We start from the raw sequence: 576,716 nt of genomic DNA, 5'->3' as shown, positions 1-576,716 counted from the left end.
CCTAAATCATGGACCCATTTTGATCTTATCTTGGTATATGGTGTTAAGTGTGGATCCATATCTAATTTCTGCCATACTAATTTCCAGTTTTCCCAACAATTTTTTTCCAAATAATGAATTTTTGTCCCTAATGTTGATATCTTTGGGTTTGTCAAAGATTAGATTGCTATAGATATACCCTTTTTTGTCCTTTGTATCTAATTTGTTCCACTGATCTACTGTTCTATTTCTTAGCCAGTACCAAATGGTTTTGGTGACTGCTGCTATATAATGTAGCTTTAGATCAGGTACACTTAGACCACCTTCCTCTGAGTTTTTTTTCATTAGTTCCCTTGCAATTCTTGACCTTTTATTCTTCCATATGAATTTTGTTGTTATTTTTTCTAGGTCATTAAAATAGTTTCTTGGGAGTCTGATTGGTATAGCACTAAATAAATAGATTAGTTTGGGGAGTATTGTCATCTTTATTATATTCGCTCGGCCTATCCAAGAGCACTGAATGTCTTTCCAATTATTTAAATCTGACTTTATTTTTTTGGCAAGTGTTTTGTAATTTTGCTCATATAATTCCTGACTATTCTTTGGTAGATGGATTCCCAAATACTTTATACTCTCAACATTTGTTTGGAATGGAATTTCTCTTTGTATCTCTTGCTGTTGGATTATGTTGGTAATGTATAAAAATGCTGAGGATTTATGTGGATTTATTTTGTATCCTGCCACTTTGCTAAAATTCTGAATTATTTCTAATAGCTTTTTAGCAGAGTCTTTGGGGTTCTCTAAGTATACCATCATGTCATCTGCAAATAGTGATAGTTTGATTTCCTCATTTCCTACTCTAATTCCTTGACTCTCTTTCTCGGCTCTTATTGCCGAGGCTAGCATTTCTAGTACTATATTGAATAGTAATGGTGATAGTGGGCAACCTTGTTTCACTCCTGATCTTACTGGGAAAGGTTGCAGTTTATTTCTATTGCATATTATGCTTACTGATGGTCTTAAATATATGCTCCTGATTATTCTAAGGAATAATACATTTATTCCTATACTGTCAAGAGTTTTTAGTAGGAATAGATGTTGGATTTTGTCAAATGCTTTTTCTGCATCTATTGAGATGATCATATGGTTTTTATTAATTTGATTATTAATATGGTCAATTATACTAATTGTTTTCCTAATATTAAACCAGCCCTGCATTCCTGGTATGAATCCTACTTGATCATAGTGTATTATCCTGGGGATGATTTTCTGAAGTCTTTTTGCTAATATCTTATTTAAGATTTTAGCATCAATATTCATTAAGGAAATTGGTCTATAATTTTCTTTCTCAGTTTTCGATCGACCTGGTTTAGGTATCAGTACCATGTCTGTGTCATAGAAGGAGTTTGGTAGGACTCCTTCATCCCCTATTTTTTCAAATAGTTTATGTAGCATTTGGGGCTAATTGTTCTCTAAATGTTTGGTAGAATTCACAGGTAAATCCATCTGGTCATGGGGATTTTTCCCTGGGGAGTTGATTAATAGCTTGTTCTATTTCTTTTTCTGAAATGGGACTATTTAAGCAATTTATTTCCTCCTCTGTTAATCTAGGAAGCCTATATTTTTGGAGGAAGTCATCCATTTCACTTAAGTTATCAAATTTATTGGCATAAAGTGGGCAAAGTAACTCATTATTTCTCTAATTTCCTCTTCATTGGTGGAAAGATCCCCCTTTTCCTTTGTAAGACTAACAATTTGATTTTCCTCTTTTTTTTTCTGATCAGACTTACCAAAGGTTTATCTATTTTATTGGCTTTTTCATAAAACCAACTCTTGGTTTTATTTATTAATTCAATAGTTTTTTTTTTTACTTTCAATATTGTTGATTTCTCCTTTTAATTTTTTGTATTTCAAGTTTAATTTTGGTTGGGGGTTTTAATTTGGTCTTTTTCTAGCCTTTTAAGTTGCAAGCCCAATTCGTTAATCTTCTCTTTCTCTATTTTCTTCAAATAAGCCTCTAAAGATATAAAATTTCCCCTTATTACTGCTTTAGCTGCATCCCAAAGATTTTGGTATGATGTCTCATCATTGTCATTATCTTGGGTGAAATTATTGTTTCTATAATTTGCTGTTTCACCCAGTCATTCTTTAAGATGAGATTACTCAGTTTCCAATTACTTTTTGGTCTATTTATCCCTAACTTTTTACTGAATGTAGCTTTTATTGCATTGTGGTCTGAGAAGAAGGCATTTATTATTTCTGCCTTCCTACATTTAATTTTGAGATCTTTATGTCCTAATATATGGTCAATTTTTGTATAGGATCCATGAACTGCTGAGAAGAAAGTATATTCCTTTCTATTGCCATTCAGTTTTCTCCAAAGGTCTATCATACCTAGTTTTTCTAATTTTCTATTTACTTTTTTAATTTATTTCTTATTTGTTTTGTGGTTTGATTTGTCTAAATCTGAGAGTGCAAGGTTGAGATCTCCCACTATTATAGTTTTACTGGCTATTTCTTCTTGCAACTCTCTTAACTTTTCCTTTAGAAAGTTAGATGCTATACCACTTGGTACATATATGTTTAGTATCGATATGGCTTCATTATTTATGCTACCTTTCAGCAGGATATAGTTTCCTTCCTTATCTCTTTTAACTAGATCAACTTCTGCTTTTGCTTGATCTGAGATAAGGATAGCTACCCCTGCTTTTTTGGCTTTACCTGAAGCATAATAGATTTTGCTCCAACCTTTTACTTTTACTCTATATGTATCTCCCTGCTTTAAGTGTGTTTCCTGTAAACAACATATTGTAGGGTTCTGATTTTTGATCCAGTCTGCTATCCGTCTCCGTTTGATGGGAGCGTTCATCCCATTCACATTTACAGTTAAAATTACTAATTCTGTAATTCCTGCCATCATATTATCCCCAGATTCCCTTGACCCCCCTAAACCCCTTCCCCCATATTTAATTTATAGATCCTTCTTGTGACGCGCAGCCCTCCCTTTTTTTTTTTTAGTATCCCTCCCTCCTCCCTCCATGTCCCTTCCCTTATTCTCCTTTTCCTTTTCCCTTTTCCTCTCCCCCCTTTTAATGAGGTGATAGAGAATTCTTTGAAAAACAAATATGACAATTATTTACTCTTTGAGCCTCTTCTGATGAGAGTAAGATTTACACAATGATTCTTCCCCTCTCTAAATTCCCTCAGATATGGTGCATTTTCTATGCCTCTTCCTGGGATGTAGTTTCCCTCTTTTTATCACACCCTCCCCTTTTTCTGATACTACCCCCTTCCCTTTACTACACCCCCTCCTTTTTTTTCTTTTATATCAGTAAAATCAAATTATCCATGCGTACTTTCTATATACCCACAACAGAGATATAGTTCTCAAGGGTTCTGTGTACCTTTTTTTGTTTCTCTTCAGTCTTGTAGCTGTAGATCAAATTTTTTGTTTAAGTCTGGTTTTTTTCTTAGAAACATATGGAATTCCTCTATTTCATTGAATGATCATCTTCTTCCATGGAAAAAGATGCTAAACTTAGCTGGGTAGTTTATTCTTGGTTGCAATCCTTGATCTTTTGCCTTACGGAATATCAGGTTCCAGGCCCTTCTATCTTTTAATGTGGAGGCAGTCAGATTTTGTGTGACCCTTATTGTGGCACCTTGGTATTTAAATTGTTTTTTTCTAGCTGCTTGCAGGATTTTCTCCTTTGTGTGGTAATTCTGCAGCTTAGCCACAATATTCCGTGGTGTTCTTTTTTTAGGGTCTATTTCAGAAGGAGTTCGATGAATTCTTTCCACATCTACTTTCCCCTCTGTTTCTATTATCTCTGGACAGTTCTCTTTGATAATTTCCTGTAAAATATAATCTAGGCTCTTTTTTTGGTCATAGTTTTCGGGAAGTCCAATCATATGCAGATTATCTCTCCTAGATCTATTTTCCAGGTTTATAGATTTTCCCAGTAAGTATTTGACATTATTCTCCAGCTTTTCATTTTTTTTGTTTTGTTTTACTGATTCTTGGGTTCTCAATGAATCATTCATTTCTATTTGTTCCATCCTGAATTTTAAGGAGTTATTTTCTTCATTCAAGTTTTTAATTCTTTTTGTAAATGCCCAATTTCGTTTTTAAATGAGTTATTTTGCTCTATTGAATTTTTTTCCATTTCCCTAATTTTTTTTTGAGAATTATTTTCTTTTTCCAATTCAGAAATCCTATTTTCTTGAGACTTTTTATCCTCTCCAATTCAGAAATCCTATTTTCTTGAGACTTTTTTATCTTCTCCAATTCAGAAATCCTACTTTCCTGTGATTTTTTTACCTTTTATAATTCACTAATTTTGTTTCCCTGCATCTCCTGTGAATTCTTTATTTTTTCCAACTCCAATTTCAGAACGTTGTTATTCTCTATCATAGCTTCTCTTTCCTTTCCCCATTTTTCTGCAAACTCTCTTAACTTTTTAATAGTCTCTTCAAGGAGAGAGTTATGTGATGGGGGGCAGGAATCGCTCCCCTTTAGGTTGTTATCTGCTGACTCTCTGCTGTTACCTTCCTCGGGGTTGGATACACGCTCTTTCTCTGTGTAGAAGGAATCTTGGCTTTTTACTCATATTTAAAAAATCTTTTTGGGTCTGTCCCTGGGGTAGGAAATTATTTATTTATTTCTTTAACAGCTTCCTCCCAGACCGGATGGATGCAGCAGCCCCTGCGCCTGAGCTAAGAGAGAGCTCTGGGAGAGAGTTCCCCACCCCCTCCCTGGAAGTGCCTCACAGGTGATCAGCACTGCTGTGCTTTGAGGGCGCTGTGTTCTAGTGGCTTCCCTGAGGTTTGAGACTGAACAGTAAAGGCGACTCAAAGCCTAGTCTATGCATCCCGGTGGGGCGTGGATGTCAGCAGCAGGTGATGTGAAAAGCCCCTGCACTCAAACTGGAAGTGTCTGCCAGAAACTGCGGTCCCTAGTTCAAAGGTTCCGCTTCTCTGGGACTTCCCGGGGCTGAGTTCCACAGCCTCCAGCTGAGCCAGGTACTATGAGTTACTGCCCCACCTACTTTTCAATCTCTTAACTACCCATAGGTGAAAGCCTGGATTGCCTATGTCGGCCACACCCACAATGCCAAGATCTGCTGAGTCACCCCTGGGATCAGGGAAGATCTAATCTGGTTTTAAATTTTAAGTTGGCTTGATTTCTCTTCTGAACTGCTGTATTATAAGCAGAGAAGAGCTAACAGCCTATGCCAGATTCCTCTATCTCAGTGGCTTCTCTGATCCCAGAGCCCTACCCAGCGCGATCGGCACAGTGTGCCACTACCCCACCGTCTGTGCTGGCCTTTCTTCTTCCTCCCCTGGGAGCTGACCTTTCCTGTTGAAACTCCAGATTCTCTTCAGCTGGTAAGTCGTGCTTCCAGTCCTTGTGGATTCTATCAGTCCAGCACTATTTCTGAGGCTGATTATATCTAGTTGGTTGTGAGGGAAGAAAGGAGCTTACACAGTCTTGTGTATCTTCTCTGCCATCTTGGCTCCGCCCCGATTCAATGTAATTTCAATAGATTTGTATTAGAAAATGCCAGTCACATCCTAAGGGAGAACTATGGAGACTGAATGTAGATCAAAGCATAGTATTTTTGTCTTTTTGCTTGCTTGTTTGTTTTCTTCCTTGTGCTTTCCCCCCTCTTTTTCCTTCTTCTTCCCTACTTCTTGTTTTGTTCTTTTTTTTTTTTTTGGTACAACATGACAAATGTGGAAATATGTTTAAAAGGATCACACTTATAAACCCTACATGAGATTTCTTGCTCTTGTGGGGAGGGAGGAGGTAAAAGAGGGAGGAAGAAAGATTTGTAACAGAAAATTTTACAGTAATGAATTTTGAAAATTATCTTTATTTGTATTTGGGAAAATTTTATAAAATTTTAAAAATTTATTTTAAAATGTAAAGCCAAGTTCAGAGTCAACAGAGAATATAAAACTACATGCATGTGAAGTCAGAATTTGATACAAAGACACAAGTTGTTAGAAGTCCAACACAAATTTAAAATTATCTTTTTCTCTAGATGTTAATTCTTTAGCCATTACAACATTTTCTTTTCCACTATTTCAATATAGCAGATTGAAATAGAAAAAGCATTAGATTCCAAATCAGAAGATCTGAGCTTAAACTCTATTTCTCCTACTACCTGCTAGCTTTGTAGCTTTGAGACAAGTCACTTTAACCATGCTGGGTTTCAATTTCTTCATCTGTAAAATGATGGGATTAAACAAGATGACCTTTAAGGTACTTTGAAGCTCTAAATTTATGAGTCTATAATCCTGGGAACAAATCAATTTTTTGTAACCAGAGACATCAGTTAATCCCATTGAGTCTATTTCCTTAACTGTAAATATAGAGAATATAGCTCATTTTACTCACCTTCTACCATTGATGTGAAAATAAATAAAATAATGTATATAAAGTTTTTTGTAAACATTAAAGCAATGCTATGGAGATGTTACCAACTATTATCATTATGATATTAAGCACTGTTCTATTTTTCCTAGTCTCTATTCCTATTCCTACTTTTAAGCTTTCTCTCCAGATGACTATCCACTGCCAAACCCATCAACAGCTTGTTTTGTCATCCTTTCTTAAATTATCATGGAACAACAGAAAGAAACCAGTGATGAAATGGATACTCTAGACCAATTTCTATTGTCATTTATCTATCTCATTTTTTTCTTAGGCTTCATTCCTTCACTCTTTAACTGTCACTCAGATTTCTTTTGTTTGAATACTGATCCTCAGGCAAAAACTTCATTTAATTTTAAGCACTACACATTACGTTGCATAAAATATAATATAAATCCTCTAAAACTTAATACATATGAGAATAATGCTCATCTTCCCCCCAGTGGTATGAACTTAGTTTTTACATGGTCAAATTTTATAGAATCAGTTGCTGCCTACTCCAGCCTCCTGGATTATAAAGGGATTTCTTTCTGCAATATACCTGACCAGTGAAGCCTCTAGTCAAACACTCTGACTAATGCAAAGCTTAAATCTTCAAGAGACAATATATTTTATTCTGGGACAGCTCTAATTGATGGAAAATTCTCACTTATATTGAATCAAAATCTATTTCCCTATAATTTCCAATCATCTGTCTTAGTTCTATCCATTGGAATCACATAGAATAATTTAATTGCCTTCTTAAATGATGGTCTTATAACAATAAAATGTATTAATAAGCTACTTGAAGCCAGCTATTTTCCCTCCTACTCCCTGCTATATTTTCTCTTTTCTCAGCTAAACAACCCCAGTTCCTTCAACAATTCCTTGGGTGGCTTGATTTTAAAAGCTTTTATCATCCTGGTTTTCTCCCGTTTGTCATGCTTTGGTTGGTTAACCAACACAGAAACTCTTAATCAATGCCACAGGTCTCCCAGGCTCTTCTTTTTGTTTCTTTCATTTTTTAAAAAAAGAAATGCTTCCCTGTTAGTGATATAGATAATAAAGAATTTATCTTGGCAATTAATGCATTGACATTGTGACATTATCTAATCACATTCTTTTTTGTTATGTTGTCTTATGTCTCTACATTGATAATATTAAGAACTACCTATATCCCCTGTACAAAATACAACTATCCATCAACCCTCTTTGGAATGTCTTCATGTCAAAGCCAATCAGTTTTCACTCTTACATATAGATTAGAGAAGTTTTTTTTGTTTGTTTGTTTGTTTTAGTTATATCTATTTAAGAACAGAAAGCTTTTTAAAACTTAAAGGCTCCTTGAGATAATTTTACATTCTCATATGCTGAAATAGAGTTGGTATTACATTAATTAGGAAGTTTCTTTCAATGACTCAGATCATAACTCATCTCTGCTTTCCCATCTTCTAATGTTCTTGCCTATAACTACACATATATTTGTCTAAAGAGTATGGTTGAGATAGAGAGGATGTCCATACAAAAATGATGAAAGCTTCCTTGTTTTTCCATGATGTCTAAAGATATCCATTATTTTTTCTGAAAGAAAAGGAATGAGAGATAAACGCAGAAATGACTTTGCAGACATCTAGACAAAGCATGCCTACTAGAAGCAGTTAGTGATCATTCAGGACAAGAGGTAACACTGCTCAGGAATATGAACAAAAAATTATTCTAATATAGTATAAAAACATTAGGCTCCACTTCAAGACAGCCACTGAGGAAAGCCATTGACGGCACCAAGATTGGCAAGAAATGTCTCTTCACAGGGATTATTTCCTCCATTCAACATAGAAGTATGTTAGATATGGTGACCAAGATGAAAATGCAGAGGATTATTGTAATCCACCATTAATCCCACAATTGGATGATTGGAAGAATACTACACACACACACACACACACACACACACACACACACACACACACACACCATACTGCTATTGCTATTAATTACAGATGTTGCTAGCATTTATAAAGCACTTTAAGGAAGCACTTTCCACATTATTTAATTTGATCCTTAAATTACGATAATAACTCCCATTAGAAAATTATTTCAAGGTTTACCTACTATGTCTCACAACAACCCAGTGAAACATTGCAAGTATTATTTTTCCCACTTTACAAATGGAAGTACTGAGGATTAGAAAAATTAATTTATTCCCTGTCATGAAGATAGCTGGAACTTGAACCCTGTTGTTCTGATTCATGATCCAGTGGATACCATTGAAATAAAATTCAATATAAATCTAAAATACTTCAGTTCTTACTCTTGAATTTCTATGAAGGAAGAAAAACTACATTATATGTTTAATATAATCTATTTATACAGAAAGTATCCATATAAACACACATACAAAACCATGTATGTGTATGTATATAGCACCTGTTTTCTGTTTTTGAGTTGTACACATGGGGTTCATTAAGATTGTCAATGAATGTCAGTTTTTTTAGCAAACCAGCAAGGCTCAATGTTGGGATTACTAGGTGAGAACTGAGGTTGTCTGGATGGTGACAAGGTGAGAATTCAGGTTTTCTGGACAATTACAAGGTGAGAACTCAGGTTGACTTGATAGAGGGGGCAAGCTCATTGGCTGGGGTGGTTCTTCCCAGAAGCCCTTGCATTATCCCACGCCCATTCTCTGGGAGGATAAAAAGAGACAGCACTGGGCGCAGAGAGCAGATCGGCCTGGAGAAGGATAAGAGCTGGAGGAGATTCAAGGAGAAGACTCTGAATTGCATCAGGCTTGACGGGGCTCTCTGCAGGAAGGGAAGTCACTTCTTTGGACAAGAGTTAACAGCAACTGCCTGGAGACAACGGTTCGTTACAGGAAGAAGAATCTGTCGGAGAGATTTGAGTAGACACAGCAGATCTCTTCACAGAGAGTGATCCGGCAGCTTCTGGAGACGACAGCTCGCAACATTTGGCGCCCAACGTGGGGCAAGGACTTTTGCTTATCCTGACAAGAGGAGCTAGACCAGACCTTCGCAATTTGGCGCCCGAACAGGGACAGACACAGTCCTGATTCCAGTGGAAAAGCTTCCAATCTAGATCTCAGTCTCTCTGACCCAGAACCGTGAGTAACGAGGAAACTTTGTTAAAGATTAAGTGAGCGTGCTAATAGATAAATAAGGAACTTAACTTGTTAAGGGCTAAACCAGGAATCTTATAGCTGAAATGGGGCAGATGTTAGCTATATTCAATCCCTGGACCTCAGCCGACTCAACCCCAGCCCCAGAAGCAACCTCAGCTCCACCCCCATTCAGGAGTGGTACTATAGAGAGTATAATCAACATAATTGAGGAGCAGAGTTTACTTGTAACCTGGGTACAGATTGCTAAACTCTTGGCTGCATTAAGACGCACATCCCCTTGGTTCTTAGAGGAAGAAAAGATAGATGTAGATAAATGGAAGCTAGTGGGATATGAAATGAAAGAATTTCAAGCAAAAAATGGGCCTCGTTCAATTTCTGCAGAAGTATTTTATATCTACAACATAGTTCAATTAGCCTTAAACTATCAAGCAAGTTGTAGGAGAAGGAAAAGTTCTAAAAATGAACAGAGGAGGAAGTGTGAGGAAAAAAGGAAAGATCAAGATCTTTCCCTAGAGCAAGAGGATTTAAATGAGGAATTATGGTATGATTCTCTTGAAGAAGCTTCAACCCTGCCTAGAGAACAGATTATTGACAGGCCCACATCAACCCCACCTTCAGAGATGGAGGAAGAAAGAGGGGAAGAGGCAGAAACACAAACAGAATTGCCTGTGAAGAAGCCTAAGCCTATGACAAGATTAGAAAAAGCATTGGTTAAAGCTAAGAGAGAAGGACAGGATATAAGTGATTTTATACATGCATATCCTGTGATTGAAAATACTGACTCTGTAGGTAAAAAAAGGAGAAGATATGCACCTTTAGATTTGAATAAAATTAAGGATTTGAAAAAAGGTTGTACCCTTTATGGGGCTACATCAGCTTATGTCAAAATGTTACTAGATGGTTTGTCTTATGAAGTCCTAACCCCGAATGATTGGAAATCCATAGCAAGGACATGTCTGGAACCTGGAGAAAATTTATTATGGCTTGCGGAATTTCATGAATTATGTAAAATTCAAGTCAGATGCAATTTGGAAATAGGAGTTAACACACAATTCACTTTTGAACACTTAGCTGGTGAAGGTCAATATGGAGAGAATTTGGAACAGATTCATTATACCATGACAATATATGAACAAATTGCTAAGGCTGCAATAAAAGCTTGGGGTGTCCTTCCTGGACAGAAAGATCGTGGAGAGGCTTTCACTAAAATACAGCAAGGTCCCAATGAACCTTTTGCAGATTTTGTGGGACGTTTGCAAACTGCTGTCAAAAGAACTATTGGAGAAAATTCAGCTACAGAAATAATGACCAGACATCTGGCTAAGGAAAATGCCAATGAGATTTGCAAAAGAATTATATGGGGATTAGACAAAGATGCTCCTTTAGAGGAGATCATAAGACGCTGTGCTACAGTGGGAACAAATGCTTTTTACACCCGGACAATGATGAATGTGGAAAGACAGGGTCCCTCCTGGCAAGGGCCTTCTAGAGAAATACGGCGATGTTTTCAATGTGGAAAAATTGGGCATCTAAGAGCTCAGTGTAGATATGGAGATACAGTGAGAAGACAGGGTGAAAGAAGACCTAAAACCCCATGTCCAAAATGCAATAGAGGACTCCATTGGGCATCAGAGTGTAGAATAATTCAGGGAAATGGGATGAGGGGCCCAGGTCCAGGGCCCCAGGCAAAAAAAGACTTGGGGTATGATGGCAGCTGATGTTACATCCAAAGAACCTTTAGAAGGCCAGGACTCTGATTTAATCAACCAGCAGAAAAGCAATCACATGGCAGAATGGGATTACCTGATAAGTGAGCCAAAAGGCAATCAGATTGCAAAAATGGATTACACTTGGGGAGAATACAGGCCTTTTAAACCAACAGGGCTGTGTCCAGTGCAAACAATTCCAATGTAATTGCCAGACGATGAGAAGAGATTTAGAAAGTGGTAAATAGAAGGTAATTAGATAGGTTAACTGCCTGGGAGAGAGGGTTTGCTTGTATTTCTTCAGCAGGAGAAGGAATCAGATGGGTGCCAACGAGTCATATTCGCCTTGTCCATCAGAGAGAGACAGAAAAAGAGAAAGACCTCAAAATAAAGGAGAAGATCTAAGAAACATCTGACACTGAAAGAGCATGGATAATAAGAAGACTGTTAAAGAACTTAAAAACCAGCAGGAATCATTGGACTTCCTCACACAAGATGAGAATAATGGACAATGGACTTATGGACATTTATAAATTTTCAATTTATGATTATGATTATGTTATATACTTCTAGCATGTGTTATGTTACTATGTTACTATGTGCTTATGTAATTTATGTAATTATCTGTAATACTTCCCATATTGATGGATTTATGTTTCAAGGTCATGACTGTCCTATGTTCTAAATCAAAAGAAAGGGGGAGATGTTGGGATTACTAGGTGAGAACTGAGGTTGTCTGGATGGTGACAAGGTGAGAATTCAGGTTTTCTGGACAATTACAAGGTGAGAACTCAGGTTGACTTGATAGAGGGGGCAAGCTCATTGGCTGGGGTGGTTCTTCCCAGAAGCCCTTGCATTATCCCACGCCCATTCTCTGGGAGGATAAAAAGAGACAGCACTGGGCGCAGAGAGCAGATCGGCCTGGAGAAGGATAAGAGCTGGAGGAGATTCAAGGAGAAGACTCTGAATTGCATCAGGCTTGACGGGGCTCTCTGCAGGAAGGGAAGTCACTTCTTTGGACAAGAGTTAACAGCAACTGCCTGGAGACAACGGTTCGTTACAGGAAGAAGAATCTGTCGGAGAGATTTGAGTAGACACAGCAGATCTCTTCCCAGAGAGTGATCCGGCAGCTTCTGGAGACGACAGCTCGCAACAGCTCAAAGTCTTGAAATTCCCTAAAGAAAACAGAACTGAAAAGCAATTTCAAAAGTTTTAAGCCCCTCCTTAAAGTATCTGGGAGATAAGTGAGAAAAAGGTGCCAAGCCATCTTGTCCCCTCCAGTTATCCAGCCAATAAGAGCATCTTTCTCACCAATCCCCTCTACAAAATAAAGTGGAGCACTCTGTCTACCATCTTGTCATCTCTCATTCTTGTCATGTGACCAACCCAGTCCATAGTCTTCTCCTATCATACATTTTTGATGAAATATTTTATTCCTATTCTACTTTGTAACATACAGCCATAGAGAAGAGGATTTTCTATTGTTTAAGGAAATTTTCTAAAGAATAAACTGCATGAAATCCCTGAACTGCCCCTAATCTCACTCCATCTACATTAAATAGGAATTGTTGTCAAAATGTCAAACCATTTCCTGGAAAGATTCCCCAATAAGCTATTTATTCTTAGGCATACTTTACATTGCCAGGCTAAACTTTCATCTCATCGGAAGTATGACAGGCTAAAGTGAGTTCACATACAATCATAGAGCAAGTTAGTTTTGATTCTTCCACTAAAACGGCCAGAACCCTGTGGAAGCTATACAAGCCTCAAATATTTGGCTGACCACTTTTGGACACTGCAAAGATCTTTTTAAAAACAGGAACCTGACCTTCAACCAACACATTTTCTAAGAAAGAAATGAATGTAAAATGAACTTGAATACATAACCAGGCTTATGGGAGGGGAAGGTAACAAAAATTATCATTATTACAGCAACTCACATTTATATCTTTAGATGTACAGTGTCTTCCTTGGACAAGTCACTAGAACTCTACAATCATCAGTTGCTTCCTCAGTAAAACAGGGTTAATAATGCATAAATTATCTACATTAAAAAACTATCATAAGTAACAACTGAACAATGTATATAAAGGTTTCTGCAAACTTAGAAAGAGACATAAACATCAGTTATTAGTAATAGTAATAGTATGATTTGGTCTAGATCTGTTATTTCTTATAAGTTATGGTCATAAAGAGTAATTCAGGACATTAAGAGATTAAGAAACTTTCCCATGGTTGTTGCTGCTAAATTCATAGATTCAGAACTGTAAGGGACCTTAGAGTCAATATTATTTAATCCCTTTCATTTTACAAGGGAGGAATTGAGATTTAGAAGGGGGTAATTACTTGCAGGGAATCACATACACACACACACACACACACACACACACACACACACACACACAAATCTAAAGCAAGGTTTGAATCCAAATTCTCTTCACTCCAAGCCCCTGCATTTTTTATTGTTGTTGATATATGATAAGATTGAATATATAACATATAGAAAGAAATGTTTTACCAGAAACAAGGTACAATTACTTTAAAAAAATCTTATTATGGAGATTTTATATATGCAGGTATATGTACACCTTTCCATATATATATATATATATATATATATATGTATGTATGTATGTGTGTGTATGTGTGTGTATGTGTATATATATATATATATGTATGTATGTGTGTGTATGTGTATATATATATATATATATGTGTGTGTGTATATATATATACATGTATGTATGTATTTTGCTCAGGTGTCTATTATATACATTGCCTCTTATAGAAGAAATGTTATATTTATGTTCTAGGCTTGGTTCTGTGTGGACTTTGCTTTCCTCATCCAGAAGGTAAAAAGGTATGACTAAATGATCTCTGAGGTTTCTTCTTGCCTCTTTTGATACTTTATATTTTAAGAGCTTCATCGTTTTGAAGACAGGAATGTTTTAAATGCAATTCCAAATTTAATTTCTAATCTAAAGGAATCTTAGTTTAAATTTCAGTCTTTCTGACAGAAGAAATCTAAATAGTAAAAAAAATTAATCTAAAACTTTCAACAGAATGCTCTTTCAGAAAATGCTTTATTCATTTATACATGACAGAATATATTATGTTAATAATATTTTAATAGCAAATTATTCTCCACCTTAACTCGCCAATAAGTTGCAAAATCTTATCAATGCTACATTCACCCCAACTTTTTTCTCCTTAACCTTTTTTCTACTTAAACAGCTAGCAATTTGGTTCAGGGCCTCTTTTCTTCTGTCTAGATTATTACACTAACCTTCTAATTGGTCTGTCTGATTTGTATCTTACTCCCTTCCATCTGATCTTCCAAAGTTACTTACCTGAAATATAGCCCTCTCCATATCATCTTTCCATTCATAAATTCCAGTGGTTCCCTGTGAACTCTAGAATAAAGTATAAACCCCTCTCTCTAGTTATTAAACATGTCTTTTTATACTCTTCCATTACTCCTCTTTCTAAGCCAAATTAACCTTCCCTTTGTTCCTCATGCAGAGCACTCCATTTCCTATTTTCATTTCTTCACAACAGCCATCTCTCTTGCCTGGAATACACTGCCTTTTCAACTATATCCCCTAGAATGATCAGCTTCTTTAAAGAAGCAGCTTAAGTACCAGCTTATAAATGAAGCCTTTCCTTGTTCCTTCAACCACTAGTGTACTCTCCCTCAAATTATTTTTAATTTATATTAAATACTTTGCATTTAATAAATATTTTAATTTAATTAATTTAATAAAAATAAAATTTTAAATTTCAAAAGCAGCTAATTTAATAATAATATTTTAATAAATATTTTGTGTTTACTGATATTTATTATCTTTATATTTAGCCTATTTATACTTAAAGATATCTCCATCTCCCATACAAGAATATAAACTTCTTGAGAGTTAGGATTGCTTTTTTTTTTTTGTATTTGTGTCCCAAGTACCCAACACAGTACCTAATACATAGAAGATGCTTAATAAATGTTTGTTTATTGTTTAATTGATTGTCACTTTCCAATGAAAAGCATTTATATTCATGTTAATTACTATGTTCTAAAGTATTTTTGTGAGTGTAACTTTAATTATTTATGTCTCTGGAAACACTATTTACTGCCTTTAAATACAGTAATGATTAGATGTACATTGATTCAATTCAATTCACTCATAAGTTATTAAATCTACTCTATGCAAGGTAATATGAACACAAAATATAGGAATCAAAATGTCCCTGCCCTTAAGAAGTTTGCCTTTTACTGAGAGATGTAGTATGTGCACAGTAAATAGAATGTCATTTCAGAAAAGTAGGAACATTAATAACTTGGTAGAGTAGGGAAAAGTTTCATGGGGGAAATGGAAGTGAATTGCATCTAGAAGGAAGGTAAACATTCAGAGAGGGAAAGGTGAAAAGAAAATAAATTACAGGCATGAGGAATGGCAGAGGGATAGATGGCACATTATATTCAGAAAACAAAAGTAGTCCAGTTTGATTGGAAAGTTAAATGTGGGAGGGAGCATTAAGAACTGATCTTATAAAAGGTCAGCTAAAACTACTGCAGAGAGATTTAAATTCTAAGCTAAAGAATTTGTATTTTATAAGCAATAGGAAGCCAGAATCCAAGGTTTTTTGTTTAGTTATTTGTTTTTGTAACAGGGGATTGATATAATAGGACATGGACCTCAGTAATATTACTTTGGAATCTGGGTGGATAATAAAACTGAGAATGGAAATTCTGAAATAAAGAATAGATTGCAGTAATCCAAACAAGAGTTGATGAGAACTTAAAATAGAGTGAAAATAGACGAGAACCAAGAGTAGATGTCAGGTTCAAGAGATAAAATGGAAAGAAAAATTGACTAGATTTAGCAACTGATGGTATATGGGGACTGAAAGAGAAGGAAGACTACTGTAATTCCAAGATTACTAACATGGATGATGCTCTCAAATTTGAGAAGAGAAATTTGAGTCAATAAATAAATGTGTTTTTAAAAACATTTATTAAGTGCCTATTATATTCAAAGTATTGTGCAAAGCATTTGGAATACAGAGAGAAAACTCAGACAGTCCCTGATTTCATGAAACTCACATTCTAAAAAGAGAAACAGCACACATAGGATATTTCAGTTGCGATTCAGCTGGAGCGATCTCATATACTTTAGAATATAATGGCAAAACAAATGGTAATACTACTTAATGCCATTTTATGGTAAAATTATATTGGTTTCTGGTGTTAAGCCATTTGATAATGCCAAGGATTTTAATAAGAAGAACTTCTTTTCCTTGGTCTTCAGTAGCTGTGGTTGTTGTCCATGCTGGAACAATTACCAGGCTGCAAGAGTTGTTTTTTTTTTTTTTGTTGTTGTTGTTGTTGTTGTTTGTTTGTTTGTTTGTTTGTTTTGTTTTGTTTTGTTTTTCTCCCACAATCACAGATGTGGGCGCTAGACTAGAAGCACTGTTAATCCTAAAGTTCTAGGTTTCAGGGTACCAGACTGTCTCCATCAGGCTATAGGGAATGCGATGGTAAAGATAATAGTGTTGGTTTAACTTTGGCACATGCTGGCTATTGCTTCTCCTTCAGTATCTTTTCCTGCTTGATTAAGCAGAACTGGTTTGAAGAACAAATTTGGAGGAAAATGGTGGATTCCATTTTGAATTTTTGAAATGTCAATAAAATATCTAGGTAAAACTATATAGCAGGTAATTTGTAATGAAGACAGGTTTCTAGGGAGAGTTTGTGAGTGGAGATTTAGGAACCATCTTTGTAAAGCCAATATCTAACCTCATGAAATCAGATGAAATGATTAAAAACAACCCATCTTGAGAATTGGCAGCATGTAAAGTATGGTAAAACAAAAGGGCAAAGTTGTCAAATATGAAGGACACTGTCTTGTCAAATTGTTAACTAGTGGTTTGAGAATATGAAGAGAACAAAGAGAAGTCAGGACAGGTTGATTGAATGGAAAAATAAGAAAAGACACAGGGTTTGGAGATTAAGACTGAAAATAAAGAATAAGTATAAGACAATGAGGCATAAAACAAGATAAGATAGAAAATGACCAGAGAAGTCAGGACAGGTTGATTGAATGGAAAAATAAGAAAAGACACAGGGTTTGGAGATTAAGACTGAAAATAAAGAATAAGTATAAGACAATGAGGCATAAAACAAGATAAGATAGAAAATGACCAGAGAAAGTAATTTCAGAGTTCAACATAATTAATATAGACTAGTTTGGGTTGATGGTCAGGTTTCTAGTTTGTTTATTCCAACATGTAATTAACCATCATATATGTTTTTTTTTGCTTATAAATTATTATAATTGTGACAAAATATCAAAGTTTAATCTTTAAATATTAAGATTTCTTAGAAATCTACAAATTGTTTTCCTCTCTTCAATGGTTATGCTCAGAATATGATATTGTAGACAAGTAAGCAATAATATCCTAATAACTATTAATGGTCAATCTATGGGCAATCACTAACCATCTTGAAGAAAAATAAGTTCCAAAGAGATTCTATCACTGTCTCTGGAAATATCCACAATGATGAAGCTACATAGCCTTCAAAATCTCAAAATACCATAAGCAAACAATGCTTTTCAACAAAAATGCTACTTAAATTCGTGAAATTAGCGAATAAAGTCAACAAATATCTGTCAGACCTGTGTACATTAAATGTTTTAAACAACTAAAATATATTGAGTCATTTCTTTTTTTTTTTCTTTTCTTTTTTTTTTTTTGCTTTAACTTAGATAAGATACCAGTAAATACATGCTCTGGCCTGAAAAAAACAGTTTATTTTTATATACACTATTTATTTGCTTACATCCTGCAACAAACACACATGCAAACACCAGCTCCCATATAGAGTTAACAATGAGAATGGGTTCTTTTGTATACTGGATTAGCTTCCTAGCTCTTTAAACCAAGCTGTAAATTTGGATATCTTTGTTCTTTTTTTTCCTTTTTGGTTCAGCAAACTTGGACTGGACAAGTTGTGTTTGCCTGAGTGGCCTTCCTCACCCCCCCTGAAGGCTGCAGGATTGATTCCTTATGCTCCAAGCCAGAGGTAATGTCAGTGACCAGTGCTCTATTCACTGAGCCAGTCAGCCATCCTTTCAGCCTTTGATTTTTTTTTTCTCCCACTAATCTGTAGACCTCACAGAATTCTCAAGTCAAATGAAATGTGAACAGGGTCTCTAGCAGAAACAATCTAGGAAATTGCTAAGCCTATGGACAGGCTTTTGGGTGGTAGAGGCTGGGAAGCATGATGATTTTAAAAGTTTCCTGTACTGCAAAAAAAAAAAATAAATAAATAAAAATAAATAAATCACAATTGCACTAAAAAAGCCCACAAATGAAGCAACTTTACAACTTTTCTCTAATGTCACAAACATGTAATTGATCCCATATCACAAATATTTTCTAGTGCTTAATATATTTGCAGTGAATCTTTAATGAGTGGTGGCTTTTTTCTTCTTCTCCTTTTCCTCTACTTAGTCCTTGTCCTCCTTCTCCTCCTCTTCTTCTACCTCTGCCTCCTCTACTTTTCCTCATTTTTCCTCCTCTTTCTCTTCCTCCTCTTCTTCTTCTTCTTCTTCTTCTTCTTCTTCTTCTTCTTCTTCTTCTTCTTCTTCTTCTTCTTCTTCTTCTTCTTCTTCTTCTTCTTCTTCTTCTTCTTCTTCTTCTTCTTCTCCTTCTTCTTCTTCTCCTTCTTCTCCTTCTTCTCCTTCTTCTCCTTCTTCTCCTTCTTCTCCTTCTTCTCCTTCTTCTTCTTCTTCTTCTTCTTCTTCTTCTTCTTCTTCTTCTTCTTCTTCTTCTTCTTCTTCTTCTTCTTCTTCTTCTTCTTCTTCTTCTTCTTCTTCTTCTCCTTCTCCTCCTCCTCCTTCTTCTCCTCCTCCTCCTTCTCCTCTTCCTCTTACTCCTCCTCCTCTTTTTCCTCCTCCTCTTCCTCTTCCCCCTTCTTTCTCCTCCTCCTCCTCCTCTCCCTCCTTCTTCTCCTCTTCTTTCTCCTCCTCTTCCCTCTCCCTCTCCCTCTCCTTCTCCCTCTCCCTCTCTTCTTTCTCCTTCTCCTCCTTCTCCTTCTCCTCCTTCTTCTTTTCCTCCTTCTTCTTCCTTCTTTTCTGCTAAAGAAGCTTACACAACCACACATACCAACACTTCAAAAAATTGTCTCTATTAATCTTTAACAACCTCCAGAGTGTTAAATTGCTCAATTTAAGCTCTGAATACATTTCATTCGATCATCTTACAGCATTATTTTTTCCAATGGAAAATCAAGATATTTTGTAGACATATTCCCCATATAATACATAAGCAGAAACAGAAAACTTTCTTTTTTTCCTTATGATATAGTGGATTCCAAAAGTGACAGCATTTGACTTTCCTTTCCATCCATTCCTGGGTAAAGGTATGTTTCAAAAAAAAAAACTATGTGAAAAGGTCACATAGCATTTCTTAGCTTCTTACCACTACCAAATCTCCAAATTCACCTATTTTTTTCCCATCACAGAGTATCAACACTATTGAAATCAAAGTACTAGAAGGGGAATAAACATGTATATTATGAAAGTACTATTTGGATATTAATTATATTCCTTTGTTATTTGCATTAAATTGAATTGAATTAAAATCTTTCATAGTAGGAAATCCAATTTAACAAATATTTATTCACCAACAATGTATATAGGACTGTGTTAGGCATTGTGGAAGAAATATTAACAATGGTAATAATAATAGCTTTTATATAGCATTTTAATATATGCAAAGACTTTTGTGAGTATTTTGTTTCACTTTATCCTCACAACAATACTCTAAGAATATAAGATAGATTATATAAATAGATAAACAGATATAGACACATAAATGGAGAGCTCGTATTTATAGTTTGTATATATAAAATTATACATGTGAGGCATACTTTGTTCCTAAAATCTATAATCCTTTAGGAGAGATAAGATGTAGACATGAAATATATAATATTTGAGTGCAAGAACAATAGAATCAATGAATCAGCATGCATGTATTAAGTACCTACTATCTTCCAGGAACTGTGTTGGTGCTAGAGGTAAAAAATACAAAGAATAAAATAATCCCCACACAAAAGAATTGGATTTTGTTTTAATCATGCATTGTCTAAAATTAAATACTTCAATCTGCAGAATTATTTGACCCTGGGCAAATTACTTAACCTTTCAGTGGCCCCAAGCAATTCCTTAGAGAAATTGCAAAGCATGCAATAATCTGAACTCACAAACATACTTCACCAAGAACTTCTGCCCACAAAATTACCACTCTAGTCAAAAGAAAAAAGTAATAATAATTATATTCTTCAAGATAAATAGAAAAAAAATAGAAATTTTAAATCAGAAGTCAATTGAAAGATTTGGCTTCTGATTTAAAAGTTAGGATTTAAGATGTTTCGAAACTGCTAAAGGAGCAATTTATTGTTAGAATCACCTCCATCTTTTCTCATGGACAAAGTGCAAGGAGCATACCAACACCTGGCCTGCCCTGGTTTGCCCCCCCCACCTCTCCAAAAAAATGGTATCTAGTGAATGGGATTTCCTCCCTATAGAATCTCTTTGTTGTGGTGGTGAGCAGGAGAGAACAACAATGGGGATTCCTGACCCTACATAAAAGACTGTCACAGCAGGATGTCTCATCAGTAGGCTGGTTGGAGACTTTCTCCATTCAATATGTCAATAGCCCCAGCAGTTTTGCCTTCTTGGACAGTCTTCCCAGTGCTTAAATTCAGGTAAATGCTGTTAATTTGTCTGTTTCTCTGTTAAGAAGTGGTCGACTTGACTAGTTAACATTTTAAATGACTCTGAATAGTTGATGTGCTTCACAGGTTTATGTCACAGAAGGAAATGACTCTTTTCTCCTTTGATAAAGTGCATGAAGAATCTTGAGACATGAAAAGCCCTCCCACTAGGGGAACTTCTACTAAAGATGTCTAATGATGCTGTACACAGCTGTCTCCAAATCACAAAAATCAAAAACAAAGGAATCAGTTGCAGCTTTGTATATAAACATTGGCCCAAAGTTAATGACCTATATGGCAAGTCAGCCTCAACAGAACTTAGTCAAAAATATTTTTATTCAGGTAAAATTGTGAAGAACTACATGCTGAATAATTTCAGGTCCAATACCAAAAAAACACCACTCCTTTAATCTGTGGGGAAGTCAGCTTTTAAAACAAGGTACTTAACATCTTTTGGGTTTTGTCTCCTAATCCCTTAAATATATAATTTAGAAGATGTTTGAGTTTTCCAGAAGAACTCCCATCAAGAGGAAAAGAAAGACTTAACCACATTTTAAATTGTTCAGGATTTTATTCCCTAAAGCAGAGTGTCAAATGCTGGCCCACTTTGTGGTTTATAACATTCCCAAATGCGGCTGGATCAAAATATAAATGAGTAATACTTAACAAAATAAAGTACTGTGAAACATAAATAATGGTAATATGTGGTTTTCTGATTCATATGCAGCCTTATGTAATGTTCAATGATTTCCTTTTAATTAATAATAGTAGCAAAAATAGTAATATCTAATTTTAGATGTCACTGTATAATAGATAATGAACTAAGAGTTTTATAATTATTACCTCATTTTTTTCTGGGTTGACAGTACTACCCAATAGTACATGGGATCAGTGAGATCAGTATATTTTCAAGAGCCAATCTATTAGGTCCAGATTCTATAATACATAGCATGAGTGGGGTGAGGTGCTACATGAGCGAGCACTCCAATTGGAAAGCCAGGAGCAGAAGAGCTGAGAATGGGCTGAAGGAATCTAATTCATATCAAATGTAGGAAGAACACTGGCATAAAAATGAGACTAATTGAGGCAGCAAAGCAGAAAAAGTTTCTTTCTCTTATATCACTGATGCCAGTTAGCATAGGGATAATATTATTATAACATTTTTTACTAAAGGAATTACAATTGAAATTTGCTATGTATGAGGATAACTAAAATTCGATCATTTCACACTCTCCAGTCCATGCCTGAGGATATTTTGGGGGTAAATAGATTGCTTGGAAACAGCCAGTGACTACAGCTAAAATTACATCTTACCAAGTGAACTGAATGGCTTTTTAATTACCGGGCTGATGTCCACATGCTGTCACCACCATCTAATACTGAGATGGTATTGATTTGATTTTTAACTTTGATGCACCAAGGGAGAAAAAATGCAGAATAGCTGTGTGTGTGTGTGTGTGTGTGCATGTGCATGCTTGTGTATTATCTGGAAATTTTTCATCCCAAGCAATGGAAAAATATAATTTTCTGTAGATTTTAAGGCTGACTTCTAAAATTTTAAACCTTGTAATGATATATGTGTTTTGAGATAAGACATATTATTGATATTCTCTATATAGACTCCTTGTAACAATAAAATCTGAATCTACATAGTCTACAGCAAAAACCAACATTTTAAATAAAGAAACATATCTAAGCAAAGTATGAAGTCTACTGGGGTCACAACTATCATTTAGAAATACTGTAGATTACAAATATGGGAAAAGGTGTCCCCCTTTTCATCTGGTCCAAAGTAAATTAAAATCCTGCAGTAGTTTAAACAAAAGTTGCCATTCAATTTTCTTCTACACTAAAGGTAATTTTGTCTGCAGTTTACCAGCATTAAAAATACTTGCCATTTTTCTCCTGCAATTTGTCCCATTGCTTCTGTTATCTTCTTGCGAGGGGCTTCTTGAAATTGCTTCCAATGTTCACTTTACTGGACTTCATTTCTATCTGGAGTCATCCAGGAATTTGTGGTAAAGAAAAGCACAGAAAGGGAGACAACTAATTAAGAACCTCCAAGCCTAGGTAACTCAAGTCAAAGAGGATTCGGGGTGCATATTATCCAGGTAATTGTTTCCTCTCTTCACTTCACAACACCAATATTACTCTGGCCTTTAAGAATCCATTAATTAGTAATGGTCCTAAATGTCTTAGCTCATGCCTATAGAGTTTATTTTGCTATTTTCTGATATAACCCAAACTATTTTATAAATTATAGAATACTTGTCAATATGCATGGGTAGATCAAGTGACCAGGTCTAGGCAATTTTATTTTCTAAAAAGTTATATGGCATAATGGGTAGAGGGCCAGCCTTGGATTTAGAAAAACCTGGGTTTAATCTTTACAATGACAGATGTTATCCATGTGATCACATACAAATCACTTCACATCACAATATCTCCAAGTCATTCTCTATTAGATAAAAATTGTTAGTCTTTTAAAGGGGATAATATTTTACAGCCAAAAGTTCCTCATACCAATAAAATCTCTAGTCCAAATAAAAGTTGAATATTCCATTTTAAAAGTTAATATTATAATATCTTGGATTTTTTTGCATCACCTTCATTTCTACATATATCATTTCTTTTCATCCCCTTGAATGAAGATACATTCAGTTATTGTTTTAAGGATGGAATGCTAGAGTATTTTAATTCATAACTTCAAAAGATGATAAAATAAATAATTCTAAACTCACTAGTTGCATGCTTCTTACCTGAAATTAAGAGTTGGTCAGAGGATTTCTCTCTTGACTGCTCCTATGGGCATTGCTCCAGAATAGTAAGAAACCTATAAAAGACTGGATAGTTAGGTTTTTAAACTTGTACTTACTGACATTTATGCGGCATTTGACAGTTTATAAAAGACTTTCCTCACAACATCCATTTGATGTAGATAGTGCAAGCATTATCATTCCCATTTTAAAGATGAAGACAGTGAGATGAATAGCTTGCCCTGCCTGCTTCCTGCAATGTTAACTGAGTCAAAAACATAACCTTGTAATTTCATTGTTTAGTTGAATTCTCTTTCTACCATAATTTGATACTTAGTCACTGAGTGTTTTTATTTGGTTGGGATGAGAGTGGGGAGGGAAAAGGGGTGATTGCTACATATTTAAAAGCCAACTAAGAAAAAAATAAATTGCACATACTTCTAATTTTAATCTGCATTAACATTTTCTCCACAACTTTCTTAGTCAAGAAGACTATAAATCAAGCCCTGATTTGTAGTCTTTGTCAATTTCTGAGATATAAGCTCACGCTAAAATTTTAGCAATTAGCTTTCCAGAATTAGTTCAAACTGTCTCCAATGAAGCTTTATAGGGGTAAGTTGAATAAAATAGATGACTTCACTGGTATATGGAACTCAGGGAAGCCAAATGAGGAAATTCCCTCTACAATGCCTTTTATCACCAGCTTTGAAAGTTAGAGTCTTTAAAAGTTGCCTGGATTACAGACAGGGGTTACTTAATTTGCCCAGTGCTATATAATCAATTTGTTTCAGAGATGGAATTAGAATCCAGGACTCCCTAACTTTAACACTTTGTTATACTATATAATGCTACTATTTCACTGATTATTTTTAATATCTTCTATTTTTTTATCTACAACTCTTCAGAGGAAATGTTCAGTAGTTGGAATGAACTCTGAGATGGATAGGAGGAGCTTTGTATATTAGGTACCATGTCTGAGACTAACTTCTGCTCTTTCTCCTACTCCATGCGGCTTTTCACAATAATGAAGAGAATTAAATGTCAGAATGATGCGTGATGATTAAATATGTAGCCTGATACCAGATACAACATTTGCAATTCTACTTCAGTTGGCTTTCTGCAATCATTAGGAAAGCCACAACAAAATTAAGCACAAATAGAGTTAATTCTTGTTGTCTTAAAACTATTTATGTGAAGCAAGTCAAAAGCAACTAAGAAAACATAAAAGTTGATATAAATCTGAAAAAATAAAGAATATGCAGCTTGGACTACATATAGTTTGATTATCATACTTCTTGGAAACAATGAAAGCCATTATATAAAGATATTTATAGGACTGAATTACAATTCACTTTCCCAGTATTTCATTAATGTCATGGCATAGCACAATATTCTATGTGGAATGTTTGGCAGTAGTGTGCTTTAAAAAAAAATATATATATATATATATATATGTGTATATATATATATATATATATATACATATACATATATATATATATATATATATATATATATATATATATATATATATATATATATATATATATATCTCACTACCCAAAAAGAGCCCAAAGAAAAATGGAAGATACCTTTACGTACATAACTTCTCAAAAATTTTTGTGGTGGCAAAAAGTATTTGAAACTGAGAGGATATCAACTAATTGTGAATGATTTAAGTTGTGTTCTATGATTGTTATGGAATTCTATTATACTTTAAGAAATCATGAAGGGTGTGGTTTCAGAAAAACCTGAGAAGATTATGAACTGACTAATGCAAAGTAAAGTGAGAAGAACTAAAATACTACTTTATACAATAACAGCAAAATTATAATAATCAACTATGAAAGACATAGTAGCTCCAATCAATATGATTCACAACAATTCCAAAGGATCTGTGAACAAATGTTATCCATCTCTAAAAAAAGAACTGATAGATTCAGGATTAAGATTGAAATATATTTTTCTTCTATTTTTGGCAACATAGCTAACATGGAATTTTTTTGCATAACCCTACATGTATAATGGGAACATCTCATGCCTTCTTAATGGATGAGGAAGGAGAAGGAAGGGAAAGAATTTGGAACTTAAAATAATAAGGAAAATGGTATTTGTAATTACTTCTCCTTTATGTACTTTCCATTCCAATTAAAACTGATCTGTAACATCCCATCTTCCACCTCTGTGCCTCTGCTTAAGTGATCTCCCTTGTCTGGGATATCCTGAAAAGAAAATTTCAGTACCAACTTCAATGCAAGGTTTATCCTTGTCCCTCCACTGGTAGGTGCTTTCCCCTGCTTGAAATTAGTTTGAGGTGTTATATATACTTTGTATTTACTTATCCTTCTATGTATACATTGTAATCTTACAATATAAAAATATAAGTTACATGAAAGTAAGAATGATATCATTTTTGTCTGTGTAATCTCTGAATCTAACACAGTGCTTCAAACAGTGACTCAATAACAAGCATTTTATTTAGCACATACTTGTTAGGGATTTGAAAATAAGAATGAAACAAAACAGCTTACAATCTTTTAGAGGAAACAATCAATATGTGTACATATAAGTATATACAGAATAAATTTATAATGAAAATATGGCAGTATAAAAAAGTTAATGGGGAAATCGAATGGAAGTAAAAGATTCTAGGAAATAGAAGGAAGGTAGGAGTGCATTATATATATGGGGAGTAGCCAATTCAAAGATCCTGAGATAAGATGTGGAGTGGCTTCTTGTGAGGAATAAATAAAAGGTCAGTGTGGCTAAGCTATACTGTAAGGTAAAGGAAATAATGTATAATGAGATTCTAAAAACCTAGGTGATGTATAAACTGTTGTGTATTGGTTTTAACAGCTGCAGAGATAGTAGATCCTTAACGCATTGCCATATTAAATATATTATTACCTTGAAAATGAAGGGCAGCTGTATAAAATCACATTTCAATATGTAGCAAAAGAGCCTCCAAAGGGACATTTTACCCTAAAAAAAATCTCAAAGATCCTTTATTGACCTGAAATGATTCCAAGTCATATAAGATTTTATTGCTTTGAGCCAAAAACCATTGTATGAGCAAGTACAGTGTGATCATTGTAACAAGTGAGAGACTTAAAGCAAATTTCTATACAGGGAAATATTTCATATTTTAGATGCAATTTCATAAGGTAATAATAAAATAAAATAAATCACCAGAGCAATATATAACCATATTGATTTAACAGTAGTGTCTAACTAGTGTTAATCAATCAGGGACAATTACTACCATCACACCTAAAACCTAGATGTTACAAATATATTTGAGTGAGACAATAATTTTATCTTCCTGCAGATCTCAGTATTAAGTATTCCCTGAAACACTGAATTGTTAATATTTTCTCACCCCTCAAATACAAGATGTATTTATATTTCTGTATACATGTTGTATTGTCTAGTAGGTGAGACACTTAAGAAAGATTGGTCATTGGAATATCATGATTGTCAGCCACATAGAATCATCTAATGACTGTTAAATTTTTAGGAATATGTTTCTCAGAGAATTTGAGGTAGATAGTCATTGAGATCTCTGCATGATTTTCCAAAGATATTTCATCCCACTGGCAATCTTCTAATTCATTTCTTGGTGCCTATTTCAACCTATCCAAGATATATGTATTGCCAGATCAGCTTTATGTGTTAGTCCAACCAAATGCATATTGTAAATTGGTCAATAAAGCAAATCTTTCAGCCAAGATAGTGGGGTAAAAACAGGGGATCATCTGATCTCTCCCAAGTCCCTCAAAATATATTTAAATAATGACTAGACAAATTCTAGAGGAACAAAACCCACAAAAATGTGGAGTAAAATAATTTTCTAACCTAATTCAACTTAGAAGATAGGCAAGGAAAGTCTTTTGCACCAGGGTGAAAGTGGATCTCAGTTCATCACAAGCTGCACCAGCACAGATTAAACCTCAGCAAACCAGGAGTAGACCCTGGAAGACTGAATTAATAGCATCAAATGATGTTTCTGAAGGTCTTAGCCCACAAAATATAAGGGGGTTGAATAATTGGTCAGGAGGAGTTTACAAGGATCTCTTTACTAGCACTGAGACAGGACTTTTGCTTTGGTCATACATTGATCCAAGTTGTAGTCCTGGGTGGTAGTGCCAGGAGAAAGTGGAGTACTAACACACCAGAGCTGGAAGCCATGGTGTCTCTTAACAATTTCAGGACAGAAACAAGTGTTTGTAGCCACTTACAGGCAGAGCTCAGGCCAGGATAAAGTTAAATGCTATTCCTTAGCTCAAACTACCATGGAAGAGCTGAAAACTTACAGCTCCCTATAAGTATCTCTGAAAAAAAAAAAAAAAGCTGCACAAAACTTCTTAAGCTTGGATCAGTGGGACATTCACTCTGGAAGCAGAAGCCTTTAGCAAAGTCAAGTAAAAGTCAAGTAATATATGAGAAAATGAGCAAATAATAGAAAAAATTCTGACCATAGAAAGTTAATATGGAAACCAGAAAGACCAAAACACACACTCAGAAGAAGATAACAAAATCAAAGCTCCTTCATCCAAAGCTTCCAATAATATTATGAATTATTTTCAGACCATGGAAGAACTCAAAAAGTATTCTGAAAATCATGTAAGAGAGGTAAAAGACAAATTGGAAAGAGAAATGAGAGGGATCCAAGAAAATCATAAAAAACAAATCAGCATCTAGATTTCAGCCACACTCCCCAAAAAATACTAAATAAAATAATACTTTAAAAATGACTAGGCCAAATGGTAAAGGAAGTACAAAAAGCCAATTAGGAAGAGAATGCTTTAAAATTAAAAGTTGGCCAACTGAAAGAGAGACACAAAATTTCACTGGAAAAAAACTTTAAAAAGTAGAATTGGCTAAATGTAAAAAGAGGTGCAAAAGCTCACTGAAAAAAATAATTCCTTAAAATTTAGAATTGAACAAGCTATTCAAAGGATATGAACAATTTTCAGATTAAGAAATTAAAACCATTTCTAGACATATGAAAACAATGCTCTAAATCACTATTGATTAGAGAATTGCAAATTAAGACATTTCTTCCACTACACACTTATCAAATTGGCTACTATGACAGGAAAAATAATGTTGAATGTTGGAGGGAATGTGGGAAAACTGGGAGACTAACACATTTTTGGTGAAGTTGTGAACTAATCTAACCATTCTAGAGAGCAATATGTAACTGTGTTCAAAGGGCTATCAAATGATGCATACCCTTTGATCTAGCAGGATCTCTACTGGATTTGTATCACAAAGAGGTCTAAAGGATCCATATATACAAAAATTTGTAGCAGCCTTTTTTATAATGGAAATGAAGTGGATACCCATCAGCTGGAGGATGGCTGAATAAGTTTATATATATATATATATATATATATATATATATATATATATATATATATATATATATATATATATATATATATATATATATATATATACACACACACACACACATATATATATATATATATATACACACACACACATATATATGTGTGTATATATATATATATATATGTTATAGAATATTATTATTCTATAATGATCAGCAGGATAATTTCAGAAAGGCCTGGAAAGACTTACATAAACTAATGCTAAGTGAAGTGAATAGAACCAAGAGAACACTGGAACATTGTACATGGCAACAACAAGATTATATTATAATCAATTCTGATGGTCTTGGCTCTTTTCAACAGTGAGGTGATTCAGGCCATTTCCAATGGTCTTATGATGGTGAGAGCCATCTGCACTCAGAAAAGAACCGTGGAGACTGAGTGTGAACCACAACTTAGTGTTTTCACATTTTTGTTGTTGTTTGCTTTTTTTTTTTCCTTTTTGATCTGATTTTTCTTGTTTGGCATCATAAGTGCAGAAATCTGTTTAGAAGAATTGCACATGTTTAACATATATTGGATTACTTGTCATATAAGGAAGGGGACAGTGGGAAGGGAGGGAGAAAAACATTTCAGACACAAGGTTTCAAAGGGTAAATGTTGAAACCTATCTATGCATGTGTTTTGAAAATAAAAAGCTTTGTTTAAAAATTAGAATTGAGCAAATAGAAGATAATGACTTTATGAGAAATCAAGAAACAATAAAATAGAACCAAAAGAATGGAAAAAAATAGAAGACAGTGTGAAATATCTCATTGTAAAAACAACTGACCTGGAAAATAAATCCAGGAGAGATCATTTTTAAATTACTGGACTAAATAAAAGCCACAATAAAAATAAAAAAAGACAATATATTATCTTTTAAAAAATTACCAAAGAAAACTCATCCTAATGTTTTAGAACCAGAGGCTAAAATTGAAACTTTAAAAATTCACTGATTACTTCCTAAAACAGCAATGTGAATTCCTCAAAATGAAAATTTCCAGAAATATTATAGGCAAATTCCAGAGCTTTGAGGTCATAGAGAAAATATTGTAAGCAGTCAGAAATAATTCAAGTAGCATGGAGCCATAATCAAAATAATGCAAAATTTTGCAGATTCTATGTTAAAAGGATTAGAGGAGTTAAAATACTTCATTCTGGAAAGGAAAAGAGTTAGGTTTACAATAAAAAATTACCTACCCAGCAACTGAGTTTAATCCTTCAGGAAAAAATGGATATTCAATGAAATGAAGGACTTTTAATCATGCTTCAAGAAAAGACCAGAGCTAAAAAAAAATTTTTGATTTTCAAATACAAGAGTCAAGAGAAGCATAAAAAAGTAAGCAGGAAAGAGGACTCATAATGGACTTAATAAGATTAAACTGTTTACATTCCTACATAGAAAGATGATCTTTAGAACTCCTAAGAACTTTCTTATTATTAGGAAAGTAATGTTCTGTTGTCCCTCAATTGTAATCCTTCTCTGGGAGGAGGAGGTTTCTTTTCTGTAAATCTTTTTCTCTGTGAGCAGGTTTCTTGGGAGGCTTCTGGAGCCTCCAGCCAGAGCAAAAGTAGAATCTCAAATCCTCTTCTTCCTTATTCCTAGCTCTGAATCTCTTTGAGCTTCCCTGAAGTTCTCCTGGGAAGTCTTGTCCTTGGCCCAATCCAGAAAGCATAGGTGTGATTTCAATGTAAAGGGATGATATCTAAAAAAAAAAAAAAAAAAATTGCCCAACCTCTCCCCCAAACTGCTCTAAATTACTTTAAATAATGACTCTAAACAAATTTTAAAGTATCAGAATACCCAAAATGACAGAGTATAACATTTTATAGCCAAAGGCAACTTAGAAGCTCAGCAGAAAGCATCTGTGACACCAAGATCGGTGTCCAGAGTGCAGGCCAGGACCCAACCTCAGCCCAACTCAGACTGACCTCTGAATCAGTAGCAGTCCTGGTGGCTTCCAGACTTCTCAGCCCAGAGACACCAAAGAGGACCTGGAAGTACAACAGAAAAGGTCTGTGGAACCAGAGTGATAATCCAGCATGCAATCCCAGTGCAGACCCACCCTGACCCCAGCTCCCTGATCCCAGCATCAGTGAAGGGAGATCTCTGAATCAGCAGTAGTGCTGGAACCTGGACTTATGGGTAGGAGGAAATCATCAAGGACTGAGAAGGTCAGAAGAGAGGATCTGGGGCAATGGGAGTTTGGTTTTAACCCCCAGTACAGTCCAGGTCAGCAGAACTCCAGTCTTGGCCAAACAAGGGCAGGGAGTCACCTAACAGCTTCAGGACAAAAAAGAGTGCTTATGGTCAGATTCCTAGAAAAGTTTCTGCAAACAGCTGCAAAAAACCCTGAACCTTGGATCAATGCACCATCCACCATGGAAACAGAACCTTACTTTAACAAAGAGTTAAAAGAAGAATAATAGGCTCAGAAAATAAGCAAAAATAAGCAAAAAACAAAAATAGTTTCTGACCATTTAAATTTATTATGGTGATAAGGAGGATGGAAACACACACTCAGAAGATGATAACCAAGTCAAAATTCCTACATCCAAAGCTCAAAAACAGCTCAAAAGATTCTTTGAAAATCAAGTAGGAGAGAGAGAAGAAAAATTAGGGGAAAAAATTAAGAGAGGTGCAAAAAGAAATATTAAAAAAAAGAATGAGAAGAATCCCTTAAAAAGCAAAATTGGCCAATTGGGAAAGGAGGTACAAAAATTCGCTGAGGAAAATAATTCCTTAAATAGAATTGTGCAAGTGGAAGCTAACAACTTTATGAGAAATCAAGATATAATAAAGCAAAACCAAAAAGAAAAAAAAAAGAAAAATGGAAAAAATATCAAGCATCTCATCCAAAAAAGAACTGACCTGGAAAATAGATCCAAAAGAGATAATCTTAAAATTATTGATCTACCTCAAAGTCATTATCAAAAAAATAAAAAAGAGCCTAGACATCATCTTTCAAGAAATTATTAAGGAAAACTGTGCTAATCTTTTAGAACCAGAGTGTGAAATTGAAACTGAAAGAATTCACTGATCACCTCCTGAAAGAGATACCAAAATAAAAACTCCCAGGAATATTATAGCCAAATTCTAGAGCTCCCAGGTCAAGGATAAAATACTGCAAGCTTCCAGAAAGAGCCATAGTCAGAATTATGAACCACAATCAGCAGCTTCTACATTAAAGGACAGGAGAGCTTGGAATATGATATTCCAGAGAGCAATGGAATTAGGATTAGTGTTTTGCAAAACTGAGTATAATCATTCAAGGAAAAGGTGATTTATTCAATGAAACAGAGGATTTTCAAGTGTTTATGATGACAAGACCAGAGCTGAATGGAAAATTTGATTTTCAAATACAGAACTCTGGAGAAACATAAGGATGTATTCAGGAGAGCACTATCATAAGAGGTTTAATAAGGTTTATTTGTCTACATTCCTACATGGGGAGGATGATAATTGCAACTCACAAGAACTTTCTCATTATTAGGACACTTAGGAGGAGTATATATAGACACAGGGCACCGATATCAGTTCAACATGAAGGAATAACATATTTTTAAATGATAAATAAAAATCTATAATAAAAATAAATGATGAAATTAAGAGTTGAGAGAGGAATATACTGGGGAAAAGGGAAAGAGAGAAGTGGAATGGTGCAAATTGTCTGCCATAAAAAGAGTCAAGAAAAAGCTTTTATATTGTATGGGAAAAGAAGGAGAAGATGAGTGAGTGAATCTTATTCTCTTCAGAATTGGCTCAAATAGGAAATAACATACATACTCAATAGGGGCAGAGAATTTCATCTTACCCTGCAGGGAAAAAGGAAAGGAATGTAATATGGGAAGGAGGGAGGGGGATAAAAGAGAAGGCATATTGGGAGAAGGAGTAGTTAGTAGCAAAACCCTTTTGAGGAGGGACAAGCTGAAAGGAGAGAAAGAATAAATGTGAGGGGAATACAATTAATAATAGTAATTGTAAAATTACTATTGTAATTTGTAAATTCTAAATTCCAAATTGTAAAAAAAAATGAGAGAAGCAAGTTTCTCTGATGGAATATTATTGTTCTCTGGAAAATGATGAGCAGGATGCTCTTAGAAAAATAAAAATCTGTAAAGTCCTTCATGAATAAAGTGAAATATATTGTATACAAAGTAAAAGCAATGTTCTGGGATGACCAGATGTAAATGATTTTGTTATTCTCAGTAGTACAATTATCCATATCTATTCTGAAGGACTTATGATGAAAAATCCTATCCATAGAAAGAGAAGTAACTGATCAAATCTAAATATAGATCAAAGCATTTTATATTACTCTATCTCTCTCTTTATTTTAATTTAATTTGCTTGAGTTTTTTTTTTTTATTTTCATTAGTGTAGGAGATTTATGCTTTCTTTCACAACTTGACTTTTATGGAAATGTTTTGTATAATTTCACGTGTGATTTCTTAGTTGTGGGTAGGCATAAGGGAGAGAACCTAGAACTCAAAAATCTTAAAAACAAATATAAAAAAATTGTTTTGAATATAACTGGGGAAAATACTAAATAAATAAATTTAAAATTCTCATTGCCTAAATAAATAAATGAAATTAAGTGATGAGAGAGAAATGTGCTACAAGAAAGGGAAATGGAGGATAAATTATCTGCCATTAAAGAGACAAGAAAAAGAGGGGGAGTGAAAAAAGGAGGGAGTGAACCTTATTCTCGTCAGATTTAACTCAAAAAGGGAAGTAATATACACACTCAATTGGGTATAGAAATATATCTTACCCTAAAAGAAAGTAGGAGAGGAAGGGGATAAAAGAATCAGGGAGGGTGAAAGAATGAAGGGAAGGATGGAGAAGGGGTAGTCAAAAGCAAAACACTTTTGAGGAGGTACAGGGTAAAAGGAGAGATACAATAGAATAAACAGGGGGTAATGCAGTTAGCAAGAGTAACTGTGAAAAAAATTTAAAGAAAGTTTCTCTGATAAAGGCCTCATATTTCAAATATATAGAGAACTGAGTCAAACTTATAAAAATAAGATCCATTCCCCAATTGATAAATGACTAAAAGAAATGAACAGTTATCTGATAATCAAAGATAGTTATAACCATATGAAATAATGCTCTAACTCACTATTGATTGGAGAGATGCAATTTAAAACAATTCCAAGGCATTACATCAAAGCTTTTACAAATTGGCTAATAGGAAAGAAAAATAAAATGATAAATGTTGGAAGGGATGTGGTAAAAATGAGATATTAATGCATTGTTAGTGGAGTTGTGAACTGATTAAACTATTCTGTAGAGTGATTGGAAACTATGCCCAAAGGGTTATAAAACCTTGCATAGCTTTTGAACTAGCAATACCACTATTAAGTTTGTATCCCCAAAGTGATAAAAATAATAAGAAAAGGTTCTTTATTATAAAAACATCCTCAATGATAATAAAAGAAAACATTTTTGGTGAATATACATTGTCTTGTTTTATGCCTCAAATAATATTAATAATTTGATTATCTTCAAAATTTTCTTTATTGTTTTGCTTATCAAGTAATCTTATATTAACCTAACATAGGCATCTATTTGGAAGAATCTTTCTGATGATCTTTTATTCTAACAAATCATATTTTTATAGCAAAAAATAATCATAGAGGGATTTTTATATTTTTTGTACTCTTTGGTCAAAATATGTTACTCTAAAGAGTCAATCCTACTGCAGAATATTGTTTACAAAAATCTACCTGCTCTCTTCACATATTTTCATCAAAGTTAATCTTGATACAAGTGTAAATTGTTGACATGAAGATTATATAGAGATAAGAATAGCTTATAGTTATATAGTTCAACTAGTTATTGCTATCTTCTCAGTCACTTTTTTTGGTTAGAAACAATATCTAAGTTGGTTTTGTTTTTGTTTTTGTTTTTGGTTTTTTTTTTAAATCATTAGTTAGCTTCCCTTCTTTCAGATATCAAGAAAATTCATCCCTCAATACTCACACAATTTTGTCACCTCTTCAGAATACTTGAGGTATGGTTCAGGCTTCTTTTCCACTCGCTTTCTTTGATAATACTTCCACTACTTAAAATAGCACATTTGAGACTCTGATGTTATTGTCATTGATAGAAAAAGTAGTTTATAATAGGAATCTTGTATCTTTTCCATTTCCCATCTTTTCATTGTCATTTTAATTTTATCCTTAAATGCTCCTGAATGACATGGTAGATAACTTCCAGAAAAATCTCTATAAATTTATATTTTCCTAAAATATTATTTGATGGTTTCTTAAGTGCTTATGGATCAGTTTTCCAAACATACATGTATTCTAAATTGATGTACTTGGTTGCCATATCTCTCCAGTTGATGAGACCTTTGATAGTTAAGATAATTTACAGATTCATTTGGCCTCTTCATTATAGTGATTGCTTCATATTAATTAAACTTCTACAAGCAAAGTAATATTAAAGGTTGATATCTTTTCCCATTTTCCATTTTCTAGTATTGATATATTATTTGAATAGATCAGATTGAAACTATTGAAATTATAGGAAGTGTCATCTTTTTGTCTTTAGGTTTTCCTTTAATCTAATGTTGATTTTGCCCTTTGCTCTTACTAGCTGATAGATTCCGTATAATTGCTTATCAGTAACTACTCACTTTCCATCAATTATTATATCCAAATGTATTTTTTGATGTTTTTCTGAATAGGCTATGTTCAGTGAACTACAATTCTGTTTTGAAATGAAATATTCATGATATATTGTTATGAGACTTCTGGATAGTCCACAAGTCTTTTTTCTCCTTTATTTTTTTATTGTGAGTCATATTTTCAAACATTTTTCACTCTGTACCTTCCCTTCTACAACCCTAAATCTCTTATTAGATCTAATGTAGCCTCGATCTCTAGTACCAAAAAGGAAAGGGGGAGGGCAGGTTATAGATAAATCTGTAATTTGTTTTCCTACCGCTGATAAATGTTTTATGCTAAGCAACCTACGTTCTCTCTGAGCAACCCACACTTTTTAATACTTCTCCTCATGTTGAACACCATGCATTTTTTTTTAAAAACTGACCTGGTAAGGGTTATAAGCTAGCCATCATAGAAAACTTTTCTCTTTGTGAAACTGAATGATCTATACCAGGAGCCTTTTTATTTTTATCAATATGAGCTAAATACTTGAGCAATATAACCAGTTTAGACAAAAGACACACCAAAATAACATTAACTCACATTTCTAGATATTTTATGAGATATAAAATGCTTACCTCACAACAATCCTGTGGAATAGATGGTGCAGATGGTCAACAATTAGTCGATAAACATTTATTCAGCGCTTATTATGTGTCAGCTACTGTGCTAAGCACTAATGAATTATTTGTCCCAATTCGGAAATGAGAAAATAGAGAGTAAGGGTGTTTACTCAGAACCACATTTAATTAATATCAGACCTGATATTTGGAAGCAGATCTAGATAGATGGATGGATAGATAGATAGAATAGACAGACAGAAAGACAGACAGACAGACAGACAGACAGACAGATAGATAGATAGATAGATGCATAGATAGATAGATAGATAGATAGATAGATAGATAGATAGATAGATAGATAGATGCATAGATAGATAGATAGATAGATAGATAGATAGATAGATAGATAGATAGAATTTATTGTATGCTGGCATTTGTGAAACCCTGGAGATGCAAAAAATAAGAGTATCCTTGCTCTCAAGGAGCTCATCCTATAATGGCAGAATTGAAAACAAGAGTATCATCCAAACCAGACTACATGGAGGTAAACCAGACTGAATAGTTAAAATGAAAGAAGCAGTATGATTCAAGTTTCTCATGATATAATGGTTCTATTGCCCCACAGAGCACTATCTGGATAAAGGAATTCTGGTAAAGAAATCAACTGAAAATAAATTAATTTTTTAAAAAGAAAGAAAGAAATACCACCTGAAAGCAGAATCAGTCACTAAATGTTATAAGGTTTTGTATTGAAGAACATGTGTCCTCATAGATTTGGAGCTTCAGGGAGGTTGGACTACTGGAGAATTCTACTTTGCTGAGTTTCAAGAGGTCAAAAGCTAAGTATTTGTGATACACATAGCTATCACAGGGGGGTTTCATTTCTAGAATTCAATTGTACTGAAGATACAGACATGAAAAAAGAAAGACAATCCCTGCCTTTAAGGAGATTATAATCCAATGGAAGAAGACAACACAGAACTGAAAGGTTGGAAAAACAGCTAGAGAAGGAATGAGGTGATGTTTTTACTAGGGTTCTCTCCTTAGTTGGAATCTTTGGGGTTTATGATTCCATCCTTTGGTCAGAAGAGCATAGGATGGGGATGGAGTAATAAGATTGATAGAATTGTGCAGATGACATTTTCTTAATAATGAGCTTCCTAGGCCGAGTGGATATAATAAAGATGACAATACTCCCCAATTTAATCTATTTATTTAGTGCTATACCAATCAGACTCCCAAGAAACTATTTTAATGACCTAGAAAAAATAACAACAAAATTCATATGGAAGAATAAAAGGTCAATAATTTCTAGGGAATTAATGAAAAAAAAAGTCAGATGAAGGTGGTCTAGATGTACCTGATCTAAAGCTATATTATAAAGCAGCAGTCACCAAAACCATTTGGTATTGGCTAAGAAACAGACCAGTTGATCAGTGGAATAGATTAGGTACAAAGGATTAAAAAGGGTACAACTATAGCAATCTAGTGTTTGACAAACCCAAAGATACCAACATTTGGGATAAAAGTTCATTATTTGAAAAAAATTATTGGGAAAACTGGAAATTAGTATGGCAGAAATTAGATATGGACCCACACTTAACACCATATACCAAGATAAGATCAAAATGGGTCCATGATTTAGGCATAAAGAATGAGATCTTAAATAGAGTAGAGGAACAGAGAATAGTCTACCTCTCAGACCTGTAGAGGAGGAAGGAATTTATGACCAGAGGAGAACTAGAGATCATTATTGATCACAAAATAGAAGATTTCGATTACATCAAATTAAAAAGCTTCTGTACAAACAAAATTAATGCAAACAAGATTATAAGGGAAGTAACAAATTGGGAAAATGTTTTTACAGTTAAGGGTTCTGATACAGGCCTCATTTCCAAAATCTATAGAGAACTGACCCTAATTTATAAGAAAACAAACCACTCCAATTGATAAATGGTCAAAGGATATGAACAGACAATTTTCAGATGATGAAATTGAAACTATATCCACTCATATGAAAGAGTGTTCCAAATCACTACTTATCAGAGAAATGCAAATTAAGACAACTCTGAGATATCATTACACACCTGTCAGATTGGCTAAGATGACAGGAGCAAATAATGATGAATGTTGGAGGGGATGTGAGAAAACTGGGACACTGATGCATTGTTGGTGGAGTTATGAAAGAATCCGGCCATTCTGGAGAGCAATTTGTAACTATGCCCAAAAAAGTTATCAAAGTGTGCATACCCTTTGATCCAGCAATGCTACTACTGGGCTTATATCCCAAAGAAATACTAAAGAAGGGAAAGGGACCTGTATGTGTCAAAATGTTTGTGGCAGCCCTTTTTGTAGTGACTAGAAACTGGAAAATGAATGGATATCCATCAATTGGAGAATTGTTGGGTAAATTATGGTATATGAATGTTATGGAATATTATGGCTCTGTAAGAAATGACCAGCAGGATGAATACAGAGAGGTTTGGAGAGACTTACATGAACTGATGCTGAGTGAAATGAGAACCAGAAGATCACTATATACTTCAACAACAATACTGTATGAAGATATATTCTGATGGAAGTGGATATCTTCAGCATAAAGAAGATCCAACTCACTTCCAGTTGATCAGTGATGGACAAAAACAACTACACCCAGAGAAGGAACACTGGGAATTAAATGTAAACTGTTAGCACTACTGTCTTTCTACCCAGGTTACTTATACCTTCGGAATCCAATTATTAACGTGGAACAAGAAAATTGGATTTACACACATATATTGTATCTAGGTTATACTGTAACACATTTAATATGTATGGGATTGCCTATCATCTAGGGGAGGGAGTAGAGGGAGGGAGGAGAAAATTTGGAAAAATGAATACAAAGGATAAAGTTATAATAAAAATTACTCATGCATATGTACTGTCAAAAATTTTTTATAATTATAAAATTAATAAAAAAATGAGCTTCCTAGAGCACAGTGGGAAAGTCAGACAAATCTCAAAGTAGTGTGACTATAAGAAATGAGGTCTGACTTGCAATCTCATTATTCAACTCAAACTGCTTTCACTAAAGTTACTAATGATAACTTAATTGCCAGATCTAATGACTTTTTAAATTCTCAACCTTCTTAACCCCCCCCTTGTGCAACTTTTGACACTGTCAATCACCCATTTCTCATTGCTACTTTTTTCTATAGTTTTCTTGACATTGCTTTCTCCTTCTACTTATCTAACCCTACTTTTCTAAGTGCTAGAGGCACTTAGAGGTCTGTCAAACATCAACAATATCAAGGTCATCCATTGTATCCTAGGCCATCACCAATAATCCTGACATTTATCTAGACACTGGACTTAGTGTTTCTGGAAAAGAGACTAAAGCTGATGATTCTGTGCAACTCTACCTCATTTAAATCTAAATCAAAACATCACCCCATGCTGTCATTGCTCCTCTTCAAAAATGAAGGGCAAAGAAAAATTTCACCTGTTGATCTTATCAGCTTTCTTGTATTGGATTAACACCTCTATGCTAATTATTCTCAACCTATTTACCCAGTTCAAACCTTTCTGCTGATCTCTAGAGTTACAGCTCCAGCTATTATCAGATATTCCAAATATACAATCTATTATCAAGATCTGCCCATTTTATTTTTATAACATTTCACACATACACACACACACACAGAGGGAGAGTCATTTTTCTCCTCTAACACTGCCACTATCCTTCTACTTCCCTCATCATCTCATACCTTTAGCTATTTCAACAGCTGTCTGGTTGTTTTGCCTCCCATAAGTCAAATTTTCAAATGTATATTTTGTTTGTACGTAGCAACTTTGTATGCTGCTCTTCCTATCAGACTGTGAATTCTTTGAGAGATGGACTTTTTATTTTTCTTTACATCTCCAGTGTTCAGCACAGTGCCTGGTACATATTAGATATTTGATAAATGTTTATTGATTGACTGACCCTTATTATTTTACCTTTTCTATTACTATTCCAAAGTTGCTGAATGGTACTAGAGAAAATCATACAACAGTTCTGACTGAGGTTACTACTAATTCACTTTGCCTAAAATCAACTAAAATGTCACTGATGAATGAAAATGTTTTCATTTTCTTTTATCTATCCTACTTCCTCCAGATCTTCTCCTCTCTCATCAAGCTCCCTTTAATGTCGATACTCTGGTCTGTTTTGGTAGATGATCCTGCCTTTTATTATACTGAGAAAAACTAAAGCGGTAATCCCCGTCACTCTATCACCCAACAATTCCCCAACATGCTTAGTACAGAGATGGGCATGATTCAGGTTCCCTTAAAGTAATTGATGATCAGCTAATTCCTATCCTATTCCCAAATCCTAGGTTTCTACCCCATGCATATTTTCCCACTAACTTCAAAAAGATCTTCCTGTACAGAGTGATGAAAAAGTTAAGAATCAGGCCAGTTATTTTCCATTTCTTATGCACATAAATTAAAATAGCTGACTACTATACAAATATAGTTCTGGCATTTTTCAAATTGCCAACCAAATGAATGTTTAAGATGCATATATCTGCCTGTAGGCTCCAAAGGGTTAATGAACAATGAGGGATTTGTATAGCTCATTAATTGTTATATTGCATCCTTTTATCTAAATTGTTAGTGGCCTGCTTAGTCAATTGAAACATATTACTTTGATATTAAAGCTGCAATCAAAATCTTTATTCTTGTGCATGTTCTACTCAAGAATACAAATCCTTCCGAACAGGGCAGTGAGAATTATCTTGGAGAGTTTTACAACTCAATAAGCCATATGCTCAGGAACACATACAACAAATTCATCCCAGTGTCTTATGCTGAGAGCTTTAACTCTGTGTCTAAATATATTCATCAGGGAGGTATAAGTTAAAAATGCAACTTGTATGATGGCCATAGCAGAACTGTTTTTTTTTTAATTCAGGATTGAGTCTTATACCAAGTGCCCTTGTCAGGAGAAAAAAATGGGCAAAGAGTCAAAGAAGAGTTGGGAAAGTAATGACAGCAACCAAATTATTATCAGTCAAGGTCAAACTACATTTTAGAACATAATGCTTTTTTCAACTTTGTTTTTAATTCCAATTGGACAAGTAATCAAAAGTGATCCAAAAATTCCAGAAGTTTTTCCATAAACTAAATAAAATAGCAGCATAAAAGAAAATTTTCTCAGTTTTATATTTTAAGGGATCATCCGACTTTCTTAGAACTAGTTAAGCTCTAGAATTTGTCTTTGGCCTAATCACATTTTAAAATGTTGTCTCTCATGAATTATCTTTACATTTTGTCTTGCTTTTCATATCATGAACCTCAGAAAGCAAAAACTCAACTCCACAGAAAACCTCTGAAAGCAAAAACTCAACTCCATAGAAAACTCAACCAACCTTATCATTCTACATTGAATTCAGGTTTTTAAACTTCCTATTAATAGCTCATAATTACATGATTGGTGAGATATCAATCAATCTGAATTGTTCATTCAGTTGGCCAGAAAAAACAATATGGACCTTGCAATTATCTTTGAATTTCATGATTAAAAACAAACAAACAAAAAAAAATGACTAGGCATGAGCAGCAAGAGATTTTATATTTCATATCAGATATGCTGTCTGATTTTCATAAAGCTTACCTTTATTTCTTTTTGGTCCTAGGAAATAAAACAGGCTGACTTTGCAGGTGAAGGGATAGCTACCTAAACAATCAGAATGAGTTGCAAAGAAAGCTTGGAGAATAGTGGGGATAATTTAAAATTGAATTTCAAGATAAAGAAATGTTAGTAAAGGAATTGAAGGACATAAGGGGGTGGGGAAAGAAAAGGTCCTTTTCAAACAGAGAAAATCGTTTCTCTGGAGCATTTTGGGATATGCCTAAAGAGAGCAGAGTAATAGTAGAGGAACATTAGGGATTAGGGACCTAGAATAGCAAGGAGTAATGATTAAAGACCAAATAAAGATTTCAATAGAAGCTAGCCAATGTGGACAAGAATTCTAACATCATTTCTGAGGCAAATCACACTTTCTTTCTTTATGCATTTTTATTTGTAAGTATGAGATCAAAATGGTGCCAAGATTTCTGACCTTGGTGAGGTGGTGAAAAGAAGTCTGCTCTGGGGAGTGCTAATCCTTCTAGTCCAGTCCATTCCTTCATAAATGTATATACACTGCAGATGAGAACAACCACAAAGAACATACATTTTGGCCCCTGTGGGCCCAGGGAAAGAGCTAATGTTGCTGTCATGAACATTTTTTCCCAGGTTTGAATGCCCCCTCCCAATATGTACAAATACTGTTAATATATGGCAAATACATATGTTTGCTTTATTTTGCACTGTTTCCTGATAACATCAAAAATAAAAATAAAAAATACTGATGCAGGAAAAAAATGTGTTTGTCAAGAAATATTCAGAAATTTTTTGCACAGTCCAATTTTGTGGATAGCAGACATTGTTTTAAAACATGCACCCTACAACTGTTCTTTAGGAAGTCAGCAGGAACCCAGCTTTGACATAACCTATGTCTTTCTGAAATTAGTCCATAAATAAAAAGGTAATGACATTTTTAACCATATATGCTAACTAGGTCATCTAGTAATGATGACATGATACTGGGAATGCAAGAGTATCATCTACTTATTATGATTCAAGTTAGGGTCGATGACATTGATATAACTTAGAAGAGTATAAGATAGAGGGAATATTTCATAGTAAATAGACCTACGATGAATCCCCTTGGAATAGTAAAGGTACAAATTGCTTTAGTTTTCATTTCCATAGCGTTAAATTTGTATCTCATGTGAGGGCCTGTAATTGATGACTGCTTACTTGTCAGGATGAAAGGGGATGAAAAAAATAGATTCTGATTGTCAAGGTTGTTTGTGTTAGTAGCAAAAGGAGAAGATATCAGCCTGAAGCCTTTGTAAACAGCAAACAAACATTTTTTCTTTTTAAGAAAAACAAGAAAGGGGTTGGGGAAAGAATTCTAAACCCAGATACCCTGTATCATCTGGATGACATTTGGGAATATAGCTCGTAGGTTTTTTGTTTTTGTTTTGGGGGTTTTTTGTTGTTTTTTTTCCCCTGGAATCCAGATTTGTATCAACTAACAGCTAAACAAGCTCCAGTGTATGTCTCAGACTCAGACCTAGATTTTCACTAGAGCCGCATAAGATTTGGCAATTTTTTTTTTAAAGAATGCAATACCTGTGTTTTCTCTTGATGTATTGAAATTCCTTTTTAAGCACCACACACACACACACACACACACACACACACACACACACACACACACACACACACAAAGAGTTGATTAGAGAGAGCATCCCTATGTGGCTATACTTAGTAAATATTTTAAAATACATAATAATTACTTCCATGTGTCAAATTCTTCTCTCTTCCTGAAACTCCCAATTGCCTCTCATTATCTCAGACAGTCCTATTTCTAAATTTCCCTTGATCTACTACAGATATTATTATGTCCTAGTTCTGAATGTAATTCATTAACATTCTGTGTATTGAAGTATTAAATTATATAAGCAAGAGGGAGGTAGAATTGCTTCTGGTTAAATAAAAGGAACTATTGTTATAGGATTATTTCATATCAATATTATTTTTAAAAAACACTATCTAGTTACTCTGCAACTTTGATTGGATATATTAGAAACCTTGTCATCAAAGGAAGGAGTTTAATTCTGAAAATCATGACATACTCAATACTGATTGTTCTTTGCCAGGGACAGAATATTTGTGTGATCATTGTTTCTTATGCAATTTCATTTTTAGTAGAACATTTAACAATATTAGATTAATTAATGATATTAGAAATAAACAAATTGATGCTTTGCATAAGAAAAAGGAAAGAGAATTGCACATACATTTTCACTCACACAAGTCCATGCAAAACTTTTTGAATTTTACATAGCCAAAATTATCCATTTTATCTTGTATAATACTATCATTTGTTTAGCCATGAATTCTTCCCCTTTCCAAAGTGGTAAAAGTTAATTTCTTAGTTGTAAATTTAATTATTGATGTTACTTTTAATATCTAGGTCATGTAACCATTTAGATTTTATCACAGTGTATGGTGATAGGTGATAGGAATAAGCCTAAATTTTTCTAGGCAGCAAACCTGTTTTCCAAACAGTTTTGGTTAAATAGAGTGTTTCCTCTAAGAACTTTGATATTAAGGCTTATCAAACACCTTGCTATTGTTTATGTTTCTCTGTGTTGTATACCTAATCTGTACCTTTTTTTCTAAAGAAAACAACAGGACCAAATCATTTTAATGATTATTGCTTTGTATTGTTTATCTCAATCTTTTCTTCAGGATTTACTGACTAGTGGGCATAGTGCATAATCCACTGGATTTAGAGTCAAGGAGATCTAAATTCAAATTTAACTAACTGTGATCTGGCACAAGTCATTTGACTTCTTTCAGTCTCAGTTTCTTCACCTGTAAAATGAGTATAATAATAGCACCTTGCCTCACAGATCTGTTATAACATTCAAATGAGATAACATATGAAAAGTATTTTGTAAACCCCCAAACAATGTATAAATGTGATCTATTATTAATATTACTAATACAAGATACTTTATCAAAATTGTTTTTAAAAAATCAAAATAAGATAGCTATAGCATTTCACAGACCTACAGTATTAGCAATTTTAAATTATTTTTGTTATTAATTATTATTATTAACAATTAATAATTAAGTGAAATTATATTAAGGCTAGTATTATTAACTTTGTCTTGATGGAACCAAGTTGGCTCTTTTTCATCATGGATTTATTTTCAAGATATTCATTTTCCTGCCTCAGATACTTGCATTACTGTGTGACCCTGGGCAAATCATTTAACTCTCTGTACCTCTGTTTCCTCATTGATGGGGACAATATTAGTACCACCTTCATAGTATTCATCAGAATCCAATGAGTTGCTATAAATAAAGCACATTGTAAACCTTAAAGTGCCATGTAAATATTAGCTATTATTATTAGCTGTTATAATATTGAAGATTATGTTCTCTTCCTTTTTCTTTTGATGATCATGTCACCCTTTTGCAGCCATGCTGTACTACTCTTATCCTGTGCAAGCATTCAGTTATTACTGACAGTGGCTTGGCAATCACATCCACTAGGTCTTTGAATAGCTAGGATTTATACATGAGTAGTAAATGAAATTCATCAAAGACAATGAGGTATTCTCTGACTGTCACCTGATTTATCTTGAGCATCAATTCCCTATTAGCCATTTGTGTTCTGTTATTTCTCTTCACAAAGAAAACAGAAGCAAACTGAGTTGAGCAGTTCTTTTTTCTCCCTTTTGTCAATTATCTTATCACTGTATCTAATCCAAGGAGCAAACACTCTCCCTTTGATAATTTTTTTTCTCCTCCACCATAGGTGAATTTCATATTGACCAAGAAATTCTAATTAATGTAATCCCTTATTTCAATAAGGGAGAGAGGGAAGAAGGAAGGAAGGAAGGAAGGAAGGAAGGAAGGAAGGAAGGAAGGAAGGAAGGAAGGAAGGAAGGAAGGAAGGAAGGAAGGAAGGAAGGAAGGAAGGAAGGAAGGAAGGAAGGAAGGAAGGAAGGAAGGAAAGGAAGGAAGAAAGGAAGGAAGGAAGAAAGGAAGGAAGGAAGGAGGGAAGGAAGGAAGGAAAAGAAGGAAGGAAGGAAGGAAGGAAGGAAGGAAGGAAGGAAGGAAGGAAGGGAAGGAAGGAAGGAAGGGAAGGAAGGAAGGAAGGGAAGGAAGGAAGGAAGGGAAGGAAGGAGGGAAGGGAAGGGAAGGGAAGGAGGGAAGGGAAGGGAAGGGAAGGAGGGAAGGGAAGGGAAGGGAAGGAAGTAAGGGAAGGGAAGGGAAGAAAGGAATGAAGGAAGGGAAGGGAAGGAAGGAAGGAAGGGAAGGGAAGGGAAGAAAGGAAGGAAGGAAGGGAAGGGAAGGAAGGAAGGAAGGGAAGAAAGGAGGGAAGGAAGGAAGGAAGGGAAGGAAGGAGGGAAGGAAGGAAGGAAGGAAGGAAGGAAGGAAGGAAGGAAGGAAGGAAGGAAGGAAGGAAGGAAGGAAGGAAGGAAGGAAGGAAGGAAGGAAAGGAAGGAAGGAAGGGAAGGAAGGAAGGAAGGGAAGGAAGGAAGGAAGGAAGGAAGGAAGGAAGGAAGGAAGGAAGGAAGGAAGGAAGGAAGGAAGGAAGGAAGGAAGGAAGGAAGGAAGGAAGGGAAGGAAGGAGGGAAGGAAGGAAGGAAGGGAAGGGAAGGAAGGAAGGGAAGGAAGGAAAGGAGGGAAGGAAGGGAAGGAAGGAAGGAAGGAAGGAAGGAAGGAAGGAGGGGAAGGAAGGAAGGGAAGGAAGGAGGGAAGGAAGGAAGGGAAGGAAGGAAGGAAGGAAGGGAAGGAAGGAAGGAGGGGAAGGAAGGAAGGAAGGAAGGAAGGAAGGAAGGAAGGAAGGAAGGAAGGAAGGAAGGAAGGAAGGAAGGAAGGAAGGAAGGAAGGAAGGAAGGAAGGAAGGAAGGAAGGAAGGGAAGGGAAGGAAGGAAGGGAAGGAAGGGAAGGAGGGAAGGAAGGAAGGAAGGAAGGGAAGGAAGGGAAGGAGGGAAGGAAGGAAGGAAGGAAGGAAGGAAGGAAGGAAGGAAGGAAGGAAGGAAGGGAAGGAAGGAGGGAAGGGAGGAAGGGAAGGAAGGAGGGAAGGAAGGAAGGGAGGGAAGGAAGGAAGGAAGGGAGGGAAGGAAGGAAGGGAAGGAAGGAGGGAAGGAAGGAAGGGAAGGAAGGAGGGAAGGAAGGAAGGAAGGAAGGAAGGAAGGAAGGAAGGAAGGAAGGAAGGAAGGAAGGGAAGAAAAGAGGGAAGGAAGGAGAGAGGGAGGGAAGGAAGGAGAGAGGGAGGGAAGGAAGGAAGGAAGGAAGGGAGGAAGGAAGGAAGGAAGGAAGGAAGGAAGGAAGGAAGGAAGGAAGGAAGGAAGGAAGGAAGGGAGGAAGGAAGGAAGAGAGGGGAGAAGGAAAGGTAGAGGGAGAGAAGGGTTGAGGGAGGGAGGAAGAAAAAGAGAAAATGGAAGAGAATATGATAGAAAAAAAAAAAAAACAAGGAAGGGGAGGGAGGAAGACAGTTCCAAAGTTTTTGAAAGCCCTATCATATGAATACAGAGAGGACTGGAGAGACTTACATGAACTGATGCTGAGTGAAATGAGCAGAACCAGTAGATCTGTATGAGGATGTATTCTGATGGAAGTGGATATCTTCAACAAAGAGAAGTTCTAATTCAGTTCCAATTGATCAATAATGGACAGAATCAGCTACACCCAAAGAAGGAACACTGGGATATGAGTGTAAACTGTTTGCATTTTTGTTTTTCTTTCCAGGTTATTTTTACCTTCTGAATCCAAATTCTTCCTGTGCAACAAGAAATCGGTTCTGCACACATATATTGTATCTAGAATATACTGTAACTCATTTAACACGTATGGGACTGCCTGCCATCTAGGGGAAGGGGTGGAGGGAAGGAGGGGAAAATTTGGAATAGAAGTGAGTGCAAGGGATAATGTTGTAAAAAATTATCCATGCATATGTACTGTCAAAAAAAGAAGTTATAGTTATAAAATTAATAAAAATGTAAAAAAAAAAAAGAAAGCCCTATCATAAGTCCCAAGAACAATATTGCATATGTATGCCTCCCAAATGCATATTTTCAGGCTCCCTATTAAGTATTAGATTTGGAGGATGAAAGTGAAAAGTTGGGGGTAGACAGATAATATGTTTATTTGTTTTGGTAAAGAAACTCACAATATTTTTGACCTGTATTTTGTTTTGCCACAGAATCCTAAATGATAGTTGTAGAAAAAAGTGGGGTATTATTGCTATTAAAGGATGAGATGGAAGAAGAAATATTAGATGGTCTGGGTCAGGGTATGATGATGAGAATTTCTCCCAAAAGTCCTGAGCTTCTTTGTCATTTTGGTGTCATTTGGCAGCAGGTAGTGGTGGTAGTGGTGGTGGTGGTGAAGAGAAACGTGGATTAATATTTTTCCCCAATGATGATAGCTGATAGAAGCCAGTCTGGTGGTTTGGAAGACACTAAAATTCCCAAGCTTTTTGAGTTTAGATGGAATATCTCCATCTAATGGTAGAAATTTCAGGTAGAATTAAAAAAGATTCTTTGGGGAAGGAGAGCCAACTTTCTAGAATCCCTTTCAAAATCCACTTTGACAACCATGCAGTATATCTACATTATCCCTGTTTATACTTATATTAAATGTAAATCCTTACTGTTTCTTGCTTCATTTTCAATAGAGAGTAACTGTTCTCTACCACCACTCACCATAACTCTGTGCAATAAAAGACCATTGTATCGTCTTGCCAACTCCTTCCTTCAGTCACCAGTTAATGTATCTTAAGCTTTCCTTTACTATAATTCTGGAATTTTTTCAAGTATCATAATATTCATAATCCAACAAAGTTGAAAATCATAACAGGTTATTTAAGCTTCTTTTAGGTATTTTATATTAAATATTTTTAAAATAAAATTTCTTCATAAAATCCAGTAAGAATCTTGGTATTCAGACACATTATTATGGTATTCAGTAACAAAACACTAAAATACTCTTCATTAATAATAACTAATCCCATGTAAAGAGCTTGATAAACTGTAAAGCTCTATATAAATATTGCCTATTAGTAGTCATAATGATGTTTAGAGATGAAAAATAGCTTCTTCTAAGTAATCTTACATTACCATCATTGTCATCAAACATTTAGTATCATAGATTTAAAGCTAGAGGGGAATAAAGAGGAAATTGTGTACACTTCTTTCATCTTATTTATTTGCCAAAAAACAAATAAACAAACAAAAACCTTAATCAAAAGAGAAAAATGACTTAGATCACTCAGGTTGGCAAAGACACCAGATCCTCTGACTTAATATCAGTGTTCTCTCTGCTGAAATGTGCTATATTTACTGAACACAGAGCAGGGTCCTACTCCCTGGGGTAACAGACAGGCATATAAGATCTACTTTCTGCCTTCCAGGCACTTATTATGTATTTTGAGAAGTATGCATAAAGAGTAAAATATGGTAGCATGTGCTACCCCAAATTTCCCTTCTGATTTTCAGTGTTGAATGGTCTTTACAAAATTTCTTCAATCCTACCACCACCTTGCAAACAAGTTTCATGGTTTTGTTTGTTTGTTTGTTTTTTGCCCTATTTAACCAAAGTGAGAAACTAGTGGGGGAGGGTCCAGAAAAAGAACTGGAGGTGGGAAGAAATGGGAAAGGAAGGTTTTCAGGACTATCAATAAAACACTTTGTAATCATAAGGAAGCAAATGATGAAATAATGATATTATTGCCCATGAATTTGTGGCAACTTTCCTATCCTTCTAAACCACGTGACTTCCCAAAGGGTTGAGAATTGGGAAGAACCTTTCTGAAACACAAGGGGAAAATCAGATGTCTATCTTTAATGTTATTACAAATTCAGTATTATGTACTCTTCAGGCCTCCAGATGATCTTTCTGCTTTGTAATAAAAGGTCAGAGAGTATTTTTATTGCTGAGCTAATGCAGAATTCAACAAATGGACACTTTCTGAACTGTCAAAACATCACAAGCCACAGTTGCTTCTTATTTACATGTATTTTTGTCTGTTATCCTTGCTTACTTTACAAGTCCCCACAGGAACTGTACCTGCTTCCAAACGTACAGCAGCTGGAACTAACTGAATCCAAAACTCCCATTTGTGAATCCCTGATCTGTCAGGATCTAGCCTCTGGACAGCTGGGGAGTCTGGCTCTGGTTTCAATAAATCTGCTGCTTTTCTATCCTTGCTTTGCCTTTTTTCCCCTCACTCTACTGCTTTCTACAGTAAAGAAAAATTATTTTCCTCTCGTGCTCACTGAGCTCCAGAAAGGCATTAGCTTCAACAAAATGCTGTCAGCTTGCTATTTCAGTTGATAATTGTTAACCAAAAGGGTCAAAAGAATATTAATATGAAGTCTGAAGAACAGCTCCATTTTTGTAGGTTCTAGAGTTTTCCTAATCAGCATGGCAAATCAATATGCCCTTTACATTAAAGGTATATAGGGCTGTGGAATAAGTTATCTGAAACCTATTTCAACCTAATTTCTGCAATTTGTTATCTACCTGAATGTAAAGGACTTGTTACACATTTCTGCAAAATAGGAAGAAGTTAAACTCCATAGCAAAAACATACACATTTTAAATACATCTACTAAAATAGTATTTCTAAGGTCTTAGGACTTCCCAGGAGCTCTATTTTGCTATCTCTGATCTGAAAGAACATGCAGAAAACATTACTAGTATACTGCAAAGCCCTCTTCTTGTCCTAGCTTTTTATGACCTTCATTTTGGATTTGATCAACAGTCCAATAGCTGTGACCTTTCTTCCTTTCCCCAAAGCCATGTTAAAATTCAGCATTTTTTCTCTCCTCTGAGTTATTCTGCCCTCATCCCCATTATCAATTTTCACTAACCATATGAAAACGATAACAGGTATACTATGCTATATCTAAGAAAAAACTATGGATGGCTTCACTATGCACCTAAAATGAGCTTATGTTTACTTCTCTTATGTTTAATATAGGTTTTCCAGAGGAGTTTATTTGATAATAGCCTCTGTGTTGGTGATATTCATGGTTTTCTTCTGACACCTTTGTCAAAGGAAGGATGCTATATTGTAGTAATAGTAGCTTATAATTCATTAATTAAGCAAGCATTCAATGATGTGCCAAGCACCATACAACATAGATCTGTCCTCAAAGAGAGGGCACTGCTACAAAACATTTGGAAGTAGTCAAAGAGGACAAGGTCAGATTCAAAGGAATGCCTGGGATATGGATTTTTCTTTATTCCTTTTCATTTCTTACTGGTTAAACTAAATATTCATAATATAGAGTAATGACAAACTTAAAATTGGAAAGAACTGTATAAGTCAGTTAGTCTCAATGCCCTCATTTACAGATAAGGGATGAATCTTAGAAGTTATTTGCCCCAAATCACCAAAGAAATAAGGAATTTGAATCTATGTGTGGGTAGTTTTCTATTGTTTTGCATGTTGCTAAAAGGGAAAGGGATGCCTTTTTTCCAGTTTTTCTTCCTCCTTAAGATGGACTCAAGCTTCATATATCAACTAATATTTTCAGAATCTTAAAATTGTTCTTGGAATTAGTTTATATTTAATACTAATAATAATTTACTGAGCCCATTTTATATCCATATTCTTCTTGGCCCTGGTTTAAAGGAATATCCTCAAGTATCATGTTCTATATTTTCTAAGAAGCTCTTTGACTTATTTGTAGTTCTTTGTAGTATCTCTTTGTGTCTGTCAAAGTGTCTACCTTGCCCACGTCAATTATTACATTCCAGGCACTAAAAAGTAGTCAGACCAATGAGCCTAAAGTCAATTTGATAAGCTTTGCTTCTCTCTATTACCTCACAATTAGCCTTCCACAGGGGTTTACATTGCTCAGATTCTCAGTGGAATCTCAGTTTTGCACCTCTTTTGTGGGCATGGGAAGGAGGAAGGGCAAGAAAATGAAGGGCTAATCAAATACAGACTCTGTAGCTGCTGATATTAAGCAGTTGCTCATGTTCCAATCTGGACTGTTTGTTCAACTTCACCATTAGTCCCATGGATAACAGTGACCAATAAGGCGTAAAAGCATATGTCCTGTAACATTGCCTCTCCTTGTTATCCAGGGGACCCTGGAGAATCATGGAGAATAATGTAATTAGTGAGAATATGCCATCCTACCAAAAGGATAAGAAGAAAAAGACATTTGCTTCTGCATTTAAGTAACTCAAGTACAGCTCAATCCATCGGCCCAGTAGACCATTGATAACCCTTTCCCTTCACAATCAGAAGCAGTGAAGTTAAGAATCAGAGCTCATCAGAATGCAGAAAAATATAAAAGTGTGACTTAACCAATTTATCTGAGTAAATTTTGCATCTCTGCCAAGACATTCTCATTTGCGGCAGCTCAAAGGTTTCCATTAACATCCATCTGCTGTCGAAAGAAATAAATTTTGAGTTTTACAGTAAAAGTATATATCACTAGCAAACATTTCCCTAATAAAAAATGGGGGAGGGATCAAAACATTTTATTTGGTAGCATCTTAACAGTCCATATGGAGTTTTCCAAAATGAGTATATCTTTTGCTGGAAAACATTTTCAAATGGAAGCATTTGTTTCAATCATTTTAGCAAAACAAATGTTTGCCTTAAAGGAGGTTAAGATGAGCCCAATCCAAAAAGTTTTATAATCTGGCTGCCATCCATGCCCTCCCTCAAGATTTACTATTAGGTACGCACATGCATACAGACATACAGAAATATATATGGATGTGTATATATTTATATTATACATATATGCATATACATACATGTATAAGTATAAATGTGTGTATACACCTATGTAGCACAATAGAAAGCATGTTGGTCCAGGTGTCAGGAAGGTTCACCTTCTTGAGTTCAAGTCTGACCTCAGATGCTTACTGTGTGACCCTGGGGAAATCACTTAACCCTCTTTGCCTCAGTTTCCTTAACTATAAAATGAAATGGAGAAAAAAAAATGGAAAACCACTATAGTATTTTTGCCAAGAAAATCCCAAATGGGGTGACACAGAATTAGACTTGACTGACAATTAAAAGATATACATATTATATACATACATATAATATGTATTATATACATATAAAAAGGTGTGAGTATTATGTGTCTGTATACATGTTTTATATGTGTGTATATATATATGATGGCTACCTAATGGAAATTCCTGAAAATTTCATTTGTGACTACATCAGCCCAGATTTTTCTTCATTGTTGTAAGGAACCCTAATGAAGAAATTTATTCTCCTAATGGATACTAGCAACTTTTCTAAAATTTTATGTTTTAAAGAATTGCCTGATGCACTGAGGGGTTAAATGACTTTTCTAGTCATTTAAAAATGTGTGAGAAGGCACTTGAAAGCACTCTTCATGGCTCCAAGGCCAAATTTTCATCTACTATATATCATCACTCTAAAACACTAACTAAAAAAATACTCTTGCAAAGTCCTTGATGAGATTTTGTCTCTTTTCAGTAATTGACTTGTTAGAAATAAAGGTAAAGTCAGATATTTTTACAAATGGCCAAAGCTCAACCTGTTACATGGAGCAGTATGGTTGACTGGTTGCTCAAACTATAAGAACCTCATAAGTCCTCCAGTCTAACTACTTTATAGATGAGGGAAAATTCTTCCAAGATCACATGTTAGCTCTCTATCAAAATAATAACTCTGTTCTCATAACTTCCAGGAGCTCTTTCTACCATGATGACTCTTGTTATTTTTCTCCATATCTTAAAGCCATAAGTTTGATAGATATTTTTTAAAACAGAAGCAAATCTTTGATACTCCAAAATTGATTTTTATTTGTGAAGCCTAATTGCTCATATTCTCATTATTGGTAATAATAAAGTAAACAGTAGTAATACAAAAAGCCTCTTACTATTATTGTAATAAAATGTTTCTCAAAGCTAGAATTATAATAGATATCATATCCTTATAATTTTCTCACTATATCCTTTATAATCAATCAGTCAATAAATACTTATTAAACATATCTTACATAAACTGAACAGTGCTAAGTGGTAGCATGTTACCAAAGATAATAATAATAATAATAATAAACAACTATATAGTGCTTTAAATTTTTTACTTCTAATTTGCATATTACAACACCAAGATTATTAGGTATTACAAGTATTCTTATTAGCATTATGCAAATGGGGACACTGAGACTCAATAAGTCCTAGTAATTAGTCCAAGACTTAGTACTTTGTAAGTATGAAAGCTGTGATATGAAGCCAGATATTCTTGACTTAGTCTAGTACTTCCAATATAACCTCAGATCTCATAGCACATAACATAATAGCTAAAGAACGAAAGAGAAATAATAAAATCATGAGAAAATGAGTTTACTATAAATGAAATAAGAGTTCAGAGCCTATGAAATGTGAAATATAACAATCATTATGCATTACATGCAAAAATAAGTGATAGCTATAGAAAGAAGCCAGAAACACTAAGAATTAAAGATTTTAGACACTGCTTTCATCATCCTTGGTGATTAGAAAAATAGAGACTTCCAAAGAATGGCAGATTTGGAAATTTAAGAAAGTAACATTTGAAAAAAGAATTTTAATTTTTCTACCATAGATTAAAATATAGGACATTGGGCCCTTGACCACAGATGGGTGCAAGAGAAGCTAATGAAGAATGTGTTCTAAATTAATGTGTTATCCCATGAGAACAGTGCAAAATATATGCCCAGAATGTCTAGAATAAAACAAGTGATAAATGCTTATAATACTGAAAAAGGATTTTTGTTTTTCTTTGTTGGAAACAGAAGGAGAATAAGAATTAGAATAGAGTTGTTGGTTCAGGTGTTTGGTACATTGATAATTGATGTTAGTAAGAAGACTGCCTTACCTAATTCTTGCTTTTCCTCTCTTTTTTCTTCCAAGGAGACTAATATTTGCCTGGGATTCAATGAACAAAAAAGAATTTAAACCAAAGATTATGAGTAGATAATTTAGACAGTATCTAACTTCTTTTGATGAGTTCAAGTCACCAAGACATATGAAGTACATCCCAGGATGTTAAAATAGTAGCTGAACTTGGGTAATCTAATGCCTGTGATCTTCAAATGATACTGAAGAATAGAAGAGGATCTGTTAAGCCAGAGAAGAGCAAAGTCATAAACTCAAGAAATGATAAAAAAAGAACCAACTACAACTACAAATCAATTCTGGTGAAATCTAGAACAAACTATTAAAGGAATAACTTTTTATCACTTAAAAAATCACTAAAGTCAATATAATTTCAATAAAATGAATCTTACTAGACCAACAATTTATTTTTTTAATGTAGTAACTAGACAGGTATATCAAGAAAATGTTGCAGATCTGATACATCTGGATTTCAGCAAAACAGTTGTCAAAGTAATTCTTGCTATATTTGTGGACAAGATGGAAAGAGACTAAATAAAAGTAAATCTCAGTATATATGGAAATATTTGAATGGCTGAACTAGCAATTGTCAATGGGAGAATTACCAACTGAGAGAAGTCATTAGTAGAGTACCCTAGTGATCTATGTTTGATTCTATGGTATTAATATGTTTATTTAAGACTTAGATAAAGGCACAGATGACATGCTTATCAAATATGCAAATGCTACAAAGTTCAAAATTATATTTGGAGATTTTAAATGACAGAGTTAATATCTCAAAATTTCTTGTCTCAAATTATGTTCCACATTTAAAATGAACAGTGTGTTCTTATGCTTATATGTGTAAAACCTTACACTTAAGTTAAAAAAAAAATTAATGAGCATAGGATGGAAGGCGATTGGGAAAGGTAGCACTCCGTAGGAAAATATCTGTGGTATCAAGTAGACTGCAAGCTCATTGTTAGTCCAGTGTAACATGACAGCCAAAAAAATATTGTACATTGGGCCCAATTCAAAAAGGTATGATACTTGGGATGACCCAGATGCTTCCTGTTACACTTTGCTCTGGTGAGATCACCAGCAATCTTGCTATCTATGTCAGGGAAAGCAACAAACATTTGATAGCATGCTGGGTAGACTCCCTGTGGCAATCTTAAAAATAGCTAGATAAAATAGTGGATAGAGAGCTGGAACCAGAGTCAAGAAGATCTGAATTCAAAATCGATCTCAGATACTTAACTAGCTGTGTGAGTCTGAGCAAGTCACTCAACCTCTATTTGCCTCAATTTCCTCAACTGTAAAATGGGAATAATAATAACAACTATCCCCAGAGGGTTGTTGCAAGGAATAAATGAAATAATATTTGTAAAGCATTTAGTGCAGGGTGTGACACAAGTAAACACTGTATAAATGTTTGTCCCTTCCCTTCCCCCATGGTTTTATGGTAACATAAATAATAATCTAGGATGGGCAGTCATGAAGTGTTTTGATCTACACTGATGAAGATAACATTCAAATTTATGAGTTCATGAATCCATTTAGAAAGTAAAGAAAAACTTCTTAACAATTTGAATTGTTCAAAAATGTGGTGGGTTGCTTTATTAGATGGTAAATTTCTTACTACTAGAGATTCAATAGAGATTGAATGACCACTTATCAGGAAGCATGATATCATATTGGATTTGATGGAGTGAGAGGATCTGGGTTCTGCTACTTACTGCTATTTATTCTCTATATGACATTGGGAAAATTACTTAAACTCTCTGGGCCTCAGTTTCCTTATTTGTAAAATAAAGATGTTAGACTAGATGACCTCTAAAGTACTTTTCAGTTTTAAATCTATGATTTGCTATGTTATTATATCACAAAAAAAAAAGGTTTACTCTATAGATTAGATGACTTTTAAGGTCCTTTTCCAACTACAAGATTCTATTATCTATTTTTGGAGACCAAAGTACAATCAGTCTAAAGCATCACCTTCATGTTTACCTCTGAAAATTCAACCAAGAATTATAGTAAAAAATTTTAAAAACTTGTCTTCTTCAGCCATTTATTTATGCTAATATAATGGATAGTGTTAAATTTGCAATCATGGTGGCCTAGATTTAAATCTTTAAATCTTACTAACTAGATTGTTATCCACAAATTACTTGATTTTGCTAAACCTCAGTTGCTTCACTTATAAAGTGGAATAATAATACTTGGAGGATCTACCTCAAAGAAATATTGTGAGCAACCCCCATAATGCCTAATCATTGACTATGCACTAGCCCTCCTATTTTTCAGTTAGCTCCATTGCCCTGACACTCAACCTCATATGCACTATATGATAATAGGGATAATAACATATGAACTTTAATTATCATAATTGTCTTCTTATTTATTCCAATGCCCAAATGATGTTTAAGCACACAATAAAATGAATTCTGAAGATGTCTTTATTCAGTTACAGTATTATAAATTTCTGACTGAAAGGGACTTCATTATTGTCCAGTTGTTTTAGTGACACCTACTTTTACAACCCCCATTTGGAGTTTTCTTGCCAAAGATATTACAGTGGTTTGCTTTCTTTTTCTAGCTCATTTTACAGATGAGGAAATTGGGATAAACAGGATTAAATGACTTGCTTAGGGTAACATGTCTATTAAGTGTCTGGGGTCGGATTTGAATTCAAGTCTTCCTGACTCAGGCCTAGCACTCTACCCATAACACCCCCTACCCACCTGTGAAAGGGACCTCAGGTAGCATCTATTATTTCTTTTACAGATGAAGGAATTGGGGATGAGAGATATTAATTTAATATTTGCCCAGGGTCACATAGCTAATTGAATATCTGAGGCAGGATTTGAATTCAATTTTGCCTGCACTTCAAGCCAATCAATCTATTCATCTTGCCACCTTATAGCAAGAAAATCAATATGATGTGGTACAGCCCATTGCTTTTTAGGACAAAAATTCACTTTAAGATCTCTAACAGCTAAACTAATTTTGATGAACTAAAAACCTTGATTTTTATCATTTTCTTCCCCCTTTTTACTAACATCTCTACAAAGACATATGGAAAGATAAAAGAAGGGCTAGATAGAATTAAGGGCTATTTTAAAGTGTTTTTTTTTTATTTCATATTTGACCAAAATACTACAAATGTGGCCAATCTTTATATTTTGGCATCTGGTCCTTAAGTAGCAAGCCAAGTCTGTCATCATGATTATATTTATAGCCTATATAACTTGGCAAAAAAATTAGAGCCTACAGTCAGTTGACCTTCAAAACACAAGTCATTTCCACATCATAATGAGGCATCAAAGCAAAACTTTCATAGGAATGCAAATGATCCTGGTAGGCCTCTGGTTGACAATGCCTTATCTTCATTATTATAACCTGACTTACCTCAAGATTCTACCTACATATACATATATATATATATATATATATATATATATATATATATATATATATATATATATATGTATGTATATATATATATATATATATATATATATATATTAGCAAAATCATCCACAGTTGATTATCCCACACAACATTCCTATTGTTTTGTATACAGTACATTTCATATTGTCTTTTTCCAGGTTTTTCTGAAAGCTTCCTGCTCATCATTTCTTATAGAACAATAGTATTTCACCATAATTATATACCACAATTTATTCATTCATTCTCCAATTGATGGGCATCTCCTCAATTACCAAATTTTTGCCCTGAGAAAAGAGCTGCTATAAATATTTTTGTATGTATTGGTTATTTTCCTTTTTTAAATCTCTTTTGAGATACATGTCTAAGTAATGGCATTGTTAGGTCAAAAGATATGCATGATTTTATAGTCCTTTGAACATAGATCATATCGTTCAATAATTTATCAATTGGGGAGTTTTTTATTTTTTTTATAAATTTGACAGTTCCCCATATATTTGAGAAAGGAGACATTCATCAGAGAAACTTGCTGCAAAATTCTTTTCACAATTTTGATTCTGAATTTTCCTTCTCTTAATTCTATTTTCTCTCTTCTTTTACCCTGTCCTCCTCAAGAGAGACATTTTGGGGGGCTTCTGACTATCCCCTCCCTTAATGTGCCTTCTCTTCTATCATCTCCTTCCCTTCTCTTATCCTCTTCCCCTCCTACTTTCCTGCAGGGTAAGATATATTTCTATAACCACATTAAGTATATAAGTTATTTCCTCTTTGAGTCAATTCTGATAAGAATGAGATTCATTCATTCTCCTTCTCCTCCACTGTAAAATCTTTTTTCTTGACTTTTTTAAATGGTGGGTAACGTGTCCTTCTACCTCTCCTATTCCCATTCTTCCAGTATATTTTTCTCTCATCTCTTAATTTTATTTTTTTATATTATCCCTTCACATTCAAATCACACCTGTGCCCTCTGTCTATATATACTTCTTCAAATTACCCTAATAAATAGAAAGTGTTTCTGAGTTATAATTATCATCTTCCTATGTAGGAATATAAACAGATAAACCTATATTAAGTCCCCTGTGAATACTGTTTCCTGATGAACGCCTTAAACTTCTCCTGAGTCCAGTTTGAAAGTCAAATTTTCTATTCAGTTCTGGTCTTTTCATCACAATTGGCTGAAAGTCCTCTCTTTCATTGTATGTCCACCTTTTCTTTTCAGTTTTTCTGGGTAGATAATTCTTGGTTGTAATCTTAGCTCCTTTGCTTTACAGATTATTATATTCTAAGACCTCCAGTCCTTTAACAAAAAGCTGCTAAATCTTGTATCATCCTCACTGTGGCTTAACTATATTTGAATTATTTCTTTCTGGATGCTTCCAATGTTTTCATCATGACCTGGGAGTTTTCATCTTGGGATTTCTTTCAGTATGTGATCAGTAGATTTTTGAAAATTTCTATTTTACCCTCTAGTTCTGGAATATCTGGAACAATTGTCTTTGATAATTTTTTTTAAAAGATGATGCCTAAGCTATTTTTTTGATCATGGCTTTTGGGTAGACCAATAATTTTTAAATTATGTTTCCTGGATTTATTTTTCAAGTAAGTTGCTTTCCAGTAATATATTTCTTTTTTTTTTTTCATTCTTTTGGCTTGTCTTATTGTTGTTTTTTTTTTTTATTTATTTCTTTAGTCAGTAGCTTCCATTTGCTCAATTCTATTGAGCTCTATTTTCCTAAGTGAGCTTTTGTACTTCCTTTCTCATTTGAACAATTTTTCTTTTTAAGCCATTATTTTCCTCATTTGCTTTTTGTATTTCCTTTTGTGTCACTCTTGTTTTTCTTCCCACTTTTTCCTCTACCTTGCTAACTTGATTTTCAAAATCCCTTTTGAGCTGTTTCATGGCCTTAGACTAATTATTTTCTTGGATGCTTTAGATGTAGTAGCTTTGACTTTGCTCTTTTCTTGTGAGTGTGTGTACTAATCTACATTGTCAATACAGCAACTTTCTATAGTCAGAATCTTTTTCTATTGTTTGCTCATTTTCTCAGCTTATTACTTGACTTTTAACTTTTTGTTAAAGTAGGACTATGTTTCCAAGGTAAAGGGTTCAATATCCCAAGCTTCAAGAGTTTTGTGCACTTGTTTTAAAAAATATCCTTCTGAGGACTTGTAGGTTTTCAGTTCTTGCAAGGTGTTAGGATCCAGGTGTGTTTATTATTCTCCTGGCCTATACTCTAATCCAGTGATCCTCAAACTTTTTAAACAGGGGGGCAGGGGGGCAGTTCACTGTCCCTCAGACTGTTGGAGGGGCAGACTATAGTAAAAACAAAAATTCACACTCTGTCTCCACCCCTTAGTCCATTTGCCATAACCCAGCAGGCTGCAAAAACATCCTCAGCAGGCCACATCTGGCCCGCAGGCCATAGTTTGAGAACCCCTGCTCTAATCAGTGAATGATAACAAGCACTCTTTTCTGACCAGAATTGTTTAGATGGTTTCAAATCCACTCTGGCTGCAAGTTCTAGTGTGCTAGTACCGATACCCTGTGAGCTCGAATGTCCACCTGGCAACCTGAAAATTGTCTGTCCCTAAACCCCATGAAAATCATTGCCATCAATGTTACTGCCACTTTTGCTGAAACTACTGCTGCTCCTGCTGTTGCTAATTCAGTAGCTCCTAAAACCTGTTCCTGCTTTCCTGGGGGCCAAGGTTGTGCTGTCTAATCCTACGCCAAAACTTCGTTCCAGTTCCATCCTGATGTAACAGATCTATCCTGCTAACCTTCTAAGTTGTCTTCAACTGGAAAAATTGTTCCACTTTGTCTTTTTGTGGTTTCTGATGTGCTAAAATTTGTTTAGAGTCATTATCTAAAAGTTTTTGAAGGGATTTGGGGCAAAGCTTGGCCAAGTCCTTGACTTTGCTCTACCATCTTGGCTCTGTCTCCTAAGGTCCCTAACTTTAAAAGTGAGATTAAATGTTGGATCCTTACCCCGTATTTATTAATTATTGCAAATTGAAACTATACATTCAAGCACCATAAGGGGAGACATCTTTCCTAAATTAAAAAAATGCACTAAGCATAGTTTATAGTAACCCTTTTTGCTTGACTATTAAGCTACTGGCTTTCTTTGAAGCCAAGCAATTTATAATCACATATTTGCATATCAAAAATTCTATAGTTTGTTTTTTTCTTTATTATTTTTGCAAGAAACTTAAATTAGCAATGTTCTTCTCCTCCATCCTCTAACATAAGTTTTTTTTTTTAACTTGAGTTCCCTAAATTCATTTTTAAAATATTTTGATAACTTCATTTCAATATGATTGTTAACATTTATAATTCTGTGTATTTTAGGCATTTAAAACATATTCTGAAAAAAGTCTATAAGGTGTATTAGAATATTAAAGAGATCTATAACAGAGAAGAGTTCAAGCACCCGCATTCTAAAATAGGAGCAGCTTTTTCCAAGGCCATTCTCAGGATATTATTCATATCTGAATAAAGCAGACCCACTACCCTGAGAAAATGGTCACCTCCAAAAATCAGTGTTCCTATCTGTAAAATGGGAGAAATAATAGCACCTACCCCAAAAGAGTTCTTTTAAGGATGATAGGGGATGATATATGCAAAGCACTTTACAAACCTTAAAATCTTATATAAATGCTAGCTATTGTTATTGTTACCTAGCACCTATTATATTGTTACCTAGATGTTACCCCATCTCCTTCCCACTGGTTGCTCCAATTAATTATCAGACACTAGTCTCAATTAGTCTTTAGAAAATGTATTTACTAATAAAAATATAATAAGAAAAGTTGACACAAAACATCTTTCTCAATCTAGTGACACATACTTGCTTTGTACACAAAAAGTCCCTGGGAAAAACAAGTTCAAATTTAAAGTACAAAGGTAGTGAGGCGCATATCTGTAAAGGATACATATGGGATAGGGAAAACACATCTCCTGGTCACTGGAAGTCTTTTTCCCTCTTTGTAGATGCTTATGAAGTGCCTTTGTATGGCTCCAAAATTTATTAGAAAATATAGCCAAGTCTTCTTTATTATGGAAAGATCACATTCATTGATGCTGCTTCCATCACACAGATATCTTTCTATATTTAGAGGGTGTTGTTCTCAGGGTGTTTTTTTTTGCCATGTCTTCTGCTCTTGGATGGGAGTGTTTGTATACTGCTACTGACTCAGTTTCTGTCATACAATTGTCAATGGAGGGAGAGAAGTGAAGAAAGAAAGAAAATTCTTTAATACCTAAGTTGACTCTGCTGGTTGATTAACTGAAACTACGGTAGAACAATATCCTTATTCTGTACCACCAGTTAAGTATTTACTATGCTCAGCAAGTCTTGGAAAAGTTCATTAGTCATTTGAAGAGATTAAAACATTATCCTTTTCCAGAGGTTCATAGTCTTTATGACACATTGCAGTTCTATGGTTTACAATCTAATGGGAGGGAACAACACAAAAGGAAACTAGAAACCAGTGGGAGTGGGAGCATCTTATTATACAAATGAATCCAGGCTGGGCCACAAATAGAGTAGAGAGATCTGGAAGTCCAATTTCTATTTTCTATAAAGAAAAGCTTTGGAAGAAAATCATTACTTTACCTTCTGACCCTCTGATTGGAGGAAAGAGGAAGCTGAGGGAGGATGTATCCAAGCCTTGAGTTAGCTGCACATGATAATAAGATTAGAAGTGATCAGCTTTTCTGGGAGGGGCATCTTATTCCATGGAGTTGAAAGTAGGCTAGGCTGCAGATGGAAAGTGGAAAGAAGGCATGGGGAGAGATAATTAGAGAAATAATAAAGCTTTTCTTTTGAAATTTCCCTCAGTATTTGAAAACATAAATATAATCTGTAGTTTACAGACCAGTCTTAATTGTTCCTACACAGCCAGCTAGGTGGTGTAATGGGTAGAGCACCTGGAGCTGTAGTCAAAAAGACCCTGGATAAATCATTAAACTTCTAACTCAGTTTCTTCAATTGTAAATTGGATATAATTATATCACCTACATCCTACAATTGTTGCAAGGATCAATTGAGATATTATAAATTGAGATTAGCATAATTCTTAGCCCATAGTACATATTTAATACATGCCTTTTTTTTTACTTCTTTCCTCTTTTCTTCAATAGCCTACTTCAGTCTCTACTTTCTTTGCCACACACAGTCCTACTCTTCCTCCATTTTCACTTTTCAGTTTATTTTCTGTGTTATTTTCCCTTTACCTCCAATGCTTTAAAGCTCAGTTTATTAAGAAGTTGGTGGGACTGGGGGTTTCAAATCCACATTCCTTCTTCTTATTCTCTCTCCTCAAAGACCATGAAGGTCTTTTTTTCAAAACTCCCAGGAGTGACTCAAGTCTGCCTTCCAGTTCAAAGATTGCAATAATCCAAATCACTGTCAGAGTTGAAAGGAAAGGATTGAAAGTTTGTCTCTCTGAACCGCAAACCCCAAAGCTCCACTCAAACCCATATTCTATAAGCAAGAACCATCCAGTGTTGCTGCCAAAGACCTATGAGGTGAGCATCCCACAGATGGTGGTTTCTTGGCATGTCAAAGACTGGTAAGCCAATCAACTATCATCTTCTCTAGAATCCAACAAAATTTATCCTTCCTATAAATCCATATCTTCAATAAGATATGTATGAGTAAAAGATGACTTAAAATTCTACTTGAATAGTTAGACTAATTCTAAGAATCCTGACCAACTGACAGGAAACCAAGACTCTATCTGTTATCAAATATAAATTCTCATATTTTCCTCAAAAAAGGACATCCCACAGCCTCAAGTCCCCTAAATATCCTTATAGGACGTACCAATTACACACTTTTGTTTTTAGTACTGGATAATATCATACAATCCTTAAAAAAGGGTTTGGGAGAGAGAGATATCTTTATTTTTAGGATCTTTTCTAGTATTAAGACAGGAATTATTAGAATGTTGGCTAGTTCAAGGCAGAAATTATAATTCTTTTCTATAGTCTTTATTCTAAAATATGTTACTCTTTAACAACAATTAAAATTATTCTTTGCTCATAGTTTTCCTTTCTATTCCAAAAGCCAAAAGTTTTGATTAGAACAATAAGCACAGGGACTTTTAAGAAGGCAATGGGTTGTAGCAGAGGGAAGTTATAGATGTAGAATTGAGATGATAAAATTAATGACTCTCACTTTAAGCAAGTGTCTGTGTGTGTGTATATTGCACAAGCACAGACATATATATATACACACACATATACAGACAAACGCACAATCTGCACTCCAGATGCTTATTAAAGGATATGATTTTGAATTGAACAAGATCCAGAGGTTTTCCAAAACTCATTTAAGAATCTGATATTTGATAGAGACAGTCTAATGGACACATTAACAATCCACCTATCTAGATTTTCCAAGTTTTCTCCCTACATTACAACCATCAGAAAGCAAAATACTCAGATCCCATTATATAAGTCTCTCACAAAAATGTCTTCATTCTTTGAATTATGATTTAATATTATGCCCTCTGCTTTTATAGAGAGTCAATGCAATAACTGTCTGGTTGGACAGATTCTGTATCTTTTGTAAAGCTGTGTTGCAAAGTATTGCCCTCATTACCCCCTTAGTATCCTGTTATAGAAGGATTCATGTGATAAATTCCTGCTCACATTTAGTTCCAGGAAAGAATTTATCTATACATATGAATTGGTGGGAGGCCAGAGGTATATATAAGTAAAAAAGAGGGCAACTGATGAGGATGGGGGGAGATTTTATTGTCAAAAATGAAAACTAATGAAACAACTATTTTTGCCTGGGCTTCCAGAAAACTTAGAACTAAATTTATTGCCCAAATATTCAGCACCAACTTCTGAAAGCACCTATTCCTTATGCTTCTTTCAGATGGTCTCACTTCTGTTTCGTCTTTAAATCGCTTCTCTCTCACTGTGCTTTAATGTGTAAGCTGCCTGACTCTAGTCATTCTGTAAGTAGGTAGAGAATAAATTTTAAACAAATTCAGCATGTGAAACAGGGTCTCTGAATGTTTCAGAAAAATAGAACCAATTTTAAGTAGGATATTGGCTGATACCCAACTATCAGGAACTTCTGATAGTCCTTTATTCCCTATCATATGCTGAATTCTATAGACTAGTTGTGGGAAAGATCGGTCTATCAATCTATCTATTGATCTATGTATAATGTATATTACACACACACACACACACATCCTGAATTGAGGAGCCCTCAAGTACAGGTTTCTGTTCTGATGAAAGCCTGCCTTATGCACAATAATAAAACCTTTCATTTTCTATTTCAATAATTAGAATTCATTGACTTAAAAAAACTTCTTCTTAGAATCTGTAAGTATCCACTGGCAGATTTATATCAATCAGTCATTAATGTTTCACTGTCAATAATTCACCAAAATCTCTTCTCAGTAGCTAAACTCAGCAATGATTTAGGGATTTAGGGAGTAGGATTTTGGACTGGGGAATAGATACCTAATTTTGTAGGATGTAATATGGGACATATTTCTGAGGAAGACAGATTCAAGTGAGTTGCTATAGTGCAAGAATTTTGGTAGTCAGAGGGCAGAATTAGACTCCTGAGAGGCAGGAAAGTGGGGTCACCTCCTAGTAAGAAAAGGTGCAGAAAGGGAGGTGGGAGGTCAACAATGGCAAACTTCATCTATTTTGCTATTCTGCCTTGGGCTCTGATGGAGGTAATAGCCCATTGTACCACTGAAAATCATCTCTTCAGTCAGTTTTCTGGAGGTTACCAGTGACTGGTTGATAGTCAAAAATAGTGATCTCGATATATTTTGGTGTTTGTGATTATAGGACACTTAGCAAGTCTCTCATCTTATTTATACATAGAGAGCATTCCAGTGTAATCCACACTCTATTTTACTATATAGCCATGTGCTTCTGCTCTTTTTATTTAGCTGGAAATAATTCAGGGCACACTTCAGGGTAAAACATCTGCAGCACAAGTGTGTATGTGTTGTTTATTTTTATGAATCAAGCACTCTGTTTATAGTTATTTCCTCTTAATTTGCAGCCTAAAATGAGAATGTGGAGTTTGGCACTGTCTCTTTTTCAAAAATATCCAGTTGATTGTAAGAACACATAAGCTACAAACTGGAGTACATCCCAGTAAAATTATGTGATATTTGTAGTTTGTATGAAAAAAAAAAAGAATGAAGCAACTACTGTATTTTTAAAATTCATCAGTGGATAGGTATCTATCTTGTCTCATCTATATTACAGAGAGGCTGAATCTTGCAGGATGTAGAGATGAGGAGGTTTTAAACCTGTAGCAAAAATAGCAAGCTGTACATGGATTTTCTAGGTAGGCTTACAACTGTAGAACACTAACCTCCCTACTAGAAAAAACATCCATTTTATAACAATTGACATTTACATAGTGTTTGAAAGTTTGTAAAAATGCTTTGCATGCTTTGTTTTATTTGGGCCTCACAACACCTTTAATAAAATAAGCATACCATAATTATTTGACAGATTTACCCTCATTTTATAGATGAAGAAACTAAATACTGGCTGGCTTGTTTATAGAAACACCACTAAGATGAGATGCAAGATTTGAATGTGGGCCTTCATAATTTCTTACGTATCACCTTTTTCTGTAAAGGAAAATAAAGGGTGCAGTAGTAGACATACAGAAAATTTGGTGGACTTTTATAAACTGATAAGCTATGAAAGAGCAGTTGGATTGTACAGTAAATAGAGCACAAGGCTTGGAATCAGGAACATCTCTCTTTGTGAATTCAAATCCCACATCAGATTCTTATTAGCTGTGTGATCTGGGGTAAATTATTTAAACCTGTTTCCTCATTTGTAAAACGAGCAGCTAAATAGTGCACTGGATAGAGAACTGAGCTTGGAATCACAAAGACTCAGCTTTTTGAATTCAACTTGAGACTTACATTAGCTATGTGACCTTAGTCAAGTCACTTAACCCTGCTTGCTTCAGTTCCTTAACTGTAAAATAAAATAAGAAGGAAATAGCAAACCAGTATCTTTGCTAACAAAAGCCCAAAATGAGGTCTCAAAGTGTCAGATAACCTGAAGTACGATATATACAAAAACAACACTAAAAAACAAACAACTCTGAAAGCTTTGAAAACAATGATCACAGGACCATTGGGAGAATTTGTTTTGCTTGGTTATATCTCTTTGTTATAAGAAATGTGGTTTTCTTTTCTATTTTTTTTTTCAATGGGCTAGGGATAGAATAGAGAGAAAATAGATTTGTTCTATTTGTTTTTTAAATAGACAGTTGGCAGGATGCTATAGATGTAAAATATTGCATGCATTTTCAGATGAGTTCTCTTATCTTTTTATTTTATCATAAGAGGCAATTCAGACAATTTTCCCTTTCTCTGCTTTATCATTGGTAAGCAGGGAATGATGGGAAAAGTGCCCACTCTGAAATTAGTGAACCTGGGCTTGAATCAATGCTCTGCCACTGACTATCTGAATGACCTAGGGCTATTCCAGCTCTCAGCTTGAGTTTCCTCATCTATAGAATGAAGAGGTTTGACCACATGATACTTTCTAAGGTTCCCCTCAACTTTAAATCCTAGGATAAGATGAACATTTGCATATCTTGTCACCTATTCCTTATACTATTAAAAATAATTTCTTAAAAAAAAAAAACTATTCTGAAGAAAGTTTTATTTATGAATTTTCTTATTAGTATTTATTGAATTAGAATCAGTAAGTGTCTTTTTGCCAGACATTCCTTTTCCAAATGAATCCTAAGAAGAGGAAAAAATGTACATTGATGACTGTGCATCATGGAAGGAAGAAAACAAAACAAGCATTTATTAAGTGGTTATTATGTACCAAGCACTGTGTTAAGTGCTTTTCAAATATCATTTTATTACATTCTCACAGCAATCATGAGAGACAGGTGGTTTTATTATCCATATTTTATAACTGAAGAAACTGAGGCAGATAGCAGTTAAGTAGACTTGCCCTATAATACATAGCTATATGTAGAGGGCCAGAACTCTGGAGAAGTATACTTGAAACAAGGATACTTACAACAAGGAGTTAACTCAGTGTGATTGAGGAGATAATGGTTCTCTAGTTCACATATACTTAGTATTTAGTATGGTGATGTTCTCTAGACACATTAACTATCCATCCATCTAGATTCTCCAAATTTTCTCCCTACATTACAACCATCAGAAAGCAAAGTACTCAGACACTATTATATCAGTCTCTCATAAAAATGCCTTCATTCTTTGAATTATGCCCTCTGCCTTTATAGAGAGTCAATGCAAGAACTGGCTGGTTGGGCAGATTCTGTATCTTTTGTAAAGCTGTGTTTACTCATACTCAATATGCTGTAATGATGTCATTGTATTTAAGGGTATTTAACAGCTGAAAGAACTGGGAACAGGGTCAGTCAGTCAGAGTTAACAGACTGTGAGGGACTGTGAGGGAGATAGACTGTGAAGGAGACAATAAAGACTTTAGACTCTATTCCTGACCATTTTTGTGGTGACTATCCTGATGAGACCAAAACCCGATCTGGAAGACCTCCAGAAAGCTAGCCTGGACATTACATATTGGTGCCCTAAATGTGGGGCACTGAAAGAAGCACACTACATTTTGAGATTCAGGATGTAAGAACCTACACTCAGCAGTTCAACTGATGCAATCCTAAGCTCAATGGAGAAGTTCCTATGACCAGGAAATACGGTGAGTAAACTAGTCACTTTCATTTTTCAGCTGAAATGGGGCAAATACTAAGAAAAGAGCCTTCTCCACCCCAAGGGAAGTATGTATCAAGCATAGTTAGGTTAATAAAGAAGCAATATTTGTTGGTAACTTGTGATAAGATCATTGGAGTCTTAAAAATATTGGAGTGCCCATTGCCTTGATTCTGTAAGGAAGAAAAATTAGAGCCAGATAAGTGGAAACTAGTGGGAGAGCAACTAATTGAATATTACACTGATAATGGTCCTGATTCAATTGCTGAAAAAACATTCTATATATAAAACATAATACAATTGGCTTTAAGGAATCCCACAAGTTTTAAAATAAGGAAAAACAAGAAAGAGCAGGAGGGGGATGGTATTGAAAAAGCAGCTAAAAATCATCAAGAATTGGACAAGAAAGGAGTTAAGTACAGTGCTGATGAAATTAAGGAGTATAGTACTTCTCAGTATGAGTCCTTAGGGCATTCCCCATCTCATCACCTTCCCCCCTCAATTTCATCTTTGTGGGTAGAGGGAAGAGGAGGAGTGAGAGGGGCAGTGACACTACCAGCATCATTCATACAACAGCTTTATCCAATCTCTATGACACAATTACAAAAGGCACTAGTTAAAGCTAAAGAGGAAGGACAGGATAAATCTTATTTGAAAATAGAAGCATACCCTGTGATTGAAGAGTTGGACTATTCAGGTCAAGAAAAAGGAAGGTACACTCCTTTTAATCTGGAAATTATCAAAGATCTGAAAAAGGCTTGCACTCTTTATGGATTTACATCATCTTATGTTAAGATGGTATTAGAGGATTTGGCTTATGAAATTTTAACTCCTAGTGATTGGAAATCTATAGCAAAGACAGGTTTAGAACCTGGACAAAACTTGTTGTGGCTTTCTGAGTATAGTGAACTCTGTAGAATACAAGCCCAATGAAATAGGCAACTGGAGTTAATATACCAGTCATCTTTGATCAACTAGTAGTTTTAGGTCTATATGCAGCATATAATCAAATTGCTTCTGTTGCTATCAAAGCATGGGGCACCCTCCCAGGAAGACAAAATAGAGGGGAAGCCATCACGAAAATAGCACAAGATCCAATGAACCCTTTGCTAATTTCGTGGGAAGTCTGCAGACCCCTGTCATATGAACTATTGGTGAAAATGCAGCAACAAAAATTATGATAAGACAACTTGTTAGAGAAAATGCTAACGAGGTTTGTAGAATAATTATACTAGGACTACACAAGGATGCTCCTTTAGAGGAGATCATAAGATGCTTGCCATAGTGGGCACAATACCTTTTATACCCAGGCTATGATGAACATGGGAAGACAGGGTCCCTTTTGGCAAGGGGCTTCAAGAGATACTCATCAATACTTTCAATGTGGTAAAGTAAGGCATCTAAAAGATAAATGTTGGCATAGAAGACAGGGTGAGCGAACAACACACAAACCTCATGTCCAAAATGCAACAAATGTTTCCATTGGGCATCAGAATGTAGATTGACTCAGGGAAATGGGAAGCAGGGCTCGACTCCAGGGCACCAGGCAAAAAAACACTTGGGATATGATGGCAACCAATCTTACACCCAGAGAGTCTTTAGAAATTCAGTACTCAGGCATGATCAATCAGCCAAGAAGCAACCTGAGGAGGGAAAGGGATTACAATTGGGGAAAATAGAGTTGTATGCAGCTGGGGCTACTAAGATATCCCCTGGAGAGGTGAAATCTGTTCCTTTTCAGCCTGAGATGGATATTTGAAGGTGAAACAGGAGTTTTTGCTCCTTTTGTAGTAGAAAAATCCCCATCAATCTATGGGGAAAAGATATTTACAACAGTTAGGATTACAAATGAGTACTTTACCTTTTTAGGCAAGGCTGCTATTGAAGACCTGCCTGCACTCTCATGTGTTCCCATTCAATGGAAAACTGATACATTGTTGTGGGTGGAAAAATGGCCCTTAAGTGAAAAATGCAGGCCTTATTAGATATAGTACAATAGCAACTTGATCAAGGACACTCAGAACCTTCTCTAAGTCATTGAAATTCCCCTGAATTTATTGTAAAAAGAAATCTGGAAAATGGAGAATGTTGACTGATTTAAGAAAAGTAAATGAACAGATGGAAATGTCTCCTAATCAATTGCCTAGAGAATGGCCTCTTTTAATTATAGACATTAAAGATTGTTTCTATTCTATCCCTCTAGATAAGGAAGATATGAAAAGATTTGCCTTTTCAATGTTAACTTATCTGAGCCTTATAAAAGATATGAATGAACAGTTTTGCCACAGAAAATGAAAAATAGCCCTAATATGTGTCAAATATATGTTGCTGCTGTTCTTACTCCAATAAGAAAATCATTAACAAAGTAATGTTATTACATTACATGGATGATAAATTTGGATGTGCACCTGAGGAACAAATGTTAGAAGCATGTCTATAAAAGACCCTAGAAACATTAAGGAGCAAGAAATTGTATATAGCTCCAGAAAAAAATTCAAAGACATTCTCCTTTTCAGTATTTAGGATATGAAGTATACCCTAAGGTGCTTATAGTACAAAAATGTTTCCTTAAGAACAGAGAAGCTAAATACCTTAAATGACTTTCATAAATTGATAGGAGATATCCAATGGATGCATCCAGTGTCAGCCTTGACTACCTATCAATTGCAACCATATGACATTTTAAGGGGAGACTGCTTTAAACTCATCATGCCAGCTTACAAAAGAAGCTCTCAAGAAGCTTTGAACTGGCTTTATCCAATGTGGTTGAAAAAGTCACTCAAAAACCCTTGGAAATATCAGTTTTCCTACAAAAGGGGAACCCACATCAGTTTTTCATCAAGGAGACAGTGTGATAGTGAGTGAACATCCCAACACAACCAAAACAAAGCCTTACTCCTTACCCAGTGCTTGTGCTTAGAATTTTATTAAAGGCCATTAAGTGATCAGTACAATTATCTCGGATAAGACCTAACAAAATATACACATTTCATACTAATGCACAAATTAATGTGCGCTGTGAAACTATACCAGAGTAGCAATTTTTATTGGCCACAACTCCAAATTTTACATATGGGTCTCCATTAAAGATAACCCAGATATTACATAATTGGCAATGGATTTTTGAAGAAAAGGTTTCTAAGGTTTTTCTTAAAGGACCAAATATCTTTACAGATGCATCCAAACATAACCATTGTTTTATATACTCTCATGACTTAACTATAAAGAGAGCATTCAGAACTTCTTTTTAGTCTACTCAGCAGAATGAATTGTATGCAATCATGCTAGTTCTTATTATCCAGATGTAAATATATGTGATTCAGCTTATTCAGCAGGTGTATTACAAGGAATTGCCACAGCCCAAATAAAATCTGTAGCCTCTAATATATATATATATATATATATATATATATATATATATATATATATATATATATATATATATATATATATATATATATATATATATATATATATATATATATATATATATATATATATATATATATATATATATATATATATATATATATATATATATATATATATATATATATATATATATATATATATATATATATATGCTCTTTAAGGAACTTCAAAAGCAAGTGATAAAGCATCCAGCTAAGATTTCTATCTTGCATGTCCATTCTCATAATGGACTTCCAGGTCCTGTTTTTTATGGAAATTCAAAGGCAGATAGCCTTCTAACCATGTTAGACAATACTCCTTTATTTTAGGCAGCCCAAGAATCTCATTCTAAATATCATCAGATTGCTAGAGTTTTATGTTTACAATTTGGGATAACAAAAGAGGAATCTAGGAGCATAGTACAGCTTGCCTTCCTTTCCATGCTCCTACACTCCCTTCAGGAAAGAACCCTCATGGTTTGAGACCCAATGAAATTTGGCAAATAAATGTGACCCATTATAAATCTTTTGATTGTCTGTCTTTTATCCATGTTATGGTAGACACCTTTTCAGGATTCATTTCTGCAATACCAGAAGCAAAAGAGACAGCAAAGTGGTCACTGAATTCCTTATATAAGCTTTTGCAATTATGGGTATGCCACAAGCAATAAAAAGACAATGGACCTGCATATACTTCTAAACATTTTGCACACTTTTGTGCACAATAGAAGATTTTACATACCACTGGCATACCTTTTAATCCTCAAGGACAAGTCATAGTAGAGAAGAGAAAGAGACATCAAGATGCTCCTTCAAAAACAAAAGAAAGGGGGAGCCACAGGTAACCCTAGAGAACTTCTAAATTTAGCTCTTTATACTATTGCTTTTTTGATTTTTGACAAAGATGCACTGGCTCCAACAGACAAGTTTTATAACCCACCAGAAGGGCAGTATCCAGTGCAATCAGCTCCACTTTAGATAATCGCCAAGATGTGGAGAGATTCAGAAAGTGGTGAAAGGAAGGGAACAGATAGGTTAACTGCTTGGGGGAGAGGGTTTGCTTGTATCTCTACAGATGAAGAAGGAATCAGATGGGTGCCAACAAGCCATTTTATCTTTGTCCATTGGAAAAAGACAGAAAAAGAGAAGACCCTTGAAACAAAGTCAAAGACCCAAGAAACATCAGATGGCTCCATATCTGACTATGTGTGCCACTGAAAAAGCATGACAGTGAACATCAAAAATTATTGATGACACTACTGCAGTATTTCAAAATCTGAAGGAATCATTGGATTCTTTGACAGATGAAGTAATGGACAATAGATTTGTTTTGAACTATTTCTTAGCTGCTGAAGTAAATATATATGTGATTTTTATTTATATATCCTTCTTCTAGGACTTATGGACATGTATAATTCCTCATGTTGATTCATATTGTTTGGTACATCACTAGTAGCCTATGTTATATTACTATATGCTTGTGTGATACCTCCCATGCTGATGGATTTATGTATACCTATTTCAAGTAAGATCCTTTAGTCCAAAGGAAACTTAACTATATCTAGTTTGATATTCTCACCTCCATGAGAAATCAGGGAGCGTGTGATCACCTCTTTTTTGTTGTTTTCACCTCTCTTCCTGAAAAGTCAGGGAGGGGGTGACCACCTGTGTTCTACAAAACAAAAACAAACAAACAAACAAAAAAGCAGGAAATGTATAGCGATGAAACTCTGGAGAAGTATCCTAAATAAGGATATTTCACAACAAAGCGTTAACTCAGTGTGATTAATAAAATGATGGTTCTCTAGTTCACATGTACTTAGTATTTAGTATGGTGATATAATGGTTCTCTAGTTCACACATACTCAGTATGCTGTAATGATGTAATTATAATAGAGTATTTAAGGGCTGAAAGAACTGAGGATAGGGTCAGTCAGTTAGCATGAACAGACTGTGAAGGAGACAATAAAGACTTTAGATTCTATTCCTGACCATCCTCATGGTGACTATCCTGCTGAGATTAAAGCCCATCCTGAGGACCTCCAGAAAGCGAACCCTACATTACAGCTGGTAAGTATCCATATTTAAACTCATTTCTTCCTAACTCCAGACCCACTGTTACACAAAAAGATTTTCCACTTACAAGTAAAAAAAAAAGTTAATAAAGACACAACTTGTGTAAGAGCAAAATGAGATGATATTTATGAAAGTCTTTTATGAACCGGATAGCTTTATAAACATAAGGTACCATTGAAGGGGCAACTAAGTAGTATTGGACTTAGACTCAGGATGATTCTATTATGTCTCCTGGAAGCCCAGGGAAGCAGCCACGTGGAAAACTATGATAAGATTAATAGTAACAATATTCATATTATTACCAGCCAACTTATAAATTGATAGAATTTCAAAGCTGAGAGACTAGTAGTCTGAAGGAGCCTTGGATAGAGCTTAACTCTTATTATTTTTAAGACCAAAAAAAGTAAAACTATTGTAACTTCTTTTATCCAAAATTCAAAGGCAGAAATATAAATGAGAAGGCATTACTATTACATTCATTAAATAACACAAGCAGCACAGTCTTTGATGTTTAAATGTTTTAAGTGTTCATGTAATGTATATAATGTAATGTAAAATTTCTCTTCCAGATACTTGGGTGAATTTCAATGTAAGATTGCACCAAGAACCTGCAACTTGACGTCCAGGCCTTTAAAATAAACAAGCTATGATTCCTCTTGCTTCCTACCTGCATCAGGTTCATCCATCTTCTGTAGCACAGGAAAGAAATAAACCGATGAAAGTTACAACAATAAATAAAAAAAAATTAAAATAACATTAAGAAGCAACAAACTCTGGGGCAACTCTAAATTCAAATATAGTCTCAGACATTTACTAGCCATGTGACCTTCGGTGAATCACTTAATGCTGATTCCCCTCAAAAAGCAAAGAAGCCAAACTCATATTAAATTCAATGACCAATCTTAGGAACTGAATGATAAAATACATTTTCCTTTTGGGTAGAAGAGCAGAAAACTATAGGTGTGGATTGTGATATATGCAGTGAGAAGTAGTGATATTGTCAGACATTTAAATAGACAGATAAATAGGAGAATTCAATATGAGTAGTAACATATAAGAAAATGTCTGATATTTAAAAAGCCATAAAACTTTTTTTAAAAAGAAACTGGTTATTTTAAAACTAAGAAATAAGTAAATTATGAAAGGTAGAGAAGTTGACTTTAATCCAGACCAAATGAGTTTTAAGCTATTTATGGCAATCATGACAAAAGCAATGTAACATAATAAATAGAACCTATTGTTAAGGATTGTGTAAAAATGAAAGAAAATTCTGCATAGAAAATGGGTATGGGCTGACTGTTACCAACCTTTTTATCTCTTTTTTTTCTGAAAATGAGTTTTTTGACATTATGGAAAACAAATCCACATATTCAAGTCAATTAAAAAGTATTATCTATAAGTTACTCTATTCAAGGCATTCTATCAGGCTTGGGGAATGGATGCAAAGTTTAAAAATGATATGACACAGAACCTTCCCTCAAGGATTTGATAACATGGTAAAAAATTTAGATATAGAGATATGTGTAAATGTATATATAGCATGAAAAAGAGAAAATATGGTATAGCAAATAGAATTTGGGGGTTTGAATGATCTGGGGAATGAAATCTTACTTCCAACATTTAATTATTTTTGACTATGGGCAAATCACTTAGCTTCTCTGCAATTTCCTCATCTGTAAAATGGGCATTATAACATATGTACAATCATAAGGATCAAATGAGATAATGGGCATAAAACTTTTTGTAAATGGAAGTTGTCATGTTTATAAATAATTCAAGTTAGAATATGATTAAGTGCCCAATACAGCAATGGATCTCCTATCCCTCCAACATTGAAAATATTGCAAATCATTTGCCTTATTACTCTGGGTATTTATGTCAGTTTAATATGTGGATATCATGTGTCTATATATCGCTATGAATAAAAATGCATATATATGATTTTAAGTGTATTACTAAGGTAAGAAGCATTTTGAGGAAGAATGAATAACTTTTAACTAGAGATAATTTAAGGAATCATGGAGGAAGGCTTCTGTAAATAAAGAGATTTGAAGGCCAACATGAAATCAAGGAATATATAGTCATATTTAACTAGAATATAAAATATTTGAAGGAGAGAAAGACAACATAAGATTGCAAAGATAAGATGAAGTCTGATGGTGGAGGATCTCAAATGCCAGACTAAAGAATTCTTATTTTGGTCAGTTGCCAATGAAAAATCACTGAAGACCTTTGAACAGAAAAGTCTGAATTGATCAATATTATACAAATCTATGAGAAATCTATAAAATTTGTCTTACATGTTTCGTGATGAAATCCTATAGAGATTATAAAAATACTACTATAGAGAATACTGAAAGAAACTGGCAAGTACAATTTATTTTAGAAATATTGTTTCCTATTATTACTGAATATAGATTAAAAGAGAAAGCATGAATCTTGATTGTTTTATAAGATACTGAATTTAAATTTTATCTTGACATCCCCCTTTCCTGACTCCAATTTGCAAGTTGGGTTGCTAGAGAGCAATTGCTATTCCTCCTTCTGGTTTTCTAAGGCTGTTTGATAGATTATGGAATTTTTCCTTTTTTTAATTTGTTTTTGAGTAGCACTGCACAGAAGCCTTTATATGATATAGGCTTTCTTGACTATAAATTGGCCAGAATTAATAAGCTTTTAAAAAAGACATATTTACTAAGCAAGTATAACAAAGGGAAGTTTTTGTAGAAATAATCCCCCAAAAGTCTGAGGTAGACTTTATCACAATTTCACAAAGAGCTCATTGGGAAACTGGGATCAAGCTTAGAGACTATATGTGGCAAGGTGGTAATTCACAATGTCTGGTTACTGGAAGTCCTATTGTCCCATTATGGAAGGTTCATGAATCCCTTTAAGTCCATGAGAAGCTGGCAACCTGGTTGTGGCTGTTTGATAGACTCAGAGCATCAATGCATGCTTAGTTTGTAGGTTGCTCACCTCCCTATCTAGATGCTGCTTTCATGCACTACTATTCCAAGGAAAATACTTCTATTGCTGATGGTAAGTTCAAATCTTCCAACTTTTTAAAGTTCACAACATCATCTTCTGGCAGTTAGTTACAACTAAATCCAGTTTAAAAAAAAAAAAAAAGGAAACTATAGTTAGAGAAGAAGAATAGAGTATTACCATGGAAACCAAAAGAACATAGGGAGTCAAGAAGGAGGTGTATTGAAGGGTATTGACAAAACTTTATTTTATATTAATAATGCTTTCTTCTATTTTCATGTTTTTCATTGCTATAAAAATTGAGAAAATACCCCAAAGTTTAATGAATTGTATTTTTATTTATATGAAGAATTAAAATATTTAAAATAAATTAGTTATTTAAATGAAGACTGCAGTCCTCTCCCAACTCCCCCCCCACTACTATTTTTAAATGGCTTATAATTATTTTTATTTTTAAAATAAAAGGACCTTTCTTTAATGAATATATCCCAAAGTCCCTCTCTCTAAGTTTTCTTAAATCAATATTATAGCTACATACTCTGATCTAAAAACCCCATATTAGCCATATATAAGATGTATCTTTTAATATTTTAAATCTATCACCTCTTTCAAGAGGAGAATTAAGCACTTCATTTTCATTCTTTTGAACTCATTGCTTATCAATGTGTTGATCAGAGTTCTAAAGAATTCCAAGGTATTTTTTGTCAACAATGTTATTATTACATTTTGTTTTCCTGATTCAGCTCACTTTGCTCTATATCAGTTCAAAAGGTCTTTCAAGTGTCCTCTGAAATTGTCCATTTTGCCATTTTTATAGCATAATGATGTTCAATCATATTCATATAACACTATTTGTTTCATCATCCCATATTAGTTTCTAGTTTTTACCTAGCATGAAAAGCATGTCTATAAGTAATTTTGTTCCTCAGTACTTTATCTTTTTTTTTATTTCTTTGGGATATAGTCTTAGTAGTGATGTAGCTGGATCTAAGGATGGGAATAATTACAAATTGTCTTCCATAATAATTATACCAATCCATGACTCCATTAAAAATGTACCAATGTACCTATTTTCCCACAGGTCTTCTAGTGTTTTTCATTTTCCTCTTCATCATCTTTGTCCAACTGATAATTTGAGATAGAACATTAAAGTAAGTTTAACTTTCATTTCTCTAGTATTAGTGATTTAGAGCATTTTTATTGACTTTGTTGGCTTAGATGTTTTCCTTTAAAAACTTCCCCTAGAAATGGGAATATGGCTTTTAATCTTACATATTTAAATCAATTCTTATATATCTTAGAAATGAAAATTTTGTTGCAAACATTTTCCATTACCTGACTTTCAATTCAATAAATTCAATTTATTTAAAAAAAAATCAAAAAAAAATACATTTATTAGGTATTTGATGTGTGTGCTAGATACTGGGTAACCTGAGAGTAACCTTTAATCCTGTTATTAGTACCATTTGCTCTGACTACATTTTCCTAGTCTCTTGAGTAGCAGTAGAAATAACCATAGTTTCTTCATCTGTCTAAACACATGGTGAATGATCTGTGGCTTCTGTACTAGCTGTTCTAGAAGACAAAAGAGGAATTTCACTCCAGTTGGCTCCTCTATGCATTACTGAATACTTTCCTCTAGTCCACTAGATGAATGCGCTCTAATCATTGATGGATTTGTCCTACCCACAACTAACTTTCACTTATTATCAGCCTTCCTCCTTCTGCCTTTCTTAGTATTATGAAAGATTCTCCACATCCCATACTCTGCAACAGATAGTTATAACCTAACTAGGACCTCAAGAATTAGAATTTGAAGTAACAGCTGCATGGGTAACATTGGAACTCTGCCTTTCCCCTTCTTCCAAGATTATCTTGTGGGAAGTACCAACAAACAAGACACCTGTCCCTTTTTCATTTTGGATAAGATAGAATGATTCACAAAGGATAAGCATGGACTGGTAATGTTTTCATTGAAAATTATATTATATTATCTTTCCCTAAAAAACATATTCCTCTTTAGAACTTTGTTCTTTCTTTCAAGGGTGCTACCATCCTAACAGCTTTACTGTAATTCTTGATTCTTGTCTTTCATCCTACATATTCACTCAGTCAACAAACTTATTATTTCTACCTCCATATCTCTTACATATGTTTCTTTCTTCCATTCACACAACCACAAGCCTAGTTCATCACTTATCTAATGGACCAGTGAAACAACCTCCTAACTGGTCTTTCTGCCTTGAATTTCTCTCCACTCCAATATGTTCTTTTCATATTGCTGAAGAGATTTAACAAAAACATAGATCTGACTATGTTGCCCCACAGTTAATTAAATTCCAAGAGATTCCTATTTCTTCTAGGATGAAATGTAAATTTTTATGTCATTTAAAACCTATTATAGCCTCCACCTACCTTATCAATCTTCAGAGTCCAAGCTGACTGGTCTTCTTGCTCTTTCCCACACTCATTAAAAAGGCCTAAAATATCAAACATAAACTGAAAAGTAAAGGATGATGCCATTCCTTAATTAGAACCATGTAAAGAAAGAGAAATGGATTTATAATGGAAACTTTCTGCTGAGTTAAAATCTGAGACAATCCACTTTTGTTAGTTGTTTTTGCATTGTAGATGGATAGTGAATAGCTACACACAGAAAAACGTGACTTCTGCTGAAAAGCTGTTATATTCACTGACTGGTATGACCAATTATTTGAATTGTTGCATTGTTTGTGTATCAATTAACTTTAAAAAGTAGCTTTAAAAAAAATTTTATCTGCTTGACTAGATACATTGATCAAATTAACTGAAAAATTAGTTACCAGAAATTATTCTTTTACATCCCAAAATATGCAGGATTTTTAAAATTGCTATTCAAGCACAGATTATATTAATTATATAATTATAATATATTATAATTTATTGTATTATATTATAATGCATTATACTATTGAAACTATTTTGGTTACTATAAAGGTATTTTTTTGCAAACAATTTGAATGTGATAAAAATATTATTTCATCTTTAATTCATTCTTCAAAAAAAAAAGGCTATACAATCTGCCCCCTCCTACCTTTTCAATCTTCTTATGATATATATAAATTGTTTTGCAAATCTTTTACAAATGTTATCTGCTATCATTGTTGTTGCTATTATTATTATTACTATCACTATTTCTGTTTTCATTAACAATACCACCACCATTACTACTATTACTGCTACCACTATTACTATTACAAGTACATTACTGCCAACACTACCACCACCAGTACCATTATTACTATAATTGCTAGGATTTTACTACTACCACTGTTACCACATTACTACCACTACTACCACTACTACTACTATCACTACTGCTACCACTTCTACTATAATTATTACTACTACTTTAGCTTTTTAGTACAACTATCACCATTACCACCACCACCACTACTACTATCACCACCACCACCACTACTACTATACAATTGCAGTTCTGCACCTATAATGTTTCATCTCCTATTTTAAGTTCATTTGCACTGCTGTCTTCCCCCTCCCCTTTGAAATATCTTCCTGTATTCACCCCTTAAAATTCTTAGTTTGCTACAAACTTTAAAATATTTCTTTTCTTGATCCCTAAAGTTGCTAGTGCCTTTTTCCTACCCTAGTATCATTTAGCAATTACTTTACATGTATTTTGCATCTATTTATGTAATAGAGAACATGATTAGATTTACCATTTTTAAGAAAAGAAAAAAATTGCAGATATTCCAACATGATTCCAAGACAATACATGGAACTTTAAAGTCTGTTAACAACCATAATGATTCAGCATCTAATATTATGTGATGACAAAAATTCTTATAATCAGTTATCAAAAAACTTCACTGAAACTTTGGGAATGTTACCCCCTGCTCTAATATTTGAGATTGGCAGTCAACCACCTCACATGTGAATCAAACCCTATATACACAAATAATTCATGAGGGGATCTTACACAAGCCTTTCATTCTTCTGGTAGTCATTTTGCATTGGGGTTACCACTTTTGTTGAAAGTGAATATTTGGCTTGGAGAAGACAAGTCTATGATCAATCCAGCAATCTGTACCACACATTGCCTTCCTCAGTGTTAGGATTCTTACAAGGTGCTAAGTCACTGGAATGGATATAATAATGGATCTAATTTAGCATGTTACTTAACAATTCTCTAGTTCGGAGTTCACACCTTTAAGAGAGCATACTTTTAAGGAGCTCCCACAGGCCCAGGGAGTATCCACAAGCCCATTCTCTGGGAGGATATAAGGAGCCAGGATTCAGGGAGGAGGAGTCAAGATTTCATTCCCACTTTGACCTTCGTGCTGGCTGGAGACACTCGGACAAGAGCTCTCGGGAACCAAAGAGAGAGAAAGGCCTCTAAGAAAGCTAGCCGAGCCTCAAGTGAAGGAGACAAGGCTTGTAGGAGAAAAATAAAGGATCTGGAGATAAGATTTGGAAAAGAGACAGTATAGGACTTTAACACCTGGCTGCATTTTAGGGTGATGAAACTGAATTGAAAGGAAGACTGCCTCCAGAAGCTATCCAAGAAATCTGCCCTCAGAGAATGATTACAATTGAGAGAAACAGAACATTACACTCAGATTGTATTCATAAAGTTTTACTGTGTTTAGGTAAATGAAAAATAGTATTGGTGATGAAAAGGTCATGAGATGCATATGTCTTCAGTACTTAAAAGTCCATTAAACTATTGTTGTTTCCAACTTCATTTCTTCCAAGGACTCTCTGCCCTATTCTAACATTAAAGTCATCCAGAATTATGTTTGGCTTCTTTTGGTGATAAAGACCTCCATGTCTTCATAAAATCTTATTTGACTTCATAAAAGTTCATCATGGTGATCCCTTGTCCCATGGGACACTGATGATGATGACTTGTCATTTTACTGCAAGTGGCAATCACATGTCATGAGCCTGTTGTTTACTCCTTTGTATAGTCATAGAGGTTTCTTGACTAGATTAGTTTTGATTACAAAACCTCCACCAGCTTCATACTCTCTCCCCTTTACTGTGGCCACTTCATAAAAAAAATGTATCCAGATAACTTCTGCAAACTGGTCTAAATTTGTCGTCTTATTTCACTCAGGGCTGCTATTTGGATGTGATACCTGCTGAGTTCTCTCGCAACAAGAACTGTTTGTCTTTCAGATCTACTGGATGTTATGTTGTCTATAAATATGCATATATTCCACGTAACTGATGTGGAGTAGAATCATCTTTGCAGAAATTTTGTACTTTTGTATTTTGACCGAAGGCTGAGATCCCTGCCCACCACAGTAATCAGACCAAGGTTAGGTAGCAGACAATTTTTAGGGCATCTTTTCTAGCCCCTTTCTTATATCAGGAGATCAACAGTACAATTTTAGAAGGATGGTCAGACACCCCAAGAGCTTTTAAATTCTGCTATTGTTTCTAATGATAAGACAACCCTATGGCTTGGGTCACTTGTGGGCAGCGTTGTGACTTCAGCTCCTAGTATATTCATGCATACTGCTTTGTCACTTGCTTGTCACCAAAGGACTTTCAGATAGGTAAAAATGCCATAAGTGATGTCTTTTAATCCATGTGTAAATTGCATTTAATGAGACACCATTGTACAATTTTATTAGTCTCATTCTTTCTTTCAGAGTCATCACATTAGTGGCCAGACAGAATGAAAATGACTGGCGATAGCTTGAGACGCAGTGGATGACTTTGATGTCTTTAATGTCTAATCAAGTTCTAAATGTTCCTTGGTGACCATTATAGCTGCCTCCATGGCAAATTGTTCTCATCTACCCATTCCACTAAATGAAATCTTCACCTGCTTGGGGTATATACTCCCCAAATCACCAAAGGGTTTGAAACCTTCAATCTGGTTTAGCCCATCTGCCAAAGCAGTTTCCCAGGATGTAGTCACTTTAGATGCTACATCTTCTTGGAGTAACAATTGAGAGTTAGGTGGACATAAAAGGTAGAAAGCAGAACAGAAAAGGGCTTGGCAGCCCTCACACCAGAGGTACTACTCTTCTCTGAATATACTCTATACCTAAAAGGCAAACAAGAAAAGGGAGAAAAAAAAAACAAAATTAAATATCCCCAAAAGAAAAGTAGTAAAAAAAAAAACAAAACAAAAAACAAAAAACCTAAAAGGAGAGAGGAACCTATGAACTTGGTAAAGGAACAAAAATAACGAGAGAGACCATTAAAAGATCTGTTTCTAAAAGTATACAAGGAAAAAAAGTGTGAAAGCATAAGGCAAATGCAAGTGATGATAAACAGGCCTAAAATATTATGAAATAAATTCCACAACATTCCAATTACAGATGAATTAATGTTTTGTGTTTGGTTATGTAACATAAAAAGAAATCATGTAAAAGAGGAAATGAGAAGATAGAAGGATCCACTTGATCTATCTTAATCAAGTGAAAGATTAATAAAGGAATATTTTATATAATGATAAAATATAGCAAAATCCATTTGGAAAGAAAAAGAAAATATCTCTACTATCCAAGAAAATAATGAAAATAGGTGGGAGAAAGGGAAAACAGCACCTGAAACTATAAAACAATGAAACTCAATAATCTAGTGTTAAATAAATTGTTTTTAAAAAAACAAATTATTAGAAAGAATTACATATATGCTAAAATGTGTTAGGGAAATTGGAAGGTTGTATAGTGGAGATTAGGCTTAGAGCAATACCTTATATTTCACAATATGTTCTATGCGAATATATCATGTTAATATTAAATATCATTTTATTAGAAAAAAATAGAAAAGAAGCAGATCATATGCTTTTCACATCTAAGGGTAAAAGCTGTAATCTTAATCTAACAAAGAATAGAGATAGGATAAAATTTGGGTGAAAAAACTCTAAGGATTTGGTACCCAAGAAATATAAACTATATACATACACACATATGTATAGATAAGTTTTTAAAAATTATGAGCAAATTTTGGAAAAGAATTGCCAACTATTAATAGCCATATGAAAAACTCCCAAATCACTAACAATAAAAGAAATGCAAATCAGAACATCTGTGAAGTTTTGCTTCATACTATGCAAATTGGCAAAGATGACAAAATATGACAATAGTCAATGTTAGAGGGATCATGAGAAAATAGGTACACTCCTACACTGTTGGTGGAAATATAAATGAAGAAAACCATTTTGGAAAGCAATTTGAAATGACAGAAATAAAGTTACTAAAATGCCAACGTCCTTTCACCCAGAGATTCCATTACTATACTTCTACCTCAGGGAGGACATTGATAAGAAGAAACTTGTCATATACACCAAAATATTTATAGCAGCATCTTTTGTGATAGCATGGAACTGGAAACCAATTCAAGGTCTTTTTATTGAGAAATGGATAAACAAATTATGGTGAGTTAATCTAATAAAATATTGCTGTGCTATTAGAAATGATGAATGTGATGATTACAGGGAAAATGTAAAGATCTGCATAATCTGATTCAGAGTGAGTGAATTAAGTGGAGACAAGAAAACTATATATATATATATACATATATATGTGTATATATATATGATGAGTATATCAATGAAAACAATCACACATAAAACTAAAAGTTAAAAGTAAATATTTCAAAAGTATATAGAAAAGGAATGGCTCAAAAAATACTTCCACCCTACTCCTTTTGAGAGGTCCACAAGTATTGCAAAATAGTTGGACTTAAATGTATTGATCAATTATGTTGATTTTCTTTTATTTTTCTTTTTTCTGTCTTAAAAATACTATTTATTATATGGAATAGTTTTCTTGAAGAGGTAATGAAAGGGATACTGTTAGAAATTATGATATAAAAAAGAAATCACCACTTTATAAAACTGCAAAATTATAAAGAACAAGCACAGCTTGAAAAAAAAGATTTGAGAAAAGTGCCCCCTCTCCTCTCATTCCTCACACCTTTTTAGAGGTATGAGCTTAATAAGTATGGTACATTGCAAAGGTTTTCACATGTTTTTGATGTTTCAATTAATTATCCTAATTTTTCCTCTTTTTTCTTGAAAAATATGATTTTTTCACATATGGGGTGGTTCTCTAAAAGGACAAGGTAATTATAGTGGAAGAAATCAAATGAAATCAGTGAAAAGTTATTAAAATTTAAAAATATGGCCTTTCTAATTTGATAATGCCAAGTTTGCATTCTATAGACACAGTCTTTAAGAAACCAATAATGTAATCAACTCTGCCATTATTGTTGGGTGGTATATGTCAAACATGTTTTTCCCATTAAAGCTACCATTCACATATACATATATACATACATATATATGTATATGTGTGTCTTTCTCTCTGATAACCAAAACCTTTGATGTAAAGCAATATTTATTCTTATTATGAAAGGATTTTTCTTGGAGTAGAGGGATAAAAAGCTATAATAACATGTCCAGAAATTTGAATTTCAAAATAATGGCTAATAAGGCTTCTCACTTCAAAAATATCTGCTTAAAAAGATTTTCCCCAAAAAATCTATAAATTTTTCAATTTTATATAGTAATCATACATTATTTTAAAATGTGAGCCTACATATTTATGTATGTATGTATATGTGTATGTATAAAATTTGCCTCTCTTTCAGAGTAGAAAAATAGCACTTGTTCCTGCATTCTCTGAATACCCTTTCATTTTGGGATATAGCTTCTATTTTAGGATAACCTACTTTTGGAATAATATGATACAGTTTTAAATTTTATATATGTTAGTATGTTAGTTTTATGTTAATTTAGTTAGTTAGTATGTTAATTTTATGAACAAACCAAGTTATACACAAAGTATTTTTATGTTAACATTATTTTTGATGCACCTACAAAAATAAAATTTCTAAAAATATTGAAGTTGTGGAAAAAAGTCTGACTCTTTTGCTTCTTTAGAATGAGAATTGACAATTATATGCCAATAAATCTGACAATCTGAGCAAAATAGATGGATTTTTTAAAATATAAATTGCTTAGATTAACAGAAGAGGAAATAAGCTTAAATAACCCCATGTTAGAAAATGAAATTGAACAAGCCATTGATGAACTCCCTAAGAAAATATTCCCAGGACCAGATGGATTCACAAGTTAATTCTTCCAAACATTTAAAGAAAATTTTATCCCAATATTATATAAACTAATAGGAAATAGGCAAAGTCCTACCAAATTCTTCTTATAGCACAAATACGGTGCTTCTACCTAACCAAGAAGAGCAAAAACAGAGAAAGAAAATCTTATACTCCCTCTCTCACTTCTCCCTATCCCCTCCATCTATGTGTTTGTGTGAATGTGTGTGTATCTCTCTTTTTTTCTTTCTTTTTGATTCAAATGTTCTTTCACAAAATGACTAATGTGTTTTACATGATTGCAAATCTATAACCTATATAACATTACTTATTATCTCAGGGAGGGGAAGAAAAAAGAGGATGGATAGAATTTAGAGCTCAAAACTTTTTAAAAAAATACTAAAATTATTTTACAAGTACTTGGGAAGTAAAATATTTAAAAAATAAAATTAAGCATGAAATGAGGATAGCATGGAAAGAACCAAAATTTTAGAGATTGGATTCTCATATTAGCAAAATATATTAGGAATCCATTTTAATCCATTGGCATGCATATTACTAAGTTCCTACTATATGTCAGGTATTGCTCTAGGCTTTAAAACACTATAGTATAGCAGAAAAGACTCTGGCTATGAAGTTAATTCAGTTTCTACCTCTCATTTTTACTAGCCTTTTTACTTTGGGTGAGTAGAGCTATCTTAGATTCTTTAGCTATGAATTATAAAATGAAAGAGTTGGACTAAGATATTCCTTTCTGTTCTGGGGGGGGGGAAGAGCAAAAATTAAATTCTCTGCATTCCAGGAATCTTTATTCTATTGAAGAGATAGAGAAATAGATAAACTTACACAAATAAGTACATTTGGGGAAAGGAATTCATTAGCAATTGAGGGGAAACCAGAAAAATCTTCACATAAAATGTAGCATATGAGATTAATTTTTTAGAAAATCAAGAATTCTAAGAGGAAGAAGAGAGGAAATAATGTATTTTGGGAGGTATCCTATGCAAAAGCAAAATGAGAAATGGAGTGTCACAGTAAAGGAACATGTACAAGGTCAATTTGGATTGATATGATAGAGTGAAAGGAAACAATTGAGCCTGTTTTACCATTATCTCTATTCTACAATCATTTAAAACATGCTCCACTCTGAATTCTGATTAGGAAAGACAATAAAAAATCACAAAGTTTAATTTTTTACAACCCAAAGCATTTTAAGGAGACAGATAAAGAGGTATGGGGACAAGAGGAAGTGAATTTGGGTAGGAACATGTGCAGCACAGAGAATTCAAAGCCCAAGATTAAAAGATGGCTAAAAACATGCAAAAGGCAGGAGCATTAAGGCAGAAAAAAATCCCAGGGTATCTTTGAATGAGCACTGAATGAAGAGGTACTATGATAATAAGAAAGCTCAAGGCACAACACACACACACACACACACACACACACACACACACACACACACACACACACAAACACACACACAAAATTACTTATAAACATCTATAAGCAAAATCTTAAAGAGAAAAATGCAGTTAGGACACAAATCTAATAAAAACTTTTAGAAGCAGTAATCAGTATTTTTTTAAAAGAGCTAAAAATGATTTTTAAAAACAAATGAAAGTAATGGAAGAAATAAATGAAAAGATAATTAATAGTTTAGAAAAAGGGATATTAAGTTTAAACACAATAAAATAACTCCTAAAAATTAGAATAGAAAAAATGGAAGCTAATGAATTTATGAGAGATCAAGAAATAATCAAAGTCAAAAACTGAAAAAAAGAAAAATGGTAAATAGCTTAATTTTAGAAAAGTTAGCTATGATAGCACTTGAAGAATATTAAATGAGTATAAAAAGGAGTATGCCTATTACTCAAATATGAATAACATCTTCACAAAAAGTGAATACATATTAGGACATAAAAATATCACAAACAAATGCAGAAAATTAAAATTAGTAAATGCCAATAAGATTAGTAGTTCTATACCTCAAAGAGATCAAAGAAAGAAGAAAGGGAGTCATATATGCAAAAAAAGATATTTTAGCAGCTCTTTTCTATAATAGCAAAAAATTGGAAACTGAAAGAATGCCCATTAATTAGAAAACACTGAGTAAATTATGACATATGAATATAATTAAATAAACTTGTGCTGAAATAAATGATGACATATAAAGTTTTTTAAAACTTTGCATGAATTAATGCAAAATAAAGTGAGCAAAACTAGGAGAATAATGCATATAATAAGGATATTCTAAATACAATTAACCAGTTGTTGTTTTTTAATTTAAAATTTTAATTAATTTAATTTTTTAATTTATTTTTTTTAATTTTTTTATTTAATTCTGAGCAATATAATGACCAACCACAATTTCAAAGGAGTGAAAAGGAAATGTGCTATTCATATCCAAATAAAGAAGCAATGGTCTGGGAGTACAGATCAAAGCATATTTTCTTTCCCTTCATTCTTGTTTCTTTCCCTTTTTTGAACATGGCTGAAGTAGGAGTTAGTTTTGTGTGATATTTTCTTTTTTTGTCAGATGTGGACTTATTCCTCTATTTAAAATCTTATTCTAGTTATTGGACAACCTATTAAACTGCTTCTTATCCAGAAGGCAACTTTGGGTCTTAGCTTACAGGTCCTAGTTTACTGTATAAGTGACTAAGAGAGGGACCCCCTGTGATTGTCACAGGACAATCTATTCCCTTTACCTTAATAAAGATGGACAACGGAAGCATCCTTGAACTCTTAGGGCATGACTTCCACTTGCCATATAATCTAGAAAATTTTAATTAGTTTTGTAAGAGCAATGGACTCCCCACCTTATAAATCTCAGCTGGAATACCACATGAAAGTAGCCTAATGGCATTCAAAACCTCTTTTTCGGTTGGAACTTTCGATAGGGAATGATTGATTTCTCAAACTAAATTGTTAAGCACTCCAACTCTATTGCACAGAGCACAACTCCATTGGTTGGATTCAGTGTTCAAATACCAAATGTACTCTTGTCAAAAATATATATATATTATGGAGTATTAACATAGGGAAGTTCTCAAAAGGTAGTCAAAAATGATACAAGGACATCCTGAATGTATCTCTTAAGAATTTTAGAATAAATTGTATGAAATGAGAGACACTGGCACAGGACTGCCCAACATGATATGCCTTCATCAAAGAAAGTCCTGTGCTCTATGAGCAAACCGGATTGAATTAGCTAAAATACATGAAATGTACAAAATTATAAAATCTGCCCCAAATGTTCATTTTGACTATTTGCTAACAATAGGTTGTGTCCGATCTATGGCAGATAATCTGAGCTCATAATGATATGATTAGTCACAATTGAACACACTGAAACTCAACTCTGACATAGTGATGTCATTTTGGTCCTCTTTTAGAAAGAAGGACAACCAACCAACCAATTAACTGCCTATACAAATCACTGATGAATTAAACATTTTCATGTTATTACAGAGGACTTATATTGTTTAATTTCCTCTCCTCGATTAAATTTTAAGTTTTTTGAAGCCAAAAACCACATCTAATTCATCTTGCAATTCTTTCTGAGGCACAACACTATGTCTCATACAAAATAGATACTGAATAACTATTTGTTGATGGATTGACTGATTGATTTGAACTAATTTAATATTGGTTAAAACATAAACACTAAATGAGTCTAATATTCAGGCCAGAATCACCTGGTATTCCCTGTAGTTACACTGAAAAAATAAGAATCCTCAGTTTCGACTATTTTCTTTGCCATGTTTTAACAAGGGACTTTTTTCTAAGTTCATCTCACGCATACACACAGTACATACTTTATAGGGTGAGAAAAAGGAAAATACCCACTAGAAAGGGGACATGATTAAAGCTTATTTTCCCCAGAATGGATAGTGAAATCAAAGTTTAAAATGCTTCTACAGAAGGGACTGATGAAAGATTAATAATTAATGTATAGCAGCAATACAGAATTTTTGAAATGTAAATTTGATGAACAAAAAGTGGCATATTATGATAAGCAAGAGAAACAAGGGAAATTGAATACAGGAGGGCCCTTTACTCAGAGAAAGAAAGAATAGTAAAGAACATCGATTGGGAATATTGGCTTTGTTTTCTCTTCTTCATGTAAATCTTTATTTGGACCTCTGATAATGTACAGAAGTTAAGAGTGAAGGGCAAGAACCCTTTAACCAAAACAATTTATAATTTTTCATTATAGTAATTACCTTAAAATTATGTATATTTTTTAAAAAACCCACTTTGACTCTATATTTCTCTCCATCATCTCTGTTTTGTTTTGTTCTCTCTCTCTCTCTTTTTTTTTTTTTTGCTACTGGCTGTCCTTTTAAACATATTCTTATTTTCTTCCAATATTTGTATATCATTTTTCCCCCTTTTAACTAAGCTCCTTTTGAAATGTCTCCTTTTGTGTCTCTCAAGGCAGGGGGCAGGGTCTTTCCTTTCCTTTTTGGCCTAGTTTACACGGGAGCTTTGAGAGCAGCTTCACCAGGGACTCTCACAAGAGCTGTGCAAATTGCCCCACTGCTTCAGTGGGAAGAGCCACTCATCTCTGAGGCCCCGTGCTGGGCCCAAGTGCATCAAGGCCATAGAAACCCCTTGATGCTGCTTCATGCTGTGATCTTCCTTTGCACTGTGTCATATGTCAGGATGGGTTTTCCCACAATGCATTCTTGAGTTCAGTGTCAGGGAAAAAGAACAAATAATCTGCTCGCGTCACTGCCAAACATGCTACCTGCATGGCAGGGAGCATAGTCCTTTCTCATCCACTAGAGTAAATTCACTTGGCTGAAGATGGCTTTTCCTTTCCATTATGTTCCCTCCTCCCCCTACTCTGCCCTATCCTCACCTCCCCTTCAAAGTACTATTCTTCGAGGTTGGGACATGAATGTGGCTAAGAAAATTTAAATTTGAAGATCATTGTGAGTGCCCTTTTTGCTACATCCAGGCTAACTTAATGTTGCTGTTTGCATATATATAACTATTCTAAGATGATCTGCATTGATTCTGGACTGTTCCTTTCTATAAGCTAGAAAACTTGGAAAGGGAAGAAACATTAAGATTGTAGGTCTCTTAAACTGTCATCTCACCAAGGAACATGTGGAAGCAACATCTTTGAAGGCCCATTTTATTTTCATTTTCCTTAAATAATGGAGCACAATTTTGGGGCCTTTAAATTTACCAACTATCATCTTTACTTTTTTTTCTCTCTGTCACTCTCTCCATATGTATACAAAATAAATATAGAAAACATATACACACATTTATGCATATATGTATTTATACAAACACATATATTGGATATATATGTATATAAACACACATACATAGGTATACACACACACACAAATATATATATATATATATATATATATATATATATATATATATATATATATATATATATATATGTCTTTAAAAATAGTAAGCAGTTAACAAATGCTTGAGAAAATTATCTATAGTCCATAATAGGAAAATCAAGCAAAAGCTTGCTACAAATAGAAAACAGATCTGTGCCTCCAAAGTCACCAAAAGGAATAAATGCAAATTCATATCTCTCTAATCCTAGACGGAGAAGAACAGTCTTTTTTTTTTTTTTTTGGTCAAGGAGCAAGGAAGGGCATCACAAACACAGGCAATCAAATCAGCAGACTGCAGCTCCATAGCAAGAGAAAAGAGAACACAGTGCCATGTTATTGTGTAGATTTCTAAAGATTTAAACTGAACCATCTACTTCCAGGGTTACCCCTCTGGGAGCCCACACAACCATAAAGTCAGCCTTCAGATGTTTGTAACAAAGCACCCACATAAGACTACAAACAGAATTCTCCAGTTCATGATATATCTAAAATCAAGGAGAAATAACTGAGCAGTGGAGTACAGAAAGATCTTGCATTGCTGTAGTACTAAATGGAGGATGGAGAACCCAGATAAAGGTTAAAGCAAAACAATTCAAATTCAGCAAGTTATTCTGACTGCATAATTCAGAAGTCATTTGCAACATAAAATTCTATATTGGGACATATTATATATATATATATATATATATATATATTGAAAATGAAGGTATTTCCCCATTAAATGAGCTAGCAGAATATATACAAGGCCATAATTACTGAGATCCTCCCTCTCTGTCTCTGTTTCTACACCTCTCTGTTTTTGTCTCTCTGTCTTTCTGTTTCTCTCTAGTTCTGACTTTCTCTCTTATTCACTGTCTCAGTTCTCTCTGCCACTGTCTTTTTCTCCTGCCTTTGCTCTCTGTTGGTCTCTCCATCTCTCTGCTCTCTCTTACATTATCTCTCTCTGTCTCTTGTTCTGTGAGTCTCTGTTTATCTTTGTCTCTCACTTTCTATCTCTCTGATTCAGGTTTCACTGAGTGTGTGTCTCTGTTTCTGTCTCTGTCTCTCACATACTCTCATCACTAAATTAAAAGACAAAAAAGAGTTATGACTATGGCATTTATCTTCATTCTAGTGATTTTTTTTGTAATTACTAAGTATGGTTTCTCTCTTATCACCATCATCTCTCCCCATCAACCTTTCGCCCACCCCCAGCACAGAAATATACTTATACTTGGAAAAATGGTATAATGGATAAAGGGCTAGCTTTGGATTCAGGAAGGTTTAGCTAGGTTCAAACCCTGACTGTCACATTTCAATACCTCTATAGGGAACTCTCTTTGATTACACATTATAACTATATCTCCCCACACTGATAAAATTCCATGCCTGAGCAAAAATTCTACTCTAATATGGAATGAGATTAGGTTCCATATTGGGGCAAGATTATAATAATATTCAAAAATAGAAGTTCTTCCTTGATTATGGGATGTTAATATCTTATCCCAATCTATGTACCAACCTTTCTTCTCCAATGCTGATACAAGAATAACTGGGTTCTCTAGAATTATTGTATATGGACCCATTAAGAAACTTCAATTCCTAACCATATTTTTAAAAAAATTCCTTATATTCATATACAGCTATTACCATTAATGCTCTATACATTCATCTGGTTCCATTTATTTTTGGCTAACAATTATTTAGAGCTAGAAAGAAATTTAGAGGGATAATTAGATAGCACAGTGGATAGAACCCTGGCCCTAGAATCAGGACTACTTTAGATCAAATTCAGCCTCACTTACTAGCTATGAGACACAGCCACACACATAAAGAACTTTAGAGATCCATCTAATCTTGGAGGCCATCAAACCTCTTGTTTTACAGATGAGAAAACTAAAGCCCATAAAACTTAACTGGTTTGCCCAAGTTCACACAGGTAGCAAATCATTATGTCCTTTGAATCCATATCTAGGATGTTCTACTGAACACACTATTTCCCTAAATTATTTCACTAAAATTTATTCTCCTCAAATTTCTTGTTTTTAAATGAGCCAAGAAGGAAATAATCGGTATCCCCACCCTATGAAACATGCAATTCTGATTGATAACTTCATCATTTGAGTTATTATTTCTAATAGTCTTTATCATCCTTCACATTCCACCCTGGACATCTTTTTGCATTCTCCTTACTTGCTACTATACCCTAGATCACTAGACTTTCATCCATCCTGCAGCTTCACTCTCTAGACAAGACACAGTTCCTTGTGGTCTTAAATGGGCTCAATTTTAGAACTCCTGTCTGAGATTTTATTAATGACCAGACTCATGATTAGATCAATAAATTTACCCACCCTAACACATAATGTTTTTACATTCCATCTGGACCACTCTGATTCCCTCTAAACTTTTTAGACTTCTGAACAATGTCATATACTGTGCAGCAGCAAAGACCAAAGATTATAACCTGAAGAGCTTAACCTTTTCAGCTCTAGAATGTAATCTAGAACCCATATTACTCTGACTGATGAGTGCATCATACAGACTACTATACCTACTTATCTCATTATCCTTTGGGACATTCTATCTAGGCCATCTTCTTGTCAGTCATTCACAATTAGATGTGCCTTCCTTCCCTCCTCCTTCTTCCCTCTACTTCATGCCCTTTTTACAGATCTGAAAATCTAATCAAATTGACAAAGCATCTGGTACTGGAATTTGTTTATTAACTTTTCAATAGTTCTACTCATCATTTTCACAGTTTTATATTTTTTGGCCACCACTTCCATATATTGCCATCTCCCACATAAGCACTTTGCGTCAGGGCCACCTTACTTTCATATTTGTATACATATAGTATACAAATTTGTATGCATATAAGTATACATAGATAGATAGATAGATAGATAGATAGATAGATAGATAGATAGATAGATAGATAGTAGCATAGTGCTTTACACATAAGATAATAAAGTTTTTTTTCATTCATTTATTCATCATTGGAAGTTTCACTTTCCTCCCAGTCTCTGATAATATGACTAACATCTAAACACATACAAGACACAAAGAAACTAAGCTTGTGTATCTTCCATTCTTATGTGGTTTTCATATATGGCTGAGAGTATTTACTCTCATAATAACAGTAGCCCATATTAACAGTATATTAACAGTAGTCCAATTCTATGTTCTCTTGTAGTTTCCAAAAAGGTGTAGTAGAATTCAAAATACCATTACTTTCCATGAGTAACCCAAGACTTTCAATGAGGCTATTCATCCAGCAACTATGTCTACTAAGTACAATTATTTCTGTATCTGGAATGTTCTTCTTAGACCTCTTGAACAAATATCTCATCAACCTTAGTTCACTGGGTTTTTTTGTTTTGGTTTGGTTTTTTCCCCCACTGGGAATCCCCATCCCCTTCCAATATGGCACTTATTGTTGCTGTCCAGATGTTTCAGTAATGTCTGACTCTTTGTGACTTCATCTGGAGTTTTCTTGGCATAGATACTGGAGATAGTTTGCCATTTCCTTCTGCAGTTCATTTTACAGATAAGTAAACTGAGGCAAATAGGGTTAAATGACTTGCTCAAGGTAAAACAAGTAGAAGGTGTCTGAGACTATATTTGAATTGTCTTGAGTATATTGAAAAGTTTTCCTGACTCCAGAGTGAGAGTTTTATCTATTCTGCCACCTAGCTGCCTTCTTTTTAAAAAATATATATTTTAATAGTTTTTATTTACCAGATATATGCATGGGTAATTTTACAACATTGACAATTGCCAAACCTTTTGTTCTAATTTTCCCCTCCTTCCCCCTCTCCCCCAGATGGCAGGTTAACCAATACATGTTAAATATGTTAAAGTATAAGTTAAATACAATATATGTATACATGTCCACATAGTTGTTTTGCTGTACAAAAAGAATCATACTTTGAAATAATGTACAATTAGCCTGTGAAGGAAATCCAAATTGCAGGTGGACAAAATTAGAGGGATTGGGAATTCTATGTAGTGGTTCATAGTCATCTTCCAGAGTTCTTTCGCTGGGGCTAGCTGGTCCAGTTCATTACGGCTCTATTGGAACTTATTTGGCTCATCTCATTGTTGAAAATGGCCACATGCATCAGAATTGATCATCATATAGTACTGTTGTTGAAATATATAATGATCTCCTGGTCCTGCTCATTTCACTCAGCATCACTTCACATAAGTCTCTCCAGACCTTTCTGAAATCATCCTGTTGGTCATTTCTTACAGAACAATAATATTCCATAATAGTCATATACCACAATTTATTCAGCCAATATCCAATTGATGGACAACCATGTAGTTTCCAGTTTCTGGCCACCACAAAGAGGGCTGCCACAAACATTCTTGCACATACAGGTCCCTTTCCCTTCTTTAAGATCTCTTTGGGATACAAACCCAGTACTAGCTGCCTTCTTAATGGCATGGCACACTATAATAATGTCACATGGTAGGTCTTGAAAAAGAGGGCCCAAATTCTGGTGTTACTTGCATCAATGTTTATGTGAGAATCCTACAAATTCTTGAGAGTAGGTTTTAAGGGTAAAAAGACTAGGCAAGTCATAAATTAGGAACTTACAGTGGTGAGTCAGGGCCATAAAGTTCACTGGTTCTGCTTCTCGCCCTACATGTTCAGAGTTTTCCCTAATTCAGTAACAACTTTTTAGGCTTACTGGGTGGAGTTGGCTAGTTGAATGGCTGAAGAATGGTAATTTTTTTTCCAAAATGTATTTCTGTTACCCCTTGGGTAACCATTCATCTGAAGAATAAGAAGAATAAAAAAGAACAAGAACAAAGAACAAGAAGAAAAGAATAACAGAAAATAAGAAGAGTGAATTTCATTCAGCATTTGATTTATATGCTCCCAAGTACTCTAGAGTAGTCCAAACCAGATTAAAATATAATTAAAATTGGTTACACATATACTTTAATATATTTAACATGTATTGGTCAACCTGCCATCTGGGGTAGACTGTGGGGGGAAGAAACAAAAGGTTTTGCAATTGTCAATGCTGAAAAATTACTCATGCATATATCTTGTAAATAAAAAGCTATAATAAAAAAGAGAAATTGGTTACAAAGTAAAAATACAACATAGATAATGGGTACTTGTGGCTTTCTAAATCAATATCCTACCCTGAGGATCCATTTCTATTTGAATTTAACACCATTGATCTAGGAGAAACCTGACCTCAAAACCAAAAAGACAAGGAATCAAATCCTGGCTCTAATATAAACTGCCTGTGTGACCGACCCTGAGATAGTTACTTAAACATTTAGTGGTCCAGAAAATTTCTTAAGACTATAAGTTTCAGTGAAAAATGAATGGATGCCCATCAATTAGAGAATGATTGGGTAAATTGTGGTATATTAATGTTATGGAATATTATTGTTCTGTAAGAAATGACCAGCAGGATGAATACAGAAAGGTTTGGAGAGACATGAACTGATGCTGAGTGAAATGAGCAGAACAAGGAGATCATTATACACTTCAACAACAATACTGTATGAGGATGTATTCTGATGGAAGTGGATATCTTCAACAAAGAGAAGATCTAATTCAGTTCCAATTGATTAATAAGGGACTACACCCAGAACAATGGGAAATTAGTGTGAATGGTTTACATTTTTGTTTTTCTTCTCAGGTTATTTTTACCTTCTGAAATCCAATTCTTCCTGTGCAACAAGAAAACTGTTAGGTTCTGCACACATATATTGTATTTAGTATATACTATAACATATTTAACATATATAAGACTGCTTGCCATCTAGGGGATGGGGTGGAGGAAGGGAAGGGAAAAGTTGGAATAAAAGTGAGTGCAAGGGATAATGTTGTAAAATATATCCGTGCATATGTCTGTCAATAAAAAGTTATATATAATAAAATAAAATAAAGATTATAAGTTTCAGAAATGCCTTCATTGATTTAGGCAGCTTCCTCAACTAGGAATTCCTTATTCAAATGAAATTCCAGGTCCAACTTCTATCTCTTTTCCATGGCAAGTACCTGGAGATGATGAAAAAAGCATGAATATGGGCTGGTTACTTAACATTTTGAAAAGTCTGACTTCAGTATATTCTAGTTACCCACAAAGAAAAATAAAAGGAAATTGGGTTCATAAAGTATATTGTGTTGTTAGAATGTAGCTGTGTAGTTAGTTATATAGGTAAGTCACACACAACAAAAGAAATTCATAGACCTCTCTTTGAAAAAACAACTAAGAATTTTTTTTCTAAATCACATCCATATGAAATGCACATGATTAATTTCCATCCAGATGAATTTTTAAAATTTCATTTAAAGAGGTATATATAGATACATAAAACATTCTTTATAACAGCATCAGTTTCTTTCTCTTATGCCTTACCCTGCATGTACCATCATGTAAGAGATAAACCTCCAATCTTGTTTCCTCTTGTCTGGCCGATAGATGAATGGACTCTCCCAGATTTCTCTTTCCAGGGTGGCCCACTGGTCCTGAGGCTTCCAGAAGGTGTAGTAAAGGAAAATAACCACCTGACAAGAAGTGACAAATAATGTTAATGATACTTCATTCAAATTTAATTTCAAAACAAATCATGTATCATACAAAATCAAATCATACAAAATTGTATCATTTTTAGTATGAAATTCATAGAATCATTCAGAGATCTGGATGGAAACTGGGGGGGGGGTGGGATATGAGGATCTGGAGGATTTTGCCTAGACGAGAAAAAATTTAGTAAGTTATTATGATTGAATTTGAAGGAGAGTAATGAGACTTATTCTTCTTCATGGGTCCCCAGGTTGGAACTAGGACTTTTAAGTTAAAGTCATTTGGAGGCAAGTTTTTGTTCATTATAAGAAGGAAATTCCTCACAATTAAAGACTTCCAAAATGAGAACAATTTACCCTTATAGGTACTAACTTCCCTTTCCCCATAATAGTTTAAACAGTGGCTGAATAGTCATATTTGTCAGGAATATTTAAAAAGGGAATCTTTTAAAGCAATAAGAAATGCTCATCATATTTTAATGATGTTCAAATTATGGGTAATTTTGCTGGATGACTGTCTATAAAATGACAAGGTTGAAATAAATAGTCTCTAAAATTCCTTCCAATTCTAGACCTATGACCCTATAACCCTATTATTACAATTAGGAATTCAAAAAGTCTGTCTTGAGCTGATCTTGGATGCTAAGGTGGGTTGGACCCGATTAGTACATAAAAATAAACCAACTAGGAAACTAGGAAGCTGTGTGGGCTTTACCTTGGGAAGCCCAAGACTTTCCACTAGGCCATTCATCCAGCAACTATGTCTACTAAGTACAGTTGTTTCTGTATCTGGAATGTTCTTCTTAGACCTCTTGAACAAATATTTTACCTACCTTAGTTCACTGTTTTGGTTTTTTTGTTTGTTTGTTTGTTTGTTTTTCTATTGGGAATCCCCATCTCCCTCCAATATGGCACTTATTGTTGCTATCCTGATGTTTCAGTCATGTCTGACTCTTTGTGACATCATCTGGAGTTTTCTTGGCATAGATACTGGAGATAGTTTGCCATTTCCTTCTGCAGTTCATTTTACAGATAAGTAAACTGAGACAAATAGGGTTAAATGACTTGCTCAAGATCAAACAGGTAGAAGGTGTCTGAGACTACATTTGAATTCAAGTCTTCCTGACTCCAGGGTAAGAACTTTATCCATTCTGCTACCTAACTGCCTTCTTAATGCCATGGCACACTATAATGATGTCACATAGCAGGTACTGAAAAAGAGAGCCCAAATTCTGGTGTTACTTGCATCAATATTTATGTGATATTGCAATATTATGCTCGTTTTATGGGTGAAAGAGTTATGTATTTTGAAATTTAAAGACTTGAATTCAAATTTGCCTTTTACTAATCACCACCTTGTGACCTTGGGCTAGTCTATACATTGTAAACCCATGTCTTCATCTATAAAATGACAAGATTAGACTAGATGACTTCTGAATTCCCTTCTACATTTAAGCTGCTTCTACTTTCAAGTATGAAAAAAAGACAAAAACCTAAAAGTGTATTCACCTTTCTTTGTGCCTAACCCTTGTTTAATACTCTTTCTTAACAGTTTTTCACTAGAAGAGAAAGAAAATACCTCTGCCCACCCTTGAATTTTAAGCAGTACATGATGCAATGTTATTATTCTGATTCTGCAAGGACTAGAATGCCTATTTATTTCTCCATAGAAAGAGAGTGCACTTGAGAAGAAAAACGTGAAACCCTTTGCTAGTGTCAGATTAAAAGCAGAGGGAGGTTTTCCTCAAAATTGTAAATGATCTACACAGGCTGAGCAATAATAATGAGGGTTTTTTTTAAATGATGGGATTGTAGCAATCTAAGGCACTGTAAGAAATTGGCAAATTGTAAAATGACCACACACCAATAGGAGCCTGAATGGTGGTCTCATTTTGCAGACTATCCACTTATCTAGCCTCAGTAATATGGAGGAGACCTCAGCAGCAGGAATCCTTCTCACTCTTCCCAGGACTGCAAAAGGTTCTAAATCACAAAATCCATGAGGTTAGCAGCATGTGCTGCATTTGTGAAAGTTAAGGGATAATGTCCACAGGGCCCAGTCGTAGTTGAGTTATCTATAAACTCATTTCCCTCAATGCTTTAGGGAGACAAAATCCTTTTGACTTTATTGAATGAGCATCTCTGTCTAATCTCCTGGAAGCCTGATGCTAACATTACCAATGTCTGCAGAGGTGACCTCTGGCGCTGACCTGATCCCTCCCTCTGGACCCAAGTCACAACTTCTGAAACTATACAAAGGAATAATTCTGTAGCCAGTCTACATAAGGGGAACTCTGATATGTTAGAAAACTGCATTTGTGGTTCGAGCATCAACAAATCACATCCTCTCTGGATCTGTCAATAAGAGAATTTGACTAGATCCAGTTTCTAACATGGAGTCAATGAATTGGTTATTTTTTTGATAAATATACATATATAAGTATATATGTTTACCTTATATATTTAAGAAAATTATTCTGAGAATAATTGCTAAAGGCATCCATGACACAGGAGTTAAGAATTTCTCTACTAAGTGATCCCTAAGATCCATTTCAGCTCTACATATATACTATTGGGAAAAGAATCCTTGAGGTATCTGGAAGCTCATGGTATTGATTAGAGTGAGTCATACTCAGGAATATAACAAAGAATTAATTCACCTGAAGCAATAATAGCTGTAGAGTAGGCTAAGAGTATGTCAAAAACAATCTAATGAAAGGGTAGGAGATGCCTAGGGCAGTCCAATCATGAGTGTAGCCACATGACAGGTAGATGGTGAATGCTTCTGAGAACTCACTTCATGCCATTGCAGGGAATAGGGCAGAAGAAAGGTCCAAGAAGAAGGATGCCACAAAGACGAAATATGAGAAATGCTTAAAGCTGAGTAAAGGAGCAGAGCCACAAGGCACATACAAATTAGAGGCTGCAAAGAAATTCGTATTTATTCCAGTATTCCAATAAATCTATGATCTCTTCAATTTAGGCATTCTCTCCAATGATACAGGTTGCCGCAGAACCATGTATTAATTATTACTACTTAATTTTCCAAAATTGTTTCATTTTCTTTTTTTTTTATTATTGTAGCTTTTTATTTACAAGATATATGCATGGGTAATTTTTCAACCCTTGCAAAACCTTCTGTTCCAACTTTTCCCCTCCTTACCCCCCTCTTCCCTAGATATCAGGTAGACCTAGACATGTTAAATTTGTTAAAGTATATGTTAAATACAATATATGTATGTATATCAATTGCTTCATTTTCTTACTAAAATAAGATATGTGTGAGATTTTTAAATGTCCCTTTACTTTTAACTTTACTTCTTAATTAAATTATACTCCCCAGATGTAATATCTTTTAAATTCCTGGTACTTTCAACTCTATTAGACAACAGAAGTTACTGTTTAGAGTGGATTGCAACATATACATATGTATATGTGTTTAGTAACAACAGATATTTGCGGATATCATTTACCAACGTTTTGAAATCTTAAATGTTCAAGGAGTCTTTGGTAGAATCATATTTGATCTCTTTTTGTCTTTTGCTTTTATGCAAAAAATAGCTTACAATACCCAATTCTTTCATTAGGTTTTCAGAGGAAATAGCAACCTCTTCCCACACTCACTAATTTTCCTCTTTTGCCCTCATGCTTACAGAAAATAGCATTTTAATTTTCCCTCCTCTATACCATGTTCTCTTGTACATTATTTCCCGTATTAGAAATATGTACATTTCATTTGCAAGAAATTATAACTGTAGTGTGTAATTATGTTGTAATCACTGTATCCATCCTGTTTAATGATCCCTACCTTTGCTAAGTGGAATTACATCCAGTAAACTCTTATCAAGGGCTAGTTTCAAAGATCATCATACACAGTGTTGCTGACTCTGATTTTTCCTTGTACTTGCCCTTTCCATAACAAAGCATGCTTATGGGGTAAATAGTTTACAAAAAAAAAATCTGACAGCAGTTGAGAAAGGTGAAAAACAAAAGGCAGAGAACAAAAATTTAGTTGGGTTGCAAACATGAACGAAAGGTGAAACTGATTAGATTTACAAAATACTGTGACTAGGTGAAGAAAAGTCACCTAGTGATTTTTCACCTTTTCCAAAGATTGCTTTTAAGTTAAAATTCTGAATTCTTAGCTCTTGCTCTTTTTTTTCTTTTCTGGTATTTTTGATATGAATAAACTTTGTGGCAAAGAACTAACAGTAATATCTAATTACTTATTTTATGCCTATCATTGGAAAACTGATGATCCTCATCAATGCTCACTATCTATGACTGTGAAAGTTACAACTAAATGTAAGATGGCGTGTAGAGGTTAAGCTATAAATCTGGGTCACTCTTCCCTTTATTATCAAAGCAAGTCACTGTTTTGTTTTTGTTTTTTTCATTACTCTAAAACTCATTTCTACACTTGTACCTAAATCTAATCCATATGTGCAAGGTACCTGATGGGAATTCATGACAATAGCACTGGTACTGTTTGTCCCCAAACAATGAAGTATTTAGAAAAGAAAATCATCTTAGCCAATAAAAAATACTATTGACAATTCATCAGTTAGATGCTTGGAGAATAGATGAGGAAGTGGTAACTTCTTTCAGGAATGGCAAAACTTCTTTCAGCATGGAGCATAAAATCAACACAGTACAGTGGAAAGAGCACTGGAATAGGATTAAAGAAACCTTTGGTTATAATCTTGATTTCATAATTAATTTGTTGTGCTATCTTAAGAAATTAGTTCTCTTTGAATCTGCTTTTTTGTTTAAATTAGGTGGGTAGATTAGATGATCTCTATGATATCTTTTAGCTTCTAATATTCTATAACACTTATCTGAGTAGAGGAATATGTTTGTTTTTGGTTTTGTGAGCCCAACACACTCATTGGCAATATTAGGAGCTTGATAAATGCTTATCTTTAAGATGATTATTAAAACTCAAAAATTATCATACCTTCTTGATGCTGGCACTTTACTGTTTCATGTTACTGACTCTTCCCTTTATATACCTCAGTCTGTGCACAATTATCAGTGTGCATTTCTGATTCTTTTGTACAGCAAAAGGGAATAATCTTTAAACCTTCAACTAAATGACTTTAGAAACTAGAGATTAAACTTTTTACATTTTACAAGCTTAAAAGTCAAATACTATTTTGGCATGTAAAAAAACACAGATAAATATAGTAATAGGCTTTTAAAAAATAAATTAAAATTTAGGCATAATCTATTCATTTTCTTATTTCTGATGGATAGTAATTATTCCCAAATTTTCTCCATCAGGAGTAAATAAATACATGCATATGTATATGCATATATACATGTGTGCATGTGAGCATATATGTATACATGTGCACATAGATACACATACACATATACATATGTAGATATTACAATCTAATCCAAATAGTAAACTCTATTGTCTAGCATGATCATTGAATGATGTATTATGATTAAGAATGAATTTTCACAAATGCCATTTTATATATGAAGCTTTTCTTGAAAACTTCTAGTATCCTCCCTCTCCAAACTAACTTGTACTTATTTTGTATATATAGTCTATATATTCTTATACTTATACATGTTTTCTTCTCCATTTGAATGTCAGTTTCCTGAGGGCAAAATTATTTCACTTTTGTCATTGCATCTATATTTCTTACCACTGTGCCTAGAATATAGTAGTTACTTAATAAATATCTGTTGATTGATGTGACAGACATGATGGGCTAACTATTGTCAGAGAATTAGAATATAAACCATTATCCAGCACTGACCCATTATTTAGAGACCTGTGATTTGGGGCACAGTTGAATTGTTAAGGTGGGAAATTCTTTGATCTAATGAGATTTCACCTGATCCCTAATTTAAACTCATATAAATATCTGAGTAATAGTAAATTGTTTAGGGTAACATAGCTGGCATCATAAGCATAATCTGAACCCACATCTTCTTGGCTATAAGTCCAGCTCTCTACTGCCATTCCACATTGCTTTTCACATCACTGTAATCAGTATAATTTCATCCTTTTTCTGCTGATTGAAGGACTCTTGAGGAACTTTAAATGTCTCAGGATGATCATAATGAACATCAATTCTCATCAAAATGAGAAATCACAGAAGTGACAGTTGTCTGAGATTTACAGTTGTAGAATACTAGATAACAAATCATTGTATAAAGAGCATATTTTTACATATACTTTTGCCAGCAAGGATGTGCTGGTAAGTGTTTAACAATTGGCTCTTTGGGATGATGCAGAATACACTGGACACATTTTTAAAGTTTAATCTACATTATTAATATTTTCTTCATTATTTTAAAAATCTAAATTATCAACAAAAAAAATCAAACTTTGATTTGCCATACTTATCCATTTCTAAGGTATAAAATGCTCACAGCTCACACTGAAAATTCAGCAATTAATTCTCATGAGCCAGTCCAAACTGACTCAATTATAGCCTGTAGATGCATGTATGTAAATGCTTATTTTTATACATGTTTGTGTAACACACATTCATATATGTATACATATACATACATGTATATGTGTGTGAATACATGTAGATGCAAATGCATATAGACATTGAAGGAGACTAGTTCCAGAAAATCCCAGTAAAATAAGTCATGTTACTGGCTTCCCAGCTGGATATAAAGCTTTCTGCAGCTAAATAAAAATCAGAGTTTTGCTTTATTGCTGTTTGTATTTACTTTCTTTCCATACTTGGGAGCCCCTTTTGAATGCCCCCAGATAGAATCCCAAGAACTCAGTTCCTTATAGTGTTAATAGGAGTTGAGTGTTTAATTTCTTGTATGTTATGCCTAAAAGCGCCCTTATGTGTCAAGTTACAGAAAGGTAAAATGAAAAGGAATAAACATTGGTTTTATATAGAATCTTTCATACACAAATTATCCCAAAGCACTTTCCCAACAATGAGTTAGACTTTGGTCGTGCAGGGATTGTATAAACAAATGTGGCAGCCATTAAGTGCTCAGCAATAACTCACATGGAGACCTCCTTGAAATGTCAAAAACTATATATCTTTCCCAGTATTTCCTCCCAAAACAGAATTCCTGCATATACAGCATACTTATTATGATAAGCTGTTAGACAGCAGGACATGCTGTCAATCACAAAACTCCACCACCATTTCCTAAAGAAAAGAAAGAAAAATGTGTGTATGTGTGTGTGTGTGTGTGTGTGTGTGTGTGTGTGTGTATCTAATAGGTTAGATTGCAAAAGAATTTACCAAGTGCTAATCCTTGATAATAATGATTAGTGTGCTACTTACTAAAAGGTGTCCAAAGACAAAATAATCTAGCATATAAATAGAACATAGCAAGAATTAAAATTGAAGTGGTAAAGAGGAGAGGAAATGAAGTTTTTATAAAGTGAGGTTGTATGGATTATTCCAACAAAACACTCATTCAACAGGTATTTTGTAGATAGATTCCCATAATAATTCCAATGGGTTTTAATAATCTTAATAGAATATAGACTTTAAGCTTGAAGTAACCATAAAAAGCCATCCAGAACAACCCCAATTCTCTTCCTTAAGTGGAAATCCAAGGCCTGGAAAGTTTGAGTGATTTGCCCAAGATCACATAGGTATTAAGCTACAGATCCGGGAATGGAACTATAGTTTTCTGACTCCAACTACAGATTTCTTTCTAGTGCACCACACTTCCTCTCACACTCTAAGATGAAACAAAGCAGGGAATCAGACTTCAGTATTGGTGAATGTGTTTGTTATTGTTAAAGATTATAATAAGAGCTAATATCCTACTTTAAGGCTTCCTAATTGTGTGGAAGAAATAATTCTCATTCTTTAAAGTCTCTACCAATAGAAGGTAAGCTCTTAATGAGACTAAGGAGCTGAAAGGTTTCCTGTACAGTCTTGAAGGCTGTATGTCTTTCATCCAAAAGGACTAGCTGCTTTTTGCCTAGAACTTGCTCCAAAATAAGAGAGACATTGGACTAGCCCAATACTTTTAATGGTTACAGCTTTTTATTGAATACAGTTCAGTGAGGAAGTTGGAGAAGCAATAGGAACAAAAGTAGTAATGGATATAATTAGCAGGGGTTTACCTGTCAAAAGCCAGAATAGATAGAACATAGGGAAGAGTTTCTGGAGGAAATTGATGATTTCTTTGGAAGGAATTAGCTGGTCTAGTCTTAGTAAAATACCACAAAATGCCCCAGTGAACTTCTCTTTATGCATGTGGGCAGGATATACAGACCTGGATAAAGAGTGATAGCATGGACTAAGGGGAATACATGTGCTTTTCAAGCAGGAACTTTCACCTCCTCATGGTTCAGTTAGGATTAGGGTGAGGTCCTTGGTAGACTATTTCAAAAGGAGGGAGTAAGCATAATGGGATGAGTGAATTTGAAGGATTCCAATCACTTTCTAAGGATTTGTTATATCTTTGTCTTAAGGCAGCAGCATCTAGGTAAGATCAGAGAAACTCATCATTAGAAGGACCAAAACTAAGAGATGAATTATTTTTGTCAATGAAATTCATAAATACTATCTTGGAATTGTAATCTGTATCTATAGAAAATCACAGAATCTTAAAATATTGAAACATCATCATTGTACTAAGAATTTGCTCCCATAACAAGCTTAACTGTATTTATTTTAGAGTAGAGACAAAGAGGTCTCTAAAATGGTATAGTCACTTGAATCTGCAGAAAGGAAAAGAAAAGAATAATTGTTGTCTCAGGAGATAATACTTGAGGTGAGAAAAGATTAAAGTAGCCACCATTGTAGCTCTGCTTTGGAAAATTTTAATATCAATTTCTCATCAAATAAAACTAACTCTTTCAATGTCCTTCAAAGTTTCTTTTAGCACAGGTCCTATCTTCCAACTTTCCACCTACCTCTACCTGATCTTTCCTCTTTCCACCTTTTCTTTCCTTTCTTCTCTTTTTCCTATTCTTTACCTCAATACATAAAACATTAATCCAGAGATATGATGAGTAAGAATCCAGATAGTGAGAGGAGATTCATGTTCTTTTCCATTCTTTTTTTCAACTTAAAACTGATTCTTGAAATCATAGACATGCATAGAGCATGGATAGAGTGTTTAAGCACATCTAGGCATACATGGCCTCTGCTTTATGAATGCTTTTGATAGAAATATTTGGGAAAACTTATATGCAAAAAAAGACACTCACATCCATCCCCTTCTCACAAACACAATTACCGTGATAGCTCATAACATAATTTCCTTGTGCCTATTGGGCTAAAAGTCACTAATGGATCTCCCTATTTCTATTATCTCCCTTCTCAAATCTATCCTCCATACAACTGCCAAGGTAATATTCCTAAACATAATGTGTGACAACATCTCAGTATTGCTCAGTAATCTCTGATGATTCCCTATTGCCTGTAGTATAAAATACAAACTTCTCTGTTAGGCATTTAAAACCCCTGATAGACTTGTCTCCAACTAACTTTCCAGATTCATTTTATATTCTCCTTCCTTCAGGATGTATTCTAGATTAAGTGACCTCCCTGCTTTTAACTAACCTCAATATTCCACTCTTATCCTTTGGCCTTCCATCCTAGAATGCATGTCTTTCTCTTGACATTGCTAATTTCCCTCATACTTCAGTTCATTTGCCATACCACTTTCTATAGGAAGCCTAGTTGATTATGATATCTCAATCATCATGCTAAGTGTTGGGGCATATGAAGAAAAGCAAAACAGCCCTCATGAAGCTAACATATTTCTCTCCTTAATGTCTTCCATTAGAAATGTTTTTGATTTTGTCATTTTCCCATTAGAACCTAGCAGTATTTGGCACATAGGAAACTCCTAAGGAATGAATTTTTGTTAAGTTAACTTGAAGGCAGTCTCTCTTTCCACAAAACTTGATGACACGGGAATAAGCTTGGGACATCTTAATACAGAAATACAAACTGTATTCTTTGGGTACATTCCTCTAGAATTGACTTTGAGTGTGTAGAAGTTGAATCAAGAAATAACCAGTTTCACTCACATTTATACTATTACTTCATCTTTTATCTCAGCACTCTGAGTTGTTCTAGGATTGGTGTCCAAAAAAGCAGAGATTAGTAATTACTATTTATAATCTTTTCAATTTATACTCCAAAACACACACATTCAAATAAATGGATATGCTATTTTGCTCTAATAAACAAAAATTTTTCTGTTATCTTAATTTTCAATTCAATTCCAATAATCTGTATGATTCATTTTTAGTCCAAACATTTTAATTTATTCTCCAAAAGGCCCATTTTACAATCTGATTTGTCCATCAATTTTGTACAGTGAATTCTCTTCATAATGATTAATGTACTTGAATAGAAAAAATGAGCATATTTCACTAACATTTCTCAATTTTGTATTTTGCTGTTTTGTTTTGTTTAAAATTAGAATGCTCAGGTGGCTCCACACTAAAATTTGCCTATTTGCTTTCATACTTCGTTGTTCCAGGGAAGAGTGTTTTTTAAGTAATCATTTTAATAGCTTAATGGCTTTAATATTTTGTGTTTTGGTGAAATTGAGTTGTCAATTTCACCTGGGAGTCCTTCATGGCTAATAAAATTATCCCCTGTGGGTTGCTGGGAATTCGCATATGTTTGTAAATCCAAGAAAGACAGGGGGTCAGCTGCTTTCTTTTACCTTTTAGGGATGTTTTTGATACCATCTTTTCTGTTGATTGTCATTTCCTTAGCATAATTGCTCTTACATACTTTACTATGTTTTTCTTTTTAGCTAAACTAAGACATGTAGCATATTCTGTATTTCTAGAATAGTGTACTGTCTAATTTATTGTTAATTATAAAACTCTACTGCTAATTATCACTGACTTCCAATGAAGCACTCTTTCCATTACATCATGTTGTTTATACAGTGTGACATAGTCAATATACCATAACTAGTCATTTTTGTGCCAGCGAGAAACAGGAGGTATGAGGGTCACCTGTGGTGTAGCCACCTGGAGTGAAGAAGCCTGCCCTGGGATAATGCAAGATTTCTAAACTGCTAAAGGACTGGCTGGTGCTAAGGAGGTAGGGGCCAGGGGCTAAGGGTGCAGATGGGAAAGGGGATGTTGGTAATAAGGGGAGGAAGTGCACCCTGAGAAAGTGCAATCTAAATTTTACACTTATAGTTATAGCTGCCACAGCAATGGAAAGAGTGATAACATAAAGTCATGAAAACCTAGGTTCAAATCTTGCTTCTTAAGATAGAGTAGTTTGTGACCCTTACCAAGTCAATAATCAGGAGGTATCTCTAAGGTAATTCATTAGAATCTATTTACTAAACCATAAACTTACATTAATGAAACCAGAAGACTAATGAAGAAATCACACATATTTATGCCAAATGGTCATTTTTGAGAATATTTACTTTTATTTTAATTTTTAAAAAATTCCTCAGTTTTCCACACTTTCATTTCAAATGTTAATAGTATCTCCATCACTTCTATGTTATTATAGTATATCTTCTCTTATTATTTGATTGTTTAATTATTCAATAAGTATTTATTAAGAACTTACTATGTTGCAGGCACTATCCTAGGCATTGAGGATATGAAGATTAAAAAAGAGAAAAGTCTTTACCTCAAGGAGCTTACATTTGGTTAGGGAAAACATGTACAAATAATAAAAATACACAAAATACATATAAAGTAAAAACAAGGTAGTTGTGAAGGTGTTTCTAATTTTTATTCACCAATATTTTTGTTCTTTTACTATCTGGTGGGTACCAGAATAGCATCTGATATCCAAAATTACTCCTGCATTCCTGTCCCACATCCTATTCTGGTCAACCATGTGTTCAGTGATTTCTATTCAGGTCTTTTTAGTATATAAGTCAACAAATGAAGTATGTTGTGGCCTACTTATGCCCACCATCATTGTTTTGGGGATAATCTGCTTAAACTGAGATGCAAAAATCTGATTGAATCAGAAATCAGTGATTCCAAATGAAGGATTTTTTTCCCCTCAAACTTCACTTCCCCCTCCACCACATCCCCTATCCACCATAAATTAATTCTTGTCATTTTCCTATATTCACATTAAAATGCTATTTTATTACTACCAAATTCAAAATTAAAATTAAAAATGTTTCACCCATGAAAAGAAAAAATTTAAGACCATTGAATACAAAAGCTTGACAATCAGACTTTAAAATATAAATTATTTTGCTTTCCTAAATTAAAAAATTGAAGTTTTCTTTGAAAATTAGTTTTATTTTATTTTTATTTTTATTTTTTATTTATTTTTTTTGAGGCTGGGGTTAAGTGACTTGCCCAGGATCACACAGCTAGGAAGTATTAGTGTCTGAGACCAGATTTGAACTCGGGTTCTCCTGAATTCAGAGCTGGTGCTCTATCTACTGCACCACCTAGCTACCCTAAAAATTAGTTTTAAGGGCAATTATTAAAACTAAATAGGTTATGATTCATTTATTTGTTTTACTAATAATAAATTACTTTTACAATAATATTTAGATGACAATTGCATTTGAAATATAGCAAAATTATTAATATTCCCATTTTGTAGATGAAGAAACTGAAGTTTAAAGAGGCTAGATATCCCTTTCCACAGTGTAAACCTCAGAGCAGATCAGACTTCAAGGTCAGGGACCTTTCTACTTCAACGTGCAGTCTCTCTGCTTTGGGGAATGCATTGTTCTATGCATTCAAAAATATTACTACCTAACACCTTATGTGTTGCAGTTTTTCTCTTTCCTATAAAGAGGCAACTTCAATTAATTAAAAAGAGAATTGGAATTGGATTAAGTGTGTTCAACTTTGGAACCAAGTCACTCAACCTCAACTTCTTTAAAACTGTTTCCTTAATTTCTAAAATCAGGGATTGAGCTAAATTATTAATTTATTTATTCAATAAGTACTCACCAAGTATTTAGGAAAGGAGAAGGGAAAGAAAAGAAAAAATACAAGGAAGAGAAAATAACATTTAATTTTAGAGTGGAGAAAAGGTGTGGAAAAAAGGCAAGGATTCATCTGAGCTCTCCCAAATTCCTCCAGTTTTAAAGAATGCTTCAAAATAAATTCTACAGAATCCACAAAAGGAAGATGTTAAAAATATTCCATCCCAAGAAACTTAGAAAGTCAACAGGAAAAGTCTAATATACCAGAATGAGAATGGAGGATAATCCCGCTGAGGCTATGCCAGCATAGGCAGTGCCCCAGCAAAGCCAGAACAGACCTGAGGATGATTGAATGAGCTGTGGCATTAATTGCTTTCAGAGCTCATGGCCTGCAGACCAAAATGAAGTCAGATGACTGGTCAGAAGGAGATCATAGGGGTTCTCTTTGCAGGCACTCATAGTCCAGGGTGAGTCAGAGAACTTGCACACACAACTTGTGGGCACAGGGAAGTGGGGACCCTGGTCAGAGTTCCAGGTCAGAAAAGAGTGCTTGTGATTGTTCAGAGACCAGAACACAGGTCAGGAGAGTAATAAGCACACTTCTACTTAAATGACATCACCTCAGTTGCCTCAAAAAAAAAAAATAAGGAGAATTGGCCAAATGGAAAAAGAGGTACAAAAATTAACTGAAGAAAAGAACTTTTTTAAAAAACAGAATTGACTAAATGGGAAAAGATGTATAAAAATTCACTAAAGAAAAGGAACGTCTTAAAAAGTAGAATTAGCCAAGTAGAAAAGGAGGTACAAAAATATTATGAAGGAAATAATTCTTTAAAAATTGCATTAGAGAAAGTAGAAACTAGTGCTTCAAGAAGCAATAAAACAAAATCAAAAGAATGAAAAAATAGAATAAAATATGAAATATCTGACTGAAAATAAAAAAATAACTGATCTGGCAAATAGATACAGAAGAGAATACATTTTTGGTGGAGTTGTGAACTGATTCAACCATTCTAAACAATTTAGAACTATGACGAAAGGATTATAAAACCCTTTGACCCAGCAATACCACTAAGTCTTTATTCCAAAAAAATTTTTAAAAACCCAAAAAATCAAAACGTCCTATATGTACAAACATATTTATAACAACATTTCTTTTAGTACTAGCAAAGAAATAGAAATTGGGGGGATGCCCATCAAATGAAGACTGGTCAAATAAATGGTAATTTATGGCTGTGCTGGAATACTATTGCAATATAAGAAATGATGAGCAGGATGCTCTCAGAACTCATGAAATGAACAGAATCAGGAGACCATTGTTCACAATAACAGAAATATTGTACAATAATCAGCTGTGAATTATTCAGCTAGTCTCAGCAATACAATGATTCAAGATAATTCTGAAGTACTTTTGGTGAAAAATGTTATCCATTTCCAGAGAAAGAATTGATTGAATCAGAATATTGATCAAAGCATACTTTTTTAAACTTTATTTTTATTGAGGTTTTTTTTTCTTTCACAATCTAACTGATATGGAAATATATTTTGTATGACTACACAATTATGATTCATCTCAAATTGCTTGCTTCTCAATGAGAGGGTTAAGAGGGAGGGAGACAATTTGGATTTAACATCTTAAAAAACAAATGTTAAAAATTGCTATTAATATATGATTGGAGAGAAGATAAAATATTAAATGAATAAAAGACTGAAGATAAATGTTTCTCACATCTTATTTGTTTGTTTTACTTTAAATATTTATAGATAAGCTAGTAATTCTTTTTTTTAACCATCATCTCCTTGGATAGGGAGAACCTAGATATAGATACATAATGCAATCTTGTAGTCTTGGTGCAGTTTTAAGGTATTGAAGCATGAACTAAGATTTTTAGGAAACCTTGTATGTTAGCTTATCCTGAAACAATTCCAGATTGAGGTAATAAACCTAGAGAAAATTACTGTTTTTAAGATACCTCCATCAAGCCCTAGACTAGTACTTTCTTTTTCACTACTCCCTCCCCTACTCCCACTTTGCAATCTCCTTTTATATGTTGTCTTCTCCTATTAGAATATAAACTCAATGAGAACAAGCACTGTGTTTCTTTTTGCTCGTACTTATATTCCCAAAATTTAATATAGTAAATAGTAAATGGCAAGCTCTTAATAAAATTTATTGATTTTCTAGTCTATGTTGTTTCCTATCCATATTTGTTTCTTGGGGGCAGGAACTTCATTTTTGTATCTGAAACCCTAACGTCTAACAATCAGTAGCTCACTGTAGGTGTTCAATAAATATTTATTAAATTATTGTTGAATTCACAGGGGTTTTTTGATGATCAAATGACATCTATGTGAAAGTATACTAGAAATTGTAAGGTATTAACAAAATATATTTGGCCTAATTCAGTTCAAATGTAAGTTCAGGGATTTTTTGTGTTTTTTTAATAATAAAGACAATGTTGTTCTGAGTTATTAATGATTTAGCAAATTTTATAGATCATGCCAATGTCACTGACCTAGTGCTTTAAAAAAAATATTTCTGCTACTTCCAGTATTATTAACTATGCCATTTTCCTACTATTATCCTGCCTATCAAACAAAGGCAGAGAATTTTGCCTTTCAAAAAATTTTTGTGCTCAATCACCTTGAAAAACTAGTGGACAGCAGGTTTCTGTCCTACTCCCCACCTCTGATTTTTATCTTTGCAATGTCCCCTGTGAATCTTTGTCACATCTGCTAGTGATTTGTAAATTTATGACTCCAGAAAAGATGGTATTCTAAATTATTTCTACTTCTCAAAATTACTTTCAAAGCAGACGAAATGAAATGAGTAGCAATTTTTAACGTTATCAGTATGGGTGTTAGCAGGGTCAAACAATTTGTCTGTCATTTCCCTTCTTTGTTTAAAAAGAAAATTCTTCATAGCTTATTTCTGAAGTGTGCTAAAAACTTATCAAGATTTTTTTTGGTTGGAAAACAGGTATTTAACTCTTTTTGTATCCTTTGAGCTCTTACTTTAATATTAAAGAGTTGTGACATTGTTTAAAACTTGACATTCCCTCAAAACTTATCTTTGAAATGACAGATGTCACTGGCCGGGAAAGCCCCTGAAAGAAAAAATATGTAAAGTATCTATACCTTAATGGTTAAGTATAAAGGCCTTTCTATGTGGTCAGAATATTTTTCTTTCTTTACCTTCTCTCATGCATTTTTAAATTACCTGTCCTGAAATAATTATCCCATGAGTTTTTCCTTTTTACAAAATGGGTTAGATTAATACTCCTTGTCCCCTAAAACAGCATAGAAAGGGAGGGGAGGTAAGTGAAAAGGAAGGAGGGATAGAATTTAAAACCTAAAACTTTATTTTTTTATTTTTTATTATAGCTTTTTATTTACAAAACATGCATGGGCAATTTTTCAACATTGACCTTTGCAAAACCTTCTGTTCCAACTTTTTCCCTCCTTCTCCCTACCCCCTCCCCTATATGGTAGATAGTCCAATACATGTTAAATATGTTAAGATATATGTTAAATCCAATACATGAATACATATTTATACAGTTATCTTGCTGCACAAGAAAAATCAGATCTAGAAAGAAAGAAAAAACCTGAGAAGGAAAACAAAAATGCAAGCAAACAATAACAGAAAGAGTGGAAATGTTATGTTGTGGTCCACACTCATTTCCCATAGTTCTCTCTCTGGGTGTAGATCATTCTCTTCTTTACTGAACAATTGGAACTGGTTTGAATCATCTCATTGTTGAAGAGAGCTACATCCATCAGTGATGATCATCATATAATCTTCTTGTTGCCATGTATAATGATCTCCTGGTTCTGCTCATTTCACTTAGCATCAATTGATGTAAGTATTTCATGTAAGTCTCTCCAGGCCTCCCTGAACTCATCCTGCTGGTCATTTCTTACAGAACAATAATATTACAGAACATCATATACCAAAATTTATTCAGCTATGCTCCAATTTATGGGCATCCAATTTCCAGGTTTTAGGCACTATAAAAAAAACTGCACAGACATTTTTGCACATGTGGGTCCCTTTCCCTTCTTTAATATCTCAGCCCAATAGTAACACTGCTGGATCAAAGGTTATGCACAATTTGATAAATTTTTGAGCATAGTTCCAAATTGCTCTCCAGAATGGTTGGATTTCTTCACAATTCCACCAACAGTGTATCAGTGTAACAGTTTTCCCATATCCCCTCCAACATTCATTATTATCTTTTCCAATCATCATAGCCAATCTGAGAAGTGTGTAGCAGTAACTCAGAGTTTTTTAAATTTGTATTTCTCTGACCAATAGTGATTTGGAGCATCTTTTCATATGACTAGAAATACTTTCAATTTCTTCATCTAAAAATTGTCTGTTCATAATCTTTGACAATTTATCAATTGGATATGGATTGATTTCTTATAAATTTGAGTCAATTATATATTTTGGAAATGAGGCCTTTATCAGAACCTTTGAATGTAAAAATGTTTTTCCAGTTTATTGCTTTCCTTGTAATCTTGTCTGCATTAATTATGTTTGTACAGAAACTTTTTAACTTAATACAATCAAAATTATCTATTTTGTAATCAATAATGATCTCTAGTTCTTCTTTGGTCACAAATCCCTTCCTCCTCCACAAATCTGAGAGGTAAATTATCTTATGCTCTTCCAATTTAATTATAATCTCATTCTTTATGCCTAGATCATGAACCCATTTTGACCTTATCTTGATGTACGGTGTTAAGTGAGAGTCAATGCCTAGTTTTTGCCCTACTAGTTTCCAATTTTCCCAGGAGTTTTTGTGAAAAAGTGAATTCTTATCCCAAAAGCTGGGGTCTTTGGGTTTGTCAAATACTAGATTGCTGTATTTATTTACTATTTTGTCCTTTGAACCTAACCTATTCCACTATTCAACTAGTCTATTTCTTAGCCAGAACCAAATGGTTTTGATGACCGCTGCATTATAACATAGTTTTAGAACTGGTACAGCTAGGCCACCTTCATTTGCTTTTTTTTTTTTTTTTTTTTTCACTAATCCCTTTGAAATTCTTGACCTTTTGTTCTTGCAGATGAATTTTGTTGTTATTTTTCTACTGACCTATTTTTTCTAGGTCAGTAAAATAGTTTCTTGGGTTTGATTGGTGTAGCACTAAATAAGTAGATTACTTTAGATAGTATTGTCATCTTTATTATATTAGCTCAACCTATTCAAGAGCATTTGATATTTCTCTAATTGTTTAGAATTGACTTTATTTGTGTGGTGTTTTGTAGTTTTACTCATATAGTTCTTGACTTTCCTTAGCAGATAGATTCCTAAATGTTTTATACTATCAATGGTTATTTTAAATGTAATTTCTCTTTGTATCTCTTGCTGTTGGCTCTTGTTAGTGATGTATAAAAATGCTGATTATGTGGATTTATTTTGTAACCTGCAACTTTGCTAAAGTTGTGATTATTTCTAATAGATTTTTAGTTGATTCTCTGGGGTTCTCTAAATATACCATCATATCATCTGCAAAAAGTATAATTTGGTTTCCTCATTACCTATTCATTCCTTAATCTCTTTTTCATCTCTTATTGACAAAGCTAGCATTTTTCATATAATATTGAATTGTAATGTTAATAGTGGGCAACCTTGTTTCACCCCTGATCTTATTGGGAATGGTGCCAGTTTATCCCCATTACATATAATGTTTACTGATGGTTTTGAATAAATGCTACTAATTGTAATGTAGTATCCTTCCTTATCTCTTTTAATTAGATCAATTTTTGCTTTTTCTTGATCTGAGATCAGAATGGCTACTACCCCTGTGTTGTGTTTTTTTTTTTTCACCTCACCTGAAGCATAATAGATTCTGCTCCAGCCTTTTCCCTCTACTATGTATGCATCACCCTTTAAATGTGTTTCCTGTCCAATAATCCTTAGATCTTCTCTCCTAGATCTATTTTCTATTGTTTTCCCAAGCAGGTATTTTACATTGTTTTTCCTATTTTTTCATTTTTTTGGTTTTGCTTGATGTCTCAAGACATTCATTTTCATTTGTTCAATACTGATTATTAATGAATTATTTTCTTAATTTACTTTTTTTCCTTCATTTTGTAATTGTTCAATTGAGTTTTTAAATGAATTGTTTTGTTCTATGGAATTTTTTTTTTCCATTTCACAATTTTTTTAAGGAGTTATTTTTTTTCCAATTCACAAATTCTATTTTCCTGGGAGTTCTTTGTCTTTTTCCATTTCACATGTCAGGGAATTGTTTTTTTTTTTTTTTTTTTCCACTTTATCAAATCTTTCTTTTAATGAGTTATATGCCCTTTCCAATTCACAAATTCTGTTTTCCTGGTGGTTCTTTGTGTTTTCCAGTTCACATTTCAAGGAATTTTCTTTTTCCACTTTATCAAATCTTTCTTTTAATGAGTTATATACCTTTTCCAGATCCTCTTGCAGAGTTTTCCTTTCCTTACCCTATTTTTCTTCTAGCTCTCTTTTAAGATCCTTTTTAATTTCTTTTATGAGAGCCTTGTTTGGTGGCGATCAAGTTATATCACCCTTTGGGACTTTATCTGGAAACAATCTGCTTTTAATCTCCTCAGGGTTTGAATTTTTTTTTAATCGGAATCTGCTTTTAGGGCAAAGAGGTTCCAATCTTCCCCTTCCAGACTAGGAAGCAACAGAAGCTGCACTGGCATCATACCGAGTCATTCCCAGTACTGGGTGGGCATGGCCAGGTCTTGTGAGATTTTGGCACTTTGGGATACATTTTTTAACCTTTTGTGTTTGTGTTGGATGTTTTATAACTTCTCTGCTGATCTACTGGCTTGCAACCAGGGCAGAATAGCCAGCACTGTGATAGAGTCCTCCCTGTAGATTCTCCTCCCTGTGGAGACCACACCCTGCCCCCATCTGCTGAGTGTGTGCTGTTCTCCCTGTCTGTGCCTGGTCTCCTCCTGTGCCTGTGCCCAATCAAAACAGACCTTTTCAGTGATTTTCCAAATTATCTTCTGCTGGCAATTTGCTACACTCCCAATATTCATGAATTCTATCAGTCTAACACTATTTCAGAGGCTGAATTTCAGATTTAGTGTGAGGGTAGAAGGAGAGCTCAGAAAGAAGTGTGTGTCCTCTCCACCATCTTGGCTCTGCTCCCCCAAACCTAAAACTTTAAAAAAACAAATTTTAAAATTGTTTTAAGATGTAATTGAAAAAATAAGATATTATTAAAAAGAAAAAAGAAGAGCATGATAACTTCAACAAGACAAAATATTCATCACAAATAATTGACTATACATCTAGGGAAAGGAGTAGAGGGAGGGAGGGGAAAATTTGGAAAAAATTAATACAATGGATAATGTCATAAAAATACTCATGCATATGTACTATTAAAAAATTATAATTATAAAATTAATTTAAAAAACAAATAATTGACTATAGCTCACAGTCTAATCCTATATTATCTCATGGATTTTCCTTTTTCAAGCTCTTAGTTCAACTGATTTAATTCAAGAAAGTCTTCAGTAATCATTACTCTTTCTAAATCATTCATCTTATTACAATAAAGATGTGACATTTAATTGTACATAGTCTAAGATATTGGTTGAGCCTGTGCTTTAATCAAAAATCAAAGAAAATTAGAAATAAAGCTGAAGTCAGAGCTCAAATCCCAACAATTTAGCTAGGCCAAATGTCTAGCACTGTACTTTGCTCAAGTAAACATCTTGGGAACACTCTTCTGATCAATAAAGAACAAGAAGGACTTCTGCTAGATGTCAGTGTCATGGTAGAAAGAGAAATAGTTAGAGGACCCAGGTCCAAATGTCAGTTCTATGAATTATCTGAATGACTTTAGGTAGATCACGTAATCTCTTTGGGACTCAGTTTGCATCCTCACAATACATGGGATATATGATGTTACATAATATTCTGAACTTTCAAGTATTCATGAAAAACAAATTTGTGTATATGTCTGCAGTGTAATCTTTCTTAGTTTTCTGAATACTGTAGGGAACAGTGCTATACTTTCACCCCTTTCTTTTTGTTTCTCTTCCTAGCAGTCCCAAAGAATTATTATTTTTTTCCAATGAACTGTATTATTTTACTAATGATTGCATGCTACCCTACTTTTCGACTTCTCCATTATGCCTCTCTTTCCTAGGAAAATCATGATTGGGGAATCTCATTATTTTGTGAACTTGAATCTGCCTGATACTCATACCTCATCAGTACCTTCTATCCTTTGGATTAAACTCTCTGACAGGAAGTCGTGTTCATGAGCTCCTGAGGATTTGTTTAAGGAGTAGTCTCACTAGCTTCATTAATTTTAGACTTCTTTGAACATCTTGATCATACTCCAAGCCATGTATCTTCTTCCTTTCCTCTTTAGCTTCTTTTTGTGAGTAGTCTTCTTTTGTTAAATTGTAAACTCTTTAAAAGCAGAGATTACACATAATCTTTGTGCTTTAACTCTGTGCCTCAAACATAGTAGATGCTTAATAAATATTTACTGGCTGACAATATTAGATTTCTAAAACTATTTAAATTGACATTAAAAAGAGCACAAACTATGTGCATATATACATATATATCACATATTACATATTCATATGTGTGTGTGGAAAGAAAGCTAACGCAGATGCCATATTAATCCTCTAAACAAGATTGCTTACCCCAACTAAGCAGGAACAGTCTTTTTGCTTTCAATTTTATTCAACTAACGTTAATTGAAGGTCTATCATGTGGACTTCAGAATTAAAAAAACATTTAAACTGCCCCTATTTACTGAAATGGAAGATAACAAGAGAGTTGATGGGGGAAAAGGGAGGAGAAAAAGTGGTAGGAAAAAACATTAGGAACACTGATAAGTATATTTTAAACATATACAGAGAAAATGTACTTCTAGCCAAAAGGAAAGGAGTCTAGGCATCTAGAAATTTTCAAAATCAGAATCATAACTTTCAGCCTGAAAGTCATCAACCATATGCTAAGGAACTTTTTCCTCTTCATTTAATGATAATTAATATTTGCATAACACTTTAAAGTTTGTAAAGGACTTAATCACATTTTATCTCTTTTCATCTTCCCAACAACCTTGTGAAGGTAATATATTGTTTATCCCCATTTTAAAGAGGAAAAGAAATAAGAGCAAACAAAGATAAGTAACATGCCCAGGATCACACAATCAGTGTCTGAGGTAGCATTTTGAACTCAAATATTCCTAACTACAAATCCAATATTTTAAACAATGTTCCAACTACACATACACAAACACACACACACACACACACACATACATACATACATACATACATACATACATACATAGATACTCCAAACCAAAGAAAAGCATTTTCCTAATATAATATATAAAATAAAAATTCTGAAAATTGGAATAAACAATTGCCTCCTTCCCAGAAAAAAGCAGGCAAATAAGGCACAAAGATCAAATGCCAATCTCTTATTAAAAAAAATAAGGGAGTACAGATAAATATGTAGACTTCATAATATCCATATATCATGAACAGAACATCCCTGAGAAATAGATTCTCAGCAGGCAAGAGAAGTACTTAGAAGCATGACACTTAGAGTACTATTCCCATCCTGGGCTATGATTGCCTCTTTTTTTTTTTCTCTCGAGGCTGCATGAAGAGCGCTTCCCATACTTTGTCAATTCTACTTCATGTTATTATGCTGCTCACCCCCTTCATTAAAGGATGGGTATGCAAGTGATCATTCCTAATAATAGGCTCTCTACTAAGTAGGGCTTTTTCATTTTTCACCAAATTGTGAAATAGCTTCCCATTATAACTTGGGTTCTGTATACTCCAGCCAAGACTCTTTCTCTCATCTTAAAATGCTCTGCTTTAAATGGGCCTCTAATGTATAATTTTATTGTTTGAGCATTTCATCTTCTTTTTGATTTATTTTTTATAGCTGGTTAGACAGCACTTTGTGATCTTTTGATGAAAAATTCTGTATAAATAAAATTGAAAGGAAAGAGAGATCTTGATGTTATGATTAGAAAATGTTTTCTCTGACTCCACAAATTTTAGGATCAAGATTCAAATCTAGGCTGGGCGATGTGATGAACTTTCTCTCTCTCTCTCTCTCTCTCTCTCTCTCTCTCTCTCTCTCTCTCTCTCTCTCTCTCTCTCTCTCTTTCTGTCTCTCTGTCTCTCTTCCTCTCTCTCTCTCTCTCTCTCTCTCTCTCTCTCTCTCTCTCTCTCTCTCTCTCTCTCTCTCTCTCTCTCTCTCTCTCTCTTTCTGTCTCTCTCTCTCTCTCTTCCCCTCTCTCTCTCTCTCTCTCTCTCTCTCTCTCTCTCTCTCTCTCTCTCTCTCTCTCTCTCTCTCTCTCTCTCTCTCTTTCTCTCTCTCTCTGTTTCTCTCTGTGTGTCTCTCTATCTCTCTCCTCTTCTATGTTCCATCTTATATTAATAAATTCTGGTGAACCTGTATAACTTTGATCTCTACAATGCTTTTGATTTGCAACACAACAATTAATGGAACACACAACTCTAGGGATTCAACAAAAGTGCATTGAATGACTATAGCTAATTATTTACCCACTGTAAATAATTATAATTATTGCTGAGTTGACATTAATTGGATTCAATATAATTTTTCCTTCAACCAAATTCAAAAAACTAAAAACATATTCACCTTTTAGAAAATATCCAAATATATACCAATTGAATTTTTCAGAGTAATCAAATATCCCAACTTTTGGTTCTTTTATGTCTAATAAGCGAACTTGGTCCATGAGGGTTCACTCCTTAAAACATGCACTATAATAGGGAGGTTTGTTGAGCCTACTTCTGGGAGAAAAAATAAACTCTGCTTTTCTATATTAAATGTCCAACTTAATTTTTAAAAGTAGTTGAGGACCGCCACAGCTACATGAGGGGCAAAGTGGCATAACAGACCACATGAAGGACTGGGAGCTGGGAAAAACTGAAATAAATGATAACTTGAACACTTGTTAGCTCTGTGACACTGAGCAAGTAACTGAATAGATTTGATCTTTGGATTCCTCATGTGAAAATGATGATAAATAATATCTATCTCACAGAGTTGTTGTGAGATTCAAATGAAATTATGTTATGAATAGTGACGTGTAAACATGTTAAGTCCTCTATAGATGTCAGTTATTATATACCTATATTCATTCATTCCCAGGCTCCACTTGTCAGAATCAGCCACATTGCTGTGACTTCCTGGTGGCAGCCTGAGGCAGTGCTTGTATGATACCCCACTTACACTTAGACAGATACATCTAGAGGTTGGTTTGGCTGAATTTTTTTTAACCTTTTATCCAGGTGCTTTAGTGTTTTGTAGCTATAACTGGCTCTCTCAAGGCCTAGATCTAAAATGTCCCATACACAGCAAACCTTAGGAAAACAAGTTATAAATACTGCACTTCATGTTCCAATAGAATTGTTTTATTTCTTTTTTTTCCCCTTCTTTGAAGGAACAGCTGGTAACATTAACAACTGTTCATTCAAGGTCCATAATGAAAGGTGAATGATATGAAAAACTCTTCAACCTCACATATATTTGCATAGTCATAGCTCTTCAGTTAAATCACATAACTAACAAAATGGTCTCTCATTAATGGTGGGGGAGAAGAAGAAGAAAAGGCAAGATAGTTTCATATGATCCATCAACCTTGAAATCTAAATTATTTTTATAGACAAATAGCAAATAAAATAATATTCTTATGATGTCAGCATAATTTAGGAAAGATAATATTTCTGAATTAACTAAAAATTAACATTCAGTTTTAAAAAACATGTTCTTCATACCAACTATATAACATTGGTATACTAAACTATATCTTTATTTTAAAGATGCGAAGCTGGGGCTCAGAAGTGAGAAATTTGTCTAGAGTCACTCAGTTAATAAAAAAAACAGAGGTACCATTTCAATACTTTTCTCCCTTGATTCCAAATACAATGCTAATTCCTTTACAATCCATTGCCTCTCACCTTTGGTACTTAAACATGAAGGAGTTATTTTGGGTTTGTTTGTTTGTTTGTTTGTTTGTTTAATTTGATGACTCCAAATTGTATTCCTTCTTCCAAATTTTTCAGTTTCAGAAAACAAAATATTTATTATTGTTAGCAGAAAAATTCAAATTCAAGAACTGTGAGAGAAAATTTATAATAATGAGTAAAAACACACCTATTTCAGCATAACCAAGTTATAGGAGATTCAATGGATTGTGTGGATTATCACATAGATAGCTGGGTAGAAAAAGAGTGAGAGTAAATCCCATGATGCCTATAATTGTTGAGAGCTTCTCTTCTCATTTGAGAATGGGACAGGGAAGGACTTTATTTTTGTGTATATTGTATCTTCCCAGTACAAGTTAAGATCTTGAAGGCAAGGACTTTTTTGTTTTTGTCTTTCAGCATTGTATCCCCAATGTCTTGTGCATATTAAGCATTTAATAAATAGTGGAATTTCAAGCTGTGTGGATTATTTAGGGGGAAATTTTTGCAGGTTATATTAGTGGGTAGGTAAATTAAATTTTTGAAAGGAAATTCAATATGCACAACTGAAATACATTCAATATACACATGTTTGAAATCCATTCAGGAAGAAATAATGCAAACCACATTTATTTATATTTATATGCTAAAAACCTTCATAACCTGACCCTTTTCTATATTTCCATTCTTAAACTTTTACTTGCATTTATCCCCTTCCATGTAGTCAGCAATCCAATGACACTGGCTTTCTTTGAGGTTTTTTGTGCAGGACAGTCTAGCTTCCTTCTCATCTTTATCTTCTGAACCCTTGGGCTTTTTTAAAATCCCAGATGAAATTCCACCTTCTGCAAGAAGTTTTTTTTCTAGTTTTTTTTCTTAATCTTTGTGTCTTTTCTTCCGCTTTCTTCAATTTATCCTATATAAATCTTAATTGTTCAAAATTGGATGTTGTTGTCTCTCCCATTAGACTCCTTGAGAAAATAGGATGTTTTTTCTACTTTGTTTTGTGGATTTATCATAATACCTAGCAAGTAGTAGACACTTAATAAATCTGTTGATTGATGATTAACTAATAATGAGCTCTAAACAACTAAAAATGACTGGGGAGGAACAAAAATTCATTCAAAAGTATTCCCTGAAGACAGCAGTCCAATAAGCTAAAAAGTTAAAAAAAAAAAAAAAGCAAAGAGAAAAGTGGTTTTGGGAACCCAAAACAATGGCTTTTCTATCAAATCAAGAAGTATTTATTAAGAGCCCAATACATGACAGGAATTATGAATGATAGTGATAAGACTATGATAAATAGCTCCTGTCCACACAAAGCTTACATTCTATCAAAGGAGGTCATATAATAAATACACACAATGTGAGTGTGCACATGTATAGATATATATATATATATATATATTTATGTTTGAATAGAGATGTTTATATATAAACACATGTTGCATATATGTATTGTACATATAAGTATTCATGTGTGTATGTAGAGAGTGATATATAGATCCTTTGAATGTGGACCTAGCAAAAGCTCATGTTGTTTTCATCAAGGGAATGTTTGAAGCCTTTCAAAGTTGAGAGATACTGTGTCCCCTAATCTGGAAAATCTGAATAAAATTTTTGGCCCTCTCTTTGGACTTGAATAAAGTCTCATTTTTTTTTTCTTTTTCTTCTATGGAATGCTTATAGTACCTTCCTACAAAATCTGGATTAAGTATTTGGTCACAGGCTTATGTAAACTGTGGCTTCTACAAAACTCCCCCCAAAAAAATCCCATTTAATTTCTTGTACCTACTGTGATGAAGAAAGTCATAGTGTGGAAGGAATAACTGTAGACAGCAGAAAGAGAGCCACCAGGTGGAAATTTTTGGACACAAGAAAAGAGAAAAATCATCACCTAAGGTATGAAGAAGTTGCTATCTGCTTTGGTGAAAGGATGCACGTGAATGAAAACATAGTTCTTTTGAACTACTAACGCATAAGGAGAATATAGTATATGTATAGTAATATGGGGCAATGAAAAGTGATGTTTTAGAAGGGAGCAGTGCCTTATGTTTATGAAATCTTAGACATAGACAGGGTATGATTAATAACAGAGAAAAAATAAAAGGAAAGCCAAAGTTCATCATCATGAATGCAGAATTCACCAAGGAAAATCACTGGAAATGGAGTAAATCAGTGGGTCAGAAAACATTACAGTTGGAAGGAAACTTTTTGCTCCAAGATCACCTTCAATATATGCCATAGATAATTGTATACACACACACACACACACACACACACACACGCACACACACACACACTTTTGTCACCCCCATTAAAATGTAACATAGATTTCTTAATTTGGGAGGTTAATTGATGTCCTCCTAAAATCACAGAGTTAGTTGGGATCAGAGATATAATTAAAACTCATTCTCCTGACCACTTGTCCAGTACAACTTTCACCAGGTCATATTTTTATGGAGCCAAAATAATGGGACAGAAATATATTTTGGTATAATTTTGGCCATATGTTCTTTACCTGTACTAATTTTTTTTCATAACCTGGGGGCAAATCTTAAAGCAAACTGCTATGGAAGACTTTTTGCTATTATAACTCTATTGCCTACAGTGAACAATGACAAAAGCAATCCATATTATTTACACTGAAATTAATTTCTAAACATCCCATAAAACTAAAATATGATCTAACATGAATCATGCACAATAAAGTTTTAGGCCCCATGTGAACAAGGAAATGATTACTGCTTTTCTAAAGTTATTCTATTTGCATATCTAATCAAAATAGTTTACTCTCCTTAGAAGCTATAGAGTATTATTTTCTATAACATTTAAAGGAAGTTAAATTATAAGTTCTATTTTGTAACTTTCTCCATCTCATGATTTATATTTTATTTAAATAAACATTAGTAAAAATGCATATTATTCTATTTGAATAATAGAATAGAAACCCTATCAGAGATACTCTAGTCCAATCCATATTTGAGAAAGAATTTCCCATCTATATGGGGAATATCCTGATTATCTGCTTGAAGATTTTCACTTAAGAGGAATTTCTGAGGCAGCCTGAACTCACAGGATTTGATCTCAAGTTCTCTTACAATCCCAATGATCCTCCTCTGGAAAAGCTCAGTTTGTACAAAAATGTTGCACCCAGAACTGATCAGAAAATTCCTGATGTAATCTAATCAGAGTAAAGAATAGAAAGATAATTACATCTTCATTCTGAGTATTACACCTCTATTAAAGCACAAATGATCAAGTTAGCTCTTTTAAGTTATATTGAACTTCCTCCATGTTGCAAGTATGTTCCTTCACCTTCATCACACAGAACTCCTAACCTTTTTTAATAGTCGGGTCCAACACCAACCCCTACCTGAAATCATTCCTAATCCCCATACCTGTTTGTGGCCTCTCTCCCTAACTTAAGCTTGCTTTAGTTTCATATCTATTTTGTATGTGTATGCATGTATGTGCACATATATAAAATGTATATATATATATGTATGTGTGTATGTGTGTGTATCATGTACATATATGTGTATACTGTGTACATGTCTTCTTCAAAACACTGGTAGCATCCTAAGGTCAAATACTTTTCCATTTTTTGTCTTTGTATCCTCAGTGCTCAACATAGATTAACGAATTTTTCTTGATTTATTGATAGGATTCATATTAAGGTTGAATTACACTAAGACACATCAAATCCTACCTGTCCATGCCTTCCCATGTTGAATTTGAAAAGATAATTTTTGAACCCAAGTAGAGAATGTGTTCTTATAAGTATTATTATATTTGGCCCATGGAAGTGGGGTGAGGAAGGTGTTATAAGTGGAAGAAAGTCTGTGAAACTCTGTTGCATTCAAATTAATTCAGCAATTCTAGATGGATAGTTAATGAATGTGTGAATGAACATTTTTGAACACACATAATATGAAAATTTCAGTTGTTTGCTTATTGACATTGGGTTTTATTTTTCTTTTATTTAAGAAGGGGATTAGAGGGAGAAGAAGTTGTTGGTAATTTTAAAAATAATTTTAATATTAAAAAGTAGGTTAAACAAAACTCACCACAAACATGAAATACTGACTTGCAAGAAGAAATAGAAGAAAAAAATCCTAATTTGGAAAAAAAATTAATATCAGGAGAATAAATGAAAGGGAACATAAACCTAAATTAATTAAACAATCAAATGAAGCAAAATAAGATGATATAATAGTTGATAAAACAAAATCTCACAATCTCTACCGTACAAGTAATATCTAAAAAAGCAAAAGTAGGTATAGATTAATAATAGGAGATGAGAAAAAAAATTTCTAAATATTTATGTGAATCCAAAAAGTAGTTAAATCATGACATGAAAATTCAAAGAGCTATGCAAATAAATTGCATTATGATTAAAAGAAAAATAAATAATAAATTACTATCAATATTAACCTATTTCAAATAGCATATTATCTAAAGTCATAAGTGAAAAAAATTAACTGTATCTCAAAAAGACATTGTATAGCACAGTAAAAGAGAGAGTTTGATGTTCCTCTCTCAGAATTTGGTAAATTCAAAAAAGAATGATTAGCAAAATAGAAGCTATGAATGTGCCCCCAGAAAATGATTGCAATTTAGAGACAACAGAACATTCACAACTTAGTTTCAACAACTTTATAGGCTACAAAATACTCCCCCAATAGTATTTCTATGTAATAACAACAACCAAATCTAAGAGACAATTATGGAAGCATAAAATGTTTGAAAGTCAATCTACCAAAACAGTCATATTTCTTTTTTCTTTTTTTTCCCCTTTTTTCTGAGGCTGGGGTTAAGTGACTTGCCCAGGGTCACACAGCTGAGAAGTGTTAAGTGTCTGAGAACAGATTTGAACTCAGGTTCTCCTGAATTCAAGGCTGATGCTCTATACACTGCTCCACCTAGCTGCCCCATAGTCATATTTCTAAAGACTAATTATAATGTTCCTCAAAAAATAAAGATCATAAATAATGAGAGAAAATTCAGTGCTCAATCTAGTTGATGCCAATATGATAAAAAGGATGATAAATGATAAAAATCAGCAAAAACTAATAATATGATGTTATTAATTATAATATAAATTAATAGAGATAAAATAAGTTAATAATAATCTCTGAATTAATAGAGATGTAATACCATAACAATAGAATTTCCAAAGGGATACTTCACAGAACTTAATAAAATAATGACAAAGAAATCATTTGGATGAACCAAAAATCTAGAACTATCAAGGGAAATAGTGAAAAAGAAAAGAAATGAAAGGAGAATAATACTTCCAGAACCCAAATTTTTTTTGTACTGATTAAAAAAACAGAAAAGTAGATCAATGGAACAGACAAGGGAGAATAAAAAATTATGTAACTCAATAGCCTAGTCTTTGATAAACTTTGGAACATAAATTATTGAGGAAATAAATCACTATTAGATAATAACTGCTGTGAAACTTCAAAGCAATCTGGCAGAAATTAGATTGAAGCCAACATTTTATGCAAAATTGTATAACAAATTCAAAATGTATATGTGACATGGATATTGAAGATCATACCAGAAAAATATTAGAGGAGAAGATTACATATTTTTCCTAGCTATTGGTAATATCTGAATTCCTAATTAGAGTATAAGTAATTACAAAAGAGAAAGTAAAAAAAAAGTCTTATAAGACATAAGGAAACTTTAATTCATTTAAGATGAGAAGAGAAGAAGTTGAGTAGGGAAAATCTTTGTAACAAATATCTCTTATGGTGATTTGATAATCTAGATATACTGACAATAGATAGAAATATCCAAGATCAAATGCCATTTATCAATAAATAAATTATCAAAGGATATGAATAAATAATTTTCAAAAGAATCATCAAAAACTTTAAACAACCAAATGAAAGAATGCTCCAAATAGACAATAACAAGAAAATATAAATCAATATGAACCTGAAGATTCATATTATATCTAACAAATTGGAAATGACAAAAGATGTGAAGAGTTATGTGGAAACACTTCAATTCATTTATGTTACTATTGTTCAGTCATTTCAGTCATGTCTAACTCTTAATGACCCTTTTGAGGTTTTTTTGACAAAGATACTGAAGTGGTCTGCCATTTCCTTCTCCAGTTCATTTTATAAATGAAGAACTAAGGTAAATAGAGTTAAATGATTTGCCCAGAGTCATATAGTAAGATTCTGAAGCTGGATTTGAACTCAAGAAAATGAGTCTTCTTGACTTTAATCAGAGAACTCTATGCACTGCATCACCTAGTTGTCCAAATTACTCATAGCATTTTTTTTTTTTTTTGTAGTAACAAAGAACCGGAACATCCTGTCACAGTTTTTCCTTCCTATTATTTCCAAGAAAGGCATCACGGTATGGTGGCTGGATAATTGACTTGGCAGTCAGGAAGATATGCATTCAGGTTCTGTCTATGATACATAATGGTTACATGACCCTGGGCAAGTCAGCAAACTCCCAGAAATCTAGGTAACTCTCCAAGATTATAAAATGCATGGAAAATACTGACATGAATTTGTAAGGTGAGTACCCAAAGAAATCACAAGTTCAAGCATCTATCTTTATCTAACATAAGCTGTAAAATGGAGGGGTTGCTTTTTTTCTCTCTTCTTGAAAGCTAGTAGCACAGTGGAAGGAGCACTAGAACTAGAGTCAGGAAGATCCGAGTTCAAATAAAATTTCTGTTATCTCTTTCTTGAAGATTTAAATCCTCTTTTTTAGTTTAGTGATCTGCCATATTGTTCTACAATCTCCCCATTATTCCTCCCTCCCTCTTTCTCTCTCCTTCTATCTCTCCCTTTGTCTCTCCCAATGTCTCTCTCCCTGTTTTTCTGTCTCTGTTATCTGTCTCTGTCTCTTGTCTCTCTTCCTGTCTTCTCTGAGCTTGTATCTCTGTGTCTATGATTGTATCTCCCTCTGTCTCTCTTGTGTCTGTCTCTCTTTTTGTCTCTCTCAGTCTCTGACTATCTTCTCTGTGTGTTTTTGTGCCTCTGTTTATCTCTCTCTCTGTCTCTCTCTTTGTGCCTTTCTGTCTCTGCCTTTCTGTATCTCTGTCTCTTTCTGTATCTGTCTCTCTTTCCCTGTCTTCTCTGAGTGTGTGTCTCTGTATCTGTCCCTGTGTCTCTCTTTTTGTCTTTCTCAGTCTCTCTCCATCTCTGTCTTTTCTGAGTCTCTCTCTCTCTCTCTCTCTCTCTCTCTCTCTCTCTCTCTCTCTCTCTCTCTCTCATTCTCTCTCTCTCTTTCTACCTCTCTCTCTCTTTCATTCTCTTTCTCTCCCTCTCTCTCTCTCTTTCATTCTCTCTCTCTCTCTTTCTCTCTCTCTCTGTCTCTCTTTCTCTTTCTCTCTCTCTCTTTCTCTCTCTCTCTCTCTCTCTCTCTCTCTCTCTCTCTCTCTCTCTCTCTCTCTCTCTCTCTCTCTCTCTCTCTCTCCCCCCTTCCCTCCATCTTTCCTTCCCTGATCATTTCCTAAATGTTTTCTACCTTCTCCCTCAAATTCATAGATTTTCTCACATATTAATGTTGACAATATATATTCTCATCCACTACCCCTCTTATTTGATCTGTTCTTTTCATATAATATCCTTTCCATAATTATATTCTAGTCATGAGTTATATCCCATCAAATCTCAGTGGTATCTACAAAGTCAATTTTAACACCTTAGGTTTAAGTTCCCTAAAAAGATCCATAACTAGGGATTTTTGTGACAGGAACAATCACTACAAATCACAATCAGGACAAGTAGCCAGAAGGGCATTCTGAGTTTGAGGATAAAGAGGAGGGTAGCAGGCATTAGGAAGTGGCAACAATCTGTCTAACTTTTAGCTTACTATTTTAAAGAATTGTTCAATTATTTGCATAGAGTTAATTAATTTGGGTTTTTTCACACTTGGAATCCAAAAATTATATTAGATTCCAGGCTACTACTCTTAGTACTAGAAAGTCTAACTCATCTGCATCAGGTCAGAATCAAGTCTCCCTTCCCACTAGTTGGCCAGTCTGGAGTTTATGTCCCACTAACTGAAATAATCACTTTTCTTAGAGAATACCTACATTACTGAGCCAGAGCCTAAACCATTTCTTATTCCTTAAACAGAATGCTCCTCCTACTCCCACATTCATAGTCCTATCACCTTCCCTTGCCACAATTCCACCCCACCTTTTACCTTAGAAATTAAAAAATTCTATTAATCCCTCACCCATCTAAATATTATTGTCTTAGGGCCAGTCTCTCTCCTATGGGAAATCCCTGATTGCCCTCACTGTAATTTTGACTAGTTGGTTCACCAGGTTTATCACTCATGCTTTGCCTATTTGGATGTAGATATCTAAAGTCATGTTTATTGCCACCCCAGCTTTAAAATATTTTTTACTATAAATTACCATGTTTTCTCCCCTTATAATTTTTTCTTCCCATATAATTTTTGCTAAATTGTCTGACTTGATGGATACTATATATGGACTCAGGTTTTTCCCTCCCCTATTTTGCATTTCAAATCTTATCCATTAGATTTATAAAACTGTGGGTGTGAAATATATGCATTTCTATGTGTATGTGTTGTTGTTGTTGTTTTCCTTTGTTATCAAAGAATAATAGGGTTATGTTTTAGCTCATGCAAGAATTGTTTTTCAATGAAGCAGAATTATACAATGCCATCAGGCTCACTCTCTCTTCCAAAGTCATCAAAATCCAGTGGCAAGACAAAGCACAGAGATGTCTGCAAATATCCTAGGATGTAGTGGATGATTTTGGCATCTTCGATGTCTGAACAAACTCTAAGCACTCCAAAATGCTGTTTTAACTGCCTTCATGGTGGTTGTTGTTCTCATCTACCCATTCGGGCAGAAGTCTCCATACATTTGGGATAAACACCTCCTCAACTCACCAATGAATTTGAGACCCTTTATTTACCCGCAATTTGGTTTAGACTATCTATAGATAAGGTTTACCAGGATGTGGTCACTGCAAATACTTACAGTTTCTAGGAGCCACAGAAGAGATTTCAGTGCCAAGTAGACACCAAAAGTAGATAAGGAGCCTGGAAAAGGGCATGGCAAGTCCTCACACCAGAGATACTAGTCCTCCTTCAATATTCCATACTCCTCAATATATATGTACGTGTGTGTATGTACACACACACACACACCCCAACACACACACACACACTTATTGCCAACTCTCATTATACTATAAGCTATGGCTCTGAAATTCAAATCTCTTTTTCGGATCTATATCAATAGCTTTAAAAATAATTAACTTCATAAAATTTAAATTTGTGCTATGAAATTTATGTTAATGTTACTTGTATTTACCCTGTTAGTCTAGTTGCCCACAGGTACTTCTGCTTTTATAGCCATTTTAAAAATGCATACACCAACCTCTTGGTTGGATATATGCTAACCTCATAAATTGTCCCAACATAAATGCAGTATAAATTCCCAAGGAAATCAGATAGAGATTTGAAATGAGAACAATAATATATCATATGTCTTTCAATAGTACCAACCCAAATTTCTTGTAGGCCATGGGCAAGTGTTTATTTTCATAGCTGATTAATAGTTCTGATTAGTCCTTAAGACAGAAAATCTAATATCCTTTAGGAAAACCCTACACATGCAGATGATTTTGAATTCAAGAAGGCCTATTCACAACAGGAATCAATGGAGAAAGAAGGCAATGTTACTTGAGACAAAATTCTACCACTTCCTGAAAGTGCTCAGCAGAGATGGGGGTTGGGAAAGAGGATAACAGAGAATGTATTCAGAATACCAAATTGAAGTTTCATCAGTCTAAAAGCCAGCTTTAACAACTCACATCCCAATGTGGAAATTTAAAGCTTCCTTTCTGTGAATTTTGACTGGTTTATTGCCATGAAAAGAACCTTCACCTCCCCTAGAGCTCTTACCTCTTGGATTGAATCTGCTTCCTGGAGACAGTGAGTATTTACATCAGCAGTAAGGCTGCTGAAATTCAATCACAGCCAAATCAATGTGTGAAATGAGGATGATTTCAAAAGGATGAAAGTTCTGAAAAGCTGCAGAAATGTGGAAACTGCACTAATTTCTGCCACATGCATATTATCTAAAGATCAGGTGACTGCAATGGAACAGTTAGGTTCAATAAAAGCAACTGTACATTTTACACAAGGGAATTACTTAGATTTCCAATCATCCACAGGATCTGGGGAGAATGACTTAGTTTTCTGTCATTCCTGGCTTTCTCAAATCTATCTAAAAAACAAAGCAAAATATCAATCCTTTATAGTCTAGCACTTGGCACAGTGCTTTGCACATAATCAGTACTTAATAAATGTTATTTAAGTTAATAGAATAGAGCAAGATGTAGAATTTAAAGTGTAAAAGAATTAAGGTCACATCAATCTGGGATACCTTCAATGTTATTAAGAGTCAACCTGCTTAACTCTCTTTAGCAGTACCATAACTATCTATTGTTATACATAGTTACCTTACAGCTACTTAGAATAGGTGGGCAAAATAATGCATTCCTTACATTCAACTTCAAAAGGAATAAGATTAAAAAAGGGGGCATCAATGAGTTATATGATTAGATTAAGGAAGTGTTATGAAGTGTTATGGCATGGGGCTTAGAATCAAGAAAATAATATTGTCTCTGCCTCTCAAAAGAATGGGATATAAGACATAAAGACTATAACAAGAAAAAAAGCAATTTCAGGAGAATTGATTAAAGAATAGTTAATAATGAAAAAACTTAAGGATGTCTGGACTTGCATTTATACCCTCTAAAGTTTTTGCTCTCTCTCTTTTTCTCTCTCCCTCTTTCTCCTTCTTCTTCTTCTTCTTCTTCTTCTTCTTCTTCTTCTTCTTCTTCTTCTTCTTCTTCTTCTTCTTCTTCTTCTTCTTCTTCTTCTTCTTCTTCTTCTTCTTCTTCTTCTTCTCCTTCTTCTTCTCCTCCTCCTCCTTCTCCTCCTCCTCCTCTTCCTCCTCTTCCTCCTCTTCCTCCTCCTCCTCCTCTTCCTCCTCTTCCTCCTCTTCCTCCTCCTCCTCCTCCTCCTCCTTCTTCTCCTCTTCCTTCTTCTTCTCTCCTTTTTCATCTTCATGAATGGGGGATGGGGAGTTAATAGAATTTGTTTCATCATGTACTACAAATAAGAAAGATTTCAGGGACTATTTGTTCATGGTGTCACATACTGATTATGATAATCACAAGTAAAACCCACTATGAAAATAATTACTTATTAATTAATATACTTATATACCAAAAGTTGTTGCAAAACATGAAATTCCATGAATAACATGAAAATTCTTACAAAACTAGTTGGCATATTTTCTGAAATTTGGTGATTTCAATTCATAGATAGGCTGAGGAAGTTTGGACAAAGGTTGTTGTTGTTTTTTAATATAGCTCATGTCTAAGAAATAAAAGAGGTCAAAGATTTAAGCCTACTCAGAAGATTCTCATCTATAAAATCTAGAGATATGGGTACAGATATAAATATAAGAAATATTTTCTTGCAGAAGAGTCATGAACTGCTATATATGACAAATATTGAATACATCACAAAACAACAAAATTGCTTATATTTTAATAGAAAATAAAAGACTGGTAACTGATTTTATGAAATAAATCTCACATTTATATAAATTTAAATTTTACACATCACTTAACATATATCATTTCACTAGATCTTCACACTAACCCTTTCATGTAAGTACTCTAGATAATATAATTCTCATTTTATAGATTATGAAACTCAAGCTGAAAGAGGTTTATGAACACAGGTCTCTCCTGATTTGTTTCCCAATTATCTCTTTATTCTACCATGCTGCTTATATGATAAGGGAGTCATATAAGAATCAGCTTTCTATAAAGTTCAGTGAAAAAGTCCAAGTTAATTTCAAATGAGACCCAAAGGGTAAAGATCAAAAGGGAAAGACACTGCAATTGCAACAGTATTAAATTTGCCTAATCAAACAAGCCAATTCTGGAAATTATAGGAAATGGAATGGATACTAATCTTGTTTATCACCATTTTCCATAAAAGTTCAACAGGAATAAAAGCACTGGCAAAATAAAGAAGCCAAAAGAGCCCATAAACCATCTAAGCCAAGAAACATTTGATCTCCTTGCCAATTCAGAAATATGGCAGTCAAGGGCAATACTAATTTAGCATACAAATTCATGTGTAAAACACTACAGAGAAGCTAGAAAATTATGGTAAGCAATATCACCTTTTGAAAAAGCAAATAAATACATACACACCTATATAAAAGCAAAAGCAAACCTGCAAAAAAATAATTTGGTGTTAGATCCTATTAGGTTCTTACTAAGTGCTAATGAGATAATGAGATATTAGGTTCTTACTAAGTGCTAAGTCTGTACTTAACAATTCTCTTATTCCAGCCTTTACTCAGAGTTTTACTCCTGTGAACTCTTGGGGAGGAGCTTGCATGCTTAGGAGGATCAAGTTCATTGGTTGAAGTAATTTTTCCCAGAAGCATCCCACACCCATTCTCTGGGAGGATAAAAAAGGGATAGAGAGTCTCTTGTCTGGGCCAGACTAGAGGCGGCTCTCTGGAAGAAGAAGTCTCTCCTCTAGACCAGAGAGGTATCAGCAGTTTCTGGAGACAACAGCACATTACAAATTGGCGGCCACAGAATACAAAATAAATCCACATGAGTCCTCAGCATTTTTATACATTACCAACACAATCCAACAGCAAGAGATACAAAGAGAAATTCCATTCAAAATAACGGTCGATAGTATAAAGTATTTGGGAATATATCTACCAAAGGAGAGTCAGGAATTATATGAGTAAAATTACAAAACACTTGCCACAAAAATAAAGTCAGATTTAAATAATTGGAAAGACATTCAGTGCTCTTGGATAGGCCGAGCGAATATAATTAAGATGACAATACTCCCTAAACTAATCTATTTATTTAGTGCTATACCAATCAGATTCCCAAGAAGCTATTTTAATGACCTAGAAAAAATAACAACAGAATTCATATGGAACAACAAAAGGTCGAGAATTTCAAGGGAAGTAATGAAAAAGAAATTAAATGAAGGTGGTCTATCGGTACCTGATCTAGAACTATATTATAAAGCAACAGTCACCAAAACCATTTGGTATTGGCTAAGAAATAGACTAGTTGATCAGTGGCACAGGTTAGGTTCACAGGGCAAGATAGTGAATAAAAATAGCAATCTAGTGTTTGACAAACCCAAAGATCCCAAATTTTGGGATAAGAACTCATTATTTGACAAAAACTGTTGGGAAAACTGGAAATTAGTATGGCAGAAACTAGTCATGGACCCACATTTAACACCACATACTAAGATAAGATCAAAATGGGTCCAACATTTAGGTAAAAAGAACGAAATCATAAATAAATTGGAGGAACATGGGATGGTTTACCTCTCAGAGTTGTGGAGGAGGAAGGAGTTTGTGTCCAAGGGAGAACTAGAGATTGGTCTCAAAATAGAAAAATTTGATTACACCAAATTAAAAAGCTTTTGTACAAACAAAACTAATGCAAACAAGATTAGAAGGGAAAACATTTTTACAATTAAAGGTTCTGATAAAGGCCTCATCTCCAAAATATACAGAGAATTGACTTTAATTTATAAGAAATCAAGCCATTCTCCAATTGATAAATGGTCAAAGGATATGAACAGACAATTTCAGATGACGAAATTAAAACTATTTCCACTCATATGAAAGAGTGTTCCAAATCACTATTGATCAGAGAAATGCAAATTAAGACAACTCTGAGATATCATTACACACCTATCAGATTGGCTAAAATGACAGGAACACATAACGATGAATGTTGGAGGGGCTGTGGGAAAACTGGGACACTGATGCATTGCTGGTGGAGTTGTGAAAGAATCCAACCATTCTGGAGAGCAATCTGGAATTATGCCCAAAAAGTTATCAAAATGTGCATACCCTTTGATCCAGCAGTGCTACTCCTGGGCTTATATCCCAAGGAAATACTAAAGAAGGGAAAGAGACCTGTATGTGCCAAAATGTTTGTGGCAGCCCTTTTCATAGTGGCTAGAAACTGGAAGATGAATGGATGTCCATCAATTGGAGAATGGTTGGGTAAATTATGGTATATGAATGTTATGGAATATTATTGTTTTGTAAGAAATGACCAACAGGAGAAATACAGAGAGGCTTGGAGAGACTTACATCAACTGATGCTGAGTGAAACGAGCAGAACTAAGGGATCATTATACACTTCAACAATGATACTGTATGAGGATGTATTCTAATGGAAGTGGATATCTTCAACATAGAGAAGAGCTAATCCAATTCCAATTGATCAATGATGGACAGAATCAGCTACACCCAGAAAAGGAACACTGGGAAATGAGTGTAAACTTTGAACATTTTTTTTTGTTTTTCTCCCCAGGTTATTTTTATCTTCTGAATCCAATTCTTCCTTTGCAACAACAACAACAAAATTCAGTTCTGCACATATATATATATATATTGTACCTAGGATATAATATAACATATTTAATATGTATGGGAATGCCTGCCATCTAGGGGAGGGGTGGAGAGGAGGGGAAAAATTCAGAACAGAAGGAGTACAAGAGATAATGTTGTAAAAAAAAATTACCTATACATATGTGCTGTCAAAAAATGTTATAATTATAAAATTAATAAAAAAAAAAAAAAGAAGTGATCAACAGGATGATTTCAGAAAGGCCTGGAGAAAGTTACATAAAGAGATGCTGAGTGAAATGAGCAGAACCAAGAGATTATTGTACACAGCAATAAGATTATATGATGATCAATTCTGATGGCTACAGCTCTTCTCAACAGTAAGATCATTCACATCAGTTACAATGATCTTATGATGAAAAGAGCCATTTGCACACAGAGACAGGACTGTGGGATGATTGTGAATTACAACATAATATTTTCACTTTTTTGTTGTTGTTTGCTTTATTTTGTTTTTCTTTCTCATTTTTTTTCACTTTTTCATCTGATATTTCTTGTGCAGCATGATAATTGTGGAAATATATATAGAAGAATTGCACATGTTTAACATATATTGAATTACTTGCCATCTAGAGGAGGGGAAAAAGGGAAGGGAAAGAAAAAATTTGGAACACATGGTTATGCAAGGGTAAATGTTGAAAATTATCAATGCATACATTTTGAAAATCAAAAACCCTTAATTAAAAACAAATTTTAATAGAATGTAGTGTTATGCCACAGTTCTCTTTTAATGTCCTGACCCAATTTCCCTAATTGTCCTATTCAGTTATTCTGCCTCAGATTATAACCATTCCCTCTTAATGTTTGATGGGATAAAGATCTTTATCCACTTTAGACATCATTAGAATATCAGGAGCCTCTCTACTACCTTTCTCCATTATACCTGCCTCCATTATGTCATGTTCATCCTAGGTTCCTTCCCCTATTTAGGCATCCCCATCCAGGTACCTTCCCCATTATGTCATTGTTCTTGTTACCCTATAAAAGAATCTTGTTATTGGACATTCAGGGCTGGATTCTTTGAGACAATAGTCTCATTCATCCTTGGGACCAAACCCATGGATCCATTTGGTCCCAATAAATCTCTCCATTTAATAAATTATGTATTGAATATTCTCTAATCTCTATCTTGCTCAGTTTCTCTGGCATTACAGTAAGATCCTTGAGAGCAAGGACTGGCTATGTAATGAGGGGTGAAGATCCAATTAATGGGGTATCAAAGGAGAGATTTGTGCTTCAGAATAGCAAATAAAATGCTGCCTTTAGAGTGTCAAAGTTGTGTCTCCTTACCTAAGTATCCATTTTATCAAGAATGTAAAATAAATCTTTCCTACATTCATCAGTGAGTCAGTGAAGTTCTTGGTAAGGTATTTTGTTTCTTATAATATCATACTTACTAAGGTAAGCAATAAAATAGTACAGGACTTCTTCAATAAAATCATTGACTACACAAATGACATGAGTTTAATAATACAGCAAAAACTAATAATATGCAGCTGAATAGCTAGTCCATTGACTTAGTATTTGGATACTTTTGATGTGATTTATAATGTGAGGTTTGGTACCAAATGATGGCAAGCACCTAAAGTTGGGGTTTAGGCATGTGAAGAATTCACAATGGCGATTCTCTTTGGCAAAAAGTAGATTTGAAGGAATATAGCACAAATAAAATGGAGGTATACAATAGTCACCAGAAATGGTAGAAATGAAATAGAATGGGAAAGCATATGAAAGACAAGTTTCTCAGTATAACTCACCCTGTGGAAAGGGACTCCATGAGGTTGGGACATACCCTTAGGTGGCAGGCTAAATCCTGAAAGGGAGTTTTAACATTTTAAAAGAGTTAGTTACCTGTAAGGAAAAGAAATGGTTTTGTGAAGCTTAGTGGAATTAGGGGAGATTTTGCATGGCATGGGGAAAGAGGAAGTGGAAAGACACCACAAAGCAGAGTTCCCTGGTAGATGACCCAAAGGAGAGTGGTAATTGTAGCATGAACTATATAAATCGTGATATAGGGAGAATTTAGCTTTAGGGACTTGACATAACTTGGATTTCTGACTGGATTATCTTCAGTGGCTGCGATCATATAACTAAACTGATCTTTATTATTGATAGGGGTTGAGGTCCCTTTAAGATTACTTTCTGATTTCCCAACCCCCATAGCTGAATATCTGGGCCCAGCCCCCACCGGATCTGAGCTGGTTTGGGTTTTCTCAGCCCCTCACAAACAGTTTCTTCCTTATCTGAAAAGCCAGCCAAGAACTTGGAACCACCCACAATCTTTTAAGTATAAAAGAGCTGAGTTGGAGTGCTCTCTTTGCAGGAGCCCTTCCCCCCAACACACGTTATCCTTCCAGCCATGTAAGGGTTCCTGCCCGCCCAGCGGCCACCTCTGGCCCTGGCGTCTTTCTAAGTGAGCTTTACTTCCAAATTTCTACAGTAAAGTCTTTTATTTATCAATCTAGGTTTATGGGCCTGTAAATTCATTTACAGGGGACACTGCGCCTCATGGGATTATCTTACTATCTTTGCACCAGCAAACAGGATTCCCCCTTTCCTTTCCCTCATCATTATCAGAGCCTCTTTCCTGCCTGCCCCAAGGATCAATTCTTTAGTTTCTCTTGGTACAAAACACCATTCACGATCTCAACACTTTCAAGTTATCAATGCTCTTTCTAAAATGTAGCACTCAGAACAGAATAAAATGTTGAAGACATGATCTGACCAAGAAAGAAGACTATTAACAGCTCCCTAGTCCTGAATATGATGTCTCTTTTATAGCAACTGACAATCATATTAGCTTTTGGGGGGTGCCACGCTGTTGAACAACACTAAGTACACAATCTACTAAAATCTCTAGACCTTTTTCTGAAAGGGTCTCAAACTACATTTGGTTTATCTTAGGTTAATTAAATTAGGTATAATACTTTATAGTTAACTTTATTAAATATCCTTATTAGACTCATTGCAAAAGTCTAGGGTAACAAGATCATTTTTAGATATTGATTCTGTATCCAATATGTTAATTATTCTAATTTTATAAAATCTGAGAATTTAATAAGTATTGTTTATATCAGAATCACTAAAAATAATCTTAAATTGGACTAGACAAATCCCTGGAGGCTTGTTCCAAAGTGAAGCTGTTGGGGGGTGAACCCTGAAACTGTCCTTGACTTTTGGGGGGAGCCCTGAAACTCTTCTAACAGGGACCCACCCTTTGGGGCAGTTAAGTGGTTTCATTAAGATTGGCACAGGACCACTCCTTACTTAGCTTGAACTTAAGTGGTTTCATTTAGCTGGAGATCTGGACCTGATACTTCTATTTAATAGCTGCACCCTTTATTGAGCTGAAAATTAGTCTGGGACCACTCCTACTTAACTTGAACTTAAGTGATCTTATTCAACTGGAAATCTGGAAATCTAGGCCTGGGGCAGTGACAAGACTGAAGGAATTTCATTCAAATGAAACTTCAGTCTCAGATTTCCTATTAAAGGGCAATTTTGCTGAGGCCTAATGCCTTGCCAAGGAACCTCTCTCCTTGGAATAGCTGCCTGTCAGGACCTTTGCCTGCTGTGAAGATATTCTATTCTCAGTATTAACACCTCTGTTTATCTCTCTGCCAGGATTTCTCTTCTAGGACCTTTATCTCACTGCCAGAACTTTGTCACTCGAAAGTCAGTCTTCCTAGCAAAAGCTGACTTCTGCAGTGCCAACAATAAACTTCCTTTTGCCAGGCTAATATTTTGGGTTCGTGAATTCTTTCATGTTGGACCTGCACCAACCAAAGAGGTCTTCTCTCTACTCTCTGAACTGCCACTGACTGCATCATTTTGGTTCCCTAACTACATCAAAACCTAACACAATTTTTAAAAGCATTTATTAAATGCATACTGTGTACCAGATGCTATAAAACTGTTACAAATTAAAAAACAGCTCCATTCCTCAAGAAGATTCCATTCTGTTGATCTTTCAGTAAATTTTTTGGATCTATCTGTTCCACTGACTTTAAATCATTCAGCAGACCAACAAGCATTTATTAAACATCTATTATGTGCCAAATAGTTACTCAAAATACAAAGGCAAAATAAATAAATAATCAACAGTCTCTGCCCCAACATGGCTTATATTATATGATTTAAGATATCACTGGTAATTTTGGTGAGAGCAATTTCAGTTGAGTAATGGGATCAAACAGCATAGAGTTGAGACAGTAAAGGAGACATATGAAGACAATGAGTGGAGACAGTATTTTTTCCTAGGAGTTTGATTGAAAGGGGAAGGAGAAATAGGAGACAGTAACTTGAAGGGATGATACTAATGTGGACTTACTCTCTTGTTTGGAAGAAGCCCAGCCAGCTATTACCAGGTATTACCAGGTCCCAGACTATCCTGTTTGTATAGAGAGATTGTGAGGATGGAACTCTCTATCACCCTCCATTGTCATCTCTCATCTTCTGGGTATTTTTAAACAAGCTTTTGAGATATTAGTTAGCATACCTTTTAACAGATCTTCCCTTTAATGCCATCTTTACCTTTATTATGTAGCTAACTCTGGTTAGTGTAGTAAACTCCTCTATTGATTTAATCTGTCAGTCAGTGGTGTACTACCACTCCATAGTATATGCTTTTAATGGATTCTCCCAAACTACTTTCTTTGATAATGATAATGCTATTTCTCTCCCACTCTAATTCATATTTGCCACTCTTGGTGCCTATTTTACCTCTTATTTTGTCTGTAACCTCTTCCCCTAAATAAATCTACTTTTTGGCAAAGAGAATGAACACTGTGAATTTGTCACATGTTTATTTCCAACTAAAAATTGCTAATCTGACCTCATCAGTAAGATCCAGTGAAGAATTTTTAAAGATGGGTAATATTTGAGATTATAAGGCAAGAGAGAAGAAACAAGCATAGGGAGAAAGGTTTAAAATTATAAGAAAGGGTGGCCAATCTGCTGGAAAAAATAGAAGGGGAAGTGATAAAGGGCATATGTAGAGAAGCTGGCTTTGAGAGAGGGGTTATGTCATTTATAGAAAAGGAAAGGAAAGGAGAAGAAAAGAATGATGTCAAGAAGTCTTAAGATGAAGAGAAGAAAAGAACTTCATTTCAGATGGCCAATTTTCTCAGTAAAAAAGAAGGTCCTTAGCTGGCAGGGAAAGGAGAAAGAGAAGTACTTAAATCTTAAGGAAAGAAAAAAAAGTTTGTAATAGCTTGGAGGGGTAAATATTAGGAATTGATTGATGTTTCTTCAATCATTTTTCCCAGTAGTTTCTGACTCTTATTTACCCAATTTGGGGTTTTGCTCGGCAGAAATACTGAAATGGTTTGCAAATTCCTTCTTCAGTTTATTTTATAGATGACAAAACTGAGGCAAACAGGGTTAAGGACTTGATCAGAGTTCTACAGCTAATAAGCGTTTAAGGTCAAATTTGAACTGAACTCAGGAAAATGAATTTTCTTATTTCTAAGTCCAGACTTAGTCTATGGACTGTGCCACCAAATTGCCCCGGGGACTCAATTAGGAGGGGATAAAAATATTGTCTAGAATTGTCAGGGACTATGATCTATAAACCCATTCAACTGAAGCAATGACCTGATTCCACATTTCACCCTCTTATATTTTTAGAAATTCTTTTACTATTGTCCTTGGCTTTTGTCACCAACATCACTTCATTCTGTGCTTTAGAACTTTTATAGAATAAGGTATTCCCTTCCAAATACCAATGATCTACTCCATCATATCACCTCAATGATACCTGTAAGGTCAAGCTTTGTTGCTTTAGAATTTCTACTTCATCTTGTATATTACACACTTTATACACTTAGATATAAGACATCTGAGGCCATGGGTTTTCTTTTTTTTGAACTATCTACCATGATTATGGTTCAAATAAATTTTATAAAAATAGCACCAATAATTAGATTAACATTTGTGATGCTAACTGACCCATAAGATTCTAGGATTGGATGAGGAGATGCCTAATTTTTGTACTTTCTTTCTCAACTACTATCATTGATTAAAAGCATAAGAAAACTGTTCTATATGAATATACACCAAGTTTGGTTTTCAATACAACAATAATACACCACTTAGTGTGAGCTATAAAATGGAGGCCCTATACAAGCCTTTTCTGAGCCACAATAAGTACTCTGAGAAAAATGTTGCTATAAAATCTATTTTATTTTTGAATTTATCTTTGATAAATATTTTAAGTCAGTTCTCTAATCCATGAGATGAGGCAACTCCTCTCTAGAGTTAAATGCAATCTGATCAGAATTATATACTGGGTAAGATTTGAGTCAGCTCCAAGAGATCTGTGTCTTCTATAAAAGGCTACTACATCAAAACCCAAATTAAAATAATTTTACTGTTAGATTTAATGTGACCACTTTTTGCTTGCTGCATCTGTTTATTTCTCCCATTTAGTGTTACCTTCAGTTATACTGGCTAGTTATAGTTACAAGGCAGTGAGATGGGAAAAAAAGTTAATCAAGGCCTCTTCAAGACCTTTGATTACATAGATACAGCTAAAAATTACATTCTAAAATAGCTACACAAAACTATATTATTTTCATTCTCTACCATCTTTCATGCTGCTTCTTGGTATATATTTAAAGACATTTAAATATTCCATATATTTGTCCAATCCAAATTTTATGTCATCTTCAGTGAAATTGGTCATTGTCACCAATGAAAATAGCAAAGTGTTTAGGAATCATTTTTAAAAGCAGTCCAATTTGTTACTTCCCTTCTAATCTTGTTTGCACTAGTTTTGTTTGTGCAGAAACTTTTTAATTTGGTGTAATCAAAATTTCCTATTTTGTGATCAATAATGGTCTCTAGTTCTCCCTTGGACACAAACTCCTTCCTCCTCCACAAGTCTGAGAGGTAAACCATCCCATGTTCCTCCAATTTATTTATGATTTCGTTCTTTTTGCCTAAATGTTGGACCCATTTTGATCTAATCTTAGTATGTGGTGTTAAATGTGGGTCCATGACTAGTTTCTGCCATACTAATTTCCAGTTTTCCCAACAGTTTTTGTCAAATAATGAATTCTTATCCCAAAATTTGGGATCTTTGGGTTTGTGAAACACTAGATTGCTATTTTTATTCACTATCTTGCCCTGTGAACCTAACCTGTGCCACTGATCAACTAGTCTATTTATTAGCCAATACCAAATGGTTTTGGTGACTGTTGCTTTATAATACAGTTCTAGATCAGGTACCGATAGACCACCTTCACTTAATTTCTTTTTCATTACTTCCCTTGAAATTCTCGACCTTTTGTTGTTCCATATGAATTCTGTTGTTATTTTTTCTAGGTTATTAAAATAGTTTCTTGGAAGTCTGATTGGTATAGCACTAAATAAATAGATTAGTTTAGGGAGTATTGTCATCTTAATTATATTCGCTCACCCTATCCAAGAGCACTGAATGTCTTTTCAATTATTTAAATCTGACTTTATTTTTGTGGCAAGTGTTTTGTAATTTTGCTCATATAATTCCTGACTCTCCTTTGGTAGATATATTCCCAAATATTTTATACTATCGACCGTTATTTTGAACGGAATTTCTCTTTGTATCTCTTGCTGTTGGATTGTGTTGGTAATGTATAAAAATGCTGAGGATTTATGTGGATTTATTTTGTATCCTGCAACTTTGCTAAAATTCTGAATTATTTCTAATAGCTTTTTAGCAGAGTCTTTGGGGTTCTCTAAGTATACCATCATGTCATCTGCGAAAAGTGATAATTTGATTTCCTCATGTCCTACTCTAATTCATTGAATCTCTTTCTCAGCTCTTATTGCTGAGGCTAGAGTTTCTAGTACTATATTGAAAAGTAATGGTGATAGTGGGCAACCTTGTTTCACTCCTGATCTTACAGGGAAAGGTTCTAGTTTATCGCCATTACATATGATGTTTACTGAAGGTTTTAAATATATGCTCCTTATTATTTTAAGGAATAGTCCATTTATTCCTACACTCTCAAGCGTTTTTAGTAGGAATGAATGTTGGATTTTATCAAATGCTTTTTATGCATCTATTGAGATGATCATATGGTTTTTATTAATTTGATTATTAATATGGTCAATTATACTAATAGTTTTCCTAATATTAAACCAGCCCTGCATTCCTGGTATAAATCCCACTTGGTCATAGTGTATTATCCTGGGGATAATACCAAAGTTCTTACTAATTTATGGTAGAATTTTTTATATGGTTTTCTTCTTTTGTAATAATTTCTTGAATAACCCTTGATGACATACAAAATAACAAATGAATATAAATATATTGTCTCTTCTCTCTTTTTTCTCTCTTTCACCTTCTCTCTTTCTCTCTCTCTCTCTCTCTCTCTCTCTCTCTCTCTCTCTCTCTCTCTCTCTCTCTTTCTCTCTCTCTCTCTGTCTCTCTTCCTCTTTCTTCTGTCTGTCTCTCTCTTTTCCTCCTCTCTCCTCCCTCTCTTTTCTTATACCCCCCCCTTTCTTCCCTCTTACTCGCTAATTTGCCCAGGTTTGATCTCAGTATCTTGAGTACATACATTCCTTGTTTTTTATCCCTTCTGGATAGCAGATCCCAATTTCCAAGATGTGACCTTCAGCATCTCCTGTGATTACCACGGCAAAGAATTCATTGAAGCTCTCTCAGCAACAAACCTCATCTGTCCCTGACTTCCTACTCATGTCTGGGAAAAATCCAACAGACCTTTGGCCTAGCTATTTCTTATTTCTATTTTCATTTTCCCACTTCAGATGCTTTCATCTGCTGTTAATAATTCCCTGAGTCCCTTTCCCTCTTATTTGTTGTTGTTCAGTTTGGATGGGAGGAGGGGGAATTAATGTTATTAGGGTCTGTTCTGAAGCTTCTACCATGTTTATTCAAAAACATCACTAATTGGCTGATTCATTCTGGCCCAGTTATTACATTTAGTGTTATTTTAGTGCAGTACTATATTTTCCCTTCCATCACTTTCTCACCCATACCCAGCAGCCTTTGCATTCCATTAAAACTCACCATACCAAAGTTCACTTGTTTCTGTTCTATCTTATTTTATTTTCATTTTCATCCTGATCCCCAACACAATAAGATTGTGATCACTATTTCCCAGATTCTTCTGTACCATTCTGCCTGCAATCAGACCTCATGCATCACACAATACCAAGGCCAGTATTGTTTCTTCTCCTTATTGGCCAGTGCACATATTGAATTAGAAAGCAATCCTGTATCAGAGCCACAAACATGTTGCCTGCCTTATCTATTCTACTTAATACAATCCAGTCTATTCATGGGAAATTCAATTCTGCTGGTCACTACTGGCCTTTTGGATGTTTGCACACTTTTTGTAAAGATTGAAGAGATTTCTTTATCCAGGTGTTCCTTCTAATTGTGCAAATTACACTGAACAACTTATTCTATGAAATATCTTCATGCTGAATACACAATGACCAAAACTTATCAATAAAGTAGTCCATAGTTTCAAGGGAAAGAAGTAGAATTGTTTATTTTAAAAAAAAAAACATATTTTGATGATCTGTAAGAGACTGGTTTTACCCATTTTTGTATTCTCAGTGTCTGGAACATAATAAAGTATTAATTAAAGCTTGTTGATTGAATTAAATTATTCTAAAAGTTCATGTTACTTAAAAATGAAATGCAGTTTTCAAATCTTAAACTCTTTGAATATCCACCAATTAAAGCCAACTTCCTTCTATTCCTCATGTTGTTGAAAAGAACTGTTATACTTTAATTTATATGTACATATAAATTCAAAGGATCAATTTAAGAATCTTTTCTAGAAATAGACTTCTTATACTTGTAATAGACTCCTCATCCTCTAATAACTTTAGATCTCAAGGTTTTACAATATACTGTAAGATTTCCTCTTATGGCCAAGATTGGGGGTAGGGGGAACAAATGGAAGATTTGGAACCTGGAAAATACCTCCTTAAGTCTTTATCTATTGCACTGGTGAGTTATTCTAAGAATCATTTCAAGCTTAAAAGTTGGGAGAGTAGACAATCAATACTTACTGAAGACTTTTAGGTCTCTGCTAAGGGAAACAGAATATTAATGACTGACCTGAAATTTAGGTTTTAGATTTTTTTCCAGTCCATTTGATGGGATTCTCATTATTGCCAACAGCCCAAACCTTCCCCTTCCCCAGTCCAAACCCTACAGATATCCTCATCACTAACTGACAGGTACAGATCTATAATTCTATCCTCCACCAAGTCTAGAAATATCATAGAAATCAGCCATTAAGATAGTAGCACCAACAGGTTATAGTCTAGGACATTAAACCACAAACTTTAACAAATCTTTCCCCTGACATGGCACCTACATACTATCCTTTGCTATTTGGGTGAACTTACGATGAAGTCAGACTAAGCATAATATCATTACATACATTAATACTCCCTCAAGTAGGCTTTTTCTGTACACAATCTGGGTAACTATATGCACAGTTCCAGCAAGACTTTAGGACTAACCCTCCATATTAGCAAACTCCTCTTGTAATCTCAAAATCTAAATAGATTGTGATATAATCAGATTCAATAAATATCTGTTTCTTGCTTTGTTAGGCTATTAACTACTGCTAAATTCCTAAACGAAGCACAATGCTATTCTGAGTACATGGCTCTCAATTAATGTTAATAAATGTTTTTCTTGATCTGGAGATGGCCTGAGTTTTGAATGCTTTAAAAGACAACACCACCGATTATCTTCTTGAACCCTAATGCAATCAGCCATCAAGTTTGTACACTTTGATTTTAAAACAAAATTTTAAAAGATGGGTGATTTGGCAGAGAAAAATCAATCTACTGAATGGTGTGATGAAAGAGATCATAGGATCATGGATCTGAAGTTGGAAGAAAATTTATAGGTCACCTAGTCCAATTGATCCATTTTATAGATCAGGAAAATGAGACTTCACTAAGTAATCAGTTTAAATTCAGATTGAAACAAATTATTGCATCAAGTTGATTTACTTAGAAAACTACAAATTAATGTTATCTATTATGTTCTATATTAATTAATTTAGTTAGAGCTTTCCCAATTATATTTTAAAAGATATTATTGATGTTTTTATTTGTTTCATCACCATAGTTATCCCATGTATCCCTTCTTTCTTCCTTCCAGAGATCCATCCTTTACGACAAATAATTTTATTAGAGGAAAGAAGCCAATACAATGCTCAACACATTGAATAAGTCTGGAAACGTGTCATGGTTAATATTGGTGGGTCTCCCACCCCCATGAAGTGGTAAATTAAGAGTATCTTTTCATCTTTATTCATTTGACACCTGACTGTTAATGATTTGTTATTTCATAAAAAGTTATTATACTTTTTATAATTTTGTTAAACTTATTTTAATTTTGGCATATGTAGCTGTTCTTTTCATTTACATTTTAGTGGTCATTTCGTCTTGCCTGTCTCTGTTTTACTTCATTCTGCACAGTTTATATAGATCTTTCCATGCTTCCCTGCATTCATCACACATATCATTTCTTATAACATAGTAATATTCCATTACATTCATGTGTCACAATTTGTCCAGCCATACCCCAATTGATGGAAATCTACTTGATTTCCAATTCTCATATCACAAAAAGGGCTTCTCTAAATATTTGGAGTTTATGGTAACATTTTTATTATCAATGAATTCCTTGTAATTGTTGCTGTTCAGTTATTCAGTCTTGTCCGATTCTTCATGACATCATAGATAATATCACTCCAATCCCTTTTATCTTCTAGTATCTCTTGAAATCTGTACAAATTCATGTTCATTGTTACCTTGATATTACTTATCCACCTCCTCCTTTGCCATCCCATTTTCCTCTTGCCTTCAATGTTTCCCCAAATCAGGATATTTTCCAATGTCCTATCTTCTCATTATTTTATCACAGTTTTAACTTTCAGCTTTAGTAGTTGACCTTCCATTGAATAGTCTAAATTATTTTTTAAGTATTGAAAGATTTAATCTTCTTCTTGTCCATGGGACTCAAAAAAAAAAAAAAAAAAAGGCTTCTCCAGCACTATAGTTTGAAAGCATCAGTTTTGCAATACTCACCTTTCTTTATAGTCCAAACTTCCATGGCCATACATTGCAACTACTGGATACATATTTAACACCTCTGGATTAAATGGCTTATCCGCTTATCCAATGCTACATTTTTAAATGCTATAACTAAGATTTAAAAACCCAGAGGCTCTGATTCCAAATCTATTTTATTTCATTGTATCACTATGAGAGGAAGCACTCAAATCAGGTGCTTAGTTATCAGGTAAGTTAATCAATAGTCAATTTATAGACTGATTTTTTTTTCTTTATAAATAGTATTATAGCCATATAACCTAGAAGTTTTAAGATCCTGAGTCAAAGTGAAAGAGAAATTCATCATTTAAGATTCTAAACATTAAGAATGCATGAATTGGGGCAGCTAGGTGGCGCAGTGGATAGAGCACCAGCCCTGAATTCAGGAGGACCCGAGTTCAAATCTGGTCTCAGATACTTGACACTTCCTAGCTGTGTGACCCTGGGCAAGTCACTTAACACCCAGCCTCAGGGAGGAAAAAAAAAAAAAATACATGAATAATTGTTTAAATTTACAAAATGAAACAACACTCCCAAATTTTAGTGATTTGAAATGTGTGATATTGACAATACTATAGCAGAGGGAGGGCTGTATAAGGAAACTGAAATTTGAAGGTATATATCAATTGGGGAATAGCTAAACAAATTATGGAATGGAATATTACTGTCATAAGAACTAATGAAAGAAATGCATTTAGGCCACACAAGAAAGACTCATATGAACTGATGCAGTGAAGTAAGCAGAACCAGGAATATAAGTTATATAATAACCACATTGTAAAGAAAAACAACTCTGAAAGATTTAAAATCTCTGAACAATTCAATAAGCACACACTATTCCAGAGGACCATTGAAAAATCATGCTATCCACCTTCTGAAAAAAGAAGCAAGAGACTAAAATGTAAAATGTTAAATGTAATTTTTGTATAGGGACCATATATGAATTTGGTTTTGCTACTATGCTTATTGTTAATAAAAAATGTTTTGGGGAGGCCAATGATAATGAAGAAACTACTTCAAAAAAAAAAAAAAGGAAATAGTCATTTAAGTATTTTAAAGCACAAGTGAACACAGAAAAGAGTTCAGGAGAAACCAACAAGGAGAGTATATGGAAAGCATCATATGCTTTTTAAAATCAAGCTATTCATAATATTCATAATTTTATATATTATCTGCCTTTTCTGTTATTTGTATATGAAAATACCTTTTTAGTTTTTTTCAAGTTCAAAATAACAAAAATGTAAAAATTATTTCTAAAACAAAAAGCATCTTAAATGCTTTTTCAGAAGATTTGCTTAATCAGAAGATTTGAATTCTATTTCCCATTCATCAAGTACATTCTCTCAACTTCATATTCCTTATCTATAAAATGAAAGGACAAGAATAAAATATCTCTAAGATCCATTTCACCTTTAAATCTTTATTATTTTTCTGTATTTAACTCCTCTTACTGTGATTGACATCAGACAATACTCTCCTTCTTCATCTCTACTTTCTGATGTTCCTGCTTTCCTTCAAGCCCCAATTAAAATTCTACCTTAAAAAAAAAGTCTTTACCAATTCCACGTACTGTTAGTCCTTCTGTTGATTATATTGTTTTTAATTTGTCTCCCCCATTAGTCTGTGAGTTCCATAAGAATAAAGATATTGTTCCCCTTTCTTTATATCCATGGTACTTAAAACAGTGCCTGGCACATAGAAAGTATTTATTAAATGATTAGTGACCTGACTTGACAGTAAATGTAATTTGCCATATTCAATACCTGGTGAAAAAATGAGATAATTAAATTTGTAAACAGAGCAGTCAACACTACCACAATCTACTAATTTTCTTGGCTTCATCAAAATGTTTAAGGTTGCTTAACAACTTTAAGTTTCAGAAGTTTTTGGAGCTAAGCTTTGATTGGTAAGCATAAGTGAAACTCACAAGCCTACTTTGTAGCTTCCAAAGTATATCAATTTTCACAGTATATATATTTTGTGGAACAAAGTTGTCTTGAAAAAAGTTTCAGGAATGGTGATAATATTTTAACCATGATTACAAAATTAAAAGTTCTGATACTTGAGATTCATTAAAAAAAAAAAAAACTTATCTAAGACATACAAAATCTTCATGTACCAAATAAAGTTTGCTTGCCTATATGACTAGACTCCCATTGGAATAGGGCCAATTGTAATGCCCTTAAACATTTTCTGATTCAGTATAGTGAAGTGAGATTTCTCTTCTCATCACTGGCACAGGAAGAGATTCTCTAGTCCTTTTGTAGGCCAAGCTGTCTAAGATGGGAAAACTGACAGCTCTAGGTCATTTGAACTAACAACCCGATCACCTGAACTTCTGATAAAAGTAAAATAACTTACAGCAGAGGTCAGTAGTTGTTCACAAGTCAGGTACCTGGTTACTGATCCTTGTTTTCCTTGCATAGTGAGGGATATTAAAGATAAGAGAATAACAATATTAATAACCAGAACTTTTACAGCATATGAAGGTTTATAATGTTCTTAAAATATATTATTTCTTTTGACCTCTTCAAGAAAGAACTGGATGATGACTTGTCAGGTATGTCATAGAGGAGTTTCCTTCCAACTCTTAAATTGTATGAATTCTTTTTCCTTGGAAAACCCTGGGAGGAACATGCAATTATCATTACCATTTTATAGATGGAAAAAGTTAAAGTCAAAAGAGATTTCAGTGACAAGTGCAAGGTCACTCAGTCAGTAAATTTGAAGGGAGGGAAAGATTCAAACCCAGATATTATTAATACCAAGATTGCACCCCCTATGCCAAGCTACTTCTAATAGTAGTTGATATTTAGATGGAGCTTTAAGAATTCTAAAACACTTTATTTATATTATTATATTTGAATCTCATGACTCTCTGAGGTAGTTTCAGGTATTATTCATCCCATTTTATATATGAAATTCAATAAGGTCTTGATTTACCCAAGCCTAAACTCCTGCATCCAGGAAGCTATCTACAATGAGTATGAAGAAAGCAGTGGGTAGAAGCAAGATTCCCCTGAACAAAAACAAACACATCCTGTTACATAAGATTCCTTTAAATCCATACACTTCTTTTAAAAATAAAAATATTTTGAGAAAGTTTGAAAAATAGTTATTCCCACAGGATATGGATGTCCTTAATGAATATGCTTCTACCTTAAAACCTAGCTAATATATCCATGAAGAAAAAATAATGGATTTAATTGATGTAAGATTTGGTTTTAGAGCATGAAGCTGAAAGAAAAACAGGCTACATTTGGGTCCCTTAGTAAGTGATTTTCACTATCTGATCCAATAAACATTTATTAAATATCTACTATGTGCCAATCTGATGATATAATTAATAAATTGATAGCTAGCCTCTGACCTCAAGAAGCTCACAATCCAATGTAGGGAAACAATATGCAAAAGGAAGAAAGAAAGGGGAGTGGGTCATAAGGAAATAACCAATAACGTGGTGTATTTTGTTCCACAAAACGGAAACCAGGCAGAATAGCAGATGAAAGAAGGAGGGAATTGAAGAAAAGTTAAATTTTTGCCCTTTATTAAGGAAACTATAGGGAGGAATTTGCTACTCAACTCTCTAGTCCTCCAATCAGAGCAGGAAAGAGGGAAAAGGTGGTGTCAGTTAAGGTTTGAGTTAGCTGCATGATGTTGAGTTTGACCTGGGAGGGATTACTTGGAATTGAAATGGAGCAGAGAAGCTGACATAGAGTTGAGCTAGAACAAAGAAAGCAAAAATAAGAAGTCAACTAATAGGATAAAGAAATGATGAAAAGCTACCAAAAACAAGCTTCATTTAAACCTGAGATTTGTCCTGGTGCCCTGGGGGGAACAACTAGTTAATGTAATCAACTCAAATGCAATAGGCTGTTGGCTATTTATATGACTGAATAAATCATTGTTGCTGCTATTGTAGTTGACTCTTTTAAGTCATGTCTGACTCTTCATAACTCCACTTGGGATTTTCTTGATAAAGATAGTGGAGTGTTTTGCCGTTTCCTTCTCCAGCTCATTTTACAGATGAGGAAACTGAAGCAAACAGGATAAAGGACTTACCTAGGGTCCCACAGCTAGTAAATATCAAAAGCTACATTTGAATTCAGATCTTCCTGACCCAGTGCTCTATCCATGCATGCACCACTGATCTATTACTATAGAGCAACAAGTTCACAAATTCCTTAGGATACTTCTGGATAAAAACATCCACCTTTAGGACAAGAATCTCATTTTCTTTTCCCTCTATTTTATAAGTTCTTTAATGAAATGATATCCAGAAAGTACATGGTTATTTATGAGCCTTCTAATAAGAAAATTTTGCATTTGCCTCAAAAATTCTGCGTAGAAGGAATGTTGTTGATATATTTAAATTAGTAAAAGAGAATTCATTAAAATCTTCACTTGAACTAAATTCCAATTACTTTTTCCTTCTGTCATCACTATCATGTGACAATTTCAGAAGTCTATAACAAAGTTTGCAAATTCAAGAACTTTCAAATATTTTCAAGAGTGTACTCCTGGAGAAAGAAATGCCAAATGTTTCCTTAAGTCACCTCTCGTTTCAAAATAATATATCAGCCCCAAATTGTGACTACATAAGATAGCCAACTATAACATTATTTTAGCAGAATACTAACAAAAGTTCACCAAGTAGCATAGCATGGTGATGATAGAGTGATGAGCTTGAAATAAGGGAGACCTGAATTTAAATATTACCTAAAGATATCTATGTGTTTCACAGCACAGAATTTTGAATCAATAGATCGATGATCAAATACTAGATCTGCTATTTACTAAATGTGTAACTTTGAAATGTCATTTCATCACTGTTGGTCTTGGTTTCCTCATCTGTAAAATGAGCTAGAGAAGGAAATGGCAAACATGCTAATATCTTTGCCAAGAAAATCCCAAGTGCGATTGTGAAGAGTCAGGCATGTGACAAAAGTCAACATTGATGATGATGATGATGGTTGAGTGATTTATTCAGTCATATCTGAAGAAGTTTCTCATGCTGTTTCTCTAAAATCAGCTTAAGTAGCCAACAATCTATTGCATTTCAATTGATTTTCTTACTACAATAACTAGTTGTCTCTCTCACCCCATCCCCATCCCCAAGGCATCAGGACAAAGCTCATGGTTAAATAAAGCTTGTTTTTGGTAGCTCTTCACCATTTCTTTGAGTCTAGAGAACTTTTCTTTCTTTTTTTTTCTTTTTTTATTAATTTTTATAATTATAACATTTTTTGACAGTACATATGCATAGGTAATTTTTTTTTTTTACAACATTATCCCTTGTACTCCCTTCTGTTCCAAATTTTTCCCCTCCTTCCCTCCACCCCCTCCCCTAGATGGCAGGTATTCCCATATATATTAAATATCTTATAGTATATCTTAGGTACAATATATATGTGCAGAACCGAATTTTGTTGTTGTTGTTGCAAAGGAAGAATTGTATTCGGAAGGTAAAAATAATCTGGGAAGAAAAACAAAAAAAACCAAACAAACAAAAAAAAATACTCACAGTTTACACTCATTTCCTAGTGTTCCTTTTCTGGATGTAGCTGATTCTGTCCATTATTGATCAATTGGAATTGGATTAGCTCTTCTCTATATTGAAGATATCCACTTCCATCAGAATACATCCTCATACAGTATCATTGTGGAAGTATATAATGATCTCCTAATTCTGCTGGTTTCACTCAGCATCAGTTGATGTAAGTCTCTCCAAACCTCTCTGTATTCCTCCTGCTGGTCATTTCTTACAGAACAATAATATTCCATAACATTCATATACCATAGTTTACCCAACCATTCTCCAATTGATGGACATCCATTCATTTTCCAGTTTCTAGCCACTACAAAAAGGGCTGCCACAAACATTTTGGCACATACAGGTCCCTTTCCCTTCTTTAGTATTTCCTTGGGATAGTGAACTTTTCTAAGGTTCCTCCTTCTAGCTCCTACTGTTATAGTAACACGGTATAATGCTTCCCTCCCCAATCACCTAGTATGTTCCATGAATACTTACTAGCTGGCTGACAAATTGTGAATTTTTTGTGAAGCAGAGGGGGTTAAGTGACTTGCTCAAGATCACACACCTAGGTAAATGTTGTGTCTAAGGTCATATTTGAACTCAGGTCCTCCTAACTTCAGGGCTAATGCTATAAATAAATAAATAAATATATATATATATATTGTGCCATCTAGCTGCCACTCAAATTGTAACATTTTGTAATGGACATGAGGAACAGAATAAAGTCACATATTATACATATAAAAAGAACAAGTTTTCACATTGTCAGTATACATGGAATTTAACCTTAAGCCTGTGACAGTCACCTTGGCAAAGACAATCCTTCTAAGAGAGGCAACAGATGTCTTATGCAAGACTTTGATTAACAAGGTCACTGTAATTTGGAATACCTGTCCTGTCATTTTTTCTCCACAGATCACCTAGAGAACCAAATCGAATGTGTGTCAGCTCAGGAGCCATAGTCCCATTGTTTGCAAGACAAGCATGGAACATTTTGGGTTCCTGTTCAATTAGACTACAATTGTGGAAACCAGCCAGCACTGAATAAATTGTTGACAGTGATTCCCTCTCTGACCTGATGTAGTCTTAGATATCCATTTCATCTGATGCCCTCTCTGTCTGAGTCTTTAGGTATCCATTTCATGATCAGGAACAAGAAGATATGAAATTGGAAAGAATTCTTAAGTCCAATAAAATTATATGTGTGTCTTCCCCCTTTAATGAAATGCTTTCTTTTATTTTAGAACTATATAATACTTCACAGTTACGTCTGTTCATTATTTTGGATGAAATGGATAATGTGCATGACTCAGATCTTGGAGCCTACTCAAAGATGTTGTAAAATTTATTTAAAGAAAGTAACTGGACAAAGTGGGAGACAAGATCCAGTTCTTCTTAAGTAAATTCTAACTGAGACACAAACTTCCATGCCAATTAGCACTGAAACAAGATAAATCTGAATATTTCTGTAATCAGCCTCTCCAGTGAGATTATGTATTAATGCCTGAGATATCTGATAAATACAATTCTATTATGGAAAGATTGTGTGGCCTAATGAATAGAGAGGGCAGGTCTTGGAGCCAGGAAGGTGTGCTTTCAACTCTATCTCTGACACATGGATAAGGCATTAATTCTCAGGAGTCAGGCATCTCTTTAGACTATAAGCTAAAAAAAATCTCCAAACTGAACCAATGGAAGGAGTTTCCAAATCAGGACTTATGTAATCATAGTTGTTGAGTTAAATTGTTCAATAGTTTCTTCCATAACAATCTTCTGTGACTTTACTATAGATGAGAACAATTTGTTCCAATACCATGAAAGTGGCTTAAGCAGGCACTGTGGAACACTTAGAACTTGATAAGGTATCAAAGAAACCTAAGTCATTCACTGCATCCCAAGCCATTGCCAGTCATCCTGAATTTTGTCTTGCCATTGGATTTTGATGACTCTGGGAAAGAGAATGAAGCTGAGGATTTTGTGCAACTCTGCCTCACTTAAATCCACTTTACATGAAATCAGTACATCATCTCATGACATCATTGATTGATCCCTTTCAAAAATGAAGGACAAACAACAAGCATCTTCATTTTATAGTTAAGGAAATAGAAACCTTGCCCAATATAATTTATATAGATAAAAAGTATTTGAACACTGCAAGTCGAGTCTACTTGACTTCAGTACAGATAAATGCTCTGTCCACTAATAAACACTATTCTGCTTCTAAATCTAGTCCAGACTCTTCTCCCTCAAGAAAGGGAGAATGTACAAATGTATCAATGTACAAATTGAGATAATCCTTTGAAAGTAATAGAGCTTGAAATTATTGTTATATAATATAAAGTTTTGCTTTTATATATTTATGATATATAAATACTTCTGACAAATGGCATTTCTAATAGTAAGAGTAGGGCTACATAGTAATCTTACCTTTCTGGTATTGGGTAAACTACTCATTTCCTGATTCTTCTCTGGACAGTTCTGAGCTATGAAATAACTTACCATCACTTCCTCTCTCTAGCTGCTGTAGCAATTGTCCCTCTTGCAAAACATGTAGAAACTCCTACTCTGATGGGTTTAGGAGTTTAAAGAAGGAACTAGAGCCAAATGGAAGGGGCAACAGAGAAACTGCAAGGGGCACAGAAATTGTTATGAGCTTTTCTGGGTTGGTTCTCAGAGTAGGGGAAAGCCTTTTGCTAAAAGGTTTCTCTCTTATATATACCTACCAGGGTTTGTACTCAGCTGACATCACCTTCAAGAACCTAGGATCACCTCTACATCACAATAAAGCATCAATGTGAAATCTTTGTGGGGGCCTGAGCTTTATACTTCTAATCAAAAGCCTCCTATGTTTCCAGGATTCAGGCCAGCTGGCACAAAAAGCCTTTCCTTTGTTTCTCTAGTGGGAGAAACATAACTGCCTGCTCACACTTAATCAAAGGGCAAGGATTAGTTTGGCTTTTCTCACCCCTGCTCCCTCCCTGTCTGGATTAACATGAAGAAATTACTAAAGCAGAAGAGAATAACAGCTTTTCCCTCTCAATACCCCATTCTTGATGGCCTGATTATGGTCTTGGGTCATATGGCCTGTACTTCCCAGTAATTTAGAGGATAACCCCCCAGCTATGAAAGCAATGATAACAGTGTGCATTTATTTGGCTTTAACGTTAACAAATACTTTCTTTATAATAACAACAGTAAAGCAATTGCTATAATATTTTCATCCATACTTTATAGATAAGGAAACTGAGATTTAAAGAAGCTGTCTCTGATGCCTTCTGTGCTAACCTAAATCATTCTTCTTTTTCCCCCCCATTTCTAAGAAATGAGCAATAATACAATCTCTGGTATGGTGATGAGATCTCCGAAATTATAACAATGGTAACAAAATCATATTTATTTCAAAATATAGCCTGCCACCTCCCAAAAGGCCCTCCTTTGTTATTGTTCAGTTGTTTTTCAATCATGTCCACCTCTTTATGATCCTATTTGTGGTTTTCTTGGCAAGAAGAGCAGATTGGTTTGCCATTTTCTTTTGCAACTCATTTTACACATGATGAAACTGAAGCAAATAGGACTGAGTTGTCTTGAAACAAGCAGCTAGAAAGTGTCTGAGGCGAGATTTGAACTGAGGAAGATGAATCTTCCTGACTCCAGGGCTGTCACACTATCCATATACTACCTCGCTGACTCTCTTGCAGAAACTCTAGATATCTCTAAAACATCTCAGAACATTTCATTGCAGGTGCCTTCACAATGTTACTTTTTTTAAAATTCTATGTCAACAAAAAAGTAGAAGATTAAAATAATAAGAAAGCATTATTTAACCAAAAATTCAAAATCCAACAGCTATAAACATTGAAGAAAAATACTAACTATGTAATTTAGGCTCAAATGTGCATGAAACAATTTTATTGAATTTAACAATCTACATCTAAGTCATTTCTATTTAGAGAGATATCAAAACTTTTATGGAACTTTATGCCCACCAAAAAGACTCTATAGCCTAAGATATCAGGTAATAATTATAGGAATCTTCAAAAAGGCAAACAATATAATATCTTGAATTAACATTCCAGAATAGTCAGTCTACTACACTCTGGCCAACTTTCCTCAATCATTTGCCCAAAGAAAAAGCTCCTTTCTTTGAACAAAATCTTAATATTTCTAGAGAAATTAAAAGGAGATTTTTAATGTGCTTCCACACAAGCTGGACCTACACGCAGTACTCTATATACTCACCACATGCCTCCCTTAATACAAATGTGCAATATAAAAATAAGAAAAAAATAAAATATTTATTATATCTCTAATTATAGTATGTTAAAACATAAGTATGTTTTTGTTATTATGAATGATGAACATAATAATTATATATATATATATTATAACATAGAATATTCATTTACAGTTTTATAATCCACAAAATACTTTCCTCACAACTCCATAAGATAGTACATAAGAGAATCACTCTCACTTCACAGGGCAATAAATGGATTGAGAAGTCTAAGTCTAAACTAGTCTAAGGTCACAATTAATAAGTGACAAAACACTTGATAATTTCTCATGCTATCCTTGTGGACACATAAAGATGGGCTCAATGTATATAGAAAATTTCATTTCTCTCCAGATTACACTCCTTATCTCTTTCTACAATAATCCAAAAACCTTGTCAACAGGCTAGAAAGATGATCTTAATCTGATAAGAAGAAATTATGTCAGGATTAATGTAATCCTTTGTTGTTATTCAGTCATGTCCAATTCTTCTTGATACTATTTAGATTTTCTTGGCAAAAATACTGGAGTGATTTGTTATTTTCTTCTCCAGCTCATTTTACAGATGAGGAACTAAGGCAAGCAGGATTAAATGATTTGTTCAGGATCACACAATTAGTAAAAGTCTGAAGATAGATTTGAACTCAGGAAAATTAATTTTTCTGACTCCAAGCTCACTGGTCTATCTACTGCATCACCTAGCTGTCTAGCATAGTCCTGTAGAAGTTTTAAAAAACTCAACAGCACATGCATCCTATCAGATAGACATGGTTAGGCAAAAGTTCAGGTAAAAGATATATATATATGGGTTTTCATTGATTTCAACATCAAAATGAGTCAACATAATAGCACTATCAGCAAAATTTTAAAAATGCAAAAGTAATCTTAGCCATATTGAATAAAAGCATAACTGATATATTTTGGTTAGTTCTGATCTGTTCATTTTTTTTTTTGAGAAATTGGAACATGTCCAGAGGAAAGAGACCAGAATGATAAGGGGAATGGAGAATATGTCTTACCTATATTACTTGAAAGAGCTAGGATAAATAAATGAAGTGTATTAGCTCATGAGGAGCAAGAATAGTCTTCAAATATTTAAAGAGCTATCATGTGAATGATTAAAATTATTATATCTGACTCACAAGGATAGAAATCAGAGAAATCACTGGCTTCTACAGAATTTATATCATGACAGATTCAGAGCAGGAGCCAGATGACCACAAAAGTCATATAGACCAACTTACTCATTTTACAAATTAGCAAGTAAGAGCAATAAGAGCAATTAAGCTGAGCAATTAAATGATGTGTTCCAAGTTTACAAAAGCTTCTGTTCTATCACTTAGTTACACCTGATTTTTGTGATCCCATGGATATGAGATACCAATCAAGGCATAGTTTATTTCCCCTTTATTGTATTCCCATGGTCTAGCTATCTAACACATGGTAGAAACTTCATAAATGCTTCCTAACTAAATAAAATCTAGATCTTCAGGCTTCTAGTCTAATTTTCTTTCTGATATGCCATTTTACCTTCTTAAGTAGTCATTTATTAAAAATCAAAATTAATAATAAGAAAGGAATGCAAGACAGAGATAATTTTTTCAGGTGTTATAAATACTTTTACTTAAACTCAATTAAAGCTTTGAAATGGAAACCTGGATTCCTAACTGGATATATTCATGGCATGTTTCATGAGATAATAGAAAGTTTAGAATAGCATCAGATTTAATATTCACTGCTTTTAGGATCATAAAAGGAAAATATCTAAGAAATAAGATTATTTATTGAAATATTCATTGAATTTAACTAGAGGTTTCATAATCTATCTACCAAGGCATACATAGGAAAGATTAAAACTACAAAATATTTTATGGGAATAAAGGCATGCTTAAACAATTGAGAAATGATATTATTGTATCATTCATGACTTTATTACACTGTCACATTAATTGTTGTCTGAAAAAGGTATAAAATTTTGATCTTATATGTTATCAACCATTATGCCAAAAACTTACAATTACACTTAAACTTGAATAAATCAATTGTGATAAATTATAAATTGCAATGTTTCCCTAATCTGCCAGTATCTGTATTAATACAAACTTTACTTGCTACTTGACTATTACATTTTTAACTATAAAATAATATAGAAGAAATTGTGCTATGGAGTACATTTAGGAAAATAGAATTTACTTTAATGACTTGAGTCAACACAAATTTTGACTGAAGAAGCTAAAGATGATAACTTGGGGAGATAGTAGCATCTAGTGAGAATCTTCTAAGAAAAGGATAGATTTGAATGTGTTTATATACACCAGAAATTTGACAGAAAGACAAAGAAAAATGGTAGATGCCTGGGAGAACTTTAATACAATTTTCTGGGGATTATAGATAGAAAAGTATGAAATCAAGTGCATATCAGAGGTACTGATCTTGACAAGGAGCTTGACTGGAAATGATGTCAAGTGTTTATGAGATGAAGAAAAGGGGGAAAGAGGCAGTTCTAGGTTCAGCAAAGTATGAAGTAAAGACTTTAGCTCCGAAAAAATAAGGTTAAGTGGAGAATGATGACATGGCATGTTTCATGAGATAATAGAAAGTTTAGAATAGCATCAGATTTAATATTCACTGCTTTTAGGATCATAAAAGGAAAATATCTAAGAAATAAGATTATTTATTGAAACATTCATTGAATTTAACTAGAGGTTTCATAATCTATCTACCAAGGCATACATAGGAAAGATTAAAACTACAAAATATTTTATGGGAATAAAGGCATGCTTAAACAATTGAGAAATGATAACTAATCATTGACAGAATGAGCCAATATAATAAAAATGACAATACTACCTATAAACTAATTCAGTGTTATCCCAATCAAAATACCAAAGGATTACTTTGCAGAGTTATAAAAAAATTAACAAAATTCATCTGGAAGAACAAAAGGTCAAAAATCTCAAGGAAGATGGTGGGGGGAAATAAGAAGGAAGAGGGACTAATAGTATCAAATCTCAAGCCATACTATAAAACAGAAATCATCAAAATGACCTAATGTTGACTAAGAAATAAAGGGGTAGATAAATAGAACAAATCTGGTACATGACATTAATAAGAAATTTGGCACATTAGCCCAAAATTCTAGCCAATAGTGTAAGGAATTAATTTTGGCCAAAAAATCACTGGGAAAATGGAAGGGGAAACTAAACACAGATAAATATTTTATGCTATAAGTCAATTTGATATGACAAATATAAATAAGATGGGATGAACAAAATAAAGAAGGGGGAAAAAACAAACTATATAAGAACAGTTTCAAATGTATAAGAATAATACCCATTTCCCAACTGACAATTGGTCCTAAAGGATATGAATATGAATAAAAAGTTTTCATAGCTATTAATAGCCAACTGAAAAAAAAAGCTTTAAATCATTAACAATTAGAGAAAATAAAGTAGTTCTGAGGTTTCTCATATGCATAAAATTGGTAAAGGTGACAAAATGGAAATCACTAATGTTGAAGAGATTGCAGGAAAACAAGTACATCAAAAACTCTATTGATGGAGCTGTGAATTGATGTAGTCATTCTGGAACATAATTTCGAATTATGACCAAAATGTTACTAAATTATGTCTACCTTTTGATGTTGGCACTGACATGGGTTTAATATCCTAAAGAGATAAAAAAGAGGAAAAATACCAATATCTGCAAAAAAAATTATAGCTGCAAATTCTTAGAAACTAAAGAGGTGTTCCCCACTTGAGGAACAGCTTGTCAAAATTATGGCATATGAATGTAATAAAAAACATTGTCCCTCAATAAATTATAAAAACAAGTTATTCCAGACAAATTGGGAAGACTTGTATAAATTCACTGAAGTATGCAGAAAAAGAGAGAAAATTATGATAACATTATAAAGAGGTACAACTCTGAAGAACTGGACTCTGATCAACACACTGATTAAGCATGATTTCAGAGGTCATGTGATCAAACATGATGGAGAGATGATATACTCAGAATGAGACATTGTCAGATCTAGCCAACTCAAACATGTGTCTTGCTTGAAATTTTTGTTACAAGTGTTTTGGGGGTTTTTTCTCTGTTCCCCCCTTTGGGATGGAGGTGATGAAAGGAAAAGAAAATAATTTAATTGAAAAAAGTAAAATTTCTTAAAAAAAAAAAGAAAGAAAGAAAATTAAAAGTGAAACTCATTTTCTCTTCACTAGTTTCAAATGTCTGGACTTTTGTAGTTCAGTTATCCATCTCTTTGAGTCCTGAAGTCATGTAGATAGAAATTTGATTAACTTTAAGTTGTTTAAACACTGTGAATAAAGGTCTTTTTGTCTTAATTGCAACTTTCTCCAAATCCCTCTATTTCAAGGGTTCTGAACATGGAGAGGATTGAGAAAATGAAGGACAGATTTCAGTGATTCCATGAACTTGGGTGGGAAAACAGTAGATATTTATTCCAACATAATTAGTTTTCTTTGAAATTTTATGTATTTTTATGTTGGAAGAATTTATAACCAAATAAGAAATAAAAAAAATACAAAATGTAAAATAGGTAAATTTGATGATAATAAAATTTAAAAAGAATTTTGAAAAAACAAAGCCAATGTAACTACAATTAGAAGGAAAGCAGAAAACTGGGTGGAGAAGGGAGAGAATTAACAGCAAGTTTCTCTGAAAAAGGTATAATTTCTGAAATATATAGAAAACTGAGTCAAATTTATAAGAACACAAATCATTCCCCAATTTATAAATGGTCAAAAGATATGAATAATTTTAGACACATTAAAATTATCCATATTAATATGAAAAAGTGCTCTAAATAACTATTAATTAAAGAAATACAAATTAAAACAACTCTGAAGTACCATCCTACATCTACATTTTGGCTTAGATGACAGAAAAGGAAAATGCCAAATGTTGAAGGGGTTGTAAGAAAATTGGGACACTAAAGAATTGTTGGTAGAGTTGTGAATTAATTCAACTATCCTGGAGAACAATCTGAAACAAGGACAAAAAGACTATAAAACTATTCATATTCTTTGTCCCAGAAATACCATTATGAGTTTTGGATTTCAAAAGAGATTAAAAAAAACAGAAAGGAAAAGGAACCAAATTTTAAAATATATTTGTAGTAACTCTTTTTGTGGTAGTAAAGAACTAGAAATTGAGAGGGTGCATATCATTTGGGAAATGACTGAAAAACTTTTGATATGTTTGCAATACAATACTATTGTGCAGTAAGAGATGATGAGCAGTATGCTTTCAGAAAAACTAAGATAGACTTAATTGCTGAATTCATACAAAGTGAAATGGGCAGAACCAAGAGAATGTTGTGCACATATCAGCAATATTGTGATTTAACATAATTCCTAAGAACTCAAGATGAAAAATGCTATCTCCAGAATAAGAAATGATAAGAATCTGAATACCAATTGAAGCATATTTTTAAACTTTCTTTATTTTTTGTTGGGTTTTATTTTTGTTCTGTATTTTCTTTCACATGTGTAATATGGAAATATGTTTTGTATTATTACACATGTATAATCTATATCCAATTGCCTGCCTTCTAAATAAGGGGGAAGAGAAAGGAGAGAATTGAAACTCAAAATTTAAAAAAAAAACTTTAAAATGATTACATGTATGTAATTGGAAAAAATAAAATATTTTCAAATTATACATATATATGTATATACATATATTATGCATATATACATGTATGCTCTGAGAACATGTCCATAATCTTTGTCAGACTGATAAAGAAATTACAAAAAAAAGTTAAGAACCCATGGTCTAGTCATTGGTGTTCCCTTTCTTTTCAAATTATCTTTCATTTATTTATGCAAATATTGGACCTCTCTGGACTCTGCCAGGAGGTTTGAAATAAGGATGGGGCCTGTAATTTCAATGATACAGGAAACTTTCTCAATGAGAAAATTCTCTATACCAATAGGAAGGTGATTCTCAAAGTGTGGTTCAAGGATCCCTAAAGATCCTTAAAATCAAAATTACTTTCATAATATTATTATGATGTTATTTTTCTATTTAAAATCTACTCTATTTTCCAAGTGTATATCTGGTGTGAGGCAGATTTTTTTCATACACTTCAACCAAAACAACATATCACAACAGATTGAGTGCTGAAGCAGATATGAGAATCCAGATGTCTTCTATTAAGCCAGACATTAAAAAGATTTGCAAAAATATGTAAAAGAATGCCACTCTTCTCACTATATTTTTGTTTTCAAAAATAGTTATTTTCATTAAAAGTGTTATGTTGATGTATAATTGGTTTCATATTATTTTGAAATAATTTAATAAGCATTTTAAATTATCAGTTTTAGTGTCTAATGATAAATATTGATAGATAACTCACATAAACAAAAGCTCTTTGGGGTCCTCAATAATCTTGAAAGTCTAAGGGGTGTTCTAAAACCAAGAAGTTTGAAAACCACTGCAATAGATGTTGCCACTACCTCTGAAATTTATAGTTTTTGAAAGCTGCCTAGATTATCAATAGATTAAATTATATACCCAAGGAGATAAGACTAATATCCCAGTCTTCTTGGCTTTCCAGGCCAAATTTCTACCCTTTACTCCATACTGATTCACTACTAACTTTATGGGGGAAAAAATTCATCAACCAATGTTTTTATTTCCTTGTTAGCTAGATAATAACAGTATACAGAAAGCTGGACCTGGACAAATCTGAACTTAGATACTTACTAGTTATGTGTCCTTTTTGTCTGTCTCACTTTCCTCAATTGGAAAATTAGGATCATAACAACTACTTTTCAGGGTTGTTTTGAGGATCAAATAAGAATTTTGTGAAGTGCTTGACCAAAAGCCCTTCCTTCCATTTCCAGGAACATGCCTAGAATTAATAAATTATTTTTTCAACTCTTTGTCATCTGACTTCTCCTATGATCTTACTAAAACTAATCTTTCCAAGGTGATCAACAAATCCAATGGCCTTTTTTTCAGTTCTTATCTTCCTTGACTTCATAACATTTCTCAATGTTGCTCATTTACATCAGAGACCAGAGATACTACACTCACCTCATTTTTCCTCACCTTGTCTAGTCACTCTTCTTCCTCTGTATTACTGAAAAATATGTGAACTTATATAAAGCAAAAGCCAGGCATAGCTACTAGAAAATTCACATGTTCTATGAGTGCCCACATAGTCCTAAGAGATTTAGTAGAAAGCCTTAAGTGTATTGGAATACTCTCAATGGAAGATTTATGGGAGAAATTGGACAAGAATACTACAAGATAGATCATGGATGAGTATCAATGTATACTATTGGGAAAATGAATACATCAATGACATTATAAATCCATCCTTTCATACTGACATATGTATTTAATCATATTCTGATTATTTTTTAGGCTTATTCTTGTCCCTATGTAACTCTTCCCCTTTGCTAGATTTTATATTCCCTGGGCTTCATTACTTTTTGTTTTTCTAATGACTATAGAGTAAGCACAGAATAAATGTTTGTGGAATTTGTTGAGCTATTTGTCAGGTACTTCTGTCTTTAGCATAAGGATACATGCAGTAAAAAAGGGGGGAAAGGGAAGAACAATGAGGGCCTTATAAGTATTGCATAATTTAGCAAGTTGTTATTCCTGGACTTTTTCTTTTCCTTCCCAACATTTCAGAGTATCCTAACTTATCTTTATCTTTGCAGTTTGAGAATATATTAATACTCTAAGGATAATGATGATAATGGAAGAGAGTCAGCATGATACAGTGGATAGTGGTAGTCTCAAAATCAAATGACCTGGGTTAAAGTCTCTCTTCTAATACATATTGATTCTGAGATCCTGAACTCACTTTCAGTGTCTCCCCCTCCCCTCTAGCAACTTTTTTGAGACAATAAATTGACAATTTATCTATATTGATGAAAAGATAGTTTTCAATGGTAGTCCTTTACAATAACAACAACCACAAAAAAAAAGCTTTCAGAGCAAGTTGTTACTTGTGGTTCGAGCATAGTAACTTAGTAATCAAAACACACACACACACACACACACACACACACACACACACACACACACACACACACACACTGAGAGAAAAAATGTAAATTATGATGTGTTTCAGGACTTGCTAAATATTTAAGAGTTCCATTGACTTTGTTGATACCATGGCATTCTTAGCTCTGGGGATGTCCTGACTGTGATACACAAATAATGGTAAAAAAAAATATCTTTGAGTGATAAGGAATAAAAATTATTCAAATAAAAAAAATCTTCTAGAGAGCCAACGATAAGATTTTAATGTGATACATACCTCACAAAGTTACATTGCACAGTTAATATAGGCTTGGGGAAAGTCCATGAAGTTACATGCTGATCTACAAATGGATCTTCTCTTTCACAAATATCTATTATATAACTTCAAGAGGAAAAAAACAATGAAACTACTTGTAAAAAATATTTTCTGAAGAAACTTATGTAGTTTTGAAATGATTTGGAATTTTCTCATGAAATTATAAAACATTAAAAATTAATTTGGACATCTTAACTTATTTGGAAAAAGAGACTTAATCCAAGGGCAAGAGAAAGAATATGGCTATCTGGAATTCTTAAATTATAACCTTTTGTGTCGTCTATGATTAGACAAAGGTTTGCCATGTATTTCACATTCCTTTCTTTAAAATTTGTCATTTAAAATGCACTACATATCATTGCTGTTACTATCTTAATACATATGATACCTTTCAAATCTTTATGACAACAGATTTCTTAAAGTAGCAAATGTTGTACAGTCAATGAATGAAATATGCAACTATTTTAAAATATTCTTCCATATTACATTCACCAAAAGTATATGATGGTATTTGTACTTTGCAAAGTACAAATAGGAAAGAGATTCACTATTAATGGAAAGATACCACATATGCTCTTTTTTAATAGAAAACATTGAGTCATAAAACATACAGTCCTAGTTAAAGACATCCATGGTTACTCAAAAGAAGTAGCATCAACTATCCACACAGGAAAAAGTATGTGGATGAGAAATATTATCTAGATAGTGATATGCATTGTAGAAGCAATATATTTGGCAAGTTTACTCCCACATGGCAGACAGGATTATAAAATTAGAGTCAGAAAAAAAGAGAGAGATCAAATTTAATATTCTCATTTTACAGAAGAGGAAACTAAGAACCAGAAAGATTAAAAGACTTGCCTAAAATCACAGAAATAGTAAATGACAGATCTGTAATTTGAGTACATGTGCTCTGACTTCACATCCCACATTCCCTCTTTCCACTGCATCATACTAGTCCATACATCCTCCTAGGCCAATGCCAAAGGGAGACAATGAACCAGTCCCTAAATTGAGTATGAATACAGGATTTGATTGCCTCATATTTGGGAAAATGCAACTCTTCGAATTATTTATGTCTTGTTGCCACAAAAATTCATATTGTTAATATTAAAATTCTCTCCATTATATTTTATGATTATAAATCATGAAATTCCAGGATGTTAAAAGAATCACAGTTTTAGATGATGAAAAAGTTATGGAGGTCTATTAAATAGGCTAAAACTTATTATCACTGATGATTTTCATGAAAAAATGGCCTAAAATATATCAAGAGCTAAAATATTTTTAAATATTTATAGTAGCACACTTTGTGATAACAAAGAAGTGGACACAACACAGATTAGAAGGACTGAACAAATTTGGTACAAGTGTGTAATTGAACATTACTATGTAGTAAGAAATGATGGATGTCATAAATATAAAGGAGCATAGGAATATCTTCTGAACTGATGTACAATGAAGTAGGCAGAACCAGGCAAACAATATGCACAATGACTACAATAATGTAAATGAAATAACTACATATGTAAAAAATAATGAATTAACAAAATAATAAAGAACAAGTATAGCTCAAATGAAGATATATGAGGCTACCTCAGATGGAAGCTCCACAAGTGTTGAATATTACATATATTTTGTGTTTTCTCAATAAATTGATCAGTTGTAGTGATGTGTTTATTATTTAAGGTTAATCTGTTTATATTCCTATATGAAAGGATAATACTTGTAAGTCATAAAAACTTTCTCATTATTAGAATAGTTAGAAGGAGTATATGTAGACAGAGGACAGAGGTTTGAATTGAATATGAAGGGTTAATATTTAAGAAAAATAAAATCAAAGGGAAAAGAAGAGGTAGAATGACATAAATCATCTGCCATAAAAGAGGCAAGAAAAATCTTTTACAGTGGAAGGGAAGGGGAAGAAGTGAGGGAGAGTGAATGAACTTTACTCTCATCAGAATTGGCTCAAAGAGAAAATAACAGGCAAACTTAATATGGATACAGAAAACAATTTTGAGGAGAAACAGAATGAAAGGAGAAAAAGAATAAAATAAAGAGCAATAATAATAGTGAAAAGATTTTGAAGTGGAGCAGCTAGGTGGCACAGTGGATAAAGCACCAGCCCTGAAGTCAGGAGGACCTGAGTTCAAATTTGACCTCTGACACTTAACATTTCCTAGCTGTGTGACCCTGGGCAAATCACTTAGCCAACTGCCTCAAAAAACAAACTAACAAACAAAATTTTGAAGCAAGTTTCTCTGATGAAAGCCTCATTTCTCAAACATACAGGGAACTGAATCAAATTTATAAAAAAAAACCAATAAGACATTTTCCAATTGATAAATGATCAAAAATATGAACAGTTTCAGATTGATTAAACTATTTATAGCCATATGGGAAAAACAATTCTCACTATTGATTGGAGAATGTAAATTAAAACAGTACTAACTTACTACCTCATAGTTATTAGATTGGTTAATAGGACATTCAAGGCAAATGACAAATGATTGAGGGAATATGGGGAAAATGAGACATAAATGCATAACTGGTATAATTGCAAACTGTTTTGTAGAACACTAGAATTATGACAAAGGGCTATATACCTTTTGACCTAACAATATTTCTAATAGGTATGTATCCCAAAAGAGATTAAGAAAAGGGGAAGGCCCTATATGTACACAAATATTTGTAGCAGCTCTTTACTCAGGGCAAAGAATTAGAAATTGAAGGAATGTCCATCAATTGAGGAATGGCTAAATAAACTGTGGTATGTGATTATGATGGAATACCATTGTTCTATAAGAAATGATAAGAAGAATATTTTCATAAAAACCTAGAAACTTCTCCATGGGTTTATGCAACATGAAATGCATTGTGTAGAAAATAATAGCAATGTTGTGGGGTGATCAGCAATACAATGACCTAGGACTACTCTGAAGGACTTATGATGAAAATGCTGTCTATGTCCAGTGAAAGAATTGTATCTGAATAGATTCTTTTTTTTACATTATTTTTCTTGAGAGTTTTAGTGACTAAAGAATCAAAATAGTGTCCTCTTACAGAAGGCAAAAGAAGAGTAAATTTCAAGGACAGATTCAACTACAATATCAAATGCCACAGAGAAGTCAAGGAGTAGCACAACTAGGAAAAGATCAATTGACTTCTTTACAAAGAAACCAATGATGCCTTTGCAGAATTAATTTTTAGTGTAATGATAAAGATATAAAAACACTGCAATTATTTAAGGAAAGAGCTGGAGAGATTGAAGAAAAAAATAGTGAAAATTGATGGACTTCCCATTCGAGAAATTTAGCAGGATAAGAAAAAAGTAAAATGTTGGACGCAGAGGAAAATAAAATCATGCATTTGATTGTACAACATAGACTTAGGCATGTGAAGAAGGAGGAATTAGTGGTGCTGGTTGAAAAGGAATCACAGTCTCAAAATCATGGGAGAAAAAGTCACTAAGGACACAAGTGGAAAACTGTAAATCATATGTCCATATCAGTGTAACTTAAAGCGAAGAATGTGGTTCAAACCCAAGTAAACAAATTATCCTCTTTTCTATTACCTTTGTCAATGTTCTATGTTATCTTCAGATAAAATTAATCTCCTGACTCCAGTCAGGAGTCAATTTTCCCTTATTATCTCCCATGCAGAAGAATGCTTTCCTTTCTCATCTCTTCCTCACAACTTCCTCTGACTTCCTCTAAAATATAACTCTCTATAAGAAGACTTTTCCGATCTTCCTTAATCTTACTGTTTTTCCTGTGAGACAATCCAAATCATCCTGTGTATATATAGTTGTTTGTATCTCCATCCCTCTCATTGAACTGTGAGCTCTTTGAGTGCAGGAAATATCCTTCACCTTTCTTTTCCCCATTTCTCACCACATTATTTGGCACACAATAGATACTTAGTAAAATCTAATTGGCTAACTATGCACATAAATATGTAAAGATCAGTTCCCAAAATGAGTACTACTAAATTATTATCATCTCCTCTCAAATAATAGACACTGAAACTCATATGGATACAACTCACAAAAATCAATATTTTGAGGAAGACTATCACCTCATACAGCTAGAGCAGAAGAGAAATAGATAGCAGGTGTGATCTATTGGTATACACATAATGTCAAGAGACTATAACAAAGTTCCCCAGTACAATAGATAGACCCTCTATTACAAATTTATAGAAATAAAAGGACATGAATTTTAAAAGATGGAGAAACAATCTCTATGGTTGGAGGAAATATCTAAATAATTGAGATTATAGATTACTTGAATAACTTTATTATGCTAATAAAACCACAAGACCAGAATACACATATGTATGTCTTTGGAATGTATATGTGTGTGTGTGTATGTGTGTGTGTGTGTGTGTGTGTGTGTGTGTGTGGAATATGTATATAGATTGTCCCAAAAGTCTTAGTTTAATAGTTTACAATATTGTTATATAATAATATATCTAGATCCTGATTTGTACAAATAATGAATGTCCTAAAATAGTCATATACATTCAGATTCACACTATTTGATGTTATAATAATTTCAAATATGGTAATTGATTCCAACTCAATGGAAATATGCAATGTAAATTCAAATAATGGAATTACTTTGGGGGGGGGATTCATTGTTTACACTAATTCTGAGATAGCTTTACCTAGATAGCTGAATATGATTGTATGAATTGAAATGAAAGTTTAACAATTAAAACACAACTCTGAAAGTCTAGAATTCTATTTCCATATTTATCATTAACTTCCACATGACTCTGGGTATGTTGTTGAGCATTTGGAAGCTTTTTCATAAAAGAATAATGATTTCCTTCTTGGAAAGAGACTATTATTGTCTCAGATTCCAGTTATTTTACACAGGCAAAAGACATGAAAACAGTAGCTAAAATACAGAATATTCTAATTCAAATACTAATCAAACCTAATTATGTCCAGATTTGGAAGGTGGGAGGGCCTAGTGGGAGAAATAATAACCTGTCTTTATCATCAAATGTATTATCTGTAACTACTGAGAGAATTAACATAAATGAGTAATTATTTAGAATAGAAAGTAGGAAAAATAACAGAAAAATTTTTTTCTTGCCTTCATACCCAGAAGAGTCAGTACTTAGGCTTTACTGACCACTAAGGGGGGCATCAATATTTATATTCATATAATTCAGCTAAGAAAAGATTTCATATACTTGAATAATAGATTCATTTCTCTTTTATGGGTCTTGTCCATTAAGATACATAAAGATACATCCATTTTCAGTTGAAGATGAATGACAATGGTGTTATAAATCCATTCCTAGCATCCATATTTTCAAATGAATGTATCAAAAACATCAATGCAATGGTTTTATAATGAGAACTGAATAGTCAAGTCTACACAAGCAATGACAACTGGAATGCTGAAAAATTATCAAATTAATTTAGAAAGAGACAGATGGCAACTCCATTATGTTTAATTTGAACGGAGAATGACTGAGCTATTTATTGGTCCCCTCCATGCCCACCAGATAATACAGGTCTCTAGGAAGGAATCTTCCAAACTCTGTCTTTCATCGAGAGGCATAGAAATGACAGCACCAGTAATAGTATATCCCAATGAATAACAAGGTATGACTTCCATCGTGTATTAGATTCTACAGAGTAATAATAATATCATTTATCCTACATATGGTATTTAGGCAACTAAGTGTCACAGTGGATAGTGTGCTGGGCCTAGAATCAAAAAGACCTGAATTCAAATCTAACCTTTTCTATTTGTTAACTACAGGATCCTAGATAAATCATTTAACTCATCTGCCAACATTTTTTCAACTGTAAACTGGGGGTGATAATAGCATCTACCTAATTAGACTATTGTGAGGACTGAATGAAATAATATTTGTAAAGTGTTTAGCATAGTGCCTGGAATATAGTAGGCACTTAATAAATGCCTGTTCCCTTCTCTTTATTTCATTTGATCCTCATAAGAATCCCCATTTTTTGTATTGAGGAAGCTAAAACTAAGCCCAGGGATAAAGTGTCTGAGGTAAGATTCAAATTCAGATCTTCCTAAGACCAATATTCTATCTACTGTATCACTCAATGGCCAGCTAAGTGACTATAATATAAACACATAGTTGATTTTGTAGACAACTGTCTTAGTGCACTCTTAAGCTCTAATAATTAGGCCTGTCCTCAGCATCTCATTCCCTATTTCCAGCATATGACACCTATCACTGCAGAATTTCATTATCACCTTAGCATAATGAATCAATACCCAAACCCCAATTTTGTAAGTTTCACACACCTTCCACCTCATAAGCCTCCAAAAAACTCAAAGGAGATGTTGTGTCAGCTTTATAACCCCAATTCCTCCAATATTATCTCATTAAATTTAAGCTTTAATTCTTTAAAACTGCACTAAAACTTCTGGAAACCCTATATAATATAGACACAGAAGTAGAAGGCCAGAATGTACTTCCCCACTCCTACATAATGATATAGAGAAATTTTTCAAGATTAAATCTCAATCTACAGGTTGAAAAAAATCAAAATCATTCTATTCCCTAAGTAGACATTGCCTGAAAAGGTAAATGGAGAAGTACTCTATCAGATCAACTTCTGTTTTTCTTTTAAAAAGTGCAAATTATCTGAGTTTATAAAGTTCTTCTCTGGCTCAAAGCCTTCAAGAAAAAAAAATGCAAATTGGACATCTCAAATATGCAAAACAGTTGTCACATAGAGAAACATCTTTTTTTTTTTTTTTACTTTTTTTAAACATTCAAGACTTTTATGAGTCATAAAACAAACAGACATGAAGACATCATAATAGTATATAAATAACCCAAATAACTCACTTTTTAAACAAACATGTTATAGTTTATGTCATTTGAAAAACAGAAAAAAATAAGGATAAAGACTTAAGAATACACTTTGCTTTGACCCTCCATATTAAATATTCACCTCAAAAATGCTGTCTCCATACTCTAAAGCTAATTTTTCCACATAAGAAATGAAGCCAGATAGAGTTCTGCAATGTTTTCCTAATTTGCTACCCACCAAAATTGAAAATGGGAAGTATTATATTTTATTAAACTGAAGGAATCTAATTTTTACATTCCATTTGGGTCAGATTTTATTTTAATAACTGCATAAATATATTAATTTTTCCACTTGAAAATATTTTATATTTTTGAATTACATTTAAAATTAGTTTTCAACATTTACTTTTATAAAATTTTGATTTCCATTTTTTTCTTCCCACCTTTCCTTCCCCTCTTTCCAAGATGGAAAGCAATCTGATATAGATAGTCCATGGACAATCATATTAAACATATTTCCACACTGGATATGTAAATGAAAGTCATAAGAAAAAAAAAGCAAAAAAAATATGCTTAAATCTACATTTAGGCTCCATAGTTTTTTCTCTGGATATGTATATTATTTCCCATCATAGTCTTTTATAATTGCCTTAGAACATAGGATTGCTGAGAAGAGCTAAGTCTATCAAAAGTGATCATCATATGATATTGCTGTTACCATGTACCATGTTCTTCTGATTCTATTCACTTCGCTTAGCACCAGTTCATATAAGTCTTACCAGTTTTTTTTCTGAAATCTGCCTACTCATCATTTAATATAGAATAATAGTGTCCCATTCTATTCATATAATACAATTTGTTCAATTCTCCAAGTTATGGGAATCTCCTTAATTTCCAATTCTTTGTCACCAGAAAGATAGTTACTATAAATAATAAATGTACCAGGGCAATAGTCAGTGTAGTGGATAGCACACCAGCCCTGAAGTCAGGAGGACCTGAGTTCAAATCTGACCTCAGATACTTAACACTTGCTAGCTGTGTGACCCTGGGCAAGTCACTTAACCTTAATTGCCTCAGTAATAATAATAATAATAATAAATTACCAATTTAATATTAACCTAGGAGAATTGAAAATAAACCACATCTTTCCTCTTGGTGTAAAGAGATGGGGTATTATAGGTGAAAAATATTGATACTAATCAATTACTGTGTCACTGACTTAGTTTAATTTTTTCCATGATGACATGGAGAGATCTTTCAGAAAATTACTATGATCTAAAAACAAAATCATATTAAAAAAAACTGTGGATCTTCTGATGGAAGAACCAAGATGGTGCAGTAGAAAATGCACTCAGCTGACTCTTCTCAACATTCCCCCCAAACAACTTTAAAATAATACTTTTTAGAGTAGCAGAGCCAACAAAATGTTACAATGAGACATTTTTCCAGCCCAAGACAACTTGGAAGTCAGAAAGAGAGATTTGTGACATGGGGGTAGAGTCTGGAACAGAGACCATGTGGATGAAATATAGTGGTGGGACTACATGGTAGTGACAAAAACAACATCATTTTTAGTAACCCCCAAGCCAAAGACAGAAAGGGGATCTGGCAAGAGATTAGACAGGAACCCTTTGCACTGGATGCAGGACCAGAAGTATCTATTTGACAACTTCATTGCCTATACCCTCTTCTGGACCATGTAGACTCATGAAAAATCAAGAAGAATTGGGGTAGAACATGGATCCTGATACAATCCTAGAAGATTTAAAGAAATAACAGAGAAGATCTGAGGAAAAACCTGGGTCTGGGATTTATACAGGTGAAGTACAAACATCTGAAGGCTAATGCCACAGAAACACAAAGTGGAGAGCCAAAGAGTGAGCTGGAATTGCCTGGAGCCTGAGCTGGAAACACAAAAACTTTCACCTCCTAAACTGTTTGTGGAGTCATGGTCTAAACCCAGTAAGACTAAGGAAACCTTGGTTGATTAGGAATGCCAGGGCCAGCTGTGCTGCAGAGATACAGCCCTGGGAAAGAAGGAACCAGATCACCCAGTGAGGGCAGAAGGAGCAGGGCACCTTTGCTGAAGGCTGCAGACACTTGCAGGAGAGTGGAATGTTTGGATTGGGGTTCCTTATCAGAGAAGAAAGCTGTGGAACCTCTGAGAATCCAAAGACCTTTACCCCCAGATTAGAAGTACTTAAACTAATACCTCGTCTTTTAAAAAATGAGCCAGCAAAGAAGAACCTCACCATAGAAACATACTATGGAAACAGAGAAAACTTAGGTTCATCTTGAGAGGACACTGAGATAAAGAAAGCTTCCACTCCAAACAGAAATGTGAAATAGCTCCCTGCACAGAGATAATTTATCAAAGAACTTAAAAAGAACTTAGAAATCAAATGAGAGACATTGAGGAAAATGTAAAAAATAAAGATAAAAACTATCCAAGAAAACAAGAAGAATATTAAAAAATTTAACCAACTAGAAAAGGAAATAGAGTCTCAAAGATGAAAATAACTCATTGAAAATTATAACTGGGCAAGGGAAAGACAGGGGATCAATGAGACAACAAGAAATAATAAAACAGATTATAAAGAATGAAAAAATAGAACAGAATGTGAAACATGAAAAGATAGATCTGAAGAACAAATCAAGATGAAAAAAAATATAAGAATAACTGAACTTTCTGAAAGCTGTGACAAAAAAAAAAAGAACCTTTACACAATAATAGAAGAAATAATCCAAGAAAATTGTCCTGGAGTGATAGAACAAGAGGATAAAGTAGAAATAGGAAAAAAAATCTACCAATCATCATCTCAATGAGATCCTTTCTGGAAAATATATAGGAACATTATATCCAAATTTTGTAACCTCCAGAACAAAGAGAACATTCTGTAAGAAACAAGAAAAATAAAAATAAAAATTCTGGTACTACAATTAGAATTGTAGAGGACTTAGCAGCAGCCACAATAAAAGACCACAGGTACTGGAATCATAAATATAAACAATCTAAAGAACTATACCTGTGGTCAAAAATATCATATCCAACAAAATTATTTATAATATTGAACAAGAAAAGATGGGCATTCAATGAAGTTACAAATTTCCAGGACTTTTTATCAACTAAACCCGAACTTAACAGAAAGTTTAACATATAAGAGCCAATTATCAAAAAGCAATTTGAAGGAACTCATCATGAATAAATTGTTTGTTTTTTTTTTTTTACATGGGAAATTTATAGCATATGTTTAAGATTGATTTCAACAATACAACAACTCAAAAGAAAGATTGGGGCAGAGTTAAGATAAAAATAGTAATTATGTTATACAAATGAGGTACAGAGGAAGAATAGAGAGACATTAGAGGAAGAAGGAGGTCTCATAGTTCTGAAAATCAACATATGCTGGGAATTGATTAAATAGGCCACACGATATATATATACAGATATATACAGATATATATATATATATATATATATATATATATATATATATATATATATATATATATATATGTATATATACATATATATGCCATGAAGAATATTGCACCCTCCAAAATCTATAAAGATATAAGTGGGGAAGGATGGGTGCACAGGAAAGCAAAGGATAAAGGAAGAAGACAAGGGAAGGAGATATATAGATATAGATACAGATATATATATATAGATATATAGATATCCCTTTCTTAACTATAGCTTGTTTGGAAATGGAGGGATTAAAGGGGGAAAAAGAATAAAGTAAAAATGCTGCACAGCAGGGAACAGAAAAACAATTTTCAAAGAAGTAAAAAAAAAAAAGATAAACACTCATGAATATAATTTCCTTTACTAATATATATACTTTCTTGATTTGATATTTGTTGTTATATATTTTGAATCTTTCCATTGCTGTCTCACACGACAATGTTCTCTTTATTTCATTTCATTTTGTTTTGTATTCCTTTTTTTTCTTTGTTCTGTTTCTTTAAATAAAATAAATTTGGGGAAAAAAGAGGAACAAAAAATCGAAGAAAATAGCATTTTAAAAAATAGAACTGGACAAATGGGAAAAGATACAAAAGTTCACTTGAGAAAATAATTACTTAAAAATCAGAATTGAGCAAATGAAAGCTAATGATTCCATTAGACATCAAAAATAATTTTAAAAAATTAAAAACTTTGAAAGTACAAAGAATTTTAAAAGAAAACAAGAAACAAATTAGGGTGTAGAATCTTTTATCATGACCATAGTATGGTGTACAACTTTTAAGGAAAAACTTTTAAGGATGGTCTTTTATCTGGATGCAATGTATTGTGTTTTTTCTTTGTCAACTTATCATCTTATTTATCAATTTTTCAAACTTTCATATTAGACATATTATTCTATCTTAGGATAGCATCATTCTAGCCATCTAAAATTTTGACTATGTGCTACTGAATAAAGTATATGCTGTCTGCAATCTAGATAGCAAAAACATAATGAGAAAAAGTCTTTTGTACAGATAATAGAATCTTTTAAATGACCACAAATTAGCACTATGCTTGCACTCTATCACATATATAATATTTAATCCAAAGATGTTTTCAGGTTGAGTATTTCTTGAGTTAAGACTGAAGTTCTTAGTTCTCCCCTACAACCCATGCTACTTTCTGCACATGCCATTGCCCTATAAGTAGAAATGTGAATGTTGATGTTCTGGGTCAATAAACATTCCCTTTGCCATGGAGCTTTTGAGATCAAGTGCCATGATTAACACACAGTCCTTAATGATGGGCAAAAGGACTGAGCATTCCAAAATTGGTCTGGATTTTTGCCAGAAGGGAAAGAAAGAGGTCTTTGTTTATAGACATTTGAAGGGCGGGCATCAGCATGTTAACTGACACTTAACACCCCAAACCAGTGCCAAAACTGTTGGCGGCCCTCATCAACCTACCCTGGATTTAACTGTCCACTGCCACAGAATAGTCACCTCTGATTATAAAACTCATTCTTTCAACTTCCTCAGAGGAATTTCCAAAATAATAGCTCTTAGAAGCAAACAGATTCTAATTCATTGACATATGCAGACCTTTTAATGTTTTTTTTTTTTTCTGGAGACAGTTCCATTTTTTTGTACCTACAAGATGATCTATGCATTTTTAATAATTACCTTGTATGTTACGTGATGCAATTCCTTCAGGCACTAAAAAAGAGAAGCCACAGAATTCATATTCAGATGCAATTGTTAGTTTTGCTACAAGAGGCCCAAGCTAATTTATGTAGTGAATTTTTTATATAGCTCCCCCCCCCCCCCCGGTTTTCCTTCCCTGCTGTCCTCACCCCCTTTCTTCTCCAGTACATTAAGAGATTCTGATATGCCTGCAGCAACATCCGCTGGAGGTAGCTGTCTGTACTGATGCCAATGCAGGCTTCCCTACCGTGGAATGCAGCCATGTGTGCTGTCTCAGCAGTGCTCACTCACTTAGAATACCCTCTGGGACCTCCTTTCCATGAGGGCTAGAGCTCATTGCATACCCTCAATAACTTTTGTGGGCTCATTTTTGTTCCTTATACACAGTCACCTATGCTGTATAAATTCTACATGGAAAGTAAGCAATCTCATCTCTAGAGAACCATTGGTCGAGAAGATTACTGCCACAGCAATTGCAGAAACTTCATATTAGAAGAGTCTATGTGTTGCCTGCTACAAGGAAAAAATGAAATATATTTTTGACATATAGCTCCTTTTTCTCCATTGTGAATTATTGTTGTCCTCTAAAGAGTCATAATTTCATCCATACATCTGCAACTAAGGCAAATATATGTCTATCAATTTGTTATTCAGTCATGTCTTACTGTGATTCCATTTGAGTTTTCTTGGTGAAGATACTGAAGTGGTTTGTCATTTCCTTCTCCAGCTCGCTTTACACGTTAGGAAACTGAGGCAAAAAGGGTTAAGCGAATTGCCTAGAATCACAAACTAGTAAGTGTCAAAGGCCAAATTTGAACTCACTCTTCCTTATGCCAGGCTGATGCTCTATTCACTGTGTCACCTAGCTGTCTTTACCCCAAAATTCAAATAGATTTTATAAAGCTATAATAAATTGTGATATTGAATTTAATAAAGTTTTTAATGGGGATGAAGTACCAAATAAATGTTGAATAACAATCCAAATCTTGTAATAGTATCATTAACCATTATTTGTAAAAGCAAAAAGCAAACATTTCAAATTTAATGAGTTTTTTAAAAAATAACTACTGTATTAGAATATATTACTGAGTGTGTCCATTTTTAGTTTTTTGCTACATTGAAAAGGTCACTTTGACCTCTGGCTGAAAAGCTCAAGTACAGAGGCACAATGTTAGCAAAGACACCAAAATCCTTTCTTAAACTAAATTGCCAAGCATTCAAGCTCTTCTGCTGAGTGTATAATGGATGGTATAATTGAATGCAGAGTGATGTATTGGTCATGTTGTCCAAAGAACAATTTTATCTTTCCCTAAAAAGACTATTTTCCAGAGGAATCACATAAGGCTGGAGCTTACATGGAGGTCAGAAAATGTGATGCAAAGACACTCTCAATAGTTCTCTGAAGAATTTTGGAATCAATCATAGGACCACTTGGCACAGCATCCTCATCAAAGCACTATGCTGTAAAAGTGAAGCAAAATAGCAGTAGCTCAAAAGAAACATGAGATGCACAAATTTAGAGATATTTCTACTCTAAATGTTCATATGAACTATTTGTGCCTAACCTGTGGTACAGTGTTCCAAGTTCATATGTCACTATGCCCAAAGGGCTATCAAACTGTGCATACCCTTTGATTCAACAGTGTTTCTACTGGACTTATATTTCAAAGAGATCATAAAAAAGGGGAAAGGACCCACATGTGCAAAAATCTTTGTAGTGGCAAGGAACTAGAAACTGAGTGAATGCCCATCAGATGAAGAATGGCTAAATAAATTATGATATATGAATATTATGGAATATTATTGTTCTGTAAGAAATAATCAACAGGATGATTTCAGAAATGCCTGGAGAGACTTACATGAACTAAATGAAGTGAATGGAACCAAGAAAACAGTGCACGCAATAACAACAAGATTATGTGATGATCAATTTTAATGGACATGGCTCTTTTCAACAATGAGATAATTCAGGGCAATTCCAATAGACTTGTGGAGAGAGGTATCTGCATCCAGAAAGAGGACTATGGGAACTGAATATGGATCACATCATAGTATTTTCACCTTTTTTGTTGATTTTTTGCTTGCATTTTGCTTTTCTTTCTCAATGTTTTCCTTTTTTATCTGATTTTTCTTGTGAAGCATGATAACTATAGAAATATGTATAGAAAAACTGCACATATTTAACGTATATAGGATTTACCCCTACAAAGCCTGTGCTCCAAATTTTTCTCTCTCCCTTCTCTTCCCCCAACAGCAAGCAATCAAATATAGGTTAAACATATGCAAAATCTTTTCATTTCTAAAATCAGAGAAACAATGATTAAGTACCTTTTTAAGTTCAAATCCAACTTTTGCATTTTCTATATGTGTGTCCTTAGACATACCTTGACCTCAGGCAAACTTATTCTCTTTGGGACTCATTTGCTGGAAAGTATAAGGAAGTGACTGCAGCACATGACTTCTGAGATTCCTTCTAATTCTAGATTTATATTCCATATCCTAATTCCAACTGAACAGTTCTAATTTCAATCGAAAAAAACAGTTTAAAAAAAAAAAAAAGATGATTAAATTCCTGAGTACAGCATTCCCTTTGCCACAGCTAGGATAGTCATCACAGCTATGAATAAAGTTCACATAATTTCTGAAAACCCCAAAAATATTGTGGTGAAAATTGCTAGGTTATGGAAAGGGTTCCTGTTAGGTTCTTACTAAGTGCTAAGTCGGTACTTGACAATTTTCTAGTTCCAGCCTTTCCTGGTAGTTTTTACTTGTGAATTCCTGGAGAAGGGCTTAAATGCTCAGGAGGAGCAATTTCATTGGTTGGAGTAATTCTTCCCAGAAGCCCTTGCATTATCCCACTCCCATTCTCTGGGAAGATAAAGAGGGCAGCTCTGGAGGAGATAGGGAGTCTCTGCTTTAGACCAGGCTTGATGCGGCTCTCTGCAGGAAGGGAAGTCACTTCTCTGGACGAGAGTTAATGGCAACTGTCTGGAGACAACAGCACATTACAGGTTCCTACTTAAATCTTCATTTTCATAGCCAAATGGCAAAATTTCTGCTAAATGTGAGTGTGCCATAACATTTTAGATGTTTCTCTGAGAAAAGAATCATTTTGATCAAGTTGATACTACTCTAAAAAACAAACAAGCAAAAGAAGTCCAGTAATTGAGAATAATAAACCTCTGAATGTCTTTGTATCCTTTAATGTGGACATAAGATCATCCTGTTCAATCATCCTGTTGATTATTTCTTACAGAACAATAATATTCCAAAGATTGAAGTTACTATGTATACAGGGGTTAGTTGATAAATTGAGGGAATTTAAATTAAGGAATTTCTTCAAAATACTTTATTTCATGAACACGAACAAAAGTGTTGACAAATTTATACTTAAGAAACTAAGTTTTACATATTAATCTTTCTTAATAAATTAATGAACGTTACATAGCAATCTTTCTGAATATATAGTAATCCTGGGCATCTATGTACCACAGTGGATGAAATGTCAGCCTTGGAATCAAGAAGACTGGAATTCAAATTCAACCTCAGATACTTACTAACAGTGTGACCTAAGTCCAGTCACTTAGTTCTGTTTGCCTCAGTTACCTAATCTGCAAAATGAGCTGGAAAAGTAAATAGCAAACTACTCCAGTATCTGTATCAAGAAAATCCCAAATGGGGTCATAAAGAGTTGGTTGTGATTGAATTGACTAAATAACAACATAGTAATCCTTGCTATTAGAAGCAGAATGCATTAAAAAACAGAATCCTACAATTATGTTGTTTACAAGAAACACATTTGAAACAGAGAGACACATACAGAGTAAGGGTAAAAAGTTGGAGCAGAATTCATTATCCTTCAGCTGAAGCAAAAAAAGAAAGCAGAGGTGGCAATTCTGTTCTCAGATAAAGTAAAAGTAAAAATAGATCTAATTAAAAGAGATAAGGAAGGAAACTACATCTTGTTAAAGATATCAAAACAATAAAGTAGGAACGATACTAAATGCATATGCACCCAGTGGTGTGTAGCTACCAAATAGTAGAATATCCAAATTCTTAGAGAAGACATTAAAAGAAAGACAGAGCAAAGACAGGAACTTATCCATCTTCTCCTCAGTTGCTCCAAATTCCTTCAAATAATGACTTTAAACAAATTTTAAAGCATCAGGACACCCAAAAGACATAGTAGAATATTTTCCAGTTGAAGGCAACTTAGAAGGTCAGCAGAAAAGGTCTGTGACATGAGGATGGGAGTCTAGCATACAGTACTGATACAGGCTACATCACCATAATCCCAGACCTAGACCCAGCCTCTGAGCCAAACCTGGATCCATCTCAACTGGAGCACACTGGAGGCTTCCAGACCTCTCCCAGAGAACCATAAAGGACCTGGAAGGTCCCAGAAAAGGTCTCTGGAATCAGAGTGGAAGCCCAGAAGTCCCAGCAACCCCAACTCTAGCCCCAAATCAGCCCCAACCCAGTCCTAGACCTGGCCTGGACTTCAGCATCAGCAAGGTGGGACCTCTAAAGCAGCAGCAGTGCTGAAGGCTTCTGGACATCTTGGCCCAAGACTACCAGAATGGACTTGGAAGATCAGCAGAGAGAGTCTGTGGCAATAAGGTGAGAGAATTCTATGTACAGTCCCAACAGAGACCACACCAGCACAGCCCTGGTCACAACTTTAGCAGTCCCAGCTTCAGCAAAGAAGGACGCTACATCTTTATAGTTACTGTGGGCCAAGGACACTTCTAACATCTCCAGGGCTAAAAAGAGTGCTTGTGGTCAGGTTCCTACAAGGATCTCTGAAAACAGCTGCAGAAAACCTCTGAAGCTTGAGACAATGTACATTGCACTCTGGAAGCAGAGCCCTACTTAAACAAAGAGTTAATAGCCAAATAATAGAATAGGAAAATAAACAGACAACATAAAATGTTTCTGATCATTGAAAGTTATTATGAAAAAAAAAAGAAAGTTATTATGGTGACAAGGAAGATCAAAACACACTCAGAAGATAATAAAATCAAAGTGGCCACATGCAAAGCCTCTGAGAAAAATAAGAATTGGACTCAGGCCATGGAAGAACTCCAAAAAGATTTTAAGAATCAAGTAAGAGAGATAGAGGGAAAATTAGGAAAAGAATTGAGAATGGAGCAAAAGTAAATTCAAAAAGCTACTTCCTTAAAAAAGCAAAATTGATCAATTGAAAAAGAAAGTACAAAAGCTCACTAAGGAAAATAATTCCTTTAAAAATTGAGCAAATGGAACCTAATGACTTTGTGAGAAATCAATGAACAATAAAGCAAAAAAAAAAAAAAATAGACAAAATGTAAAATATCTCATTGGAAACAACTGATCTGGAAAATAGATCCAGAAGAAACAATTTTAAAATTATTGGTCTATCTAAAAGTCATCATCAAAAAAGAGTCTGCATATCATCTTTCAAGAAATTATCAAGGGAAACTGGATATTCTACAACCAGAAGGTAAAATAGAAATTGAAATAATCACTCGATCATCTCCTGAAAGATATCTCAAAATGAAAATTTCCAGAAATATTATAGCCAAATTCAGAACTCCTAGGTCAGGGAGAAAATATTGCAAGCATTCAGAAAGAAACAATTCAAGTATAGTGGAACTACTGTCAGGATAACATAAATTTAGTAGCTTCTGCATGAAATGACCGGAAGGCTTGGAATATAATGTTCTGGAGAGGAATGGAGCTAAGATTAAAGATTAAAACTAAGAATCGAGTATAATCCTTCAGAGGAAAAGGTTGTTATTCAATGAAATAAAGGATTTTCAATTACTAATGATGAAAAGACCAGAGTTGAAGGGAAATTTTGATTTTCAAATATAGAACTCTAGAGAAACATGAGGAGGTAATCAGTAAAGTGATATAATAAGGGATTTAATAAGGTTTATGTGTTTACATTCCTACATGGGAGGATGATACTTGTAACTCATAAGAACTTTCTTGTTATTATGGAGTCAGGAGTATATATAGACAGAGTGCATGGGTGTGAGTTAAACTTGTAGTGATAATCTCTCTCTTTTTTTTTAATGATGAAATTAAGGGGTGAAAGAGGAATGTCCTGGGAGAAAGATAAAGGGAGAAATGGAATGGTGCAAATTATTTGCCATAAAAAAGAGCCATGAAAAAAGTTTTTACAATGGAGCAGTAGAGGGAGAGCAGAGGTGAGAAAGTTGGTTCAAAGAGGAAATAACATAAATACTCAATAGGAGAACAGTAATCTATCTTACCCTGCAGGAAAATAGAAAAGAAATGGGAGATGGGAAGGGAAAAGGATGATAAAAGAGAGGGCATATTGAGGGAGGGAATGGTTAGTACCAAATCAATTTTGAGGAAAGACTGGGTGAAAGGAGAGAATAAATTGAGGGGGGTAATAAAGTTAGCAATAGGAATTGTAAAAAGAACATTTCCAAGTAGTACTGCAACTTTGAAAAATAGTTATATATTGTATAGCCCCTCCTTGTATATTGCTTTTTCCTACTAAATTCTCATAACTTAATCTTATCTCTTCTACACCCACCAAAACAAACTCATCATTGGAAATGTTAACTATATGCTTTAAATATACATAATTAAAATAAGGGGCTAAAATAAAATCTATGACTCAAATAGGAAGGAGGAATCAATCATGAACTCAGACAAGGCAGCAGGAAAAATAGATTTGACTAAAAGAAACTAACTCTAAAATACTGAAACATATATTCAGATATTCACCTAATGGTATAGTATTCAAAGGTTTAAAACAGAATTTCAGTGACTTATAGGGAGAAAGAGAGAAAATAAAATTATAAAAGTAAAGGACATTACTATACTATTTTCAAAACAAAAGCCCCTCCCCAAAATAAATAAAAAATAAAATAAGAACTTTAATAGAATTTTAGAAAAAAATAGCTACCTTTAACAATTATCAAATGAAAATATAAAGGAATACACATTTTACCCAACAATATATGGCATTTTTGGAAGAGCTAGGGGGAACAATGAATAGAATACAAAGCCTAGAGTCAGGAAGACTCATATTCCTGAGTTCAAATCAGAACTCAGACACATCTAGCTGTGTGACCCTGGACAAGTCACTTAAACCAGTTTGCCTCAGTTTCTTCATTTATAAAAAGTGCTGGAGAAGGAAATGGCAAATCACTTCAGTATCTTTGCCAAGAAAACTCCAAATGGACTCCCAAAGAATCAGACATGACTGAAAACAACTAAACAACAATAATATGGCACCTTACAAAAATACTATTATTGCAGCATATAAATCTGACAAACAAAAATAACAAATTTTAAACATATGCTTTATGGATGATAGTGGGGAAAAAAATCAATAAAAGACTGCTAAATAAATAAGTAAACATTAATGGGATGTCAAATAATTGTACAGAGAGAGTAAATCAGGATGCCCATCAATTGGGGAATGATTGAACAAGTTGTGGTATATAATTAGGAATGAATACTAATGTGCTGTAAGAAATAATAAGCTGGTTGGTATTTTCTATGGTGGAGAAATTTTACTGTTAATAATAAGAAAAAAAGGAAAACTAAAAAATTAACTGAAACAAAAACTTCAGCAAAATTTCAGAATATAAAATAAATCCATATAAATCATCAACATTTCTATATATTACCAACAAAATATAGCAGAAAGAGACATAATTTTCACTTAAATAACTATAGAATATACAAAGTACTTGAGAGTCTATCTGCCACAGGCTACATGGGAACTAGATGACTAAAATTAGAAAACATTCTTTGTACAAATAAAGAGAGACCTAAATAACTGAAGAAATAGTAATTGCTCATGGGAAGGCCAAGCCAATTTACTAAAAATGAAAAATATTACTCAAATTAAGGCCAAAAATCTCAAGAAAAATGATGGGGAAAATAGGGGGAAAATGGGTTTGACAATACCAGATATCTAACTTCACTGCAAAACAATAAACAGCAAAATTACTTTGAACAGGTTAAAAAAAGAGACATCAACCACTGGAAAAAAAAGATTAAATTACAGAATACACACAAACAAACACAGCAATTTACTTTCTTATAACCTCACAGACCCCAAATATTAGGGTAAGAAATAATTTTCCAAAAAAAAAAAAACAAAAAAAAAAACTGATGGAAAGAGTGAAAAACAGTTAGATAAAGTCCAAGATCAGTTTCAAAAAGGTATACAAATAAATTAGAGGAGCAAGGAAGAAATTGTCTTTGTCATCTATGAATAGAGGAAGAAGAGTGTTTATGATACAATAAGAAATTGAGAATCTCAAAAGATAAAATGAACAGTTTTGGCTGTTTAGAATTTAAAATGTCTTTGCACAAATTAATCATATAAGTAAAATGAGAAGTTAATTAAGTAATTGAGGGATAGATTTTCCATGACAATTTTACACATTTTTTGATAAAAGATTCATTTCCAAAATATAGTGACCTGGTTCAAATTTTTAAGAATAAGATTGTTCTGCAAACAATAAAAGATCAAAGAATAAGAACAGAAAGTTAAAGGAATAAATTCAAGCTATGCATAGCTATATTTTAAAATTCTCAATTCACTAATAATTAAGGAAATGTAATTTAAAACAATTCTAATGTTCCACCTTCATCCAAATGATTTGCAAAAACAGACCAAAAAGAAAATGACCCTATTAGAGTATCTACAAGAAAACAAGTACACTAATGTACTATTGGTGAAAACTATTTGGGAATTAAGTGAAAAAATGTATTTTAGTACTATATATACTCTTTGATCCAACAATATCATTACTAGGATTATATCCCGAAGAGCTCAAGGAAAAGGAACTATATATACAAAAATGTTTTAGTACCTCTTTCTGTAAGAACGAAGAACTGCAAATTATAGAGATATTCACAAATTGGAAATTTTGTTGAGCAAATTATGGTATATGAATAAAATGAAATGTTAATATATAAGAAACAATGAAAGGGAAAATTTCAGAAAAACATAGGAAAGAAGATCAAGCAATGAAAACTGAAAAGGAACAATAAGACAGAAAAAGAATGAGAAGAGAATAGTATCATAATCTAGACAAGACCAAGTATCTAATAGGCCATGGTGATCAAGTGTTAAACACTAGAAAGGGGTTGAGAAGAATAAGAAATGTTAAAAATCATTATATTAAATAATTTTTAAAATCACAAGTAACTTTGAACACAGTAGTTTCAGTTAAATGATGAGGATGGAAACTAGATATCAGGTTTGGAAGAAAATGGAAGAGAGAAAGTGGAGGTACCAGTTATAAATGATTTTCCCGGATTTTAGCCTACATGTGGAAGAAAAACTAGCAAAAAGAAGAGAATCAAGTGAAAGTTTCTTGAGGATCTGGAAGACATAGGAGTGTCAATACAGCAGTAAGGAAGGAGCCAATAGATAAAAGAGACTGAAAAAAAGAAAGGCAATAAGGATGAACCTTAAGAGAGCACTGGAAAGAATAGAATCAGTGATATATACAGAGGAGTTGACTTTGGCATTAATTCACATTATTTAATGTTTTATTCCTTATCATTTATGTTAGCAATACTCAACTGATAGTAGAAATTACCTTCTAAATATACTGGGCAGAAAAATGTTGCTTTTGGGCCATTTAAATTATATTAAAAGTCACAATGTCACTCTGGTAGCATATTGCTGGCCTCAGCATTCTTAAGATTCACTTGGTTACTAGAAATAGATGCTTGGGTTCTGTTTACAATTTGCTGACTGCCAGTGAATGAAAGCCAAAGTGAATTTCAGATACATCATATAGGCCTAGAATTATCCCACTCCTAAAAGTACCAAGTCACTCCACTTTAAGCCAGTTGGATGAACCACTATGACTCAAGAAGGTATCATTGAGGCTAAATCTAGAAAGAGAAGAGAATGATTTGTAAGCTCTTATGAGTAAACCTGTATCCAGGAATTTGCCTCACCTAAAGTATTCAATTACTGTTAGTACATGTGGAATTGTACTGTTATTAAATGACTTTTGAAACAATCTTTATCCCTTTGTCTACCTATTTGCTTCTTTGTTTCTTCTACCTCTTTCTCTATCTCTCTTTCTCTGTTTCTCTTTTTGTCTCTGTCTCTCTCTTTGTCTCTCTGTCTGTCTCTGTGTCACACACACACACAAACACATACATTCTTCTCTTTACCAGGAAGATCTAAAAATGCTGGGACATTCTCAAATCTGGCTGACATGCTGCCCCCAATAATTATATTAATAATAGAATAATGATCATAAAATTGCACAACAATTTTAATACAAGACAGACAAATTTCTAAAGTGATAAAACTCATAAGTTTTCATATTTCTCTCTTTCTCTAATGAAGATGAAAATCATGTTAAACACCAAATACACTTGTCTAATTACATCAGGAAACATTGTTCTATACTTGCTAATGAAATGTGATGGTATTGTACTCACTGTAAGCTAAACCAAAGTGAAGATATAACATGCTAATTACAAAAATGCAATTGGTAAAATGGTCATATGCTTGAACTGTGAAAATTAATAAAATTATGTAAACATAAAAAATAATCATACAAAACACTCAATTCTCAATTCACACAAACTATGGAACATGACCATTTCTTAAAGAAACTTCAAATGAGAATTTCAATGTTAACTTCTGGCTCCTCTCAGGGAAGAGCCAAATGCCAGAATATTTGGTTGAATAGCTGATTAATTTGTGAATAAGAGAAATTTAATAGTGCTTATTTGACCACATAAAAACATAGGATTTACCTGCAAATCCCACTGTGAGAAAGAAAGAAATCCTAAATTAATAAGTAAAGGTATAATAAGTATGGCCTGTCCTATATACTTTCAAAATCTCAGTTAAAACATAATTATATATTCAGAATAAATATCTCAATGATTTAACTATATAGATCCTGTTATAATGCAAGAGTCAGGCCACTAACATCATAATAGATATTATAACTTATCCAAATTATAATAATAGAGATGTGCTATGCATCAATATGTACATGGAGAATAAGACTTAACCTCCATGACTAAACCCATGATCTATCCAGATGCTTAATAATGACTTTTTACAATATGGGTATTTAGTCATTGCTTAACAATAGGCCTAGACTGTAGTCATTTTTATTTTCTTACTTTAATCTCTTCATAGAATTTATATTTACTCAAGAAATACAATGTCTTCAAAATTAACCCCCAGAATATATGTTCTATTAAATTTTCTTATAATTTAAACACAAGGCTCATTATTAAAATTCATGTATAGCCTACCTCTACATTTTAATTATCAGAATACATATTTTTATTCTATTTGACAGGAAGCAGGGAAATGATAAGCTTTCTAACTTTCAACACAAAATTCTTGGTCAAGAAGTATATATATGGCTCCAAACCAAACAAGCAATTCTGAAACTCTTTGATTGTTGTGTCTTTGAACTGTCTGAACAAATACAGTATTCTTTACTAACAGTCATCATTGATAAATGTGCTTATTTGCAATACACTTATACAAGGAGTTATAAAGGGACCAGAGATAATGTAAAAGATCCCTTACTTGCTTTAGTATGCAGGGGGGGAAATTACTGCTTCAGGTCTGAGAATATATAATGGACAGTATATCTTCCATTTGGTTCTGATTACTTTTTGTAATCTACTGGAAAGTTAATATAAGAGCAAAAGCACATCCTCAGTACTTCTGTGGGTGAATCCTCCCCTAAGGAAAAAAAGAAAAAAACTGTATCCGTTGCATAAGACATGAATCTCTCCCATTATAATTGCCACTAATCCAGTATCACTACACACACACACACACACACACACACACATACACCTACACACACACATATACCAAAACTTTTTATTTTCAGCTATTTTCAGACTTTGATTGGTTTCAATCCTGAAGGACTTATTTAAACCATAAGAGTGTATCTCTTAATTGGGTTTTCAATATTTTATTTCAGAAACATGAAAAAACAATTTCCATCACATAGGACATCTACTATATAGCAAAATGGGGACAGTGCTGCAAACAACCAGATTAAACATCTAAATAATAAATATTTCATACTCCTGCACATCTGTTCTTTGTAACACTTTTAGCACAGTACAATACAGTATTTCAGTAAACCAATGCAAACATAAGAACACTATGTAGCAAAAGCTCTTGTCATTGTTTGTGATTGTCTAATGGTATAGGGTTCAATAATAAAGGGCAACTGACAGACAGGGATAAGAAATGAATTTTCTTCTTCTTACTGACACATCATGGCAGGGCCCCCTGCTGTAATGCAGAAAATCTCTTATGCAAAAAGAATATAGCAACTTAGAACACGTTTATTATTCCGAAGATTCTGCTTTGGATGGAGTTTTTTTGGTGTGATTTTTTTATTGATCCAAAAACATTAAAAAAAAGAGTATATAAGGCCACAGCTATCATGATATCTCTTCCATTTAGCATTTTTGTATCCTTTAGCAAATTATTTTTCTCTTCAATGCCTCCATTTCCCTATCTTTGAAAATGGGGATAATGATGAGTTTGCCTAGGATAGAATGAAAAGTTATAAATAACTTTCATTTCTTCAAAAAAAATGGTATATTAACTGACTACAAAGTATTTTGCTGATATTGCTATTATCTTTTAAATGCTTAAAAAGTTAAATGTCTAATCTAAAATGAAGTCTTGCACAATATTTTTAAGATTTAATGCTGCCAGATTAGCTGAAATCTATCTATTGAAAGTATTTTTCCCTTGAAAGTAAAAAAAGACAATAAGATCAAATGGCACAAAACTATCTGGAAGCATTCATTGCGAGAAAACAAAAGGAATTCTTCTTATGTTCAATCTAGAATATATCTATCCTATCCACAAAGGATATAAAGAGATATGAAATACAGGTCCTGTCTACAAGGCACTGATGGTTTAATTGGGGAAAGTATGCACATATGAAAAGTTAAATGACCATATATTTTAGCACCTACTTTATAAATTATAGAATCCTCAAACTTATTATATGTGTAGGCAAGGAAATGTTATGTGTATTCCCCAGTAGATTACAAATTCCTCATATAAGTTCTTTCAGTAATTTATTCTTACTTAGTAAGTGTTTGATTTGAATGAGTTAATCTTTGCTATTTTTCTCAATTACAGTGAAATTTTAAAAATATCTTTTAAATGCAATATTCCAAATTCTTTTCCTCTCTGTCCTCTCCCACCTTGAGAAGAGAAGCAATTTAATATAAATTATACATGTGTAGTCATGCAAAAATATTTCAATATTAACCATATTGCAAAGGAAAAAACAGATTAAAAAAACTTTTTTTGAAAAGCATGTTTTGATATATGTTCATTCTTCATCAGTTCTTTCTATGGAGATGGATAAAATTTGATTACCATATTGCTAAGAATAAATAAATTATTCTCTTTAGTTGATCACAGAACAATATTGCTATTATTGTGCATATTTTGGTTCTCCTCATTTCACTTTCTATCAATTCATGAAAGTCTTCTTAAGTTTCCTTCCAAAAGCATCCCACTCATCATTTTTTATAGCACAATAGTATTCTATACCAGTCATATATCACTGTTAGGCTCTTACTAGGTACTAAGTTGATACTTAACAAATCTCTAGCTCAGAATTCACACCTTTAAATGCAGCAAGTTCATTGGTTGTAATTCCCACAAGCTCCTGGGAGTACCCACAAGCCCATTCTCTGTGAGGATAAAAAGAGGAACATTGAGTCTGAGGTGTCAGCTGGGATTGGGGAAGGACAAGACTTCCTGAGAGAATGTCAGGGAAGCTGGAGGAAATTCACAGCCAGGATTCAGGAAGAAGAGGATTTGAGATTCTACCTTCGCTCTGGCTGGAGGCTCCAGAAGCCTTCCAAGAAACCTGCTCACAGAGAAAAGGATTCACAGAAAAGAAACCTCCTCCCAGAGAAGAAGGATTACAATTGAGAGACAATCAGGACCATTACATTTTGGCGCCCAAACGTAGGGCAAGGACTTATTCTGAGCCCTTCAGAGGACCTAGCTCGGACTTGACATATCACAACTTTGAGCATGAATTAATTCAGTTCAATCAGTTCGGTAATTTTCCGGTTATGTCTAATTCTTCCTGTTGCCATTTGGGGTTTTCTTAGCAAATATACAGACCAAATCATTTATAATATACTTCAAGGGAAGTAACAAATTGGGAAAATATTTTTACAGTTAAAGGTTCTGATAAAGATCTCATTTCCAAAATATATAGAGAATTAATCCTAATTTATAAGAAATCAAACCATTCTCCAATTGATAAATGGTCAAAGGATATGAACAGACAATTCTCAGATATTGAAATTGAAACTATATCCACTCATATGAAATAATGTTCCAAATCACTACTGATCAGAGGAATGCAAATTAAGACAACTCTGAGATACCACTACACACCTGTCAGATTGGCTAAGATGACAGGAACAAATAATGATGAATGTTGGAGGGGATGTGGGAAAACTGGGACACTAATGCATTGTTGGTGGAGCTGTGAAAGAATCCAGCCATTCTGGAAAGCAATTTGGAACTATGCCCAAAAAGTTATCAAACTGTGCATACCCTTTGATCCAGCAGTGATACTACTGGGCTTATATCCCAAAGAAATACTAAAGAGGGGAAAGGGACCTGTGTATGCCAAAATGTTTGTAGCAGCTCTTTTCATAGTGGCTAGAAACTAGAAGATGAATGGATGTCCATCAATTGGAGAATGGTTGGGTAAGGATGAATTCAGAAAGGCTTGGAGAGACTTGCATGAACTGATGCTGAGTGAAATGAGCAGAACCAGAAGATCACTATATGCTTCAACAACAATACTGTATGAAGATGTATTCTGATGGAAATGGATTCAACTCACTTCCAGCTGATCAATGATGGACAGAAACAATTACACCTAGAGAAGGAACACTGGGAATTGAATGTAAAATATTAGCACTACTGTCTATCTACCCAGGTTACTTATACCTTCGGAATCCAATACTTAATGTGCAACAAGAAAATTGGATTTACACACATATATTATATCTAGGTTATACTGTAACACATGTAAAATGTATGGGATTGCCTGTCATCTAGGGGAAGGAGTAGAGGGAGGGAGGGGAAAATTTGGAAAAATGAATACAAGGGATAATGTTATAAAAAAATTATTCATGCATATATACTATCAAAAAAATTTATAATTATAAAATTAATAAAAAATATAATATGTTTCAAGTATAATACTGCATTAATAATCTGCTCAATGGAAAAGTAACTATTGGAGTGCTACCATTGAAATGAGGAAGACTGGAACTCATATATTCCCTCAGAGACTTAACCAGTTGTGTCATCCTACACAAGTCACTTTAATCTTTTTCAGCCTCTGTTTCCTCATAAATAAAACTGGATTAAAAATAGCACCTATTTCCCAGATTTTTTTTGTGAGGATAAAATGAGATATTTGTATGGTACTTATAAATCTTAAAAGTGCAATATATATGTTAGCTATAGTCCTAAATGAATCTAAATTAAATATGCAGTTACAATTCTGCAGAAAAATTCCACCATTAGACAACTGGAACACATGATTTGGAACCTACCTCTAGACTACTGGTGATGGCTCTTTGACCTGGGATAAAAAAATCTAGCAAGGCAATTATTCAAATAGAGATGAGAGGTGAAGAAAGAATCTATGTACCTAGAAAAAAAATGAAATGTAAAATTAGGCATAGATTTCATGGAATCATTGAGGTAGTTCCCTAGTATCTTGTTTTACCTTAGTGGTGCCCCAGGGATTAACATATTCTAGTATCCTATTATAACTCCTTGTATTTATCTAGGAATTCAGTGCTTGATGAAAGATAGTTCAATTTATGGAGTTCTTAAGAAAGTTCTGTATGAGCTCAAACAAATATTAAATTTCTCAAATCCCAATAACAGCCATGAGAGTAGATACAACAAATTTGAAGTTAGAGTGGACCCTACTCTCCCCTGCCTCTTCTTCCTCCTTTGCCACCTTTTATTCTTGCTTTCTTTGCTCTCCTAATGCTCAAAAATCTTAATACATTGCAGGAGATAACCTCTCTCTACATTACTGGAGAATAGAAGTCAAGAGACTAAGATCCAGGTGTCAGAAGTGGCTGGCATTGAGCAGTCCCTGAGAGCTGAGAGACAAGGCACAGCAGATGTGAAGCTACTGCCTGAGCCCCAGGGATAACAGTTTATGGAACCAGAAGAGCTATCATTGCTGACTTTTTGTTCAGGATAATAGATGGTAGATTGGGAAAGCCTCATTTCCAAAATATATAGAGAATTGACTTTAATTTGTAAGATATCAAGCCATTCTCCAATTGATAAATAGTCAAAGCATATGAACAGACAATTCTCAGATGAAGAAGTTGAAATTTATTTCTAGCCATATGAAAAGATGCTCCAAGTCATTATTAATCAGAGAAATGCAAATTAAGACAACTCTTATATACCACTACACACCTGTCAGATTGGCTAGAATGACAGGGAAATATAATGCACAATGTTGGAGGGAATGTGGGAAAACAGGGACACTGATACATTGTTGGTGGAATTGTTAATTCATGCAGTCATTCTGGAGAGCAATTTGGAACTATGCTCAAAAAGTTATCAAACTGTGCACACCTTTGACCCAGCAGTGTTACTACTGGGCTTCTATCCCAAAGAGATCTTAAAGAAGGGAAAGGGATCCATATGTGCAAGAATGTTTGTGGCATCCCTCTTTGTGGTGGCCAGAAACTGGAAACTATGTGGATGCCCATCAACTGGAGATTGGCTGAATAACTTGTGGTATATGAATTATTATTGGAATATTATTGTTCTGTAAGAAATGACCAACAGGATGATTTCAGAAAGGCCTGGAGAGACTTACATGAACTGATGCTGAGTGAAATGAGCAGGACCAGGAAATCATTGTATACTTCAACAACAATACTATATGATGATCAATTCTGATGGATGTGGCCATTTTCAAAAATGAGATGAAACAAATCAGTTCCAATAGAGTAGTAATGAACTGAATCAGCTACACCCAGCAAAAGAACTCTAGGAGATGATTATGAACCACTATATAGAATTCCCAATCCCTCTATTTTTGTCCACCTGCATTTTTTATTTCCTTCACAGCCTAATTGTACACTATTTCAAAGTCTGATTCTTTTTGTATAATAAAACAACTGTTTGGACATGTATACATATATTGTATTTAATTTATACTCTAACATATTTAACATGTATTGGTCAACCTGCCATGGGGGGAAGGGGGGAAGGAGGGGAAAAATTAGAACAAAAGGTTTGTGAATTGTCAATGCTGTAAAATTACCCATGCATATATATGGTAAATAAAAACTATTAATATAATAAAAAAAATTAGCACTTGAATGGTAAAACCCACAAAGATTAGAAGTGCAACAACTTACCAGCTGAAGAAAATCTGGAATTTCATCAGAAAAGGTCTGTCCTGAGGGGCAGGAAAAGTCCAGGGTAGACAGTGATAGAACTAGGCTAGCATATTGTGCAGATTGGGCTGGGGAGGCCTCTGGGGTTAGAAAAGCTACAGAGACAGACGACTCTGGCATACGCTGATTGTTCTTTTCTGCTTACAAAACAGCAGATCAGCAGAGAAATCAAAGCCACTTTAAAAAACACCAGAAACTATAGTCTGCCTACCCTAAACCGGAAGTGACTCAGCATAGAGCTGCCTTCTGCTGTATGGGGCTTTTCATTAGGGCAGTTAAGAACCTGCAAGTCAGGGGGACACAGCCCAGGCAGCCACTAATCTGCACAGTAGGGGGCTCGACCTGAGGCACTGGAACTTCCACCATAAGCATGGTGCTTCCTGGGGCCGAGATACTTCCTCTGTGTGCTGGGGCTAATAGCAGATCAGCTGCTAATATCCACAGCCCCCAGTGGCTTTGGCTTGGGGTTGTGACACTTTCACTATTCAGCCTCTAGCCTCAGGGAAGTCACTAGGCCACACAGCTGGGGGCTCTTCACTGGGTACTTCTGCAGCTCAGCCCATGCTAATCAGCTCTGAATCACTCCCTGGGGGAGGGGGAAAGGGGGAAACTCTCCCAGAGCACCCTTGTATCTTTGCAACCCATTCACAAGATGGTTGCCATCCATATATCTATCCATGTTCTGCAGAGGAAGATGGTAACCTCCTTGTCCTGAAGGCAGACCCTATAGTTTGTTTTTTTTTTTTTAATAAGTTTAAAAAAAAAAAAAAAAAACCTAAAAGGACAATTGATAGCTTCTATACAGAAAGAGAGCAGGTTTACAATGCAGAGACACTAATAGCAGACAATCTCCAGATAATATCCTGAACAGGAATGTTACCTGGCCCCCATCACATAACTCTCTCCTAGAAGAGACTGTTAAAAACCTTAAAAGAGAGTTAGAAGAAAAATGGAGAAAGGAAAGAGAAATTATGCAAGAGAGTAACAATGTCCTGAAATGTGAATTGGAAAAAATAAAGAATTCCCAAGAAAGTAGGATTTGTGAATTGGAAAAAGAAAATAACTCACTTAAAAAAAATTAGTGAGAGCAAAACAATTTATTTAAAAACTCAATTAGACATACACAAAAAGAAGTAAAAAAATCTAATGAAGAAAATAATTCATTGAAAATCAGAACTGAACAAATAGAAATGAATGATTCACTGAGACACCAAGAATCAATCAAGCAAAACAAAAAAAAAAAAAAAAAAAAAAAAAAAAAAAAGAAAAACTGGAGAAAAATGTCAAATATGTACTTGGAAAATTAACAAACCTGGAAAATAGATATAGGAGAGATAATCTGGGGATTGTTGAACTTCCTGAAAATTATGATGAAAAAAAGAGCCTAGATTCTATTCTATAGGAAATCATCAAAGAGAACTTCCCAGAGGTAATAGAAACAGAAGGTAAAATAGGCATTTTCTTTCAGAATTCATCAAACACCTTCTGAAAAAGACTCTTAAAAAAAAAAAAGCCACGGAATATTGTGGCCAAACTTCAGAACTATCAGACTAAGGAAAAATATTACAAGCAGCCAGGAAAAAGCAATTCAAATAAACGAGTTACCACAATAAGGCTCACTCAAGATCTGGCTGCCTCTACATTAAAGGACTGAAGGGCCTGGAATCTGATGTTCTGAAAGGCAAAATGACTTGGAATGCAGCCAAGAATAAACTACCCAGCTAAGTTTAGCATTTTCTTCCATGGAAGAAGATGGTCATTTAATGAAACAGATGAATTCCATTTGTTTCTGAGGAAAAAACCAGATCTAAACAAAAAATTTTATCTCCAACCATAGGACTCAGGAGAAGCAGAAAAAGGTAAAAGGAACTCTTGAGAACTGTATTTCTGTTGTGGATATGCATTAAAACAACATGTATAATTTGATTTTACTGATATAACATAAAAAAGGGAAGTAGAAATGGAAAGGGGATAATGTCAGAAAATGGGAAGAGGGGAGATGAAAAGAGGGAAATTGCATCACATGAAGAGGCAAAGAAAACCTATCATATCTGAGGAAATTTAGAGAGGGGGAGGAGCATTGTGTGAATTGTACTCTCATCAGAATTGGCTCACAGAGAAAATAATTGACTTTTTTTTTACAGAGAATTCTCTCTCATCTCATTAAAAAGGGGGAGAGGAAAAGGGAAAAGAAAAAGAGTAATAAAGGAAGAGTACAAGAAAGGGAAAGGGATTTAAAGGGAGGAGGAAGGAATACTAAAAAGGGAGGGCTATGTGATGCAAGTGGGGCCTATAAGTTTAATACTGGGGAAGGGGTTCAGGGGGCAAGGAAAAAAAAGCATAATCTGGGGATAATATGATGGCAGGAAATACAGATTTAGTAATTTTAACTATAAATGTGAATGGGATGAACTCTCCCATTAAGCAGAGGCGGATTGAAGAATAGATCAAAAAGTCAGAACCCTACAATATGTTGTTTACAGGAAACACATTTAAAGCAGGGAGATACATACAGAGTAAAGGTAAAAGTTAAAAGGTAAAAAGAATCTATTATGCTTCAGGTGAAGTAAAAAAAAGCAGGGGTAGCCATCCTTATCTCCAATCAAGCAAAAGCAAAAGTTGATCTAATCAAAAAAGATAAAGAAGGAAACTATATCATGCTAAAAGGGTAGAATAAGTAATGAAGCAATATCAATACTAAACATATATACACCAAGTGGTATAGCATCTAACTTCCTAAAGGAGAAGCTAAGAGAGTTGCAAGAAGAAATAGACAGAAAAAAAAAAAGAAAGAAATAGAACAAGCTATTAATCAGCTCCCTAAGAAAAAATCTCCAGGACCATATGGATTTACATGTGAATTCTCTCAAACATTCAAAGAACAATTAGCCCCAATGCTATATAAACTATTTGAAAAAATAGAGAATGAAGGAGTCCTACCAAACTCCTTTTATGACACAAACATGGTACTAATACCCAAACCTGGAAGGTTGAAAACAGAAAAAGAAAACTATAGACCAATCTCCCTAAAGAATATTGTTGCTAAAATCTTAAATAATTTATTAGCAAAAAGACTACAGAAAATCATCCTCAGGATAATATACCATGATCAAGTAGGATTTATACCAGGAATGCAGGGCTGGTTCATTATTAGGAAAATGATCAGTATAATTGGCCATATTAATAACCAAATTAACAAAAAACCATATGATCATCTCAATAGATAAAGAAAAAGCATTTGATAAAATTCAACATCCATTCCTATTAAAAGCACTTGAGAGTATAGGAATAAATGGACTTTTCTTTAAAATAATCAATAGCATCTACTTAAAACCATGAGTAAGCATCATATGTAATGGGGATAAATTGCAACCATTCCCAATAAGATCAGGAGTAAAACAAGGTTGCCCACTATCACCATTACTATTCAATATTGTATTAAAAATATTAGCTTTGGCAATAAGAGTTGAGAAAGAGATCAAAGGAATTAGAGTAGGTAATGAGGAAACCAAATTATCACTCTTTGCTGATGATATGATGGCATACATAAAGAACTCCAAAGATGCTACAAAAACCCTATTAGAAATAATCCACACCTTTAGCAAAGTTGCAGGATACAAAGTAAACCCACATAAACCATCAGCATTCTTATATGCCACTAACAATATCCAACAGCTAGAGTTACAAAGATAAATTCAATTTAAAGTAACTACAGATAGTATAAAATATTTAGGAATCTATCTGCCAAGGGAAAATCAGAAACTATATGAGCAAAATTACAAAACACTTTCCACACATATTACGTCTGATCTGACCAATTGGAAAAATATTAAATGCTCTTGGATGTGGCAAGCAAATATAATAAAGATGACAATACTATCTAATCTATTTATTTAGCAATATACCAATCAGACTCCCAAAAAACTATTTTAATGACCTAGAAAAAATAACAAAGTTCATATGGAAAAACAAAAGGTCAAGAATTTCAAGAGAATTAATGAAAAAAAAATCAAATAAAGGTGGTCTAACTGTACCAGATCTAAAATTATATTATAAAGTAGCAGTTACCAAAACCATTTGGTATTGGCTAAGAAATAGAATAGTTAATCAATGGAGTAGGTTAGGTTCAAAGGACAAAATAATTAATAACTTTAATAATCTAGTGTTTGATAAACCCAGGGACCCCTGCTTTTGGGATAAGAACTCAATGTCTGACAAAAATTGCTGGGAAAATTGGAAACTAATATGGCAGAAACTAGGCATTGACCCACACTTAACACCATACACTAAAATCAGGTCAAAATGGGTTCATGACCTAGGCATAAAGAATGAGATTATAAATAAATTAGAACACAGGATAGTTTACCTCTCAGACCTGTGGAAGAGGAATGAATTTATGTCCAAAGAAGAACTAGAGATCATTACTGATCACAAAATAGGAAACTTTGATTATATCAAATTGAAAAGTTTTTGTACAAACAAAACTAATGCAGATAAAATTAGAAGGGAAACAATAAACCAGGAAAACATTTTTACAGTCAAAAGTTCCGATAAAGGCCTCATTTCCAAAATATAGAGAGAATTGACTCTAATTTGTAAGATATCAAGCCATTCTCCAATTGATAAATAGTCAAAGCATATGAACAGACAATTCTCAGATGAAGAAGTTGAAATTTATTTCTAGCCATATGAAAAGATGCTCCAAGTCATTATTAATCAGAGAAATGCAAATTAAGACAACTCTTATATACCACTACACACCTGTCAGATTGGCTAGAATGACAGGGAAATATAATGCACAATGTTGGAGGGAATGTGGGAAAACAGGGACACTGATACATTGTTGGTGGAATTGTTAATTCATGCAGTCATTCTGGAGAGCAATTTGGAACTATGCTCAAAAAGTTATCAAACTGTGCACACCTTTGACCCAGCAGTGTTACTACTGGGCTTCTATCCCAAAGAGATCTTAAAGGAGGGAAAGGGATCCGTATGTGCAAGAGTGTTTGTGGCATCCCTCTTTGTGGTGGCCAGAAACTGGAAACTATGTGGATGCCCATCAACTGGAGATTGGCTGAATAACTTGTGGTATATGAATTATTATTGGAATATTATTGTTCTGTAAGAAATGACCAACAGGATGATTTCAGAAAGGCCTGGAGAGACTTACATGAACTGATGCTGAGTGAAATGAGCAGGACCAGGAAATTGTTGTATACTTCAACAACAATATTATATGATGATCAATTCTGATGGATGTGGCCATTTTCAAAAATGAGATGAAACAAATCAGTTCCAATAGAGCAGTAATGAACTGAACCAGCTACACCCAGTGAAAGAACTCTAGGAGATGACTATGAACCGCTATATAGAATTCCCAATCCCTCTATTTTTGTCCACCTGCATTTTTTATTTCCTTCACAGGCCAATTGTACATTATCTCAAAGTCCTATTCATTTTGTACAGCAAAACAACTGTTTGGACAAGTATACATATATTTTACTTAATATATACTTTAACACATTTAACATGTATTGGGCAACCTGCCATCTGGGGAGGTGGAAGGAGGGGAAAAATTGGAACAAAAGGTTTGGGAATTGTCAATGCTGTAAAATTACCCATGCACATATCTGGTAAATAAAACTATAATATAAAAATAAAAATAAAAAATAAAATAATTGGATGATAAAAAAGACATATGAACCAAGGTAAAGTGAATTGAGCAGAACCAAAGAACCACTGTATATAACATCAGTAATAAAATCCAATGATTAACTGTGAATTACTTAGCTATTTCCAATGCTATGATCAAGACAATTCAGGATTTATGATGAAAAATGCTACCTACCTCCAGAGAAATGTGAATGAAGATCAAAGCATATTTTTAAATTAAAAAAAAATAAAATGGATTGAGAACATTTCACAGTCTGTGACAGGACTATCCCTTAAAAATCTTATATTTTACTGGAGAAAAATAAAAGTAGGTAGGTGTGTGTGTGTATAAAATTTCAGGGGAGAGAGACAGATTACTAACAGAAGAATCAAGAAAGACTTCTGATAGAAAATAGCAAGTACATTGAGTCTCAAAGGAAGCTAAAGATTTCAGGAAGAAATGAGAGGAAATAGTGAATTTGAGCCCCAAAAGACAGGTTTAATTGGTGAATGGGTAAAACACATGTTCTAGTAAGATTTAGCCCACCAGAGGAGAACATACCTCTCATCCCAGACAATATCTATGTTTATGTATATATGTGTGTGTGTGTGTGTGTGTGTATGTGTGTGTAACATTCTTACAACATCCTCCACACTTCCAATTTCATTTTCTGGGATCAGTATCAATACTAATTACTAGAGAGGGTCATGTCAAGTGACTATCCTATGGATCAAATCATCATTACTGTAGTTCCCCAAACACTCCCTTCCCTAACTAACTGTCTTTATATGTGATGACTCCATTTCAATGAAAATGATGATGATGATGATGGTGATGATGATGATGATAGTACTGAACCAGGTTTAGGAAGATTTTAAATACTAATGTGAGAAATTTATACTTTATTCTATAGATAACAGAAAGTGCCTGAAAATTTTTGAGCATAAGAATAAGCAGACTTGTGCTTTAGAAAGATTTCCTTAACTGCTGGATGGATGATGGATTAGCAAAAGAAGAAACTGAAAGTCAGAATCTATTATATTATAATAGACTCAGCAATATATTATAAAGGACTAAACTTGAGAGGTAGCTGGATTAGTGAAAAGAAGACAGCTAAATTCTTCTCTTGATAATTAGATATGGTATGTGAAGAAGAAAGAAAAATGGAAAATGAGAAGCTAAATGGCTCCTTCTGAACCCAAGAGCCTAAAAAAAAGAAAAAAGAAGCCTGGGAAAGATATCTATTTGTGGAGCACAAAAGTGAAGAGAGGAGGCTAATTAGTTCTTAGGACATACAACCAGCAATTGTTGAACTTCTTGAAAAGACAGCTCCCTGGAAAGATAAATCTCTCAGCTTTCTCCATAGTTATTCTAACAGAACTCTATATTTTTCATCATATGGATCAATATGATCAATAAATCTGATGAGAAAGTACATTACATAATTTCTTGCACAAAAATGTTAACTGTTCTGTACCCCAGCAGAGACAAAACCATCTCTAAATAATCTTTCTACTATGAGTAAAGATGGTCTGGGACATTTATGAATAGAAAGCCTCTGTGTCTAGAGGAAATAAGAATGGAGGGATTATCTAGGAAAGCCTCATTATCATCATAAGCCACAGAGTGAGGGACTTGAAAGCTTGAGGGACCAAAGTAGGCAGCAACCAGAAGTGATGTCAACCAGCAAGTTGACACAATACTTAAACCTAAATAGTACAAATCCAAGATTTCTAAGGTCCCAAAAACTGCTCCTAGACATGAGGGAAGGCCCTAAAGATCCATCACTATGGGTCTTTCAAATGCCCAGGAAAAGTAACTCCAGGAATTAAAAATTAGTACAAGAATAGAACAAAACAGGAACAAGAGAAAGCAGGATTGACCAACCTAACCAAAAGCAAAGCAGAAGAAAAAAGTTGGCCTTGGATCAAAACTCCAATTTAGGAACTAATGTTGGAAAGATAAAATAAATTTTGGGATATTCATCAAGCAATATCAAAAATTATTGAAAATCTAAATTCATAGCCACTTCAAGCAAACATTCAAAGGGGGAAAATGTGCTTTTAACAACATCTTTATAAATATCTACATAAGACAGGAAACAAGACCTTTGTTTTCCAAACAAAATAAGAGCTCTTGAGGAGAGAATTAGAAGGAAAACAAATAAGAAGAAAAAAGTAGTAACCCTTGCCAAGTAAAGGACCCTCTGAAAACTAAAATAGAACAAACAAAAATCAATGACTCCATGAGAAAGAAAGAAATATTATAACAAAGTCAAAGGCAATAAATCGGAAAAAAATATAAGCTGTATGATATTAAAAAAATATATAACAATGTAGCTATCAAGCTCTGCCTCCTGATCTTTTAGTTGACTAAAGAACTGAAAACATCAATTTTATTGGCAGTTGCTAGTCTTATCAATAAATTAAACATATTTGGAACTTTGTGCCTCAGATTGTAAATTATGATATGATTTATGGGTCAGGGAGACATCATTTAGTAATTGTTGGGCTCCTGAAAATCATGATTTAAAAAAAAACTTGCATTATATTTCAAGAATTCAATTCAATATGTATTGATTAAGTATCTACTATATGTCAGATACTGTATTAAGCCCTGGGGATGCAAATAAGAAACACTAAAATAGTGACTGCTGTTGAAGACCTTACACTCTAATGGGGAAAGACACGACACAGATGGACGCTGGAGATGTTAGAACTGGGAAAAAGTAAAGTTAGAATGACTTCACCAATCACCTCCTAAAAGGAAAAGACAGATTATGAAGGGCCTTTAAAGCCAAATAGAAGAGTTCATATTGTATCCTGAAAGCAAAAGAAGTCATTTGGGTTTAATAAGAAGTCAAGCACCATAGTCAGATTTACACTAAGAAAAATTCTGATGCTTTGACCTGCTAAAACCAGTGGTGTCCCATACCCAAAAGAGGTGAAAAAAAAAAAAAAAAAGAGAAAAAGGTCATCTATTACTATTAATATTACTACTACCCTCTTTTGTGGGGACAAAACCTGGAAACTGAGAGGATATAAATATGACAGTATTATTGTGCTGAGAGAAATTAAGAATTTGATGATTTCAAAAAGACATACAGACTTATATGAATGAATGCACAATGAAGTGAGCAGAACCTGAAGTATATTTTATACCATAACATCAATATTATAAAAATGAATAATTCTGAAAAATGTTCTAAAGTATTGAAGAATAAAATGAACATAACCATGAGAATAATTCATAGTAATATTATAAATATTGTAATATTGTATTATAATATTATAATTGCATATTATAAATATTGAAAATTGTAATATTGTATTATTATAAATATTGTAATTTTGTATTGTAATATTATAAATATTGTAAAAAGCAATATTACAAAAAGAAACAATTTCAGGGGGCATCTAGATGGCCCAGTGGATACGGCACCAGCCCTGAAGTCAGGAGGAACCAAGTTCAAATCCAGTCTCAATCTTTTAACACTTTCTAACTATGTAACCCTGAACTTAACCTTAACCTTAATCACTTAACCTTAATTGCCTCATCAAAATAAAAAAATCTTTAAAGGCTAAAAAACTATAATCAATAAAAGGACCATTCATGACAGAGGCCTGATAATGAACATAACTACCCATTATGGAAAGCTGATAGACATATGACACAGGATATGAAGTACATATTTTTATGTGCAGTCATGAGGAGACCTTGTTTTGCTTGACAACATAGTTTTATAAAATATTCATGTTTTTTTTTTCTTTTCTCCTTTGTTTTTTGATGGGGTGGGAAATGAAAGCAAGAGAAAATATATATTTTCTTAATTTCTTTTAAAAAGGTGAAAAGGTATCTCAGATGTGAATTATTGCATGAACTTTCAGATGAAGTCACTGTTATTATTAGTTTTACTTTGTGACGAGACTGTATATGAATCAGAAGTAATCTGTAATGTAAAAACAAAACACATCAATAAAATTGAAAACTGTAAAAATGGGGAAAAAAATCACTCTAGCAGAATTTTTGCCTATATCATCAGTTTCTACTGAGAAGGATTAGAGAGGGAAAAGATTTGTGATAGAGAAATCAACTACTACTATTAAAGTTCAGTAAACAAAGGCGCTTAACTTTTACCAAAGTGCTTGTAATTCTGTCAAATGTAACTGATTCCAGGACAATTGCATCATTTATGTCATTGCTTTAATCAAGAGCTTTTGTTGGTGCTAAATCATTTCAGTTGTGTCCTACTCTCTATGACCCCATCTAGGGTTTTCTTGGCAAAGACATAATAGTGCCTTCCACTTCCTTCTTCAGGTCATTTTACACATGAAGCTAACAGGATTAAGTGACCTGCCCAGGGTTACACAGCTAGTAAGTATCTGAGGCTAGATTTGAATTCAGGAAGTTAAAACTTCCTGACTGCAGGACTAGTGTTCTATTCATTGTACCAGCAAGATGCTAGTCAAAAGACAAAACAGGAAAAAATGGATTGTGTGCTTGATGCTTCCAAATTCAACTACCTCTACATGATAATCTAAAACTGCTATGAAGAAGCATGACACATTTCTTTTGAGAAATTGTATGTGACAGAAGTTCAATTTTTTATTCAAATCTGTTTTTTGTTCTTATAACTTGAAATGTTTGTTTGTTGGTGACAGATAATTTCATAATTATATAATAGAAGTAATAGAAGCCTCAAAGTTCTCTCCTCACTGGTGGAGATCAATGCTCTGAGAAGAGCTGATGAGAATGGGAGGAGAACTTTCAGGTTCTCATTCACCTGAGTCTTTCCAGGCATTTCTGGCTTCCAGCTTTCAAGAAAGAAGATGGAAGAAGCCAATCTCACTTTTGGTTGCTGAAGAAAAGACTCTAGGAACAAGTTGACATGAGAACTAACAGTCTCCTCTTTGTTGGGGGTACTTCCCCTTGGACTCTCTCTCTCTGTCTCTTATTTGAGCTGAGTAACCTCTTTCCCAAAGGGAGATGGCTTTCACTGTATTATCTGGTAAATCTGCTCAGATAAATATTTTCTTTGATTTCTGTGATACTATAATTTGGATAAAATGATTTCTTAGCTAGTTCTCATGTCTGTTTATTATAGACTTGGTAACTGGTGGGAAAGGCAGTTCAGCCTTATATATAAACTTTGGGGTCCTGCTCTCTTGTCAATTTATGTAGCAATTATAAGAAATCAGATTGAACCTGAAAAACCATATTCCCAAGACTAAAAGTTTTTAATTGATCAAATAGATATAATTCCAGTACAGTAAACTCTACCTCAACCCTGAGGAGAGTACAGTGACTTCTAACCACTATCTTCTGTTCCCCTACTGATAAAAATTAAAGTTTCTCTTGGAAAAAGGAAGAAAATGAAGACAATGATATCTTATGCTACATGTGGAGAGTAATCCCCTGCTACAACTAACATGTATAACTATATAATCATGTAACTATATATGTATATAAAGACACATGTACATATATGTATACAGTATGAATATGCATACACCTACATACACACATGTGTGTTTATATATTTTTAAAGGCAAGATACCACTGCTCCCATAGTATAAGCTGCCCAAATTTTCTGTGCCTAAGAAAACATTTAACCCTTCCAAGGCTGGCTGGCCTTCAAAAAGTAATCTTAGTAAGAAATATTGGTAAAGTAGGCAATAATTGAATTATATTAGTGAAATTGTTACAATAGATGCAGAAAGATTAAAACTTTCCAAATCTATTCAAAATTCAACTCTCTTCTCTGAGATATTAAAATTTAAAGTTTATGAATGTAAACAAATCATTTCAGGCTTGAAATATTTGGTTTGTCTAATTTCCTAGGTGCTTTCCTCTTAGTATACATATGAAACAATTGGCTTTTTGGAGTCCCCTGTCCTAAACAGTGAATTAGACAGGGAGAATCTGATTCAATTGTTGTTAGAAAGCCTATATCTTCATGTGCTTTTATTTAGTTTTTACTTGTTTAATCTGCATTATACTCTATTCTATTCTTGGGAACTAAGTCCTTGGGGCCTGATCATGAATTGATTTCGAATGCAAAATTCCAATTAAAGTCTACACAAGTATACAATCCATTACAGTGAATACAATATTTATTTATTTGTTGGGAAAACCTTCCAAGGGTTTTTTTTCCTTCTGTCTCTATCCCAGTTGATTTCATACAATCTTATAAAATGTCTTAAAATAATAAACTGTAATCATGGTGAAAATATTTAATTTGCATTTGTCCCATCAAGTCAAGTCATCAGGGTAATGGTTTTCTGGAACATTATAAATAATAAAAAATGGAAAATGACTGCTTTGTAGGACACTGAAAGGTACAAAGTAGGACAAGGCCTAGATTTGAAATAAAAAGGTCTGAATTCAAGTCTTTGATTTACCATTTACTGGCTATGAAATCTTATCCTTCAGGCTTCATTTTTCTCATCTCATGTCACTCATTATAAAGTGAGAGATTTGGACTAAACCTGAAAGGTCTCTTTGATTTCTGAAATTCTATGATTACATGTTATAAATGTGTTTTTAGAAATTAATTAAACTAAAAAATTTAACTCTAAAGTATGTCCAAAGAACTGGTATTTTTTTAAAGTTGTATTATAGCACAGTATACTGGATATCCTTTATTAAGCTCTATTTTGATACATAATTGAGGTATGAAATCCTTGAATCCTCAAATTCTCCAAGGATATGTCAACAGAACATAAGGCCTAAGAAGTCTTATTGAGCTAAAGGAGTTTCTAAAATAAACTCAACCAAAAATCACATGACTATTCATTCTCCAAGAACAACCTAGCTAAACCCATCACTGATTATAAATAAAAATGATCAATCAATCACCAATCAAAACACCAGTATTTACTAAAAACCTACTATGGGCCTTCACTGTAATGGATCCTAAGCATGATCCAAGAAAAAAAAAATAGTTGTGCAGACAAGTTAACAAATGTCATTGAGAGATAAGATTCACAGAAATGAAACATTGTGAAAATTATAAAATATATAATTGAGAACTAAATATCACAAAGTTTAAGTACTATTGTAACTCAAAAAAGGAGAGAGGAATCGCTGTATAATGGGGTAGTTAGGAAGGAAATTGTAGAAAAGGTGTAGAGGAATTGTAGAGGAATTCTTGGGCTGAAGCTTAAATGGCAGTTCTCATTTGAGTAACCAGAAAGGAAAGAATTTAAGTTATATTAAAAGGGCCAAGAGAGGGAATTACAAGCTTCTTGAGCAATGGAAATTTCCATCTCCCTCCAATATAGCATTTGTTGCTGTTCAATTGCTTCAGTTCTGTCCAATTCTTTGTGACTTCATTTAGACTATTGTTTTTTGTTTGTTTGTTTTTTGCAAAGGTACTGAAATGGTTTGCCATTTCCTTCTCAGGTTCATTATACAGATAAGGAAATTGAGGCAAACAGGCTAAACATGTCCAAGGTCACATAGTAAATGTCTGGTCAGATCTGTAATTTCAGGCCCAGCACTCTATCTACTGCACTACCTTGCTGCTCCTCCAATATAATACACAGTGTTTTGTATACAATAGGCATTTAAAGATTGTTTAATTATTGTTTATTTATATTTGTTGAATTAGGGTAAACCATTAGTATGATGTCTAAAGAACTGAATTGGTTTTTGGGAGCAATGAAATATAGATATAGTTAGAAGGCCTTGAAAACCAGGTAGAATAATTTCCAATCACATTGTATCACAAATTTGGAACTAGAAGAGATTCTAAAAAGAATTCTAGTTCATCTCTCTCATTTTACAGAGGTAAATATTGAGGTCCTTACAGGTCATACAACCTGCCCAAAATCTCACCTGTAGTAAGTGGAAGAATTAGAATTTGAACTTAAACCTAGCTCCTGACTCCAAATCCAAAGCTAGAGTAAACCAAAGAAAATATCAGACAAAAATAAAAGTTATTTCAGATAACTCACAGACCACAGTTGGCTGCCTAACCAGAAGACAAACCACCTAACTTCCATGTACCTACTCCAGCAAAATCCCAAATTGAAAAAACAGATAAATAATAATAACTTCAATAGGAAACTAGCCTAAGAAACTGGAAGATGAATGGATGTCCATCAATTGGAGAATGCTTGGGTAAATTATGGTATATAAAGGTTATGGAATATTATTGCTCTGTAAGAAATGACCAGCAGGACGAATACAGAGAGGCTTGGAGAGACTTGCATCAACTGATGCTGAGTGAAATGAGCAGAACCAGAAGATCGCTGTACACTTCAATGTTCTATGAAGATGTATTCTGATGGAAGTGGAAGATCCAACTCACTTCCAGCTGATCAAAGATGGACAGAAACAACTACACCCAGAGAAGGAACACTGGGAAGTGAATGTAAATTGTTAGCACTACTGTCTATCTACCCAGGTTACTTATACCTTCCGAATCTAATACTTAATGTGCAACAAGAAAATGGTATTTACACGCATATATTGTATCTAGGTTATATTGTAACACATGTAAAATGTATGGGATTGCCTGTCATCAAGGGGAGAGAGAGTAGAGGGAGGGAGGGGATAATTTGGAAAAATGAATACAAGGGATAATGTTATTAAAAAAATTACTCATGCATATATACTGTCAAAAAATTATAAATAAATAATTTTTTTTAAAAATAGGAAACTAGCCTAAGTGACCTCTCCCAACTCAAATTCATACAAGAAATCAGCCAGAAACCCATAACAACAGAAAAAATGGCCAGAATCAGTTCAGGATAGCCTCATAAGAAACCAGGCACCGTGGCCCATAGGCTGTATGTCTGGAAATAGACAGCAAGAGCAGAAAGATCCTATAAGACTCTGAAATTTCTAGAATGCTTCCCTGAATCATCAGAGAATGTCCTGAAGATTCAATAATTTGCATGTAAAAGATCTAAGAGTGAGAATAGGAAGAAAAATACATAGAACAAGACCAATAAAATCAACAGATCTACCCAAAAAGCACAATAGATGATGAAATATGGCCCTGGTACATGGGCTAATTCAGAAATTAAGATTGGAAAGATAAGTAAAATAAAGAAAATAACAATCATTATAAAAAATAAATTGAAAGAACTCCAAAAAGGAGCAAGTTAACTTCCTAACTTAAGTAGACTTAAAAGGGAGAAAAATAGATTTTCATAAAAAATTTATAAATAACTAAAAGAAATAAAATAAAATTTCTTCTATAGACTTTTTCTATTTAAATTTATTTACTTATTTAAAACTTTAAATACAAAATAGAAAAATAACATTACCATGTATACAGCAGAATATAAGAAGATTCAAAATTTAAAACAATAAATTTCTATTTCAAGAAATTACAAATGGAAACTGCTCAGATCTATTAAAATACAGAAGAGAAAATAAGTATTCTCCAATAACTTTCTAAAAAGGAACCTCAAAAGAAAACATCACTAAAATCCAGAGTTCTCACATCAAATAAAAAAATAATACAACAATCAGAAAAAAATAATACAACAACAGTCCAAAGTAAATATCACACACGACTTGTGAGCTTTTTCTAGAAATGAGAGATCTTGAAATACAATGCTCCAAAAGGGAAAAGAAAAAGACTTCCAACCAAAAATAACAGCCTGCAAAACAAAATATAATCTTAGAGAAACTTACATCCTTAATGGAAAAAGAGACCACACAAGAAGTCACAGAAATCTTATCAAAGAATTAGAAGAAGCTGGATGATGATGTAATATAGACATCCTGCTATAGAGAAGAAATAAGGGTCCGTTCAGAACCTTAGTGTCTTTAAAGAATATTGAGAAAGAAAAATATTAAAGCACAGGAACTGAATGTAGATTGATGCTATTCTGAAAGTCTGAAGAAGAAAAAAAAGTAGGAAAGAAAAAGGGAAAACTAGTGAAGAAGAAACAGGCAGTTAAGTGACTCAGTGTACAGAGGTACTGGGCTGAAGCCAAGATTTATCTTCCTAAGTTAAAATCCAGCCTAGATAACTTACTAGCAGTATGGCACTGGACAAGTCATTTAATCCTATTTGCCTCAGTTCCTCATCTATAAAATGAATTGGAAAAGAAAATGGCAAACTACTCCAGTATCTTTGCCAAGAAAACCCCAGATAGGGTCAAAACAAACTGAATGTGACTGAAATAAATGAACAACAATGAAGAAGGAAGTGGGATTTGATATTTCTCATAAAAAAGGACAAGTGAAGATTATGGAGGAAGAGATTTGGAGGGTTAAATACATAGATTTCTATAAACTGTTGTAGAAATATATCATGCTAAACAGAGAAACAAGAAGGGATGAATAAGGAAAGAAAGAGGATGGTTAAGAGAAAAGATCATACCAAAGTGAGAATAACTGTAAAGAAAACAGTCTTCCTGTTCCTGACTAGGACAACAATGGGAAGGGGAAAAACAAGAAGAAAATGAGAATTCAAGGCAGTTCTTTAAGTTATCTCTTAGACAACTAGAGAGAGGCTAGTGAGGACATTTTAAAAAGCAAGGATTTAGAAAGAAAAAAGTGGAGCTAGAATCTAAAAGGGTGCCCATTAGTGGGTTATTACTAATCAAAATATGACATATAAAGATAATAGATTTCTTCTTATTATTATTCTATTAAAAATTACAAAAGAGAAAATGTTAATGAATCTAGGATAGGATGAACTTATGCAGAGTGAAGTAAATAGAAAAAGGAAGAAAGAGTTCCAAGATTTAAGAACTCTAAGCAATGCAGTGCCTCCAGAGGAATTATGATGAAGAATGTTAACATACCTCCTGACAAAGAAGTCACAGAGTCAGGATTCAAAGAACATGTAATTTTTTAGTCAAAGACACAGTGTGGATTTCTTTTGTCTGACTACCTTTACTACAAGTTTGTTTGTTTGTTTTTCTCAATTTTTAGTGGAGGGAAAAGTGAAATAAGCATAGTAATTGTTATTATTGTTCCCAAATGCCCAACTCTTCAGGACCCCATGGACCAAAGTGTCTTGCTCAGAGTCATAGAGCTAGTCCATGTCTAGGATTGGATCTGAACTCTTTCTGACTCCAGACCCAGCACTCAAGCCACCTACTTATCTCAGCAGCAGTGATGCCTTCCCCCACTCCCCCAATCAAAGACAGACAAATATTTTTAAGCACCTTAAAATAAACAGAAGGAAGTTCAGAAAGAAACCCAGGGAAACAAGACAATTTTCAAAGTGTGAAATCTAGTGTGTGCATGTGTTTAGGTGTATAATTTCTTTAAATACATATGCCTGTATGTGTATTATATATGCATATATGTATATTAACACATATGGGTGTAATCCTTGTATATGTATGCATATATACATATATGCATATATTTAAAGCAAGTAATGTAAAATAGCACTTGTTTCATAATGCCATTTTTTGTATTTATGTCCAAAATAAAAAAGTTTTAGACACACAAAAATAAGTTGGTTAGACTAGATTGTTGATTCTCAAAGTGTAGACAGAAACTCCTGATTCCACAGGTTTATTTCAGGGGTTCTGAGAAGTCAAAACTATTTTCATAATAATACTAAATGTTTTTAATTTACAATACAGTGCATATAGATAAATAAAACATATAGAACCAAGAGAACTTTGAGGTGCTGAATAGTTTTCAAAAGTGTGAAGGGGTTTGGAAACCAAAAGGTTTAAAAATCAGTGAATTAGATGATCGTCTAATACCTCCAACTTTAGCAGTCTATGAATGAACAGGGACTTGACACTAGAGAGGCCCAGATTTTTAACCATCATTCCACAGATTTTATGGTATTTAACTCATTTCTCCCCTTTGCAGGAATGTTCAATTAGTGCCCTTTTTGAAATGTACTTCTTTATAATACCAATTCTAAATAGAATGAAAACTTTACCTGAATTTTGTTTTGTTGAGTTTTGTTTTGTTGTGATACAACACTGGGAGATCTGACAGTGTCAGTAATAGAAAAAGTATAATAGAAATATTGCTTTAAAAGCTTCAAAGACTGGTTTAGAATAGTCCAGTTTCAATCTAAACTATTTGAAGGCTAACTCTAGTTATGACAGAGGAGCCCTCGACTTTGGGCTTATCACTACAATCCCTTATAACAGAGCAAATCATAGTCTTACAAAGAATCATCAGTTATTACAGAAAATTGTACAGTTACCTCAATTCAATTTGGAAGGCAAGAATCAGTTTTTCTTTTTGAATGTATGCTCTAATCATACTTCTACTTTCTTTGATACAACGATTCACCTTTGTCTCCTTGAAAGAGGGAGATTGGGAGCTCTGGGGAAAGTGGGATTTGTCCAGATGACTAGGCTTATTTCCCAAAGTTTTGTAGAATGTGATTAGAAATTCTTTTTCTGTACTCTGGAAATAAAAAGTTGATGGAATCCTGCTTTTGAGGGAAAAAAAAAAAAGCTGACGATTTGGGGTTTTTTGTTTTGTTTTTTTCTGCAGTTAGTATAAAATTAAGGTTTTTGGGGGAAAAGCTTTCCACTAGTTGCTGTGCCCCTACCTAAAGCTCCCTGTTCCTTTTCTACTCACCCCCTTATGAACTATCTCACCATCACCCCCGCATTTTGTTCCTTAGTTCTCAGGCTGCATACTGCATCCGCACTGACCTACACCAACAATATCTTTACCTCCTGCTGCAACATGCTCAACTGCTGAATTGTGCCAACTGTCCAGAAAGCGTGAATTATGCATCTCTTTGGTAAGATTTCTACAAAAGAAAAGCCAAAAACTAGCCCGAGAAAGCGACTTTCTTCAGTTGCGTCTCTCGCCTAACACAAAAGCCGGACCATGTGCAATGTGCCAGCTGGTAGCAGAGAGAGGGAAAAGATGCGAAAGGATGACGTGACGCTCTGCAGCAGGCCCCTCCGACAAAGCCCCAGGAGAGAAAGGAGCTCTGAAAACCACCCACCAATGTCGCTGACACCGCCCGCGCTCGGCGGCTTCTAGCCTGAGAAACAGTGCCCCGTTCCGCCCAAAGCCACCCAATCTCTCTCTCTCTCTTTCTCTCTCTCTCCAGAAAAATCAACCCAAGACTTGGACGTGCCTCCCAGGGCTGCATTCCTCTCTGGACAGCACTGGAGCTCTGCCTCCAATGGGCAGGCATGGGGAGGGACGCTCCCACGCACCAGAGCAGAATTGCCTGCGCTCTGCCACCAGACCTTACACAACAGCCTCCTCAGATTCCAATCCAACCCGGGAACCAGGGAGGAGGCGGGGAGAAGGCGGGATAGGGGCACACAACCAAATGCTCAAGGTTACTAGTTCTGAACCTGAGGAAAGATAAGTTCCCTCAAGCAAATTCCGGTCACAGCCTTGAGAAACAAAAAAGAAAGGCACAGACGCAAATATTATGACCAGTCGCCTGAGAAGAAAAAGTCATAGCTCTTGTCTCTACTTACTCATCTGTTGCTTATTTAAATAAATGTACACCTAGTTCTGAGAGCGTCAAATTTTTATTAATACAAAGTAATTTGCCAACCTAATATTAAAGTTATTTCTTAAAATACATTTAGAGAAGAGGAACTTGCTCAAATATTCCCTCATCAAAATCCTAACTTTTCCATTTTCTATTTATCACATACTCCTTAGAATCATAGCTATTTGTGTGCGTTCACTTCATTAGATTGTAACTTCCTCCATGAATAGCAACAAGAACAAAGGGAAAGCATTTATATAACACTTTAAGGTTTGCAAAACGTTACCAAACATCTCATTTTATCTTCACAACATCCTAGCCTAGAATACTGCTTATTTTGCAAAAGAAGTAACTGAGCTGAGAAAGTTAAGTGATTTGCCCAGAGTAACAACTAAAAGTGTATGTGACTATATTTGAATCCAGGTATTTCCTGACACCTGGATAGCCTAACTGCCACTACAAATTGGTCCAACAATTCTGGAAAGCAATTTGAAATTATGTTTTAAAGGTTAACAAATATTTATATAAGCTTATTGTGTGTCAGAAACTATTCTAAACTCTGGGAATACAAATGCAAACAGAAATGTAGTTTGTGTCCTTAAGAAGTTTACATTCTAATTGTTGTTCAATCTTTCGTCCTACTCTTCCTGATTCCTTTAATGGTCATCTTGGCAAAGATACTTGAGTGCCTTGCTTTTCTTTCTCCAGTTCACTTTTTATATGAGGAATGGAATTAAAAGACTTGCTCAGAATCACACAGCTAGTTAGTGTTTGAAACCACATTTGAACTCAGGTCTTCCTCACTCCCAGCCTTCTTTCCACTAGGACACCAAATTGCCAACATTCTAATAGAAGAAGACAATATATAAAACAGAAAGATGTAATGTGGCTAAAATATCTTCATTCTTTAATCTAGAAATTATATTCCGAGATATATTCAATTAAATAAGCATGTGTCTACTATATGATAAGTACTAAGGGGTAAAAATTGTGGAAAAGTCCTTGCTTTCCAATATCTTATAATCTGGAGAAGACAACACACACAACTAAAAGAAGGCTTGAGAATGGGCCCCCAATGTGTATATGATTTCCTAAATTTGAAATCAACTATAGCTGCTGATAAAAAATGAAATTACCAAAAAGGTTGTGTGCCCTCTAAAAAAGAAAGGCTTTGGGAGGAGCTTACTGCCCTACTTTCATGCTCCCTAGTTAGAGGAGAAAGTGAACTAAGCTTCAGTTGAGGTATAAAATATCAAAACCTAAGTCATGCTTTATATAATCCAAGGAAGTTAGTGATAGAAACAGAGGTCCAATATATTATAAGATATTTGTAATAAGGTTTGGTTTTTATATAGGGATGTGAAATAGTTACCTTCAACTGGATAATTTTTTGTCATATGCATGGTTCACATTTCTCTTCTCCAAAAAACTCTGCACTTACAGACTAGGTTTGATCCTTGGTACTTCACCCCAAACAGATCGCTTTTCCTCTTTGGCTCATATTGCATCCCAAAAATTATGAGTAAATCTCCTGAATAAAGCTTAGATATATCTAGTTTTTCCCAAATATGAGTAAAAGCGTTCCGAGTTCCTAGAGAGAATTCAATGTACAATATAAGTGTCAAGAGTGACAGTACCTCTATTTCACCCTCTGTAGAAAATGAATGATCCAAAGCACTTCTTAAAAGCCCATGAACAAATAGAGAAAAATAAAACATTCACAGAGCCCACTGGATTCATTCATCTCTTACACTACCATCACCATCCCTGAAGATAAAAATATTTTGTGAGGCTGCTGAACGGCTATTTTTCATTCACCTTCTATCTGTAATGTCCAAGGAACTCAAAGTAAACATCATGTGGAGTTGTCAAAGTCCTTCTGATCCCTTATGGTATGGCATTAGATTTTCAAGTACAGATCTTTTGCTGGTGAAGATCCTCTTCCTTTTCCAATAGAAATAATGTTTAAAAAATTGTCTACCACTGAAGGGCCAGTTTCCAGATTCTCAAATTCAAGGACTACCTAACTCAGGAACTCTTGAACTCAGTATAAACCACAAGGTAATTCTCAATGCCAGAAACAACAATCACCAAGTTCAATAGTCTCTGATCAGTGATCAAAAAGAGAATCGGAGAGTTAGAAGTGACAGAAATTGGTAGTCTAGGAACTCTCTTCTTAAATTCACTTAAGAAAGCATACTCTGCTTGCCATGAACTTTTGCAGGTTGAAAATTTCTGTCCCTGGGATTGGACATGGAAAAAAAAAAAAAAAACACAAATATCCTCTTCCTTATCTGCTCCCATTTTGCTATACTCTGATCTGGAAGTCCCAGATTGCAGATAGAAAGGGAGAAATCTTCCGTTTGTTGTACTCTGTTCTGAAAGTCTTAGAAAATAAAAAATAGGAATGAAAATAAGACCATTAGGTATTTTATTTTACAGTTCATTCTTATAAACCATACAGTAGGAGCAACTTTTCCCATGACAGAAAATTCCTGAATTTTAGCCATCAATTATCTTGAAAGCAGCCCTAATCATTGGGGACTAGTCAGAGGTGTTTCCTGTGTCCTTCCAGCAAGGGATTAGAGCATATATGAACCTCCACGGAAAGTGCCTTTCTAACAAAAGTCCATGTCCAGGAATCTTATTACTTGATAGAAGGTCTCAAGTTAGCCTTCTTAATGTCTTCTTAATCACCGCAAATACACATCTTTTGTTAAGAATGAGATATTTAAGTGACCAAATTTGACTCTACAAAAAAGATATGGAAAATGTAACTCTCATGCTTTCTTGCAAAGGAGATAGACTGTGGGTATGAAATATGTCCTATACTATACTTATGGATTTTTGATTAGTGTGATGAGTTGCTCATTGTGTCCATCTCTCTCTTTTTTCTTCAGTATCTCTCTCTCTCTCTCTCTCTCTCTCTCTCTCTCTCTCTCTCTCTCTCTCTCTCTCTCTCTCTCTCTCTCTCTCTCTCTCTCTCTCTCTCTCTGTCTCCTCTTTCTGAGGAGGTGAGAAGGAAAATAATATATTTAGAAATTAACATGGTATCAAAAATCATAAAATAAGCTTTAAAAGAATGATATTTGAGAAAATATTTGTAGTAATAAGATTTTTTAAATGAGATTTTTTAAAAAAGAAGTTGTTGCTGCCATTTAAACTTGGTTTGAGGCACTTAGACCACAGTATTTTATATATGGACTTAGTGACACTAATTCATTTTTACAGTAAGGGCAAAAACAATTCTGAAAAAAAATTGTTAATATTTAGAATTCTAGAGGTTTAAAACTAGAAAAAATATTATATAACTTCTCATGGAAACTTGCTTTAATGTTTCACAAAAAGTGTCTAACTTTAGCCTCTCACTTTTAAAAAATTAATCTGTCTCTTCTCCTATGTCTTCATCCACAATGAGCAAATAAAACATTTTAAAATTTAAAAAAGCAGAACAATCAATACATAACTTGAATATTAAGTTAAACAAATTCCCATATTAGTCATATCCAAAAAGGTATGTCTTTGTCAGCATTTTAGTATCATCATCTTTTAATCAAGAGGTATCAAATAAAATCCCACCTTCTACAGGAAACCTTTCATGATCCCCCTTAATTTTGCTGCCTTCCCACTGTTGGTGATTTTTTTTTAATTGTGTGTGTGTGTGTGTGTGTGTGTGTGTGTGTGTGTGTGTGTGTGTTCTACCTAGGGTTTTTTGTGCATGTTGTCTTTGATTAGTCCCCAGTGATTGGGGCTACTTTCAAGATAATTGATGACTAAGATTCAAGAAGATGGATTATCATTAGAAAATCTATCCTTGTATGATTTATAAAAATGAACAGCAAAATGACTTAGGGACTGGCTGGCTGGCTCACTCATTGGCCTTCTCTCTCTTCTCTCTCTGTCATTTGTTACAATTAATTTTTAGTTGACTCTCTAGAGTTCTCTAAGGAAATTATCAAAACATTTGCAAAAATGGGTACTTTTCCCCTCATTGCCTATGACTGTTCTTTCCATCTCTTTTTCTTTTCTTTCTTTTTTCCCATTGTTAAAACTAATATGATCATTTTTTTGTAAATGTGTGATATACCATTTAAAAAATATGTAAATTCCTTTGTATTCCCATTCAATACTTTCCAGAGATCTATCATCTTTCATTTTTTTCAATTTCCATTTAAGATTTTTACTTATTCCTTGTTTTATCTTTTGATTAAGCTTAATCTGAGCATGAAAAAATAAATTAAAACTATTATAGTTTTATCCTGCAAATAAATTAATTTTCCTTTCCTTTTAAGTGTTATGTTATTTGGTATGTGTATGTATATAGTGTTGATATTAATTCATTGTCTATACTTTTAAGTATATTGTCATTTCTGTTTATCTTTTTATCTAATCTGCACTTACTTTAACCTTATCTGAAATCATGATTTCTACATATTTTTAGTTCAATTGAGGCATAATAGAATTTTCTCTAGCCTCTTATTTTAATCCTTACAAATCTTTGTATTTCAAGTATACTTTTTATAAACAACATATTATCAGATACTGCTTTCTAAGACATTCTACTATCTTTTTCTATTTTATGGATAAATTCATCCTATCCTCATTCAGTTTTTTCATTGTCAATTATGTATTTTTCTTCTCTTGTTGTTTTGTTTCCTCTGTTTGTTCCCATCTCCCTCTTTATAAATAGCAAAATGGTAAAATAAAAGTTTTCCTGATGCTTCTCTTATAAATGAAACAATCTGTTTTCTCCCTTTTTCAACTTTTCTTTTCTCCTTTTGCTGCCCTTGATCATGAGTTTTTATTCTTCTTTTCTTTAATCCTCCCTTCATATTCTTCCTTCCAACATTCAAGACTGTTATATAAGTTTTTTATCTGTCTTACTCTTTTACTTAAGCTTCTCTTTATAGTCCTTCTTTGTTACTTTCACTTCTTATTTACATTGTGTTCACTATGTATTTCTATACTGAAATTTCTGGGGGGAAGTTGTGGTTAGCAGTGAATTGGAACTTTTTCAAGAATAGCCATGAGGATTGATAGATAATTTTTTATTGTGAGTATTGGCACCTAAGAAATTGGCAAATACTAAAAACAGAGCTTGATATACTGTCTTAATTGTTTAGAATGAAGAAAGTTATGGAGAAAATGTTAATGGCATAATTAAACTTTAAAATGTATTGTATGTATTTTTCCATAAAACCTATTGTGAACTTACAGCACAATACTGTGTTCAGTATTTCATTATCCAATTCAGAAAATATGGTTCATAGAATGTTTGTTTCTTCTCACCTCTTTCTTCATGACTATTTCTTCTTCTTATGCTCCTATAGTGTTCAATAATGATTTCTTCTCTATCCTTCCTTCTTTCCTTTCCAGGATGGTCCTCTATCTCTCCCATTTTTATCTTTTCTTTAAAATATAAAAAAGCACCCAGAGACTCTTTATGTTTTAACTTTTCTCTAAAACCCTTAATGATATTAGAATACTGAGGATATTTGTTTTTATCTCTTTATTCATACGTAAATAAATCACCTCCACAATTTAAATATACCAACCCCTTTAAATATACCAACCTATATACCTTTTTGCATTTCTCTTAGAACATATCTTTCCTTTTCAAAAAGTCTGCTCATCTTTGACTTTTTTATTTAAAATATTTATAAATCCTGTATGTCATAAAATTCCTGTTTTTTCTATTGGATTATACTTAGTTTTGTCAGATAAGTTATATCTGCTTGTAAGCCTTTGTCTCTTGCCTTTTAAAGTATCATATTCCAAGCTTTTCTCGCATTTATTTGGCAGTTACCAAGTCTTGGCCTTTTGTGGCTCTGTGATATTTTGACTTATTTATTTTAGCTGCTTGGAGTGATTTTTTTGACTTGGAATCTCTGGATTTTGACTATGATATTCTTGAGTATTTCCATTTGGAGGTTTCTTTTTGAATATAACAAGGGGATTGTTTCTATTTTCACTTTGACTTCTATTTCCAAGATTTCTGGACAATTTTCATTTAAAATTTCTTGAAATGCTATCAGATTTTCTTCTGTTCAAAGTTTCCAGATATTCTGATAAGCCTTTTAGCATTCCTCCTTGGCCTATTTCTCAAGTCATTTGTTTTTGACATTATATTTCTTAGAATATCTTGTGATTTTTTTTATTTTCTTTTTATATTTTTTGTCCTATAAAGTCATTGATCTTTGTCTAGATTATTTTAGTTTTCAGAACATTTAGTGGTTGAGTAAAGATTTTTACCATCTCTGTTCTAAAATGTCAATTTCTTTTTTTTTTATTTTTTTTATTTTAATTTTTTAAATTAATTTTATAATTATAACATTTTTGACAGTACATATGCATAGGAAATTTTTTACAACATTATCACTCCCTTCCATTCTGAATTTTCACCTCCTTCCCTCACCCCCTCCCCTAGATGGCATGCATTCTCACACATATTAAATATGTTATAGTATATCCTAGATACAATATATGTGTGCAGAACCTAATTGTTGTTGTTGTTGTTGTTGTTGCTAAGGAAGAAATGGATTCCGAAGGCAAAAAATAGCCTGGGAAGAAAAACAAAGATGCAAACAGTTTACACTCATTTCCCAGTGTTCCTTCTCTGGGTGTAGCTGATTCTGTCCATCATTGAGCAATTGGATCTGAGTTAGATCTTCTCTTTGTTGAAGATATCCACTTCCATCAGAATACATCCTCATACAGTATCATTGTTGAAGTGTATAATGATCTCCTGGTTCTGCTCATTTCACTCAGCATCAGTTGATGTATGTCTTTCCAAGCCTCTCTGTATTCCTCCTGCTGGTCATTTCTTATAGAACAATCATATTCCATATCAGGCATATACCATAATTTACCCAACCATTCTCCAATTGATGGGCATCCATTCATTTTCCAGTTTCTAGCCACTACAAAAAGGGTTGCCACAAACATTTTGGCACATACAGGTCCCTTTCCCTTCTTTAGTATTTCTTTGGGATATAAGTCCAGTAGTAGCACTGCTGGATCACAGTTTGATAACTTTTTGGGCATAATTCCAAATTGCTCTCCAGAATGGTTGGATTCTTTCACAACTCCACCAACAATGCATCAGTGTCTCAGTTTTCCCTCCAACATTCATCATTATGTTTTCCTGTCATCTTAGCCAATCTGACAGGTGTGTAGTGGTATCTCAGAGTTGTCTTAATTTGCATTTATCTGATCAATAGTGATTTGAAACACTCTTTCATATGAGTGGAAATAGTTTCAATTTCATCATCTGAAAATTGTCTATTCATATCCTTTGACCATTTATCAATTGGAGAATGGCTTGATTTCTTATAGAGTCAATTCTCTGTATATTTTGGATATGAGGCTTTTATCAGAACCTTTAACTGTAAAATGTTTTCCCAATTTGTTACTTCCCTTCTAAATGTGTTTGCATTAGTTTTGTTTGTACAAAAGCTTTTTAATTTGATGTAATCAAAATTTTCTATTTTGTGACCAATAATGATTTCTAGTTCTCCTTTGGTCACAAATTCCTTCCTCCTCCACAAGTCTGAAAGGTAAACTATCCTGTGTTCCTCTAATTTATTTATGATCTCATTCTTTATGCCTAAATCATGGACCCATTTTGATCTTATCTTAGTATGTGGTGTTAAGTGTGGGTCCATGCCTAGTTTCTCCCATATTAATTTCCAGTTTTCCCAGCAGTTTTTGTCAAATAATGAATTCTTATCCCAAAAGTTGGGATCTTTGGCTTTGTCAAACACTAGATTGCTATTTTTATTCACTATCTTGTCCTGTGAACCTAACCTATTCCACTGATCAACTAGTCTATTTCTTAGCCAATACCAAATGGTTTTGGTGGCTGCTGCTTTATAATATAGTTTTAGATAAGGTACAGCTAGGCCACCTTCATTTGATTTTTTTTTTCATTAATTCCCTTGAAATTCTCGATCTTTTGTTCTTCCATATGAATTTTGTTGTTATTTTTTTCTAGATCATTAAAATAGTTTCTTGGGAGTCTGTTTGGTATAGCACTAAATAAATGGATTAGTTTAGGGAGTATTGTCTCATCTTTATGAAATGTCAATTTTCTATGCCATTATTTTCTCCCTCACTTTTTCTTTTTGTATATTTCCCCCTCTGGTTACTCTTTCAGTTCCTATGACCAAGATCTCTTAAAAGCTTTAACTAGATTGGTTGTGAAATTACTATCCTCTTTGAAGTTTAATCCTTCAGTATCTCTTAAAGGATGGAATATCTTGGTGGTAAATGCTTTGGAGAAGCCACAGTATTTCTTCATGATATTGGAAATTGTCATTCATTTGCTTATGGTGGGGCCTAAACATGCTTCAAGCTTCGCAACTGGGTGGTGCAGGCCTGTTTCTGTATATAGTTTACCAAACGAGGCCCCTACCTCAAGGGACTCTGGGCTATGATTAGAAGCTCTCTTAACAAAAGGCTCCAAACTCCTCACTACTGCAGTCTGTACCTGGGGTCCCTTTCTTCTATTGGTGGATTCAGGTGCAAGCCCTATGCCAGCTTCCCACCACAGGCTTCATGGAAATCAAAGACTGGATTTTGTCTATGATCTTTTTCCCATAAGTAAGCCCTGGGCATGGGTTTCACCTGGACTTACTGAAGCATCCTGAGGTTACTCTCTATTAAAGAATGGAAATGTAGACAAGAAAACTGATAATTTACAGAAGTTCTGTTATGGGAAATTAATGTGATTTTTTGTGAAGAATAAATGAAATGTTCCAGATTTTTTTCTATTGGTCTTCAACACAGCTATAGATGGCAATGCTGATTTATCAGAAAAATATTATGATCTGAAACATTTAGTTTAAAAAACTTCATTGGTGACACCAAAATGGTATTTGGGCATTTAAAGGGAAAATAATATGACTTTTACACTTCCTAATCCAAGACAGTTCAAAAAGAAGATTATTGGTTTCAAGAGCTGTTGACCAAAATAGTGAGTGACAAGTTAGATACTCTCCAGAATGTCTGCTTGCATTTGGTTATATCATTTGTACTATTGGGCTCAGGAATGGATCCTGCCAAACTAAATCAGGGAGTTTGACCACTGCTCTAAAAACTGTAGAAGAAGTTGCCTGCCTTTTACTGGCTATGATTCACTCTGGATTGACCTTGATTTATTCATCCAAGGATGACTGTAGGACTTCAGATTTTCCTGTATGATTTCCTCTTTGAGGAGGGGAAATCTCTAAAAGTTATTCTTTCCACATCTTAATAGAGTATTTCATCTCTAAGACTTGATAAAATATTTTAGTGATTCTCCTCATCCTAGCACAATGCTTTATTTCCTAGCATCATTCTTTCTGTAAAATTTACCTCCATCATATCTTAGTTCCATTCTCTTATCTCAATTTATACAATCACAACCCAACTTCACATTTTAATTACCTTTTATCTAGATTATTACATAGCCTCCCTTTTTGGTCTTTATACCTTTAAGTCTTTCCTGTAAATAATTTATCCTCCACACAGTAGCCAAAATTATATTTTTAAAACACAGGCCTGATCTACCAATACCCTGCTCAAAAATTCCATTGTTTCCCTGTTATATTAGGATCAAATACAAACACTTATCTTTGACTTTTACACCCCTTCAAAACCTATCTCCAACCTACCTTTACAGGTTTATTTTATATTTCATGTTATTCACTTATACACGTTCAAATTGTTATTGGGTATTGCATATCATAACACATACATATGTATATGTGTGTATATATGGTGTATATATTATTCACACTATCTATAATCCAAACAATTTTTCTTGATGTTCTTTACACATGACATTCCATCTCATTAATATTCCAATGGCTGAATAACCAAATTATCAGATGTCTTAGAGAGATTTCTTGATCCAAGCTACACTTAGTATCATAGGATTACAGATTTGGAAATAGAAGGAACCTCAAAAATCATCTCATCTAACCTCTTCATTTAATAGATGAAAAAATTGGGCCCCAAAAGGCCTAAATTCACAATGAGAGTAAGCATAAGAAGCACAATTATATGACTTTGTTCCTCTAATTTTTTTTATCTCTAAAATTCTAGGATTATCATGTTCTATTATTTTCCTTCCTTTATGCCTTTGTCATTTCTGGAATAAACTGCATTCTTATCTTCACATTTTAGCATCCCCACTTTCCTTCAAAGCCTAACTCAAGCACCACCTCCTACTAAAAACTTTTCCTAATCTCTTTACTCTCTGAAATTCTGTATTTATTCTGTATGTGTTTTCTACATTCTGATAGGTGTGCATGTTTTTTTCTTCCAATCAAATGTAAACTCCTTAAGGATATCATTTTTGTCTTCCTATTGCCAGGGTCCACCTGGGACCCTGCACTGGATCAGTTCATGTACCTTAACTGATCTTTAATAAACACTTGCTAGTTGATTGCTACCTCTAAAATAATCTTCTTTTTGAACTGTCTTGGATTAGGAAGTGTAAAAGTCATATTATTTTCCCTTTAAATGCCCAAATACCATTTTGGTGTCACCAATGAAGTTTTTTAAACTAAATGTTTCAGATCATAATATTTTTCTGATAAATCAGCATTGCCATCTATAGCTGTGTTGAAGACCAATAGAAAAAAATCTGGAACATTTCATTTATTCTTCACAAAAAATCACATTAATTTCCCATAACAGAACTTCTGTAAATTATCAGTTTTCTTGTCTACATTTCCATTCTTTAATCCCAGGATATCAGACAACCTTGCTTTACAGAAAGAAAAAAAAAGCATTAAACATTTAATAAGTATGTTTCTGGAAACATGCTATTAAATAAAATGAAGCAATGTTTACTGGACTGACTCCAAAACAAAATCTAAGGTAAATTTCAAATAATTTCAATAATTGAGATACTTCAAGGCACCTAACTAGATAACTAGATATTGGCATGTTGTAACTTGGTGAAAAATTGTTCACCAAAGATTATAATATACCATTTTCCAAAAATAACAATATTAGTTTTCTTTTAGCTGATGTGGGAAATTAAAATTAACACCAAAATACACACTCTCATAAATAATTAAGTTCATAGTTCCTTCATAGCACAATATAATAGAAAGATCACTTGCCCGAGAAAAGAGCGGGGTCAATCCCATCCAGTTCTGCTACTAATGAACTGTATGTCCTTAAGTAAGTCACTCTAACACTATGGGCATGAATGTTTTCACCTAGACTTAGAAAGGGACTTAGAATTAGTTAGATTGCCCTATCACAATACTAAAATTAGCACATCCATACTTCATTCCATAATATACAGTTCCTGGACCATATTTCTCTCATGCTTATTAATGATGTTGTCATCTCTGGAAAAGCATTCTTGCCTCACAAGTTACCATTTATTTTCTAGGGAAATGAAGCCCTTACTCAGCTTTGTATAGGTTAACCTAAAATTTTCCAATCCTGCTAACCTATGTCAATATGCTACCCTAACATAATTTCTAGGCATGGTTTCTATTCTTAGTTTGGCTATTCATTATCTTCCATTCAGTCCTCAGAAAGTAGAATATGCTATCTGATGCTTAACTTTTTCATCAATAAAATGGGTGTAGGATTTGGCTATCTTTAATGAACTTTAGAATTGGTTGAAAAATCATCTGGGATATCCCAAAAATTATATATTTCTTTTCTTTCTGGAAGTGTAGAAAAGGAGCAAAGACACTTTCCCTCTAAGAATTACATTGAGAATAGAGCCAGACATCTAGGATGATAGCTAGGAGAGGTTATTAGGGAATGGTAAAAAAAAAATTTAAGGATAGGGAAGACTTGAATATGTTTGTTGACATAAAGGAAGGAACCAGTAAAAGGATAACTATTGAAGATGAATGGGGAAAGCTAATAATAGGGCAAATATTGTGGAGATGTAAAGGAAGAATGGGGTTGATGCCACATGTAAGGGAGCTGGTCTTGACAAGAGGAACTTTATAATCAGAGACTAGAGCAAAGTACTAAAGCTTGGTGTATGATAACAAAAGGTTATGAGACATAGAAAATTGAAAAATAGAAAAATATGATGTATAGCCTCAATTTTCTCAGGAAAATCTGAGGGGAAGTCTTTATTGAGAAAGCAAAGGAAAAATATTATATGGGATGCTTAAGGGAGAAAATAATCTTGGGAAAAGACACTGGAAAATATTATAAAGAATCAGTTAGGAAGGAGTTAAAAAGATGTCTAACTGTAGTGATTAGATTTATTAATGTGTAGTGGATCCAATCAGCATTGTTATGTGACTTTCTCCACCTTTGTCATAGCATGTGTGTTGGAGTAGTATAGGCATATGATGGGAGTAATCTTGGGTTGGGTTTAGCAAGACATGAGTAAGAGGAGGCTATGAAACTTGCCCAAAATATGGCAAACATCACCCATCCTGAATACACAGCTTTTCTGTAATCCAATGTGGTTTTACATAGATGTCAAATAGAGTTTATTTTAATTCTTTGTTAACAGTCTGGAAGAAGAGGATTTTAATTAAAGTCTGTGGAAGATTATAAAGAGGAGTGTGAAAGTAAGAGGAAGGAGAAATTAATTTTAAGGAGAAAATGGAATATGAGGAGCATTCTCTCTCTCAACCCTATCTTTTAAAACTAATTCAGATACAAAACGCAATTCAATTAACTCAACCAATTTTGACAAATATTTATTATGTATCTACTATGCAGCATACTGAGTGGAAATTTCAAAGTTTAGATGCTGCAAACTCTTGGCCCTCATGAAGGTCACAGTCTAGTAAGGAGAGATGTCACATCACAAATAACTATAATACAGTCTAAATGTATTTAAAAGGTACAAAGTATTATGTGCTCTTTAATCTGATGTAAGCTCCATTTCAAATATTCTGAAATTCCTCTCTTCTTAATAAGTACATAAAAATCTAATAGATAGAATAATAAATCAGAATAACTTGCTTATATCCAAAAATAAGTAAAAATAAAGCAATCACCTGAGAAATCAAATGTCATTAGAAGAAATACTACTAAAATAAAAATCTGTGTAGAAAAAATTTCCTTTCCCACAACTCTAAAAAATGCTTATTATAAGAAAACATTGATAAAGTACATTTTAGAAAGGAAGAAATGAAGGAAACTTGTTGAGTTGAGTCCTCTGGAGATTAAAACTATAGTATTGATAGAAGTCAGTATAGATGGGTGGGAAGGAAAGCTGAGAGGTTAAGACAGATAATAAATTAAATATTACTGAAATTTTTATTGTAATGCAAGGAGGAACTGAATTCTCAAGGGAAAGAAGACTAAAATATAAATAGGTCCATGAAAGGTTTAGATAATTTCATGGATGATAGCTCCATAATTGGCTCTCAGAAAGAATCTAGGAATGTTTGAGATACATCCCTAATCTTTGAAGTACAACAACATGAAGGGCATTAGTCAGATTCCCTGGGGCCATTTGTAGAGACAAATTTGTGGACTTGGACCCCAGAGCTAGTTTGGGAGGAGGGAGAGATATTAGGAGGGGAAGGGAAAATTCTTATGTGCTCCCAAAGATATCAAGAATGGCAAGTAGGGGAAGAGAGAACAAGAATCTTTAAAAGGGCTAATTAGAAGAATGAATAGTAATGGCTTGTGAGTGGTACATGTTAACATATATCTACTCAACAATGACATTAGAGTCCAAAAACCCACCCCATCATTACCCTGACACTGACCTAACCACCCTGAGATGTCTAGACTAGGAATTATGTAAAATATTCAAAACAAGGTCTCTCAAAGTTCAAACCTGAAGTCTAGACTATAACAATGAAAATCCCAGAATTGGGTTGGGGGAAGGCAATGTTAATTAGGCTATGCTGACCCATCTCATAGGATGGAAAAAAAATCTGGAGATTACAGTACTTCATTGAATTCCTTCTTTTTAAATTACCCATAATTTTTGAAATTATATTGGACAATTTTATTTAATTCTGAGTTAGACAGGTATCATGGATTCTGAGACTTCTTATGCTGATACCTTAGTTTAACTATTCTAACAGAGAATGCATACAAAAGTACAGCATGTCTTATTGATGTAAAGGACTAGAGGGTCTTTAATTTTAGGGCAGAATATTAAGTGGATACATCTTTCAAAAAGTTTTAGTGTATAACATGAAAATGTTTGCCAAAAACTTGTAAGGAAAATGAGGAAGATGAGAAAGAATGAAAAGAAAGTAATAAAAACAATGTGGGAATCTGCATTATGTCCAAGATCTTTGAGATTGAGATTTCTCCTTTCTTGACAGAATCAGACTGTATACTAATAGATTTATTCTGATAAAATGAAAGGAGGTTGAAAATTATCTAGGAATTTGAATATGCTCCAAGCTCAAGAACACTCAGTGTGGTGTGATTGAAGAAAGCATCATGTCATCCTATATCTAGTCATCCCACATGTGGAGTATTTTGCTTGCTTTTAAGAAGGGCATTGATAACCAGGAACATATTCAAAGGACAACCAGGATGAAGAAGTGTCTTGATATTATGCCATTTGAGAATCAGCTAAAAAAGGGAAAATTTTAACCCGAAAAATTAAAGATCTCTTGGAGAATTGTCTTCTAGTTTTTCAATGGTTGTCACAAAGTAGAAAAATTAGATATTTCCTGCTTTGTTCCAAAGGAAGAGTTGACTAAGAATAATTAATTGCTATAAATTGAAAAGATGTAATGTAAGTTTGAGGTAAAAAAGTGGGATGGACTTAATAATTGGAAGTTTTCAATCAAAACTTCAATAAACAACATAGAGTTGTTGAGTTGATTGTAGAAAGGTTTCTTAGTCAACAGTAGTATGGGATAAATGGTCTCTAAAGTCCTTTTCTTCTCTGAGATTCTGTGTTTCTCTGATATTGTTCTTATAGCATGATTAGTCCAAAATATTGGAATGTTAATGAGGCAATGAGTTTAAAAATGCTACATGAGACTAACAATATCTGATATTTTGAATGTTTTCTAAATTGATCATATATACTTTCTTCATATGAGGATTTTTATCAGATGTAAAAATATTTTTCATCATTTTGGAATCACGTTGGCTATCTACCCAAGTATTTCTTCAAATTTAGCTGATAGGTGTCTTTCCCAAATTCCTTAGTGACTACACAGTTAAGTGTGGCAACAAAAATAAAAACTTATCAAAGTCAATTTCAGCATAATTAGGATATAGCAGAGTGGATTAGGTTCTATAACTCTTTTCTCCTTTTAATGTTATCCTCTGCCCAATTCAGGGGTATCTCATATTTTATATCCATTCTAAATGTACCTAGGACAAAGCAACCATGTTTTTTCCTAAATACCATAATTTATAGGTCATTAACATAATTTATAATATTTCAACAATATATAAATAACTTATGTTACTTATCAAGAATAATTAATTAAAATAGGAGAGAAACAATATGCCCACATTTATACTTCTCTCCCACCCCTTGGCACTATGATATTTCTGGCTCATCCTATCTCTTCTCACTGCCTTTCTCTCCTATAAATAACAGTCTTTATAGAACAGTAAGAACATCAGTTACAAAGCATCTATCCAACAAGATGAGGCACACTCACAATAAACACAGAATACCTGAGAAGAGATGTCAAAAATGTTAAATACAATAATAATGAGGCAAACATGTAAGGAACATATGTGGCCAATACTGCATGACTCTATGTCCTTTCTCTCCCCATGCATATAATATCTACTGGTGACCAGCTAGACTCCCAGGATTCTCTCTTCTGCAAATTATCTCTAAATTGTCAAAGCTAGACCTCCTTGAATCCACCATAGACTCTCTTCTCTGCTGCTAGGTATTCTATTCCTAGGAAACTGATCCAATATCTCTTCCAAGAAAACTCCCAACAGAGTTGCAAAGAATGGAACATGACTGAACAACAAAATAGGTTCAAATTGAATATTAAACAAAGTTCTAGGACTAAACTGACTAGAACTAATCAATTCAAAGCTGGTTTAAAAGTTTTAAGAGTCACTTAGGGGAATGGAAATTAATCCCAAAACACTGATCAGGGCCCTCTTCAAATTCAATCAAGGAAGAACTTGTTCATGCTTTCTAAAGAAGGCACTATATAATAGCACCTTCATAGTTAATTTAACACCTCTTGTTATTTGGGGTTTTTTGTGTGATTATATTTTGGGCTTTATGTACTACTCATATAAAATAAATCCCAAGTAAATATATGGTGATTTTAAGTGATAGCAACTGAAGGAGCAGAAAAGGTAAAAGATAACTTATTGAGCTGGACTTTGAAAAAAAATGAGAGATTCTAAGAAGCATAGATGAGGATGAAAGTGTGTCTCAAGCATGGAGGACATCCAAAACAATGACAATGGTGATCAATAGAATAGCATGTCAGAAAAACAGAAATAAGAAATAAGTTTAGTTGTACTTTGGACTGTATGAAGCAGAGCTATGTAAAATAAATGTGGAAAAGTAAGTTGTTAGTTTGCTAGCAACTCTCATTGACAAACAAAAAAGTTTCTATTTGATCCTAGAAGTAAGAGAAAAATGTTAGAGTTTTGTAAGCAAGGGAGTTTTATGGTCAGTATTGCTTTGGAAACTATGGGAAGGACTGATTAGAAAGGGGTAAGACTTAAGGCAAAGAAAAAAAGCCTGTTGTAAGGAAAAAAAGTTAGCAACAGAAGGATATAGAGCTAGAAATGGTTATTAGACTAAGTAGCTAGGAGTAGCCAATCAAGAAACTACAGAAATATGGCAGTTATGTAGCTAATTGGAAGTGAGTCACTGGCTATATGGAAGAGAGAACTATCTGGAGATCTAACCTGGAAACAGCTATGTTGATTAGCAGACAGTTCCAAGAGCAGATATTCAAATAGTAGCAAGAATAAGGAATTCACAAAAATCACAAATAAGCAATAGTGATTGAAAGAGAGATTGCATAAGCAATAAGAGAACATTGCTTAGGGGAAAACATAGACATTGCTATAAAGACTCCTTTTTAAAGCAAGTTCATCTAGAGCTCATTATTGATCACAAAAGAGAAAATTTTGATTATATCAAATTAAAAAGCCTTTGTACAAACAAAACTAATGCAAACAAGATTAGAAGGAAAACAGAAAACTGGGAAAAACATTTTTACAGTTAAAGGTTCTGATAAAGATCTCATTTCCAAAATATATAGAGAATTGACTCTATAAGAAATCAAGCCATTCTCCAATTGATAAATGGTCAAATGATATGAACAGACAATTTTCAGATGATGAAATGGAAACTATTTCCACTCATATGAAAGAGTGTTTCAAATCACTATTGATCAGAGAAATGCAAATTAAGACAACTCTGAGACACCACTACACACCTGTCAGATTGGCTAAGATGACAAGAAAAAATAATGATGAATGTTGGAGGGGATACGGGAAAACTGGGACATTGATGCATTGTTGGTGGAGTTGTGAAAGTATCCAACCATTCTGGAAAGCAATCTGGAATTATGCCCAAAAAGTTATTAAACTGTGCATACCCTTTGATCCAGCAGTGTTACTACAAAGAAATACTAAAGAAGGGAAAAGGACCTGTATGTGCCAAAATGTTTGTGGTAGCCCTTTTTGTAGTGGCTAGAAACTGAAAAATTAATGGATGTCCATCAATTGGAGAATGGTTGGGTAAATTATGGTATATGCCTGATATGGAATATGATTGTTCTATAAGATATGACCAGCAGGATGAATACAGAGAGGCTTGGAAAGGCTTACATGAACTGATACTGAGTGAAATGAGAACACTTCAACAACAATACTATATGAGCATGTATTCTGATGGCAGATCTAATTCAGTTCCAATTGATCAATGATACACAGAATCAGCTACACCCAGTGAAGGAACACTGGGAAATGAATGTAGATTACTTGCATTTTTGTTTTTCTTCCCAGGTTATTTTAACCTTCTGAATCCAATTCTTCTTGTGCAACAAGAGAACTGTACGGTTCTGCACATATATATTGTATCTAGGATATACTATAACATATTTAACATATATAAGACTGACTGCCATCTAGGGGAGGGAGTGGAGGAAAGGAAGAGAAAAGTTGGAACAGAAGTGAGTGCAAGGGATAATGTAAAAAATCACCCATGCATATGTTCTGTCAATAAAAAGTTATAATAATAATAATAAAAAGAAAAAAGTTCATTGTGAGCAAATATATTATTCTTTGTACTTGTACTTATATTCCTAGAATCTAGAACAGGGCTGGTCCATAGTCAGGGCTTGATAAATAAATATTGATTAGTTAATTGATTATATTATCCTTATGTATTAATACTTGCTTTCATCACATTCTTTGAAGAACTTTTTTATTTAAAATAATGATTTTCTTTCCTCTCAAAAAAATAGTCCACATGAAGGTAATGGAGACTTGATCCAAATAGATGGCCATTTGAGTGGAGAAAATAATATGGATTAAAGAGATGTTAGGAATGTGGAATCAACAAACTTGAGTCTGTTGGAGACATGAAGATTAGGAAGTTTGAAATCAAGGATGACTCTGAAGTTTTGATTTTGGCTTCATTTTCTTTACAGTGACATTCTGGAAACTATGTCATTGTACTAATTAAGTAAATAATGTTTTCAGATCACCATAAGAATCTACTCAACCTATATCCTATAAGAATTCTTAGAGGTGTCCCTGTGACTCTCCACCACATTCTCCTATTCCCTAGGCTTTTTTATCCCTTACCAAATTTATAAAACTATAACATTCTCAATGAACATTTAGTTAATTGGTCCATTATTTGATTATATCCATTACAGGATACAAGCATACTACCTTCCATATTGAAGAAGGGAAGTCAGGGAAGGCTTCACAGGGAAAAAAAAATTGAGCATGAATCAAAACTCGAGTTTCTGCTCTCCTTCCCATTTAAAACTTGAAAATGTTTATCTTTGTTTCACATAACTTATGCTCCCCACATTTTGGGGCACATTTTGAAATATTCATTTCAGAATTTTAAAGGATAGAATCAAGAATAAGGAATGCATAAGAGCATTAGAGACTGGTAAATTTGGGGATGATTTCTTTAGGTTTTAAGAAATCAAGTGAATTAGGTAACCTAGTTACACATTGTACCATTTCTTACTGTTTGGCAGTTCCCACTCAGACTGGATTTTCATACTCATCTGTTCCCCAACTTTAAACTTTTTTTTCTTTCAACTATAGACTTAAAATATTTTCCAAACCTTATTAATAAATTCCCTAGAAAACTAAAAGAAGTGATCTACACCCAGATTAAAGCTGGAAATGAAAGGTGGTACTCATCTGTTGACATGATCAGAAGACATCATCACATATAATCACATTTCTTAATGTATAATAAAACAATACTTCAACACTTATGTAGTGGAATAAAGCCAATCTATTAAATGTGTCTTTTAGTGAAGCTACATTTTCTTGAGAAATGTGAGCTTTAATAACAGGCTGCTCACAGTACAAAGCATATGATTCTGAATTAGGGGTACAAAACTGAATTTATGAAATAACCTTGGCAGTAAATAATAGCGTTCTTCAAATGGAGATTCATCATGCACCTGTGTTGTGCAGAAAGGACATCAACTCCATAACATAGAGTGTATCAATCATCAGGAAATGCAAATTTTTAGAGATACAGAAAGATTGCATTACATAACCTATGGGAAGTAGTAGATCAATGCAATACTATGACAATTAAAACATAGGCAATTTATAAGAATTTTTAAACAGCATCTGTTTAATACATGTCATTTTATTTTCAGAAAAAGTATCACTAATGGGCATAACTTTAATGCTAGAAAATATATTATCTAGAAATACTGAATTTCAGACTTTGTCAAAAGATTTTAACTCTTTTACTTTAAACTATTATTTACACAGAAAATGGGAAAATGAGGTAATTAGTAATATGATTTAAATAAAAACATACTTTTTCTCAGTTATCTGGACATTTTAGGCAAATACCAAATAATTTCTTTATTGCTAACTTTATTTACCATTCCAAGGATAAATTCTGTCATATAGATATAGATATAGATATCTATATACATACATATATATACATGTATATGTATATTTGCGTGTGAGTATGTGTATATTTGCATATGGGAGTATATAAAACATGTGTGTATGTGTATACATATATGTGTGTGTATATGTATTATATACCTATGTAATCAATTTGCTTTCTTTATACCACTGGCAATTTAAAAAATATTAAATGTGGGATTAAAGATTTAAGAGATAAATCATCAACTGTGAGAAACTCGACTGGTTTAGTTATTCTCTCTAAAATTAGTAGTATTGCTTGAGGATGTCTTTTCAACTTCAATGAAAAAAAGTAGCCATTTGAATCTAGCTATTTATAGCCTCTGTTTCATCTCACAAATAGAATACTAATTTCTAACCTAATGTAATCCAATGATTTCTATCTATGCTTCACTGGACTTCATTTTCCCCATTATATCTAAACTAACACCGGCAGCTCGCCATCCTCTCTCAGATTCTTTGATCCTTTCAAGTTACCAAAAGTAAATAGCTACTAGGGTTCTCTGCTCAGGTTCTATAGTCTTGCTTTTATGGCATTACAATGGGAAAGAAGGAAGAGAAAGTCACACATGCACATAAATACACTGTGTATACATATATGTATGTAAATATGTATGTACAAGTATCCATATATATGTATGTGTGTAAAAGAGAGAGAGATACACACACAGATACAGACAGACAGAAAGATAGACTATGGTTATACCTAAAGAATATTCAAGAATATGCAAGGTAATGAAATAAAGAAATGCAAGGCATAATGTATTGACTGGCTTTCACATTAGATTGAACTCTCTTCTGTCTTTCCTCTAACAGTACTATTTGCATTACCATGGAGAAATCACTTAATCTTCCAATATCCCAAGCAACCCTCTAAAAGTATGAGTTAAAGTAGATTGGGGTGGGGAAGAGGAGGAAGGTGTTGAGATTGCGGGGTTGGGGAAGTTGTGGATATTTCCATGGCAGGAATCTGCTCTTTAAGTGAAAATACAAATCTCGATCCTACTCTTCCTCAAATATAGAAAAGTCATTCTGTGTTACAGCAACCCAAATCAATAGAAAACTTTTCAGTTCAATTAAACAATTATTTGTCTTTACAATAGCAAGCAACTGGTTTGTCCAACCTTCCCATTCAGTCATTTCACTGAATTGTCTTTGTGTCCTTATTTTCATTAAATAATAAGTTATTTTATTAAATTTAAAATGAAATTGTTATTTTGATAGCAAAACTGTCTGATTGTGTTTGAATAAGACTTTCAGGAGCAGATCAAATCCACAGATATTTAAAGAAATGCCATTGTTTCCATGCTATCCCTAAAATACATGCTGTTTTTCTTAATAACAGACTTTGTAATTTCAGTGACTATGTATGATTGAGAGAATGTGGCAATTGGATATTTATTACAGACCATTCTTTTCAAGATTTGGGGATAAAGAATGAATCAGGTTACCTTATTTGATATGATCAATTGCAATGTGCCTCAGTATCCTCATCTCTAAAATGGAGAGAATATTATTAGCCACGTTCACAACATGGTTGTCAGGAATAACTAATAAAAATAACTTTAAAGCACTTTGCAATAGATATGCCAGACAAATGTGCCAGACAATACTGGATGAAATCCAAATCCATTGGGAGAGCTAAATGAAAGAAAATTCCTGTCAAGGAAATAAATTTGCACTACAGAGCTCTAATATGTGATAGTGTTAGAAATTTCTGGTCTACAGGGAGGAAAGAATTCTCATATTTTCTATTTATATTTACATGTACATTCAATGAACTTTGCAGATAGGAACTTGGATTTGAACCAAACTGGCATCAGTTACAAGATAGGAAGTACTGACATAATTCATTTATCAGCTCAAGAAGACCTTATCTTCATCCAAGAGACAAAAAGTTCCTGGCTAGGGAAAAAAAAGTCAACAATAACCTTCTATGAAAATTGTAAAGTATTTAGCACTCACATACTGGGATAACCCTTTTCAAATTCCCCAAGCTAATACTTTAGAAAATAGTTTCCTGATCTAAGAAATAAGAATTATATAAACCCAGACTCAGAAGTTCCCTTCCAGACCATCTTATCTAATTCCTTTATTTTACTAATAAGGAAACTAAGACCCAGAGAAGTTAAGTGATCTGACCTTACTTAAATCAATTTTTTAAAGTTACTAGTCTTTTTGGGGGGAAAGGGAGAAGGGACACAAGCTAAACTTGTTATTTTAAAGATTTTGAAAATTCCTTCTATCAATGTAGATCAGCTTATAAAGCTGATTGGGACATTGAGAAGTTAAGTGACTTACTAGTATATGGCAGAGGTTGGATTTGAACACAAGTTTTCTTTCAAGTTTTTTTTTTATATTTTTTATATAATATATTTTATATGTTAATTTTTTATATTATATTTTTGTATTTTATATTGAGACAGGCTCACTTTCCTCTATTTTTTGCTGATTGTTATCCAAGACCCAGTATCCATAAAACACTAAAAATCTAAAATACCTTGCTAACCACATTTTCATAGGATTTTAATATTTAGAGATGAAAATATTTTATAGATCATCCAGGACATCTTTCAAATGAAGAACCTATGATACAAAGATATGAAGTGATGAAACTAGATTTAAGTCTTCAAAATCACCCCTACATTTCTTCCATTGTGATGTGCTGCAAATGTGGTCCAATAACAAAATAAAACTTTTTGTATAGATAATGAACAGAATCAATGACCATTCAGGCAACAGAAGTTTGTTGCATCTTATACAGCTTTGGGTTCTGTGAGGAAAAAAGAAATTAACCTTCCTATATCCTATTGATATTAGCAAAGCAAGTCATACAGTCAAGTCAGTAGTACCTCATTAACAAAAAATAAATAAATGCTATAGGAATATGAGAAGAATCAGCATATGTGCATTATATATTCAATTCAATTAAGCAAACATTACTGAGAACTTACTATGTGCAAAGTACTGTTAAAAGGTATTGAAAAAGATACACATTTCAACTAAATTCTTATTTCTATTCTCACATGCTTCATAATATAGTAGACATAGTACTAAGATTTCCAGAATGGAGGTTTGTAAAATGTTCTGAATCCCTAAAGCAAACACATTACATATGCAAGATATTTTTAGAATTATCATGAATACTTTAAAAAAAAAAAAAAGGATTTTATTTTTTGACACCGGGTCTCTTTCTCATTCAGATTGGAAGTACAATAGTCACTCCTGGCCCCAAACCCAAAATTGATTGATAGTGAAATTTTTACATGACCTATTATTCTAACCTGGGCTGGTTCATCCCTCCTTAGACAATATGGTGATCCTTTGTTCTTGGGACTCACTATATTGGTCCAAGAGGTAGTTCAAACACCGAACTGGTTTTAGCCCTAACAGAGCAAAGAATTCCCAAACACCACCAGCTTTAACCTCCCCACCGTCAACCACTTATTGTATGTTCTTAAAGTAAATTTGTTTTCTTGCAAGGCTTATTGTCAGTGTTCTTTCATATATTTAAGAAATTAAAAACTATTTCTGAAACATTTCTTTTCTATTTTATCTTTGATTGAAGACCATAGTCCAATGAAGATGTAAAATGCTGCTTTATTCCAATGAACATTTGTGTCAGTTCCAGTTGTCAGGCATACAGTTGGTCACTTGCCTTTTTTGGCACAGGTTGAGTGTTCATACTGGAGTTTGGCTTATAATCCTTATTTGCAAAAACTCCAGATGGATCCTCTAAGCAATGCACCTCCAAATTTCCTTTTTTGATTTAGACATATACTACACACACATTTGCTAATGTATAAAACATCAGTACAAAATATAGAAAACATATTTTGCCTGAGTACACCCTTTTTTATGATGAGCTGAGGTTTTCTTTTCCAGAGGCAAAAGTTTTCCTAAAGAAAAACTATAGAAAACAGAAACCCAAAATAGCATAATTTAAAGAGATACTTTCTATTTAGATTTTTACAGTTTCCTGCATAAGAAATAAGAGCATGCTGTGAAGTTACTAGAGAAGTCATAAAAGTCTGATTAAGATGGCATTCCTGCGAAGGCCTGGGGGAGCTCCAAATTGCAGAGTGTTATATATTTCAAGGTCTGAGCACTATGGACCAAATTATAAAAGTGGCCTCAACCTGGACTCCAAAATTACATATACTATTACTATGTTTCCATGCAAATGATACTGAATCATATTTTTGATATATGGATGGCTGAGCACAGAAATATACAGGAAACCCTTGTAAAAAAGAGAGCCTTTTCAGAAAAGCCCTATGCCATGGATGTTTGTCTTTAGCAAAGAGTTTGAAGATACAGTCAAATTAAAAAAATCTTTTTTTCTATACATTTGTCTTCTAGCCATTTTTAAGTTTTGTTTTCTCTAGCATTTGAAAAACTTACTTATTTATTCTTTACTCCTATCACAACACCCATAAAACTCCCCTGATTTGTGGAATCATTTAAAAAGGATTTATAGCTCTCTTTGACCCTCTTTTAAATAATAACAAATAAAATATAGTGAAAAAAACAATTGGCCTTGGAGTCTGAAGATTTGGGTGTAACTGAGTAAAAACTAAGCTACATTAGTTAACTGACTTTGGACAAGTCACTTGATTCTGGATTTTTTTCCCCCAAGCAACCAGCATTTTAAAAATTAATCTGTCTCTCTCATTTCACCTCTTCATTGAGTAATTTTTTTAAAAAAATCCTATGATACATGCATACATACATAGTCTAATGAAATAAATCCCTATATTAGCATGTCCACCAGATGATTTGGCTTTCTTCCTAAAGTCTTGATATCTTTATCTATTAAACAAAAGGTATTAGATTCAAATCAGCAAGCATTTATTAAGAAATTATTATGTACAGGGGTCTTTCTAAGACATCAGATAAACAAAGAAAAACAAAACTGAACTTATGTTAAGGAAGTTATATTTCACTCATGGTGATACAATAGATAAACACAAATATAAGTTATGCTGAGGAGAAAGAGCACCAATACCTAAACAAATCAGGGAAGGCTTCCCTGAGAATATGACACTGAACTGAGCTTTGAAGAAAATAAAAGTTTACAAATGTCAGAGCTTAATAAAATTCATTTATGTTATAAGAAATGTTTGCTGTTTTTGTTATGTTATATCATCTCTGAGTCCTTGTAACCACATTTGGGGTTTTCTTGACAGAGATCCTAAAGTAGTTTGCCATTTCTTTCTCCAGCTCATTTTACAGTTGAGGGAACTGAGACAGAGTTAAGTTATTTGTACAGGATCACATAGTCAGTAAATATGTGAATTTAAACTTAGCTCTTTCTGACTCCACGGGCTCTATCCACTTTACTACCTAACTGTTCTAAATATCTGCACCTAGTTGTATAAGAAATAGCTTTTGCAAATGAATTGAAGCTAAAAATAGGGAAAAAAAACTACTATGATTTCTGAAGTCCCATCAAGCTTTACCATTCTCTAATGTCAGCACTTGTCTCTACCATAAGTTATATTCCTGTGTATTTTATCAATATTAGAAGAAAGTGACCAAACTATCTTCCAATCTCATTTGTTTGATGTATTAAGCTCCTGTGTTAATAGAACAGAAAAAAAAAATCCATGTATAAAATTCTCTGGAAATTTTCCCTCTTGTACAAATTCTTCTTGTAATATACAAAAATATATTAAATAGTTAATGGCAGTCATAATTTTAAGAGATAGGATTTTTTTCTTGATTTTGAAGAAAACACTGATGAGATCACAGCCTCAATTACTACTGCTATACAATTAGTAGCCCCAACTACAAGTATTGTGGCAAAACCAATTCTGGCAACTCAAGTTCTGGGCAATGTCAAATGGTTCAACATCCAAAATAGTTATGAATCCATCAACAGAAATAATATCAAGGAGGATGTATTATCCAGACAGATATTAAAAAGTAACTGAGGTATTACATCCACTCCCTTTCCCTCTTAAGCTAATTTATTCCTACACAGAAATGAAACATTAAACATAAAAGCTTACAGCGAATATTTTAAAGTGACAAACCAAAATTCAATAACTTAATTTATAACCACTATGACAATATGCTGAAAAACTGATACTTAGATCACTTTAGGACATAAAGCACTTTGCAGTACTTCTAATTAGATACTGCATGCTGTCTTGGTTCTATATTGTCCAAATGACTTCTATTTTTTTTATTATAGCTTTATATTGACAAAACATATGCCTGGGTAATTTTTCAACATTGACCCTGCAAAAACTTCTGTTCCAACTTTTCCCCTCCTTCCCTCCATCCCCCTCCCCCCAGATGGCAATGATTTTAGAAAGAAGGTAAATGTTAGGTTCTTACTAAGTGCTAATGAGATAATGAGATGATAGGTTCTTACTAAGTGCTAAGTCTGTATTTAACAATTCTCTAGTCCACACCTTTGGTTCCAGCCTTTAAGGGGAGTTTTACCCCTTTGAATTTCTGGGGAGGACCTTGCATATTTAAAAGGAGCAAGTTCATTGGTAGAAGTAATTTTCCCACAAGCCCTTGCGTTCTCACACACCCATTCTCTGGGAGGATAAAAGAAGACTCCATTGAGCAAGGAGGGAGTTGAGTTTGGGCCAGAGTTGGGACTGCAGCCTGGAGGAGGAGTTCTGGATTGGGTCAAGGAGAAGATGTCCTGTGGATTCACAAGTGAAGAGGAAAGAAAAAGATTCACAGAGAAAAGAAACCTCCTCCCAGAGGATTACAACTGAGAGATGATCAGAACTTGACATATTGGTGCCCAACGTGGGGCAAGGACTTTTGCTTATCCTGACAAGGATTTATTCTGAGCCCTTCAGAGGAGCTAGCCCTTCACATTTTGGAGCCCGAACAGGGAGTTGAACCCTGGGCAGTCTCCAGAGACTGCCGATTGGGAGGAGATCTGCTGTCTCAACTCAATCTCCCAGCCAGACTCTGACCTAGAGTAGATTCTTCTCCCTTGCTCAATGTTGCTTCTTTTATCCTCCCAGAGAATGGGTGTGGAATAACTCAGGAGCTTCTGGGAAAAAATACTTCAACCAATGAACTTGCTCCTCTTAAACATGCAAGCTCCTCCCCAGAAGTTCAAAGGGGTAAAACTCCCCTTAAAGGCTGGAACCAAAAGGTGTGAACTAGAGAATTGTTAAGTACCGACTTAGCACTTAGTAAGAACCTATCATCTCATTATCTCATTAGGACTTAGTAAGAACCTGGGAAGAAAAACAAAAATGCAAGCAAATAACAACAGAAAGAGTGCAAATGCTATGTTGTGGTCCACACTCATTTCCCAGTGTTCTTTCACTGGGAGTAGCTGGTTCTGTTCATCACTGTCAATTGGAACTGAATTGGATCCTCTTTTTACCAATCCTCATATAGTATTGTTGTTGAAGTATATAATGATCTCCTGGTTCTGCTCATTTCACTTAGCATCAGTTCATCCTGCTGGTCATTTCTTACACAACAATAATATTCCATAACATTCATATACCACAATTTACTCAGCCATTCTCCAATTGATGGGCATCAATTTCCAGCTTCTAGCCAGTACGAAAAAGGCTTCCACAAGCATTCTTTCACATACAGATCCCTACCCCTTCTTTAATATCTCTTTGGGATATAAGCCCAGTAGTAATGTTTCTGGATCAAAGAGTATGCATAGTTTGATAACCTTTTGAGCACAGTTCCAAATTGCTCTCCAGAATAGTCAGATCCATTCACAACTCCACCAATAATGCATCAGTATCCCAGTTTTCCCACATCCCTTCCAACATTCATCATTATCTTTTCCTGTCATCTTAACCAATCTTACAAGTATGTTGTGGTATCTCAGAGTTGTCTTAATTTGCATTTCTCTGATCAATAATGATTTGACTCCTATATTATTTATGATGGTAAAATAGCCAGGCTTTTGCCAATTTTTTTTGTCACTTGCAGTCTTTTCCAAGCCAGTGATATCTTCCATTCTGCCATTTAAATCCTACTTTATGAAACTCAAGACTTTCAAACCTCATAAGTGAGCCTCAAAGACTGGTCCCATGAAGATATTTATTTATTCATTCAATATTAAGAGGGGGGAAATGCAAATGCAGCAAAGAAAATTAACTTCTAAGTCATGTCACTAACAAGATAGAAGACCAGACACTTCCTCCAATTCATATTATCTCTTAAACATTTCCAAAATTGGAATTATGTTGCAACTTCAACTACCCATGATCTAAGATAAGAACTCTAGTAACATAAAAATCCCAAAAATTAACAGTAGAAAAGGCTACTAACAGCAACATTATAACTGTGAAGTCCTCCAGAGGATACATGGATCCGACAGGTTAGCCCTAGACAAAAGGCGCAATATCCATTTCTATACCCCCAGAAATCATTTAAGGCAGAAACTGAGGTTACAGAAAAAGAAACTGTCCAAACTAGAAGGAGATTGAGATGACTATCTTCTAAAGAAACAGAAATCAAAAGAGAAGTGGGGTGGGGGAGGAGTGAACAATAAAGGGATATAAAAAAATACTGAAATTGTCAAAAGATCTTAGGAAGAAATTAAAAATCTCTAGCAGAAGTATATAAACAAATAGCGAAGATGTTAATAACAAAAGGAGATGAACTCTTGATCAGCTAAATGAATCCTGAAATCTTTGAATAAATATTACAAGGCAGAGGAACCTGTGGATTCCCAAGAGAGTATGAAACCACAACAAGATGTTCCCAAACAGTTTACAAGAGAAACAAGAATCTTGAAAATCGAATTTAAGGCCTGAATAACAGAAATAATCTGCAGAATGGAAAAACTTGAATCCATAGTAGCAAAAACCCACCAAAGAAACAAAAGTAAAATATATATACAAAAAAGAAAAATAGTCTTTGCCCTCAAGCAGCAAAGACAATACCTTTTAAAAAGGCTGAATGGTATAGGAGAAAAGTAGAGAAGGTATATAAATGTGAAAGAATGGTGATCAAGGAAATCCAAAATGAGTAAACTTCAGAAGTGAAAGAAATCTAACATCAATACAGCTAGAGAAGTTAAAGTCTAAAATGAGTGCCGTTGAGTAGGAAATGAAAAAATACCTGAGGAATTGTCTTTCCAATCTATTCTCTTAAATGGAGACTGAGGAGTTCCACCCTCCAATCAGAGGGGCAGAAGATACTGATGAGGTTTGACCACCAAGGCTGATCTCACAGGATTTCCCAATGGTAAGCTCACTGAGGGCATGGTAGAAAAATCAAAAAATTCAAAATCAATGTGACTAAAGAAGTCAATGAAATACAAGTGGGAAATAAGATATCAAAGAAGAATAGCTGATTGCATAAACAAATACATAGAAGGGAAGAGCAATCTGGAAGATGAGATTAGGAAAAAATAATAATGTTAAATGAAAGTTATAATCCCCATACAAACAAAAAATATTGACCTTGAAGATAGAATACATAAAGACAACTTGGGGATTATAAATCACCCACAGTATCATATCAAAAAACCTGAACACTATAATACAAGAAATAATACAAGAAAACAAAACTTGTGAGCACAGAAAACAAAATAATCAGTTAAAAAAAATTCGCAGATTGCCTCAAGGAAAAAAAAAAAAAAACCTCGTGATGCAAACTTCAACATATATAGTGGCTAAATTTGACTGTTCCACAGACAACAAATTCTGCAAGCAATCAAGAGAATCACTTTCAAATATAAAAATAAGGAAATTATAATAACACAAGACTATTCTGTACCCAACAGAAACTGCAAAAGGGAATGGAATAATGTATTTTAGCACAGAAAATGAGTTGAAGATGTAAACAAAGTTAACTTGCCTTGAAAATTTTGGTCTAACCTCAAAAAAAGATCAATGATCAATAAATAAAGAGGCATTGGAAGAAATATCCTCCAAAAAAATCCAGACCTAAACAAATTAATTGCTTTTCAAGTACCCCAGACAATAGAAACACTAGAGAGATAAATAATTCAGGACAAAGATAACAGCAAAATAACACTAGAGACACCATTAAAAGATCCTTCTGACTGTACACAAGGAAACAAAGGAAAAAGCAGAATAAAAATAAAAGAAGTAATAGTAAAGATATGAAATATCATGGATTAAACCTGGCAATACCCTACCTATAGATAAATCATCTTTTGTGGACCAAACTATAGAATGGAAGAATGCATAAAAACAAAAGAGGAGAAAAGAAAGTCAGAAATAGTGATTACCTAAATCAAATCTAGGATTAACAATGAAGGGAAAATATCTCCCATAGCCTCCTTGAAAGAAATCTTATAAGAGATTAGGTAAAAAGACAAAGGGAGAGATAGAAACCAGGAGAAAGTGCGAATTTAGGTTTATAAATCTTGTTTCAGTGGGGAAAGGAGAATGCTTCCATATAATATCCGGAGATACTATGTAAAAGAAAATGTGAACCTTAAAATATATATAATGTGCAGGGATTTGGTGCTTGAAGAGCATCTTGTATCAGGAGAAAAGAAACCAGAGTTCCTGGAAGCAATTGGCATCTAGAAGACTGAATGGGCATTGAATTAGAAAAGACTACAGGGCAAAAATTACTATGAAGAAGGAAAAAAGTTAATAATAAACTACACAATTAGGGACACAAAAATCCTAGAATGGAATACTATTCTCTCTTTCACCTTCAAGAATTGGTATTTCCAACATTGAGATATTAAAGAAAAAAGAGCCCATGATCTTTTCTGCAAAAGCAGAAAAGGTTTTTTCAAAAGTAAATTCACCTAGCTGAATGTCCCTATACTAATTGTCATTTAGGCACAGTGACCATAATCCTGAAGTCAAAAAAGCTTAGCTCTTCCCTTCAGTGGAAGTCTCTTAATCATATGATGCTATCTAGAATTTCAAGGAAAATAATGTCCCTTCTTTTACCTTTAAAATCCATATTGCAAAAGACCTCTCACACCCATGTCATAGGATAGAGAGCCCCAAGGAACCTCTTAAAGTTCACTCACTTAGGCACACTACAATGCCAAATCTTTTCAAGACTGGGCACTCATGTGGCTGGAAGTGGTCCCCAAAACTCTTACATGATCAGCTGGAAACTGAAAATTATCTATAAATGTATTCCTTAGGATAGCCCTTAATAGATCTAGAAAAAAAATTAATATTCTTTTAACATCCCAGTCATTTAGTTAACTTGTTAAGACCATAAACTCCAGATAAGGGACTAACCTAAATTGGTGGAGGGAGAATCTTCACTCAGTTCCCAATACCATTTAAGTCCCAGGATCAGTACTCATTTATATAATTAACCCCTGAATATTGTTACAGGAGTTGGGGGAAGAAGGTGCTGGGGAGTTGAGAGGGGGTGGGTATCAGAAAATGGTTTGTTTCTTTTAAATGAAAAGTTATAGCTTAAGTAATTCATTTTATGAATCTTTTAAGGAAAAAATAAATTTAGCTTCTCTGAGGAAAAGAAAGTGTTCAGAAGAAAAAGAAGAGATTTTGCTCCCATCTTTTCTGTTGTGGAACAGAAACATGGGTTTCATGTTTCGTATTAACTGTGGTGGTTCCTTCACACCAAGAGTTCATTTTGCTTAGGGCCATGTACTGAGTAGTCAGTGTACAATAGACAATTGGGCTGAGCTCAAAACAGAAATGATTAAGCAAGTAAAATGAGCTCTTTCCTTTGGTGTTCATATCATACCTAAATATACTTAAATCTTAATCATACTTAAATATATTTAAAATACTTAAACATACTTAAATATGATTTGGATAAACTCAGAGGATCTCTTAGGGAAGACTGGCTAGCCTCAGTGTTTGAGGACACTAATGTAAACAATGCATTATGTACTGGATGATCATTTCTTATACATTCTTCTGAACTGGCCAGTAATGATTGTTTCCAATTTTAAGGGAAACCTTATTTCCTCAATGAGTTTAACAATTGGCTTATAGTCCTTCTCTCAACAATTGGCTCATAGTCCTTCTCTCCTCCCCAACTCTTTTACTCATAATAGAAGACTTCATCATAGTCACAAATGCCCTTCCTTTATTTCTTGGTTCTTCAACCTACTTGTTTGATCATTTTTCTTCCACATCAATCCTACAGAGACGATCATACCCTTGATTACATCATTATCCACCAATGTACCAGTTACATGTTCATGAACTCTGAAATGTCATTATCTATTCATACTCTTATCATCATTTAATCTCTCCCTTTATCTTGAAACTCCAAACTCTGTTTTTTAATCTTGATAATTTCTAATCCCTTTGCCCTTTAGTTCTTTCCCAAAGTACCTTCTTTTTTTCCCCCGATTATACTCTTAGTCAATAAATTCAACTACATACTTGAATATGCTACATATGTGAATCCTTTGTCATCTTATCCTTTTGAAGATCTTGCCCTAGGAATCCTTAGTCTTAGATTATTCCCACCATTCACTGCCTTGTTTTTCTTCATATATTGCTAAATGAAGTTGTGGGAAAATCATTAAACTTTACTGATTGGATCCACCTCAAATTTATATTACATAACATCAAGTGGGCTCTCACTGAAGCAAAGATAAGCCTTTGATATATCCCTAATTGAGTCACTATTTCACTTATGACAGCAGCTTTTCTAAATCTTTCTATCTCTACTCAAATCTCCTATAACTCTTCTCCTCCCAACTCACTCTCCTGAGGGTGACAAGGAGTGCCATAGAGTGACATGGAGTGAAGGTAGAGATAATGCAAGAAAATCTGAAATATGTGAAATGAGGAAGAGATAAGAAGGAACTCAGCAAATGACCTCATTTGTTTTCTCTCCCTCAATTCTGTACTCCTCATAGAAAAGAAAGAAAAGCAAAAGTCTTGTAAAAATATGGATAATTAAATAAAACAAACTCCTACATTGGCTATGTCCAGATATATGTATATATATATAATTTTTCATCTTGAGTCTCTTCTCCATCTGTTAGGTTCTTACTAAGTGCTAAGTCGGTACTTAACAATTCTCTAGTTCTGTTCTTTACTAGGAGTTCAAACCCTTTGAATTCCTGGGGAGGAGCTTGCATGCTTAGGAGGAGCAAGTTCATTGGTTGAAGTAATTTTTCCCAGAAGCCCTTGCATTATCCCACGCCCATTCTCTGGGAGGATAAAAGAGGGCAGAACTCAAAAGATAGAGAGTCTTGTTTGGACCAGACTTGAGGTGGCTCTCTGGAAGAAGAAGTCTCTCCTCTAGACCAGAGAGCGATCAGCAGTTTCTGGAGACAATAGCACATTACATCCATCAAAAAATAATACTATGGATTATTATTGATCATTTGAAATCATGATTATTAATTGCATTGATCAGTGTTCTTAAGTCTTTCAAAGTTATATTCAAAATATTGTTATAGCAGATGAGGGATTAACTTCCAATCCACTCCTATGTCCTAAATCCCTTTGAGGAGAATTTCATGTCCTCTTGGAGCTCTATCTGAACCACATTTTCCTTCTAAAGAGAAACTTAGTTTCTTTTCCTTTTTTAAATTAGTCAATAATTATTATATATGGGACCTAAGTAGAGGAGTGAAAGCTCTATAGACCCAGTGTTAGATTGGTTGTAGAACTTGAAGGTTGTATGGGACTCTAAAAAAAAATGGGAGGACTAAGAAGTTAGTACTCATGTCACAAATTAGTCAAATGTTCTAAATCTATTTAAAGTAAAAAGAATAAGAATATGAACTTTTATGAGCTATGATTAAGTGTTATAAGTGAAATGGCAGCACCAATATGTTGGGAAGGCAATATTCATACCAGGAACAATAACATAAAATATGCTTGTATATAAGCATTGAAACAAGCAAAGATTGTCTCAAAAGAACAGGTCTGACTTTTAACACCACAAAATATGCACTGCTCAATTACAATCTAAAGCAATAGAGAAAAATTGCCAGTTTTCTCTGGTGCATCCCAAAACTAGGGAATTCAATTACTAAAATCCTGGGTAGAAAATCTCTCTGGGGTCCCTGCAAATGAGAAAAGTTCAATATTTATTTCAGACAAGGGACAACAAGTAATTCTGTTGCAATAATTAGCTTGTTTTAAGCCTGGGGCCAATATGATGGCCCCAAAGGTCCATACAGTTCCCTTTTCTACTACTTTGCAGATTTTGTAATAAATAAAAAGTTAGGAATATAGTCACAATCACTCTGAACCTCCAGTTAGAAATATTCCTAACATTTAGATTAACTTAGCTCTCTGACTTTACATTTACATTTGTATTTATCTCTAGCTACTGCCTGGTTTCTCTGTAATTGAAACAAGATTCAGAATATCAGAAATATTTTGGTAAAGATGCAGCAGAGTATATTAGGGTGTCAATAGACAGGACTAGGAGGGGAATACAAAAAAGAATAAATCTTGTCTTGGAACTTCCCTTCGTTGGTGAGGTGGTGAGTACAATGGGCAGGGGCAGCCCAGATCTTTTGGTTTAAGACATTTTTTGAGCCCATGATTCTGCTCTAAGTCATAATTTTCTGACATAGATCAGTCCTACTTGTTTCTCCATTTGCTACTTGCCCCATCCTCTTCTATCTCAGCTTTTGATGCTCCATTCATTCCTTCATGCTATCCAACCTTCAACTTTTCTCCAACTCTGAGATAGCTATTAATTTTATACAAGTTCCTTTGGATAGGACCAAATCTTTCATTCAATCAAAACAGACTTTGTATGACACCTAATGGAAAACTCTAATTTAAGAATATCTGTAGTTATGTTAGTATCTGATTCTGATTGATTCAATTAATGATATTCTTTCTTAACAATAGAAATTATTTTTATGTGGGTGGGTTAATCTCTTATAACCTTTCTCTTATAAAAGCATAGTAATTGTGGCCTTAAGACTCAAACAACTGGAGTAAGGAATCATTTAATAACAAAAACTGCTGGAGGTAGAACAGATTAGATATATGATATATAAAAGCAGTGAGTTACAGTCACCAAATTTCCCTATTGTTAAGTATTCACTATTTGACAATAACAGCTGAGAAAATTTGAAAGTAGTCTGACTGAAATTAGGTATAGATCAAACTCCCACATATACAGATATAGAAATAGATACATACGTGTATATAATATATACATATATATGTACACACACACACATATATATGTCAGATAAGTTCCAAATAGTTACCTAGCCTAGACATAAAAAGTTTCATTATAACCAAATTAGAGGAACAAAAAAAATAATAATCTGTTAGTTCTACTGATAGGAGAAGAGTTCATATCAAAGAAAAAATAGAGAGGATCACAAAAGTTAAAACCTAGTTTTGATTATATAAAATTTATAAGGTTTACACAAACAAAACTAAATGTAGCTAAAATTAGAAGAGAAACTGTAACTGGGAATATATCTTTACAGCAAATTTCTCCAAAAAAGGATCTTACTTCTAAGCTACATATAGTCTTGATTCAAATGCACAAGTAAAAGAGCCATTCTGCAATCACTAAATGGTCAAAAGATACAAACAGGTAGTTCTTAGAGGATGAAATATAAACTATCAATAGCTATGTGAAAATATTCCAAATCACGTATAATTGTTAAAGCAATATTGAGATTTTACCTTATACACATTAGGTTGGAAAATTTGACCCAAAAGAGGGGAAATACTGAATGTCAGAGGGGTTTTAGAAAAATTAGCATACATTGATGGTGAAGCTGTGAACTGGTCCAGTTAACCTAAAAAACAATTTTAAACTATGCTCCCAAATTGGAAAACTACTTATACTCTTTGACTCTTTGAAAGTAATAGCACTTTTTTTTTGATCCAATGAGAGCAAAGAAAGAATAAAAGGATGTATGTATACAATAATATTTATATGGGTTTTATTTTTTATGGTACTAAAAAACTAAAAACTAAGGAAGTGCATATCATTTGGGGAAGTACTAACAAATTATAGTGTATATTTAAACAAATCTTATTGCATCATAAAAATGATGAAGGGAATGGTTTGACAGAAATTTTTCTGAATTAATGTGCAATAAAATAAGCACAATTAGAACAATGTATATAATAAAAAATAGTAGTTGTTTAGACAATAGTATTGTTTTTTTTAATTTTGGTGTACTTAGATTAATGTAATAACAAACTCTGATTCCAATGTGCTCTTGAGGAAGCATGCTACCTCCCTTCTGTCTAAGAGATGATATACTCAGAGTGAAGATCTTGAATAATTTGGGGAAGGGAGCAAACCACTGCAGGTATTTGTTTTCCTTGATTATACATATTTGTTATGAGTTTAGTTTTCTTTCTTTATCAGTGGGCAGAGGGAAATGAGAGGTAGAGTTATAAGTGTTTTGTGAATTGAAAACATAAAATTAAGTTTAAAAAATTGTTTGGAAAACTGGAAAACAATCTAGAAGAAATTATATTGACTAACACCTCATCATATAGTACAAAAAAAAAAACTGACCTAGATTATTAGATTATTAACAAATTAAAATGAGAAGGAGAAGAGTTCTTAACCAAAGGAGGTATTTTGAGGATTGTGAAAGGTGAATTTTTAACTGTTGTTACATAACATCAAAAAGATTCTGTACATACAAAATCAAGGCAGTTAAAATTAGTAGGTAAAGAGTTAACTGGGGGGAAATCATTGTAGCAAATTTCTATGATATGTAGAACACAAAAGAGAATTAGGTAAATAACAAAAGAGCAAGAACTATTCACCAATAAATTAATGGTCAAAAGATATGATAAAGAAATTCTCAAGGGAAGCAACAACCATATTTTTTAAAAGTACTGAGGCAGCTAGATGCAACAATGGATATAGCACTGGCCCTGAAGTTAGGAGGACCTGAATTCAAAATCCAATCTCACCCACTTAATATTAGCTGTGTGATTCTGGGCAAGTTTCTTAAATCTCTTAACCTCAAGTGCCTTACACACACACACACACACACACACACACACACACACACACACACACACACACACACACAGATACACACACACACACAACAATAATAATAACAAACACTCCATATCATTAATAATAAAAGAAATGTTTATTAAGGTTAATTTTTAAATTACATTTTATATTTCAAAGGTTAATAAAAGAAGAACAAGGAAAAGAAGGAGGAAGAGGAGGAGCAAGAAGAAGGAGGAAGAAGAGGAAATAAAGAAGAAAAAGAGGAAAACATAATTAATACTTTGATATAAAAGAGTCTCAGATACTTACTAGCTCTGTAACCCTAGGCAAGTCATTTAATCCTCTTTGCTTCAGTTTCCTCATCTGTAAAATGAGATAAAGAAGGAAATGGCAAGCCACTGCAGTATCTTTGGGAAAACAAAACAAAATGGGATCGCAAAAAAAAAAAAAAAAAAAAAAAAAAAAAAAAAAAATGACATCAAAAGGTACAGTATCAAAATTCTTAAAGGAAAAATTATAACTCATTTATTTACCTTAATTTATCCCCTCTTAGACTAGATAAATCTAACCATAAAATGAATTGAACAAGAAAAAAGTTAAGGAGATGAATAGAATTTTTTAAAAGTTTAATGGGATAAACCTCTGTAGGATACTGAATGGGAATAGAAAGAAGTATACCTATATTTTGGTTTTGTATTACACCTTCACAAAAATTGGCTATGTATTAGGGTATAAAAACCCACAAACAAATACAGGAAATCAAAAATATTAGGGGGTATCTTTTCCCAATCATAATGCAATAAAAAATTGCTTTCAATAAAGGGTATTTAAAGCAAAGATTAAAAACTAATAGGAAGCTAAGTAATTTAATCCTAAGGAATAAGTAAACCAAAAAACAAATTAGAAAAAATAAATAATTTAATTTAAGATAACAATGATTTAACAACCAAAAATTGTGGGATGTAGTCTAAGCAATACTTTAGGTAAATTTTATATTTCTAAATGTTTACATTATTAAAAGAAGAAGAACAGATCAAAAAAGTGGGCAGACATTTAAAAAAAATAGAAAACAAGGTACATGATGCAGTAACTCATCAGGAGTCATTAAGATTTGAGTTCAAATTTGACCTCAGATATTTACTAGCTATGTGACCTTTGGCAAATCGTTTAAACTGGGTCTGCCTCAATTTCTTAATCTCTATAATAGGGATAATCATAGCCTATACCTTGCAAAGTTGTAAGGATCAAATGAGATAATAATTGTAAAGTGCTTACCAAAGTGTCTGGCACACAATAGGCTCTTTATAAATGTTTATTAAAAATGTAAATTTTTTAAGCTAATTAAATATCAAGATGAAAATCCCCCAAATCATAAAAACGATCAATAAAATTAAAAGTTGACCAAAACTTCATTGAACTAATAAATAAAAATAGGAGTTGATTTGGAAAATAGGGGGGAGGGAACAACAATAAAATAGTTATTTTATTAGCTAATTTAATTTTTAAAAAGAAGAAAATGGAATTACAAGTATCAAAATGAAACTTTTAAATTCACAACCAATGAAGAAGAAACTATAACAATTATTAGACATTTTTGCTCCAGCATGTCAATAAAATTTAAAACCTAATTGAAATGGATAAAAACAAATATAAATTGCCTTTAACATTAACAGAATATAAATTAAAAAGAAACTTTAATAACTCTATCTAAGAAAAAGAAAATTAACAAACAATAAATGAAAAATCCTTATAAGGAAAAAAATCAGGCTAATTTATAAATAAGTTCTTCCAAATATTTTTGTAACAATGATAATAGCTAATATTTATATGCTAGCAGCTAGTGGATAGAGTGGTGGACCTGGAGTCAGGAAGACACAACTTTTTGAATTCACTCTAGCCTTGAACACTTACCAGCTGGCCAAGACACTTTACTTCCTGTGTCTCAGTTTCCTCATCTGTAAAATGAGTTGGAAAAGAAAATGGCAAATCACTCCTACACCTTTGCCAACACCAGATGGGATCAGAGTCAGGCATAACTAAAAAGCAATTGAACAACAAGCATTTATATACACTATATAAATGTTTGTTAGTATGTAGCCGGCACTGTGCAAAGCACTTTACAATAATTGTCTCACTTGATCCTCATAACTTTAGGTGGGAGGTTCTATTTTTACAGATGAAGAAACTGAGGCAAAAAGAGGTTAAGTAATTTGTCCAGTGTCAAACATCTAATGTCAGTTCTTCCTGACTTCAAGTCCAGAGTGTCACTTAGCTGAATTCATTGTTAAACAACAATTAGCTGAAGTGCCACTGTTAGGGGGAAAAACAGGTAGAGAAAAAATTCTACCAAATTTCTCTTATGACATAAATATGCTTTAATATCTAAACTTGATGGCATCAAAACAGAGAAAGAAATATATATAGGTTAATTCCCCTAATGAATCTTGATGCAAAAATAAATAAATAAAATAATAACAAAATGACTGCAGCAAAGTAGAGATTATACACTATGATCAGGTTGGATTGAGATCAGAAATACAGTACTAGTCCAATATTAGGAAAATACAAAGTGTAATTGACCATATTAATAACAATAACAACAAAAATCATGTGATAACCTCCATAGACACAGAAAAAGTTTTTGACAAAATACAACACTCATTTCTGATGAAAAAAACAAACAAACAAACAACTAGAAAGCACAGAAATAAATAAAACCCTCCTTATAAGGGGAATAAGATAGAATGCTATTCCATAAGATCAGAGGTAAAGAAAGATATTATCTTCATAACAATTTAATATTGTACTAGAAATGCTAGCTATCACAATAAGCCAAGAAAAATTAATTAAAGGAATATAATAAGTAAAGAGGAAACAAAACTATCACTTTTGCAGATGTGATGGTTTGTTTAGTGAAATCTTGAGAGTCAATTTAAAAAAAACATCAATTATGTATTAATAATAATTTTAATTTTGTTTTCTGCAAAATTGGTATAATGCTACTTGATCTAACTGCCTTACTGTTCTATGATGAGTAAAACACTTTGTAAATTTTAAAATTCTCTATTGAGTTGAATTGGGGGGGGGGGAACTAATCAGAACAATTAGAAACAGCAGCAAAATTGCAGGATATAAAATAACCCTATGCAAATCCTCAGCATTTTTGTATTTTATCAATAAAATCTGCCAGGAAAAAATAGAAAGAGAAATTTCATTTAAAATAACAACAGATAATATAAAATACTTAGAAATTACATGAATATAATTATAAAACATTCTTCACATGAAAAGCATAGATCTGAATAATTGGGAAAATATGAATTGTTCATATGTAAGCAAGCAAATATAATAACAATTATGATACTACTTCAAACAATTTACTTGTTCAGTGTCATGACAATGAAATTACCAATGAACAACAAATGAACAACAAATTTTACCTAGAGAAACAATGGAATACTTTTTTTTTTTTAAACTGGGAAGGAAGACGTTCTAGTAGTGCCAAATCTCACTGTATGTTACAAGGCTGTAATCATCTAAACAATTTGGTAATTGGTAAAAAAAAAAAAAAAATAGAAGTTTTGATCAGTGGAACAGATTAAATACATGATATGAAGATGCAAATAAATGAGGTAATTTAGTGTTTGATAAATCCAAAATCCAAGCTATTGGATTAAGAAATCATTATTGATTATTGATGAATAGAACCAGCTATACCCAGAGAAAAAACTCTGGGAAATGAATGTGAACCACTACATAGCATTTCCAATCCCTCTGTTTTTGACGGCTTGCAATTTTGATTTCCTTCACAGGTTAACTGTACATTATTTCAACAAAATAACTGTGTGAATATGTATACATATATTATATTTAACATATACTTTAACATATTTAACATGTATTGGTCTACCTGCCATCTTGGGGAGGGAAGTGGGGAGGAGGAGAAAAATTGGAACAAAAAGTTTTGAATTTGTCAGTGATGAAAAAATTACCCATGCATATATCTTGTAAATAAAAAGCTATATAATAAAAAAGGGAAAAAAAGAAATCACTATTGAACAAAAATTGTTGGAAAAACTACAAAGCTGGCAAATACTATGTATAAATCAACATCTTACACCATATACCAAGATAAGCTCAAAATGAAACATGATTTAAAAATAAAAAGTGACATCACAAGCAAATTAGTGGAGGAAGAAAAAAGTGACATGTCAGATCAATAAATAGGGGAAGAATTCACAGCCAGAAAAGAGATAAAAAATGTGATAGGAACTAAAATTGATACTTCTTATTACAGAAAATTAAAAAGTTCCTGCACAAATGAAATCAGTGCACCTAAACTTTTAAAGAAAGCAGGAAAGTGGGAGAAAAAACTTTGCAGCAAGTTTCTCTGAGATATTTAGGGAAGTGAGTCAAATTTATAAAAAAAAAAAAAAAAAAAGAGTCATTCTTCAATTGACAAATTATCAGAGCATATAAATAAATATAAATTTTAAAGGAAAGAATTCAAGCTATACAAAGCTATATGGAAAAAAATGCTCTATATCACTAACAATTAGAGAAATTCACATTAAGACAATTCTGAAGTACCACATCACTTGTGGTGATAAGTCTGACTAGGATGACAGAATAATAAAAAAGAATGAAAAAATTTCGGAGGAATGTGTAAAATTTGTAAGTTAATGCGTTATTGTTGGAATTACAAATAAACCAAGGGTTTTGGAAAGCAATTTGAAACCATACCCCAAAAGCTATTAAAGTGTGTATACCCTTTGACTCAGCAATACTACCATAAGGTTTTTACCCCCAAAGAGATCAAAAAAAGAAGAAAACACATATTTGTACAAAAATACTTAGAGCAACTGTTTTTGTTGTGGCAAAGAATTGAAAACTGATGATATGCTTATTAATGGAGGAATGGCTAAACAAGTTATAGCATATTGATGTGGTGGGATACTATCATGCTGTAAGAAATCATAAAGGGAAGGGATGAACTGATAGAAAGTAAAGTAAGCAGAACCAGGAAAACAATATATACTGTAATAAAGGCATTATAAAATTCAATTTTGAAGGCATTAGTAATCATCATCAAGTCAGTGACCAACCACAATTCCAAAAGATTCATGATGAAATATATCACCCACCTCCAGATAGACAATGATTGTTTTAGTATGCAAATTAAAGCATATATTTTCTTTTCTTTATTTTTATTATTTTTGTATGTGACTAATTCAGGAATTTGTTTTGTATGACTATATATTTGTAATGGGTTTTCTTTTTCTTTTCATTGGGTGTGAGAGAAAGAGAAAAGAGAGAATTCAGAATTGAAAGTAAAATAAAATTGAATTTTAAACAAAATCCAAAATAAATTTAATAGGGATAAATGTAAAAGATAATACTTAGATACAAAAAATCAACTACACCAGTACAAGATTAGGAAGCATATTAGACAAGCAGCTGTGGGGAGGGGATGTAGTTCAATGTAAGCTAACAGCATATAATATGACAGCCAAGCAGGCTTAGACAATGTTTGGCTTTATTAAAATTATATCCTATAAGATATCATAACCCTCCCACTTTTTGGAGAAATGGAGAGTAGAATGGGCAGGAAATCAAAGTCAAAATGTTCTTTGAGGCAAATAAACTCAATTATCTTTGTCATCCAGGTAAATCCTACCAAGTTTAGTTTTCATATTCCACTTAAATTTACCCCACACCATTATGAAAAAAAAATTATTCAGTCCCTATTTGTAGACAGTGCTATTTTTAAGAAGTTTAATTTTCTTAGTTCCTTCCTTCTGGGAGATTAATATCAAAAATAGATACCAACATAAATGCACTTACAAAAAGCAATATTCTTGCACTATAACCATATAAATAATTATCTTAACTAAATACATTAAAATAAAATTGAAGTAAAAATATGTATCTGATTGAATAATAGATTAGGGTAGCCTTAAAGGAGCAGGTTGCATTGGTAAGAACCCTAGATTAGAATCAGAGAACCTGGGTTCAAGTTCCAGGTTCTGATACTTGTCAACTGTGTGATCAGATTTTTTTTAATAGAATGAAGTATATGGGCAAGCTAATTTCAAAAATAATTTCCAAGTTCTAGCAAGTAAAGAAGTTGTCATATAGCAAGTATATGAAGTATAGAGTTGTCAATCAGATCAAGACTAGTCACATAAGCCAAAAGAGACCTTGTTTATTAAATAAGAAATAAGGAGCAGCTAGATGACAAAGTGGATAGAGCACCAGCCCTAGAGTCAGGAGGACCTCAGTTTATATCCAGCCTCAAATATTTAACATTTCCTAGCTATGTGACCCTAAGCAATCCACTTAACCCCAAATGCCTCATAAAAAGAATTCAGAGTTAGATTGCCCTGAGCACTATTCCCATTTTAAATGGTATATAGGTTGGGGGGGCAATAATGAATAATGAAAAATATTCTGAAGTTTTTATGTTTACATTCTTTAAAAATATCCAAAATATCATGGTTTTGTAAGAATTTGCTTGCCATAGAAAGCAGTTCATTTTTCAAGCTTTCTTAACTCTTTCAAAATGAGATTAGTCTTGTTCCTCCTTTTCCGAGCCATATTTTGTCCAAAACAAGAAAATCACTTGTATTTTGAACAAGAATTGCTGGTTCACTACATCTGAACAGTCATTTAGTAGTTTAGAACATGAGGATGCTGCAGCTGGAAGCATCTGATCTGTAAATGTCTTCCTTGAAGGAAGTACTCAAAAAAGAAAATATGTTTTAAAAGTTTCTTTGAAATGATTAAAGCAGTAGCTCTCCTACATGAAAAAGATTCAATCCATCTTGAGACTGTAGACAATTACTAAAGAATATTTAAAATCTTCATAATCTGGTCCCTTCTTACCTTTATAATCATCCTACACTTTACTCTCCTCCACTCTTTACATCTGAGCCACACTAATTTAGTTCCTTACATACCCATACTCTTTGGTGAACTTATGGAAAAAAACTGAGGAATACTGAACAACTCTTAAGTTCAAAACCACTTCCCCTTTCATCTGATATACTGTCGTAAACTTCACTATAAGAAATTCATTCCTTTAACACTAAAACTGTGGTCCTCCAAATAGTCATGTTATCACCAACAATTATCCCTATACCATGCCATGATTTACTTAGATTCTCATTTCAGAAAATTAAGTAATTTAATCCACCTTTCTAACAGTTGACAGAGCAAGACATTACATATTGAGAGCCAAGGAAATAAGCTATACATTCATTATAAGAAGTTATTAACTTCCACATATTACAGGTAAAGGAGGAGAGTGGAATAAAAAGAAGAGAAACGCATGTCTGAATTCTGTTTTCGCCCCATGAGAATGAAGAAACTTCTTGGCTGCTTAAAATTTGATGTGAGACCCAGTTATGATCCAGAGAAATTCTGACATAGAGGGAAGAATTTATTCCACAGATTTAAGGGGAAATTTAAAGAGAGGAATGTTCTAAGGTTTAAACGAAAATGAATAAAAATGAATAATGTTCAATATCTCTTGCTTATATCTTTTGATTGAGAATTCTTTAAAACTCTTCTAAGATTCTTAAAAGATACAAGTCCTATTTGTATCTATTCTGAATCTTTTTGGTAGTAAGTAGCTTTTTTGAACGTTTTGAGCTCTTAGGTTGATAGGTTTAGATAATGCTTCTCAAACTAGAACTTTGGAATTAGATGAACCTAGGTCACAAATTTTATCTGAAAACTGATAAAATACCATCTAAAAAGTGGGAAGAAAGAAACAGGAAAGACGAAAACTTCGGCAGTATAATCTGGTCAATTAAACTATCCGATTTAGATTAAAGAAGGCGAGAGTATTAAAAAAAAAAAAAAAAAAAAATCTACCTTGGGGCTCGTAACTGCATGCAACACTGGCAAGGGAAATGCAGAACACAGATTCAAAGGGACTTTTCCCGGTCTTTGAATCTACTTGAATTTCTGTTTGCAATGGGTATCTCACTAGCTAACAATAAGACAGTAGCTACTTCATTCCGGAGAAGATGCAGATTTCCCATCCCTGTCCACTCCGTCTCCACCTCCCATCCCCCACTCCCCGACGCCGCCCTATTAGTGAATGAACGTATCATTCCACAGAAGAGTTTAAAGTGGTATTGATTCATTGGTTTCAAAGAGGCTCTGCCATAGCCAGTGAAAGAAAAAATATCAGTTGAAAAGTGAGAGCGTGGGAGGAAGGGAGAAAAAGGAGCCAGAATGTGTCGGTTTCCTTTGTGCTAAGAGCATGAAAAGTTCCCTCCTGAACAGCTGTGGAATACACAGGAAAGAGGCCATGGGTTGAGTTTGAGAGGTGCTGATGCTCGGCTGGCAAGAACAGATTACTGAACTAATAGATCTAAGGACTTGGCTCTGATCTCCTGGAAAACACTTCCCTTCACCCTTAGTTCCGCCTCTCTCTCTCTACTTCATCCCTACCCCACCTTAGCCTCCTGCCAGTGTTCCTCTTCCCCTCTTCTCAAAGCAAAACTACCTTATGCACTGGACCCTAAACTCGGAGCTTCAAAAGTCCCTCCCTTATTGCTAAAATCACAGCATACTTCACAAGGCTTCCCTCTCTCGCCCTCCCTTCCCCATTCACTATCAGAAATTCTACTGTTCCCCGGGATCCGCTTGGTTTTCTTATGCTACGTGCATCCATCTCTTGGGACTGAAGCCCTGGGGTCTCGGAGTTCATCAAGTCACTCAAGTTGGCGAGCATCAGCTCGGAAGAAGCGGGTGATGCGCCCCCTCCCAGCAGCCCAGGGAAAGAGGCGAATTATAATTCAGAATTGCGCCTCTGGAGCTGTTCTTGTCTCTTGCTCCTCCCCCGCCCTCTCCAGTTCCCAGGTCCTCACCCCCCAACCCTTCTCTTTGGTCTCTTATTTACATCTCCCTGATATAGTTCCCGCTTCGATTTTCCCTTCTTTCTCCACTTGTCACGTCTCCTTTCTGACTCTCACTGTTCAAACCTTAACGCCTTTACTCCTCCTACTAATAATGACCAATGACTCCTAGTCGTTGTAAATTCTTCATTGAGCTTTATCAAACTAAGTTAGTTAGAATGATATAGATGCGCAACCAAATTCACAAGCTTTTTTTTTTTTTTTTTTTTTTTTTTTTTTTTTTTTTTTTTTTAAGAAACAAGAACTTGGATGAATGGAAACGCTGACACGTAAAAATTTTATTCTAGGTGATTTAAAACCGGAAGCTTCGAAGTTCTAATCCTCTCTCTTTCCTTCTGGCCAAAACATAGAGCAGCGCTCGTAAAGATTCTTGTTCTCTTTGTATTATTTCTTTAAGAAAATGTTGAGGAGTGGGAAGAGGGAAAAAGAATTTGGACATAAAAAGAGAAGTAATGATACCTAATCTGCAAGTCTAGCTTTTGTTCCCCAAATGTTGCCCTACAAAGCAGTGTGTTTTATTCCTCAAACTTCACAGCCCAGTTTAATACTGAGCTGAAATGTCAGAAGTGCATCATCATAAAGAAGTAAGCTAAGAACGTCTGTCCCTGTAGGAGGACCAAGAAGCGGCAGCGCGCTTTGCTCTGTGGGCTCTTGCCCACCCCCGAGGCCCGCCAACGGCTTTACAAACCGCCTTCTACAAACCTGGTGAAAGTTGTGCGTCTTCCAAATAACAATTGCTGTGATTTGCAAGTTAACCCTTAGTCAACTTTCAGGTTTTGTACTCAAGAAGTGTTCAGCTGTGTAAACTCTTCAGTTTAGTGATTCGAATCGCTGTGCCCACTATTCCTTTAACTTAGAAAAACCTAGTACGGAATGCAGAGAAGATGAGAAAGTGTGAACCTTTGATTAAGGTGGAACATAGCTATTTTTAAAAGGAAAAACAAACCAACAACTGCTTTCTTTATGACTTCCGATCTCACTTCACCAAAGTTCGGATTTGTTCCTGTAAATTTTAACTTCGGGAGCAAATGCCATAAATTGTCAGTTGCAAATTAGCTTTATGCCCCTCTCTCTTTCTGGGACACTGAACATTATTTTCCTTCCCTTAAGTTCTGAAATATTTCAAACCTTGGCTTCACAATGTAATTTCCCAAGTGCTTGTGATTATTTCAGCTACTCTCCATCTATCTACCACTTTGTTCACCAGACTCTCACGTTGTCCTAACAGACAGCGTCATTGGCATCACTTGATGTCACTGAAATGGGAAAATCCACTTTCCTGCCTGAATTTCTGATTTTCGAAGAGGTAGCCAAAGTTAAGCTTAGGAGCAAGAGCAGGAAGCTGCCTTCACTTCTGGGTTATGAACATGAGACTTTGGCTGCAGATGAAGGGAAAGAAAAAAACAACCCACCGCTGGTTATTCCCATACTGCATTTTAATCCTGAAATCTGGATATGAAAATTGAAATTGTTTGATGTATGAGGAGACGTTATCTAATTAGGGCGTAAGAAATTTAATCTTTCCAGCAGGCAGGTCATATAATTAATGTTAATTTAACGCTCAAATTCTCAGTCATTAATTTTTATTCTCTTAAATGTAGTTTGGCAGGGGCCTCTGGTTCATGGCAATGGAACTGACTAGATGTAAGAGCACACTTGGTCTTCGTAGTAAATGACTCCAGGCCCCCCTGTCCCAATAACAAGCTCACATCATGTATGCATTATTAAGCTGTGTAATTGAATGGTCCATAGTTTGCATATCAGACTATTAAAATAATGTGTTTTGCTTTTCTTTGAACACGTAATGTTGAAGCCTTAGCGAATATTTGGTGATTCTGATAATTACCACCAAATTACTGCAAATGTTCTCTTCATTAAACTGATTTCTTTCAAGCCTTTTTAAAAATGTGACTACCATTATAAATTAAGTGACATTTTTCAAAGTTATTTAAACTTATAACAAAAAAGAAAGAAAAAGAAATAAAGCTACCTCTGCCAGGGAAAGAAGGGAAAAAATTTCATCTCAGGGGGCAGAGAGGGAGATACTTGTCATAATAGCTCCTCAAATTAATGGCTTCTGCAAGCCCTAAATTTGTGTTTTTCAGAGGTATGAGAATAATTTCTGAAGATAGGTGGCTAGAGGGAGAGAGAGGGTAGGAAAAGAATTTAGAATTGTGGATGTTACCTTAGCATCTAAACTTCACTATATGGGACAGCAGAGAGAATGAATAAGAGAGTATAATTACTGACCTTTCATTCTGGTGCAGTTATCTTGTCCCAAGAAAAAGAAAAAGAAAAAAAGAAAAAAAAGAACTTTGAATTTCTATTATTCAGGTGCCAATCTGCATTCCTTTTCATTCCTAGGCTACATTTTCCCATTCACAGACCTCCAGCCCACCCCAGGACACTATCAAAATCTAATAGTTCACAGTCAAACAAGTATTTCATTTTCTTGCAATAGTGAGCTATACAACTAATAAAATCTTAAATACTCTTCATTAGAACATCCCCTCACCATTACATATTAAAACTTGTCTATTTTGCCAGTATAACAAAAGAAAAACACTACTACAAAAATGTGTATTTAAACTAAACGTATTTGCATCTCCACTACTTTACAACAAAGTTTTCCTTTGAAATACTGTTTTGTAAAGTCCTCTTCTTAAGAAACCACACTGCTGTTGAATTGTTCTTAGAGTCTGCTGCTGCTTAGGTGATTTTATAAATCCGAGAGGTCTCTCTTTATTAAACAGAATGATTTCTCCGTGCCCAGGCACTCACTGATTCCATCCACTACCCAAGTACATCTAGTTTCTGGGAATTGATTTGGTCTTTCTGGAGGAGAAAGAGAAAGAGATGGAGAGAGAAACAAACACACACACACACACACACACACACACACACACACAAACACACACACACATTGAGAGAGAGACAGAGAGACAGAGAAAAAAGACAGAGAGAAAGAGAGACAGAGACAGAGACAGAGAGACAGAGAGACAGAGACAGAAAGAGAGAGAGAGTCTTTATAGCTAATTTTGTAGATGCTATACAGTAAAACTGTATGACTTTGTCCTGAGATTGCAGGGCATTTTTTTTTCATTTCTTCCTCCTTTCCCTTTTCCCTCTCTTCTTGAGCCCCTGGCCAGCTCTGAGGGAGGCTGTTGGCAAGCCCTGGGTTGCACTTTTATTTTGGTTGGGAGGGGTAAAAGCTGCTCCCAGGGACTGAGAGAAAGCTGAGGGAGGCGAACTGAGCCCTACTGTTTGGTTTTTCCTCCTCACTATAGCAACCAAAGGCATCTTGACAAAAATGCACCCTCCCTGGACAATGGCCCGGCCTTCTTGTTTGCTGCACTCTTCTTCCTCCTCCAAATCACAGCCAAGATGGACCATTGGTACTTTGAAAACGTTTAACCATCTCCACCTTCTCCCCTTTCCCAAAGGGGAACCCCAAGGAGTCCATTCTACTTTTTGAAAATAATTTTACACTACAGCGGTCCTTTGGGTACTGCTGTGGAGATCAGTCCGGACTCTGAAGGACACACACACACACACACACACACACACACACACACACACACACACACACAGAGAGAGAGTAAGGCAAAGCAATAGAAGCTTTCTGCCTGAGCTCAGTATATCCTTAAGCCAAGACTCCAATTTGGTTGTGTGATTATATGTGTGTTTGTATACTTCTGTGTGTACACCAAAAAGTCCTTCTGGCACCCTCCACTATTATCCTTGGAGAGCAAATAAATAAATAAATAAATGAAAATAAAAACATAAAGCAAGAAGCAGGATTTTTTTTTCTCCCCTGAAACAATAATGAGCCCCTAAACCATGGTTGTATGATCTCTTATTTTATTTTCTTTTCTCATCCTTACAAGGTTAATTAAGTTCCCTTCAGGAACTGAGCACAGCGGCTATTCATTATTCTCTCACTCTGACCTAGGGCATTAATACGATCAGGCCCATGACTTGGCCGTGTCATGTTTTCATATTTTGCATTTAATGCTCCTTCCGTCTACCCAAGATTATCATCTAAAACTCCCTAGGAAGGGATAAGAGAGAATGTTCTGTTTCAACCTTCAGAAATCTCTTTTCCTTCTCTCTTTCCCTTTCTCATTTTAAGTCCATTTAAATATATATATATATTGTTGTATACACTTATAATACATGCATGTGTGCTATATTACACATTTGTCTATTTAATATTCAACCTTAACTTTCTATTGGCCAAAAGCCTTTATCATCTCAAAAACATTTAAAGGTGTCTAGAGGCAATGAGGGCTAGGAGAACATATAAGATGTTCCAATTCTAGGGCTAATATCACTCTTTCTGTACTCAGAAGGAGACATAGTATATCTTCGAAGTCTTTTCTCTTGGTCACTCTTCAGGTGTTCCTGGGACATTTCTGACAGAACATTAAGTACAATCATTTGTTTTTAGAAGGGGAAGAGGGGAGTCAGATTAAGGTATCTTGTATTTTCCTAAGAGACTAGAAAGACATCAAAACTCCAATCTGATCAAGAAGGAAGAATTCTCCTCTCCTTCTAAGGAAATAGAATCAGATATAAAACCTTTGGATTTTATGAGTTTATTGACAAAGGAGAGGGTCAGTGGATGAGATATATGTAGAGGCACATAAATATGATTATAGAGATATACTATGTAAAACTGATACTAATGGGTTTGGGTTTTTTCCCCATAGAATACTACTGGATAGTAGCAAAAGATTGAAGATTGGGGACAGGGGTTCTGTAGTTGAAAGATGGAATTTAATTCACTATATCTCCAAACACTTTAGTTCTAAGAAAGATTTCCGTTCAAATCACTTTAATGTATCAAAGAGTTATCATCCCCTCTTGTAGGCTAGCAATTCACCTGCTTTAAGTCCAGAAGAAACTTTCTTTAAGCTCCATTGTTGGGAGGTCATTTGACAGTAAGTCCTTTGTAAACAAAATTGCATGAAGCCTAACTCTGTACCACCAATTGCATCTTGTACTCTGAGACTTCAATGTAAACAAGCTATGTTAACTCTTAGTAGAATTTATCTCACAGACTGATGGAATTTGTCCTTCATGCCTCCCCCATACACAAGACAATATGATTTCACCACTCAAAATTTAGCAGTATTCCTTTGATAAATTACTCAAAGTAATCCCTGAAACAGCTAAGTCTAACTAGCTGACGTTGTGTTAGAAGTCTTCAGAGCGGTATCTGTCTATAAAATATTCACTTGTGGACTACAAAGAGTGGATCAGTTTTAATGACAAGATTCAGAACTAGGAGGATGAAGGGAAAAGATTAATATCCGTAAATTCAAATAATTTCATTTCAAATATGGACCTTAGATCATTATATCTCACTAGTTTAAGTAGGGATAAAGATAAAATAAAATAGTTATCCTATGAAAACTGGACAAAAGAATGTAATTACAAGAAATGTAGAAATAGGAAAACTACTACTAACTTTTAGGCAACTTTGTCTTAACTAGATAGTGGAGGAAACACAATATGCATACACAGGGAACTGTTCTGTAGAGTGTAACATAAATATAGAAAATCCACATAAAATATTGGTCTTATATCAGGCACTAATAAGCTACTGCATCATTACACTTATTAATTTTCTCTCATTTTGTTTTTATTTCTCAATTAAATGTTTTATTATATCAATGAGAAGCAGAGGCAACTTGCAAGAATTGTTTTCCAGTCATCTTATAAATGCATCCCTGATGCTGCAACTCTTGGAGCTTGAAGGCAGTTTTCATTAAAGCAGCCAGCTGCCTCTTTGTGTGGAATGGATGTTTAAAGCAATCGTTGTGAAGCCTGAGCCTCAGTTTTGTCCTTCTGTAGGCCCTTAGCATTTAAGTTCCATTCATGCAATGGAGCTCTCCTTCAAATCCAGCGTCTGTGAGCGAGAGATGGAGGGACCCACAGAAAGGGCAGAATTGAATGGCTCACACAGAAAAGGTTAAAAAGGGAACTAAGATCAAAACAACTTACACCACGATGGTTACTGGTTACATTAAACGTATCCTAGACAAAATCCTTTCATTTCATCTGAAAAGCTGTAGTCAGGCTTACTCCCCTAGGACCAAATTCCTTGTTAGAAAAGATTTCTCCCTTTTTGTCTTCTAGTAAAATGTTCCTGTTTCTTTTATCCTAAGACCAAGTCAGAGGGTAACTATTTCACCTCAGTGTTAGTAGTTGTCTTCTTACTCAACTCAATATGTGCAAACCTTTGGCCTTGATTTCTTGTGCTAACCCCATCGTCTTTGATGTAGGTATGTATATATGTACGTTTATGAATAACACACATAACTACACAGTAATTATAATTTATACATACTGCTTTGTGCTAGAGTTTGTGGCTAGTTTATAATATATTACATCATGTATATATGTGAGGACTGAGTATAGCTAAGTGTGGACTAAAACAATCAGCAAGGACTTTCAGATAAGCTCCAAGAGAATAATCATAGGTGCTGTTCACAAAAGAAACGTGAGTGTGTGTATGTGCAATATGTGGAAGTCTCCTTGGCGTAAGTAAAGTTTGCCGGGTTATTTTCACGTCAATAAATCCAGAATCATAGGATTAAGTTCAGCCCACCCTCATTTTAGTTCAGAAAATCAACACAGTTGAATCCACTAACAGAACCAAAGAAAGAGAACTGCAATCTGCAGAGAGCAAGAACAGCTCTCTTCCATGACAGTTTTCATAGGCTCAGTCTTGACCTTGCCACCCTCGAAGGCAGGTCTGCAACTCAAGGATGTGCTGTTATCCCCACCTCCCACCTGGGAGAGAAAGCTGCGTTTAAGACCCGCCGGGATGTGTGTGTGTGTGTGTATATATATATATATATATATATATATATATATATATATATATATATATATATATATATATATATATATATATATATATATATATATATGTATAAATGTTCTTGGATAGCTGTACTGGAATGAAGGAGATATCAAGGAGCCTTGTCAGTTCAAAGCATTTTAGGGTTGTTTGAAAATCCTCTCCACGTCAAAATAAGCAGCCCTAGTATTTGAACAGCTGCTTTGAACAGAGAAAAGGGCTGAGTTGAATCAAAACACTGCAGTGTCTGCCCGAGACACCGCATCACCTTCAACCTGCTTTTATATGGGCAGAGAAAGGAAAGAAAGGCGAGTTGAAACCTCTAATCCAGCAGGGTCAGTCACCAAAGAAAGGGGACACATGACTGTCTCTTTCACATCCCGGGTTCCGTGGCACTATTAGATCACCCCCCATTTGGGGGCTAAAACTGCAATAAGTATAGGTTAGGAGAACCCCAGAGGGTAGCAACATCAAGAGCTTGGCTGCTGGGGGTTCCCTCCGCTGGGGAGAGAGAGAGAGAGCAGTGTGAAGGATGCTTAAGAAACAGTATTAATGACAAGGCTAACCAGGATGATGATGATGGGGCTGGGAAGGCGGAGCCTGCATCTCTTCCGAATCCACAGTTCGCAAGACGCCCTTGGTGCTCTCAGCCGTACATAGGGATGTAGAGATTGTTAATTTAATTTAGGAGGCTGTGAGGTTTCCACCGGCTCCCTAGTTTGATGATTGCACGATTAATACTGAGGCCCGATATCCTACTGATATGTTAGGTATTTTAAAAAGCTGACTGGAAGACCATGATATTGTCCAGTTTTAAACCAATCTTTTTTTTTTTTTTTCTTTTCTGTCTGCTTGCAAAATGTGCGGGGGGAGGAAGGAAGGGGAGAAGGGAAAAGAAAGGAGAAAAGAGCTAGAAGAAGCTTGTGAAGTTCCTGGTGCTGCAGCTTTCAGATCAATAATCGCTAGTGAGGTTTCCTCATAGGCAGATCTAATTGTTGATATTCAGTCCCCGCCCACGCCCTAACAGGCATCCCTCCAGCCCACTACAAGCTGGAAGAGAGCGTCAACCGCACTAGTTCAGGCACTTGGTTAGAAAAAGCGGGAGAACAGAGGACCGAGGGGAAGGAAGCCGAGATGGGGGTAGCTGCGACTTAGGAGGGGGGAGGAGAAAAGGGAACGGACACCTAGAGGACTAGGAGTTACGCTACCTCCTTGAAAGAGTCAACTTTAGCTCTTCTTCCGCACCCTGGAGGTTGATTACTTAGTCCTTTCTTTCGAATGCCCAGAGGTGTATTTAAAAAGCTCTACCTTCTCAAATATTATTCCACATACCAAAATATGTAAGGAAAGGAGAAATTTAATCCAGCGGCAAGGCGGAGGAAGAGTGCGGGATCGACCTAGGTTGGGGTTGAAGGGGAAAGAGGGGAAAAGGAACTAAGAAGAGACGTAGAACCTGGCTCTTTCTTACAGCTGTACCCTTTGGCGCCCCTGGACTCTGCGTTCCGCGGTCGCGAATTCTCTTCTCCCGGCTGCTGGTGCTGGAGACGGCAGCTGGACTGTAGCTGCAGCAGCCGCAGCTTGCATGCTGGGGGGGGATGAGTGGGTTCAGAGCGTAGGGTGAACTGAAGCTTATTGCTCTAGCTCCAAGTGGATAGGCAAAAGGAAAAAAGGGTACTACAGCAGTATGTAGGGGTTTTTTGTTTTTGTTTTTGGTTTTGGTTTGTTTTTTTTTTTTTTTGGGGGGGAGAAATAATCAAAGTGGAAGACAGAGAAGAAGGTGGGGAAGTCACTAACACGATAGGAGTTGGCCTCTCTTCCAGCTAGGAGCAGAAAAGGGCACAAGTACCCGGTAGAGTTTCGCTGTTAAAAAAAAAATTATTGCCGTTTGGGCTAAAGAAGGCAAAATTAACCCAGATAAATATCTGATCTTTCCTTAGCGAGTCCTAACTTGGCTCCCTTGATACGAACCTAGTGCTGCTGAGAATAGGAGAGTTTCCCTTCCACGATCCATTGTGCGTGTATGTGTTCGCCTGGTCGCGTGTATATATGAGCTGGCCCCACCCCCAACCCATTTCATACACAAACACACGTACACACTCAAAAACATAGAACACGTGGAAAATTTGCAGCCAGACCGCCCTGCCGTAGTGGTTAAACGTAGTAATTTATAAACTCAACCATTCCCAGAAGAACGCTGCCTCTCGTTAGTAATGATAAATTCTCCAGTCCACTCCACTGGGCTATTTCCAGTAAGATGCTTCGAGACGGAGAACCATTCCCCTGGAGCAGTTTATCCGGCTCCTAACTCAGGGACAAGAGCCACTTCCGGCGTCTTCACCACTTGTGCACAAGGGACTAAGATCACTTTCTCCCTAGGTCTTTCTTCCTCCCTTCAGTCTGCAACTTTACATATATATAATATATAGAGAGAGAGAGCCATTGTGGTGTATGATTTATTGATATTACCGAGTCTCTCCAAGATGGGAAATTGTAGCAACATTAAATCTATGGAAATAAAACTTTCAGGATCGGCAAAATCTCCACCCACTGTGATTTCTGGACGAGGCTGGCACCTGCTTCTAAATTAGTCTGGAAATTAACTAAGATGCTCTAGTCCCCCGACTCAGCAGTAGCAACCGTGGTTAGGACGATACAATGCCTTGTGGTTTGCGCTTTGAATTTGCTGGAGACGGAGCAGGACTTGGCCAGATAGTGATCCAAGTATTAAACTATGAACCTGAACAAAAGTTTTTAGATTTCTTCCTATCTACTCTTTTCCCCACACATACATATTCCTATTCAGTTCTATTATTAAAGTATCCAACGAAGTTACAAAGAAAAGCTCCAGAGACGAAAATGATTGGTTAATGTTAAGAACGTTTGGAAATATTCAGAACTAGAAGTTTCCCCCGAGCGATTCACATTACCTTTAGAAGAGGACGAAGAATGGTGTACTCTGCCGACCCACTCTTGCAATTCCACCACCTCTAAGGAGGGAGTTTTCCCACCCCGTAACTTAAGTTTTCAAACCAAAGGCTGTGCGTGTACTCCAGAATTGCGTACACGTATATGAATCTGACAGCGTAGGACATTCTAAGAGATATTAACATCAGAACATCACTGTGTGGCAAAATCTAAGCCCAGACAGCAACACCATCGGGACTTCACCACAGTCCCCTGCTTAGCCAGTCAGGACTCTCAATTCTCTCTTGGTGTTTGGTAGTTCCCAGGAGCAGGTGGAAGTGAGTGAATGGAGAGGGAATAAAACTGGATCTGTTAACCTTGAAAAGGCACAGTCCACGAGGGAGAGAAGTACTCGGAGATACAGGGAGACAGACAGACAGACAGACTTTTCCGGAGCAAAGGAATTCAAAGATGAGCAATATGAGCATCAAAATGACTGACCCAAGAGAATGTTGAGCAGCCCTTCACACTGCACAGGAATTGTTGCAACAGGAATCTAGCCAAGACTCCTCTTGGTACTAGGTTTGAAAGTCTAACGGTGTTTTCAATGAGATGTGCGTGTGTGTATATGTGTGTGTGGTTGTGTGTGTGTGTGTGTGTGTGTGTGTGTGTGTGTGTTGGGGGAGAAGAGTCTGCGCGCGCGCGTGTCCCCTACAGGAACAAGAACTGGGCTTCCTCTAGTTCAGTACAACCCGGCCTTCGTCCTGCCTCCTCTACTCCTTCACAAATTTTCTACTGGGAAGGAGGCGTGAACCCCATCTTCCAGTTCTTCCATGTGGCCTCAGTTGACTAGAGCGCTGGGTCTACCCTCCCGCCCCGCTTCTCCGCTCGTTGGAAACAGATGGGGGGCGGGGCCCACCAAAGAGGAGGTAGACGCGGCTAGGGGTGGGAGGGGGAGAAATCAGAATAAGGAGAGAGGGAGGGAGAGAAGACAGGAGGAGAGGCGGGGAAATGGGGGAGGGGTAAAGATGTTGTCCAATCACCTCAGCCATCCCGGGCGGTTGCTAATGGTATCCACGTAAATCAAAAGGTGCAGAACCAATGGAAAGGGGTGGTGGGGGCGGGGCCCGGGCGCGTGCCGCTGCGAGCCAGAGCTGCCAAGAGAGCGGGAGAGGGAGAGAGAGAAAGCTGGAGAGAGAGAGAGGGTAGAGAGCGGAGCGAGCAAGGGAGAGAGAGAGAGAGAGAGGGAGGGAGAGGAGGAGAAAGAGAGAGGAAGGGAGGGAGGAAGGGAGGGAGGAAGAGAAGGAGAGAAGCTGGAGCAGCAGCAGCAATAGCAGTAGCAGCCTCAGCAGGCGTCGGAGCAGGCGTCGGAGCATCAGGCGGCAGGGGGGTGGGGGGAAGAGAAAAGAGAGAGGGAGAGGGAGCCCGAGGCGAAAAAGTAACTGTCAAATGCGCGGCTCCTTTAACCGGCGAGATCAGTCCGGCTCCGAGAGTCATGGCGACCGCAGCGTCTAACCACTATAGCCTGCTCACCTCCAGCGCCTCCATCGTGCACGCCGAGCCGCCGGGCGGCATGCAGCAAGGCACTGGAGGATACCGAGAGGCGCAGAGCCTGGTGCAGGGCGACTACGCCGCGCTGCAGAGCAACGGGCACCCGCTCAGCCACGCTCACCAGTGGATCACCGCGCTGTCCCACGGTGGCGGCGGCGGAGGCGGCGGCGGAGGAGGAGGCGGCGGGGGCGGGGGCGGCGGCGGGGGCGGTGGAGACGGCTCCCCTTGGTCCACTAGCCCCCTGGGCCAGCCGGACATCAAACCCTCGGTGGTGGTACAGCAACCGGGGCGTGGAGACGAGCTTCACGGGCCAGGATCCCTGCAGCAGCAGCAACAACACCAGCAGCAGCAGCAACAGCAGCAGCAGCAGCAGCAGCAACAGCAACAGCAGCAGCGGCCGCCGCATCTGGTACACCACGCCGCCAACCATCACCCGGGGCCCGGGGCATGGAGGAGCGCGGCTGCAGCGGCTCACCTCCCTCCCAGTATGGGAGCGTCCAACGGGGGCTTGCTCTACTCGCAGCCCAGCTTCACGGTGAACGGCATGTTGGGCGCTGGGGGCCAGCCCACGGGGCTCCATCACCATGGCCTACGGGACGCCCACGACGAGCAGCACCACGGGGAACACCACCCGCACCCGCATTCCCACCCGCATCAGCAACCCCCGCCCCCGCCCCCGCCCCCGCAGGGCCCTCCAGGTCACCCAGGGCCCCACCACGATCCACACTCGGATGAGGACACGCCGACCTCGGATGACCTGGAGCAGTTCGCCAAGCAGTTCAAGCAGCGACGGATCAAACTGGGATTTACCCAAGCGGACGTAGGACTGGCTCTGGGTACCTTGTACGGGAACGTGTTTTCGCAGACCACCATCTGTAGGTTCGAGGCCCTGCAGCTGAGCTTCAAGAACATGTGCAAGCTGAAGCCTTTGTTGAACAAGTGGTTGGAGGAGGCGGACTCGTCCTCGGGCAGTCCCACCAGCATAGACAAGATCGCAGCCCAAGGGCGCAAGCGGAAAAAGAGGACCTCCATCGAGGTGAGCGTCAAGGGGGCTCTGGAAAGCCATTTCCTCAAATGTCCCAAGCCCTCGGCCCAGGAGATCACCTCCCTGGCGGACAGCTTACAACTGGAGAAGGAGGTGGTGAGAGTTTGGTTTTGTAACAGGAGACAGAAAGAGAAAAGGATGACTCCTCCGGGAGGGACTCTGCCGGGAGCCGAGGATGTATACGGGGGGAGTAGGGACACGCCACCACATCACGGGGTGCAAACTCCAGTCCAGTGAACTCTTTTTTGGGGGGAGGGGGAAGTACGAGGAGATTGCTCGCCCCTTTCCTTACCCACTTCCCAACCCCATTGTTCCCTCTTTAACTTCTGATTGTTACTTTTTTAAAAAATCCCCCCAAGGGGAAAAAAGGCAACGAAATCACTGGACTATCCTTTAAAGGGTAGCAGGTGTAACGATGTGTTTTTGACCTTTACAGGCGAGTACCCAGGCAATGAAGTGGAGTGAGTATCTCACACACAGAGGGAAAGAGAAAGAGAGAAAGAAAGAGAGAGAGAGAAAGAGAGGGAGAGAGAGAGAAAGGGAAAGAGAGAGGGGGCGAGGGAGAGATGACAGGCACTGAGATAAATACCTGGCAAAACTAAATTAATTACCAAAAAAATCTGCCAAACCATGATAAACACAATTGCAGTTTCCATCCTGGAATGAAGCTCCATAGCTCGCACATGCTGCCGGTGTTTATTTAATGTGGATTCCCAACGGGAGAGAGGACAAAACAATACACAAATTCTTTGATGTCAACAGTATTTAACCGTAGAAATTTGCACTGCAAGAAAATTGAAGTTTACATGAACCAATTCATGAAAATATCCCCCACCTACCCTATTCCCCACACCCCACAGGTTCACTTTGAAATTGCCTTGTATTTTTTATTCAGCAATGAGAGTTGGCCAGTTTTTGGCAGCTCTTTTGAATATGTTGACCCTTGTTCTCCTTGCTTGTATGTGAACTTTGGTTACCTTCAGCTCCCTTTACATCGGTGTAACGTTTATTTTCTCCTTTTACCAAAGCAAAATGATTGGCTTCATACAAAATAAACAGTTTCCGCTTTCAAGAAAAGTGCATCGTCTCCCCGATTTATCCGAGCCAAGTTCCGAGCCTAGGACAGAAAGTCGAGTCCTCTTTAGATTGCCACCAACAAAGTAAACTTCATTTTCAGGCAGTGTTTGGGGGGGGTGGGGGTGGAGGGAAGAAAAAAGAAAAATCGATACTGAGTGACTGATTGCTTCATTTTAGCAGGCGGGCCCATTGTGAAAGAGCTCCGAGGAAATGTGGAGGTTAAATACATTTCCAGAGTTGTCCAACAGAAAGAGAGTGGCACTTTGAAGAGAACTAGGGAAATATTTGCCCTCAAACACCCCACAGAAAGTTCTCTGCCTTCAATTTTTATAACGTCATCTCAAGGAAATATTTGTGCTGACGACAGCAATTAAACTTGGGAACTCTGAAAAGAGTGAGTGTTTTCATTTAAAAGAAAACAATCCAAGAATGTAATTGTGTATGCATTTATTACCACAAAATACATTTGTGCATACATAGGAGTTCTCTCCGATTTGTGCATTGATCTAATCCGATTTGTGCATTGATCTTATCTTGACTAGCTCAGGTTTTATTTTTCAATTCAAAATGTATCTATCATCCCATTCCTTCTCCTTCCATCATATATAGCACGAAAGGCCAGTCTGATTTGGGAAGCTTTTTTTTCTCTTTCATCGAGGGAGCCAAATTAACTGGGGGAAAAATTGTCATCTTCAGTCCACCTCTTTCTTCCCTTTGTTAATAGATTTAAGTGCTTTTCTTGACCTTCTCTTCATGGAAAATGGTTAACTTTCCTAAAAGCAAAAGACTCTACAGGGAAGTCTCAGAGAAAACTTGAAACTATTAAAAAAAAATAAACATCAATAAACTGTGATGTTACATTTTAAAAAACGTACTTGGCAAAAAGGTCACTAAAAGGAAAAGACTTTTTTATTGCTTTTAATCTAAAAAGGTTTTGTGGTTAGCCATTATTAACTTCTATTTTTTTTTTTTTTTTTAATGAAACTCACTACCATAAAATCACGGTTTGGTTTCCACACTGCAATCAGTAGCCACGGTTAGCTTTTTGTTTGTTTTTATTTTTCAGAGAATATGCTTTTTTAGTGTATTTTCAGATTCCCATGACTATTTGAGTTTCAAAGTTTTGCCAGATAAATAGAGATTTATAATAGGCATTTTAATTTGCCTTTATTGTATTTCCCCAACAATGATCACAGTTATAGGGCACAGAGCTGCTTTGGGGTGCATCAAGCTGCTTGTTCTTTCAGTGTTGGGGACTGGCCCTTGGTGAAGTAATTTAGAGCAGGGCAGATATATCCAATGGTAAAGGGGGGAAATGAACTTTCATAGACTTATTAATGCGTGGGTAAGGTCAGAAGACAAGAGTTCAGAGGATATGTCTGTAGATCCTCTAACTCTTAACAGGTTTTACTAAAACAAAAGTTACCACTGAACCTTACCACAATGTACATATGTTTAATATTTGTCTTTTGAAATGCAGAAATAGTTTAAATGTTTCTTTGTCTATTTTCCTTTTTTTAAAAAAATGCTACCCAGGGAAATATTTTCATATCATTTTTAAGTGGCCTGCCTCAATGTATATTTATTTCTTTTGAAGCAAAAAAGTTCTAGAAACTGGTTTCTTTTTGTTTTGTTTTGTTTTGTTTTGTTTTGTTTTGTTTTGTTTTGTTTTCTGTAGCTCTAAATGAGTAGGTGATCAAAATCTATATGGGATGTATTTTTTTTTTCTTTGGTTCAGTCTCTTCAAGAATACTTTGTTTTGGTACATTTGGTTGTGCTTGTGGGGGAAAAATAAAAACGCAGAGATCCTTATATATTTATGTTAAAGTAATATTTTATTATCTACATAAACAAATGCACAATACCTTCATAGTTTGTTCTAATTATTGAAAAATCTTTATTTTATTTTTAAATATAGTGCCAAATTGCATAGTTCTTAAATTTTAAAGAGGTAAAAATCTAGTCCTTATGCTGAGTTATGTGTAAAACACCTCACTTCCTTTAAACTTCATGAAGTTTTGGAATAAATTTTATGTATTTACTGCCAGATTTCATGTTTATAACTTCCATAGTCTTTTGATAGAGCACAAGTTGTGGTTTCATTTTCCTTCTAAAATATAAACCCAGTACCTGCCAATCATTTTGTTAATATTTCTTCCAAATGATCAGAGAGTTTGAGCTTTCATTCCCTCAATATTTAATGGTCTTACAAACAGGTCATGTGCATTATAAATAGTTAGATACTTATGTATCTCTTTCCAGCTTAGCATCACCCAGTCAGTGTAGAAATGTCTTTGAAAGCATCTTTGAAACTTGGTGGATGTTAAACTCTTCTCACTTCTCTTTTTATAACATAAGAGCTTTCTTTCAGGAAAAAAAATATAACTTATGTAAAAGGGTTATTTTTCTTTTCTCTTTCTTAAGTTATCAAATATGTTTAATAGCAACATATTCCTGAAATCCATGCAACATCACAGTGCTCGACAAGTGTTTATAGTTGTGTCAAATGCATTCTCATGTTAGTTTTACAAAAAGATTAGGGTTTAGCAAAGGTTTACAAGGCAGTATTTATTTAACTTCAGGCAATAAGAAGCCATAAAATAGAAAGGAAAAAAATATATAGAAAAGAAGGATTTTGAGGTGGGTCTGATTATACTATGCCCAGAACAGATATTGTTGTTGTTGTTGTTGTTGTTGTCATCGTCATCATCAATTATATGATGTATGAAGATTCCAAATGAAATGGGGAAGCATTCCGTAAAGAATTTGGTTTTTTAGACTAGTTAGAATTCCAAACTGATTCTTGTTATTTAATAGATATGCTGTTTGTTAAATCCTCTTTGCCTTATTTGGTTGAACAAGTACAATATCTCCTTCGATGGTAGTTTCTGGACTTATTAGATCTGATCATCTTTTCTAATTCCTAGTCAATATTACACAGGTCCCCAACACATACAGCTAAATGATCTTATCAATAGCCTGGCAGAGAAGTGACAGAAAGAAGAAGTGTTTGGTGACTACAGACATGCTGATGGGTAAAATGTTTAAGCTCAGTATGGATTTAAATCCTTGGTCAATATTTCACAGTTTTATGCAGAAAACAAGCAACATCTGCCCTCTGCAGGACATTTTAGTGGACTTTGAGAGGGATCATTTTGTTCCAAACAACAGAGGCATGCTAACTGGAAAACATCACGTGTCAACTGGACAAGGTTTTGTTACTGTTGTTGTTGTTTTTCTTTTTGATGGGCACCTGCCTTTTTCAGACCTGAAAAGGCTACCGCTATTGGATAAATCTTGACTCTAATTTAAGAATCTCTATCAAACTCCAGGCAATAGTGCCTACCAATTTAGGCCATGGCATCTGATTTTAAGTATCAGAATTGTGTTCTCAGAGACCTTGGTATAGCCATAGTAAACAAGCTCTTTCTTTCCCTTGTTTTCCCCTAAATGTTCACAATAGAGGCTGAAAAGGTTTTTGAAGAACACTTTATGTTTTCCTAAACAGAAGTGACTTTTTTTTTTTTTTTAAAGAAAGGAGAGGCAGAAAGGATAATTATGTGAAGTGAAAGAGACCCAGGAAGGTAAGATGAAGGACCACATGGAATCAGTCCTTGTGGATAGTCAGCTCCCATAAAGTGACCTCATTTATATTTCAGATATCAACAACAAAAGCATACTTCTCTTCTCCTTTCCCTCCTATTTCTACCAATGGAGGCCGAAGCCTGCTGGGCAGGAGTTGACTGGTAAAATGATCATGATAAAGATCTTCTTGTCTTGCTCCTTTTTCCTTCAAGAGAAGCAAATGAAGGAGGTGCTGAAGAAACAATGAAAAGGGGGGGAATTATATTCAAGTATATATGTATATATCAGTTCATATATGTGTGTAAACTGAATTATAATTTGCAAGAGCAGCAAGGCGGCAGGCCTCTTTGCTAAGGGACTTTGAGTGGAAGCAGTTATTTTCTCACAACTAGACTTTATGATTTGCCTTTGTTATTTCTTAACCAACCTCCTAATACTGTTTTGACTCTTGCAGCTTAGAAAGGAGATGGAGAGGAAAAACTATTTCTGATACAGAAGGAAAATAAGCTGGGAAAGTTGATGAAGGGGAGGCTGGAGAGAGAAAGAAATTTATTGTATATTTCATGAGCAAGTATACCTTTCAATAAATTGAAAAGGATAGAGGAAAGCAATGGATAAGAAAGAAGTATCTTGAAGTTTCTGCTTGGTAATAGGACATAAAGGTGTCATGTTCATCCAGGTTTCGCATGTTTTCTCAACTCAGGATTTTTACTTAAATAAAAAACGAAACATGAAGTGGGTGAGATGCTGAAATCATGGCTTTCCATCTCCCCCACCCTGGAATCCCCACCCCTCTATTCCTTCAAACAATGCAGAAGTAGCTTAGGACCAGCATTTCAACTAGAAAACCATCAACTTTATTCATGTTTGCTCAATCTCTATTATTTTCATGCCCTCTTATCAAAAGAAAGATTACTGTATTTCTAGTCAATGTCTTTTTATGTAGAATTGGTTTTTGTTTGTTGTTGTTGCGCTTTTGTTTGGTTCCAGGGATAAGCAAATGTTCATTCCGAGAGTATCTTAAGATCATTCATGTGCTTGGTAAAGAGCCAGAGTATTTATTCACTCTCATTTTCTTAATCCTACTTTTTTTTTTCCCCCTACAAGTTGAATCAACTTAATTTTATACTAATTTCACTTTGTCGTAATAAACAACTCTGTTTGCTGAAACTGTTAAAGTCCATCAAAACAGCTCCAATTTCTTTTTTTTATTGTTCCTACAATTCTGATTATTGATAAAATTAAGACATTATTTGCTTAAGAAATGTCTGAGAGGCTATTTCATGCCATTACAAAAATGCACATCTTTCTTAAACTTTATTCCACCCACGTATTTCAGGGCTTTTATAGCTCTTTGTCTAGGGTTTAAGAAAACCTTATATATTCCATTCTCCCAAGCCTAAGACTATACTCGTCAGTGGTTGTGGCTTGTGGTAAACAGCTCCGCGTCCTCAGAATGGATAGCTGTCGTCCAGAAAAGAAAACAAAATATATGCCTCACAAAAGCATATTTTGTCACAGGTTTTAAAAAGAAAGAGGGGAGCATTAGGTCCCCATCTCAGCAATATGAACGAGTCTTTGATTGTTATAAATTGTATATGATTAACTCTCTATGTGCCGCAGGACTGCGATAAATATATCGGTAGGTTAAACTTGAACTCAGCGTCATTTTGGACAGAGATTACATTCTTTCCTCCCACTAATTAATCTTTGCATTTCTTTCTCTTTTTTGGTAAAAAATAAAAATAGAGTTTAAAAACTCAATTATTTGACTATAATACAGCGAGAAAGAAAAGTTGGTATCCATTATCGATAGTCAATTGTAAGGCATTTATCTTTCATTCAAAAATACATTTTCTAAAGCTTGTAGGTTTTTTTCCCCCTCCACAATTGGAAATGTCGTTCCATTAAGAAGAAATTTTATGTGATCTTTTACTCCCATGGTACATGATTTTGAAGCTAATTCTTTACCCTAGTAACTTATTTTTTTTTGTTCCTTTAACAACATATCCCATCATAGTAGAAATTAAGCCTTTGAATTGGGCAACTGGTGAGTTTGTTGAGGGGGCACGAATTCGTGATACCCGATCTTCTTATACAGAGAAGCAAATGAGACTCATCTGCATCACACTGCACATTTCACCTTTGCGCTGAACTAGCTAGCTAAAGTATGCACGTTGAAAGGAAAGCTTAGAGCTTTGCAGTCTCAAGGCCTAAAAGAAAAATAAGGAGACCTTGACCAAAGGCTGGTTATTTCCTGTATTTTCACTTCTCGGCATATTTTTTCGGACATTCTTCAAGCCAGGTTCAATAGTTTTAGACAGAAGCATTTGAAAGCTTTGCTACTTACTTTTCTGTACCCTGGATTCAGAGCCCTTGGGGGAAGGAGAAAGTGAGTGGGACTCTTCATTGGTGTTGTATTGGACCACAAAGCAGGTTGGTTTTTGAATATGCATTTATTTGGTGTTAGGCTTAAGTTTAGAAAAGTGTGATTTGGCTAGAGTCTTGATTCTAATGATTACACCAAGACCAAGGTTTAAAGGAAGGAATGAGAGATGAAGTGGAGAGGGGTTGAGAAAGAGGGTAGGTAGACTTCAGTTATTTGTCCTACTTCTAGGAAAGCATCTCAAAGCTAAGAAGTTTGCAAGAGCAAGCTTTTTTTTTTTTTTTTTTTTTTAAGTGAGAGTACTTGTTGGACCTGGTAACTGTTACAGGTGGAGCTTACTTACATGGGGTGAGGAAGAGAAGAAGTAGGTCTATACAAAAAAACAAAAACCTTTTTCCTCTGGATCCAGGAGCATTCCCTTTACCATATCCTACTAAGGGACTTTGAAGCTGAATATAATGAAGGAATCAACTGGCACAGATGAACAAAAGGAAGTGTATCAGAAAAGCAAAACGCCAGATTGAGGTGATAGATATAGAAGGCAAATGATTCCCTTTAAAATGAAACTTAAGGGCTGGGATAAGGAGCACCACTGTGAAGTGACAACCATAATTTAGGAAAGAAGGCAATATTCCTTCTAAGATGCTAGATGAATTTCAAAATGAGCTTTCCTAAGCCCTGCAAGTTTTCTACAAGCATTTCTTTTCTCAGACTCTTCTATGAAAAGTTCAAAGGAACCAAACTGGAAATTGAAAAACAGAGAAGGATCCCAGAAACTAGCCACTTTTGGCTTCCTGTGAAATTGTTCTAATTTTTAAGCAAGTGAAAAATCAGTGTTTGGAGAGAAAGCAAAATTAGGTTAATTCCTCCCTATTTGGCATTCTAAGGGCTAAGGTAAGATACTATCCTGAACCATTTAAGTTTATGTAAGCTAATTGGCTATGATAAAGAAATATCCTGGGACCCAGGAGAAGATATTAGGTATTTTTGGAACCACCGTTTTGGCCTGAACAATTCACTAGATCCCACGGATTGACAATAGGGCTTTGGTTGGTTAAAGAAAACCACACAGTTTAGAAAGAATTTGGATCTGGAGAATTCATTAAAGAAATTTAATGTGGACAGCCCCAAAGGATAGAATGAGAAGAAGCTAAGTTCTTAAATTATTCCTAGGCCACAGTTTGTTAAATAAAACTCAGACAAATGTATAGTTTCTAATAGATGTTCATATTTAGAGATGTTAAAGTGATCCAGGAAACCAAGTTGAATATGGTCAGTAAGGTGGTCTCTCCTCCAGGGCAGGTTTGTTTGGTTTAAACCTTATAGTTTAAAAGTTTCGGTTGTTTGGGTTTTTCTGCTTCATTCATTAATTCTCCCCTTTTCCTTCGCTCTCTGATTCATTCATTCACATCTACAATCATTCACTGCCCAGTGGATGGATGGAGGCGGCAGCAACAACTTGGTCAGTAGGGGAGACATACACACAAACAAGGATGGTTCTATTTACTCGCCTCTGCCTGTGGATTTCTAAGACATGCAGCAGGCACAATCATTAAACTAATTTGTATTTGATTGTTTGGGCGGACGGAGGTTAGTTTTATTGCACTAAGCATTCAAGCACGCACGCATCACTGATTACCAGTATACATTAAATAAAGTTGTTTGTACACATTGTCTTACCACATATAGGCAGAGGCTTATTATTCTAATTACTCTAATTAGTGCATTGAAATGTTTTCTACTTGATTTGAGGAGACAGTGATTAGTTCTATTACTTCTTTTAACTCGTATTTCATGGGAAACTGTTGATGCATGCTTAAATTACTTTATTTTCCCTGCGAATATAAGGCTGACCAAAATGCGTTGAACGGCATACCGCCCTGGTTGGGCAGCAACTTTAATTTCGGCCCATGCTGGGGAGAAGTTCTTCCATGGTCCTTTTATTTTCACGAGCAAGGTTTTTCTGCTGTTGGTGCTGCGGAATTTTCCAACAGAGTAAGTCTGCTGCCCCTCTCTCCACCCCGCCCTTCTCTCTCCCACTAAGTGTAGAATTTGATCTTAGGTGTGTGGGCAATAGGATCCGAATAGGTTCCTATGTTCGAATTCGTTTTGCTGGAGCCCGACAAGGTCTCCGGAAACGTTTACTTTTAAAGATCCTTCCCCACCCCCACTCCCAGTATATTTTCCCGCGAATCTGTTTCATAAGCTTTAATGTTACTATTAATTGATAAGATCAGCTAATCAAACATGTTACTTCGATAGGGAATTGTAATTAAAACCTTAATCCTGTTGGAGACTTTTTTCCTCTAAACTCTTTTTTCTCATAGAAGGGGTTCAAAGTTCACTATAAAAGTATTATAACAGAGAGATTAATTCGTTATCTAAATAACAATCTTGGTTATTGATCCAAAGTACTTTTTTTTTTTTCACCTTTTGTGTTGGTCGGCGAGATACTTAAAAGGAGAATATTACAAAGCATGCAATTTGGTCCCAGGCCCGTAACCGCTCATTATTGGAGAAACACGGGGAGCTATTGCTGTCTAAAAAAGACAAAAAGAAAAAAAAAAAAAAAAAAAAAAGGAGAGGTACACAGTAAACAATCGGGAAGGTTGCTTTTTATCTTTATTGTCCCTCTGTATCTTTGCAAGGAAAAATGCAAAACCAAGGAAGTCATGCAGCCAGTGCTCTCTTCCAGCACTTTTCTTCCCTTTTGCAAAGCGAAATACTTATGGTAGTCTGGGTAAATATTAGTCTGGTTCTGATTTTACTTTTAATATTTAAACTAGGATTATCCCATTTCTAAACCTGGATTCCTAACCTTTTCGAATGGCCTGAATATAATAATAATATAACAACAACAAGCTCACGAGATGCAACAGCGAAAAGTCTCTAAGAATATTCTGTCCTAGAAGTCTGGTCCACACTTCTCTAGTTCCAGCCTCTCCCCCCACTTCCATCCTTCTCCTCCTTAACCCCTTCTCAGCTCTGTCCCGCGGCGCAGCGCCTGCAGAGTCCTCTCTGCCTCCTGCTCTCCAGCATCCAAAGAGGGGAGGCTCAAATAAAATCAGCTTTCCTAGGCAGCTGACGGTTGAGCATCCAGGGCGTTCCCAAGGCTCAGGGAGGTTGTTTTCAGCCATGCCTCTTGCCCTTTGTAAGTGGAAGGTTGAGGAGTCCTCTGGGGTTGTAGATGGATTGGGCTAGCCCTGTGGGGGCTTCAAAGGAAAAAAAAAAATCTTAGTTTCCAGTACAAACTGGTTCACTCCAGGTGGGATACGAAGGAAACTAGACATGAGTGGGCAGTGTGCAAATGGAAAGCCCCGGGGGCTTTGACTTCTATATATGATGAGAAAAGAGTACTTTGGCCTCTCTAGCACCGGATTGCGGAGCAAAACTAGACTGTCTCTCTTCTCCTTCCCCACCCCTTACATCCCATCCGGGACAGATTTTTGGCACTAGAGGAGCAGGGAAGGAGTAGAAAAATCACCCGGGATTTCTGAATCAAGAAGCCCAGCCGTGGGACCTCGGTTGAATTTTTGTGTATATATGCTTGTCCTGGGAGCATTCCCTCCCTCCCCCATCCGTATACCCACCTCTTCCCTTCTAACGAAGTCTACTTACCCCACGCACAGATATGTTATGTAACAAAGTCTCCCTGGCGAATTTAACTGGAGAATAAAAGTCCTCCCCACCACCACCCCCAACACACACTTGCTTATCTCCCTTGTCCCTCTTCACTCCCCCTCCCCTCCCTCCCAAGTGCATCTGTTCTCCCGGATTCCTTTTCCCGACTCCGCTTCGCACACCATATCTGACCTAGTAGAGCTTTGGCGCCCCACAGTGGCCTTAATCCAGAACTATGAGAACTGTGGCTCTCTACAGGGTCTGCAAGTGGCTCAAATACCTTTTTTTTTTTTTTTTTTTTTTTTTTAAAACACTCAGGACCACCCCACTGTTCCCCGTTCTTTTAGCCCTTCTTTACAATCTCTATTCCTGTTGTCCACTCTCTCCCCGTCAGATACTGATAAAATGGGATTCTGTAAATTAATTCCTTGCTTGAATTTAAGTCCATCCCTAGTGTATTGTTGGAATGAAGAATTCAGAAGTCCCAGTCCAGGAAGACGAACACGTTTGTACAAGAGAATTCCCTAATCAAAGGTAGTAAAATCTCTTTTCCTACTCCCTATCTCCCAGACCAGCTTCGGTTTTCTTGCTGTCTTTCCTCATTTTCCCGTTCTCATGCCTTAACTCTCCCAGAAAACCACTTTTAAAGCAATTGACAAGACTGAATAACTCCTCTCAACCAAATTCCGCAAATTCTTATTTGGATCTGGGCAAAGTCCTCTTTCTTTAACATAAAGATTGTTAGGTGACCAGCTCCCACAGCAGGTTTTTGTCAACCTTGTGGGGGTCACTGATTTCAGGTAAACCCGGGTTCATTCCTTTGAGAAAGGGAATGCAAATTTCTCTCAGTACTCAGAATTCACAGTCTGGCCTCTTTCCTGTGACGAGCTTTCCTTGGGGTAACCAGTAAAGCACTTCCCCCTTCTCTAATATCCAAGTGCACCAGAAAACCCCAGAAAGAGAAAGCTGCCTCCTGAATATGTGGGGTTCTCTGAAGTTGCCCTGCACTGACTGACTTTTTCTCTAGATCCAATCAACCATGCATTAGGCCCTCAAACAAATTGTTTACAATGGAAGGAAATAAACGAAACCATCTTCCTCCAGGGTTGGCCCAATTACTAATTTCTATATTTTTAAAAAATTCACTGCTAAACAGATATTTCTGTTTTTGAAGGAGTCTCCTCAGTACCAAGACCCCAGACCTGTCTCACCTGTCTCAGTTGGTCCTCCACTTCTGCCCTGCCTGTTGCCTTTGATTCGGGCAAAGTGACTCCCTTTAGATTCTGTACCCTGTCCTAACGTCATGGAGTTTACGCTTCTGCAAGTCTTTTGGCCAAAGCCAGACTTTCAGAGTTGCCAGAGGCTACTATATTTTCAATTCAACGAGCTACACTGACCCAAACTGAAGTGCTTCCTCGAAGAAGAATGGTCAAAATCCGGTTGTCTAAGTCTGAGCATTAGTGTATACACGTCCTAAGACTCCAGAATGGGAGCCTTGGGAGGAAAGAATTATGGCCTCCGATTTTCCTAGTTTTATAAACACCTTAGGTATTTTCTGCGATTCCCTTTTTTATCCATTCTCTAATCACTGGTTGGACTTCACTAATCCTGGGGCGCACCAGTACAGAAAAAGGCGAATTTACTACCTCCCAAACTTACTTCCCTTGGTTATTAGAATTTCAGCTCAACATGCGCCTCTCAATCCCCTGGGGTTAAGATGGTCCAAATTCACATATTCGCCTTTCAAACATTAACGTTTCCAAGTTAGGCTAGACTGGACGCGGCGGCGGGGGGGTGGGGGGGTTGTTTGTTTATTTGTTTTTGTTTTGTTTTGTTTTTTGTTTGTTTATTTTTCACTAGCAGTCTATCTGGAGAATTTTGTGTGCACTAAATCTCAGCCAGGAAAGTTAAGGCAGTAAGAAGTAGGAATCGGTAAGAATGGGGCAGAGAGGGCGCGCCAGGAGTCGCCCAGGACCTGGTTAATAGAAGCTCCCGAATAATTTGTACTTGTAACTTTTTTTTTTTTTCTTCTTCTACTCCTCCCTATCTGCTCCCATCTCTCCGTTTCTCTCTCTCTCTCTTTTGCCTTTTTCCTTGCACTCCTTTTTTTTTTTTTTTTTTTTTTTTAAGCAACTTGGTGCTCACCAATTTGTAAACTAGAATCTTTTATGAGTATGATTTTTGCTGTAAATAAACTCAGGGTAAGGGTTAGGACTGGGGCTGGGGCTGAGATTAGGACTGAAAGAAGAAAAGAAGACGGGAACTTCTTTTGCCTAGCCTATTCCGATCATTTCCAAAGCAGTCTTCTCACTTTTCTAGCCTCCTTCTCTCTCTGGGTTACAGATGCCGCCATTCCTTATTTCCTCCCCTCTTCCCCAAGGGAAGCACTGATCCCCAGGGGCTGCAACTGCATTTCTTTCCTTTTCGGTCTCCAAATTGCAAAGCAGCAACAGCACAGACTGGACCAAAAAAAAAAAAAAAAAAAAAAAAGGAAATAACTTCCTCAATATGGATGTGTAGTTGTATGCCTAATTATACTCCTTCCCCGAACGCTGGAAAGCACATTTTTGTTGCGGTTTCGTGAAAAAGACACAATTCAATTTAATTCCTACAGGTGAAGCCTCAGATACTGGATTCTATAAATTCACTAGTAACCACGATTAGGTGGGCAAGGTAGAGCAGGAGCAAATCCATTAAAGATGTAGGCAACAAAAACAAGGCCCTTCAAACGTCATCCAGATGGCACTTGCTAAGTTTCTATTTTTTAAAAAATGGTCCTGCCCTGAGAAAGGAATTTAGAGTGGGCTGTAGAGTACATTGTTTCTCAGGTATAAGTAATAATTCCAATTTATCCATACTACCAGACTATCAATAAGTGACATTATCCCTGTAAAAAAGGAATAATTATTAAGAAAATACACAGAAAACCCTGAAGAGGGTAGACCCCTAAGAGACTTACTCTAATGAAATTGGAACAAGCCACTCTTTAGGATAAAAGAACTTTAAATACACCAAAATTAACCTCCTGAGGGCCCTAGTCTTATGACTCCAGGTTTCTTCCTATTACACTAGGCAAATTTTCACTCCTTTATAAAAAAGGTCAACAATCAACCCAATCAACAATGGAAGTCAGTGTCACCCTCTGCCTGCATTCTAATAGGGAATCATTGTCATTCTAGGCCTTATGCCCTAAAGGAAATTAGATCATTAGCTCAGGAGTGTGTAGTTATTTCCGCATGGAATAAAAACCTACAAATATAATCAAAATTATTTGGAAGTGGATGAAAGTAACCAAACTCAGGTACATCTCATGGGACTGTTTATGGGTGCAGCATTTGGAAGGAACATAGCCTTGAAGTTCTGGAAGAAGGTGGGCAATGTGGACTTGGGGGTAATGGGACAACAGAAGATTAAAGCGAAGGAGAGTGAAATTCACAAGCAAGTTTTTATGGGTGTAAGTACAGTGAGTAATAGAGAAAGCTAAGAGAAGGTGGATGAATGTAGAATTAAAGGTAGAGCACCTTTAAGGACTTTTAATAGGATGTCCAGACACCTGAAAACCACAGAAAATGAATCAGATCAAAACAATATTTTAGGAAAGTGATATTTGCTATATATCAACAAGAGATTAGGATAGAGTGAAGTCTGAAATAAAAAAAAAAAATAGACAAAGTGGTTAGGGGGTAGAGTAAATCTGGCCCAAGATGGCCAAGGATTTGATAATGCCAGGACTAAGGCAAACCAGGGATGTGTTAAGGGAAAGGAATAGACAAACTTCAGGAACCAGATAGATATAGGAGCTCAAAAGGATGAATTAAAATGTACAAGATTAAGGTTACCTTTGGACAAGGGTGGGAATTTGGAAGAGGATGAAGATGTTGTGGTCACAACATCATAGGAAAATATATTTAGACTTGAAGGAACCCTAGAGATGCTCTAATCTAACTCTATCAAATTTATGAGATGAGGAACTAAATCCTAGAGAAGTTAGATAACTGCAAAAATTCCCAATATAGTGATGAAGGAAGTGATGATGATTTGAACTCAGTTCTTCAGGCTAATGAGTGATCTATTATAATAAAGTCAGGTTTAGATATGCTTAATGTTAGAACTCCGTGGATAAAAAACATTTAACATTTGTTGTAGAAGAAAATAAAAAGACAAATGAACAAACATCATTCCATCATTCCCAATGAAGGAGTTGGGGAATGAATGTAAAAGATTAGAGAGGCTAAGAGTTAATGAGATCATGAGAAGTGAAGACAAGTGAGTCAAGTCACAGAACTAGACTTTAATTTCTAAATACCATTTATGTAAAATTATATAGGCTAATAAGGCATCTCCTGCTTTCTTTATGCATCACCTTATCCCCAATCACTCTCACACTCCCTATCCCCACTCCAGAAATGTTTTGTTACAATGTCCCATCAGGGTTTGCCATTCTTACATGATGACCTTTCTCTATAGACCTTTCTCTCCTCTTTTTACCCCACCCAATTAGTTTAGCATTTTCTTAGACCCAATTAATCTCTTAGTCTAACTTGTACTTTTATTAGTATGATTTATAATAGCTTAAGATTCATCTTCACAAAGCAATATACATAATGTTTCTGAAGTCTTAGCCACTAAAAGTTAAAACTGTACTTAGACACACCCTAGATTTCTAGAGAAACAATGTCTTACCTCAAATGAATGCTAGGAATTTTAGGGACTATGGAAGTCTAGAAATTAGGCTTTCTGAAATTCCACAAGGAATTCCATATTCCTTGAGTACCGACACTTGCCTGTTGGTAGGGATGATCTTAAGTAAAATCAAAGGAACATGATGAATCTGAAGTACAAAGGCACAACTCAATTTAATTCCTACAGGTGAAGCCCCAGGTGCTGGACTCCATAAACTGGGTATTCACTAGTACCCTCGATTAGGTTAGCAAGGTAGAAAAGGAACAACAAAGCTATTAACGATGTAGCCAATAAAAATGCAGGGCCCTTCAAACAAGTGTAAATAAATGAGTATCAAAAACTGTAGAGAAAACCAAAATGAAACTGTTGGATAAGAGGAAATTTCCAAAAGATTTCAGAAAAGGTAAGCAGTATTTGTCTAAATCCCTTCTTTGCTTTTCAATTTTTCCCTCTGCAGCCCATATCCATGTGACCTTTACTTCCTTTTGAAGAAGTGAGAGAAAAAGAATATATCTCTGAGAAATTTTAGATATTAAGGTCTTTTTGAAACTAATCAAGACAAATAAAATATGAAGGGTGAAGTATGTTTTTTTTTTCTTTAAAGAATTCATCTATTTAAGTTTAAAATTGAAATCACTTTTTCATTTAATGCACAAAAAGTGCTCCTAAATTTTTCTAATATTCAAGAGGTGGGAGATACTATAGAAAATGCCATAAGGTTGGGTATACTGGAGGAAATTAAAGTATTGAACAGTGGATCAGTAGAATATGTACTTTAGCATGCACTTGAATACAATATTAGGTAATTATGATCTCCTGTGTTTAAAGAAAAAGGATGAAGTTTTGAGTTTTAAAAATGAAGGCAAAGAATTAGAAAACCTGATAATATTGACATCCTTCTATAGAAAACTTGATCTTCACAAAGCTTTATTTAATTCACCTTAACTTAATTTTACTATGCTAGATATTTTCCCTGTCCCACACATACTTGATAGGTTGATTTTATGTGAATCTACAATATACAAAAGCCTGATGTCTTCCATTTCTTTTTTTTTTTTAATATATACATATGCCTCTATTTTCTAGGAATCTTCACAAATGTTTCCCTGAAATATTTTCAACATGAAAAGTTATTTTGCTAAAACTCACTAATATCTGTGGTATTAAGAAAAACATTCATTATGAGACCCTTTCTATTACACTTGTCTAATGAAAAACAGACTTTGAAAGAGAAATAAAATTCAGTAATTTGTTAAAGGAACTAAAATTTCTTTTGAATAGGCTTGCAATTCCTCCTCCCTCATTCATATCCTCTGTAAAATCTACTTTTTTTGCATCTGTTCCAATATGCATCTTGCAAATCCAAATTGTATTTTTATAGAAAATATTTATAGGATCACAGAACAAGTACTTGAATAAAATAGAGGTGGGTCTGAGCATATATTCATGAAACAGTGAAAATATTGAAGAGGGGAAAAATCCACATTCTGGTTCCTTTTATTCATATGCACCCTACCTTGATTTGAGAAAGAGAAAAAGAGCAGTGTGAAGAAGTAGTATATATCTGCCTAAAAATGGGAGCTCTATTTTATACATATAGTCAGACAACTTTGGAAACTAGAGAATGTTTATCCCTGAAAGAATCTCAGATATCATTAAATCAAATGTTAGGCTTGTCAGATGATACAATATGAAGAACCTTCCCACAATAGTAAATCCTCTCACTTTGGGCCAAACCATGCTCTTTTTAGGAAAGAATCTGTCATCTTGAATGCAGAAGACAGGCAGATCTGATCAAGAGATATGCACTTTTCACGGCCTGGCAGAATGCTCCTTAATCAATATTTTAGCTCAAAGGCTATAAAGTTCCAACAAACCATAAATGATTCCCCAAAATTCAGAAATCTACACAGCCAAGTTCAAGGCAGAATTGGGTAGTAATTGTAATGTTCACCTACTTCCTTTCAGAGCCTCTATAGACCATACAAATTTGCAGCCTCATTTTATATTTAGGCCTTAGAAAATAGACTGGAATGTGTGCATATTTATGAATAGCTAGGTCTTTTAGCAGTTGCCACTTTGATTTATTCATTTTGATCCATTTTATGAGCTGCAAGAAACTAGCTCAAGAAAAGTGTTTTACCCTTTGCATTAAGAGAATCTGGAGATGAAGTTGTACAATTCTCCCCTAGTTTCTCAATTACAATTAGAAAGAAGAGTGACAATATAATGGGTACAGAACATAAAACTAAGGCAAATATAATGGAATAAAACCACTGAAGAAAGCTGACAAGCTCTGGATTATTTTAGAATTTAGTAGTTTTAGCAAATATGATATTACATCACCAGTCAATTTTTATGCGGGGAATATAGTTGGGATGGTATATATGTTTTAAACATTTTTAACTACTTCAAAATGTTTTCTTCAAAAATAGACTCGTGTTTTTAGCATGCTTCTGCTTGTATTTTAGATATATCTATTATAATTAAAGGATGCCATTGTGAATTTGTGTAGGCTTTACTATCTTAACACAGCAACTTAATGACAGTTTACCAATATAGAAGTAAATTAAATGTACACATGCATGCACTTTTATATATGTACATATGAATATACATCAAGTGAGGACTAAAGCTGTTATAATCCTATTTCCTCTATGAAATAACTAGTCTAAGGACTTTCCCTAAATAGAAAAAAAAATTTCTCTAAAAATGCAGTTATTTGGAATTCTACAACATTCTTAACCAAAAAATATTATCTGCATAATTACATTAAATGTCTTCTGGAATACATTACCACTAATGATGCTAATACAGTTAGTCCAGATGCAAACTATAAAAACATCCATTATCTTTTGTCCTTGAAGGAACTTCAAAAAATTACTTTTTTTCTTGTAGAAGGCCTGTTAATGCTGCACTTTAATTCTGCTCTTCTCTTTTGTGAACTATTGTAAGGAAAGTGGGACTATTTATCTCTCTAAGAACTGGACTAAAGTTACTGAAATAAATAGTAAAAAATATGTACAAATCTACCAATCAAAATCATGCTTGTGCCCCCACATTTCATCCTATTTTGGTTGGATCAATTTCATTTGTGATGAATTTAATGGGTATATTAGATTGGATACTTCTATAGGAATATTATTTATATTTTATTTCATATTCAGCCAAGATGTTGGATCATTAGAGCAAAAATGAATCAATCCTAACAAATATGTCAAGCACTGACATTGAAATAAATAACTTCCCTTGACTATTACTTTATAAAGATACTTTTAAAAGTGAAAACAATTGTTATCAACACAGAATAGATAAAAATAAAGAAATATAATGGTATATCAAATAATATTGGTATTAATATATGGGTGGTGTAAATTTAATAGAATTGAAAAGAAGCCAATACTAAAACAGGATAAAATGAAATAGCATTCAAAAAGCACTTAACAAACCCCCAGCACATAGAAGGCATTTAACAATTGCTTTTCCCTCCTATCAGTTCTTTTTTAAACAATTATTGTTAAGTTTAAAAAAAGGCATCATGAACTTTAAAAGTATGAACATTTTCATACACAAATAATAAAAAAGAATTGTGCAATATATTAGTTCCAAAGCTAACCTTGGGTTCACTTTTTTGAGAATAATAACAATAAATTCCTATCTCAAAATACAAAACAAACAAGTTTGACCAAGCAAAAGCACATTACATGAAAAAATAAAATAACAGGTAGAACAGATCAAAAGAATGGATTAATAAAATACCAGCTAAATCTTGTCAGGTGAGTAAATTTAATGCATGGGTATTCTTTAGGTGCATACAATAGTCATTTACATTAAATACATACAGAAGATTCCAAAGCCAGGTAATTAAGAATATATTTTGTCATTCTTTATCAATTGTCTTTTTTTGGTTTTGTTTGTTTGTTGGATGGCCATCAATAATATCTCTGTTTCCTTGCACAGAACAGAAGCTTCATAAATGTTTGTGGAATTTAAGTGAATCAAACTGGCAGTTTAAATGCTACAAATCATAGGATCATTTATTTGTAACTTGGAGGGAGAATCAAACCCAAGTTTCTCTTCTCTTCTTTATTTTTTTCACTATAATACTTTTTTTATTGATACTTTTTGTTTTATGGCATATTCAGTTTTGAATATGCCCTTTCCTCCATCCAGTGATTAAGACTTTGCTTGTAACAAAGGAAAGAAACCAAAGTTTCAGCTAAAGCAATTAATAGGTAAAATCAGCAAATTGTGATACATGCAACATTACCATCACCTCCCCTCTCAGTCCCAACCCTTTCACATACACACCCTTCAAGGAAGATAATGGGTCTAAATTCTTCCTCAGATACTTAGTCTGTGACCCTGGGCAAGTCATTTAATCTCTCTATGACTCAGTTTCCTCATCAGCAAAATGAAGCCAAATTTTTCATTTTATAAATATTGAAAATTGAGTCCCCAATCATTTTAGTGACTTGTCTATTTCAGGCCTCCAGTTCTGAATCCCAGCCATGTTTAATCTTCCTTCCCTTTTGTCCAGCTTCTAGCTTCCAGAGGACATTCTCTAACCTAGATGTGGCCCAAAGCCAGCTCAGTCCATGATATGTAAGGCTAATTTATGTGCTATAAATCAAGCAAAGGGAAGGCAGCACAAAGAAGAATTATCAAGAAAAGTTAAATAAAAGCAATGAGATTAGCAGTTCATTTTACAAATTTTGATAACTTCAAAGGAGAACAATGTGTGTGAAGATTATGTGTAGACAAACTAGATTCTTACCTGAAAGATCAGACTAACCTGATCTTATAATGCAGAACATCTAAAGAATTCTGAATTACAGGCAAAAATTATCCTATTCAGAAAAAAAAGGAAATTTTAGTCCATGATATAGATTAATTTTCAAATATCTAAATGATCTGAAATTAATACAGTGTCTGGGAGAAATCAACAGTATTGCTATACATTTATGAATAAGCGATATTTTATAACCTGTAGAATCAAATTGAAATTATTTATGCTTATCTTAACACTCACAAATTCCCTAAATCATAAAAACCATCACATTTACAGATACAATGAATATTTCACAATCTTAGAGACTTTTTAATGGGGGGAAGACAAATTCGATTCAATCAACATTTATTAAGCACCTACTTTGTGCCTAGCCCATTGCTAGATTATGCATGTGAAGCTCTACTCTATACAAAACAAATAGATTATCACAATGTTTACTCTCTAGGTGTTTAAAGCTTAATTGTGTCCAGGTAATCCATGAGCTATAATCCTGTTTGTGCTTCCAAAGCTCATTTGTGGAGCAGCTATTTAGAACTCTGAATCCATTTCTCATTCTCCATAAAAACAATGTCACTGGATTTCCACAATAGCCAATTCATCTAGAATGTACCTAGATTTTAGAATTAAGACATGGCTATCTGGCAATAATAAAAGCAACACTTTCAGGAGCAAATGGGCATTTTGTGATAGGGACTAGGTCCATGATTTCATTGGCATAGGGAACTCTTTTATAAGAAAACTCCTACTAATGTAGGTTGACATTTTCTCTTTAGCTTGTTTAGACAGTATCTAATCCATTTCTCTCAATTTATAATGGAAACTGAAGCCAAAGGAAGTTATGTGATTTTTCCAAGACCACTTTTATCACCCTGGTTGCCCTCTGATAAAAAAAGTAGTCTATTTTTTTCTTTGTTCTAACTAAAACATGGCACCTGAAACAAGCAACATACTCCAAGTTTGGTTTTACCAGAGTAGAGTACAAAAGAGTTATATCTTCTAGACAAATGTACCTTTCTGGGCATTGCCTAAAATGACATTCATTTTTTTGGTTTCCCATTGTCATAATGCTGACTCATGTTAGTTTGTATTAGATTAAAAGTTTTGTATCTATTTACATTTAGCCATATCTGCAAAGTTTTGAGCTTGTGAAGTTGAGTTTTTGAACCCTAGTGTAGCTCTTTGCATTTACCCTTATTCATTTTTATATGATACTTTTGAATGATGTAAATAGCAATTGTTTTCTGTTCTGGCCAGAAACTCTGAGCCTATTTCCCTCCAAGTCCGATACTTTTGTGATGGTAAACTAGGCTGAATTTTGTGTCATTTCTTCTCTAGCCCTTAATCATTGAATGGGGATCAACTCAGACAAACTGAGACATTGGAAAGACCTTAATTTACAAAGACCAAGATCACCCATTACATCATGGGCCATCGTCACTTTGAGTTTTATCTTGCCACTGCAGTCTGTTGACTCTGGAGGAGAGAATGAGTTTGAAGACTTTGCAGCTCTGCCTCACTTAAGTCCAATTCATATCCAGGTCAACACATCATCCTCATGAAGTCCTTGAGTTTCTTCTAGAACAAAGGATGAACAACAATAACAATCTTATTTTATTAAACCTAGCTCATAAAGAACTTTCACAACATGATTCTGTCATCCACTATGTTAACAATCTCTCCCATTTTTACATCATCTGAAAACTTGACAAGTAAACTAACTATCTAGGGCTTTACCCAAATCATTGATAATAATATACAATATAGCATCAAGGCACATGCAATCCTCTACCAGAGATTTCACTTATTCATTATTCTGAGACTCTATGAGTAATGAGTCTTCTCTCTACTTAGTCTGCTCACAAGGAAGGAAGTATGGTAGGAAATAAGCATTCATTACATATCTACGTGTGATGATAAGCACATTACAGATATTAACTCATTTGTTTGTCACAACCAACCTGGAAAGCATTATTATTATTACTTCAACTTTATAGTTGAGAATACTAAACAAACAGAAGTTAAATGACTTGCCCGGAGACACATAGCTGATAAATTTTGGAGGATGGATTAAATCACAAATCTTCAAGGCCTAATGGTCTATCCACTGTTCCAAATAACTGTTTTTATTCACGATAGTATTTGTATTTCATAAGTTATAAGACAAAACAACAATAGTCTTCATTGGGTAGCCAATCTTATGATGATGAGTTTTCTACAAGTTTATGTAGATTGGTCCTGAAGCAACAGATGCATGTATATAGTCTGTTGTTTGGGCACCTAAAGTTTCACCACTGCACTATTTTATTTTATTTTATTTTATTTATTTTTTTCTTCTGAGGCTGGGGTTAAGTGACTTGCCCAGGGTCACACAGCTAGGAAGTGTTAAGTATCTGAGACCAGATTTGAACTCAGGTCCTCCTGAATTCAGGGCTGGTGCTCTATCCACTGTGCTACCTAGCTGCCCCCCCCCCATTGCACTATTTTAAATGTCATGGGTTAAAGAAAGTTAAAGAACAAATTATTTTTATTAACTTTGGAAATCAGAGACTTTTCTAGTCAACACCAGAAGCCCTGAATACTTAACTGCCCAATCCTTGAATCATCTTGTGAAGAGATGACTTCAGTTTTATGAGAATGTAAATCTGGTACCAACACTGAATTCAGAGTTGGAGTTTCATATTTCAATTAAGTAATTAAAGCAGTTGAGTATGAAATACCAAATTTAAATTGCTGTAAGTCAAAATAAGGCATGCCTCATAATTGAAAAACAAAGTGGAAAAGGAGGGGAACATAGACTGAGAAAGGAAAGATGATTCAGTAAGTAATAAATTAAAATAGCTTTCATTTTAGACAACATTTTAAAAGGAAATGAACCTTTGTGAAACATTACCTAGTTTATAAATCTTTTGTTTGAATAGTCCAGCATTATATTGAAGACAGCACAAATTGTAGATTTCTGACACTTTCTCTTAGAGTTCTTTTACATTCCACAAAGTATTGCTGAACAGTGACAGTTTCCATTTTAGCTATGTCTGCTCCTTAAATTGAAGAATAATCAATCAATCTATCCTATATGCCATCTTTTTTTCCCTGTCATTTTTCAGTTATATCCAACTCTTTGTGACCTTATTTGGAGTTCTCTTGGCAAAAGTACTGGAATGTGTTTTTCATTTCCTTATCCAGATCATTTTACAGATGAGGAGACTGAGGCAAACAGGGTTAAGTGACTAGCTTAGGGTTACCCAGCTGCAGTCAGTTCTGAACTCAGGAAGATGAGTCTTCTTGACTCTAGGCCTGATACTCTAACCACTGATTTACCTAGCTGTCCCAACCCTTCATTTTGCAGATAAGAAAATTGAAGCCTAGAAAGGTTAAATGATTTAAACCCTCCCTCATTCATGTAATCCAGAGACAAACTACACAAAGAGCCATTATCATTGGTCAGTATAAGAAATGGGATTTTGAGTTCTGGACTTTAATTCCAGAGTCAGTGCTCTTTCTATTGTGCCAGCTAGAATATTACCTAGCTAATGTTGGATTTGATGCTATTACACATTATGCATTTACACTATGAAGGCTCTTCAGTGTGATAATACCTGAATTAGTTCTTTTTACAGAAGCAAAATACTTAGTTACTTAGTTTCTCTGTACCTCAATTTCCCCATATGCAAATTGATGGAATTGTACTCTGAAGTCTCTGGGGTATTTCTTAGGGCTCTCCTTCTTTCTTTTTTTTATTATAGCTTTTTATTTACAAGATATATGCATGGGTAATTTTACAGTATTGACAATTGCCAAGCCTTTTGTTCCAATTTTTCCCCTCCTTCCTCCCATCCCCTCCTCCAGATGGCAGGTTGAGCAATACATATTACATATGTTAAAGTATAAATTAAATACAATATATGTATACATGTCCAAACAGTTATTTTGCTGTACAAAAAGAATCAGACTTTGAAATAGTGTACAATTAGCCTGTGAAGGAAATAAAAAATGCAGGAGGACAAAAATAGAGGGATTAAGAATTTTATGTAGTGGTTCATAGTCATCTCCCAGAGTTCTTTCCCTGGGTGTAACTGGTTCAGTTCATTACTGCTCTATTGGAATTGATTTGGTTCATCTCATTGTTGAAGAGGGCCACATCCATCAGAATTGATCATCATATAGTATTGTTGTTGAAGTATAGAATAATCTCCTGGTCCTGCTCATTTCACTCAGCATCAGTTCATGTAAGTCTCTCCAGGCCTTTGTGAAATCATCCTGTTGGTCATTTCTTACAGAACAATTATATTCCACAATATTCATATACCACAATTTATTCAGCCATTGATGGGCATCCACTCAGTTTCCAGTTTCTGGCCACTACAAAGAGGGCTGCCACAAACATTCTTGCACATACAGGTTCCTTTCCCTTCTTTAATATCTCTTTGGGATATAAGTCCAGTAGTAACACTGCTGGGTCAAAGTGTATGCACAGTTTGATATCTTTTTGAGCATAGAGGGCTCTCTTTCTAGTAGATAAAGTTCTTTATGGGCAGAAGAATCCTCTTTTGAACTTTAGTGCTTTGGGCATGATAGATCCAATTGATTGGTTTGGGGGAAAGAATTGTTTGGCTAAAGAAAACTATATTGTGCTGGCTCCTACCTTCATGTTGGTGAAATATATATATATATATATATATATATATATATATATATATATATATATATATATATATATAAAATGATTTTTTTTCCTTAGTGAGCACCCTTAGTTCTGTCCCTGGATGAAGGAGGATGGATTTCTATAAGACTAAACTAGGAGAGGAAATGGGAAAGGGGAGAGTTGCTTGAGTGTAGTGCCTCAGAACAGCTTTGTCCTATTATATTTACCAATGCTCCTACCACTAGAATGCCACTACTGATTCATTTTGTGTCCAGGGGAACTCAGGACAATCCAGATTCATTTATTTTTTTATATGCTTTGGGGAAAGTATAATAAAATGTACTAATAAAAATCTCTTTGTTTCCTCTCAGTTCCCCAACTGGGGAAAAAAATCAAAGCAATTAGAAAAAAACATCTTTTTTTCTGTCTGTAAATGACTATAGGCTCCTATTCTGTGATTTCTAATCCCCCAAGCATGCACGTGCACACACGTACACACAGACACACACACTGAATAAAATCTTAGAGAAATTGGTTTAGTTTCAGAACGCATGGCCAACACAAAGAACAAAGTTTTTTTTGTTTTTGTTTTTGTTTTTTGTTTTTTTTTTAGAAATAAGAAAGGGAATACAGTATCCACATAAAAGCAAGAACAGAGAAAGGGGTGGAAAAGTTGGATTTTTGCTATTGTCCTTCTTGGCAAACAGAGACAGCTACTGGGATTCTTTATTGGCTCCAGGTGGTCCTTTGTCATTCATAGTATTTTCCTTGGGTCTGACCTTGAGGTTGAACCCATTTGAACATGGAGAATATGACATTGTAGTTGAAGCTTCTTAGGCATAGAAACTGTTAGGAGCTGGAAGCAGATTCCCTGCCTCCCTTCATTCATACCACCAAGACAGGGATCATCCTCTTCCTTGAAGGACTTTGAGCTCTCATAGCTCTTGCCCACTACTCAGTGAACTTGCATTTTCTATAACTTCATCTCTTTTTGGGAGGTGGGGCTCAAAGTTCAAACCCAATCTCACCATTTCCCAAAGCAAAAGTGAGGTAAGTATTGATAAGGTCACATTTAATAAATTATTAATTGAAGGAAGGAGGGAAAGAATCTATAATAGAAAAGTTTTTTTTTTTATTTTTGCAATGTTTTGTTAAGATAGGTAAGAATTTCAATGATATTTGTATACTACTTGGAAACATGCAAAAATTACTGTGGTGTATGAGAAAATCACAAGCTACTATATATCCTTATATATTTTTTTTCCAGTCATTATAAGATAAATGACTTCAAGAAATTAGCTTTCTCATAAATGTTAGTAGTAAAATTATTCATATGTAACAATTAAGATAAGCCTAACTTGTTGGATTCCTTTGACAGGATTACATGTATCACACAAGATTGCAACAAATGGTTTACCACGGAGGCCTGTATATGTAGAAAGCACTGAAGAATGGGCCTCTGATACTCTGGAAATGATGTTACTACACTCAGCTGTTACTGTTGCACTGGCAAGTAAAGTTGTAGTTGAATTTAGTCAAAGGCCATAGAAGTGTGTGAAGGTCTAGCCATTTTAAAACCAAATTGTGAGAGAGAAATGATCTGTCAACATCAAAGGGCAGTCCTGGTGTCTTGATAGATCTATACTTTATAAACACTGAAATTCTTGCAATTTAATTTAATTATATATATATATATATATATATATATATATATATATATAATCACATAAAATTTAAGATATCTTCCTATAATAGTTCAAATGTACTATTTTAGGTATTATTAGTCTTTTTTTCCTTAAGACTTTCAGAAAAATGAAGGAAAACAAGAAAATGTGATATAAGACATGCATAGCACCTCTTTTTGGGCACTTGCCCAACTTAGCACTCAGAGGTTTGCAACTTGCTTCCCTGAGATGATGATTACTCTCATAGGTTAAGGGGCTCCTTAAAACTATCATTTATGAGACATTCACCACCACCAATGCTACCACCAATGATTTCTAACTTTTAACAGTCACCTGTTGTTGTGTCATGTTCAGTCTTATCCAACTCTTTGTGACCTCATTTGAGTTCTTTGTTTTGTTTTGTTTTTGGCAAAGATACTGGAGTAGTTTGCTATTTCCATCTCCAGATCATTTTATAGATGAAGAATGGAGGCAAGATTTTTATAATATTTTATAAATGAGGGCATTTATGAAGTATCAGTAGCAAATTAATATAAAGGAAAAGTGCAAATCTGGAAAAGGTTTGTACTCTGAATCTGAACCAGTATTTTTTAGAAGTGTGAGTGAAAAAAATCCAAACCATCCATCCATTCATTACAGAAAATGATAAACAAACATGCTTCCTTGTTCTATTAGTAGCAATGCATATTCTTACATGAGAACTGTTGTCTAAAACATTTGTCTAAGTATACATGAAAAACACCATAAAATAGAACTATCTTACAAAGAACTTTTTTTTTTCCTTATTGTCTCACAGATATTCAGTTGATCAATCTTTGGAAAGATGATAGGTATTAACAAGATTATATTTTATCTGTGAGACACAAGCATATTATATTAAAATTTTTAGTTCTAAAGTAGGCTGAACTCAGTAATTTATTATTGTTTAATTCTTTTTCCAAAGAAAGCTCAAGGATTTGTTTCTGAATATTTCTACTCATCATGATTACAAAAATTATAATAAAATTATTTCTATTAATTACATGCTGAAACCAACATTTATCACAAAATAAAGACACAAACCAATGACAACTGGACCAATGTCTTTTTTTTTTTTTTTTGGTGCCTCCTCATGTTTCTTCTGTAAGAAGAACTTATCAGGCATAGATAACATAGAGAACAACCACATATTCTAACATCAGAAAATTGATTGGAATATTAAGCCTTTACTTTTAATCTGGATATTGCATAAAACAATATTTTTAAGGCCTGATAGAATAAACCTGTAATATCAAGCCACAAATAAAATTTGAATTTCTTAGTATGGATGACAAAAGAATGAAATATAATGTCTTGTACAAATTGGGTACTCAATGTTTATTGAACATAATTGAAATAAAAGAGAGGAGAAAATATGATTGAAGTCTATAAAATCATGAACTATGAGGACAGGGTGAATACTTACTAAATAGCTGCAGAATTCTATAATATGGAGGCACCCCTTGATAATTCAGAGTTTATTTCAGATCATAAATACAGAGTTCTCTAATGCATAGTGGGTAGCAAACTTATGGAACATATGGAACTTACAGAACCTTACAGAGTGATAAAATATAAATTTGAATATGTTTTAAAAGGGATTTAATCAATAACAGGGAAATGAAAATGTTTATCAGTTGCATCTCTGATATTTGGTAGTGATTTTTTTTTCTACATTATGTGTTTTAAAGCTTATATCAAACAAAGATTACTAGGCTAAGTGGACCTTGGGTCTGATCCCCACAAATGTAATTTTCATTTTTGTATGTTTTATATGGATAATGCTAATTTTCCAGTCTGTTCCAAATCCTTTACACTTTATTTAATAATGATAATAATAATGATAATGGAGTAAACACATTCTATATGTATGTATATAATACACATAAACATATTATATATATATAATAAAACCCATATGCACGTTTGGTGATATACATAAATCATTTTGAAAACTTAAAAAAAATTTCCAATTTAATATGACCTTTTTGTTTTTAAAAACATTTTAAATTTTATTTTAAAATACTTTACAATTGTTTATTATTTTTTCCTTCTACTGACTCCCCAGTAGAACAATCAAAAATGCCAAACAAAACAAAACAAATCCCAACAATATGCATAAGCTAGCAAACAAATTCCCATATTGGGCATGTCCAAATATGTATGTCTCATTCTGGATTTTAATTCCATCACTTCTACAGCATGAAAAGGGGGGAATAATTTTCTTTCTAGTTCTTTTAAAAAATTAAATTGTAAAAATTCTAGACATTAAGCAACAAATTATAATGTGTATAGTACAAAGACAAATATATTCATGGATTGGATCTAGCAGTATGATTATTCCAGCAACAAATACTCTTAGCAAGGATGTTTGGAAACATTAGGCAGGAACACAAAATGAGTAAATAAGAAGAGGACAGAAGGAAAAGAAACACACACATAGAAATGGGAAGGAGGTAGAGAGGGGGAGGAGATAGGAAGGGCTGGGGGAAGAAGTGAGAGGGGAGGGAGACAGGGACAGAAAAGGAGGAGAAAAATAGGCACAAAAGCAATAATTTGCTTTGTAGTTGCATCTAATATTTGCTAACTTAAAAAAAAATGCAATCATCAAGTGACACTTCTTACCACTAGCCTGACCTTATTCAGAAAAAGAACAAAGGCAATGTTAAATTCCATGCTCTCCCTAGAAACTATATACTTTGCTCAAAACCACAGGGACTTTAGGGGAAATAGTTGGATCTCAATGATTCTTAGTAGCTTGTAATTTTCTTATCCCTAGTTTCACATTTCCTGAAAGGCCAGGCTTATAAGGATCTTTAGTTGAAAAAGATTAGGATTTAGCAAAGACCTCTTACTTAGTCCCACCAGTTGCTTCTTTATTCCAGGTGTAAAGGACCCCACATGATAAAACATGGGTTATAAAAGTTGATCCATTCAAGGCAAGTCACTGTCTAGGCAGTGAGATGAGGAAATAGGTTTCTTATACTACTAATTTTTTGTTTATAGATCTACCACAGAGAAGTAATCTCAGATCTTCCTTCTTACTGCATCTTGGCAGGGCTATTCATTATATGAATTATACAGAATTCTGATTTATTCTTCCAGATTGCTTATAGCTAGTGGATAGTAGGATTCAAGAACAGAGCAAACTGAGGATGGCGTTCTATCTCCCCTGATTACTGCATTGTTTTGTGTCCTTCATCTTTTTAGTTTCTCTTTTTAAAATTTGTGCACTCTTTGAGAGCTGACTCATTTACATCCCAGTTGTTTTTAAATCTTCTTGTCTCTCATGTGAAGTCAATTCCAAAAATAGGGTCTTGATTATTAGATGAGGCATAGATATTTATCTCCTTCTTCTTTTCTCCATTAAGAAAATTGCCTTCTGAGATTGATGTTGGGAACCTTCTGAAAAAATATTACTCTACTTCATTGTCATAAAGTTCACCTGGTCCATATGATCTACCCTAAGAGTGCAAAGGTCCAGGTTTTCATAGATCCTAGGTATAAACCTTATTGCTTTTTGAATCAGAATGATTGGTGCTTTCAAAGGAGTGATCTTGGGAGAGGTGTGGTCACTGCTCTACTGGCCTTTGCTCTGGCTTTTATTCAGGAAGGGCCCCTCTACAACTACAAGTACTAGCACTCTCTTTGACTTAGAATGATTAATGATATTTATTTTAACAAATATTTGTGATTTCCTTATCTTCTTTTTTTTGTTATATACTTGCAAATCATCAAACTTTTATATACAAAGAAAAAGAGGATTGCATATAGCAGCTTTTAGAAAAAAGAATACATTAAATTTAACAATAAAGTATCAACATGTTGTCTAAGTCCTCTTCTGAACTTTTTTGTGTTCTGGGTTATAATTTAAGAAATGTGTCATAGATAGCCTTTTTGGGGGTACAGGGAATAACCATAATCATTTCCCAATCCTTGCTTCAATTTCTCTCATCTAAAAAAAAAAAAAAAAAAAAAAAAAAAAAAAAAAAAAAAAAAAAAAAAGCCCTCACTTGTATCAAATAAGTAATCAAGCAAAATAAATCTGCAAATTGATTCGAGAAAGTAATAGTTGTTGACCTGCTCAGGTGTGGCTCCTAGACTGAGAAGGCACAGCTTTTGAGACTTCAATGTTCAGCAGACCTGATGCTGAGATGCAATGACATTAAAGTGACAAGGATCTTGGAGGGAAAACTGAGCAAGTTGTTAGTATAGGTTCATCTTCTCCTATAGTGCTCTGTGGTCAGAAAAAAGATTGTTTTTTTTTTTCCCTTGTCTATTAGTGTTGATATTATAAACTAGAATGGGAATTGGAAACTACAGGACTTACCTACACATTCCTACATTTCCCCAAGTTTGGGAAGTTATAATTTGAGTAACGGATGCTAAGAGTGTATACAACAATAATGGGTTGGAAAAATAAGCAAACAACAATAAAAACATTTGAGCATAAAAAGCTACTACAGTGGTAGGGAAGAATAACACACAAACTCAGAAGACAACAATATGAAAACAAGTATTAAAAACACCTCAAAAAAATGTCAGCAAGAATTCCTGGAAGAGTTAAAGAGATAAGACTGGTAGAGGGAAAACTGAGAAAAGAAATGAGTGTAATGCAAGAAAATTATGAAAAGAGGGGCAGCTAGATGGCACAGTGGCTAGAGCTCCAGTTCTGGAGACAGGAGAATGTGAGTTCAAATTTGGCCTGTCACTTGACACTTATTAGCTATATGACCCTGGGCAAATCACTTAACCCCAATTGTCTCACCAGAAAAAAAAATTATGAAAAGAGAATTAACAGAAACAGCAGAATAGACAACAAAGCAGAATCCAATAGTATATTGTTTACAAGAGATAGCTATGAAACAAAAAGACAAACATAAAGTTAAAATAAAAGGCTGGAGCAGAATCTAATGTGTTTCACCTGCTGTTAAAAAAAAAAAAAAGACAGGCATAGCAATCATGATCTCAAACAAAACAAAAGCAAAAATAGATTTAATCAAAAGAGACAATCAGGGAAATTTCAGGTACTATAGACCACAAAGTAATACCATAAAATTTATAGCAAGTTTCTCTGAAAAAGACCTACTTTCTCAAATACTAATTATAGATGAGTGAAATTTATAATAATAGGAGCCGATCCCCAAATGATAAAGTCAAAGAATATAAAGAAAGTTTTCATAAGAATCAAAGCTATTTATAGTCATGTAAAAAGTCTCTAAATCACTATTGATTAGAGAAAGACAAATTAAAACATTTCTGAAATATGACCTTACACCCATGAGAAATGACAGGAAAGAAGAATCTAAGACAGCAGATTAGGTCAGACAATTTTAAGCTCTTCAGTTCCCCCCCCCCACACAAACAAGGCAAAATAGTGCCTCAGGGTAAACATAAAATAGTAAAACTAAGAGTTGGGGCAGAATAGCATCTACTTGGGAAAATCAAAGTCCAAAGAAAGTTATGAGGACTGAGGCTTGGCCCAAGTGCAGTATAAATATCTTCAGGCTGGCTTCCTTGAAACAGTAAGAGGTAAGCCCTGGAGCTAGATGGGTTGGAAGGTAGCCCAGCTCTGGAAATTTTCAGCTCCACAATAGTGTGGAGAGATCTAAGCAAGGGAAGACTAAGGGAACCTCTGCTAGTAAGGGCCTTGCCAGGCCAAGCTGTGCTGCCTAAAAAGGTCCTGGGTGAAAAGGAACCAACCCAGGCCAGATGAGTGTAGAAGCACTGAGGCAGGGAAGAAAACAAGAATAATCAGACTATCTGAAAGCTATGAACAAAAGAAAAATCTTAATACAATAACGAAATCATTAATGAAAATTGTCCTGAGGTGTTAGAACAAGCAAATAGAAAAAAAATTCAACAATCATCACCTGAAAGAGATCCTATGTGCAACACCTAAAGGAATATCATTGCCAAATTCCAGAAAATCCACAGGTTAAAGAGAAAAACATTAGAAGCAACAAGAAAAAAAAATTAAATATGGTGGAGCCACAATTAGAATTACATAAGCTACATTAAAAGACCATGTGGTCTTTTATAAATATATATATACACAATATATACATACATACATATACATATATGTATATAGATACAACATATACATATATATAACACTATATATCAAAGAGCAAACAAAACTGGATTGTAGTTGAAAATATCATACCCAGCAAAGTTAAGTATAATCCTTACTAAAGAAAAAAAATGACATTCAATGAATTCCAAGACTTTCAGGATTTTGTTGCAAAAGGACCTGAACTTAATAGAAAATTTAACATGTGATATTCAAGAAAAATAAAAGGTAAATATGAAAAACTAATTACAAGGGACTAAATAAGAACAAACTTTATGTTAACCACATGGAAATATACACCATTTTCTGAGCTTGCCATTAATAATTGGGTAGTTCAAAAGAAAGATTGAGATAGAGCTGAGCATAGTGATTCTATAAAGCAAAACCACATAGGAAAAGGTAAAAAGAGTAATAAACTTATGCAAATGAGTTACAAGAGGAAGAACTGACATAGAGGTTAAAGAGGGGACACTGTATATACATATGTATTCTAAATTCAGAAAGAAAAAAAAGAAGGTAAAGGGATGGGGAAAGAATAAGGGAGGGATTTTAATGAGGGAACCCTATTCACATTAGATCTGGGTTAAAAAGAGAAAAACATACTTTTGGAAGGAAATAAAAGTCTAAAACATGAGAGGGTGAGATAATAGAATTAAGGGGGGGGGTATAGAAGGGTGTGTAGATTAATGGGAATAGGATAATGTGTGTAGATTACCAAGAATGGAACAACATAATTTGAAAGTTTTAAAAATTCAGATAGAAACAAGAGAGCAAGGGGAAAGGGTGGGGGTAAGATGATAAAAGAGGGCTCCTTAAAGGAGGTAGATTAAGTAAAAGGAGGGCAAGGAAGGTAGAAGTAAAGCAAAGGAATCAGGAGAAATAAGAAATATACACAAACATAAAATAAAGATCAGAAGTAGAATTTATTATATAAAAATAGTGGTAACAATCATTCATCTCAAAGTTAAAGCTAAAACAGATATAATAAAAAAAAATAAGGAAACTACCCTGTCAGCCATAGTAATCAATTATATTGTTTCAGATTTTATTATTTAAAATAACTAGATACTATGAGGTTGGAATATTACTGTAGTTTATGAAATGCTAAGTTTGTGGAATTAGAAAAATATGGAAAAAATTGGACATCTTTCTTTAGGAAGATGTTTGTTACCCATTTTCAGAAGAACTGAAGACAGACAAGCATAGAATATAGTACAGTATTACATAGATACATATGAATATATGTATGCATATATATTCATGATTATAGATATCTATCTATATATCTATATGCTTGTTTATGTATATGTGTGTGTGCATCCCATGTTTAATTGTAACCTTTTTTAGGGAGAGGGGGAAAAGAATAAAATAAAAAGTATACAGCAGAAAAGTATACAAAAAGCAAAGATAGACAACTCTGAATAATGTATAATATTTATTATATAGGCTCTTGAAATGGAAATTTATTGCTTTATATTTTGAATCCTCTTATGTTCTGCTATGGACATGGCCATTTTTTTTTTCTGATTTTGTATTTAAGTTTAAAATAAAGAAGAATAGAAAAAAATTACAAATGATAGAGGTGCTGGTAGAGTAGTGAGCTGAAGCACAATGAAGTAAGAAGAACCAGGAGTTCATTGTGCAAATTAACAGCACTGTTTTAAAAATAATCAACCTGAAAGACTTGACTGCTCTGACCAATAAATTGATCTAAAACAATCTAAAGGAATCATGATGAAAAAATGCTATCTTCTTCCAGAGAGAGAGTACTTATAAAGTCTGAAAGCAAACTGAAGTATAATGTTCTTATTTCTTTTTTTGAAATGTGGCTAACGTAAATATGCTTTATATGATCTCATATGTACAATTTATATCACATTGCTTGCATGGTCAGAGCATGGGAGGGGTTGGGATTAAGGGAGAGAATTTGGGACTCAAAATTTAAAAAGAAAAGAGTATTAAAAACAATCAAAATGTTTAAAGAAGTTGCTTTTTAAAAAAAGTTTAATTTGAAGTTTCACTAAATAGCAAAATGGAAATTCATCTATCAACTATTAAACTGGGGAATTTTCATATATCACTTTCAAGCTCTTATTCTAAAAATCATTAAGAGAATTGAAAAATAGCTAACAAATTAACCAGTTTAAATTCATCACTCCTATTTTTTATTTGTTTATTCTGCTAAACTGTTAGGTTAAGGTTAGTGTTAACTCAAAAACAGTTAATTGCCAAATTAATGTAGCAGAAGGAAGGAAAAAGTCCTGAGCAGGTATCAAACTAGATACTTAGTTTATGAATGAGAGTTGGATATGGTCTTGTTCTATACAAAATGAGTGTTTTCTCTTTTATATCTGTCAAGTATTCAATCTGGGGAAGAGTTGCTGATATATTATCATGGATCATATATTTTTCAGTGTTTCATATGGTAAGCAGATGCAGCACAAGTCAACACAATCCAAGGTGACAGGAATTTGAGAAGAAAATTGCTTTTGGGTTCTCTATACATTATCAGTTATGTGACAGTAAGTACTTGACACCAATATTATATATACAGTAGCTAGAAGAAGTAGGTAATTTTCTTTCCTTTTTGTTTCTGCTACACATTCCCAGAGGGTTCTTTTGTACATGCACTATATCATTAAAGATATGCTGTAAAATATCATTGTATGCCATCTTTTTAAAAGGGAATATATACCTCCTACCAAATGTGTTACAGATTAAAATGGGTAGATCCAAGTCTATTCTCCCCACCTCAAAAAATTAGGAAAAAGGAAAATTTCCTTCAAATTTTCTTTTTTTCTATGATAAAATATTATATACTAGGTTACAAAAGCATCCTAGTAAAAGCTAATTTTAAAATTTCATAACCAAATAAGCAAAAGTGTCTGATAAATATCATTCCTCATTGCATAGGTATGGAAAATTAACTTTATTTTTACATAAATATCACAGTACTTTATTGAACAAAATTGCTCCTTTATATGTGAGTTAAAATTTTTACATTAAATTATTTTGGGTTGAATTTACAACTATTGATTAAAACATGCATTACCACTGATTAATGAATAAAATAACTACATATGGAATTATAAGAATTATCATTAAGAATTCCCAGCATATTCACATTAAATTTTTTGTACAGATGCCCCCATTTTATGAAATTATGAATTTATCTTTTTCCTTTGAGTCATTTTTTATTTTCCTTTTAAAAAATGTGTCCACTTCTATTCACCCCCCACAAAATAAACAAAGTCAATCACATGATGTCAAATTAATTCCATGGCAATACACAGAGTGATGAGTCATTGAGTGAAGCTTTTTTTAATGAAGACATTAGGAAAACTGGCATTCAGTTCTAGAACAACTCTATTATCAATCTGTGAACAGAAGGACACATCAAGTAAAGAAAGATTTTTACAAGATTCCAGCAATTTTCTTAAAGATGCAGGGCTTACCATTCTTGTCCCTGTGTTTAAAAAAGAAAAAAAAAAAAGGTTTAAGTGAATTATTCACAGAAAATGAATTGTTCTTTTTAAGACTATAAATTTACATACTTTTGATCACTGAAAATCCAAATTTAATGACTTCTATTTTTAAAAGTTTAGATTTCCCATTCATTATGAAGTTTGAACCTTGAATTTTGGCAATTCTTTGCATGTAATATGAAGAAAACTGTCAGCCACCTACATTCCTATTTTCCTATTCTAAATTAAGTAATGCAATAATGGAAGTAATTTTGATCTAACTAAGGTACCTTAGCAAACAATGCAAATACTATGACACATGTGGAAGATTTTTAAGGAAACACTATAAAATCATTTAAAAAAATCAACCTTGAGATTTTAAAGTTTCTAACAGATTACTATTTTCTATTAAAAACATTTTTAAAAATATGACATTATAGAATTTGGTTTGATTGTTAACTTTTACCTATGGCTTATTAGTTTAGTGGGAAAAGTACTGCTTTTAGAATCAGAAAACTTAGAATCAAATTATCATTCTATTTCCAGTTAGCTTATGACCTTACATTAATCATTGCTTGTCTAGGCTTTCTTTCTTTCTTTTTTTTTTTTTTTTCAATCTGTGAAATGGGGAGGCTAGCTAAAGTGATCTTCAGGGTCTATCTTTAACACATTCTCTCCTTTTCATATTAAAATTGCCCCATTTTCTGCTTCCTTAGTTCTGTTTATTGAAACTACCACTTAAAAAATCCTCCAGATTCAAAACCTTAGTCACTTTTTACTCTTTACTCTCTATACCCTCAATTTAATCAGTTACTAAGACTTATAGGTTCTACTTTCACATTATGTGTAATATTCTTATTTTTTATTATATTTTAACCTGGATTACATCAGGAATAACAAGTTTTCGTCTCTGATCTTTCATATATACTGGATTACATCAGGAATAACAAGTTTTTGTCTCTGATCTTTCATATATATATATATATATATATCTTAAAATCCATTTTTCAAAAGGCAGCCAGATGACACAGTAGATTTGAGTACTGGGCTTGGAGTCAGAAAAAACTGAGTTCAAATCCAGTCTCAGATACTTCCTAGTTATGTATAAATCACTTAACCTTTCCAAGCTTCATTTTTACAAATATTACATGGGGATAATAATAGCACCTACTTCACAAGATTATTATGAGGATCAAATGAGATCATATATAAAGCACTAAGCACAAAGCTGGCATACAGGAGGCTCTGAATAAATGCTTGTTAATAAATGCTTGTTGTCTTCTTATTTCCACTTACTAATGAGTATGCCTGACTTGCCTACCACTGCCCCATATAAAAACAAAAACAAAAACACACTTCTGTGGACTTCACTGCCAGGAGGATAAAATAAAAACTTTTAATGTTTTATTCAAGGCCCAATACAATTTGGCTCTAAACTACCTTTCCAAATTTATTGCATTTTACTCCCTTTAATACATTCTCTATTCAGCTCAATTGGACCTCAGTATATTTTTATGTGTGTATACACACACGTGTATAAATATATACATACATATGTATGTATATATTTATGTGTTATATAGTCATCTATTCCTGAATTGCATTTTCCCCATATCACTGTAGGTTGAAATCTTTTTCTTCCTTTGAAGATCAGCTCAGAAGTGTCTCCTCTATGACATATTGAGAGATGTCAAAGAATTCCAAAATTGAAAGAGACCTGAGAAACTATTTCACCCAAATTTATAAGGCATATATGGTTCCTTATAAAGGTGTATATTACCAAAATGCTTTCTAGAATGACTGGACCAATTCACAATTCTATCGGTTGTATACAAGTGTACCTGTTTTCCTGAAATCCTGCCAACAACTGTCATTTTAAGTTTTTGCCATTTTTAACAATCTGAAGAGTATGAGGTTGAACTTCAAAGATGGTTTAATTTTTGTTTCTATTATGAATAATGATTTGGAACATTTTTATATGAGTATTATACCACAGTTTGAGTTTGATCCTTTGAGAAGTTCCTGTTGAGATATTCTGACCATTTGTCTTCTGGGAACAGCTCTTGTTTTTTATATTTGAATAATTTCCCCAGATATCTTGAATAGCAGTATTTATCTTATTCATGTTCATGACATATTATGATTGTTAATTGGTGGTAAATGATTATTAATATGGGGTTTACTTTTCTCCATCATTTTCTTATGTTTCCTTTCTTAGTACTTCTCCCCCACCTTTACAAAAAAGTGATAAAAGTTAAGCAAAGTAATTAATTAACATTAATTATTTGTAACAGAAACAACTTCCTTTCCATTTTTCCTATTTAACTACTTTGATATTCCTTGGAGACATTAGATTTGAGATGACACTTATTTTTCCTTATCCTATTATTAGTACAACTATGTCATGTAGCCCCTTCCAACTGTTCAAATAAATGTATCTTTCTAGGCTTCCCTTTACTTTTGGGTCTGCATTTAAAAATTTCAAACTCAGCATCATTAGGAATGCTTTAAAACCCTGTATTCTAATAAAGATCCATTTTATTCCTTGTGATTTCCTAGGATAAATTATTTATACACACACACACACACACACACACACACACACACATATAAGATAAGCCTATATCTCTTGTCTTTTGGTATACTGTAGTATGGTGGTGCAATGGATAGACTGGAATCAGAAAAACCTTAGCTCTTATCTTGTCTCAATGCTTACTAGCTGTATGAATGAAAAAGTCACAATCCCTAATTGCTTCAGTTTCTTCATTTGTAAAACTGGGATTAATAATAATATAGGGTTGTTGTGAGGACTAAATGAAATATCATTTACAAAGCATGAAGCACAAAGTCTAGCATATAGTAGCCTCTTAATAAATTATTATTTATTATTATTAGATCTCTTCTTATTTATGATAGAAGTTTCCAGGTCTGTGTGATCTTAATTCTTTTGTGTGGTACTAAAACTCTTGTCCTCTGTCTTCTTGCAGTATTTTTTGATCTGGGAGTTTTGGATCTTCACAATGACATTTCTGAGACTTTTTCTTTTGGGGTTTAGGTTAGTTTAGTTAGTTACTTTTCAGGAAGTGATTGGTGGATTTTTTTTTTTAACTTTGCCTTTGGTTCTAACACAACTGTGTAGTTTCCACTTATTATTTCTTGAAACATAGTTCTAGGCTTTTAAAGGAAGTATGTCAAGATTCTGACACTATCTCTATGAACTTTTTTCCAGGTCTGTTATTTTTGATAGTAGACACTTTATATCTCCTCCCCTCCACACACACTTTTTAAATCTTTGGTTTTATTCTATAATTTCTTGCCACTTCAAGGAGACACTGATTTGTGTCTAATCCTTATAATTTTTCAGGGAATCTGTTAAGTGAAGGTATAATATTCTTTTCTTAGCTATTTATTCACTGTCCACTTCTTTCTTTCAGAGCTTTTATTTTATGCTCATTGCTTACTTTATTTCTTTCAGGTGTTCATATAATCCTTGTGGAAAAATCCATCTTTTCCCCTTTGAGTTTTTACTTTTATTTGTTGTAGGTATAATCTTTCTTAGGTTGAATTTTTGGGTATCATTGGATACACACATATATACATGTATATATGTATTTATATTAGCAGTCAGTATCTTCTGCTTAAGGCAACTAGGCAAGGCAGCTAGACAGCATAATAGATAGTGGAAGACTCATCTTCCCGAGTTCAAATCTGGCTTTAGACACATAGTAATCAAATGATGCCAGACAAGCCACTTAGCCCTGTTTGCCTCAGTTTCTTTATCTGTTAAATGAGTCAGAGAAGGAAATAGTAAACCATACTAGTATCTTTGTCAAGAAAACCCTCCCCAAAGAGGTCATGAAGAGTTGCATATAACTGAACAATACCACCACCACAAAACAATCTTCTATATATCAAGGTGATACAGTTATAGTAGCTAGAGTATTAGGCCTGGAATGAGGAACTCTCATCTTGTTGAGTTGATGTCTGGCCCAAATACTCACTAGCTTATCCCCATTTGCCTATTTCTTCATCTATAAAAAGAGATGGAGAAGAAAATGACAAATTACTCTACTAACTTTGCCAAGAATATCTCAAACAGGATAATGAGTGAAACGTGACTGAAAATGACTAAACACACAATGAACTCATATGGGCATATGTAAAGAATGTTTCATATGATAAATGTATTAATCTAAGAATGACAGAGTGAGAAGAGATTTCAAAATTTCTGTTGTTTAGCAGATGATCTTCACTTACTAGATCTTTAAAGAAGGCAATCCCATAATTTCTTTTAAGAACCAGTGCACTTAATTTGTCTAAGATTATTTACATATGTATATATCTTATATAATCTCTTTCTCTTTCTCTGTGTATACATATACATACATACACACATACACACACATATACATGTGTAAGTATGTATGTATCCTCTTAAGATCTCTCAAATGATCAATATTTATGGAATTATTTTAAAGATGTTGAATCCTTTATTAAAAATATAATTATATTTTATTAAATTATCTCTTTGTATTGTTTTCCAGGTCTGTTATTTTTGATAGTAGATGCTTTATATTTTTCCCTATGTATACCTATGTACACCTCTTAATATTCTGTTCTCACTGAAATTATCTAGTTAATCCTTTATTACTTGAAAATCATTATTAATTAAATTAAAAGTTTTCTCACCAGATTAATAATTATAAAACTCATAGTCTGATTTGTTTTTGTTCCTGTTTGTTTGCTTCTGGACACCAACCTAAAGAGATCCTATAAAGAAAGTTCCTCTACTAATACACTTCTGCAAATGCCTAGCAACTTCTTCCTGTAGAGAGTACTAAGGGAAGTAAAAACTATAATTACTCTCTATTCTTTTGCATTTTGTATAGTACTCAATTTAGAAGTATTCAGTCAGGATGCTGTTCCCTTCCTGCTTCACAAAAGTAATCGAAATAAAAGAAATATGATTGTAAGATAATTCACAGAACATTTTCTTACCTAATATATCTAGTTGCCGTAAATGAGAGCAGTTATTAGCCAACTCTTCAATATCTGTATCACACACAGACCTATTGGCAGTAAGAAAGAGCTTTTGCAAGTTTGGTAGTTTTCGTGCAAGGTTTGCAAAGCATCCAGTGCTGCTCTGTAGGGTAGGACACCAACCAAGGTCAAGTTCCTCCAAAAGTTGACATCCAGAAGCCAGTTCTGCTATACCGTTTTCAGTAATATTCTTGCATCTCCAAAGATCTAGGGTACGAAGTTTTTTGCATTTGGCTCCTATCATACTAGCTATTACATCATAGTCTTCAATCTGTGAACCAAAAAAAGATCAGTCTTTTATGTACTTTTATTTTCAGAAATGTAAACTTTTAAAAACACTATTGGAGTCTTAATTACCCATTAACATCTGCAAGAATAGTGTGTAAATGAGAGAGACAGAGAAAGACAGAAAGAGAGAGACAGAGACAGAGAAAGAGATATTGATTCTTGGCTTTTGTCATACCAAAGGGAATACCTGAACAATTGTCACAGCCTTAAGACTTAGTTGTTGTAGAAACTCCCTTCCTCAGGGCCACAGTTTGGCATTTTCTTCCCCTTATTCTTCACCTTTTTCTCCTAACCTCCAATTGCTTGGGACTAATGTTTCCTACCTAGTTTCTTAGGCAGGTGCAGAGTGGGGAACAAGGTGGCAGAATTAACAAGTGTGAAAGAAGAAAGAGGATAGCCCCAAGACTCCCCTTCCATTTTATCCAATTACTTAGTGTTATTACTGACTAAGCCCCAGTCCCAGCTGGGTCTGATAATGCAGCAATTTCACTTCCCATTGTCACCTCATTCACTTCTACATCCCCAGTCTCAATGGGACTAGTTCTGTTCTTTGTCCCAAGGCCGTACATCCCATCCCACTTTATTATAACAAAAATTCTACCATTTCTCCCCTCTATGACAGATTCTACAATGACTGTCTGAAAAAAGAAGATTGGGGAGTGAAGATAGGATGGGGCTTTTTAATTACTGCCTACTCCATGAATTGATATGAATTGTCTACTTCTCCATCTCCCAATTCTTAAGAGGAAAGAAAAGTAGACATATCAATAGTAAATACAAGGAAGAAAAGGGTATGGTAGGAACTACTCAAGGACTTTCTCCAGGAGGGTTATATTGATAGGAAGCATTGCCCTTATAGCTGCCTGACCACCACCTTCTGGAATTCCCTTCTTGGTCCCTCATTCCACCTTATCCTCTTTCTTGTACCTAATCTCAGGTTGTCTTATTCTTAGACCCATCTTTCCCAAGTTCTATTCTATCCAGCAGTACATTTATTGCAGTGAGCCAGGGGACTTGCCTGGTAAGTGAAAAATGAGGGTATTTTATTTCTGCCACAAGGATGGTAGAATACAAAGACACACTATTACATGATTAACTTCTATAGTACTTTACTTTTATGAATCATAGGATGATATGGTTATTTTGAGGAAAGTACCTACCACTACTTAGAATATTATTTCTATGGGAAAATGTTTCAAGTTTCCAACAACAAACTTACACCTGAACTTTTCAAAAACAATCCTTTTACAAGCTCATTATCTGTATACTCACATTCCTATTAAGAAAGATCCAATCACTAATGTTTGACCATCTTCAGCACATCATAAAATGATAAAAATTTTCACTATTTAATGAAATCATTTAATTACATGTATAATGAAATTCATATATTATAGATAAATTCATTTTAAGGCTACAGCCTCACCAAGTTTTATAGATCTGGGGAATCCTAATATTGCCTATAATTTTAGCCTTCTGAACTTCAACCTACTGGAAGATTCTCCTACTAGATTTGTAACTATTAATTTTATGACACTTGCTGTCTACCCTATAAGAATATTTACTTGGTTAGAGTCATTTAATACTATATATGGTAATAGGCCCTAATGTGGAACAGCATCAATCAATTAAACAAACCATTAGGTTTGGAATTTAATGGATACAACTGGAATTAATAAGTTGCTAGACAACTAACAAGTCACAAAAACTGGAGTTTGGAAACTGCTAACGAAACACTGAACATTTTAGTCCTTAGCTTCATATGTTGCCATCTCTTGCTGCTGACGGATATTGAATAAGTGTTGCCCAGTTGCCTGAAGAAGAAAAAAACACAGTAAGGTGATAGGAAAATATAAATTATGTGTAAAAATGCTTTGATTGGCATATAATGTAAAATAAAATACTAAGGTTTTTAGAGGTTGGTGAAACATCCAACAAAATTAATAATGTTTTAAATATTGTTATGTTCCTTATGGGAAAAATATGAAAGCAACAGTGAAGGGAATAATTTACTAAGAGTTTCCCAGACCATCTTATGCCTTCACTTTCAGAATATCTATTTCATTATTTATTTTTGAGTATAGCATATAGGATAGCTGTTAACATTTAACACAACAATATTTTGTTGGAAAGTTATTTTATTTTAAAAGTTTTTCATATTTTTGTCAAAACTAGAGTCCAAAATTCCTCCTAGCAGACCAATTATTTTATAACAAGAGTCAAAGAGAAGATGGAATCCAGAAAGAAAAATGGAGTATATGGCATTTGTTCCCTTAAGTAAAGGAGCCTGTATATAAGAAGTTTTACATTTTATATAATTAAGCAGTTCAAAGTAGTTTTGACATTAATGGAATAGTTTTGATAAGGCTGATTTTGTAGCCATTAGATCTTAAATAGCATGTAGACTAAGTTGCTAGAACTGTGGGTAGTATTCAATACAGAGGTTTCTATGACTAATGTGACAAAAATGAAACTAGGTTCTAGCAATTTTATAGTCAAAAAGAATGTACCATTAATATCTTGTCTCACTGCCTGCAAGAAATGTTGATAGGATGAAAAGCTAGTACAATTTGAAGAAATTTAAGTCTAATTGTAATCAGACCAAATATATTTACATTGTAAAGATGTGTGTGTATGTAAATATACACACATATATACATATTCCTCCATTACCAATATAGCACTTCTGAATAAGCAAGGAATAATTATATAGCACCTTTTCTCCTAAATTTCAGAGTTCTCATACTTATTAGCACATTCATTTTCACATACTTATTTAAAAACAATTTCCAAAGGGTCAGGGTTTTATTCTTTTACTTTTCATAAAGAAAAAATAAAGTACAAAGAGAACTTGACCAGAGTCCCATAAATAGTGGGTAGCAAACACAAGAATATGAAACCAAGTCTTCTGATTGTCAAACTGGTATTGAGTTTTCTTTCTGGTAAATGATATTACCTGTTTCACATTAGCAAAAGCTTCCATGATGGACAGTGATATCCTTTAGAAGCAAAAAAAAAAAAAAAAAAAAAAAAAGAGAGATGAGAGAGAGCCAAATACTACTGTTACTGATGAAACCTTATATAAGAAGTATAAAAGAATGGCTGAAGCCATGTCTTGATATAGAAATACTATATTTTTAGAACAGCCAAAACAGAGAATATTGGCCAGCTTTTATTTATAAAGGGGATTATTACTGAGTAGGCTATTAAAGTTCTCCCCTTACTTTTTTTCTTCTTGTTTTGTCAATGGACTACTTCGCTACTACTTTAATATATCTGCCAAATAAAAGACAGTATAGAAATGTGCTAATAGACAGGTAAAAAGTTTGGTGGGGAAAAAGACTAAAAGTGTCCAAAGCGAGGTGGTATAGACAAGAGAAGCCTAAACTAGGAGAATAGAGAAGGGTTATGGTCCAAGCTAAGTTACTACACTAAGTTGCTATGTGTCATTAGGTAATTTAAAACCCCAGAGTCAGGAGAACCTGAGTTCAAATCTGTTCTCAGACTCTTAACACTTGTTAGCTTTGTGACCTGAGGCAAGTCACTTGACCCCAATTGTCTTAACAAATACACCCAACTACTACTCTAAAAGAATCTTTCAACCAAATTATCTCTAAAGTTCCTTCAATCTTTAAGATTTCATAAGGTGTTTTCTATTTCCTACAACTCTGAGATTTGTTATTAACATCACAAATTTTTTTATTACCATGAATAGTAAAAAGTATAGTAAACAGAAAAAGTCTTAAACTAAAAACAGATGATAGGAATATAATGGAATTTTAGAATTGAAAGGGAACTCAAGAAGTATTTAATCCAATTCATCACCAATTTATCAAAGCAATCCATTAAATTTTTATAATACTGTTAGCAACGTCTTCCTTTTATTGAATAAAAATGGGTATACCTGTGACACCTCCCCATTGGTCATAATTCTACTTGTCAAAGCTAAGCAAATGAAGCCCATTCTTTCTTTCACGTCACTATTCTTTAATATTTAAATTTGGCTATTATATCATAGTGGAAGGAACATCAGAGATCATTTAATCCAACTCCTTTATTTTGAAGATAAGGAAGCCCTAGACACAATATGACTTCTTCAAAGTCACAAAAGTAATAAACAACAAACCCAGAATTCACACACAGATTCTGTGTGAATTTTTAAATCTCAAAATTAAGTGTACGTTCTCTTCCAGTTACGCTATGTTATTTCTTTATGTCCTCTTTTCTCTACAATAAACATCTTCAATTCCTCAACTGTTCTCCCCAGAGCATGGTTTCATGTTCCCATGCCATTCTGGTTATCCCATTCTGAAGGTGTTCCATCTTATTAATATTATTTCTAAAATTCAATGTCCAGAACAAGAAAAAATATTTTGTATATGCTTTGAAAAAGTAAGAGTGAAGTAGCACTTTTATCTCCTTACTCTGGAAACTACATTTCTATTCATGCAGTCTAAGATTGTAAGAGCTCTTTTGGTTGACCAATCACAGTCAATTTATACTAAGCTTGCAGTTCACTAAAATCCCTAGGCTTTTTTTATTTTTCACACGAATTACTTTCTCCTACATCATATACTTAATGATTTTTTAAGTCCAAGTGCAAGACTTCACAGCTGGCTTTATCCCATTATTCCAATCTGTTGAAATTTCAATTCATTTATTTAGTGTATCGGTTATTCTTTCCAGCTTTATGTCATCTAAATTTTTCACAAATATGTTCTTTAGATATTCTCCAAATCATTAATTAAAATGTTGAATGGAAATGGGTCAAATGAAGATACAATCTTTTTCTAACACATTAAGAACTGAGAACTTTCCAAAGGGTTACATTAATATTACAATCAGTGTAAGACACAGGATTAAAAAAAATGACACAGTTGCTTGGTCATTTGTGGGGGTTTGTTTAGAACTCACCTTCCTTACAATACTATCATCTCATCTTTCTGAAAACAAATAAATTTCAGAAAATATTCATGAATTATATGTTAACTATCATCCCCACCTATCCTCTAATCTTGTATTTGTGATACCAGATATAAAAGGTAATTTGAATATTCTATATTCTAAATATTTTGATAGCTTTATTCACCACTCAGTATGAAGCTTAATAAAAGAATGAACTAGAGTGCTCTCCTTACACTATTCAAATTTTCTCATGTTTCAGCAACCTGTATAATAATAATAAACACAATCTCTTAAGTATAGACAATTCAATTTCATACTTTCTTCTGCCTTATCTTCTTTGTCTCAGTCCTCATTTTAAAAGTAAAATTATTTTGCAAAGATCTAATCTATATGACATTTTTGAAATTTCAGATTAAGTTTTCTTACAAGAGCAAAATTCTGCTAGTTATCAACTGCTTATCAGAGCCAAGGTCCTAATTCTAACTCAACGCTAAAACTTCTGAGTATCCAATAGGGTTGAAGTTCTAATCCAAACCAACATTCTACTTTACAGTAGATAATCAATAGGAGATGTAAAACAAATTTAATCTTTCATAGTTAATAAAGTATACTGGTCTGAAAATTAACCTGGAAGGAGATCAAGCACTTCTTTACCAGGTAAATGCTACATATGGTTTATAAACAACACAAAAATAAAATTAATATGGCAATTCCAGTGATTATGGTGTATTCTCAAAAGCAAAGCTAAAGGAGAAGACATTCTAGTGGATTCTATTACACTATAAAATTATTTAAAATCTTATTCCTGGCATGTTATAACAATTCATTACATAGTTCACCAATGAAAACCTTATGTTGACTAAAGTATGATAGAAAGAAAGACTGCCAATATGCCTTCTTACAAATTAATATGCAAGAAACTAAGATTAATGTGGTATTAAGTTACTGATAGCAAGTGCTCTATACCTTACCTTATTGTCAAATTTTGGAGACTAATATGAAATTTCTAGAAATTTTTCCTCAGAACCTGTTAACAGGTTGTACAATAAGACAAGGTCAACATAAATATGAATATGATGAGATCAGTACAGGTAAATGTATATCTCTAGCTCACTGCCTTGGTTCAAATAAAAAAAAAAAAAACTTGTTTGGTAAAATAAATTACAGTCTCTGGTGAGTGAGAGTAGTACTTTAAAGACAAACATACCTTGGAATACGGTCTAGAAGCATTCACTTTATAATGAATTTTGGCAATTATGCTTGTACATTAGCAAACAAACCACAAAAGTAAAAATATCTAATTTGGGAAACAAAAAACCACACACACAAAAGAGTCATTCCAAAGGCAAGAAAACAAAACTGTCAAGATAAAATATAGCTACTATCCACTTTAATATTCACTATACATAAATATAGCTTGTATATAGCTGGACCCTGAAGTCTTACTTAGAAGCCTATGAAAACAACCATTGGATACGATTACTATCTCTGGGTCTTGGGTAGCAGTAGGATTTACTCATTTGATCATATATTCAATCAAGCAACGCTAATGGGAATTAAGCAATTATTATGTCAATGTATCAGACAGGAAAGAAGAGGAAGGAAGGAAAAGATGCAAATATAAATAAGTCATAGTTCCTCTTTATATGTTAGATCAAGGAAGGAAAGCTAAGGAATTTAGACATATACACAGAGTCAGGAAAAGGCCAGAGGTCTCAATCTGAATATAAACAGGACTATGTTATTTTAGGGCAGAAGAAAAGAAAAAGTAGATCTGTATTGGGAAAATTAGCACCGTCAATAAACATTTAATAAGTACCTACTATGTGCTAAAGAGACTGACACTCGCATTGTCAGAGCTATCTCAGTGTTTGGGAGGCTCCAAAGGAAAGTGTGGGAGAAAAGAGGTATTAGACTGACTACCAAATTGAAGAGATACAGAGCCATTGTGCTGACTTCATTGTAGTATAACTGTGAAACCTGGACAGTAAATCAACATCATGTCATGAAACTGAATCTGAAACTGAAGATCACGCTGCAGGATAAGATACCAAACACTGAGGTCCTTTCTCAAACTAAACTGTCAAACACTCCAACTCTACGACAGAGAGCATGACTCCATTGGGCTGACATATTCAAATGCCAAATGTACACTTGCCAAAGAAATTATTTAGGGCAAGCACTCCACAAGGTGGTCAGAAAAATCAATATAAAGACACTCTCAAGATATTTCTTAAGAACTTTAGAATAGATTATATGATACTGGCACAAGACCATTCAGCATGGTATAGCCTCATCAGAGAAAGTGCTGTGCTCTATGAGCAAAGCAGAATTAAATTAGCCCAAAGGAAACTTGGAGCACGTAAAATTAGAGATGCTATCCCAAATGTTCACATGGACTATTTGCATCTGACTTGTGGCTGAACATTCCAAGCTTATGTTGGTCTGATCAGCCACAGTCAGACACACTGTAACTCAATTTTAAAACAGTGATGTCATTTTAGTCCTCTTTGAAAACGAAGGACAACAACTATGTGTCACTGAGGATACAAGGATAGGCAAAGACAATCTCTGTTCTCAAGAAACTTACAGTCTAGTGGGGAAGACAATAACAATTATGTTCAAACAAGCTATAAGCAATATAAACTGTAGATTATCAATAGAGGGAAGAATTAAGAACTATGGGAAAGGCTTTTTGTAGAAGATGGGATTTTAGCTGGGACCTGGAGGAAACTAGGAGACATAGATAAGGGAGCAAAGCATTTTTTTTTGCAGGAGGGAAAGCCAATGAAAATACCTGGAACTGAGAGATGGGAGTGTCTTGTTAGAGAACCAAGAAGGTTATTGGCACCAGATCACAAAGTATAGCGTGGGGGAGGCTTTTGAGGAGGAGCATGGCAGGTTATACAGGGAGTTTAAAATGGAATAGATAATTTTATACTTGATCCTAGAAGTGATAGAGAGCCACTGAAATTTACTGAATAGATAATAAAATGCATTTTAGAAAGATCACTTTGATAGCTGAAAATAAGGGAGAGAAGGAATAAGTTGGATATTGATATTGTTAGCTAAAGTCTAAAATGAGATAAAAATTCAGGGTATCGATCTAAGCAGGAACAGAGTAGGTTGTTTAAAAAGAAATACACAGTAGGAATTTTTTTTTCCCTTTTTTTGGCTGAGGAAATTGGGGTTAAGTGACTTGCCCAGGGTCATACAGCTAGGAAGTATTAAGTGTCTGAAGCCACATTTGAACTCAAGTCCTTCTGACTTCACTAACTGCTCCAGGAATGGATTTTTCTGGACACGTATTTTCATTAGCATTGTAAGATAGAAATCTGATATCAGATTCAAATATGGAATTTCAGAAGCTGAGGTGCAAGACAAAGATGGTGTATAAGGCAAGAATTCTGTCACCAGAGTACTTTGGTACAAGGTAGAAGTCCATTCATGGAAGAGTTGAGATGCTAAGTAGTTTCCATGAACAAAGTCAATAAGACTAACATAAAGACTTATATGCTGCCATACCTAGGGAGTTATTGACATATCGATCTTTCTGTTTTTCCTTTTTATTTCCAAAACTGACTAAAGACTCTCTGACAGGCCTAAACCTATATATGGTAATTGAGTCAGTTCCACTGTCAGGATTTGAGAGGTAAAAGGCATACAGCTTCTTTGTCATCTATTCTCACACCATTTGGTAGCTCTGCATGTCCTAGAGGCCATCTATGAATGTGGCTATTTAACAGAGCATTACTAGTGATTAACACCTACTACAAGTCATCTGTTCTTGGTCTATACAAGGTTTAAGGGACATTTGGGGATCTTAAGTCTGTTGTACCACTCTGGCTACTGTGAACCTCCAAATTGCTCACTTATGGTATTCCTCTAAAAGTTTAAAAACCAGAAAGATCTTCCAGATATGTAATATCATACTAAAATTCAGGGGAAACTTCTGATCTTATATTGCAAATGTATTACAAATGCTTCACAGTAAGCATGGAATTTTTTGGTATATATAAATACACTACTATACACAATAGAATTCCACCACCTTTCAGAGACAATGAATTGAATTCATATCATTTACAATATAATAATATGAAATATATACTTCATCATATGATAGTATGAAAAAGATGGAAAGTTATTAATAGATTCTTTCAGTTTCACTTAGAATCATAGAATTTTAGAGTTAAAAGGGACTTTAGTTCTAATTGTAGTATCCTATCCCCTAAATTTAGAAATGAAGAAACTGAGACTCATAGGGACAAAGTGACTTGCCTAGTCTCTGATAATTAATAGTAGAGCTAAGGAAGACCCTTTTATCAGGCAGACTCTGAAACCAATCGCCTTCTTAATTTCTATACCATTCTGCCAGTTAAGAAGTATTTATTGAGTACTTACTATGTGCACCAAGCCATCTCCTTTACATAATATCATCAGCATTTCAATTTTATATGAATTTTAATTTAAAAGAAATATCTGAAAGTGGGTGGGAAGGAAAATGAAAGAAAATAATTTATCATTAATCACAAACAGGGTTGGGGGTGGGTAGTGCACACAAAAGGAAAAGAGAGTGAGAATATTTTCAAATACTTACCATTACACAGCTCCCCAGACTGAGGTGCTGAAGCTCTGAACAGAAGTTCAAAATGCTGAGCAGCGCTGTTTGCTGTCATTGGGGACCACATCAGAGGCAAATATGGAAAGTGAAACAAAGAGAAGAGGTCAATTAGACATTAAAGACTGTCACCACTTTCCCTGAAATATAGCTCAAAACCTAGGTTCCAGAAACCACAAATGCCATTTAATGAGTCCCCAGGTGCTCCCACCATTGATTGGCTTAGAGTCAAGGTAATCATTACAAGCCTCAATGTAAGTCACTTTGGATATGGTTTTGCATGCCCTGAAGATACCCATATTCCCTATGACCTACCTCTTAGCTCATTTCCCATAGGAAAGCTTTTTGAAAGTCTGGTAAGTTTGAACAACAAGTAAGGCTAAGCCAAAAAAACACAGAGGACTGGTGACATTCCTAAAGAACAGCAGCAGCTCTGACATTCACTGATCAGTTGCTGCCTGATGGAACTGCCAATAGAGTCACAATGAATCAGGATTGAGCTGGTGACTTTAATGTCAAAGGATTCTCCTTTGCTGACAAGGATACCAACAACCATTGAGCACCTGTCACTGAGAACATGCTGACTGAAACAAATATAATGTGTTCTTTACAGTCATGTTTCTATCACTTAAGTCCCAACAGTTTTGTACACTGAAAGTTGCCTTGCCACTAAGAAAACCAAAAGTTACATTAGATTATTTTTTGAGCATGGCATTTAAAATTATCTGTAAATATTAATCATATAACTTTGTATAAAACAATTCATATCAAGTTGCAGGTTTTAATCTTTCCATAATATTAAAAAAATAAAAATTCTTAGAATTTCAAATAAATCAAACAAAAACCCCATACTCTGCTAACAAAGTTATGAAGATATTTTATAAACTTTGCCTAACTAATTTTAAGCCTTTTGAAACTGTGAAAAATATCACAATTTTTTTTAAAGAATGTGTCACTTAGAAAATTTGGTATAAAACACCTAATCTAAGCTCAGTTAAGATTCTCACTGAAGAGAAATTAATGAGACACTTCAAACAAAATAAGCTTTAAAAAAAAATACAAGCCTTAGAAGGAGGACCATCAAGTTTTTTAACACTTTGCTGCTAGGAATTTCTCTGTAATTTTAACTATTACTGGAGGGAACATACATACATACATATATGTGTGTACACACACACACACACACACACTATTGCCTTCCCTAAATTGTCCTCAATTGCCTCAACATGGAATAGAGGTAATCTGCCATGCTCAAAAGCTGCCTTACAATACAGTATAAACTGAGAGATCCTTCTAAGTTGGAAAGCTTTGCACACAGTGTCAGATAATAGACTGAAAATATTGTCCAAGGGTCAGTACAACTAAATTCTAATAGCATCATTGTTTATAGGATAATTAGCTTTTAAACCATAGCAACTCATTAAGACTGACTACCAAGGCAAAAAATAAATTGTGATCTGTGTTGACAGGTGCATATTAAAAGAATTACAGATGCCCGATATACTTAAATATGAACATATTTTATTTAGTAGATTCTAAGTAATCATTAGCCATTTTTTTTTTTTAACAAAATGTTTATGGCACCATTCTTTTTAATGCTCTCTATTACTTCAATTTAAACGTGGAGGATCATTAAATTCTACTACCTAAATTTCATTCTTTATTTAACTTCATTTATTTATTTAACTTTATTAAAAAATATCAATTCCCATACAGGTACTTGTTTTGTTTGAAACTGTATAAAGTTAACACAAGTTTTTTTTTTTTTTTTTTCTTTTTTCTTTTTTCCTTTTTTTCCCCCTCTTACTCTTGAATTGCATGTGTGTGCATATGTGTAAGGAGAGGGACTGAAAGAAGAGGGAGACTAGGGATAGGACAACAGAAAAAAAAAAAAGAAAGAAAAGAAGGTCACTGAAGCATTTAAAATACACAGGAAACACAAGGAAGACCAGGAGGGGTAACAGACAAGCAGGACAGCTTTGAAAGTTATGTGTTAAGTTTAAAAATAAAAGCAAACTGTAATGAAATCTGCAGTTTCATATATAATCTTTTTTTGTTTTTTTTGGGGGGTTTTTTTGGTTCTATTATGTGAAAGTATTCATTTTATTTGGTGTTTATATTCAGAAAATTTTTAAAAAGATAACACTGAAATAGGAAAATGTGAATTAAATGAACACTTCTTAAAAAATAACAAATTTAAGTTAAATCTAGAAGCACAGATCAGAACTTTTTTTAAAAAGAAAATAACATAACCATACATTATACAATATTTACAGATTATACAAATATACCTTTCACAAAGTCCTATTCTGACCTCTCATTGTAGCATGAGGTAGATCTTAAATGCCTATTATGCAGCAGACCCTGAAAAAGGCTGGGATACAAAGAAGGGTGAAACACCATTCCTGCTCTCAATGAGCTCAAGGAAAATATAATAGATAATATCTGTAATCATAATTTCTTGCCAACAGTTTAATATGCCACAATATTATATCAATCGTACCTTTCAAATCTTCTTACACTTTATTCCCTTCTACCAGGGAAAAATTCAATAAATTTTATAGGAAATACTTTAAAGTTTACATATAAATTTTATCAAATAATGCTCTATGACCCAATGGACTATAACACATTTCCAACTAAGTATTAAGAAACTCATATGACTAATGCCAAGTGCTATTATGTTAAATCTTTTTTTTTAAACTTCAAGAACTTTAGAGATATAATAAAGAAAAATTTGCTAAGGCATATCTTTAAAATAAATACAAAGTTTCTGAATGACTCTCCTATTTTGGAAGTTTATTAGTACTTAAAATTCCAAAGTGGTAATTCAAAAGTTGATAAGAACTAGATTACATTACTAAGGAAAGATGTGAATAATATATATAGTTTTTTTTTCCTAAGAGGTGTGTGTATATGTGTGTGGGTGGATTCCGAAGATATAAGTAACCTGGGTAGAAAGACAGTAGTGCTAACAGTTTACATTCACTTCCCAGTGTTCCTTCTCTGGGTGTAGCTGTTTCTATCCATCATTGATCAACTGGAAGTGAGTTGGATCTTCTTTATGTTGAAGATATCCACTTCCATCAGAATACATCAGTGTACAGCGATCTTCTGGTTCTATTCATTTCACTCAGCATCAGTTGATGTAAGTCTCTTCAAGCCTCTCTGTATTCCTCCTGCTGGTCATTTCTTACAGAGCAATAATATTCCATAAACCTTCATATACCATAATTTACCCAACCATTCTCCAACTGATGGACATCTTCCAGTTTCTAGCTACAACAAAAAGAGCTGCCACAAACATTTTGGCACATACAGGTCCCTTTCCACTCTTTAGTATTTCTTTGGGATATAAGCCCAATAGCAGCAATGCTGGGTCAAAGGGTATGCACAGTTTGATAACTTTCTGGGCATAGTTCCAAATTGCTCTCCAGAATGGCTGGATTCTTTCACAACTCCACCAGCAATGTATTAGTGTCCCAGTTTTCCCACATCCCCTCCAACATTCATCATTATTTGTTCCTGTCATCTTAGCCAATCTGACAGGTGTGTAGTGGTATCTCAGAGTTGTCTTAATTTGCATTTCTCTGATCAGTAGTGATTTGGAACACTCTTTCATATGAGTGGATATAGTTTCAATTTCATCATCTGAGAATTGTCTGTTCATATCCTTTGACCATTTATCAATTGGAGAATGGTTTGGTTTCTTATAAATTAGGGTCAGTTCTCTATATATTTTGGAAATGAGACCTTTGTCAGAACCTTTGCTTTTAAAAATATTTTCCCAATTTGTTACTTCCCTTCTAATCTTGTTTGCATTAATTTTGTTTGCACAGAAGCTTTTTAATTTGATGTAATCGAAATCTTCTATTTTGTGATCAATAATGATCTCTAGTTCTCCTCTGGTCATAAATTCCTTCCTCCTCCACAGGTCTGAGAGGTAGACTATTTTCTGTTTCTCTAATCTATTTATTATCTCATTCTTTATGCCTAAATCATGGACCCATTTTGATCTTATCTTGGTATATGGTGTTAAGTGTGGATCCATATCTAATTTCTGCCATATTAATTTCCAGTTTTCCCAACAGTTTTTTCCAAATAATGAATTTTTATCCCTAATGTTGGTATCTTTGGGTTTGTCAAAGATTAGATTGTTATAGATAATACCCTTTTTTGTCCTTTGTATCTAATCTGTTCCACTGCTCTACCGGTCTATTTCTTAGCCAATACCAAATGGTTTTGGTGACTGCTGCTATATAATATAGCTTTAGATCAGGTACACTTAGACCACCTTCCTCTGATTTTTTTTTTCATTAGTTCCCTTGCAATTCTTGACCTTTTATTCTTCCATATGAATTTTGTTGTTATTTTTTCTAGGTCATTAAAATAGTTTCTTGGGAGTCTGATTGGTATAGCACTAAATAAATAGATTAGTTTGGGGAGTATTGTCATCTTTATTATATTCGCTCAGCCTATCCAAGAGCACTGAATGTCTTTCCAATTATTTAAATCTGACTTTATTTTTGTGGCAAGTGTTTTGTAATTTTTCTCATATAATTCCTGACTTTTCTTTGGTAGATGGATTCTCAAATACTTTATACTCTCAACATTTGTTTGGAATGGAATTTCTCTTTGTATCTCTTGCTGTTGCAAGAATTCTTTATTGCTACTATTATGTCAAGTCCCAAGCATATCTAAATCTACTTTCCATGAACTGTTCTTTTAAAAAATTGCTTCCATGGATATGCACTCAGGTTTTGCTTTATTTTTTTAGCCACCAAAAGAATCATTACTAAATAAAAACATTTTAAAATATTCTTATTGATATCTATAACTATCAAGGCCATTTGAAAATATAACTATAACATTTCCCTTTTCTTTACACAAACATTCATCCATTTTAACAAGTAAAAAGGTGATGAGGAGAAATGTTGTTTCCAAAATATTAAATAATATTCAATGCCATCCCAATTGGAAAGTAAATTAAAAACTGTAAAGGAAGGAGGCTTTAGCAATACCAGATCTTAAGTTATAAAGCAGTAATTTTCAAAATTATCTGGTACTGGTTAAGAAATAGAAAGATAGTTCAAAGGAAACCACAGTAGCAAATAAATATAATACGTTTATTTTTAAAAGGTGTAGAAACTTAAGATTTGGGAATAAGAATTAATTATTTGATTTAAAAAAACCTATGTATGGTAAAAACTAGGCATACTAGTTACACCATTTACTACGATAAGGTCAAAATGGATACATGAACTAGATATAAAGAGAGATTTTTACAAGAAAATTAGAAGAACTGGAACTTATCAGACTTAAAGTTAGGCAAACAATACATATGAATAAATAAGAGATAGAATATGGTTAGGTATAAAATAGATAATTTCAATTACATTAAATTAAAAAGAATTTGTACAAAGAAAACAAATGTAGCAAAGATCACGAGGAAAGCAGGAAATTAGAGGAAATATTATACACAGTTTGTCAGATAAAGATCTCATATCTAAAGCATATGAAGAACTTTCTCAAATCTTTAATAATATGAATCATTTCCAAATGATAAATGGTCAGAGTATGAACAGGCAGTTTTCTGATGAAGAAATATGATGAAGTGGGGCATCTAGGTGGTGCAGTGGATAGAGCACCAGTCCTAAAGTCAGGAGGACCAGTGTTCAAATCTGGTCTCAGACACTTAACACTTCCTAGCTGTGTGACCCTGGGCAAGTCACTTAACCCCAATTGCCTCAGCAAAAAAAAAATCTGATGAAGGAATTTATAGATATATGGGGGAAATGATCTACATTATGATTGATTAGAGAAATCCAAATGAAAACAATCTTGAAATATCATTTTATATCAGATCAGCTAAAATAACAGGGGAAAGTGACATGTTGGTAGAGATGTGTAAAAATTGGGACACTAATTCACTGTTGGTGAAATTGTGAACTCATTCAATCACTTTGGATAGTAATCTGGAATTTTTGCCAAAGAGTTATTAAATAACATACCATTTGACCCAGCAATACCACAGCTTGGTCTATTTTCAAAGATAATTAGGGAAAAAAGATAAGAACTTATATGTTCTAAATTATTTATAGTGGCTCTCTTAGTGGTTACAAAGAAGTGGAAACTTTAGGGATACTCATGAATTAGGGAATGGCTGAACAAGTTGTGGTATGTGATTGTGATGGAATACTAGTATGCTACAAGAAATGATGAGCTCAATTACTTTTAAAAAACATGGACAGATATGCATGAAATAATGAAGAACAAAATGAGCAGAATCAAGAAAACATTATACAATAACAGCAATACTGTTTAGAATGACTTTGAGTAAGTTATTTTGATTACAAATATCCCAATTAATTAGAAAGGATATGAAGAAAATTGGCATTTGTATCCAGAAAAAGAACTGATAAACAGAAGTAAGTATAGAATAATTTTCCATGCATACATACCCCATTTATAGATAATGGTAGCCAACTTTAGAGTAGGGGGGAGAAAAAATTATATAATAATTTTGTTGTATATTTGAAAGGAATAGCAAGTTATGGGATAAAAGACTTGCATTTTCATGTGAAATCATCTTTTTAATATATGTTTTATTCCATAAATTAAAAATAAAATTAAAAAAAATACTAAATAATATAATGCTGACTGTCTTATAGTTCCTCCACAAAGAGGGGTGGAAGGCTTATTTTTTCATCTCTTCTTTTGGGCTAGTTTTAATCAGCATAAATTTTGTGTTAATAAAAATGTTCATTTACTCTCCAGTTATAATGGTTGAATTTATTGTTATAGAATATACTGTTAGAAATATGGTGGGATATTTCTGTAACTAAATTCCTTGGAATATACACCAACAGCAGTACTTTTGTGTCAAAGAATTGAGCATTTCAGTCATTTTCTTAGCATAATCCCAAACTGTTTTCCAGAATGGTTCTTCAGCAATGTATTAATATGTCTTATTTTCTATAGCATCCTCTTCTTTCCTCCCAACTTTAAATATGCTCACTATTTGTCGTCTTTGGCCATTATTCTGATATGAAGTGAACCTCAAACTTGTTTTGATTTTCATTTCTCTTATTATCCAGGATTGGGAATAATCTTTCATTTTGTTAATAGTTTACACTTTTCTCTCATTCACTGCATGAATCTTTTGACCACTTCGACTGCAGGAGTTGCTGCTTTTATGTGTATTCATTTTCTATACACTTATCAGACCTTTATCAGAGACATATGATACAAACATTTTCTCTCTAGTCAATAACTTACTATTTCCTATTTACATTGATTTGGTTTGCCTTTTCAATCGTATGTAACTGAAATCACCTATTTTACCTTTTGTGATTTGTTTCCATACCTTGTTAGATTAAGGAATTTTCTCTTAGAAATAAAAATTAAGATAATTCTCAGGTATCACTTCATACCTTTTAGATTGGCTAAAATGACAGGAAAAAATAATGATAAATGTTGGAAGGGATGTGGGAAAATTGGGACACTAATACATTGTTGGTAAAGTTGTAAATGGATCCAATCATGCTGAAGAGCAATGTGGAACTATGCCCAAAAGGCGAGCAAACCATGTATATCCTTTGATCCAGCAGTTTCTCTACTGGATCTGTATCCCAAAGAGATCATAAGGGAAAAGAACCCCCATGTACAAAAATGTTTGTAGCAGCTCTTTTTGTAGTGGCAAGGAACTAAATGCCTATCAGTGGGGGAACAGTCCAAAAGTCATATGCCATATGACCATGACTTATATATGGTCACATACCATATATAAGTTATGGTATATGAATATAATAGAATGTTCTTATTCTAGAAGAAATAATGAGCAGGCTGATTTCAGAAAATCCTGGACTTACATGAACTGATTGATGCTAAGTGAAATGAATAGAACCAAGATTATGTGATGATCAACTGTGATGGACTTGACTGTTTTCAAAGATGAGGTCATTCAAGGCAATTCCAATACGTTTTTTAATGAAAAGAGCCATACTCATCCAGAGAGAGGAGTATGAAGACTAAATGTGGATCCAGCATAGTATTTTCACCTCTTCTTGTTGTTATTTATTTGCTTTTTTTTTTCTTTTTCTTCATTTTTTTCCCCTTTGGATCTGATTTTTCTTACACAGCATGATAAATGTGGAAATATGTTTAGAATAACTATATATGCTTAACATATATTGGATTACTTGCTGTCTAGGAGAGGGTGGAGGTAGGGGAGAAAAAATTGGAATACAAGGTAAATACAAAGATGAATGATGAAAACTATCTTTACATGTATTGAAAAATAAAAAGCTATTATTATTTTAAAGAAATCTCTTAACTATAGTTGAGAAAGGCACTTGACATGCTTTTCTTCTGGGGTTTTTTCACGTTCATGTGTCTATTTTAAACTTATGTTTTTATGAGGCACAAGATATTGATTCAAACCTAATTTCTACTTAAATACCTGCAAGTTTTCTCACTATTTCTGTGAAATAAAATTATTTCTCAAATTTTGTTCTTGGATTTATTAAACACTCAATTATTAAGTCTGCCCCCTTTTACCTTTTATTTCTATAATCTCTTAATGACTTCACTAGCTCCCATGTGTAATGTTCTCTAAACTGTAATATTCTCTGGGAGCAGTTTTCTTGGGGGGGGCTTCTGGAAGCAGCCTTCCTTTCAGTTCAGAGTAATAATCACCCTGAATGCAGCCAGGAGCTAAAGTCCAAATCCTTTTTTGTCTCCTTCAAAATAGCCCAGTTAGCTTTCTTAGAGGTCTATCTCTCTCCTTGGTTCCAAGAGCTCTTGCTGCTAGTCCTTTGTCTTTTACAGCTTCTGCCTCCAGCTAGCACAAAGGTGGAAGTCAATCTGCCTCTGCCTCTGAGAGTGGGCTTGTGGGCTTCTGTGGGCTTGTGGGAACACCTTGCTTATATGCTGTACACTGAGTATATTCCAATCATTACATCACTAGGAAACCATTATTTGTTTTAGGATTAAATCAATGCTAAATTAGATTTAACCATTGTCTCCTCAATTCCACTTAATACCTTGTTTCAAGTTCTGGCCCATAACATCTCCTTGTAGGATCAAATCAATCATACTGAACCATGCTAAATTAGATAATTATTGTCTCTTTCAATTCACTGTCTTAGTACCTTATAAAAATCGTAACAGCCATGGATTCAATTACCACCATTTATATCTATTTATCCAGCCTTAGTCTCTTTTCTGGGCTTAAGTTCTTTATTACCAACTATCTATTGAACATTTTGAACAGGATATCTTGTAAGGCTTCTGAAACTCAGTATGTCCAAAAAAGGATCCATTATCCTTCTCTTCAAATACTCCATTCCTAAAATTCCCTATTGCTGTAAAGGGCACTGCCATACTCTTTCAGTTATAACTAGTAGTGTTATTCTTGACTCTTTACTATTACTCACAAAAATATATCAAACCAGTCCCTAATTCTCATCATTTCAAACTTTATAATATCACTTGAATATATCTTTGAAAACATAAAGTCCTTGTGAAGAATGAGATATTATTAGGGCTTAGCTGACTGACCCATCTATGTACTGGGAAATTCCTATGTACTCAAGAACTAGCTTGGTTAGTTATATTTAGGATTAGAAATACAAGGCAACTAAACTATTAGCCTAGCAAAAGTCCATTTAATCCAGGGGTTTTAAATTGGCAAGTTTTACAAACCACAGAATTCTCTGGTTAATAAAGAAAGGAGGGATCACAGTCCAGACCATCCACTGAATGATGACTACTCCTAAAGTCTCCCCCTTCCATTCAGTCTCTGTGAACCAGCCTAACAATAACAATAAAATGTAAGAGCAGACTCAGGAGATTTGAGTTCTTATTTGCAGTACCCAGCCCACTATCTGCCTGAACAACCAATGTATGCTTTTATAAGACAGTCACATATATATTCCTCTAAGTAAAAAAGGGCTTGTCTCATGACTCTTTGAATATACTTATTCACCCACAATTATTTCAAAGCTCTCATTATCTTTTGTTTAGAGTATTTCAATGGCCTAATTGCCTTAAGCATCTCCCAACTTTAATTCACCTTTCAATACAAATTCTAGTAGCACCCCCTATACCCTTGACCTAAAACTTACATTATACTTCTTGATATTTAAAACTCTTCAAAACTTGTCCACTTCCTAAATTTCCAGTTTTCTTACATAGCACTCTTTTAGCATTTGCAATTCAGTCATACTGGTCTACACATAAATTACTCAATTTCTTACTTCCTACACCTTTGCAATGGATGTCTCCTCTGCTTAGATTATACTCTCTTCTTTAATATACCTTCTGGAATATTGTTTTCTCTTAGACAGCTTAATTTCAATGTGAGGTCTTTTACAAATTGCCTCTCCCTGGCTCACTTTCTCCCCAAATTACTTTGAAATCATCTTGCCTATATCATATATGCATTTCTACATGTTCATGCTGTCTTATCTATCAAAATATGAGCTCCTTGAATGCATTTATTTTGTGTGTGTGTGTGTGTGTGTGTGTGTGTGTGTGTGTATTTAGCACTTATCAAAATCTTGTTTGGTAATTGAGTTGAGTAATTAAAAAAAACCTTATCTAATTTATCTAGACTTTTATAATGATGAACTTTTTTTTAAACCAACTTTTGATGTTTACTACTTTATGATAGGATGTGAAATCTGAAAATCCTACTTTTCTCTTATTCCTTCTTTTTCATTATTTGAGAATCTAAAAGTTTTGTTATTCCAAATGATTTTTGCTATTATTTCATGTAGGTGTATAAAGTAAATCTTTGCTTATTTAAATGATTTGGCATTTGTCTATAAATTTAGATAGTATTTTTTTTATATTGGCAGGGATTAATTATGAGCCTTAACATTTATTTGTCATTATTCTCCCCATTTTTATGCCTACAAATTCTTTATCTTCCTATTGCTATTGCTAACATTTCTAGAACTATGTCAGATGATAGCAAGGAAAGAGGACATCCTGGTTTTGTGCCTGTATTACTGAAAAATTTACTTGTGTTTCCACATTGAATAAAATGCTGGCTTTGATTTCAGGTAATTTTTAAAATCCAATTTAAAATGGCCATTCTATATCTTGTAAAGTTTTAAAAAATGATTCAATGCTACATTTACTAAGCAATTTTACTACGTACATTGTTTAATCATGTGACCTGGGTTTTTTGTTAAACATGATGACATTGTCTAGTGTTGAACCACCAAAATACCCCAGCTCTAAATCCAACTTAGTTTAAGTAAAGATATATTTTTGTTATATCTCTGTAATTTTTATTATACTTATATTTGAAATTTTTATATCTATAATCATTAGTGAGAGATATTGGTCTTCTCTTTGTTTTACTCTTTAATGATTTAGGTATTAAGATTATAATTGTTTTATAAAATAAATTTGGCAGAATATTCTTCTAAATTTCAATTTGTGTATATAGGTATTCATATCTTTAACAGTTGATGAAATTCACCTGTAAACCCAGGTAGACCAAATTTTGTCCATTGGTAACTCACAGTTAATTTAATTCTTAATAATTAATTTAAAATCTTCATTACATGATTTTGCTTTGGGAATTGCACATTTTTATAGATAATTCTCCATTTCTTTTAAATTCTCAGTACTAGTAGAATATAATTGGGTATAATGGATTGTTAATTCTTATTTCTCCTATTTCTTGACTTGTCCATTTTCATATGGCTAATATGATCTTTCTTCCTCTTATTTTGTAACATTAGATAAAGGTTAATTAATATTGTTTACATTTTCAAAGGATGTGCTTTGAATTCTATTTGGCAGTTTTATAGTATGTCTATTTTCTATTTTATCTGTTTCTCCTTTATTTCTTCTTTTGTGCTTATTTTATGTTTCTTATTTTTCTGAGGTTCTTAACTGCATATTCAGATGACTAGAAGACTAGAGATAGAACTGCTATATAGGTGAAGGAAATTAATAAGAAATAAGGCTAAGAAGGTAGATTGGAAAAGGGTTTAAGGGCCAAAATAAATGAATTTCTCCTTGATTCTAGAGGTAGTAAGAAGCTATCATGAGACTAAAAGAAATATCACTTTGGAACTAATATAAAATGTGAAATGAAGAAGGAATAAACTTGAAGTAGGGAGACCAATGGGGAGGTTGTTGTAGCAAACTAGGTGAGGGCTGATAAACATAAGCTAACATGATAGCCATTTGAAGGAACAGAAAGGGACAATTGAGAGATGCTGAAGAATTTGAATTGACAAGAACTTGGCAATCAATTATTTGTGCAGGCTAAGAAATATTGTGAAGTAAAATTGGTGTTCATAAAGAGTGGAGTGAAGAAGAAGTAGAGGCAACGAGGGTAAATGGCTTTTTCTAGGAGTTTGGTTTTTAAAGGGAATAATAGCTATCTTGGAGAAAAGGAAGGAATGGAGAGAAGGAGAAAAATTTGGAATTCAAAATATTACAAAATAATTTTTAAAACTAGCTTTACATGTAATTGGGGAAAAGGAAATATTATTAAATACAAAAAATTAAAAGAAATAATGATTATAGAACCTTATGTAGAAAGAATGGAAGAATCAAATGACCTGAGGTACCTATAGAAGATAAGGAGACAGTTATTTTTGAGGGAGAGATCAAAAATTATCAACATCATCAAGATTAAAATTGTAATGGCAATTTGTTAACATATAACTGCTATATCTTTTATTATTTTTGTCATTTGATTTATGCCCATTTTATAGGATCTGGATTAAAATTTACTGTCTAAATTACTCAAAAACATTTATAATTATCATTTCTTCTTATAACATATTTTGGTAACATTTGGTTTAAGTCTTGTTCAATAATAAAAGAACAATGAATAGTGGTCCAAATGTGATTCACTTAAGGATGATCTGTGTTATTATGTAGTTTCTGGAAGTCAGTGCAGCTAAGAATCAAGTACTACTTATATGCATGTGTGTAACATCACTTTTTAAAGATATCATCACATATTATTGTCACAACAGCTTCACAAATCAGTAACAGGACAAGAATTAGTACAAAATTAAGTTTTCATTGTTTGAATACTATATATGAGTATTCTTTATTTTCACTGTGTTGAATGCATCATTACAGGTATCCTGTAAAAAAGCACATTTTTTCTTTTTTTTTTCCATTTTTTTTTAGTGGAAGTTTTTTTTAATTATCATAGTTTTTCATTTACAAGCTATATGCATGAGTAATTTTTCAGCATTGACAATTGCAAAACTTTTTTTTCCACTTTTCCCCCTCCTTTCTCCCACCCCTTCTCCCAATACATATTATATATGTTAAAGTATAAGTTAAATACAATATATGTATACATGTCCAAACAGTTATTTTGATGTACAAAAAGAATTGGACTTTGAAATTGTGTTCAATTAGCCTGTGAAGGAAATCAAAAATGCAGGCAGACAAAAATAGAGGGATTGGGAATTCTATATAGTGGTTCATAGTCATTTCCCAAAGTTCTTTCAAGGGTATAGCTAGTTCAGTTCATTACTGCTCTATTGGAACTGATTTGGTTCATCTCATTGTTGGAGAGGGCCACGTCCATCAGAATTGATCATCATAAAGTATTGTTGTTGAAGTATACAATGATCTCCTGGTTCTTCTCATTTCACTCAGCATCAGTTCATGTATGTCTCCCAGGCCTTTCTGAAATCATCCTGCTGGTCATTTCTTATAGAACAATAATATTCCATAATATTCATATACCACAATTTATTCAGCCATTCTCCAATTGATGGACAACCATGTAGTTTCCAGTTTCTGGCCATTACAAAGAGGGCTGCCGCAAACATTCTTGCACATACAAGTGCCTTTCCCTTCTTTAAAATCCCTTTGGGATATAAGCCCAGTAGTAACACTGTTGGATCAAAGGGTATGCACAGTCTGATAACTTTTTGAGCATAGTTCCAAATTGAAAAAGCACATTTTTCAAATGAAAATGTAAGAATCATATCTTGGCAATTATTATAACTAGTACAGCAAAAATATCAGGAATACATTCCATTCCATTACAACATTTATATGTCTACTCTTTGAAAGGAGAGACTATGTCAGGTGCTGAATAAACAGCTTGCTTTGAAGTCAGGAAGACCTGAGCGCAAGCCTTTCCTTCAGAATGATATGTCTTGTGTGATTTTGGATAAGTAACTAAGTGTCTCCCACAACTATAAAGACTATATATTTACATATATACATACATATACTTATGTATGTATAAATATATACATATATTATATGTAAACACTATACATTTTGAACAAGGTGCCAATTTGTATTGGTAAAGGAAGTTCCTCACTTGCAGTATTTTATCCTTAAGTAATCACAGATTTGATAAAATATACACCCACACCCAATAACAAGAATATTTATAAAGAAATGTAAATACATTTCGAGGGAGCACATATAACACTAACAGCATGTGAGATCAAGGAGAAACCTATTTTTATAAGTTTTTTTCTTTTTTTCTAGTTGTTTGATCTCATCCCTTTTCATCTCCTTGACCTTGCTCAAGTATCCTTCCCTTTCTCTTCTGCCTTTTCAATCTTCCCTTTTAATATTCACAGATCTTCCCAGTTTTCTCCACTATTATGAAAATTATGATCCAAATCAGAATTTAGAGCATACAAGCATATATATGACATGAGTACCTTTTCTTATAGTTTTTATTCTTTTTGAAAGAACTCACCTCAATGACTTGTCAAAACAATAGAAAAAAATCAAAACAAATTAAATGATTTTCAAAGTACTTCAACTTTTCTCAGTGTCTCAAAATCATTTTACATAGAACTTAAAAGAATTAAGGATTGTGCTTTTAAAAAATTCTAAAGAAGAATTTAATTATAAATACCTAATAGGGTCATGAACATTTCTCCTTTTTTCTTTTTTTTTTATTATTGTTTGTCTATTACCCATGCTTCTTAAAGTGTTCCTCTCCTTTCTACCTCCCAAAAAACAATCCTTTTAAGTTAAAATATAAAAAAAGGAAAAAAACAATAATTGAGCAAGGACATTTTATTAATTTTCTTTAATTAATTTTTAATTGCTTTCCAGAATGGCTAGATTAATTCACAGCTCCACTAACAATACATTAGTGTTTGTCTTTCTTAAATCTCTCAAGCATTGATTATTTTCATCGTTTAGTCATGTTTGTCAATTTACTAAATGTAAGGTGAAACATCAATATTGTCTTGATTTGTTTCTTTTATTGCTAGTAACAGAATAATCTTTCCTATGATTTTTAATAGCTACAATTCTTCTTTTGAAAACTTTATTCACACCTTTGACAACTTCAATTGGGAAATAGTATTTGGTTTTGTATGTTTAGGCTACTTCCCAATATATTTTGGCTATTAGAGCCTTACAAGAGATATCTGACAAAAAAATTTTCTTCCCAGTCAACTATTACCCTTCTTATTCATGGAAAAATCTCTTTTCAAATTACATAATTGAAATGACTTATTTTATCTTTTTATAATGGTTTCTATCTTTCATTTAGCTGAGTTTACCACCTGAAGTAACTAAAATGGTTCTCTCCTAATGCTTTACATTATGTTATATTGATTTAACTAATATTCAGATGTCATAACCCATTTTGCATTTATTGTAGAATACAGTATAATATGTTCATCTAAACTTAATTTCTGCCAGACTGTTTTCAGCTTTCTAACAATTTAAGATTATGAGTTGTTTGTAGGGTTGTTGTTTTTTTTCTTTTTTTTTTCTTTTGCCTATTTCTTTAGTACTTAAAACAATTATCCTCTTCCTCTTGCCCCTCCTTAGTCAACACTTTGTTTTACCAGACCTTTTTTTATTCACCTTCTCCATTTCCTACTCTGCCTACTCTTTTCCTTTTCCATTTTTTTAAATAGGGATGGGTAGGGGCAGGTTAGTTACATATTTATTTTTTCCCTTCATTTAATTGCTGATCTATTCTTCCCCTTCTAAAATTTCTGTTCTTATTTAAGTGGCTAAATAAAATCTCTCCTTTTTTAACTAGGTCTTCCCCCCAAGATGTGCTTTAATTTTTTTTACTCTCTTAACCTCTGGAATATTGATGCTCTTTTCAAAGAATCACAGAACTATTTAATTCAATATGTAAAAGAAGGAACATTGGACTATCCCGTATCACAATTAAAGTGGAACAAACTTACTCCTTACCTTTCCTTTGATAGTTTTGCTTCTATCTCCTTTCTAAAATATCTTTCTGGATGGCAGCTATCCCTAAGAGCTCAAACAATTCTTCTCTTTAGTCAAGATTTTGCCTATGTAAACATAATTCTTCAGCTGAAGTTAAAAAGGCAAGGATAGAATCATATTGTTAGATAAAGAAAAAGTAAAAAAAAAGACAATCAAAGAACTTAGTGTGTTTGCACATGCCAAATTTGCAGTTGGGAAAAGATGAGTTGAAACCTAGTTACAAACAACTTATTTATCTGTGCAATCTTAGGCAAAGCATTTATTCACTTTGTAGTTCAGTACACTCATTTGTAAAATAGGGATAACAAAATTTTCTACAACATAGGGTTGTTATGGAGATAGAATGAAAAGCATTCAAACGTAATACATACGTGTGAGAAATAATAATGAGCCCCCCAAAAGTTAAACTGTTTACATACCTATATGTGGAGATGATGCACATAACCTCTACAAAACTTATCATCATTAGTGCAGCAGTCTACTTAGTGATTTTGGGCATGTATTGTATTTAGATGATCTTTTTTTAACATTAATTTTAAAATGTTCAATTCCAAATTTGCTTGCTCTCTCTAATCCCTCTCCCATGCATTGAGTAGTGAAGAAATACAATACACATTATACATGTGAAATTATACAAAATATATGATCTGAAAGACAGTGAGAATTAGAATGCATAGGAAAGAGGGGAAAGGGAGAAGAAAATGGGGAAAATTATCTCACATAAAAGAGGTATGCGAAGAAAAGCTTACATAATGAAAAAAGAAGGGAGACAGGCAACAGTTAGAACTTACTCTAATTTGAATTGGTTCAAGAAGAGATGAAAACACATACACGCATACATATGGGCACACATACAAAAACTCATATTAGTCAACAAAGAATTAGGTAACAGAACTTAAAACTGAAAGACATATAAAGCTTAAAATAAAGGGCTGGAGTTATTATGCTTTAGCTGAAGTAAAAAAAAGGCAAGGGTAGAATCATGATGTCAGACAAAAGAAAAGTAAAAATAAAAACAATCAAAGAATGTATATTTTGCTAAAAAGTACCATAGAGAATGAAATAATATCAATGCTGAATATATGTGTGACTATATATATGTATATATTTAAACATATATATACTATATATGCCTATATATGTATATACATATATATGACATATCAGATAGTAAACTTATATCTATTGATAAGAATAGATACTTATCTTAGCCAAACTGCTGAAAATCAATATTTGTATATGTATGTATGTATGTATATATTCTCATATACATATATACACAATGAGTGTATACATACATACACTCACAAATGGTATAGTATCAAAATTCTTTAAGGAAAAGTTAGGAAAAAGTGTTATGCCACAGTTCTCTTTTATTGTTCTGACTCAGTTTCCCTAATTATCCTGACTCAGTCCTGCCTGGATTTCCCTGCTTCTCACTTCTGTAAAATCTTCCCCCCCTCTTTATCAGAATACTTGATAAGATAAAAAAATCTTATGTTTTATAATATCAGAATGTCTCTCCCCATCCCAAGCTATTAGAATATCATATACTGTTTTATCAAGATGCCTCTCCCCTTGTCGGGGGTGCCTCCCCCTGATTATGTCATCTCATCTCTGGTGGCTCAACCCACCCTGTCAGAGTCCACTCTCAGCACCCTGACTGCGCCCCTGCCTCAGTCTACCCCCTGCATCTGAGCCTCATGTATATATGTCTTTGAGAATTCACATTGTTGTCTGGATTCTTGGAGAGGATAGTCTCATTCAGCCCTGGGACCAAACCATGATTCATTTGGTCCCAGTATATCTCTCCATTTAATGAAGTATTACTCTCTAATCTTTATCTTGCTCAGTTTCTCCGGCATTACAGAAGGAGGTAATAAAACTATATTGAGGGGAACCCAATTTATCTCTTCTCTAATCATAATAAATAAGAAAAAAAGTTAAGGAAATGAATAGGATTTTAGGAAAGTTAGATAAGAAAGACTTCTGGATAATACTGAAAGAAAATACAATGGAATAAATATTTCTCAACTGTGCATGTCAATCCTCATAAAAACTGAGCCTATATGAGGACATAAAAACCTCACAAACAAATGCAGAAAAGCAGAAATATATCTTTTCTAGAATATAATGCAATAAAATTATATCCAATAAAGTGCCAAGGACTTAACACAGGCTTACAGCCTCCCTTCCCTCTTTCCATTGGCAAAGAGAGAAAATAAGTTTGATTTGCAGAAGTTTGTTCAGGAGTCAACAGCCAGTTTAGCCAAAGCTATTCAGGAGAAAAAGCCTATTAGGGGTTACAAACTAGAAACATCATTGATAATAAGTGCTCAACTAGCAGTTCTGAGGAAAACAGGCTCTGATTTGCCAGTACCAGGCCAAAGAAATGAGAAGAGGGAGGTGAGACAGGTCACCAGGAGAGGACACTGTGTATGTGGGGATCTATATGACATTCTACCAAGCCTGAAAGAAAAAAATGAAGCACTAAGGATAAGTTCTGACCAACCAAAAGGCATTTGGGGAAGATACTAAGACTGAATAAAATGCCAAGAAGACACTGAGACACTTTTAGATACAAATCCTAAGAAATCCACAATCAGAAAGGAGGAAACCAAGAAGTGAGTATTAAGGAAAATAAAAAGAGGAAAGATTTACTGTACCAAAGATTTAAAGAAAAAGAAAATTCAGATCTTAAACAGTAACAGATAAGTCAATAGGAAAAACTAGTAACAGAAGGAAATTAGCTTCTATATCGACTAAAAATCATTAGGCATTTATAAATATATGCCTCAAAATAAAGGAAAACAAGATAACACTTCGCTTTATGGAATTAGAACATATAACCAAAACACACTGCTTCTGAGTGGTTCTAAGAAGAAATGGGAATCATTAGAGAAGAAAGCAGCAAAAGGAACAGAATGGAAAAAAAAACATACCTGATTCTACAATGATGAGCTTCATTAAAGAAATAAAACAGGAAAAAAAACAGATTGGAATACAAATACACAGGGATGAAGCAAACCTAAAAGAAGAGAAGTAAAAAACAATAATCTTAAAAGAAAATAAGCTCATTCTCCAAGCAAAACATAACAATCTTAGAGATGAGACTGTAGAGACAAACTGAGCATCATAGATCTCCTAGAACACAATAGCACAAAAAAAACCTTTGGAAAAGAATATCTGGAACTTCTGAACATAGAAATGAAATTCCTATTGAAATAATTCCCAGATCACCCTCAGAAAAAATTTAAGGCTGAAAAACTCCAAGATACATAGTGTTAAATTTAATAATTCAATTCATAAATGACAAGTTCTGCAAAAGTCATCAGAAGACAGCTCTTCAAATACAAAAGAAAGAGTATTGGAATAATACAAGATTATTCTGCACCTATTAAAAAAAAGGAGGAAGGACTGAAATCATGTATTCCAAAGAGCAATAAAATGCAGCCCATCATGAAAATCTGAACTTAATCATACAAGAGAAGAGATGAAGATTCAATAATAAAAAAGAGTTTGAAACACTAAAAAAAAAAAAAAAAAACAGAATTCAGGAGATATTTGTTTCTTGAACCACCTCATATATAGGAAATACAGGAAAAGTGAATAAATGCATTAATACAAGAACAGTCATAACAACAGAGTGACAAGTGAAAGAACATTAAAAGATTTCTTTCAAAACATACAGAAGGGACAAAGGTGAAAGTAGAAATGAAGAGGAAGACATGGGACATTATAGATACAACATGGTTATACCCTGTCTATAAGTGAATGCTACTTTTGTGAGACAATATTACAACATGAGAGGGTAAATGAAAGGGGGGGAGGGAATGAGAGTGATAGAGACAAGTAAGTGATGTACAGGGATCAAATGAAGGACTAGTAATGAAGGGAAGGAGACCTTTGTGGTCAAGAAAAAAAGAGTGTCTAGAGAAATGGATGAAGAGGAAGGAATGATTGAAAAATGAGGGAAAAGGAAGGAGGCCTTCCTTTGGAGGTAGATGGGCATTATACTGAAGAATGTTACTATGGGTAAAGGGATATGAGGATCTCATACCAGATGAGGCCTGAGAGATATAGTGCTTGAAAAATATACTTGTCTTGGGAAGGGGGTAATTGGAACCCCTCAAAGCAACACTCATCCAGAGGAATGGAAAAGTACAGAAACCAGAGGAGATTTTAAGGCAAATATAGGGGGGGAAAATCAACAAGGGAGGATATTGGTCAATGGTGGTGCAGGGGGTCCTACCACAGGACCTCTCTGACACATGCAACAATTAGCATTGTTCTGAGAATAGAGCACAATGGAAACAGACAATCCATGAGGTAAGCACTACAAGGCAGTGGCAGAAAGCACCTAAAGTGCAAAACATAGAACCCTGGAATACAGAGAAAATAGAATACATAATTATGTATTAGGGCACAGAGATATTATAAACAAATGTAAAAAGACAAAAAGTCAATATATCCTTTACAGATCATGATGCAGTTAAACAGAAATTGATCCATAGATCACAAACAAAAGATACGCACCCAAATGGAGACTTAATAATGAAATCTTAAATCATGACTTAGTCAAAGAACAGATTACAGAGATATTAGTGACTTTGTAAAAGACAATTATATGATGAAACAACACATCAAAATTTCTGGGATGTAGCTAATGAAGTCCTTGGGGAAAAAAATCATATCCTTTTATAAAAGATTAATAGAAATAGAAAAAGGGAAGATTAATAAAATGAATATGCATTTTGAAATATCAGAAAAATCAACAAAATAAAGCACAAAAGACGAGATATTGAAAAATAGAGGGGTAATAGGTAAGTTGGAACAAAAAACCCCATGTAAATGATACTAAAAGCTGTTTTTTAAAGTTTGTTTATAATAAAATTGATAAAACTTTAGTCAATCTGATCATAAAGAAGAGAACTGAAAATCAAATCAATAAGGTGATGAGGTGAAATCAGAGCAAAACCAAAATGCATAGTTATATGTTAACAAAGTAGGGAAGACAAAATGAAATACAGGAATATCTTTAAAAATATAAAACACTCAAACTATTAGAAGACCAGATATAGATCTTAAATAACCCAAGCTCAGAAAAGGAAATAGATCTAACTGTAAAGGAACTACCAAAGGTGGAAGTTGGGGGAAAGGTAAGGAAAAGTTTTGTAGAATTCTCACAGGAGAATTTTATCAAACTTTTAAGCACAGCACCAATACTTCACAAATTATTCTTGAAAAGTGGGGAAAAAAAGTATCTGTTTGTTGTCATTCCATTGTTTTAGTCATGTCCTATTCTTCATAACCAAATTTGGGGTTTTCTTGGCAAAGATACTGGAGTGGTTTGGTATTTCCTTCTCCAACTCCTATCTTCAGATGAGAAAACTGAGACACATGCAGTTAAAGTGACTTGCCTAGGATCACACAACTAGTGCCTAAAACCATATTTGAACTCAGGAAAATTAGTCTTCCTGACTTCATGTGTGGCATTCTATTGATCGTGCCCTGAAAGAATCCTACCACAATCTCTTTTATGAAATAAATATAATCTTAAATACCTAAACCAGGATAAGATAAAATACAAAAACATTGGGAAATATTCTTAAAGAATATTTGTCCAAAATTTTTCAACAAAGTACTGTCAGAATACATCAATTTACCCAAGTCACCATTTATTATTATTATTATTATTATTATTATTATTATTATTATTATTATTATTATTATTATTTTTGCTGAGGCAATTGGGGTTAAGTGTCACATAGAGTCACAAATCTATGAAGCGTTAAGTGTCTGAGACCAGATTTGAAATTAGGTCCTTCTAATTTCAGGGCTAGTGCTCTATCCACTGCACCATTCAGATGCCCCAAATCACCATTTATTAAACAGGATGGTTCAACATAATTAAAAACTCAAATATCCAAAAACCACATTATCATCTCAACAGATACAGCAATAGTCTTTCACAAAATATTTTTATACTAAAAACCTACAAAATCTAAGCAAAGAGGAATCTTGTAAAATACATCACAAAAAAATCTATTTAAAAACAAAAACAAGCATGTATGCAGCAAGGGATAAAGTAAAACTTTTAAAATAAAGGTAAGCATGAAACAAGAATTTTTATCATTTCCACTATTATTTGATATAGCTCTGGAAATGTTAGCAATTAAGCAAATAAGAAAAGAGAAAAGAAATAAAGAAATAAAGATAGATAAAGGAGACATAAAAATATTTCTGGCTACTGATTAAAAATAGTTTGCTTGGAAAACCCCAGGAATTATCAAAGATATTAATCAGTACGATGAACAGTTTCAGCAAAGTTTTGGGCTAGAAAATAAATCCTCAAAAATTAACAACTATGGGGCAACTAGATGATTGAGCACCAACCCTGAAATCAGGAGCACCTGATTTCAAATCTAGCCTCAAATCCTTAAGATTGCTTAGCTGTGTGACCCTGGGCAAGTCACTTAGCTACAACTATCTCATAAAAAAAATTAACATCTGTGCTGTTATCTAACCTATCTTGTCCATAAGAATAGTATGTAATATGTTGTCAAATGTTATGCTGAATCCAAGTTCACTAATCAACTTTCCAAAAAAAGAAAAAAAAAAAAAGGAAAAAGAATGAAAGTAACTTATCTTGGTTAACCATGCTGACTCGTAGTGATCATCGAATTCTCTTTATGCATGGTTTATAAACCATTTCTGTACAAACACTTGGGAATATTGCCAGGAAACAAAGTCCAATCTTCCCTTTTTTGGAAGGCCTACCTGTCACCAATCTTATGTCTAATCGTGTCTCATGACACCATTGTATAATCTGTGAAAGGTAACTAATAGCAGCAACTCAAATACATCTGCTAATTCTTCTAGCAGATGTAGATAGCTCAGACTTGGTGACTTGAACTCTTTGAGTAATCCAGGAAAACTCTTTTACTATTCCTGCACTTATCTTGGGTTTTCCTCTTTCTCATTTTTGTTTTATCCTTTCCATTGTCTGCATCATAGAAAATATAAGGAAAATAAAAGTTGAATATTTCTGCCTTGTCTTTCTCATTTCTTAGCACTACAAAATCCTTCTTTGTTCTCCCTCCTATCCTCAACATCATGAATAGCACCTTCTTGTATTTAATATTGATCACCAATCTTACCGAAGTAAGGTAACTTGCCCAAGCTCATACAAATAGTTAATATAAGTTCTAAGAGCTGAAAGAGAAGTGTTTTTACATAAGCAAGAAAGAATTTAGTATAAGTTTGGCTGGAGAATAATACATACATTGAGCTGGGAGACAAGATAATTGGATAACATGAGATGCCAGTTCATGGAAAGCTTCAGGTCATGATTTAGTCAAGAAAAAAAGAACTAATAAAATACACTGAACAAAGGAATAATATGATCTACTCTGTGCATAATATTAATCTAGTAATAGTTGGAAAAAGATGGAAGAGATTCAAGGAGGCATTAAAAAGAAGAGATTAAAAGTAAAGAGGTCAATTGAGGAAGTTGTAGTAGTTTATGTTTATGTAACAAGGACTTGAAGTTGGGAAGCATTTCTATGAAAGGAGAGTAAGGAACAGAGAGATATTATAAAGTTGGACTTTATAGAGTCTGGTAACTTACTGAATGTGGGGAATGAGGGAATAAAAAAAGAGTCTGAACATTAATGGAAATAAAAGGAAAAATTTTTTTGAGGAAAAGTTCTGTTTCACAAATATTAAGTGTTCAGAGTCCCCAAAACATACAAATGGTGATGGCCAACAGAAAATATGAAATGACAGTTTAAAACTGCCATTTTGTAGAGAATATAGAGAAAAGAAACATGGGTCAAAGATGAGAAAAATCACTGTAAATATTTGCCTACCTTAAAGAGTTTCTGATCTATGAAGAAGTGTTCAGAGACAGGAAAAGAACCAGGAAAAACTGTTGTCTGCAATGCTAAAGGAAGTGAAAATGGTCAACAGCATATGATTCTGAAGAACGGTAAAGGAGGCTAAAAACTGAAAAGGCTACTGATTTTTGTAAAAGAAAGAAAAAGGGGAAACTGTCATATTTAAATTTTATTTTCCCCACAATATTTAGAATTATAAATAAGAATGAACATGAAATGATAATCTATTGGTAGAGCATAATCAAAGGAGGGGAACTTGTACACATTTATGTGTTATTTTAAGGACTGAGGAGACCTGGGAATATTCCTAATCATATGGAAAGAAGTAAGTACATAGAAATAAACTGATGATGCATGAGACAAAGGGAGTCACCGATGAAACAAGACCCTAGTGGAAATGAAAATCAATGATAGAAAGATAGAGAACTAATCTTTGGCAAGTAGTTGAGTCATCTCTCCTTTTGAATCAGGGAGAAATGAAGAGAGACTGAGTAAAATAATTCCAAAATGCTTATCAATTATGCAGATGATTCAAGGCTCATAGGGATAACTAATACAATGAATGCCAAAATTAGACTTCAGAAAGATACTGATGAGCTAGTACAGTAGTCTCCAAATTGTTTGATCACATACTCTTATTAGTTTAAAAAAATTGTGTACTCAGTTGTCCTCAAAGTTCAACTGTAAGACTACCTGATTCCCCTAGCTAGAGATGAGGCACAGCGATTACACCTGTTATTTCCAGTATAGTGAACTCACAATGAATAAATTCCCTCTACTAATATAGGGGAGGTACCTAGAGCAGTGATTCTCAAAGTATGGTCCAGAAAATCCTGGAGATCTCTAAAACTCTTTCAAAGGGTCTACAAATTCAATTAGTTTTTATTTCTATTGTGGAAAATATTTATAAATATAACACAAACAAAAACTCTTTGGACGGTAGGTAAGATTAGATGACTTGCTTGGGATCATACTGGCAGTATATGTCAGAAGCAAGCTTATACCTAGGTCTACTTGGCTTTGAAACCAGTTATGCATACAGTAGGCACTTAATCAATATTTACTGTATCCTTAGGACCTTAGCTATTATAATGGCTATACTTCTGCTACATACTATCCCTATCAGCTTAAGACTCTTGTTCAGTCTTCATTTGTCTCTATTGCCATCAACAACCTGTCCAGCCCTTAGAGGACAGAATATAGCCAGTGGACATAGTTATCGGGGACGGTCCTCCATTTCTACTACCCTAGTCCCTTAAATTGCCAAGTCCCAAACCAGTTTAGTCCTCTGCCTCTGCTTTAGTGTCCATTATTAAGCACTATCTCTTCTCCCCTCTCTAGGCTTATTCAACAGCCTGCATCTCTTTCTTCTGCTACAGCAGAAGCCCAAGACTTATGTGGCAGCTGCAAAATACATAATATTTTTTCCAGAAATAAAGTGAACTTGATTGGAGAGGCTCTCACTCATATTCTCTTTCTGTTTGCTCACCAATAATATAACTTTCTACTTTTCATTAGCACCTCTGCTTGGTTTGGACTTCATGAAACATGGTGGGTGCCCCTTTCCTTTTGTGTGCTGTCTTCCCCATTAGATTATTTAAATTCCTCAAAGGCATACCGGCTTTTAAAAATTTGTATCCTCAGCACCACTTACCATAGAACTTGGCAAATAGTAGGCTCTTATTGAATTGAATTGAATTGAATATTTCCCTGATGGCTATGACCTCTAATTTGGAAATATCTGGGTTATAACACTGAGCTAAATAAAATTTAGTGAAATTTTATAGAAATAAAGTCTTATTTAGACATTTTCAATCATACCTAAATCTTAAAGACCCGAGTTGGGATTTTCTTGGCAAAGATACTAGAGTAGCTTGTCATTTCCTTCTCCAGCTCATTTTAGGGATGAGAAAACTAAAGTTAAGTTACCTGCTCATTATCACATAACTAATAAGTTTCTGAAGCCAGATCTGAACTCATGAAAATAAGCTTTCCTGATTTCAAACCCAATGCTGTAACTACTGTACCATCTTAGCTGTCACAAAGTTTTATGTTGTTTAAAAAAAAAAAAAAAACTTACCAAAAAAAAGCCCATATAAGTTGGAGGACGAATAAATAAACAGAAGTTCACCTGAAAAAGATCTGGGGCTTCTAGTGAACTGCAGATTCAATGTAAGTTGGATAACATGGCAAACAAGAAAGTCTATGATCTTTAGCTCATTGACACCAATAGTGTCAAATTCAAATAGAGAGGGATCCTTGTGGGCACTATATTGACTCATATTACAAATTAAAATCATCTATGTTGCGTTGTACTTTTATTTGTTCATTTATTAACTACAGATATATTTTATTTATTTTTAATTTTTTCCTTTTCTTTTAATATTTTTATTTTCCCCAATTACAGGTAAAATAATTTTGCACATTTATTTTTAAAGCTTCAAGTTCCAAATTCTCCCTCATCATTCCCCATTAAAAAAGCATATGTGAAATTATGCAAAACATTTCCATAAAAGTCATACTTGCGAAAGAAATCACAGATCTATCTCACACACATACAAACCCCACCCTCTAGAAAAATAAAGATTTTTTTTTTTTTTTAAAGAGTATGCTTCAATCTGTATTCAAACGCAACCAGTTCTTTCTCTGGGTATGGATAGCATTTTTCATCATAAGTCCTTAGGGGAGGAGTCTTGGATCATTGTATTGCTAAGAATAATAAAGCCATTCACAGCTGATCACCCCACAACATTGCTATTATTGGTATACGGTACATTTCACTTTGCTTGAATTTATGGAGAACTTTTCAGGTTTTTCTGAGAGCATCCTGCTCATCATTTCCCACAGAACAGTAACATTCCATCATAATCACATATCACAATTTATTTAGCCATTCCCATTTGATGGGAATCCCTCAATTTCCAATTCTTTGTCCAATTCCTTAAAGAAAAAGGAAATACATGATTTTATATTCCTTTGAACATAATTCATATCTTTTGATCATTTATCAACTGGATAATAGCTTTTAAAAAAATAAATTTGAATCAGTTCCCTATATATTTGATCCTTTAATACAGAACCAGCTAAATCTTGTGCTATTTTGACTGTGGCTCCACTAAAACTTGAATTGTTTCTCTCTGCATACTTACAATATTTTCTCCTTGACCTGGGAGTTTCAGAATTTGGCTGTAATATTTCTGGGTGTTTTGATATTGGGATCTCTTTTCAGGAGGTGATCGATCAGTGGATTTTTTCAATTTCTATTTTACCCTCTAGTTCTAAAATATCAGAACAGTGTTTCTTGATAATTTCTTGAAAAATAATGTCCAACAAAATAATAAATAACTTTAATAATCTAGTGTTTGGCAAATCCAAGGACCCCACTTTTGGGATAAGAACTCAATGTTTGACAAAAATTGCTAGGAAAATTGGAAATTAATATGGCAGAAACTAGGAATTGACCCACACTTAACACCGTACACCAAGGTCAGGTCAAAATGGGTTCATGACCTAGACATAAAGAATGAGATTATAAATAAATTAGAGGAACATAGGATAGTTTACCTCTCAGACCTGTGGAAGAGAAATGACTTTATGTCCAAAGAAGAACTAGAGGTCATTATTGATCACAAAGTAGAAAACTTTGATTATATCAAATTGAAAAGTTTTTATACAAACAAAACTAATGCAGATAATATTAGAAGGGAAATAATAAACTGGGAAAATATTTTTACAGTCAAAGGTTCTGATAAAGGCCTCATTTCCAAAATAAATAGAGAATTGACTCTAATTTATAAGAAATCAAGCCATTCTCAAATTGATAAATGGTCAAAGGATATGAACAGACAATTCTCAGATGAAGAAATTGAAACTATTTCTAGCCATATGAAAAGATGCTCCAAGTCATTATTAATCAGAGAAATGCAAATTAAGACAACTCTGATACACCACTACACACCTGTCAGATTGGCTAGAATGACAGGGAAAGATAATGCAGAATGTTGGAGGGAATGTGGGAAAACAGGGACACTGATACATTGTTGGTGGCATTGTGAATACATCCAGCCATTCTGGAGAGCAATTTGGAACTATGCTCAAAAAGTTATCAAACCCAAAGAGATCTTAAAGTAGGGAAAGGGACCTGTATGTGCAAGAATGTTTGTGGCAGCCCTCTTTGTAGGGGCCAGAAACTGGAACTAAGTGGATGCCCATCCATTGGAGAATGGCTGAATAAATTGTGGTATATAAATATTATGGAATATTATTGTTCTGTAAGAAATGATTAGCAGGATGATTTCAGAAAGGCCTGGAGAGACTTGATGAACTGATGCTGAGTGAAATGAGCAGGACCAGGAGATCGTTGTATACTTCAACAACAATACTGTATGATGATCAATTCTGATGGATGTGGCCATTTTCAACAATGACATGAACCAAATCAGTTCCAATAGAGCAGTAATGAACTGAACCAGCTAGCCCCAGCGAAAGAACTATAGGAGATGACTATGAACCACTACATAGAATTACCAATCCCTCTAATTTTGTCTGCCTGCATTTTTGATTTCCTTCACAGGCTAATTGTACACTATTTCAAAGTCCGATTCTTTTTGTACAGCAAAACAACTATTTGGACATGAATACATATATTGTATTTAATTTATACTTTAACATATTTAACATGTATTGGTCAATCTGCCATCTGGGGGGAGAGGGAGGGGAAAAATTAGAACAAAAGGATTGACAATTCTCAATGTTGTAAAATTACCCATGTATATATCTAGTAAATGCAAACTACTATTATTTAAAAAAAAAAAAAAAGAAAAAGAATGTCCAAGGGCTTTTTGTGATTATGACTTTCCTATAGACCAATATTTTTTTTAAAAAATTATCTCTCCTGGATCTATTTTCTAGATCAGTTGTTTTTCCAATGAGATATTTTTTCTATTTTTTTTTTATTTTTTTTGGTTTTGATTTATTGTAATTTGATTTCTCACAAAGTCATTAGCTTCCATTTGCTCAGTTCTAATTTTTTTAATCTGACATTTTATTATTTTTTAATCATTAAAACTTTTTATTTACAAAGCAAAATGCAAGCAGATAACAACAGAAAGAGGGAGAATGCTATGTTGTGTTCTACACTCTCTCCCCTCGGTTCTCTCTCTGGATGTAGATGCCTCTCACTGCACAAGTGGAACTGGTTTGAATCATCTCAATGTTGAAGACAGCCACATTTATCAGAATTGATTGTCATACAGTCTTGTTGCTATGTATATCTTCTGATTCTGCTCATTTCACTTAGCATCAGTTCATGTAAGTATCTCCAGGCCTCTCTGAAATCATCCTGCGGGTCATTTCTTATAGAACAATATTATTCCATAACATTCATATATCATAATTTATTCAGCCATTCTCCAATTGAAACTTTCCAGTTTCTTGGCACTACAAAAAGGGCTGCAACAAACATTTTTGCACATGTGGGTCCCTTTCCCTCCTTTAAGATCTCTTTGGTATATAATCCCAGTAGAAACACTGCTGAATCAAAGGGTATGTACAGTTTGATAACTTTTTGATCAGTTCTAATTTTTAAGGAATTATTTTCCTCAATAGCTCTCATAGCAATATCCCCAACTTCAGTGGTTTTGTGCAGCTGTTTTCAGAGTTCCTTCTCAGTTTACTACAGTGGAACAGGGGCTGTGACCATAGCTTCAAGATAGAGAGGTGCACCAGTGGAAACACAGGTCACAGGAGAGCAGGGGACCTAATCAAAGTTCCAAGGTCAAGAAGAGTACTAGCACTTGTTCTGCGGGGGAACAGGGGCGGTTCCTGGCAAATGACAGCAATACAGGCCAGGAGAGCAGTCACCATTACCTCTCATTGTATCATATATACCTTGGAAGCACCAAAAATTTGCAAACAACCAGAATTTGCTCTGAAAACAACAGCATCCCCCACCCTCCCAAAATGATCAAACAAAAACAGTTTGATCATAAAAAGTTACATTGATGACAGGAAAATTAGGAATCACTTTCTCCAGCTCTATTATTGTGTTACCTGAAACTCAGAATCATAGAAAATACTTCAGAGGATATCTGGTTCAATTTACATATGAATAATTTTTTTTTCTAAAATATACAGGACAGGTGTTTATGCAAACTTGGCTTGAAGACTTCCAGAGGGAACCCCTTCCACTTTTGGGTGATTCTAGTTATTACAAGTTTTTTCTTACTTGCTGCCTAACTTTTCTTTTTTGAATCTCCCTCCTATCCATTCCATCTTTTTTCTGCCTTCTGGAGTCCAACAGATAAAGTCTAATCTCTTTTCCATGTTAACAGTCATTCAAATATTTCATGACAAGTATCCTTGTATTCCTCTAAGTCTTCTCTTTTCCAGACTATACAGTGCCAATACCTTCAGCTGATTTAAGGCTTTTTACCATTCTGGCTAACTTCCTCAATGATCTCCAAGTTTATCAACATTCTACCTAAAAGAAAACATCCAGAACAAAACACAATTCCCTAGATTTGTTCTGACAAGGGAAGGTAGATATACTCTTGCAGTCCAATCATCTCACTAATCCTCTCTATGCAATTTAAATAATCTTTTGGGTTACCACATCAAAATGCTGACTCATATCAAACTTATAGTTCACTGAAACTCCCAGGTCATTTTCAGAAAAATTTTTGATTCATGTACTTATGAAGTTGGTTTTCTTTTTTTGTTTTTTTATTTGTTTATTTGTTTTTGTTACATCTTGTGCTTTTGAAGTTGGTTTTTTTTTAAACAAAGGGTAATATTTTACATTACTGTATATTAAATTTCATTTTATTTTATCTGATTCTTGCTGATATCTTTATGAATTCATACTCTGACAGCATATTCGTTATTCTCCTGGCTTTGCACCATATAAAAATTTAGTAAGAGAATCAAGCAGATTCCTGGGCTATTCCACCTCCTTTCAAATCCAACCAAAATATTAATGACATGTTCTGACCCTTCCACTGATTTCAAGTTCATCTGACTATACTATTCCTTAGCACACATTCTGGCACCTTATCTATAATAATTTTTGAGAAATTTTGCCAAATTCTTTGCTTAAATTTAAATAAACTACATATACAGCATTCACTTAATCTATTAGTTTATTAACCACATGGCAAAGGAACATAAGTTTATTCTGGCATTATCTATTCTTGAAGAAGTCAAGTTGACTATGATTACCAAATCATACTTTCTATTTCAAATGATCATTAGTCAATTATTTAATGATCCATTTTAGAATTTTCCCATGATTTTGAAATCAAGCTCTTTGGCAAGAAATATGTTTTATTCATTTAAATTTTTTATAATGTTAACAAATATATTAAAACAATCATCTCCACATTCATAAAGCAAGAAAAAAAATTGTATGTGAAATGGCAAATTTCTGTTATTTATGGCTTTCTTTTAAAGTACACAATAAAGCCAACATGTGACTTTCAAAGCAGTCCTGCTTAACTGTATTTTCTTCTGGTCTTCCCTATAGTCTTTTCTATGAATTTTGAAGAAATACTTTAATTATATTCTTTATTTTGATTTAGTTTTTTGTAACCATAACCTTCCCTTCTCTCTGTCTCTCTCTGTCTCTCTCTCTCTCTTCTTTTTCCCCCTTCTCTCTCTCTTTATCTTAACTCTCTCCTAATAAAAACAAAGTAAAACAAAACCTTTATCAACCAAAATAAATTCCCATGCTGTACTACTTTTACCTTCTTTAATTTATATTTTCTTTGTCTTTTTTCCTTTTTGTTCCCATTTTTCTTTCACAGCATGACTAATTGGGAAATATGTTCAAAACGAATCTATATGTATAACCTATATCAAATTGCTTGTTATCTTGGGGAAAGGGGAAGTAAACGAAGGGGACAGAATAATTTGGAACTCAAAATTTTACAAAAAATGAATGCTGAAAACTAATTTTAAATGTAATAGGAAAAATAATATATCATTAAGGAAAAAAAAGAAATTTAATTTTAATGAAAACAAAAGAAAAAATAACTTCCTATGCTGGTCATATCTGAAAATATATGTCTTGTTCTGTAATCCATCTCCTCTCAGTAGTTGGGTAATATGTTTCTTCATTTGTCTCATAGAATCATGGTTAGTCATTGCTTGGATCAGAGTTCTTAAACCTTTCAAGATTGGGGGCAGCTAGGGTGCAGTGGATAGAGCACCAGCCCTGAATTCAGGAGGACCCGAATTCAAATCTGATCTCAGACACTTAACATTTCCTAGCTGTGTGACCCTGGGCAAGTCACTTAACCCCAGCATGTGGGGGGGGTGGGAATCTTTCAAGATTGTTTGTCTATTATTGTATAAATTGTTCTCCAGATTCTACTACATAATTTTAAATCGGTTTATAAAATTTTCCCAGATATCACTGAAACTATCTCTTTCAGAATTGAAGAACACAATAAACTGCCCATTATATATATATTCATAGACATGAATGTGTTGGCTGCTCCCTTATAGATGGGCACCTCATTCACTTCTAGTTTTTACTATAATAAGAACTGCTGTAAGTGTCTATGTATTTCGGGATCCTGTTCCTCTCTTTGATCTCTCTAGGGTACAGCTGATCTATAGCTTGCAGAATCTATTCTTTTACCATTTTTGAAAATCAAAACATGTACCCTGTTCCAATCCTGGTATATCTTTCCTATTCTCCATGAACGCTGAGGTATCATTGACTGTATGTCATCATTTATACCTGCCAGCTCATGGAGGTATCATTTGGGTCTGGTGACAATTTTTCAAAAGTAGTTAGAATCCTTATTATCTATATCTCCCAGCTTATCTTGAGAATCAACTCCCTATTAGCCATCTTAATTTTATCAACAATTCTCCACTTTTGGTCAGTCAGCTTAATTTAATTTAACTTAACATAATTCAACAAACAATTACATTGTGTAAAGGAGTGAGGAACAGGAAGACAAAAATGAAATCATCTTTTACCTCAAGGAGTGGTCATTTTACTGAGGTAAGAACCTGAACAATAATCATGTTCTTTCTTTTATACTCTTTGTTTCCCCAAATGTACCACTAAAAACTATTTTTTATATTTTTAGCTTTCCTCAACTTTAGCTTATCCTGAGTTTTAGTATTAATTTATCCTGAAGGATAAAGTCAAGCTTGTATATTTGGTTTTGTTTATTTATATTTTTGTAAGATGGTTGATGGGAGGTTTGTCTTTCTGCAGAATTTCAAAACACAGTTTTCTGTACTTTCTCAGTTGATTTTACATTGAAGAATTTAGGTTATCATCCTTCTTATACCTTCTTGAATCTTCTGAAATTAGCTTCCCCCAAAAGTAGGGTACAAGTCAGACCATGCTTAGATTTACTCTATCACAAATTCTAAACTAGAATGGTCATTTCCCTGACAAATTTCTCATCATTTCTACCCCTTGACAACCAGTTCTTTCTTGTGGCGAGGGTCAGGTCCAGAATACAAATTGCCCATTTAGTGCCTTCATTTTCTGAAGGATAAAATCCTCATTAAGGTAAGATATTATCACTTGCTCTCCTTTAGTCAGAGAATAAGACCTAGCAAAGGTCTAGACAGCTAAAGTCTCCAAACATTTTTATATTATAATGTATAATTTTTATATTATAATTATTTTCTTAAACTCTAGTTATCTCTAACATCCTGCTGAATATGTCATCCTGGATATTCCCAGTGATATCTTAAGCTCAACAACTTATCTGTATCTATATTACACATCATCTATACTCTGTAGCAGAATATATGCTCCTAAAGGAAAAAAGAGTATTTTAATTTTTCTTCTGTGTACTCATACTATTCTATAGCCTTGAACACAACAGTCTTAGAATATAGTTGTGTGGGTATGTGTGTAATGTTTTTTGAAGAAAAAATTTTTTTGAAAAATAAATTAAATTATAGTAACATAAATACTATTCCTCAAAGACTAAAACTGGATAATGCTGACTTCCAAGTTGCTGTTTTAGAAGAAAAAAAACACAATAAAAATTGGAAGGAATTTTTTGCAAAAAAAATATCTTTGAAAAAATTTTCTCTGATAAAGACCACAAATCAAGATATGTAAGAAACTGATTCAAATTTAAGAGTCATTTTTCAATAAATAAGTATAGTAATATATAATAGGTAATTTTCAAATTAAAAAAACTCAAGGCTATCAATAAGTATGTGTAAAATTGTTCCAAATCATTAAATATTAGAGAAACACAAATTAAAACAACTTTAAGATTTTATTTTATAACTTATATTGTCAAAGATGACCAAAAAAGGAAAATGACAAATAGTTAGAGGGAAATCAAGTATAATAATACACTCTTATTGGTCAATCTGTGAACTGGTCCAACTGTGCTGGGAAACATTTAAAATTATATCCTCATAATCATTAAATTGTATAAACCCTTTGACTCAACAATATCCTTGTAAAACCTACATACCAAAGAGATCAAAGATTGAAGAAAATGACCCATATATACAAAAATATTTAAAGTAGCTCTTTTTGTCATAGTAAAGAACTGGAGGCTAAGGTTATACCTATGAATTGGGGAAGAGCTAAATAAATTATGGTATGTGATTGTAATGAGATATTGTGTTCTAAGAAATGATAAAAGGGATAATTTCAAAGAAAACTAGAAAAACTATATGAATTGATGCATAATGGAGCAAGCAGAACAAAGAGAATTTATACAACAGCGACATGAATAAAGAAAAACAGCTTTGAAAGATTTAAGAACTATAATCTGCAAAGAGAAAACTGATAAGAAAACACACTGCCCAGAGAGAGAGAAACTCATCCAAAACAAAACAAAGATATGCTCAGACATGACCAATATGAGAATTTTTGGTCTAACCATGAATATCTGTTACAAAGGTTTTATTTTTCTTTTCTGGGAAAGAAGAGAGGAGCTTGGGAGGGGACTGCCCAAAAAGAGAAAGAAAAATTAAAAAAGAAAAGAGAGTCCCTGAGATATGTTTTTGAAATGCATAGAAGAGAACAGAAGGAAGGCCAGAAGGAAGGACAGCTTTGAAAGTTACATGTTCAATTTATTATATATTTTAAAAGAAAAGCAAGCTGTACATAATACTCATTTTTATGTACAATTTTCTCTTTATGCTTTATAGTCTAGAAAGAAATACTCACTTTAGTTAGTATTTATTAAGTTCAGAATTCTCAAAAAATACAACAAATTAAATAATGTTTTTTCAAGAGTACTTACTCGCTTTACCCAAAGTTATGGCCCATTTCATCCCCCAATATCCTCTCATTTGAAGGATGCAAATATGAAAAAAATAACTAACTGCTCTAAATATGAGAAATTTTAGTATGTTTATAATTTTTAAATGAAAAATCACATTAACAGTATAAGCAGTCAACTAATTATGTTACCTATGACACACATATAAACTAAAACCAAGGAAATTTTGTAATATCATTAAGACATAATCAACTATCCACCTTAATACTATAAAACTCTGCTATTAATTAAAGATTTTACTGTTAATTTAATCAGCAGACAACAAACTAATATACTCCTTCCCCAATCCCACTAATTAGCTTTCTACCCTTAACCCTCTATGGCTAGATTCATCTAATTCCTCTATTCTTTATCTACTTCCACCTAAAACTCACTAAATACCCTTCCCAAATATGGTTCTATTTTATTTAGTATTATATTATCTTCAGGAACATTCCTCTACTGAGGGTCACTGCTTTCACTAAAATCAACCAGAACCAGAGTGCTTCTTGATCCACTGAGATTACTCCATCCCATACCTTTTTCTCCATCACTAAAATTGCCCTAGCAGCTCCATCTGGTCATCTATCAAACTCAACCTCAAGAATATACATTTCCTTTATGACATTATTACTATGGAACTAACTATTCTCTAAGCCAATGTTTCCATCTAAAATCATATTGTGAAAGAACCACCTAACAACGTTAGGCAAGATAAGCTTATAATTTGGTCATGGAAGATGACAAAAGTAAATGGGTAATTCTTACCTCTACTTTCGTTCGATAAAGGACAAGTCGCTTAAGGCCACACAACTTGGCAATGTGGTTGAAAGCCTGTGGTGGTAACTTATCGCAAGAAGAGAGATTTAATTCCTGAAGATTTGGACATGTCTCAGAAATAACCTCCAAACAAGTTTCATTGAGGAAGTGGCCACAAGCCAATTCAAGGCGTACTAATTCAGATCCACAAATTTTCAGGAACCTGTGAAAAATATTTTTCAAGCAAATTGGAAAAAAATATATATATATTTTTTTTTTTGCAGAGCTTTGGAATACTGTCAATTCTAAACAGATGCTGTTACAAATATGCATTTCTATTATAGCAAATTTATAACTTGGAACACTTAAATTCTCTTATATTCATCTGCATACTAAAAATATGCATGGTTAGACTAAAATAAATTTAACCTGAGAAAATAAATTAAGAGGCTACACTTCACTAAAAAAACTCAGTCAACACACAGCAAGAAATTTACAGAGCAAAGAACACTTTTTCTCCTACTAATAATGACATTCACATTTTAGCTGGTAAGCACAACCTAGTTAGATAAAAATTTCTTTCCTTTCCAAATTTTCTGGAAATTTGGAAGAGATGTTTTCATAATACTAACTACTCAATCATGGATATCACATAACAAATACCACACAAAAATAGTACTAAATTAAACTACCACAAATCTAATAAAAAATAAATAAAAACTTTACTACCTGCCTTATTTCTATTTTCATAAACTTCTGTATTGGCTGGAGTAGACAGCTGTGAAGTATTCCCTATCAAATTAAACTTAACTATAAGCTGAAAATAATGGGGAACAAGAACCAAAATTAACTGAACAAATATCAGGTCTTCTCTCTCTCAACCAGCTTTAATTTTAAATGGCTTACTGTCTGCCCAAGTTTTGTTGCCATGAAACCAAGGGTCTTGATTTTGGCAACCTGTAAAAACTAGTCCTTTAAGTATCATTAATTTGAATAAATTTTTAACCCTTAGTCCTTGTCAAGAATTTTGAAGACTTACAATGAGATTTAGCCTTAGAATACCTACTTAAGTTATTGAAGTATGTTAATAATCAAATGTTAACTTTAATTATTAGGCCTTACTATCTTAAATTTCAAACTGAGAAATATGCAATGGGACAGTTTTTCTGTTTCATACCAAGTGCTCTGAAGTTATCCAAATCTAACTGATTTTACTATAATTCCCAAGTGTCATATGTGTGTGTATATTTTTATATAGATTAAAGATATATATTCATACATTTAAAGACATATTTTATTTATTCATTAATGTAAATATATTATTATATTAAATATATTACTTAGTCACCACCAAAACAAAATTGGGCAATATTTGTTTTTTGTTTTTAATTAATTAATCAGATTAATTTTTACAAAAATTTTATGCATAGGTAATTTTCCAGCATTGACAATTTTTAATTTTATTAAATTAAATTAATTTAAAGTATAAGTTAGATACAATACATGTATACATGTTCAAACAGTTATTTTGCTGTACAAAAAGAATCGGACTTTGAAACAGCGTACAATTAGCCTGTGAAGGAAATCAAAAATGTAGGCAGACAAAAATATAGGGACTGGGAATTCTATGTAGTGGTTCATAGTCAACTCCCATTGTTCTTTTGCTGGGTGTAGCTGGTTCAGTTCATTACTGCTCTATTGGAACTGATTTGGTTCATCTTATTGTTGGAGAGGGTCTCATCCATCAGAATTGATCACAATGACAACTTTGTAGTTTATAAATGTTTAATAAAACAAAATAGGTAAAATAATTTTAATTCAAAAATAGGAATAGTAAAAGAATATTTAAAAGTAACCATTATATTATTTTATTAATTGGCTATTAATTAGCAAAAGTCATGTTTTATAGTAATGAATTTAGGATGCTATGGCTTCTAAATATTCTCTAAAACCTTGTTTTAAATCCCCTTTGATTCTCAATGACCTTCTTTCTTTCAAGTCTAAACAATTTATGTAAAACTTGAGTTTCAGTAACTAAAGAAATTGTTAGAGATTAAATGTTCTTAGCTGTGACTCAAAAACTATCTAGAGAAAAAAGAGTCAAACATAATCCCTAATCTGTTTACTTAATCTGGTCTTGCCATTTTTTTTTAATGGAAATGCATATGAATCTTCAAAAACAAACAATGTAGAATATGTAAAAATTAATAATGTATAAGTAAACATTTTAATAGATTTGAAATCATAGAAGTGTAAAGCCAGAAGGGAGTTTCTTAAATTTATATAGGTAACTGCTATCAGCTGTGTTGTTCACTTATGATGAAAAACCACCTTTATTAATATATTGTTTCATACGTTAGAAGTAAATAACAAATTAACCATCCTCTAATATTTTAAGTTAATTGGATAAAGTATTTCCTCCTATCCTATACCTGAAGTAATTAATTCTACGTAACTGAGATATTTCCAAAGGAATACCAATTGATATGATAAAATATAATTCATAACTTATTTTCTATATTACTATACATAACTTTATAAGTCAATTTCTTTTTTAAAAATCTGCAGGAGACAACGTATGTGACTTAGAATCAGCAATGAATTAAGTTGAACTCAATATTAACAATCAGATATTTCTATCTATTACTATTGGTTGAGTGCATTTAAGTAAAACAGGGCCAAGGACTGAACTTATAATTTTACTGTTATCATGAGGAAATATCTTTTGCCAATGCAAGTCACCACCTTCTTTCTTTATAATCTTAAACAGACGTCAAAAGCACTGTGAGGTGAAGATAGGAATATCCCCAGTATCACAAAGCTAGGAAATGTTAAGAGTCTGGACTTGAACCCAAATCTTCCTGGTTCTAGGTCAGTTCTATTCATTATCCCACACTTTTTTCAAGAGCAATAAGAATACTATTAATAATATAATATAATAGCTCCACATTTAAGATATTGGGACATAACTAAGAGCATATGACATTAAAACATAAACTCTTGTGATAGATAGATAGATAGATAGATAGATAGATAGATAGATATATTATGACTGGGCAAAATTAACTTATTAAATTTAAACTAAGGCTATTCTCCAATGAAAAAGTGGCCAAATAAAAGAATTTCAAATCACCAAATAATCATGTGAAAAATATCAATAATAAGAGAAGAAAAAATCAAACAACTCTGAGATTTCACTTCATACCCAGAAAATTAGCAAAGATGAAAAAACATGGAAATAGACAATATTGGAGGGGCTATGCAAAGATAGACATACTAATGTGTTGTTGAAGCTATGAAATGGCCCAACCATTTTGGGAGGAATTTGGAATTATGTTAAGAAAGTGACCAAGACTTCAAGATCATGGGACCAACAAGATGGAGAACTATACACTTTCTGTGATTCTCACTACTTCTCAAATCCCTTCCAGATAGAAATTATATACCAAAGATAAAGCAACTTCAGCTATCTTCATGATCTAAGATACCTAGAATCCAAAAGAAGTTTTAAAAAAAAAATCCAAATTCATGAACTAACATCTATCCTGAGTGTACTCAACACCCTCTTCCCTACCACCACTGTGCTATGAGCTTCAAAGCTACACTAGCTGATTCAAGAACCTGATATATGGGATTGAAACAAAACTTAAATAACCAATACACAAAAATAACCAAAACTCAACAACATACCCCAATACCTACTCTTTCTTCCAGTGCCAAGGAGATACAGATTCCATGCTAAAGAAATTTGCTGGGACCATCAGAGCTACACAGTGCCATGCCATCAATATGCTTTAAAAACTCTATGCAAGCAGCGTAGAGTAGATCATAGGCCTCTACTTGAAATAGAGCTTAACCCCACACCTCAGTCTCACCTTCTCTCAAAGCCTCAAAAGACCCAAACTGCAGAAATCAATTCTGTAACACTAATATGGCAGCTCTCTGAATTGCTAGTATGTACCTAGAGAACTGAGGAACAGAGAGAATAAGAGAGGACACTAGGACAGGCCTAGGGAGAGGACTTTTTGTGAAGTATTTTACTAATCTTGATAGAAAAAGCTCAGTATCTCTGTTCATCCAATTCAAAGTCACCTGAGACAGAGACTTAGGCTAGTAAACTATGAATTGCTCAGAGTGGGATGAGGCTTAAAACCCTCTGAAATCTAGCCGCTAGGAAAACCATAGAGGGGATAGAGTTAGAAAGTGAGTAACAGGAAAAAATTAAGGTGGGAGGGGGGAGGACTTAAGTTATCAAAAATCTCAAGAAGAAGAAAACTCAAAAGATATTGAATATAAGGAGAAAAATCATTAAGTGAGACTTTAACAGCAGACTATGGCCTCCAGAGCTAATATGAGTTCAGGCATCTATGAATAAATACAGGAAAATGATCCAACACAATGGGACAAAAGTACTCTAGAATTTCAGAATATGGAACCACAAGATGCTGTGCTTGAGAGGTTTACAAGAGAAATGAGAATTATGAGATCAAAACTTATAGTCAGCATAGCACCTTGCAGTTAAATTTAATGGCCCAATTCAGAAAAAAACAAGTTTTGCAAGAGACCAAGAAAAAGACCTTCACTTCAAAATGTGAATAACACAAGATTCTTCTGCACCAATTGGAAAATGCAAGAGGGAAGGGAACAGTGTGTCCCAAAGAATATTGGAATTTAGCGTGACCTACCTTGTAAAACTGAGCTTAACTATAAATTTAAAAGGTGAGTGTTTAATAAAGAGGCATCTGAACAATTTTTAGGAAGGAAACCAAATTTGAAAAGGTTATATGTTTCCCAAACTCTCCAAACAACAGAAATGCAGGAGGAATGAATAAAAGCAGAAGCCAAGGACTACAACAGCAATCGGATAGCAGAAACTAGGAAGTCTCTTACTGGATATGCATGAGGAAACTGAGGTGAAGGCAAAAATCATGTGGAAATAACAATGAAGGAGTAGGACTGGGGCATTATAGACAGAATCTGGTGACAACTGCCTACAAGTGAATGTTCTTTTAGGAACTGCATCATGAAACTGTAGAATAAATGAAAAGGGAAGGATATAGCATGCTTTAGGAAGTGTTTGATATGCTTGAGTCAAACTGAGGGTTAACAATGAAGGAAATATGGCCTTGATGGTCTCAGGAAAAGAAGAACTTGTAGGGAAGTAGACAAGGAGGAAGAGAGAAGGAAGTTTTGAAAAGCAGGATGAGAGTATAGGAGGGAGTTGATAGTAGCAATGATGGATGCTTATATAAGTAAAGAAAGACTATCTAGAAAGAGAGCTAGGTACAGACTTTGTCCTAGATATGGTCTCAGGGATTTGATGCTTGAAAAGATCACTCAGTCTACCTTAGAATAGAGCTGAAACTCCCAGAGGCATGTGAAGTCTAGGAGAGTGAATTTCTGAAGCAAAAAAGAAGGTAATGAGCAAGAGGGTACAGATCAGTGGTGGGCTACATAATCAAGGTCATGGCAAGAAAATGGTCTACCATAGGGTAGGTTCTTTCTCTGTCTTATATGGACATTGGCATTGTTCTGAGAGATACTATGGAAAAGAGGAATCCTTGGAGTAAGCTCTATGGGGCAGTTCCAAAAACTCCCCTAGAGGGGAGAAGCTAGAATGAGTATCTTGGAAGTTTTGATTCTATGAGGAATATAGAGAATAGGGACTAGATAACTTTAAGAGTCAGAAAGTAACCAAAAGACTCTTTTAACATACATATGCCCCAAGGAGATCAAAGATAGAAAGGAGGGTCCATCCATAGCAAAATTTACAGAAATATGTCTTATAGTAGAAAGGACCAAAAGAGATGAAGCAGATATCATAAACAAGGGAATGACTAACCAAATTATGACATATGAACAATGTGATTATTAATACCATAAGAAATGATGACTGAAACCATTCAGAAAAAGATGAGAACATTTATATGAGTTAATAATGAAACAGAAAAAAACTATGAAAAATTACTAAAATTAAGGGAATCAAAAAAGTCAAAATTGAACATGATAATTATAATGCCTAAGTTTAGCCATAAGAGAAGCATAAACCTCCCTCTCTTCTTTAGAAAGATGGAGGGATATGGCTGTAGATTATGCACAAACTGTTTAACTTAGCTAATGTGTTGGTTTATACTGTCAAATTGTTTTTATCTTTTTTATTCTTTGTTAAGTAGGGATAGTTCCAGGATAGGGGGCAAGGGTGAAGGTCATATAAAGGGATGTGAAAATGAAGAAACCATTAACATATAATAATTATTTTTATCTGCATCAACCAATTATTTATCTTGAACACAATCACTGCTTTAAAACATTTAATTTCTTATAGTTAGCTTGTTACCTTGAAATAACTAGTTTTATGTAAGTTTAAGCTTTTCCATTTTCTGCCTCCCATCTATATCTCTATTGCAACACCAAGAGAGTATGATACACTCAGCAGACTCTCACAAAATAATTACTGATGATGATGATGATGATGGTATTTTGAATAAACTTGTCTTCAAGTAAGGAATCTAAAGCTGTCTCATGATATCAAGTAAACAAGTCTCTAATATAGAAACAAATTACTCATCTTTATAAGACAAATTAATTTTTTGAAGTAATACATAGGCATAGAAATGTCATTTTCTAAATGATATTTTGTACCTTGAAATAATTAACATCACTTGAGTGAACAATTTAATATCAGTTTACTCATTCCAGCATCAGGTAACTAATCTGAAGAGCATGCCTTTTTAATAAGAAGGTAGTAGTAGCATTAGGTGAAAGTCATAGGCCTCTTGACACATAACTGTGTGTTTATGTTATTCACATTGCAATGAATCTTGAAAAAATTAAACTCATTGTTATTCTAAATAAATTTTTATTTGGTTGGGTACAATATCGATTCCAGATAAAAGAAATTATGAATGAAAATTATTTTAAAACTAGTCATCAAATACTTAACTATATTGAAGGTGTCCCAAAAGTTTTTACCTTTTTTTTTTTTTTTTTTTTTTTTTTTTTGGTATTCCTAACAAGAAGAATTGGGAAATAAATCTGATATTAAGAAGTTGCCTATAGGGGCAACTAGGTGGTGCAGTGGATAGAGCACCAGCCCTGAAGTCAGGATGACCTGAGGTCAAATCTGATGTCAGACACTTAAAACTTCCTAGATATGTGACCCCAACTTCCTCAGCAAAAAATAAATAAAATAAATAGAGAAGCTGCATATAAACTGATAAATGTAGGCAATATGTTATATGTTAAGCTACTAATTTACATATTTCCATATATAGAAAGGATAGATTATGATCTATTATTATTATGATCAAAAATTTTAAGTGTATCTTCTAAATGTATTTGCTGAATAATTCAGGGATACCATTTCCTAAGAACTCATAAGAGAGAGTCATGTTAAATAGTTTCACCCTACAGAAATACAGTGTTATATCTATATAGAATTATCAGCAACAAGGAGTTACATTAATCTTTTCCCAAAAACTCCCTAGAAACTGATTATTTAATACTTATCTCTACTTTGGAAAAATATCTACTTTTTTTTTTCTTAAAATTATTATAAATAAATCTTGTTCACAGTAATGAGCATAAATAGACCATACTTATTCATAGATTTTTCATTAATAATCAAGTTATGAATATTTATTGTTTATTCTGGGAATGCTGCCTACAAATCATAATGACTATCAATTCAGTAGTCAAAGTAAAGGGACCAACAGCAATCAGTCTGAAAAACTTTTAATACCCCCCTTGGAAAAAATACTTCTCCCTTTTTCCCTTTTAATAAATATTCACTTAATATAAACAATAAGAATTAAAAGGATGAGATTGAGAGAATAAATGTCTTTGGCCAATGTGCTAGATTGCTTTGTACTTTGTTACAAAAAAGGATTCTATTTTAGGGGGATTAGAGAATGATTGGTAAAGTTTTTGTTGTTGTTTTTTTTAATCATCAATAAAACTTTTTTTTTTAAATCAACTAGTTTACAGGCTAAAATAATATAGTTAAATATAAAATACTTATGTTTATTTTTGTTTTTTGTTAATCTTTAAACAAGGTCAAGCAATTAATTTGAGTGAACTGACAACACAGACCAAATTTCTAGTTGAAAAAAAAAAAACTGAAGCTTTAATCATGCCATGAGAAACTCTATCTATGAAACAATAATCTAAAATTTAGAAAAGCAATGATGTTTTCTTCCTATTTCTTTTTATATACTAGAATTAGTTATATAAATAAGAAAGTTTAAACAAATATAATGGGGGATTTACCAATGAACCCAGCTCTTATGTGCAGAGTGCTCAATTAATCTATCTACAATATCTATTTGGATTTTGAGGTATGCACAGATCATTTGAAACTATTTCTGGTACAGTAATCACATGGTTAGAAGCTTCTGTAATTGGCTTTGGAAACAGAATTGGTGTGAATATTAGCCAAATCCATTAGTCATTCTTTTTGCCTTTTTTCTCCTTCAAATGTTCAAGTAGGAGGTAAAGACTAAATCCTGGTGGAGAAAAAGACCTTGTTATGCCACAGTCTCCTTGAGCTCTTCTACCTCAGTTTTCCTGCCCTAGTTTTCCCTTATTGTCCTGACTGAGTTTCCTGAATTGTTCTATCTCAGTTTCCTTAACTGTTCTGCCTCATTCCCCTTAAGTTGTAAAACCCCTCTGGTTCATTAAGACTGAGGAACATTTGCTCTAAGGTTATAAATTGTCAATGGGAGATGAGGAGCAGATCAGACATCCTGGCTCCTAGCTCTTTCTGCTTTCAAAGAATTTGTGACACTGTCCCTTCTAAAATATTCCAAGAGATAAGACCATCCCAGATACTTCAATTGACATCCTTCTTTCTGTTTATTCAAACATCCTGACTCTGGTTTTCAGTAAGACTTTATTGCCTCTTACAGAACCAAAAGGTTCTGTAAGAACTTTTCCTGCTCTCCTTTGTTTGAAAGATATAAAAGAGTTTAGCATTCTTCCATTAGTCACTGGATACTTTGAGACAAGAGTCCTGTCCAGTCAATTAAACTCTCCAATTAATAAAATATTAAAAACTCTCTAATCTCTAACTTGCCTCAGTTTCTCCGGCATTACAACCTAAGGCTGCCATAATGTGACCAATATGTATAAACACCTACTATTAATTCTTCACTGACTGAAGATGGCTATGACTCTATAAGCCTTGAAAGGTCCTCTCTGAATTTTCATGACAGTATTTGGTCTTTATTCTCCTACCTGAATGTCCTATTCCCTTTTAGTTTTCTGTACTTGCTGATCAACCATATCAAGTCCCCTAACTATGGGCATTCTCCAATGATCTGTGCTGTTCCCTCTTCTTTTTTTCTCTCTAAACTTCTTTTGGTGAGCTCATCAGCTCCAAGAACTTAATTGCCATCTACATACAAATGAATCACAAATCAATATATCTAGTCTCTCCCTAAGTTTCAGTCATTCATCAATAACTACCTACTGGGTTTTTTAAACTGGATATTCTGGAGATATGTAAATTTATTGTGTACAGCAAACTTCAATACCATTCCTTCCTCTTGCAAAGTTCCTTATTTCTGCTGAGGATAACTATATTTTTCCAGTTTTCCAAGTTTTTAACTTAAATGTTATCCTCAATTTCTCATTCTTACTCACCCTTATATAAACAATTACTTGCCAAATCTTTCATTCCTACTTCTACATCACTTAGATGTTCATAGAATTACAACTCTAGTCAAGACTCTCAACACCTTTTGTGTACAGTGTGTACAATGGCTTCTAAATTAAACTTAATATTAGTCAGTCTCTCTTTCTCTCTCTCTCTCTCTCTCTCTCTCTCTCTCTCTCTCTCTCTCTCTCTCTCTCTCTCTGAATCTCCCTTTTTTTCTCTCTACTTCAGTCAAACTTCCACATAACTACCAAAGAGATTTTCCTTAAGAAAGGATCAACTCTTCTTTTCAATTAGCTTTGGAGGAGCTCCATTGCCTCTAGAGTAAAAGAGAAATTTCTTTGTTTTTTACTTTTAAACCCAACTCAGATTTCCAGCATCTTGATATACTGCTCTCTTTCCTGCACTGTAAAGCACCAACAAATCTGCTTTCTTGCTGTTCCTTACAGACAATTCTCCATCTCCTGGTTTCTATGTGTTTGCACTGGCCATCCATTCCTCTTGCATGAATGTACTTTCTTCTGACTTCTATGTTAAAAAAAAAAAAAAATTCCTCTCTTCCTTCACAATGCAGCTCTAGCTTCACTTTCTACATAAAGTCTTTCCTGATTCCCACCCCTACCCTCCTAAGGCAAATATTCTTCCCCTCTAATTACTTGCCTTTAACTACCTTGAATTTACAATTGAATGTAAAAACATTTATTAATCACTTCCTATGTACCAGGATCAGTGATAAAGGCAGAGGATGATTTATTTTCTTCTCTCTTCATCCCCAGTACATAACACAGTATTCAGCTTTATGGTGCTAACTAAATGCTTTATGACTGAATAATTGAGTACCTTCTACTTAGAAAGAAGGCACTATGGATTAGTGCCATGAAATCAGAAAGCTGAATATCTTATGTCTGTTATTGAATGTCAGTAGCTCCTTTCATATTCAGGTTGTTTTAATTCTTCAGACTCTAAAATGTATCTGGTTATTACTAGCTCCAGATCTTTTGGGTCTTACTTGACAACAAAAGAAGTTCAAAGTGAAGAGGGAAAAACAGGTGAAGTAAATGAATGCATTCAAATTTTTATAACTAAAAAATACATATCATTCAGAAATTAAAAATATCATTTTTGCATTGTTCATATAGGCAACCAGGATAGGCAGTGAATAGCACTGAAGCCAGAATCAGGAAAACCCAACTTCAAATTAAGCTCAGAAACCCTATGACCCTGTACATGTCATTTAACTGTTCTGTGACTCAGTTTCCTCATCTATGAAATGGAGAATATTACTATTATTACAAACATAAAATTCAAAACACAAATGAAATTCATACTGTACTTATTATTACAGTTACAAAGTATTTAAGATCTAATTCACAGAATCATATAGATTCTGAGTATGTATCAACTCTTGTGGCTACATGTACATTTTTTAAAAATTTATCATAAAGTCCAATAAAAAGAAAAGTCTACCTAATGTTACCATAGAACTAAAAGGATAGACAGAACTGTATGTGTATTGTTTTTGTTTTTGAAATACTGTTCACTAATGTTAGCATTTTGGATATTGTTAAAAACAGTTTAAGCATTATTACTATTCTCAGAATCTCACATATCTTGAGACCAAAAATTTGTTCATGAGAATGTATCACTGGTTTTATAGTAAGTTAATGGTGTAATGAATATCCATAAGAACAGAAAAAAATTTTAATCAAGCAAACATTTCATGAAATTTCCTGAATTTTCCCCCCTTTGGTGATCATTCATTTAGTTTAATAAAAATAAGAAAATTATTTTCTGAAACATAATTGGAAACTGTCATCAACAATTAAAACTCCCCACAAATTTACAGCATAAGATAAAATGGCTATATTCCTGAATAAATATATAACTTGTAAGCTTCCAATGTTTAACAGGTGACATTTAATAGTAAGGAAATCAAGTGTCTAAATAGAAAGGAGCAGAAACACCTGGGCAGGTCTGCAAATGTGGTCGCCTATTTAGCGTGCAATTGCATTTTTCAACATAATTAGTTCAAATGAGCTTCTAAATTTGGGTGATGCATTGCACGTGTAATTAAGATTTAATTAAAAATGTTCTGTAATAAATTGTTTTCCATTTCTGACAAATCACATTAGAGAAGTAGATCTGATTTTGAAATAGTTTTTAAACATGTTATTCATATAATATGAAATTATGAGAATGAGAAAAGGCTTTTTATTTTAAAAAAACTTTCATTGGGCATAAAAATAAAAAAAATATGTTACTTAAAATTATTTTCCATAAAAGCTATATGTTCACTAAATAATATTAAAGTTTAAAATGGTTTCTTAAAGCTGTTCAACCAGAAGAGGATGCTATAGGACATTACTTTTAAGAATAATCAATCCACCATTATGCAAACTATACTTTTATCTTATTTTCATATATATGCCCTACACATTATTTGGAACTTTCATTATAAGAACTAACCAAGTCTTTGGGTGAATCTCTCCATATTTGGACACTAACCTGCCAAATCCTGAAACAGAGATGAAGCCACGATTTCCAGTCCAAGATAAATTTAGCCATTGGACTAGTGTACAACGAGATTGCAGGTATTCCAGAGATGTGTCATTCAGCTTTGCCCAATAAGGTTGCAAATTGAGATGAGTATATTGTAGAGGATCACAACAATGTTGATAGAGTAGTTTACAAGTTTGCGCTAATCTACATAGGTCAGGTAATGTAAGATGACTCAAAATCAACTGGATCAGCTACATAAAAGATAAAAAATAGAGATATCAAGATAAAAACTATAAGTATCATTATCAAACTATAAAATCATAAAGAAATAATCAAAACAATACTTTTAAGGATATAAACATTAAAAACTAAAATTTGAAAAGAATGCTACCATTTGTATCAAAATACAGTAAGATGGCATCAGAGGCTTTTAAAATTCAAAGTATTTTCAACTCCTCTTGACTATTCTTTTTATTTTTTAAAGTTGTATTTAGGCTAATAATATTTCTACTAAAATTAAAGATAAAAAATAAATAACTATCATATATCCTAAGTAATTCATAAGTAGAGATCTGAATGATGATTCAATTCCTTCCCTTAACTTATCCATTTATCTTATCTAATAGTTTGAAAAATAGTTGGACTAAGCACTAGTCAATTTGCAGCAATATGTTCAGCCTACAACTAATTATGGCTGAACTTCCAGGAAACACAAAGAAAAAAAAAGATTATGTTTATAAATGAAGAAAATAAATCTGGAACAGGGTTTAAAAAAACCGCCATTTTCTTGTGTTTAATTTTTCCTCTTAATAGTAGAAAAATAGTATGCAATTATTTTAAATGTAAAAAATATATAGGTTACATACATATTCTAAAAACTTTATTTTTGCACATTTTAAAAAATGCTAAATATACTGTATTCCCCAAACTGTTCATTTTTAGTCAGAATTATGTTGCTTTTAAAGATAGAATGATTTGCAATACTAAAAGAATGTAGGAAAACCACATGATTTTTACATGTTACATGTTACAATGACCAAAACCAGAATGCATGAATTCTTAGTGCATAAAGTAATAACATTTCAAAATCAGTTTTGGAAAAGATATTATCAAATCATCACAAAGAATTTAATCAATCACTGTATCATGTTAATTGGCACTGTCTAAAACTACCTTTATATCTGTTTTTAACTGCAAATACTTTTGAGATTTTAAAGAATGACTGCGTTAAAGACATCTTCATATTGAACATTATATAACCTATATTATTTATAACACCTGTAAACTGGAAGTAAGATTATATCCCAAAGAATTTTTGGTAGAGTTCCAAATACATACTTTTTCATTTGTACAATTCTTGATGCAGAACAATATTGCATGATATTTACTGAAAAAATAATAATACTAGCTGAAATACAAAACAGAAATAATAGAATGAAATGTAAATAAGATTATAGCGATAAAATAAAAGAAAAAAACTTTTTACCTATGATTAAATGAAACCTAACAGATTTCAAGCCTATAGAGAAATATCCATTAATCATTACCAACATAGACTTTGGTATCTGTCGAAATCTTGCTCTTTATCCATGAGTATCCTAGCATAATGAACAATTTGATACCATAATGAATATATGATATGGTATGGAATCCCCAAATAAGGTTAATTTAATTATTAAAAAAAAGACTATATTCAATACAATTCCCATCTCCCCCTCCTTCCCAGGTTTTTTTTCTTCATTAATGAAGTGTTATGCTTCGTAACATTTTGGTATAGAAAAGTAATACAGCATGGTGGAAAGAACAATGGCCACAAAGACAAGAGAGACATCGGCTTGGAATCTTGGCTGACATCTACAAGAATGTATAATAACGGGCCAGTCATATAGTCTGAGCTTCAGTTTCCTTACCTGTAAAATAGGGGTCTTTCATGACTGTAAGATATTTATCTAACAGATTAGTTCTGAGGATTAAAAGAAACAGTGCATCTAAATCTCTTTTTAAGTTTAAAGATGCTACATACATGTTTAATCGTTATTTATATGTAATTTTTTGATCCATTAAATAGGATGCAGTGCCTACAAATGAAAAACTAACCTTGAAGCAGCTAGATGGAACAGTGGGCAGAGCACTAACCCTATAGTCAGGAGGACATGAGTTCAAATTTGGCCCCAGACACTTTAACATTTCCTAACTGTGTGACCCTGGGCAAGTCACTCAACCACAACTGCTTCATCCAAAAAAAAAAAAAAAAAAAAAAAAAGATTTAAAAAAAACTAACCTCATTTTGTGGGCTAGAGGTTGCCTTATAATGACAGCCCTCCTGAAATTCACTTCACAGTCTTCTATAGTGGAATATAGCAGCGATGCTACTGTATTCATTATATTCAATAATAACTGATCTAAATTTGAAAGTTTATAGCAGAAATCTTTTCTCAAATAAAATGTTGGATTTAGGAAGGTTTTTTTTTTTTAAATTAAGTCTGATTATACTCAAGTCAAAATAACTTACAGTGAAAGAAAAGATTAATAATCAGTATACTTGATTGAGTATATTAACAAAATCATGCAGCCTAAAATATCAAACAAAAAAAATTAAGAGAAAAGGAATGAGGAAAAATGTTACTATTTTGTATCAGTACTCAAAGACACACAGGTTATCTTGCTTTGAACAAAAGTGGCAATATAGAAAAATTCATAATTATACAAAAAACAAATTAGATAAAGGATTATTTGCTTAAAAGCATTCTTTACTTAGTCAAAATATTCATAATAAAATTATTTTAAAAGCCTATATATATATATATATATATATATATATATATATATATATATATATGTATACACATATATATATATGTATACACACATACACACAAACGTATATATATAGATAATAGTCAATTTGTATAAAATGTTTAGTTCATCTATTAAGTAAATAAGGCACATGACATATCAGAAGTTAAATCAATAGCATATACAAAGCTGCCATGGAATATAAATTCAATATATTACATTAAACTCGTTCTTAAAATTTTTTAATCTTTAAATTTTTGAAGGAGGAGTCAAGAATCAAAAATTGTATACTCATCTGATTGTACATTCCAGTCTTTTCCAAATCATCTGTCAAACTATCTATGGATGCAATTATACAAAGTCTAATGGCATAGTGCTTTCTCGAAGTCTTTGATGGTACAACTTAGTCCTTATTTTTTCCTAATATAAATATTATTTTTGTCTCTGCCTTTCCACTTTCTCTTTCTCTCTATCATTCCTTCCTCTCCTTATCCCCTTAACTCATTCTTCCTTTTTCCACTCATCCTAAGGACTAGAGAACTCTAGTTGGGAAAACAATAAATCAGTATTCCTCTAAAAATGAGGAACACATCAAGAAAAAAATGAGAAAATGGAGTTCAACAGCCAACCCTTACCTTCCCCTCCCCTTTTTTTTTAATCCTGGCCCCTGTCTGGCCCTGTTCTTTTTTATCTAGATTTTCTAATATTGCATATTCCATAATAGCTAGATCATTTATGTTAGATAGTAAAATTCCATAAATTCAGTCCAATTGATAACACTTTAAGGATAAATTTTATCAATAATGACAAATGCTTATTTATTGATGAAAAATACTAATTTGAATCAACAAAAAGTATGGATGGATTTTTAAAATTCAATTAATTCAAATTAAAATATTTCACATTAGGGCTTTAAATGTGTTACAAACTAAAAGTCTTTAGAAATCTACTTCAGAGCATCATAAAGAACTCTGTATTTTAGAAAGTTAAATATAAATATATGAGTACCTGAAGAAAATATGATCTCTTAAGTGGCAATAGTATTTCTGCAATAACTTTATGTATTTTTAGTTTGTACATCTAGGCATTTTACCTAGATGTACTAAGAAAATATTCTATTTTATTAAGATTTTTTTTTTCTTTTTCTTTCTTTCTTTTTTTTTTTTTTTTGCTTACCTCATAAGGTAGTTTATCAAAATACCCATTGTTTGTCCATTCCCTGATTGCAGCACTGTTGAACTGTTTGCTAAGAGTCTCCATTCCACAGACATCTTTCTCTTCATAATCCTCTTCATCCAGATCATTCATGTCAACGAGTGAAGTCTTAAGTGAAAGTACAGGTCTGTCCTTCACACCATGAAGCACAACTGCATCTAATTCAGTGTAATAGTCCAGAAGAGTGCTATTTACTTCCAGTCGAATAAGATTCGAAGGAAAATTTATCTGTTTGATACAAGGTTTAAACTGGCGAGCCTGGGGAGCATTCACCTTTGTAGGTTTCTCTGACCATAGAATTTCCCATCTGCCAAAGAAAGAAACTTTACCTATAATAAGGTGATAGTAATGATGGATTAAGAGCTGTGTTTACTCAAATCTAAAATATGAAATTAAAGACTTTGTTAGAGTATAAAATGATCTCAGAACTCCTGTGTTCTCTAGTGATTTCCAATTTATACAAAAATAAAAATTAAACATAACTATGATTCAACAAACTTTGATATTTTGCCACAACTTCATAGATGTTTTATTTCACAGATTCAATCTTCCACAGTTTTAGAGGAAGAAGAATGAGAGGAAGGGAAAGGAAAGTAACCCAAAACTGGGAAAGTTTCCTTATACAAAAAAGCTCTTCTGTTGACTAATGATACTACTGACTCTACATTCATCATATTAGTTCCCAAATAGCAACCCCATCTTACCCACTATTTTCATTTCTTTCAGAACCATGAGGAATGCTGAAGCATTCTGTTTTATTCTGCTCCTTCCTCCCTCCTATTGCCAAATCTTACCATTTGTTTGCTGAAATGTCTTTTATAATAAGTTCCTTCTTAGTTCTCACTATCACCTAACATCATGATATATCAATTATATTAAACTAAGAGTTGATCAGCCCTTATGTTTACCTTCTATCAGTCCATCTTTCTTGACACCAACAAGTTAATTTTTCCAATATAATGTTTTCATCACCTCACTAACTTGAATTCTGGATTTATTTCCCATTGTCCATAAAGATTATCTGAACTTCCCAGTCCATCATTCAATATTTCCCTTACTTGACCCTTGATTATAAAGAGATGATTTCTATTATTTCTTATGTTTAAAATATTTTTTCCATGGAAGCCTAGAGAAAACATTTCTCAGCAAAATATGGTGCGTGTATTTGACAAGAGGGTAAGATGGCTGAGGAAGAGTCTGTGGGACAAGACTCAAATGAAGTGTCAGAAAAAAAAAAACCAGGAATCATCAAAAAGTATGATCAATTTCTTTTTACTCAAGTAATCACGGCTATGTAAATAAGCTGAGAGTTAGATGCATCACTTAAATTTGAAATAAGAATTTAGCAAAGAATCACCAGTTTTGAATCCAGAAAAGATGTAAATATACTTCTAAATAATGGGGTGAACTAACATGATGTAGATAGGCTGCTGAAATGATGGTGTCAACATCACATAGTTTCTAAACATTTTAGGCTCAGATACAAGTCTAGAGAGATAAAGGTAAAGCCTTTCAAGATATTATATTTGGTTATAATTCATTAAGACCATAAAAAAGCACCTTGACACAATAATAAAAAAAAATCCAATAAATTTTTCCTGGAGTGAAACAACATGAAAGGAAAGTAGAAATAGAAAAAAAAAAAATCCAACAATTACCACCTCAATGAGATCCTTTGTGGAAAACACATAGGAACATTATTGCCAAATTTTGAAACCCCCAAAATCAAAGAGAATATTTTGCAAAAAAAAAAAAAAAAAAAAAAAAACAATTCAAATACACTGGGGCTACAATTAGAACTGTTCAGGACTTATCAGCTGCCACAATAAAAGATCATAGGTCTTAGAATACTATGTACAATCAAAAGAATTAAGCCTGAAGCCAAAAATACCATATTCAGCAAAATTATCTATAATACTGAATAAGGAAAAAAATGGACATTCAATGAACTTGCAGATTTTTAGGACTTTCTACAAACCAAACTTGAACTTGATAGAAAATTTAACATATAATAGTCAATATCAAAGATCAATTTCAAGGAACTCAACATGGATAATTTTTTTTTACATGGGAAATTTAAAGCATATGTTTAAGATTGACATCAACAATATAGCAGCTCAAAAGAAAGATTAGGGCAGAGTTAAGGTAAAAATAGTAATTATGTCATACAAATGATGTACAGAGGAAGAATAGACAGAGGCATTAGAGGGGGAAGGAGGATTCATAATTCTGAAAACCTATTTACATTGGTAATGGGCTAAACAAGCAACATTACATATATACTCTGAAGGGTATAACATCCTCCGAAATCTATAAAGAAATAAGAGAGGAGGGATGAGTGGACAGAGAAGCAAAGGGTGAGGGAAGAAGATAAAGCAGGGATACATGGGTGGGGAGAGGTTAATAGCAAGACAAGTTAGGAGCAGAATTAAAGTAAAAGATCAGCAAGGATAAGAAAGATATGTGTATATCTATATATGGGGGTATGTGCGTGTGTATGTATGTGTGTGTATATATACCTACAAATCTATATTTAAATATATCATTTCTTAACTTTAGCCTGCTTGGGAGTGGGAGGGAAATGAAAGGGAGGGGAAAAAAGAATAAAGTAAAAAAGGTGCACAGCATACCACAAAAGAACAATATTTATAAGGAAGTAAAGAAAAGATGGACAATCATGAATATAATTTCTCATATTAACATATATATATATACATATATATATATATATATATATATATATATATATACTTTCTTAAACAGGTTATTTGTTATTATATATTCTGAATACTCCCTGATATTCTGCTGGGCATATGACAATGTTCTCTTTTGCTTTCTTTCATTTTGTTTTGTATTTTCTGTTTTTCTTATTCTCTTTCTTTAAATAAATTTGGGAAAAATAAATATCTGTGGGAGAATTAACATGTACAGCATCATACAAACCATGCTGGTTTCCCTTTATAAAGTTATAAACTCTTAAGATATAGTGAAAATGTCTTCTCTGTCTTACAACCTTAGCAGATTGATATTGGATGAATATCTATTCTCTGTAGGCATAAAGGTTCAAAACAATTACTTTAACAAAATTTTCCTGGAAACAGGGACATTTTTTTTTCAAAAGACTTCCCTACTAACTATAATAAAGAAAGATGTAAAATTATGTAAAATAATAGAGTTGATGCTACTAAATTTCAACATAAGATATACACATATATGTAACATATATAACACCCAAATAAATATAAAAACAATGACTGTAAATACAGAAGTTAAAGACTAGAGAATCAGTAAGTATGGAAAGTGTAGTTTTCCCTTAGTCAAAGACTAAAGGATTATGGGAAGTCAAAAAAATGGGAACTATAGGAGAAGAGAATCCCCAAAATTTTGCTCTCTTCAGAGAAGGGCCCAAGTGGGATACAAAACAGAAGGGATTGGGTGGCATGGAAAGGTACTGTTACCCAAAGATGAATATAATTACGAGCAGGTGGGTCTTTTTTCTGGCTAAATGACTTACGTGTCTACCTAAAATTTGCTATTTACTTGGATATGTCTGCAATGCTGGGATGTGGAACATGATGAAGCTATCATCTCTCAAGACTTTTCTCTGCTTCACTGCTACCTAAATCCAACATAGTTTTTTGGCTCTATTTAAGCTTTGTTCATTTGCTATCTCTACTTCCATAAGGAGTTCTGGTTCCAGATGAAGATAAGATTATTTCTGTTGCATTCTGAGAGAATATTTCCTCAAAAGCAGTAAACCATACAAGGGAGGGAAGGTCAAAAGGGAACATGAGACCAATTACCTTAGACTTAACTGTACGCCTGTATTAAGCTCTCTTGTTAACTGCACAAAGAGGTGCTTCAGTAGTTTTTATTAATGATCACATAAAGATTGGCAAACTCTCCAGTTTTATTTATTAAAGACCACTAGTGGCCTGTAATGAAAGCAAAAAAAAAAAAAGTTGTTTTTCAAGGCAGAATTTATTAAAGAAACAATATCATGGCTTATTTGAAGTTAAAAAAGAAGTAAATAATTTATGAGTAAGCTAACTTCCTTGCTTACATTAATAGTTTTTATTATCTATTTATCAACAAAAAGTGATAAAGATTGCAACTATTATAAGTTGCTCTTTAAAATACAGATCTCAAAGAGCTTTCCTGATTCACACTCTCTTCCAAATTTCTGAGAAATTCACACTCTTTCCAATTTCTGAGAAAACAATTCCCCTTTGCTTAATAAGTGCTTGTTGATTGATTTATTGATATTCAGAGATGAAAAAACTGGTCATAATTTTTATGGTTTTTCAATGATTTCTACATGAAATCTGTGTCATTTTTTTCTTTTCTTTTTTTTTTTTTGGCAATTGGTCAATATATTTCTATATCAATAAAATTATTTTAGCTATTTGAACAATTTGTTTTAGGCATCTCATAGTCATAGAAGAAAATTGCATTGGAAGAGGAGAGAATGAGCCAAGCCTCCACAGTATTTTCTAAAGGATTCCAAGCAACACAGAGATAGAGATAGGTAAAATAAACAATAAAAAGTGACAGAACAGCTCTCAAGCCAACATTTTTACAGCCCTAAGAAAATGCTCTGCATACTCAATAGAGTAACCATTTATTAAGTACTCACAATGTATAAAACCTGGTGCTAGGCACTGAACTGAATCTTTTCAACTAGTGTAGTGTAGCAGCAAGAGTTTCTAATGCAGAAAATATGCAAATTCTAAATTATACGCCTCATCTCTTCAAGACTCAAGAAGAGTCATCTCTACATGATTCCATGAACTATAGCCTGCCAGAACTGTTTTTCTTCCATCCTCTTGTAGTTTGCCCAAGTTCATGTTCATTGTTTCCTTGATACTATGTATCCACCTGATCCTCTGTCATCCTCTTTTCCTTTTTTGCCTTTGAGCTTTCCCAACAACAGGGTCTTTTCCATTGAGTCCTATCTTCTCATTATGTAGTCAAAGTATTTAAGCTTCACTTTCAATACTGACTTTCTAGCCTGATAATTTCTTTGACCTTCCAGTGAATAATCTGACTTAATTTCCTTAAATATTGACTAATTTGACCTCTTTGATATGGAAGGGACTCTTACATCATCACCTTTCGAAAGCATCAATTCTGTGGCATTCAGCTTTTCCTGTAGAACAATATACATCATTATTAAAATAATCATCATACATTATTACTATTAAAAACCATCACTTTGACTATACAGATATTTATTAGCAAGACAGTATCTCTGTTTTTTAGTATGCTGTCTAAATTTTCCATAACTCCTTCCAAGAAGCAAGCTTCTTTTAATTTTAGTTACAGTTGCCATCCACAGTGGTCTCTGAGTCCAAGAATATAAAATCTGATCCTACTTCCATTTCTTCTTCTATTTGTCAGGAAGTGATAAGGCCAGTTGCCAAGATCTCAGGTTTGCTTTTTGGTTTGGGTTTTGTTTTGTTTTGTTGTTGTTTTTTATATTAAGCTTTAAGTAAGCTTTTACACTTTCCTCTTTCACTTTTTAATTCCTCTTACCTTTCTGCTATTATAGTGTTATCATTTGCATATTTGAGATTGTGAATATTGGTCCTGGCAACATGGAATCCAGCTTTTGATTCACCCAGTCTGAAATGTGAAATGATGTATTAAACATAAAAGTTGAACAAACAAGGCAACAATATGAAGCCTTGCTCTCCTTTTCTAACTGGTTTTCTTGGCTTCTATTATAAGTTCCCTAGAGACAAGTAAGATTATCTAGAACTCTCATCTTTTTGAGGACTTGCCACATCTTATTGTGTTCTACACAATTAAGACTTCAGTGTAATAAATGTAACAGAAATAGATCTTTTTTTCTGGAACTCCCTTGCTTTCTTCATAATCCAACAAATGTTGGCAATTTGGTCTCTAGTTCCTCTGCTTTTTCAAAAATCATTTACTCTTATGGTATTTTCAGTTCATATATATTGCTGAAGCCTTGCTTGCAAATCTTAAGTATAACCTTGTGGGCATGTAAAATGAGTGTAATTGTTCTATAATTACACATTCCTTGGGACTGCCCTTTTTTAGGATTCAGACCTTAAGAGATCTTTTCCAATCCAGTGGCCACTATTGTATTTTCCAAAATTTCTGGCATATGAGTGAAGCATTTTAACAGTATTATCTTTTAGGGTTTTAAATAGCTGAGCTGGAATTCCATCATCTATCTCCACTAGCCTTACTGTTATCAATGATTCCCAAGGTCCACTTGACTTCATTCTCTAGGATGTCTGATTCTAGCTAAATAACCACATCATCATCAAAGTTATCAGTGACATTTGCTATATAGTTCTTTTGTGTATTCTTGCCACCTCTCTTTAAGCTTTTCTGCTTCTGTTAATTCTCTACCATTTTTTTGTCTTTGATCATAGTCCCTTTCCTCAAGAAAGTTACATTTCCACTGGAGAAAAACAAGTTTTACATATAAGTAAAAAGTAAAATATAAAAAGTGATTTCAAGTAGATACTAAAAATTGAAATGATCAGAAAAGTCTCAATAAGGAAGTAGCATTTGGAGTAAGTTTTGAAAGTGAACTATGGATTCTAAGAGACAAAGATGAGGAGATAATACATTCTAGACATAAAGGACAATCTAAACAAAAGCATAGTAATAAAAAATGAATGTTGTGTATGAGGAAGACTGTGTATAGACAGTAACCAACTACTGTGCATAGATTCTACAATATCTTTTCACATTCATTTCTTCTTCCTACCATTCCTGGTATGAATAACCTAGCTTGGACCATGATTTCTGTACATTTCTTTTTTAAAAATTGCCTCTTATCCAATATCTCCACCTCTAGTCTCCCCTGCCAACTAACACACACACACACACACACACACACACACACACACACACACACACACAGTCTCTCTCTCATCCTTTCTTCTGTATGTGTGCAATACATATAATTATACACATATACATGTATGTATGTGTGTGTATATATATATATATATATACATATATATACCTGTGTTTGTATGTATGCATATATTGCTATTTGATTAATCTTTCTAATGACCATATATAGTCTCCTTGTTGCTCATTTCCTATTAATATTTCCTATTAAAGTCCAAACTCTAAACTGGTATATAAGGATCTCTTTGACCTTTACAACTGTATAGTCAATCTGTCAACCATTCAATAAGCAAAACCCCTAGTATGAACCAGGCACTATTCCCATCTTTGGGAATGTAGACACAAAAATGGAAGTCCTACTACCTTAAAAGAGATTACATTCTGGTGGGAAACAACATACATATGTAACCACATATATAGGTAGTATTCATAAGATATATATGAATCAAAAACAAGACAATTTTGGAAGGAACTAGCATATGGGGGAAGTGCAGAAAAGGTCTTTGGGATTAGATGATGTTGATGCTGAATCCTGAAAGAAACTAAGGATTCTAAAAGGAAGAGGCAAGGAAGGAGAACAGGCCAGGTGGGAGAACATGCCATGCAAGTAAATAGTCAATACTAAGGAAAGGATAGTCAGAGACAGGTAATGGAGTGCTGTATAAGGAGAAACAGCAAGTATGCCAGTACAGCTATACAACTAAGAGCAAAGAAGGAGGTAAAATGTAATGAGAGTAGAAAGGCAAGAAGACATCAAATTTCAAAGAGTTTTAAATACTAAATTTAAAAAGTTTACATTCTATAATAGAGGTAATAAGAAATTCCTGTAATTGGCACAGTGGAGGAAAGGAGTGACATGGTCAGACATGCAATTTATTCCTGTGGTGGGGGTGGGCTGCATTGGTACAGTGTTATGGACTAGAACTTGAAACAAGGTGCTAAGTCAGTGGAATTGATAGAGACAATGATTATTTAGCATGGCATTTAACAGTTCTCTAGTTCAGTACATATACTTAGTATTTATTATAGTTCCACAAGATTCACACCTTTAACAGAGCATATATAAGCTAGGAGCCTCAACCAGGATTCATTTTCGGGGAGATTCAGAAGCCAGAGAAGGCAGGTGGGAGCTTAAGCTCTTGGAACCAAGACTACAGAAGGCCTCTAAGAAAGCTAACCAGGCTCCAGGAAAGGAGACAAGACTTTAAAGGAGAAAATAAAGGATTTGGACTTTAACACCTGGCTGCATTTGGGGTGATTACTGAACTGAAACAAAGGCTGCTCCCAGATGCCCCCCCCAAGAAACCTGCTCCTAAAGAACATTACATTTTAGAGAAGAATATTACAGTACAGTGTGTACCAGAACACATACTGGACTCTCACCCTGGAGTTACAGACCGTTTCTATCAACCTTCTAAATTGCCTCCGGCTAGAAAAGATCCTACTCTGTCTCTGAGGTACTCTGTTGCTCTGAAATTTAATTAGTTAAAAGAATTTGGAGCAGTTTGGGGGAGACGTGGGAGAATTCCTCCTTCTACTCTGTCATCTTGGTCTGCCTCAATCCCTGCATTTTATTCCTAAAGTGATTTAATTATTAAATCACTTTGATGGCCATGTACAGGATGAACTGGAGGAGGGAAATAAATGAGACAGAGAGATAAAGTAGGAGACTATTGCAACAGTCCAGTTAAGATCTGAAAAGAGATTGAACAAGGGTAGTAGACTGAATATGTTCAAGAAATATTGTGGAGACAAAAATGATAAGATTTGAGAACTTACTAGATGGAGTGAGTCTAAATAAAAACACTGTGATGATACCATGACACCACTACTATATCTTACTTATTCTATGTTCTAGTCAATAAAATTATTTACCATCACTATATCTTTAGTCACAACATTCCCTCTTTTACATATTGACATCATATTAACCTTTCAAGGCCTAAGACAAATGCTATGCTTTCCACAATGATTGTCATGACCTTCATTCCTCTAGTGGCAGTTTCTGTGATCTTATGGAAACTAATATCCCCTTCTTATGCCACGATGAAATAGAATTAGCGTATCTGATTTTATATATATCCATATCTGTTAGTAATGTTACTATCCTGTTAGCAAATTCTATGCTTTATTCATCTTTATATCTTCCCTGGGTCTAAGAAAGCACATTATACATAGTACACATTTAATAATAGTTTACTAAAATGAATATTGGGGAAACTAGATGGCTCAGTGGATAGAATGCCGGCCAGAAATTAGGAAGACCCATTTTTCTGAGGTCAGATCTGGTCTCCGGCACTTACCAACTCTGTAGCCCTGGGCAAGTCACTTAAATCTATATGTCTCGGTTCTTCATCTGCAAAATGAGCTAGAGATGGAAAGAGCAAACTACTCCAGTCTCTTTGCAAAAAAAAAAAACCTAAAAGAGGTCACAAATAGTTGAACATGAATCAGACACATCTGAAGCAACTAAACAACAACAACAAAATAAATATTAGAATATCACACTTCAAATGATCCCAAGAATATAAAATGTAAATGCAAACCTTTGGTAAATAATTATGAATAAAGTGAAGGTAGCCTGCATGAGTATGTAATAAGCTACAAAAGTTTTTTTTTCATAAAACAAAATTAGTGTAATTGTTAATGTTATAAATAGAAATTTAAAAGTTTGTATTTAGAACATTGTTTTTAATTATGTCCATACATACAGAACATTCAAGATTGGGAGGTTAAAGTTACTTTGTAAAGGCTTTCCTAACATTTTCTGATACTGTTTAAATACATTAGACTTAATGTTACATTTACATAATTTTTGCATTTGACTTCTATATGGCATGAATATATTTAGATGTGAGCAAATCAAAAGTTGTAAATATGACACACTGATTAAAGTACAGTACTAAATGAATTTTAATAGATATCTGTACAAAAAGTAAAAATTAAAACAAATAAAATAACCTAAATACTAGCACATAAAGCATTAGTTTGTTTATATTACTTTTCAGAGTATTAAGATAACATAAGAAGGAAAATGAAAAACATAAGAAAATTACTTTATAGGCCTATGGGTATATGAAATTAATTTAGTGCTAACTGTGAGAATAATATAAATTAATTTTGTGGCATCTACATTAAAATGAATATATTGTTTAAAATTAAACCTCTAATAGTAATTAAATAGATCTTAATGAGCAGAAAAGGAGAATGGTTTTTATTTTGCTTAAGAAGTTCATGCAAAGGAAAAAAAAATAGAATCATTATGCAGGATCTGAATTTTTGGAAACTATTAGCTCAAGTCACTTTGGTACAAGTTTTCACACTTAAATTGTTACTTAAATGATATTCTACATAGCCCTACAATTTACAATATCCTTAGTGGCCAAATATAAAACAATTTAAAATATTCTAATCCCAAGCTTCATTTTCTTAAGCTGACTGTGAATGAGATAGTCAGACCTGTACTTTACAAATAGTAATTTGGCAACCATGTGATGGTTGAATTGTGGGAGGAGATTGGCTGGAGTGAGATAAATTAGAAAGATTTTGAAATAGTATAAATAAGTATTAATTGAGGTCTGAATTAGAGGAGCTATGATTTGGATTTTAAAAAACAAAAGATTCAAAATGTTAACAGAGCCCAGTACAAAGGAGTGGGGCAATAAGAATGAAGAATCAATAATGATGTTTAGCTGCAAGTTTGGATAACAAAGAATGAAAGTAATATAGATAGAAATATAATGAAGGAACTTAAGAAAAGGGTGAGTTTACAATTTTGAACATATTGAATTTGAGATATTTGTAGATATCCAAGAAGAGTTGTTGAACTAATTGTAAATATGAAGAACTAGAGTCCAAGAGAGAGTTGAAAGATGGATTTAGGAGTCAATTAACATTATACAGAAATATTAATTGAAAACCTAGAAAATGCCTAGAGAACTATGAGAGAGAACGCAAAAAGCATAAAAGGAACTTTGAGGTACATTCAGATACAGGCTCAGAGGGACATAGATATTGATTTTGCAAAGGAGACTGAAAATGAAGAGCTAGATAGATACTGAGAAAACCACAACAGAATAGAGTTACAAAAACCCATAGAGGTGAGAGTATCCAGAATGTTATCCAACAATATCATTCATCTAAACATCTGTTACAGTGTCAGCATAAAGCCTTACAAATAGAAGACAATGACTAGAAAAAAGAAATTTCCTATTGCAGTTTCCATTGAAAGAAAAGTTTGGGATTTGTCTTGGACTTGACCCTATTATGCCTCATATCAAATACAATGCTATTTTTATGTAATAGATCAAGAAGTTACTGTGGCTTAATTGAATTTGTACAGCTACAAAAGTTTACTTAGAGAGAACTATAATACCACACCCAGCTTTTGTGCCCATTTATCATCATTACTTTCACCACCTGTCCAACTACCAAAATTAGATTAAATGTGAAAATAAAGGTAGAAATGTAATCTGTTAAGGTTTAGCTTCATTACATGTAGTTCCCACAACCAACTGCCTTGTTTATCCTGATCCACCACATATGCTATTTGCATTGAGCTGCTGAAATGGCACAAAATCATATGCTGCGATTAAAGAATTGGGCAAGACTTTTGATATAACTCTATTATGACTTTGGAATATGCATATTGATCACTGATGTTTTTACTTAAAAGAATTTTAATAAGATGACATGTGGAATTAAGTTTAAAAATTGGTAAGCAAATTCTGAGAATAAATTAGTAAATAAATTAATATTAACTTGAATCACAATCAAACACTGTGCAATTCTCAGCTAGAAACCTAAGAGCATGATTTATACTCAAATCAGTTATGCAGTAAGTGATTACTGGAAAGATACTATTACAAATTCTTCAAGTTTTCAAATAAAACATAGGCTACTTCATGGCAAGCAGGTAAAAAAAAAACTCACAAGGGTACTGTGAAGATGATCTTTAAAGTCCTTTCCTATGGTAACATTCTATGATTCTAAGTAACAAATATACAAAAGGATGTGAAACAACTTACTTTCCAATTCCCAAACAAAAATTCCATATTCAATTTTTTCTTATTAATTCATAAATAATAAAAGCAGTTCCTATTAAATTAGCAAGGTGGTTTGAAAGTAATGAATGAATTAATGAATTATACAGGAATTCTTCAACAGGCTACCCTCCAAAAGTTCATTATAAAATTGGTTTCTGGGGAATTAAAGACTTTTTCCCACAAAAAAAAAAATAAAAATCTACATTTCAACTCTAGTCCATAAAGGTTTATTTAACTCAAAAATGTAGTACCCCAATCTATCATTTGTAATAATGTTTATAAGGGAAAGTAGATTTGGAATACCAGGATTATATATTCCCTACAATAGTCCTGGCAATGTAAATCAACAGAAATAGAGCTTTGGTAGTGACTCTCTTAGTCTTGTGTAGGGGTGATGTAGATGGATGAGAGTCAGAAGCATTGTTTCTGGAGCCAGAGTTGTTAGAATTGAGGAATGGATGAAGCCTGAGGATCTGGATAGAGACAGTGAGAAGTAGCAATGGATGGGTCTCCCCACTGCTCAGGATTTGTATTTTGGAGTAGAGGGAAACAGCAATATACCATTTATTTTTATTCATCCTTTCCCTTTTCTCCTCAGTATTTCTACTAACAAAGCAGACTTTTCTTCTAAGTGTTACAGATGCCTGGAATATCAAGAGCAGAGCAGTGAAGATGACAGATAACAATGAGGAAAATCATTCCATGGGAAAAATAAAGAGTAAAGTGGAGGGAAATTTTAGGCAATAGGGGAGAAGAAAGGAAGTTCCCATAACAATCTGAATGAGGGACTGAGGAAACCATTGTGAATGAAGGAATATAAAAGCATTTATTAAGTGCTCATTTTGTGCCAAGAACTTAATGGCTAATAAGCTAGCATAAGAAGGGACAGCTGCCTGTATTAAAGGTAAACTTTCTTGTTAAAGTTATTTACATTTCCCTGAAGATAGCCAGAATATTTTATTAAGCTAGTTACAACAAATGAACAATCGGAATAAGTACTCTTTTCAGTCTCTTGTAAATTTAAGTCACACTTTAAAACAATGTTCTCAATTATATATGATTTGCAAAATGCCTCTAAATTCCACATTGATTGATTCATTACTAAAATTTAAATTCAGGAAGGCTAAGCTCTAAAGAACTTTTATTTGAACTCTTGTTCACTGATCACTGCTACATAAATCCTAAACATGCTTATCAGAAAGACTCTTCTAAATCCAAACTCACTACCAAAGAGACACATATATAATCTAGAAGTTTGGAGAAAGAAAAAGGCAAGTATGCATATGCCATTTTTTTTTCTTCTGATATGTTAAAAAATATAGTGTTTTGTCATCTGCCTCTTTAATGAGCAGGTCAACACAATAAATCTGAATAATTCCCTTTACTTTTGCATTAATTGTAAAAATCATTTGGCTTTTATATCATCTCATAATCTATATTCTTCCTACCTTTCCAGAACTTTATTCCCTTCCAGTATTCTATAATCAAGTGAATGTGGCTATTTCATCTCTTGATTTCATGCCTTTTCATCAGCTATTCCACATGCCTAGAATATTCTCCCTCCTCAGCTCTGCTTCCCAATTTCCTGGCTTCCTTCAAATCAACTAAAATCTCACTTTGTGCAAGAAGCATTTCCTAGTCCCTCTGAATACTAGTGAATTCCTCTGAGATTACCTCTAATTTTGGGGATATTTTGATTTTACATAACTGTTTGCATGTTGTTTCCCTATTAACAAATAAGCTCACTAAAATTAAGGGCTAATTTTACCTTTCTTTGTATCCACAGTGCTCAGCATAATGCCTAATACATAAGTACTCAATAAGTATTTACTGACTCACTGATAATACTTTTTTACCAAAAATACTTTTTATAGCTGAAAAAGCTGAGGACCAGAGATGTCAAAAGGTATGTCCAAAGGTTACAAAGGAAATAACTGAAAGATCAGATCCTATGACTCCAAATATATTTATGCTCTTTCCAATTATACTACCTTCCAAAGCAAATATAATGTAAAAGTTTGAACTTGGTAAAAAACATTCTGTTTTAGAGCTACACTAATGGTTATGAAGAAAATATCCACAAAGCTGGCTTATTTATATTGCCTTCTCGTCTCATAAAATTTTTGTGATATGATACTATGCATGTATCAAGAGTATCCTTGATGAATAGATGAGAAAGAAATATACAGTTCTGTGATAATTTTTATAACACACTACATTTAAGTTAGTCTCAAAACTAACAGACGTGAATGAAAAGAAACTTGTTCTACCACTTTATTTTGGGGAAAAACACACAAAATACACATAAACACATATATTACAGGGATGTGTATATACCAATATAACAAGATATATTTAAAAAAGATTCTTTTTGTACAATAAATCTTTCCTACATTTGCCAAAATATTAGATAAGTCTATAAGAGAAGGAATAATTTTGTTCAACAATCTGCTGAGAATTAACATCAAGTGAAAGCAACAATAGAAATAGATAAACATTTATGTGCATGCGCGTGTGTGTATAAGAAATACACACACATACTAGAATGAAAAAGCATTTATTAAGCACTTCCTACATGTCAAGCACTATTTTTAAGAGCTGGGAATACAAATGAAAATGTGAGACAGTGCTGCTTTCAAGAAGCTCATACTATAATTGGGGGAGACAATATATAAAGAAAGATTCAATTCATGGGTGAATGGAAAGGCCAGGATGTACTCAGGTTCTGTCAAGGAATGGAAAGAAGCCATGGCTCCAAGAAACTTGGGAAGCAATAGCAGGGCATATGGTCTCTAACTAAGAGGAAGTTTAAAGTATAATTGGACTGTCTTTATATCTTTTATATCTTTTTATGTCTTTTATATCTTTTTTTTTAATATATCTTTGACAGAAACAGGGATAAGAGTGAAGGTGAGAAGAGAAGGCAGTGTCAGCATCTAGCTGAAAGTGAGAAATGGCAATGAGGCAATAGTTGGTTGACTTGTGGAAGGGGAAAAAAAATCTATGATTCCTTGCCTAGACATTTAGGAAAGTTGGTCATGGTGATCAAACTGCTCATTGGATTATATGGGGCATTCAACAGTATCACAGAAAATGTCTTGCTCCAAGTCCGAAGACAAAAATAATTTCCTAATAATCATGAGAGTATTATCTGCAAAACCTATTTGAAAATAATGCAGTGCTAATTTCACTGAACCCTGGAACACTGCTAAGACTCAAAGAAAACTTTACTAGAAAAACATCAGTTTAACCAGCGAAAGAACTCTGGGAGATGACTATGAACCACTACATAGAATTCCCAATCCTTCTATTTTTGTCCACTTGCATTTCAGATTTCCTTCACAGATTAATTGTATACTATTTCAAAGTCTGATTCTTTTTGTACAGCAAAATAACTGTTTGGACATGTGTGTGTATATATATATATATCTATATATATATATATAGATATATATATATAGATATATGTATATATCTATATATATATCTATATATATATATAGATATATATATATATAGTATTTAATTTATACTTTAGCATATGTAATATATATATATATACATATATTTTTTTTCCTACATTGTGCCTAGAAAATAATAAGTACTTAATAAATGTTGACAGGTGATATGAAAATGACCATCAGAAGAATCAAAACTGTAAGTGACCCAAAGGGCAACAGAAAGGTGCATGTTTAGTGTAAAAAAGTTGTGGAATACTATCAAGGAAGATTGCATATAAGAAATAATATACAAACACTATTGAGAACATTTGGGACCAGAAAACAAAACAAAACAAAACAGTATGGTTTAGATATACTAGGTATATGATGCTATTCAAAACTGAGAATAGGATGAAAAAAGTGAAAGAACATACAGCTCAAAACATTCTTAACCTTTTCATATTATGGACCCTTTTGGCTATCTGGTAAAATCTATGGATGATCACTTCACAGAATATTTTTTAACTTAATTGAAGAAGGGGCAGCTAGGTAGAACAGTAGATAGAGCACCAGCCCTGAAGTCAGGAAGATCTGAGTTCAAATTTGGCCTCAGATACTTAACACTTTCTAGCTGTGTGACCTTAACCCCAATGGCCTCAGCAAATAAATAAATAAAACTAAATGAAGGAAATGTTAAAATTTCAGTTAGACATTAATAAAAATAAAGATTAATTTTTTTCCCAGTCCAAGTTCAAAGACTCCCTAAAATCTATCTATAGATCCCTCCATGGAGCTCAGGTTAAGAGCCTCTGCTTTAAAATCAATTTAGCTTAGAAGCAGCATTCTATATTGGATATGGTAATAGACTTGACTCAGGAAGATAAGGGTTCAAATGTCATTTCAGACACTTGCTACTTGTATGATGCAGGGTAAGTCATTTAAACTCTCTAAGCTTAACCTCTTAGTTTCCTCATCTATAAAAGGGGTGGGTAAGACTTAATGACTTTACATTTTCTTCCAATTTTATTTTATAAATAAGGATTTTTTCCATTTATTTGTTTTTTATCCAGTATCTAGGCAATGTATTAGATAATATAAACACCTAATAGATGTTTGCTGAATAAATGAAATACAACATATTGAAAACTGACATCACCATCCTTTCCACAGAAACACCATTAGATTTCATCATTATTGTCAGAGACACTATGATTCTAGAATCACAAATCAGCAATTAACACAAAATAATTAAATAAATGTCTTGAAAAATTTGTGTTCTAAATGGCAGATGTGGTCATTATAGGAGCTCAACACAGAGAGCTCTGATTTACCAATATAATGACAAATGCTTTCTCCTAGTTAGATCATAGACATTTTGCTATCAGATTCTTGATATGAAAAGAGTTTTATGTTTTATGTTTTAAATCAAGAGAGAAATGGCATCAGTAAATGCCTACTAAGAATAAATCATTAAATCTCAAGGTTAGTAATTTATGTGAATGGTCATTTCTTCCATAATATTGCCATAAAATTAAAGGAAACCTAAAACAAATTCATTTAACCATAACATGTTATATTTCTATAAAATATATATTTTTAATCTGAAAGTAAATTTACAACCAAATTTATATTGGTCATTTTACTTATATTGTTGAATTAAGTTTTACCTTACTTCAGGTGGTGGATTTGGGGAATAAGGATTTGCAGAACAAGCCAGAATTCTAATAACTGCCCCAGGATGATAAGTTTCCAGAACATGAACAGCTGTAGGATATACTGGTTCTTCAAAAGCAAGTTCTACATAGTCCTGGCTTTGAAAATTTTGTGGCGTTCTCCTGAATGGTAAGGAAGCACTGGGACACTGATTCCACCATGTTCCATAAGTACGAAACACAGCAGCCTGAGTAAAGTCCCCAGAACTTGGGTACACATTTGGTATGCCCGCCAAATTCCACATGGTATATGACATACTGTTTTCACTGCCATAATGGGAACTGAAATCCAATACTTCTTTGGCATACTGGACTACTTCTGAATTAATAGGTAAAGTTCGGCTGTTGGATTCAATAGTTCTACGGCTGTTCATCATTTCTCCTCTTGTAGCTGTCCTGGCTCTGCGCCGAAGGCATATATAATAAAACATAGTCAGAACTGTTAACATGGGAAACACTGGTGACATCTAGATATGAATTATGATGCTTCTAAAAGGTCAGGTGTCCTCAGTAAGGTACTTTAACTCTTTGAAGGATCTTCTGGAAAAAAAAAAAAAGACGTGAGATAGAATGATTTAAATAGTCAGGTCAGAAAACCACATTCAAAATCCAAACAAATAAGCTCTTCTTGAATCTGATTTGTCAGAAACTTCCAAAATTGTTCAGTGATATACAGAGAATAAAGATCTGATATTTAATACCATAAATAGATTAAACAATCTATTAGTACTAACTGGAGTTTTAATTTCATTCATCTTTTTTTTTTTTTTTAAAGTCTCCATAGATATCTTGGAAATATATAGATAATATAAGTAGATAGACATATGATAACAATAAGAATTATTTTTTGCTTTACATGTATATCTATAAGCATATTCCATGAGACATTGTCTTTTAATTTACTACTTAGGTAAAAGGTATAATAATATATACTACATAAATATTTGATCTAAAAAGTTTTCCTTGATATTGAAACAATTTCAAATTTTAACATCCTCTATCACTATTGTTCTCTTCCAAACACAGATAGCACAGATTTTACATTAAAGGAATATAGTTTTTGAAGTTGAAAGTTCACCCAGACCTAATAAATTTAACTACTTTACAAATTACAGATCACCAGAAAGTTCAAAATTATAATTCTTAGTATTATTTGTTAAAGTATTTTATGTTGGCCACCAGTTTCCTTACAAATCACTCACCCCACATGTGAAAATCACAGGATATCCAAAAGAAACTCAGAAGTTGGCATTCACCCATATGTCCAGAGGAGAGAGATATTCTTGGTTCTATGTAGATTTCACATACAGAAGCTGAAATGAAAATTTTCATCTGTAAGACAAAAGTTGGGGATTTATTAATAATAAATAATAGTTGTTTTCTATTTCCAACCTATAAAATCAAACACCTAAGAATTATAACAGGTTGGTAAATGAACTTTAAAGGTCCTTATTTCATAACTATGAACTATAATCTAACCACAGATTATGTAAATTCTTCACTAAATGTATATCTTACTATTAACAAATAAAAACATATTTTTTAAAAGTGGTTGTGTATAATTAAAAGATACTATTTAAAGATCAATAAAATTAAATTGACCTGCTTCTCACAAGTAAAATCTTGATTACTGTGAACTTAAGTTAAAAGACCAAAGAATTTATCACTCTAATGTGTGATGTTGATGTTTCTAATTTGGTCAAGTAATTGTTATCTAAGCTCAAAGTATGCTTGATTTGCTGCAGGAGGGATTTTATTAATCTAAAACAAAAAATATTGATAAAATTTATTTTGAAAAAGAAAATGCAAGCTCGTCACTCTCTTGAAGAGAGAATTTTGATGAATTCTTCTCCACTCTCCAAGCTGCCAGGAATAACAAAATATTGCTAAACAAATAAAATAAAGCAAAAAAGAAAAAAGAAAGGAGAAAAAAATATCTGAAGAAGCAAAAGGCATTCTAGACCTATGTTGTTAGGAGGCTGGAGAATAGGAAAATACTATACAAAGTAGAAAGTGATATCAGAAAGAACACTGAACACTCAGAACTCAGAAATAAATTTAAGTCTTTTCCAGAAGAAAAGGAAGTTGCATTTTGTGAGAAAGAATGAAATGAATGCCCTTCAAGGAATGAAAAATTACATGCCCAGGTGCCATCAGATGAAAGATAATCTAATAAGGGGCAGAGAAAAAAGAATAGGAGTTGGTGATTTTTCTGTAGAAGGGTACTAAGACAGCTATTTATTCACCTGATAACAGAGAGTTTTGCTATCTTCTCAGAACATATAACCAAGATAGAACAGAAAGCCTCTCAAGATTTGTCTACAATCCACTTCTGTTAATCCATAGATACAAATTATATAGACAGAAGAAACCAAGCAAGCACTGCCAAAATTATAATATTTTTGGCAGAAAACTCGACACCTTAGAGGTACAAGTTATATCTTAATTATGCATTAAAGGCAAGGGATATGGGAAAAACAGATTTGGGAAGTGAGCAAATAGTCAACAGGACATTTGTCTAAGAATATAAACCATTGCTTCAATATAGGAATGAAAAGCCCCCAACTAGGGATAAAGCATACCTAACAAGGGCTAGTGAGAATTGTCTGGATTCTTAGAAATCTAATTAAGACAGCTTTAAACTGGAAAGGAAGGAACAGAGAAATATATACCATGTATATCCACTAAGGAAGGACTACAATAGAAAGTTAACTACAATGCAGAAGGTATAACACCTGAAACACTTAGAGGTTCATAGAAACTCTATTAGAACAGGAGAACTGGAAATATATCAGAAAAAAAATACAGTGGTTGGTGGGGTTTTTTTTCCTCTTGTTTTGTTTTGCTTTTTACTTTTTACACTCAAGGATGAAATTCTAAAGACACAAAGAGAAAAAAATACAATTAAGGGAAGAAGAAAAAAAGCTGTTTAAAAAGGTCAATTCTTTCTAGTAGAAACTCTCTAATGTAAAATAAGAGATAAGTGTTGGGTGAAAGTTGTACATGTCCATTTATTAGAAATTTCTCCAGTGCTGCTCTTCTGACTACTAAAAAGATCTGGGTTCAAGCTAAAAGCTATCTTACAACAAGGCTTCTTAAACTTTTTCTACTCATGACTCCTTTTCACCCAAGGAATTTTTACATGACCTCCAGGATATGGGCATATAAAGTAGGTATATACAAATCAAGCATTTACTGATAATAAATCATAACTTCACAACTCTCATATTCAGTTACATGTCCCCATGCAACCCATTTAAGAAGCATTCTTACACTGATTATTTTGAAAACCTTTCACTGAAGTCTATTTTCCATGATTCTATATAAGAACATTATAGAAGTTAACTTTGACCTACTTGTAAATTAAACAAGTCACTCCAATAAATAAATATAATATTCAAACTAAGTTTTAAACATCTTTCATTGACTCTAGCCATTCTATAAAATTAATATTAACAAAATAAACTTCCACTTATACAGTACCTTCTTATCAGGACAACTCTATGAAATAGTATGTATGAGTTTTGTTGCATTTTACAAATAGGGTGAGTGAGGCTCACTTTTAAAGCAAGGCAACTTAGTAAAATTAAGACAAAAAATTATGGAGACAGAGATGAAAAGGCTCAAAAAAGAGGAAATAAAATAGTCACTAGTCTACTCAAAAAAACTGAGGGGAAAAAAGGGGTAGAACATAGCCATGGAAGAACAGATAGAATTTTATATCTATAACATCCTTCATTATCTCTCTCTATTCTCATAGTCATTACATTGGTTCATGAACTCATTTCTTACCTAGACGATTATCACAACTTCTTTAGTTAGTTTTCCTGCTTTGGGACTGTACCTTCTGAACTCCATGTTCTATAGTTACCAATCCAGGTCTTACCACCTATAGGATAAAATATAAAGTCTTAGCTTAGTAGTCAGCAATGTTTAAAATCTAGTTTCAATTTACCTTTTTAGACTATCACATTATTTTTCTTCATAGTAACTAAAGTCTAGTCTAACTCAACTATTATCTGTACAAAAAGGACTGCTACAAACATTTTGCAAATTTGGGTCTTTTTCCCTCTTTATGATGGCATACAGACCCAGTAGAGATATTGCTGGATCAAAGTTTGGTAGCCCTTTGGGCCTAGTTCCAAATTGCTCTCTGGAATGGTTAAATCAGTTCACAACTCTACCAACAATCAATGTCCCAGTTTTCCCACATCCCATTCAACACTTACCATTATCTTTCCTTGTTATCTTAACTAATCTGAGAGGTGAGTAGTAATATCTCAGAGTTGTCTTAGTTTGCATTTCTCTAATCAATAGTGATGTAGAGCATTTTTACAGGACTAGAAATGGCTTTAATTTCTTCTTAAATATCAATTTTTAATATGCTTTTCCTGAGCTATTCCACCCCAGCTATCAGAACCTTTCCCCTAAAACCATCTTGTATTTATTTTCAATATATCTATGTAGATGTTATCTCTCATAGCTATACTATAAAGTCCTTAGATACAGGCCTGTTTCACTTTTGTCTTTGTATTCAAAAAGTCTATCATAGTCCCTACCATACATACTCAGTGCCTAATAAATATTTGCTGACTGAAGGCAAAAACTGCTATATTTGTGTCTTTATATCCCTAAAACCTATCATACTACCCTGCATGTAATAAGTACTGAATTGAACCATATTACTGACATATGCTTCAAAACTGTCCATATATTTCTGAGCTTTTACGCATGGGAATATTTTGTTAGCTAGTTTATACACGCTAATAGGTAAAATTTCATCTGCAAAAGAGGAATGTGGGAATTAGGAGAGCATCCACTGACAAAATTACTCATTTATCTAAGGGCATGCAGGCAAGTAAGGCAAGCAGTAATTTGCACACTGATTTTGTGAAAAGAGTAATTGCAAAATATCACTCTAATACTTTCTAGACCACTTTCTTGAGATTCTTTAAAAAAAAAAAAGACAATAAATAAAGGACATCTGAGAGGGTATAAAAACAATTTTTTTTTGTAATAATATGATTTTGTACAGGTACTAATGTAATCTAAGTTCACAATATATAATCAAGGTTACTATTATTTTTATATCCACTTGAGAAAGAGAATGGAAATATTTGTTTTGCCTGGTCATAAATAAATAAAACTCAGATGGTCTTTGTTATATCACCTATTTAAATAATTGCACCCATCATCTTCCAACATTGTTTAAAAAGATGACCAATTCTTTAAAATAAATTGAAATTTTAAACTAGCAGCCAATGAGTACAAAAACAAAATCATTTTAACTTGCACCATGAGATTTCTACTCTCCTTGGAAAGCAATTTGTTCTATACCACATGATTTTATTATAATACAACTTTATTTTCAACTGCATCGTTCATATTCTAAAATGCCTTACAAAGTTAAATAATACAATTACAGAGAAAGTAATAGCAGTGGAAAAGAGAAATTAAGAGGTATAGACAAGGGAGAACATATGTTTTCTACAGAGATTTGAAGTGAGATGGAAAGTCGATGAGGCGGAGAGAAGCAGGATGGCAGAGGAGTTCTGCCTGTAACAGCGGTAACCAGTTAGAAGGAAAAAGAGTATGTACTAGATAAGTAAAAGGAAGGATTGCAAAATGAAATGAAGTCAGGGTAAGGGAAAGGTTGGGTTTAAACAATATGGAATTAATTCTTTAAATGTGGAAATAAATTCTTACTGGTATAAGAGAATAAAAGGAGGAAGAATAGAACAGAAAAATAAAGCATAGGAATATATTTAAAGACCATTATTAATGCTATCTCTGAAATGGTCCATGAGGAAAAAAAAGTCCACATGACAACAAAGTAATAAAGAAATGAAGGTATAAAGGGGCATGTCAATAGCATACGAAAAAATGTGAATGTAAAAAATTTTCAAAAGCATTTTACATATATACATATATCTTTACATACATATCATACACATACATATATATATCATATATATCATATAGTCATATTATATCAGTAAAAGAAAACTTTAGAGTTGTGAAAATTGCCAAAGTATTCAGGATCATATCACATTGAGAAGATAATTCTAGCTTAGTTGAAATGCCTGTTGATCCACTCCCCATATATATATATATATATATATATATATATATACACACACACATATATATATACACATATATATGCATATACATATATATACATATATATACATATACATATATATACATATATACACATATATATGTTTATTTACATATATATGTAAATATAAATATATATAAAATGAGAATTTGGGAAAAAGATGTTTTAAGCATGTTTAAATTAGGAATTACACTAAAATTGTGTATATCCTTTGACTCAGAGATGCCATATTATTATGAATATATATATGAGATATTTATCCCTAAAGAGGTAAAAAACAGAAGGAAATATCCTCTCTATATAAAAAATTTTATGAATACTTTTTTGTAATGATTAAGAACTGAAAACAAAATGAGGATGCATCAATTGGAAAAAGGCAGAAAAAACTGTGGTATATAAATGTAAAGGGCTATAATTGAGCTGAAAGAACTGATAAAGAACTCAGAGAAACTTGGGGAGACTTATATGAGACAATACATGATAAAATTAGTAGAATAAGGAAAACAGTTTACACACTAATAATAATAGTGCAATGGAAAAGAATAGCAAAAGACTTCAGAACACTGATACATTCAGTAAATAATTATGACCTCAAATGAACTGATGTCAAAGCATGCCTCCTGACTTTCAGCAGACAGAGTTTCATTGACTAGAATAAGAAACACGCTTTCAGATATGCTAATGTTTTGATCTGCTTTGCTAAATATTATTTACTTGGGCTTTATTTTAAGAAAGGGAATCTTTTGAGAACACAGTGAGGAAGGGAGGAGGCTGAAGAGGAAGGGAGGAAGAGAGAAAGACAGAGAGACAAAGAGAGAGATGGGGGGAGAGAGAGCACAAAAAAACTTACTTTAGTTTTAAAAAGGTATATTTAAATGGCATTAAAGAATAAAAGTAGAAAATTGACCAAGAAAAGGCACCCCATAAAATCATGGGGAAAAAATTTCTACAAAAATTTGAAAAATTCCATAAATTTGAAATAGGGGGATGGGGGCTGTAATAAAAAACTGAAACACAATAGGCAAGAATCAGACATATGAATAGCTATGAAGATATCCAGAAAGAGGATGGAATGAAACATTGAAAATTCACTGGATCAAGGAGAATGAGAGAAAAAGAAATACTTCTATTAGTACAAAAGGAGGCGTGAATATATAAAAGATTTTTCTGTACTATTGCCACAAAGAAACTCTGATGGAAATTAAAGGAGGATTCATGAAAAAGATGATTGGACATATAAAAGAAAGCTATTTCCTAGAATACTGATTTTAAAAAATATATATTCAAAGTTTTAAAATACATGTCTGTATAAGGATTCCATTACTGACATAGACAATTAGGAAAAAATGTTAAAGGGAAAAGAATTGATTAATGGAGAAGACAACACAAACAGGAACAAACCAAAATTGTACTTTAGCATTAAACATCTAATCATCCATCATTGACTCCCTAATAAATATCTTCTGAATATCTCATTAACACTCAACATATCTGAAATTGAATTCACTATTTATCCAATTATCAATACCAACCCACAACCTATTCTACTTACTGACTTTCTTATTAAAGGACATCACCATTCTCAAGGTAATTTTCTTCCCCCTCCCCCAATCACCATTCTAATTAGTTGGCAAATCTTCTCGATTGTACTTTATACCTCTTAAAATGCTCTCCTTTCAACCGCAGGGCAACTCCCTTATTTCAAATATAAATTAATTCATATTTGTACTTCTAGAATAATTTACTATTGGTCTTCCAATTTTAAGTCTCTCTTCTCTCCAATCTACCACATAGCTTCTCAGGAACAGATCTGATTATACCACTATATTGCTCTAAATCCTTCTGTGGTTCCTTATTACTCCTTAATTTAACATTTAAAACACCCTATAATCTAGTACCCACATACCTATATGAATTGATATTGCAAAACTCTCCTTTTCTCTATATTTTAGTAAATTTGGATAAACAGTTTCCTGAACTCTCTAATCTATCCCTCACCCTGTGCATTTGCATAAGCTTCTCCCTAGTTTACCCTGCATTATACTTTTTAGTACCATTATTTTCCTTCAAGGCTTGTCAACTAGAAACTTTTTTAAATTATCCCAATTACTACTGCTCTCTCCTCAAATTTTCTTGTACTATGCCTATCTGCAAACATGATATTCACCTAATACAATGAAGCTCTCTAATAGAAGCACAGTAATTAATAAATATTTATTGAATTAAAAAATTATTGTACTTCCATAAAAAAATTTTGTGAGAGAAGGAGCAAAAGAGGAGAGAAGGACAAGAAAAAAAATCTCATAAGATGATTTGGGTGCATTTTGAATAGTGAAACAGGTCAGAAGTTAAACTTGGGAATGAAAAAATAAGTAAAATATTAAGGAGTTCATATTTTATATAAGTAAGTATGAAATACTTATATTTCATATAAGTAAAATATTAAATAGTTCCAGATCCTGGTCCAAATTCTACGTCTAAGATACAAATAAAACAGTATCAAGGACAATAAAAGAGGATATAAAGATATAGACTTAATAAGGATAACGATTAAGTAGTTAGCAAGAGAATGCAAGTTAAGTTACATAATACAAGTGAAACAATTATAGGGCTTAGCAAATTGAAGAATGGAAAATTGATGAAACACATGATATATAAAAACTAAGAGGAAGTAAGTGGGATTTTAAGGAGTTGTAAAAACAGAGAAAAGGGAAAGGAATTGTAGCTGTATTATCAAGTTACTAAGAAGTGATATTTACCTACAAAAAAAGTTTTAACTAGATGCTTGGGCTCAGGGAAATACCTATAAGCAGTTTCAAGAAAGAATGCTGAAAATATTAACCACTGTGAAATATTTAGACAAAATTGTGCAGTGACTTACTGTTTGATGTTTCTAAAATATAAATTGACCTCTCTCTAGAAAAAAAAAATGGTGAAGGAATTGGAAAAACACATCTTTACATTCTAGTAAGAACAAAAGGGAAAGAAGTAAAGCTTAATAATTTTGGGACAAGGGGAGAGAAAGGCACTCAGGAGAGGAGATTTGACCTTTGTTAGGATGATGAGGGATACCAGAGTAATGTACAGAGCAACAAGAGAAGGAAAAATATAATTGTACAATTATAGTTTTAAAATAATTAGTGATTCTTGCAAAAAAAAAAAAAAATCAGAATAAGAGGAAGCAGTAGCTCTTTCCCAAACAACTACTTCAATAAAGATCTAAACACAGCACCAGACCAGATCATAGGAAATCCAAGGAGAAATCACAGTGAACCATTTCTTTTTTCAGCTTGTCAGCAGAGGGAGATAGCCAGATTACATTGTGGCCTACAACATTTTACAGAGCCTTACCCAACACAAAGTTCCAATTCTTGAAAAGTCTTGGAATAAGAACATGAAGGATAAAAAGAGAACAATAAAAGATACAATAAAAGAGGCACAAAGTACAAGTCTAGAAGAAAAAAATAGCTACCACATATATGCAAGCAGTCTCAAAGAAAAACAGTTTATGCTTTGATGTCCTAGAACCAGAGGGTAAAGTAAAATAGCCATTGAAAGAATCCACAGATCACCTTCTGAAAGAGTTTCCAAAAATGAAAACTCCAAGGAATACTGTAACTAAATTCCAGAATTATCAAATCAAGGAGAAAATACTGTAAGCAGCCAGAAAGAAACAATTTAAATATCTAGGAGCCACAATCAGGATTACCTAGGACTTAGTAGCTTCTACTTTAAAGGATCAAAAGGCCTAGAATATGATATTCTGGAGGGCAAAGGAGCTTAGACTGCAGCCAAGAAATAATTATCCAGCAAAATTAAGCATTATCTTTCAGGGGAAAAGTTTGACAGTCAATGAAATAGAGGATTTTCATCTATTCTTGATGAAAAGATTAAAGCTGAACAGAAAATATGATCTTCAAATACAGAACTCAAGAGAAGTGTAATGTTCTGGTTAAATTCTGGAAGTTTTTGGACCAGCCTTTGTTTCAGCTGAGTAATCACTAGGAGAATAGCCAGAGATAAAGTCCAATTTTTTTAATGTCTCCTTCACAGTCTGTCTCCTTGCCGGGGGCACAGCTAGCTTTCTCATGGTCTTCAGATGGGCCTTGGTTTCAGTGGAGAAATGAAGGAGGAGAGGCCAGCCACCACAGTGGTGGGAGATGGAATGAATGTCTCTCCTAAGGCTCTGAGAGCTTGAGCTCCAGCCTCCAGTCCTCTGTCTTCTCCAAGCCTGTCTCCAAGTCTCCTCTAGGTCTGACTCTGGCCTCTTAAATACTCTATTACAATTAAATCCATTCATCATACTGAGTATAAGCCAATCATTATATCACTAGGGAACCATTATTTGTTGTAAGATTAATTCAATCTTACTGAACTAGAGAACTATTAATTACCATGCTAAACTAGATAACCGTTCTCTTATCAATTCCTCTGAGTTAACACCTCGTAGGACTAAATCAATCATACTGAACCTTAAGTATACTTCTCTGGAGTTCTGGCCCATTACAGAGAAGCATAAAAAGTTAAAAGGGAAGGGGAAAAAAAACCAAAAAAACTTTTTTCAAAGGTTAAAATGTTTGCATCCCTATGTGAGAAGAGGATATGTTTAGCTCCTGAGAATTGTATTTTTGTTAGGGATATACTTAAATGGTATAAGTATATTTTGACTTTATTTTGATGATATAAAAAAGAAACTAAAGGTGAAAAAAGGAATTGTACTGGAAGAAGAGGAAAGGAGAGGTAAAAAAAGGCAAATTACATCATATGAAGAAGCAAAAAAGAACTTTTACAATTGAGGGAAAGAAAAGAGGAAGCATTATGTGAATCTTAATCCCATCAGTTCTGACTCAAAGAAAGAATATTAGACATATTTAGTTTGATAGAGAAACTTGTCTTATACCTATAGGGAAGTAGGAGCAGAAAAGGGGGGAGGCTAATAGAAATAGAAGGGGAAAAGGATGAGAAAGGGGGAAGGGGCAGTAAAAGGGGAAGGCAGATTGAGGAAGGGGATGATCAGAAGCCAAACACTGCAGAAGAGGGAAAGGGAGAAAAGAAAGAGAAAAGTATAACTTGGGGAAAATATGATGTCGTGAAATACAGAATTGGTAATTTTAACTATGAATGTGAATAGGATGAACTCTCTCATAAAAGGGAAGCAGATAGCAGCCAGAATCTATAATATGTCGTTTACAAGAAACACATTTAAAGCAGAGAGATACATACAGAGTAAAGGTAAAAGGCTAGAGGAGAATCTATTATGTTCACCTGAAGTTTAAAAAAAAAAAAAAAGGCAGGGGTAGGAATTCTGATCTCAGATCAGGCAAAAGCAAAAACAGATGCAATTAAAAGAGATAAGGAAGGAAATTACATTTTGCTAAAGGGTACCATGACAATGAAGTAGTATCAATACTAAACATATATACACCAAGTGATATAGCATGCAAGTTTCTAGTGGAGAAGTTAGGAGAGCTACAAGAAGAAATAGAAAGTAAATCATACTAGTAGGGAATCTCGACCTTGCTCTATCAGAACTAGACAAATCAAACCACAAAATAAATAAGAAAGAAGTTAAGGAGGCAAACAGAATTTTAGAAAAATAGGTATGTATGATAGATTTTTGGAGAAAATTGAATAGGGAAAAACACTTTTTTTCTCGACTATACATGGAACCTACACAAAAACTGACTATGTATAAGACATAAAACCTGAAAATCAAATGCAGAAAGGCAGAAATAGTAAATGCATCTTTTTCAGATCCATGATGCAATAAAAATTACATGTAAAAATGGGTTAGGGTAAAACAGATTAAAAAATAATTAGAAACTAAATAATCTAATCCTAAAGAAAGAGTGAATGAAACAACAAATCATAGACGCCATTGATAATTTCATCCAAGAGAATAACAATAATGAAACAATATACCAAAATTTATGGGATTACAACCAAAGCAGTTCTTAAGGGAAATTGTGTATCTCCAGATGCTTACTTGAATAAAATAAAGAAAGCAAAGATCAGTGAATTAATTAGGCATGCAACTAAAAAAAGCTAGGGAAAAAAATTAAAATCTCCAATTAAATAACAAATCTGAAATTCTGAAAATAAAAAGAGATTTAAAAAAACTGAAAGTAAGAATACTATTGAACTAATAAACAGAACTAAGAGTTGGTTTTATGAAAAAACCCACAAAATAGATAACCAATTAGTTGATTAAAAAGGGGAAAAAAGAAAATCAAATTGCTAGTATCAAAAACCAAAAGGATACACATTCCACCAATGAAGGGGAAATTAGAACAATAATTAGGAGTTATTTTGCCCAACTGTATGCCAATAAATCTGATAATCTAAGTGAAATGGATGAATACTTACAAAAATATAGGTTGTCCAGATTAACAGAGGAGGAAATAAAATACTCAAATAGTCAGTCCCATCTTAGTAAATAAAACTGAATATTATTATTTTTAATTATTATTATTATTAATCAACACCCTAAGAAAATCTCCAGGGCAAGATGGATTCTACCAAACATTTAAAGAACAATTAATTCCAATACTATGTAAACTATTTGGGAAACTAGGGAAAGGAATCCTACCAAATTCCTTTTAACACAGAGATACCCAGACATAGTGCTCAGAGAAAGAAAATTGCAGACCAATTTCCCTAATAAATATTAATGGAAAAACTTTACTAAAACATTAGCAAAGAGAGTATAGCAAGGTATCACCAGGATAACATACCATAGCCACGTAGGATTTATATCAGGAATATAGGGTTGGTCCAATATTAGGAAAAATACTTGCATAATTGAGCATAGCAATAGTGACACTAAGAGAAATCATGACTATCTCAATATATACAGAAAAAAAAAAAAAACATTTGGCAAAATCCAACATCCATTCCTGTTAAAAACTCTTGAGAGAATAGGAATAAATGGAGTTTTCTTTAAAAATGATCAGTAGAATTTTTTTAAAACCATCAGCAAGCATGCTATTTAATGGGGATAAACTAGGAGCATTCCCAATAAGATCAGGGGTAAAACAGGATTGACTACTATCACCATTACTGAAATTGTATTAAAAATGTTAGCATTAGCAATAATAGAAGAAAAATAAATTTAAAAAATTAGAGAAGATAATGAGGATCCAAATTATCACTCTTTGGGGATAATACAATGATATACTTAAAGAATTGACCTAGAAGGTCAATTTAAAAATGCTTAGAAACAATTAGCAACTTTAGGGAAGTTACAGAACACAAAATAAATCCACATAATCATCAGCATTTCTATATGTTACCAATAGAGTCCAGCAACAAGAAAAAAAAAAAAAGAAATTCCATTTAAAATAACTGTAAATAATATTAAATATTGGGAATCTACTTGCCAAGACAAAGTCAGGAATTATATAAACACAATTATAAAACACTTTTCACCAAATAAAGTCCGATCTAAACAACTGGAAGAATATCAAGTGCTTTGTAGATAGGCCAATATTATATAATAAAAATGACAATTCTACCTAAACAAATCTACTTATTCATTCCTATCAAACTGCCAAGAAATTACTTTACAGAGCTGGAAAGAATAATAACAAAGTTCATCTGTAAGAACATAAGGTCAAGAATTTCAAGGGAATTAATGAAAAAAAAAAAAAAAAAAATACAAATGAAAGTGGCCTAGCTGTACCAGACCTAAAACTGTATTATAAAGCAGAGGTCATCAAAACTATTTGATACTGGCTAAGAAACAGAGTATTTGATCAGTGAAATAGGTCAGGTTCACAAGACACAACAGTCAATGACAATAGTAATCTAGTGTTTGATAAACTCAAAGAACCCAGTTTCTGGGATAATAACTCACTATTTGATAAAAATTGTTGGGAAAACTTGAAAACAGGTGTTGGTTAATGCCTAGTTTCTGCCATACTAACACTCTATACCAGGATAAGGTTGAAATGGCTTCATGATTTAGATATAAAGTGTGATACTATAAGCAAATTAGAAAAAGAAAGGATAATTTACTTCTCAGATCTCTGGAGAAGGAAGGAATTTATGATTAAAGAACTGGAGTACATTATGAAATGCAAGATGGATAATTTCTAATATATTAAATTAAAGAGGGTTTGTAAAAACAAAACCAATGAACACAATATTAGAAAAGAAGCAGACAACTGGGGGAGGGAGGGAATTTACATTCAAGGGTTCTGATAAAGGCCTCATTTCTAAAATATATAGAGAACTAACTCAAATTTATAAGAATACAAGCCATTCTTCAAGTGATAAATGGTGAAAGGATACAAACAGACAATTTCCCGATGAAGAAATTAAAACAATTTCTAATCTATGAAAAAAATGTTCTAAATCACTATTGATCAGAGAAATGTAAATTAAGACAACTCTGAATTACCATTATATGCCTCTCAAATTGACTAAGATAACAGGAAAAGATAATGATAAATGTTGGAAAAACTGGGACACTAATGCATTGCTGGTGGAGTTGTGAACTGATCCAACCATTCTGGAGAACAATATAGAACTATGTTGAAAGGGCTATCAAATTGTGCATATCCTTATCCAGCAGTGTCTCTACTGTATCTGTATCCCACAGAGATCATAAAAAAGGGGAAAGAACCTCATGTGCAAAAATGTTTGTAGCAGCCCTTTTAGTAGAAGCAAGAAACTGGAAACTGAGTGGATGCCCCTCAGTTGGAGAATGACTGAATAAGTTACGTTAGGTGAATGCTATTGAATATTATTGTTCTATAAGAAATAATCAACAGGATTATTTCACAAAGGCCTGGAGAGATTTGTGTGAAATGATCCTAAATGAAATGAGAAGAAGCAAGAGAATATTCAGCAACAACAAAAATATTCGATGATTGATTCTGATGTATGTGGCTTTTTTGAGATGATTCAGGCCAATTCCAGTAGACTTGTGAGGAAGAGAGCCAACTGCATCCATAATGAGAACTGTGGGGTCTAAATATGTATCACAACATAGTATTTTCACTTTTTTTGTTGCTGTTTGCTTGCTTTTTTGTTTTTGTTATCATCTTTTTTTTTCCTTTTTGACTTGATTTTTCTTATTAAGCTTAATAATTATGGAAATACATATAGAAGTATCTTACGTGTTTGGCATATATTGGATTGCTTGCTGCTTAGGGCAGAGGGTGGGAAAAAGGAAGGCAGAAAAAAATTGCAACACGGTTTTGCAGGGATGAATGTTGTATATTACCTTTGCATGTATTTTGAAAATAAAAGGCTATTATTAAAATTAATTAATTAATTTAAAAAATAAAGTTCATTTCAAATGCTAAAAAAAGAAACAAAAGAAAGAAAAAGAAAAAAACAAAACAAAACATAGTTTAACCATAAAGTCAACTAGAATTAAAATAAAGCAAGAATTGGAGGGAAAAAAGTTCAGATTATATTGTAAATGAAATGAGAATTCTAGTGGAAAAAGTCAAAAAATAAATAAAGGTTATAGAAAAAAAGACATAAAAGGAGAATTAATAGGTTAACAAAAGAAATTTAAGAAGGCATTAGAATCTTGAAAAGATTAGTAACAAGCAAAGTGAACAATCTTTGGAAAGTGGAATTAGAGGGCAGAAATAAAATGAAATAATGGATTTTAAAGGGTAAATACCTGTGACCAGGGAAGAAGAGAAAAGAAAGTGTCGAAGAAAACAACAACAAAAAAATGCAGATCCCTAGTACTGAGCAAATTCCTCCCCTCTCAACACTTTCTTGTTGATTTTAAGGAGGATAAAAAGAGAAAAACTAGGAAAAAGTATGAAGGGATGGGAGGAAATATAAATATATATATAACTAAATATAAAACAAATTATAACTATGGGGGTAGCTAGGTGGCACAGTGGATAGAGCAGCAACCCTGAAGTCAGGAGAATCCGAGTTCAAATTTGATCTTAGACATTTAACATTTCCTAGCTGTATGACCCTGGGCAAGTTACTTAACCAAATTGCCTTAGCTAAAAAAAAAAAAAAAAAAAAAAAAAAATTATAACTATGAACATGAAAGGGATGAATTCACTCATAAAAAAAGAGAAAAACCAAACAGATTAAGCAGAAATCAGAAAGCTATATATAAGAAACATGTGAAAATAAAGTCAGTTAAAATGAAGTACTAGAACAAAATTTATTTAGTTTCAGTTAAACTTTAAAAAAATCATGATAGTGATGTGGGTTAAGATTCCTTTCTAATTCCCAGCCCCCATGGGATCTGAGCTAACTTGGGCTGTCCCAGCCCCCATTCTAATGATCTGCTCAGGTTTCCTCAACCCCCACCCAAGCACAAACAGTTCCTTATCTAAAAACCCATTGAATTCTATTCAAATTCTAACCCTGGCTGAAACCAGCCAGGAGCCAATCTGGGATACCACCCATGGGCCCTTTCAAGATTACCAAAAGTCCTCTATTATAAAGGAGGGAAACTGGAGTCCACTCTTTGCAGGAGCCCAAAACATGGCATCCTTACGCCAGCTATGTCAAGGGTTCCTGCCCACCCAGTGCCAGCCCTGGCCCTGGTGTCTTTCCACCTTTAACCTTACTTCCAAATCCCACAATAAACTTCTTTTATTAATCTAGGTTTTTGGGTCTGTAAATTCCTTTACAGGGGACTCTTGTGCTGCTACTAGACCTCATTTAACTCTGTATCCTTGTGTCGCATCCAAAGGTGTTGCAGGGATACTCTATTTGGCTCCCTGTACCCCGAACCTGCCACTAGACCTCAATTAATCCTAATTTCAGTTAGGTACCCCTTACCTAATTCTCATCAATAGCAATCATGATATAGAACAAAGCAACAACAAAAACAGGCCTGTTTAAAAAAGAGATAAAGGAAAGATAAAATTATGCTGAAAGATGCCATAATCAAGAATTAATAGACAGCGCTTACTATATTGTATCTAAATATTTAAATTATCACCAAGTTATTCTTTACATATTATAGCTTCACATAGTTGTTGACATTTTGTCTTCACAATTTGATTGTGAGTTCCTTGAGGGCAGTTTTTCTTTGCCTTTCTTTGTAAAATCAAAACATATTTGCTTTGCAAAATTAGCAGGTATTAATAAAGTTAGTATTTCTCTGCTTAAAAAAAACAAAACAAACAAACAAACAAACAAAAAACAATTGCAGTACCTAGATGGCTGATGGATAGAGCACTGCCCCTGGAGTCTAGAGGACCTTTGTTCAAATATTGATGGGGGTTGAGGTCCCTTTAAGATTCCTTTCTGATTATCCAACCCTCATGGCTGAATATCCAAGCCCAGCCCCCACCATCAGCTCAGCTTCCCCCAGTCCCCACCAGATCTGAGCTATCTGAAAAGCCCGGCAAGAACTTGGGGGTACCAACCATAATCCCCTTCTAGGTATAAAAGCCAGGGCTCTCTCTTTACAGGAGCCCTCCCCCCCATACATGGTATCCTTCGGGCCATGTAAGGGTTCCTGCCCGCCTTGGCCTTGGCATCTTTCTAACTGATTCCTACAATTCCTACAATAAACCTTTATTTATCAATCTAGGGTTTTGGGCCTATAAATTCATTGACTGGGGACACTGCGCCTCATGGGATTATCTATGCAGCCGACAAATGAAGTTCCTCCTTTCCTTTCTCTCATTAACATGGCTTATTAGCTGAGTGACTTTAGACAAGTCACTTAATATCAATTTGCCTCAAGCTAATGGAAAAAAGAAAAATAAAAACTTTGCAAATAATCTCTTCCATTCTAATTTTCTTTCTAGAAATATTTCAAACTCCACTTTATTACTGAATTTCTTTTCTTTTTTTTTCCCCCCATTTATGATTTGCAGGGCAGATTACCCTGGGGTACATCCTAAGTTTCACTGTTCTTTGGAACACATTATTCCATTTCCTTCTCTTTTCCAATGGATACAAAATAGTCTTGAATTATTCAACTTTTCTTTTCCTTTTTATTTCAATCTTTCTCCTGATGGCTTGCAAAATTTGAATTGAATTACTTAATGTTTATTTATTCTTATTAACTATTTACTGACATACAGACATACACAAAGATATGGGGTATGGAACTTATATGTATTTAAATATATGCAAATAATCAAATGTGTCTATATATTTTTAACGTATATACATAAAGTTCACATATAAAATAAATCTATTTATTTAAATATACATAATCATACATTTGCATGTATACATATATATGTGTGTGTGTGTGTGTATATATATATATACACACACACACACACACACACACACACAATTATGTATTTGAAAGTTCACGCACAATATGAACTCTTGGACTACTGAGACTACCAGCAGCCAGACACCCAACTCAGAAGCATCACAAGAGGCTCAGTGCTTGGTAGCGCCCCCTATATTGCGTCTTTGGCACAACCACGTCTCTAGCCTCGGTCCTACTTCCTGCCAAAAGAATTTTTAATGAGGGACAGGGACACACCAATCAGAGCCACTACCCAAAGTTTGTGAAGAAGAACGCGGATTTAAGCCAATCGCATACCAGCTTCACAAGACCCCTTCCCTCCCCCTAAAAGGTGCAGAGGAACGCGAAGCAGGGAAAGTTAAGAAGAAACATCGCTCTGGGGAAGATGTCAGGGAGCCGGATGAAGGGAGAGGGAAGGGAGAAGGGGAGGGGGAGAAAAGTGGGAGAGGGAGGAGTAAGCGAAAGAGGGCGTATCTCTGAGTTCGCGCACTGCAACACGCGGGAAGGAGAAGGCTATTCAACGAGGGACGGCCCCAGCGGGCCGGCGGCGCCGCACGGACACGGAGCTCCACCCCGGCCCCGCCTCGCCTAGCTGAAGGAGGGCTCCTGGGGGCAGAAACTGGTAGAGGGAGAAGTAAATAAAGGACAGTACCGGAGTGGGCAGTTCCAGAAAGCGGCTCGGCTCCCTCTCCTCGGAGCTTCACCGGCGACGTCCCCCGGCCCAGCGGTGCAGGGAGGAGCCGGGAGGGAAAGGTGGGGTGGCGCAAGGGGTGAGCAGGCCCCGAGCCTTGAGGGTGACTGCAGCTGTGGAGAGGCAGGAGGAAGAGCAGCTCCAACCCGGAAAGAAGAGGCCGGGGCCACGAACTTAGCCCCTGCGCTAAGACGGCTGCGGGGGAGGGGAGAGAAGGGCATGGGGGGGGGGGGGCGGTAGGAGAGCGCGCGCGCGCACCGGACACGCGCGGGATGAGGGAGCAGAGGAGCCTGGGGAACTGGAGAGAGATTTGGGGAGAAGAGCGCGCACGGACGTACAAAGTGCCCGAGAGGAGGGGCAGGCGTGGCGTGACGCAGTGCGTCGCTTTTTTTTTTTTTTTTTTTTTTTTTTTTTTTTTTTTCCCAGGGCAAGTTACTGAGGGGGACGTGGAATCTGTGCGGCAGTATCTCTCTCTCTTATAGTTTACATTAGAAACTCCTCCCCGGCCGCCTTACCGTAGATGGCTCTACCTTTTCTGGGGCTTTAGTTCCAGTAAATTTTGAGTTCTTGAACTTTAAATAAAACCAGTTTTTCTTGTAATCCAATGTGTTTCATGCCTTTGAAACATTATCCTTAGAAGGCATCCAGCTAATCAGTAAACATTAAAGTGTCCATTATGTATGGATATTGTGATAAAACCTAGGGATGCAAAGAAAACCCGAATACAACCTTTATTTTTGAATGACCCACAATCTACTGAAGAAGACAACATTCAAACAACATTGTATAAACAAGATACACACAGGATAAACTGGTGACGACTTCCAATAAGAATGCCAAAGGGATCCATTACCAAAAAAAAAAGAAAGGAAAAGAAAAGGAAAAAAGTTAAGAATTCTTGCAATAAACTATATTACATCACTAACATTGCAAGATGTGCCAAATCAAACTACTCAACTGACTGGGCCTTAAACTTGCCCTTTCCTCCAACTGCCTTATTGTGAACTGGGGATATTCCTGTCCCACAGGTGGTATCTTCAGAGGCAGACAAGATCTAGACTATATTCTAAGCACAAGTGGGGAACATTTTTTCTTCCAGGGGCCATTTAGATATTTACAATATGCCAGGGCCATACAAAATTATCAATTTATAGAACTCAAGCGGTGAGAGGTTGTACCTAGCTTTCATTATTTCCTGTGGTTGCTTAGCAAATGATTACTAGAGCCTGCTGGCCCAATGGTACTCCACTCCTGTTGGGGTCTCTCAAGGAAAATGCAACATAATAAGTTGGTAAATTGACTTACCATTATTTGAAATGAACATTAACCAGCTTCTTTCCTGGCCCTTTCAATCTGAAGCCAGTGACATTAATACAAATAACAAAAATATCTTTGTATAGTTATATGTAAATTAAAAGTAAATATAAGCATCTTTTCATTAGCTTTTGTTAAATCATCCAAACTGCATGGATGTCAACTCCCCCATGTAAAATGTTGTGGTCATTCTAGGTGATCTATAAGGTCCCTTTTCCCAGTAACATGCTACATTTGTTTAATAAAGATAACCTGATATTATGATGTCTTTCCCACATTCTTTCAGTAGCTTTTTTTCTCTAAGCAGTCCTCCTACTAACCCCCTAACAGCACAATACCTTAAGCCCTTAACCATTGTGAACCTCCTTTCCTACTGAAATTTTTTTATTCAGCAGCCAAATTTTTAATGATAATGATAGTAATAATAATTTTGTGTTTTCCTTACAACAGCTCTGGGAAGAAGGCAAGGCTAGTGTTATATGTTGCTAAGTTCTGTCAAGTTTACTCTTGTAACACTTCTTTATGCCCCCTTTTGTCTTCTGACACCAATACCAACCATCTCAGTATTTTCCTTTATCACTTCCTTCCTGGAGTATTGCAATAGCATGTTAATTGGCCACAAGTCTTCCAACTCCATCTTTTTATCACATTTTTAATTAATTTTCCTAAAATACAGGTCTGAATGTGTAAAATCCCTATTCAATCACTTCCATGGTCAAATATAAAATTTTGTGTTTAGTGTTCATAATATGGTTCCCTTCCTAGGTATTCCTTGAACCAATTACAAATCAACAAATATTTATTAATTGTTATTTTTCAGAGATTGTAAGGATTTGGTTCCCTCAAAACAAGAGAAGGGAATTGTAAGGCCCCTTTAAATGGGCGGGCACATCCCAACAGGAGATTGAGTGGCCCGGAAGTAATCTCTGTGGATATTAGGACTTCCCTGTGGGTGGGATCTTGGCCATATTGAGATAGCTTCGTAATGGGTGATAACTCTCTCGCTGATTGGCTGTGTGTGTGACCTCACAGGCCCTTTATAAGCCCACTGCAGACAGCATTCGCTCTCTTTAACCTGGTGCTCTTTGACCTGGCTCCCTAACCTGGTGTAGATGAGCCAAGCGAATGGATAGCTGAGAGAGGCAAGGAGTTTGGTAGAGAACACGTGAGTCTTCAGACCAGGTGTTCACTAGGGAGTTAACAAGTCAGGGCATTAAGTCAGGGCATTATGTGAGTAGGTATAATAAAGGTTTTTAAGATTACACATGGCTGTTCTTGAGCGTGCTACTGGTTATTAAACTATAGATTCAAGAGATCATGGCCAGAGACCTTTGAAGGCCTCAGAGGAGGCGAGCTGGGTAGAGTTGACACTGCAAAGGTCAGTGGTCAAAGGTACTCTGTTGGGCCTAGGGCAGACTAGTGATTGTAACTGCCAGGAGGGCATGTTACAAGAGATTATGTGAAACATTGGGAAAATATAAGCAGAAAAAAAGATAATCCATCAAGGAGATTTGAGGGCAGAAAGTTGCCCTCAAGGAACTGACATTTTAATGGGGAACATAAAGGGAAGCTGAAATGGGGAGAAGTGAAAAAAGGTAGATGTCATTCATATTAGAAAAAATCAGTAATGAGAATTGGTTATAAAGAAATAAAGACATGGTTGACCTGAGTCTCTTCCTTAAAATCCAGGCCTAGGAAGAACAAGTCAATCAAAGGAAGACAGAGGATACTTTGAATATGAGAAGATTTTCAGGTTGAACAGGTTTTTATAGTATGGATAGTAGAGGAAGTCTAGCAAGTCAAGAGGATGGCATAGCATTAATCACACAAAGTTCCAGTCCAAAGTTACATTCCTCCTCAGGATTTTGCTATTTGACTGACCTATATTTCTGGACTATGAGATCCTCATGGCTCTTAGATTGATTATTGGTCTCCTTGATGTGTGTGTTTTAAACAAAATGAGAAAAGAAAAAAAAAGCCATATTTAATACAGAATAATAAATTTCCATTTTAAGAAAATCTATATAATAAACTTGTTTCCTTGTAGGTGTTCTTTTGTTCTTTCTGTGCATTTTTTGCCTTATTTTTGGCCCCTCCCTTTCCTCCCCTACCCTAAAGAAGGCTACAATTAAGCCTAGATAGATATATGTAGATAGATGGATGTGCATTTACATAAATATCTATAAACATACATATATATATATATATGTATAATATTTATACTATGCTTATTTTCATTTGTCATGTTTCTCTGAAGGTGGCATAGCCTTTTCCTTCATAAGTCCAAGTCTTTCCATGTTCTTCTAAATCAACCAGTTCATTATTTCCTTTATCACAGCAACATTCCAAGCCTGGGATCTGAGAGATTGTGAAAGTTTTTGTTTTGTTTTTTTCCTCTAATGTTCTACATTCCTTCTTTTCTTGGCTACAGAGGCTTTATTTATATAAGAAAATTTCAATTTAAAATTATTGACATCCATCTTATACTTCAGCAATGTTCTTATCTTATTATATAATTTAAGGTCTGATACTGCTGAATCTACCTTTACTTTTTTTCTACCAGTTCAGTCCCTGAACTTTTGTTCTTCCAAGTAAGTTTTTTTCCTAACTGTCAGATAATGTTTTAGTAATTTAATTAGAATGCCATTACAACAGCAGATTAATTAGGTAAATTTATTATTTTAAAGTTATATCTATTTTACCTACCCAAGAACAATAAATATTAAATATTACCTTGCATTTTTAGATATTATGTTCTATTCCTCCTTTTTATTTTATCTTTATATGTATCTCTCATATTTATGTTTCCTATAAACAACACATTGTTGAATTCAGATTTTTAATCTGCTATCCATTTTTGTTTTATGGATAAATCTATCCCATTCACATTCTAAGCTACAATTATTTGTTGTGGTTTTCATCCTTCTTATTTTTCTTCACTATCCTTCTTGCCCTGCCTCCTTGTTCATCACAGAAAACACTCCATTTCCTAAATGTATTTTTACTGGCTGTCCCCCATGTCTGGAATTCTCTCCCTCTTTATCTTTGTTTCCTGGGTATCTTCAAGTCTTAATTAATGTCCTACCTTATCCAGAAAACCTTTCTCATTCCCCTTTAGTGATGCTGCCTTTCTTCTGTTATTATTATCAATTTATTATCTTGTTTTACTTTGTGGCTTTCTTCTTGTCCCCAGCAAGGACTGCCTTTTTGTCTTTTCTTTTTAAGAAAAATATTTTTATCATATATCATATAATGTATAAAGAAAGATGAATAAAAGAAAACTGAATGATTAAAGCAATCAAGCATGGCCTCAGAGATCCAAAAATCTGCCTTCTTCCTATAACTGAAAAGGCGACAATGTTGCCTGTGCTTTTGCCTTTCTTTTTATCTTCACTGCTTAGCACATTACCTGGCACAGGTGATGCTTTAAAAGATGCTTACTGACTTTTTAAAAGAAGAAAGTTGAGCTTCAAAGAAGTCAAATAATTTGCCAAGTTATGAATAATCAAAATTCAAATCTAGGCCTTTTGAACTCAACTTTTTTCCTCACAGTAACAAATGATAAAATGATAATGATAATGATAAATAGTTTGAATCTTTTAGGCTTGTCAAATATCTGTGGAAGGTACAAGAGTTAATTTCAAATGTTCTAGTTTCATATCTGTAGAAGAGGCATAACAATTGTACTTTCCACTTCAAAGGACAAAATATGCTCTTGTAAGGATATGAGGACAATAATAAGAGCACTAAGAACTTAGATTTATGTAGCGCTTTATAGTTACAAAATATCATCTCATTTGATATTAACAACTTTGCAAAATAGGTTGTACAAGTATACCTATTTTACAGATGAGGAGACAGGCTAAGAGATGTAAATGACTGTCACACAGCTAGTCACAGGGCAAAAACTCAAATTCAAACCTTCTGTATTCAAATTCAGTACTCTTTGTAAGATTATATAAGTATAAAGCATTATTTTCTCTATTCCCAAACATATACACAGAAAGAATATGTGCTACTTAATACATTATAAAGCTGAACTACATTTTACCACATTGTTGCCATCAACCCAGCCCCAGTCTTGTATTAACAGAATTTGTGTAGTATTTGAAAAGTGATGAATATTACAAATACTATGCTACTTTAATAAGGAAAGACACATGAATTGGGGCACTCTTCCCTTTCCTGGTCTGTATGTTGGAATTGGAGTTTGTGAATGTTCAAACCTTATTCAAAGCCTGACTTCTGCTTAGTGGATCAGGATCCCCATTCTCCCATGCATTACTCAAACCTGCATCCCAGGAATGGCACCTAAGATTAGTGAAGAAAAAGTGAGAGAGTTAGCCAAGTGCTCGCATGCAAATGATAGACTGGGTGGGATTATGCAATTTGCTTCTTTTTCTACTTGGCTCTAGGACATGGCTTAAACCAATTGGCATACTTTTAAGCCCAGAAAAAAAGAAGAGAACAAGCAAGGGGTGAATTAGTCCCTTTTGTACACCAGCTGGCTTAATAACACTTCTAACTCAGAAGAAAAATTAGGGAATTCTTTATCTGCTTCCATTGAAAGCTACTTAGTGTTTTCAACTCCTAAGGATCTCATGCGGTTTAGTAAAAGTAAACAATGAAAATCTGTGCATGTATTATACCATTTATGTCTCACTAGAATTGTAGAAATATTTTAACCATGACTTAATAGGCTTGCTATGTAATAATGATGAAAAAAATAAAAGTTTAAAAACTTATACATAAGCAAAATTTGTCATTCAGAAAGAAACTATAAGACTCTTTCTGATAGCTCTCTACAAAATGAAATTTGTTATCAAGAGTAATCTTAAGAAGATAGCAAATGCCAAAAATGTGATGTTTCTATGTTCCATAGAAGGGGGAAAGTGCTTTAAAGAATATTTTTATATTAACCTTAAATACCAAGTAAAATGAATATTTCTGTATATATTGTATATATTGCAGAATGGGAGAAGATTTGTGTAGATTTTGCTTTTCTTTTTAAAGTATATAGTAAACTTTCAAAACTTTCAAAATTGTCCTTTCTTATCTGTGACTCCCTCTATAATTCCTTTTGTTTTCATTTTTTTTGTTTTGTTGTTATTATTGTTTTCTATCGAAAGCCATGTACCCTTTTATACTGTATCCAAGTACATGCTAATGATGTCCATATACTTCTGCTGCAGTATGTCACTGTTAATGGGGAGGTAGAAAAAAGAGCAGAACCCTCCCCCTCCTCATTGCTCTCACCATATGGATCATTTATGTCATTAAGAGTTGAGAACGGGGCAGCTACATGGCCCAGTGGATAGAGGACCAGCCCTGAATTCAGGAGGACCCTAGTTCAAATCTGGTCTCAGACACTTAACACTTCCTAGCTGTGTGACCCTGGGCAAGTCACTTAACCTCAGCCTCAGGGGGGAAAAAAAAAGAGTTGAGAACACTCTCAAGAACTGTATCCTTCCTTCAGAGCTGGTGTATAAGAGCTGAGTGACTCAGTTGTATTAACTTGTTTTTTTTTTAAGGGCCCCCTGAGACCTAACAGATCCTCAGCCAGATCATTCACTAGATATACTCTATATTTCATAAATTGCCTTCATTCAAAAGTGAATACTTTCTAATACAACTAGTTTTTGTTGTTGTTGTTATTATTTAGTTTGGGTTTTTTAAAGCAAACTCCTTGATATTCTTTTATGAGATTTTTTTAAGAAGAATTCCTCTATTTGATTAAAGAGTACTCTAATCTACTTCTTTTGCAGGAAAAAATTTTATACGAAAAACAAAAACACCATATTTTTTTGAATCAGAATGTCTCCTCAACTGATAAATATGTGAAAAAAGCTGTAGCAGAGAAAGCACTAGGGCTTTAAACTAAAAGAGCATGACAGTGTCCACTCATTGTCCTAAGAAAAAGAAAACATTTTAATAACAACTGCTGCCATCAGAAGCAAAATGTTTTACAACCTCATGCTCAGTCGACCCAGCTGGCAACAACCAGCAGTGACTAGCAGCACCAGTGGACCCAAACTGAAGACCATCTGCATGATGTAGGCTAGAATGTGCATCCAGCAGAGAGTACATACATGTATGGCAATAATAAGAAGATTTATAATGCCTGAAAGAGGCAGCCTGATTGAAGAATTTAATGGCTCTACAGTATAGAATGTATAAGTTGTCACTTTCACAATATGCCATGGCTACACATATTACCTATATGTATGCTCCTTCATATGTATGCCCTGGTCACTTGTAGTCCCTTTTCATGCCTCTTCATATATGTTTTCTTCATGTGTCCTTTTTTTTCTTCTGATGGTATTTATATTTATAGAAAATTAGTTTATAGTTTATGAGGAATATTGCTATGTTTTTTTACTTAACTATTTCATTAAATTATTCCTTTGAACAAGTTTTTGGGCCAACTAATGATGAGTGGGAGGAAAAAAAAACTATTAAGGGTTTATGAGCTATGGTTTTGAATAGGTGTGGACCTATGTAGTATCTTAAACCTAGAATAGCTTTGTTTGGGGAGCCCTTGTGAAGGTTGGAGGTACTCTCACTTATGTTTATTTTACTTAAGGAAAGCATTAGTAGAAAAGCACTCAAATTCTAACATAGGTCAACTTCCTTATCAAGGTTAAAATAGTATATAAATAATACTTTGCACTATTTGAAAAGTATATTTGCATTTAACAAGAGAGAAGGTTTTTAGAAAATAGTTTTGCTGATGTTACTAAGCTATATGACAATGATCGTTGTTTAAACTTCCCTTCCTCCAACTTTCTCATTTTAAGAATCACTTCATACTCATGCTTTGTAGGCTGAATAGAAGGCCCCAGTTTGCAGAGTAGAAAGGAAAAGGAAAGTGGTGATGCTTATCAGTTAGTAATACCACAGATATAATGGGCAAGCTAATCCCTAGTCATCAAGTGGTATGTTGTTTGGAACTGAATATCATCCTACACTGTAACAGTGATATTACAAATGAAGAGGACTCTAACAAGGCTTGATTGTATATAAAGCCACAAGCTCAGCAAGCTGGTTGTTCCACATTCTATATTAGCTTCAAAAATTACAATGTTCTACTCAAAAGGGGGGGGGGTAAGAAAGGGAAAGAAACAGATCAGAATATACTCCTTTATCCCTAATTCTAAAAACAATTTATCAATGTCAATTTATCAAGCCCAGTTTATGCCACCCTAAAGTCACTCCCCAATTTTTTGTTTGAATGATCTCAAAACAGTATGCTAAGTAATTATACAAATTTGAAGCTATACATATGAATAACAAGAGGCAGTATCACATAGTGAAAAACTTTGGGGTAAGGAAGATCAAGATTCAAGTTCTGACATATTCTATATCTATGACTTTGGGAAACTTTGAAGTGTACTCAGACAACTTGATAACACTATGATACACAGATGAATTTCTGTTTGAATCAGTGGAAATAATTTTCAAACTGGAATTTCCTTACATCAATGAAAGAATAGAACCAAGCCAACTCTTTTACCCCACCACCAGCAGTCTAATGTATAGCAACAGGTCATTGTATGAGAGTCGTAAGTGTTTCTTTTACTGTGACAGCATGGAGAGTTAAAAACATTCTAATTATATCCATTGTTTTCTCTTAGTTTCTAAGCAAGATCTATTTATAAGATGAGGTGGTATAATACATAAAGTGCTGGGCCTAGAGTCAGGAAAACATGAGTTCAAATGCATTCTTCAATACTTTATTAGATATATGACCCTAAGAAAATCACTAAACTTCTATCTGCCTCAGTTACCTTACAACCATAAAGTAGCACTTGCTTCACAGGGTTGTTTCAAATAAGATCTCAAATGATATACTATTTGTAAAGCACCTAATAGTGTCTGTCTATGAAAGTTTTCTCGAAGTTTTCTGCATTTTTTCTATTCTTGGTTTATTTTTTTATTATTTGTAAAAGAAAATGTTAATTTAAAAATATCAACATTATGCATTTTAAGCTTCAACAATGTTTTCATCTTATAATGTAGCTTAAGGTCTAATACCACTGAAGATGCTTCCTTGGGTTCTTTGATGTTTCTTATCTTTTGTTCTTCTAAATGAACTCTGTAATTCTTTTTTCTAACCCAGTAAAATAACTTTTAGCAGTTGAATTGGGATGGGACATAGATTAATTAAGCAAAATTGTCATTTTTAATTATATTGGCTTTACCTATCAATGAACTATAAATATTAATTCAATTATTTCAATTTAATTTGATTTGTACAAAAAGATTTTTATGTTTTGTTCATATAGTTCCTGTGTCTATTTGGAGTAATAGAAGCTTGATAAGCTGAATATATGTTCTAAATTCAATAAGTCAATTGAATTCTTTTTGGATTTTTTAATATATAAAAATGCATTGATTTAGGATTCCTATATTTTATAGGTTGAGTCAATGATTTTAAATGGTTTTTTTACTTATTACAAAGTGTTTTAGAAAAACAAGAATTAAAACATCTTATTAAATTACATCACATTTCCCCCCAAAATTTATAAGACAATGATCACCCATAATTTGTAAAAGGATGACCCAAATGGAGTATTTCCTAAAATGGCTTCCTGAGGCTCTAGCCAGATGTTTATCTTAAATAAGATATATAACAATGTAATTAAACTTAATATAACTAAGCAATATGCCTAAGATCTAAAAGATATAATGTCCCTATAAACCCATAATGTGATCCTGGGTAAATCACAACCTCTATTTGCCTCGATTTCTTCATCAGTAAAAGAAGGATAATAATAGTACCTTCTTCCCAAGATTATAATGAGGAACAAATGAGAAATCATTTGTAAAACATTAGCAAGTTCCTGGTACATAATAAATTCATACAAATGATAGCTTTTAGTATTATTTTTCCAGTGGTTTCAGAGTATGTGCATTAAGCAGATACCCATTCTCTTTACTGAGTGAATAAGAGCAATATTTTTAAAATGAAGTTCTCCATAAATCCCTAAAGGCATAGATTATATTATCTTATACACACAGAAAAATGAAAAACAGACTGACTGATTAAATCAATGTCAACAATGTACCTAAATAATTTCAGACCTTTATTTTCTTCTCAAATTAGTTTGTCCTCATGTTTGTCTTCATTAGTTTGTCTTCATGCCTTCCAGGCATGAAGGCTTAAATTTTCTAAATTGATTTTAATTTTTAAATTAGCAAATACATTTTCTGTTTTTGCATTTATTTAAATTTTGATTTTTCTATGACCCTCCCCCACTGAATAACAAGCAATAAACAAAATCCTCAGTATAAATATGCATAGCTTAATAAAATAAATGATCACATTGTCCATCTCCCAAAATCTTAAGTTTCTCTCTGAATTTTATCACCTCTAAGAGATGATTGGTATACTTCATGTACAGTTTTCTGGACTAGTAGATTATCATTCCATTAATCAAAGTTCTAGTCTTTGAAAATTATTTTCCTGGATAATATACTTGTAATAGTATAAATTGTTCTCTTAGTTCTTCTCACTTCATTGAGCATCTGTTCATAGAAGTCTCCCCTATTTCCTTCCAGATTATCTATTTCATCATTTCTTATGGCAAAATAATATTCCATTTTATACTTTCTATACCATGACTTGTTTACTCATTCCTGGATACCCTCTTAGTTTCCAATTTTTGGCAACCATCAAAAGACCTTATGTAAATATTTTTGTATATGCATTTTTCTTCTTTTTTTGTTCTTTTTAGTATAAAGTATAGTAGTATTAACATCATGTCAAAGGATATCATAATTTTCATATAGTTCCAGATTGTTTCTCTCAGAGTAGATGGATAAATTGATAGCCTAACAATCAACAATTGTGCTTTTTTTTTTCTCATAATTGCTCTAACATTTTGTCATTTTCCATTTTTGTCATCTTTGCCAGTGTGATGGATTTGAAGTGGAATCAAAGGTTACTTTAATTTATATTTATCTGATTATTCCTAATTGAGAACCTTTTTTCATATCTATTGACAACATTGGATTTCTTTCTTTAAAAAAACTACCTGTTTTATCTCCTATGCTCATTTATCTGTTGGAGAATAGCTCTTAATTTTATAAATTTGAATCAGTTGTTTGAATTTTGGGGATTGTCATCACATATAATGTTTCTTATCCTGTTTTACCTCCATATCTTTGTATTTATATTGTTACTTTGTTCTGTTCTTCCTATGGTTTCAGCTTTCTATGAAGATATATTTAAGGGCTTAGAATAATTTCTTGAGACGCCTTTTCTTAAGGAGAAGCTAGTTTTTTGTGTTTTTTGTGTATTTTTTAATTTCCCTATAGTCTTATGGTTGTATTGGAAGGTCGGTAAGAAGAGAGTTTAGGAAAGGAGGACTGACTTCAAACACCACAAATCAGGAAGTAAACATATTCTATTCACTCTACCACTTAGCTGAAAGTCAGTTGTCTAAAGGGATTGAACCATCAGGTGATCCTCAATGTGCCTTCTAGTTTCAGAACCTATAAACTTGTGCTAACAAATTGTGTCAGTATTTGCTATAAATAACTTTCCTTAACACTATTTCAAGAACAGCATAAGTCCCAAAGTCTTCATAAAGCCTTCCTGACTACCTTAGCCTAGCCCAGATTTTTTCCCATTTGTGATTGCTTATAGTATAACACTTAATCATGCAAACATTGAATCATATACTTGACTTAAAACAGTTTGAAATTTACATATATATATAAATACATAGATATATGTATATATATACATATATATGTATATGTACATATATATGTATATATACATACATATATATACATATATATACATATATATACATATATATACATATATATATATATATATATATATATATATATATATATATATATATATATATATATATATATATATATATATATATATGTAAAAAAAACATAGCAGCATACCAAAATCAACAGATTGCTGACTTTTAAGTCAAGAAGATTGGGCTTCAATTTTTGCCTCTGATGTAAATTTGCTATATGATCTTGGACAAGTTACTTCATCTTTCATTTGGGCAATTCACATTTAGGCAGCTTTCTGAAACTACAAGTTCTTGTGGTAGTACTAACCTGAATTGGTAAAGGAAGTTTCTTTATCTGTAAGAATCCTACATGGATAAAATCATAGGTTCTGTCCCTATCCCTATGTTTGTATCTGTGTGTGTGTGTGTGTGTGTGTGTGTGTGTGTGTGTGTGTGTGTACTTATCTCCTGAGTATTGAATTAATAATTTTTCTTATCTTTAATGTAGGTAGAAATGGTACCTGAAGAAATTTTTCTGAAAACTCATATTCTTTTTGGGGGAGTGGATCTTTTCTTTAAAAAGTAAGCACAGTGTCACTGTGTTATTTTGTTATTTTGTTTTGTTTTGTTTTTTACTGGTAGTAATGGGAATTTAAGCCCACTTACGCAAAGTTTGGCATGCTCTCTACAAATTGTGCTATGATGTATAATCCCTATTCCTTTTTTTTCCTTGTGCTTACTTTAAACTCTAGATACTTTATGAATTTAAACAGACAGGTTCTTACAGAGAGAAAGACTGACAAATACCATTTTCAGAGAAAACATTAAAAATCCTTTAGGCCATTTCACTTGCAGAATCTTGTTTCTGAAAGATGAAGACTTAACATGAACAGAGTACTGATGTTACAAAGCAATATGTGGCAGATAAAGAGGATCTTGTTAAGTATTTGTGTTGACACTGTAGAGAATTTTAGAATTCCCTTGAAATGTGGAAGTTGGGATGAAAATCTATATAGCATTTTTATTTTACTGAAAAGGCTGGTGCAGAATCGAAACCTATGTAGTGACAGTATAAATGAGATATTCCCACAAACCTTAGAATACTTATTATAAATGACCTGGCTTGTAAATGAACAGTAAGGGTATCAATGTTATAAGAATTTCCAGCTGCAATTCTGGTATAATGCCAGCAACTCAGGGGCTATACTATGGATTAACCTTCAAAATGTCAGATTTTTAAATGTAAGTGTGCCATACTTGTATCTACTATTCAGATCCTGCTTGTCTCTGCTTTCAGCCACTGAAAGCACAGCAGAGTGCCATCTGAATGTTGGCACAAGGAAGACATTCAATTTGTAATTCACAGCAACAGCTCTAAGCCGAGACAGCTACAAAGTAAATCTGAACAAGGGCTTACTGTGACTTTGAGACCTAAGACTTAATGTTCTCATAGTATTAGTCAGCTTCAGCACTGCATCATACTTGTGATATTGACTGCCTACCAGTAATTGCTGATTTATGGCAAAGTTTTCCCATTCTTGTTTACCTCATGCCTCTAACATACCTTCATCTTCTTCTGGAAGCATGTTGAATAAGTCATTTCATGTTCTCAATGAGTTTTGCTGTTTACAAATCTATATAGAGGGCATCTGGTCCTTCTAGTGGATGCCTGTGAGTTGACCTTGTAATATTTTACTCATGGCTTGAAACATCTATTTTTAAATGCAGCAAGATTTTAACTATTAAGTGGTTCAAGAACCACATTTATAACTATACAGGAGAGAGAGAATGAAAGGGAGAAGAATATTTTAAAAATAAAATTTATTATCCTCTTGCTTTCAATTCACGTTATATCTTTCTAAAGCTATTTCATTTAACAACTAACACTACAAACTTGTTACAGTTAAGTGGTAATTTATAAACCATTTGTGCCCTTCACAGCAGTTTTATGTCAATCTGTGGCTCTTTTTCGAAGCTAAAGAAGTCAGTGAAGTATAGTAATAGACTGCTGGATCTGGAGGGCAAAAAACCTAGGTTCAAATCTTGTCTCTGACATTTATTACATATATACCTAAGGACAAATTACCTAAATGCTATTGGTCCAAGTTTCTTCATCTCTAAAATGAGGTTAATGACATCCATAGTAGCAGCCTCATAGGATTGTCATGATCCAAAAAATGTATATAATGAACTTTGAAAATTTTAGTTGTTTTCATTTGGATTGAAAACCATCTAATGATATGTATCACCATCACATCCCATGCTTCTCTCCCACCCTTTTGCCACTGATAGAACTACTGGAGAAGCAGTGGTGGTTGTCACAAGAGCCTGGCATGCTAAAAAATTGGAAAGGATTGTGTAACACACTCCTGGTAGCTTGAAAGCTATTTTCTAAGAGACTGTTTTCTTCTGTGTAAAATGTGGGGAAATGACATCCATTCTCTACTTAACTTATGAAATATTTGGATGATTAATCAGAAGAAATATGCAAAAGTACTTGGAGCTTCTCACGGCAAAAGCTCTATAAAAACACAAGATATTATTAAGATACTGATATTTTCAGGCTAAGTTAAGTATGATTGAATTTTGTACCATTAAATGTGCATGTTCAGTGATTTTGTTATTGGTGGGCTGATTCTTGGTATGTTAATGAAGACCTATGTATAGTTTTCTTGATTAACTCATGGCTCAGGACTTGTTACTTCAAGCACCAAACACGATTTAGCTTTTTGAGGTGTTGCATCCAATATATCAATTATTCATCTTAGGAATTAATGTACAATTAGCATGGATCCCTGTTCATATGGAAATAGATGGTTATGTTAATTAGAGTGCGGAAGCTGGAAAAAGCCTTGCATAATAAAAGGAATGATATTAATATCTTTGAATGGAAGATGTATATCATGTTATTATGAAAGAAATAATTCATTCATATATACCTTTTATTTCCAGAGATTCTTTTATTTAGTACAACTCTTTTTTTCTATTAGAAGTAGCTTAACATGCCAACAAAGATTTTGTCATAGAAAATCTGACATGTTTGCTATCTAGTTCACTAGCTTCTCATATTTTCTATCAGGTAAAACTATAATTCATCACTTGCCATGACTGAATAGTGAGTTCACTTTAAAGTCAGAGGCAAAGTCAAGGAATATTTATTTCCTATATTTTTATTCAATTCTGTATACATCATGCTACAACATTCTCTTTCTTCATATTTAGAGCTATTTTGAAAAGGGTTCTCTTTCTCTCCTAAGATATACAATATTATTTTATATGTTTGAATTCATAGACTTAATCACAAGAACTATCATCTCATTTTTAAAATGTTTTTTTTTTTACATCAGTAAAAAGAGTCTAAATAGATAGAAGACCTAGGAGTTGTTTTGTTATGTCTTTATGATCTTAAAAGAAGAATGGGAAGAGAAAGGAAAAGAAATGTACCGGTGGTGGAGGGAAGAAGAGAAAAGAAGCTGGAAAAGTCTATGCAAACTAGGAGAAAGGATTGAGGGGTGGGAAATGAACCTCACTCTCATCTGACTTAGTCAAAGGAAAGAATACATTCACGCACACACATATGTACAGAAATGCATCCTTATTCAACAGGGAAATAGGAGGCAGGTAAGGAAAGGGGAGAGGGGAATAAAGAAAAGAGCAGATCAAGGGATGAATTGGTCTTAAAAAAATTCCAAGAATGTACAAAAATATTTATAATGGCTCATTTTGTGGTAGCAAATTGATTGTGCTTATCAATTATGGAATTGCTAAGCAATTTATGAAATATAAATGTGATGAATGTTATATTGTGCTATAAGAAATAATGGGAAAGGGAGAAATGAAGGGGATGGTTTTATGAAAGAAGAAAAGACAGAGGTATCTAAAGAGACTGATATGGGGCTGTCCACAGAACTTATTGATAAGCTTAGATTTTAAAATATGTCATTGAGGATACATGTAAACTAGTGGCACCGTATTGTTAGCATATCAGAAGTGCTAATACTTCCAATGTCCTGAGAATCCAGTGAAAAAATAAGGACAATGGAAAAAAGCTTTTTATTGTTTTTATCCTTATCAATAATGGTTTAGGGACCACTTATAGGATGAAGATAAAAGATGATGGAGACAAGGTGGTGCCAAACTCCTATTTTTCTTCTATTCTGCCCATCAGTGAGAATACAACTACATGGCATAGTAGAAAGAGCACTGGGCTTGGATTTAAATCCAAGAGCTATTACTGTAGAGAACAGACAGCACAGTGACACAGTGTGCAGAATGCCAGACCTGGAGTCAGAAAAATTCATATTTCTGAATTCAAGTCTGGCCTCAAATATTCAAATAAATCACTTAACCCTATTGGCCTCAGTTTCCTCATCTGTAAAATGAGCTGAAGAAGGAAATGGCAGACTATTTCAGTATCTTTGCCAAGAAAACCCCCAAAAGGGTCAGGAAAAGTTGGAGATGATTAAACAAGAATGTACGGAAATTTCAGGCAAGAAACTCCGTTTAGCAAAGTAGATTTGTGAAAAATTCTAGTGTTAGCTCCCCCGAGGATGTTGAGAGGTTAACTAACTTGCTTAGTCACACAGTGAATATATGTAACTTGAACTAAGTTCTTCCAGATTCTTAGACTGCCACTTTTTTCACTGTCTTTCACAAGAGGAGCATGTAACTGATCTAAATGAACTTATCTATTCTTATCTTCCTTCTGTCCTCTACTGATACTGTATCTTTTCTCAATCCCATTTACTCCCATATTTTTAATTCCTACTTCTATTAAAATAATTGCAAACTACATTTTCATGCCATTACCCTCTCTTTCCCTCCTCATCCTTCTCCTTTTCCTCTACCTCCTCTTCCCTCCCTCCTTCCCTCTTTTTCCTCCCCCCCCCCCAACCACAGCTCTCAAGACCTATAAGATCGTAAAACTTAAGGTTTTGTTGTTCAATTATGTCCAGGTCTTTGTACCCCATTTAAGATTTTCCTGGCAAAGATACTGGAATGATTCACCATTTACTTCTCTAGCTCATTTTACAGATGATGAAACTGAGGCAAACAGGGCTAAGTGACTTACCCAGAGTCACACAGCTATTAAGTGTCTGAGAAAAGATTCGAACTACTAAACATGAGTCTTCCTGATTCCAAACTCAGTACTGTATCTGCTGTGCCACTTAGACATCCCAATCTGTCCTAAAACAAGTTTATTCTATTTTTCCATAACCCTCTCCCTCTTTCTGACCACTATTTTTATCTGTCATCAAACTGTGCCCTTTCCCCTATATTAGTAATTGTTGACTCTTCCTTCTTTTTCATGTTTTATGTTTAATCAAATAACAGACCCTGTCCCTCCTCTCTGTTCATTACTATAACCCTTGAACAGCACCTTATTACTTGAACTATTTTAATAGCTTCCCAAAAAGTCTAGTGGCTTCTATATTCTCCTTTTTCAAATTCATTCTTTATTATTACTACCAGGATAAATTTTTATGGCATAAAAAATCTGATTACATCCTTCCTCTACTAAAAAAAAAAATCTGTAGTTCCTCCATATTGTACCAAAGTGTTTAGTGAACTTTAAAACATACAAAGTCAATGATCCATAGTTATTATTGAGGAAAAGTTGACACAAGCTTAGTGGATAGAAAGCCAGCCTTAGAATAAGATACAGTCTGTTTGGGTGACCATTAACAAGTCACTTAATAGGGATTGCTAATTTGCATTGATTGAAAGATAGATTAGCAATTCTCTAGATGCTCAATGTTGTTAGAGAAGTTTCAGGAAGAGTTCTGAGATGGAAATCACAGATCTGGACCACAAAAATAAATTTAAACTTCCTTTTTGGTTTTTGACACCCTCTATCATCTGGTACCTGTCAATCTTTCCAGCTGTGTCATTTTTCTTTCCTCCATATTTAATGCTTCAGCCAACTTGAACTACTATGTGTCTTCATTTGCCTTTCATTCATTATATACTAGGATTCCAAGTCTCTATATTTGCTCAAATGTTTTCTTGGAATTCACCATCTGTGCCTCTATTTACTAAATTAATAGTATACTATCCTGGAAAGAAGAAGCTTTAGCTTTGGAGTCACTCTGAGTTCATATTTTCCTTTTGATGTTTACCATCTCCAGTAATTGGGTAAGTCACAACCATATGGATATCTCTCTATCTGTAAAATGTGGAAGTTGTACTATATGACCTATTAGGTTCTTTATAACTCTAGAGCTATGCATCCTATCCATCTTTTAAAAAAATTAAATATTACCTTCTTGCTACTTTTTCTAATCTATCCATTTTTAAAAGAGCTGCTTCTTCAAAATGAATGTATCATTTTGTTTTATATCTTTTTAATACATTAAGCATACAGTATTATATACCATAATTCATGTTAGTGTCTTCCCCCCATAAGACTATAAGCAGTCTGTCCAGCACCTGTCCAACACCTAGCACAATCCAATACTCCATAATACTCACTTAATAAATGCTTATGTATTGATTGGGTAAATTAACTATATCCAAAGATAATGAAAGAGTTGGCTGTTTTAACCACAGGACCTCTGTCAGTAATTTTTGAGGAATTGTGAGAAAAAGGAGCAGGGCCAGTTGGATTGGAGAATGTCCATTCTGGAAAGGGTAAAATCTCTGTTACTGGCTAATAGATAAAGTAAGCCATTGTAAATTCCTATCATGGTCTTTTGCTAGAAATTAAGTAGGAATGAAAGAAGATCAATACAAAAATGCTGAGAAAGAAAAAAAATTAAAGATGTTCAACAGTTTCTATTCATTATCTTTTGTTAAGAAATCAGTTTCTAATAACATGGGAAGGGTGCCATGTGAAAAATTTTGATAAAGGAACAGAATAAGTCTATCTGCTAATTAGCCAAATGAGGATCATTTGGGGGCAAGGGAAATTCAACAAGGTAGGGATAGATTTCTGAGGAGCTTTTAAGAAGCTAAGAGACATTTTGCTCAGGATTTCATGTGAACTATCTGTCTTTTAAGTCTATTCAATCTCCATAGCTCACTAATGAATGTAACCAGATGTTGAATGACATAAACCAAAGTAATCTTAATTTTAAAAAGAAGAAAAAAGGTATATACTTTAAACTTTAGACTTGTCAAGCTTAATGCTTATTAACTTAAATTGCTTTAATTAACTTGATTTTTACTCCTAGTAAAACTCTAGATCAAATTATTAAAGAGTTGGGTTGTCAGCACAAATTAAATGAAGAGGTGATCAGAATGAACCAGAATGGGTTCATTAAGAAAAAAATCATGCCATTCTAATAGCATTTACTCTGACAGCAGTATTAAACTCCTTTATCAAGGGAGTACCTTAGAGCAGGGATTCTTAAACTGAGGTGCATGAATGTGTATGTATGTACATATATATGTATGTGTGTGTACACACAGAAAGAGATACATTTATACATATTTCAATATAACTGGTTCCCATTATAATTCTATGTATTTTATTTTATACAGTTAAAAATATTATTCTAAGAAGGAATCTATAGGCTTCACTAGATCACCTGGACCCCCCAAAAAGTTGATGTATCTCTGTTACTGATGTATCTCACATATTCTACAAGTTCAATTCAGTAAATATTTATTAAGTGACTCCTATCTGCAAATCATTATACTAGGTACTCTGGACAGAAAGTAAAAAATGAAAATCCCTTACCCCAGGAACTTATATTTTATTGTAATTTGTCCTTGTGGACACAATGAAGAGTATACAAATACATTGACTAAAATACAACTAAGTAGGCTTGAAACTAACTAACTAATTGATCAATTAGTCCAAAATATTGTTTCTTAGTGGAGAGTAGGCTTCAGAGGAATGCCACAAGGGTTCCTGAGCAATTTTGTTTGACTTTTTTAGCAATCATTTGGATGAAAGTATAGATGGCATACTTATTACAAGTTGTGGGTGACATCAATGTAGACAAATTAACAATATATTTAATGACAGAATTGGGATTGAAAAACATTTCAAAAGAGAGAAAATGGTAAATTGAAGAAAATACATTGAAATTTAATAGGACTAAATATGAAGCTCCACAGCTGGTTTAAAAAATTCAACTGTACAAACATAGGGAATATCTTTAAAAAGAGGCTTATGGGGGGGGCGGAGCCAAGATGGCGGAGAAGAAACACACGACTCAGTGAACGTCCTCACTCCCTCACAACCAATTAGATAAATTAAGTCTCAGAATTAGCTCAGGACTGATAGATACCACAAGGACTGGAAGCACGACTTACCAGCTGAAGAGAATCTGGAGTTTCAACAGGAAAGGTCAGTTCTCAGGGGAGGAATAAGAAAGACCAGCACAGACGGTGGGGTAGGGGCACACTGCGCCCATTGCGCTGGGAGGGGCTCTGGGATCAGAGAAGCCACTGAGGTAAAGGAATCTGGCACAGGCTGTTAGCTCTTCTCTGCTAATTATTTAGCAGTTCAGAAGAGAAAGCCAAAATATTTTAAAACTCAGATTAGATTTCCCCCCCCCCCCCCACCCTGGGGGTGACTCGGCAGATTCGGCACCAGGGGGTGTGGCCTCAGCTACCTCCTGAGAATAGTTAAGAGACTGACAAGTGGGTGGATACGGCCCAAGGCAACACACACGGCCTAGCTTAGCTGGAGGGAGTGGAACTCAGCTCCAGGAAGTCCCAGAGAAGCGGAACCTTTGAACTAGGGACCGCGGTTTCTGGCAGACACTTCCAGTTTGAGCGCAGGGGCTTCTCACGTCACCTGCTGCAGACACCCACTCCCCACCCGGACACATAGGCTGAGCTTCTTGCTGTCTTCACTATTCTACGCCCTCAAAGCACAGCAGTGCTAATCACCTCTGAGGCACTTCCAGGGAGGGGGTGGGGAACTCTCTCCCAGAGCTCTCTCTTAGCGTGGGCGCAGGGGCCGCTGCATCCATCCGGTCTGGGAGGAAGCTGGTAAAGAAGTAAATAATTTCCTACCCCAGGGACAGACCCCAAAACATTTTTTAAGTATGAGCAAAAAAGCTAGAAAAACTATAGATTCCTTCTATACAGAGAAAGAGCGGGTGTCCAACCCCGAGGAAGTTAACAGCAAAGATTCAGAAGATAACAACCTAAAGGGGAACGATTCCTGCCCCCCATCACATAACTCTCTCCTAGAAGAAGCTCTTAAGAAATTGAGGGAGATCGAAGAAAAATGGGGCAAGGAAAGGGAAGTTATGATAGAGAATAACAACGTCCTGAAATTGGAGTTGGAAAAAATAAAGAATTCACAGGAGATGCAGGGAAACAAAATTAGTGAATTAGAAAAGGTTAAAAAAACACAGGAAAGTAGGATTTCTGAATTGGAAAAGATAAAAAAGTCTCAAGAAAATAGAATTTCTGAATTGGAAAAAGAAAATAATTCTCAAAAAAAAAAAATTAGGGAAATGGAAAAAAATTCAATAGAGCAAAATAATTCATTTAAAAATGAAATTGGGCATTTACAAAAAGAACTAAAAACTGTGAAAGAAGAAAATAACTCCTTAAAAGTCAGGATGGAACAAATAGAAATGAATGATTCACAGAGAACCCAAGAATCAGTCAAACAAAACAAAAAAAATGAGAAGCTGGAGAACAACGTCAAATACTTACTGGGAAAATCTATAGACCTGGAAAATAGATCTAGGAGAGATAATCTGCGGATTATTGGACTTCCAGAAAACTATGACCAAAAAAAGAGCCTAGATTCTATTTTACAGGAAATTATCAAAGAGAACTGTCCAGAGATAATAGAAACAGAAGGGAAAGTAGATGTGGAAAGAATTCATCGAACTCCTTCTGAAATAGACCCTAAAAAAAGAACACCACGGAATATTGTGGCTAAGCTGCAGAATTACCACACAAAGGAGAAAATCCTGCAAGCAGCTAGAAAAAAACAATTTAAATACCAAGGTGCCACAATAAGGGTCACCCAAGATCTGGCTGCCTCCACATTAAAAGATAGAAGGGCCTGGAACCTGATATTCCGTAAGGCAAAAGATCAAGGACTGCAACCAAGAATGAACTACCCAGCTAAGTTTAGCATCTTTTTCCATGGAAGAAGATGGTCATTCAATGAAACAGAGGAATTCTATATGTTTCTAAGAAAAAAACCAGACTTAAACAAAAAATTTGATCTACATCCACAAGACTGAAGAGAAACAGAAAAAGGTACACAGAACCCTTGAGAACTGTAACTCTGTTATGGGTATATAAAAAAATACTCAAGGATAATTTGATTTTACTGATATAAAAGAAAAAAAGGGGGGTGTAGTAAAGGGAAGGAGGTCGGTTCAGAAAAAGGGGAAGGAGTGATAAAAAGAGGGAAACTACATCCCAGGAAGAGACATAGAAAATACACCATATCTGAGGGAACTTAGTGAGGGGGAGAATCATTGTGTGAATCTTACTCTCATCAGAAGAGGCTCAAAGAGTAAATAATTAACATATTTGTTTTTCAGAGAATTTTCTCTCACCTCATTAAAAGGGGGGAGAGGAAAAGGGAAAAGGAAAAGGGGAATAAGTGAAGGGACTTGGAGGGAGGGGGGAGGGATCCTAAAAAAAAAAAAAAAAAAAAAAAAGAGGGAGGGTTGCGCGTCACAAGGGGGGTCTGTAAATTAAATATCGGGGAGGGGGATCAGGGGGGTCAAGGGAAAAAAGCATAATCTGGGAATAATACGATGGCAGGAAATACAGAATTAGTAATTTTAACTGTAAATGTAAATGGGACGAACGATCCCATCAAACGGAGACGGATAGTAGATTGGATCAAAAAGCAGAACCCTACAATATGTTGCCTACAGGAAACACACTTAAAGCAGGGAGATACATACAGAGTAAAGGTAAAAGGTTGGAACAGAGCCTATTATGCTTCAGGTAAAGCCAAAAAAGCAGGGGTAGCTATCCTTATCTCAGATCAAGCAAAAGCAGAAGTAGATCTCGTTAAAAAAGATAAGGAAGGAAACTATATCCTGCTGAAAGGTAGCATAAATAATGAAGCCATATCAATACTAAACATATATGCACCAAGTGGTATAGCATCTAACTTTCTAAAGGAAAAGTTAAGAGAACTGCAAGAAGAAATAGACAGTAAAACTATAATAGTGGGAGATCTCAACCTTGCACTCTCAGATTTAGACAAATCAAACCACAAAACAAACAAGAAAGAAATTAAAAAAGTAAATAGAACATTAGAAAAACTAGGTATGATAGACCTTTGGAGAAAACTGAATGGCAATAGGAAGGAATATACTTTCTTCTCAGAAGTTCATGGATCCTATACAAAAATTGACCATATACTAGGACATAAAGATCTCAAAATTAAATGTAGGAAGGCAGAAATAATAAATGCCTTCTTCTCAGATCACAATGCAATAAAAGCTACATTCAGTAAAAAGTTAGGGGTAAATAGACCAAAAAGTAATTGGAAACTGAATAATCTCATCTTAAAGAATGACTGGGTGAAAGAGCAAATTATAGAAACAATTAACAATTTCACCCAAGATAATGATAATGGTGAGACATCATATCAAAATCTTTGGGATGCAGCTAAAGCGGTAATAAGGGGAAATTTTATATCTTTAGAGGCTTATTTGAAGAAAATTGAGAAAGAGAAGATTAACGAATTGGGCTTACAACTTAAAAGGCTAGAAAAAGACCAAATTATAAACCCCCAACCAAAAATTAAACTCGAAATACAAAAATTAAAAGGAGAAATCAATAAAATTGAAAGTAAAAAAACTATTGAATTAATAAATAAAACCAAGAGTTGGTTTTATGAAAAAGCCAATAAAATAGATAAACCTTTGGTAAATTTGATCAAAAAAAAGAAAGAGGAAAATCAAATTGATAGTCTTACAAATGAAAAGGGGGATCTTTCCACCAATGAAGAGGAAATTAGAGAAATAATAAGGAGTTACTTTGCCCAACTTTATGCCAATAAATTTGATAACTTAAGTGAAATGGATGACTTCCTCCAAAAATATAGGCTCCCTAGATTAACAGAGGAGGAGATAAATTGCTTAAATAGTCCCATTTCAGAAAAAGAAATAGAACAAGCTATTAATCAACTCCCCAGGAAAAAATCCCCAGGGCCAGATGGATTCACATGTGAATTCTACCAAACATTTAAAGAACAATTAGCCCCAATGTTATATAAATTATTTGAAAAAATAGGGGATGAAGGAGTCCTACCAAATTCCTTTTATGACACAGACATGGTACTGATACCTAAACCTGGTAGATCGAAAACTGAGAAAGAAAATTATAGACCAATCTCCTTAATGAATATTGATGCTAAAATCTTAAATAAGATATTAGCAAAAAGACTTCAGAAAATCATCTCCAAGATAATACACTATGATCAAGTAGGATTTATTCCAGGAATGCAGGGCTGGTTTAATATTAGGAAAACTATGAATATAATTGACCATATTAATAATCAAATTAATAAGAACCATATGATCATCTCAATAGATGCAGAAAAAGCATTTGACAAAATCCAACATCCATTCCTACTAAAAACTCTTGAGAGTATAGGAATAAATGGATTATTCCTTAGAATAATCAGGAGTATATATTTAAGACCGTCAGTAAGCATAATATGCAATAGAAATAAACTGCAACCTTTCCCAGTAAGATCAGGAGTGAAACAAGGTTGCCCACTATCACCATTACTATTCAATATAGTACTAGAAACGCTAGCCTCGGCAATAAGAGCCGAGAAAGAGATTCAAGGAATTAGAGTAGGAAATGAGGAAATTAAACTATCACTTTTTGCAGATGACATGATGGTATACTTAGAGAACCCCAAAGACTCTGCTAAAAAGCTACTAGAAATAATTCAAAATTTCAGCAAAGTGGCAGGATACAAAATAAATCCACATAAATCCTCGGCATTTTTATATATCACTAACAAAATGCAACAGCAAGAGATACAAAGAGAAATTCCATTCCAAACAAATGTTGAGAGTATAAAATATTTGGGAATCCATCTACCAAAGAAAAGTCAGGAATTATATGAGAAAAATTACAAAACACTTGCCACAAAAATAAAATCAGATTTAAATAATTGGAAAGACATTCAGTGCTCTTGGATAGGCCGAGCGAATATAATAAAGATGACAATACTCCCCAAACTAATCTATTTATTTAGTGCTATACCAATCAGACTCCCAAGAAACTATTTCAATGACCTAGAAAAAATAACAACAAAATTCATATGGAAGAATAAAAGGTCGAGAATTGCAAGGGAACTAATGAAAAAAAACTCAGAGGAAGGTGGTCTAAGTGTACCTGATCTAAAGCTATATTATATAGCAGCAGTCACCAAAACCATTTGGTATTGGCTAAGAAATAGACCGGTAGATCAGTGGAACAGATTAGATACAAAGGACAAAAAAGGGTACATCTATAGCAATCTAATCTTTGACAAACCCAAAGATTCCAACATTAGGGATAAAAATTCATTATTCGGAAAAAACTGTTGGGAAAACTGGAAATTAGTATGGCAGAAATTAGATATGGATCCACACTTAACACCATATACCAAGATAAGATCAAAATGGGTCCATGATTTAGGCATAAAGAGGGAGATAATAAATAGATTAGAGGAACAGAGGATAATCTACCTCTCAGACTTGTGGAGGAGGAAGGAATTTATGACCAGAGGAGAACTAGAGATCATTATTGATCACAAAATAGAAGATTTTGATTACATCAAACTAAAAAGTTTCTGTACAAATAATACTAATGCAAACAAGATTAGAAGGGAAGTAACAAATTGGGAAAATATTTTTAAAAACAAAGGTTCTGACAAAGGTCTCATTTCCAAAATATATAGAGAACTGACCATAATTTATAAGAAACCAAACCATTCTCCAATTGATAAATGGTCAAAGGATATGAACAGACAATTCTCAGAGGAAGAAATTGAAACTATATCCACTCACATGAAAGAGTGTTCCAAATCACTACTGATCAGAGAAATGCAAATTAAGACCACTCTGAGATACCACTACACACCTGTCAGATTGGCTAAGATGACAGGAACAAATAATGACAAATGTTGGAGGGGATGTGGGGAAATTGGGACACTAATACATTGCTGGTGGAGTTGTGAAAGAATCCAGCCATTCTGGAGAGCAATCTGGAATTATGCCCAAAAAGTTATCAAACTGTGCATACCCTTTGACCCAGCAGCGCTACTACTGGGATTATATCCCAAAGAAATACTAAAGAGCGGAAAGAGACCTATATGTGCCAAAATGTTTGTGGCAGCTCTTTTTGTTGTAGCTAGAAACTGGAAGATGAATGGATGTCCATCAGTTGGAGAATGGTTGGGTAAATTGTGGTATATGAAAGTTATGGAATATTATTGCTCAGTAAGAAATGACCAGCAGGAGGAATACAGAGAGGGTTGGAGAGACTTGAATCAACTGATGCTGAGTGAAATGAGCAGAACCAGAAGATCACTGTATACTTCAACAGCGATACTGTATGAGGATGTATTCTGATGGAAGTGGAAATCTTCAACATAAAGAAGATCCAACTCACTTCCAGTTGATCAATGATGGACAGAGGTAGATACACCCAGAGAAGAAACACTGGGAGGGGAATGTAAATTGTTAGCACTAATATCTGTCTGCCCAGGTTGCATGTACCTTCGGATTCTGATGTTTGTTGTGCAACAAGAAAATGATATTCACACACATGTATTGTACTTAGACTATATTGTAACACATGTAAAATGTATGGTATTGCCTGTCGTCGGGGGGAGGGAGTAAGGGAGGGGGGGTAATTTGGAAAAATGAATACAAGGGATAATATTATAAAATATATATATATATATAATAAAAAATAAATAAATAAATAAATAAATAAAAAAAAAAGAGGCTTATGGAAAGAAAATGCCTTAAGGTTCTTATTAAACTATAAACTCTATATGAGCTAACAATATGATGAGTTACATTTGTAAACACTAAATGTATTTAAGGTTGCAATATGAGTATTAGAGTGTCCAGAGTGAGATAATCGTCCCTTGGTCTTACTACATCTAGAGTATTATGACAAGGACTAGGAATACCATTTTTGAGGAACATCAACAAGCTAGAGTAAATCCAGAGGAGGCTTGACTAAGATGGCAAAGGAACTAGAGAATATTCCACATGAGTATCAGCTGATGAATCTGGAATGCTCGTTCTAGAGAAAAGAAGAATTGTGGAAGTAGGAAGGTACATGATGACTTTGTTCAAATATTTGAAGAGTTAAGAGGTGCTAAGTATGTTCAACTTAGATTTCTAGAGGGCAATAAGAGGAACAAAAAGCAAAAGTTTCAGAAAGATAGATTTCAAATGAATGTTTATTTTCTGAGAACTTGGTAGAACTACCAACCTTTCATTCCCATCTAATTCCTCTGTGTCAGTTGCTCCTCTTGTAATTCATTTATATAATATTAATACTCATTTTTATAGCTTTGAAAATGATGGGGAGCAGAGCCAAGATGGGGGGAAGAGCCAATATGGCAGAGAAGGCACACACTCTTTAAGCTCTTCTCATGCCCTCACTATAAATCTTTGAATATAGCCTCAAAAATAGCGTTTGACTGGTGAAATTCATAAAGGTGCAATGATTTACCAGCCAAAGATAATCTGGAAGACCACCAGAGCAGGTTTGTCTTGAGAGGTGGGAACAGACCAGCAGCAGGTAGGGAGATAGGAAAGTCTGGCGTCCTGAGCAGACAAGAGATGGGGGTAGCCTCTGTGGCTAGAAAAGTAGTGGAAATGACTCTGCCATAGGCTGACTGCTTTGCCTTGATAGCTTCTACATAGAAAGAGAGCAGGTGAGACTAACAGTAGACAATCTCCAGACAATTGTTGGTCCCCAACACAAAAGGCTCTCTTAGAAGAGACTATTAAAAATTTTAAAAGAGAGCTAAAAGAAAAACGGGGAAAGGAAAGAGAAGCTATGCAAGAGAGTAACAATGTCCTGAAAGGTAAATTAGAAAAGGTTAAAAAAAAAACACAGAAAGTGCAAGGAAACAGAATTTATGACTTGGAAAAGGTAAAGAACTCCCAGGAAAGTAGGATTTGCAAATTAGAAAAAGAAAATAATTCACTAAAAATTTTTTTTTAAATTAGTGAAATGGAAAAAAAAATTCCATAGAGCAAAACAACTCATTTAAAAACTCAATTGGACATATACAAAAAGAAGTTAAAAAAAAGCTAATGAAGAAAATAAGTCATTAAAAATCAGAACTGAACAAATAGAAATGAATGATTCCCCAAGACATCAAGTATCAGTCAAGCAAAACCAAAAAAATGAAAAAATAGAAAAAAATATTACATATTTACTTGCCAAAACAACAGACCTGGAAAATAGATCTAGAAGAGATAATCTGAGGATTATTGGACTTCCAGAAAATTATGATGAAAAAAAGAGCCTAGATACTATTTTATAGGAAATCATCAAAGAGAACTGACCAGAGGTAACAGAACCAGAAGGGAAAATAGGCATTGAAAGAATTCATCGAACACCTTCTGAAAAAGACTCTAAAAAAATCCACGGAATATTGTGGCCAAATTTCAGAACTATCAGACTAAGGAAAAAATATTACAAGCAGCCAGGAAAAAATAATTCAAATATCAAAATGCCACAATAAGGACCACTCAAGATCTGGCTGCATCCACATTAAAGTATCGAAGGGCCTGTAATCTGATATTCCAAAAGGCAAAAGAACTTGTAATGCAACGAAGAATAAACTACCCAGCAAAGCTGAGCATTTTCTTCGATGGAAGAAGAGAGACATTTAATGAAACAGATGAATTTCATTTGTTTCTTAGGAAAAAAACAGATCTAAACAAAAAGTTTAATCTCCAACCAAGAGAAGCAGAAAAAGGTAAAAGGAACTCTTGAGAACTGTATTTCTGTTGTGGATATACAGAAAGTCCACATGTATAATTTGATTTTATTGATATAACATAAAAAAGGGAAATAGAAATGGGATAGTATCAGAAAAAGGGAAAAAGGAAGATAAAAAGAGGGAAACTACATCCCATGAAGAGGCAAAGAAAACCTATCATATCTGAGGGAAGTTAGAGAGGAGGAGGAACATTGTGTGAATCTTACTCTCATCAGAGTTGGCTCAAAGAGAAAATAAATGACATATTTGTTTTACAGAGAATTTTCTCTCACCTCATTAAAAAGTGGGAGAGAAAAAGGGAAAAGGAAAAGAGTAATAAGGGAAGAGTACAAAAAGGGGAAGGGACTCAAAAGGAGAAGGGAGGGATACTAAAGAGGGAAGGCTGCATTATGTAAGTGGGGCCCATAAGTTTAATTGGGAAAGGGGATTGGGGTGGGCAAGGAAAAAAAAGCATAATCTGGGAATGTTATAATGGAAGGAAATACAGAATTAGTAATTTTAACTGTAAATGTGAATGGGATGAACTCTCCCATTAAGTGGAGGTGGATAGCAGACTGGATCAAAAGTTAGAACCCTACAATATGTTGTTTACAGGAAACACATTTAAAGCTGGCAGATACATACAGAGTAAAGGTAAAAGGCTGGAGCAGAATCTATTATGCTTCAGGTGAAGTCAGAAAAGCAGGGGTAACGATCCTTATCTCAGATCAAGCAAAAGCAAAAAAATTGATCTAATTAAAAGAGATAAGGAAGGAAACTATATCCTGCTAAAGGGTAGCCTAGACAATGAAGCAATATAAATACTAAACATATATAAATCAAGTGGTATAGCATCTAACTTCCTAAAGGAGAAGTTAAGAGAGTTGCAAGAAGAAATAGACAGCAAAACTATAATAGTGGGACATCTCAACCTTGCACTCTCAGAATTAGATAAATCAAACCACAAAACAAATAAGAAAGAAACTAAAGAGGTAAATAGAATAGAAAAATTAGGTATGATAGATCTTTGGAGAAAATTGAATGGTGATAGAAAGGAGTATACTTTCTTCTCAGCAGTTCATGGAACCTTTACAAAAATTGACCATATATTAGGACATAAAGATCTCAAAATTAAATGTAGGAAGGCAGAAATAGTAAATGCTTTCTTTTCAGATCATGATTCAATAAAAACTACATTCAACAAAAAGTTAGGAGTAAATAGACCAAAAAGTAATTGGAAACAAAATAATCTCATCTTAAAGAATTATTGGGTGAAACAGCAAATTTTAGACACAATTAATAATTTCACTCAAGATAATGACAACCATGAGACATCAGACCAAAATTTATGGGATGCAGCTAAAGCGGTAATAAGGGGAAATTTTATATCTTTAGAGTCTTACTTGAATAAAATAGATAAAGAGAATATCAATGAATTGGGCTTGCAACTTAAAAAGCTAGAAAAAGACCAAATTAAAAACCCACAATCAAATACTAAAATTAAAAGGAGAAATTAATAATATTGAAAGTAAAAAATTATTGAATTAATAAATACAACTAAGGTTTGATTCTATGAATTGGAAAATGAATGGATGCCCATCAATTGGAGAATGGTTGGGTAAATTATGGTATATGAATGTTATGGAATATTGTTGCTTTTTAAGAAATGACCAACAGGATGAATACAGAGAGGCTTGGAGAGACTTATATCGATTGATGCTGAGTGAAATGAGCAGAACTAGGAGATCCTTATACACTTCAACAACAATACTATATGAGGATATATTTTGATGGAAGTGGATATCTTCAACATAGAGAAAAGCTAATCCAATTCCAATTGATCAATGATGGACAGAATCAGCTACACCCAGAAAAGGAACACTGGGAAATTAGTGCAAACTGTTAGCATTTTTTTTTGTTTTTCTCCCCAGGTTATTTTTACCTTCCGAATCAAATTCTTCCTTTGCAACAACAACAACAACAACAACAACAACAAAATTTCGTTCTGCACATATATATTGTACCTAGGATATACTGTAACATATTTAATATGTATGGGAATTGCCTTCCATCGAGGGGTGGGGGTGGAGGGGTGGAGGGAAGGAGGGGAAAAATTAGGAACAGAAGGAGTACAAGGGATAATGTTGTAAAAAATTACCTATACATATGTACTGTCAAAAAATGTTATAAGTATAAAATTAATAAAAAAAATTTTAAATTTAAAATTTAAAAAAAATTTTTAAAAAGAATTGGTTCTGTGAAAAAAAAACAATAAAATAGATAAACCTTTGGTAAATCTGATCAGAAAAAGGAAAGAGGAAAATCAAATTGTTAGAATTAAAAATGAAAAGGAGGAACTTTCCACCAATGAAGAGGAAATTAGAGCAATAATAAGGAATTACTTTGCCCACCTTTATGCCAATAAATTTGATAATTTAAGTGAAATGGATGACTACCTCCAAAAATATAGGCTTCCCAGATTAACAGAGGAGGAAGTAAATTTTTGAAATAGTCCCATTTCAGAAAAAGAAATAGAACAAGCTATTAATCAACTCCCTGAGAAAAAATCCCTAGGACCAGATGGATTTACATGTAAATTCTACCAAACATTTAAGGAACAAATAGCCCCAATGTTATACAAACTATTTGAAAAAATAGGGAATGAAGGCGTCCTACCAAATTCCTTTTATGACACAGACATGGTACTGATACCTAAACCAGGTGGGTTGAAAACTGAGAAAGAAAACTATAGACCAATCTCCTTAATGAATATTGATGCTAAAATCTTAAATAAGGTATTTGCAAAAAAGACTACAGAAAATCATCCCCAGGATAAAACACCATGATTAAGTAGGATTTATACCAGGAATGCAGGGCTGGTTTAATATTAGGAAAACTGTTGGTATAATTGACCATATTAATGACCAAACTAACAAAAAAAATATGATCATCTCAATAGATGCAGAGAAAGCATTTGATAAAATCCAACATCCATTTCTACTAAAAACACTTGAGAGTATAGGAATAAATGGACTTATTCCTTAAAATAGGAACATATATTTAAAACTGTCAGTAAGTATTATATGTAATGGGGAACTGGAACCTTCAGGAGTAAAACAAGGTTGCCCACTATCACCATTAATATTCAATATTGTATTAGAAATGGTAGCCTCGGCAATAAGAGTCAAGAAAGAGATTAAAGGAATTACAGTAGTTATAAATAAATAAATAAATAAATAATTTTTAAAAAATGATGCATAATATTTATTATCTAGTGTTTTTTAATACACAGTATGAAACAGAGATTCATTATTTTATATTGAATCCTCTTTTTGTGCTGTGCTATGTACATGGATTTTATTTTTGTATTTAAACTCAAAATGATTTTTAATTAAAAACAAATTGTAAAAAACAAATTAAAAATTTTTTAAAAACTCTAAGACTTATCATCTAAGTTCAACTAAAGGAAGGAAAAATTCATATATTAAATAATTTTCTTCATTAATTTTTCCTTTTTTATAATTGCAGAAAATATGAAAGATAATAGTCCTCTATACATAATAGTCATAGTTCACTGACTTGTGCTTAATAACCACAACCAATTATGCTATACCAAAAATGATGATGATGATGATGGTTGTTACCATTTATATAGATATTTTTAAGTTACTTATTTATTTAATATTTTTCCCAGTTACATTTAAAACACTTTTTTTTGACATTTGTTTTTAAGATTTTTGAGTTCTAGGTTCTCCCCCTTATCCTTACCCACAATTAAGAAATCACATGTGAAGTTATGCAAAACATTTCCATAAAAATCAAGTTGTGAAAGAAAACTTAGATCTCCCACCCTAAAGAAAATAAAAACTCTCAAGAAAAATTAAATTAAAAATAGAAAGAAATAGAGAATATGTCAATCTATATTCAGATTCAATCAGTTCCTTTTTTGGGTATGGATAGGATTTTTCATCATAAGTCCTTTGGAGTAGTTGTGGATGATTGTATTACTGAGAATAACAAAGTCATTTGCAACTGGTCATCTCACAACATTGCTATTACTTTGTACACCATATATAAATATATATATATATACCTAATTGCCATAATAATGAAAACATTCTAATAAGTTACAAGTAGTATACTCCCAAGTAGGAATGTAAACAGATAAGTCTTATTAAGTCTCTTATGATATCACTTTCCTGATTACCTCCTGATGTTTCTCTGTAGTCCTGTATTTGAAAAATCATGTTTTCTATTCAGCTCTGGTCTTTTCATCATGAACTCTTAAAAATCCTCTGTTTCAGTGAATGACTACTTTTTCCTCTAAGGATAATACTCAGTTTTGCCGGATAGCTAATTCTTGGTTGCAATCCTAGCTCCATTGCTTTCCAGAATATCATTCCAAGACCTTTGGTCCTTAAATATAGAAGTTGATAAATCTTGTGTTATCCTGACTATGGCTTCACTGTACTTGAATTTGAATTATTTCTTTCTGGATGCTTACAATATTTTCTTCTTGACCTGGGAATTCCAGAGTTTCATTCTGGGAGTTTCATTTCATTTCACCTCCTTTGAGGAGGTGATTGGTGTATTCTTTCAATTTCTATTTTACCTTCTGGTTCTAGAATATCAGGACAGTTTTCCTTGATAATTTCTTGAAAGATGATGTTCAAGCTCTTCTTTTTTATCATGACTTTTAGGTAGACCAATAATTTTTAAATTATATCTCCTGGATCTATTTTCCAGGTCACTGTTTTTCCAATGAAATATTTCAATTTTTTTCTTTTTTTTTTTTTTTTTTTGACTTTCCATTATTGTATCTTGATGTCTTATAAAATCATTAGCTTCCATTTTCTCAGTTCTATTTTTTGAGGAATTATTTCCCTCAGTGAGCTTTTGTACTTTCTTTCCCAATTGGCCAATTTTTCTTTTTAAGGCCTTCTTTTCCTCATTAGCTTTTTGTATTTCCTTTTGAACCTCTCTCAATTCTTTCCCTATTTTTAACTCTATCTCTCTTACTTGATTTTCAAAGTCCATTTTGAACTCTTCCATGAACTGAACCCAAATCTTTTTATTTTTTTATTTTTGGAAGCTTTGGATGTAGGAGCTTTGACTCTGTTATCATCTTCTGAGTATCTGTTTTAACCCTCTTTATCACCGTAATAATTTTCAATAGTCAGAAATGGTTTTTTGGTTTTCTGTTCATTTTCCAAGCCCATTACTCTGTTTTTAACTTAGGGCTCTGTTTCCAGGGTGGAGAGTGTACTGTTCCAAGCTTCAGGAATTTTGTTCAGCTGTTTTCAGAAATCCTTCTGGAAATTTGACCACAAGCACTCTTTTCTGCCCTGGATTTGTTAGGTTTGTTAAGTCTTTAATTATTTCTTTTTTTTTTCTTTTTTTTTTGTCTTTAATTATTTCTTATATTATTATCGTCAAAAATTTTTAAAATTGTAACTTTTAGGTAGTCTTATTATTCTTGTTTTCTCCATTTGATATGTTCTCCAAAACAATTGTTTATTGTGAAATGTCTCACCTTCTCTTCTTTCATTCTTTACATTTTGTTTCGTTATTTTTTTTTGGTCTCTTATTATTTTGCTTGCTTCTCTTTGACTAATTCTAGTTTTCAAAAAGTCATTTTCCCCTTAAGATTCTGGTTCTTCTTTCTATTTGGTTGATTTTCTTTTCATAATATTATTGTTTTTCTTGGATTGTTCTTGTGGGGTTTTTTTGTTTGTTTGTTTGTTTGTTTTAGTTTTCATCAATCTCACTTGATTTTAAAAGTCCTTCTGTAAATTCTTTTGGGGAGATGACCATTTGATATTACTCTTTAGGGTAGGAAAGGCCTTTTTTTTCACTTCAGTATCCTTCTCTGAAGATAAACTTCTCTCTTCTCTATTCTCATAGTAATTTTCTGATTGGGTTTCCTTTGCTTGCTTATTATTTATTTATTTGTTTGCATAGAGTAGTTGGTTAGTATAATCATCTCTAGTCTTGGAGTGTGGGAGATGGTGACTCTGGTCCTCCTTCAGTTCTCCTTTCTGGCCTGGAGTCAAAATCAGGAACTTTGCTTTCCTATAGGTGCCTACAGCCAACAGGATTCCTGTCCCATTGCTTCTGGCCTGTGCTGGTTCCTTTCCAAACAGAGCCATCTTTCAGCTGCACAATTGGGCCTGGTGTGCCTTATTATCAAAGATTCCTTCAATCTGTCCTGATTCAGATGTTTGATTCCCCAGCCTGTGTGGGAGGTGAAAATTGCTATAGCTAAGGCTACGTCCCAACACAGCCACCCTAGCTTACTGCTTGCTGCTTTGGGGGGATTAGCTTGGATGTTTTTACACTTTACTTGGGTCAAATTTCAGTTCTGGTATTTTCCCTCAGATCTTCTCTGATTGTCCTAGGAAGACCATTGTTTTACGGAGAACTTTTGTTTTGTTTTGTTTTTACTATTTTAGTTTGTTTTTTACTATTCTATATTGACTCTGAAGTGCTATTTTGTCTTATTTTCAGGAGAAATCTGGAGATCTGGGAATTTTCTGATCTACTCTGCCATCTTTCCAGAATCCTTTCTATTTTTATTTATTTTGTTAAATATTTCCTAATTGCATTTTAATCTGATTTAGACAATCTGGGACAACTGGACACTGTTTTATCTATTAGACACTGGTAGCCACTGATAGGGAATGTTGTAGTCAAGATTTATGCTTTGAATAAAGGACTGAACTAAGTGATCTTTGTACTTCTGTCTTAGTGAATCTTCATATGACTTTAACTGTTCTTATGGCTCAAGAAATAGAGAATTAGACATCTAAAATAATTGAAAAGTGGTATTTCTTTTGTCCTTTCATCAGTAGGGAAAATGAAACCCAGATCCATTGGGAATTTCTCATTGTCACTTTCATGTTTCAAGTTTTCTTCTGTTACGTTTTATGCAGTCCTAGCTACGATCCATAGGTTTGTAGAAAACCAGACTGATTACATTATAATGATTCCGTTTAATGCTGAGGCTAAATATAAACATTATAATATATAAATAAAATTTAAATACAGACAGAACAGAGCTCTAAGATGGAAAAGATGAGACCTTGAAAGTTAGACCTTGAAATTATACAAACCTCTTTGGCAAAACAAAATATTCCTTACCTCAATAAAATTCTGTCTAGATTACATAGCTAATTCATTTTTAAAAATGACAATATAGACCTGGTCATCAACTATTACCTAATATAGTTCAAATGTTTACTTAAATACACAGTATTTTGGATAATAAAATTTGGAAAACAAAAATAGGAAAAAAATAACCAACTACTTTAATTAAAGAAAGGTAAATGATAAAGACTTACAGTGTGTTTGGCATTCTGATAACCACTGAGGATATAAAGAAAGATAAAAACAATCGTCATGCACTATAACTTTTATTATAATAGGAGAGACACCATATAAACAAAAATCAACCAACCAGGAATATACAGATTAAAGGGGGAAACAATCCAAGGGTTAGATTTTAGCTGAGACTTGAAGAAAGCTAGGGAATACAGGTGGCAAAGACAATGCAGGTGAGCCCTTCAAGCATGTAGGACTGCCAGTGAAAAAGGTACTGCATTTGAAAGTAGAATTTCTTGTGCAAGGAACATAAGCCAATGTCACTGGATTTTAAATGACATAAAAAAGAATAAGGTATAAAATGAACGGAAAGATAGGAAGAGGACCAGGTTGTGAATGGTTTTAAAAGCCAAAGAAGGGATATTATACTTAATACTTGAAGTAATAGTCACTAAAGTTTGTTGAATTGTGAAGATAGTAACAGTACAAAATAGATAACAGTTTGAAACCATTTCTTCCTAAATACGTCTACTATTCTGTCCCATTTTGTCATACTGTCTTTCCCTTATGTCAACACTGATATTAAAATTGTACTCTGCAGTGATATTTCTATCAATAATGAGAATACTTTTCAAGGTATGACAACTGAACTTTTCTGTCAGAAGTTTTATTAGATGACTTAAAACACGTAGAAGAGGAACAATAACAGTGCTGTCCGAGACATCAAAAGAGAATGGAGTTTGGAAATGAAAACATCACTAAATGTTAAGAAAATGTAAAATGTTCTAGAAACCAAAGAAACTTCTGAGGGTTTTGGAGTACAGGAAGCAACTTAAATTATGAAGCCACTTATGTTTACAGAGACAGAGAAAACTAACAAAGAATAACAGAATCACATATTAAGAGCTAAAAGTTTACAGATAATGAAACTGAAATCAGGGCAGTGGAAGCTATTCTTTTTGGAGAAATTAATGAAGCTCAAGAAAAGTTCAAAGCAATATATTTTCCTGTATTTATTATGGTACCTGGAAGAGAGGGTTTGGGCATCATCAGTGAATGTGGGGAAGAGGAGGATGAGGAACAGAAGACAATAGAAAATGAAAACTGAAGCTGGAACTGTCTTTGATTCAATATCTCCATTGTTTTGTCTATAATTAATCCTACGTTTAACAAATACCCATTAAAGTTATGCAAGAAGATATTTTTGTTGGCCTGTGTAAAGCTGCATATGGAAATTAGTAGTAAAGGGCCTAGGTATTTAGGCTAATTCAATCAGGCATTTATTAAATGCCCAGATATAACTTTAAATGGGCAGCTAGGTTGCACAGTGAATAGAATGTAGAATGAGGAAGACCAGTGTTCAAATATAACCTCAGATACTGATTAGTTCTGTGACCCTGGAAAAGTTACTTAATCCTATTTACCCCAGTTTTCTTGCCTATAAAATGTTCTGGAAAAGAAAATGGCATACAATATCTCTGCCAAGAAAACCCAAAAGGAGGTCACAAAGAATAAGACATGACTGAACAACAAAATAATATTATTTTAAGCATAGGGATTACAAAGACAAATGTGAAACAGTCCCTCTGTTTGAGAACCTTGAACAATATGGACATACATGTGTATGTATGGTGTATTATGCATATATATGTATATATATATATATTTGTATATACATGTGTATATATAATATTGACAAAATAAATACAATGTAATTTTAAGAGGGAAAGAACTAATTGAGGGAATCAGGGAAGATTACATGTAGAAGAAAGATGATGCTTGAGCTGAGTCATGAAGAAAAGCAGAGATTCTGAGAGACATAAGTGAAGAAGTACATTCCTTACAAGTATGGGAAGTAGCAAGTGCAAAGACAGAAAAAAAGAGGTAGGATGTCTAATGAAGATATAAAAGCAATGGTAAATACAGTGAGCTATTATCTATAAAGGAAACTTGAAGGACAAACTAATGGTGGATTTCTTAGAAGACTTGAAAGGGAAGATTGTTCAAGAAGTGGAATTTCATACAGGAGTGGGCCATAAATGAAGGGTTTCAGGCTATGAGTCAAAAGGGTCCTTGGTCTGCCTTTACCTCAGTGCCAGTTGTATTAGACATTGGAATAGAGAAAGATAACTCCAACTGCAATTTCACACAGACAGCAAGTAAATAGCAATACAAACTATCCAGAGCCTGGTTTCTAGAGTTTAGGAAGAAAATTAGTATTGAGTCATATCTCCTTCCAATATTGCTTCACTAGATTTATGAATTGTTTTCTTATAAAAGAGCTCTATTCCTAGAGGATGTGTTTAACTGAGGCATCACTCTGTAGTAAAATCATTACTATTAAGTACAATCAAAAACAGAAATTGTTGAACGAAATTCCTGCTTCAAATGATCATAGTGTTAAAACTAGAAGGAAGCTCTGAGGATCCCTCCTTTTATAGATGATGAAACTAAGGCACAAAGAAATTAAATGACTTGCCCAGGATCACCTAGTCAGTAAATAGTAAACTCAGAATTCAAACTCAAGTCTTCTATCTCCCAAATCAATCCATTTATGTTAAGCACTCCCTTCAGTGCATCACCGCTTTTTGAAAAGTAACCAATATATTTGATAGCTCTTCAGTTATGGGCTATTCAACAATAATTTGCCTTTAATATTTTTCTCAATAGTATTTTGTTTTTCCAAATACATGTAAAATATTTTTCAAGATTCATTTTTGTATAACTTAGTGTTCCAAATTTTTCTCCTTCCCTCCTTTACACTCTCTCCCCAAGACAGCAAGCAAACTGAGATAGATTAAATATGTGCTATCCTTTTAAAGATATTTCCATATTTGTCATGTTATGTGAGAAAAATCAGATACTTTGATCCATATTCAGTCTCCATAGTTCTCTGTATGGATGTGATTTTGCCTTTCATATTAAAGGAAATTTTGTAAATCCATTTTTTGCTAGTCATGTCACCTTTTTCAATACGCCCTGTTTACCAGTATCAGAAAAACTTCTTTAAAGACCACTTTCATAATGCACACTCCACTCCCTCTATTCCCAAAAGGAATTCTTCAGCACTTACTAAAAGATCTTCAGTAACTCTATACTTCCTATGGTATTAAATCTAGGCTTCTCTTATTAGGGGTCCAAGACAGTATGATCTGAATTCTAGTCTTTTTTTTTATTAATTATAGTTTTTATTTACCAGATATATGCATGGGTAATTTTACAGCATTGTCAATTGCCAAACCTTTTGTTCCAATTTTTCCCCTCCCCCCCCCAGATGGCAGGTTGATCAATACATGTTAAATATATTAAAGTATAAATTAAATACAATATATGTATACATGTGATCTGACTTCTATTCAAATTTAATTACCATTGTTTCTCAACAAGAACCTTCAGCTCCCCCATGGGTGATGTCAGGATCTCCCCAATATGTCAAGCTCAATTCTGTCTTTGTACCTTTGCAGATAGAGCTCTTTTTTTTAAAAAAATATGCTCCCCTATTTCTTTTTGTCTGATCAAATCCTACTGACACTTAGTCCCTAGTTAAAGACCCATTTCAATTCAATTCAATTCAATTCAATTTAGCAGATTTATTAGATTGTGAGCTACTTGATGTAAAGAATTATCTTTTTCCTCTTTTGGTATCCCCAGTGCTTAACACAGGATGTACCTGGGTAAATATCAGGCACTTAAATGTTCATTGATTGACTGATTTTTAAAAAGCAGCAGCTAGTATATAAAAATACCATGTTGGGAATTAGGAGCACAAATATTGGATAAATCAGATGTTACTTGCAAGACTCTTGCATTCTACTGTAAAGCAAGGAAATTAGAGTAAGGTACAGTAACTACACCAAGAAGTAAATTATAAGAAAAATGTGAGAAAGGCAAAAACAGTGATAGCCAGGGGAAGAGGGCTGATCAGAAAAGGAATATGATATGGCTCCTGAACTGAAGGAGATATGTATGTATAATCATATGTGACTATAAACATATTTATACTTATATTTACACAGAGAGATTACTCACATATACACAGAAGTTAAAGGTGGAGCCTGACTCAGAAGATAACTTCCTGGGGAAGGTGTGAACAGCCCTAAAGAATAAATGATTAAATCATGGCTAAAGTGGAGAGTGGATTTCAGACTTTAGATATCCTCCTCTAAATTGTATTTCTATTCTTTGCCATGCCTTCAGCTCAGGAGCCACCTGGTAGTGGCTCCCCTTCTCTAGGGAAAAGCTTTTTAAACTGTGGGTTATGATCCAATGTGAAAGTCACAAAAAATTTGACAACAGTAAAAGATATAAAAAATTCCACCAAAATTTAATTATTTATGTAAAAATAAACACATTTATCTCTTTAGTATACAAATTTGATTTCATCTTTAATAAATGGTAAAATTATATGTATACTAAAAATTGTTTTAAAACAAATTTCTTAATGATTTATTACCAGTAAATTTGATTTGTATACCTATATATTCAGGGTCATGTAAAAATTTCTCAGATGAAAAGGAGTCATGAATGGAAAAAAATTTAAGGCCTACCTTAGAGAAGTCTTGTGTCCAGGTCCAAATCCAAAAATTCTTTTGCTGGTTGGTTTCTCTTTTTAAAATTCCTTCAGTATTTTATCAAGGCTTCTCCTATATAGAGAGTTGTGTCCAGATTATGAACAAGAAAATAGAGACAGAAAAAGTATAGGTCATGTTTCAGGATGAGCAAATAGGCCAGTTGTATAGGAGCATTAAATATGTGCAATAAAATCCCAAATTTCATGCAATCAATGACATCAGATAGAGCAATTTAGCACTTAGATAAAAAGGAGTGGCTGTTTGAACTCAAATATTGTACACAGCCAGGAAATGGTAATAATGAATAATTTCTTTAACTAAAAGCTACAGCCACAAACTGAAGGTTTTCCTTTAATACTCATGAAGGAAGAAGTTTTATTTATACATTGGGTCTCTAATTAACCATGAATTGACATAATATACTCTCCAGATCTATTATTTTACTTCACATTAACCGATATGCACTCAGATCCAAAGCTGGTGGGGACCTTACAGGTCTACTTTAACCTTCTTGTTTTATAAAGGAGAGAACTGAGATCCAAATATATTAAGTAACTTATCTAAACTCTGACTGATCTGGGAATCGTACCTAAATCCTTTGACTCCAAACTAGTGCTCTTTCCACTATCTTGTAGTACCAATATATACTACTTATAAAAGAATGTATACTTTTTCCCTTTAAAAATACCACATATGACTAAATACATTTAAACTTTTCAAAAACTGAAATATTGCCTAGTGTAGTCTAAACTAGATTAAAATATAATTGGAAAAAAATCACAAAAGAAATAAAAATACAATAAAAATAGATAATAAGTCATTTTCTAAAGCAATATGCAGTCACAGGGATCCTTATATATGGTTGGTGACTCCTATTACTGTTTTAGTTTGATACCATTCATATAGTAGGTAAAAATCAAGAATCAGGAAGCCTGAGATTTAAGTTCAAGTCTTGATCCTGACACATAAGTATGATCCTGAGTAATCCAGTGCCTAGACCTTGAGTTGCAAAGCAAATGTACATCTTTCTGCATTTGCGGAAGGAGAGTTTTCTTATTGAGCATTTCTACACCAATGAAAATTCAGGTCCAAAATATCAAAGTAAGATACAATAAAAAAAAAAAAAAAATCTGAAGTCCATAGGATCATTTATCATAGTTAAATAGTTTGGCCCCTTTTCCTATTTTACAGATGAAGAAACTGAGACCTTGAGAATAACTCTCTCTCTAAAAAGACTTGAACAAGTTTTCAAGGATGGTAAGTAGCAGAATCAGAATTTGAACTCAAGTCTTTACCTCAAAGCCAGTGCTTTTTTTAATCATAGCACTGCTGTATATCTGATTTATTAGGTATATTTTAACACATTCACTCAAAAACCTAAAAGAAACTTTACAATGATAGTTCAACAGTATCAGTTACTACTAGCATACCCTCTCCTGTAAAGGGCTGAAACTCTGAGTTGATGCACTGAAGTCAGACAACCGCGCACTTAAGGCTAATTACCAATTGGACAATACGCTATTAGCATATGCTTGGAAAATGGTCCTTCCCACTATTCTGTGCTGGTTCAATCTTTTGGTGTATACAGATAATTGTGGGAAGGATTAGGGGGTGAAGTAAGACAATCCAGACTCACTTTGGCAAAAGAAGAGGAGAGGAGAGATCTCAGAGGTCCCATGTCTATCCCCTTCACTTCTATCCCTAAAAACCAAGAATAAAGACCAAGGACTTTTGCTTATTCTGACTCCAGCTGATTCTAAGGTATCCAGGGTGCTAATTCGGTCTTCACACTCTCCCTCATATGTTCCATCAAGATAGTATTCATCTATCTTTGATTATTTAAAGCCTTTTCTAAGACTTTGTGAAAGCCACTAGATTTTTTAAAAGAGCACAACCTGACAGAGAGCATGAAGGAGAAAATGGTGACTCAAAAACTGAGCAGAGGCAACAGATTACAATGCAAGCTTGAAGAATGGAGAGAGAAATCCAGTTGCCAAAACATGTGTTCATAAAAGCTCATAAAGTCAATGGTCCTGTGTTGTGTACAGCAAATCATGCCCTTGGTTTATAAATCCAAGTTCTGTTATTTCCTGTCTGTGTGGCATAAAGCACACTTGTAAATAAACATCTGGACTGAAACTATGTTTGAAAAGTTTAATTCTAAGGGGAGGAAAAAGAAGGAAAAAGTTTTGAACACAAAGAGACAAGAGGTTATAAGGGAACTGTGAGTTTCTCTGGGAATACTACAACCTCAAGCATTTAGTGCCACAGTGGTGACATTTAAACATGGTTACATCAGACAATTCAGGTTTTGCTGTGACATATGCTGTATAAATCCTTTAATGTTTTGCTTATCTTGCACTAAGCAGCAGAAAAAATACTTAGTAAGTGCAAGTAGGTCAACATCCATTTAATTTGCATTATCAGTTCAGAAGAACATTTTACAGTATATGTGTTGTGATAAAACATTATGCCGTTTCTGTCACCCAATGCAGGGTATTTTTAGGTCTTTGCACATTATGTGCAGAGGTATCTGGTACTACCTTTAATGTATTTTGCCATCTGTGTTCTAGTTTCCCAGCTCAAGAACTGGTGGCCATATAAAATCTTTAAAGGGTTAAGTTTTTTGCTAACAAAAACGGACTATTTGATATGAAAACCATCATTGTTTGATATGTCAAATAAAACATTTGTCAATCACCAGGCTTTAAGCACTGGGCTAGGTGACATTTACTCTTTTATAAACCAACCAAGTCCCTAGTGACATGCCTTTTTTCCTCTCATTTAAATAGTGGTAGGAGAACAAATCACACTTCAGGGCAAGTTGATAACTGCCAGTCACGATTCCTGCCTTGTTTACTATAATGAGGAGGGTAATAAATGCATCTGACCATTTCAGCTGGCATTTGCATAGATGAATGATTTGTCCAGTCAGTTGCTCTCCAGTGATTTGGGCCTTTTTGTCAGCACAAAGAGCATTCAGTCTCTCTGGAATTTCTAGCCGCCAAGCTCTCATTAGCAAACATCCTTTACCATGAATGATTCAAATAATTACCACTGAAATAATAAACTGTTTCACAAAAACATTTTATTTGATGGCTCCAAACATCAACTTTTCTGAATTGTTGACATTCAAATCAGCCAGAGCGCTTCATTGTAAAGGAACAATGGTGCTCTTGTAAAAGAGTGGGCATTGTTTTACCTCCAGAAGACCTTTAAACTTGGCCAGCTCGCAAATGTGTCCCTCAAACAGCCAGCCAATATTCTGGGTAATCAGAGGGCAGATACCAGATGGGAGCCTCTACAACTTTATGGATTCGAACGCCAAGAAATTTTCTTTAAACTTAATTTTGATATTTACAAGAAAGGAAAACTTTGAACTTCAGATAAATTACCAGCCACAACTTTGTCTCTCTTTGCACCTACAAAAGCAGCATAATATTAAATGTCTTTGCTTCTACTGAGCTATTCAAATGTGAGTTCCCTCCTGTAATCATATTCTATGTGTATAATTAAGTGTTATTTGATATAGTTTTGGAGTTCAAACAAATGAGCAAGCAACAATTATACCTTATTATGATCTTCTCTAGTGCATAGCCATAGGGTTGATATCAGTGAATTACCAAATTCATAGCACCAGGCAGGCAGCAGTTCCTGTTATCAACTTTTTTTCACCCCCTGTGCCATGCATAATTTAGAGAGTTTTATTAATTTTGAACTAGTTTAATATATGCACATGTTCTAGAGATTTATGTGGATGGTAGGGCTAAGTTTACCTTTCATAGTGCTATTGTTTATGCATGTATATGTATGAAAAAAATTCTCTCAAATTTCCAAAGCTAGGGTTTCATTTGAATAGATTAAATTGCACCTCTACTTCCTTCCTTACCTAGAAGGAAAAGTTCAGGAAGGGAATGAGAGAAATATATATCGGCACTTTCGAAATTTCATTATCTTGCTTTCACTTTCAAATTTAGCAATGTTATATATGGCAAGAATGGAAAACTGTCAAAAATATTGAAATGCCTTGATGTTCATACAAGATCTCAGCATGGTAATAGGGGCAAAGTGGTTATTGACAAATACACTTTTAAAAATGCTAAATTTGCTGATTTTCTCAAGGGGATCAATAATAGTGTATGGGGGTCTTAAAGGAATTGCATTAAAACTTAAACTAGGCTGGCATAAAAATACAAGTACATACAAATTACTTCCCAAGACTTTCCTGCTATAAGGAGACCCTTAAAAAAACACACCTAACCTCAGATTTTCAAATTCCTCCTCATAAAGGTAAATACAAATATGAAACCTGGCTTTTTTTGTTTATTTCTTGTTCTCAATATCTAAAGCTTCCCCATTGCTATTAATTAAGAGTATTCAACCACCTAAATCCTAAATGATGTTTTCTCCCCCTCCCCTTCTCATCCAGCCTACAATAGTTTGTAATCATGGTCAAGACTGAATAGTCCATTTTTCACTTTGTTCTTTGGCTTGTCAAACCAAAGGTCAAGAGAAGATGAAGAAACCTTAAAATAGCCTGGGATTGGCAGCTTTTTTTCCCCAAGTTTTCTAAGCGAATTTGGTGCTTATAAAAGTGAAGGAATAAAGAACTGGCTTTAGCCATAAATCACACAGGCAAGAGCTTTCCAAGTTTTCCATGGGCATTATCTTATGCCCGGAGGCCTAAAAATCATAGCAGGACTCCTACCCATTAATAGTTGCCATCCTCCTAGATCTTTTTTTCTGAGGGCATGGAAGGACAGATTTCTGATACTGAATCATCATTTATGGTTTGACATGTTGACAAAAATGTGAACATTGATAACTCCTTTGCTGGTACAATTTACTATGGAGACCATACACACAGCACCCTTGATCAAGAACCTTCCTTCCTATTCTTAATATATATATCCACATCTGTCTATATGAATGCTTCCCTTTGTATTCATGAATACTGTTGCCTGGGGATATTGCTTTCTGTCAATTGGATTTATGATTAAGGCCTTTTTAGCAGTGATGTAATGAATCACATGGTCAAGAACTCAAACATTCTACTCTAAGGTCTGGTGAACTAGCCAAAAGGCAGATTGCTTAATGACATGCAAATAGGGTAAATTTCTGCTGTGATGGCTTCATTTAAAGGTAGCTCCTTAATAAAATAAGTGTTCCAGATGCCTCCTACCTCTTACTAGCTGTTTTCTACTGAACATTTAGTGAAACCTAAGAAATTATATGGTGGCCATTGGTAATCAAATTTTAATCATGGGTCTTTTTTTTTTCTTTCACCATTGACATCTATTTTACCTGGGAGGCAGGATAGCATAGTGGATAGCTGCCGATTTATAGTGGCAAAGATAATTCACGAGAGTTACACCAAAGATGTCAAACTCAAATAGAAATAGGGTCACTAAACCATACATAAGGATCCCCATAGGCCACCAACTTAAAAAAACAAAACAAAACACCTTATTAACATTATCTCTGTTCCATTCACCAGTAGTGTGTTTGATACTTCTTACTGACCATAATTGAAATCATAATTCCAGGTTTCATCTTCCTCCTCATTATCATTATCATAACGATTACTATCATTCTTTTAATTTTAATAACACACATGAGGTACTTTTTGATTCAGTAGGAAGAGCAATAAATTTGGAGTTAAAAATCCTAGACAAATATTTTTCTTCCATCATTTATTGTGAAACATTGGATAAGTCACTTACACTCTTTAGGTCTTAGCTTGCTCTCTCTAAAATAAAAGATTAGAAAGATGACTTTTAAAGCATTTTCCATCTCAAAATCTGTGATCTTAAGATTTTATATAATACTAATGTAATAAAGATCTTGTGAGTTTCAAATGAAATAATGTATATACAAAGTACTTTGAAGTACTAAATTAGTGATAGTTATTATTGAACTCAAAAGATAGAATGTTGTTTTCACTTCTCTAGATTCCACTACAGGAAACAAAGAGAAATCCTTTTGACTTCAATTTGAAGTTGATCCTATAAAATCTTCCATAGTTCCTCCCAAACATGAGCAAATTTTACTGTTCCTGATAATTTAGCATATCTAGGTGACTCAAAGATAACTTCATTATAGATGTCCAGAAAACTTCTCTGTGGAAAGATTCATAATCAGAATATCTAAGTCTGAATACAAGTTTTGTTTTTGCTATCTATGTAAACTCAGATAGGTCCCTTAACCACAAGAGGGTTAGAATTGAAGACTTCTATATTCTCTTCTCTTATATTCTCTTCAACTCTTATGGTCCCATTATAAGACAGAGCTATTACTCTAAGATTATCCATCCAATATCTATTACAAACCACCAAGTGAAGCAGTCCTTAAAGTTTTCCTGAATGACCATATGATACATATTTTTCATCCTGACAAAAGGCAGGATTTGAATACAAGCTGTTTAAATGCAAGAAGCAAAATGACTTTAGATTCTTGGCCTAGCTTTGAAATTCCATGGTAAATATGGCATTTGCTATTTAATATTTTTATTGTAAATAATAATCAACAGAACAGAAAAAGCCATTTCCTATGTAAAAAAGATAAATTCTTTTGGTATGTAAAATAACTGAGTCCTTCCCCTCCTCTCAACCATAGTAGAACAACTAAGCTTTAATCATCACACAAACTTTATATATGCAAGAAAATAACATGTTACTCACGCAGCTCATTTTATTCACCATTGTCTTTATTTTTTCTCACTACTTAATTTAGCTCATCAAGGTGAAGAGATGAGTTATTCTCACCTTGACATGGCTATAGTCCATTGGAGAAAAATACATATATAAATTTCTTTAAGGAAGTTCCTCCATTATATTAGGATATTTTCTGAATCACTCATCATTGGTTTCTGTAATTGGTACAACATGTAAAACTGTAACATGAAAATAAGCTAGGTCAATGAAGACCCCAGAGAAAATGCCATCTCTAAGGACCAACCACTGTACTTTGATAAGGAATTACTTTAGATCAACATCTGCTGTTATTCTTCATGACAGCAAGAAAAGCCCAATTAACACCCTGATACATAAAAAGATGCAACTTTTTTATTTAGCCAAGGTTTTACTGCTAAAAACCTCACCAGATTTAAAATTCTAAAGGCAACAGCTTTTTGTAAATGTGTTTTTCTTGCAGTTATACTATCTGTAGTGAAATCAGTACATTAAAAATAGAGTTGTAAACTATCCCTAAACTGCCTTATTTGAAAGTATGTTTAAAAAAAACCCCACCAATATTTAATGAACATTCTTGTCATTCTATCAGAATGCCATTACGATGACTACCTATTTGTAACAATCATGTCTCAGGTTCTGAAATCAATTTTTTGTTTAAGGCAGTGGTGAAAATTCTGTCGTTTTAAAGACTGAAAATGAATCAAGTCCAGTGCCACCCAATCAGGATAATATTCTCAATTTTCAACTTCCTGAGGATAGTTTCTTGAATGGATCTGAAGCCAAATGTTCAGCACCACATAGGGAAAATGAATGCCAGGGACATCTCAAGCTCAGGAATGAACTTTTCATGACACTCCAGTTGTAATGCTGCACCTTTATTTTGGAATGTGAACAGTTAGATCTTGCACATCTGAATTAGATGAGTTCTCAAGACCTTTTTAGAAAAAAATGTTTCACCTAGACCTGGCATCTCCCTTCACACAAGGCACCGTTAAATGATTTTCCTTTTTACAACTATCTGAAAGTATCAAAGAGTCTCAGCATGGCTCAGCATTGTGTTTTCTACAAAGAGAATTTTTGGAAAGTAAGTATTAGCACAATAGATCAGCATGGTAGAGACTGTTAGAGCTGCAAAAAGACCACCTGATCTAATACCTTCATGTTATAGGTAGAAAACCTGAGATTCAGATGGAGTCAGGAGTAGAACCCAGGACTCTTTCTTGGTACAGCATATTTTCCAATATGCTGTGAGTTTAGTGGAAAGAGAACAAGAGGGGCAGTCTAGAAATATATTTCTACATTCTAAGAAATTAAATGACTTTGAGTATATCACAGACTCTCTAAGTATTCATTGCTTTACCACTTAAGAATTAATTGATGCTTCTAGAAGGGCACACAAGAAGACCAAAGCACATGTCCAGTTCCTTGGAAAGAACTTTTTTTTAAACAAAAATCTCATTAAGATTCAATTAATCAGGTGTTTTCTTTGACCATCATCCTCTACATAAACATATCAAAGGAGGCCAACACAATGTTCTACAGCTGTGTACATATGAAAGAAATACATTTTTTCTCATTTCTTCTCTGGGGTCAAAGTCAAACATCATAATTACACAGAATTGAGCATCTTTTTAGTTGTTCCTTACATGTAATTGTTGTAGGCATTATAAACATTGCTTCTATTAATTCAAGTACCTAATTCTATATGATTTCATATAAGGCTTCTAATGTTTTTCTGAATTTTTCATATTCATTGTTCTTACAAGATAAAAAGTATATTATTGCATTACATTTAAGTACTATTATTTGTGTGACTATTCCCCAAATGAATGGTGTTTTATGTTTCCAATTTTTTTTTATTATAAAAAGTTCTGCTATGAATATTTTGGAGTAAATAAAATCTTCCTCATTTTAAACTCTTCAGCACATATGTTCAGCAATAGATTTTTTGGATCAAAAAGTATGGACATTTTATTAACTCTATTTTCTACGCCGAAAACTCCCTATGGTAGTGATGGTATTTGCCACCAAATGTTGGCATATAGGAGTGTTGAGCCCCAAAATTTTATTGGGGTTATGGACTGGTGTCTTGAGATGTCTCAAAAGAATTTGTAGGCTTAGACCATCTCCAAATGAAGAAACAAAGATTTTATTATGCTATTAATAGTGAGCTAAATCCATATGGAGTTTTTAGCAAGGAAAAGGACGTACAGATAGGTTTTTATAGGGGCGAGGCCCAATCAGTGATTAAGGCTAGGTAAAAAATGACTTATACAAATGAAGTCAGATCTAAACAATTGAAAAATACCAATTGCTAAAGGGTAGTCTGAGTTAATATAATAAAAATGGCAATTCTGCCTAAATTAGTCTATTTGTTCAGTGCCATACCAAACTGCCAAAAATTATTTTATAGAACTAGGAAAAATAATAACAAAATTCATCTGAAAGAACAAAAGGTCAAGAATATCAAAGGAATTAAAGAAAAAAATAGGATGGTAGCATAGCAGTACCAAATCTGAAACTATAATATAAAGAAGCAGTCATCAAAAGCATTTGTAACTGGCTAAGAAATAGAGTGATGGATCAGTGGAATAGATTAGATACACATGACAAAATAATCAAGTCCTATAGTAACTTAGTATTTGATTATCCCCCAAATTCCAGCTTCTGGAATAAGAATTCACTACTGGGAAAACTGGAAAATAATATGTCAGAAACTTAGCATAGGCCTACATCTCACACCCCATACTAAAATAACATTAAAATGGGTTCATGATTTGGCCATAAAGGATGACACTATAAACAAATTAGGAGAGAGAGGGATAATTTACCTATCAGATCTTTGGAAAAATGGAGGAATTTATGACTAAAGAACTAGAGAACATTATGAAAGGCAAAATGTACATCTTTAATTATATTAAATTAAAATTGTTTTGCATAAACAAAATCAACAGAAATAAGATTAAAAGGGAAGTACAAAGCTGGGGGGGGAAAATCTCTACAGCCAGTGTTTATGATAAAGGTCATTTCTAAAATATATAAAAAACTGTGTCAAATTTATAAGAATACAAGTCATTCCTCAGTTCATAAATGGTCAAAGGATGTGAGCAGACAATTTTCAGATGATGAAATTAAAGCCATCTTTAGTCATATGAAAAATGTACTAAATCACTATTGATTAGAGAAATGCAAATTAAAACAACTCTGAGGCACCACCTCATACCTCCCATATTGGCTAAGATGACAGAAAAAGATCATGATAAATGTTGGAGAGGATGTGGGAAAACTGGGACACTAATGCATTGTTAATGGGGTTGTGAAATGATCCAACCATTCTGGAGAGCAATTTGGAACTATGCCTAAAGGGCTATAAAAATGTATATTCTTTGATCCAGCAGTGCTTCTACTAAGTCTGTATCCCAAGAAAATCATAAAGAAGGAAAAAGAACCCACATATGCAAAAAATATTTGTAGCAGCTCTTTTTGAGGTAGTAGACAATTGGAAAATGAGTATATGCTCATCATTTGGGGAATGGCTGAATAAGTTGTGGCATATGAAGATAATGGAATATTATTGTTCTATAAAAAATGATGAACAAGCTGATTTTAGAAAGACTAGGAAAGATTTACATGAACTGATGATAAGTGAAACAAGCAGAATCAGGAATACATTGTACATAATAACAGCAAGAATGTGTGATGATCAACTATGAAAGACTTGGTTCTTCTAAGTGTTTCAGTGATCCAAAGCAATCCTAATTTTGACAGAAATTTTGACAGAAAATGCCATCTGCATTCAGAAAAAAAAATATAAATTGAATGTAAATGCTATGTTCACTTCTTTTTTTTTTTTTTTTCTCTCCTATGGTTTTTCTTTTTTTGTTCTGATTTTTCTCTCCAACACGATTCATAAGACAATGTATATTAAAAAGAAAAAAAAAAAAGAAATGAAGCAGAGAATGACCTCTTTTACCTACTCAAAAAAGAAAAACACAATCTGGGAAGGGAAGACCTTCAGGGTTTCTGACTACAACAGAAAAAAAAAATTGCTATTTACCTTCACTCTAAGCCAATCAGGACCTGAACAATGACCAAGGAAGGTTTGGTCTGGGACCCATTTCTTATCATTTTCCAGAGGCAGAAACTTAGAAAAGAATTCTTGAGAAGCTGCAGAGTTGTATCTAAATTACCTAGATGGGAATAGCTAGCTTGAAAAAAATTTAGGAATTCTTAAAATAGGGACTGAAAAAATGGAGCAACTGTCAGGTTTTATGGTAAATAACAATGAAAGTCTCTCTGAGCTGAATGGAACTTATTTGTTTTTCTCCTCAACTATCTAAAGTTTTAATTATACATACCTTTCAGAAAAGCTCTATCAAGATTATATGGTAGCTGGCTTTGTAGGAAACCTATAAATTTAAAAAAATCACATGACATCTGATTATACTCTGGGCATCTTTTATTTGATATTCCCACTCTCCTTGCCCCTTTTCACCAATCCTCCCAGAATGTGGCCCATTCCTTTAATACTCTGTCACAAAAAAAATTTGATCCTTTCTTCACCTAGATCCCATAAGAGGCCTTTTTCCTGGAAAGTGTTAATTGGTTAGAAGTTCAAAGAACTGCTTTTCTGACTATCTCAATGCACCTTGGTGCTGTTTAGGTTTAGGAAATAAGAAAATAAAGGGAAAGGAAATTCTGGGAAAGAACTTCTACAAGTCAGGTTAAGAGGGAATGACTACTGACATTTAAACTTCTTTTGTTCCTTTGTTTAAACAGAAATAGTGGCAGAATACTTGCAGATTTTAGCCATGAGAAATCCATTGCTCATTTCTTCCCGTTCCCTCTTTTTTTCTAACCTTGATGTATTCTCTTTCCACTCCCAATGACATCTATTTTTAAGTAGGTATTGCTATTTGTGATCAGGGAATTCTCAATAAGTCAGAGCCATTTTGAGAGTTAGAAAAGAGTTAAAAGAAGTTTTCTTCAAAAAGAGCTGTACAAAAAGATATTACTCCTACATGTACTAGGCTTTCAAATGCTTCACATATTTTCATGAATGAAAGCCCTTTTGGTTATTTTTTATTATTGGAAAAATTCTTTTATGAAAAATTCAAACCAACAAAGAAAGTACAGATTGCAGTTCTAACATTTTTCAAAAGAGTTGACCAAACATGAGCTCTAAATTGACGTATTATAGTGCACAATAAATAAGGTTTCAAAGACAAGCTAATGTTGCAAAGCTTTTTGAAACAGATCATTTCTTTATTTATCTATCTTAGAAGGAGTTCATGGATCATCAGATGACATGGAAATTTAAGTCCTTGTCTACAATAGTAACAATGCTATTGAAGGCTGAGTAGAAGGGTTTGGCTCTGTGTCCTATGGAATAATTCAGTGGAGAATTGCCTACATTGCTAGTGCCTGCCTGTGAGACTTCCCATGCTGATGTTTGTATATAAGGCCTGTAACTTTGTTGTGAAGTGTCTATTTCTAATGAATAAACAGAGCTACTTTAGAAGTGACTTAATGTATTTAGTCCCAGGGTGTGAAAATAGCAAATCTAAAGTGTCCAGGACAAGAGTCAGAAGGCAGTTAGAAAAAGAGAAAAGGTTTTTAATTTAGTAGAAGCTAAGGGCCAGAAGAAATTCATTTAGCAGGGAGCCAAGGGAATATAGTTCAATTTGGACTAGTAATGGAAGCAGATTCACACTAGTAATAGAATATTGGCCTCTGAGAAAACATAAAGAAGTATCCTGGATCCTGGATTCAATCAATAAGTACTTTTTAAGTAATCCATATGTGTTAAGTATGGATGATACAAAGGAAAAAATGAAAACAGTTCTTACCCTCAAGAAACTTAAATTCTGTTGAGCAATATCATTATGTCTATGTGAATATGCATGCATGCATACACATATATATTATAGATATTATATAAAAGTATATATAAGAGAAAGAAGCCAAGATAGCAGAATACCAGGAAATTTGTCCAGTTATCCTCCACAACTCCTTCACAATGATTTAAGAAATATACCAAACCAATTACTGATTGTGAAGTTCAAGATAAAGTCACATCAGGTTTTCTCCAGCCCACATCAGCATAAGGAAACATAGAATTCTATGGACATTGGGGACAGAATTTAACCAAGAACATTTGGGCAGAGCATTCCAAAGCTAGGACTAATATTGTTCATCAAGGAAACAAGAAATTCCAAATCTAACAAGGGGATGGGGTAAATTTGTGCAGATCTAAAACAAAGGAGCCTAAATCTGTGCAGGCTATAAGAACAGGTGCCAACTAGAAGTTGTATTACTTACAATTCCATGTCATAAATCTAACATTGACTCAGAGATAGTCTGAGCCCAGGGATGACATTCAGGATGAGTACAGAACGTGGCAAAAGAAATTAGAACTATGGAAGAAACAATTAGAAATACAATGATCAGTATGACACAAAACAAGTAAAGTCCTCCTATGGATTTTAGGTGAGAAAAAAAGAATAGGAACCAGAAACCAGAAACAAATTGACCAAATCTAAAGTTCTAATCCTGAGCATACACTTTCTCTCTTTCCACCCTTTTTTTTTCACAAGTAAGATGTATAAATTAAAGAGAAGGAAAAGAATAAGTACAGGATGGGGGAAAACACACCATTATTCATCATAACCATGAATGTGAATGGAAGGAACTCATAAAATAGAAGCAAACAAAATATATTAAAAAACAGAATACAAAAATACATTTACAAAAGAGACATCTAAAACAAAGATACAACATTTTAATAGAGAGTTAAACAAAATCTATTTTGCTTCCCTTGAAGTAAAGATTTAAGAACTCTGACTTATCCAATGACTAATCACAATTCCACAGATACAATAACCAAACATACCATCTGTCTCCTAACAGAGAGGTGATGATACATACAATTTTGGAAGTGGAAAGTATGAGAGTTTGTTTTATTTAACTATGCATATTTGTTCATAGTTTTATTTTTTCTTTTTTTCCAATGGAAAGAGAAGTAGAAAAAAAGAGAATTTGAAAGCTTGTTAATGAACAAAAAGTAATATCAATTGATATATATGTGTATTTTTAAAGTTTATTATAAAATAAATTTAAGTTAATTTTCAGGGTACTAACATCTAGGGTAATCAGAGACAATCTTTAAGTAAAAGATGGTCTGAAGGATCCAAGATCTGAAGAAAACTAGCAATTCTAAGATTTAGAGGTGGTAGAGGAAATTCTTTCTGGGCATGGGGAGGGAGTTTGTGCAAAGATGATAGAAAATAGACGTTATTAAATGGAGAAATTTAGACTACTATAATGCAGTAACATATCTCCCTAGATGGTTAAACTAACTGTAATTGTCTCCAGTATCTAGTTGGTATCTTCATTTATCTTCTTACCTGCATAGAAGCATTCATTTCCCTGAATAAGACAATCCAGAAATCCTGCTGTTGGTAATTTGCTCTGAGAAAGATATAAATGATGCTGAAGAATCCTATCATTCTGAGTCCAATAACCATTCAATACTCAGATAGTGATGTCAAAGTAAAAGAACCTGACATGGTACCACATAATCATCATGCATTTCAAAAGCAAAGAGCCTAATTTCACCATTGCTTTGTTAGGGAGTTAGGAGCTAATTTAATGAATATCTCAGTTTATATTACTGCCCATTAGTACAACTGATAAATGGTCTCTTAAATAAATGTGAAGAAAATCACTCAAAACTTAAAATGATCTCAAAAACAAGATTTCCTATCCTCTGCTATATGATGTAAATATGTCACTGAAAAAGCAAAAGACTTTATTTTAATTACAGAACTTTCAGCACAATGAAAACTCACATTTCTATTGAACTTAATATTTCATAAAGAATTTCCATTGTAAAATCTTACATTGACAATTTATTAACCAATTACTGGTGTCTGGCAATTCAGTTATACATATACATCTCTATGTATGTTTGTATATATGTAGGTATTTATATATCTATATCTATACATATAAATAGTATTATCCCTATGAGATAATTAATGAAATTAAAGCTCAGAAACAATGTGACATACTTGTGGTCACACTGCCAGTAAGTACTGTAGCCAGCAATCAAATCCAGAGGTCTTTACCACATACTGTCTCCAACTTTAACTGATTTATTTGACTAAATGGACTGGTGGTTTTGGCATTGTGTGGACACAGGCATAATAGAAGATTTCCTCTTCCCAGTTATTCAGTCCACATCTCAATGATGTACTTTGTGGAATATTAATATTTATGGAGCTTCAGCAAAATGCAGAAATCAATAGTTGGAAAATATTCCAGGGAAGGTTTGCCAGAATGAATGAGTCTTAAGGAGAGAGCTAAAGGAAAATAGTAAGATTACGTGCCAGATATTTAGGGTAAGGTTATTCAAGGCAAGTGGAGTGGAACATTAGTAGTCAAATGAAAGAAAGATAAAGATGGCAAATAGCAGGTGTATTTGTTCAGAACCTAGGGAACTAATAAGGGAGAACATGAGTTCAGGAAAGATGTCCATAGATATAATCAAAGACATTAAAATCAGAAACCTGTAGAGTCTGAAAATGAGAATAAGACTTTAAACTTGTTTTGAAAAGAAGTGAGAGCCAGGTTTAAAGAGGTTAGAGAGTGAGTTGGAATATTTTCAATAAGGTTTTTTTAGTCATAGGATATTAAGATCACAAGATAAAATAATAAAGAGATAGAAAAATTGTAATACTCCCAAATAGAAATGCCATCTTTTAAATGAGGTTTTGAATGGTAGATATAACAAGAAATTTCAATGGTTTCCACTAGTAGAATCTGGTAAAATATGAAAGTTCAAGAAGTTAACTATGATTCCAACAATGTGCTTGTGAGAGAAAATAAAGTGTTCCTAATGGTAGAAAAAAAGAGTAAGGGGAAAAGAGGAAAACTGAGAAACTGAGAATGAGTTTTGTTTAGACAATGTTGAATTTCAGCATAGAATCTATTCAAAAGTATTTGAGAGGAAAAAAAATACTTAGGGGAAAAACTTTCATTTTAATCTTGTTAAATTTTATAATGAAAACTAAAATATTATTTTGTTTAGTAATGGGAATTTTCCACAGGTAACAAACAGGTAGAGAGGTAGGAAGGAAGGAAGGAAGGAAGGAAGGAAGGAAGGAAGGAAGGAAGGAAGGAAGGAAGGAAGGAAGGAAGGAAGGAAGGAAGGAAGGGAGGGAGGGAGGGAGGAAGGAAGGAAGGAAGGAAGGAAGGAAGGAAGGAAGGAAGGAAGGAAGGAAGGAAGGAAGGAAGGAAGGAAGGGAGGGAGGGAGGGAGGAAAGAAGGAAGGGAGGGAGGAAAGGAGGGAAGGAGGGAGAGGAGGGAAGGAGGGAGAAGGGAAAGGAGGGGAGGGAGGGAGGGAAAGAGGGAGAGGAGGGGAGGGAGAGAGGAAAGGGGAGGGAGGGGAGGAGAGGAAGGGAGGAAGGGAAAGAAAACATGGAAGAGAAGAAGGGACAATTAAAAAACAAAAACACCATTAAGTCAGTGAAAGCTTCCATTATTTTTATATCTAAGCTGTACCCTAATAGGAAAAGATTCATATATTCAAAAATCAAAGGCATCTAGTTCAATCACCTCATTTTATAGTAGAGGAAGTGGTTCTTGTCATGCTAGAGTTCCTTATAACAATGAAAGAACAGAGATGGAACCTGGTTATAAGATTATGGATTAAGAACTAATTTTCTTCCATTTCATCATATACAAAACTACAGTAGTTTCCTTGAAGGAGACAAGACCAAAACTGGGGGTGGGAAGAATGTCTGTATTCTAGTCTGGATGGAGCAATGAAAATGGGGATTTTCTTTCAAATCATGTGGAGTCTAAGTTCTATTAGAGAAAATGAATTATGTTGGAATGCTTTAAATTATTTATGTTATTTAATTGGTGGGACCCCCTTCACTTCTTCCCCCACAAAAATACTTCCACAGAATAGTCTTCTATAGTTGCTCCTTCAGGCCTTTGGAGACTCTTTGGATTCTGTTATCTATTGCCTAGAAGTTATCCATGTCTTTGTTTATATTTCTATCTTTCTATCTTTCTATCTATCTATCTATCTATCTATCTATCTATCTATCTATCTATCTATCTATTTATCTATCTATCTATCCATACATTTTTCTCCCTTGGCAGAAAAAATCTGCCTATTATTCCCCCTTAGTACCCCAATGGGAAAGAAAAACAAAACTAGTTTGAAATCTGCCTCTTCTTTCTCTTCCTCAAATTGAGAAAGAAAAAATAAGACTTCTTACAAATTTGTATGATTAAGTAAAATAAATTCCTGCATTGGAATGTCCAAAAATAATCTGTTCCAATGTCAAAGTGCTGTATGAGGCTGAGCCCCTGACCCAACCCCATTTCCAGTGTCTGCAGAAATCTTTCTGCCTCTCCATGGTGATCTACTCTAGAAAAATGACTCACTATGTTTCTTTTCCTTTAGATTTCCTGGTGAAGGTTTGGTCTGGTATATCTCCTAAATCTGTTTGGAAGAGTGAAGAGGTGAGAGCTTACTGTATTTCTTCTTGCTATTCCAACATCTTGGCTCTACCTTCTGACATTCTTTGCTAATATATAGTTATAGAGTCCTAAACTAGAAGCTATTGTCTAGTAATGAAAGTGTGGCTAATACTTAATTCAATGAGAGGATTATTTCATGACACCTGCCTTTTAAAGCTAGTTTTTCCATTATACACCATTGCATATATCTTACAGACTAATGTTCACTTTGTGTTGCTTGACACATCATTTTCTAATAAAATATATTTTACACATCAAAAAAAACCCCCCAAACCAACCACAATGTGAAATGAGTAGACCTTTTCAAACTGTACCCATCACAAAGCCAAACTTAAAGGAAAACATTTAGTCTACACAGTAAAAATGTAGCAATCTGGATATCTGAATTTTTAAAATTAATTTTATAATTATAATTTTTTGACATATATATGCATGAGTAATTTTTTATAACATTATCCCTTGTATTCATTTTTCCAGATTTTCCCCTCCCTCCCTCTACTCCCCTCCCCTAGATGACAGGCAATCTCGATATCTGAATTTTTAAATCTATATTTGGATATTTAACATCTTATAGACCAATGATTTTAATTTCCAGGCTACAGACAACTGAGGGCATAAAGAGGTATCAAGAGCTTATTGTAGGATCCTAGATCATAGTATCATATAATCAGAAATTATTAAGCACAGCTCTCTCATTTTATAGATGAGAAAACTGTGCCCAGCTCACTCAACTAGGATTTACTAAGACTAGTATTTACTAAGCCAGGATTTAGTTGCTAAGGCAGGATTTAATTTCATATCTTCCTGATCCAACTGCTTGAGAGGGTGTAAAGTATTATATAAAACTTCATCTAGGAAGAGTTTTTCAAATTCACATATACACCTGTAAATTTGTTGCACTGAAATCAAAATACCAAGTAATAAAGTGGGTGCTCAACAATAATTGAATATCATTTGTTAGTGTGATGGAATATTACTCAACAAAAATGAGAAATAAGTATGAGGAACATGCAAAGACTTATATGAAAGCATCATTGAGTTTTTAAAAAATCTAAATACAAAAAAAAAGCTAGAGATAGGACCATATTTAAATAATACCTACTTACAGACACACACACACACACACACACACACACACACACACACAAGCTATAATACAAGATAGGATAAGTGCTGGTTAGTCCAAAGGAAAAATTCCATAGCTTAAAAGAATTTCCTTATCAATAGTTACCTCTGTAATTTATTGACTGAATATGTGAAGAAATATTATCTAGACATATTACATCATTGATCTCAAATAGTTAAATATATAGTATTACTAAATGCAAAATAAATGATTGTTTTTCATTTAATTGAAAGATAAGGAATTGTTTGGTCTCTAATAAATAAGAGTAAGATCCAGTGGCTGTCCAATTGAGATTTTAGAACAACTACTATTTCTGCACCATCACTATGAAACAGACTCTCTCAAATACCCTGAATCTGCCTTGATTCTTCATTCTCATTCACCACTCCACTTCCTTCATATCCAATTAATTGCAAGGTTGATTCTATTTTCTCAATGGCTCTCATATATATCTTTTTCTTTTCATTTACCTATATCCCACATTAGTTGAGATCTTCATCACTTCTTGCCTGGAGTGCTTCAAAATTTTAATTGGTATCTTTGCCTCTAATTTCTTCATTGTCTAATTTGCCAACTATATAGTGGCAAAAGCAAAATTCCTTAAATCCCAGTCTGATATGGCACTATCCTATTCAAGTATCTTAACTGCTTTCCTACTGCTTCTAGGACATGGGGTTCTTAAATTTTTTGTATTATCAACTGTTTTGTAAGAGTGATGAAGCCAAACCTTGCCCAGAATGGTGTTTTCAAACATATGAAAGAAAAATGTATAGTGTTATTAAGGTAATCGATAATTTTGAATGATAGTAATCATTTTTTAATTCATGCATCCCAGATAAAGGACCCCCTTTTGGCATTTAAAGCCTTTGAAAATCTATCTCCACCTAGTCTTCTCCAATCCTATTTCATGTAACTTTCTCTCATGTACTTTGCATATGTGATGTTTTATATGTATGTATACATATATATACATGCATGTATATATATGTATATACATATACATATATACACACACACACATTACTTCAGTTCTTTTGCATGAGAAGTTTCTCATGCCTAGAGTGCTCTTCATCTTTAGAGCTATATATAGCTCTCAAAACTGACCCTTTAAAGTCAGTTTTGGTCTGGAGCCTTTTAATTTTTGTGCACTGAACTTTATTATAGATTTTTATTTACGAGATATATGCATGGGTAATTTTTCAGCATTGACAATTGCAAAACCTTTTGTTCTAATTTTCCCCCTCCTTCCCCCCACCCCTCCCCCAGATGTCAGGTTGACCAATACATGTAAAATATGTTAAAGTATAAGTTAAATACAATATATTATGATTCTACTAATTACCTTGAATAAATCACTTTGAGCACTACTTTCCTCATCTATAAAATGAAAAGATTAGCTTAGATAGATAATAAAATCTCTTTTGCTCTAGATTTACAATCTTGTTTTGACATTGCCTTATTTTTGTCATTCTTTGTAAGAAAGAAGAAAAAGAATAGTTCATCAAAACCTTGCATGACTCTGGGCAAGTCACTTGACCTCTGTTTATCTCAGTTCCCCTGAATGTCAAATAGAGATAATAATAGCATCTACTTCCTAGAATGGGGTACCAAAGTGACACACAGATACAGTGCTGTACCTGGAGACAGGAAGGCTCCTCTTGTCTTATTAGAGACCAAACACTTGCTAGTTGTGAGATCCTGGGCAAGTCACTTAACCCTGGTCTCTGTTTCTCACTGGTAAAATGAACAGGAGAAGGAAATGGCAAAAGACTTCAATAAAGATGCCAAAGATGATAAGAAAACTTCAAATGGGATCATGGAAAGTAGACATGACTGGAAAATGACTGAATAAAACCACAACCTCTCAGAATTGTTGTGAAGATAAAATAAAGATAAATAAGATAATATTTGTAAAGAACTTTGCAAACCTTAAAACATTGTATAAATGCCAGCTCTTATTATTATTAATTATATAATATATATCTACTTCATTTCTAGTTCTTTGGTAACACCAGAAATACTTTTGTAAATATTTTGGCATTTATAGGACTTTTTTTCTCTCTTTGACATTCTTATAGGTTATGCTTAACAATGGGATCTCTGTCAAAGAGAATGGACATTTAAGTCACTTTGGTACATAATTGAAGTTCCAACTTTAGTCTTTTTTTTTTAACAATTTGCTAGATGTGAGCTGAAATTTTAAAGCTTTTATGATTTATGTTTCCTTTATTAGTGGTTTGAAATAGTATTTCATATAATTGTTAATAATTTGCAAATTTTCATTTGAGAATTGTTTGTTCCTATTCTTTGATCAATTATTTATTTGGAAATAGCTCTGTTTTTTACTTATATTTGTTAACTATATATGTTAGCTATCAAACCCTTATTAGAAATATTTAATGCAAATAAAATGTGTATTTTTTTGCATTTGAAAATATCTTTATTTTTAATATAATGTTTTAATTTTGCTCATGGAGAAAAAATTAAATTTATGTAATCAAAATTATCTATTTATCCTATATTATTTCATCTACCACTCATTTTTATAAAGAACTTTTCCTCTAGCTCTAGTTGTTAAAGATAATTTATTTCATTCTCTTCTAATTCAATAAAACAAATTATGTGAGGAATAATATGATAAGAAAGAGTTACCTTCCTTTATAACATGAGCCTAAAAAATAATATTGTAATGTGTACTCAAAATCATGAAGCCAACATGAAATTTCACCTATGGGAGGAAGCAGAAAATAGCTAGACAAGGGCAGAATAAATCTGCTCAGGTCAGAAATGGAGCAAATTAAAGTCTCTGGTCTATACAGTATTGCAATGGGCCATGAGTAGCCCCTGCATTCAACATATGCAAAACTGAATTTATTTTCTGTTCTTCACCACCTTTTTTACTCTCCTATAACTGTCAAGGGTATCACCATTCTCCTCATTAGCCAAGTTCACAACCTAAATGACATTCTTGACTTTCCAATCTCTCAAACTCTGCATCTAGTAAATGGTCGAATCTCATCATTTCTACTTTCTCAATAATTCTCTTAGACTCACTTATCACTTTATGTCTGAACAATTGCAATGGCCTACTGCTTGGGCTTCTTGCAAAAATTCTCTCCCTACTCTAATCTGTCTTTTATTCAGCTGTCAAATTGATCTTCCTATAATGCAGGTCTGACCATATTGACCTCCTATTCAATAAATTCCTTTTACCTCCAGAGTCAAATACAAAATGCTATTTAGATTTCAAAACCTATCATGACTTGGTCCCGTTCTACCTTTCCAATTTCCTTATAATCAGTTCCTCTATATGTACTCTCTGATCCAGTGACACAGTCTTGCACATAACACTCCATCTTCCAGCTCTGGGTATTGTCATGGGCTGTCCTTCATGCTTGAAATTATCTTCCTCATCTCTATTACCTAATTTCCTTGGTTTCATTAAAGCCTCAACTACTTCAAGCAAAAAAAAATTTAGCCAATATTCCTTAATATTAATACTGAAGTTGCTCAGTAATAAGTAATAGAACCAGGATTTCTGATTCCTGAGTCAATGTTCTTTCTACTCTCTCATACTGACTTGGGACCAGGACCAGAAAGCTGTGGCAGAAGTGGAGAGAGAGGCAGAAGGTCTCCATTGAGACCAGTGGAGATTATACACTGAATTCAAGAACAGTGAAAAGTAAGCAGTGTATCATACAGTAGAGGAGATCAAGAATCAGGCTGACAGATATAGAGTATAGTAAGAGCCAAAGGAAAAAAAGGCATATTGATACACTGTGGAACCATGGTCAGAAATAAGAAATCAGTGGGACCTAAGGAATCAGAGAAATAGAATTTCAAGACTAAAAAGAGGTCAGTAGAACTGAGAAATGATCAAGGCAAAAGAAAATCGTGAACTTGATCAAAGCAGCCTGACAACTTGTCAATCTTGATGAGATTGTCCTATGCCTCTATTTTTCCCTTTTCTTTGTATCTAAACTTCATTGTTTGTTTGTTTGTTTTTTTTGTTTTGTTTTGTTTATTTTCTGGTACAGTGAATAGTTAACCTTAGACCCTGGAAGTATTGCTTTTAGAAAAAATGAAAAAAACGAATAGTACTACCATGTGCCAGACAAGTCAGAAATTCTCAAGGGAAATGCTGGTGTTCAGTGAAAGAATGCCAGTGGCAAATTGTGACTTATTAGTCAAGTGGGCCAATGGACTTCAAGCCAGGGATAGGAAAGTGATAGAACTATAGGTAGTGGTTGTAAGGGTCTATGTGTTGGAGTAGGAGTTGTCATGCCATGGAAACTGTTACAAGGAACCAATGGAAGACAAGTTGCAGGACTCGTGAACTGTAGGACCATATGGGGGAAAGTATTGCCCAGATATTAGCTTCCTGCCTAATCATATTTTTTAAACTTTTGAAACAATGCAAGCACCCTCTAAATTTTAAGCCTCATAACTAAGCTCCAAATATCTTACTATAGTTTCATCTCTGGTCAGAAATGCTAAATATTTCCCATGTCACTTAAACTACTCACCAGCAGCCTTCTGCTGTGTGGTTTTTCATTTGTTTTATATTTTTATAGTAAGGATAATGATGCTTATCAACTTAGATATTATGTTATCTGAAAATGCCATGTAAATTATAATGAAAAATATTCAGTTTTATGATCATTTTGTGTTTTTCTGAATAGCTACTTAAATGTCTATCAGATACTTTGAACATGAAAAATGAGTCTTTATTTCAAGGTGCTCCAAGAAGCAAAAAAAGGGGGAATCAGAAACTTAATGACAAAAGAACTGATTTGGAGTCTCATCTGTCACTAGTGTGCCGTTAGATAGCTACTTAATGTCTGTAAGTCTTAGTTTCTTCATCTGATAAAATAATCATGATGATTCTTGTGTTATCTACTTCAAAGTAACAATTGTAAAATAAAAGTAAAATTTGTAAATTATGAAGAATCATATGAAGGAAGTTATTATTATGCAATAAAGGTCCTAAATTAACAGAAGTCATGTTTCTAGAATTATTTGCTATTTTACATTTCTTTGTATTTGCTTCTGTAATGTTTGTCTTTACTCAATAACTCTCTTCTTAACTCCATAAAGTAAAGATTGCTTTTTTATTTTTACATTTATTTTGTATCTTAGTAGGTGATTGATAAATGCTTATTTAATTGAATTAGATATGCCTTTCTATTGTCAATTAGAAATACTCAAGTTCAGATATTGAGGAAAATGAAGAGTATAAAATTACTGAAGGATCTTATTTCATCCACAAAGCCCTACTTTTATATCAAGGATTCTAGAGTTGTTTACACAAATATAAAATGAAAAAGCTTTTACCGATGGCATCTTTCCTTTTATTACTACTTCTATAAAGTACTCTATAGCAAGCAATAATACAGTGCCAACTATTTTATACAAAGGTGTACATTTTTGTAAGTGATGGAATTAAAGGAATTAAAGTTAAATAAATCTTCAAAAACCAGCTTCCTATAAAAATCTAGTTTTAAGTGGAGAAAAATAACTTGAAAAATAATAGAATAAGAACCATTGTCTAAGATTTGGACTAGTGAGAAATAAGACAGTTGGGATTTTGTTACAGCTTCTTTATACAAAGAGCACAATAACTGATGATGAAATTAATAATGACTATTAATGTTTAAATAATGGTTATTATGTTCCAGGCACTTGCAGCAAAATACAGCCATTTTATGGAGGCTCTCTCTCCATTTTTTTGAAAAATCATTTTACAACTCTAAGGACTTTTAGAAGAAATTTTACAATCTGCCTTTCCTGAAAGGTTTTGACTTACATATGACTCAAATCAGTATTATAGAAAAACCTTAGTGTAAAGAAAAATAGTATCCCATTCTGAGATGGATACTTTCCAGTTCACTGGAAGATCTATTCTTCCCCCCTTTATTATTATTAGCCTCTTTGAAGGAGAAAGGAAAATTGTGTAATGGATCCTAGAATCTACTAGTTAATGTAAATGCCCTGAAATTCTTATTCATTTCTTCTACGTGCTGGAAGTAGAGGAAAGCACATTCTGCAAATCAAGTTGGTTGAAATTCCAGTGCAAAATGTGGACTTGACTGACTGCAAGTGGAGCTGTCAGCTTGTACAGGCTTCACTGTCAAAGGGCCGTGTCATCTGTCAGTGTCTGTTCCAGCTCACTGTTCCACATAGAGGGAATGCACTGTTGCCTCCCAATTGATAACACGCTGCCAGAAGCATGTTACTTTCTCATCCGTCTTCTTGTAGCTGTCAAAAATGGAATCCATTAATTAGTTTGTTCTTGCGATTTTTAGTTGTTCTGAAGACATGTAAATTTCAAAGTAAGACAAATAAAAAAAAATCCCAGTCCAAACCATGATGCCAATAAGAGCAAAAATTGAGAAGTGGTGGTTATTACTGTCAGTGGCATAAGCTGGCTTGCTGGGCTCTGCCTTAAATGGATGTAATGATGTGGCTAGTTTTGCCTTAATGAGTTTCCCAAGGCAGCAGAAGAAACAGAAGTGAAAAGAGAAAGGAGAAGGGAGGGGAAAACTCCTACTCCCCCCTTTTTATCCACTCCCTACCATAGCCTCTGCACTAACTAGTCAGGTCAACTTGATATAAGTTATGGAGTTGGCTTCTTGCTGCTGATGATGCTGCTATGGTTGTTCTCTTAGTGTTTTATTCTTCTCTAGTGGATTTCTCAAAGTTTGATTGGGTTTTATTTTCCTTATTTGGGGTTCCACAAAAGAGAAGATAGTTTGGTGAGCCATGCACAATTTTAAAAACTCCATTTACTTTCAACAGCATGGTCTCTAGTGTAATTCGCCTCTGCCTTCCAATATGCAGTTTGTCTGGGAACTGAAGAATAATTTAGGTGGAAGTGGGAGGTATGTGTATCTGATGTTGCCTCTTTGCAAAAGAACCTATGTTTTAACTTAACCTGATTTGATTTTTTTTCTTTTGCACTTTTTCAAAAGTAATAATAAGGAATTGTGTAAATGTTAAATTATTTTATTTCCATGTACTGCACAATTGAACAAAGCTAATGATGCAAGAGTATCAGTTTCCACAAGCACCCAGAATGTTTACATGCACAAATTATCAGAAGACTTCATGTAAAGAACATGGAATTAGAATTAAAGAATGAATGTGTTTGTTGTGAGTTTTCCACCATTCATTCAAATTAAACTAGAAACCTAAGAAGGAATTCTCTTTTATGTGATATTTCTTGATCTTCATTTCCAAGCTAGAGGCTCAAATGGAATTGAGAAAGTTGGAATCAAGACTTTAAAAAAAAAACTTTAAATAAGAGCTTGGACAATATTTACCAAAATTATTTAGCAGAATTATGTTTATAATTAATATGACAACCAAGTGAGAAAACACAAAGTGTTTTTCAAATGGTAGAATGCTGTGTATGAACTGTTGTTGTCACAATCCCTTTTCACATGGAAACTTCTCAATAGCCTCATCACGCAAGACTTAATCATGTCAGACACTACAGAGAAAACCTACTTGATTGGTTTCATCATAATCTCCATTGAAACTTTTCCTCGGATTCATTAAAATTATAAATATAGAACCTATATCATAATCAAATACTTGTTTTTTTAATTCTTATTTCCATAAAAGAGAATAATATAAAAACTAAGAGTAAGAAAAAAATCTTCAGCTAAAGAGACTAAGAGATGTTGATTAATAGCATGAGATTTATTCAGTCCAAAAATGGAAAAGTGTTATGTATTTTAATATATATGAGTAATTATAAATATAATTTGTCCTGAGTTCTACTCATTGATGGAGATATTTCCTTCATTGGTGCAGCCTATTGCCCATCTACAACTTTTCATTATAAATAATCATTTTTTATGTCTCCTTGTAAATTCTTCGTTAGGGTTACACCTGGCCACTTTGGGTGCTGTCTTTTGTGTCTCTTGACATTGCAATGATACAAAAGGAACCATATGGGTTGTCTACTGATCATTGCGTGCATGCACAAATGCACACACACACACATATGCACACACACATATACACTACACAAACAGAAATTAGCCAAGTTTCTTTTCTGGTCATACATTTTCATATGACTTCCCTCACACAGATTCTTCTGTGTATTTTTCACTAGTAAAATGGTTCAACTTTTTGCAATATCCAATTAAATTATTAAAATATATGTGTGTTTAAAACCATTATATGTATTTTTACTATCTTCGTAATTAAAACAATAAGATAACTATATATTACCTATGGCCTTGTACTACAGGCTATGGGTTTGCATAGACTAGATACAATTTTGTATAACTCCCCCAAATATTATTTCATTAGTTTATTTTTCTTCATCCAGAATTTCCACTGGAATATTTCAGAATATTTCTTAAATGAAATTTACATTTAGGTTTCTACACAGATAAAGGGTCATCAGTTCCTATACAGACATTGAAGATAATGCATACCAGGTATAGCATAGCCTTGTTTTTGCACCATAAAAAATGCAGAAAATACATAGAAGACCAAAGTAGCTTATAAGCAATTGATACAAATCTCTATTCTTTCCATTGAATCCCATATTTCCTCCAGGATCCTACATAGTTCCCTAGGATTTATAGCTCCCCACTCCCTATGTGATTGGAATTCTTGAATGGGAAATCAATTTAAAATTGGTAGATAGCCCCACTCTTGACATCCCAGCAAATTATTCTAAACCCCAGAAATCCATAGCACCGACCTAAAAGTCTGGACTCTCCTTACTACCAGAAGAAGGAAAAAAATAGAACTGCTAGAAAGATAAGTTGCTTTCTATAAAATCCATACCTTCCAAAAAACTGAAAATAGTGTAAAAGTCAAAACCAAGTATTTGGGCCCTCTGTGTCATAGTTCATTTCCTAGAAGCTCTTATGTGTGTGGGATCATGTATCCATTTGTCTCTTCCTAAGAAATTGATGTTTTCCAACATATCCTCCTTCTCCCTCTAGAACAGGGCTTCTCAAACTTTTTCCGCTCATTTGCCTCCAAAATTTTTATGTCCCAAACATATAAAAATAGATATATAAGTCAAACATTTGCTGATAATAAATCATAATTTTTCAACCTTCACATTAAGTTATGAGACCCTATATGGGGTCACAAACCACACTTTAAGAAGCTGGAAAACATTTTATAATTTACAAAGAGGATTCCTAGAGAAGTAATGATGAAGCTGGTATCTATACATGATTCCTTTCTTTTCCTGAAAGCTAAACCCCAGGATTGTCTTCTCTCTAAGAAAAAGAAGTACATCCCAGGATCACCTATTCTTTTTCTAGATGGTTGGGATTCAAGAGTATCCAAGAATATTTTGCCATGTGGTTACCTTCTCACTGAGTCATATGGTTGAAAACATGCACAAATAAATAATGCATGACCCAGTCGCTCAGAGTCCAAGAACTCTAGGAAATATCACTACTACATCTAACTGTCTGGATTGAAGCTATCTCTAGAAATGAAAGGCTTCCATTTCAGGGGTTGAGATAGGAGGTAAGGTGAAAAGTGACCCCTGGGGAACTTTGCTAAAGTATTGGTGTTCATCAAGAATTAAAATATATTCTCAGGTTTTTGGTCTTTGTTTTAAATTCAGTTGTCTCAGAAAATTACTGCAAGAAGAAAGAGGAAGGGGGCAGCTAGGTGGCGCAGTGAATAGAGCATCAGCCCTGAATTCAGGAAGACCCAAGTTCAAATCTGATCTCAGACACTTAACACTTCCTAGCTGTGTGACCCTGGGCAAGTCACTTAACCCCAGCCTCAGGGGGAAAAAAAAAAGAGGGAGGAAGTAACTGATTCTGCCATGTCCTTTTATAGACAAAGTACAAAGTGATGACTCTAATTCATAACAGTCTGAACCATTCATTTCACCTCCAATCATTTTGACTCAATCATTCTTCCATAGCAAAGCATGAATGGGGTGCCAATAAGAATCCATACTTTCCTAGGGACATACAAAGTTACCCTTCCCCCGAAAAGGGACCCATATAAGCTCATTGAATTGATCACTTAATTCTCCTGATCAGGTTTTCTGTGGGTAAAGTATAGTACTGCTTTGAGCTATATAGACCAACTTTTACTGACATATTTTTAGTTTTACTAAAAAGAATTAATCTGTTCATTCATAAACAAACATAGTGTAGGTTAAGCAACAATTTTTGAAGGAACTATTTTTATCTAGGAAATATATAAGATACCAGAATGGTTATTGCCTTTCAGAAAATCAGAGGATGATCAATTCTATTCCATGTGCCTTATAAGAACACTATAGTTTGACATAGCTTGGATACCCCAAATGAAGAAAGAATCATTGAATCTGTTTTGAAGATATTGCTCCAGAAGGGAAGACTGTATCTGTAGATGCAGAGACACTTGTAAATTACTTCTAGGAAACCCTTTATGCTCTGAATATAGTTGATTACCCCAGAAGTGATTGGGCAATTATCAAATTGGACAGCATGAAGAGAATTTGCCTGTGTTCCTCTAAGATTGATATGATCAATAATTCCATAACTGCTCATCACTGTCTAAATTACAATCCTGGAAAACTCCTAGAAATACCTATAAATTGATTAATAAACAAACACCTGTTAGGCATCTACTATGTGCAAGGCACTGTGCTTGGGAATGGTTATACAAATATAATACATAAAATAACTTTTCATATCTAAGTTGTGCTGTTGGAGGACTGTGAACCTTATCATCAGCCTTGAAAACTTTCCCTGTGCAAGAAGGCTTCAAATGAAATGGTTGTGAACTGAATTGAGTAACAGGAGTCCAGGATCCTGTAATTTATCTAGCATGTATGTGGTTTGCAGGGTGCCGTATTTAATTTTTAAAAGCTGATTGTACTGCTATTTAACTGTGGCCCCTTTGAGGGAAGAATAGACAAGAAAAGGTAAAGAAGAAATTTCATGAACATCAGGGACATGACCTTTGCAGAAAAAAAATTTAGGGTTATCTGGCAAGGGAGAGAGAAAATGATCTAAGTGGCAAGTAAATAACTATAAATCTTTTGGGGGGAACTACCTTGGATGCCCATTGATATAGCTACCATTGGGGAACAAATATAGAGATGTAAGTCCTACCCTTCCCAAGAACCACAGTGAACCAGATAAATAAACTTATTTACTTCTATTTTCACTAAAGAGTTATGGCTTCCATAATCAAAAGTTCAAATTTACTTAGCAGGAAATCTTTTGAAGGATATACTATTATACATTGGATATATACTTTTTTTAAAAAAAGGGAAATACCTTGGAAGCATTTAGTCATTTTATTATACATCCATACACACACACACACACACACACATATATATATATTTAGGACATATGTGTATACATATATACATATATATACATAAATATATCTACATGTGTATGTATATATATGTAATATATATCCTTACTTATTATATTTTGTTATAAAAAGAAGCTTTTTCCTGAATCCACCATAAATGATTTTGCACAATCTGTAAATCTAATTTTCATCTGCACTTCCAACACCTAAAAAATCATTTGCCTCTTCTAATTGAATGCTTTTCTCTTTAAAGTCAGTTCCTTGTGACCTTTAAATTCAGTTAGAAAAGTTAATCCTTTGGTTAATCTGGACCAATTGGTTTCTGTTACACAATTCAGTGACAAACCATTATTTCCAGGCTAGCTTTTAATTGGTTGGAATGTTCTTGCCAGGGAGATCCAGTAGCTGTCAAATATGCCTGCTAGCCAGTGTGTGTTTCCTGGACAGATTCCAAATCATTAAAGCAACATCTTCCTGTTCAAACTGGGGATGTTTATCATGAACCCAAATCCTGATGTCCTGTCCTGCTCTTATTTAATTAAGGCCTAAGGAATGTTACAGGGAGCCTGGCTACAGATTGTGGACAACTTGACTTTTGAAAAAGAAAAAAATTGTTGAATGCAATTTTTAAGTCATTAGGTGAAATTGCCAAACAAATCACAACTTATTAGTGATACTAAAAATGTTTCTCTTAGATATTTTATTTTTTCCCTGGATTTGAATTTCACCAACTCATAGAACCAAAGAGCCCCAAAGCCACAATTATACCATCAAGTTTCAGTAACAGTGTATTATGTCAAACTGAGAGAAAACTCATTGCAATTATTTGCCTTCTATACTGAAAGATTTTATGTTTTCTTCAAAATTGTTATGCTAGCATTTCAGAAGCCATAACCAATCACAGATGATAATTTCAATCATTCCTCATTTAAATAATTACACCATATCCAAAATCATCATCTATATATTTGTCTAAATAGTGACATTATAAGTATATAACCTGGGGCACAGGTTTACCTATGAGAATATTAGAAATCTATTTCCTACAGTTTTTTTAGTCCTTCATTCCAACTCGGCTTTTTTTGTTGTTGTTTCCTTGATCTGTTCCTATCCTGAATCAGAATGAGAGAATATGGGGGTAGCAGTGGTTGTTGCTGGGATATCAGGGCTAGAATTTGTATTGTCCATTGCAATCCAAATTCTACACAGCCCAACTGATATCATCAAATAACAGAATTTTGGATTTTGAACAAGATGCAGAAATTTTATATTCCATCATGGACCTGGACAGGAATTTTTTTTGACATCCCTGATAAGTGTGCCAGAAGATACTTGAGACTTTATAAGAGTCCATAATCTCCCATAGTAATCCTTTCCTAAATAGCTCTAATTGTTAGAAAGTTTTTTCTTGAACTTAAAGTTCTAGCCATTACCATTAGATATACTCTTTGCAACAAGCAGCAGTAGGCTAATGCCTGTTTTTTCATTATAGTTCTTCAAATATTTGAAGGCAGCTCTAATGTTCCCAGTAAGTCTTCTCTTGTTCTGACCAAACATGCCTAAACACCCTAAATTTCTTATCTAGGTAACATACTGGTCCCTTTTGTCAAGCTCTAGCTAGGCAACTATCAAATACTCAACTACTAAAATGTATCTGTAATCACAGATTTAGGAATTCCTGTCACTGGTTCAACTCTCAATATGTCCATGCTTTCTTGTCTTTTGAGACCTTACTCATGCCCTTCCCTAAGTTTGCTGTATATTGGATATATTGGATGCCTTCCTCAAATTCTTTGAGCATTCTATCTGCTTCTGATCTCTCATCATTTGATAAGGCCATCCTCTATTCTTATCAAACAATTATTTGATTATATCTTTTAATAATCCTGTTTTAATCCTGTTCTGTGAAGTTCTTCAATTGTGTTGCAACCTAAACACACCTAATATATGCTTTAACATTGGTCTCTCCTTATAAATTCTTCAAAGAACATAGAGTGCCAGTAGAATGTTAGCTTATCAACATCCTCCCTAAAATGTAGGATACAGAGCTGAATACAATATTCCAGTTGTAATATGACTAAGGTATAGTAGGAAAATTAAAGATCCCCTTGGGATGCTATGCTTTTGATAATGACATTTTTATCTCCTTATCTTTCTTGGCCATTGTGTTGCTTTTGATGCTTATTGAGTTGCAGTACAAAATCTCAGATCTTTTTTTTAAAGCAATATTCTCCATATACTTTTTTCCATATTTACTTTTGCATGATTTAATTCCAAAGTAGGGTTTTACATTTTTCACTATAAAATTTATTTAATTATATTTGTCTTCTCATTGCAATATGTTAAGAACTTATTGAATGAATTAGCATCCATTGTTTACTGCATGTCAAACATTATAAATGCTAGTAATACAAACTAAAATACCTTAAAGAAGCTCACATTCTGATTAGAGACTCAAATACATTTAGGGGAATGGTGACCATGGAAGGATATTTTCTTTGAAGAGGTAAAAGTTAAAGAATTGGTTAGTAGAGCCACTGGGTACTCTATTCACGCTTGCAAAGAGCAATAGCAGAGTTGACTTGATTATGCTCCAGAACAGGAAATAAAGAGTAAGTTGTTTTGGCATGGTGGCTTGTTAGTAAAGTTGCCTGTATCTATGGCTGAAGCTAAATGTAGTGGGTAACTCAGGGAACCATTAATCAGTATAGTGACACTTTAGAGCAGGAGTTTCATGGATGAAAGGGTTAAATCATCCAGAGCATGGCAACATAATGTGGTGATATAGTATGTGAGCTATAACTCCTACCTGCATATCATATGAAAATTTGACGAACATCACATCTATGGTTTCATCCACATCATTGATTTTTTAAAATATTGAACATTTAAGGACCAAGGACAAATCCCAAGGCATTTCTGCACATACACACATGCACACAGAGAGAGACCACTAGACTGATAGACAAACACAAAAATACAGATGAGACAGAAAAAAAGAGAGGGATGAGAGAGAGAGAGAGAATGATAGAGAGAGAGAATTCTCTTTTAATTGCCCTTTATTAATTTATTCTTTGAATCCAATTATTGAAACAATTCCCAACTTACCTAATTGCCAACAAGAATAGCCTAAGTATATAAAATTATTTGCTGAAATTTAAGTGAAAATACTTAAGAAATGCTTCTTCATTCATTCATCCATTTCCCTGTAATTTCAAACCATAGATTCTTAACTAATCTTTCTCTCAACTCTTTCCTAGGTTGTGGGGTTTTGATTATAAAGCTGAATGAATTATCAGAAATGATATAGTCTGATGTCTCTCATTTGAAATATTTCCCCAAATCTAGGGTATGTATCAAGTAACTTTCCCACACTTTTTGTGACAGATTCAAAAATGTAGTAGTCAGTTCCCCTAGAGATTTACATTATTTTTCTATCAGCAATCAGATGTTCCTTGTTAGAGAACCAAGTGTAAATTTTTTTTGCTTTCTGTTTTTTTGCTCTGTTGCTTTCTTCACCTTTTGAAATTATCATTAAGAAAAGTAAAACATTTATCAATTGTTATACTTTTACATAGAGAGAACTGCAGCAGATGTCGGAATCACAGAAGTCCCATGACTACTATGTCATAGCTGTATGTCAGATTTATACATACTAGCCTGCTTCCCTTTTTGATCCATGTACTCTGTAGCAGTATGTTCTCCATTTATACTTAAACAAAAATCCTCCACCATGTTTTCATCCTTGATGTTCCTGAATTTCCTTACAAATTTATCTTCTTAACATACAATAATACTTTGCCACCCATTTAATCTAAATCCTTTTAAATTAGACAAAAAATTTCTTAGCCCCAGATCAATTTGAAGCACTATTTCTGAATGTCTTAGTGATGACTATGAAGTTCAATATGTCTCACTACAACAGAATTTCTAACTTTCCTAATGTACTACTCATGCATTTTGCATTTGTGCATAGGTATCTGAGGCCAAGAGTGTTGTTGCTCTGTTTAATTTTCTTGGCTACTATTTCTGATAAATTTATGGTTCTTTTTTTTTAATATTCTTATTTCCACAATATACTCACTACTCTTTATGATATCTGGCTCAATAGGAATGTTTTTACACTTTTCTCTTTTTCTTTCTATTTCTTAATCTTAATTTTGTTCAAGAATCCTTATTTCTATATATTTCTTTGTTATCCAAAAATCCCAAGTTAATTCTCAGATACTATCTTTTTAAACACTTACTATACTTACTTATGTCAGAAGGGTTTTGTTTGTTTTTCTTTGAATTTCCCTTTTCATTTAAAAAAAAATCTTTATTTCCAATAACCAGTAAAGAAATATTCTTCCATGGATATCTTCAACATAGAGAAGAGCTAATCCACTTCCAACTGATCAATGATGGACAGAATCAGCTACACCCAGAAAAGGAACACTGGGAAATGAGTGTAAACTGTTACCTTTTTTTTGTGTGTGTTTTTTTTTACCTTCCAAATCCAATTCTTCCTTTGCAACAACAACAACAATAAAATTCGGTTATGCACATATAAAATATTGTACCTAGGATATACTATAACATATTTAATATGTATGGGAATGCCTGCCATCTAGGGGAGGGGGTGGAGGGAAGTAGGGGAAAATTCGGAACAGAAGGGAGTACAAGGGATAATGTTGTAAAAAATGTTATAATTATAAAATTAATTTTAAAAAAGAAATAGTCTTCCAAATCTTTCACCATCTCTTCTAGTAGGAAGAACTACTTTGTTACATATAAACCATTTGTCACTCAGAGAAGCAAAACATTTTCTCACAACAATATTATTATGAAAATAGTTCAAAATTACTATTCCTGTGTTTTAGACAAAGGGACTGAGGATCAGAAGGATTAAGTGAACTATTTAGGACCACATAGTTAGTAAGTGTCAGATATCACCTACAAACTTCAGTGACTTATAACTCAATTTTGGTGCTCTTTCCCCTAGAGAATGATGCCTTTCTCAAAACCATGGTACACTCCAGAGTTGCTTCAGTGCTCCCCAAAAGACGAGAAAGAAGCTCAAAAGTGGAGAAGCATTTTTTAAGTGTTTACTATATGTTAGGCATTTTATTAAGATTAATGAGGGAGACAAAATGTATATCATTCTGTGCAAAGAAGATATGTACAAGATAAATGGGAGATAATTCACAAAGGAAAGGCACTAGGACTAAGGGAAACCAGGAAAGACTGCTTATATAAAGTGATTCTTTAGTTCAAACTTGAAGGAAATCAGGGAAACTAGGGGTCAAAGATGAGAATGGAGAGTTCCAGGCATGGAGAACAAGTGAAAATACCTGGAATCAGAACACAGAGTCAGCACAAAGCTGATCTAGTAGTCAATTATTTCATGGTATGTTTGGTCCCAAGATATATGATAGTCAATAAACATTTATTAAGATTTATTTATTAAAATACTTTGCTAAGTGCTGGGGGGAAATAAGAAAAAGAAAGATAGTTCATGACCTCAAGGAGCTTAAAGTCCAATGGGGAAAAATTACATACAAATAATACACACAAAATACACACAAAAAAAGCTAAAAAGTGGAGAAGATAGGTAGCCAGCATGAAGGCATAGAAGGAAAAATCAAGTTCAAAATAGTGCAGCCTAGTGAGAAGATATGTGTGTCCTCTTCTCCTTAAATAGAAGATGAAGAGTTGATGGCACCACCCTCCAATGAGAGGGACAGAGGGTACTGATGAAGTGTCAATACCAAGGCTGATTGGATGTTGCAAGATAATAAAATTTCCCAGGGATAATCTTACTATGGAGATAGTTGAGAAGTCACAGGAGGGACTGTGCATATATCCTTCTTAGTAGCCACTAGACCAAAACATACCCTCATTATGGTGAATTTTGAGCCTTCTGATTTGTAATGATAGCCAACCTGAGTCATTCTACTATAAGTTATTTCTCACTGTAAACTATGACAATTGTTGTTGTTTGTTACTGATATTTGTCTTTTGTTTTTGAAAACCAATGACATCACAAGTAATATCTTAATTTGTGAATTAATTTGATTTAAGTGAGGCAGAGTTGCACAAAGTCATTAACTATTTACCTTCTTCCAGTCACTAAAGCCCAGTGGTAGGACAAAAGTCAGGATGACTGGCAATGACCTAGGATGCAGTGAATGACCTTATTATTCTTGATGTTTGACCAAGCTTTAAGGGTTTCACAGTGCCTCCTTCAACTGCCTTCATGGCTATTGGAACAAATTGTTGTCATCTTCCTGTTCAATTAGAGGAAATCTTTGCATAGTTGGGGTAAAAATCCTCCTAGTTCATCAATAGCTTTGAAGCCCATTGCTTACTCTCATGGTTTAGCCTGTCTGCTAAATTGGTTTACCAGAGTTTAGCCATTGAACATGCTGCAGTTTCTTGTAGTCCCAGGTGAGAATTAGATGGCAGCTGGATAAAAAATGTGGAGTGTTCAGGGAGGGCTAACACCTTTGAAGTGAGGGCTTGCCACACCCTTTTTAGGAATATGACATTAAACTAAATTTACATATAGTACCCTTGACCTCTTTTCTCTTTTTCACAGTTATTTTTTCATGTACTGCAGGAGCTATTTGGACAATATGCCTATGCCTTGGCATAGGGTAACAGAAAGAGTAGTGAATTTAAAGTCAGAGGAAGTAGGTCAGATTTTACCCCACCCATTTATTACCAGACTTAACCTCTCTAATCCCCAGTTTCCTTATCTGTAAAATAAGATTGTTGAACTTAAATTACTCCTGTAGCTAGAACTTTAGCTTCGTATTCCTCGATATACAGGTTTACATGTTTCTGAAGTCAAAAATAGTTCTGGCATGTTTTCTAATAAAACAAATAATTAAAAATTACCAAGAATTTTTGTTTACAGAAATTTAATATAAAATGAGATCTTCCCCTTGTCTTTCACATGAGAATATAATCTCTTATCTCTTTAAAGAAATACTTCATTGCCCACAAAATACTCTCTTCCATCAAGGGAAATGAGAAAAGTTGAGATGACAGATTAGCAGCTATGATAACTCCCCCCAAAATCAAGTTATTGCTATACTCAAAACTAAAATATTTCATTTTAAAGTACTGTAAAGCCATATTCACCAAACAATTTAATTCCTGAAAATGTACAGTGGGAGAAATAAATCAACATTTCATAATGGAAGACAATTCATGGGAACATATGCTTAATCACAGGATCATATATCTGAGCTAGGAAATACTATCAAATTAATTTTCTGTAATCTAGCTCTCTTTTTTCCAGGCAAGTAAAAAGCTTCCAAGAGGTTCCATCACTCACCCAAACTCATAAAGGTACTAAATGATATGACCAATATTTTCTACTGGGCCTAAAACTAGGAATACTTGAATTCAAATATAATCCTGGGAAAAACACTATGCCAGTAATATGGGGGTAATAATAGCATCAGTCTTCCAGAATTGTTGTCAGGATCAAATGAGGTAATTGTAAAACATTTGGCACAGTCCTGGCATATAAGAAATGTTGAATTAATGCTTATTTCCTTCCTTCCTTCTTTCCTTCTTTCCTTCCTTCCTTTCTTCCTTCCTTCCTTCCTTCCTTCCTTCCTTCCTTCCTTCCTTCCTTCCTTCCTTCCTTCCTTCCTTCCTTCCTTCCTTCCTTCTTTCTTTCCTTTCTACCTTCCTTCTTTCTTTCCTTTCTACCTTCCTCCTTTTCTTCTTATGATTCCAAGTTTGGTGCTATTTCTGAGCCATATCCCTGTGAAAAATTCAGTGACTTTTCCTTGTCACTTGCATAATAGCAATTTCAAGGTTGGAATGAAGATGTAGTAATACACTACTCAATAACTATAGCAATCTAGTGTTTGGTAAACTCAAGGACTCCAGTTTCTAAGATAAGAACTCACTATTTGACAAAAATTGCTGGGGAAATTGGAAAATAGTGTGGCAGAAACTAAGCATTGACCAACACTTAATACCCTATACCAAAATAAGGTCAAAATGAGTTTGTGATTTAGATATAAAGGTGATATTAGCAAATTAGAAGAACAAGAGATAGTCTACATCTCAGGCCTGTGGAGAAGGAAGGAATTTATGGTTAAAGAAAAACTAGAGAACATTACGAAATGCAAAATGGATAACTTTGATTTGATTAAATTAAAAAGGTTTTGTACAAACAAAACCAATGCAGCCAAGATTAAGAGGGAAATGGAGAGAAAATTTTTACATCCAAGATTTCTGATAAAGGCCTCATTTCTAAATTATATGGAGAATTGACCTACATTTATAAGAATATAAATCATTCTCAATTGATAAATGAACGATGGATATGAACAATTTTCAGATGAAGAAATTAAATCCACTTCTAATCATATGAAAAAATGCTCTAAATCGCTACTGATTAGAGAAATGCAAATTAAGACAAGTCTGAGGTACCACTTCACACTTCTCAGATTGCCCAACATGACAGGAAAAGATAATGATAAATTTTGGAGGAGATAATTTTGGAGTAGGTAAACTGGGACACTAATAGGACTCTCCAACCATTTTGGAGAGTAATTTGGAATTATGCCCAAGGAGTTATTAAACTGTGCATATCCTTTGATCCAGCAGTGTCTCTACTAGTCCTATATCCCAAAGAGATCATAAAAAAGGGAAAAGGACCCACATTGCAAAAACGTTTGCAGCAGCCCTTTTTATAATGGCAAGGAACTGAAAACTGATTGGATACCCATCAGTTGGAGAATGGATGAATCAGTTATAGTAAATGAATGTTATGGAATATTATTGTTCTATAAGAAACAATCAGCAGGATGATTTCAGAAAGCCTAGAGAGGTCAGGTCAGACAACGTAATTGCCTCTCAGTCTTCTTGTATCATCATCATCTGCTCACATAAAGAGATCCATTCCACAAGTCTGAGTTAGATCTCCAGCAACCACTGGCAGGTGACTCCCATATTACAACATATGAACATGAATTGATGCTAAGTGAATAGAATGAAGAGAACATTGTACATAGCAATAAGATTATGTGATGACCAACTCTGATGGACATGACTCTTTTCAACAATGAGGTGATTCAGGCCAGTTCCAATAGACTTGTGATGGATAGAGAGCTATCTGCATCCAAAGAGACCCTGTGGGGACTGAATGTGGATCACAACAAAGTAATTTCACCTTTTTTTGATTGTTTGCTTTCTTTTTTCCCTTTCTAATTTTTCCCCTTTGGATTTGATTTTTCTTGTTCAGCATGATAAAGTGGAAGTATGGTTAGAAGAATTGCACACATTTAACTCATATTGGATTATTTGTCATCTAGGGAGGTAGAAGGAGAGAGAGAAAAAAATTTGCACCACAAGGTTTTGCAAGAGTAAATGTTGAAAACAATCTTTGCATGTATTTTGAAAAATGAAAAGCTATTATAAAAAAAGAAATTTTAAAATGTAGTGATGAAAAAGGAAATAAGGAAAACTATGCTAAGTACTAAATCATCATGACATACACTTGTAAATGCCAAAAAATACAAATAAATATGAACTTAAGGTTGGAGAGTTTCTTGTTCTCTCTCAAGCCAGGGGATCGATTGATCACTCTCTAAAAACTGTCTACATGTATTATTCCAGAACCATCCTAACTGTAACTTTCTATTCAAATGATGAGTCAGTAGCCATCCATAGTCACATGACTTCTTGAGGTCTGAGAAGTATTAATTGTTCTGATCCATATTGTCTTTTAGAAATTTAATAGAGGACTGGTCAGTAAAGGCAGAGTCCTGAGAGCATACTCAGGAGACTACACATGGATATTAAAACTTGCTTCTGGAAATTTGTGTTCAATGGAGGAATCCCATTCTCCACTTGAGAGGATGTACACACATTCTCCATAGATTTCTTATCCACTTACTGTGTAGTGTAGAAAAAGTCTGTTGATTAATGGGTTGTGGAGCTGGAAATGAGAGTGTATATAAAAGGCACTAGCTGGCTAAAGTAATGTGTCTCCATCAAATATGGTTTACTAAGCATCATGGACTCATAGGTCTCTCTGTCAATCAGGAATCATATCTTCATCCATAGATACAGCACATATATTTATAGGACGTCCTTCAGGGGACCATCAAACCTGCCTAGAGCAAGAATAAAATTGCATTTTTCTTTTGGATAGAAATTTTTGCAGTTTTCTGCAAAAATCAGCAAGAAAAATCTTGAAACCTGTAACTATATAGCATAACCACAAACATCAGAAATTTATAACAAGAAGGGTAATATTTATAGCATCTTAGGAATTAAATCATAATGTCATTTAAAATAGAAGATAAATATATATATATATGTACATATATTAAACAGTATATACTATACATATGCCATCAAACAATGGATCACTGGACAGAGTACATTTATATTACAAACAATATTCATAAATAAAAAATTAAAGTATAACTAATGAATGAAAGATAACTGGCTTTAATACCATTAATAAAACTATGTTTAAAAATACATTATAACTAAGTAGTAATACACATGCAAATAATGAACAAAACATTTAAGATATTTTATAGCACGAACACAACATATAACATAACCAAATGGACATACCATCAAAATAAAAAACAAACACAGTAAAAAATAAATTAATTAACATATACAGCAATAAACATATGTAATTATGGAAGATGCATTTTATATGAGTGATTTATGATATTATTTCCTAAATACATTTTTTTATTCTTCAAGTTTACTTATTGCATCATAAGTTTATCTAATGACCAGTCTGATGAGTCTAGTTCTCTTTTTATTGATTTGTTTTTCTATTCATAAATCTGAAGTAAAAAATTGTTTTTAGCTGATTATCAGGGTCATTGTCTACAAGGAGAAGTTGGCTAGCAGTATATTTTTGCTCTGCAAATCTGTATCTATTAACTATTTTCCTAGAAAAAGTCTCTAGAATACTAGTACTAGTAAGTACAAGAATTCTCTCTTAGTTCAATCATCCTACTTTGTAATAATAGATGCAGTGTTCTTTCCTCAACATAACTCTTTCTTTGCCCATATTTGGGCTAGATAGTTTTTTGGTAGAAATTGTTTGACAGTCCCTTTTGCTCATCATTAGACAAAGTGAGGGTCCATTTCTTTCTATCTGCTCTTTGGAAAAGAATTCAACCAACTTTTCTGTATCAGGGCTTCTATAAGTTTTTCTACTTGCTACTTTTTTCACCCAAGAAATTTTTATAAAAGCCCATTTTAAATCTGAGCTAAAGTGTTTCTAGTAGTGTTTGTGCAGGGAAAACTGCATGTTATGTGTTCAGAATTAAGGTTGCAGTAAAGGTGCAAGATGCAACATGAGCAAATGCTCCTGGAAACACCTCAGATTCATTATACATTTGATTTTGAATTAATTTTTGGTCATTGCATTCAGAAACCTGAATTTTTCAGACCCTCACATTCAGTTACATGATCATATATGAGATCAGATCCATAGTTGAAGATATCAAAATTATTCATTAAAATCATCTGATTCCTAGTGAACAAAGCTTCTTTCATACTTTACCAACAAACTTATCCTCATTTCTAAACCTTCAAAGGTTTGCTAATGCAATATAGGCTAAAATTTAAATTTTGCAGCCTGTCACTCACTTAAGGCCCTTCCAAATAAAGTTCCATACTATTGTCCCTCACACACTCCAGTTCAAATCCAGCTGCTTACCTGTTCTTTAATTTTATGTTCCGTTTTTCCACCTCCATGTATACATATAGATCATTTCTAACACCTATGGAATACTCTTTGTACATGTTAAACTGATAAAAATCCTTCTTTTAATTCAAATCAGAGGTCTTTTTCTTGAGTCCTAAGATTTACTTTTTTCCTGGATTCTCCTTTGCTCTATCACATTCTATCTTGTATCTTGCCTGGCATAGATTTTTATTATTTCTATTAGGCTACTCTTAAAGACAAGAGCCATATCATATTGCATCTTTGTATTTCCATAGCCTTTCTTTAGCAGGAAATTTAACAAGTTTATTAAATAAAATTGAATTGATTATATAAAATCAGACATCAGAATAATCCTTATAATCTACTCTATTGGTTACCACATACATAAAAATCTAGTTTTCTTTTCTCTCTTGCACTAGATTTGTAATTTAAAAACCTAGATTCCAGTATTGGCACTGTTAGCTATTATCCATGTGACTTTGGATAAGTCATTTAACCTTTAAGAGCATTTTTATCATCTGAAAATTGAAAGAGATGACCTATAAGAGATGACTAGATGACTTACAAGATCTCTTATATTTCCAATTTATGTAATGACTTTTTCTCTTAGAGTACAAGATGAAATGATGAATACTTTATTAGAACAATGTTGCCATTATCTTATAAGGATTAAGGTACTGTGTCCCTCACCTAAAATTGACTTTTTTCCTCATCTGCATCTTTTATGTTTCCTTTCTTCCTTCAAAACTCAAAACAAGTAACAACTCCTTTGTTGAACCTTTCCTGATCTTCCTAGCTCGTTAGTATTCCAAATATTCCAAAAAAGTGCTTTATAGTTTCTCTTCTTTGTGTATATCACTGCCTGCATCTGTAAATAAAAAGGGAGTCCCAATAAAACACAAAAGACTCCATAGGAAATTACTGATTAAAGAAACTCTCTAAAGATGTAGACCCACACTTTTATTAACTGTATCAACATGGAGAGTTGCCTATTGTGTTCAGTAGTTCAGTGACAATATAACCAGTATATATCCCAGGATAGACTTGAACCCATGTCTTTCTGAACCTGATACTAGTTTTCTATTCACTAAATCATGGTGTGTTTTTATTTTTTTCTAAAATCTTTTTACATTTTATTCAACTACTTCTTTTGGAACTGAATTGCTTTGGAAATCCGGAGTAGCAAAAGTATACCCACAGTATCTGGCACAATATTTTGTACATAGTGGATGCTTTATAAATGTCCGCTTAATTGATTAGTTATTTTTAGGAGAGAAAGATATATAAAATAGCACACAGGTAAAGAGCCAATTTCTGATCTGTCTATTTGAAACTGATAACTAAAAGTAGACTTGCAATATGGTAATGATGTGGAACTTTAAGGAGTTCTGTTCACTTGAAAACATTCATTTCTTATTCAATTGGAGATAGAAAATCGCCTGGAAAATAAGAAATGAATAGTTCAATCTCACTGTGAAAGTCATCTACAATTCTGGTTGCTTCAACTGACAATGATGCAACTGAATAGAAAAAAAGAAAAGACTACAGAAATGAAAATATTTCTTGTGGGTAGATTGACAAACCATCCTAGAACAGATTAAAATGGGAGGTATTTGGAGACCTCTGGGATTAAAAGATCTATACATGTGGCATCATATGTATGGTAGGCAACAATTGTGTTATTTTTCTATAATCTTTTACATTTTATTCAATTACTTCTAGGAAATCTGAGGCAGAAAAGATGGATCCTTATTAACTATTTTCCTAGAAAGAAGGTATTTCAAAGCATGACATATAAGCCTATTGAAATCAATTAGGTGCCAAGAGAGCCATAAAGTGGCCTAAAGCTGTCTTCTATTGTAAAGCTTCCCAGAAAATTGGAACAAAGAGAAGATGCTATTCCTCACGCCATAGAGAGAAAACATACTTTTAATTGGGAACAGATGATTTTTTTTTCATCTCTTGGTTTTCAAAGATTGACCAGAATAACAAATACCTCAAGCAAAGTTAAAACTAATCAATAGAAGGGGAGATTAGATTAGAGCGGACACAATTCTATGGCTCTATAGTATCAAGGTTCAGTGGGGTTTGCACGGGGTTGATATCACCAGTGACTAAATAACCACTTTTCTATCTTTAAGAATTACTCAACTTCTTGTGCCCCAATTTCTTGGTTTTAGGAAATATGGGAAGGATGAATATAAATACAATTTAAGATGTGTTTTTAATGTGTAAATATAAAATTTTGTATTTCAAATCTATCTGAAAAATATACATATATGTGGATATAAACATGGGTCTATGCACATGTACAGACATACATACATGAAAGCTAATGTGGCATAATGGATAGAAAGGTGGTTTGAGATCCAAGGAGATCTGAATTTAGCTTTCATATATACACTGGCTGTGAAAACTTAGGTAATTCACTTAAATTCTCAACGCTCTAAGGCAACAGCATAAGTTGCAAAATGTCAACATGCATGAATATAGGAGTTCTCTCCTCTAGAAGTCCCATGTATCAATGAAATTACAGATCCAGTCCAGAGGTCTATGTATAAGTACATGTACCCATATAGTCTTTGTAAAAAGAGGTAGATACTCTCTATTTGTTGATCCTTTCTTCATTTCAAGGAGAAATTGACCTGGGAAGTTAATGATTACATATAGTGGCTTATTAATACAATATGGAGAAAAGATGACTGGAAAATAGTTCATTTGAAAAAGATATTGATGTTTTTGTACATTACAAGCTTAGTAGGAACCAGCAGTGAGATGTGACAACCCAGAAACCGAATGTGATCTTGGACTGTGTTAATAAAAATGCAGCATTTGAAGTAAACAACATGATACCTCTGTTGAGTTCTTCCTTGGTCAGGTCACAGGTAGGTTATTGGAATACCCTTTCAACTCTATAGTTTGGGACACCGACAACTGAAGCTTGACTAGAACAAGGCAACCAAGATTATGAAGGAATGAAAGTGTCACAAAGAAGAAGGTGAAGGAAGTAGAGATGTTTGTCAAAAGGAGGAGAAGATTTATGTCCACTATTTAAAAGTTTGACAAAAGAAAGAAAGGCTAGGATCCTTCAATGACTGGAGGAACTGTACATCTGTACAACCAATCTGTAGGTTCTATTGCTATCCCATATCTGAGAGCAGTTAATTGACTTGTCCACAGGTATATAACTAGCAGTGCCTGAGCAAGAGTGGAACTCATACCTTCCTGACTCCAAATCCAGTACTCTGTTCACTGTTCCTCCTAGCTAAACTTTCTGTTACTTCAAGTTACTTGTTGGGTGTTCAACAGTAAATTTTAAGCAATGGACTTCTGAAAGATCAAGAATGCGATTTATGTGAATTTCTAAATCAAAAACTCTTTAAGAATAGTCAATTATTCAAAATATGTACCTCCTTGAGGGAAGAAATTATTTTTTTGGTTTGAACTTTGTTTTTGCAACAGGGTATGCATCTATGTAGAGAGAGAATATTTGTGTTTTCAGAATCTAGTCCTATACATGGCAATTAATAAACTTTGCTAAAGTCAAGCAGTCTTAGAATTCTGGAGCTAGAAAAGGCTTCAGTCACTTTTTGGCTGAACCATCTTATTTCTGATGTCACCTATTCTAGAACTAGAAACAAAGTCTCATGATACCCACTTCAGTAGGCTTTCCACAATGCCACACTATTCCTTGGTTGTCACTTATGAATCACTTAGAACCTTTCATCAGATAACAGAATACAGCTGTCAAGGCAGTGGGTGAAAGCTGAATTACTCATCCCCATCTGACCTTCAGCATTTCCTAGGATTTTCCTTGATGTCATTGTTGAATGATAAGTAAGGAAATTAGGGGCAAACATTCCTGCTGAACCTTGACTTTATTTTGGAGATTGCAGTTGATCATTTGGAGAAATAGTGTTTTTGCCTAATATGTTATTTCATAATTTCATTGGGTACCTGCAGAGCATTAGGTGACATCTAGAATATAAAAATTAGTTATGCTTCCTGCCCAGGGAAGTGTCATAGTGTTTCACCTAAAGTTGGAGTGCTTCCTCTCACTTCTGCTCATCCAGAATTAGAGTCAAATCATATTTTCTCAATCTGCGTTATTGGTATCTCTGGGTCAGTGGCTCGATAAGCTAGGACAATTCTGTGAGTTTTGTATTCCCTCAGGTGCTGTTTACACTTTTTCAGGTTCAGAGACTGGGCATCTGGCAGCTCCCTTGGGGAATACACTGGTATAATGTACTCTTCTCTCAGCCTCACGGGTATTTTGTTCTTACATGGTGACAAGTACTTTTCTCTTTCTTTAAAATATTCAAGTTTGCTGCTTGTCCATGTCATTGTTTTTCTTACATAAGTTTTGGAGTTTTCCTGTCTTTTATTGCATCTCTTTTCTATGAAAGGCCAAGAACTTTAGCCAGTTATATTTTATCAGAATAAGGATTGAATCTGTGATTTCATTTATTTAGCAAACCATCAGTGTACAGTCTCCTCTATCAATGGAGGTCAGCACCTACTTGACAACAGTTAATTTTAGAGAGTTGCTCAGAGCATTGAGAATGTATTTTTCTGTTTAGGGACAGGTCAATTCTCTGAGAGCCTCCACAGCTGTGGATCATAATGTCTGAAGGTGTTGCAGGGAAGCCTTTGCTGACAATGAGATAAATTGGAAGCAGAGGGAAGAAGAGAAAGGTCAGACAACACAACAGCCTCTCTGTCAGAGAGGTTAGAGAACAGCAACTGCCTCTCAGTCTCCTTGTATCATCCTCTCACAAGAGGAGATCAATTCTGGGTTGGATCTCCAGCAGCCACTATCAGATGGTTTTCCAACAGCTCTCCCGTGTATTCCAACATATGATACCTGAACATGGGGTATAAGAAGCATAAGAATATCAAGAAAAACCAGAGCTGTTCATGAGAAGGATTCTTCCAGAGTTAAGGAAGAAGAGCCCCAGTAAGACTTTTTTAGTTGGGGTAACACAAAAAAGGGCCGAGCCAGGAGACTGATGAGAGACTTAAATGCCTGTTCTAACTATAGTCCTCTTCTCCATTTAAAAGTTTGCTTCAATCAACATCTGCTACAACCATCCAGAAGTTATAGTGCTGCTTGCTTTCCTCAGTGTGTGGACCATGCTATGGGGGGGAAATAATAGCAAAAAACAAACACCAGGGAATTGTTGAGGGACAGGTCAATTCTCAGAGAGACTCCATAGCTGTGGATCATAACATCTGAAGGAGTTGCAGGGCAGCCTTTGCTGACAATGAGATAAATTGGAAGCAGAGGGAAGAAGAGAAAGGTCAGACAACACAACAGCCTCTCTGTCAGAGAGGTTAGAGAACAGCAACTGCCTCTCAGTCTCCTTGTATCATCCTCTCACAAGAGGAGATCAATTCTGGGTTGGATCTCCAGCAGCCACTATCAGGTGGTTTTCCAACAGTTCTCCCGTGTATTCCAACATATGATACCTGAACATGGGGTATAAGAAGCATAAGAATATCAAGAAAAACCAGAGCTGTTCATGAGAAGGATTCTTCCAGAGTTAAGGAAGAAGAGCCCCAGTAAGACTTTTTTAGTTGGGGTAACACAAAAAAGGGCCGAGCCAGGAGACTGATGAGAGACTTAAATGCCTGTTCTAACTATAGTCCTCTTCTCCATTTAAAAGTTTGCTTCAATCAACATCTGCTACAACCATCCAGAAGTTATAGTGCTGCTTGCTTTCCTCAGTGTGTGGACCATGCTATGGGGGGGAAATAATAGCAAAAAACAAACACCAGGGAATTGTTGAGGGACAGGTCAATTCTCAGAGAGACTCCACAGCTGTGGATCATAACATCTGAAGGAGTTGCAGGGCAGCCTTTGCTGATGCGGTGTTTTGGACTGGGAAGAGGAGAAAGGTCAGACAACACAACAGTCTCTCAGTCAGAGAGGTCAGAGAACAGCAACTGCCTCTCAGTCTCTTTGTATCATTCTCTCACAAGAGGAGATCCATTCTGGGTTGGATCTCCAGCAGTCACTGTCAGGTGACTCCTGTGTATTCCAACAGCTCTCCCATGTATTCCAACATTTTTCCCCTGGAGATAACACATAATATGGGTCAAAGCAGGATTTGAAACCAGGCCTCCTGCCTTCCTGACTCTGAAAACAATTCTCTATACCCTCTATGCTATGCTAAGCTGTTTTTCTTTCATCTTCACATTTTGGCTGTCCCAGGCTCCTTCAAGTCTCAGCTAAAATCTCACCTTTTGTAAAAAGCCTTTCCTGATAATCTTTAAAGCTAATGCTTTCACTCTGTTCATTATCCCCAACATATCCTGTATTTATGCTTATATGTTATTCTCTCTCCTCATTAGACCTCGAGTTCCCTGAAAGCAGGGCCTGAGTTGTTTTTATTTATTTGTTTTTCCTTTCTTTATATCCCTAAACTTAGTACAGTGTAGGCATTTAATGAATACTTATTGACTGACCGAATGACCAGGATAGATATTACCATTATATGATACTCACAACACCCCATATCTTTTTGCTCCAATGCCATCCTTAATGGATTCCCATTCCCCTACCTGCTGCTTTTACAAAATCTTTCTGAAAGAAAGACAGAATAGGAAAATGTTGTTTTGTTTTGTTTTAATTTCCATTCTGGAAGTCAGTCACTATCTGGGTCCATTATGATAGCTTGCCTAATGGCTTCATTTAGCTATGGTGGAAGCTATCAAAAAGTAGTAAGAAGTGAGTAATTTTTTCCCTAAATATTAGGGACCAAATATGCCACTATTAGATACAAAAGATAAAAGAACTAGTGTCATTAAAGCCTCATGTAGTTTACTGACTTCTAGACTTTGTTATCTCTTCAGCTGATTCATAAAAGAAACCTCTTCCATAGCACATACAGGCACTGTGTGTTTTGTATAGAAAACTACTTTCTTTTGAAAACTTTTTCCCCATTGCAATGGGTTCTTTTCCTCCTGAGTAACATAGTTTTATTATGATTATGTTATACTATAAAACAAATCTTTCCATTTCCAAGGCACTATATTTTCCCTGACATCACTTTCTATCTGCCACCTACCCACAGTCCCCCTCCTTCTGCTCTTTTCATACAACACACAAGGAAGAACCATTTCCTAGATAGTCATAAAGGAGTAGGTCATGGAAAGCCAATGCGGGAACTATGAGCTTCTCTTTTCCCTAAAGGGAAAGATATGAATCCCAAATCTCTAATAGCATTTGGAGTCCCAAACTTTCAAAAATGCTAGATCAGCACATTACCTCCAACCATAAACTGTGTTCCTTTTTGTGGTTAAGCATAAAATAAATTTCAAAAATTCCATTGTGATAGAATTAGGATATAGAGCCCAAGAGTATTATAAGGATGATATCTCAAGGTTGCTGTAGAAATTCTCTAAGACTCAGAGCCCTGGTCTTTAGGATTCTGGCTAACACTCTGGGGCCCAGACTGCCTGATTTTGCCTTTGAGAGTGAATAGTAGAGTCATAAGTGAGAAGTCTGTCCCTTTGGACAGGACAGTTTTACAGAAGAAGTCAGTTTGTCGCATATACAAATCCTGCAGAGCTATAGTAAAGGAAAGAATGATCACTGACATGTTAGAAAGTTAGGTGACATCTATGAGGCCCAAAGTATCCCACATTATCTCAAAAGTCTGGCAAGCAGGGTTTACTGGTCTGGCAGTGATTGTGGACAGATTCCCATAAGAATCAAAACTGTATCTCACAGATGTCATTCTTGATCCTGCAACTTACAGTTACTAGCTTTGTGACTTGACAAGTCATTTAATCTGATTGGATCTCATTTTCTTCACATCTAAAATCAATCAATCAATCAACACACATTTATTAAACTCCTACTTTATGCAGGTCACTGTGCTAAGTACTCGGGGTATAAAAAAGAGGCAATAGAAAGCAAGGAATTCTTAGTCTAATTAGGGATTCAATAAATAAATATACACAAAGTAAACTAAACACAGAATAAATAGGAGATAATTAACAGGGAAAAGAACTGGAAATAAGAGGTTGAAGAAAAGAGTTCTGGGATACTTTCTAGCATTTTATCTGTGATCCTGGAATGGAAATATGGGAAGGCATAATTCACTATAAACTGTTGTTGTTACTGGTGGTTTTGGTGGTGGTATTGATGTTAAAGTTTGTATTGTTTTTGTTAAATTGTAACCAACTCTTTGTAATCCCATTTGGAGTTTTCTTGGCAAAGATACTAGAATGGTTTTGCCATTTCCTTCTCCAGCTCCTTTTACAAGCAAACCACATGAAATGACTTGCCTGGGGTTAAGTGCTAGATAGCTAGAAAATGTCTGAGGTCAGATTGAATTTAGTCTTCCTGACTCCAGGACCAGAGTTTTATCCATTGCACCACCTAGGTGCCCTAATTCCATGAAATTAGAATATGCTAATTCCCCATGACTGTTCCCATGAACTGTTATGGGGCTGTGAAGATCTACAACTACCATTAACAATCTCTAAAGTAATAATGGTAATTAGGGGAAAAAGACATACACAGGGAAGGGATTTAAAGAGATAGTGTATCTGTTCATTATTGTAACTAAAATCTCAGTCACATATAGGTTTATCCCATTATGGTTTATGTCAATCTCACTTTGAACTTTTAAATTCTATTCTAGCATATTTGTCTTTGAAATATAGATTTTTTTTTGTCTCATTAGAATGACAAGACGAAGGGATCTTAGAAGTCATCTACTTGAACTCCTTTATGCTACAGATGAGGAAACTGAAAGGACAGGTATCTTGTGCAAGCTTATAATATAAATTGTAAAACTGGGGTCCCAATCCAAGGCATTTAATTCAGTGGCAGTCTAGCAGAACCAAAACACATAATTACTTCCCTCACCTTCCTAGGAGGTCCAGATCTGAATGATGGCAAGTTCAAAAGGAAAATCAGTTCTACTTAGACTAGAACTTTGTACCTAATGGAAGATAAGCACAGACATGGAAGGGGACTTAGAGATTTAGCCCAACTCCTCTCATATTTAATTGAATAATCACAAAGAAGTCACAATTTCTTCTAATTCTCTTTTTATTTATCTTAAACTTAAATACAAAAATTAGAAAAGAAAATTGTCATGCCCACAGAACATGAGGTTTCAGATTATGAAGCAATACAAAACGTTTCTCTGAAGGTGCATAGCCTTTATCTTCATAAGTCTAAGTCTTTCCACATTTTTCTAAATCCACCAACTCATCATTTTCTATACCACTGCAATATTCCAACCTTATATTGTTTTGTTATTTTAAATAGTCTAAAACAGTATTGATTAATATTGCTGACACACAGTGTTGTTTCTGCATTTCTCTCTTTTGATTAAATTTATTTTAGTTTTAACTTTGAGATCAGGAATACGACTGTGTGGGACAATGACCACTAATCCAAAATAATACAAATAGATATTTCTCAGAGCAGGGCAGAAAGCAGTTTATTCAATTCCTGCAGGAAAGGGGCATCACCTTTACCAGTATAGTCTAATGAAGGGAGGCAAAGGACAGGCAACAGCATGATTTTTTTATACCCTGAAATAGCTTTTACCCCATCCTGGGCCCCAGGTGTCCCTGACTAAATATTAGGGCTCAAAATCTGTCTTGGGAACCCATTTCACCTTCAGTGACTATAGATTACAAAGTGGTTTGTTCGAAATTAAGCAAGGGTACAAGCAAAAAGGGGTTTCCTGAAACTGTAGCCTTAAACTATAGCAAGGATCAGTTTGCTGAGGACTCAAGTATATTCCACTTAATCCTTCCTCTTTTTTGTATCCATTTGAGGACTTCTCACACCAATCCCAACAGAATTTTTCAATCTCTAAATCTACCTTGCTTGGGACTTCTATCTTTTTGACTGAAAGGCTACCACCTCTGATTCCCCATCAATTGGATGTTACAGAAATTACAGGACATAAATCTTTACCTCTCATTACATAATCAGTTCCTGCTCCCAAGGAGCTTACATTCTTTTGGGAGAAAATAAACTCTACCCTTGATTATTCCTTGATGTTCTTGAGAGTTTCAGTTTTCTAATGTAAGTTTCATTTTTCCAATTTAATTTTCATAACTGTGGAAAACAGATATCCATCCATTTCTCACAATCCCATTTTTTTTCTTTTTAATAATTTGGTTTCCATGTTCTTTTCTAACACCTCACTTTTTTTTTTACATCCCACTTCATAAGTCTTCATAAAAACCCTGCATAGTTCTCCTTATACAGGATGAATTCTCCACTAATTTTTCTGATAGGGTTGTACTAGAAGTGAAATTGCCATTTGTAACACCTGCCATTAACCTTCCCATACCATTCTGTTAGTGACATCTAACTATTTTGTTATTCCCTTCATTGTTTTTCTGGTGTAACTCATCCAATAATATTTACTAACCAGAATAGGAATGACCCAAATCTAAAAGTAGATTTCTAGCCTTGAAATCATCAGTTATCCTTGATTTAATTCTTCTTTATTCAATCTTTCTTACTTCATTGAATGGCAAGGTAAAAGGAATAGTCAATTGGATCAGTGCACAAGTGCCCACTCAGTTCCTAGGCAAAACAGGTTTGAGAGTGCTGCTTCTGCTTGGGGTATGTTCATCTGAGAAATTGCCAGAGCTACCCTCAATTATATTTCAAACTCAGGTACATGCCATTACAATCCTTAAATTTTGGAATTTTTCATCTTGCCATGAGAGGCAAGCTGATTGATCTCCAGAGGTAAGGGACTGTTGGGATACACCAGAGAGCTGCTGGAATACACAGAAGCCACCTGACAGTGGCTGCTGGAAATCCAACCTAGAATGGATTTCCTCTTGTGAAAGGATGATACAAGATTTAAAGGCAATTGCTGTTCTCTGACCTCTCTGACTGAGAGGCTGTTGCGTTATCTGACCTCTCTCTTCCTCCCTCTGCCTCCAATTTAACTCATTCCTAGTCTGCAACACCTATGTCAACAAAGGCTGCCTTGTAATTCCTTCAGATGTTATGATTCACAGCTGTGAAGGCTCTGAGAGAACTGACCTGTCCCTTAACAATTCCCCATTTTAAAAATTATGGTATATGAATATTATGGAATATTATTGTTCTGTAAGAAATGACCAACAGGAGAAATACAGAGAGGCTTGGAGAGACTTACATCAACTGATGCTAAGTGAAACGAGCAGAATCAGAAGATCATTATACACTTCAACAATGATACTGTATGAGGATGTATTCTGATGGAAGTGGATATCTTCAACATAGAGAAGAGCTAATCCAATTCCAATTGATTAATGATGGACAGAATCAGCTACATCCAGAAAAGGAACACTGGGAAATGAGTGTAAACTGTTATTTTTACCTTCTGAATCCAATTCTTCCTGTGCAACAAGAAATTCGGTTCTACACACATATATTGTATCTAGAATATATTGTAATATATTTAACATGTATAAGACTGCCTGCCATCTGGGGGAGGGGGTTAGGGGAGGAAGGGAAAAAAATCTGAATAGAAGTAAGCGCAAGGGATAATGTTGTAAAAAATTACCCATGTATATGTACTGTCAAAAAAAGTTATAATTATAAAATAAAATAAAAATTAAATAAACAAACAAAAAAAATTCCCCATTTTTTGCTGTTATTTTCCCCCCACAGCATGGTCCACACACTGAAGAATTCAAGTAGCACTATCACTTCTGGATGGTTATAGCAGGTGTTAATTGAGGGAAACTTTCAAATGGAGAAAAGAACTATAGTCAGAACAGGCATTTAAGTCTCTCATCAGTCTCCTGGCTCTGCCCTTTTATGTACTGATCCAATTAAATTACCCCTATTAAAAATGTTCTGTCAGGGCTCTTCTTCCTTAACTCTGGAAGGATCCTTCTCATGAACAGCTCCAGTTTTTCTTGTAATTCTTCTTATCTTCTACTCCACATTTAGATGCCATATGTATTTATCTCATTCCCAATCCACAACACTGGTGTCAGCAAAGGCTGCCCTGCAGATGCTATGATCCACAGCTCTGAAGGGTCTTGGGGAATTGACCTGCCCCTTAACTAGGGACTAGTATAAAACATTGCAATTCTCCCCCCAAAAAATGTTATTTTGGGAACAAGAGGAATTCACTCTTGTGTTTTTCTATACCCAAAAGGAGTGTTACTATCTGAACATGGGAGAATCTGTAGCACAGACATAAAAACTGCTTTTTGTTCAGACTCTTTTACCATTCTACCCAGGCATTGGTGTTTATAACTTGCCTTAAGTCCTTAATTTTATTCCACATCTTCCTGAGAGATCTATATCTATTACATATATAACCAATTTAGTCTTTGATCTGCATTTTCTAAATGCCTAGCCTTTGTAGCAAACCAAACATTATTCCAAATTTGGATAGGCAATTCCATAAATACCTCTTTCTCTATTAGGACACAATTGTACCTATTTGTCAAGGCTAGTCAAGCCTCTACAATTCTATAATTTGACAAGCATCAAACTGAATTGTTTATGCAATACCCTTTCCCAGTAGTATTAACCCAAATCTTAATCCAATGTCCCCATTCTAAGCCCCAGATACTATTGCAGCAAGGCAATAGCATTAATGCTATATAACCTTCCCCTTCTCAGGATTGATGGACTCCTTATAGGGAACCCACTCAAATACTGGGTAGTTTGGGATCCATTCACCAACCCATTTCGGTTCCTTCCCAAACAAATGGGGCCCAAATTCTTTTGGGGGTATAGAGTGATGATCTCATCTTTATAAACTATTTCTTGCTGAAAATGGACATAGAATTAAACTAAAACAAGAGCAAGTACAAAAAGCAAAGCACTCATTCTTGGGAGGTGTGCTTATACCTTCTCTGAAGATTCTGTAAATAGTTAAAAATGATTTTCCCACTGATGTAACAAAATATTCCATGAGTTATACAGTCTTCTAAGAAAATCTGAATACATTAAAATCATCTTCTCTAAATTATACAAAAGATATTTCATCTTCAGTTTCAATAATCAATAAAATAACAAGTCCCACAAATAATTTTATCAATTGTTTTTACATTTACATAATGTTCTGAAGGGACCTTATTTCATACAGACACATACATCTTACAACAGAGAGATGACTGGACCAAATACTCAGGTACCTAATTACAAAATATAGTGACTAGATATTTTCAGATCAAAAACAGCAAAATATTACATAACTTGATCTGTGCTTATGGTTTCTATCAACCACTTATTCTGATTATAGAAATTTCCTATAAGAGGAAAAAGCAAAGACATGATTATAATAGCATCAAAACTGATTTTTCAGGGCTTCAGTGAGGGCACAGTTGACAACCAATCATGTAGTAACAATTTCACTTTAGCCAATTCAGATCTCAAATGGTGGGTCACTAACTTAATAATTCATCATTCTGTCTCTTTCTGTGTCTCTCTGTCTCTGTCTCTTCCTTTCTCCCTCAAACAACCTATCACATCAATCAAAATTAAGTTTTAGGTTTCAGTACTATGAAAATAACCAAAACAATTTAATTAGCAATTTCACAATTTTCATAAGTGATATCTAAATAGACATCACATATCATATCACAAAAACGGATAGAAATCTTGTGTAATTTATAGTCAAGTTCCAAATTTTAACTTACACATCAACTGAAAAACATTATTTTGTTTTGTTTATTTTGCAGATGGAAGCTAAAAAACTTTATTTATTTTGAATTTTGAATTTATAGCATTTTATTTACAAAACATATGCATGGGTAATTTTTCATCATTGATCCTTGCTTGTTTCAACTTTTCCCCTTCTTCCTCCCACCCTCTCCCCTAGATGGCAGGCAGTCCAATACATGTAAAATATGTTAAATACAAAATATGTATACATATTTCTACAGTTATCTTCCTGTACATGGACTTAGAAAGAATGTAAAAATAACCTTAGAAGGAAAATAAAAATGCAAGCGGACAATAACAGAGTAGAAATGCTATGTTGTGGTCCACAATCATTTCCCATAGTTCTGAAAAACATTATTTTAAAAGTCAATATGCTAGTTTGTGAGATTCTAACTGGATGATTCATTCAAACTATCAATTGCTTTTGCAAATCAATCTTTATTGTTCCTTGTTTTTTTTTTAAACCACCTTTTTTAAGATTCACAACATAGGTAATATCTAAATAGCTTTGGACCAATTTTCAAAAAACATACATCTATCCAGCAGAACTGACTAAATTTTAAAGCATGGCTTTTAATTTTTTTTGCAAATTATCCAACATACAATTTAGAAATATTTCATCTAATTAGGAATTATAAACCTCTTTAGGGAAGTTACCAGATAACTTTGCTTTAATAACGATTTGTTAACTTCAAATCAAATACAGATTTAAACTTCTAGTAGCAATACTATTTTAATGCACACGTATTTCTAAAATCTTATTCCCAAATGTATCAATTGAAAGTAATTCTATCATATACCATTTAAATTTAAGCACAGTAATTTAGATCACATGTTTGGGAGAAACATGTGATCTCTTCCTTCTCAAAAACTTCATTCTCCTAGACTGCCCAAAATATTTGAAATAAGTTATGAGACCTAAAATGGAGGCACAGGTTCCTGGGAACAAAATGGTAATGACTCCTATCTCCTCCCCCAAATTTTATATTCTTCTGTATGTGGACTACTGTCCCTAAGCCATGTGGATATAGACAACACCCTTTTACAGAATTCAGAGTCCCCTGAGAAATTGGGTCTCTAGGGATTGGGAAACATAGAGACTCATCTAGAGAGAAACTGAGGCTGCCACCCAAGCACAGGGTTTTTTGAGGGAGTCTACCATTCTTTGGAGAGGCTAGTAGACCACATGCAGCCACCCTGGTCATTCCCAGTCCCTTCTAGGGAGAGAAGCTTGAAAGCTTAAGAAAAATTTAGGTTACTTTGCATCAATATCCCTCCTGACTCCTCCGCTTCATTTCTACCTGATATTGTGCCCTATTATTTCACCTATACTCCTCCAAGGATCTCTGCCTTGATCCTCTCCCCACTCCCTTTCCCCTTGCCCTCTTGTTTCTAGCTAAATTTAAAAGACTTTTAGCCTTCCAAACATATATGTTGTTCCTTATTTATCCCTTTCCCATTAATCTATACACCTTATCCCAGTCCCATTAATCTGCATATTCTTTTATAATTCCCCCTTATCTTACTCCCTCATCCTCTTCTTTATAAACTTGAAGACTTTTATTCCCCTCTAAATGGTGTATGTTGTTCTCTCTTAAACCAGATTTGATGTAAATAGGGTTCTCTATAAAAATCCTTCCCTTATTCCCCCTCATCTCTTTAGTCTCATTTGTTTCTGAATTTTGAAGACTTTTATACATCAGATGTATGTGCAATTTTCCCTCCTCAACCCTTTCCTGATGAGAGTAGGACTCTATATAACTACCAGTTCTCCTTCCCCATTTAATTATTTTGCATCGATTCTTCCTTTCATACCTCATTTGTATGAAATAATTGCTTTTTTTTTTTTTTACCTTTTCCTACATGGTTTTGCTTTTTAAAATCACATCATGCTCATCTTTACTCCAATCTTTCTTTTGTGCTACCCATCACTAATGACTATCTGAGACATATGGCTTATATTTCCACATATAAAAAGTAAACAATTTGTCCTTATTGATTTCCCTTAATTAGTCTTTGATGTTTACTTAATATTTCTCTAGGATCTTATATGTCAATTTTTCTATAAAGTTCGGGTCTTTTTGTAACAAAATTCTGAAAGTCTGATGATTCATTGAATATTCTTTTTTTTTTTCATTTAGGATTACGCTTAATTTTGCTGGGTATGATATTTTCAGCCACAACCCCAATTCTTTTGCTCTTCAATATATAGTTATTCAAGACCTATAATTTTTTAGGTTAGCTACTAATTTTAATAGTAGTTTCACTCTGTTTGATCTTTTCCCTTCTAACTCATAATATTTTCTTATTAAACTGACAATTTCAGAATTTGGCTATGATATTCCTCTAGGTGTTCCATATACGATCTCTTTCAGGTGATGATTGATAGATTTTTTCTATTTCTATATTCCCCTCTTGTTCTTATACTCCAGGACAATTTTCTTTAAATTGTTTTATTATTGTATCAAGATTCTTTTTTTTTGTCATAGCTTTCAGATGGTCTGATTATTCTTATATTTTTTTTCTTCTTGATCTCTTCTCCAGATCAGTTGTTTTTCTTATAAAATGTTGTATATTCTCTTCCACTTTTTCATTCTTTATATTTTGTTGTATTATTTCTTGTTCTCATAACTTTTTCTGCTTCTCCTTACCAATTCCAATTTTCTAGGAGTTGTTTTCTTAAGATTTTAGATTTTCTTTTCTAGTTGGTTGACTTTCTTTTCATAATATTACTGTTTTTCTTGTGTTCTTATGTTTTTTTAATTTTCTCCAATCTCTCTTATTTGATTTTTAAACTCTTTTTTGAGTTCTTCTAAAAATTCCTTTTTATAGGTGATCATTTGATTTTACATTTGGAGATAGGAGACGCTTTTTTTCTGCTTCAGTATACTCTTCTGAACATGAATCTTCATCTTTTCTATTTCCAAAGTAACTGTTTGTTCTTTCTCCTTTGCCTATTCATTTTTGTTTTGTTTTGTTTTATTCACAGCAGCTTGTTATAATAATCACTTCTAGTCTTGGGGTGTGGGAGATGGTGTCTCTGGCCTCACTTAATCCAACTTAAATTTAAATGCTATTCAAAAGGGGGACTTCTCTTTTGATACATAAACAAACTTCTTTAGAGGATAATGAAAATTTTACAAAACATTGTAGGCCTAAAAGCAGCCATAAATTAAGAAAGTATTAAAGCTCAAATTCACATTATACTTAATTCCAAAAATTCATCAAAATCCCTACATCAATATTGGACAATTCTATGACTATATAGAAGATATAATGCTAATATTAGTAACATGAAAAGATTCTCCTTGCATAAACATAATTTCAGCTTGGAACAACCACTACTATGGCAGTCCAAGTAGTCTGTAAATATCTTGAGACCAAAGAAAAGCCTTTTCCTTTTCTTGTATTTCAGCAGTGCCTAGATCAGTACTAGTATATGGTAGATGTTCAATAATAGATTAATATTTCTAGTTGATATTTCTGCCTAACCAGGAGGTGAAGGGTGATTAGAATGATTAGGATTGATTATAATCAGCCTTTAGAATTAGATTCTTTATCAAAATGGTAGTGAAAGAACATGGACTGGATTAGAAATTATGGCTTGATGAAACTAGGAATTTGATAAAGTAGTTCTTCAAAAGCTATTTTGAATATGATGATAATATACAGCTTCTCTGTAAATAATGTGTACTTCATGCTGTACCCATTTTCACTCCTTCAAAAACCAATATGGTTCTTTTTGGGTCTTAGAATTTATCTAGTTCAATTTCTCCCATTGTAAGATTAGTCCAAAGAATGTTAAGTAAATTGTTTATTGACAGGGTGTCCTTCGTTCTTAAAAAGAACCAAAATGATATCACTATGTTAAAGTCAAGTTACAGTGTGTCTGATTGTGGTTGATCAGACTAATATGAGCTCATTGCTCTACCACAGGTCAAGTGAAAATTTGGGTGGATTCTCCAAATCTGTGTATCTCATATTTCTTTTTAACTACTACATTTATGCTTTGCTAATAGAGAACAGCACCTTCTTTGATGTGGGAATCCCATGCTAGGCAGTCCTGTGTCAGTGTCTCCCTAGAGATATTCCAAAGTTCTTCAGAGAGACCTTAAGAGTATCCTTGAATTGCTTCTTCTAGACACCATGTGAATGCCTTCCTCTAAACTGTTTAAGACTATATACAATATTACAAGAACCAATAATAACAAATATTCTTGTATTGGCTGTTCAGAATGTTATTTGAGACCATGGAATAGTTGAACAAAAACTGGATTTGAAGTCAGAGTAATGTAAATTGTGTCCCCTTTAATCTTTGGGGGCCCTGAAACTGTGTCCCCTTTAATCTGTGAAAGAAGGGTGCTTTGAGGTCTCAAGCTCTCCCCTGGGAAAAGCACCTCTTTCCTAGACTACACCCTTTTCAAGTTAAGTGGTCTCATTCAATTGGAGATCTTGGCCAGGGACATAATCACTATCCTCTATTGAATTGCCTCAAACTGTGTCCAGTGGCTCAAACTCCCAGTTAAGTGATTTTATTCAATCGGAGATATCAGCCTGATAATCCTCTATTGGGTGACTCAAACTGCCCCCCAGCCCCCAGCCCAAGGTGTACCTAGGATTGGTCAAACCTATCTTCACAGATGTCTTAAACAGGATTATGCCAATTGGTGAAGATATCTTCTCCTCACTGTCCACCTTTGCTTATTACCTGCCCACTAAGAAGGCTGATTTCCTAGCAAGCTGTCTTCTTAAGGGAAATAAAATTCCTTTTGCCATAGATTTTAGGTTTGCGAATTCTTCTGCATAGGACCTGTGATTCCAACCAGAGGGGATCTCCCACCCTATTCTTGCATCTCATGAAGAGAACATGGTAAAAATTATAACTCTGCTATCTATTATCTTGTATCATTGGGCAAGCTATTTAACTTTACTAGAGCCCAATTTCCTCAAATATAAAATAATCAGGTTAGACTAGATGACTTCAAAAGTCTTTTCCAATTCCAAATCCACTCATCAATTTATTTAAAATGTTGCGTATTCTTCCAATGTCAGATATGCATATTCATAACTATAATTCAAAGTCAATTTTTCTTTTTTTTAATTATAGCTTTTTATTTACAAAACATATACATGGGTAATTTTTCAGCATTGACCCTTGCAAAACCTTTTGTTCCAAATTTCCCTCTCCTTCTGACATAAACTGAGATCTTTTGGGGGAAACTGGATGTAAATTGTATCTCCTTCAGGGAGCTCCCAGACCCTGGGAAAAGCTTACAAACTTCCAATTAAGTGGTTTCATTCTCTTGGAGATCTTGGTCAATCACCCTCCAATGAATTGCTACAAACAACTTTCAGTAGCTCAAACTCCCAGTTAAGTAATATCATTCAGCTTTAAATTGAATTAATAATCAGTCTCTCAGGAGTTGCCCCCCCCCATCTCTCTGGGCCAAAGATCAAAGCAAGCTCCAATATATCTAGGGCTACTTGCCCAAATATTTTTGCAGAAGTCCTAAACAGAATTAGGTTTGCCAAGGAAGCTGTCTTAGCAAGCTGGCTTGCCAGGACTTTTTGCCCATTGGTGAAGATAATCTCTTCTCAGTGTTAACCTTTGCTATCTTCCTAACAGGATCTTTCCCACTAAGAAGTCTGTCTTTCTAGCAAGCTGGCTTCTCAATGCCAATAAATCTCTTTTGCCACACAGATTTGGAATTTTTGAATTCTTTCATATAGGAGGACCTGCACCTCTGAACAGAGGGGATTCCCCCACCCCAATTCTCATACCTCATCACTACTACAACTAATCTCATCATTTGCACCTCATCACTTCCCCCCCCCCTGCCCTAGATGACAGGTAGTCCAATACATAACAAATATGTTAAAATATATGTTAAATCCAACATATGTATCATATTTATATAGTTATCTTGCTGCATAAGAAAAAATTGGATTTAGAAAGAAAAAAAAATCTGAAAAGGAAAACAAAAATGCAAGCAAACAATAAGAGAGAGAGTAAAAATGATATGTTAGTTGTCTACACTCAATTCCTATCCTAAGCTTTCTCTTTCTCTGATAGACATTTACTTTTTTGTTGGGATCTTGCCACTAAGGAAGTCAGCCTGCAAAAGCTGACTTCCTAGTGCAAATAAATTTCTTTTGCCAGTCTAACTTTTCAGGTTCATAAATTCATTTACGAAAGACCTGCACCGATCAGAAGCGGGTTCCCACAACTCCCTGCCAAGTGGACACATAGAAGAGTGCCGAGTTCTTGGTTTTGGTTCCAGGAAAGAGAGGAGAACTGAAAGTTTTAGAAACTGTAGGATTGTTTGGTAGCAAAAACATTTCCAGGAAAATATATAAGGTAGGGGGCTGGGTAGAGGGGTGGGGAGTGGGGAAGAGAAACCTCCTTTCCTGTGTTCTGGAGGGGAAAAGGGGTGCAGAGGTTGTGTTTAGGATGAAGCTCAAAAAAAATAACAATAAGAAGAGTGCTAGTGTGTGGGTAGGGCTAAGTAGTAGTGGTTGTTCCAAACTGAAATTATGTTTATGCAAGGAGAATCTTTTCATGTTACTAATATTAGCATTATATCTTCTATATAGTCATAGAATTGTCCAATATTGATGTAGGAATTTTGATGAATTTTTGGGATTAAGTATAATGTGAATTTGAGCTTTAATGCTTTCTTAATTGATGGCTGCTTTTAGACCTACGATGTTTTTGTAAAATTTTCCTCTTTTTCTGTTCTATTAAGTACATGGAAATGCCCATTTCATTTGATGCTTAAGTTCAAAATACAAATATATGCTAAAAAAGAAATAGAATTATAATTTCAAAAATCTTTGTGAATTTCTTTTAATATTTGTGTTGTTCAGGTATATAATGTAATATTAGTCATTACATTATATACCTGAACAACAAAAAGAGGATTGTACACAAAAGTATGTATCTCCATTACATATAACATATTGTTTTTCAAATTTTATGCTAAATTCAATCAGTAGCTTTCCAAGATCCCCACATACCTCTTCTTTCTGTTATTCCTTTTAATCTCTCAGTTTTTAATAAATGTTTTAATGATTGTCCTTTCTTTTTTTTCCTACCTTATCCCCATCCTTCCCTCCTTTTTGCTCTCTCATCCACCTCCACTGGAAAAAAAAAAAGAAAAGGAAAGAAAAGAAAAGAAAAGCCAAGCCCTTGTAAGAAATGTGAAGAAAAAGAAAATAAATTTCAAGCAAAACAAAAAAAAATCTGTCTGACTGATACATTGTTGGTGGAATTGTGAAAACACAAAAAATATCTTTCTGACTGATACATTGTTGGTGGAATTGTGAAAACACAAAAAATATCTTTCTGACTGATATATTGTTGGTGGAATTGTGAATACATCCAGCCATTCTGGAGAGCAATTTGGAACTCTGCTCAATAAATTATCAAACTGTGCATACCCTTTGATCCAGCAATGTTACTACTGGGCTTATATCGTAAAGAAGGGAAAGGGACCTGTATGTGCAAGAATGTTTGTGGCAGCACTCTTTGTGGTGGCCAGAAACTGGAAACTACGTGGATGCCCATCAATTGGATAAGTTGTGGTATATGAATATTATGGAATATTGTTGTTCTATAAGAAATGACCAGCAGGATGATTTCAGAAAGGCCTGGAGAGACTTACGTGAACTGTTGCTGAGTGAAATGAGCAGGCCCAGGAGATCATTATATACTTCAACAACAACACTATATGATGATCAATTCTGATGTTCGTGGCCATTTTCAACAATGAGATGAACCAAATCAGTTCCAATAGAGCAGTAATGAACTGAACCAGCTACACCCAGTGAAAGAACTATAGGAGATGACTATGAACCACTACATAGAATTCCTAATCCCTCTATTTTTGTCCGCCTGCACTTTGGATTTCCTTCACAGGCTAATTGTACACTATTTCAAAATCCAATTCTTTTTGTACAGCAAAACAACTGGACATGTATACATATATTGTATTTAATTTATACTCTAACATATTTAACATGTATTGGTCTACCTGCTATCTGGGGGTGGGGGGGCAAAGAAGGGGAAAAATTAGAACAAAAGGTTTGGCAATTGTCAATGTTGTAAAATTACCCATGCATATATCTGGTAAATAAAAACTATTAAAATAATTTTTAAAAAATCTGTCTGAAGATGATTGTCCTGTTTTGCATTTAGAGTTAAGCATCTTTCTATCTTGAGATGAGTAGGCATTTTATCTTCAATCCTTTGGAAGCATGATTAAATATTGTATTGGTCAGAATCAAGGGGCTCTGTAAATTGTTTATTATATAAATAATGTTATTATGTACATTGTTGGGGCAGCTATGTAACATAGAGAATAGTGTACTAGACTTGGAATCAGGAATACTCATCTTCCTGAGTTTAATTTTGACCTCAGATACTTAATAGCTATGTGACTCTGGGCAAGCCACTTAACCTTATATGCTTCAGTTTATGTAGAGGATCATAGATAGTGGGAGAACTCTGGATAAGGTATTAGACCTTTCAGCCCAGAGGGAACTTGCTGATAATGTCTGGTTTGACTCCCCATCTCCCCTAAGGGCTCTTGACCTTCCTGAGAAGTCAGGGGGCAGTGACAACCTGTGTTGTGACTGAAGCAGAGTGATACCAGGTGGCAAACTACATGCATTAGCAAGTTGTTTATGTAGTTCCATCATGCAGTATATACTTAGGGCATGCCCAGTGTTGTGTTGGTTATATAAGGGTATGAGAGTATATAAAGGTAAAAGAACTGGGAATAAATGGACTCCATATTTCCCTCATCTTTGGGAGTCCTGCCTCATCACTTCTTCACTAAGATGGTATGTTTTAACCACCCTGGCATGGAGGCTGTAGAAAGCATGGTACATTTTGTCACCCCAACTTGGGGACTGTAGAAAGCAGGACACAGCAAGTTTACTCATCTGCAAAATGAGCTGGACAAGGAAATGGCAAAAAAATTTCAGTATTTCAGCCAAGAACACCCAAGATGCCAGACTGAAATGAAGTCTAAACAATAACAATATGTATGTATACACACACACAAACACACACACACACACACACACACATATATATATATATATATAATATGCTTATATTGTACTACATTAGTTTATGTTATATATGTATACAAATACTTTTTTCTTATTTGATCTCTTTGGAGAATAAACTTTAGGATGATATTGTTGAACAAAGGGGTTTACACAGTGACTTTATGGACTTTCTTTTATGCTTTCTAAAATGTCTGGAACAATTTGTGATTTCACTAACAATCTATAGTCATTTAGCCATTTCAATTGTAGACAACTCTTTGTGGTCCTATTTGGAATTGTCTTGGCAAAGGTACTGGAGTGATTTGCTATTTTCTCCCGCTCACTTTACAGATGAAGAAACTGAGGCACCCAATATTAAATAACCTGCCTAGGGAAGGAAGAGGAAGGCATCGCACAACTAGCAAGTATCTGAGACTGGATTTGAACACAGGTTTTCCTGCCTCTGAACCAATATTCTATCTGCCTAATTGCCCCCAACATTATATTAATGAGTGAGTCTGTTTTCTTACATCACTTCCACTATTGCAATTTTTCTTTTTTGTCATATTTTACAATTTAATGTGTAGCTCAGAATTATTTTTAGATTTCTCTAATTATTGGTAATTTGGAACATTTTTTCACAGGCTTGTTGCTATCTTGGATTTTTTTCTTTGAAATCTTCTGTTCATATCCTTTGGTCATTCATCTATTAGTGAATGATACTTGTTTTCATAAACTTGAATCATTTCTTTTTATATCTTGCAAATGAGATCTTTACTAGAGAAATATGGCGTAACAGCTGTTTCCCTTCTATTTTGGTTTTGTTTTTATATTTTTTGGTTTTTATATTTGTTTTGGTTTTAAATTTTATATTATCAAAATTGTCCATTTTCTCTTTTACAATCTTCTCTGATCTTTGTATGGTCATAGACTCTTTCTCTATTCATAATTATAAATGATAAGTTGCTTCCTTTTGCCTATATTTCCCTCATTTTTTTTCTTTTCTCATAGCTAGACCTAGATGCTAAAATATCATCATACTTAAGAAAATACCAAACTATAAAATCTGATTTATAAATGCATGCAGTGGGAGATATCTTTGTTAATATTACTAGGAATAAGAAGCCCCTTTAAAATGATCCAAGATATATTCTCTGTGTGTTCTCTCCTTTGTTCTCTCCTTAAGCAATGAAAATTTTACCTTCTTTTTTTTGTTAGAGTACTTCTTAGAGTTAACACAAGTTATTAGAAAAGACTTTTTAAAGAAAATCTAAAGCAGTACATATTTTAAAAGCTAGATAAAAAGGCACTAGCACATCTGGATTTGATTTTAACTTCTGTAACACTAGGCAGATTGCTTAAATACCTTGGGACTTGATTTCTAATTTTTTCCTATAAACAAAGACATTTAATCTCTTTTGGAAAAATACTGTGCAACTTTAATGAATTAATTCTATAAGATTCTTAGCTAAGAGGTTGCATGCAATTTCTTCAACCCAAAGTTTTGAAGGGTACAATTCTTTTCACATTACAGGAATAGTTAGTTTTCCAACAGAGCCAACAACCATCTAATCTCTAATATCTAAGCAATTAATCATATACACCTTGCAGGAACCATTCTTTTTTCTTTCTCACCTACATAATCTCAAATTTTAAAGCTCTCTACTCACTGACTCTACTTGAACTACATGGAATCACAATCATAATAGATGAGAAAACTGTATTAAAAATCACCAGTGTTATACTTTCCAAGTTAAAACAGGATTCCAGGGGGCAGTTTTTGGTTTTGTTTTTTCAGTGAATGTTGGCAGGATTGAAATAATTACCTAGATTAGGATGGGACAATAAAGAAATCAATAAAGGTATTTTGCAAGTCCATATTACACACAAATTATCGTGTTGGGGTATAGACAGGAAGAACTATATGATAAGAATTCTCTGTTCTAGTTACAGTGATTCATGGTACACAAACTTTTTTGCTATGTTTACTAGAAACAAAAACAGATCCTCTGGAATCATCTCATTCTCTCCAATTTGGGCTCCCCATCTCTACTTAAGAAAAAAAAAAAAAGTTGTTATTTCAGTCTACAGTACTTCCTAGGAAACTACCAAATCTTAGCATCATGGAATGTATGATATTTAGGGATCGGTCAATAAAAATCTGATATGTTCTGCCTTTTTGCCAACCTATGTGGAGGCAAGATGAAAGAATCATTTCCAGCTTCATAGTAGGCACATATATCTGTTATGTTTAAAAAAAAATCTTTCTTGTTCTGCTCCCCCTGACCCCTAATAGCAGGAAATTAAGATTACAAAGAGGAACCCGGAAGTCACATACCAATCATTCCAAAGATCAAAGGAGCATAATTTATAAATTGTATCATATATTAACCAAAATTCACATCCTGTTAATATGTACTGCATAAGAAAAGCCATCTAGATGCTGCTTGCTGTCAGGATTCTGGAGCTATGATTTGTAAATCCTAGACAAATTCCAGACTTTCCCAGTTCCAGAGCAGCAAACATCAAAAGGTGCTGATAACTTTGAGGTGAAATAGATATATTAACTTTGAAGTTTTACTCATCATTTTGAGAAGCTTTCAATATATTAATGAACTAACACATTTACAAAGTTATAACCTGAACCATTCCTTCTCTCATACTCATTCATTTAAGATCAGGAAAGAATAAACTCAACAGAGACAGGAAAAACAAAGTTCATGTGTGCAAAGCCATTTGGAAGTCAGGTGGAAAGATAAAAGATCAATTGCAGCATGCTGACACAATGGCTAGTCTTTCCCTTTTCTCCTTCTCCCCTCTTCTCCCAAATACACAGTATTTCTTCTTCCTCACATGAAAGCTACTCTGAAAAAAAAAAAAAAAAAGACGATTTGTTTACATGACTCTTTATCTGCATATTCAGATTTGGCTCAGCAGCGAAATAAAAGGCTTTTCAATAACTATGCAGTGAACTGGCAGAAAATAGTGAGTTATAAACTGGTAATTTATAAAATTATGAAATGGGGTACAGTTTTGTCTAGTTCTTTGAGTACTCAATTGGAAAGACCATGATTGGCAGCGGGGAACAGGGCAGCAATCATTCTTTTATAATCACAAATGGTGTGAGGGCAAAGTTAAGAAAATACAGAGACAAAGGGCAAAAAGTGGGAAGAGATTTAGAGACATGTTGTGGAGATGGGATGGACTGGTGGAAGGAGGCAGGTAGTGTGGGAAGAAGATAGAAGGGAAAAAAGCCAGAGAATGAGTATGAGAAAAGGAATGGATCAGGTTATAACTTTGTAAACTTTGAAAGAAGATCCATTAGAAGTCCAGCAACTTGAGATAGTGACAAAAATCTGCTAATGACCATAGCAATCAAGTCTGGTGAGGAGCCAGCCCAAAAGAAGTACCTATTTAATCCATTCTAGCAATGAATTGACCCAATATCTGAGACACTATGTCTGAAAGTCTATTAGCTATACCACACTCGCAAGTGAACTTTGTGGCCACTCCTTAAAGGAAGAAAAGTATTCCCCAAGTCAAGGAAGTACCATCCTTCTTGGCTACAAGTGGATAGAAATGGGTGGGAAATTTCCTGTAGCACTAAAGCAATTAGTATTGGGTATGTAAGCACTTAATAACTCAGGTTTACTGATTGACTTTAATCCTCTTCTTTTTAAGGACTAAGTGGAAGTGGATATGTAAATAGGGGAGTAGATCCTGATTAGAGAGAACTAGAGGTTTTTGTACTTCTATCCTCACTGAATTATCTCAGTAAATATCCACTTGCAAAAGCAAATTGATGTTAATTGACTAATTGATGTTGAGGAGATGATAACTAGTTAAGTGATATTGGGAACACCACACCAATACCCAAAGAAGCTCATAAGTACTTAGTAACCCCAAACTACTTAGTGTTACCCCCACAACATTGAAGGAAGAAATAACAATGAAATTCTGGACACTTGACTTGCTAGCCCAAGTGTGGTTTTTCAGAAAGTAATATTTATTAAATGCTTACTATGTGCCTGAAGTACTGAGCTAAGTACTAGATACTGTGTTAAACTCTGATGTTTGAGAAAGTGAACCCAGATTCTATGTGCCATATTAATATTGTATAATCTTAGCATACAAAAAAAAATTTTAGAGAGAGAATCACAAAGATCAATGAACACTTAGATCAGTCCCATTTCCTTAAAATAGTGTTTCTTCTTTCAGTTTCTTTCCCTGCCGGCCTCCCAAATAATCTCAAAACCTGGCATTGTGACAACCTCTGTAATCTCTGCTACTAGAGGAAGCTAAAGTGGTGGATTCCTTGAGGTCATTAGTTCTGAAATGCATTTGGGCAAAAGTTAAGTAGGTGCTAATTGCAGTTCTAATGTAGTGAGCCTTCAGAGTAGAAGGCCACCTGGATGGCTAAGGAGGAGGCAACAGTTTATGCCAGAAAAATGGATCAGGTTAAAGCTTAAGTACCAGTTAGCACTGGGATAGAGATGTTATGGCCACCACACTTCTAGTTCATGAAAGATAGGAGTCCCCAGTCTCAAAACATATTACCAAGCAAAACTTAAACTCTGAGTTGGTACAAAAAAAGAAAGAGGCTATAGGCAGTCTTGCCTGTACAAATTGAATAGTGTGACCTCCCTCCCTTTCTTCCCATATTCATTTTCATCTCCCTCTCCCTCACTGTAAAAACTTAAAAGTTTTCACTTATATGCTTATGCATTCACAATGTAGTAAAAGAGACTCAGATCATTTTTAAAAATTTTCTGACCATATTAATGAATTATTCTAGAATGTAGTCCCCTCACATTGTGAAGCCTTATTTCCAAAGGACACACCACAGGTGTGCTTGAAAAGATGCAAGCAGGATCAATACTTCAAGATGCAAATGCAATCACTAGATGATGTTCACCTCTGAATACAAAAGCTTGATTGCATGAAGGTGCTACTCTTATTAGTAAACAAGAAAATGTTGAGAGTCCTGCTGTTCATATACTATTCTATCATAACTGATTTGTAACATGAAAATATGATCTAAATACCTTAAGAGTTCAATTTCATTGGGAATTTCATTTTTAAAAAAATGAATGTTACATATCAGGGACATTAAGCAGGCCTTGTAAAAGGCATAATTAAGTGTAGTGTTATATTTTTTCTCTCTATGACAGAACCAAGCACACTGCAAAATAGCATCAAATGTCATCAAATAGCTAGGAATTATATTTTTAACAAAATCCTATCCCTCCAATGTATGAAGCCCAACAAAAAAAATCCAAAATTATTGTTCTATCTTGTTAGTGATGTACATTATAATGAAGTTCTCTCAGTTACAAGGTTTGTCTTCTGAAAATATAGTGAATTCAAAAAGATGCTAATAGGATCAATATTTGAAAATGCAAAATTAAGAGTTTTAAGCATGTTCATTCCTCAAGTATTAGTCCCCTAATGAATTCACAGAACCATACTAAGAGAATATGAAAGTGAATTAAATGAGGTCCCTACCCTGAAAGAAATGGTGAGCATATATTATTATATAATTGTTCTGGTCTTCTCCCCACATACACATTTCAAGTTCATCTCTATAGTCAAATTTATGTCCTAAGAATATTCCATAAGTTTACTGCTTTTCTGAAACTCTAATTCAAGAACCTTGATAAAATAAAAGTTTAAATATACCTATTTAGATAATGAATGTGATCATGTATTTTCATATATTAAATGTTTTTGAAAAAAGTTTAGTTCATGCATACCAAATCATAAAATGTATATGAGTTAGAGATGATATCCCCAAACAAAATGAAAGTTTTATTTTACTCCCATAATTTGTTATTCCAAAGATACCTGAAAATCCCAGTCATTAAATCTCTTCTTGCTATTCAGGTAAAAGAAATATGTCCCATGATGAATGTTGGAGGAGATATGGGAAACCTGGGACACTTATACATTGCTGGTGGAGTTGTGAAGTACTCCAACCATTCTGAAGAGTAATTTAGAACTATGCTCAAAGGGCCATCAAACTGTGCATACCCTTTGATCCAGCAATGTTTCTACTGGGCTTATATCCCAGAGATCTTAAAGAAGGGAAAGGGACCACATGTGCAAAAATGTTTATGACAACCCTTTTTGTAGTGGCCAGAAAGTGAAAACTGAGTGGATGCCCATCAACTGGAGAATGGCTGAATAAATTGTGTTATATGAATGTTTTGGAATATTATTGTTCTATAAGAAACAACCAGCAGGATGATTTCAGAGAGGCCTGAGGAGGCTTACATGAACTAATATGAAGTGAAATGAGCAGAACCAGGAGATCATTGTACACAATAACAAGATTATACAATGATCAATTCGGATGGACATGGCTCCTTTCAACAATGAGATGATTCGGTCCAGTTCCAATGATCTTGTGATGAAGAGAGACATCTACACTCAGAGAGAGGACAGTGGGAACTGAGTATGTATCAAAACATAGCATTTTCATTCTTTTTGTTGTTTGTTCACATTTTATTTTCTTTCTCATTTTTTCCTTTTTGATTTTATTTTTCTTGTACAGCAAGATAATTGTATAAATATATATGCATATATTGGATTTAACATATATTTTACCATGTTTAACATATATAGGATTATTTGATACCTAAGAGAGAGGATGAGGAGAAGGGGGAAAATTTGGAGCACAAGGTTTCACAAGGGTTGATGTTACCCATATCTTTTGAAAATTAAAAAGCTTTAATAAAAAAGAAAAGAAAAGAGAAAGAAATCTATCCCTATCATAAAACAGCTGAAATCTAGAATAAAGACAATGATAGGTAGATGCCAATATTTGAAATTCTGAGCTAATGATTACACATTTCTTGTCAACAATCAGAAATGGTATTTGTATCAAAGATATTAATTAACAAGTTGAATATTATCAACATTCATCCAGCAAGACAGGGATTGTGCCTCTGATTTCATTAGTATTGGAATTTCTCAAAGAAGAAGGTTTCTCTACTGATGGAAAACTGGCTCCCTCTCCCTAACATACTCTCTGAGACTTATATAGAACATTTAGAGGTTAAGTGACTTTCTTAGAGTCACAGTATCAGTATTTGTCAGAGACAAATTGAAGCTATATTCCACCCATAATATCACAATGCTGCTCATTTAAGGAGAAAGAAATCAATGTTTTAGGAGGGTCAAAATTTGTCTGTGGGGGGAATTATGAAATTTTGAAAAAATTTATTAAGCTTTTTCATAATGACATCTATATGTTGATACTATTAATAAACCCCCTACAAGCTGATATCACCTCTAAATATTTTGAGAAGTGTCAAAATATTTTTTGGTGTCTCTATTTTCTATAAATCAAATTCTCCTTGCAGTAAGCACTTACTATGTACCAAGCACCTTGCTAAATAAACACTGGGAACACCAGAAATGGAAAAATAATCCTTGCCTTCAAGAAGCTAACTCTGGAAAGACAATCAAGGTTGACTTTTCATTTGCTCACTCAGAAAAATCTCTAATAATTAGGAACTAATCCTAAATGATAAATTGTCTTTTTACTCCTAGAATCACAGCTGAATCATTTGATTTACAGAAATGAATGTATTTTTAAAAATTAGAAACAGAAGAAAACTTGAGTTATTGGTAACATTTTTTAAATTATCTTTTGTTTTTAACCTTTTCTCTCAAATATATTCTTTCCCCCCTCATCCTCTGTGAGTTATGTCTTGCAACAAAGAATTTTTAAAAGATTAAAAAGGAGGGAGAAAATTTAACATACCTAAAATACCAATGAAGTCTTCTATGTAATGTTCCATATCCATAATTCCCCATGTTTGCAAATAAAGGAAGGAAATATGTTTCCTTATATTTTTCTTTAGGGACAAACTTAATATTCAGTTTTCAGACTTGTTTTAATTATTGTCCTTGTTTTTTGTTTCCATTGTTGTAGTTATTGTTATAATATTTTCCTCTTTTGGCATCCTTCATTCTGTATCATACAAATTCATACAAGTCTTTTAGCACTATAAAATCTTTCATCATATTCCCAAAATAAATCTGTCCCCCAATATTCCTTTAAATAGTATAGTGATAAACACATGGCACATTCAAAGCTTTACATCCTAAACCATGTCAGGCATGGGTTTCTATAGGTCACTGACACCTGCGTTCTTTTTACTGGTTCTAATTCAGATCCCAAATATGAGAATCCAAGAAGGTATCCTGCAACTTGGAATTGAAGATATTTGGAAGAATTTTCCCCAGGTCAGATGAAATCAGATAGCGTGGAAATCAATTGCAGACTGATAACTCACGAAAACAACTTTGAAAACATTTGTGGATTAAGAGCTTTACAATGTAGAGGCAAACTACCTATTGACTGTTTCTGTGTTACTTCTGATCAGTGGCAACTCTGACCCAGTGGGAAATTACTATCAGCTTGACTCTAAATCAGTTAAAACTGTAAAAATAACCATATGGTATTATATCTTGCTTGTCAGGAGCCACAGCAAAAGGCTCCTCCGACACTAGATGCACTGATACTTCTGCCATTAATAATTCACAGTAAGGTGGTCTGAATAAGTTAACTTATGAAAGAAGCACAGTGTTAATTGACTGTGTATAGACAGCATCTCTGTAAATGTCTCCTAGTTTCTAAGGAAACCCCAGCCCCTTCAAATAGGAAAGGCACAACTTTACAATTGATATTCATGTACAGCTACAGTCTCCCTCTCTGAGAATCGATAACGTATCACACATCTTAGTGTTCAAAGTTGGTTTCTAATCACAGATGAAGAAAAGATTTGATTGACCTCAAATATTAACCATATGATTTTGTATATATGTGAATTAGTTTGTTGTGTATAATATTGTTTCTTATCATTTTCTTCACTGAAGAGACAGATTTAGGGGTTTTCTTTTTATAAAATACAGTGGGATATTTAAATTAAGTCACATAAAATATTTTATGGATTCACTTCCCCTTGTGAAAATTACACACACACACACACACACACACACACACACACACACACACACACACTGCATTTAGTTGCTAACTTGACATTGAAACAACCAATATGCAGCTTAAAAGGAATCAACTAGAGTTTGGTAAAGAATTACTCAGACCAATTATACACACATACAAGCATACATGATTTTATGTATATACATGCATATATGTATACATGTGACATACATATAAATGATAGATGAATAGATAGACATAAGATTCAAATAAAGAATTCCTAGTCGAAAGGATCTTAGCTTTTGGGGGGAGGATATTGAGGCTGGAATTTAGGTGTTTCCTGATGAGCAAATTTCCTTAGCCTGATCTGTAGAGGAATCTTTGAATAAAGACTTCCATTTACCAAAAAATCACAACTTCTTAAAGCTACCCATCTTATTTTCAGTGGTTCTAATCAATATGGATTTTTTTCCTTTTATATTAAACCAAAATTTTCTTCTTCTAAGCTTCCACCCATTATTCCTAGTTCTATCTTCAGGGGCCAAGTAGAACAAAGAAAATTCATCTTCCATATTTTGCCCTTAAAATATTTGTTAGCTATCATGCCTCTTGCTTTCTTCTCTAGGGTAACATTCCAAATTATTTCAACTAATTCTACTGACATGATTTCGAATCCCTTTACCATACTTCTTGTTCTCCTGAGAATAGGTTTTAATTTATCAGTCTTTTCTAAAAAGTTAACACGTTTAATTCTAAAGTAGCAGTATTTTGACAGTAGCATGCTGGTCATCACACACACACACACACACACACACACACACACACAGACTACCTGCTAGGTCACCCCCTACCTTATGGAAAAATAGCTCCTTACTGGATGATATTTCCTCTAAAATTTCAGACAACTCTCATAATCCCTTTAGATCCAAGATTACAAACCACTATCATCATAATTTGCAGAAAGATCAAGGAATCATGATGCATGTAGGAGCTAACTCTGGACCTAACCCTTGACTTGTCATGTAATATCCCTGTATTGGCAATTTTTTAAAAATTAGGTGGCCTGCACTTGAATTAGCCTTTTAGTTAGCCTAAATTTAAAATGTATATTGCTGGTGTTAGCTTAGTGTCAAACTGCTCTTGGGATTAGAATCAGTGCTTCAACTAAGTAGTACTAGGTTAGAAGGCAGTTTACAACTCTCATCATTGCTTGTTCCTATAATAATGTACATTTGGTTGTTGGCTATGGATGTATTGACTTTGAGAAATAGATGAATGCCAAAAAGTTTCTAAAGTGAATTTTGATGAATTTAGTTATATTTTAAATATACTTTAAGAGCTACAGTGAAAACTTTTGCAAAGCAAAAAAAATAAAAATCTCACTAAAATTAATAGGTTTTTTTCCCCCTCACCAGTAAAACGGAATATTTATAAAAGCTTCCTTAAAGTAAGGCCTACTAGGAATCTAAAAATCACCTGATCAGTCCAACCCACATTATACTTCTATGGAAAGCTCTACCTCTTTGGGTGGAACTTCTTTAAGACCACTTTTTAAAAATTAATTTGTTTTGAATATGTTATAAAAATACAGACATTAGTGAGATACATTACAAACTTTTGCCAAGAGAAAAAATATCTATTAATATGACAAGTAGACAGTCAAGATCACATTTTCCCAATTTATTGCTGAATATGTTACAAGGGATAGGATCAGAAGTGTTTTTAAGGGTCCCACTCTTTAACAAATCTTCACTTTCTTAAAATGTTTAACTAGCATATGTGGAACTCTTCCCCAATTATTTTTGATTATAACTGGCCTTCCTTTGATGTCCTTCAAATCCTTAATGCCTTTTAGTTCCTCAGCAAGGCTAGCTATATTAATTATCTGTTTTGCTTACATTATATATATATATATATATATATATATATATACACATATATATGTATATATATATATATATATATACATATATTTCTACTCAGTAAAACAATAATATTACTGCTTAATGAAACAGTAAGTGATGACTAGAGAACTGAAAAGGGACTTCACTATTTCAACTCCCTTATTTTATAGATGAGGAAACTTGCCCAAAGTTACTTGCCCAAGGTCACATACTAGTAAGTTTCAGAGACAGCATTTGAATTAAAGTCCTCCAACTCCAGGAACAGTGCTAATTCAGATGAGGATGATGAGGATGAGGCAACTTTTTTTAAAATGTAGAACTGCTTTTTTCTACATCCACAGTTTATATATCCTGGAATAGTATTAGCTAATATAAAATTCTCTAGGAAACTATGGAAACTTAAAAGCTTAGTCTTTACCTCTTCATTAATCAGTCAACCCTGCTGATTCTTTTTGAGCATCCTTCTCATAGAATATACTCTGTTTCATGAACTCTAAGGGATTTTTTATCACATATTTTAAAGCCATCCTTTTCACTAGCCGATCTGTACATGGTTATAAAAGAGATCCCAGTTCAAAAGTCAACCCTTCCTCATTCCAATGGCAACCTATCCATTCTGAATTTTGATTTCCCCACTCTTTTTAGAATTTATTCAAAACAATTTCCTGACAATTTTTGCCACTGCTATATTTTTGGATTTCAAGAAAGCTGTGACAAACAACTATGAAGCATTGTACAGTAAGTTGTCAGAATATGGAGTATCACCTAAGGCTGTCAGTGGACTTGGGTTAGAACTGTCAGATCACCAAAACTATTGTTGCTGGGCATGCTAAATCTTTCTTTCAGTTGATTCCTTTGAGATTCATCAAACTTCAACCTCAATCTCTTATTGTTGCTGTGGGAAAATAACAGGTTCTATTTATGTGCTCTGGACAATGCTACATTATATGGGTATCATCTAGTTGATCCTATTCTGAATCACTTAAGAACTCAGATATTACCCACTAGACTGGGAATAAGGAAATGTCAGACCATGGGCCAAGTAGGATTGGCGAAATCATTTGCATAATCAACTACAGGTGATGATGAGTTAAAAGCTTGTATAACAACCCCTCACTGCTTGAATGATGTTATGAATATCCAAAAGGCCCTTGACAGAAAAAAGTTTGTCACTCCCAGTTTAGAGCTTGGTCAGATATCACCCATCACTAGTTGTCTTGACTTTTGTCTTGCCACTGGGCTTGGATGAACCTGGAAGAGAGAGTGAAGTTGATGACTTCACTTAACTCTGCCTCATTTAAATCTAATTTGTGCTAGAGTCAAAACATCATTTTGTCATTTTTACCTACTTTAAAGTCCTGTGGGAACAGGCAAGTGGTAAAGCAGCATGTGTGGATACTCTAGGAGCTGTAGGCACAACCCTACATACAAGCAACTGTGTCCAAGATCAAGTTCTCACTGAATTGAAGCAACGATAGGATTTGACAGTCCCTTGAGTGCCTGAACAGAGTTTTTTAAGGATTCTGCTGCTCACTTTCTGGTGTGAGAAAGGGGCTAGAAAAGTGGCTCTAAAATTTATCTTCATCCAACCAGCCTTTTCCTGCTTATGTGGCAGACAGTGATCTGACCCTAGGGTAGCAAATTTAGAGATCACTTCCATTCCGAATGTTTGGAATATTTGTGCTCAAGCTGTGATAGAGATTTCTTATCTGTGATAGAGCTCTTATTAATCTGATTAACCACAATTAGATACACTGCATGTTGACTCCAATGCAGTAGTGTCATTTGGATCCTAATTTTGCATCTGCTTATTTCATTTTGAATAAATTTATGCCGAGGTTCTTATGTTTCTCTGAATTCTTCATATTTGTTATTTTTAATGCAAAATAACATTTTATTATATATCATATATCATAGGGTTTTCCCAATTTTCTATCAATGAATATCTACATTCTTCCCAGTTTGTTTGCTATCAGAAAGAGTACTGCTAAGAATATTTTGCTAAATTTAGAACCTCTATTACATCTTTAACTTTCTGGAAAGTATATTGGATATAGCCATGTAACCAGTGGAAGGGTGGGTCAAAAGGTATAGTCACTTTTTTTACATAGTTCCAATTTTATATCCAGAATGAATAGAACACTTTATAACTTGACCAGTTTTGAATCAATTTTCCTATCTTCCCATAGTCCTTCTAGCATCTACATTCCCTTTTTGTCACCTTTTCCATATTGCATGAATAGAAATGAAAATTCAGAATTATTTTATGAAAACACAGAATTTGAGGCTTAGAAAAGACTGCAATGGCCTCTTCATCCAATATATACATGAAAGAAAACTATATTATAAGCCTCCTAACAAGTAACTGTCTAAATTTTGCTTAAAGCATTCTAAGAAGAAAGACTCTGAACAACTTCTTTCTATTATTCCCAGTTCCATCCACTAGGGATATATAAATCTAATTCTCTTCCTCATATTAATCCTTCAAATATTTAAAGACAGTTATCATATGCCCCCTCCCAAGTTTTCTTTTCATCTATCCTATTGAGGGCAGGAACTGTCTTTTACTTTTTCTTATATTCCTAGGATAGTGCCTGACACATAGTAGACACTTAATAAATGCTTATTAACTGATTGACTTACTTAATATTTCTAGTTCCTTCAAACATCTCATATGCCATGAATTCAAGGACATTCACCATTCAAGGAATTGTCCATTCCTTGAAACTCTATGTTTATCAATGTCTTTCTTAAATAGTAGTGTCAGAATTGAATGTCATAGTGCAGATAAGGATTGACAACATCAGAATACCAAAGGACTATCACATAATTATTCCTGGAAGCTTTTAGCCTCTCAAAGTGGTCCAAGATTGCATTGGATGCTTTAGTTTCTCACAGTACACTGTTGATTCTTACTGAGCTTGTAGTCCAATAAAACCCCCAGATCTTTTTCATAATAACTGCTCTCTACCCATGTCTTCCCCATCTTATGCTGTGAAGTTGATTTCTTTTTGGTGCCCAAGTGCACATTTTTTCATTTATCCCAATTGAACTGTATCATATAAGATTCAGTCACATGCTCTAATTTCCGATAATTTTTTTAGATCTTTTAAATCCTTACCCTGTTATCCATGCTAGCTATTCCTCCCAGTTTTGTGTCAATTACAAATTTGATGACCATGTTGTTTTTATTTTTATCTAAATCAAGAGTTTGCAACCTATCTTGTGTCAAGGAACCCTTGAGCAGTCTGATATGTCTATGGATTCCCACTCAAAAGAAAATCTTTTAAATTGCACAAAAAATTATACAAAATTAAATGTATAGGATACGAAGGGAAACAATAATTCTGAAAAAATGATTGAAGTATTTTAAAAATCAAATTCCCAGACCTCAGGTTAAGATCTATTCATCTGAGTCATCGATAGAAGTGTTGTAGAGAGTACAGGAACACAACCATAGATTCCTAGCATATTCCACTAGAGATTTCCTCCCACATAGAAATTAAATCATTAAAAACTACTTTTTGAACCTAAGCCATTTAACCATTTCTTTTTAATAGCATTTTATTTTTTCCATTATATGTAAATACAAGTTTTAATATTCATTTAAAACCTTTTTGAGTTCCAATTTTTTCCCTCCAACCTTAACTTCTCCCTCAGACAGTAAGCAATTTGATATACATGCAATCATGTAAAATATATTTCTATTTTAATCATGTTGTAAAAAAATATGAACGAAATAAAGTGAAAATAACATATTTCAATCTGCATTCAGGCTTCAACAGTTCTTTCTCTGGAGGTGAATTTTCATCATGAGTCCTTTGGAATTGTCTTGGATTATTATATTGCTGGAGATAGCTAAGTCATTCAAAGTTAATCCTTGTATAAAATTGCCATTTTCATGTATAGCATTAAACTGGTTTTTCTCACTTTACTTTGCATCAGTTCGTGTAAGTCTTTCCAGGGTTTTTTTTTTTTCTGAAACCCCCCTACCTATCATTTCTTATACCACTTTATATATAGTATTCATATGCCACAATTTGTTCAGTCATTTCCCAATTTATGCTTATCCTCTAAATTTCCAATTATTTGGCACCACAAAAAGAGCTTTTATAAATATTTTTACAAGAAAAGTTTTCTCCTTTTTAAAATCTTTATGATATAGACCTAGTAATGATATTGCTGGATCAAAGGACATACACAGTTTGATTCACTTTTGGGCATGGTTCCAAATTGCTCTCCACAATGGGTAGACCAATTCACAATTCTAACAACAGTACATTAGTTTCCTAATTTTTCCACATCCTCCCTAACATTCCTCATTTTCCTTTTTTTTTCCACATAAGTCAACAGATAGGTATGAGGTTTCTCTGATCAATAGTAACGCCTATAGGTACTTTTGATTACTTCATCTAAAAACTGCCTATACATGTTCTTTGACCACTTATCATTTGGGGAAAGCCTTATGTTCCTGTAAATTTCAGTTTCTCTGAATAAATAATTCAGTTCTCTACATATTTAAGAAATGAGACTTTTATCAGAAACCTTTGATATAAAATGTGTTCTCCAATTTTCTGTTTTCCTTCCAATATTGGTTGTCTTGGTTTTGCTTGTGTAAAGTCTTTTTAGTTTAATATAACCATAATTATCAATTTTACATCTAATGTTTCCTATCTCTTCTTTTGCCATAAATTCTTCCATTCTTCTTATCCATTGATATAACAGGCAAATGTTCCCTTTTCTCTTAATTTGCTTATGATATTACTCTTATGTCTAAATCATGTACTCATTTTAGTATGTGGTGTAAGGTATTAGTCTACATTTGCTTTATGCTATGCTGTTTTCCAATTTTCCCAACAGTTTTTGTTAAATAGTAAGTTACTGCTACAGAAGCTGGGATCTTTGGGTTTATCAAGCAATAGATTACTATGGTCATTTATTACTGTGTCTTATGTATCTAAACTATTTCACTGATCTACTACTCTATTTCCTAGGCAGAACCAAATAGTTTGGATGATTACTTTTTTATAATATAGTTTCTGCTATGACTAGGCCTCCTTCTTTCACATTTTTTCCTTAATACTCTGGACATACTTTCTCTTTTCTTATTCCAGATGGATTTGGTTATTTCTTCCTAATTCTATAAAGCAATTTTTGGTGATTTGATTGGTGTAGCATTGAATAAGTAAATTAATTTACATAGGATTGTCATTTTTATTACATTGGTTCAGCCTACTCATGATATTTACCCAATAGTTTAGATCTTACTTTATTTGTGTAAAAAGTGATTCTTGTGACATATTGCTGTAATCTTCTTGCTAGTATTTTATTTATATTTTTGCACCAATTTTCATTAGGGAAATTTGTTTTAGCTCCTTCTAGTTTAGGTATCAACACCATATTTGTGCCAGAAGAGGAATTTGGTAGAATTTTTTCATCTATTTTTCCAAAAAGTTTATATTATATTTGAATTAATTGTTCTTTTAATATTTGGTATAATTTGCTTGTGAAATTTACTAAACCTGGAAACTTTTTCTCAGAATTTCATCAGTGGTTTGTTTAATTTCTTTTTCTAAGATGGGGCTAAAAGTTTTCTGTTTCTCCTTATATTTTGGTAACATTTCTGTAAATATCCATCATTTTTGTTTAGATTGTCAGATTTGTTGTCATATAATTAGGCAAACTCATTCCTAATAATTGCTTTAATTTTTTCTTCATTTGGTGAGGAATTTACCCTTTTTATTTTTTATCACAAGCATTTCTGAATCCACATTATCATATTATTGTTTAATTCTTATCTCTCCATCTTCACCAAAAGAATAACTTCTCTAAAATCTAAGTAACTTATATCCACAACATTATCTTCCTGAGGTTAATTTAAAAAGATGGATATTTGCTAAATCCATGCAGGCCCTTTGTAATAACTGCTTCATTTTTTACATATTACACAATCAGCTTTTTAATGATCAATTCTAGAATCTTCCTAGGAATTGAAGTTAAGGTCACTGGATTATACTTTGCAGATTCTGTTCTCTTCCCTTTTAAAATATCTGAACTAAATTTGCACTTCTCCAGTTTTATGATACCTTCCCTGTTCTCCTTGATATTTCAAATATCACTAACAGTGGTTCAGCAATCATACCTGCTAATTCATTTAGGACCCACTCTATAAATTGTATAAAATATCAGGATCCTTTTAGTTCATCTGAGCCAAATTACTAGAATTCAACAGGGACAGCGTGGTGAATCTTTATCTATACTATCTCCTTACTTAATTTGGTTTTCAATACCCTTTTCATCATTTCTATTATGTCATTTCCAGCTAAACATAATTCTCTTTGCAGATACAAAAAAAAAATAGAAATTAAGAACTACCAGCTCTGTTTTTTCTGTTGTCACTTAACATTAAACCATCTTTTTTTACTCACTGAAGCTTTGAAAAAATACTCTTTTTTGGATATAAAAGAGGAAAGGAATTATTTCTTTTTTTTTTTTCAGATTTCTCTAAATCTTTTTTTTTTTTTTTTTTACTTACAACATTTTATTGACAGAACAAAATCATGGGTAATTTTTACACCATTGTTCCTTGCACTCACTTCTGTTACAACTTTTCCCATTCCTCCCTCCACCCCCTCCCCTAGATGGCAGGTAGTCATATACATGTTAAACATGTTAAAGTATTTTTTAGATACAATATATGTGTGCAGATACGTACAGTTCTCTTGTTGCACAAGAAAAATTGGATTCAGAAGGTAAAATTAACAGTTTACACTCATTTCCCATCCTTTTCTGGATGTAGCTGATTCTATCCATCAGTGATCAATTGGAATTGGATTAGCTCTTCTCTATGTTGAAGATATCCACTTCCATCAGCATACATCCTCATACAGTATCATTGTTGAAGTGTATAATGATCTTCTGGTTCTGCTCGTTTCACTCAGCATCAGTTGATGTAAGTCTCTCCAAGCCTCTCTGTATTCCTCCTGTTGGTCATTTCTTACAGAACAATAATATTCCATAACATTCATATACCATAATTTACCCAACCATTCTCCAATTGATGGACATCCATTCATCTTCCAGCTTCTAGCCACTACAAAAAGGGCTGCCACAAACATTTTGGCACATACAGGTCCCTTTCCCTTCTTTAGTATTTCCTTGGGATATAAACCCAGTAGTACTATGGCTGGGTCAAAGAGTATGCATATTTTGATAACTTTTTGGGCATAATTCCAGATTTGCTCTCCAGAATGGTTGGGTTCTTTCACAACTCCACCAACAATGCATCAGTGTCCCAGTTTTCACACAGCCCCTCTAACATTCATGATTATTTGTTCCTGTCATCTTAGCCAATTTGACAGGTGTGTAATGATATCTCAGAGTTGTCTTAATTTGCATTTCTCTGACCAATAGTGATTTGGAACACTTTCATATGAGTGGAAATAGTTTTAATTTCATCATCTAAAAATTGTCTGTTCATATCCTTTGACCATTTATAAATTGGAGAATGGCTTGATTTCTTATAAATTAAAGTCAATTCTCTGTATATTTTGGAAATGAGGCCTTTATCAGAACCTTTAACTGTAAAAATGTTTTCCCAATTTGTTACTTCCCTTCTAATCTTGTTTGCATTAGTTTTGTTTGTGCAGAAACTTTTTAATTTAGTGTAATCAAAATGTCATATTTTGTGATCAATAATGGTCTCTAGTTCTCCCTTGGACACAAACTCCTTCCTCCTCCACAAGTCTGAGAAGTAAACCATCCCATGTTCCTCCAATTTATTTATGATTTCGTTCTTTATGCCTAAATCTTGGACCCATTTTGATCTTATATTAGTATGTGGTGTTAAATGTGGGTCCATGCCTAGTTTCTGCCATACAAATGTCCAGTTTACCCAGCAGTTTTTGTCAAATAATGAATTCTTATGCCAAAATTTGGGATCTTTGGGTTTGTCAAACACTAGATTGCTATTTTTATTCACTATCTTGCCCTGTGAACCTAACCTATGCCGCTGATCAACTAGTCTATTTCTTAGCCAATACCAAATGGTTTTGGTGACTGTTGCTTTATAATACAGTTCTAGATCAGGTACAGCTAGACCACCTTCACTTAATTTTTTTTTTCATTACTTCCTTTGAAATTCTCGACCTTTTGTTGTTCCATATGAATTCTGTTGTTATTTTTTCTAGGTTATTAAAATAGTTTCTTGGAAGTCTGATTGGTATAGCACTAAATAAATAGATTAGTTTAGGGAGTATTGTCATCTTAATTATATTCGCTCGGCCTATCCAAGAGCACTGAATGTCTTTCCAATTATTTAAATCTGACTTTATTTTTGTGGTAAGTGTTTCGTAATTTTGCTCATATAATTCCCAACTCTCCTTTGGTAGATATATTCCCAAATATTTTATACTATCGACCGTTATTTTGAATGGAATTTCTCTTTGTATCTCTTGCTGTTGGATTGTGTTGGTAATGTATAAAAATGCTGAGGATTTATGTGGATTTATTTTGTATCCTGCAACTTTGCTAAAATTCTGAATTATTTCTAATAGCTTTTTAGCAGAGTCTTTGGGGTTCTCTAAGTATACCATCATGTCATCTGCAAAGAGTGATAGTTTGATTTCCTCATTTCCTACTCTAATTTCTTGAATCTCTTTCTCAGCTCTTATTGCCGAGGCTAGCGTTTCTACTACTATATTGAATAGTAATGGTGATAGTGGGCAACCTTGTTTCACTCCTGATCTTACAGGGAAAGGTTCTAGTTTATCGCCATTACATATGATGCTTACTGGAGGTTTTAAATATATGCTCCTTATTGTTTTAAGAAATAGTCCATTTAGTTGGAGGGGATGTGGGGAAATTGGGACACTAATACATTGCTGGTGGAGTTGTGAAAGAATCCAGCCATTCTGGAGAGCAATCTGGAATTATGCCCAAAAAGTTATCAAACTGTGCATACCCTTTGACCCAGCAGCGCTACTACTGGGATTATATCCCAAAGAAATACTAAAGAGCGGAAAGAAACATATATGTGCCAAAATGTTTGTGGCAGCTCTATTTGTTGTAGCTAGAAACTGGAAGATGGATGGATGTCCATCAGTTGGAAAATGGTTGGGTAAATTGTGGTATATGAAGGTTATGGAATATTATTGCTCGGTAAGAAATGACCAGCAGGAGGAATATAGAGAGGCCTGGAGAGACTTAAATCAACTGATGCTGAGTGAAATGAGCAGAACCAGAAGATCACTGTACACTTCAACAACAATACTGTATGAGGATGTATTCTGATGGAAGTGGAAATCTTCAACATAAAGAAGATCCAACTCACTTCCAGTTGATCAATGATGGACAGAGGTAGCTACACCCAGAGAAGAAACACTGGGAGGGGAATGTAAATTGTTAGCACTAATATCTGTCTGCCCAGGTTGCATGTACCTTCGGATTCTAATGTTTATTGTGCAACAAGAAAATGATATTCGCACACATGTATTGTACCTAGACTATATTGTAACACATGTAAAATGTATGGTATTGCCTGTCGTCGGGGGGAGGGAATAGAGGGAGGGGGGGTAATTTGGAAAAATGAATACAAGGGATAATATTATAAAATATATATATATAATAAAAAATATATATATATAAAAAATAAAAAAAAAAGTTAAAAAAATAAAAAAAAAGAAATAGTCCATTTATTCCTATACTCTCAAGCGTTTTTAGTAGGAATGGATGTTGGATTTTATCAAATGCTTTTTCTGCATCTATTGAGATGATCATATGGTTTTTGTTAATTTGGTTATTGATATGGTTGATTATGCTAATAGTTTTCCTAATATTGAACCAGCCCTGCATTCCTGGTATAAATCCCACTTGGTCATAGTGTATTATCCTGGGGATGATTTTCTGAAGTCTATTTGCTAATATCTTATTTAAGATTTTAGCATCAATATTCATTAAGGAAATTGGTCTATAGTTTTCTTTCTCAGTTTTCAGCCTACCTGGTTTAGGTATCAGTAAGTACCATGTCTGTGTCATAGAAGGAATTTGGTAGGACTCCTTCAATCCCTATTTTTTCAAATAGTTTACATAGCATTGGAGTTAGTTGTTCTTTAAATGTTTGGTAGAATTCACATGTAAATCCATCTGGTCCTGGGGACTTTTTCTTAGGAAGTTGGTTAATAGCTTGTTCTATTTCTTTTTCTGAGATGGAACTATTTAGACTACTTACTTCTTCCTCTATTAATCTGGGCAAGCTATATTTTTGAAGGTATTCTTCCATTTCATTTAAGTTATTGAATTTATCGGCATAAAGTTGAGCAAAGTAGCTCCTAACTATTGTTCTAATTTCCTCTTCATTAGTGGTGAGTTCACCCTTTTCATTTTCAAGACTAACAATTTGCTTTTTCTCTTTCCTTTTTTTAATCAGGTTTACTAAGGGTTTGTCTATTTTGTTGGTTTTTTTCATAGAACCAACTCTTAGTTTTATTAATTAATTCAATAGTTTTTTTTACTTTCAATTTTATTAATCTCACCTTTTATTTTTTGAATTTCAAGTTTTGTGTTTGTCTGGGTTTTTTTAATTTGTTCCTTTTTTAGCAATTTTAGTTGTAAGCCCAATTCATTGGCCCTCTCTTTCTCTATTTTATGCAAGTAGGCCTGTAGAGATATAAAACTTCCCCTTATTACTGCTTTGGCTGTATCCCACACATTTTGGTATGATGTCTCATTATTGTCATTTTCTTGGGTGAAGTTATTAATTATGTCTATGATTTGCTGTTTTACCCAATCATTCTTTAGTATAAGATTATTTAGTTTCCAATTATTTTTTGGTCTATTTTCCGCTGGCTTTTTATTAAATGTAATTTTGATTGCATTGTGGTCTGAAAAGGATGCATTTACTATTTCTGCCTTACTGCATTTGATTTTGAGGTTTTTATGCCCTAGTATATGATTGATTTTTGTATAGGTTCCATGAACTGCTGAGAAGAAAGTATACTCCTTTCTGTCTCCATTTAGCTTTCGTCAAAGATCTATCATATCAAACTTTTCTAGTATTCTATTTACCTCTTTGACTTCTTTCTTATTTATTTTGTGGTTTGATTTATCTAATTCTGAGAGTGCAAGGTTGAGATCTCCCACTATTATAGTTTTGCTATCTATTTCTTCTTGCAGCTCTCTTGATTTCTCTTTTAAGAATTTAGATGCTGCACCACTTGGTGCATATATGTTTAATATTGATACTGCTTCATTATTGATGCTACCCTTTAGCAGGATATAATGCCCTTCCTTATCTCTTTTAATTAGATCAATTTTTGTTTTTGCTTGATCTGAGATGAGGATGGCTACTCCTGCTTTTTTGGTTTTGCCTGAAGCATAATAGATTCTGCTCCACCCTTTTACTTTTAGTTTGAATGTATCACCCTGTTTCAGGTGTGTTTCCTGTAAACAACATATAGTAAGATTCTGACTTTTAATCCAGTCTGCTAACTGCTTCCTCTTTATGAGGCAGTTTGCCCCATTCACATTTATGGTTAGAATAACTAATTCTATATTGCTTGCCATCCTATTAACCCCTGCTTATGCTTTTCTCCTTTCCTTCCCTGTTACCCCCCTACCCAGTATTAAACTTGTGAACACCATTTGCTTTTCACAGCCCTCCCTTTTTAGGATCCTTCCCCCACCTTAAAATTCCTCCCCTTATTTTACCCCTTTTCCTCGAAATTTCTGTATTCCCTTCCCCTTAGCTTACTCCTTCCCTTTCACTTTTCAATGAAGTGGAAGAAGTTTCACCATAAATCGAATATGTCTATTGATACACACTATGTTCATCTCCCTCCTTTCTCTCAGATATAATAGGTTACCTTTGCCTCTTCATGAAATGTAGTACCACCACTTTACACTTTTTTATGATACAATTTCCTTTCCACCTCTAGTTTCTAGGACAAATTATACATGTGCTCTTTACATATTTTTTTGGCAGAAGTATAGTTCTCAAGATTTCTTTTTACCTTTTTAGAAATCTCTTGAGTTCTGTATTTGAAGATCAAACCTTTTATGTAGGTCTGGTTTTTTTCATCAAGAATAGATGGAATTCATTTATTTCGTTAAATGTTCATCTTCTTCCCTGGAAAACGATGCTCATTCTTGCTTGGTAAGTTATTCTTGGCTGCATACCAAGTTCCTTAGCCTTTCGGAATATCATATTCCAGGCCCTTCATTCTTTTAATGTAGATGCTGCTAGATCCTGGGTTATCCTTATTGTGGCTCCTCCATATCTGAATTGATTTTTTCTAGCAGCTTCCAATATTTTTTCCTTTGTCTGATGGGGACTTGGCCACTATATTTCTTGGCGTTTTGATTTTAGGGTCCCTTTCAGTAGGTGACCGATGAATTTTTTCAATGTCTATTTTACCCTCTGTTTCCAAAATGTCTGGGCAGTTCTCTTTGATAATTTCCTCGAAAATAGTGTCCAAGCTCTTTTTTTTCCTCACATTTTTCAGGGAGTCCAATTATTCTCAAATTGTCTCTCCTGGATCTGTTTTCTAGGTCTCTTGTCTTTCTAATAAGGTACTTGACATTCTTTTCAATTGTTTCATTTCTCTGGTTTTGCTTGACTACCTCTTGGTTTCTCCTTGAGTCATTCATTTCTACTTGTTCGAGTCTAATTTTCAATGATGTATTTTCTTCACTCACTTTTTAAATATCTTTTTGTAATTGTCCAATTGTGTTTTTATCTTCTATGGAATTTTTTTCCATTTTATCCATTTTATTTTTTAGAGAGCTGATTTCTTTATCCAGCTCACTAATCCTGTTTTCCTTGGAATTGCTTGCCTTTTCTAATTCACTGATTTTATTTCTCAATGATTTGTTTTCTTTATCCACTCTGTCTTTAAATGCGTTGAATGACTTCTCCAGGCTCTCTTGCCAAGCTTCCCTTTCCTTTTCCCATTTCTCTTCTAGCTCTCTTGTGAGAGCCTTTTTGATATCTTCTATGAGATTCTTTTGTATTGAGGAGCAGATCATATCCCCCTTAGGGGATTCCTCTGGGGACAGTCTGTTTTTAGTCTCCTCAGTATTTGAAATCTGCTCTCTCTCCACACAGAAGCTGTCGATGGTTAGAGCCCTTTTGAATTTTTTGTTCATTTTGTCAAGAGCGGAATGGAAGAAAACAAACTGACGAGAGAAAGGAATTATTTCTACAAAAATATTTATAGAGCCTCTTTTGTGGTGCCTAAAAAGTAGAAATTGAAGGGATACCTATCAACTGGAGAATAAAGAAATAAACTGTGATATTGTGATGGAATGTCATTGTGCTATAAGAAACAAGTAGGTGGGTTTCAGAAAAATCTGCAAAGACTTACATGAACTGATGCAAAAGAAAATGATCAGACAGGAGAATATTGTACAAAGTAAGTAATATTGTATGATGAAAAACTGTAAATGACTTGGCTATTCTCAGCAATACTATGATCTAATACAATCACAGAGAACTAATGGTAAAGCATATTCTTCATCTCCAAAAAAAGAGATGATATTGTCTGAATATAAACCGAAGTATGCCTTTTTTCCTTTTCTTCTTTTCATTTAAGTCTTCTTATACAAAATGTCTAATCTAGAAATATTTTACATGATTGAACATATCTGATTGCTTAACATCACAGGGCAGAGGGAAGGAGGGAAGGAAAAGATAGAATTTGAAACTCAAAACTTAAAAAATATCCAAATATTTTAAAAAATTAATGTTTAATTAGGGGAAAATAAACTATTATATTTAAAATATTTCTTTTGTTGTCATTAGCTTTTATATTCAGACTCATCTCCTTAACTTCAGTGCTTCTGAAAACAGTTTATAGGATCATGTTAAATTGTATTCATCTTCTGTGGCTTTGCTTCCATTTTCTTTAAATTCTTGTAAAAATCTAAATTTGATTATGAGTTTTATATGTATCCACATTGACCTTTTCTACCAGATCTCATTTTCCCCACTCACCAGAATTCCTTCTTTTTTATCTTCAGAATTTTTTTAGTGAGTATATTTTCTGTAACGAATGTATTTTTAATTCTTTATCTTGGGTATCTATAGATTATTTTCCAGATATTCTATACATTGTATAGCTATATTGAATAGAATTTATTTTATTATTTTTTCTTTGTTTTTATTAGTTCCCTAAAATACTGATGATTTTATGTATTTATTTCATAGCTTGATATTTTGGTAAAGCAATTATTAATTGTCTCAGTTATTATCTCCATTAATTTTTTGGAATTTTCTAGGTACATCACCATGTCATCTCTATATAATTTAATTATATTCATGCTTTTAATTTTATCTTATAATTGTCATATAATTTTAGAATTATGCCAAATAGTAGTATATGAAATGATCCCGTTCTTATTTCATCCCTGCTTGTACTAGAAAAGCTTCTAAAGCTTTTTCATCATAAATGATGCTCATTCTTAGTCACATATATATACATATGCATATTTATATAAAACTTGATCTTAGTAAATTATTTTCTGCATACATTGCTATAGTTTCCTTGTGAAGAATACCATTAGTATTTGCTTTAATATTAATTAATGAGATTGTTCTGTAGTTCTCTTTCTCTGTCATGTCTCTCCCTGATTTATGTGTTAGGATCATATTTCACTTGGAAAAGAAATTTAATAGATGGCTCATTTCCTCATTTTTCAGAGTAATTGTTATAGTATAGGTATTCACTACATTTAAAATGCTTATTAGGATTTGTTTGTAAAATCATTTGCTCTATACAACATTTTTATTTGAAAGATGAAAAATGGAAATCTAGGAAGGTTATGTAACTTGTCCCAGATCAGAAACTAGTTATCTACAAAGTTAGTACTTGAGCTTGTCCACTATTACTATGAAATAACTGTCTTCTACTGAAGAGAGAGAAGCAGAGATTATAAAGACAGGAGATTTCAACAGCTAAAGTTTCTTTGGATGTAGGAAATAGGACTGGAATTTCACAACTCAGTGTAAAATTTCCAAAGATTCAATTCACTTAATATAAGCAAATCACTCAACCTCTACAAGCATCATTTTTCTTTATCTATTGAACTGGAAGATAACCTATCACAAAGGGCTTTTTTATCCCTTGAAATTTATGAACTATATAAAGTCTTTACCCAGATTTTAACCTTATTCCAGCATGTAATTCTGGCTAATCCTTCATTTAGCATTTTACTTTCAATTCAACTTGTTCTTAGTCTGTGTTGCACCACGTTGACTATGTTCATCCAGTCACTTCTTGCCTCTCGACCTTTTCTGATAACCAACCTCCTTCATTTAGAAATAGCTCAATGATTCTCACATCATCTCTGGTATAAACAGATCATATGCCTTACTCCAGTGTACTTAATTTTGCTCTCTTTTGCACAAAAAAATCCCAAAATCTATAGTACTTATAGAACTCAAATAAGATATTTGCCCTTCCCTCCTTCCCATACAATGGGGCTTTCAAAAGATGATTTCTAAGCTACATTTTAAAATTTGAGAATTTATTTGTTTAGAATCAATAGAATTTTTTCAGCATAGATACACTAGATTTAATTTCTGTAAATCTGAGTTCAAATTTTGGCTTTGCTGTTATGGGCTCCGGGATCTGTTTCACTTAATTTCTCTGAGGCTGAGATTGCCATCTCAGTTATTTAGACCTGCACTACTTATCTTAAAGAATTGTTGTAAGAAAAGGATAAATATGACTTTTTTTCTTATGGCCTCCCCCAAAGGGACAGATGAAAATGTGTACCTCTAGCACTCCTGTCATATATGGGTTACCATCTACTTTTACTAAGTCCAACAATAATACATATTCAGAATAGCAGCTCCAATTCTAAATAGGGCCTGTTTTATTCCCTCTCATCTGACTTCCTTCAACTGGATTAGGATGCAGATTAGTAGAGTCTTGCCTATGTGGGCAAGAAGAACAAGAAAAATCTAATGTTCTTAGTGTTCAGAAGGGGAGAAAGATAAAATTACATTGAATATAGATAAATTACAGGATCTTTGAAAATAGTCTTGGATTGAGATTTGAATGCTACATGTTGATTCAGTTAATCTGGGAACATTGGTATCCTCCTTTTATCCCTGGAAAGTGTCTATGCTTACAGAGAATGCCTGCTCTAAGCATGAACCAGTATATAGTGAGTGTAGACATAGCTAGCTTATTGAATCTGATCCTAGACAAGACCAAACTATGCTCACATTGCATCCAGTCATTCAATCAAATGTCTCCTGTGAATTCAACAATATTGTGGGATGGATAAATAAGGGATAAATAAATGAGGCATATGAAGAAATCTTGGTTCTCATAATCATTATGCCAAAAATAAGCTCAGTAACCCTGTGCTCAGAAAAGATATTATATTTCAGAGCAAACATGGGAACAATAGTCTCTGCCTCAGAAGTCTAACCCTTCAGCTTCCATTTCTCAAAATAAATATAACAGATATTTACAAAACAAAACTTCTCTCCAAAATATTTTGTGGTTTCTTTTCAGATTTCAGATTTCTGATTGAGTCCTGTGCTCCAATAATATTAATGAAGTTGACACTCCTGCAGTTGGCAAAGATTGCTTGTTTTACAAGGATAGTGTTTACAAGTGTTTGAGGTCACATTTGAATTCAAGTCCTCCTGACTTCAGGAAACAGTGAAACAGATCCTAGAAACAATAATCGCAAAGTCAGAATTTGAACTCAGACCTTCAGAAACCAAATCCAGTGTTATCTTCACCATAGCACAAGTATTTTGAAAGTTTTCCATTAGTTCTAAACAAATATTCTCAAATTTTAAAATGTAGCTTAGAACTTTTATCTTCTGAAAACCCCATTGTATGGGAGGGTGTGAGGAGGGAAGGGCAAAACATGAGGTAGAAATAGGAACAGCTTCCTATCTGACTTCCATAAAATACTATAGACTTTAGGATGTCCTTGTGCAAAAGAGAACAAAATTAAATACAGAAGGAGTTAAAAACAATGAAATGATTATCTTGTTTTATTTAATATATCTTTATATTTACCAGAATTTCACAGTTTTTTTTAAAATCCCCCTTCTTATTCTTCTTTGTATATCAAGATATTGGTGTTTGCTGGTAATTCTAATATTCATGATAAAAAAAGAAAAGTTTTTTCTTTAAAAAGAAGAATTAAAAAGTGCTGAATTTGCAAATCATAGGATATGACTCTTTTTCAGCTTCTTTTATCAGTTATTTGCGTGACCTTGAGAATAACATCTAACTTCTGAGCCTCAATTTCCTCATTTAAAGAATGAGTTAGACTACATGGACCCCTTCCAGCTCCATTTCATCTATGAGCTTGCTTTCCTGCCTAATGCATCCAGTTTTACTGAGCATCATTGAGATGATGCATTATTATTGTTTATCTATTTTGTTTGACCACATTGTTCTCCTATTTTTTTTCATTCTGACCTTTCCTCAGATTCTGTTGCCTCCCTCTTCAGGGTTACTGTGAAAGGGCAAAGGGTTTTACATGAATACAGAAACAGAGTGGGGATTGTGTGAAAATGAGGGTGGAAAACGCAAACGGCAGTGGGTGAGATGTTCACCCTGGATATGAAATCAACCTATTAGCAGTATGTACTGAATACCCACTGTGTTCAAGGTTCTGCTTGAGGAGGTGTGGGAGAGTGCTGAAGAAATAGGATTCATGGTCTCTGACCTCAAGAAACTTAACCTCTCTGATCAACTGCCCAATGAAATATTTTCTCATTTATTGAAGCAAGGCAGACTTTTAAAAATTGGTAGAAAGAAGGACTATCCATGTTTTATGGTCGATCTTGTGCTGGACAATTGCTTTAGCTTTATAGAAAAGAAAATCACTCAAGTGAAGACAAATTGTGAATTCTAATGTTTAGAGTATACAAGATAAAATATGCCTATCAATAAATAAGGGCTTCTAAGATGCTGTGAAACGAAGTCTAGGAATAGCTGCATTTTAAAATATAGTCAAAAGCCAGTATTTAGAGAGACTACCCAGCCTGGTTCAGACTGAGCCAATATTATAGGCTCAGTTGCAAAAATTTATCAAATAGATTTGAGGTAGAGTCACCTACAATTTCAAGCAGGCAGTTTGGATACCTGCCCACTTTGAGTTGGCTCATTCACTCCAACCTGTTCTGATTTAGCAAATATAGGTTCTCAGAAAGATTAAAATCGCTTGGTTATACTTAGATTCTCTCAGTGGTAACTCTTCTGTGGAGAAATATTTTTATCTACTCACCATTTTAGCCCTTAAGCTTTCAACAGTGTGTTTCTATTTAAACAAAACCAGTTAATGGCATTAGTCAAAAAGTGTTTACTAAGTACCAGGAACTGTGGGGGAAAAAATTGGAAAATACAAATGTAAACAAAAGGGAAGAAAACACCTGTCCCCAAAGAGCTTACATTCAGATGGGAGAAGATAACACATAAAAAGAAGGTGAAAAGAGAGAAGTCAGAAAAATTGTAGTCTGATGGCAAATGAAGCAATAACTGGCTTAGGCACTTTTCCCCACAAAAGAAAACCTTGAGAAGAGCCATTTAATCAGAGGAAGGAGAAACAGAGAGAAAAAAAGAGAGAGTCAGAGAGATAGAATCAAAGACAGAGACAGAAAAAAAGAGAGGGGGGAGAAGGAGAGAAGCCAAAGATACCTCTAAGAGGTAATTCTAATTCTAGGACTGAATAAATTACAGGATGAAAAGTTCTTTGGGACAGGACAGAGGAGTCCTCAGTACTGCCTGATGAGAAATAAGCCACTAAATAATACACTTTTATATCTTAAACATAATCACATATTTAAAATGTGGTTAAAATAATTAATAACATTTTAGAATTAAGAAAAATTCAGGGAAAATAAATATATGACAATCCATTCATAAGCCTGGATCAGACTTTTATTAATTTACACAATATGGGGGGAGGAGGGAGAAGGAATCTATTAATTTGGAACATGAGAAAAGGAAATCCATGCACTTAAGTAATCACAACTCTGGAATTTCAAATGTCATTGTCCTCTTCTTCTCAAGAACTATCCATAAAGAACCTTCATGAAATTAGCTCTATGTTGAAAAGGTGTTGAACTGAATTGATTCTTATAGTGTTTGGGCCTTAAAATATACAGTGTTCCTGATTAAAGGTTGAACCCACATTTAGATTTTTGGAACATCTTATATTTCAGCCATACTAGTAAATGACTTCTCTCATTCTCAGCTTTCAAAACTTCCTCTACTCAGCTGGATTTAATTCACCACAACAACTAGAGTATCCATCACTTCTAACTTCAAGCTTAGCTGAAAGTAAGAAAATACATCTTTTCTCTTTCCTTTCAGAATCTTTTTCCTCTCTGCAAATGATCCCACCCACCTAAGCTAATGTTTAGTACCCAAATTTTACTCTTTTATCTAAAATCACAGAGACAGAATTGCGTTTGTTCATAATTATAGAATAGTTTGGTGCTCATGCAAGTTCGATGTGCTACAGCTTGTCATATTAAAAATGAGCAACAGCTGTCTCAGAATTCTGAGTATCTGGTTCTCTTAGGACTCTGAGCAGACATATGATCCAGACAAGTAAACTGCCAAAGCAGACTTAGGTCAGCAACAAAATATTTTCAATGAAAGGTCACATTACCTTAAAGGGACAATATCTTACAACTAGGTAAACATGACGAGGTGTTATTTGATACATAAAATTCTTAATTATATATGCCTTAAGAGATAAGATCAGGCTATACTTTATTTCCCTCCTCTCCCCCCAAAAGAAAAGGTTCCATGCACAGATAGGAGAAATGCCTACTGTGTTGTACTACTACAGATGAAAAAAAAATTAAAAAACTGTCCCTAGCTTAAAAGAGATTAAAAGAAAAACACCAGTTAATTTGTTACAGTATTCATAAAGCCAGAGAAATTGTTTTGTGGATCAGGAAGGCAGTGATCTAAATTCATAGTCTCCTTACCAGCTGCTTCACCACCTATATCAGAAACAATGCCCAGAGGAACTTTCCATCTTGCTTCTCTCATTAGGGTCACCCTCTCCTAGGATGCTTTCAGAAAAAAACCTAAGACATGATATCCTTCAATTCCTCCTTACTAGCTACCTCCTTCATGACTTCTTAACTAACTGTCATTAGCAACCTCATATCCTTTTCCCACACACACTTCTTTGTTATCAAGGTCTAGAACCATGAACCTTGATTGTTCCTGGAAGAGAAGTAATCAGTTTATTCTCTGACATCTCCACTCACCATCCCTTTAATTTTCTGGACCAAAATGCCTCTCCCTCTTCACTACTTACCACTTACTTACATTATTGTTCATCCCTATATACTGAAAGCTTATTGAAGACAGGACCTGTTTCTGTTTTTGCATTTGAATCTCCAGAATATAATACAGTATTTATAGATGGCAAATGTTTTGATTTATTTATTTCATAACCCAGAAAATAGGCACCAATTTTCCTCTTTCTCTGAGGATACCCATAGCCAACTTATAAAGGCAGGATTAACCTAATATCTTGGACCAGAGTTTCTATACTGGCCTTTACATGGCACAGGGGACTGTGCTCACAAAAAAGAGTAAGTGACAACAAAGCAAGTGATCTCTATGAGGGAAAGCGGTACAGCTTTGAGATGTATGGTTACCCAGGGGATTTGCACTGACTAGCATACTTCTGTTACTCTATATTCTATTGTCCCTAGTAATAGTTGAATGCACTGGGCTATACTGTACTGAAAATTGCTACAAATCGTAAGGCACAATATGTAGAGAAGGATTAAGAAATGATGACTGGTTGTTACAAGTCCAATGGCAGGTGTATCCTTGCCATGAGCACTTGACTCAGAGATCAATATAGAAACATAGGATTATCCAGACTTCCAGTATCAAAATAACAAAGGCATAGTATTAGATGGCAATAAGGAAAATAAAAACAGTTCTAAGGTGGTGAGGTGGAATTGTGGAAGTAAGAGAAAAGAAGATGTTAAATACCAAACATTTAACAAAATTGTAAATGAAGGAGAAAAAACTAATCGAAGCATGAAAATGATTTGCAATATGTAGTTTAGACCTGAGTGATGTAGGAAATTTCTGTAAATGCAATGTAGTAAACAAATAGGCTTCACAGAGAGGCCATTTCCATTGCAATTATCTGAATCTTCTTAAGGATACCTCAAGTTAATTCAGCTGATAAAGGACTCTTACTTGAGTTGTACCATCAGAGCATCAAGTGATGAGAAAATAATCAACAATATGAACCTAGAATCCTCTGAACCAATCAAGTCTTGAGAAATGCCTTCAATACCTTTTAAGGAAAAACTAGCCTCACTTGCAGGAGAAGAGGATTTAGGATATTACTGCTAACAGAGTTGAATTGAATTTGTTATTATTAATAAAGGCAGAAATAATGATCTCCATACTAAAGCTTGGAAATATATTCTGAACCCTTGTAACCTCTGAGGAAAAAAATTTCTCAATCGTACCATACAAGAAAATACTAATATTGCCTTTCTGTCGTGTCCAAAACCAGATATTGCAGCCAGTTGTATCTAGAATATTATGAATTAGAACTGGAAAGGACCTTAGAGATCATATAATCCAACTTTATCATTTTAGAGATGAATACCCTGAGACCAAAAGAGGTTAAATGACTTCACTGACATAGTTAAGTGCTAAAAATGGGATTCATATCCAAGACTTCTGTTATGGGGTAATGAAAAGTATTTATTAAACACTATGCTAAATTCTAAGGATATAAATACAAAACTAAGATAGCCCTAATCTTCAAGGAGTTTATATTCAAATGGTGGAAACAATGCATATAGAAAAGTAGTGATCAAGAAAGGGAGTTTGATGAGTAGAATAATAAAACTGTTAACAAACCTATTTTAAAGGCAGTGGTAGTAATGAGATATTTGCAGTTCTGAGAGAGATAGAGAGAAATGAGGGATGAGAGATAGGGATCAGGTACCTTCCAAATAGAGGGTAAAAAATAGCCAAAGTGAAAATGAGAATGCAAGGTTCCAGACAATGCCAAACCAGTGGTCTGACTACCAGACATGGCCTTTGGAAGTCCAATTTTGAGAACAAAATAATAATAATAATAACAGTAGTATCAGGACAACAGAAAAAAATGGCAGACTAAAAAAAATACTATCCCAGAAAAAAGACAATACATTGTGAGGAGGGAAAGGAGAAGCATGTCAGCTGTCTAAATATTTGGAAGGTTATCACATGAAAGAGAGAATAGACTTGGTTTCCTTGGTTTTACAGGGGAGAACTAGAACAGTGAATGGAAAAAATGTAGGGTTGCTAAAAGAAAAAGCTTTCTAATCATTAGAGGCAGCTATAAAAAGAATGGGCTACTTCAGAAGGTTGTGTGGTTTCTTTTAAGACATTCATTATCGAAAGTCTTTAAGCAAAAGCTAAATGGTGACATGCTGGTGTATTGTAGAGGGAATTTTTGTTCAGGTGCAGGTCAAGCTGTATAGGTCAAAAGTCCCTTTTAATTATATTTTTGATTCTGGGATTTTTATACAATACATGGGTGTGCTTATTCAATTTCATAGAACCTTTGTATGGTATATATATAGCTTACCTACTTACATAATCACATTTGTAGGTAGAATTAATTAATAAAAATATTTTTTCTTCTTGATAGAAAATAAACTCCTTTATAGTGCATCATCATGTACATTTGTACTTACCTTTCTTGAAATAAAGAGGAAAACACTATGTATATGGAAATAAACGAAGAGGAAAATACTATATTAAGATTGGGTATTGCTCCCAGACTAGATATGTAACATCCTGATTTCTGTGGATCAATTTCTATCCACAGAATAACTGGGCCAAGAGAAAACCACTGGGAAACATCTTCAGTAGCGCTCCAAATACCGCATGATGTGTGATTTCTTGGGAATTCGGGAAGTGAAGTATTTTTGAAATGTTTCCTCAATAACAAAAAGCATTACATTTTATGGTTGGTATCAGATAATTCTGTATACTTTCTACAAGTTACTTACTTTTCTGAGAGAATACACAAAGTCAATTTTGGATATTTCTTTTTAAACTTTTTCTAGACTCAATTTGCCTATCATATACTTAACCTAACAGTAAAATGTCTATGACTGATAGGTACTTTGAACATCTTCCCTTTATAAGTGACAAGTTTAAAGTTCTCTCTATACCATTAGGAGAAATATTATACATATTTAGCTTGCTCATAGATTCATTTTAGAGATGAGAAACTGAGGCCCAGAAAGGTTAAGTATATTGTTAGAGATGTTTATTCATTTTTTAAATGTCACCTCTCAGTTGGCTGTTTTTATCAATGAGGTGATTCAGGCCAATTTCAATATAGTTGTGATGTAGAGAGCCATCTGCATCCAGAAAGAGGACTATGAGGACTGAATGTAGATCACAACATACTATTTTCATTTTAGTTGTTTGTTTGCTTGTTTTTTTCTTTCTCATTTTCCCCCTTTTGGTCTGATTTTTCTTGTGCAATATGATAAATGTAGAAATATGTTTAGAAAAATTGCAGGTGATTAATCTATATTGGATTACTAGTTGTCTAGGGGAGGGAATAGGAAAAAAAATTTGGAACACAAGGTTTTGCAAAAGTGAATCTTTTAAACTCTCTTTGCATATATTTTGAAAAATAAAAAGCTATTGTAAAAAACAATAACAAAGGCAATAATATTCAATATCAGAGATCTTAGATAGTTAAATCATGACATTAGTAATAATAAATATTAAGAATGTAAAGCATGCCTAAGCTGATCAGATTTGCATAGAGAAAAAATAAATTTCATGTCCATAGACTATAAAAAAAAATCATCTCTCAATATTCAGCTATCCCAACATAAGTCTGTTGTGACAATAAAAAAGTTACACAAAATAAACTGATACACCCACCATTTCTGACAACATAAGTAGCATTTTATACCCATATTCTGCTTCCTCTAAAATAAGAAGAGAAACATGTTTTTTTCTTTTTTATTGTTTTATTTTTTTCTGATTCTACATATATATTATTTTAATACATATTTCTTTATAAATCATTTTAGGAGAGAAAAATCAGAACAAAAGGGAAAAACAATGAGAGAACAAAAACAGAAGACAAGGAAAAAAGTAAACATAGCATGTATTGATTTATATTCAGTCTCCATAGTTCTCTCTCTGGATATAGATGGCAATTTCTATCCAAAATTATTGGAATTGCCTTGAATCATTGAATCATTGAGAAGAACCAAGTCTTGTATAGCTGATCATCACACAATCTTGATATTACTATGTACAATGTATTCCTGGTTCTACTTGTTTTGCTCAGCATCAGTTCATGGAAATCTTTCCAGATCTTTCTCAAATCAGCTTGTTCATCATTTTTATAGAATAATAATATTCCATTACTTTCACACACATAATTTATTCAGTCATTCCCCAATTGATGAGCATCTACTAATTTTCCAATTTTTCACCACCACAAAAAGAACTGCTACAAATATTTTTGCTCATGTAGGTCCTTTCCCCTCCTTTATGATTTCCTTGGGATACACACCCAGTAGCAGCACTGCTGGATCAAAAAAAGGGTATGGACAGTTTTATGGCCCTTTGGATTTAGTTCCAAATTGCTCTCCAGAAAGTTGGATCATTTTACAACTCCACCAAGAATACATAATTGTCTCTGTTTTCCCACATCCCCTCCAATATTTATCATTATCTTTTCCTGTAATCTTAGCCAATCTGAAAGGCGTGAAGTAATAAACTCCAGTTGTTTTAATTTGCATTTCCCTAATCAATAGTGATTTAGAGTATTTTTATATGATTATAGATGGCTTTAATTTCCTCATCTGAAAATTGTTTATATCCTTTATCAATTGGGGAATGACTTATATTTTTATAAAATTCACATAGTTCTTTATATATTTTAGAAATGAGGCCTTTATCAGAAACATTGGCTATAAAGAGTTTTCCCATTTTTGTACTTCTTTTAATTTTGCTTGTGTTGATTCTGTTTGTGCAAACCTTTTAAATTTAATATAACCAAAGATGTCTATTTTTCATTTCATAATAATGTTCTCTAGTTCTTCTTTGGTCATAAATTCCTCCTCCCTTCTCCAAAGATCTGATCTCTTACTCTCCTAATTTGCTTATGGAATCCCCCTTTATACACAAATCATGCACCCATCTTGACCTTATTTTGGTTTGCAGTATGAAATGTATATGTATGCCAAATTTCTGACATAATTTTCCAGTTTTTCCAGCAATTTTTATGAAATAGTGAGTTTTTATCCCAGAAGCTGGAATTTCAGAGTTTGTCAGTTACTAAATTATGATAGCCATTGATTATTGTGTCAAGTATATCTAACCTATTCCACTGATCTATCACTCTATTTCTTAATCAGTACCAAATGGTTTTGATGACTGCTGCTTTATAATATAGTTTAGGTCTGGTACTGCTAATACTACTTATATTTTTTTTCATGAATTCCCTTGATATGCTTGCACTTTTGTTATTCTAGATGAATTTTGTTATAATTTTTCCTAGCTTTATAAAATAATTTTTAGTAGTTTTATTGGTATGGCACTGAACAAGTAGACGAATTTAGGTAGAATTGTTATTTTTATTATATTAGCTTGGCCTACCTATCAATAAGAAAATTATGTTTTTTGTCATTAGTCTTTTGATATAAAGATTGATTGTTCCATTTATCTAAATTTTGATGTTTTCAATACTGCTTTTCTTTACATTTTTCAAGTTACTGTGGATTTTATTCTCTCAAAAGTCCCTTTTAATTATATTTTTGATTCTGGGATTTTTATACAATACATGTTTTAGCCTTCTCCCAACCAGTGGGAACAATTTTGTTTCCAGTTTTTTGCTACCACTTAAAGTACTGGGACTTCTCTGAGGGTGTATGCCTCATACCACTAAGTCAAAGGGCATGAAAATTTCAGTGACTTATTTAAAATATAATTCTAAATCTTTTTCCAAAAAAGTTGAGCCAATTTAGATGACCAAAACAACTACATTAATATATCTATTTTCTCATAGCCCCCCAAAACTATTTCTGTTTGCTGTCTGAGGTAAAATCAGTAAGTGAAAAAAATTATAATTATAAAATTAAAAAAAATTAGTAAATGATTTTAATGTGTATTTCTTTTGTTAGAAATTTGGGGCATTTTTATATAATTGTTAATCATTTCTTTGCTTCTTTAAGTCCGTTCATATTAATTTATCTATAAGGAGATAGACATTGATCATATATATTCATTTTAATTCACTAAGTACCACAGGATTTTGGGGGGGAAGGGAAAGAACCTGAACCATTGATTTTATTGATGTTAGGGAACTCCCAATTGAGTCAGAAACTAAGAGAAATCATAGCTCTTTTGCAACTTATAGTTACCTAAAGCATTTAGAGTTTACTCTAAGTTATATAACCAGTATTTGTCAGAGGTAGAACTTGAACCCTAGTCTTCCTGGCTTGTTAGTATGTTGTTCTGTTCCCAGTGCCACCTGTACTCCTTTATTAGGGCAAAGCTGACACCAACAACTTAGTAAGTTTAGGTTGGATGTTGGGACAAACTGAGGTACTTCTAAGTCATTGAGCAGCTAACAAAAGGAGGTTTGATGAACAAGAACATAACAAAAATAAAACTACAGTGATACTTGACTTTTATAGACATGATTCCTTATTTTCACATGGAAGTACATTTGGTGAACTGGACAGAGTATGGTGAATGAATCTTCAGATATCCACCAATTTAAAGCAGTCTCAATCCCACAGTGGCCCAGGAAACTATGTCAACATGGTTAGAAGTCACCAGAACATCATATGAAGCTTGGGTGCAGCCCAAGTTTTGTTCCATCCTCTCACTAGTCAAATCCTGGCTTTTCTATTCATGGAGGGGCGGGGCAGGAAGAACTCTGGAAAATATTGCTTCTACTCAATATATTCAATAGACTCAATATTCCTTGAGTTTTACATTACAAAGAAAATAGGATAGATATAATTACACTTTTTTCTTCCTTCTCTTGACTCATCAAAGATGTTTATTTAAGTGGTTTTAATTAGCTAAGAGAAAGAGGGTGTTAGTTCAATGTCCCAAAAGTGGACATGAGGATAAAATAGCTCCTTGTTCTCTATGGCCATCAAGGAAAGGAAAAAGTCTAAGTAGGGGGAAAGGAGAAATGTGGCTTCAGTTAAAATAGAGAACATTCTATTTTTAATGGATAATTTTTCAATTATTTTGTCTCTGCAGAAGATATGGAATCTTTCATTGAAAGTCTTTTAAAAGTAGGTATTATCTCAAGGGATCAGTCTGAAGTATTTAAGGGCAGCAACATACTCAGCTAATCCTCCTGAGTTCATCTGATAAAACCAATTTATCTGCCATGTACTAGTTTTTTTTTTTTTTTTCCTGAACACATTTCAAAATATTTTCTCTTATTTCCCCATTTAGTCATATTTTCCTTTTCCTGTGATTCTCTTCTTTCATCCCTGAATTCTTGCTTTGTATAACTGTTCCCATTCCCTAAAGGCTGCTGTCAGTAGTAGTAGTAGTCCCAAGCCTTTGAAAACTGGATAAGAGCAGTTGAACAGGTGTGAAATGTGTTTTCTTAAAAATTGTTTACAAGCAGGTGAAAGAATGCTTAACCAACATTCACACCTCTTCAGCTGCTCTTGTCAAGTCTTCAAAGACTCTGTTCTATAGGGGACTGACTGTCTAGGTTGATAACAAAACTTCTGTCCAGGGCAAATTGCAGTATGTTACATTAGTAACTTCAAGAATTCACATATATCTAAGCAGTGTCAGTAAATAATTTGCATACATTCAATGATCTCAAAATCAGGTGACTGATATTCTATCTCACTGAATATGTGACCCAAAGAAAACAGTATGGTGCTGTAGGAACAGCTGGATTTAGATATCCAATCAAGGTCCAAATCTTAACTGACATTTAGGTCCTGTTTGACTTTGTGAAAATCACTTTACTTTGCTGGACTTCTGTTTCCTAATAAGCAAAACAAAATCATTAGACTCTAATTTTATTGGATATAAGTGAACCAGAAGATATGAATCAATCAATGTCTAGAGCTGTCTTTAAACACACCTAAGGAAAAATCCTTTACAATATATGCAGAAAGAATTTAACGCTTGAATTATTTTTACACACATAAATTATTGTTATTTCCTTAATCTCATATTCAGGATTTCTCATTTGGAAGTTATTTAAAATTTTTGATTAACATCTCTTAGATATGTCATATTTAGTATGTATTAAAGGACACATTACCTTTACAAATTAGATGGCATTTTATACAGGCCTAAAAAGGATTTCTTTCCTTAGCTTTGTGAAGAACTAATTCCCACCATTTCAAATAAGCACAAATGTTTTTGGTAGGTTGTTAATTTCCATTACCAAAAATTATAAATAGTGCCACAAGAAAGATATTGCTTGAATCTGTGCTTTCATCAGCAAAAAGAAATCTTGAAAGAAGAAAGTTTTTTGCATTTAACAATGCAAGTTAGCATTTTCTTTAATTTGCAGCCTTAAAGACTCTCCTAGGATCATTACAAGATTTCTTTTTTTATTTAAAAATATTTATCTTTTATTTTCATATTACATATATTTCCCACTGTATTCTTTTCTTTCTCATTTCCAGAGACATTCTTTAAAGCAAATAATAAAAAGAGGGGGTTATAGTTTAATAAAACAAATCAACATCTTGAACACTACATATGTAGTGTTCTACACCCATAATTACCTACTCCTGCAGAAATGCATTGGGAAAGAAGAGAGAGCCTTGTTATATTTCTTCAAGGGAACAAAAGTATGAAGTCAGTATTGATTGGTATAGAAAAGTTAATTGAATTGTCTATGTGTTAGAGGCTGAATTTGAACTCAGATCTTATTAGCTTTGAGTCTAGTTTTGTATCTGTTATACTATACTATTATAGATCCACAGATTATATGGCATACTATTAAGAAGCTACCATCAAACTAACATGCCTCTCATTATAGCAAAGAAAGAGGTGAAACTATGAGCAGATTAAGGGAAGCTATTGTGAAGTGAAGGATATAAAGAAGGTCATTCTAATAATCATATCATCACTTCCAAGTGGGTCTGAGTATTCTCAATGTCTGTAATACCTGGTGAAACAGATATCTTTAAAAGATTCAACAGTCAGCAGATAACAGGCACTTTCAGCAATGGCCCTGTAAGGATCAGGTACCGAAGCATGACTGATTAAAGCTTTGCCAATGCCAGCAGCTAAATCAAAGGCTCTGATATCTCAGATGTAAAAGCACAGGAAGAAATAATTACTTGGATAAATTGGTCTTGGAAGGAAGGAAGGAAAGGAGGGAGGGAGAAAAATAAATTAGGGTACAATGTGAGTCATGTCAAACAATTCAAAGTTGCAGAATATAATCTGACAAAAAATGCCATAGATTTTCAAGGATTTAGTTATTCCAGACTTCTAGGCTAATTAAGTCACCTTCAGTGCTATGTGAGTCATTTCTTATATAGACAGAGCTTGGCTTGAAAGCAAACCAAAGTTAAATAAGCCACATTTGTTGAACCCTAAATAGAGCTAAATCATTACATTTTACTAAAAGCTAACCTACGTAGCCATCCTCATCTCAGATCAAGCAAAAACAAAAACTGATCTAATTAAAAGAGATAAAGAAGGGCATTATATCTTGCTAAAGGGTAGCATAGATAATGAAGCAGTATTAATATTAAACATATATGCACCAAGTGGTGCAGCATCTAAATTCTTAAAAGAGAAATTAAGAGAGCTGCAAGAAGAAATAGACAGCAAAACTGTAATAGTGGGAGATCTCAACCTTGCACTCTCAGAATTAGATAAATCAAACCACAAAATAAATAAGAAAGAAGTCAAAGAGGTAAATAGAATACTAGAAAAGTTTGATATGATAGATCTTTGACGAAAGCTAAATGGAGACAGAAAGGAGTACACTTTCTTCTCAGCAGTTCATGGAGCCTATACAAAAAATTGATCATATACTAGGACATAAAAACCTCAAAATCAAATGCAGTGAGGCAGAAATAGTAAATGCATCCTTTTCAGAGCACAATGCAATGAAAATTACATTCAATAAAAAGCCAGGGGAAAATAGACCAAAAAACAATTGGAAACTAAATAATCTCATACTAAAGAATGATTGGGTAAAACAGCAAATCATAGACATAATTAATAACTTCACCCAAGAAAATGACAATAATGAGACATCATACCAAAATGTGTGGGATACAGTCAAAGCAGTAATAAGGGGAAGTTTTATATCTCTAGAGGCCTACTTGCATAAAATAGAGAAAGAGAGGGTCAACGAATTGGCCTTACAACTAAAAATGCTAGAAAAGGAACAAATTTAAAAAACCCAGACAAACACAAAACTTGAAATTCTAAAAATAAAAGGTGAGATTAATAAAATTGAAAGTAAAAAAACTATTGAATTAATTAATAAAACTAAGAGTTGGTTTTATGAAAAAACCAACAAAATAGACAAACCTTTAGTAAATCTGATTTTAAAAAAGGAAAGAGGAAAAGCAAATTGTTAGTCTTGAAAATGAAAAGGGTGAACTCACCACTAATGAAGAGGAAATTAGAACAATAGTTAGGAGCTACTTTGCTCAACTTTATGCCGATAAATTCAATAACTTAAATGAAATGGAAGAATACCTTCAAAAATATAGCTTGCCCAGATTAATAGAGGAAGAAGTAAGTAGTCTAAATAGTTCCATCTCAGAAAAAGAAATAGAACAAGCTATTAACCAACTTCCTAAGAAAAAGTCCCCAGGACCAGATGGATTTACATGTGAATTCTACCAAACATTTAAAGAACAACTAACTCCAATGCTATGTAAACTATTTGAAAAAATAGGGATTGAAGGAGTCCTACCAAATTCCTTCTATGACACAGACATGGTACTGATACCTAAACCAGGTAGGCTGAAAACTGAGAAAGAAAACTATAGACCAATCTCCCTAATGAATATTGATGCTAAAATCTTAAATAAAATATTAGCAAAAAGACTACAGAAAATCATCCCCAAGATAATATACTATAATCAAATAGGATTTATACCAGGAATGCAGGCTGGTTCAATATTAGGAAAACTATTAGCATAATCGACCATATCAATAACCAAATTAACAAAAACCATATGATCATCTCAATAGATGCAGAAAAAGCATTTGATAAAATTCAACATCCATTCCTACTAAAAACACTTGAGAGTATAGGAATAAATGGACTATTTCTTAAAATAATAAGGAGCATATATTTAAAACTGTCAGTAAATATCATACGTAATGGTGATGAACTAGAACCTTTCCCTGTAAGATCGGGAGTTAAACAAGGTTGCCCACTATCACCATTACTATTCAATATAGTACTAGAAACGCTAGCCTCGGCAATAAGAGCCGAGAAAGAGATTCAAAGAATTAGAGTAGGAAATGAGGAAATCAAACTATCACTCTTTGCAGATGACTTGATGGTATACTTAGAGAACCCCAAAGACTCTCCTAAAAAGCTACTAGAAATAATTCAGAACTTTAGCAAAGTAGCAGGATACAAAATAAATCCACATAAATCCTCAGCATTCTTATACATTACCAACACAATCCAACAGCAAGAGATACAAAGAGAAATTCCATCCAAAATAACTGTCAATAGTATAAAGTATTTGGGAATCCATCTACCAAAGGAAAGTCAGGAATTATATGAGCAAAATTACAAAACACTTGCCACAAAAATAAAATCAGATTTAAATAATTGGAAAGACATTCAGTGCTCTTGGATAGGCCGAGCGAATATAATAAAGATGACAATACTCCCCAAACTAATCTATTTATTTAGTGCTATACCAATCAGACTCCCAAGAAACTATTTTAATGACCTAGAAAAAATAACAACAAAATTCATATGGAAGAATAAAAGGTCAAGAATTGCAAGGGAACTAATGAAAAAAAACTCAGAGGAAGGTGGTCTAAGTGTACCTGATCTAAAGCTATATTATATAGCAGCAGTCACCAAAACCATTTGGTATTGGCTAAGAAATAGACCGGTAGATCAGTGGAACAGATTAGATACAAAGGACAAAAAAGGGTACATCTATAGCAATCTAATCTTTGACAAACCCAAAGATTCCAACATTAGGGATAAAAATTCATTATTCGGAAAAAACTGTTGGGAAAACTGGAAATTAGTATGGCAGAAATTAGATATGGATCCACACTTAACACCATATACCAAGATAAGATCAAAATGGGTCCATGATTTAGGCATAAAGAGGGAGATAATAAATAGATTAGAGGAACAGAGGATAATCTACCTCTCAGACTTGTGGAGGAGGAAGGAATTTATGACCAGAGGGGAACTAGAGATCATTATTGATCACAAAATAGAAGATTTTGATTACATCAAACTAAAAAGTTTCTGTACAAATAATACTAATGCAAACAAGATTAGAAGGGAAGTAACAAATTGGGAAAATATTTTTAAAAACAAAGGTTCTGACAAAGGTCTCATTTCCAAAATATATAGAGAACTGACCATAATTTATAAGAAACCAAACCATTCTCCAATTGATAAATGGTCAAAGGATATGAACAGACAATTCTCAGAGGAAGAAATTGAAACTATATCCACTCACATGAAAGAGTGTTCCAAATCACTACTGATCAGAGAAATGCAAATTAAGACCACTCTGAGATACCACTACACACCTGTCAGATTGGCTAAGATGACAGGAACAAATAATGACAAATGTTGGAGGGGATGTGGGGAAATTGGGACACTAATACATTGCTGGTGGAGTTGTGAAAGAATCCAGCCATTCTGGAGAGCAATCTGGAATTATGCCCAAAAAGTTATCAAACTGTGCATACCCTTTGACCCAGCAGCGCTACTACTGGGATTATATCCCAAAGAAATACTAAAGAGCGGAAAGAGACATATATGTGCCAAAATGTTTGTGGCAGCTCTTTTTGTTGTAGCTAGAAACTGGAAGATGAATGGATGTCCATCAGTTGGAGAATGGTTGGGTAAATTGTGGTATATGAAAGTTATGGAATATTATTGCTCAGTAAGAAATGACCAGCAGGAGGAATACAGAGAGGGTTGGAGAGACTTAAATCAACTGATGCTGAGTGAAATGAGCAGAACCAGAAGATCACTGTATACTTCAACAACGATACTGTATGAGGATATATTCTGATGGAAGTGGAAATCTTCAACATAAAGAAGATCCAACTCACTTCCAGTTGATCAATGATGGACAGAGGTAGATACACCCAGAGAAGAAACACTGGGAGGGGAATGTAAATTGTTAGCACTAATATCTGTCTGCCCAGGTTGCATGTACCTTCGGATTCTAATGTTTATTGTGCAACAAGAAAATGATATTCACACACATGTATTGTACTTAGACTATATTGTAACACATGTAAAATGTATGGTATTGCCTGTCGTCGGGGGGAGGGAATAAGGGAGGGGGGGTAATTTGGAAAAATGAATACAAGGGATAATATTATAAAATATATATATATATATAATAAAAAAAAAAATATTAGCAAAAAGACTACAGAAAATCATCCCCAAGATAATATACTATAATCAAATAGGATTTATACCAGGAATGCAGGCTGGTTCAATATTAGGAAAACTATTAGCATAATCGACCATATCAATAACCAAATTAACAAAAACCATATGATCATCTCAATAGATGCAGAAAAAGCATTTGATAAAATTCAACATCCATTCCTACTAAAAACACTTGAGAGTATAGGAATAAATGGACTATTTCTTAAAATAATAAGGAGCATATATTTAAAACTGTCAGTAAATATCATACGTAATGGTGATGAACTAGAACCTTTCCCTGTAAGATCGGGAGTTAAACAAGGTTGCCCACTATCACCATTACTATTCAATATAGTACTAGAAACGCTAGCCTCGGCAATAAGAGCCGAGAAAGAGATTCAAAGAATTAGAGTAGGAAATGAGGAAATCAAACTATCACTCTTTGCAGATGACTTGATGGTATACTTAGAGAACCCCAAAGACTCTCCTAAAAAGCTACTAGAAATAATTCAGAACTTTAGCAAAGTAGCAGGATACAAAATAAATCCACATAAATCCTCAGCATTCTTATACATTACCAACACAATCCAACAGCAAGAGATACAAAGAGAAATTCCATCCAAAATAACTGTCAATAGTATAAAGTATTTGGGAATCCATCTACCAAAGGAAAGTCAGGAATTATATGAGCAAAATTACAAAACACTTGCCACAAAAATAAAGTCAGATTTAAATAATTGGAAAAACATTCAGTGCTCTTGGATAGGCCGAGCGAATATAATAAAGATGACAATACTCCCCAAACTAATCTATTTATTTAGTGCTATACCAATCAGACTCCCAAGAGTTCTTCCAAGAACTGTTTAATAGTTAGCTTGCATGCCAAGCCACTACCAAGTTTGAGATTATGAAGGAGCTGGCTGAGAATGAATTATACTTAGTAGAGAAATTCCACAAGCTCTCAGAGGCAGCAGGAAGAGTGGGCAGTTATGCAAAATCCCAAGAAAAGTTTGCTTCCTGCCTGAAGGAGACACTTAGTGGATTAGCAAAGAATGCCACTTACTTTCAGATTTTTAGCATGACCAAAGCCATGATGGGAATGGACATAGAAGAAGAAGAAAAAGATAATATACTCCCCATAATGAAGAGCATCTTTCAGAACCTACTACCTATAGTACTACCTAAGGATACACAATACCCATAACTAAAAGATCCCAGAGTAATTGCAAAGTCATTGAAGCATTGCCTCCAGAACAACTTGAGAAGTGTTAGGAGCAGCATACTATATGAGCATTTTGAATTTAAAAAAAAGATAGCTTCAGACAACTAGGACACACAGAAGAAGGACACATGAGGTGATTCTACATAACATTCAGCAGCTTCTGGACGATCTCCCAAAGCAGTTTCAACTTTGAACTTAACACCTTGAGTCTATAGGGACCTGTAAGTGCAAATGGCAAGTAGTGTCTGATCATATGAAATTTCTCACCCTTCCCTTCCTATACTTAGCCACGAACAAACACCTGAAGTCAGCAGTCATTGGAGCTTAGAAAGTATGGTGATTCCATGGAGAAACAGCCTGCCTCTTCCATTTATCTTGTGCCTTCTTCCCCTTCTTTTTCCCAGCTGCCACCCCAAGACTACTCCCCACAGCATGGGTCCCACTGTAGCCATTGAAGCTTTTGTTTCTGGGAACAGAACCTATTATTTAAAGTTGTTCTTACTGAGTATTTTACCTACTTTCTCCCTCCCCTGATTGTTCTCTGCTGCTAGTGAAAATGTCTCTCTCTGCCAACTGAAAGTATTGGAGTATGGTCCGTAAAGAATTCCCTCTCCCCACCCCAACTACCCATAATGTGTGTGCATATACCTGCACTGATGCAGGAGACGGCAACTCAGCTGTGATTTGAAGGGAATAAGGGATCTGAAGGAATGCATTTCAAACCAGAAAAAATGATTATTTTATTTCTTTTCTGAACATCTTTCATAGATATTGAAGATAATATATATATAAAATCACTAGCAGGCCAGAAAGGAAAGTGTTTGAAAAGGAGTAATATAAAATAAGGTTGAAAAGGTAGATCAGAATCCTAAGGTGCAGAGCTTTAAATGGCAGTTTGGGAATTTTACATTTTATTCTAGAGGGGAAGGATAGATAACCAATTGTAGAGAATTGTGTGAGAATGATGTGTTCAGATCTGTATTTTGGGAATGCCAATTTGACAGTTATATGGAATATAGCTTAGAGAAGAAAGAGAATAGAAGCAAGGAAACAAATTAGGGCACTATCATGGTGGTCCTAATGAGAGCTGATGAGGATCTGATCTAGTGTAGAAGTTTTGTTAATGGACAGAAGGTAATGGATGTGAGACATTGAAGATGTATACTCAGTAAGACATGGTCCTTAATAGACTCTGCTAGAAGGATTATGAAACTGATTTAATAGACAGACAAATACAAAGAAAGACTGAGATTCAGAGAGAGAGAGGAGGGGGTTAAAAATGATTCCAATATTGCAAACCTGAATGACTAAAAGAACAATAGTATTCTTAACAGAAATAGAGAAGTTTGTTGGATGTGGGTACCTTTGGGAGAAAATGTTTTGTGTTCTTCCAGAAGAGAAGGGAGGATGTGATATGAAGGATGAAGTCTCTAAAGAGGCTACTGGGATTTAGCAGTTAGGAGCTCATTGATAACCTTAAAGTGAACAGATTAAGTCCAATAATGTGATTAAGAAAGGAAGAGATTGAGAAAACAAGTGAGGAAGTGAAAGTTGGTAGAACCTTTCTAAGAGTTTGCCTATGAAAAAGGAGAGGAAATGAAGAGAATGGCTTGAAGGAATAGCAGGGTGAAGTAAGTTTTTTTTTGTTGTTGTTTTGTTTGTTTGTTTGTTTGTTTTTTTTACTGTGACTTAAGACTCCTTATAAGGAGAGGTTTAGGAGGAAAGAAACATTATTTACGAATAGTAGGGGGAAATGAAGGAGTTTAAATTTAGCAAAACATAATTATAAAAATAAATGTTTGTGGATAATCTCTTGCTAAGAGATATCAGTAATGAAATATATATACATATATATGATAGTTTTCAGTATTTTTTTTCCATTATATCCATTCTATTAACAGAATCTTAGGATAAATTCTCAAAAAGAACAATGAAAGGGACTTGCTTATTTGTCTGTAGTATTGTAAGAGATACAAATCATAGACCTCTAGATTCATCCACTTTAAAATTTTAAATAAGAACTCTAGTAGCAATAACCAAAATATATTCATCCATAAAAATATAGTGCACATGGAGATATCACAATTTGGTTATGAAAGGCAACTTTTCCATAAATACAGAAAATCAGTAATTATCCTAAAAGCTATTTATTAACATTTGGATGAAAATAAATAACAAATGGTAACACTATTTACTCATTAAGATTCTACAGCAGTCCACTAATTGCCCCTTCATAAATTAGCCTTGTGCTATATATATGGTCTGATTGCAGGGTCAGTAAGAATAAAAGATTGCAATTTAAAGTAAGCCTTGCTAAAAATTATTTCACTAAATCATGTACTAATTTCCCTTAGATTTTTGTCCATCTATGACTTTTGTTGCTCTATAGTGTTTTTTCTTTCTTTCTTTTTCTTTTTCTTTTTTTTTCTTTTCTTTCTTTCTTTTTTTTTTCTTTCTTTCTTTTTTTTTTTTTTTAAAGAAGGTATTAGTATAATCAAGTTCTAGTACAGAGATAGGGAGATAGGGGGAATGATGCTCCAAGTTTCAGGTCCTTCTTATTATTATTTGCTGAGGTTCAAACTGGGGCTCATCATCTTGGCCTTTCCCCTCCACTCCTAAGCCTTGGCTAGGACTCCCAGCCACATTGCCCCACAGCAGTTCTTACAATTAAACCTAGAACTGAAACCAGGGATTGAGCTCCCCAACCAGCAGGGTCCCATAGCTCTATGAGTTCTAGCTGCTTCTCCCCCACAGCAGCAACCCAGCTCTGAAGGGATCTGGTTAGTACCTTTATATCTCCATCCTGTCTGTGAAAGTTTCTAAAGCTGAGGTTGCTTTCCAACCACACTGCTCAGGGCTTGTTGTTTGTTGATTCCCTGCAGGTATTTGGTATTTTTAAAATATGATTTCATGAGTGTGAGTCTTCTTCCAAAGGATGTAAATGGCCAGAGCCAAAACTAGTAAGGCTAATCAGGGTTTGGCCCCAGGACCCTTACACCTAGACGGTGATTGCAGCATTTAAGAGTCCTTCAGCAGTGCAGAAATGAGAAAGCTTAGCACCTACTTAGTAAGAATAGTTAAAATAGGAAGCTACCATTTGGCAGCTTCCTCCTCACCAGGTCATTTACTGGAGGTAACCCATTCTGGCCAATCAGTACCTGAGAGAAATCTTATGCAGAAAACCCAGAGAAACATTACAGCCAAATTCTGAAACTCTCAACTCAAGGTTAAAATCTAATGAGCAACAAGGGAAAAAATTCAAATATAGGGGATCCACAATTAGAATCACACAAGACATAGTAACCACAAGTTTTGAAATACTATATATCAAAGAGCAAAAGAACTCGGATTGTCACCTAGTATATCACATCCAGCAAAGATAAGCATAATCTTGAATGAAAATTAAAATGGACATTCAATGAATTGCCAGACTTTCAGGATTTTGTTGCAAAGACCTGGATTTAAAAAAAAAAAAATCTGATTTATAAGATGCTAGAGAAATATAAGAGATTCAATAAGGACAATTTTTTTTTTTATAGAAATGTAAACTACATGTCTAAGATTATCATTAGTAATTGGGTAGTTTTTATGGGGTATGAAAATTGAGGGTTGAAAGATCCTCTAAATCCAGAAAGGCATTAGCAAAGATTCAGAGTTCAGTGTCATCTTTTATTAGCCTTCTGAGGTTGGAGACAGGAGATTAGGGCTAATTTTTCAATTCAGTAGAGGGTGGTGATTATGCCTCAGGCCATGATCTCTAATTAAATGAGATTACTTATCTGGGAGTTTCCCTTATTGATGGGTGCCCACCCAGCTCTGAGTGGACCCCTCCCAGAGGCCAGGATGGTTTGAGAGTCAGAAGCACCCTTCCCCCAAAGATTAAAGGGGACACAGTTTACATCAGGGCCCCCCCCCAAGAAAATTAAACAGGGCATGGTTTGCATCAATAGGAAGGGTAGGAGAAGATAAGAAAGGAGTGATTTCCAGAGGCAAACTTACTCACCTCAGATCTGGGTTAAAGAGAGAACAACATATACTTAAAAGGGAATAAAAAAAGTCTTGGTAAATTAATAAATAATAGGGTTAGAGAATAAAATAAGGGATGAGGTATAGAAGATTCTATGGAGTAATGGAAATGGGAGGGAAATAGATTAATGGGAATGGGACAAAAGGGAAATGACAAATATATTTGGAATCTATAAAAGTCTTCTACATTCACATAGAAACAATAGGGCAAGTGGAAAGGCAGGGAGAGAATAAAGGAGTAATAGGAGGGCAAGGTAACAGGTAGAAGTAAAGTAGAGGAGTCAGAAAGGATAGGAAATAAGAGATGCACACAAACACTAAATAAAGATCAGGACCAGAATTTTATTATGTTAAAAAAAAAAAAAAGGCAGGAGGAATAATTATGTTCTCAAAATTAAAGCTTAAATAGATTTAATCAAAAGAGAAAATTAGGGAAACTAAACTTTATGTCAGCCATATTAATCAATATTGTTTTAGATTAGTTAAAATAATTAGACTCTTTAAGGTTGGAATGTTGTTGTGGTATAGGAAAAGATGAGGTGGTAGATTTAGAAAAATATGGAAAGACTTGGACTTATAAAGAGTATCCACCTTAAGAGAAACAGGACAAACAAATGCTCTTATATAAATGCATGAAAGTATATGTGTATGTAACTGCATGATTATAGATACCTATGTGTGTATATATATATATATATATATATATATATATATATATATATGTGTGTGTGTGTATATATATATGTGCATGTTTATTTCTGCATATAAGTATGTGTATATCTGTATATGTGTATCTGCACTCATTTGGATTCTTCCTGTAAAAGATGGGATTTTAATTGTCATTTGAAGGAAGGCAAAGAAGCCAGAAGTCAGAAATGAGGAAGAACATTCCCAGTATGGAGGATAGCCAATGAGAATATTCAGAGCTAAGGGTTGGAAGATCTTGTTTGTGGAACAGCAAGGAAGGATTGTCACCATATTGAATAGTATATGGGGTGAGAAGTATTTAAGGTATAAGAAGACCCAAAATGTAGATGGATTTAAGTTGTTGAGGTTTTTTGTATTTGATTGTGGAGGTGATAGGGAGCCCCTGAATTGAACCTATACTTTTGGGAATTAACAAGAAAGAAGAATAGTATTTATTACATAGGTTTTAATGAATGGGAATGTTTTGAAATTTTTTTAATCTTCTTGTGTTCTGCTGTGCACATGGGGGAGATAATAAGAAAACATAAACATGGCACCATTAGACAGTGAGGACAAAGACTGTCTTTTGCCTTTCCATGTGTCCTCAGTGCTTAGCATTTATTAAGCTTTTATTATCCATTGGGCACTGTGTGAGGTTTTTATGCCCCATTATATGGTCAGCTTTTGTGTGCCATATGTCACTAAGAAAAAGGTACATCTGTATGTACCAAAATGTTTGTGGCAGCTCTTTTCGTACTAGCTAGAAACTGGAAAATGAATGGATGTCCATCAGTTGGAGAATGGTTGGGTAAATTATGGTATAGGAAGGTTATGGAATATTATTGCTCTGTAAGAAATGACCAGCAGGAGGAATACAGAGAGGCTTGGAGAGACTTAACATGAACTGATGCTGAGTGAAATGAACAGAACCAGAAGATCGCTGTACACTTCAATGCTGTATGAAGAGGTATTCTGATGGAAGTGGATATCTTCAACATAAAGAAGATCCAACTCACTTCCAGTCGATCAATGATGGACAGAAACAACTACACCCAGAGAAGGAACACTGGGAAGTGAATGTAAATTGTTAGCACTACTGTCTATCTACCCAGGTTACTTATACCTTCGGAATCTAATACTTAACGTGCAACAAGAAAATTGGATTTACACACATATATTGTATCTGGGTTATACTGTAACACATGTAAAATGTATGGGATTGCTTGTCACCTAGGGGAGGGAGTAGAGGGAGGGAGGGGAAAAATTGGAAAAATGAATACAATGGATAATGTTATAAAAAAAAATTACTCATGCAAAAAAAAAAAAAAAAAGGTACAGTCTTTTCTATCCATATTCAATTTTTTCCAGAGGTATATCATATCCAACTTTTCTAAAATTCAATTTACTTCCTTAACTTCTTTTTTGTTTATTTTATGTTAAATTTATCAAATTCTGAGAGAGGACAGAATACATACAGGATAATGTGATATAATATAAAATAATAATAAGGTAATAATTATTAACAGAGGGAAAGCATTAGAATTAAGAGATCTGGAAAAAACTTCCTATAAACGGTGAGATTTTAGTTGGCACTTGAAGGAAGCCAGTGAAGCTAGGAGTCAGAAATGAAGAAGAAGAGCATTCCAGGCATAAGGAATAGTCAGTGAAAATATCCAGAGCTAAGAGATAGGGCAAGGAAGCATTGTCACTGTACTGAAGAGTACATGGAATGAGGGGTATTTACTGTATAAGACTCAAAATGTAGATGAATATAAATTGCTGAGGTTTTTTTTTGTATTTGATCCTGGATTGAACCAGTATTTTAGGAAAATTACTTTGAAAACCGATTGAAGGATATAGAGGAACAAGGGTAAATTTGTAGCAGATAAAAAACTAGAAAGCTATAACAATTGTCCAGGCTTGAGATGACTGAGTGCATCAGGATGGTGGCACACAGTAGGTGCTTAATAAATGTCATATTATAACATATCAGGAATGTGGTGATAATGAAATCCAAGGGGAAAGCAGGAAGTACGTTCAAGTTGAGCAACAGATTAAAAAAACAGGTGTCCAAATAGGTTTGAGCTGGTACTAAAAGTCCCTAGGCAGCTTGACTATTTTAGTCATTTCGAACCCCATCCTTTTATTAATGTGAACAAGCTTCAGCCATGGACAGCTCCCATCTGCCACTAGTATTTCCCAGTCTTGAAGGAGCTTAATCTATATGGTGGCAGACAAAACCAATCAACCCTGCTGGGAGCAGAATTCAGAGTATGTGTCTTGCTGATGGTAGGTCAGCAGCATTATCAATGAAGAATAGCACATTTATGCAAATGAATAGTTGCAAGGAGGGAGTAAATAGTACAATCTGAAGTCTTTCAAAACTTTGATAAATTCTCTAGAGGGAATATTATTTGTTCAAAAATATCCTTTTTGTCCATCTTCCAGAATTCCTCCCACCCCCCCAAAGCACCAGTGTCTTGTAACTTCTCTTTAATCTACAATTTCAGTTCCCAAGATTCCTTTCAGTAGTGCCTCCGGGAGCTGTTTCTAGTTGACAATTCCTATCCAGTGTTTTTTCTAAGTGCACTGTTATGTTTTTTAAATGAGTTAATGGAAACAAAGCACAAACAAATAAGACTTAGTTAAAATATTCTATTCATATACCATCATTTGTACCATATTTCTCATAGGGGGTTGGGACAAACAGAGGGAAACAGGAAGAGAAAACAAAAAAATGTGTCTCCACAATCACTCTGGGGCTTGCTGAAAGGGTGTAGAGAAACAGTGTGGGGCTCTTCTTTGCTAGCAATATATACCTGGATGTTGATTATCTATTTTGGATATTGTCCAAAGAAAGTTTATTTGCACACTGACTTTTCCCTGGTTACTTAGAATGTTTCAAAGTGGTCTTCTTTCTATTGTTAGTCAGTATGTGGTTAAGATTGAAAACTGACTTAATAATCAAAGAATTTTTGAATGAAATTTTTAAATTCAACTAATGCAAGCCTCAGTCCACCTAAAGCAATAATCTCCCCTGCAAATTGCCAAACAGAAATCTGGTCAGTTGATATTTCCAATGATGGAGAACTCATTACTTAAGGTAGCAGCTTGTCTCAGACTTGATTATTAGATAGTCTGTCATCCTGTTACCAGTATCATTCACTGGTCTTGACTCTCTGCCTTCCAAAGTAACATATATGTGTGTGCGGCTTCTTCCACATTCATTCAAGCATTTGAAATCAAAAAGTGCATCTAACTTTAGTTTTCTCTTCTTCAGATTGAATATATCTTTATTGTTCTTTATTTTCGATAGCTATCAGCCTCCTCACCATCATAATTGTTCCCTTTTGGTTGCCAATGTCTCTCTAACAGTTCTTATGAGTGGAAAGGAAAGCTATAGTTATAGTCCAAAATTAGAGTCAATGTGCAGTAACAGAACACCAGGCTTATAGTTAAGAAGATCAGCATTCAAATCCTGTCTTAGACATTTGATAGTTACATAGCCTTGAGAAAAGCATTGAAACTTTCTGAACCTCATTATTCATTTATAGAAAGTGAGGATTGGATTAAATGGCCTCTAAGTTTCCTTCCAGTTCTAAAATCTTTAGGTACTAAAACCTTTGTATTACCAAAAGGAATCTCACTTATTTATTTTAGATTTTGTCCTTTGATGGGGTCCAATGATGAACTATTCTATATGTCAGGATTTAGCCTCAATGGATATCATAAAAACACAATGTAAACAAAAGGTTAATATTGTGGAAGAATGAAAATGTCTAAATCTTAATACCAATGTTTGGGAGTTTGTTCATTTGGGAAATGGATTTTTGTGTTTCATTGGTTTATAACATCCTGAGGTTTGATATACAACATCAGCTGCAAATGGGTGGGTCTGGAAGAATTGGTATGTAGTAAATGTAAGGAATGACAGATAGGCAACCAAAGTGTTCCACGGGTACTCTCAGTATATAAGGGAAAATTGAAAAAGATATGCCCCTCCCATAATGTTGGCTGGACACCCTGTGGCACATTTATGGGAAGACATGTTTACACTGCTTGGACAGACATGAGTGGGTAATGATCCCCATCATTAGAAGGAATTTCTAAAAATGGGTTCTCAGATATATTTATATTTATTTTCATTTGTATAACTGGCAACAAGCAATACTGTGATCATGGATTCAGTTGCATAGATTTCAGCTAATTTCCTACTTTAGAAATTGGCAAAGTCCTGTTTAAATTTTGGTAATTATAACTGATATTACAAGAAATCATGATCTAGGTTAGAATCCAGGGACTGTGGATTATAAGGGGTTAGGGAAACATTGGAAGAAGATTCAAGACAGATACCAGAAGAAAAGTAAAAATGTAAAAGAGACCAAAGTTAGAAAAGGCAGAAATTTAGTTTCATGATAAAAAAGAAAAAATTAGAAAAAATGAGGCTGAATAGATGATAAACGTTTTCTTAATGTTTATCAATTTTATTCTACAAGAAGACCCCTAATACATGTTTTGGCTTCCTTGACTCTTTCATATTTCAATTGAAGTCTCATCTTATTTAAGAAGATTTTCCCAGCCTTCTATAATCGCTATGCCTTCTGTCTAAGATAATCTCCAAGTTACCTATGTCTTATTTGTACATAGATGTTTTGATTTGCCTCCTCCATTAATCTGAGAGCTCCATAAGAAGAGAAAGCATTTTAGGAAGGAGCACTCACATCAATGGTCACAGATCTTTTAAAAATCATTTATTTTGGGAAATGATACAGATGCTTTTGGAAAAGAAAGGACACTTGTTCTATCTAACTATTGCTGCTATGTTGTTTTGTGAAGGAGAATCCTTATTTGTGGATTTCAAGATTAGAGAGAGAGATGAACAAGTTACAAAGCTATTAATGCCTTCTTTATGATAAAAGTAAGAAGATAGGGGCTTTTAAGTGTCTTCAGACATAAGGAGGAAGAGAAGCCAAGAAGGCTTTTGACCCTCTGAATGGAATCAGAACAATATCTACTTAAGTCTAGGAAGTAAACTCAAGGTTAGATTAAGCAATGATTGATAAGAAATTATTGAAAACAATTTCTATCTAGAGAGAGAGAAAAGATACTTGGCCTCAGTGTTTTATTTTTTAAAAACTCTTTAATTTCTTTAACTGCTCTATAGGTTATAAAATTAAATTGTTATGCAAATATTAGTGAATAATTCATATTTAATTCATTTCTTAGTTTTGATTTCCATCTGAATTGAAAAAAAAGTTTTCAGAGGCATAACTATTCTGAAATTCAACTATATACCTGTAGAAGGCTGAGTCATTCAGTTAACCTGCATTTGCCACAATTTAAAGAACAGTTCCATATGCTTAGTATCATTTACCTAAATTAAAGACAGATTTCCTAGGTATTAACCAGCTTCCATACATTTTTACAAGGTACAGTGAAGTGAATGTTGGATTTAGATTCAGGTAGATCCGAATTAAAATCCAGCTTTAGACATATTGTAAGCTATGTGATCCTGAGCAATCACTTAATCTGTCAACCTCAGTTTCCTCATTTGTAAAATGGAGACAATAGCACCTATGTCATAGTATTGTTGAGGATAAACTGAAATGATATTTTTAAAGTGCTTTGCAAACCTTAAAATATTTAAATGTTATTATTAGTACTATATTAAATAATGGCACATCATATCTTAATCTGAAGTTGATTACTTCAATCTCTAATTCTTAGTGTTTAAATTCTTTGAGAGATGAATATATAAATTTTCTGTCAAAACTCTTCTTTTTCATGCAATTGATGCTATTTATATGTTTTAAGGTTTTGCAGAGCATTTTGATTGCTATTTCATTTGATCCTCACAATTACCCTTCAAGGTAAGTAATATGTTTATCCCCATTTTGCAAATAAAGAAACTGAGGGATATTAAAGATTATTTGTCCATACATTTTCTATCTTGTGATTCTGCACACACACACACACACACACACACACACACACACACACACTCACACACTCACACACACACATACACATACAGAGTCACACATTACATTTTTGCTATCATGATAAAATAAGTTTCTAAGTTCTTTACATAAAGAAAAGAAAAGAGTGGAGAGTATAGGGAATTTACTCACTTTTTGTTCTTCCCTCTGGAAACCTATAAGATACTCACTGAAATAAAATCAGAATCAATTATTGCATTTATGTAAAGTTGAGAAAAGTTAAGTTTTTGTTTAAACTTCTAAGTAGGAAAGGTTTATATTAACATCTTCCTCTATATAAAATAGATATGCCAAAAAAATTACTTATCATAGAGCTATTGAGATGTACTTTAACTCTAGGTCCAGAAACATTGTCATAAAATACCTTTAAAAATTAGGACAACTTGTGAGGGGGGAGAGAGATAAATATTCTTGTAGTTACTGATAAAAATGGAAACTGCTAATGCATGTAATTTTAAATTCTTAATGTGACTATTTTTTTTCTTTCTGCATATATTTAAAATGTTTAACATGAGCATTTTTTTATTGTGGGTGATTTTTTCAAAAGGAAGAAAAGAAAGTTATTCACTATCCAAAAGAAAAAGAAGAAAATAACAATACCTTTTTCTTCAAGTTTTAAAATTAAGTAATTGTTGTTAAAATTAAAACTGCAATCCCATATCAGTTCAAAATTCCCACATCTCTCACATAATACTTTTTTGTCCATAGTTTAAGACTCTTAACATGTCTAGGACTCAATTTTCTCTTCTATACTATAAGAGGTATTTTCTAAATCCCAGCTTCTTAAACTGTGGATCATGACCCCATATGGAATCTCATAACTTAATGTGGGGATCAGTAAATGTTTGATTTGAATACCTATTTTGTATTTCTATATACTGAGGGTCACATAAAATTTCTCAGATGAAAAGGGGTTATGAATGGAAAAAGTTTAAGAAGCCCTGTTCTAAATGCCCTATAAAGTACATTTCAACTCT

At 33.9% G+C, this 576,716-nt stretch overlaps 2 protein-coding genes, 1 long non-coding RNA gene and 1 pseudogene across 5 annotated transcripts; 2 read left to right on the top strand and 2 right to left on the bottom strand.

Moving 5' to 3' along the window:
• Window positions 1–62,095: 62,095 nt before the first annotated feature.
• On the bottom strand, window positions 62,096–99,493 carry LOC141541224 (uncharacterized). Its single transcript, XR_012481697.1, has 4 exons — window positions 99,365–99,493; window positions 98,365–98,513; window positions 62,949–63,092; window positions 62,096–62,532 (listed from the first exon to the last, which is right to left on the bottom strand). It is a non-coding gene; the product is annotated as an uncharacterized LOC141541224 (long non-coding RNA).
• Window positions 99,494–273,569: 174,076 nt separating this feature from the next.
• On the top strand, window positions 273,570–282,287 carry POU3F2 (POU class 3 homeobox 2). The gene has a single exon (XM_074310236.1). It carries the CDS (start codon window positions 273,859–273,861, stop codon window positions 275,194–275,196), a length of 1,338 nt encoding a protein of 445 aa, XP_074166337.1. The 5' UTR covers window positions 273,570–273,858; the 3' UTR covers window positions 275,197–282,287.
• A 28,149-nt stretch (window positions 282,288–310,436) lies between these two features.
• Window positions 310,437–414,629, bottom strand: FBXL4 (F-box and leucine rich repeat protein 4). 3 transcript variants are annotated; one of them, XM_074310233.1, is made up of 10 exons: window positions 414,249–414,629; window positions 399,048–399,144; window positions 396,458–396,587; window positions 395,211–395,795; window positions 378,123–378,468; window positions 374,157–374,401; window positions 362,006–362,219; window positions 325,822–325,893; window positions 315,987–316,299; window positions 310,437–310,990 (listed from the first exon to the last, which is right to left on the bottom strand). In XM_074310233.1, the coding sequence occupies exons 4-10, from the start codon at window positions 395,720–395,722 to the stop codon at window positions 310,827–310,829; spliced, it is 1,866 nt and encodes a 621-aa protein (XP_074166334.1). In that variant the 5' UTR covers window positions 395,723–395,795; window positions 396,458–396,587; window positions 399,048–399,144; window positions 414,249–414,629; the 3' UTR covers window positions 310,437–310,826. The 3 variants fall into 3 exon arrangements, with proteins under 3 accessions (XP_074166334.1, XP_074166336.1, XP_074166335.1); XM_074310235.1 differs by having other exon boundaries at window positions 395,211–395,792; XM_074310234.1 differs by lacking the exon at window positions 399,048–399,144.
• Window positions 414,630–421,559: 6,930 nt separating this feature from the next.
• Window positions 421,560–565,284, top strand: LOC141540701 (peroxisomal biogenesis factor 19-like; annotated as a pseudogene).
• Window positions 565,285–576,716: the final 11,432 nt, after the last annotated feature.

Source organism: Sminthopsis crassicaudata, chromosome 4 (assembly GCF_048593235.1).
Source record: "Sminthopsis crassicaudata isolate SCR6 chromosome 4, ASM4859323v1, whole genome shotgun sequence".
NCBI lineage: Eukaryota > Metazoa > Chordata > Mammalia > Dasyuromorphia > Dasyuridae > Sminthopsis > Sminthopsis crassicaudata.
This window is presented reverse-complemented; position numbering and strand designations above follow the sequence as displayed.

Coding starts and splice junctions, on each gene's coding strand:
- POU3F2 (XM_074310236.1), top strand. CDS start 273,859: ATGGCGACCGCAGCGTCTAACCACTATAGCCTGCTCACCTCCAGCGCC.
- FBXL4 (XM_074310233.1), bottom strand. CDS start 395,722: ATGTCACCAGTGTTTCCCATGTTAACAGTTCTGACTATGTTTTATTAT. Junction 316,300..325,821: donor GTCTGGGGAGCTGTGTAATG/GTAAGTATTTGA, acceptor TTTGGTTCACAG/ATTGAAGACTATGATGTAAT. Junction 310,991..315,986: donor ACGGCAACTAGATATATTAG/GTAAGAAAATGT, acceptor TTTTAAACACAG/GGACAAGAATGGTAAGCCCT.